Raw genomic sequence first — 455975 nt, forward strand, 5'->3', positions numbered from 1 at the left:
TGTGGCCCCAGGACTAATCCGTCCAGTACCCCACTAGTAACAGCCTGCCATCCTGAGAATGACCTGTTTATTCCTACTCTCTGCTTTCTGTCTCTGAACCAATTCTCAATCCATAGCAGTATATTACCCCAGTCCCATGTGCTATAATTCTGTTTACTAACCTCCTGTGTGCGACCTTATCAAAGCCTTCTGAAAATCCAAATGCACCACATCCACTGGTTCTCCTTTATCAGTGCTATAAGTAACATCCTCAAAAAACTCCACCAGGTTTATCAAACATGATTTCCCTTTCTTAATCCATGTTGACAATACCCCATTTTACTATTGTCTTCCAAGTGTCCAGTTATCACAACCTTTGCTTTGGCAGGCTTTCACTAGTGGGGTACCCCAACGATCAGTGCTTGGGTCCCAGCTGTTCACAATATTTATCAATGATTTGGATGTGGGGCATAAATGTAGTATTTCCAGCTTCACAGATGACACAAAACTAGGTGGGAATGTGTGTTGTGAGAAAGATGCAAAGCAGCTTCAAGGGGATTGAGACAGACTTAGTGAGTGGGCAAGATTGTGGCAGATGGAATATAATGTGGAAAAATGTGAGGTTATCCACTTTGGTAGGAGGAACAGATGTGCAGAGTATTTCGAAAAATGGTAAGAGATTAGAAACTGGTGATGTACAAAGAAACCTGGGAATCTTTGTCAATAAGTCACTGAAAGCTAACATGCAGTGCAGCAAGCAATTAGGAAGGCTAATGGTTTGTTACCCTTTATCGCAAAAGGATTTGAGTACAGGAGTACTGAAGTCTTGCTTCAATTGTATAGAGCCTTGGTTAGACCGTACCTGGAGTACTGTGTGCAATTTTGGTCCCCTTACCTTAGGAAGGGTATTATTGCCAGAGAGGGAGTGCAACGAAGGTTCACCAGACTTGTTCCAGGGATGGTGGGACTGTCCTATGTAGTGAGATTGGGGAAACCGGGCCTGTATTCTCTAGAGTTTCGAAGAATGAGAGGTGATCTCATTGAAACCTACAAAATACTTCAAGGGAAAGACAGGGGAGATGCAGCTAAGATGTTTCTCTTGGTTGGGGAGTCTAGAACCAGGGGACACAATTTCAAAATAAGGAGGAAGCCACTTAGGACAGAGATGAGGAGAAATGTCTTTCACCAGAGGGTTATGAATCTTTGGAATTCTCTACCCCAGAGGGCTGTGGAAGCTCAGTCATTTGCGTATGTTTAAAGCAGAGATTGATAGATTTCTAAATACCAATGACATAAGGGGATCTGAGGATCTTCTTCTTCTTCGGCCTCCTTGTCTCGAGAGACAATGGGTAAGCGCCTGGAGGTGGTCAGTGGTTTGTGGAGCAGCGCCTGGAGTGGCTATAAAGGCCAATACTAGAGTGACAGACTCTTCCACAGGTGCTGCAGATAAAATTGGTTGTCGGGGCTGTTACACAGTTGGCTCTCCCCTTGCGCTTCTGTCTTTTTTCCTGCCAACTGCTAAGTCTCTTCGACTCGCCACACTTTAGCTCCGCCTTTATGGCTGTCCGCCAGCTCTGGCGATCGCTGGCAACTGATTCCCACGACTTGTGATCAATGTTACAGGACTTCATGTCGCATTTGCAGACGTCTTTAAAGCGGAGACATGGACGGCCAGTCGGTCTGATACCAGTGGCAAGCTCGCTGTACAATGTGTCCTTGGGGATCCTGCCATCTTCCATGCGGCTCACATGGCCAAGCCATGTCAAGTGTTGCTGGCTCAGTAGGGTGCATATGCTGGGGATGTTGGCCGCCTCGAGGACTACTGTGTTGGAGATGCGGTCCTGCCGCCTGATGCCAAGTATTCTCCGGAGGCAGCGAAGATGGAATGAATTGAGACATCGCTCTTGGCTGACATACGTTGTCCAGGCCTCGCTGCCGTACAGCAAGGTACTGAGGACACAGGCTTGATACACTCGGACTTTTGTGTTCCGTGTCAGTGCGCCATTTTCCCACACTCTCTTGGCCAGTCTGGACATAGCAGAGGAAGCCTTTCCCATGCGCTTGTTGATTGCTACATCGAGAGACAGGATACTGGTGATAGTTGAGCCTCAGTAGGTGAACTCTTGAACCACTTCCAGAGTGTGGTCACCGATATTGATGGATGGAGCATTTCTAACGTCCTGCCCCATGATGTTCGTTTTCTTGAGGCTGATGGTTAGGCCAAATTCATTGCATGCAGCTGCAATCCTGTCGATGAGACTCTGCAGACACTCTTCAGTGTGAGATGTTAATGCAGCATCGTCAGCAAAGAGGAGTTCCCTGATGAGGACTTTCCGTACTTTGGTCTTCGCTCTTAGATGGGCAAGGTTGAACAAGATGCCCCCTGATCTTGGAGGAAAATTCCTTCTTCTGAAGACTTGAACGCATGTGAGAGCAGCAGGGAGAAGAAAATCCCAAACAGTGTAGGTGCGAGAACACAGCCCTGTTTCACGCCACTCAGGATTGGAAAGGGGTCTGATGAGGCGCTACTATGCTGAATAGTGCCTTTCGTATTGTCATGGAATGAGGTGATGATACTTGGTAGCGTTGTTGGACATCTGATCTTTTCTAGTAGTCTGAAGAGACCACATCTGCTGACGAGGTCAGAGGCTTTGGTGAGATCAATGAAAGCAACATAGAGGGGCATCTGTTGTTCGCGGCATTTCTCCTGTCGCTGACGAAGGGAGAACAGCATGTCAATGGTGGATCCCTCTGCTCGAAAGCCACACTGTGCCTCAGGGTAGACACGCTCGGCCAGCATCTGGAGCCTGTTTAAAGCGACTCGAGCGAAGACTTTCCCCACTATGCTGAGCAGGGAGATTCCACGGTAGTTGTTGCAGTCACCGCGGTCACCTTTGTTTTTATAGAGGGTGATGATATTGACATTGCGCATGTCCTGTGGTACTGCTCCCTCATCCCAGCACAGGCAAAGCAGGTCGTGCAGAGCTGAGAGTATGGCAGGCTTAGCACTCTTCATTATTTCAGGAGTATTGCCGTCCTTCCCAGGGGCATTTCCGCTGGCCAGAGAATCAATGGCATCACTGAGTTCCGATTTTGTTGACTGTACGTCCAGCTCATCCATGACTGGCAGAGACTGGGCTGCATTGAGGGCGGTCTCAGTGACAACATTCTCCCTGGAGTACAGTTCTAGGTAGTGCTTCACCCAGCGGTCCATTTGCTTGCGTTGGTCAGTGATTGTGTCCCCTGATTTAGATTTGAGGGGGGCGATCTTCTTGATGGTTGACCCAAAAGCTCTCTTAATGCCATCATACATTCCTCTGATGTTTCCGGTGTCTGAGGCCAGCTGAATATGACTGCATAGGTGTTGCCAGTAGTCATTTGCGCAGCGCCTGGTTGTTCTTTGTGCAACACTTCTGGCGGTTTTAAGTGCTACGGATGTTAACTCACTGGGGGCTTTTTTGTAGTTCAGCAGTGCAATGCGCTTAGCGGCTGTGACAGGTTCCAGCTCTTCAAAATGAGATTGAAACCAGTCTGCATTCCGCTTCACACGTTTGCCATAGGTGGTCATGGCTGACTCATAGATGGCGTCTCTGATGTGGGCCCACTTGGTCTCTGCGTCCCCTGTGGGAGTGTTTTGAAGGGCTTTTTCAAGTGAATTTAGAAGGGGATATGAGGATAGTGTTGGAAAAAGGCATTGAAGTAGATGATCAGCCATGATCGTAATTGAATAGTGGTGCAGGCGCGATGGGCAAAATAGCCTACTCCTGCTCTGATGTTTATAATAGATTGTAACATTTTCCCTACTGTTGATGTCAAACTAACAGGTCTGTCATTCTCCATTTGACCTCGCTAACCCTTAAGTAGCAGGGTTACATTTGCTACTTTCCAGTCTGCAGGAACCTTTCCAGAAATTATAGAATTTTGAAAGATAACCATCCAATATCTCTACACCAGCCAAATAGATTCTGTCCTTGACCCCTCGGAGACATCCTTTCTCTCCAGCACTGCAATACTCTCCTTCATCAATAGCACCATTCCTCCCACTTTTTTCCATTTCCTATCTTTCTTGAACACGTTGAATCCAGGAATATGTAATAGCCAATTGTGCCCTTCTTGGAGCCAGGTCTTGGTTACAGCCTACACAAAAAGCCCGTTCTCCCATTGTCTGGTCCAAACTGCACAGGCCGCACGGCATCGTGGGACTGTCGTCCTCCTTCTTCAGCATTTACAGCTCCAACAACTTGGATTGATATTGCGCCTTTAATGTGCCCAAACGCCCCTTCAGGCACGTCACAGCAGTGCTGCAAAATTAAACTTGACCCTCAGCCACTGAAAGGAAATCTTTCTGCAGCTGGCCAAAAACTTGGTCCAAGAGAAGAATGTAAGAGGGAGGGTGAAAGAGTTCCAGAGCTGGAGGAATGGCTGCCAAGGGTGCAGTGATTAAAATCTGGCATGTTCAAGAGGCCAGAATTGAAGGAGTGCAGTTATCTCAGATGATTGCAAAAATAGGGAAGGGACGGGGCTATGGCGGGATGCGAAGACAAGGATGAGAATTTTAAAATCGAGCTATCGCTTGACCGACACCCAATGTCGATCAGCTGGCACAGGGCTGATGGGACCTGATACCACAAAGGGCATGGGGAGCAGAGTTTTGGATGACCTTAAGTTTTTGTAGAATGTGGGAAGCCAGCCAGAACAAAAAACAGCAGAGTGAACTGGCAACAGTGTGTGTTGTGGACCATGTGGTAAGTGGGGAATTTGGAGCAATTGGGAATTCAGTGGCAAGGGGGAAGGAGGAGTGCTGCTTTTTTTGCTGTTATTTTACCTCCAGTCACTGGTGAGTGTTCCTCTTTTGTCACCAAGCTAGGAGACTGTAACTTGCTATTACTTTAGCTAACTAAATTCGTAACTAGTCAACTAATCAAATAAATAAACAGACATGGCAGAGCAGCTGGTGTTTGTAACTGTAACATGTGGGAATCTGTGGAATGCATTGCAGTCCCAGAAAACCATATCTGGAGTAAGTGGCTGCAGTTTGATCAACTTCGGCTCAGAGTTGCTGACCTAGAGTCTGAGTTGTAGACATTGTGGGGGCAGTAGGGAGGAGCAGTGTAACCTGGACACTGACTAAAAGGTATGGTGGTCAATATTCAGTGGAAAACATTGAAAGGAACAATTCAAAATGTTCAACAAAAATAAATACCATTAAAAAAACAAAAACTCAGCAAGAAAGATCTGAGGAGGTTAAGGATAGTATTTAACGAAGAGGCTTGCAATGTTGCAAAGAAATGTAGTAAGCCAGAGGATTGGGAGTGTTTTGGTAACCAGCAAAGATCCACCAAAATGTTGATAAAAAGGGAAAACATAGAATAGGAGAGTAAACTAGCCAGGAATATAAACAGTTGGAAAAGTATAGAAAAATGAGAGTAGCAAAAGGAAACCCTTAGGGACAGAGACAGGAAAAATCAGGGTAAAGGAGGAAATATCAGAGACACTGAACAAATATTTTGGGTTTGTCTTTACAGTAAAAAACACAAGTTACTGAGCAGAAATAGAGGGTAACCTCGGGGCTAATAAGAGTGAGAAAATTAAGGCAATTGATTTAAGCAGAGAAAAAGTACTGGAGAAACTTAAGAGGCTAAAATCTGACAAATCTTGATGGCTTCCATGCTAGGGTTCTAAAAGAGCGAGCTGCAAAGAGAGTGGATGTGCTGCTTATGATTTTTCAAACTTGGCTACATTCCAGAACGGTCCCATCAGATTGGAAGTTAGCAAATGTAACACTGCTATCCCAGAAAAGGAGAGAGAAAACAGGAATTACAGGCCAGCTCGCCTGTAATCTGGCAAGTGCTGGAGCTCCCCTCCACATCACACACCATCCTTATTTGGAAATAGAATTGCTATTCCTTCATTGTTATGGGGTCAAAATCCTAGAACTCGTTCCCAACCAGCATTGTGGGTATACCTGCCCCACATGAACTGCAGCGATTCAAGAACGTGTCCACCACCTTCAAGGGAAATTAGGGATGGGCAGTAAAAGCTGGCCTTGCCAGTGACTCCCATAGACTGTCAATGACTTAAAAAGGTATAAACGAGCACACAGCTCACACAACTTCACTGGCAGGTCTGATCCACTGCTGGAGGTTACTCCACTATAACTGAGGCTGTGTTGTGCCTTCAGATACTTTTAATCTTCCTGTCTGTGAGAGACTTTAACCTTTAAGAGATACTAATTTCAGATGAGGAACTTGTCTTTTCAGGATTTACTGAAGAAAATCTGCGTTCATCTGTCTTCAGTATGGAGAAGAATGATGTAGATGCAGAGATCAGGGAGGGGGATTGTGATACACTTGAACAAATTAGCATTGAAAGGGAGGAGGTAGTAGCCGTTTTAGCGGGCTTAAAAGTGGATAAATCCCCAGGCCCAGATTAGATGTATCCAAGGCTGTTATGTGAGGCAAGGGAGGAGTTAGCAGCGGCTCTGACACAAATTTTCAAATTCTCTCTGGCCACAGGAGAGGTACCAGAGGAATGGAGGACAGAGAATCTGGTACCATTATTCAAGAAGGGTAGCAGGGACAAACCAGGTAATCACAGGCCAGTGAGTCTAACATCAGTGGTAGGGAAACTATTGGAAAAAATTCTGAGGGACAGGATTAATCTCCACTTGGAGAGGCAGGGAATAATCATAGATCGTCAGCATGGCTTTGTCAGGGGAGATCATGTCTAACAAATTTGATTGAATTTTTTGAGGAGGTGATGAGGTGTGTAGAGGAGGGTAAAGCAGTTTATGTAGTTGACATGGACTTCAGTAGGCTTTTGATAAGGTCCCGCATGGGAGATTGGTCAAGAAGGTAAGAGCCCATGGGATCCAGGGCAATTTGGATCCAAAATTGGCTTAGGAGCAGGAGGGTTGTTTTTGTGATTGGAAGCCTGTGATCGGTGGTGCACCGCAGGGATCGGTGCTGGGCCCCTTGCTGATTGTAGTGTACATTAATGATTTAGACGTAAATATAGGAGGTATGATCAGCAAATTCACATGACACGAAAATTTGTGGTGTCATAAATAGTGAGGAGGAAAGCCTTCGATTACAGGACGATATAGATGGGCGGGTAAGGTGGGCGGAGCAGTGGCAAATGGAATTTAATCCTGAGAAGTGTGAGGTGATGCATTTTGGGAGGACTAACAGGGCAAGGGAATATACAATGGATGGTAGGACCCTAGGAAGTACAGAAAGTCAGAAGGACCTTGGTGTACTTGTCCATAGATCACTGAAGGCAGCAGCACAGGTAGATAAGGTGGTTCGGAAGGCATATGGGATACTTGCCTTTATTAGCCGAGGCATAGAATATAAGAGCAGGGAGGTTATGATGGAGTTGTATAAAACGCTAGTTAGGTCACAGCTGGAGTACTGTGTACAGTTCTGGGCACCGCACTATAGGAAGGATGTGATTGCACTGGAGAGGGTGCAGAGGAGAATCAGCAGGATGTTGCCTGGGCTGGAGACATTTCAGCTATGAAGAGAGATAGGGTATGCTAGGGTTGTTTTCATCAGAGCAGAGAAAGCTGAGGGGGGAATACAAAATTATGAGGGATGTGGAAAGGAAGAAACTTTTGACCTTAGCGGAGGTGTCAATAACCAGGGGGCACAGATTTAATGTAAGGGGCAGGAGGTTTAGAAGGGCTTTGAGGAAAGAATTTTTCATCCAGAGGGTGGTTGGAATCTGGAACACACTGCCTGAAGAGGTGGGAGAGGCAGGAACCCTCACAACATTTAAGTATTTAGATGAGTACTTGAAACGCCAAGGCATGCAAGGCGATGGGCCAAATGTTGGAAAATGGGATTAGAATAGATAGGCTTGATGGTCGATGTGGACATGGTGCACCGAAGGGCCTGTTCTGTGCTGTGTAACTCGATGACAAACAAATCAAAAAAATTGCAGGTTTGCTGCTGTCCTCTTGTAATGAAGAGAAGCACCTGTAGAGGGCAGCATACATTACTGACCCTTCAACTTTCAGTGGTTGAAACATCATCTTTAACATTATCTTTCCCTTCTGTTTCCAAACTATAATTAAAATAGTCTACAACTCGTGACTGTTAAATGGATTATAGACCATGAAAATGTGGTTAGGATTTTACAGTGAGTTTATGAAGAGAAGACTTCAATTGTACAGCACACTTACAATTGTAGATAGTCTCTATAATAGTCAAATCATGGTGTACTTCAGAATTAGAGATAAGTCCCGTTCAGTATTCTTTTGATGCGATAGCAAGACTGGGGATGTGCTACAATCTATTGCTGCAATGCACATGGGTGCTGTCAAATGGAAAATGCTGCAGAGTTCAGAGACTCTCTTCCTTCAGAAGAAAACAGTCTGGCTGTGGCTCCATGAGTCTACAATATCACAGGATCACCACTACCTGTTGGGGACCCATTTAAAATTTCTTCCCCTCACTCACGAATCAACCACTAGTATTTCCCAATCAAAAAGAGTGAGATAAGGTGGTATTTAGATCAATTTTTTCTCCTACTTTCCTTGGGACACAGTTCTCCAATAAGCAGCAACTGTCAGAGACGATTGGGAGCATTCAGTAATTTACTGGCCTTCATTGAGTTGCCCTGTAAGTTTGGTAGTGCCTTCTGGTACTAGAAATGGCATGGAATTCAGTGGAACTACGCCTGACTCCTACATTCACAAAGCCCATGGCTTTTAATGCACGCTGCACCCAAAAACATGATTTCTGAGAAAGCAGCTGAAAGGACAAAATGAGATACGGTCACGAACAAAAATATGCCATGTAAAGTCCTGCAGCATTTTCCATTTTGCATCCAAAATATCAAGTCGAACAGAGCTTTTTTTTAAAATTACAAAACAACCAGGCAACGACACTCCATTATTAATGGAAGTCTGTGCCAGCAAATCTTATTTCTGTACATACAGTCAGATGTATTTATAAACAATCTTCTTATCCACTGTCTGCACTTCCATCTTGACGGGACATTTATACAGGTAGGAGAGGAGAATCTCGGTATAGCCTATCAGGAAATAGAACTTTTGAGGTGGCAGTTTCTGAATGAAGATGGCACAGATGATAATGACGTTTGCTCTTCTCTTCACCACCACTTCATTGGCCAGACATCCATGGAATGTTCCAAAAATAAACTTGCGAATGAAAACGTCTTCGATTGTGCGGTCTGCAGCTCCTTCTTCACCATCCAGGTTGCCTGAATCAAGTTGAAGATATTTAGTTTCCTTTTAACTGCACTGGCAGCTGTCAAGCAACAGTAAGCTAACACCAGGTTACGTAAGTATTGATGGATTGCCCTCAACAGCACCATCTTCAGGCAGGTCTGCCCAGAACCACTCACATTTTTTTACTCAACCTCAATTGGAAAACATTTTGAAAATACAACAGCATATGCAGATTAAATAGAATTTAAATATAATTCTTTCAATCTTCTCTAATTTAACATTAATCTGCTTTGAATCTATAACAAGCTGTTCTGTTCCAGTGGTTTGCTGGGAAACTGGAAACAATTTTACTGCCTCACATACATTCACTGCATTTTTATGAACTTTACTGCTTCTTTCAGAGTTACGGGGTATTTTGTATTGAACGAGTCATACCCAGAAGGTAATACTATGTACAAAGAAAAAAAATAAAGTTGCAAGTCACTTACTGGTGTGTTGGGACAGCCACCCTTTCCTGTGAGCAATGAAGTGAGGTGGATGTGCCTCCTCGTAGGTAACTGGCTTATCACCCTTGCCAACACGAACTCTGGCAGCTCGGTTCTAGAAAAATGAGTCTGTTTTAGTATCTGTTCCTTGTTACATTGCAAAACCTCTAATCCATTTCTTTCACCCCTCCTTGTCAAAATGTGAGAATCAGAATCGGGTTCTGGCTAACAATTTCGAGACTACAAACCTGCAATGAAAGAATTTGAAATTTACTGCCTACAATTAGAATCATAGAATCTTCCAGCACAGCCTGTCCTGCCAATGCGGGCGCTTTGAAAGAACTCTTCTATTTGGTTTCACATACCAGGTGAGAACCCACAACCGTGCCAATTCGTCCCCTTCAAGTACACGGCCATTTGTCTTCTCAAAGTTACTGTGGAATATGCTATTACTCTATCAGGTGGAGCATTCCAAATCTTAACAACCTTCTCTGTGAAGACATTGCTCCTCATTTCCCCTATGGTTAACTATTTAAAATCTATAACCTCTGGTCAATTACCTCTCCATGTCTCCAAAATCTCCCCCCGACCGCATAATATTTAAACTATCACTTGTAACCCTTTTACCTTGAAGCATGGTGCTGTCATCTGAACACCCCTTCTCTGTGCAATTCCACATCGCCAAGATGCCAAAAGCTGAAATTCAAGTTTACAGTGTTAATCTCTTCAAACTGCATTTTTTTTAAAAAAAGGAAGCTTGATGTCCACTCGAATTGCAAAATTAATTAAACAGCAACATGAAATCAAGGGCTTCTCTCCTCAGCAAAATTTATTGAAGTCCATCTTTCTCTACCTATAATAGTGTAGACTGTTGTGATCCTACTGTTTTTTTTGGGGAGAAATCTGCAGTGTGTCTTTAAGCACTGTTTTCAGAACAAGGAAGCTTCAGGAGTTGGAGAAGGTGCATTCTAGTTGCCGTTGGATACAACCAGAGAGTGGGAACCAACCTCCTTAAAATGGGCATCCTGGTTGCCTTGGATACAGCCACTCAGAGACTAAGGTTAAATATACAATGTTGCAATTAAATTTTTGAAACTAGCTGAAAAACAGGCTTTTGACAGACAGACACACAAACTGTCTGCCAGCATATACTGAAGGAAATCAGAAAGCTCTCCATTTGTCTGTTTGAATCCTATTTCTTATACTCTCAGAATTCTGAAAAGTCATGCCAGATTAATTTCTGAAAAGAAAATAACTACTGACTTTAACTACTGAACTGCAATAGCGAAATTCATCACTGGAGAAGAACAGCATCACTTCAACTGTTGAACACTGACTGTCCGACTGTTGAAGAACCTTTTTTTTCCCTCGTCAGATGGCTGCGAGGATTTCAAGCAGCCTTGGACAGTTCCACATTGGAAGGTTCCACTTCGGCAGGAGCGTAAATACCAAGGATTAGATTAGATTAGAGATACAGCACTGAAACAGGCCCTTCGGCCCACCGAGTCTGTGCCGAACATCAACCACCCATTTATACCAATCCTACACTAATCCCATATTCCTACCAAACATCCCCACCTGTCCCTATATTTCCCTACCACCTACCTATACTAGTGACAATTTATAATGGCCAATTTACCTATCAACCTGCAAGTCTTTTGGCTTGTGGGAGGAAACCGGAGCACCCGGAGAAAACCCACGCAGACACAGGGAGAACTTGCAAACTCCACACAGGCAGTACCCGGAATCGAACCCGGGTCCCTGGAGCTGTGAGGCTGCGGTGCTAACCACTGCGCCACTGTGCCGCCCCTTTGTTACTTTTAACAAAAATGTTGTTCATATCTTAGTAGTGTTTAAGAATTTTGTTTTCTCTAATAAACAGTTCATTTGTTGATCTAAAGATACCTGGTGTGTTTCACCTCATTCGGGGGTGAATAGATATTCACTTTGGCTGTGGTTTTCTTCATTTGGAAAGTTTAAAGTAATATGTTAAGCTATCTGTGGATGGCTGGGACTGAATTGACAGTGCTTTTCTCCCACCACCATGAGAATCATCTATTTTGAGTGGGGGCTTTGTCTTGAGTGGTCGGTCGGAACAAGCCTAAAAACTTTCCACATCCATGCAGGCTGATCCATGTCAAGACTGACCAGCTAATTTATTAATGTAAATTAAAGAATGGCAATAATAAAAAGCACCATTCCACAGAACGTCAGCACAGGAGGAGGCCATTTGGCCAGGACCAAATCCAGCACTGCCTCCTTCCTTCGTGGGCTGGAAGTGTACTGAACAAAAAAGTTCTCCTGCACATGTTTCCGAAGTTTCTCCACACTTGTGCAACTTTTTCCCTCAAACCTCAATTTTTGTTGTGACAGTCAAACAATAAGTTTCGAAGAGTTGAAAATCCTCTTGTGGGAGTCCAGAACGAGGAGGCACTGTTTTGAAATTAGGGGTCACTCTTTTAGGACAGAAATGAGGAATTTTTTTTTCTTTCAGAGTTGTGCGACTTTGAACCTCTCTGTCTCAGACGACGTTTAGGAGGAGAGTCATTGAATATTTTTAAAGGCGAAAATAGATAGATTTTTGTTAGGCAAGGGAATCAAAGGTTATCAGGGGTCGATGTGAATTCAAAATGTCAATCTGCCATGCAGTGTTAGGCAAAAACACTGGTCAACACATTGAAGTTGTGGGAGTAAACTGTGCGCGAATTGACTGTTGCGTTTCCTGCGATACAACAAACATATTTTCTTGACTGGAAAGCGCTTTGAGATTGTGAAAGGGGCAAAATAAACAGAAGCTTCTCAACCGTCGGACATAAAGGTGGGGCGATGTTTAAAAAACGGGAAAGGCTGATGAACGGTCGACCCCCGAACTACCTTTCCACAATTTGGTGTTTTATTTGATCTCTGAAAACAATTTCAGTCAATTCTCCCAGTCGCTGTCAATGCCAATTGTGGAAAAAGACAAGCAAACCCCATGACGATCGGCTATTAATTCCAATTAAAACAGACAAGGACATTCTAAAATTACAACACATATAATGAACTCCATTCACTTACCAACACAGAACAGTAACTGCGCGCCACTCTGGGCGCCGCCATGTGGGATTCGCACAGAATTGTGGGACAAGGGACGAATAGATTGAGGTTTTCTTTAGCCGTCTATTTTATGTATATATGTTTATACCTGGTTAGTAAGGGCTATTGAGTTACAAAAATAAAACAATCATGAACAAAAGAGTTTGCACTAATTTGTGGCCATTTTCGCTAACGGTCGTTGCGCGCGGAATGATCAGTGCGCAGGCGCGGCTGCCACGCGCCGTGAGAGCGGGAAGGCGGCGGCGACGAGGATGACGATGCAGGACCTTGAGGTAAGGTGTTAAAACCAGGCTTTCAACTTCGGCCGAAAAGGCAGCGCCCTTTCAATGACAGTTTCCGAGAGTCGATAATATCCCCCCGTTTGCTGCTGGTCGTCGACGGAGCATGTTTCCCAACGAGGAATGGGGGGGGGAGGGGGAGAGAGAGAGGAATGGGGGGGGGGAGGGGAGAGAGAGAGGAATGGGGGGGGGAGGGGGAGAGAGAGAGGAATGGGGGGTGGGGGAGAGAGAGAGGAATGGGGGGGTGGGGAGAGAGAGAGGAATGAGGGTGTGGGGAGAGAGAGAGGAATGGGGGGGTGGGGAGAGAGAGAGGAATGGGTGGGGTGGGGGAGAGAGAGAGAGAGGAATGGGGGGTGGAGAGAGAGAGAGAGGAATGGGGGGGTGGGGGAGAGAGAGAGGAATGGGGGGTGGGGGAGAGAGAGAGGATGGGGGGGTGGGGAGAGAGAGAGGAATGGGGGGTGGGGAGAGAGAGAGGAATGGGGGGGTGGGGGAGAGAGAGAGGAATGGGGGGGTGGGGGAGAGAGAGAGGAATGAGGGGGTGGGGAGAGAGAGAGGAATGGGGGGGTGGGGAGAGAGAGAGGAATGGGGGGGTGGGGGAGAGAGAGAGGAATGGGGGGGTGGGGGAGAGAGAGAGGAATGGGGGGGTGGGGAGAGAGAGAGGAATGAGGGGGTGGGGGAGAGAGAGAGGAATGGGGGGGTGGGGGAGAGAGAGAGGAATGAGGGGGTGGGGGAGAGAGAGAGGAATGGGGGGGTGGGGGAGAGAGAGAGGAATGGGGGGGTGGGGGAGAGAGAGAGGAATGGGGGGGTGGGGAGAGAGAGAGGAATGGGGGGGTGGGGGAGAGAGAGGAATAGGGGGGTGGGGAGAGAGAGGAATAGGGGGGTGGGGGAGAGAGAGAGAGAGGAATGGGGGTGAGAGAGAGAGGAATGGGGGGGTGGGGGAGAGAGAGAGGAATGGGGGGGTGGGGGAGAGAGAGAGGAATGGGGGGGTGGGGGAGAGAGAGAGGAATGAGGGGGTGGGGGAGAGAGAGAGGAATGGGGGGTGGGGGAGAGAGAGAGGAATGGGGGGGTGGGGGAGAGAGAGAGGAATGGGGGGTGGGGGGAGAGAGAGGAATGAGGGGGTGGGGAGAGAGAGAGAATGGGGGGTGGGGAGAGAGAGAGGAATGGGGGGGTGGGGAGAGAGAGAGGAATGAGGGGGTGGGGGAGAGAGAGAGGAATGGGGGGGTGGGGGAGAGAGAGAGGAATGGGGGGGTGGGGGAGAGAGAGAGGAATGGGGGGGTGGGGGAGAGAGAGGGAATAGGGGGGTGGGGAGAGAGAGAGAGAGGAATGGGGGGTGAGAGAGAGAGGAATGGGGGGGGTGGGGAGAGAGAGAGGAATGGGGGGGTGGGGGGAGAGAGAGAGGAATGGGGGGGTGGGGGAGAGAGAGAGAGAGAATGGGGGGTGGGGGAGAGAGAGAGAGGAATGGGGGGGTTGGGGGAGAGAGAGAGAGGAATGGGGATGAGAGAGAGAGAGGAATGGGGGCTGAGAGAGAGAGAGGAATGGGGCTGAGAGAGAGAGAGGAATGGGGGCTGAGAGAAAGAGAGAGAGAGAGAGAGAGGAATGGGGCAGAGAGAGAGAGAGAGAGGAATGGGGCTGAGAGAGAGAGAGAGAGAGAGAGAGAGGAATGGGGGGTGGGGGAGAGAGAGAGAGAGAGAGAGAGAGGAATGGGGGCTGAGAGAGAGAGAGAGAGAGGAATGGGGGCTGAGAGCGAGAGAGAGAGGAATGGGGGCTGAGAGAGAGAGAGAGAGAGGAATGGGGGCTGAGAGAAGAGAGAGAGAGAGAGAGAGAGGAATGGGGGCTGAGAGAAAGAGAGAGAGAGAGAGAGGAATGGGGGCTGAGAGAGAGAGAGAGAGAGAGAGGAATGGGGGCTGAGAGAGAGAGAGAGAGAGAGAGGAATGGGGGCTGAGAGAAAGAGAGAGATGAGAGAGAGAGGAATGGGGGCAGAGAGTGAGAGAGAGGAATGGCGGAGCGAGAGAGAGAGAGAGAGAGAGAGGAATGGGGGGGTGGGGGAGAGAGAGAGAGAGAGGATGGGGGCTGAGAGAGATGAGAGAGAGAGAGAGAGGAATGGGGGCTGAGGATGAGAGAGAGAGAGAGAGAGAGGAATGGGGCTGAGAGAAAGAGAGAGAGAGAGAGAGAGAGAGGAATGGGGGCTGAGAGAAAGAGAGAGAGAGAGAGAGAGGAATGGGGGCTGAGAGGAGAGAGAGAGAGAGAGGAATGGGGGCTGAGAGAGAGAGAGAGGAATGGCGGAGAGAGAGAGAGAGAGAGGAATGGGGGGTGAGAGAGAGAGAGGAATGGGGGGTGAGAGAGAGAGAGGAATGGGGGGTGAGAGAGAGAGAGGAATGGGGGGGTGAGAGAGAGAGAGGAATGGCGGAGAGAGAGAGAGAGGAATGGGGGGTGAGAGAGAGAGAGAGGAATGGGGGCTGAGAGAGAGAGAGAGAGAGGAATGGGGGCTGAGAGAGAGAGAGAGAGAGAGAGACGAGAGAGGAATGGGGGCTGAGATGGAGAGAGAGAGAGAGAGAGAGGAATGGGGCTGAGAGAGAGAGAGAGAGGAATGGCGGAGAGAGAGAGAGAGAGGAATGGGGGGTGAGAGAGAGAGGAATGGGGGTGTGGGAGGAGGGAATGGGGGGTGAGAGAGAGAGAGAGAGGAATGGGAGAGAGAGAGAGGAATGGGGGGTGAGAGAGAGAGAGAGGAATGGGGGCTGAGATGAGAGAGAGAGAGAGAGAGAGAGGAATGGGGGCTGAGAGAGAGAGAGAGAGAGAGAGAATGGGGCTGAGAGAGAGAGAGAGAGAGAGAGGAATGGCGGACGAGAGAGAGAGAGAGAGAGGATGGGGGGTGAGAGAGAGAGAGAGAGGAATGGCGAGAGAGAGAGAGAGAGAGAGAGGAATGGGGGGGAGAGAGAGAGAGAGAGAGGAATGGGGGAGAGGAGAGAGAGAGAGAGAGGAATGGCGGAGAGAGAGAGAGAGAGAGAGAGGAATGGGGAGAGAGAGAGAGAGAGAGAGAGAGAGAGGATGGGGGATGAGATGGAGAGAGAGAGAAGGGGTGAGAGAGAGAGGAGGAATGGGGGAGAGAGAGAGAGAGAGGAATGGCGGAGAGAGAGAGAGAGAGAGAGAGGAATGGGAGAGAGAGAGAGAGAGGAGAGAGGAATGGGAGGCTGAGAGAGAGAGAGAGAGAGAGAATGGCGGAGAGAGAGAGAGAGAGAGGAATGGGGAGAGAGAGAGAGAGGAATGGCGGAGATGAGAGAGAGAGAGAGGAATGGCGGAGGAGAGAGAGAGAGAGGAATGGGGGAGAGAGAGGGAGAGAGGAATGGGGCGAGAGAGAGAGAGGAATGGCGGAGAGAGAGAGAGAGAGAGAGAGAGAGAGGAATGGGGGCTGAGAGAGAGAGAGAGAGGAATGGCGGAGAGAGAGAGAGAGAGAGGAATGGGGGTGAGAGAGATAGAGAGAGAGAGGAAATGGGGGGTGGAGAGCAGAGAGAGAGAGAGGAATGGGGGGAGAGAGAGAGAGAGAGAATGGGGGTGAGGAGAGAGAGAGAGGAATGGGGGGTGAGAGAGAGAGAGAGAGGAATGGGGGTTGAGAGAGAGAGAGAGGATGGGGGGTGAGGAGAGAGAGAGGAATGGGGGGTGAGAGAGAGAGAGAGAGGAATGGGGGGTGAGAGAGGAGAGAGGAATGGGGGGGTGAGAGAGAGAGAGATGGGGGTGAGAGAGAGAGAGAGGAAAGGGGGGTGAGAGAGAGAGAGGGAATGGGGGGGTGGTGAGAGAGAAGAGAGAGAGAGAGAGAGAGGAATGGGGGTGAGAGAGAGAGAGAGAGAGGAATGGGGGGGTGAGGTGAGTGAGAGAGAGGAGGGGGGTGAGAGAGTGATGAGATGGGGGGTGATGAGTGAGAGAGTGAGGAATGGGGGGTGAGAGAGAGAGAGAGAGGAATGGGGGGTGTGAGAGAGTGAGAGGAATGGGGGGTGAGAGAGAGGATTGGGGGTGAGAGTGAGAGAGAGAGGATGGGGGGTGAGAGAGAGAGAGAGAGGAATGGGGGTGAGAGGAGAGAGGAATGGGGGGTGAGAAGAGAGAGGAATGAGGGTGAGAGTGAGAGAGTGAGAATGGGGGTGGAGAGAGAGAGAATGGGGGGTGAGAGTGAGAGGGAATGGGGGGTGAGAGTGAGAGAGGAATGGGGGGTGAGTGAGAGAGAGAGAGAGGATATGGGGGGTGAGAGAGAGAGAGAGAGGATGGGGGTGTGAGAGAGTGTGTGAGGATGGGGTGAGAGAGGAGAGTGGATGGGGGTGTGAGAGAGAGGTGGAATGGTGGGTGAGAGAGAGGAATGGGGGTGTGTGGGAGAGAGAGAGAGAGGATGGGGGGTGAGAGAGAGAGAGAGAGAGTGTGGATGGGTGTGAGAGGACGGAAGAGAGAGAGAGGAATGGGGGGTGAGTGAGAGGAGTGAGGATGGGGGGTGAGAGAGAGAGAGAGAGAAGAGAGAGAGGAATGGGGGGGGTGAGCAAGAGAGAGAGAGAGGAATGGGGGGGTGAGCGAGAGAGAGAGAGAGAGGAATGGGGGTAGAGAGAGAGAAGAGAGGAATGGGGGGGTGAGAGAGAGAGAGAGAGAGAGAGAGAGAGGAATGGGGGTGAGAGAGAGAGAGAGAGAGAGAGAGGAATGGGGGGGGGTGAGCGAGAGAGAGAGAGAGAGGAATGGGGGGTAGAGAGAGAGAGAGGAATGGGGGGTAGAGAGAGAGAGAGGAATGGGGGGTAGAGAGAGAGAGAGAGATTGGGGGATGAGTGAGGAGAGAGAGAGAGAGAGAGGAATGGGGGTGAGAGAGAGAGAGAGGAATGGGGGGTAGAGAGAGAGAGAGAGAGAGAGGAATGGGGGGTGAGAAGAGAGAGAGAGAGAGAGGAATGGGGGGTGAGAGAGAGAGAGAGAGAGAGAGAGGAATGGGGGTGAGAGAGAGAGAGAGGAATGGGGGGTGAGAGAGAGAGAGAGAGGGAGAGAGAGGAATGGGGGGTGAGAGAGAGAGAGAGAATGGGGGGTGAGAGAGAGAGAGAGAGAGAGAGGAATGGGGGGTGAGAGAGAGAGAGAGAGAGAGAGGAATGGGGGGTGAGAGAGAGAGAGAGAGGATGGGGGGGGCGGTGAGAGAGAGAGAGGAATGGGGGGGTGAGAGAGAGAGAGAGAGGAATGGGGGGTGAGAGAGAGAGAGAGAGAGAGAGAGAGGAATGGGGGGTGAGAGAGAGAGAGAGAGAGAGAGAGAGAGAGGAATGGGGGGTGAGAGAGAGAGAGAGAGAGGAATGGGGGTGAGAGAGAGAGGAGAGAGAGAGAGAGAGAGAGGATGGGGGGGGGGTGAGAGAGAGAGAGAGAGAGAGAGAGAGAGAGAGAGGAATGGGGGGTGAGAGAGAGAGAGAGAGAGAGAGAGAGGAATGGGGGGTTTGAGAGAGAGAGAGAGAGGAATGGGGGGTGAGAGAGAGAGAGGAATGGGGGGTGAGAGAGAGAGAGAGAGAGGAATGGGGGGGGGGGTGAGAGAGAGAGAGAATGGGGGGTGGGAGAGAGAGAGAGAGGGAATGGGGGGGTGGGAGAGAGAGAGAGAGGAATGGGGGGTGAGAGAGAGAGAGAGAGGAATGGAGAGTGAGAGTGGGGAATGGGTTTTGAGAGATAGAGAGAGGAAGGAATGGGGGGGGGTGAGAGAGAGAGGAGGCAGGAGTGATGCAGAGGGAGAGGAGGCAGTGAATTGAGATGGGGGGAGGGGGGATTGGGGAGGAGGAATGGGGGATTGGGGAGGAGGAATGGGGAAAGAGCAGGGAATGAGGAGTGAGAGTAGGGAACAGGGAGAGAGGGGGGCAGTGGAGGTGAGGAAGGGAATGGGGAGAGAATGGTGAAAGCTTCTTGAGTGTTGCGGGCTCTGTAATCCTGTCAGAGGATGCTGAAAAGTCTTTGGGGGAGTGAGAGGCTGAGTTACTTATTGGAGAATGCCAAGCCTCCAGTGACCCCTGCAGGATGTTGATGGTGGGATTTGAAAATGGTATTGCCTTTTCATGTAAAGGGGAAGGTGGTTTTTTTAAATTTCCAAAATATACTTTATTCAAAAAATCTGTCAAAATTACATTCCCGAACAGTTTAAAACAGCATCAAGTCAAAAAATACAATCAGTTTCCTTCTGTACAATCATGAGTTGCCTCACAACCCTTCCATTTCATTGTCATGCCATATACATTTTTATATTTACAGCACACAAAATTTTCCCGATACAGTTCGAGGGGTTTCCCATGCATCCAGCCCCTCAGTTCAGCTTGGTGGGGGGACCTTACACTGTGGTCTTTCCCCATTGAGCCTTTGCTGCGGCTGCCCCAAGCTTTAGTGCGTCCCTCAGCACGTAGTCCTGGACCTTGGAATGTGCCAGTCTGCAACATTCGATGGTGGACAACACTTTGTGCTGGAAGACCAGCAAGTTTCGGGCAGACCAAAGGGCGTCTTTCACCGAATTGATAGTCCTCCAGCAGCAGTTGATGTTTGTCTCGGTGTGCGTCCCTGGGAACAGCCCGTAGAGCACAGACTCCTGTGTGACAGAGCTGCCTGGGATGAACCTCGACAAAAACCACTGCATCTCTTTCCACACCTGCTTTGCAAAGACACATTCCAGAGGGAGGTGGGCAACCATCTCTTCCCCACCACAGCCACCACAGGGGCATTGTGCGGAGGGGGCGAGACTTCGGGCGTGCATGAAGGATCTGACGGGGAGGGCCCTTCTCACCACCAGCCAAGCGACATCTTGGTGCTTGTTTGAAGGTTCTGGTGATGAGGCATTCCGCCAAATGACTTTGACGGTCTGCTCGGGGAACCATCCGACAGGTTCCACCATCTCCTTATCCCGTAGGGCCTTGAGGACATTCCGTGCCTGATGGACCGGTGGTCAAAGGTGTTTTCCCACAGAAACTGCTCCACGAAGGATAGGTGGTACAGCAAGGTCCAACTGCATGGAGCGTTCCGCAGCAATGTGACCAGGCCCATCCTTCGCAACACTGGGGACAGATAGAACCTCAGCACGTAGTGACACTTGGAGTTTGCGTACTGGAGGTCTACACACAGCTTGGTGCAGCCGCACACAAAGGCGGTCATCAGGATGAGGGCCACGTTGGGTACATTTTTCCCACCCTTATCCAGAGATTTGAACATCGTGTCCCTCCGGACCCGATCCATTTTAGATCCCCAGATGAAGCGGAAAATGGCTCGGGTGACTGCCACAGCACAGGAGTGGGGTATGGGCCAGACCTGCGCCACGTACAGCAACGTGAGTGCCTCGCACCTGATGACCAGGTTCTTACCCACAATGGAGAGAGATCGCTGCCCCCACATGCTCAACTTTTGTCGTACCTTAGCTACTCGCTCCTCCCAGGTTTTGGTGCACGCCCCGGCCCTTCCGAACCATATCCCTAGCACCTTCAGGTCGTCTGACCTGACGGTGAAGGGGACAAAGGATCGGTCAGCCCAGTTCCCAAAGAACATGGCCTCGCTCTTGCCGTGGTTAACTTTGGCTCCCGAGGCCAGTTCGAACTGGTCGCACATGTTCATCAGTCTGCGCACAGACAGCGGATCCGAACAGAAGACGGCGACGTCATCCATGTACAGGGAGGTTTTAACCTGAGTGCCTCCGCTGCCTGGGATTGTCACCCCTCTTCTGCTCGCATCCTTCCTAATAGACTCAGCAAAGGGTTCAATACAGCAAACAAACAAGACCGGGGAGAGAGGACAGCCCTGTCTGACTCCAGATTGGATCGGGAAACTTTCCGATTCCCACCCATTGATTGAGACTGCGCTACTGATGTTTGTGTCGAGCAGTTTGATCCAATTGCAGATTCCCTCCCCAAACCCCATTTTGGAAAGCACGTCTATCATGTAGGTGTGCGATATCCTGTCAAAAGCCTTCTCCTCGTCCAGGCTGATGAGGCAGGTATTCACCCTCCTGTCCCGCACGTAGGCGATCGTATCCCTGAGTAGCGCGAGACTGTCAGAGACCTTCCTGCCGGGTGCAGTACAGGTCTGATCAGGGAGAATCACCAACTCCAGAGCAGACTTGACTCGACTGGCTATGACTTTGGACAGAATCTTGTAGTCAACATTAAGCAGTGAGATGGGCCGCCAATTTCTGATTTCTGCCCTCTCCCCCTTCCGCTTGTAAATGAGGGTGATGATGCCTTTCCTCATGGATTCTGACATGCTGCCGGCCAGGAGCATACTCTCGTATACTTCCAGCAGGTCCTGGCCGACCCAGTCCCACAGGGCCGAGTACAACTCGATTGGTAAGCCGTCGCTTTACTCATCTCGAAGGACTCGACGGCCTTTGTCAGCTCATCCAGAGTTAGCGGCTTGTCCAGTCTCTCCCTCCTGCTGTCATCTAAGACCTCTGTGATAAATGACAGGAAGGACTGGGAGGCTCTGCTGTCTGTGGGCTTTGCGTCATACAGCCCAGCATAAAAGGATTTGCTGATCCTTAGTATGTCGGACTGTGAAGACGTTACCGAGCCATCTTCTTCCTTCAGGCTGCTGATAACAGAGCTCTCTCTGTGTACCTTTTGGAAGAATTAACGCGAGCACGCCTCATCCTGCTCGATGGAGCGGACTCTGGACCGGAAGATGATCTTGGAGGCCTCCTTGGCAAAAAGCGAGGCCTGCTGGCTCTTCACTTCTTGGAGGTCCTCTTGACCTCGACCCCCATCGACTGCAACCGGAGCAGATTTTGCATACTTTTCTGGAGTCGGGACATTTCCCTCTGTCTCTCTCTCGCTCTCTGAACACCTTTGTGGATGAAGAACCTCTTGATGTTCTGCTTAATCGCTTCCCACCAGTGAACTGGAGACTCAAAGAGGGGTTTCACGGTCCTCCAACCTTTGTAATCCCTTTTGAGTTCCTCAACGTTCTCTGGGGTCAGCAGTGTAGCATTGAGCTTCCACGTCCCTCTGCCAACCCGCTGGTCGTCCTGTAAGAGGCAGTGGTCGGAGAAGAACACCGGCTTGACGTCGGTGGATCCGACCGTGACGGCACGGGACACAAACAGGAAGTCAATCCTGGAATGGGCAGACACGTCCGATCTTGACCATGTGTATCTGCGCTGCGCTCTGTCTGCAGGTTTGCTGAAGACGTCGTGCAGTTTGGCATCTTTAACTGTTTCTATCAGGAATCTGGACGTAGCGTCCAGTTTGCTGTCATCACTGCCGGATCGTCCAGCCGCATCGATGATGCAGTTGAAGTCACCGCCGAGGATGACCAGCCTGGACGTCGCCAGCAGCAGTGGGAGCTGCTGGAAGATGGTCAGCCGCTCGCTGCGTTGTACCGGGGTGTACTAGTTGATCAACCGGAGCGGAGCGTTGTTGTACATTACGTCTGCTACAAGGAGGCGACCGCCCACCACCTCCTTAACGTCGGAGATGGTGAAGTTAAGCTCCCCGCAGCAGAATACCCAGGCTGGAAGAACGGCAATCATTAACCCCCGACCAGATCGATGGCCTGTGGGACCACCATCGCGACCACTGCCTGTAGGTGCTGAGGTGTGGTATTCCACACTCCTGCAGAAATAGTAGGTCGGTTTTGACCTTGGCGAGGTAATCCAAGGTTGAAACACATCGTGTAGTAGATTTAATGCTACGCACATTAATGGAAGCAATCCTTTCACCCATTTTTTAAAAGTTAGTTGTTGCTTCCCATACCATTTGTCCTTGCTTGTCCCAGTCCTTCGGGATGTTTTTGCATACCTATCGTGTACGCAAGCAGTTTCACGTTGGTTGGGCTCAGAAACCCCTCCTGGCTTTTCATGCAGGGTTTGCTTTGCTGGGGTGACGTCGGGGGAGTCTTGTAGTCAGCAAGGATTGGGTTGTCCTCTGCTGCTTCCCTCTGTTCCTCCTCGAAAACATCACTGCTCCCGACCTCCCGGAGCTGAGGTGCGCCAGACGCGTCTTTGCTTTCGGTGTCCCGGAGCTGGGATATGCTGGCCGTGTCATTTGGTGTGGCGTTCTGGGGTTGGGGCACACCGGGCCCATCACAGCTTCCAGTGCCCGGGGGCTGGGATGCTTTATCTTCCTTCTCCTTGCAGTTCTGCCGCCTCTTTTGAAGGGGCCGTCGTTCCAGCATTTCCCCGTCCAGTGAAGAGGAGCTGCTGTAGTCTGTTTCAGAAGGTAGCCTCCTCTTGCCACTGGTTTGGGTGGTGGCCTGTTCCGCTTTTGGATGTTTTTTCTTTGTGGTTTTCCGTTGTACTACTTGCCACTGACCTATTTGTCCATCTGCTGCCTCCTGCTCCATTGATTCTGTCTGTGGAGGAGGGGTTTCCGGGTGCAGGGTCGGTGCTGGGTCGCTGGTTTCAGCTGCCTCCCCTTCCTTATCCTTCTCGGGTTGAAGTTCCTCACTGCGGAGAAGGTTGCTTGTCTCCTTTCGAATACCGGATGCCTTCGCCGAACCTTCTCCTGGCTTTTCCTTGAACCTTGCCGCCTGAGCATAACTGAGGCAGCGTTTGGGGCAGGTTTTGTAGAGGTGGCCTGCCGCACCGCACAAATTGCGAGAAGAGCGGCTCCGCTGTGAGGATCAAGGTGGTGAAACATTTTTGTTGGAGATGGTCACTGAAGCCAGATTTGGTCAAATGCTGCTGGATGTCAGTGGGAGTCATACTCACCTCATCTCTCAGTGATTACAGTGCAGAAAAATGCCATTTGGCTCATCAAGTCCATGCTGGCTCTTTGTTGAGCAATCCAGTCAGTCCCATTCTCCCGCTTTATCCCCATAGTCCTGCAAGTTTATTTACTTCAAACGTTCATCCATTTTCCTTTTTAAATCATTAATCGTCTCTGATTTTACCCGCCTCGTAGGCAACGAGTTCTCGGTCATTAGCACTTGCTGCATAAAATAGTTTTTCCTCACATCCCTCCTGCACCTCTTGCCCCAAACCTTAAATCTGTGTCCCCTCGTCCTTGTACCATCAGCTAATGGGAAACAGCTATTCTTTGTCTACTTTATCTAAACCTATATTTATCTGGAATACCTCTATCAGATCTCCCCTCAATCTTGACTCCAAGGAGACCAACCCCAGCTTTTCCAACCTTACGTTGTAGTGAAAATCCCTCATCTCTAGAACCATTCTGGTAAATCCCCTCTGCACACTCACATACTTCTTCAAGTCTTCTTTGGCCTGCTTGTCTCGAGAGACAATGGGTAAGCGCGTGGAGGTGGTCAGTAGTTTGTGGAGCAGCGCCTGGAGTGGCGATTAAGGCCAATTCTAGAGTGACAGACTCTTCCACAGGTGCTGCAGACAAAATTGGTTGTTAGGGCCGTTACACACTTGCACTTCTGTCTTTTTTCCTGCTGGCTGCTAAGTCTCTTCGACTCGCCACTGTTTAGCCCCGTCTTTATGGCTGTCTGCCCTCAAGCGATCACTGGCAACTGACTCTCACGACTTGTGGTTCATGTCACAGGACTTCATGTTCCGTTTGCTGACGTCTTTAAAGCGGAGACATGGACGGCCGGTGGGTCTGATACCAGTGGCAAGCTCACTGTACAACGTGTCCTTGGGGATCCTGCCATCTTCCATGCGGCTCACATGGCCAATCCATGTCAAGCGCCGCTGGCTCAGTAGGGTGTTTATGCTGGGGATGTTGGACGCCTCGAGGACTTCTGCGTTGCAGATATGGTCCTGCCACCTGATGCCAAGGATTCTCCGGAGGCAGCGAAGATGGAATGAGTTGAGACGTCGCTCTTGGCTGACATACGTTGTCCGGGCCTCGCTGCCTTAGCGCAAGGTATTGAGGACACAGGCTTGAAACACTCGGACTTTTGTGTTCCGTGTCAGTGCGCCATTTTCCCACACCCTCTTGGCCAGTCTGGACATAGCAGCGGACGCCTTTCCCATGCGCTTGTTGATTTCTACATCGAGAGACAGGTTACTGGTGATAGTTGAGCCTAGGTAGGTGAACTCTTGAACCACTTCCAGAGCATGGTCTCCGATATTGCTGGATGGAGCATTTCTGACGTCCTGTCCCATGATGTTCGTTTTCTTGGGGCTGATGGTTAGGCCACATTCGTTGCAGGCAGCCACGATCCTGTCGATGAGTCTCTGCAGACACTCTTCAGTGTGAGATGTTAATGCAGTATCGTCAGCAAAGAGGAGTTCCCTGATGAGGACTTTCCGTACTTTGGTCTTCGCTCTTAGATGGGCAAGGTTGATCAACCTGCCATCTGATCTTGGAGGAAAATTCCTTCTTCTGAAGACTTGAACGCATGTGAGAGCAGCATTGAGACGAAGATCCCAAACAGTATAAGTGCGAGAACACAGCCCTGTTTCACACCACTCAGGATAGGAAAGGGGTCTGATGAGGCGCCGCTATGCTGAATTGTGCCTTTCGTATTGTCATGGAATGAGGTGATGATACTTGGTAGCGTTGTGGACATCCGTTCTTTTCTGGTAGTCTGAAGGGACCACGTCTGCTGACGAGGTCAAAGGCTTTGGTGAGATCAATGAATGCAACATAGAGGGGCATCTGTTGTTCACGGCAATTCTCCTGTAGCTGGCGAAGGGAGAACAGCATGTCAATGGTGGATCTCTCTGCTCGAAAGCCACACTGTGCCTCAGGGTAGACACGCTCAGCCAGCTTCTGGAGTCTGTTTAAAACAATGTGAGCGAAGACTTTCCCCGCTATGTTGAGCAGGGAGCTTCCACAGTAGTTGTTGCAGTCACCCCGGTCACCCTTGTTATTAAAGAGGGTGATGATATTGGCATTGCTCATGTCCTGTGGTACTGCTCCCTCATCCCAGCACAGGCAAAGCAGTTCATGGAGTGCTGAGAGTATAGCAGGCTGGGCACTCTTAATTATTTCAGGGGTAATGCTGTCTTTTCCACTGGCTCGATAATCAATGGCATCACTGAGTTCCGATTTTGTTGGCTGTTCGTCAAGCTCATCCATGACTGGCAGGGACTGGGCTGCATTGAGGGCGGTATCAGTGACAACCATTTCCCTGGAATACAGTCCTAGTTAGTGCTTTACTTAGCGGTCCATTTGCTTGCATTGGTCAGTGATCATTTCCCCTGATTTAGACTTGAGTGGTGGGGGGGCGATCTTCTTGATGGTTGGCCCAAAAGCGCTCTCAATGCCATCATACATTCCACTGATGTTTCCGGTGTCGGAGGCCAGCTGAATACGACTGCATAGGTGTTGCCAGTAGTCATTTGCACAGTGCCTGGCTGTTATTTGTGCAGCGCGTCTGGCTACTTTAAGTGCTACGGATGTTAATTCGCTGGGGGCTTTCTTATCGTTCAACAGTGCAGCGCACTTAGTGGCTCTGACAGGTTCCAGCTCTTCAAAGTGAAATTGAAACCAGTCTGCATTCTGCTTCTCACATTTGCCAAAGGTGGTCATTGCTGAGTCAAAGATGGCGTCCCTGATGTGGGCCCACTTCGTTTCTGCATCCCTTGCAGGAGTGATTTGGCGGGCTTTTTCAAGTGAATTTAGAAACTTATGTAACCGCTGTTGCTAAGAAATTCTGTTTGTGTTGATGCACGGGCGGCCCTTCTGCTTGGAGTGAAGTAGCTTCTTTGGTTTGAGTCGAACTTAGCTGCACACCAGGGAGTGGGCGGTGTCACAGTCGCACTGTGGACGCCGCATGTGATTTGGACACTGTTGATAGAGGCTCGCCTTGTTGCAATGCGGTCCAGCTGGTGCCAACGACGCGATCTTGGGTGTCTCCATGAGGTTTAGTATAACTTCCCGCTTTTGTCCTCAATACCTCTTTATGAAGCAAAAAATCCCATATGCTTTGCCAACCAACTCTTAATATGTCCTACCACCTTCGATCATCTGCGCACATAGACTACAAGGTCAAGGACACCACAATCCTAACATTCTCCAGTCTGAAAAACAAGGGTAGAAGGAAAGGGATGTTGGGTGGTAAGCAGTTTAATAACAAGGATATGATATGCAGCAGTCACTTGGCTCATATTTGAGTCTGGGATAAAAGTCATGTCATTCTGTTGGGCTGTAAGGATGCAGTGGATGCAGGTACAGTACATGCCCAATAGTTCACCATTGATTGCGCAATTTTTAAATTAACTTCATCATAGAAATAGAGGTCAATGATACTGAGCAAAGGAAACAGTTACTCATATGAGTGACAGCCTCAGCTTGGTGGTAGCACTATTACTGCTGCGGCGGAAGGTTGTGGGTTCAAATCCTAGTCCAGGAATTGACCAAATGCTATTGGTTATTTCAGTATGAAGGGAAGTCGGAGGTAAAGGTCTGCTCGGGTCTGCAATTGAAACCTGACCCGAGCCTGACAGAACCACATCCGACCCGAGCTGGCCCCCGGAACAAAGTTGATTATATTAAAGAGGTTGTGCTCGATCTTGGATGGAAAAGCTCACTGCAGACTAGTGCTTGCTCCGGACGCATGTTTCACGCCTTGACGTCCAGGCTGTCACTCTGACTGAACCCGGAAGAGCGACTCGACCCAAGCCCGGTTGGGTATGGGTCGGGTAGCTATGCTCTATATGGAGGTACGACATTTTGGTGACAATGTTAAACTGGCCATGTCTGCACTTCCAGTTGAGTGTAAAAGGTCCTATCGTATTCTTTGAAGGGGAGAAGCAGTATACTGGCCAACATTTATCCCCCAATCACTAACAAAAACCTGCCAGATGAACTGCTTTTACTGCTGCTCTGTGGGACCTTGGTCTGTGTAAATTGACTGTTGTGTTTGCTGAAGGACAGTGACTACACTTCAAATGTATTTCACTGACTAGGAAACATTTAAAACAGTCTGCTGATGCAAAAGGCACGATATAAATAGTTGAAGGAATACAGAGATAGAATAATTCTTCAATTGTTTCGGACTAATATTGACCTTGAACACAAACGTATTCACAGGGTTGTCAACACAAGGAAAATAAATTAGCATGCGTCTTAAGCTACCCATTAAGCATTGGATTGTAGGATTCGTTCAAGAAAACCAGAAAATCAATGACATCACCTGAAGGTTCCATTTGTGAACTGGTTTGGCTCACAAATCAGCAACACACTGGTATAATGAGGACCCGCCTGGGACAAGTGTCAAATTCAAAGTTGAATTCTCAGCATGGTGATCAAGTTCTATAATAGTCTTGCCAGATGTGTCAAGCCCAAAATCTCTCTTTTTTTTTTTCCCCCCCCTCCTTCCTCCAAGCAGCAAAGTCTCTAGTTGGCAGTATGCAGCAAGAGTGGATGGGCTTGTAATTTTATTTCAGCTGACCATTTAAAAAAAAATGAACTGCATTTAGATGTTGACTTGAAGTACACAGCTCACTTAGTTTGATACCATGCCTGCCAAATATCTGCTGAGCAATCTATGTTGTCAGTGCAGCTTGGAAATTACGATGTGGAATAGGCTATGTGCAGGTGGACAAACTCAACAAACTGACACTGACAATGAAACTAATTGAAAGGAGCATTCTTTGAAAATGCAACTAATTTGCAGCTCATGATGAAAAAGAAAATTAGCTTGCCAGATGTATTATTGCATAGCTCTATTTTAATGCCGACATCAAAATCCAAGTTGTTTGGCCTGCACCTAATGCATACAAGTATTGTGAATGATAGTCTGTGAGTGTCAGTGTTTTAATTCTAGCTTTGTTTGTGCAAGGCAAGAAATCATTGATTCAGATGATAAATTTTATCTGCACAGTCTGAAATCCCTCATCCTCACCAATTGTGAAATAGATGCCCTGGGCTTGTTCACCTGTGAGAAGTTTCTCATCAGTTTTGCAGATGGGCTGTAGCTGTCTGACAGGAAAAAGAACTATCTCAAAAAGAACAGTACAGCACACGAACAGGCCATTCGGCCCTCCAAGCCTGCGCCGATCTTGATGCCTGCCTAAACTAACACCTTCTGCACTTCCGGGGTCCGTATCCCCTCTATTCCCATCCTATTCATGTATTTAAACGTCTCTATGGTATCTGCTTCCACCACCTCCCTGGCACTCACCACCCTCGCACATCCCCTCTAAACTTTGCCCCTCTCACCTTAAACCTATGTCACCTAGTAACTGACTCTTCCACCCTGGGAAAAAGCTTCTGACTATCCACTCTGTCCATGCCGCTCATAACTTTGTAAACCTCTATCATGTCGCCCCTCCACCTCCATCGTTCCAGTGAAAACAATCCGACTTTATCCAACCTCTCCTCATAGCTAATGCCCTCCAGACCAGGCAACATCCTGGTAAACCTCTTCTGTACCCTCTCCAAAGCCTCCACGTCCTTCTGGTAGTGTGGCGACCAGAATTGCACGCAATATTCTAAGTGTGGCCTAACTAAAGTTCTGTGCAGCTGCAGTATGACTTGCTGGTTGTTGGTTGGTTTCTTTGCTAATGCAGATAAAAACTCTCCTAAACCTGTAAAATGTTACATTTTTCTAATCCCATAATGAAGGGTTCTGGCTCATTCTCAATTACTCCTTTGCTTGACTTGCATCCGGAATTAAGAATTTTTATGGTTAATATCAAGTATAGAACTGTCATTCCTCTGGTTTGCAAAAATGCTAAATTTCAACACAGAGACTGGGTCATCGCAGTATAAATCAAACAAAACAGGAAGTTCACACTGTAGTCATATAGTCAAGTTTTATTTCTAACATAAAGAATTTTAAATGGTGAGAGGAACACACACACCACATCCTGTAACATAACAATTTGTCCTCATATAAACCAGACCTGACAGAATTTCAGCTGCAGAGAACTTGAATAATTAAAAAAAAATCACATTTCATATCCAGGCAAGTTGCTGTGTCAAAAGCAAATAGAGTCCATCATTTTCAACAGTAAAAATATCTCCAGCAAAATCAGCGTTTCCACAGTTCAAGCCACACGAGGCATTAAATGAGGTAAAACTCATTTGTTTAATTCATGGGTTCCACAGCCCTTGTAAAAAAAAAAATTTAAAAATGATCCACACACAGCTTGTTACAGTTAAGACCCCGAAGCTGTCTAATTTAAAACATCCATAAAAACACCATAAGAGGAGTCCTCTCAATGCGTTTTCACAGCCCCTGCACAGAATTGTTAAGCAGTTGATAGAATGCATGCAAACCAGGTTTCCATTACACATCAGCAGACAAAAAAGGTTTTATGCTGTTACAAAGCTCAGAAAGGAGGGAAAGAGAAATGTATAGTTCTACAGGCAATCATTTTTGAAACCAACTGGGTTAATTATGTCATGCAAAAAAACTTGTTTTGTCTATTTCAATAAGCTATTTCCTACACAAGTTGAACAAAGAAACCACAAAGTGATCATGCCTTTCTGAGAGGCCTTTCAGCCAGATTGAAACTTGGGCATCTGATTGTAGTACGACACGCATCCAATACTGTGCAATTTGAAAACAATAAAGCTAGATACATCATCAGAACCCATGGCAAGTGAAACACAAAAATTATTGGCTATAAATATAACATGCATTTTAAAAATGCATATACTGTTATAACTGATGGCAACAGATTTTTCTTTAAATCCTAGAGTTGGTAGCACAGTATAACAAAATGGTAAAGAACACAATTAGTTCTTGCTACTTTAACTTGATATTGTCAACTCACTCCCTCAATGACTCGAGCTGGGGAGGAGTTCTCCCGAGCCTTTTCAGTTTTCACAGATCACGTGCATCTCAGCTGATGTACCTGTTAAATTTTTTTTTTACTTGAAACGTCGTTATATCAAATCAACACATTTCACATGAATCGAGAAAAAAATCCGTAAACAGCTATGTTTTCTTTTCTCCTAATACAGTACACACAAGGTATAAGAAATGAAAAGGCAGGTTGCTGTGTTTCTTCATATACTTGAGTTGCATGGATGCAACCACGTGTGACAATTTGGTGATGGCAGAAGAGTATTTCAGAAGTAATATTTTCCACATTTTAAAAAGTGGTTGTAAACCTGTTTGAATGAAATGTTGGCTACCTTCTGCCTTAAAACCATCCAAAAGTATCAGTGGATGTGAGAGGGCCTCCTTTACAGTTACACTGAGACAAGCATAACTATATCGGAACTTGAGTTTCCAGAAGAACAAGTGACATCTTTAGTGTACAAGAAAATAAAAAAATGGAACACTAACCCTCCAACATTAGGATGATCACCATTAAATTTTAACCTTCATGCTTTGGCAAATGTTTTGAAAGAATTGTACAAATCACTGCCATCAAATGTGAATTATATAAAGTACATATACAGTAGCCATTTTTGAATGTAAATTTTTTTTGTTTTTTTTGTTAATGTCTACATCTTGAGACAGTTGAAAGAAACACCATATAGTTCCACGAACGTGACAATTATGCAGCCACCAGGAGCATAATGTGCATGCGGACACGTGCATGTCACTGCTGGTCTTCAGAGGCCACCAGGTCGCGGCTCAGCTTGAATGTTTGCTCGGGACAGAACTCTGCCAATTTCTTCAGCTCTGTGGGGAAAGTTTCCAAGAAAAGTTAAGTAGATTCTTCCATCTTATGTGAAAAATAATCAATTTCACTTGTGACTTTTCCCACTAGCAAGAGCATGGTGAAAATATTTCAAACTGGGGTTGCCGTTTTATGTATACTAGCGTCCGTTAAAAATGGATGAAAGGAATGAGGAGGAATACATGTTTCATGCAGCGCTCAGAAGTTGCCGAGCTGGAGAACTTGGCAGATGCTTCAATAACAACGTGAGTGCAGCTTTTAAAATGAAGGCATGCCCGCCAAACTAGATGGCCTGCCTTGTACTTTTAGATGTACTGTGCTCAAGTGTTACCCCTGGTTGTGAGCTGGAAAAGAGCATATGTGTTTTGAAGGGCTAAAAGCTGAACCAGATCTTGTGGGTCTCCCCAAATTACATAGTTGATTTTTTTCAGGTGTTTATGGAGGATACTGTGCAAGACTGAGAATACACTGCAGTTTCTGGAAATCTGAAATAAAAACTGTGCTGGGAATGCTGAGCAGAGTTTATGATCTGAAATTGTTGAACTCAGCACACTAGGTGCTGTTACTTGAGACGGAGAATTAAAATGACAGATAAATTGATTTAAATTTTTCTGCTCCAAGCCCCACTCTGTCTTCTGCCTCCTCCACTGCGAGTAAAGCTCAGGATATCACAACCTCTGCTCTTACTGGTTCCACAGATTTGATGCTGCTGCTCCTTTCTACAGCTCTTCTACACCCATCTTTTATTTCTTTACTTGTTCCATTACCATCTCCTGTTGCCTTGGACCATCATTCCTTTTGCAATTTAATATCTCCTGCCTTCCACCTTTTCACTGACCTTTCCCATTGTTCTTTCCTTCTTTTGTGCCTCTTTACTTGCTTAAAAACTGTTCCATCTCTAACCAGATCCAATACTGACAAAAGGTCAGTGACCTGAAATGTTAACTGTTGCTCTTGCCACTGATGCTGCCTGACCTGCTGAAATTTCAAGCATTTTCTGTTTTTAACAGTGTATGAACAATGTTGAATATCAAGAGAGATGATAACCTGAGATGGCAGAGTCACCAATGGTTTGTACAGGGCATTCTGACAAACGTGGTTGAAACTGTGTGCTATATTTTTAGACAATATTCTATTTAACCACAAAAAAAATGTTGTCCAGATAACAGCTTTTCAGGGCAATATCACAAGAATGCAGAGAGACTCAAAGATGGTGTACTGCTGTCTTCCCCTCTTTCACTTTCAGCATATCAAATAGTCTTGTCTTTGCTGAGAAACTGTAGTAGTGATTTAACCCGGAGCTGCAATATTTGTATCATTGCACAATAAGCAATGGTGGCAATAAGTAGATGACTGGGAAAAGTCAGATGGTAGGCGACAGGGAGAGGAGAATTAGCAGAAGAAAATTGATCACTTTGGGAGATCAAGTCATCTGCTAGTTTCTGCCAGAAAAAAGTCTGAACTAGTGCCAATGAGAGATCTGTCTGCTAACGAAGTCTGGTTCACATGAGTGGTGGAGTTTGAGATAATGACTGTCTGCAGTACCCCCACATTAGGCTGGTATTCACAAGATTGCAAAACTTCATTCAGGCCCTTAGTAAGGCTCCCTGCTGAAATGGTGACCCCAAATGTAGTTGTCTCCAGTGCTTAAAAGATCAAGTACATGCATAGCCTGTTGGTAAATTTCATTCAAAACTACCTCCATTTCCTTTTCTTTGATTGTATTGCTATTCCATTCCCAACCTTGCAATCGTACCTTCACTGGAGCGGTGCTGCTGGAGAACCCGAGCAGTGGAAGTGAACATTCTGCCATTTGCTGTCTCGACGATGCCAGACCCGTGTCTCCTCTGACTGGGTTGTCCGTGGCCTACCCTGACTGTCTATGTACTGGGTGAGGCGGATATATGCTATGCAGGCAGCATCTTCTCCAATCAGATGCACGTGAGGATTCAAAATAGTTGTGTGGATAGGTTTGTTGTTTTTAGATAACACTGCACAAGAGAACAATCATCAGTTGTTAATTGTAGTCACTGCAGTCCAGCAGTTCATTTTGTTCCCAGGAGGAATTCTCCACATAGATAGGAAAAAGCTTTTATATTTCCAATTATCATCAGCAGCAATTATTCCTGCAGTTCTTAAGTGTTACCTTAGAAAGTTTAAGTGTGCCTTGTCGGTACTTCAGTATGTTTGTCCTCAAAGAGGACAGAGAGGTGAAACTCTGGTCTGGGTCACTGCACTGAATTCCTGATCTCTGACATGCTTCTGGGGTGATGAATGCTGTCCCAGGGAGGGAAAAAGGAGCAGGCGATTTACGCACACACCCAATAACTGCTTCAAGTGAAATTTATTGAAGCATGGGAGCAAGTTGCCTTTACACTTAAGGATGTACATAGCCTGAACAGAACAAAGAGGGAGGGAGGATGGGGAGGTAAATAATTCATGTTTAAATTGGGAGAGGCAGCAGTTTTGGTGTTGGAGGCTGCTTCTTAAACAAGTGCCAATCAAAGTCGTAATGTGTGATGGTAAATCACAGTGTGTGTAAGAAATTTTATAGACAGAGTACATTCAAAAAATTTGCCCTGAATTCTCCCTCTCGATGTTTTGATAGTTCTTGGCCAAACTACCAGATGGACCAAAAGGGAGAAAAGGTGATCAAGATTTCTGGGAGAGAAAGCAGGAATAATTGATGCACCCAATTGTTTACTGATTACAGGAAGCAGAGGGTGGAAATCAAGGTCCCAAAATATTCTGAGCGATGGGGAAACTATAATGGTTCGTGGCTGAAGCAAGAACATACTCTGGTGAAGGCAGGAGACGAGGACATTGTTAATTTGTCATTTCATAAAATATTTGCCAATTCGTCAGTAAATTACATCTTATTCATAGTTAAAAACTGCTTACAATTCTCAAAATAAAATCTGTGGAAGTCCATTCCTTCGACAAGATTACCCAAAGCTTCAGGTTCAAACGAGGTCAGTCCTGGATCGCATATTTTCCTGAAAACGAATAATAAAAAAATTAATCTCATGGAAGTTAAAATTCTAAACACTATTGGGGATCATGAGTGACAGAAATGCTGTTGCCACTGCCATCCCAATCACAAGATGTTACTCAATGGTTTAATTAGGTGCAAGGTATGGGGAATTTTTGCTTGTATTGGTTGCTCCTTCGTATCAGAAGGATACAGTTTGCTGCCACTTTCACATTAATGCAGAAATTATGGCTATCCGTTGGCTCTTGGGGCTTAACCCTCAAGAAGAGGTCTCACTATTGAGTTGGCATTGGCTACACGAACACCAATCCAATGTCAGAGCACATTTCAGAAGTGCACAGGCATTGGGTGTCATGGAAATTTGAAAAATTCTGCATACTTGGGGAAGCTGGATGATGTAACTGTGTTTTCATTTCTGGACTGCATCCATATTTCCTCCATATGCTAATTATGAGTGCTGCATTAAAAGAGTTTGGGCAGTCTCAATCCATTTGTTGGGGACTGGACATTACGCTGACAGCACGAAATTACTCCTGACTCGGTACTAACTGGCAATGTCACTCAAATAGTTACTGGTTGAAATTGAAAAACAGCCTTCCAACATCATAGGTGGTGCTCTTCTGAGGCTGGGATAGAGGCACATTGTTGGGGCAGAGTGCAGAGAACTTTACTCTGCATGTAGCTGTGCTGTACTCCACCCGAGAATACTTGATGCTAACGCTGATTCTCCCATCTTCAAATCCCTTCCTATCCCGAATATACATTTTCTAGCTGATGATTAAGATCTAATTGATAATCTAAGAGCAAGCAAAGAGTCAGCCAACATCTTTAAGGGTTACAGAAAGGATGAAAGCGCAGCAATCTGGAAAATAAAACCAAAGGCAGATTGTTCCAGGATTTTAAGGCTTTTTTAAAATACTAAACTCCACTGCGAGGATGAAGCAAAAAAACCTTTAGATTGAGGATGTGTGCAAGTTTAAGGGTTAATCAATTATTTTCATACAAGTGCTTAGAAGAGGGAGGGGAAGGAAACTCTGTTTAATGCTGTATGCATTCTTGGAAATGAAGTCACAGTGCTATATGGACTCCTGTAAAAAGATCAATCATGGATTATCACTTAATATTTCTGCAAATGAGCAGAAATTTTGGGAGGGTGACAGTAAGCAAGTGTTAATGAATGGGAAAGGTGATCTCTAAACTTACGCATATGCTTCAAAGTCCCCATTGTTAATGGCTTCGATAAGCTGTTCAGTTAATTTGATGATTTCTTGCTTGCGAGCTAGAAAGAAACCGAAAAGAAAATGGGACATTTGATATCATCCAAACATTATCACTACTGGGGACAAAATTTTTTTTCATCAGTTTGATCCCCTGCTTAATGGTATCAATTCCCATTTAGAATAATTCACTTTATTCCATAGCTAATTAAAATTGGTACCGACAATAGCTGGGAACATCAACTTTTACAATTAACTTGCAACGCATACTTTGGATTGTTACCGTAATTTCACGAAAAAAAACCTGGGCTGTAACCTAATTACCATTACTACATTATGTTTGAGACACCGAAAGAAAATCATGTGTTGCCCCGCACAATGAGTCCATCCCGCCTCAAAATGCCCCTATGCACTACCTGATAAAACTGCCCTCTCCAACTACATAAAAATTTAAACACATCCATAAACACGCTAAGACAGTGCCCTTGTTCACACAGACAGTTTAAAAATCTTAGCCATCTCCACTTTTGCAATGACTTACCTCTTACCTGTAGGAAGACTGAAGTTGGCCAGCCATCTGCAAAAAAAGTCGCATATATAACCCGCCCACGAATATAAGCCACATTGCCTCTGGAATACGTTTTAAAAGATATACCCTGCAGGTTGTTTTCGTGAAAGTACGGTAATTACTTAAGACTTGCGACCCTCCGAGATGTGATGTCCTGCTAGTTGTTTGTTTCCAAAAAAAAGACATAAAATACACAACAGACAGTAATTATTTAAGCAACATTCCCAGACCCCCATGCACAAGATGCATCATGGGCCGTGGCTCACTTTTAACCAACTAATTATTTGCTCTGCTTGCACTGCTGAGCTTAAAAAAAAACTTTTTTTGTTTAGAAAAGGGCTTTTGAAACCTATGCCATTTCAGATAGCAGCGAGGAGCAATGAAACACAAATTGGGTTTATTGCTATTTTTACTTCAAAAAGTCACAAATAAAAAGATGACTGAATTGCTGTATTCAGCAGTCATATATTGCATTTCAACGCAAAAAATGCATTAAATCCATATCCATCGAAGCACTTTAAAATCAAGTGATATGAAATAATTCGGAGACAGTATCCCAGATCTTATGAAGTTTTGTCACTTCACTCGGACAAAGTGTTTTGTTTTCCGATGATATTTCTTCACTGCCTTAGTCTTTTCCTGTCAACAATCAATCTACATTTATCATTTAACCCCCTTTTCCTTGAATTGGTATACCACTTTAGGCGGGGCTAAAGTGTGGCGAGTCGAAGAGACTTAGCAGTTGGCAGGAAAAAAGACAGAGGCGCAAGGAGAGAGCCAACTGTGTAACGGCCCCGACAAACAAATTTTTCTGCAGCACCTGTGGAAGAGCCTGTCACTCTAGAATTGGCCTTTATAGCCACTCCAGGCGCTGCTTCACAAAACACCGACCACCTCCAAGCGCTTACCCATTGTCTCTCGAGATAAGGAGGCCAAAGGCAGGTCTAACAGCGGCAGGCATACTTAAACATGCCTCATATGTAGATTTCTGACAGTATCTAAATTCATCCCGAAACAGAACTCTTAAAATTGTGAACATTGCTCACAAAACATATACTCCACACCGTGGCTTAATCGTCACAGGCAGAAAATGGTCATGTGTCATTTAAAACAACAGGAAAAAAATAACTTCCATGCTTGTGAAGCATGTATAAAAATGTTCCATGAGAAACAGACAGCCTAGAATTCATGGCCTGAAATTTTGAGCACAAGAGCAGCCTCATGGGGTGAAGCTAGGCACTCCCCCAAATGTTCAAACTGGAAATTTGGAGAACAGCAGATCTGTATCCCGTCACTGTGATGCTGCATATGGTGCATGTATATATGACACAAAAACATATTAATCCTCTTCAATTTTTGCCCGTTTCATTCTTCTTCAATTTTACACAAGGCAAAAAGTAATCAAATCCCTTGGGTCTCATATTGACTAAAACTATCTGGCTCAAGGTTCAAAGTTGTGTGTGTGTATATATATATATATAAAAAAATAGAAGTTTTTAACTCATCTCACTTTACATTTGTGTACTAACATTGGAATTCACTATTTGTGAGTGCTTGAGAGCTAGTACAGCAGCTTAGTTGTAATCTGAAATGGTGTAAAAAAGACACTTCAGTCAAAGCAATAGCAGCTTTCGAGACCATGTGGACATGATTGATTTTCTCTCTTCCTAAGGTATGCGGTGTGGTGATGGGTGCATATTAGCTGAAGATGATGAAGCTGCAATCAGTGGAGTATCTAGATAATAGTTTTTCCGCATGTTCATATGGTGTTCAAAGCTGAATAGTTTTCAAAGCAATGGATGCACGAAGCACAGTGAATCTACAGCTCTGTCAAGTATTTCATGTTGAGTGGGTCGTTCATGAATGAGGGCTGATGAAGTGCTGCCAAATCCCTAAGTGTAACCTTGCATAGCAGGCTGCAAGCTGAGTATAGTTCCTGCCAAGACTGGCAGTCTAAAGTGTCTACTAAAAACGAGACTTCTGGCAGTTTTACACTTAACTTGCAGCCCTCAGACACTCTGCATTCAGGAACCAGTGGTGCGCGTGTGGGTCTCACACATGTAAAAGCAGCTTCGCTTCCTGCCATCAACAAATACTATCAGCATATACTTGGAAGTAATTACAGTTTTGTTTGCAATTGTTCTTCAGTCCTCAAAGCAGAAATGCTCAACGCTTTAAAAAAAAAAATTATTTCATCGGATGTGAGCGTTACTGGCAAGGCCAGCACTTGTTGCCCATTTTCATGTTTCTATTAAGTATAGTGAGGTATGGCGCTGATTAAGCTGCAGATATATCCAACTTTCCATCAGTAACACAGTAGGAGATTGAGGCATAAATTACTGGCATTTCTCTGAATTTCTTGCAGTGAAATGGCAGGTTATTCCTGTTGTGTTGGTACTTGCTATTGCTCAGTCTAATAATTAACTAAGTTTATAAAGGTTTAAATCATCATCACAGAGGCACACCTCTCCTCAGGATTTTCCTCCTCTGCCCACATTTCACTCAGGCATTCTTCTTCCTTTCATTGACATTTGTCATCTCCCTTTCCAACCAGCTCCTGGTGGCACTCCTCTCCTCTCCCCTCCCTTCAATTCAAACTGAGCCTCCTCCCTCCACCAGCTCATTTGTAGGCACTCTAGAAATGATACTGTGGATTCACAGATGCATTCTAAGTATGTCTCAGAGTAACTGATGTCAGGCAAGCCCCCCACCTGCCAAGAATGAGGAAAATTAATTTTGCCACGTGACTATGGATTTTAAACAGCTGTTGAAGATAAAAACTTGCTTAAAAAAAAATTGGAGACTTCAGCTGGAGAGAGACATTAGCATATTCAAGACAGTATTTCAAAAGAACAAAGGGGCTATTCCCTGCTCCAATTTATTGCTTTGTGGACTTTTGATTACCAGACGTTGAAGGAAGAAAGGCTAGCATTCCAGGTTAACTACTAAGATGGCTGAATACACAAACAGACGTAGTCAGACCGGTTTAGTCACATGGCTGGCTGACTGTTGGAAGTTCAAATTAAAAAAACTCCAACAAAGAATTTGAAATCAGAAAGCTGTTTTTCTCCTGGACTGAGAACACCTCTCTCCTGTTTGCTCTCATCTCACTCTCACCAACTTCGGAATCCATTGAAGACACATGAACCCCAAGAAAGAAAAGTCTTGTACAGTGAACAAGGTTTAAGAAGAATACTGGGCCCCAACGAAAAGCAAGACTAATTACAAAAGGACTACAGTGAGCTCGAACCACAGTAAACAAGAAACTCTTCTGATATTGCTTCAAACCTTCCCATTTTATTTTTCTTCTCTTTTCTGTCCCTATTTGCATGTGTGTATTGCATATGCATGCTAGCATGGGCACGTTGTATATCCATAGTCGTTAACAGTATGAGAGTTTCAGGTTTAATAAATTAAAGTTTTCTTCTTTCAACCTAAAGAAAACCTAGTGTGCTCATTTCTTTGCCTTATAATTGGAAAGTTTTGAACAAGGATTCACAAAGGGGGAGCTCAAAACAGAGTGTTTAAAATTAAACCCTGTTACAATAAGACCAGGTAAAGATAGTAAAAGACCCCGAGTAGACACCTTTCTCACCTGGTCTTAACACTGAATTGAACATGTTCCTTCACAAATTATTTTAGTCATAATACTAAAATGGAGATACATAATGTTTGTATGTTCTCCCTCCTTCACCAACAAATATTATCCAGAAAATTGGGTGTTTCAGTAAATCCACATTGACACCCTAAGAGGGATGTATTGGTATGAGAATTTTACAGCCATTCCTTCCCAAGAACAAAAGAGTTTGATAGCAATTTCTTTTCTTCTCAGCTGTAAATCCAATTCCCCCCTCCCCTCCAGTTAATTGATTTTAAATCCATCAAATGTGCCAAATGTAGGAAAACATTTCGAAGCAACATCACAAATAATCCACAATTTAGCTTCTCAGCTAAGAATTTTTTTCTTCTGCATCTGTTGAAGTTAACATGGAAGAGGATATTCTTTCCACTGACATCAAAATGACAAATGAGAATTAATTAATTTGAGAATGGCTTTAGATATGATTCATCAGTTCCTTTTCTCAGTCTCACACATTCGGAATAACACTGAGGAAACAGCTATACTACAAAGGCTGCAGTGGTTCAAGGTGATCACCACCTTCTCAAGGGCAGTTAGGGATGGGCAAAAAATGCTGGCAGCAATGCCCACATCCATGAATAAATAGTAAAAAAAAAAAAATCGCAGGTTTGTCAGTTTGCAATGTTACCTGATCTTGGCTGTGGGAGTGCTACAGGCACGAAACTGGGCTCAGCGCCCAGAATGGGGGAGGAACATTGAGCCACAATTCCTATTTCTAAATGCTAACCAACGACCTCTGCTGCAAGTGAGCATCTGTACACATCACGTAAAAACAGGATTTGATTTGGAGGTAATAAATTGCACAATTTAATAACTTGCAAATATTCTCACTTAAGAAATGGCAGCTCGCTGAGATACTGGAGCTTGACTGGTGCCTGTGTACTTGTGTTCTAGCCAGAGTCAACAGTTTTATTTAAAAAGTTCTTTCACTTTAAGTAGGGTGGGATCCCATGATAAAATAAGAGCAATTTTTTGATGACGTAATGGTTAAATGTAGCAGGAAGGGTCACGGGTTTAATTCTTGAAAACTTGCAGTTGGACAACTGCAATTGGCCAAAGTAACCCGTGACTCTTGAAAAGGGAACAGGAAGTTACGAACAGAGCTATTCAGAGTTTCCATCAGCCTAGTGGGAATGTAGACAAATTGAAGAGGACGTTTCCCTGGAAGGAGTGAAAGAAAAATGTTAGAGAACCTTGTCTACTCTCCTCTGATAACTCAACTGTTAGGGAGATACAGAATTTGAAATGGATTACACAGGAAATATTATTTTAAGTTCTGACCCTTCATTATTATCTATCATCTCATTTGGAACAATAACTTGCCTTGCTTATTCTTATTTCAGACAGACCTGCTGTGCCTATCCAGCACTGCTTTTATTTAACTTTGATCTGGTAAGGCAGTGGAAGAAATATGTATGCTTGCATACCCTCCCTGTCGAGGACAAGATAGGAGGGGGTAGAGAACAAATTGAAAAAAAAGTTTGGAAAGTGAAGAAAATCTCCATTCAATGTGTTGCAAAGACATTTCACGTTGACTATTAGTTACAATTTACGCTTGAATCACCAGTAAAATTAGTTCTTGATGTCCATTAATAACCTTCAAAGACTTCTTTACATAGCATTCTATGTTGACAAAATTTCCTGTTCAATGCTGCAAGTATATAATTTACAACAAATAAAACCAGTCCTGAAAAATTCAGCAGTGAGAAAGTTAAAATCTACATCTTTTTTTTAAAATATCTTTTGGTTTGATTTTTTTCCCCACAACAAAAGCTCAAAAAACCCTTGTAGGCATAAAAGCTTTTATTAACTGCAATAATTAATGTACATTGTACAATTAGTGCTCGATAATAAATCCTGTACTCATCAGACCACCCTTATTTGAATTAAATTTTGAATGAAATTATCCTTTGCTCACTTCAGTTTACCTCTCGTGAAATGCACAGAACTACCCCAACAAATAAACAACCAGGATCTCAAATAGGCGAAGTATGTGGATGAAAGGCAACACTGGGCCCCTTCTCCAGCGTGGCCGTTAGATGTTAATCATATCATTACATATTTATGCCTACCCAGGCAAACGGCACTTCATGCCAATAGTTACAGACAATTGAAGGCAGACTAAGATGTGTGTTTCCTATCCATCTCAGCATCTTTCACAAATATAACGAGATTTTTTAACATAACATTAACATCGCAAATATCAAGAAACAGCCAAATCATTTATCATTACCAGGGAAAGTGTTCTGAGAGTTCCACATACCTGCCACTTTGTTTGTCATTTCTGTTCTGAGTGCTTGGCCATCTCTTTCTACTACTGACACAGCTGTTATTTAAACTGAGTGACCTACACATGCTATTCTTATCCAGCTGTCCTCAGATCAGATTTAGTTGACATGTTATGCTCTTCCAGATGCTCTGATATCCTAGCTGTCATCTCTGGTTCATTATAAATGGAAGTTCTTAACATAGCATAAGGAGGGGTTTATCAGCCACAAGGTATTAAAATAATTATTACCTGCTCATCAAAGGATAAATTGAGAATAGAAAGAGTACATCCTGTCTCTCGCAGCTGTGATGTTGGTGAAGATTACTGATTACACAGTTGCAATAGCACTGCTGCTCTTAAGGGAAGTGAGATTCAAAACTTATGAGATCTGAAAATGAGAATGAGGACTGACTCCTTGTATATAAATGTACAAGTGCAATATTATCTCCTGAGCAATTCCCCTCCATTGGATTTGAAATGTTTCAATTAAAAAAAACGATATTGGATGCCATATCGGAGAATGAAAATGAAGGCGTGTGGTATGACAGGGAACGTAGCCACATGGACAGAAACAGATAGGGGACATAAAGCAAGAGTGTTGTAAGATGTTGTTCAAATTGGTGAGTTGCAGGTGGTAGTTTTCCCAGTGATTGGTGCTGGGATCTCTCTTTCTCCATTCATATAAATATACTGGATGTGGGCAAAAAGGCCAGGTGACCAAGTTAGATAGAGTGGCAAAATGAGGATGAATGCTGGAGATTGTAAACAGGTTAGTAAATTGGGCAGACAAAATTCAACTGGGAAATGTGAAGTAATGCACTTTGGGGAAAAAATAAGCTACAATGCAAAGTTCATAACAGAGTGAAGGAACAAAGAGATGTAGAGTGAAGATACTTATATCAAGCTGGGATTTGTTTTGATGGTGCTGTGTACAGAACAAGGAAACAATGTTGAACTTGGACAAGACATGCGCTACAGATGGAATTTTGTGTACAGTTCTGAGTACGATGTTGGAGGAAGAACTTTAGTACCATCGAAAAAAATAAAACAAAAGATATCAGGAGATGAATTTGGGCCCTAGTTAAGAACCAGTACAGCTCTCAGTTGAAGCCAAGCAGAATCAGCACCTACCACACCAGTCAGCAATGAATACCAGAGGTTCGCTGCTCTGAGAAAAGAACCACCAAACACCTATTCTATTCCTTCTATTAGTTTATTTAAACTCATGTCTGTGGTCCTCCCAAATCTGTTAAAAAAATCTATCAATAGCTAAGCTATCCCAGACTTGAAATATTTTATAGACTTATCAGGTTGGCTTGAAGTCTGCAGTTCTCAAGTAAATAGACCACGGTCCTTAAGCCTCCCTGAATTAGCTGAGCTTCAAGAGTGGTACTGACAGATGACTGGAGCAGATCAAGTGGTATATGAATAATGATTGACATTGGAGCAAATGGAAAGGAGGACAAACAAAAAAAAAAGCTTGGAAATAGGAGAGCCATAAATGCAATGTGGTTGATGCAGTCTGTTAAGTGAAGATTGTTAGGTAATCTACAACACTGCATGAGAGACGGCGACAGTAATTTCCAGTGTACAACTATTTAGATGGATCATAACAACATAGTAGTTTCAGGCAGGAGAAGACCATCAGTCCATCTCGCCCATGGTACCTTACCAATAAAATATATTGCGACAGTAACTACCGCATCTGGCGCCAGTTTTTTCAATCCCTATTACCTTTATGAGTATGATTATAGGTTTCTGTGATCTTGCGAGGTACATTCTCTGGTCACGAAGTTTGAAAAATTTCTTACCCACTACCTCAGATTGAAAGATAATTTTTTTTAACCTGATATTTTTATGTCATCTATGTTGAGCCTCCCTCTTTGCCATTTTAAGAACTTGATTTGCTGTTGGTCTTCATGACAAATGCTTTGTCTCCTAAGTTACTGTGCATACACTGCAACACCCTGGCCCCACCTTAATGTAAAGTGAGGGAGGGCACTGTTGTTCTTTTCAACTGCTTTTCAGTCTTGTTTTCAACTGAACAAATTTCAATCCCTGCCAAGTTGCAATTGTTAATATGTCCACATTAACATCATTGTACAGTCTTGTTAAAGAGCAGAGGTTATGAGGCTTTGTGGAGCATACTTAGTTGAGATTGTGGCCGGTAGGGTTAAGTGATTGATGTGCTGGCTCAGGCTGAGACAGGACGGAGGAGAGGGAAAATGCAAGGTGTAGTGGGGGAAATGTTGGTTGTGAGAAAGGTGTATCTAGAGAGGAAGACAGTAGTTGGGTGAAGGAAAGCTATTGAAGAGAGGTGTTGGTACCTCATCTTCACACTTCGTATAAAGTGTTTGTTTTGGGTCAACAAAGCAAGTATGGACGAAAGACACAAGACAACATATCACCCATAATTTTCCTTATGAAATATAAACAGGTCCAGCTCTTGAAAATGGCACTGATAACTGGCAATGAGTCACAAACAATGCCCAAATTGATTTACCTTCCATTCTTTGCAAATTCAGATTAGAAGTAAATTATGAAATCGAAAGTGAACACAAGATGGCAAAGGGTTTGGCTCTTAAGTTTCTTGTGAAAAATTTAAATTGCTGCTTTATCATTCATGACAGTTTCACCGTGAAATTACTGCCAGAGTCGTGCTCACCAGTAAAAGTGGTTTCTGTGTAGACTCCTGGTTCAAATACCATCAAAGTCAATATAAACAGAATACAAATTTGTTGTTGAAGATATTTGCTGCCTGCTGGTGGACTGAACCACTTAACTTGCTTGCAAAGTGGTTTTCTACTCATCAGCATGTGGAGATGTTATCCAGCCATTGGGAAGATAAAGCCTCCAACGACATAGTCATGAGCTGGAACTTGAGAACAATTGCCTATATATGCTCTGAGCAGTTTACTTGAGGGCCTCTAAATGAGTACAAATGCGATGTATGACCTCATCAATCTGTCTTTCAAAACCATATAAGATTAATCAAATTCATTGTTGCTACAGTTATATCATTATTTTATTACACATGAACTAAGACACAGGCACATACTGCAAGTTAGACCCAAAAATGTGCCCAGTCTCCAAATCTCGAGATATGCTGGAATTCCTTGACAATCTAATAGAAATAAATGTGCCTAAATATAGAAATGGGTGTAAATCACTGCATAAAATCGGACACGCCACATTCACACCATATATCCCTTTCAGTAAAAATATGAAAATTGAACTTTCAAGCATCATTCATGCACATCATGTTTAAAACTGCAATTGGGTAAGTGTTTGAATTTTTAATCTGTCATACAGGAAAAAGAGAGTGTGCTGGGGTAAATGGAAATTAAAAGTTCAAAAAAATTACAATGTAACACTAGAAAAATGACTTTTCTGCTGCTCCTGAAAATATGATCATAATTTTGAGAGCTTTTGAGCAAGTTCAATTGCAGAAAACTCATGTAGAAGTGGCCACTTTTAAAAGTCGAGATGTGTTTGGGTGATGGGATCGATAGATAGTCATAAAAGATCGAGCAAATTTGGATGTATGATTAGTTCCAGTCTTTTAAGCCACGTCAATGCTGTGCGCCCAAGTTATATGCATCTCTAGCTCCAAATCAGGGAGGAAATTCAAGGGCACTGTTGATAGCAAGGGCAGAATCAATATTGAGCCACTAGCTAAGCATTGATCAGGTTTTTTTTTTCTTGATCTCGTCTTAGAACAGTGGAAGCATGTGACAGTTACCAATCACATGTCTCAGTTTTTCCGTGCCAGTCATCTTTAATACCAGCAGGAAACAAAGTGTTCTGGACAGAAGTCAGTTGGCACCACTGGAAAAGTGGCCTATTCCAAATGGTGTACCCCTGACAATGTTCTTTTCCCATTTGTGTTAAATTTGTAAACATCTTGCAAAAATACAGCAGTGTAAATTAGGCACTGCTTTTGAGGATCAAGCATTTATTTTTGTGACATCGAGATGAAAATGATCCAACGAGGAAAGCTATTCAACAAAGTGTTCAGTGCTTACACTCTCAAACTAGTGAGCATAAATGATTCTTTTCTGAGGCTTAAGGCATTAAAAAAATTCTGCTGGGAAAAGGCTAAAGTTGCACCTCAGTATTTTTCTGATGAGAATTGTGCAATGCCATATCTAATTTTAACCACACTTTGTGGAACCCTTTTTTTCTTCCTAACCCCATCCTGCTTACTTTGGATAGTGTATTGGCAACTCCACAAATGTGGTGGTTAGTGGAGTAATGCATACGGATGCTCCTCTGCTTTTCTCCTCCCCCTCCAACTGGCAAAATTCAACTTCAGTAGGGAAGCAAGTTCAAAATGTGAGCACAGGACTGTATTCAAACTCCACAGAAATCTCTTCGCAAAGGTCCATTTACATGAGTAAAAATCCTAATTGTGCAGAGGATGTAACTTCTTATGGTGCACCATTTACATTAAAGTACTTTTACAGCAGTATGATTTAAATGGCATGCCAAAACCATTCTTCAGACAGACTTGGGTATAAATATCTGCAACACTTACATTGAGTTGGAGGTGGTGAGCTGAGGGGTCTCTTGGAATCAGCGGACTGACTCTTAACACTTACACGGTCCAAACTTTTAGCAACTGAGTTTGTGGAAGAAATTATATAAAAAGTGAAAGAGACACAATATCTGAGATGAGAAGCAGAAATGGATAAACTCTGAGTGAATGTATTTCCAAAAAATAAATTAAAGCCATATTCTCGAGAGGAATAATTAATTAAAATTCCAAATGATCCAATAACTTGGTTTCCAAAATGTGGAACAACTCTTTGCATACTACACTCTTCTGATTGCAGTTACATAAGGAACAAAAGACTTGCCTTCATATAGTGCCTTTCATGAGCTCAGGACGTTCCAAAATGCTTGGCAGCCAGTGAAGAACTTTAAGTGTAGTGACTGTTGCAATGTAAGGAAACATGGCAGCCAATCTGCACACAACCAGCTCCCACAAACACTGATGGAATAATGACCAGAAAATTGGTTTATAATGTTGGTTGAGGGATAAATGTTGGCCAGAACTTCCCTGCTCTGCTTTGAAATAGTCCCTTAGAACTGCATTGTTGTGGATATTATATTCAGTCCCAAGCAAGAATAACTTTGCCTGTCCCATGATGATAAAGACTGTGAACTAGATTCAAACTGCATATTATTTTGGACTTGCAAATGCTGCAGGGTTAGGTTCAAATGGCTGTGATCCTAATCCCAGTGACTTCAGTTCCAGTCAACAAAATTGTATGTGTGTGAAGAGTGCATTCTAACAGAAGCACTTTGGAACTTCTGGACTTGGATATGCAATCAATTCTTAATTCCTCTTCTTCCCAACGATGGTGATAAGCACCATTCTGCAACCAACAAACAGGTGAGCTGCTGGCAGTCCTCTGTCAGTCTTTAGGCAGCTGTGTGTCAGCTTGTCAGAGGGGCCCAGATTGAGGAAAGGTTTCTTAGTATTTTTCCCTCCCTGTTTCTTGCTGTCTGCTGAGACTGGGGGCTGAATTTTACCAGCCCCTCTATCGTGGGTCATGGTGGGGTGCAGGGGGGGGCTGCTAAAATACTTGTGGGAGAGGCCCGCTGCGATCCACAATGCCGAGAAGGCCCCCCGCTGCAAAGTGGCGGGGCCTTCGTTTACATGTTAATTAAAACAAAATGCAAATAAACTTACCTGGTCCCAGTGGCTGCCCCACACCGATTTTATGGCTGCAAGCTGCAACGTGTGCACCTTCGGAACTCCATTTTGAGTTCCGAGGCAAGACGCTGGGGGGGGGGGGGGGGAGGGGGGCGCGTTGCTGGGAGAAACACTTATTATTGGGTGTGGGGGTGGTGGGAAGAGATTGGGGGAGAAATTTGGATTGGGACTAAAATAAATTTTCAGCATGTAGGACAATTACAAAACCATTGAGGGGGGTGGTTGGGAAAGGGCCTACAGCTTTTAAATTTTTTTTTTAAGAAAATGAAGAATAATATACTTTCAAAAATTCAAATTTTTGCTAAGGGCTTGAAGCCTGATAAAAATGGCGGCAGCAGTGGACGGCATTACCAGGGACGGAGCAGCCATCCCCCTCTACATCATTGCGGGCAGCCGTTCTACCTCCTATATTTAAATTAGCGTAATATCGGGGAGGCTCAGCAGCGGTCAATGCACGTGGGCATGCCGCCATCAGAGCGCACCACCACAATCTGCGGCGCACTCAAAATTCAGCCCTGGCAATTGCTGGGTGCAGAATTGTGGGCAGGAACCCATTGATGTAGCTTTAGTACTTGAGAGTGGTGTGCAGAATCAATGGCTTTGATGTCGTTTTAAGGAATGTTTATCGTATTATCTCTATAACCACCAGGGTAAAATGGAAGAGAACATGGCTTTAAGGATCAATCTGTAAATCTGCCACCAAACATTGCTGTGTTGATCTGATCTGCATGGATTACAGTCTAATTCAGTGAAATCATATCATGTCGTCCCATTTCATCATTCTGAATCAGTTAAAAGTACAGTTATGATTATATCGGAGTAGTTTTTTTTCAAGGGAATGTGAAATTGCTCATCCAGTAACAGAAACTGAAAGAAATCAAAGCAAAAGTCAGGCTGTGCCAACTGGATTGATGACACTGAATGAAAAATTTGCATGTCACTGGACCAATGGCTCATTGGCACTGTGCAAGTGTTTGATCCAGGTTTTACCTATACAGAAAACAATTAACATTTGTTGCAGTAATTAAAAGCGCTCAAACATGCTGCACAGCTGAGTTAGACAATTAGAAATAAGTGCAGAAATTGTGGGTTCTTCTGCATGCCATGTTACTAAGTATACTAAATTCTTACTTAACCAGAAACTTGCATTGTTTTACAGTTGTAATAGACCTGAAATATTTTTATATTGAAATAAATGTAAACCACCAAATCACAGATCACTGGATATTCCCTGTGAAGAAGTTCTCATTTCAAATGGAAATGAAATAATAACACTGCAATCGCAATCACTAAGTGTTGACTTTTCAGAAATAACAGCACAAGTTGGAATAAGTTAAGATTCAAAAGGTTGAATAGTCTGAATGTGAGACCACACACCCAGTCAAGTAGTGTCCTGACATCTTTAAAATGTATACAGCTGATACTAAGCCTTCTGCAGAATTAATACTTTTAAAATGTCTACACTGTTAACAATCTCAAAGGTCAAGAAAGGATCAGATTCATCACCGCTATAAAATGAATCCAACTGAACCAATTAGTGAGGGTGTAAAACAGATTAAAATATGTGGATTTAACTAGCTGGCTATTGAAGGATTCAGAAGTAATGTATTTTAGAGGGGGAAATTGAGCAGAAAAGGAACAGAATTTGCATTGCATTGTCCAAAAAATCTTATGGTATGAATCTATGAGTTTCAAAAGCTGTATGACATGGCAAAGAATTAATATTCAATGAAGCAAGTAAAGTAAAACATCTGAGGGTGCGCTCCAAAGTCTGGTTGAAAGTCATGCACACGAACTGGCAAGCTTGATATCATGTTGTTGGTTTTGTGTACTACTGTTTGCAATGCCATTCAGTTCTATAATCCTTATTGGGAAAGCTTATGAATCAAACAGTAAACTATGTGGGGGGGAAAAAATCAGACCTTCAGCAACAGGGAATAATCTTACTGACATATCCTTCCACCATCTTGGTTGCGATAAGTGGAGTCAGGCCCTTGATTATAACTGCATAAAGTGTCAACCTATTTGCTTTTTTTTTATTATTAACGCTGATTACTCGATCACAACTTTTGATAACGGTGTGGAGTGTAATGACATATTCTAGGTACTGATCAGAGCAGCACAATCTCAAACATGCAAGATAAATGAATAAGCAAGAATTACTGTGAATGAATTTATGGAGATAATAATGCATTTTTAGGAACATCACATAGCTAGAGTTTCAAGCCAAAGCAGGTCAGGGACAAAACTGGTTCGAGCAGCCTCTGAGCATGCGTATTGTTTATGTATGCGCAGAACCATTTTCAAATTATGTCTCCAGCCACAGTATTTTATGTTGAAATTTTCCAAAGTTATACTAAGATATGATAACTCAAAATGAAACCAGTTTTTCACAGTATGCTTAACTTTTACTTGGTTAATTTGGCAGAAGGAAAACTGCCTGAGTAACGGACAATTTGAAATACCAGCTTGCAAGATTTGTATTAGCCGTACTAATGTACGTAGTTGTAGATTGGACAGATGACATCTCTTTGCAAACAGGAGAGGTAATCTTGGGCTGTCTTATTGGGATCCATTATGCCACATTTCCTCTTGACTAGCTTAGAGGTAGAGGCCTGGCCGAAAATTACCAACCGCCTTTGCTCAGCTAGTGTATGACCAGGATAACTGAGCAAAACACATCATTCCTTCAAAAGTAAAAAGAATTCTGAAGCAAGCAGCCAGGTCAAATTTAGCTCAAAAAGTGACTGGAATAAAGGCAGATTTTCACTTGCACCCAGGTGCTTAGTTGATAGGAAGTGATGTTGCATATGGGAAAATCGACTTTGAAATTTTAACAGTAGACAGCCGCTCATTTATAAATGATGGAATACTCCCATGCTTAATTTTAAAACGAGCAACTTTCCCATCTATGTACATTTGCATATATCCAGACCATGTTAGGCACAGTCTCATGGTGGACTAATCAAATGCGTCAGTCGGGTCAGAGCATGCAGTTTGGGAGTGGGAACTTCAGCTGAGGTTACCATAATTGAGAATGGAAACATGAGGCAAATGCCTGTTGTGGGTCAAAGTCATTCTTGAGAAATTTTCTCAAGTCTGGTCAAGAGGTGAAAAGCCGACTGAAAACTTGGGTTGACTCCGGCACAAAGGACGAGGAATTTAGCTTTGGCGTTCAAAGATCAATTTATGCTAATTGGTGGAAAATGTAGAAATGGCAATTATTACCTTCAGATATTATTGACTTGATTATTGTGCAGGAATGGAAACACAGCAGGCATTCTTCAAGAAGCAGTGTTTAGTGCCTGGTCAGTTTAATGTATTCTATTACATTCTACTGTTGCTTATTGTGCCATCGAGCTAGTGTTTTGTTTAGAAGTTCAGATTGAACTGAATTACTAAATTGCTTGCATAGTCCTACATAAAGTTACTGGGCATCAGTGTCTATACTTAAAGTGCCACAGGAGATGCAAGCAATGCTTAGTTACATACTGATGTGTTGAGTTAACATACAACACAAGTTTTGCATCACTGCCCATTTCTCAGTATACTAAATTTGTATCAAAAACACACATGCCTTCCACATGCTGTAAGCACATAACATTCTCTGAGCCTGGAGAATGAAGAATCTCAGTCAGGAAGCACTGCTTGCTTACTTACAAGGGGTGGAGATGAAGGGAGTGAGAGGTGGTGTCTGAACAGAGTGGCTGCCCTCAGATTCAGGAAAGGGTGCGGACCCTCGCCATGCACTCTTAAAAACATCTGTGAGCTTTGCAACTGAGGATGGAAGGTGAAGAGGTGACACAATAACATAAGGGCTGTTAAACAACTGCTACAAGTGAAAGCATGGTAAGATAATGTTTGCTACACAAAGGTTATGGCATTGGTGAGCAAGCTGCATCTTGGACAAGGTAAAAATTTAGCAACAGCGATTTTCAGTGGTCTCAGAAGTGTTGATACTTTTCACCTTTCATACAGTTCAGCAAAACCTTTAGAATAGTGTTTGCGAGGAACTACTGAGGTGTACACTGAATAAACTGACTACCTAAGTAAAATTGCTTATTCGAGCAAACTCTTGCCTTTTTCTCAATCGACACCTTTGAACTAACTTTTGCTTCTGTTGTCCATCAAGTTGGTGTCTTGATTCTGATCACATCATTGCAGAATTTTCAAGCAGTAGTGGATGCAAACATTATCAAGACGGGGTGCTTGGTGGGCATGTTTGTGCTAAAAATAGTCTTTAACTATAGAGGTAAGGTTTTCAAAAGTTGCTGGGAATTTTGAACCCCGTCCCAATAAGCTAAAGACAATGTCAGCTACCCGAAATAAATCAACAATACAACAACAAACTGCATTTTATAGCACATTTAACGTAGTAAAGCTTCCAAGGCTCTTCACAGGTACGTTACCAGACAAAAAGTGACCACGAGCTTCATTCGGAGATGTTAGGGCAGAGGTGACCAAAAGCTTAGGCAAACAGATAGATAGTAAAGGAAGATGGAAAGGCAGGGAATTTCAGAGCTTAGGGCCAAGACAGCTGAAGGCATAACCACCAAGGGAGGCAGGGTGGCGGCGAGGAAATCAGGGATGCACTGAAAATCAAAAATTAAATTCTTGGAAGGCGGGGGGGTTACAGAGTTAGGGACAGGTAAGGCCATAGAGGGATTATTACACAAGGATGAACATTTTAAAATCAAGGCGTTGCTTGGCTGGGAACCAATCGAGCTCAGTAAGCACAGGGATGATAGGTGGACAGGAATGAGGGGGCAAGATGGGTAGCTGGCTAACGAGGTTGATTGAGAAAGTGTAATGCTCCGATATAAATAGGAAAGGCAGGGGTGCACTCTAATTTTCTTCAGTATGGAGGTTTTCAAATTTTTCTTAAAATTCACTTCACAGTGGCTTTATAGAATGCCATCCACCAAAATGAAGTAGTCAGTACTCAACAGTTTGCTTTGAATGAGACTAAAAATGCCAGTGACATTATGGCATCTCGATTTAAACTTTTACCAGTGAGGTAAACAGCTTTTTGCCTCAGTGGCCATGCAGTAACTTGGTTGTATTCATAATTGGAAAATCAAGATCTTTTGCGAAGTATCTGCACAAAAGCTCATCAAATGTGCATACAGGACTTGCATGCTATGAGTATGCTGCATGCTCAGTAGTCTCCAGTCACACACTTACTTACTAGGCATAGAGGAGGGAGTGACAGAAGGCATCTGAGGATGTGTGGCAGCAGTCTGGGGCCCCTCATGTTCACAAAAGGGTCCTGACCCTCTCCGCACACTGCTAAGAACATCTGTGAACTTTGCAGCTAATAATGGGAGATGAAGAAAAGCTGGGATGAAAAGCTGTAAAAACCACCATCCCTATGGAAAGTTGAACTAATTTGAAGTTCATTTCTTACATCCTTAAATTGTGAAATGATAGCTATTTCAAGAGCTGAGTGAAAACAAATGAATATAACACAGCTGTCAAATTTACATGTTTAGCATCCATTCCTATGTTTTAATCATATAGTCATGTATGAAAACTCTTATTTGCTATCACGCGATATTTACCAATATATTTCAATGTTTTGTTTTCCCATAAGTTGAACAAGGAAACAAGTAACACACAGAGAGTCACTGAAGAAAAAGAGAAACAGGAAAAGTTCACCACACCGCACTAAAGCATCAGACCTCGCATCAAATAGGGAACCTTTTTTGTATGTGGAGATTAAAAATGCACAAGTACCATTATTGGGTGGCACTGTAGAGTTTGGATTCACATATAAACCCAGATTTAGTACAGTTCACTTTCCCTCACACTATGCTGAAGACATTGTGTGGTCAAATGGAACTCTCACCGACAGTTTGATAGGCAGCACTGAAGAACTCACTGAGGACTGATCCCTGCACGTACTAAATATGAACAGCAAAACGTCCATAATCTGAGTCAAGCACTTGGGATTTAATATTAGAATTCCTGGTCAGCCAGGACATGTTTTCTTTTACAGGAAAAATTATTGGCATCAGATACATCACTGAACTTTGTTGTGTGGAGTCGAACCAGTAGGCAACAGTTTCCTTAAGATTTTTCTACTTTATTGTGCTACTCTGCAAAAGTTTTAGGGGTGGTTAATTTTTCCCCTTCGGAAAAATTCTGTAAATTTTCATTTTTCAGCATGTTTCCCTTTGGTATAAAAAAGGGTTTAGCAAGTTATAAAATTTAACTCTATAACGTTTATTCCAATAAAAATATCAAAGGATTGTATCTTTCATGTTGCACACGATTGGTCAAAAAAACATAAGCTTTCTGCTACAACAAAAACAAGAAATGCTGGAATCACTCAGCAGGTCTGGCAGCATCTGTGGAAAGAGAAGCAGAGTTAACGTTTCGGGTCAGTGACCCTTCTTCGGAACTGACAAATATTAGAAAAGTCACAGATTATAAACAAGTGAGGTGGGGGTGGGGCAAGATATAACAAAGGAGAAGGTGCAGATTGGACCAGGCCACATAGCTGACCAAAAGGTCACGGAGAAAAGGCAAACAATATGTTAATTGTGTGTTGAAAGACAAAGCATTAGTACAGATTAGGTGTGAATACAGTGAATATTGAACAGCAGCAAGTGCAAACCTGAAGAAAAACAAGCTGAAAAAAAGTGGGTAAGCAAACTGAACAAACTAAGATGAAATGAAATAAATGCAAAAAAAGATTGTAAAAAATTTAAAAAGGAATGTTAAAAAAAAGGAAGAAAAAATAACTAAAAATGAAAGTAAAATGGGGGGCTGTCATGCTCTGAAATTATTGAACTCAATGTTCAGTCCGGCAGGCTGTAGTGTGCCTAATCGGTAGATGAGATGCTGTTCCTCGAGCTTGCGTTGATGTTCACTGGAACACTGCAGCAATCCCAGGACAGAGATGTGAGCATGAGAGCAGGGGGGAGTGTTGAAATGGCAAGCAACCGGAAGCTCAGGGTCCTGCTTGCGGACTGAGCGGAGATGTTCCGCAAAGCGGTCACCCAGTCTGCGCTTGGTCTCCCCAATGTAGAGGAGACCACACTGTGAGCAGCGAATACAGTATACTACATTGAAAGAAGTACAAGTAAATCGCTGCTTCACCTGAAAGAAGTGTTTGGGGCCTGGGATAGTGAGGAGAGAGGAGGTAAATGGGCAGGTATTACACCTCCTGCGATTGCAGGGGAAGGTGCCCTGGAACGGGGACGAGGTGGTGGGGGTAATGGAGGAGTGGACCAGGGTGTCGCGGAGGGAACGATCCCTTCGGAATGCTGACAGGGGAAGGGAGGGGAAGATGCGACGTAGTGGCATCACGCTGGCATAAGTAGTGGCATAAGCTTTCTGCTCATTGACCTGCCCTAGCGTTGCTTTGTAACAGATGTTAGGTATGTGAAAATGGGCTCGCTCCATTCATCCACTGATTTTTTGAAAAAAAAAAGTGTGCGCAACATCTCAGTACATGTGTTGATACCTCTCTGTTTAGGGAAATAGCAGAAATAAACTGTGGCCTAATGAGATTCATTTCAATCAGGGAGGAAGGGTTACATTCCAAATTGCATGATCCATACTTAAAAATAATGTAACTGCAACAGAGAGCATGGGGCATACTGGCAGGATGATAGAAAGTTAGTCAGTTGAATGCAAAAGGATGGGTAGATACCGACGGTCAAATAGTACACTAAGAATTGTTTTGTTTTAGATTGCCTATAATAGGTTAGACGTGTATTTTTAATATTTAGGGTGCAAAAGATGTGTTATATTCAAATAAATGAGATCAAAGCTGTCTTTACTTATACACAGTTTATTTGAAATATAGACTGTAATTCAAGTTCTTTGAATGGAAAAAAATTTAGTGAAAGAGAGACTAGTGATCAAATTGCTGTCCCAAATTCTCCATCAGTAACTTGAATGCACCATTTGTGTCTCTGCACCCTATAAGTGAGGTGCAAATAAAATTACGATCTGAAGACTGTGGGAGTCATATGATGAACATTGAATTGTTTCAAGTATCCTTGGTCACTATTCAGCATTTATGCTAACGTTTGACTTTAGTGGGTATCCATTGCACTGAATATCAGGCATTTAGTCTTTTCCAACAAGACTGGAGCTGGTATTTTTCTCCTGTGTATATTTTGTGCATCCATGGCATTTAAAATACCATACATGCTTGAGAGCACTTCCATATTCTGAGATTCAGAGTACTGCACTTGGTAATTCAAAATAACTTCACTTGATGAAACACCTGAACACTTCTCCATATTATCGTGATGTGTCATTGACCAAATCTACCAAAATAGACAGGAACTAATTCCCAACCCATTTCAAATTCTTCATTTTAGCTTTGCACCTGTTTGGCTACTGGAATGATTGCTAACATTTGAGGTGTATTGTGTGAGGGAAGAGGGGAGGGGATTAACTCATTTGACTGTAGATATATGTAAGCTGTTAGTTTTTCCTCAACGATTGTTATGTCATTGAATCAAACTGTTTCAATCAGAAATATATTCCACAGTTTGTTTCTTGATTCTTAAAATCAGTGAAGCTCAGACTATTTGATTAGATATCCACCAAACGTTTCTTGCCCAAATGTAATTTCCAAAGCTTGAGTTTTAAGAAATATCACAAAACACCATCTAGAGCCAATTAATGACTACAATTTCAGATTAGACATGGAAAACTGACATTCATATCCTCTTAGTCGACAACGTAACAGTGAAAACCTTCATAGGAGTGAGATACTGTATCAGGAACAATGAAAGACATCCCTCTGACAGGAAAACAGAATGTTTTGCATAACTTGCCTTGTGACCAGTGCATTAAAAGTTCTGGGCAGATGACAACTATCCTGTAACAGAATCACACTGCATCGAGGAAGTTGGACACAACTTCATCTCAGCAGCAGGAATATAGAATCCCGAGATTTCAGTTTTTTGATTCCTAAGTTGGGGCCAATATATCTTAATTTAACAAATCCAATGAGCCTTTCCAACATTGTCATTATTTAACTAGGACAGCTGACTTGTACTGATGTGGTACTTTTTACGACACAGCCAGGGACCCACAGTAGTAGGTTGCCGGCCTTTTTCGCACTTGGTTGCCAAGGTAATGCTGTCCCAGTCAGCTATCCATTATATCTGAGCTAACAAAAAAGCTGTGTTTGTTTAAACAGACATTTTAAAACTTCCACAATAATTGAAAAAAACAAAGCAAACTCTAACAAATGACTATTTTTCCAGAATTCCATATAGTTTCCTATAACTCTTTCAGTATCAGATTCCCCCCACTCACACCCACCAAGGCCATTAAAGATGACAGACTCTGATCCTTTTAATGACACTTCATCAGAAATATAGGAAACTTTGGAGATGTTTGAGACAAATGAAAGGTGATTATTGTCATTGATGTTGCATATGAATGACTTTAAAACTGCATGAACCCATGCTTTGGTGCCTTTTTGCCATGTCCGTTAATGCTCCCAATTCCTCCCCAGCCTAGAGAAATGTTAGGTGTCCTGCAATGAGGTCTCCTCTATCTCCTAACTCTTCAGGCTGCTTAGAGTCGGGCACAGCAAGCCATACCTTCCCCATTCACCGAAGTTAAGTATACTACTGTCTCCCTTCTCCCCCAATCAAGATCTTAGTGGGAAATACTGGGGTTGAATCTATCTTGGCGCAGGCGAGCAATGGTGCATGGGAGAGCAACAAGTTACAACTGATAGAGAAATCACCCCCTATTCGTAAGGAGGCAACTTCACAGCTGGCTAAGAAAGGACCAATGGTGGGGGTGTGGGGGGTGCAGTACAATAGTGTTGCAGTGATTATGGCACAGGATTAGCAGTCCAGAGGCTATAAATGCAATCCCAGCAACACAAGATGGGAAACTGAATTCAATAAATCCGGTAATTTGTTCTGATACTAGAAAAAAACCCTTGAAAGGTGGCAAATTGTTATTAAAAACCTAAGTGGTTCACAAACTTTCTTCAGCAAAGACCTGCATCCCCTATCTGGACTCAGCTACATATGACTCTTTAAGCCCTCATAAGTGGCCTAGCAAGTGACTTAGTTGTAAACCAATCAAGAAGAATTGGGAAGGCCCATTATCACCTTCTGAGGGCCCCTATGGACAAGCAATAACTGCAGCCTCATTCGGATTGTTAATTTTGCTCTCTGAGCATGACCAAACAGGGACTGTGTGGCACATTAAAAGCAAGGACAGGTAGCAGAAAGGGAGAAAATGCAAAAAAGGATTTCCTTAAGAAATCAAGATTTTTGACTTGCATAAACTGCACAGAATTGAATCTAGAATGGTCACTCTGTATTCCAGGACGTTCATCTTTCAGGTCAGAGCAATCAAAGTAGGGAAATCTATATTTGAGAGAGAGAGGGAGGAGATGCCTCATAAACTTAGAGATGGATGGGGCGGGAAAACAAGACTGGTGAATTGATGATGTAATATCACTCTTTTTCATGTTTAAGGAGCCCATCCATACCCAAAGGAGACAGCTGTATGGACTGACGGATCCATTTTCTATTTTTTTTTTCCAAGTCCCTGCAAAAACCTGCTGTCCCAGCTGAGCCAGTGAATTCCCCATGTGCACTGAACTTAAAGCTCTCGGGCGTGGTGTTCACGGACAAGCACAATGTGCCACGACCCTTCTTTTCCTTCCAATCAACAACAGCAAAATCACAAGTCATGCAGCTTCAAATATGAGATGCTGTACTTTAGGGTGATTACAGTTAATCATGTCAAGGTCTCAAGCCAAAGGTGTTTAAGCTGAACAGCATGCAGTTTGTAAGCTTTGGCCATTCATAATAAATTTCACATCATCATTCAACAAACCGATTAATTTTAGACACCATCTTAAAAAATGGTGACAAGTAACAAGTTTGACTATTGCAGCTTTCAATATTTTGAATGTTCGCTTTCCACTGCAGTGTTATATAATCTACTAAAGACTTGGTAAAAATCCGTTGTACATTTTTAATGAGATTAGTTTTAACTTAAATAGAACGGCCGACGTCATTATTAAACCTGTGAAATTACAAGATATCTTTTATAAACTTGTTGCTGAATTACTTTACTCAAACCAACCTAGCTAAATTGCTTCATTTTCAGAATAATTTAGCTAAGAGGTAATTCGACAACTGAAGGAATTTTAGAATATATTTTGCCAGCACTTGTGATATTGTGCAAAGAGCACCTTTCTTAAATTGGAATGGAAACTGAGCAGCAAAAGTTTCTCTTTGTTTTCAAGCTCCCTCCCTACTTGGTATCTCAGGTTCTTGTCGAATGACCAATTCGAGATGCAAGGAATAATAAAAATTATGGTTTCTGTGTCTTTTTCCTTGTATGCCTTTGACGTTTCTGGCATATCATCTCAGTCAATTTTGACATTTTCTATGCATTATTGGTGATATGATTTATACATGAGGCTTGGAGTTTCTCAAATGTGGCTGTAATAGTGATTGTACTTACTGTCGCCTGTGCGTGATAAACAGGCACTGTTTTGCTATCATTTTCCTTTTAACGAAGTGGTATGTTGTGAGAAAGATTAATGCATCATTAAGGTTACTCAATGTCATTGTGTGAATTCAGTAGATAATAGCTTCTATCAAAGTACTATATCTTGCGCACGTACCTGGCTAACTACCATAAACAATCAGTCTGTATCATGCGAGATAGATTATCTTATATCTAGATAATTACATTTGTAGAAATTTCTTTTCCATTGTGGTTATCTTTTGTCTCAAATGGTTCAGATTGGCTTCTGTGTCTCTCTCATATCTAATGACAAAGTTTACCTCATGTTTTACATGGAAACTTTATTTTAGTAATTTATTGCTTAATTATTAGAATAATTCAGGTTTCACTAGAATGGTAGAAAATAAGGTAAAAGTTTACCAGCTGATGTGGGCGTCATCAATAAACAGATTTATTTTTGGGAACAATTAATGGGTTGGACATGTTTTTTATTATTAAAGGTGGATGGGGGAAAGAGTGAGGAGAAAAAAAACAAATTCCTTTCATCTCTAGCAGAAATGCAAAGCTCAATTGTCGATTAACTACATATAAAATATGTCTTAATGTTTTCGTTTTATGAATGGCCACTTTCTACGACTTGGAAATACACACAGGCAGTCACGTGAAATGCAGAACACAGCATGCCCATACAACTTACAGAGTATAGGAGGCGGAGGGTGAGCAGATTGGAGCACCTCGGCCTGAGGCCCAGCACCTGACTGGTTCCTTACAGCACTGCTCTCAGAGCCCTTGGCTGGAGGCAGCATGCAAAGGACGATGGAAACAAACACACAGAGCATGTTACACAGTAAACAGAATGAATGATGAAAACCACCACAAGACGAAGGGGGCAAAAATGATGGGACATAATCTTTTAACAAGGCTCAAAGCCTAGTTGCTTTTTCAAAGACTTTTTTTGTATAAATATTTGAATTGGGAGTGCACATACAAAAGGTAAGGCAGAAATATTGAAACTCCCAAATAAAAAGAATTTCTCAAATTACAAATTTCACTGAAAACAGCACAACACTGATGGCTACATTCTCCCTCACTCTCTGGAATAGTGTCTCACACTGAATTTTATGAGTGGCACATTCTTCCATTCTTTGCTTTTTTTCTGCTGACCCACTGGACAGAGCAGCTCAGATGAAAAGACAAAATTTTTTTGGTGTGGGCAGTGAGGGAGCTGTGAAGAAAAGTACTAAGGAAGCAGCAATTTTCCCAGTGTTGCACAAAGTGGGAATCTGCCACTGAACGAGCACAGTGTGTCAACAGAAGTCATCTCCAAACTGATCATATGCCCGCAGGTGGGTTAAGGGAAACAATTCAGACAAATGGCACAGGACAGATTCATTCAAGATTCATTACTGGCCTTTTGACATTCTCAATAGATTGTACTTTTGTAATAGAGACAAAATACAAACATGAGTACGGTGGATTTGTCCATTGAGATGAAATGGCAAAGAGATAAGGCACACACCATGACCAAAACTACACCAGTTATTTCATGGAAGTCAAAATTTGGACATTGCATAAAAAATACATGGTGTCTGTGGCAAGTATTTTATCAGGCCAATATGTAGTTTGTCAGTCACTTGTTGGGTTAAAACTACAGAGCGCAAGAGGAGCTTGAGGCTCTAACCTAGCAATACTGATAACTGCTTTATATTTGGCTCTGTGAGATCCATGATTCAGGAACTAGCCTCACAGCCTGCAACTTGCAGAGCCAGCCTCAAGACAAATGTTAAAAATGCTGGGTCTTGGCCATTTCGGGCAATTGACAAGATCCAATTCCAGCCACGGGTCTTGGGAAAAGACCTAGCAGTTTTACATCCAGCTCTGAAATGGCCACACCATGACATATCCCACTAAGTGTAAAAGTAGCCAAAGTTCTTGCAAACAATTTGTTTCTGCTTGGGGGAAGCTCAAACTTCACATTCACATGTCTCTGGGACTAGTGTTTTCATATATTCCAAAACTCGCGAACAATTATCGCATGTCACTTCAGAAAGATCAATTGCCCAACTACCAATTTAAGCCAACACTGGGAGCTGACACATTTCAGCAATAATTTCATACACAAGACAGACAACTGTAACTCATGTGCTCTGACTGGGTCTTTTCATAGCTCAGATGGAGGTGGAAATAATTCAGAACATACAGAAAACACTGGTGCTTATTCCTGGATGCTAATGCAGATTGTCAAAGGACTAAAAGGTAAACACTGATGGGAAATATGGTTTGTAGGCGTTTTCTTGTTCACATTAATCAGCCATGTACTCATCACTGAAGACACTAAGAGTCTACAATTTGCCATCAAACAATTAATACTCTGCTTGCTACCCACCAAGCAATTTTATCATCTTGCACCAGCCTTGCATGTCAGTTTTCACAATACACCTACATCTAATCACCTCCAAAATCACAGCAAGTGCCAACTTGTCACAACATACTGAAATTTGGCCTGAAGAATGAGAACATTGCTGGGATGACTCAGAACCTACACTTGTGTATAGCTATAAAAAGATAAAAACAAAATCACTGCTGAGGAACATTAATAGATTTAACATTCATTCTGAGAACAACATAATTTACTCAAATGTTGTGCAGTTTGGCCCTATTGGCCATATCACAGTAATAAGCTGAAAAGAGTAGTGCCTTGGTGCAAAGGTTGGTTTAGCCGACTCTGACCTCATTGCTGTGAAACTCTGGAGGAGAAGCGACAGAATTCATCTGACGGCTTGCTAGATGAGACATCTTTTTCCACAAGCCTCTGGCTCCTTTTATCCCAATAAAACGTAACATTCTAAAATGTCGCAATGTAGCAGTCTGACATCTCTGAAGCTGCCGTCTACTTTTAAATGCGTCTGAATGCTAGCGTGTTTTGCAGTCTAGAATGAAAGCTGATCGAGGGGGAATCTAAGTGCAATGATTAAGATATTAAAAAATAAATTTAAACTAAGTTGCAATCGGACCAAAGGAAACATTTACACAAATGAGAATTACATTTAAAAAAGACCTGGGATTTTATCATACTATTTAACATTTGAAATAACTCAACAGGAACTTGCACTTCACTGATTTCTTTGTCGACTATCGAAACTGAGTTTATGCAAGCTTTGAGTACACTCATGTAGGAACATAGGAAATAGGAGCAGGAGTCAGCCATTTGGCCTGTCAAGCCTGCTCTGCCATTCAAAGAAATCACAGCTGATCATCTACCTCTGTGCCATTTTCCCCCACTATCCCTTGATATTAGTATCCAGATATCTATCGATTTCTGTCTTGAACATGCTGAATGACTGAGCCTCCACAGCCCTCTGGGGTAGATAATTCCACAGATACCCCACCCTCTGAGTAAAGAAATCCCTGCTCATCTCAGTCTTAAATGGCCTACCCCTTATTCTGAGACCGTGTCCCCGGTTCTCGACTCACCAGTCAGGGGAAACATCTTATCCACATCTACCCTGTCAAGCCCGCTAAGAATTTTGTACATTTCAAAGAGATCACTTCTCATGCTTCAAAACTCTGGAGAACACAGGCCCATTTTCTGCAATCTCTCCCTCTCAGACAATCCTGCCATCGCAGGGATTAGTCAGGTGAACCTCTGTTGCACTCCCTCTATGGCAAGTATATCCTTCCTTACATAACGAGACCAAAACTGTCCACAATGCACCAGGTGCAGTCTCACCTAGTTTATATTTTTATTTATTTTTGCTGAAGCTTCGAGCTGCCCTCCAGTCAGCATTAAATGGGATCCAAAATTGGAAGGAGGTCCAAAAACCAAACCTTGTTCTTTGAATACAAATATTAAAAGTATGTGTTCTGATGAAAGGTCACAGACCTGAAACGTTAACTCTGCTTCTCTCTCCACAGATGCTGCCTGACCTGCTGAGTATTTCCAGCAGCTTCTACTTTTATTTCAGATTTCCAGCATCTGCAGTATTTGCTTTTATTATTTACTGATTCGAGTTACTGTGCCTTCGTCCAAACATTCTGGATTTACCCTTAGCTGGAACACAATCTCAAAAGTAAATCCTCCCCCCTTCTCCCCTTCATCTGCTTCGTTCTAGACTGCAGCTCTTGAACCTATCTAATTTTTACTCAAAGCTTACCCCACATCGTACTTCAGTTCAGCTTTATTATTATTCTCCACATTTCCCTTGGTGCATGGATATAGTTATTTGGTGTAGCACCCTGAAATGAACAGAGTCTCTCAGTATAATCTCTGAAGATGCACTTGACTGTCTGGCTACATATCCAATAGCTTGATTCGCTTCTTGAAATATGTCTCAACAGGGATTGTGCTAAGTCCACTCCCTGGTCCCTTTTTAAATCTCACTGTGACAACTGAATTTTATTTGTTGTATACCTGTAGGACATACTTTTCACAAGCAATATGCAATATTTTACATGCATCAACATGAAGTTTCATGTACTGCTATCTGCCAATTACACATCCAGTCTTTTTCTGTAATTTGTTTTGCTACGTTCTCTGTCTCGACTGCTTTCTCTATATTTTCATGTGCACCCAGCACATGTGGCTAACTTGCAATTTTGATTCCACTTCCCAGGTTATTAATGTAAATTAGAAATCAGAGTTCAAGCACTGACCCCTGGAATCTATTTGCTCCTGAAGAAGCAGCTTGAGTAGGACCCTTCATCAAGAGATTCAACTGAAACATTAACCCCTCACGCTGAGACCTGTGATGCATTTCTAGTATTTTCTGTTTTGTTTAGGGACTATATATTGTTTAGTGCACGGTGAGGTTTTACTGCTAAGCACCTGAACTGATGATGACAGGAAACCAAACTCTGACATGGTCCCACTTTTATTTATTTAGAGATACGGCACTGAAACAGGCCCTTCGGCCCACCGAGTCTGTGCCGACCAACAACCACCCATTTATACTAACCCTACAGTGATCCCATATTGCCTACCACCTACCTATACTAGGGGCAATTTACAATGGCCAATTTACCTATCACCTGCAAGTCTTTGGCTGTGGGAGGAAACCGGAGCACCCGGCAAAAACCCACGCGGTCACAAGGAGAACTTGCAAACTCCGCACAGGCAGTACCCAGAATCGAACCCGGGTCGCTGGAGCTGTGAGGCTGCAGTGCTAACCACTGTGCCTCCCACTTCACATAGTTCTGCCAGAAACAAACACACCAGATCAGTGTGTTTATAAAGTCCTTGTGCAACTTTAAAAACTTTGGATGTGCACATGATAGAAGCAAACAGCAAATGAGAAAGGATAATTCAGGATGTTTTTTTCACCTTAATGCTGTTAATGTTTTCCTGAATGATAGTGGTGACAGTAGGAAAAAAGAATGAACTCTATATATGGCTAGCAGAACTGAAGTCAATAGCAGCTGAGAAGAAAATTTACTGTTCATTATAGGAAAAATACAGTACATAACTAATGAACAGTTGGACAAAAAAGTTTCTATCATGTGTACATCCAAAGTTATGAAAACTGCACAAGAACTTTATAAATACCCTGTATGACAATTTACCATTTTCCAATTCTTCTGCTGAAGGGCTGGAGTCACACTGGGGTAGAGTTCCATCGGTGCCCTGTATAAGCTCTCCCAGATGCCAATAGCTGATGTGTGAACTAAGACTCTCATGAATTGCAGGTTATTTGACTGGAGTGAGCCTGATGTTACTCTCACCCAAAATCCACAACTACACTATTCCAGCAGGGGTCACTGGAACCCTGGCTGATTTTCCTCTCTGCAGTCAGAGCACAAGCACCTCAACTGCTGTCCTTGGCTGAGACCAGCTACCACAACACTGACTGAAATTCAACCATATGATCTGTGACTCAATCATACTTGCCTTCACTAGGTGAGTGAATAGGGATGCTGCCAGAAGTATTTCCAATGTCAAACTACTGCATCCAAACTGGTCAATTCTAAGTTAATAATAGGAAAATAGGAACAGGAGTAGGCCATTCAGCCCCTCGAGCCTGTGCCGCCATTCAATGAGATCATGGCTGATCCACAGTCAAGAAATATGACATTTACACGTGTTTCCATAAATCTATGGAGACTTATTCCTTTGAAACCTGATTTTTCTATACTTTTTAAAAAAAACTTAAATTGCCTTGGTTGAGAGAATGCGAAATTATATGCCCTCAGTTTTAAAGGATACAGAATTACAATGCTCATATTGACAGCACTGTAGCAGTGAATTAACTGCAATGTTTCACTTTGACAATATGGTTCCCGACATTTACTTGCTTTATTTCACCATCCATTAAAGTTCAAAAAATCGACAACTGGTAAAATAGCCTTAATTCCATGGCAGTGAAGGTTAACATTTTCCAAATCCTAATCAGTCTATCTCTCACCCATGATCAAGTCATCTTGATGGCTTTGAGACAAAGGATTCATATGTTCCCAAGCATCAGGAGAATAGTTAAAAGGGTTAGAATGTCACTGGGAAAACCATAAAGTTTTTGAGCTACATATTTACTTAAAGCTACTCAGCAAGTTCTCTGTTCGCAGCTGTGTCCTTTCTGGATGTATGTTGGTTTGTATTTCATGAAAATATGGTTTCACTTAAGCAGCATTTGAAATCACACAGTGATGTTGAATTTAAAATGACTAAGAGTTTCAAGGCAATCACTGAAGTCATTCCTTATAACATTGCAGTAAACTTTGCAACTATCTAATTGCTCAATGTGCACTGTCAGGCTAGGCCCCCACCTGCCAAGAATGAGGCACATTAATTTTGTCATGAACATTGATTTTTAAACTGTTGCTGGAGTTAAGAGAGGACTTCTTGAACAGATCAGCCGTGGCTGGAAAAGACATTTGCATATTAACTGGCAGTGTTTGGAAGGGCAAAGCAGCCATTCCCTGACATTCAACCCACAATGGACCTTTGATGACCAGACCTTGAAGGTGGGGGAGCTCGCATTCCAGGTTGACTGCTAAGATGGCTGAATAAACAAATGGACATGGGCAAACCAGCTAGTCACATGACTAACCTGCTGGGCAACCTGAGTTTTTTGAATTTGTACAAACAGTTTGGGCAGAAAGCGGTTTGCTCCTGGACTGAGAAGATCTCTCTCCTGTCTGCTCCCATCTCTTTTCTCACAAGCCTCTGAATCCACATGAACCCCGAGAGAGAAAAGTCTCCTACAGCGAACAAGGAAGAGGAGAATACTGGGCCCCAACAAAAAGCAAGATCTACCTTTCATCAAGGACTGTCCAGTGAGCTCGAAAAACCCTCACAACAACTCTTCAGATATTGCCTCAAACCTTTCCACTTTATTATTCTTCTGCTCTTTTCTGTCTCTATTAGCCTGTGCCTGCTAGCGTGGGCATGTCTTGTATCGGTAGGCGTTAACCGAATTAGAGTTTAATAAATTTCAGTCTTCTTTAAACCGAAGACCACCTGTTTGTGCTGGTTTCTTTGCCCTCTCAAAAGAAAGTGGTGAACATGGATTCACCAAGGGGGAGCTTAAAACACTTTAAAAAAAAACCCCTGTTACAGTAAGACCAGGTGAAGGCTGAAAGGGAATCTTTGACCTCTTTCTCACCCAGTCTTAACATGCACGATCTGTGATGTGATTGCATTTGTCATCAGCAGCAGCATAACATGAATCAATATAAAGCTGTACTTAGAGTTGCAAACATTTGATGAGTTAAAAGAAAAAACTCAATTCAACCTCAGACGGAGTTTTCCTCCACTTCAACTGATATCTGCAGGCATCCCATAGACAGCTGCACCAACATGACTACCTTAAACTGCATATGTGCTCATTTGTCCTTGTGGACAAAAACAGTAATTGAATTCTCTGGAGAGCTTTTTCCTCTTCACTCAGACATTTGAATGTACTAGCAGCAATGCCCTTGACACCAGGCAACTAGATGAATTAGTACGCACAAACTGCCACCAACGCTTGCGTCCAAGGCTGACTTCAGCTAATGAATAAAACAGAAACAGTGCCATCTGGGGTTGTAGCTAACCACAAAGGGAGGATATAGCTGGGGGATTAAAAACAGCTAGAGGCGAAATACAGAGCTGAAAAGGCAGCAACAGTCAAGCTCAACAGGCCTTGCACTAGTCTAGGGGAAGTGAGAGAATTTCTTTAAAGAATTAATTATTTAGCCTTGTACATCGCTGTTGGGTGTTTGCTATGCTGTGATCCTGGCCTGGTTCATCATGTGTAAATTATGTTGTAGTTACTCATTGAATTCTGGCAGCAAATTCACAGTATCTGTGCAAACATTAGAGTACTAGTAGGCTAAATCCAAATCAGTATTCCTGAATCTGCATTGGAGACTCCCTCATGCAGCTGGTCAGTTTCACAGACAGTCAAGGTCTGAAGGTTGCACAGGAACAGACGTCGACTGTGACAGCACAGTGGTATAACATGTAGTCAAACAAGTTCATCAGTTCTGATGAAAGGTCACTGACCTGAAACATTAACTCTGCTTCTTTCTCCACAGATGCTGCCGGACCTGCTGAGTATTTCCTGCATTTTTTGTTTTTATTGCACTGAAACTAGTCTACCTACTTGAGATGATGGATCCTGTTGGATAGTTCCTGGAGCAGACTGTCAAAGTCATTTGACATTCTGCCTCATAGCCAGAACTTTCAAACAAGCACCAAGCTTGGCTGGTGGTGAGAAGGGCCCTCCCGGTCAGATCCTTAATGTACAACCAGAGTCTCAACACCACCGTATGCTGCCCTTGAGGTGGCTGCACTGATTAAGAGACCATTGCCCACCTCCTGGAATATGCAAAGTAGGTCTGGAAAGAGATAGTGTTTTTTTGTCAAGTTTCATCCCAAGCAGCTCCTTAACACAGGACTCGACTGGCTGTGCCCAGGGACGCACATCCCTGGGGACAAACATCAACTGCTGCTACAGGACCATCAGCTTGGTGAAAGACACCATTTGGTCTGCCTGAAACCTGATTATTTTGCAGTGCAAAAAGCTGTCTATGACTGAGTGTTGCAGACCGGCATATTCCAAAGGTCCAGGACTACATGCTGAGGGATGATTGAAGCTTGGTGCAGTCGTTGCAATGGCTCAATGGGAAAAGGCCACAGCCTAAGGCCCTCCTGCCATAGTACTGGAAACAGTGTAAAACCCCTTGAGCTGTATGCACCAGAAAATGTTACACAACAAATGTAAATGTTTACTGTAAACATGTGTAATTGTCAGTGCAGTGAGGCACCTCATGAGTGCCATGTAATATATTAAGAGAGACTGAACTGTATTGTGCTTTCTGTAATGTCAAAATTGAACTGTTATGTAATCTACTTAAACAAAATTTATGAATGAAGTCTGTTTTTTGAAACAAAAATCCTACTTATTACCACAGATTCAGCCTCATCTTTCTTGGGTCTATCATTTACACTTGCTGCACTTGTCAGTAGGTGCATACCACAGGCATTAGAATTTCCTCAAACGTAGCGTGCCCTTGCATGCATGTGCTGAGGTTTCTACCAAACCAGTGCGATCAGGCTAATGAGGAGGTAGCATTTTTAATCGTTCACACCAGCACTTGTGGTAGATTTCCTGTCTGATATCAAAATTTATATCACGTCTCTTTTACTTAAAAAATAAAATGAATAGCGACAAGCATTACTTGTTTTCACCATTTCCAACTGGGACTTTAACTAGTGCAAATGCTGTGTGAGTGCATCCTGGTGTTACATCAGTCTCATGTCAGACTTGGTTGCTTCCTAAACCAATTCTGCCTCTCTGCAGTCACGACTGAAAGAAATTCCTCATAGTCCCTCGCTCAATAACAAAGACCACTGAAGTGCGCAATTTGAGATCAAATGCTGACTGACCCACATCAGCTTGATATTTAAAATCGGCAGTCAGTGATTCAGGCTCAGCCTGATCAGAATGTACCAGGACGTGTAACAGGAGCAGAGTGAAGGCAAGTAATAGTCTATCTCAACCTTGCTGCAAAAGCAGCTGAACCACTGGCCATCTGGTGCAAATGTTAACAGGCAGCGAAATAAAGTCTGTGGACAGCTGTATCAGCACAACAACCCAAAGCTACAAATTCGACAGAGAAAATTAAGTGGGGAGATATGAAACAATGGAGTTATGGGAAGGTCATTTGTTAATCTGGGTGCTGATGGGAACTGTAATGCACTAGATCTTTTCTCTGGTGGTTTTGGATGTGAGCTGAATTCCTTATTTAGATAATGGCACATACTCCTGCTTTTTTCAATCATATTTACTTCCAACCTTCAACAAACTGCCAAACCTTTGGGTACAAATAATCAACTCAACTAAGGGAAGCAGAATTCATGTTCACGCATTCCAGCTAGGCAGATTAATGGGATGAGTGACGACAGCGAAACCATGATATGGAAGCATATACACACATACTGACGAGAAGGAACACAGGAAAAGTAGGCCATTAAGCCCCAGGAGCCTGTGACCCTATCTTATTGGATCATTGTTGATCTGCACCTTGTAAACAAAAGGCAGGGGTGTGGGACTAAGCACAACTGGTCAAAGAGCCAGCACAGGCACGATGGATTGAATGGCCTCCTGCGCTACAAGTTTCTGTGATCACGTAACTCCAACTCCATTAACCTGGATTTTCTCCACATCCCTTTACACCCTTATCTACTGCCTGGATTACACTTGTTCCATCCCGCTTCTTGTAAGGACTCCATCCATTCCTTCAGTTCTTCTGTTCTATCGCAACTGCTCTGACGATGCCACCTACCACACCAGAGCTTCCAAAATATACTCTTTTCTTAACTATCATGGTAGACTGTTCCATTTCCTGAACATCTTCCTTTACCCTTCTCCCCTCCAGAACTATGATAATGTTCTCCTTACCCTCACCTTCAACCCCGTCAGCCTCCTCATTTGATAGGTCATGTTCAGCTATTTTTACTACCTCTAATGTGATCCCACTATCGAATGACATGGTTCCTCTCCACTCGCTGCTTTCCAAAGGGACCATTTCCCCTCAACTTCAGAGTTCACTCTTCCATTGACAACCATGCTTGGTGCCGTACAATGAAGGACAAGAGTTCTAACACCTGCCCAGTCATCTCCTCCCACACTACCGTCCAGGGTTCCAAAGACTCCTCCTGGGTGATGCAACAATTTATTTCCTTTAAGCTAACACACATTCACTCACTGCTGCTCTTGGTGTATTCTTTTCTGCAGCATGGAGAAAAATGCAGATTTGTTGAACACCTCTGTTCTCTCTGAAAATGTGACCCTGAGCTCTCTCCTGCCAACCACTTCAGTTCCCCATCCCACTCCATTCTAACTTCAGTCTTTGGCTTTTCACAATGTTCCAAAAAAAGGCTCAATGCAAGGCTGAAGAGGAGAACGGTATCTTAGTCCATGGTGCTTTGTAGCCCTCTGACCCCAATATTGACTTGAATCAACGCCACATCTCAACAGTAGTTCCCATTTTCTCTCTGGCAGGAAGCGCTGCAATGCAGGACAGATGTGCTGGCATTTCTGGTTATCTATATGGGGCGGGGGGGGGGGGGGGGGGGGGTGGAGGCGACTGTGGGAGCAGGTAACTGCCTCTCTGTATCAGACCACTGCGCTGGCGGGATGGTCTGCACCCTTAGTAACAACCTATCAAGCACCAGGACTGCTGGTACCTGCTCTACTTTGCCACTCTTTTCACACTCCGCTTTCTACATTCCCCCTCCCACCCATAAGCTACTCATCTGCTCTCTATTATCACGCCAATGTCAAGTCAACATAAGAAACAGGAGCTGGAGTAGGCCACATGGACCCTCGAGCCTGTTCCGCCACTGATTAAGATCATTGCTGATCTTGAACCTCAATTCCTGTTACTCATGTCGTCACTTTTCCTTTGTGTCTTGTTTTACCCTCCCCCTTCACAATGTTTTATTCCATTTTAAATGCTGTTAATCTTGAATATCTTCCTGAAGTGTCTGCACCAGACATGTTAACTCCCTTTCTCTCTCCACAGACAGTACCTGACCTGCTGAGTGATTCCAGTATTTTCTGTTTTGTTTCAGATTTCCTGCAGCTAAAGTATCTGAGTGTTTGTTCATCCTGTCAAAATACTACAGGCGTGCCCAACTCTTATTGGAGCTACCAAGAAGAGAAAGCTTTGTTTCCATCTCTTTACAGCCCCTGGATGATCAGGTGAAATGGAAAACCATATTTGAATGAGATCACTTCAGTTTAAGCCTTTTACGGTCATGCATTATTTTACCCAATTAAAGACTACAAGTACAGCATGCTTTAGTATCCCTCTGAGCCCCGCATTGGCACATTTTAAAAGCTGCTCTCAATGTGGTGCTTACCTTTAACATCTTCATCTTCAATAGTTGTGTTACTGCTGTCTGAAGACTCCTGCAAGTCAAAGGGAAACAGTCTTACTCACAATACTCCAAGCATTCACCACCTGAGCTCTGAATTAACAGTACAGTTGCCGAAAGTGCAGAAAACGAAAAGCATTTATGTGAAAGCTTAAGAAATGAGTGAAACAGGGTTGGAGAAAGCATGATGATGAAGCAGAGAAGAATAAAGGAACTAGTTTTTAAGAATTAAACCATGCAATTTTTGTTCACAAATGTGTTTATGGTCGATGAAGAGCCAGGTTTTTTTTTTTCAGAAGACAAAAAAACGTGAGATCATCAGTGAATTCAAAGCTTGCAAACAAGTCACTGCCTAGATGGGTGATGGAAACAGAGTCAACAGTAACTTTCTATTCTAAGTAATTTGACTTGCGAGCAAGAAGGATGACAGGTCCAAATGCATGTTCAGAATGCCAGTGTGCCATCCAGTCTCTCTCGATGATCATTTTTCAAGGGGTTCAAGCCCTATGTGTTCTGAAGATGCCAGTGTTCAAATGCTTGAAAAGCAGCAGTGTTAAAAAGACTGAGCTTTTGCAGTTGGGCACCATGGTGAATGCTGCACTGTTACTGCAAGTTCCTCTGATACACAAGCTTCCTGATGGGAGAGTTGTGCCTTTTACAGCCTGAAGAATATTACTGCATGTTCATTGCAGTAAAGATTGCAATGGGATGATACGGAGATGTCAATGGAAGCAAGTTACCTGATTTGAGTGATGAGCAATTGAACTATCCTTTTTTGTTTATTAGGGACTACTCTTCATTGGAGGCCAAATTAATTTCTAGCCATCTCTATTTCTTCTTGATGTGACAACTCCCATCTGCCGTAGTGTTAACTCTCTGGATGCTTTGGGGTTAGTGTGCCTCCAACTCAGTGTCTTAAGTCCCAATATATTCCCAATTATTTCAGATGTAAAATATCAGTGAAATAGAGGTGGTCATGTAAACCATTGACTTGAACAAAAAAAATGCTTGCTCGATGATTTTCAACGGTTAGACTCATCCAATCAGCAATAACAAAAGCTCCCGTTGGTCTGTCAGGCAATCTGGTCCTGAGAGGTGGACAGTGCTGACCTTGCTGTCAGATGGAAATGAAAGTGTGTGTTTCACAAGTTGGAGCTGCTGTCTGTTTTGATAAATGGACTTGAAGAAGAATTGGAAGAGAGTGGGTTTTGGGTGACTTCTCCTCGTAATGCAATGGAGATTACACATCATTTTATAACTCATATCTCAAATCCTAGCACTGTGCAGTCGAAGGAATTTCTTGTGCCACAAGTCCCATTCAACTAGACTAGTGCGAAGCAGACCTTTTGATTCTAGCACCGCTGTATTTAATGGTTTGCACAACAGTCTGCAGTCTCACACCAACCTTTGGAGTCCCTTTGAGGGAATTAAGTCAGTTCTTTGTGACTGTAATTACAAAATCAATACTCAGAAATGTGAAAAACTGAAAACAAAGTGAGGTCAAAAAAGTGTTGTCAGCTGACGATGGGTTGGATAATTATGTTCCTTGTTGGATATGAAGGAAATAGGGAGCTTCCTTCCATGATTTAGACCCAACAAGAAAGAAACTCAACTTATTTACAATTACAGTAGAAAGTAGGAAATTGAGCACCTCAAAGGGTTCATTGTATTTCAATCCAATTATGAAATGGCCTTCCTTCATCCTAGTTATAGACAGTTCTTGACTAAAATTTTAATGTGTTTGACTGAAAAACCAAAGCCTTCTCAATGGCTGTCTGTTGCACTTCCAACCACAGGTTGAACTGTGAGTGCAGACAAAAGATGCCACAACATCTGACAAATAATCAAGGGTCGTTGGCCAACTGCCTCCGAAAACGACAAGAAAATGAAAACTCTGAGTGTTGGGAAAGTCAAACCTGTAGTGTACCAGAGGACTGATGAAAGAACTCAACCCTGATCTTCTGTCTCTCTATTTATTTGTCTGCCCAGTTCCAGGTAGGAGTCCCTCAATCATCTGTTACTCAGAAACAGTAATCAGAACCAAGTAACTCTTGCTTAATAACAGGGATACTTTTTCTACGATAGAACGTAACAAGGGAAGATTTCAAAGATGGGAAAGACTACAGCACAGACAGATGGTACCTTTATCCCATCCACAGGGTTATGGATGACAGTAGTTTGTGGCTCCTAAAGAGAGTGAAAGCAGATATAGAAAAGGAAATTTTAGTGAGGAGAAAAGAGTGTTATAAACCAAACTAAAAGCAGAGAGACAGAAACAGTCAGGAAAAAAGGCAAAAAACAGAGAGAAGGGGGAAAACAAACTTGACACCTTTTCTCCTGCAGAATTATACCAAAATAAACAGTCTTGAGTGGCCAGAAATGGGTAAAAGATGAAAGGATTGCAAATGATGATCTGAATGGGGTGAAATTTTAACGCTGCTAAACTGGGCATGTTTGTAAAATTGCAGAATGAGAACACACTTCTCCCACAGTGGGGACCAAATGGCAGCTTGATTCAGACATTCTTGTGGCTTTGACTGACCCCGGAATTAAATCAGTTTTTATAAATAGTTACACCAGTTTCACTCAGGGGTGCAGTGGAACAATGACCCCCAACCTTGGTACTCAATTGGAAAAAAGAGTAACACAGGTTGAATAAAAAATAACCTACACCAGCTTCCTGTCATTTAATACTCAACAAGCTGGACTTCCAAATACTACATGTTCTTGCGAGTTAAGGTAGAATTTGGATCAGCAATTGTTTCAAACAGTCAACTTAACTGTTTCTTTAACTGCTAGTTGGCACAGGAGCAGACATGGCATGAGAAATTCAGTGACAGGAAGAGGGATCCAGCTCGACAATGCAACCCAAGGGATTGCCATGTCTGGTTTCAATTAGCTGCTCAAATCCTTGAGGAGGGCTCCCTCCCAAGCTTCCCAGCACCCAGTAGGCACGATGACTCAGGTTCATGATGGGAAAGCTCAGGAGGCTGGTTACCCATCACTGGAGAGCACCATGGTGCGTTCTGCTCTCTGTATTCCATCAGAGGTTGGTGATCGGGAAGGACAGGGCGAAAATATATCTGGGTAGGGGATCAACGGGAATAACAAGCCTCACGTTTAAGAATCCCACTAACGTGAAACACTCTAGGAAGACAAGCACGTATCTGTTTTAAGTGGTTCAAACTGGATGACATTGTGAATCCATCGAGGGTGATTCAAGTCCAACTGGTATGCAGGAGAATACTTTGGTGAAAACACATCATCCAGCTGAGCTATTAAACAATCATGGCATGAACCAGGTCAGTCACTCCCAATCACAGGAGGAGTTTGGAGGAGGGGCGGGGGTGGGCGGTGTGGTGGTGTTGAAATGTCTACATGGCCATAGCCTACACTATTACATTAAATCTGTGGGCAAACTGGCTCAAGCTGAGGATTTAGAAATTAGGTGATATGTAATATTTTAACTTAAAACTATTATATTAAAATGGCAAAAAGCTTGCTCTTTTCCATTTCTGCCATGAACATGAAATGAGAATGGAAACCCATAGTTTCGAATTAACTATTAAGGGTCTAGACATTAAATACCACATTGGCATGGATGCAGGGGTTGGGGGGGAACACAAACCCATAATTGGGAGCTGGGGGGGTGGCATTCAGAATGGCAGGTACGTTTCTCAGCAGTTGCGGGAGGAGGGAAAAGTTGATGTTTCGGTGAAAATTGGCAGTAGAATTGTGTCACTGACTGCAGGGAGAGGGGCTGGTGGCAATCTGGAGATATCACCATCTCCCCCTGCATCATGGCTGCGATAACTGCATTACCTGAAACAAACAGTCAAGGTTTGACAGGTGAGGGGAATTAAGAGAAAATTATATGAAAATTGTGGAGCTAAGCAGTTTACCTAACATTCTAAATACCTCCCGAGTCTCAGACATATGTACAAACACGGAGATCTAGTGGTTTGATACAACTGAGTGACTTGCTGGGCCACTTCAGAGAGCCACGTTGGTGTGGGAGTGGAGTCACATATAGGCCAGACCTGGTGAGGACACCGGGTTTCCCAAAAGGACGTGAATGAACCAGTTGGATTTTTACAACAATCCGATAGCTTCATGGTCACTTTTTATTTCCACATTTCCTTTTTGACTGAATTCAAATTCTCAAACTGCCATTTGAACTCCCATTGTCGGGGATTTTGGTACAGTAACATAATCACTACTGTACCCTCAACCTAAAATCACCATTTACATAGCCGCCAAGGTTCTTTCCTTGTTCTGTCAATGCTGATTACCCAAGTATATTTATTAATAAAACCAGATTTCTGATCAATGAGGGAGCGTGTTGCTATTAATGGCTCAAAAAACCCTCCCTGAGGTTCTAAACAGTGGGGCCAAGTCTCAATAATAGCTTCAAAATAAAGTTAGTGAACAGTTCAAAACCTGGTACTGTGTCAAAAGCTGGGAGAAAAAATCCCTTTCAAGGACCCAAAGCATCAATATGCACTAAATGGTAGCCAAGTAGACTTTGAACATCTGAAGGCAAGAGATTTCATCTGCATTCCAGCTTTTGGATTTACACTATATTTTTGTGGGGACATCTCAGTTTTCTTTCTCGCTGTTTTGTGGTGGCTGTGGCTCTGACTGCTTACCTCTCCATCCATCCACACACAAAAACTGAGGGCCCAGCAAACAATAATCTGGCTCTTTGCATTACAACCAACCACAAGAACATACACAAAATACACTCCTCTGACTTAGCTGGCAGTTTTATTAATCTTCCCTTCCCTCCAAAAAATTATTTTGGAGGTATAACCAGAACATTTTTTTAAATTTTGAAATTGACACTCCCATTACGACCTGCTGAATCATATCACAATCGTTAACAAAGAGAAAAGCCAGGACAAGATAATAACAAGCCAACCAAAACAGGAGGTACTCATGAAACATGGCTTTCACTCAGTCCCTGCAACGTGGGGGCACCCAATCCATATTAATATTGATCAACTAACCCAATTTAAATAAGCACCACTTGAAAAGTTCACTATTGAGATACTCAGGTTGTTATCTAAAGGGATCGGGGGGTGGGGGGGGGGGGAGCAGAAGTGGTGAGAAAGACCACCAAACTTACTTTTGCTGCACAGAACAGTCCAAGTTTCTTTCAGTCAAGCTGTTAATTAAATGGAAATTGCATCTTGGAGTCTTGCATTTTGCAATCTAGAGAAAGTTTTTTTTCCTCTGGCAATTCATACAAGGATATCGTTTAAAAAATATTAAGGCTGCTTGAAGAAGAGACAATGGAAAAAGCTCTTTGAATCAACTTGTATGAGGACATAATGCCCTCAAAACAATTTTCAAGTTTGATCTCAAAACCAAGTTAATTAAATATCCAGCCATGCTTCACCAGTGCCTCTGGAAGAAGATGATGGTATAAGAAGAAGAGAGCCAATACCAGTGCCGGGCAGGGAATGTTTCCTTTGGGGCTGGTTACTACGTTGTTTTTGGTGCTGTTTGTCTGAGGCTGTGCAGAAAACAACAGAGGGTTTAGGTTTATTTCATGTCCATTTTTCACCTCCTAGCCCCACCTGGGACAGTAGATCAAGCTGAGCTGGGTGATACTGAACTGTCTGAGGTGTGCAACCTTTTCAGATCCAGATGTTAAGCTGTCAACAGTGCTCTGACTAATGCCATCTTTATTTGTTTTGATTGGGCTCACTTCGTTACTTTGTGAACTGGCACCGAAGTGCGAGCCTCAAAGAGCAGGGATCACAATTTCGATCATGAGCGGAACCACTTTGAAAAGGCTAATATATTTCCCTAAATAGCCAGATTAAATCGTTTTATCTTTGCGCAGTTTTACACTGGTCCTCAAAGTATTTTTGGGTGTGGCTGTCAATGTCGGACTTGTTTTGCCACATGCTGTGGAGCAGTGTTTTTCCACTGCAAAGTACACAGAGCTCCATTAGCAGGTTCAATGGACGGCATGTCAGACAGTTCAATTTCTCTGGAAAAGGAGAAGCAAGAAGTATGAAAATCAAATTCAGTGACACGCATTTTCGAGTACCTTTTCTCAATCCCTAATTAGTCGAGTTGGACCAGTCACTACTGCCAACTCCTCCAGATTGTGTCTAAATGAACAGTTGCAATTTAACAAAGCCGAAAGCACAATCTCTTTGACAAGGTAACATGGATGATTAGAATGTTATCTTGTTTCTGTACCCACAGTAGTGCTTTATATATTTGTACATAAAAAAAACTTGATATATAGCATTTGGGACAAAGATCAAAAACAAGAAATGGAATGATTTGCTGGAACCAAACAAGATGAACAAAGAATTGTGAAAAAAAATCTTACTGCTTTGATCATATTTTCCTTAAAACGTAGACAAGAAGCCCATTCAAATGTCCTGGCACACAGATCCTAGCAGAAAGCTAGTGTCTTTTCAAACAAACTCAACACAGTCAAAACGCTTCATTAGTAAATCCCTCCAGATCAAACTGGAACTGTTCCGACCGCAGATCTTCCAACTGATTGAGTTGGGCTGAGGTCTTGACATTTATGATGGGCTGCACATTAACAACCCCCAGCAATCAACAACAAGGCAGTGACCTTTTCCTTCCAAAGTGAAAGTTGCATCAATTTGTAGGATCTTATCTAAACCAAGCTATTAATATTTGATTTACACAGCCTTGCCTCCACTGGTTCTTCATTACTCAGAGGGCTGGGCTTCAGTCAAGGCTACAGGCCTCTTGGCAACTGCCTCCACTGCCACATGCTAGGCTGAAAGGAGACTTTTGAGTTGGCTGTAGGACAGACACATCAGCAACGTACACCAGGATTTTCGAACTGAATCAAAAGTGGTCAGTCAGATGGATGCAGATGTTTCCAAATTTAATGCAGACCTGAAATGGCCTGTCAGTCTCAGTTTTTGGGTTTTTGTTTCAGTACAGCTCAGATCTTTGCAAAGCAATGAATTTATGACTTGAGAAATGAAAGTTCGAGCCTGCCTTGAGTTGTGTATGCCCTACACTAAACTATATTTTCAAAAATGGGCTTGTACACCAAATGCAGTCAACCAAAGCGAATCTAAATACATAGTGAGGTCCCTAGAATGAGGCCAGTTTTTGTCAGAGTTATGAACTAGATTACCCTGATCACAATACTAACTAAATATCTCTTCAAACTTCAGTTTTTAAATAGCTACCTGTCAACAGAATTACTACAAACTTGTCTGCCTCGAAGTAAAACTCTGCTCAAGCTTCAGCTCATTTTTTAATAATGTTACACAAATACACAAAGATTTCCAGCCTGTTAGAATCCATATTTTTTCATCAGAGCATGTGTATGGGTCTATCCACAAGAAACTTTTTTTCATTCTCTTCTAAAAGTAACTGAAAATATTGGAGAGCGACGACAAGCGAAGGAAGTTTCAGATGGGACTGGATCAAGGGTCCAACACAAACCTTTCCTCTTCTTTTGCTTGCTTTATTCGTTTGTGGGATGTGGGCATCTCTGGCTCGGCCATTTCAGAGAACATCAAGAGTCAACCATATTGCTGTGGGTCTGGAGTCACATGTAGGCCAGACCAGGTAAGGACAGCAGATTTCCTTCCCTAAAGGGCATTAATGAACCAGATGGGTCGACAATGGTTTCATGGTCACCATTAGACTAGCTTTTTAATTCCAGATTTTATTAATTGCATTCAAATTTCACCATCTGCCGTCATGAGATTCCAATCCATGTCTCCAGAGCATGAGCCTGGGCTCTGGATTACTAGTCCGGTGACATTGCCACTGCCTCCACTACGTTTTCCTTACAGGTGTTTAGCAAGCTTCTGTAGTTTCCTCTCTGGAATTAGAGGTTCCAGTTTCCAAAAAAAAAAACCCTAAGCCATTATGAAATGTTCTCACACAGACCGAATATTAAATTTAGAATCAGTGACGCCTTCTATCCAAATAATCACTAACCAAGTTCACAAAAAAGCATCACCAACTTCAAAAACTACTTTCACTGCAACAGCTACAAGGACAGAAGCTACCATTTTCTCTACAGTCTGCAATATCCAAGTTAACTTTACAGGCCCCTGAAGTTCAGTCCTCAGGTGACACAACACTGACACATTCTGTAGGACTTGGAGAGCGGAGGAAGCATTGTTCATTTGCTGCCCGTATCCTAACTCGCACCGAGTCCCATTCACCCATCAACCCTGTGCTCATTGATCTGCATGGGCTACCACGCCACCAACACTCGAAGTATAAAATACTCATCCGCATGTTCAAATCCCACCATTGCCTCACATCTCCCTATCTCTGTAATCTCCTTTGGTCCTACAACCCTCCGAGAAATCTGCATTCCTTGAACTCTGGCCTGTAGTGTATCCTCCATTTCCTTCACATTCAGCTATTTAAGCCCTAAACTCTGGAATTCTCTCCCTAAATCTCCACTTCTCTACCTCTCTCTCCTGTTTCAAGGCATTTCTTCAAGCATTCCTCTTTGCCCAAGCTTTTGGTCATCTTCCCTAGTATTGCCTTACGTGGCCTGGTGTAAAATTTTGTTTGTTGATGGATCCTGTGAAGCGCCTTGGGATGATTTACTATGTTAAAGGCACTATGTAAATGCAAGCAGTTCTTGTTGAGTTTCCCTTCCTCAAACTCCAGTGGCAGACACTAAGCAAAGCTGAACTGCTATCAACAGGGAGGAACAGAAATCGGGGCCGAGTGGCCCTAATCATTCTGGTACAGCTCGGAGCTCAGTTGTGCACAGCAGTAGTGCCAGAGGCCAAGGAGCTTTCCATAAACAAGGACCTTTCAATTACAACCAACATCTTCTAAAATACATGTTTTAATTGCTGTTCATTTGAACAAATCAGTATTTCAATTAAAAATATTCTCACCGTAGTACAATTTTGACCAATTGTGCTTGTTTCCAAATATCTAGAGGCTATTATAACCCTATCAATGCTGCATTGTATCTGTTTGGAGCAAACTGGATTGCTGCAAGATCTGTAAAATTTGTCCACTGGCAATGGAGGATGGGGGTGGAGGGGAGAGGGTCCAAGAATATCCATATGTCAATCTGCAAAAGTTAGTAGCAGGACAGGAGAAAGCCATTCAAATTCTGAGTCTCTTTTGCCCATCAGGACTGATTTGTATCGTAACTCCATCTACCTGCCTGGTCCTAAAAACATTAATGCCCTGATTAAAGGGATGGACAAATTTAACCTTTACTTTCAGAGCCCAAAAATGAACCAAATGTGTCAGCCTGAATTTACTGGACTTACATTTGTGCAGCTGTAACACTGGGGTGGGGAAGGGAGTAAAAGTTCAGTGAAGTACTAAACTCTAAAATAAGTACTGTTGAACAGTAGAGAATGGCTTTTAAGTCGATTGATATCGCTCTACCAAGTTTTAGTAGAAATATTTCACATTTTTATCAGAGACTGTACAAAATTCTCATCTGCCAACCTGAATGATTGCACATTATCTCACAGTACCATGGTTACTGATCAGATCTACTGGAGTTGAGGTACGGAAATCTAGTGGGCTTTGGTAACCAAAAGGATTTCATTGTAATGCTCAGTCATAAAGTGCTAAGTAACTATGCTTGCTCGTTCTATCTCTGGTCTCTTGGCAGAACAGTGCCAAAGAATATCTCTCTCTGAACAGCTGTGCTGTATCTCATCACATCTAACACTCTTAGCCACTAAAGCAGTAATGGGCAACAAGGTGTTCATTTTAGTTACTGATGTACTTACCATTAGATTTGCTTGCAGTTTGCAGAGTATGAATTCATACGAATGCACTGCTTTATGGCAAGATGAACCACATTAGTTGACAGTTGAGTCAGAGGTTGGAGCCAAGGCTGTATCTCCTTACAGGAATACCTGAATCTTTCAAATGATCACCAGTGATTCAAATTACTTCAGACTGCCTCAAGACCTTCAGCGCAGAAGACTACGGATTCAATCCTCACTCCATGTGTTGAGCCCATAATCGAGGAAACAGTGCTGCATTATTGGAGGAGAGATCAAGAACGCTGGTCTTGGCTGCCTTCTCAGGTGGCTATGAAAGACCCCATGGCACTTTTTCAAGGGTGGTTGGAGTTCTGCTGGTGTCCTGCCCGTCAACCATCACTGTCAAAACTAGATAAGTCATCTCCTGGCAGTTGGTGAGTCCCACTGCACACAAAATGGCTGACATATCCACTGACATGGGTGTGTACTTCGAAGTAATTCAGTGTGTGGAGTGCTTTGGGACATTGCTACAAGACCTGACAAGGTGCTCCATAAATATAACTTTTGCTTCCTATAGAATCTCAAAAAGAACATAGACCAACAACTAAGGAAATCCTTGAGAGCAGCAAGTCAACTGGGCTCTTCTGGCCCACTCCTTGCTACAGGTAATTACATCCAGTTATCTTTAACACTATTTGCCTGATTTCATAGGGTAAATATTCGGCTTGAATCTCCAGTTAGGCAAGGATTCAGCCTGTCTGCTGTAATGAGAGAGGTTTGTTGTCAAAGATTATCCGCAGAAAGCAATACAGCAAGGCTACTGGAAACATGAGTGCCAGATCAGAGACTGATGTAAATTGATCGATGGTCTCTGTGTCATGCCAAAGGCTAGGAGCTCCAATTGAGCTGGGGGGAGTGCTCATGATGTTAGGTTTTTGGATGAGATGTTAAACTGAGGCCCTGTCTGCCCATCAGGTGGACGTAGAAGATCCCACAACACTGTTGTGAAGAGCAGCAGTGAAGATCTCAACAGTGTTGGACACTATCCCTCAGCCAACATCACTGAAACAAATTATCTGGTCATTATCACATTGCTGTTTGTGGGAGCTTGCTGTGCGCAAAGTGATTCCTGCGTTTACTTCCAACAATGACTGCACTTCAAAAGTACTTCATTGGCTCTAAAGCGCTTTGGGATGTCCTGAGGTCATGCAAGGTACTATATAAACACAAGTCTTTCTTGTTGAACTAATGGGGAGGGTTATTTTTCTGGCAACTCAAAGTTTGGCAAATTTAGAACTGCATTTTGGTGATCTTCTAGGAGGATAGGTTATGGCTCTGCAATTAATGATTGGAGAATAATAATCTCGTGACAATCCTCATCACATGCTCCATTTGTCAATCATATTTTTGATAATTCTCTCCTGCTTTACAGTTATTGCCCATTCACTCACAGCAACAAAGATCTAAAAGTAAAATCAAATGTTAATACATAAACACAGTGTAAAAAGGAGGCAGAGAATCAAATCTAATCACTTGGCTGCTGCTATTGTTACTTGCAATTGGTTGAATGAGCTAACTGGCGAGGTTTTACTTCTGCTACCAAATGCTATGGTGATCCAGAAAGTACATTATCGAATCTTGCGAGGAGGAGCAAATGGAGGAGAAGGGAGCAAGAGAGACGGCGAGAGAGAGAGACAAGAGGCATCAGACCATAGTTCAACAAGATGCATCTCTAACCATTGTCAACATGCACAGACTTCAGTACTTTCTATTCTGATGGGGATTTAAGTAATGAAAAACTGTCAACACACAGATGACTGTCACGGCCTGGCAGAGAAAGTGGGAAAAAGAAGATTAATGTGAAGTGAATTGAAATTTCAAAAGGGTCCTCACCATTAATTGAACACTGGAACTTGACTTCCTTTTCTGAATAGAGACCAATACGAGAAAAAGAAGAAAAAGAACAAGAAATGGTGACTTGTTGCACATATGGCACATTTCCTAAAACCAGGTCCAGATCAGGTACACAATCCTAAAGACTAATTCTCAGGGTCAGTGTTTTAAAAGGACATTGTCGAGAAAACGAAATGTCTTGAAATCCTGAAAAAAGTGCAAATTAGATGATTTAAAGACACAAGTGTTGAGCTGCAGTATCCCTTTTTCAGAGGCTCAGGCTGCATTTCAAAGACACAAACAGGTAATTTCGATCCAGTGAATGCGATGGATCCTGGCCAAGTTGGGAGGTTTTTCCAATGTCTGCTTGCTCTGGGACAGTTTTTGTCCCCATGCAGGAATGGGATGGAGATCCAGCACCTTGTTTGTACATGCTGCATTTCCAATCTACTTAGTCGCTGGAGAAAGTATGTTGCATATTCAACCAAGGCAAACTACATTTGGTTTTTGATAGTGTCTCATCTTGGACTTAACCTCTCTGTGCTTGTTCAAGCTGATTATGAGTCTTGTATTAAGATGTGAAGTGTAGAAATCCACTAGTCAAGAAGTGGGAGACAGGGGATGAAGAAGTGAGTGGCTGGGAAGCAGAATTATTCCACTCTGCCAAGTGCCCTTGTCTTGCTGGCCACTGTTGCTTGTTCAGAAGTTCACAGTTCAAGCACCACCGCCATCCTTTCTGACAGGTGAGGGTGGCGACTGAATACTGAAGACACAGCCAGGGTTGAAGTGGGGCCCTGGCAGAGAAAGTAAGCAACAGGTATGAGAACAGGGAAAAGGAGAGAGCGTAAATATGACTAAAGTTGTGACAGGTGGGCTGAGATCAGTTTGTCAACCAAATTGCTTGACCATGTCTATTTGCTTGCTATTGTCTATCAATGACTCGCTCTGTTCAAGGGATAACAAATCTATTTCCTGACTGCATGTTTGATAATGGTTTTCTGGTAAGGTAGCATAAGGTACCCCCGATTCATGCAAATCCTGGTGATCTTTGAGGAACTCATGCCATTTATGCAATCATCCAGTCTGGTAAATCAGATTTTCGCCTGGGCATCTAACAGTGTGGAGAGGATTCATGTTGTGACAGGGACAGCAAATGGAGAGTCTAGAAGATCATTCCTTAAATGATTCAGGGTTAACAACAAAAGGGATGCTGCAGCTTTGTCGCATAGATTACAATTATTCAAAGAATGGAACTAAACAGTTTTTTCCACCCTTTCATCAGCCCAGTAGACTTAAAATCAATCTCTTATGAAAGATAACTTGTTGGAATGTTTAGTTTTAAACTAAAGTGCTCTTTTTTGATAACATTTCAAATTAATAAATCCCCTGCATAAATGCTTCACAGGCAGAATACCAAATCTCATGGTTCCATGGAAAAAGAAATCTTGCATTATGAATTTAAACTCTGAGGTGACTCCACTGAGGAGTTATTAACAGGATGTCTGTGCTGATGAAAGGGCTCATTCCATACTCAGGTAGAATGCTCAAAGGAAGAGTTGTGAACATGCATACACTTAGGTATAAACTATGACATTGGTTGAGCTAATTTCAATCATGCATTTTACGTGAGACATCACTGATGGTAATTTTTAAACCTCTCTTCCCCAACACCACATCTTTCCCCACACCATTCCCGACTTCCTGCCCTCCACCAAACTCAAAACATGTTACTAAATAGGGTTATTGCTCCTTAGTTTACTTAATGATTTTTTTTTTCTATGGTCATTTTCTTTTCTGCTCCATTTCCTGTTCACTGTTTACCACTGGCCCTTAATCCTACCCCACTCGCCCAGGAGGGAGGCTGGTGCCTCACAGACCCATCCAACAGTCACGGCTGATCCTTCTCCGGAAGGAGCAGAAGGCAACAGCGAGGCCAGCTCATTTGTCCTCTTGTCCGACCTTGGCCACCCTTCCTTCCCCCACCAGCTTGTGGAACGTTTGATGTGGTGCCCGTAGGGCAAGGTGTCAAAACTCTCCCAAGTGAGTTGGACAGTTTGAAGTATCGGACAGGGTCAGGTCTCAGGGCCCAGACTTCCTGGGTGACAGCCAGGCTGGGCCACACTATCTTTCTTCTTTCCTAAAGCGCAATTTAAAAAAAAGGATTACACAACACATTTTCTATCTTATTTCGGAATCTTTTCAAGTATGTTTTTTGATCAATTTGGCTTGCTTCTGCTTGCCAATAAGTGTGGCAGCATCAGAGAATAGAACCCATCATTTTCTCTTTTGCATCCAGTGACAGTACTTCAGATCTATGTTAATGTGGTCTTTGAACATTCTACCCATTTGCAGTTCAAATAAAAGGAGAAAGACAAAAGGTAGAGTTTAAAGCCTCAATGGACCTTGTACAACTTCTTTCAAATGGGCCGAATTTAAGTATTTCAAAGCTGTTAACACCTCGAGCCATCAAACTCCTTCAATGTTGCATTACACAAGGGCTGGGTTTACAGGATGCAATAATGTGCAGGAAAAACTATCTAAAACTAATGGATGGTTTTTAAGATTGACACCATTCTTAGCTTCACCCTAAACAAGGAGGCAAGGTCCAGAGACTCGGGCTCAGGTAGCTTTGGCTGTCCCATGCTTGACTGGCAGGAAGTGTTTTGTCAATGAGGCGCATGGGTGAGAGTTCTAGTCTCTTTCCCTCCCAACCACCCTGCAAGTTTTCCAGGTGGGACGCAGCCCATTGCAAAGCCACCAATTGATCCTTGCTCAGCACTAGAAGATCACAGTGGTGGCACCTACAACTAGCTCTTAACAGAAAAGAAGCACATTGTCCTGAGCTCTACGCAAAAGGACCCCATCCCCAATTTAAGAACAAGCCAGTTTCTTTCTAAATAATTCATACACCAAAAACTTTGCACAACAGGATTTAGTTCTTTTACAGCTGTGTTCAGAGTGAGTTACTGAACTCTGGACTGCAGCTTTAAAACATAATCTATGGAAATTAACACTTAGGTTCACCATATATGCTCAATTGAGTCTTAAGCCTGTAACTAGAAATGAATTTGGGCGAAAACCCATCCCCAAAGGATGATCTGAACAGGCATTGTTCCCTGTGAGTAAGCGAAGGGTACACTTGTTCTTCCAAGTCTGATTCTGAGATACGAACAGACAATGTCTCAGAGAAGGAGGACTTCAGTTGGCAGCTTCAATCTTTCACACCCATTTCCCAATCTCAGATGTTCCCCCACCCAACTGACGCTCGGGTGTAGATGGCGTGTAGTTAAACAATACTCAGACTAAGAGGACAAAAAACTTGGAAGAGTGAGTTTTCACCAAAAAAAAAACTATTTTTGAATTAAACTGGTCATGAAGTAACAATGCCAATAGCCCACAGTTCAGTTCCCAGTTTTGTGCTGTGCTTTCAGGGGGTCACATGGAGCAACGTCCTAATGTTCTATCCTGGCGTAGAAGGGAAACCAGAGGCCACATCACTCTTAGCAGCACTCATATGCCAAGGAACCCATTACAGAGTAAAATGACACACACTGTAAGGGCCTTTGGTGCAGGTCTTGCTCTCCCTGGTTCCTCAGAGGGTGCATGGTTTAGGTGAGACCTAAAAAGGGAAGGGCAAAACACATTTGAAGGTATTCGAAAAGCTTAGATTTGGCCAAGTAAAAGGAAATCTCCTTTTTCCTCGCCATGAAGACTGCTGCACATGCAACACTATCAGGTCACAACTAATGGCAAACCGATAAAATTAGCAACAGAAGTGGATTGTCATTGAAAAAGTGTTATTTTTTATTTAAATGTTTGCATATCTAATTCTTCATATAGTGAGTTTCTAACCTGAGCTGGGCATGTGAGAGTCAAGCGTTGTGCTATGTGAGACACTCAATTATATGGAGGGAGAAAAAAGCAACATAACTCATGCTACTCAAGTGCACCTTCAAGCTAATGGCTCACAGCAGCCTGTCTCTCCTTCTCAGTGCGCAAACTGTTCACAACTGATGGGGAGGGGAAAGAAAATATAAAGTCATGATACATGGGAAATGAAGTTTCGTGTAGGTTGAATATGGTTTTGCATCTTCTTAAGTCAAAACTGACATCCTACCTCACTGTGGAAGCGATGTGACTGCCTGCAACTTTTGACAGTTGACAACATCATTCTCATCCAACGCCTATATTCAAATGGTCCTGGGTGGAAATGCAGTTGACCTGTTGCACTCCTGTCCAGCTGTTGCCAGAGAACCTACATTTGCACTGTTACCTCGAGTTGCCCAAGGACTGTACTTGGCCCCTTAATTTTTTCATCTATATGCTGCCCCTTAATGACATCATCAAAGAACACAAAGTCAAATCCTCACCACCACCTCTCTGGACTCCTCCACTGCCTCTGATGTGTTATGATCCTTGTCCAAAATCTAGTACTGGATGGGCAGAATTTCAAGTTAAATATTGAGACCAAAACTTCTGTCTTTGGCCAGTGTCACAAACTCTGTTCCGAACCATGGCCTCCAACCATCTCCATGGGCACTGTCTGAGGCTGAAGCAGACGACTCGCAGCCTAGGTGTCATATATGACCCTGAGCTTATCTTCCAATCCCAGATATTCTGCATCACCAAGACCTCCTACTTCCACCTCTGTAATGTTGCCTGACTCTACTCCTACCTTAGCACATCTGCTGCTGAAACCCTCATCCATGCCTTTGTTACCTCGAGACTTGACTAATACAACACACTCCTGCTGCCTCACAAGTTCTGCTCTCTGTAAATGTGAAGTCACCCAAAACTCTGCTGGCCGTATCCTAACTCACACCAAGTCCTGTTCACCAGTGACCCCTGTGCTCACTAACCGACACTAGCTACAGGTTAAACAACACCTCAAATTTAAAATTCTCATACCTGGTTGCAAATTCCTCCATGACTCACCCCCTCCCTATCTCTGAAATCTCTCTTACAAGCCACCGATATCTCTGTGCTTCCTCCAATTTAGCCTTTTTTTCAATCCTGATTTTAATTGCTCCACTATTGGTGGCCATGCCTTCAGCCGCAAAAGCCCTAAAGTTCCGGAATTCCCGCCCTAAACCTCTCTGCCTCTCTCTACTCCTTTAAGACACTCCATAAAATCTCTGACTAAGCTTTTGGTCATTTGCCCCAGTATCTCCTTGTCTGGCTCAGTGTCAAATTTTGATTGAAATTGCTCGTCGGGTGCCTTGGAGCATTTTACTATGTTAAATATACTATAACTATATAAATACACATTGTTGCTTGCATCTTGTTGTAACGTACGTTGGATATGGAATGGCATTTTGTTATAAGATGGGTTGGATTGAGTTTTGCACCTTCCAGAGGCTGACAGCAGAGTAACAACTGATAAGACCATGGATGGCATGTGGAATGAGGAAGCTACTGAAAAACGGGTGAATGAAAAGGAAACTATTTGAAGAATTTAAAGTCATCATGGCAACAAGGATGGAGACAGAGTGTGCGCAGGTGGCATGGACCCCTTGAACTGGATGGTCCTGCTGCATATAGGAGAAATTAGAAGCTAAGAGGAGGGAACGGGATCAGGTAACCTCAACAGTTGATAGTCTCTGGGGGCCATACGTTTGGTTAAGGTCATCAATATATTGTCAGGACCTGCAGCTTTATTTGATTAATGCAAGTACTTAGAAGAACTAGTGTTTTCTTCTACAATTTTTTTCGTTGCAAAAATAGAGTTTTCCTTGTAATTGCATCTTGAATGCTGGTACTTGTTGTTCCTGTTTACAGCAGTTGTTACACACAGACCTCAGTCTCCTGACTTTTTAAATCAATACCAATCAATTGTCCATTTAATTATTCAGACAGGTTTCCAATTAATGCTGTGCCTTTTACATCTTGGTAGCACCGAAAAAAAGTTGTTTCAATTTAGCAAAGCATTGGCCCAAATAAGCCTCCAGTTTGAGCGAAACGGAATTGGAGCATAAGGATTTCAAAGGCTCAGCTTTGGCATGGAGTTGAATGGGTCTGCAAAAGATACTGAACCATGTTGCAGACCTCAGATTCGCTTTCACATCCTTACTTGCACTTCATGTCCACAAGTATAGGAGGCCTGAATGAATAACCCACCCAAAGTATATCGCTTCTCTTTAGTAATGACTGCTAACAGCTCTGAAATACCATCAAGGGCCCACGACAAAGGAATGCTTCTGTGAACAACCAATAACTGTGCTTGTATGCTATAAAACTAGTTCAATATATCCTTAAATATGACATTGCTTGAGGGGATGATGGGAAACCGTGGTCAACAGTCTGCCTTTTAACCAGCCTTACTGATTCTTGAAACTATTGTCTGCCCTCATACATCTCAAATTGAACTTGTTCACTCAATCATTCTTTTTCCATTTAAAGGTGCTATAACTTGGAACAATTCCGCTCAAGACTTTGTTTTTTAAATGGTGGATGGTAATTCATCTTGCTTGAATAAATACTGGGGTTTGAAAAACATCGTTGATGGTTTTCATGATGCATTGCCTCATGAGTAACGAACAATATAATTTTCCCAAAATCCAAACATCCTTTGATATTTTATTCAAGTTCTGTTCACGACTGATCAAATTGAAATTATGGAGATGTTGTGGCAATTACACGAGGTACAGCATCAGTGAACAGGACTGTTCGGCTCCATTAACTTAGAAAGTAAAAACTCACTCTCTCCGAATGTTCTAATTGGAGTTCTGATCTTGCACATAAACTTTATCAAATAAGATTACAATCTACTAATAGATTATTATATTCACTTCCAAAATGTAAGTTAAGGTTAATATACTTAATGCAAGTTCTTGTACCTTTATGTCCTGGCCTAGTGATTATAATTGTGCATATCAGATTTTTTGTGAATGAGGGCTATAACCAATTTAACCACATTTGGGAAAAATACTCCATCCACACCCTCCTTCCCTGCTCCCTCAAGTCTCTTTCCTCACTGTGTCATTTTCTAGCTGATTGGGTTAGTGAATGACCTTCTCCAAAGGCCATGCTCCTGCAAGGAGCCTGGGTTGGCTTGGTTCATCTGCTTGGATGAGCAAAGAAACTCACCACCATAAGAAACTTAAGTGGGAACATAGAGTAGACAGTGTTGTTCATTACGGCTCTGAATAATATTTAAATAGCTATATTATTGAACATGAAATGGGTCTGTCATCTTCATCTGTGGCAGTCATTGCAACTCAAAATATTTTCTAAACTGGAGACACACCAGTTCATGAGGTTAACAAATTGATTTGCCTGTATTTGAGCTACATTCTTCTCTTGAGATTTCAGAGCCTTCAGTGGCTGATTCAGAGTTCGTTAAACCATCTTAACCGTCTGAGCTGTTTTAACCGGCACAGTGGCGCAGTGGTTAGCACCGCAGCCTCACAGCTCCAGTGACCCGGGTTCAATTCTGGGTACTGCCTGTGTGGAGTTTGCAAGTTCTCCCTGTGTTTGCGTGGGTTTCCTCCGGGTGCTCCGGCTTCCTCCCACATGCCAAAGACTTGCAGGTTGATAGGTAAATTGGCCATTAGCAATTGCCCCTAGTGTAGGTAGGTGGTAGGGAAATATAGGGACAGGTGGGGATGTGGTAGGAATATGGGATTAGTGTAGCATTAGTATAAATGGGTGGTTGATGGTCAGCACAGACTCGGTGGGCCGAAGGCCCTGTTTCAGTGCTGTATCTCTAAAACTAAAAACTTATTTCTTCTTTACGATGCAACTGTATTTTAATTAATTGTGAAGAAGCCACTTTAGAAAAATCACCAACCAACATTGATGTTGTTGACTAAACTGAGTATGAAGCCATTTAGTGCTGTTCCCCTCTAAGGTTTATGTTGCACCTCTCAATGTATCAGCATTTTCCACTCATTGTGAAGTTTAAGTTCTATCCTAGGGTGTCAGTACAGTCTACCCTTGTACTTGCAAGTTGCTTCATTTTGTTCGAAGCACTAAATTGATCTCTCCTTGGGCCTCCTCCCCCTTTGTGGCATCACCTGAAGACGTGGGCTCAGTTTCGATAGTACACTGACGACACCCAGTTCCACCTCTCCAGCCTGTCCCTCAATCTCTCCACTGTCTCCCTTTTGTCACGCTGATTGCCCAATGTTCTGTGTTGGATAAGCTGCAGGTTCCTCCTAATTAAACAGTGGTAAGTCAAAGTCTTCGGCTTCAGCCCCCGCCACAAACTCCGTTCCTTCACCATGTTTCCATCCCCCTCTCCAGCCGCTGTCACAAGTTGAATCATAGTGCTTCCAAACTTGTTACCTTATTCAAAAACAAGCTCATCTCATCCTCCATCACAAGGACCACTTCCTTCTAACTAATATTACCCGCTGCAGCCCACCTTGAAACCCACATCCATGCCTTTCTCACCTCCAGACTCAACTATTCCAAGGCTCTCTTGGCTGGTTTCTCTCCATGTTCTGTCCACTTCACCTCATTCAAAGCTCTATTACTTTATCCTATCTTGCACCAAGTTCCACTGACCCATCACTGCTGCATTTACTGACTTAAATTGGATCTCAGTCCTCCCAATGCTTTCAAATTAAAATTCTCATGCGTGTGTTTAAATTTCATCATGGCCTTGCTCCTCCCTATTGATATGACCTCTTCCAGCTCTACAAGCAGCCCTCTGACTCTGGCCTCCTGTGCATCGTCCCTTCACCCTAACATTGGCAATTGTGCCTTTGGCCATCTGGGCCAATGCAATGCATTTTCCTCTCTTAACCTCTCCGCCTCAGTCCCCTCCTTTTATATGCTCCTGAAAACCCACATCTTTCACTCAGCTTTTGCTCCCCCCGCACCACTCCAGTAACTCTTGCTTTTTAAGAATGAGGCTGGAGGAGTGCACTGTTTATTCTATTTCAACTTCTCCACAGGTCACAACATATATTTAAATTTTCCCACTTACCGATACCGTCAGTCATGTACTCTATTTTTCCCAGAATAAAACACACTAAACATGTTTTTTTTTAAAAGAGATACAGCACTGAAATAGGCCCTTCAGCCCACCGAGTCTGTGCCGACCATCAACCACCCATTTATACTAATCCTACACTAATCCCATATTCCTACCACATCCCCACCTGTCCCGATATTTCCCTACCACCTACCTATACTAGGGGCAATTTATAATGACCAATTTACCTACCAACCTGCAAGTCTTTTGGCTGTGGGAGGAAACCGGAGCACCCGGAGAAAACCCACGCAGACACAGGGAGAACTTGCAAACTCCATACAGGCAGTACTTGATGAACAAGTTTTGATAAACTTGTTTATTATCAAACAAGTCTTAACCAGTAATGAAGTAAAGCATAAATACACAGATTGAAATGTTCGACTTCGCTTTTTACCTTAGACCCTCAAAAAAAAAACACACCCACACAAGAAAATAAAAGGGATTTTTGTTTAGAGCTCTGTTACAGACAAATAAAAACTTGGGCTGAATACTTGCTCATTCCTGAAGAAAACAATTGAAATTTGTTGTGTTCTAAAACTGGCATACAATCTAGATTCAAATCTAGGATCACTGGGATCTTTTACAACAGTCCTTGTCAGGCAGCGTTGAGAATTAATTTAGCAGGTTTTTCTTCAAAGACAGGAGACGAGATGAGTTGACACAGTTGACTTCTCAGGGTCCTTTAGAGGGGTGCTCGAAAGCTGAGCTAGGTTGTGGTCTTCTCTCCTTCCTTGGGAATTCTCTTCTGCTCTACAGGCTTTTTGGAGAGATGGAACAAGCTGGACTGAGCTGGGGTTCTGTCCTTCAGTTTTATTTTACAACTCAAACCCCTTTTAAACAGCTCATTCCCAGCTTCAAACAATTCAAAAGTGCAACCGGAAACAAAGTCCACCTTCTGACATGTCACTTCTCTGCACACACCTTCTCCCAGGGTTTCTGTTCTATTTTTAACTTGAGTCATGTGACAACCAGTAATTAATGTTGCCAAACAAGTTCCTTCAGTGTGCTCTTGATGACCCTCTTGAAAAAAAACTGGTCCAACATTTCTTCAGTTTGACTCCGGATTCCTCAAAAAACATTTTTTAACAAAAACAGAATCATGTTCATAACACCTCCATCCTTGGAGGAATAAAACAACATTTCTAAATGCATTTCATGACAAAGTGTGAAAAAAATAGATGAAAAATTTTCAAACACATTTTCACACTCATGCCCATGCGCTCTTTTCTTTTAGTTTGCAAAATTCTGCTCTGTACCCTCTTTGCACTTAGATAACTCAAAACAAAGTTAGCTTCCATATAAAGCATCTGCAATCACATTATTTTGTCCTGAAATGTGGATAATCTTGAAGTGATAGGGCTGTAATAGTAAACTTTATCAGAATAGTCTTGCATTCTGGTTTTTGAATATTTCCACAAAGTTTGTCACCTAATCAGCTGACTGTAACCTTCCAAACAGAGCTCCCCAGTGATCCAAGTGGTCCTTCCAAGTGTCACTATAAGACCAGCACATCAAGGTAAACCGCACAGTTAGGAACATTGGCTACGACTTGGTTCACCAGTCTCTGAAAAGTCACTTTGGCAAGACCGTTTGGTGTGACAAATTGAAACTCAGCGTGTAAAAGGAACTTCCCAGTATCCCTTTAACAAATCTATTTTTGTAAGAAACATGGCACTGCCCACTCTGTCAATACAGTATTCCAAGCAAGGGATTGGGTAGCAGTCTGCGTTTGTTAGTGCATTAATTTTTCTGCAGTCTATGCCAAGTCTGGCAGGTTTAGGCACTACTACCACTAGTGAACTCCAGCTGCTTTGACTGGGTTCAATTAGGTGATTTTCCAGCATGTATTGGATTTCTGCTTTTACCTGTGCCTGCTTCTCTGCACTTGAGTGATAACGATGGTGTTTGAAAAAGGAAGAATTTTCCAACAGTCACATAATGTGTGGCGAAGGTTGTACATCCTGGTTTATCCCTTAAGACTCTTTTAAATGTTGTGAGTAGTTTTGTTAGGTTTTCTCATTGTTTTGCATCTAAATATGAAATCAGTGTCCAATCTCGCTAACAATTCAGTATTTGCTATCTGGATAGTCGCAAGTTCAATTTGAGAATTGTCTATGCTTCCTTCTGCCTCATTGTCACTATCTCTTTCACCCCTCACTGTCTCGACTACCTGACATACCTGTGCTTGTTTATCCTCCTCCTGGTGATAATATTGTTTTAACACATTGATATGACACAGCTGATTATTTTTCCAGTGATCTGGGATGTCAATCAAATAATTTACTTCACTAATTCTCTTGAAGTAGGACCAGTAGGGTAACAGTAGATTATCTAGCATTATAATGCATTAACAATCTTAGAAGAAATAAGAAAACACTGTAGTTGTGGGGAACCATGGCATGATGAGATACTTGACCAATGTTCTAATGGCCTGGGAAATGTACAACTCAGTACCTGATTGCCTCCACATCCGTATAAAATTTGCTTCACTAATCAAAGATATAAGAGTGCTACTGCAGACAAGACAGGATGCCATAAACCATGGCAATGTTTGGGAGGAGATAGCAGGAGAATGTTTGTGGCAATACAATCCAGGTCATTGATCAAGCTACAGACATGGAATGTGTCGGGATAGTGTGAACAAATGAATAATGGCGATTGTATCCTAAAAATGTGTACAGCAAATTCTGTATAGCTGAGGAGTTCTAAGGGTGAGCAGGGAACTTCTCCCTTGCTTGAAATAAAGCCCTTATTTGCTTTAAATCTCGTGGACTCAACAGTGGATATATTTTCTCCACAATACTCTTGACCACTTTATATGGACCACTGAACCGTGCTTTCAACGGTTCACCCTGTAAAGGCAATAATAATAAAACCTCATCCCCTGGTTGAAATGTTCGGGTCTTAGCAGGCTTGTCTGCCCATCCCTTCATAGTTGTTTGGGAAGCTTGAATGTGTTCTTGAGCTAATGTTCAAGCTCTGGTGAATCGTTATCATGGATACATAATCTAGCACAGAAGATTCGCCCCTCTGTTCCGAAAACCTTTCTTCGATTAGTTTTAGAGGACCTCTTATCTCATGTCCATAAACTAATTCAAAAGGACCAAAACCTGTGGATTCAGTAGGTGAATCCCTAGTGGCAAACAAAATAAATTCTCACCCTTTATCCCAATCATGGGGGTATTCTTGACAGTCTGCTCTGAACATCGTTTTGGCGGTCTGATGGTACCTCTCTAAAGCTCCCTCTGTCTGTGGGTGGTATGTTATACTCAAATTGGCCATGACACGCTGAAAAATATTCGACATGAAATTGGAACCTTGATCTGACTGAATCTCAAGCAGTAATCCATATCTAGTGAAGAACTGGGTTAACTTCTCTCTCACGACCTTAGCAGAAATTGTTCTCAAGGGAATGGCCTCTGGGAACCAAGTAGCCATATCCATGACAGCAAGTACATATTGGTGTCCCCGCTTTTGTTTTCGGTAAAGGTCCTACACAGTCTACCAACATCCGACTAAATGGTTCCCCAATAATTGGTTTTCCCCACAGTCTGACACCTATTACAAAACTGCACCACATCCTTGGGAAGACCTGGCCAGTAAAAATGTCGACTTATACGTGATTTGGTCTTCCAGATCTCTCACATGCCCCACCATAGGAATTTCATGCGCTATCCTTTATAGTTCCCATTGACACTTAGGCAGTACCACTATCCGATGAACTATTTCTTCGTCCGCAGGTCTGTGAGGAGGTCTCCATGTCCTTATCAGAATCCCATTTTTAATATAATGGACGTCCGGAACTCCTTTTGCCTCAGCTTCTGTTGGAGATGATTGTGCCACCTTATTTAACTCTGAATCAGCTTGATGAGCAATGATCAGAGAAGACTTAATGAACATTTCCTTTGGATTATCCAAATCCCCAAAGAAATTATCAGATATTCAGTTATCTATCTGTGGTGCCAATTTTACCTCCAACAATGGAACTTGTTTCGCCATTGCTCGGATTGCTACACATGAAGTAAAAATTCATGGAACCTTTTCCTGCAACTGTTCTGTCCCTTTAACTCCATTTGTTTTTTCCGTGACCACTGGAGAAGCTCCTACTTTCCCTCTGGCCAAATCATTCCCCAGTAGGTCAACTCCATCTATTGGCAAGCGAAGGACAACCCTTACAGTTACTGGTTCCATACATGAGGCCATACTCTAGGTGCACCCAATACAAAGGTAAGGGTGTATTACTCCCCGCCAATACCATTCACTGAAACGTTATCATTCAGTGCGTTCTCTGGTGGAAAAGTTATGCTTTTCCCCAGCAAGACAGTTTGGGTTGATCCTGTATTCCCAAGTATAACTATAGGTTTGCCTGCCTCACTTGGGGGATAAGGAGTTACTTTTCCTTTCAACGAGAATTCCCTACAATTCTCAGGTACCTTATTCACAACCTCTTCACTCAGTGGTTTTTGTATTTAGCCTTACAGCTGCAGTTAGAGCCACATCCTGATCTGTCATACTCTCGTTCAGGGCCCCGTTCTCTGCATTGGCTTTGTGTACCCCAGTAAGTCACATGGGTTTATCTTGTAACTTCCAGCATTCTGCACAAAGACGTCCCACCTTGTGACAATGCTAACACTTTGACTTGCAGACCTCACTTCCACCCAGTTTCTTCCTTTCTGGCCTGAAAAGGAAATCCTGGGGTGTTCCCAGCTGTCCATTCCTGTCCCCATCTGTTGGCCTTCCTTTCACCCTCCTATCTTCTTTCCTTCTCAGGTTTGTGGGGGTGACTGACTAAGGGTTTGGGCTTCTCCACAAGCTGAAAATCATCAGTAATTTCTGCTGCCTGTCTGACCTTTGAAACCTTCTGGTTCTCTACATGCATTCTTACAAGCTGAGGGAGTGGAATTTTAAATTCTTCCAGGAGAATTAGTTCCCTAAGGTTTTTATATGTGGCTTCCATCTTTTGTACCCATATCTAACGATAAAAATTAATTTATTCTACCCTCTAAAATTCTATGCAAGTCTGCCCAGACAATCACAAGAAGTTACGAAATTTCTGCCTGTACACTTCAGGAATTAACTCATACTCTGCGAGAATAGCCTTTTTTGAAATCTCAATCTGCAGAAGCCTCCTCAGAAAGCATGGCATAACCTTCTTGAGCTCTGCCCACCAACCTGCTTTGCATAAGCAGTGTCCAGCTTTCCTTTGGTCACTTCATCTGTTTGGCTATCTTTTCAAAAGTAATTAAAAATGTCTTTACGGCCCTTTCCTCAAACTAAGGGAGGGCTTGTGCAAAATTAAACAGCTCTCCATTGGGTCGTGGGCTGGAGCCAGATCTTTCCTCACCAGAGCTTTCACTGGTGTCAAGACCAATCTTTTGTCTTAGTTCCATTTTTTCATTCAAATTCCCTTTCTTCTCTTTCCTTTTCCTCAAGTTCAAGTTTTTTCATAGTCAATTCTTTTTCAAGTTCAAGTTTTTGCTATTCTTTTTCCTGTTCAAGCCGCTTCATCTGTAACTAAATTTTAGCTAATTAAATTGCACTACCCTCTGGTTTACTTTTTTCTTCCAATTGTAAATGCTGTGCTGTTACTTCAATTACGTCTGCTTTCTCAGCTCCTGGTTTTCACTCTAACCCCAATTTTACTGCCAATACTATCAGCTGAACCTTGGTTTAGTTCCTCAAATCATTCAGGGATACATCCTCCTTCCCCCAAAAAGTTACAGCAATTGTTCAAGACATCCTGGTGGTGTAGACGTTAACCTATTACACAAGAAACTTGATTCACTTTATTTTTTCTTTTCCAATTATTACTACTCCACTTACAATTGTTTGTCGTCTGAGTTGGGTTTATCCCGACAAGAGCCCCCAATTATATGATACGAACGAGGTGGGAGGAATACGCTATTTACTCTAGTTCCACTTCTCCACAGGTCACAACATATACTTAAATTTTCCCACTTACTGATCCGGGCAACCACATACTCTCTTTTTCCCAGAATGAAACACACTAACCAGGTTTCTTCGATGAACAAAATTATCAGATTATAAAACAAGTCTTAACCAGGAATGAAGTAAAGCATAAACATACAGATTGAAATTTTAGAGTTCCCTTTTTGTTTACCTGAGCCCCTCACACTCACACCGGTTAACCAGAAAAATAAAGGGATTTTTGTTCAGAACTCTGTTACAGACAAAAGAAACACTTGGGCTCAATACTTGCTTATGCTTGAAGAAAACAGATGAGGTATGTTGTATTGCAAAACTGACATACAGTCTGGCCTCTGAGTACACGTAGACGGGTCACTGGGATCTTTTAGAACAATTCTTTTCAGGTGACTTTGAGAATTAATTTAGCAGGCTTTTCTTCAAAGACAGGAGATGAGATGAGTTGACACAGTGGACTTCTCAGGTTTTTTTTTAAAGAGAGGTGCTGGAAAGCTGAGCTGGGTTGTGGTCTTCTCTCCTTCCTTGGGAATTCTCTTCTCCTCTGCAGGCTTTTTGGAGAGATGGAACAAGCTGGGCTGAGCTGGGATTCTGTCCTTCAGTTTGATTTTTTCAAAAGCTCCAACCCCTTTTAAGCAGTTCCTTCCCAGCTTCAAACAATTCAAAAATGCAACTGGAAGCAGAAAGTCCACCTTCTAACATGTCACTTCTCTGTACACATCTTCCCCCAGTTACCAGGGTTTCTGTTATATTTTTAACTTGAGTCACGTGACAGCCAGTAAATATTGTTGCCAAACAAGTCCTTTCAGTGTCCTCTTGATGACCCTCTTGAAAAAAAACTGGCCCAACATTTATTCAGTTTGTTGAAGAATTCCTCAAAAAATATTTTTCACAAAAACAGAATCACTTGCATAACACTTGCTGTCACTTTTTGACGAATTAAGCAACTTTGAAGGAGTTATATAAATGCACGTTGATGCTGTGGTAAATCTTTCTGTCTCACTTGCTGCAATTTAAGTTACTGGATAATTCCTTTTTTCTGTCCCAAAGATGACTTGGAACGACCAACATTCGACTGGAGTCTGATGAGTGACTTGTCAATTTTCATCACAGGAGTCCACGTGACAATTCCCAGTGTGGACTTGGAATTGTTGGCTCAATGGGCATGACCTGTCAGGAGCATTCATTTTTAAAAAAAGAAGTGGATAAGACGTTTGAACAAGAACAATAATGGGGAAAGGGAACAGAATCCAGAAGAATGCAGTGATCTTTTGGAGATCTGACAGGGGTGTAACGGGCTATACAATTCTATGATTTCAATGTTCCCTGTACCAGGTGAATGACAAAAACAGAAAAAAATAGTGGCAATCAGGATTCTCTGCACTAGTAACCTTTCGATCCCATGGATCCAAAACTGAGGAAAAGCACTAAGATGACCGTTCCTAATCTGAAATTATATACTGAGCAGTGAGCTGTGTTGTGCTTTGGTAGCTTCCGATGTGCCAATATCGGCACTGATTTCCTGCAATAAGTAATGGAAATCGACTGCTGCAACAAATGGTGAGTGTGTTAAATATAAATGTTTGTTTAAATGTGACCAATACTACAAAGTGAGGCACAATGTCAAAACCATGGCATTTAGTGCTGCCACAAGTGAATAATAAATCAGAGCAGACATCATAAAATCTCTTACATCACAGCAAGCAGCCATTCGGACCATCATGTCTTCACTGGCTCTTTGAAAGATTAATCCTCTGCTCTCTGCCCACAGCCCTGCAATTTTTTCCATTTCAAGTAATATCTATTTCTCTTTTGAAAGTCACTGTTGAATCTGTTTCCTACGCCCTTTCAGGCAGTGTATTCCAGATCAAAAGCTGCTTTAAAAAAATACTTATTTTCTCTCTGGTTCTTTTGCCAATTATCCTAAGCCTGTGTCTTTGGTTCACTGACCCTACTGCCAGTGAAAACACTTACTCCTTATTTACTCTATAGAAACTCCTCATAATTTTGAGCACCTCTATTAAATCTTCCCTAAAACTTCTGCTCCAAGGAAAACAATTCTGGCTTCTCTTGTCTCTCCACAAACTTGAAGACCCTCATCTCTCATTCTGCTTTTTTGGCATCTGTCTGAAAAGTCGGACCTGGCAATGTAATAGAGGATTGAGGGGGCAACATAACTTTAAACGAGGTTTCTACACAAGTGTAAAAGAACTTAATCCACATTAGTTAACCCTAACGATGCCAGCAATAATTCTGCAGGGAAGCTGTCAAATAGGCCCTTGACTATTTAAAAAACCTTCTCTTCTATAAGTTTCCTCACTCATTTGGTCAAAGACACCTGGGGGAAACTAAGCACCCTCTTCCTAAAGGCTACAGCTTTTCTTGTTTTACTGCCCCATGTCTGACTTTCTCACCAATCTTGTGGAGAGGTAAAATTCACCAGTTCCACAACCTGGGAGTACGGCAGCCATTATCAGTGCAAGCTGATGATTTATAAAACCCAATTCCCGACTGAAGACACGTCATGCAAGATGCACTTCCTTGCAGGAGCTGAAGATGCTCCTTAGGCACCTTGGACCACTCAGTACATAATCAGACAGTTTCAGAATGAATGTTCACTTGGTTTTCCCATCATCCCTCCAGCTGACCAACTGATGGGATAGCAAAGCACAGCTTGGTAGACCAACGGCAAATTAAAATATAAAAGGAAGGGGACAGGACGGAGCAGAGTGCTGTCGAAAGGAAGCAAGAGAGAAACCAAGACTGTCGGTAGAATGTTAAAAAAAAAAACTACCACACAGGTGAACAATACCGCGCCCTAAATTGTTTTTTTTCCCTACCAGTGCTGTCAAGAAAACAAATAATCATCTTAACAAAATGGATGATCAAAGGACTTGTTCAATTAGGGGCTTCATGTAAAGGATAGTTCATGCAGAACGTAAGGATGGACCTGAATGTTGCAGTGTGTACCTTTATGACTCTTTCTGTGCTTCCATATGGGATTGTTGCTGTGTTTTGTGTTAACGTTACACTTCTCTGAAACCAGTCACCGGAGCATTAGTATCAATCATTAATTTAGCACACCTTTAAAACCAGGGATTAATCCACAGTTGTTAAAATGGGGCACTTGGAAGTGTTCCCCTTGGTCTCTTAGACTCGCCCTCCTCCCGTCAATTCTTTTTTAATCATCTTGAACGCCTTCCCTGCCAACTTGTGCAAGAGCAGAAGCAGAACAACTCCAATGCATGACAGCACCATGAACTGACTTGCCCTCCTCCTTTCTTTCCCTCTCTGTGGGAAAGCATCTCGCCTTCGCTCTGTAGCTTCCACCTTAGCAGAATCGGCAATCAAGAGTGCAAACCCGTGCCTGGGTCAAACTCGCAGCAAGCGCTTCACATCCGCTGCCCACCTTCACTGTCAGTTAACGATAACTGACACAGAAGCTAGTAATGAATTATTTAACTTTGCAATCCTCAAGACATTTGCCAAGTCATGGTCAAGGAAAACGAGCTGTTCTGGCACAGCTCATCCATAAATTCACAGTATTTAAATGAAGGCAGCAAAAAGTGAAGTCAAGTTGATAGAAGGAAAACCAAATCAAGTTCAACTAGCACTGGGATAAAAGCCCAAAGAAATACAAAATACTGAGTGGATTAATCCCTGAAAGCAGTTATCCTGGAAAATAATAAAACGTATACAAACGATTTGAACCATTCCTGTTTTTTGGGAAAGAAAAGGGCAATATCAATTAAAAAACTGTTTATAGATAAGACGACAAGAGTACAGTTCTCTTCACATCACTGTAATCATGCTCAGTTCACAAATAAGTTGGAGGGTGCAATGTTTCTATGGAACTCTCAACGCTGAGTGCGGCACACTATACATAAAGGTCAGGAAAGTGACCAAAAGCAATGCCAGTTCAACCTCCTTCATTGTTATCCAAGAGGGACATGGGTACAGTTCTACACTGATTAGGTTTAGAAAAAGCACAGGATTGAACTGCAAGATGGAAGGTCCAATAAATACATTACGAATGGTAAATTTTAGAAGGAATACAGTGCTTTGCTGTACCAAAAACTTGTGAATAAAATGGTACCGCTGGTCATAACAGTCTTAACTCCTTACATTATAAAGATTAAAATGCAAGAAAGTACTTTGCACAACTATTATGCATCCTAAAAGGTACTAAGTCATCCAGGCTTCTTTCAGCTTCTAAGTCAGAAAGTTGTGTTTGCCAATAATGTAGATGAGTTAAAATATTCTGGAAGATTCCAATCATTTACAGCAGAGTTTTAGAAGCGCAGCGCACTATAAAACCCCAATGGCTTGGACTGGTATATGACGGAGTCATTTAGATTAGGAAACTCCCAAGCACCATCTGTCAGCCTTGTTTAAGTTGGCTGATCACAACTGGAATCTTTAAATAGCCTTACTGAGACAGGATTCATACTCCTGATCACTGTCACTGCTGGGTAAAGACAGGATAGGGCTGAAGAAAAAATACATGCATGAAGGTGGTACTGGAGGGCACTGGTGCCTGTGGAACTATACCTTGAGTAAAATCTTTCAGGAGAGGGCAACTGAATGACTGTACTATCCAATCTCCTCCTTCTGCCTCCCCATAAATAATCTTTACCAGGACTTTGGGAAGAAAAATCACAGCAGATTTACATTTCTGCTTTACGACCATTCCCTTTGTTACAGTATCACCTGCAATCTGTGCTGTTACACCAACCTATCCTTCACGTGTGATGATGTATCTTCTCATTCACAGTTTTCCATTGCCACAATAACATTTATTGGGCCTGGATAACTATGTGGAGACTAATGGATGCATGCTACACCGGTAAGAAATGTGAGATCTTAGTGGCTTTCTTTTTCTACACTTTCGATCCAAACACTCATGGAAGCTTCAATCCCTGTTATAATTGTTCACTTCTTGCACCCAAATATCACTTCCTGTTTCTTAATTAGATGGTCTAGTTCATCAAACCAAATTTGTACTTAAAAATTAATAGAGTGTTGCAATGCTTTCACTCTCATCTTCGGCTTCACCTCATCAGCACCAGCCAAGAAGTAAAAACCAGGGGAAACCGAGGGGAGGCACTGGTGTAGTGGTATTGTCACTGGACCAGTAACCCAGAATATTTCTCCGGGGACATGGGTTCAAATCCCACCACAGCAGAAGGTGGAATGTGAATTTAATTAATAAATTTGGAATTAAAAGCGAGTCTAATGATGGCCATGAAACAATTATCGATTTTTGCAAAAACCCATCTGCTTCATTAATGTCCTTTAGGTAAGGAAATCTGCGATCCTTACCTGATCTGGCCTACTCCAGACCCAAAGCAATGTGGTTGACTCTTAAATGCCCTCTGAAATTGCCTAGCAAGCCACTCAGTTGTAGCTAACCGCTACAAAGTCAATAAAACAGAATGAAACTGGACGGACCACACGGTATCGACCTAGGCACAGCAAACGACAACAGAAAACCCAGCCCTGTTGATCCTGCAAAGTCCTCCTTACTAACATCTGGGGGCTTGTGCCAAAGTTGGGAGAGCTGTCACACAGACGAGTCAAGCAACAGCCTGACATAGGCATGCTCACGGAATCATACCTTACAATGTCCCAGATGACACCATCTCCAGGTATGTCCTGTCCCACCGGCAGGACAGACCCAGTAGAGGTGGCGGCACAGTGGTATACAGTAGGGAGGGAGCTGCCCTGGGAGTCCTCAACATCAACTCCAGACCTCATGACGTCTCACGGCATCAGGTCAAACAAGGAAACCTCCTGATTACTACCGACTGCCCTCCCTCAGCTGATGAATCAGTACTTCTCCATGTTGATCACTACTTGGAGGAATCAGAGGGAGGCAAGGGCGCAGATGTCCAACGTCCATCACCAACAGTGGCTCAGTACCACCACGACTGACTGAGCTGGCCGAGTTCTGAAGGACATCGCTGCTAGACTGGGTATGCGGCAGGTGGTGAGGGAACCAAGACGAGGGAAAAACATACTTAACCTCGTCCTCAACAATCTGCCTGCTGCAGATGCATCTGTCTATGACAATATTGGTACAAGTGACCACGGCGCAATCCTTGTGGAGTTGAATTCCTGCCTTTACATAGCTAGATCTGTTCGAAATCTATCCCATTTACCCTCCATCGTGTTATGTGGCACTACCACCATGCTAAATGGCATAGATTTCGAACAGATCTAGCAATGCAAAACTGGGCATCCATGAGGCGCTGTGGGCCATCAGTAGCAGCAGAATTGTACTCAACCACAATCTGTAACCTCATGGCCCGGCATATTCCCCACTCTTCTACTGTTACCAGCAAGCCAGGAGAACAACCCTGGTTCAATGAAGAGTGCAGGAGGGCATGCCAGGGGCAGCACCAGGCAGACCTCAAGATGAGGTGTCAAACTGGTGAAGCTACAACACAGGACTATTTGCATGCCAAACTGCGTAAGCAGCATATGATAGATAGAGCTAAGCGATTCCATAACCAATGGATCAGATCTAAGCTCTGCAATCCTGCCAAATCCAGCCATGAATGGTGGTGGACAATTTAACTAACTGGAGGAGGTAGATCCACATATATCTCCAGCTACAACACTGACATCTACACGACAATGTGGAAAATTGCCCAGGTATGTCCTGTACACAAAAAACAGGACAACCCGGCCAATTACCACCCCATCAGTCTAATCTCAACCATCAGTAAAGTGATGGAAGGTGTCAAGGACAGTGCTATCAAGCAGCACTTGCTTAGCAATAACCTGCTCAGTGACGTTCAGTTTGGGTTCTGCCAGGGCCATTCAGTTCCTGACCACATTACAGCCTTGGTTCAAACATGGACAAAAGAGCTGAACTCAAGAGGTGAGGTGACAGTGACTGCCCTTGACATCAAGGCAGCATTTGACCGAGTATTGCATCAAGGAAACTGAGCAAAACTGAAGTCAATGGGAATCAGGGGGTAAACTCTCCGCTGGTTGGAGTCATACCTAGTGCAAAGGAAGATGGCTGTGGTTGTTGGAGGTCAATCATTTCAGCTCCAGGGCATCACTGCAGGAGTTCCTCAGTGTAGTGTCCTAGGCCCAACCATCTTCAGCTGTTTCAACAATGACCTTCTTCAATCATAAGGTCAGAAGTGGGGATGTTCGCTGATGATTGCACCATGTTCAGCACCATTCGTGACTCCTCAGATACTGAAGCAGTCTGCGTAGAAATGCAGCAAGACCTGGACAATATCCAGGCTTGGGCCGATAAGTGGCAAGTAACATTCGCGCCACACAAGTGCCAGGCAATGACCATCTCCAACAAGAGAGAATCTAATCATCTCTCCATGACATTCAAAGGCATTACAATCGCTGAATCCCCCACTATCAACATCCTGGCAGTTAGAGGCCTGCTACCCGACCCGAAGGGACCCGACAACATGTGTTGGGTTTGGGTCAGGTCAGGCCCATCTTCTGGGGCCGGCTTTCCGGCTCAGGTTGGGTCGGGCCGAGCACATGTTAAGTGCTCGCCGTTAAGTATTGAAATAAAAAAAAAACACTTACCTCAGTTGGGAGTCCGGGACGAAACTGAGTCTGCGCAGTGCGCTGCAGCTCAGTGGAATTTCCCAATGGGAAGGTTAAGTGATAGTCGGGTCAGGTCGAGTAGTGGTGGGGTTGGGTTGGGCTTGGGGCAAAATTGGAGGGACTCGGGCCGGGTCGGGCTCATGTCCGCTGTGGTTCGGTCGGGTTCTTTTTCCCAACTTGAAGCAGGGCTCTACTAGGGGCTACCATTAACCAGAAACTGAACTGAAGTAGCCAAAAAAATACCGTGGTTACAAGAGCAAGTCAGAGGCTAGGAATCCTGCGGCAACTAATTAATCTCCTGATTGCTCAAAGCAATCCACCGTCTACAAGGCACAAGTCAGGAGTGTGATGGAATACTCTCCACTTGCCTGGATGGATGCAGCTCCAACAACACTCAAGAAGCTCGACACCATCCAGGACAAAGCAGCTCACTTGATTGGCACCCCATCTACAAACATTCACTCCCTCCACCACCGACGCACAGTGGCAGCAGTGTGTACCATCTACAAGATGCACTGCAGCAAAGCACCAAGGCTCCTTAGACAGCACCTTCCAAACCCGCGACCTCTACCAACTGGAAGGACAAGGGCAGCAAATGCTTGGGAACACCACCACCTGTGAGTTCCCCTCCAAGTCACACACCATCCTGACCTGGAACTATATCGCCATTCCTTCACTGTCATTGGGTCAAAATCCTGGAACTCCCTCCCTATCAGCACTGTGGGTGTACCTACCTCACATGGACTGCAGCAGTTCAAGAGGCAGCTCACCATCACCTTCTCAAGGGCAATTAGGGATGGGCAATAAATGCTGACATAGCCAGAAACACCCACATCTCACGAATGAATAAAAAAAGGAAACTTGCTGGAATGTCATGGGAAGCACAGCCAGAACACTTGATACTGCAATAGTGGCCCTCGCCTACTCTGTTGCGATACTGCTTTGCCTCGTGGTGCTGCACTGCGCACACAGAAATAGTGGACATGCGGCTAAACACCGTGAGGCCGGTATGGGGGACATTCAATTCCACTCCAATAAAGTGGCTCTGGGTGCTGTCACAAATCACCTGACCTGCAACACCACTGTGCTCTGAGATGGAAAAAATCATTTGGAACACTGGCCTTCCCATTCACAAAGACTTGGAAATCCGACCACGAAAGCATTTCACATTGCGTTGCCCATCCTGGGAAAAAGCAGTTCATATTGTTGCAACAATGATTAACCCATGATCCAGATGGACAGTATCGTGGAATGCAGGTAGCATAAATAACCAACACCTCATCACTGACCCAACAGTAGAGGTCCCTGGCTTCAACCAGCCTTGAAGACAGTGGACAGCGCTCAACTGAATACGCAGAGAGCGTACATGACATGGCCACGAGCTCCCTAAATGGACGATAAGGGATGACCCATGTGCAATTGTGTCCATGAATCCCAGACCACGGAACACATCATATCAACCTTCCCACTGAGATCTGTTGCAGAAGGTACCTCATTGCTCCACTTGGCTTCATAGGAGCCCCTCAAATGGTATCCAAACTAGACATCTGATTGTAAGCTTTTCCCCTCAAACAAAGGTAGTAGTTGTATAGAGTTTTGGGGGGGGGGCACGCTGTTGGGGGAGTGAAATATGGCAATTTGTCATACTTATGACCAGATTATATGACCAATATCCTATTGGGCATCAAAACCAAGGACTCTTTCAAGAACAAACAATACAAAGACATTTAATAATTACCATGGTATAATATTCACAGAAATATCTTGAATCTACTATCAATCCACAGGGACGTCGTTTAATATAGTCATCATCAGCCATGTCATGATTTTACGAGGGAGGCTTTTTTTTTTTAACTACAAGCTTGGTTACTTGGTTTGACAATGTGGGAGCTCATGTCTCTACAACAGAGTAAGGGTCATGTCTGTCATTTTGTCGGTACATAGCAAAAGCAATAGAGTCCAAAATCATTACTACAAATGTGGAGCCAACATGGAATTTTTTTCCATTCATTCATGGGATGTGGGCATCGCTGGCAAGGCCAATCGTTATTACCACCCCTAACTGCCCCTAAGAAGATGGTGGATAGTAGTGAGCCATCACCTTGAATGCAACTGAGTGGCTAACTAGGCCATTTCAGGGGCAGTAAAGAGTCAACCTCATTGCTTTGGGTCTGAAGTCACATGTGGGCAGAGCAAATTCGGACAGCAGGTTTCCTTCCCGACAATGTAAATTGGTGAACCAGGTGGGTTTTTAAATAACAATTAAGTAGCTACACAGTGACCATAAATGATGCTAGCCTTTTATTCCAAATGTATTCAATTGATATTAAATTCCTTAGCAGCTATGGCAGGATTTGAACTTGTGCCTCTGGATTATTAGTCCAGTAATATAACCACTGTGCTATCATATCCATATATTCCAGGATATTTGAAGACCTCTGGACCAGGGTGGTGCCCATTAATTTAACTAACTCTCATTAGCTGAAAAAGAATATCAGTTTTCTGGAGACTTGTGCTAACACACCTTTGGCCAGCCATCGTAATCTCAGGAGTAGGGGTTGGTGAAGAGCTGGTTACTTCGGAGTCAAAAGGCAAATTGCTCGACTGGTCACGTTCTTTGGGTCTTGATCATTGGTAAAATAAAAAGCAAAGCCCAGGGCAATCCAATTGCTTAGAATCTGATGGCCATTCGTCTTTGCTTCAGATCGGGCATTCGGCCGCCTTTAATGCTATTAAAATTATAAAAACCAATTTTTCCTTGTTGCTCAATACTCTCCTACTTTTTCTGTCTATCTTTCCTTCCAATAATTGTCTCAGTCTACCTTCTGCTGCAATGATGTGACCGAAATATTATATCTCTCTTTCATGTTATGCACTAATTGTCGAGTCATTTCAAGCATTTCCTCTTCAGTCTTTCTGTGTAGGATATGTGGAACATCCTTCTGTATGTCCACGTCTCCAAGAAAGTATAGCAGCTCAGCATTCTATTCTTCAGAAAGAGGTTCAGTTTCTTTGATGTTTACAAGTCCTTCATTCTGACAAAGCTGTTCTTTGGCTATCTCAATTCTCCTTCGGATTTCACAATCACATTTCCCATCGTGTGTGATAATCTGTCCAAAATAAGTGAACCTTTTCACTTGTTTCAGGACTTGTCCATTTACTTCAATTTTCACTTCCAGGGTTAGGTCTCTGCTCATCATCATTGTCTTGGTTTTATTCACATTCATTTGTAATCCATGTTCCACACTGCTTGTATTCACTTGGTTTTACTGGCTCTAACTCTGCAGTCAGTGCAGTGTCATCTGCGTACGTCAAGTTCTTTGACCTGGTAGATCTTCTCCGTCTCCAAAGACAGCTTCAGTGTACATGCTTAACAGTTTTGGGGGCATAACATATCTGGTGCACACCTCTTTTGATTGAGAAGTTGTCTGACAAGCTGTTATCAAGTCTCATCACCACTGATTGGTTCCAACATTGATTCTAAATTACCCTTATCATTTCTGTCAATTTCTCGTTCGTTTCAACATTCCAATATTTTCTGATGGCAGACTCCACCAAATGCCTACTCAGTCCAGAAAGCATAAATACACAGGTTTTTGTACTTCCAAGTATCTTTCGATGATTTGATTCAAGAATAAGATACCCTCTCTTATTCCTTTCTTTGGTCTGAATCCTGACTGTCATCTATCTCTGCTTCTCTAGATTGGTCAATTCTTTGCAAAATTATTAAAATCATTTTCATCACATGGTTCATGAGGCTTATTCTCCTGTGCTCTGAACATTCTAGGGCTTTTGGTTTCTTTGGGAGCTTAATGAACACTGATTGCTTAAGATCCACAGGTATGAATCCTGTTCTGTAAGGTTTGTTGCAGAGGTCTGTCGGGATCCCAACGTTATCTCGGACTTTCAGGCAATATGTTGCTATCTCATCGATTCCAGGTGCTTTCTTTGCTTTCATCTTTTTGATCGCTGCACTGACTTCTGCCTCTATTATATCTGGTCCTTCTCTATCCTCTGATGGTAGCAATTCACGCATGTCTTCATACTGCTCCCTGATGTATTCCATCCATTGTTTCTCTACCCTTCATTTTTCAAGGGGAAGTTCACCTTCCCTGCTCCTTATGTAGCCACTATTAGTCGTTCTTTTCTTATCGGTCATGTCTTTAACTTTCTGATGCAGTGCTCTCATTTTGTGCCTTTTCTGTCCTCCTATTTCCTTGCAACGGTCTTCATACTGCTTTTCCTTGGGCCACTCTTTTCTGATCTGCTTTTCTATTTCAACATATTTTTATTTGTTCTTATTCTGTCTCCTTTTCTCCAACATATCTGGTATTTCATCAGTCATCTATTCGAGTTTCCTTCTATCTTTCTTCGGGACCATCTAAGTTACTGCGTGTTTCATGCTCAGTTTCAACCTTTCCCAATGCCTTTCCGTTGTTTCCTCCTCACTAAGATTTTGATCTGTCACTTTCTGAAGTAAAGCTTCATATTTGTTACTGACTAACCACAGCATACTTCATCACATCTTGCTCTTTCAATCTGTCTAGTTTGGCTTGATTTTTCTAGGTATTTATTCTCAGGATTTTCAGCCTGACCTTCATAACAAGCAGGCCGTAACCTGAATTGATGTCTGCACCTCGGTAAGTGAAGGCACTTCTGATGCTGTTCTTGTACCTCTCATGATAGTAAGGAAATTTATTTGATTTCTGTGGACATCTCCTGGTCTCTTCCAGGTATACAGTCTTCTTGAGTGTTGTTTGAAGAGCGTAGTCAAGATGACCAAGTTGCTTTCCTCACAGAATTGCATCAGGCATTCACCTCTGCTGTTCTTCGTTCCCAATCCATAAGCTCCTACCACATTTCCACACCCCTCTCTGCCAATTTTTGCATTCAAATCATCCATGGGTATCAAGATGCCTCCACTCTAAACATGCTTCAATGCTTTTTGCATTTCCTCATAGAATACTTCCACTTCTTACTGACTGACGCTGCATAGCTCATACGGCTGTAAACACACAACTTTCATCGGTTTCCTTTGAAGTTTTGCCATAATCATTCACTCTGATATTTACCAGTATCCCTCCATCACTCTGGCTACCTTCTTTATCATCATTATTCCAACTCCATTCTTATGTTCTCCGCCACCTGAGAAGATCATAACCTGCTTTCCTTTGTTTCTTTTCCTTGATTCATCTAACTTCTGAAAATCCTAAAATGTCAATGTTCAGTCTTAACATCTCTTTCACACATTTATCCATTTTACCACTCCGGTCCAGTGTCCTCACATTTCAAATTCTGATTTTCAAGAGTCCGAGTCTGGGTTTGAGTTTTTTCCCCCAAGTTTGGACTGCCCTTCACCTCATTCAAAAGAAGTCTGGATATGCACCTCAAATGCTGTAATCTGCACGGCTACGGACCAAAGCTGGAAGGTGGGATTAGAATGGGTGCAACGTTTTTCGGCTGGCACAGACACGATGGGCCAAGTGGCCTCTTTCTGTGCTGTAAACTTTCTCTGATTCTATTCCTACTTCCAAGCAAGACCTCTTCTTCCCCATTTCTATTTGCAGTAGGCATCTCTGCAAGCGGCCCAGGTCTGCATATATCACGAACACTGTCTATACTAGTTTTCACGACTAACTATAGGTGAATACTTAGTGAGTACCCTGACTCTTCCAAGGTGACAGGCCACTTGTCCTTAAGTATCATGACCCTGCCCTAGATGTGCCACACATTTTGCTGTTACGTCTTCTGAGCCATCAACTCTGAATGGTGAATTCTTCTGCCTCAGCTGCTAGTCCAGGCTTCATGCACTTGAAAAGGGTGATAGTCCTTGTACAGTATCTTGTTAAGTTGCTGTTCCCCCTCACTTAGTCTCGCAAGCCAGCCAAGGCGAGGTCCCAGCGTGTGCAGTACCAGCTCCTTGGAGGCATAACTAAGAGTTGCATAGCAGTGGTAGATCAGTGATGCTCGTCAACACCCAATTCTATCATGGATGTGTGGCTGACGAGGGTACAAAGGGACTACTCCTCACATATTAGACCCTACAGTGAACGAAATGGGTTTTTAACAATAATCTCATAGTTTCATGCTCACCATTACTGTTAACAGTTTATTAATCCCAGATTTATTTACTAACAATTTAAATTTCCCAACTGCTATGGTAGGATTTGAACTCAGGTTCTCTGGATTATTACTTCAAACCTCAAGATTGCTAGTCCAGTTACATAACCACTGTGCTACCATGCCTCTATAAATTGGCTGCATATTAGTTCTTTTGTTGAATTTTGTAACCCCTTGAATGGCTTGCATCAGTGACGATGAGTATTTAAAGTTTTGGACCTAATGTTAGAAGCATTAATTCCGAAGGTTTAACATAAATGAAGATGTTTGGAAAAAGAGGCTCCTGAATGTTCTCTGCTCTTTCTTGGTTTGAGCTTGAGGTTCAGTTTAGTTTAGTTTAGAGATACAGCACTGAAACAGGCCCTTCGGCCCACCGAGTCTGTGCCGACCACCAACCACCCATTTATACTAATCCTACACTAATTCCATATTCGTAACACATCCCCACCTGTCCCTATATTTCCCTACCACCTACCTATATTAGGGGCAATTTATAATGGCCAATTTACCTATCAACCTGCAAGTCTTTGGCATGTGGGAGGAAACCGGAGCACCCGGAGGAAACACACGCAGACACAGGGAGAACTTGCAAACTCCACACAGGCAGTACCCAGAATTGAACCCGGGTCGCTGGAGCTGTGAGGCTGCGGTGCTAACCACTGCGCCACTGTGCCGCCCTAAATAAACACCTGCACAATACTTGGATTACAATGATCTGCATGTACAGTCTGACTTCTCTCTTTCAGTGGCTGAGTTGTCTTGTACACCATAAAGATTCCCCACAAATACACAATTCAGTCCCAGGCAACAGACACCTGGAATACAAAATGGCAAAATTCTTCCTGTTGAGAATTTTGTATTTGGGCCCAGATTATTTTTACTCCAAAGAGTTTGGAAGCAACAGTAACTTCATGTAGCAACAAAATAAGAAATGTTGCATGAGAGCAGTTCCCTTTGCCAATTCTTACCATTTCTGATGAATGGTTTTGGGCACATGTTGTGGGCATTGTAATGCCTGCCAGTTACATTACAAAAGCTACGGCGATCTCTCAATGAGCCAAACCCATCCTTTCACTGCTATCACAATCACGGCTTGTGTCTTTTCATTCGGTCATTTTAAAATTGAACGATGAAGATGATGGTGGCAGAGGGAGGAAAATGGTGTGGTGGTGAAGAGAAGGTGGCTGAACTTGTTAAACTAACTGCCCAATTATATGACCATCACAAATGCATTAAAACCTCCAAGTCCTGCACTACCTTTACCCACAATACACCCTTGTATCTTCATCCTGATGGCTGAAGTTCACTCAACAATCTGGTCTTAGGTCAGCAAAAATATTTCCAAACCAAGAGCAAATAAGTGCGCACAATACAAACTGTGAACAGAGTGAACCTGTCAGTCAAAGCAATGCAATGATTCAATCTGCTGGTCATGAACCCAGTCACCAGACTTGCTCTTCGAAATTATTACCTAGAAATTCCCTTCAAACCACATTTCTGATACTTATTCACAATTGACAGATTAGCGTCAAAAGAAAACCAGAAACTGAAGCGAAAACTGATGGAAATACATGACAGGCAGGCCTGTCAGCATTCACAGAAAAAAAGCTGTCAACAGGTGCTCTTGGTCAGACCCTAGTTCCGTTTTTAAAAAAAAACTGTCAAACTTCTCGTACAAATATTCACTGACCTGACAAGTATTCTTAGTCCATAAACTAAAATTGTTTTTATTCTGGTTAGTCTACTTTGCTGCTTCACACAAGTTCTGCAACATGGATTATGTTTCCTGTCCAACACTGGATTACATATATTCTTCTCACAAAACCCAGACAACTTGGAAACGCTACAAAACAAAGTTGCTTTGTCACGTGGAAAGGGAAAACCATGAATTTTGTACATGCAGGGACATTAACTTGGGAAATACACCTACTTCATACTTCATGGAAAGGATTAAATTCTAAATCAGAATAAATTGGAAATAGCTAAATCAAGAACTTGGGAAGACCATCTTTTTTCCACTCCAAGATACTCACTTACCCTTACTCTCTCCCCAACATTTTCCAACTCTCTTTAAACCTTAGTTGCGCTTGCTCACTTCTAATTTGTTTTCTAATTTCAAAATAAGGTCATGTAAAGTGTCATTAACGTGGTTAATGGATTTGGAGATTTTTGCCACAGTTTTCCTGTTTTGGGGCTGATTTTAGGTTCAGAGGATGGATGATAATTTGCTGTTATTCAAGTACTCAAGATCCTTGGTAAGCATTAACAGAAAGTAGTAATCAGATCATTTGTGTTGCTCTACCAGAATTGTCAAGCCAACCCTTTCAATCTTCTACCAATAATAAGTTCATATCACTTCACAGAAAGCCTTGCGCAAATTGGATCAACCTATATATTTTTTTAAAACTTGCATGAACTGGGTGACATTATTGATACATGAGGCTCGACTACTTTTATGGAGAAAACCCTTTTCTACTCTGCACCAACTTGTCAAGACTTCTTTGGCAGTACCTCGCCATCACCTAAAAGGACAAGCGCAGCAAGCACATGGGAATACTGTTGCCTCCAAGTCACGCACCTATCCCAACTTGGATATATCAGCTGTTCCTTCATCGTTTCTGGGTCAAAGTCCTGCAATTTCCTACCTCACAGTTCTGTGGCCACAGGGACTGCAGCAGTTCAAGAAGGCAGTGGTGGCTCACCACCACCTTCTCAAATGCAATTAAGGATAATCAATAAATGCCACCTTGCAAGTGATGAAGAAATCCTGAGAATGAGCAAAAACCAAATTGGAGGCTGTAAATATTACTCAACTATGGAACTGGAAAAGTTAACCTCGTCAACCTCAATGTAACTGCTGCAGTAAAACCACATCCGTTGCAAAGCAACAGCAACCACTGTGCCATCCAAGCACGTCCCGTCTCCCTACACGGAACTGAACAAGTTAATGGCCCCTACTGTGATTTGTCTGTTGGCTTGCAATGCAGTGATGAGATCAGAACTAAAGGCTTTTCAGCTGCTAATGAGTTCTAGGTAGATATTCATGACTGAATTTCTCTTAGCCCAGTAGCAGCAGTAGGAACAGGAGTAAATACAGTAAAATCAATTGGCAGCTGACTTTTAACTGACATCAAGGGGAAATGACCAGGTCCTTACACTCAAACATACTTTCTGCACTAATTCCGAAAAAAGCTTTGGACAATATGAGTCATAAATGCTTGAAGCCACAGAATGCACCCAACTGGCATGATGCACTAGATGAGAGGCAGTAACAACCTTGAATTGAGTGAAGTTAAGAGGTCCCATTCTATTCTAATAGCCACTTATATATCACACCACAAAAAGTTGAAACAATTCTCTGTTTGTGGAAGGTAATTTTTCTTTCAAACAGTATTGAAAACCTTCACAGCCATGATAACAGGAGATGGAATTATTAATTTCATTTAAATTGCCCAGTTGGCAATGATACAAACAGATCATACAACTGGTCTCCATCAACTGCACGATTTGATCACTTGGTGGCACCGTGTGTCATGTGCTTGTCTGAGCAGGTGCTTGTGTTGGCAGAGACAGAGCATTGGGCTTCACAGCAAGGACTCAGGTTCAAACCCAAGTGTTTACCTTCATGAGGACTCAGTTACCCTCTCGGATATTCTTCCCACATCATTTTGCAGTATTGTCTTAGCATTTCATTTGAAAAGGAGGGGGCAAATATCAGTAAGGCGTATCTCATCATTTAACCCCTCTTCTGCTGTAGATGCCCAGTAACTTCCACTGAGGGGTGCACCGAAACCCTGAGCTGCCTTCCCAGCTGAAGGATGACGACATGAAAGTAGTACAAGAGAAGTTAAAAAAACAAAATAGAGTGTAATTCATGGCCTCATAACAACGAGACTCTACCTGAAGACAAGGCTACTTTGGCCTTAGTTAAATAGTTTGCACAATTCTTCAGAGGAAAGCTATTGAAGACCCTACATTATTGGTGTCAACGGCCTGCTGTCGTGCAAAGAAAATCTTCAACTCTGACCTCAACTGACTCCCAACTGTTTTCAACTCCCACTACTAAACTTGCCAGAATATGTGAAACTGCTGGATACTGTAACTGTAGTCATGCATAACATTGCACCGTTGATGATTGCTGAGATATGCTGGGACATTAACAAACTGCATACATCATCTCAGTGCTGAATGCGTGACACTGTTTATGTGGCTGGGAGGCAGAGAGGGAAAGGGATGTTGGGGGAAGTGGGCTGGGAACGTGCAATAGAAGAAATTGCAATCTCTGCCGAATAAATGCAAGGGTTGTGTCAAGTTGAAGTCTTTGCTATGAAGTTTCCCCAGTTTCCCTTGGGTTAGAATCAGCAAGGTGACTTGCCCAAAGACATATTATACATATACATGTCAAATCACTACAGATGCCTGTTTTGTTGCTGTACTTTCTACCAATTTGCAGGTCATTTAGTACTTCCGAACATCAAGCACAATTCCTTGTTTTATGTTCCTATAATTCCCTGTTGTATTGTTCAACTGTGATAGCAGATTCTAACAGAAGCCAGCAAATGCAAACTGAAAAGATAAAAATAAAAGCAAATAAGGGCCGACCAATTATGAAGACAAGAAAAGATAAAAGCTGAGCTGCAAACATACCTTGACTCCATCAGCCTTCTTGTTTAGTAAACTTTTGGCTGCTGTATTTTGAAAAAGGACAAGAAAATACAATTACTTTCATATCTCAGCTTGTAGACTAAAGCCACGACTGCCCTGTCAGGGTGTAATATAACTGTTAGCATTTGCACTGTAACAACTACAAATACAATATAGTGTCCAACAACAAATGAACCAACTGGGGTACACCAGAAGCTCGATGACATGCGTAGGCAGACAGGGTCTTTGACTCACTTGTTTTTCCTGCGATGCGCACAGGTCCAATCATGGCTGCGCACGCATCACCTGAAACTCCCCGTGAGTACCTCCACAAATGGCCCAGTTGTCCAAATGCTTCTGAAGCTTTTACTTGTCGGGAGAATTCTTCAACACACTGCCAAAAGAACTGGCTCCGGGAAAATTCGCCAGTCACATGGCATGAGATATTAACCCATCAGCTCACCGTTAAAAGGGCAAGACGGCTAAATGGGTCCCAATGTTGGGTTCACCCATATGGTCAGACTCTGTCATTTTTCCCTCTATGTTAACATTAATCTACCATATTTAAACCAGAGGTTGTTCAAGGTAATCCCAACTGTTCAATAACAGTTTGATTTTTCAACTAGGTTACCAATGATACCTCTGAAGAGTAAGTAAAAGGTGGAACAAAAATTTGAATTAGGTGTAAACATCATACATGTTCAATCACAACATTGCAGGACTACTATAATCACTTCCAATACCATTCTAGTCCTACCAAAGAGATTCTAGCCCACCCCTTTGCAAATCCTTGCACACTTCCCTGTAAAACTATGCCTTTGGTGGCACAATGGAAAGTTCTGACAGGTGTGCAGTTAATTTAATGTGTATACAGATGGGGAACGGATCTGTCACGAAGTCCAAAGGGAATATGCCAACCTTCCACAGACACTGTACCCATTTAATCACCACACACCAAGCATGGCTTTTTCTGATGGATCTTGTAATTAAATGCTTGTGCTCTTGTTCTGCAAATGTGCAAGCAACTGTGACTGGGAGGAGTTCACTATTGTTGCATTTTTAAGTTTAAAAATTGATTGATGAATTTATCATCCACACTACAACCAGTAATGTTCCAAGGTCAATTTATTCTGCTCTTTTCCTGAAAATACAGCTGATTTCTTCTGTGGCAATCATAACCTTGTGTCAAAAATCTTACTCAAGATCAGTCAAAACACCGACAGTTTCGAGGCTCATTTGTTTGCTTCCTGTTTCAGAGAATAGTTTGTGGACTGTCCAGCCTGAAAAAGGGTCAATTGAGAACAATGTCCTGGGAGAGTGACATGCTTTGACTCAAAGCTCTGTGACACATTGGGAACCGGACCTGTCTGCTTTGTAGAGAACTGCTTGGGATCTTGTCAACTTTGTTGTTGAACTTTAAAAGAATGGCTGCATACAGTCATACTGAAGCTGGTGCGCAGCTCAACAGGACACCGTTGTGGGATCACGTCAAAATTCAAACTACTCTCAAAACAACAACTTCAAACCAAATTCTTGCTGCAAGAGATTTGAGATTAAAAAAAAACTAGCACATTGAGTTAAATGAAATGCTGTTTCCATGTCAACGTTACATTCCAAAATCTTGGCAGAAAAAGCTCGATAATGCTTCCTTTATGTCCAATAATCACCTTGCAGTGGAAATATAATGAGCATGGTTTGCTTTGCTCAGTTCAATTGGTTTTATTTGAAGTTGGGAGGAAGATATTCCCTTTTGACATCCTGTGAGTATGCATATGAGGAGCGCATTCAAAATCTTCCTCCAAATTGTGACCGAATATGTTGTTCCCTGGATGTATTCTCTATTACTCAATTTGGATATTCCCAAACCCACAAACTCTACCATCAAAAAGGACAATGGCAGCAGATGCATAGGAACACCATCACCTCCAGGCTCTCCTCCAAGTCACACACCATCTTTACTTGAAGGTATTTAGGGATGGACAATACATGCCGGCCTTGCCCACATCCAGAAAATTAACAAAAAGAAAATTGTTGACCGGCTTTTTTTTGCTTATTGTATTTTGTGGAGCCGTTCACTGCCTCATAAAGCAGAACACAAGAAAAAAAAACTGTATGCAAATTCCAACTGCGTTTTTTTTTGAGGGTTTGGGTTCCACAGTTGCTACTCCCTGGTGTGACATCAACTACAATCTCCAGGACCTTCCTTTAAACTGTCCCCAGACAGCTCTGTTACACAAGCACCGAAATAGACACCAACCACATCCTTTCCCAAAGATTTGAGGCACAGGATTCCACTTATGCCACTGCTACTGATAAATCTGAGGCTTCTGAGCCTGAAATCATTCAGACAGGTACAAAGTGTTTGTTCGGTTGTCTCCACCTTGTAAGCGGAAGTTTAACCATCCACTGGACTCGAGTCAATGCTAAACCTAACACAGAAGAGGCCTTTAAAGAGAATGCTACAACCATTGTAGGAGGAGATGCCAATATCATTTGGTTTGTTGGAATTGAAGCAGGGAAGAAGAGATTGGATTACTGAGAGATGGAAGAGAGATAGGGGAGAATATCCCAGAGTGATTTTTGAAGGATGGAGGAGGATATCCCAAATGGATTGTTGAGGAGTGAAACTGAATTCAGTTGGTTTGTTGGGAAGGGCTGCGGGATGTTGACCTCAGTTAGGAGTTTGTGATGATGGAGGGGATATGTTAATAGAAGACCAACAGAAAATGAGATGGTCAAACCTAAGCTTTGAGTAAATTCAGAACTCCAAAGTTTACAACTTCAGCTTCTCTTCAAAACCTGTTGCAAACTCTGGCACTATTTTACTGTGTGATTTGAGCTGCCACAATGCTGGGTTTGATTTCAAGATATCTTAAAAGAAACTAAGCTGTAAGCCCCAGTCTCAGTGTGAGCCCCCAGAACAATACTGTTCATTGATGTACACGAGCTCAGTTACTGTGGTTTTAGGGTTAAATGTTTTTAAGCGTCAAGCGCTAGATTTTCAAACCACTGCAAACCCAAATTTAAGGACAGTTTAAAAATTGACATTAGGTAGGCCTCCCTCCCCATGAAGAAAGCAGTGCACATTTTTAGAAATCTTTACTAACTTCCAACTAAACCCGAGAACAGATCCCAGATAATGTGTTGCTCCCAATGCACACATCCGTTAAGACATGAATATGTCTACACTGAGGTGATAATAGCAAAAGGAAGAAAAAAGAAACAAAGGAGAAAAGTTAGGGCAAAAACAAATCAATGCTAGCAGACTAAGTACGGAGCTTGTTGAAATGGCAAAGCAGCCCTGATCACAGCCCTCCTTACCTTGCAATAAGTAGAGGTGAAGTCAAGGAGACAGAAAAATTAAGAGAGAAAGACAAGAAATTAAATCAGATAGTGGCCACTTTTCAACAGTCTCTGGTCTCCATGTCCCCATGGTTATACCTACGTGCCTATATCATTACTTTCAATACAGTTGAAACATTACATTGCCCTATTTACAACTGCCCCCAGTCACCATGCTCAAAAACAAGTAAAACTTGGAACCCTTGGCAGTTCTCTGAGAGAATAATTCCTCTGAGCAGACATCTCCTCACTGGAGATGTCTCCAGGATACAAGCAGCATCTGACCAAATCAGGCAAACTATATTGCAACCATGCTCCACTGCCTAGAATATGTATGAGGACAAAGAAAAGCATTCCCTTTTGAAGAAAAGTCTAAAAGCCTTCCTTTTATTTGGGAGAAGAGTGAAGGTGGTTAATTCAGATCAATTTACTTGAGTCAAGTCATTTTTGTTAATGGCAGCTCCAAGCAGGGAAGAATTAAGAATTTAAACAGTCCCTATCTCCAACATTCAAACAGTATGCGGACTGGGGCAAGAGTGGGCAGGGGCCTCCATCATCCTGCTAACACAACTGCCAGACAGAGCTATGTGCTGTGCCGCAGAGTGCCTACGGGCTTGTAGCTGTGATTCTCTCCTATATTCAGGTGCTGATCTCATTGGATTGTTTGGGGAGGTGCGGGGGGAGATGGGGTGATGGAGATCTTGATCTGAGTTGAATCATTGTAGGAGGGGATGCCAACATCATTTGGTTTGTTGGAAGTTGGAGCAGGGGAGGAGATTGGATGACTAAGTGATGGAAGACAGATAGAGAATATCGCAGAAGGATTGTTGAAGGATGGAGGAGGGTATCCCAAATGGATTGCTGAGGAGAAACTGAACTCAGTTGGTTTGTTTGGGAGGGCTGAGAGATGCTGACCTCAGTTAGGACTTTGGGATAGTGGAAGGGATATGTTCATAGAAGACCAATAGTTTCTCCAACATGTTAAGTTTGGAAAACCCATTCATAGTCAATGCAGACTGCTCTTGTGGCCTCTTGATGGCCAGCCACCCATCTGTATTAACAGATTGATGACTGATGTCACCTGCTACCCCTTGACTGGAAGACAATCATGTGTGATTTCTAAGTGAATTTTGACTGTTTACATGGCAATGTGTGCAAGATAGCCAAAACACCAATTTTAATCTGAAGCAGCGAGTTGTCTCCATTTGAGCCACTCAAGAGCAGATTAGCCATTTCAGAGAGATCCCATGCTCAACCCTCTCCAGTACATGACCCTGTAAAGAGGGCTTTCATCTCATCTTACCATCACACATGCAACTCATCCCAATACAATGAAAATGCTGCAATGGAGAAATAACCTCGTAACACACAACAAAACAGAGCAAGCAGGCCCCGTTTCCTCATGCAGACTTGGCTCCTTCTTTCTGGCATGCAGCATTCACTTATCAAAAGTGCAAGTACAGCCACTGACAATCCAAAGCAAAAAGATCACAAAGTCGGTGAGGTGCAAATCAAATAAAGTTACTTCTCCTTCTCCCGAAAGTTCTTCCCCTTTCCCCACCACCCCCCCGATCTCACTCTGCAAGGAGAGAGAGATAGTTTCAGCTACATATTTTACCAGTACAGCTGCCACAAAAGCTTTATAACCAAGAGCTGTAACTCAGACTGGCCAATTGAAATTGTTATTTTAACTGGTTAAGGATAACCAAACTGGTTTGAATTTGACATGGTCCTTCCAAGATTTGGCAATAATTGGGAACTGTGATATCAGCTGAGATCACTGGGTCATCAGGTTCAGGGACCCAGGCTGGCCATTTACCTCTTTTGAACAGGTCAGTTCCAACAACTTCTTCGCTGCCCCAGCTGAGCTCAGATTACTCGGTGTGAACGAGGGTTTGAGGCAGGAACAGGGTGTGGTGGGAGGAGGTGGGCTTTCTGCTTTTTATGATAGTAGCACATCACATGGTGCACCCCATTGCATCAAGGGGGAGTGCAAGAGTTTCAGTGTCCTTTAGGCTGGATATCCAGCATGTGCTCAGTATATATCCAGAAATGAGGAGGACAGGCAGCATTCCAAACTCATGAAGTTTATCATCAGCTGCATTCTGGTATTGTCCAGCAAGTCCCTCCCTCCCACCAACAACATACCATTGCTCTTTGAGCAATTAAGTCAGTGGTTAGCTCCCCAGAGACCAAGTACAAGGACATGGCAATGCCAAACATTCCTGTTCAACCTTCAAGATTGTCTGGCTGAAAATGCACATTTAAATTGAAGAAACCAAACTCATTTTAGAATGACTAAAAACTCACACTTGACTTGTCTCAGGCTACAGCAACAGCACTAACAACAGCGTACATAAACGTTGCACAGATGTACAGGACAGGGGCATACACAATGGGCTGCACCAAACAAGACAGACACTTACAAAGAGCCAATGAGGTTCAAAAACACATAAACCAGACAGACTTCAGCAAATGGACGTTACAATCTAAGCCATACCACAGAGTAGGCAACCATTTCAACGGCTCTCTTTTGGAATTGTCTGTCAAAGTGTGAACTCACTGGAATTGGCAAGGACCATTTTTGAACCAACAAGAACTTCTGGCTTTCTGAGTTCTAACTCTACGGCAGTGCCTTTGGATGGAGTAGTTCTTACTTGATTAATTTGTGCCACTCGTAAGAATTGCACTGGTCGTACGTTAATGCTTAGACTGAAGTATGCTTTTGTCCCAAGCAGCTGAAAAGGCTGGTCCCAAGGACTAGCTCATTGACAAGTTATCTTAATTCAAGTGCCCATTCGGCTGAAGTGCCTTTAATGGAAGTTACTTTTTTGATTTCTGATGGTTGTACTAAAAATTCACCCAAAGCCTCTCCTTGCTGCCCAGCCAGTTAAAATGGGATTTAAATATCAAGACAACAGACAAACAAGGTAGGGAACATTCACAAGGTATTAAAGCAGAGCGTTAGTTTTGAGCATGCCCTCCACCTGCAGTGTCCGCCCGCACACGTCTACCTTGTTCAACGAGACCAACAGTCGCGCTGGCGGCAGCTGTCATTGTAGCTGGCGCAGTGGTCTGTCTGCCCACTGTTGGCGGGAATAAAAAGAAAGCAAGCAATGTCAGCAAAACACACAAACTAAATTCACTTGAGGCGGCAGAACTGTGCCGCATATCTGTATGAGCTCCTTTCGACTCCTAATGCACAATCTGCAGTCAGTTGAACTCTCCTTGCATAAAAATCAATTTGCTACCGTCTTTGACCACTGCATCTAGAATGATACACACGAGACTGATTCAGAGGCTGATTCAATTGCAGTGGTTCAAATGATTTCTCAAATGATAGCCATGGGGCTGGACTGGTTTTGCATCAACCACCTAAACCCCATAAGCAGGCAGCAGCCTTTAAGGAGCTGACCAGTGTCTGCTCCTTTGCAATGTCACAATATTTGACGGGGGTTCCATTCTCATTTTTTGGGGTCCAATTTTGATACGGGCTGTCAATATAACTCTCGAGCTGTGCTGATCACTGACCCAAGTCAAAAGCTGAACTGGGAACCACAACATTATGGACAGTTTATCAAGAAATAAGTTTCAGCAAATAACCTAGAATTGCACATTTCCTTCTAAAAGATCAGTCATTCTGGCAGATTTTCCATAGGGTAAATGTGATTTAGAACCTGATGAGTTGAAGGCAAACCATGAACTTGTAGACATCCTCTACCTGCAGCAAAAACCTCATTAACAACACATTTTGGTTTCAATCCAACATGTGCAATCCTACTCTGCTTGAAAGCTGTTGTATTTCCTGCTTAGATAGTGCATCATTGAAGTTTCGTCACTTCCCTTCTCCAAAACCATCTGCATAATCCCCATCAACCAGGAGTATGGGAAGGCCCATTCGCACTCACAACTTACACGCACCTTTGTTGATGAATGAACTGTTCATCAGTTCATCAGGAGAAGGAAATCCCTCTCTCCATTAACTGAGCAAATTGAGATTGCAAATAGCCTGTTCAGCAACTGCTGCCATAAAAGACTGGAAAGATTTTTCTTCCCTATTTTTCTGGGTGCTAGAGAGTATGTTATCCGGGTTAAGGGAATTGTCACAATGCTGGATATGTTACTGGACTCGTAATTTAGAGGCCTGGACTAATGATCCAGCGACATGAGGCCAAATCCCATTGTTAAGTCGGTTAATTTAATAAATCTGGAATAAAAAATTATCAGTATTGGTGACCACGTAACTGCCGGATTGTCGTAAAAACCCACCTTCGAGTTCAGTAATGACCTTTGTGGAAAGAAATTTGCCTTCTGTACCTGTTATGGCCTATATGCGACTCCAGACCAGCAATGTGGCTAACTCAACCTCTGAAAGGGCCTCGCAAGGTACCAAAACCACTACGACTACAGCGGGAATACCTTCACCAGTGCAGTGTTTCAAGCAGACAGAACGCCACCCTCTCAAGGGCAGATAGAGATGTGCAATAAATGCTGGCCTTGTCGGCGACACCCACATTCGGTCGCTGAGTGAGAATGCATGATCTGATCCAAGACTGCTGCTGATACAAGCCTCACAAACAACCGTGGGATGCTTGACAGCATACACCAGTTTTGCCCTAGAGTTTCTCCTCCACCCTGGGAAGGAGAGGAAATCTTGGCTGCACAGCCCTGCAGCTCAGCTGTATTGGACACGTTGGAGAGTCAAGAGTCAATAATGAAATGGTGCAACCGACAGTAAAGGATGACCAGCAGAAACGCAAAAAGATGGAACATGAATTCCGCAAAAGATGGTTTCTTATCGAAGGAAGAACTGGTGAGAATGGACATTGACCAGATGTGATTAATTGGGGATGTTAGGGATGGGCAATATATGCTGGCCTTGCCAATGATGACCACATCCCGTAAATGAATAAAAAAAATTATAGTCTTTTATAACTAGTCATCATGCACTAAAAATTTGGAGTACTTTGGAATCAAAGTGCTGTCCCTGAATAAGTCGTGAAGTAACTAATCATAAGGGAGGCAAAAGCAGGCAGGCTTACAAAGGTCCGTCTATAACACGTAACGTATGTTGCTTTTGCATTGAACAACCTGTGTGTAAATATAGGGAAGGAGGCAAGTGGCATGGAACTGTATTTTCTTTCCTTGTATTAAAACAATGTGCCTTTAAGACTCTATTATAAAAAAAAAAGTGCACCTTTGAGACAGAAGTTTTGGATTTCTGGGGCAAGAGTGCCACAGCTGCATTTTGTTACCCAGGCAACAGCAGGAAAGGTCAGTCACAACACATTTCGATCTGACTGTGTGTAAGACTGGCAAAAACCAGTCTGAACCAGTTTGTTTTCAGACTCTTTCTAGCGAGGCGTGCTACTGAAATGCTGTCTATTTTTTCTCAGCAAAAATTCGAGAGCGCTTCAGGCCGATTTGATTGCCTGTTGAAGAGGTAAAAAAGCCTTTCATTTTCGAGACCATTTGTATTGCTGAAGGTAGTAAAACTCCTTTTCTTTACTTCCAAGCCAGGAAATATTTGCTTCAAGATTGAATCTCTCTTGACTGATTGAGTTTGCTGAAATTCAAAGTAAAGTTTCAACTGAGATACTGTCAGTTTTAAAATTCAAGGTGACCTATTGCTGTGCTCATAGTCGAAGGAACTGTTGATGTCTGCTGCAGCCGAAAAGTTTGAATGCCTATGAAAAACAGACTGCTTCATCAAATCCGTGTAAAGACTGCGAGTAGCCTTTGATTACTTCCACATTACCATACCTTACCCATCGGGAACGTAACCCACAAAGACTTACTGATTTATTTATTCTTCAGAAACAGCTAATTTTAAGAATTCCACTTTTAAAACTGGTTACTTACTGTTATTTTTGAGTGGATGTGTTTGAATGGGGAAGTTAGGTTAAAATAAGAAGTTATAAGGCCTTTATACATAGGTTTGAGACTTAGTTTTCATAAATAGTTAATTTGTTGTTCTCTAAAGATACCTGGCTTGGTCTGTTTTATTCTGGGGGTTACTAGAGTGTTTAATTTGGCTGTTTTCCAGTTGGGTGGGAAAACTTTAAGAATATGCTGCGAACTGTGGAGTGACGGGAGTGAACTGACAGTGCGTTGTGCCTGCCGTGGTCATAACACAAGTCTAAGTCAGGAATGAGACAAATCAAATGCTATCCTGACACAATATGGATTCGATCACCTGTGCTACACAATAATGTTTGCTCTGTATATTGTTTTGTCTGACAATCTCACACTTACTTGAAGCACATTGCTGTGAGTTACAGAAGAAAGGAGGCGGGCAATCCGCACTCGGGAATATCACAGAAAACTTACACTAACTTGTTCCAGCTATGAAGGGCCCTACTGCATCTCCTTTTGCCAAACCATTTCTGGCAACACCTTCAGCTGCATGAAACCAACTCTCTGGAATTCTATCCCTAAACCTCTTCATCTCTCCTCAGCAACATTTACCAGAATGACATCTGCACTACAAAGGTTAAATTGCAAGGAGGGATTCCACGGACTAGGGTTGTACTTGCTGGAAGTGAGGAGGTTATGGAGTGATTTGATCTAAGTTTTTAAGATACTAAAGGGAACTGATTGCGTAGACAAAACCTATTTGGGGAGACTAATTCTGGGGGCATAGTCTAAAAGTTAGAGTCAGCCCATTCAGGACTGAAGTGAGAAAATACTTCTACACGCAAAGGGCAGTAGAACTTTGGAACTTCAATCCGCAAATGGCAAATAATTTTGCACCAATTGTTAATTTTACATCTGAGATTGATGGATTTCTGTCAACCACCGGTTATTAATGGATATTAGACAAAGGTGGGTATATGGAGTTAGGTCACAGATCAGCCATGATCTTACTGAATGGCAGAACCGGTTGGTGGGCCAAATGGCCTAGGAATACTACAATGTTCTTCCAAATCCATCTTTTGGTCACCGAGCCCTCAGCTCTCCTTCTCCTGATCAGCGTCCAGTTTCAAATGACTGAATTGTGAAGCACCTTGGGACCTTCCTTTGAAAACCTTGACCGCTACAAGCTTTAGTTTCCATTTTCACTGTTTGTGTATTGCACTAGTTTGAATACTGTGGGTTACAGAGCTATTCTGCAGCAGCTATTTTTGCCTCGTGTAAAAACCAACTGCTTGTTGGTTTATCTAGACTGCAACTGAACAAGTTCCTGTCACAAGTCTTTCCAATCCCTCTTTTGTGACAAAGCTTGACATCAAAAACTACTTCAGTTATAAATTTGAAGAAATGAATTACTGAGATGCCAAAAGCTTCAGCAGCCTGCAATAAATTTGTACATCAGAGATCCAATGGACATCCGATCATGGGATTTGTGAGGGAATTAACTGCTTTGAAAAGAAAGGGTTTTCAATGAACCTACCTGAGAAGTTCCGTGTTGCTAACATAGTGGTGAGGATGGCACCCTAGATGAGAAAGGATGAAAATGTCAACCAACGTAAGCAATTTAAATATTAGTTAACATCACATCATGATCACATTCAAGTACTTTTCACAAGCTCAGATTATCCATCTACAAGACGCACTGCAACAACGCACCAAGGATCCTTGGACAGCACCTTCCAAATCCACGACCTCTACCAACTCGAAGGGCAAGAGCAGCAAATGCATGGGAACATCACCACCTGCAATTTCTCCTCCAAGTCACACACTATCCTGACTTGGAACTATAATCACCATCCCTTCACTGTTGCTGGGTCAAAATCCTGGAACTCCCTTCCTAACAGCACTGTGGGTGTCCCTACCCCACATGGACTGCAGAGTTCAAGAAGGCAGCTCACCATCATCTTCTGAAGGGCAATTAAGGAAGGACAGTAAATGCTGGCCGAGCCAGCAACGCCCACATCCCGTGAACTAATGAAAAAAAGTGTTTCACAGCCAATTATGAACTTTTGAAATGCAGTCACTGTTTAACGTAGGAAATGCTGCAGCCTATTTGCACACAGCAAGCTCTTGCAAACAGTAGCATGATAAATGAACAGATCATTTGTTTTAGTGATGTTAGTTGATGGATAAATCTTGGTTGAGACACTGGGGATAACTCCCGCTCTTCTTCGAATGGTATCACGAGATCTTTCACGCCCAACTGAGAGGGCAAGCTTTTTTTGAAATTTAAACTAGGCAGCTTGGCAGTTAACTGTCAGTCACTGTAAACTAGTGCAATCTCCATGGCAACGCTTCGACCAACCTGAGTTCACTTGTCAACCAATCAGCACTCGATTCTCAAAGTATAAAGTTTTTGTTTTCCCTTACATTGGTATTCCTATGGAATGTCCTGATGAGTGCAAGATGAAAAGCTTCGACAACATGTCTCTATTTTCAGAGATACTCAAGTTCTGTACGACCAGAAGAATTTTGTTGCTCACAAGCACGGACGTCTGCCCACGTGTGATGTGTTCAAAGGCAATTTGACAATCTCTGTGGTAAATGACTCAGGAGCAACAGTCAATATAATGGATACCCCGACATTCCACAAGTTACAGAGAAAACAGAAACTGCAATTGAACAATTGATATATAAAATCTTCTCCTACGGATCAGATAGCCCTTTACCAGTCCTAAGGATCATTCAAGATACTCTCAAATCCTCCAATAGGTCCACATATCAGACTGAGTTCCATGTTGTTGACTCAAGCAAGGGAAATCTGTCATGTTTCAAAACTGTTGATCATGATCAACACCGTCAGAGTACAGAACTACCAGATTAAAAAAGAAATTCTGAAGAAATAGCCACAATTTTTCGAAAGCATCGCCAAAGTGAAAATCAAGAAAATCAAGCTCCATTTGGATGAGTCAGTCCAACCCAAACAACAGAAACACAGGAAGATTCCATTCTATACCAGAAAGAACAGATAGAAACAACTGGACAGACTGGAGAAGTTGGAAAGGGCCAACACCATGGATCAGCCCAACTGTTGCGGTCTCCAAGCCCACAGGGCAAGTACGAATTTGCATACAGAAGACGGGCCAACAAAGTGATAAAATGAGAAAGGCACCCAATGCAACATGAGATAATTGAAGAGATGAATGGGTCAATAATCTTAAGTACCCTGGACCTGACCACTGGCTATCACCAATTTTAGTTAGACGAATCTAGTCGATAATAACTACCTTCAGTACCCACGTTGGATTAAGAAAGTCCAAGCACTTAATGTTCAGAGTAAATACAGCCTCTGAAATTTTTCCATCAACAGCAGGAGAACTACCGGCAGGCCTGAATGGAGTCAAGAATGTCTCAGATGATATGATTGTATATGGGAGAAAACATGCAAAACATGATAAGCACTTGCAAGCAGTGTTGGACCGACTCCAAGTGCACAATTTGTGTTTAAATAAAGACAAGTGCATTTTTTCAGCTACGGAAGTGAAGTTCTACGGGCACATACTTAACAAAGAGATCTATCTCCAGATTCTTAGACTGTGAAGGCAATCTTGAATGCACATCCTCCCACGAATGCAAAACAAGTCTAATCTCTTCCTGATTAGCATCACACATCTCGAGATGGGGCGGCACAGTGGCGCAGTGGTTAGCACTGCAGCCTCACAGCTCCAGGGACCCGGGTTCGATTCTGGGTACTGCCTGTGCGGAGTTTGCAAGTTCTCCCTGTGTCTGCGTGGGTTTCCTCCGGGTGCTCCGGTTTCCTCCCACATACCAAAGACTTGCAGGTTGATAGGTTAATTGGCCATTATAAATTGACCCTAGTATAGGTAGGTGGGAGGGAAATATACAGGGACAGGTGGGGATGTGATAGGAATACGGGATTAGTGTAGGATTAGTATAAATGGGTGGTTGATGGTCGGCACAGACTCGGTGGGCCGAAGGGCCTGTTTCAGTGCTGTATCTCTAAACTAAACTAAACATTTATCCCCGAGTATGCCTGCATCACAGCCCCACCTGGACAGCTCACTTGACAAGATGTCAAATGGAAATGGGATGAGGCAGAAGAGCAGGAATTTCATAGCTTAAAGAAAGCTCTGACAAACACAAACAATCCCTTATTTTGTACATGCAACGCATCAAGGAATCGTAAAGACAAGAAGCCTTCTTGGGGGAAAGGTACAACATATAACAAAAGAATTGACAAAATGGTAGAAGCAGCACTAAGAGAATGCGTACCATGTGAGAGCCACGAAAGAAGGGACAGAGAAGTCTGAACCACTCAGGAAGACACCCTTGCCAGTGAGGACCTGGAAGGAAGTTCCTGCTGATTTTTTAGGACCGTTTTCCCTCTGGTGAATTCATTTTAGTCCTAGAAGAAGACTGTAGCAGGTATCAAGAGGTAGAAATAGTGATATTGACATTTGTAAGAGCAACTCTACCCAAATTTGATGCTGTCTTCGCAAGCCAAAGGATACCTGAAACAGCAAGAACAAACAACGGCCCGCCATTTAACTGTCATGAATTCACCGAATTTGCTACCCATTTAGAATTTACCCATCTAAAAATGACAGTCTTATGGCTGCAAGCGAATGGAGAGCTATAACGTTTTAATCGCATTACAAACAACTCACGCTGAAGCCAAGAGCTGGAAACAACAACTCCTCAGATTTCTAAGAGCCAACAAAGAAACCCTTTATTCGACCACAAATTATAGCACCAAGCTTCACTCTGAACGGAAGACAGAGAAAGGATGAACTGCCACAATTCACGCCGACTCAACTCTGCATGCTCTCAACAGAAAGCTTGAGAGACAAGAGTCAACAACAGAAGATAAAGACATATGCAGACTGTCGGATGCATGCAAAAGATAGTGAAATAAAAGGAGGAAACAAAGTCAGGTTCGGCAAGAGAAAAGATCGAAATTACCTCACCATTTGACCCAAGAGTGCGTACAGTATTTCGGAGAAAAGGCAACATGATCATAGTGAAGAGAGGAAATGACAAACTTCTTCAAAAATCAATATTAAAACAATTCCAGAAAAAAGTGACGAAGATGACTTGGATTACTCCGCATCTGCAAGAACTCAAGAAGTAGTTCAGCCAAATTAAGCACAGCTGAGATCGATACTGTAACATCCACAGAGAAGATCATAGAGACCTCACCAATTACTTGTGTAATTTAAAGACTACGTCATGAATTGATGATGAATGAAGACAGACGGGAACAAAGTCCAGTATTGATAGTGATGTGCCTCAAACCTCTCCCCTCCTAGTTGTTCAAACTTCAGTCCAACTGAGTTTTGTTCAATGTAATTTTGCAGTTGTTAACTTTAAAAGAATGGAAGAAAGTTGAAATTTAAAAGGGGGTAATGTAATGCATTGGTGACTTCAAGTGACTTTAAGAAACCATAGCTTTAAGAGATCAGGCTATTGATGCAACTGATGACATCATCCAGCATATATAAATGAAGGAAATACCATTTTGAGACAAAAACTCAGCACATGGTTTTACAGAGAACAGACATGTACCAGCAAGGAAGAAAGCTGTACCTGAAATCATGTGGTACAAATAATTAAGCTAAGAAATAGTTTTTGTGTTGAATCCAAATATAACAACTGCAGTTGTCATTTGAAGACTTAAGAACACAACACAATGCTACAGGAGGCACCATCTTTTCAATGAGACAGGCCTCTGAGGCAGACGTTAAAGGTCCCATGGTACTATATGAAGGTGAGAGTTAAGTCCTCCAGGTATCATGGCCAATATTTATCCTTCATGCAACATCACGAAAACAAGATTATCTCGTCACTTAACTAATTGCTGTGTACATAGTGGCTGCCACCTCTGCTGCACTGCAACAATTACTTCAAAAATATTTCATTGGCTGTGAAGGGCTTTCAAACAGCCAGAGGACATGATAGGCACTGTACAAATGCAAGTTTGCTTTTTAGTCCTGGTGCACAATTGTATCATGATTCAGTCTACTGTTGTGTTATACATTTAAGTGCAGTTTATGAAAGACCTCATCAAGTCCATTTGCTAACGGCCAACTAAACAAGTTTTTTTGACCACACCTGGTCAGGTGGTTTGGTACTGTCTTGGCATTGCCGTATCGTCAGTGAATTTCTCAGCTTAGTTTAACGTGGGTCACCTCACAGTGAAACCTATGGGTATGGCATATTGCTACTCTGGATTGTCAATGCCAGTACACAAAACAACCCAGAATTTTGAGGAACTTTCTTGCTTCCATCTCTGAGTCTTGGGACGTTTTACTGCAGAGGCACGAATATAAATGCAGGTTGCCGTTGTTGAATGCATGATTTTGCTTTCTCGGGTTGGACTATTTTTTGTCAACATTCAACCATGTGATCTCAGCAGAGGAAAGGGTGGTGAATGCTTACTGCCACTTTAATTGGCTGCGTTTGAGAATTTGCTGCGTTCTACTTCCAATCACAGGAGTCATCACATTCCAACAGTAATTTCAAAAGCAAAATGCTGCAGATGCTGGAAATTTGAAATAAAGAACAAAAATGCTGGGAATACTCAGCAAGTCATTCTGATGAAAAAAAGGTCATGCACCTGATACGACCTGCTCTGCTGAGTATTTCCAACATTTTGTTTTTTAGAAATCCAAGATTAAGTCATTGTACTCTAAGTGGGTTGAGGCGCTTCTGGAAGACTAGGTTCTCAAACTAAGGGGTCTGAATTCTGGACAGCACTCAGCTACTCTGGGCCTTTGCTCCGAGAAGTTTGAGTCTGATTCAACAGCAATATTTAAAATTGAAGATTTGAACAACACAGATACAGAGGTCTTGCTGCTGTCCAAGAACAGGTGACTTAGTTTCAGAGTAAGGAAGCAAAAAAAAAGAAATTCAGACATTTTTTAAAAAATGACAAGGTTGAGAAACATATAGACCAGACCAACAATGAGGCTGGACAATAGGGAATTATGACGGAGTTCAAAAAAAGGGACTGGACAAGTCCCTTGCAGAACTGAGGGTTATGAGACTTAGAGATTCAGCAAGGTAATCTAATAGGTGAGTGAATGGATCAATAACTTGGTCTGGAAACTGCGCTAGGGCAAGTCTTCTTTTCAAGTCCAGATCCGAAGGAGGAAAGAAAGATCTGAACATGCTGAATTCTCTGATCATCAGTCTCAATGCAATAATAATTCTACGAATCAAATGCAAGCTTCCCAAGCAGACTTGAAAAACTGACATGGCCCCCATTGCACTGATGATAACCAAGTCTTTCTTACCTTGAGTTTTCGCCTGGCATTGAATTTCTTCAAACACTCCACAGTTTCTTGGCGGTGCATCATAGATGCAACAGTGGATCGTTGCTGAAAGTAAACAAAACATTTAATTTCACAGAGATTTTTTCTGAAAATTTATCTCTTGCTTCCAATACTGTGAACATATTTCCCCATTCGTTCCACAGCCCATTAAAAACACATGGTCAAACTACTGTTTCTCCATTAACCGGCTATCCCACGCTTCCTTGCACTGTGAACTGGCCATCATCAGAATGTGCTAATTTACTTCTGCATACCTCTTTCAATCCAGGACACATTACTGCCCCAGACAGATAAATTGCACGGGGACAACCCACATTAAATAGCAAATGGAGAAAAGGTACACAGGCAAAAATCCACCATTCGCCTCAGTAACAAATGTGAGGTGGCTAAGTCCAATCAACTTTCGATTGTAAACACATGGTGGGGTGTGAAGTTTCTGCCTTTTAAGTTTTAGTAATAGCAAAAGTGATATAATTTTGAAACTAGATACATTATTTGTTTCCAGGCGATGATGAAGAATTTAAAGCCACTCGCATCTCCTGAGCAATGCGAGTCGGTGAACACTTACACAGACCCAAGGGTGTTTCAGGGCCTCAGTGGCAGTAATACGTTTGGCAGGATTAATCGTCAGCATCTGGTTGATAAGATTCTTGGCCTCTGGAGTAACTGTGTCCCACTCGGGGGAAGGAAACTAGGAGGGGGACAGAAAAACAGGTAAAGTAGGCACAGAAGTTCCAAGAAATGGTGTGTATTTTACATCTTACTTCTGTCCATATTTATTTCCTTCTTGTATTAAGTGTGGGTGGGAGCCATTCCTTCCTTGGTCAGCACTAAATGCTTACTGTATGCTTTCATCTCTAGTTTGAAATAAATCGGTTGCAAAAGTCTTTTTTAAGGACTGCACCAAATCCCATTCACCCATTACCCCTGTGCTCACTGACTCCTGTTTAAGCCATGCCTCAATTTCATAATTCTTATTCTTGTCATCAAGTCCCACCATGGACCTTTGTAATTTCCTCCAGCCCCACAACCCTCCAAGATATTCTCGCCTCTTGGGCATCTCCAATTTTAATCGCTCAACTATCGACGACCGTGCCATCAGCTGCGAAGGCCTAAGCGCTGGAATTCCCTCCCGAAACCTCTCCGCCTCTCTTTCTTCCTTTAAACCCCTCCTTAAAACCTACCTTTTTGACAAAGCTTTAGACCATCTGCCCCAATAACTCCAAATGTGGCTCCTGTGAAGCGTCTTTGGACAGGTTACGACGTTAAAGGTTTTATATAAATACAAGTTGTTGTTGCATTAATCAATGCCACAGGAAATTAATTTACCACAAGAGGAATCACAATGGTATAAAACATGATTACCACCTTCAGTCTGTGGTGATTTATATTTTTCCATTACACTGAATGGCCACTTGTTCAAACAGAAGAACTCAGCAACACAGAGAATAAAATAAAAAGTGCTTTCCTTTTATTACTATCTATATAATTCACTATTGGAAAGACGTGAATTACCAGTGGTACAATCTATTCCTTGTGACCAGTGATGTTACTGATGACACTCGAATCACTGACCAGTGACATTTAAGAGGACCGAATTTTATTTCTCTGTACTAAGTTGCAAAAACTGCAGCCTCACAAATATTCCTATTCTCAGATAAAGTAGAACCAAAGCTAACACTGCCAGTAACTCATAAATGAAGAGATATTGCATGGGCAAATTACAATTTTTTTTTCAACTTTTAAGTTCTGACTGCATCAAAACCCAGACCCACAATTTGTCATTTATCCAATGACCAACTGGGCAGAGCGGGGAGTTCTGCAGGATCCCCTTTTAAGCTGAGTTGGCTCCAATAGCAACCTGCCTGGTAGTGGGAACAAATAGCCCTTGATGACAGAACTGATCAAGCAAGGTGGTCCACAGCACTGCCAATGATTGAGCAGTTAACATAACACATTAATGGGAGCTGGAAAAGTAGAGCTGCCATTGGGGATTGGCATTCCTCCACACAATGTTTAAGCCCATGCCCTGGGTGGACCTATCTGACAAAGCAGTGGGGAACTCATCAGAGTTCTCTGGTGGCAAGATGTGCAAATTGAATGCAAGGAGTCCTCTTCTGCATGCTCAGCGGCAACCCAATCCGAAGATTCTCTGTGCCTAATTGCGGCTGTGTTAACTCTGGACTTATTTGAGTAGGAAACATACGTATGGAGAGAGAGTGCATTTTTAATAGGGAGGATTTCTCAGCGGCAAGACAGTATGTCTTGTCTTCGGCATTGGACTGCAGTAATATAGATACAGTTAGGTCTTCACAGCACAAATGACCAGTTCAATTTTGCAACCTGCTATTGTAGGATTTGGGTTGTTAGTCCAGTTGCAGAATCATTTAGCTACTGTATCCACAGAGACTCTCGAGCAAGGTGAAGTGAATCTGAGCTTGATCAAAGCATTTTTTTTTTTCAAATACCATTTCAGCTCTTAGATCTCCATGTAAGGCAAGGTATCAAAGAAAATCTTAAGATCAAGATTGCAGTTAAGCCATCAATTTATCCTTCTATTTTCTCTGAATCATCCTGGAGAAATGTTTCTGTTCCTATCCAGTAGTGCAGATATTCTCAAGGGAACCTGGCTTGAAGGATTTACTGGTCTGGAGGCTGTCGCGGCGGGGAGGAAACTGAATTACTCAGCACACACTTTAAGTGAATCTAGAGCTTCTCTGCTGGGTAGCCACCTCCTCTTGCAGTCAGCTTACCTTCAAATCCCTTGATACTGTCAACAGCACTCTTTGAAACACAAAAAAAAAACAAATCATTCTTTTGTGCACCTCCTTCTCCAAAGGGTACAATTCAGGATGATGTTTGAGGCAGGGGTGCCAGATTGCAGTCTGGTACCTCATTGTCCATTGCTCCCAAAGGGGCTGTGCACTGTCAGGACAAACTTTAGATGGAAATGAATTTGGAAGGTGTTCCATTTTGGTATCATGCTGGTCAAACCAAGTTGCTTTCATGTACGTACATCGTAAGCGCCGGCCTTGATCTGCTGATAGAGCTTATGCTGGTCTTCATCCCAGAAAGGTGGGTAGCCAACGAGCAAGATATAGAGAATAACTCCTACAATGAAAAACACAAGCACAAACAGACATATGTATTTCAATCAAAGAGCAGCTCTGGATTTTTCATACAAACTCTAAACCAGGGCTGTCCAACATACTGCCCGTGGGTCAGGATCCAGCCCCTGGCCGTTCCTCATCCACACCAGGCCTCCATGAACGGAGATGGGAAATTTCCCTTTGTCTTCCTGCAGAGTGGACTTTTTAAAAACATCACGCTATCAGTTTCACAGATGACAGCTGCTGAAGCAGGAACGCGCTTCCCAACATCATACAGATTCGGGGTTTTCCGACTTTTTTGTTTTAAAAAGCCCGCCGGAAAACCCCGAATCAGTCCAATGGTGGGAAGCACGTTCCTGCTACAGCAGCTGAGCCATGAAACTCAGTTTGATGTTTTTAAACAAACTAACCAAGCACAAGGCAGCTCCGATGAGTGCTCCCGCCCACTGCAACTGTCAGAGAGAGGGGGCAGCGGCAGGGGAAACAAAGAGGGGGGGAAAGGGGGGGGAGAGGGGGAAGAGAGAGGGAGGGAGAGGGGGAAGAGAGAGGGAGGGAAGAGAGAGAGCGAGGGGGAAGAGAGAGAGAGGGGGAAGAGAGAGAGAGAGGGGGTAGAGAGAGAGAGAGAGAAAGGGGGAATAGCGAGAGAGAGGGGGAATAGCGAGAAAGAGAGAGGGGGGGGGGAAAAGAGAGAGGAGTGGACGGGGAGGAACACAGAGAGCGAGGACCACACAGAGAGGGGGGGGGAAAACACAGAGGCGGAGGAACACAGGGAGAGAGATGGAGAAAAGAGAGAGAGACAGAACCCCTGAAAGGTGGACATTTATCCCGAATATTCTGCAGTGCTACTCAAGTGTGCGGACAGAGACGGACTACTTCTGCAAGCAAAAACAATGCCAGGTATGTCACTAAATCAATTTTCAATATAGTGACGAGAAAATAAGTCTATAAATTAGTCTCCTCATTGAAAGCTTCTTCACAAAAATGTGCATTTGTTATTGTTTTTATTAAGATAAATTTTTATGCCTTTATATTTCAAAATTTGCTCACCAGCCCCCTGGGCCGAGCAAAAATCATAATGCGACCCTCTGCCCGAAAAGGTTGGACAACCTGCTCCGAACCAAAAAGTGAATGTTCAACCCGAAGAATATGGATGGGCATTTGCACATTCAATAGATGCACATTTTCCTTTTTAAAACCCAAAACAATCATGATCCATTTAGTTGTTGTCCTCATCTTTCGTCACTATCACACTGCATAAATTTTCTCTCATTTTATTCATTTGGTTTCTGCTTTCATGGACAGAGCCTGGGTCTTGGGATCTGATGAGAGCTTGCGTGGAAGTGAGCACAAAGTTGATAGAAAAAACTGGTTGTGATCAGTATTCTCTAAGCCTGTGATATCATCATATCTTTATGTACTGGAGGAACTATATTGGACCTCGGTACTGAAGTGGAATCATTCATGGCCAAAACAGTGAGAGGAACTGGTTACTACTAAGTGCCTCCCACAGATTAAGTGTGCATTTATAACACTGTGGAAAGAGGTTAGAACCGATGCACACAGGTCTTTGTTGGAAGAGACAGATCTTGGGTCTAGCTTCTGTGACTCAGGACTGAGGTGCAAACTGGTCCTGTCATGGCTAGAAAATAGCATTTGTTAGAGAAGACAGAAAAGCACTGGATAAGGGTAAATCTGTATTTTCCCCTTCTCAGTACTCTGGTGGCTACTTTGGCCCCTATGGCTGTTGTGTCTCTGACAGACTGGCTCAGTTCAAGGGTTTGTCATGGCAGAAAAGTGACCACCGGAGGAGCTGCTTTCTTGAAGGATTTATGGTCAAGTGACTTCCATCGAACATGGAAACTGAAATCCATTCAGAGCATGAGCCGGCTTCTACCTCTGGCAGATATCCTCCCATTTATATCTGTGACACGTTTCCCACAAGCTACAAACAGCACTATGAAATGGTACTCAAAAACACCCGCCGATATTTCCCTGCTCGTCGAAGGGAAAGCGCTTTTTATCTGTTCCTAATGCCTCTCCCATTAGTAGACTGATTGATATCAGGCACTCACTTTCGGTGACCAGCCATCAATGTAAACCCTTCACCCAACTCCTATCAGTGCATGAGACTGTTGCCCGACACAATCAGGGGGTACAGCCTATCAATTATATTAACAAGAGGCCCAGGGAATAAAAACTGTCATGATCTTACATTGGCAACATCATGGGGGGACTTGCAGCTTTTCACATCCTCACCACCCCAAATTCTACTGATCCAAAGATACTCCATGCCACTGGCAGCTTGTGAAAAACTTGCAAAGACCCTTCACTCTTAACCATGTGGATAACCTCGCCAAACTTTCAGCACAGGCTAGTTTTTGTCAGTCAACATCATAGTCTCTGTCTGCTTACTTACCACATGCCCAGATATCCACTGGCTTCCCATAGGCTTCTTTTCGAAGTACTTCGGGAGAGAGGTAGCCAGGTGTGCCTGCGAAACCTGCAGATAAGAAACATGCTGTCAAACATTTTAATTTAGATTTCTCAAGTACAGAAATATAATTCACAAATATATGTTGTCGAAAGAACTGTAATGGACTATGTTGCATAAAGCGGAAGCCATGGACATCAGTCTCACTCTCTTTTAAACCTGGTGTCAATGATGGTTTGGCCCAACATCTTTCTCATTGGTTTGTCATGGCTGTTGAGAAATCATTTTTCTGATTGCAGGGGAAAAAAAATCAATTCAGCCGAGTAGCCTAATGCTGGAATATATGTAAGTGCAGGTTTGTTAAACAAAAACTTCATCCTCTTTCCTTCTATTCTCAGTGCTCAGGTAAAGCTGAAGTTTGCCGGGCACCAAGTGCAAGTGAAACTTTCCTGGCCTGATGCCAGAGATATGACTCTTCACCCGGGCCCATGTTGCATCAGATTTCCAATGGTCAAGTTGCATGAGGTTGGCGTCTGTTTATCTCTGTTAGTATTCTCTGTGAATCTACCTGGCCTTTGGAGGATGGGCTGGTGTTTGTATCTAATCTTTACGGTTTTGTGCAATACTGCTTTGCCTTGCATTGAGGTTGGCCTGTGCAGTGCCTTTGAGTTTGGGCTGTTTGACTTTTTAAGCTCCTCAAAGTCAATTTTCAAGTGAATCCTTCATCTTCTCCAACTGAAAAAGCCAAGGCTCGTAGTGACCATAGATGGGGTCGCAGTGAGCAAAAGCAGGAAGACTAGAGAAAAGCAAATAAATGAACAAGTAATGATCAGATGGTGCCAGGCTTGGGCTTTTAAAAGCCTTGAACTTGTCAGAATAAGTGAATGTTGAAGGAGGGCAACATTTCCCATTTTTGAGGTGCTGGAAAGGAATGGTTATGGTCGGAGTCAGTACAGTGAACCTCGATTTTGAACGATTGTAACTTCTCAGAGCTTCTCAATTTATCTATCAAACCATTAGACCAAACCAAAGTTGGTTTTCTGGATTGACTGATATATTGGGGGTAATTTTAATTAAACCCACCCAATGACACAATCAGATCATTGCCTACAAAGTATCAGTCGTGGATCAGCAGTAACGTTTTCACCTGTGCCAGAAGCTGTTAATTCAAATCCCACTCCAGGGAATGGAGCACAATCTTTCAGCAGACGCTGCAGCGTAGTGCCGTTAGAGGTATCATCTTTCAGATGAGATGTTAAATCGAGATTACTTGTGTAGTGCATTTAACATAATCTCATGCAGTTCAGAGAAATGAAAATAACCAGGTGATGCATTGGACACAGCGATTGAAAGCCAAATCAAAATGGTAGGTTGTGAGGAGGCCTTTGAAGGAAAGCAGAGAGCAAACAGAGCTGGAGGGGTTTAGGGAGAGTGCTCCTAAGAATGGGACAGATGGCTCTTCTACTGAAGGGAATTCTAATGGTGCAAGAGTGGAGGACACGCCCAAGAAGACAGTCCAAAGAAAGCAGCAATAGTGTCTGGAACCTGGTTATGCAGGGACTTGTAGGAGGACACGAATTTTGAAGTCTAGACATGGGGGAGTCATATTTGGGGAGTCATATTTGGGGAGTCATATTTGAGGAGTCATATTTGAGGAGTCATATTTGAGGAGTCATGAGTGGTGGCATAGAGCTAGAGCTCAATACAATTAGCAGACATTTAAGAGCTGAACCCTGACTCCACACACTGAAGTGCAATGACGCTGACGGGGAGCAGGTAGATGAGAAAAAGGAAGGGACACATTCGGGGATACCATAGATGGACAGAGGACAAGTCATCACAGGAAACGTGCTGGTTTCAGTGGGTAGGCAGACATGGAACTGACCAGGGACAGTGCAACAGTGGTGGACCATGAGAGATGAGATGGGTGGACAGGTACACTGTGTTGCACAACAGAGAGAACAGGAGGGCTGCTTTCTACACCCAGTGTAATCACACTCAGTCATCTTATGGAAGGGACCATCTTAAAAGACAAGGTTCATTATTTTGCTTCCATGCATTTGAGAAGCAGCAGAGGATCAACCTGATGATATACCGGCAGCATATTAACACTAGGGTTCTGTTGTATATTCAAGTCAAGGAGTAGGTTTAGCAGTGACATTAATCAGACATGCCTGACTGACCTGACTTCAATCCTGATAAAACTTGGAAAGCCAAATGCAGTTCACAACAAGTCATGAAAAACACCTCGTGAAATATCCAACATTGAAGATCCCTGGCTTTGAACTTTGCCAAACTCATGGGCAAGCCTAAACCGCATCACTGGAAACCAAGGCAGCTGCGAATGCTTGAAGCACAAATGGTTAGGAAGGCATATGGGATACTTGCCTTTATTAGCCGAGGCATAGAATATAAGAGCAGGGAGGTTATGACGGAGCTGTATAAAACGCTAGTTAGACCACAGCTGGAGTACTGTATACCGTTCTGGTCGCCACACTATAGGAAGGATGTGATTGCACTGGAGAGGGTGCAGAGGAGATTTACCAGGATGTTGCCTGGGCTGGAGCATTTTAGCTATTAAAAGAGACTGAAAAGGCGAGGATTGTTTTCCTTCGAGCAGAGAAGGCTGAGGGGGGACAGGATTGAAGTATACAAAATTACGAGGGGCATTGATAAATTAGATAGGAAGAAACTTTTTCCCTTCGCGGAGGTGTCAATAACCAGGGGGCATAGATTTAAGGTAAGGGGCAGAAGATTTAGAGGGGATTTGAGGAAAAAAATTTTCACCAAGAGGGTGGTTGGAATCTGGAACGCACTGCCTGAAGAGGTGGTAGAGGCAGGAACCCTCACAACATTTAAGAAGTATTTAGATGAGCACTTGAAATGTCATAGCATACAAGGCTAAGGGCCAAGTGCTGGAAAATGGGATCAGAAGAGTTAGGTGCTTGATGGCCGGCACGGACACGATGGGCCAAAAGGCCAGTTTCTGTGCTGTATGACTCTATGACTCTAATCTGTGGTCACCCAGAATAGACCATGGAACATATAGCAACTCAGTGCCCAATTCACAAACACAAAGGAGACAGCTCCTGATGCAATTATCTTAGCCACCTGAATGGAGAGTAACAGCTATAATTTTACATCAGCTGTAACAAAGAAGAATTGCTCTTGTGCCTCAGCTAAGTGTCACACAATATTTACTAACCAGGAAAGCAAGCATTTCATAAAAACTTTGATGAATGAGGAAATGGTTTCATTGACATCCTGTATTGAATTGGCCAAGTGCCCAAATTCTGACCACTTAAATTTGAGGAAAACCAGAGATAATTCGTCAAAAACATCTGAATGAAACTGGATGAATATGTTTGCTTTTTAAAACAATTCTGAAATGGCATTTTCCTTCCTTGCTTTATGCCATTTCCTGTTTCACAGCCACCTTGCTCCCAGTCCCCTGGTGTCGGGAGATGTACGGGAGCAGCATGGGCTGGTTGATTCACTTCCTTCCTCTAAGGGAAAAACCACCATCACATCCATCTTCTGCCCTCAAAACTAAGAGCTTGCTGTGTGGACAAATTACAGATTCGGGCTGTAATGTGGCCACTTGAACGTACTGCCCATTTGAAATGGAAGGCTGAAAACCAATTCAACAACTGCAGCAAATTTCTGCACACAAAAACCAGCAAAACAAATGGGACATAAACATCCAGACTTCTTGCCAGTTCGATTTTAATGGACTTGTCACATATCCTCATGCTTGGTGAAACTGTTACCAAATAATGTTTTGCATTTCTAACATGGGTTTCATTTAATCAATACACTAAAGTCTCACATCCCTGCACCATGTCAGGTCAGGTCAAGGACAGGAACTGGCTTGGCTTCACTGAAAACGATGCTCCACTGTCAGAATTCAATGGGGTTATTAACAATAAAATGTATGAACACAGTAGAACATATTGTTTCAGATGGAATTTGAAGCCTGAACACAAAAAGAGCAGCCTGTCCAGACAATCTCCATCCGAGAGCTCTTGGGAGATAGGACAGGTGTGCTGGAGTACTGGATTGTTCCCTTCGACTGGAAGGAAGCTAATCTAGTCTCAGTCTTGAAAAATAGAGGATAAGACAGATCAGGCTCATTATAAGTCCATCATTTTGATGTCAATAATCAGAAAGGGGCTTGAGGGAATCTTTAGGGATGCACTGAGTACTTACACAGAGAAGGGCATGTGAAAGACACCCAACATGGCTTCCAAAGGAGGTCCCACCGTGCCAATTTAATTGTATTTTCTCAACAAGTCAACAAGATAATTCATCAAGAAAACCTGGTAGATATTGTCTACCTGAACTTTAAAAAGCTTGTGATATGGTACAAGAAGGTTCTGTAAAAGGATAAAAGCCTTGGGTATTAGTGTCGACCTACTGCAATGGATTGAGAATGAGCTGAAAGCCTGTAGGCAGAAAGTGGTCAGCAGTGCGTGTGCATATGCTTGCAGTCTGGTCTTCAGTGCTGTCCTGCAGGGATTCTGTTAGGTCTGTTGCAGTTTTCTGTTATTCATCATCTGGATCTAGACTTTGGAGGAATTGTGATGCACGTGGCATTGTAATTGTAAAGGACAGTCAGACGAGATCGGTTCAATCAATGACCTACAGGAAATGACCTCTCACAACCAGCCTAACTTCCAGTAAAAAGAGCATGTATTCATACTGCACCTTTCAGTAGCTGAAGAGAGTAGCTGAAGTAAGTGTGGGGCCCTTAGAGGTTGAGACTGGGGAATTAATAACAGGGAACAGGGAAATGGCAGATAATTTAAACCAATATTTTGCATTGGAGGACACTATAAACATCCCAATAATAGATGAGCAAGGTGTATATGGGAGGGAGGAACTTGTAACAATCTCTATCACGAGGGAAAAGGTGCTGGACAAACTGATGGGATTGAAGACAAACAAGTCGCAGGACCTGATGGCCTACATTCAAGGGTTTTAAAAGAAGTGGCTGCAGAGATAGTACAGGCATTGGTCATAATATACCAAAACTCACTGGATTCCGGTAGGGTACCAGCGGATTGGGAAAGCTTTAATGTGATCCCCTATTCAAGAAAGAAGGGAGACAGAAAGCAGGAAACTATAGACCAGTGAGCTTAACATCTGTCATTGGGAAAATGCTAGAGTCCATTATGAAGGAAGAAATAGCAGGACATTTTGAAAAACATAATGTAATCAAACAGAGTCAACATGGTTTTATGCAAGGGAAATCATGTTTGACAAACTTGGTAGAGTTCTTTGAGGATATAACAAACAGAGTGGATAAAGGGGAACCGGTAGATGGAGTGTATTTGGATTTCCAGAAGGCATTCGATAAAGTGCCACAGAAAATGTTATTGCACACAATAGGAGCTCAGGGTATTGGGGATAATATATTGGAATGGATTGAGGATTGGCTAACACACAGAAGGTAGACAGTCAGGATCAATGGGTCTTTTTCAGGTTAGAAAGCCGTAACTGGTGGGGTGCCACAAGGATTGGTCCAAGGGCCTCAACTATTTATATCTATATCAATGACTTGGAGGAAGGGACACAATGGAGTGTATCCAAATTTGCTGATGATACAAAAATAGGTGGGAAAGCATGTTGTGATGAGGATACAAAGAATCTGCCAAGGGATATAGATAGGTTAGGTGAGTGGGCAAAAACTTGGCAGATGGTGCTCAATGTGGGAAAGTGTGAGGTAATCCACTTTGGTAGGAAGAATAAAAAGGCAGATTATTATTTAGACGGAGAAAGACTACAAAATACTACAGTAGAGGAATCTGGGTGTTCTTGTACATGAAACACAAAATGTTAACATGCAGGTGCAGCAGGTAATTAGAAAGGCAAATGGACTTTTGGCCTTTATTGCTTGGGGGTCAGAGCTTAAAAATAGGGAAGTCTTATTACAATTGTACAGGGTGTTGGTGAGGCCACACCTGGAGTACTGCGTACAGTTTTGGTCCCGGTATTTAAGGAAGGATATACTGGCATTGGAGGCAGTTCAGAAAAGCTTGACTAGGCTGTTTGCTGGGATGAAGAAATTGTCTTATGAAGACTGGCTGAACAGGTTAGACCTCTATTCATTGGCATTTATAAGAATGAGAGGTGATCTTGTCGAAGCAAATAAAATTCTGAGGGGACTTGACAGGGTAGATGTTGAGAATATGTTTCCACTGGTGGGGGAATCTCGAACTAGGGGACATAATTACAGAATAAGGGGGCACACATTTAAAACTGAGATGCAAAGGAATTTCTTCTCTCAGAGGGTGGTGAATCTCTGGAATTCTCTACCTCAGAGAGTTGTGGAGGCCAGGTCACTCATGGTATTTAAAGAGGAGGCAGATAGATTTTTGAAATCTCGGGGATTCGAGGGCTATGCGGAGCAGGCCCAAAAGAGGAGTTCAGGTCTGGGACAGATCAGCCATGATCTTAATGAATGGTGGGGCAGGCTCGAGGGGCTGAATGGCCTACTCCTGCTCCTCCTACTTGTGTTGTTTTCTTGGGGTTCACCAGCAACAGTGGAAGCCAGTAGTTGTAATCCGGGATCAGACAGGAGATATGGAGGTATCGTGGTTGTTGACTGAGCAGTCAGCCGAGTACACACTTGGGAGGTACAAGGTGGCGGAACTGGAGATTTACAGGCATTGGCAGAAGATTGTACGGCACTATTTGAGAGAGAACAGAGAGTTCTCTTTGTATAGGACTAGCAAGAAAATTGAGACTAAAAGGATTGACACATTACATGGATGGAATGAGAGCTGACTTCATTTAAGATGACAGAGGGCGGTGATAAATGGAAAAAATTTTGCCAATAATTGCAGGCGTTCCACAGGGATCTGTTAACATGTCGGCTGTTTACCAAAGACTCGATAACATTTTCAAACACTCGAAGAAAAGAGAACCAATTTGACCTGTTTTCTTGGAGGCAGCCCAACTTTGCCATCCATTTTCACATTTAGCAAGAATAGATAGCTTCCATTTTAACTCTTGTTCTTTACACAATCTCATGACCTAAAATAATGCTTTTGCCACCACGAGTTTTGTCTACATCTGGTAATGAATGCAGACGATATTTGGCAAGGTTACAGCAAGACATTGGGCTGAATACAATGCCAAACAGCTGGAAAAGGTCTAGTAAAAGGAACTGCTTCACTCACCAAACCATGCCTGCTGTTCCCCTTGAACTTCAATGGCCAAACCGAAGTCAGCGAGCTTCACTGCGGCTCCTTTGCATTTACTGGCTAGAAGTAAATTTTCAGGCTTGGGGTGTGGTTGTTGGTGGAAGGAAAATTGCCATTGTTATGCAACAGAATTCATAAAATAGGAGCAATCTCTTAATCAACAAGTCAATATGTGCTTTTGAGCCTTATTTTATTTGGAAAGAGTGCAGATAAACAGCACATAAATATGAGACCACACTCCAATGGTGTCCATTTCTTCGTTGTGGATAGGGACCCGAGTGGAATTAATTTAATTCAAATTGAGCGTAGGCTGCACCATTAAATCTCTAAGAAACTGCTAGTAACTAGTTTTACTAGTTGGGGAATGTAGGACATGGGGACATAGACTGAACACCAGGAAACATTTCTACGTGCAAAGGGTGGTACAAGTTTGGAACTCTCTTCAGCAAATGCAACTGATGCTAGGTCAATTGTTAATTTGAAATGTGAGATTGATAAGCGTTTTATCAAATTAATCAAACATATGAAGGGACATGGGGTGAAGGCAGGCAAATGGAGTTAAGTCACAGATCAACATTAATCTTATTGAATGGCGGAACAGGCTTGAGCGGCAAAATGGCCGATTACCTCTGTTTCTATATTCAATGTTCAGAATGACTTTTGGCTTAGAGGTGACCTGTCAGCCAGGAGATGGGGGTAGGACATTGGGTGGTGAGGGAGAAAATGCGGGGTAAATGTACAATTATCTTCATACACCATCCTGAAGGCTCAGGGAACTTTCCAGGGCTGATCATAACTTAGTGCTGATCTCAGCTGGAATGCATTGGATGCAATGTGTTGGCCTCAGAGCCATAGACTCCCAAAAAAAATCAGTCAGGATTCTCATCCCTTTTCGTTTATCTATGTAGGTAGCGAGTCAGCCAGGTGAGGAAAGGGCTGGGCTTGATTCTGGCACTCCCAGCGATTGTAAGGCTTGCTGGCACTGGATGTCAAGCCTTGCACCGCGACACACCAGTTACATGAGTGTGACCAGTGCTTGGGCAACTGGGTCCTGGCAAAGCATGAATTCCTTTAGGACAGAAGGGTAGAATGATGTAAGATATTTATACATTCACAAGCCAATTAAAAAATGATTTTGATTGTTATTAGATTATTAAATGTAGCTGAATAATCGATTGCACAAAATTGCTTCACTTCCCCAGGTGCCATGCCAGATAGTGAACTGTTCAAAATACTTGGAGTTTGCTCACACGCCTTCAGCGAAAGCCCGATGCTTAATCGCAGTACAAACATAACTTGGAGGGGAATCATCTTGTACTCCTTGAAGTGACTGGGGGAGTCCATACTGTCCATGTGTGTGTGGGTTGTGGGTAGAATGTTGGGGGAGGGGGAGGAGGAGGGAAGTCCAGGGGAACATTCACACTGTGCAACTTGGGGTAGACTGGAGTGAGTAACACCATGGCCCTTTTGTGGGGGGAGCGGATTATTAAGTCCTATACTTCAGGAGAGGGTCATGTCACCCTGTGTACCTAGGGGGTGGGCCACATCACCCTCAAGGGAAAGGGTGGTGGTGGGGTCACACAAAACTACTGGTTCACCAGCAGGAAAGGGCAGGCCTTTGGAGAAAGTCACTCCCTGTGCTCTTGAACTGGGAGTGTTGCCCTCAGCAAAGAGGGAATAAAATTAATTCATTGAGAGAATGTTACTGCCGCCCCCACCCCAACCTTCATCTGAGTTCAAGTGAAGATAATTAAATGATAATTTCGAAGAATTTTTTCAGATTGAGCAAAGGAACACATCTCATAAATGAAGTTGTGAGGTCACCAAATCCTGGGCTTGAATTCTTCAGGCTGTAAGCAGCTTGGGAGCTGTCACCTTTCGAGGGTTCCCCAGATTGACCGTCAGGTGTATTGTCATGTGCACCACAGTGAATTCATAAAGCTTAGAGATACCCCCAATATTTAAATACGCTACGAAACACCGCAATGTCAAATTTAACACACGCACAAAAAAAGCTTCCATCAACACCTTGAGTGTTTTACGCACAAATACTGTACATTCATTTACTTTTCAAAAAAGTTTTATTTATTGTCCTTTACTATGAAAATTATATATACATAAAATATTGTCAATATAAATGTGCAAAACCTAGCCATTAAATGATGAAATACAATGTACGTTAGAAGCACACATTCTGATCTAAAGCAGCCATGCTATTTCCAGCACATCCCATTGGCAGTATTTACCAGCCAAAAAACACATGCAAACGGGACAGAGCCATCGAAGCCTCAAGCTTTGTTAGATAGAGCTGGTAATTTTAACACAGGTTTCCTAATGCATCCCTCGCAAGCCCCCGCCCACCACCCCTTCAAGGGTGCCACCCCGTGCTGGCTCATGGCTGTTGACAGCACTTCACCAAGTGTCAGTATACAGGTGCGAGTGCCAGGTGATGTTTGACCATGAGATGCAGCACAGTGCAGCGGGTGCTGGTTCTCGGCCAACATTCACACGTGCTGTGCTCACAATCCGTCACTGCTGCTTCTAAATATTGCACCTCTCCATTCTCCAGAGTTAATGCTCATGTTTTGCATGAGTTCATGTGGTGGTTTGGATTTTTGAATGAGAGGACTGAAAACCAACATGTACAAGGCCCAGCTGCGTCAACCACAAGGCCAAAATTATATCCCGCTCCTGCCCTCACTGAAAACAAAATCCCTGTCAGATTAATCCTAACAACGCTGGTAAAATTTGTCATGATATCAGGGTAAAGAAAAGTTATCTGGGCTTTTAAAACAATGTGAAACCCCAAGAAAAATCCAAATTAATCTCTGACCATTTGACGAAGTTAAGAGGACTAAAATATCGGTTCGAATGGGAGCACTTTGGCTAAGAAGACAATGATTTAACTTTTCAATGAGTGGCATTTTAAAGCTAATTTTTTGAAGATGTTTTCTCACATCTTGGAGTGGAATATACAACATTCTAGTCACATCTTGGAAGAATCCTGCTTCAACTCTCAGGCCTATTCTGCGACTAATTGAATCTCTCGCCCCTCAGCTTGGTCTGGTTGAGTTCAAGAATTCCTCAAGACACGCTTGGCTGGTTAATAGAGAATGAATGTAAACTGGTGTAAAATGTAAATGTAAAATGAATGCAGCTGGTGTTGGGGAACTGCCAGACACAGTAGTTTTCCTCCGTTTGAATAAAACTTGGCCGCATGGCATTTTGCTGGGTTTCTCTCCATCGATGTGTTAAGTTTTGAAGCAATTTATTCATGCATGTCAATTCCAAATCCATCACAAACCCTTAAAAAGGTGAATTCCTCTATGAATTGTACAGCACTGCCAATGCAGTAACAAATTTTATATGCAGCTAAATTGCCAATGTTACCTTGACATTGATAAAGTTAGAAGGGGTTTTTTCATGGGTATCTCTGACAGAGTTTTAACCATAGCATCTATTCCCCCTCACCATGACATTCCCAAATTCCCATTAAGAGTAAACTGGCAGAGAAAGGGAAACATGGGCCCTGAGTTCCTGCTCCATGTTAAAATTACCAGCACTACAGAGCTGCCAAGAAATTTAGAACAGTTTACCAGAAAATGTAAAAGACACAACTTGCTCGGGTTACAATCTCGCCATCATTACTATGGTACAACTCACCTTAAGATCTCGATGGACAACACCCATTTGGTGGCAGTGCAGTACGGCCTCCAGGATCTGTTGAATGCAATGACTGCATGCAAACACCAGGGGGCGTGTTAGTTGCAGGTGAGTCTCACATGGCACAGACTGGCAGTCTCTCAAAAAACAAGTCTCAGCAAAATGCCAGGCCAGGGCAAAGCAGGAGTAACCCGAGCCTGGCTCAATCCAGCAGGCAAACTGCAACAGAACCACTTTTTCTTTTGACTTGTTACTTGATGGGGAGGTTGGGACTCGTCACTGGATTTCGAATTCTAAATTAAATCCTTCAGGGCAGGTTGCATGGGATTTGTTTTAAGTGGTGATTTTCACTGTTGTGAGGAAGAGACTCTTGGACAAAACAGAGTGATTTAAAATCACACATACTTATGCACTGATTGGGTCACAAGTGCTATTCCTGGACTGAAATTATGGCCTGACAGCCAGCCTGCCCCGCAGCCTCACTCTCCAGCTGATTATGCAGGAGGAGAAGGTGCAAAAGATCAAAAGAAAACCTGCTTGTACCCCTGCCCCCAACACTCCCATGATTCCCCCCTCCTCTACCTCCCCACCCCTTGGCCATAGTGAGAGGGACTCATCTACCTTCACTTCTCCATCAGCCCAGATCAAGCCAGGTATTGACCCCAATAGAATAGAGGCAGGGGTGAAAGGTCAAACATCGGCCCTTGACTCACTGCCCTGTGTTGGCTCGAAAGCAGCATTCAGATGTTACCTGCTCCACTCCATGCTTTCAGCAGGAGCACAAACACTGGATTACAATAAATATATATGATATATAGCAGAATCCGACTATAGAGGCACAGTTAAACACAGCCAAAAATCCTAATCACTGTATAAAGCTGGCGACTGGGACGTGCGGTACAGAAATTTAAGCATCTAATACTCAGCTCAGAAGCTGCTTCCCTTAAGCTCCTAACTCTGCTTAGCACCGCTCCCATTCCCCCATCGCACCACCTCCCCGCCCCCCCCACCACCCACCCCACTGCTCCAGACATCACTTTATACAAATTCAATCTGAAACTTGGGTTTGGAGCATGCGTTTTTCTTTTAAATTACTTCTCTGCTCCTGTTGTGGCTCCCTGGCTGTAGTAATGGTGATGTGACCCAAATGCCGTAAAGCAGTGTTGAACAGTATTAGATGGCTGCAGAATAGCAGCACTGTTCCTGCACCTTCCACCAAAAGGTTTCACAGTCAATTCAAGACCCAAAAGTTCAATTCAACATCTCAATGGCACCAAGTGTCATTAGAATTTAGTTTAAAAAAACAAAAAAGTTTGCATTAAAAAATGTGGGCATCATTTTACAATCACATTTTGCTGTCTCTGGGACTATGAAAAATTAATCATTTATTTAACCCGTTAAGCACCAAACGTCCTCTGCAGATGTGCAAACTGTCACATGACACCACTGAATATTCATGGTCCAAAAAGCTGCAACACTCAACACAGAAAGAATCAACAAACGTGCAGATCCAAAAGGGCTTTTAATACTCATCTTTATATTTTTCTAATTACAAAAATCCCATCTGTGGCTGGTGGACTAAGACCTGGCTCCTGGGTGGTTATTTGGGAATGCATCATTTTTAACCAAGGTCCCAAACCAGAGGTGATCCAGTGGAAGACTGTAAATGTTCTGAGCACTTGCCGAGGTCCCTGTGAGCCAGAACCAGCACAGCACTGGTAGACTTTAGGGACAGGCAATGAAGAACAGTCAGCCTCAGCAGGAGTTCACATGGAAACAAGGCCACTTCAGACACTTATCAATATGCAGAGAATCCTCAGATGATAAATGCCAATTGGTCATTACCCTGACCTCAGAAATTTTGTGGAGAAAACAAATCAAAATCTAATATCATGGTACTCAATAAAAGGGAAAATCAAAATACTGTTCTGAAGATGAACAACATTTATGCAGGGTCAGCACGGGAAAAAACTTGAATTTTTTGTTTTTTAAACTAAATTCTAAAATGTTCAAGGTGGATGGTGTGGAAGGTACAGTAAATGGCATGTTAATCAGTGAAAAAGTTAATTATGCAATAAGTTTGTTCGAGCTTTTCCTGCAGCAATCCTAGACATTCAACCCCCATCAGCTGAGTGGGGTTAGGCATCATTATTAGCAGGGAACTATGCATTCCATGTCAGAGAACAATCGCACTTCAACAGAAGAAAATGAGTGGCTTGCCAGACTCATCATCTTTTGGTAAAGGAAGCACCACCCCGCCTCTCTTCCTTCAGCGAAAGCAGAGACACTGCCAATTTCTTAATCCATGAACTGTCAAGTGTTGCTCAAGATGCAAAGAAAACCTATGCCCTGCAGTCTGACCCCGGTGTTGACCCCCAGTCTGACCCCAGTGCCCCACAATCTGATGCCAGTATTGTCCCCAGTGGCCTGCAGTCTGATGCTATCACTGACACTCAGCTGCTTGCAGTTCGACCTCAGTGCTGACCCTCTGTCCTGAAGGACGCCCCCAGAGCTGATTGCCAACCTAAATGTTGACCCTCAGTGTCCTGCAGTCGTCTCCAATGTTGTCCCCCAATGCCCTGCAATCTGACCGCAGTGTTGACCCTCAGTGGCTGGTAGGCCAATCCCACTGATGACCCTCAGTACCCTGCAAGCAGATCCCACGATTGACACCAAGTTCCCTTCTCTCTTGGGACCAGGAGCTTACAGGTTGCTGCAGCTGCCATGAGGGGCAAGTGGTTCTAAGCTCATGCTTGGCCCTGGCCACAAACCAGTCTGTGCTTCTCGTAAAGAACATTGTCAAGAGCAATAAAGCATGACAGACTCAAGAATTTAGGGAGAGATGGAAGTGCAATCGTGCCCTTGAAGTCTCAAAGGTCATGAAGGGGCAACACTTTTCAAAATCATTTTTTTACTTGAAGTAGGGCAGGGTTTGTGGGGGTGGGCATTCTGCTTCCAATATGTGCAGCAAGCTTTTACTGCGACACGGTCTCTTTTTTTTGACCTTGCGCACACAGAGTGAGGTAAACGTGAGGGAAGGTGGAAGGTTGGGGGACAGTGATTGGAGAAGGGAATATTGCTGATCATTACTTGGTTTTCCCCGATCGATTTCCTTTCGATTGCCTGTCACAGCCGAGAACCTAAGAGACTTTTGGGATGGTAGTGATAGCCATGCAAATTACGTCTTAAAAAAAGGTAAAATAACGACACAAAAGAGGACAAACGATAACGAGAGGCAGGATAAACTCTGCATCTGTAAACGTGACAAAATTTTAGACTCTCAAGCGTATCATTATTTTAATTTTTTTGGTTCTTTTTGTTCATTTCTGTAAATGTTAGAGAATACTGACCTTCAGGTCCCTGTGTACTATGTCATGTTGGTGAATATGATTAACACTGTCTAGAATCTGATGAATACAGTGACTGTAAAACAAAGCGGGACAAGGAGAGACAAGTGGGAGAGAGGGAGGGGGAGTGGTAAGGAAAGGGAGGAGAACCATAGGACTAGTGAATGTTGTGGAAGTGAAGAGGAGAACCGTCACAGAGGAGGAAGAAAAGGACAGCTTTTTTTTTGGCACAACAGACATCCATGTGGTGCGAGAACAGCACCACATTACAAACACTGGCGTATCACGCTTATTTCAGCTGGAAAACTTACAGGAAAGGAAAGACATCAATTTAGCAAGAACACAGAGCGGAACCGTTTCTAAGGTAATTTCTGACCAATGCGACTCACCAATTGTTAATACATGCATCAAGACAGCGATCTATTTCAAAAACCTGATTAGCATTTCATTCAACGAGATAAAACTCTCCAAAATATCTGGTTGGAAGAGGTCAGTGACTTACTCAAAGTCATGCTCCTACCTAATTGCAGTTTACTCCTAACTTAATAACTTTTGCTCTTTTTAATTCCTAGTCATGTAAAAAAAAAAACAAGAAGTCCCAAGTGGCTCACCTACTCGTCTTGTGTGTTCACTGGAACTGGAATATCCCTCCTCCAGCTGTGATTGAATTGGGGAGCCAGGCACAAAACTGGCCATTGCCACAAAAGTGGTGATAGGTGCAACACACTTGCTCCCTCTGCCACACCCGCCCCCTGCCTCCCCCAACACCCTTTTCCAGTGCCCTCTGCTTTTAACGTTTCAAATTGGGAAAAAGAAAACATCGGAGCATCAAAATTCTTGAATAAATGGGAACTAGCTGGCCACCCATGGAGTTGTTCATGGGCAATCCAGGGTGCCGCCAACAGCTGTATGTTGACCTGCGAAAAGGCCCTTTTCCCTTTAATCTGCTGCTCAAGAACTCCCCGTGGGAACCTCGGTCATCGCCGCTGCTCGCAAATGCCTCAGGTGAATTCGAATTTACCAAATTGTTTGTAACTTTTGGACTTTCAGTCTGAGGAACCTAGCATGACTTGCCTGGCTTCATTTCAGTTCCTTTTTTTTTATAAATAAAAGGATTGTTTTGTATCTCCATCAAAAACGGATGTCATGAATGTGGTAAATTTACACAAGATGCCAGCCATATACTTGAGATCTCCCCAGTGGAATTGCTCAGGGAGTTGAGGGAGAGGCTGTTTTATATCAATAGGGTTGTTTTTTCACAAAGTGTGACTGGAAAAATGTATACACAGGACTTCTAATTGAATACTCATCAATCTCCCATTGCAATGCACAGGAGAGTCAAGGCACATATCTTCAGGTGAAGCGGGTGGGGTGGGCTTAGGAGCCAGGGATAATAGGAGGAGGGCATGCAGTCATAAACCCAGTCTCTGTCATGTAATCTGTCCTTATTTTCATTTTTTCCATTATAAATTCCTCAGTAGTACCTTACATCTCCTCAGGATGTCCCAAAGTGCTTTACAGCCAATGAATTAATGTTAAAGTTTTATCACTGTTGCAATGTAGGCAAACATGGCAGCCAAACTGTACAAAGCATGATTTCTCAAACAGCAATGAGATTAATGACAGGATCATCTGCTGGTTGAGGGAGAATTCCTCTGGTCTTTGAATAGTGCCGTGTGGTCTTTCACGCCCACCTGAGAAACCACTCCCAACAGTGCAGCACTCCCTCAGTACTGCTCTGGGAATGCCAGCTGAGATTATGTGCTCTCGTCGCTGGAATAGGGCTTGAACTCATAAACCTTTGACTCAGAGGCAATGCTGCAGCACCTCCATTGGGGAAAGGATATAGTAACACCCTTTCCAAGTTTACACTGAGTTTCTAAATGTGGACAGATGAATTCGTTCTAGAACACAAAATGACAAGTGCTTGCGGATGTGGAATGTGTATTATCTCTAAGAGCTAAATTAGTTTTGGAGAGTGATGGATATCAGGACTGAAGGCAGCTGGCCAAATGGGATGCAATGGGTTTTTCTGTTACAATTTAAGGGGAAGGGACTGGCTTGGAAGGAGATATGAAGCTCAGCTGAACATGGCATGTGAAATAATATCAGTGATGCTGTCCTCCGTGAAAAATGACTTTAATACAGGGGTTTTGACTTGTTTTGAAAAATACTTCACAACTATTTCATCAACAAAAATTGCATCTTTGCTAAGAAATCCTCATTTTCATGCAATGTTTTTGGCCTGAAGAACGGTGAGGGTTAGAACAGAATAAAACAGCCCAAATATTTTCCCAGAGGACACATGGGCACCCCATCAATTCAAGTCTAGGCTGCCCTCCTGTATGTTCTGCTTAACTAATCCCATCTTCCTTTCATAAAAGATGGCCCCTCCCAATTACAAACATCCTTATTTGTAGACAATACTTTCGGCTTTGTTCCCTGCCCAGCTGTTCAAGCCACATAGATCACAGAGGCACACAATTCACCTCCAGCACCTCCATTCAGACAGCACTTTGGAGTAGCCTTGTAAAGTGGCTTTCTTGTGTCATGGCATCAGTGAACAACCTCACCTCTCAGCCAGAAAAATGTGGCTTCAAGTCCCATTACAGAGACTGGAGCACAAAACTCTCGGCCAAGGAAGCACTTCACTGTCGGAGGTGCTACCATTCGGATGAGCCGTTAAACTGAAGCTCCGTCTGCCCTCTTTGGTGGATATAAAAGATTCCATGGCACTATTCAAAGAGGAGCAAGGGAATACTCCCCAGAACCCTAGCCAATACTTAACCCTCAAACATCATCACTAAAACAGTTCTGCTTTTTCTGGGAGCTTGCTGTGCAATTGGCTGCTACGTTTCCTACATTACAACAGTGACTACACTTCAAAAGTACTTCGCTGGCTGTAAAGCACTTTGGGATGTTCCAAGGTTGTGCAAGGGCTATTTAAATGCAAGTCCTTTTTTTCCTCCACAGTGAAAAAAAAGTTACAATCAGCCAAGGAAGCAGTAGCACTTGCAGGCTTTACAATCAATCAGATGGCTGCGAACCGTAGCTGAGGAATCACCTTGAACCTCCCCTGCTCACTCACCAGGAAACAAGGAGGTTAATTGCAGCCCTGCCTCTCTGGCTACCATGAGTTGAGGAGTGGCTGAGGAGGCTGTCCCAAGACCCCGATGCACACAGGACCTCCTCACACATGAGAGCATCTCAGGCAGGAGGAGGAGAGACCTGAAATTGTGGGTGACTTTGAGGTTTCAAATATTTGTTCATAAAAATTAAATAAAGGTAGCATTTGTTAATGGTTTGTAAAAACTGTGATTTAAAACAATGATGATGGGGGAACACTGTGTATAACGAAATCCCTTTAGCCTTTCTACCACCTCCAATGGAAAACAAACGGCTATCTTGTTCTACTCTAATGATTATAATTAAATGTAATAATGGTGATAACTGCTGAATATCACTTCAGAGAGGCAGTGCTGAAAACACCAAATTATACATTATTATATTGGACCAGTGAGGCCAACGACCTACTTGTTTTTAAACAAGGCTGTATAACAAAGCTCTGCTAAGTAATACATAAACTGGTGCTGTAATCCTTGTACAAATTAAGTACAAGTTAATTATCATCACTGTTAAGCAGCTAACTTCCTTCACCTCTTACTCATTGTTAGCCAATGAGCCAATCAATCTGAACATTGGTCACGTGAGCAGCCTTTCCATGAACCCGTAAATAATCACTTGGAAAACATTAAATAGTGCAGTTACAGTCTGGAACCCATCGGTTCACTCCGGTCGTTAGTGTCCAGGTACATCAGAACACCACCACCAGAGGGTGAACTGTCTCTTATGGGGTGGTGGGGGGTTAGTGGAGGGGGTGCGGGGGCGGGACGGGGGGGGGAGGGGCGGAGTGGGGGGGGCGGGGGCAGCGGAGGGGGGCGGGGGCAGCGGAGGGGGGCGGGGGCAGCGGAGGGGGGCGGGGGCAGCGGAGGGGGACGGGGGCAGCGGAGGGGGACGGGGGCAGCGGAGGGGGACGGGGGCAGCGGAGGGGGACGGGGGCAGCGGAGGGGGACGGGGGCAGCGGAGGGGGACGGGGGCAGCGGAGGGGGACGGGGGGAGCGGAGGGGGACGGGGGCGGGGGGAGCGGAGGGGGACGGGGGCGGGGGGAGCGGAGGGGGACGGGGGCGGGGGGAGCGGAGGGGGACGGGGGGAGCAGAGGGGGACGGGGGCGGGGGGAGCGGAGGGGGACGGGAGCGGAGGGGGACGGGGGCGGGGGGAGCGGAGGGGGACGGGGGCGGGGGGAGCGGAGGGGGACGGGGGCGGGGGGAGCGGAGGGGGACGGGGGGAGCGGAGGGGGACGGGGGGAGCGGAGGGGGACGGGGGGAGCGGAGGGGGACGGGGGGAGGGGGGAGCTGGGGGGAGGAAACTGGGGGGGTGGGGCGGGGGGAGGAGCTGGGCGGGGGGAGGAGCTGAGCGGGGGAGGGGGCGGAAGTGGGGGGGTAGTGAGGGGCTGTGTCATTCAAATATAACCATGTAAAACTCCCCACCATCAATGAAAATTTAAGGGAGCATAGTGTAGGCACACTTTAACCACTCCCCTTGATTATTTTTGACTGGATTAATCCATTAAGAAAGAGACCCATTGTCTCTGAGCTATATCGTATCCCTTATTTGAAAAGGAATAAACATTCAGAGATTTGGGAAGGCAGTGAAAGACGCTGAGAGAACTCTGCAACAAATGCCCAGCAAATGAACTGCAGAAGTGCCAAGTGCAAGGGGTTAGAAAGTCACTTCAAGAACTATCCCTGGAAACGAAGAAAAAGGTGCAGATTGAGGTTAACTCTCAGGGAGGGAGAGTGCACCTCAGTGGATCTCCTCTGTTGGAACCGGCTTCTGTGCAGGCTCAGCCACAGTTGGACATGCATGGCATTGACACTGATGGCATTGCACCACAACCATCTTCGGACTGGCTCGATATTGCTAAGTGTTGTCATTGCACTGCAAGCTGAAAGTGACTCTCCTACTCCAGGGAATACAGAACAAGGGGTCCCAACCCAACTGTTAGCACATAATCAAATATGTAAAAGAATAAGGAGCAATCATTTTAGACGTCTGGCCACAGGTAAACATGGGAGAATTCAATTCCAGTGCCAGAAACTTGCATCACTCGCAGATGGAAATCTATTCAAGCACAGCTGTGAAGGACGTCTGAGATGGCCAGATGGGATCACAATGCCTGATAACTATCAAACCCAGTCATCAAGTCTTATTTTACCAGCTCCACAAACCCTGAAACCCAACTTGGGCAGCAGGTTTGTGAAAGCTTCACCCCTCTCAATGCTGTCTTTCTGTTTTAATTTGCTCATCGCTGGTCGAGACCATTTTGTGAAATACTTGGTTTAAATACAAAAACCCATTTACTTAAACACGATCACATACCCAAATCCTGAGTCTATCAGAGGGGATTTGGAAACCCACAAATTTGAGAGTCTAATAATCAGAAATTACCTTACTCTTCCTCCTAAGTACACTCAAATAAAAAAAAAAGAATTGTTCTTTTTAATAACATCAGAGACAAAGAGGGGAAACAGGCACAGAAAACAGTCAGAAGTGTGGTCATCACAGATGTGAAGATGTGCAAGCACAGTAAACACATAAAAAAAAAAACAGCTTGAGGTGCAGAAAAAATCATATTTAAATTATACAAGTCAAGAAATTGATAATGTTTGTTCTATTACTGGATTTTTGAATATCTAGACCAATTGATCGCGAGCGCGAGAGACAGCCCATCCCTACAATCTCACCAAACATGCTCTGAGGTTTATAACAAATTAAGGGACTGTCCACATTGTCAGTTTTCTTTTACAAAAGTGTTATACCGTGATCTCTTCACTGCCCTTCCCCCTCCCCAAAAGTAAATGGTAAAACATTGTGAAGAAGCATTTCCCGGTAACTCAAGTAGTTGGCGCTGGTGAGAATAGTGACGAGAGTGGACAGCCCCTTGGAGCAGTGATCCTGTTAACATAATTTATACTGGCTTTAATGTCATTTCCCTGGCTTAAATTAAACAGGCACGAGATCAGATTATGTCTTGCAGATTTATGGTACTCAAACTTAAACAAATAATGGAATTCATACTTGAACAGAATGTACATTAACGAGCAGTCCTTCAGTGGAATGCCATTAAAGCATCAATTCTGGAATAAAATCAGAGTCTGTGCAGGTTTCTTATACTTTCCTAAGTGATCAAAAAAGCACCCACGACAATTTCATGGCAACATACCCTTGGCTAAAATTCATGTTCTCCGTGACTCCCAAAGAGAACATTACAAGATAAGAGTGAGTGAATTTTTAATATTTGTAAATTGTAATGCCCTTAATTATTTTGAATGCTGACAGACAATTGTAGCCTCCCTCGAGCTTACAAAAGGTACACTCTGTATAACGGTTGTCTGACAAGTGACCCCCCTCTCACCTCGAACTCCTCTCCATCATAAAATTACCATTCTACCTTATCTGTACTGGGTGCATCTCTGAACTTTCCTCCCTTGTTCTAAACTGAAAACATGCCGTGCTCATGCTCATCCTCCTCTCTGTGCCTTCCCTTATGTCAAAATCGAGACCAGTCAACACAACATTTTTCATTTTTATTCTTCCGAAGGACTTCAAAATTGGGAAATGCCTTATACAACAGGATAATATTTCAGGGTTCAGAGTGGAGTTTGAGATAGCATTCTGTGGCTCTGTGCAAATCATGGTCAGAGAACATGTAATACTCTTGCATTGCCTACACAGTATTTATTCAAGGCTGTTCAATTAATTGGTTTTTGTTTGCGCGCACTGTCCTGGGAATCTTGAATCTGACATGCCCATGTCCTCTATCCTCTGCAGTAGAACAATGAGGTGGTCTCATTGAAACATATAAAACTCTAAGAGGACTAGACAGGGTAGATGCTGATAGGATGTTTCTCCTGGCTGGACAGTCTAGAACTAGGGGTTATAGTCACAGAATAAGGGATCAGCCACTTGGGACTGACATGAGCAGAAATCTTTTCACTCAGAGGGTTGTGAATCTTTGGAATTCTCTACCTCTTGGTGCTGTCAATGCTTAATTTTTCAGTATATTCAAAATGGTGTTCAATTGATTTTTGGGCACTAAGGGAATCAAGGGATTATGGGGATAGGGCAAGAAAGTGGAGTTGAGGTCGATGTTCAGCCATGATCTTACTGAATTGGAGAACATGCTCAAGGGTCTAATCTGGATCCTATTTCTTATGTTCCAATGTCCAGCAGCAGTCCCTTCCTCCTCTGACTTGCAGGCTTTCAGAACTTAAGTGTATCTACAGCTAACCACTACTTTGTTTGGCTTGCTTGGCCTTGTGCAGGTTGTGACCTTGGAGGTGTGCTCCAACACCTCAGTTTATCAATTGGAAAAGAAAGATCCAACATTTACTTGATGAATGTGGGCTACTGGGTTGAGGCAAATGCAAAGTTTACCACTGAGAAATGTAACCATCTTGAAAAAGTCATACCTTCTAAGAATGATGGCAATTCTTGTGGGCGGTAAACAATACTGCAATCCTCTTTCAGCGGGAGCTCTTTTCCTTCTACTTATCATAATTATGGGAACATAATGGCAACCTTATAAGTGTTTTTTTTTGGGAAATTAATTCCTTTTTTCTGCAGTGGACTAATGAAATTTCAGCTCTCCAAAAGTAGATCGACCAGATTAGTCTGGATAGCTTTCCTCTTCTCTGTTTTCTGAGATAAGAGCCTGAGCAGTTTGGGCCCAGGCTTCAGACCTGTTTCTGAAGTTGTTCTGTAGCTGGCCATGGGCAGAGAGGCCTTTATTTTATTATTTAACTGAGGCAAAAAGGAAAGATCGAGAATTCAGGAAGTCTCCACACTGGAAAATAATGGGAGAAAAGACAAAATAAGACTGGGATTTCATAGGTTGCAGACTGCAGAAGGAATGGAAGGCTGGGAGGGAGGCCAAGATGTTCTTTAGTCTTGAGGTTCTAGAAAAGAGTTGGAGCAAATCTCGAGTTCAACATAATGAAAATAATGTGACTGAAAGGCAGGTATATATTTGGAGCTCAGGAAGGGGCAATGAACAGGATACACCAATAAAGGGGAGAATGGTATAAATGGGAAGGAATGGAATGGAATGGAAGCTGAAGGTTCAGGAGCTAAATGACTTGCTCTTAAACTTTTCATTTTGGGAGGAAGCAAGATGCCATTCCCTGAAGGTTCACCTACTTTCAGGAAGGATTCTCCCATGTGGAGCAGTTTTGCATCCTTTTGTTCATTATCTGACCAATAAAAGTTTTAGACTCAACAATACGACAAGCAAATAACAATTCAAATTGCAGCACACACGACGTAGCCAAGTGCACCACAATTACAAAGGTCCTCTCTCTCTCTCCCCACCCCCCCGGGTCTGAATACTGTGTGTTATAACACATTTTGGGCAATCAGAATCCTTTCAATAAACAGCTATGGGTTTTATTTGTTTATCAGCAACAAAAAATAATGAATTTACTTAAACTTCCTTAACTGTTTGCTGTTTGGGGCCTACATCAAGCTGTTCTTCGAAAGCTGTGACTATTCCGCAAACCCCTAGTCTGTTGTGCCTTTATCCAACTCATGTTTTAAGAGGATCACTGCTACATGACAAAAGATCACAAGAAAGTCCAACTTGTTCCACAGACATCATGGCTTTTCACTATCTCCAGTTTTCAACTTGGTTTTCTCGGAATTATGTATGCCCGCATTGGGGGGAACTGGAGGGAATGACTTTCGATTTGACATTGTGTCATGACACAATATATCACCAATTTCTGGATTCAGCATGTAGGAGGAATCCAATCTCATAAGTCATCAATTCAGCAGTGTTCATTTTTGAAGTTGAATGGTAGGTTTTATGTTCATCCCATTCTCTCGTTATCCCAAATCAAACTCTTATACTTTTCACGATGCCACTGGCCAAAGCATGTTGAGACCTTGACATTACTGTGGCTCTCACTTTCATGAGAATACAAAGGTGTGGGAATTGAGAGACTTGTTAGAGATTTGTGGCTAAGAGCAGACAAATTCTTAACAATAGCAGATCTATTGTGATGATCGCTATGATTCAGACAGCGCAATGAACATAGTTGGAGCTGTGGAGCACCTTGTTTACATTATGCTGTCCAATGAGAATGTGAAAACCGTGGGTAAATTAGCTTAGTGATGGGATACTGTACCAAGTGAAGGGTATTTATTAATCTCATCTGGATTATCTCCAACTGAGATAATGCTGGGTGATTGAACAGAACTGACAATTATTGGTCAATCAGGCCATGTGGCCATACATTGGATAAGGGGTTTTGTGGGCTCCACTCAGGTCAGTAACCAACCCCCCAGCATCAACCAGAGAAGACATTTGGTTTACCCCATTTTCTTGGTGATAGTGGACAGCAGGAAGGTAGGAGACCAGGACTGAAGGGCAGGGTTGTAAGAGGCTGAACAAACAGAAGCTTAAACTGGGTGACCAATAGATTTGTTGTTGGATTGACTATTGGCAGAATTCAGGAGCTACTTGACTGATGATACAAAATAAGGTGAAAGAAGCACTCCGCTTAATGAAATCTCTCAAAATCCAGTCCAGTGGATTCTTTGGGTTCATTTTTGCATCTAGTGCTACAGATTGTGCATTAACTGCTCCAAACTGATGGCAGATTTGCAATGCAGACCCATAGCTTATGATGAAATTGGACGTCAACTCATCTCAGTGCCTCACCTCTTCTGGCTTCAGCCCTTAGACAGCAGAGGGACTCCAATACCAGTGATGGGGGAGTTGGAGGGGAGGGGAGGGGAGAGTTGATAAATTTAGGATTAATTAGAAACATAAATTGGGAGATTATTACATTTGTTTTTATTCAAAGGCTTATTATAAGGAATCATTCTCACAATTTGCTAATGGAATTAATTCAAGGACATTTAAGAGATTGAACAGTAGCAAGGAATAGGATAAGATAGATCAGATGCAGAGTTTGTATTTCTCGAGGTCTGATGGGCTGGATGATCTCCTTTTTGCCGAAATCTCTGAGTGAGCTTGGTTCACTATCGCTCCCTTGGCTTCTTCCCTTTGTACTCTCTGGACTGCGCTTTCCCTTTGCTGGCTTATAACCCAGTCACAGCACTTGTTGGTTGTCACTGGACAGACCATTAAGTGCCGAGGAGTTTCAGAGGTGGAAAGCGACAGGTTGAATCATGCAACTCATCTGGGACTCAAACCAGCAAAGCAAAAAAGCAATCCGAGCACAAGGAGAGGGAAGTTTCTCTGGCACGCGCACAGTGTTACAATGGTGTTATACAGGGGTGCATTTTCACTTTTACTGGATCGACCACCCATTTGACACCTTGCCTGACTTCCATCAGGCAAGGAATCAAAAGGAGCCGATCAGCTTCCACCCTGCAGTAAGAGTGAAAATTTCTGACGTAGTGTGCGTTATTGGTAGCGTTGAAGTGTTTTATATCGGACATCCATGGATAATCAGCCACAAGTTGTATTCCCAAAACAGCAGGAATGAGAAGGATGTTTGGCCAAGTGCTGAGTGACCTTTTTTGGAACAGCCAGACATAAGTAGCCATGATGTCTAATGTACAGGACATAAGTGACACATAGGTACACCCTGAAGAGGATCGATAGCTGGTGAAAAGGTGACTGATGAACAGCTTACCTTGCATCTGCTTCACTGTAATATTCTCTGGCTACAATATCTTCAAATAGCTCACCCCCAGTAACCCTGCAGATGAAGGAGACAATCATTAAGCATGTACAAAGACACTTATTTCTTATTTATATTTTTATATCAGCTGACATACTACATCCATCTAGCCACCAGACTTTAGGAAGGGTGTGAAAGCCTGGGAGACGACGCTGAGCAGAATTACCAAACTGAGACAAAAGCAAAATACTGTGGATGCTGGAAATCTGAAATAAAAATGTTTCTCTCTCCACAGATGCTGCCAAAGCTGCTGTGTATTTCCAGTATTATCCATTTTTACCAGAATTATAGGGAGAGATTTCAGTTACATGGAGACTCAAGAAGCTTAGATTGTTCTTAAGAGTTGACAAGGTAATGGGGAGATTGAATACAGGTGTTCAAAATCATGAAAGATTTTGACAGAGTAGATGAAAAGAAACTGTTTCCACTGGCAGGAGGTTTGGGAACCAGAGGACAAAGATTTAAAATCACTGGCAAAAAAAAACCCAGAGGAGGACTGGGGTGAATTTATTTTTTTGAAGACAGCGAGTTATGATGATCTCGAATGCACTGCCAAAATATATGATGGAAGGAGGTTTAATCAGAACTTTCAAAAGGGAATTGGATAAATATTTGAAAAGCAAAAGCAAACATCTGCAGGGCTGTGGGCTGTTGGGGGTGGTGGTAGTGGTGGAAAAGAGCAGGCAAGTGCAACCAATGGAACAGCTCCTCCAAAGAGCCGGCACAGGCATGACGGACCAAATGGCTTCGCTCTGCTCCAGGATTCGTTGATTTTAAAAGAGCTAAAAAAAAAATGAAAATAATTAAAGCAAGCGAAAGAAAGCAAACATCAGAAACACAAGGGCACGGCAGGCTTGATGGGCTGAATGGCCTACTCCTGCTCCTATGTTCCTATATACTAAAATCCTCTTGCGATAAAGGCCAACATACTATTAGCCTTACTAACTGCTTGCAGATCCTGCATGTTCGCTTTCAGTGACTCATTGTTGAGGACACTTGGGTCCCTTTGTACTTCTACGCTTCCTAATCTCTTACCATTTAAGAAATACTCTGCACAAATAAACTATCGTGGACAAAAATGTGATTGTTTTATCAGTTTACAAAGTCATTCAAACCCCCTATATATCGCTGTTTCCAATGCCTGCACGTTTCCGCAAGCATGGAGAACCTTTCAAAACTCAAGCCAAAAAAGAAACCAAGTCTGAGCGAAGAGAAATACTTGTTTTTTAATTCGTTCATGGGATGTGGGCATTGCTGGCTAAGCCAGCATTTATTGCCCATCCCTAATTGCCCTCGAAAAGGTGGTGGTGAGCTGCCTTCTTGAACGGCTGCAGTCCATGTGAAGTAGGTACACCCACAGTGCTGTTAGGAAGGGAGATCCAGGATTTTGACCCAGCAACACTTATATAGTTCTAAGTCACATTGTAAATATACCAGCATATGCTCACTTGTACTTGCATTGTAACAACAAAAATACATGCAAGAAATTTGGAATACTAAACATCAGTGACTCTCAACAAGTTATATTTATAGAACACCTTTAACATAGTAAAATGTCTCAAGGCGCTTTACAAGAGCATCATAAAACCAAGTATGACACCAAGCCACATCGAGATATTACATCACATGACTGAAAGCTTGGTCAAAGAGGTAGGTTTTAAGTAGTGTCTTAAAGCAGTAAAATGAAGGTAGAGAAGTGGAAGGAGGGGATTCCAGAACTTGAGGCCCAGGCAACGAAAGGCGCAGCCCACCAATGGTGCAATGATCAAAATCAGGGATTTTTTTTTACAAATCATTCATGGGATTTGGGTGTCGCTGGCCAGGCCAGCATTTTATTGCCCATCCCTCATTGCCCTTGAGAAGGTGCTGGTGAGCTGCCTTCTCGAACCGCTGCAGTCCATGTGGGGTAGGTACACCTACAGTGCTGTTACAAAAGGAGTTGCAAGATTTTGACCCAGCAAGTGAAGGAACGGCGTTACAGTTCTAAGTCAGGATAGTGTGCGACTTGGAGGGGAACTTGCAGGTGGTGGCGTTCCCATGCATTTGCTGCCCTTGTCCTTCTAGTTGGTAGAGGGTTTGGAAGGTGCTGTCTAAGGAGCCTTGGTGTATTGCTGCAGTGCATCTTGTAGATGGTACACACTGTTGCCACTGTGCATCGGTGGTGGAGGGAGTGAGTGTGTGTGGATGGGGTGCCAATCAAGTGGGCTGCTTTATCCTGGATGGTGTCGAGCTTCATGAGTGTTGTTGGCGCTGCACCCATCCAGGCAAGTGGGCAGTATTCCATCACACTCCTGACTTGTGCCTTGTCGATGGACAGGCTTTGGGGAGTCAGGAGGTGATTTACTCGCCACAGGATTCCTAGCCTCTGACCTGCTCTTGTAGCCACGGTATTTATATGGCTACTCCAGTTCAGTTTCTGGTCAGTGATAACCCCTCGGATGTTGACAGAGGGGGATTCAGCGATGGTAATGCCGTTGAATGTCAAAGGGAGGTGGTCAGATTCTCTTTTGTTGGAGACAGTCATTGCCTGGCACTTGTGTGGCGTGAATGTTACTTGCCACTTATCAGCCCAAGCCTGGATATTGTTCAAGTCTTGCTGCATTTCTAAACGGACTGCTTCAGTATCTGAGGAGTCACGAATGGTGCTGAACATTGTGCAATCATCAGCGAACATCCCCACTTCTGACCTTATGATTGAAGGAAGGTCATTAATGAAGCAGCCGAAGATTGTTGGGCCTAGGACACTACCCTGAGGAACTCCTGCAGTGATGTCCTGGAGCTGGGATGATTGACCTCCAACAACCACAGCCATCTTCCTTTGCACTAGGTGTGACTCCAACCAGCGGAGAGTTTTCCCCGATTCACATTGACTTTAGTTTTGCTAGGGCTCCTTGATGCTATACTCGGTCAAATGCTGCCTTGATGTCAAGGGCAGTCACTCTCATTTCATCTCGAGTTCAGCTCTTGTGTCCATGTTTGAACCAAGGCTGTAATGAGGTCAGGAGCTGAGTGGCCCTGGCAGAACCCAAACTGAGCGTCACTGAGCAGGTTATTGCTAAGCAAGTGCCGCTTGATGACACCTTCCATCATTTTACTGATGATTGAGAGTAGGCTGATGGGGCGTTAATTGGCCGGGTTGGACTTGTCCTGCTTTTTGTGTACAGGACATACCTGGGCAATTTTCCACATTGCAGGGTAGATGCCAGTGTTGTTGCTGTACTTAACAGTTCGGCTAGGGGGGCAGCAGGTTCTTGAGCGCAGGTCTTCAGTACTATTGCCAGAATATTGTCAGGGCCCATAGCTTTTGCAGTATCCAGTGCCTTCAGTCGTTACTGGATATCACGCGGAGTGAATCGAATTGGCTGAAGTCTGGCATCTGTGATGCTGGGAACTTCAGGAGGAGGCCGAGATGGACCATCAACTCAGCACTTCTGGCTGAAGATTGTTGCAAATGCTTCAGTCTTATCTTTTGCACTGATGTGCTGGGCTCCCCCATCATTGAGGATGGGGATATTTGTGGAGCCACCTCCTCCAGTTAATTGTTTAATTGTCCACCACCATTCACGGCTGGATGTGGCATTACTGTAGACCTTCAATCTGATCCGTTCGTTATGCGATTTCTTGGCTCTGTCTATCGCATGTTGCTCACGCAGTTTGGCACGCAGATAGTCCTAGGTTGCAGCTTCACCAGGTTGACACCTCATTTTGAGGTATGCCTGGTGCTGCTCCTGGCATGCCCTCCTGCACTCTTCATTGAACCAGGGTTGGTCTCCTGGCTTGATGGTAATCGTAGAGTGGGGGATATGCCGGGCCATGAGGTTACAGATTGTGGTTGAGTACAATTCTGCTGCTGCTGATGGCCCACAGCGCCTCATAGATGCCCAGTTTTGCATTGCTAGATCTGTTCGAAATCTATCCAATTTAGCACAGTGGTAGTGCCACACAACACGATGGATGGTATCTTCAATGTGAAGGTGGGACTTCGTCTCCACAAGGACTGTGTGGTGGTCACTCCTACCTTGACTCTCATGAACAGATGCATCTGCGGCAGGCAGACTGGTGAGGACGAGGTCAATTATGTTTATCCCTCTTGTTGGTTCCCTCACCACCTGCCGCATACCCAGTCTAGCAGATATGTCCTTTCGGACTCGGCCAGCTCGGTCATTAGTGGTGCTACCAAGCCACTCTTTGGTGATGGACATTGAAGTCCCCCATCCAGAGTACATTCTGTGCCCTTGCCGCCCTCAGTGCTTCCTCCAAGTGCTGTTCCACTTGGAGGAGTACTGACTCATCAGCTGAGGGAGGGCAGTAGGTGGTAATCAGCAGGAGGTTTCCTTGTCCATGTTTGACCAGATGCACAAAAGGCGAGAATTAGTGTCGGGCAGATATCTTGGAGTGTTTGTTGGGCTGGAGGAGGTAACAGAGATCAGGAGGGATGAGGCCATGGAGGAATTTGAAAATAAGGATGAGAAGTTTAAAATCAAGGCGGTGCTTGACCGGGAGCCAACATAGATCAGTGAGCACAGGGGTGACAAGGAAACAGGTGTGAATTAAGACACGGGCAGCACAGTTTTGGGTGACCTCAAGGTTACGGAGAGTAGAATGTGGAACATCAGCCAGGTGTGTTGGAATCGTCAAGTATAGAAGTAACGAAGGCAGGCATGAGGGTTTCAGCAGCATCTGAGCTGAGATGGTGGGGCGGGGGGGTGTGGGGAAGTGAGCTAAGTCGGACAATGTTACGGAGGTGGAAACAGGTGGTTTTAGTGATGGATATAAGGTCAGAAGCTCATCGCAGGATCAACTGTGACACCAAGGTTGCGAACAAACTGGCTTAATCTCAGACTATTGCCAGGGAGAGGAATGCAGTCGGCAGTTAGTGACCGGAGTTTGGAGCAGGGACCAAAAACAATGGCTTCATTCTTCCCAATATTTAACTGGAGGAAGGTTTTGCTCATCCAGCACTGGATGTCGTGTAAGCAGTCATATAATTTAGCAACAGTGGAGGAGTCAAGAAAAGTGGTTTTCCACAGTTTGTTTTGAACTATTACTTGAAATCTGAATTGCCATCTCTCATTTCTCCCCTTTGTTTGCCCCTCTCATTTTCTTAATCACCTCTTGGCTATTCCCTCAGTCTGCTTTGCCTGTGGCTTCCACCCTCTGTCCTTTCTCTCCACTCTCAAATCAACTCCTTCTGGCCTGTTCTCCTGTTGCTGTACCATTAGCAAGCTCAAGATCGGTGCTTGCTGTGCTTTGCGTTTACCTCTCTCACATGCTGAGTAAGGTTAAAGCTATAACAAGTGCAGCTGTCATTAAGGGCCTACCAGTATGCTAGCTGTCAATGCAATGCTGTCTATGTTTCATACGCAACTATACATCAATGACTGATGACAATTTTCTGCAGTATAATGCATGTATTGCTGTGACCAGAACCGAATGAAGATCCAAGCCTCTGAACAAATAGGAGGATTGGTAATCAGAGAACACAGATTTAAGAATCAGAGGCAGTTTGAGAAGAATTTTTCTTTTCACACAGCAAGTTGTTATCAGGGATGCACTGCCACAAAGGGCAATGGAAGCTGAGTTAACACTAACTTTGAAAAACAAATTGGATAAATACTTGACGGGAACATACCTGAAGTGCGGAGGGGAAAGAGCAGGCAAGTGGGACTAATTGCACAGCTCTTTCAAAGAGCAAACACAAGTACCATGGATCGAATGGCCTCCTTCTGTACTACATCATTCTGTGGTTCTTGCTTTCATCCTTGGCAAATTCAGCTGCACACACATATCAGTGATGTTAGCACAGCACACATAGTATGTTATGTCCATGATGATACACGTGATGTCTACTCATCTGAGCAACTGATTTTGTTGCTATGAATGGGACTGACAGCACAGCTCTGTGGAGAGTCAGCATGGACTCGATGGGCTGAATGGCCTCCTTTTGTGCCTAAAATGACTATGAAACTAGGGGCCATAAATATAAGGCAGTCAATCATAAATATCCAATACGGACTTCACAAGAAACGTCTTGAACCCAGAGAATGGTTCGAATTGGAACTCACTGCCACAAGGATTGGTTGAGTTGAATAGCATACATGCATTTGTAGGATAGCTGGATAAGCATGCAAGTAAGAAAGGAACAGAAGGATATGCTAATAGGCCTCATGAAATTGGATAGAAGGAGGCTTGTGTGAAGCATTGACACTGGCATAGATCTGTTGGGCTGAAAGGCCTGATTCTCTGCTGGGCGTTCTCTGTCATCTGTGTAAAAGCAATGGGAAATTTCAGCAGGTTCTCTGAAATTTTGCGAGGAAGTCAATCAGAACTAATCTTCACAATCCCTACCAGCAAAGCTCAGAACACCAAAAAGTGACTGAGTCTGAGAGACACTGAGGAACATCATTTAAACCGCTTACCTCATTGCACTATGGAGAGAAGCAGCGAGAATTTTGAATGGTTGCTAGTATTTTGTCTGGAAGTTCAAACCCAAGTCAATCCAAACACTAATCTGGGCTGCTCCACTGCACCACTTAATGCACAGTGAGTACTCTGGACAAGTTCCAGTTGGATCCATTCCTAAGGTCAAGTCATTCAGAAAGCAGACACATGGATGGCCTGTGCCTTTGTGCTATTGAAGCTGGAGGTAGTCGAGAGCAGTCCCACTCTGTAATGCCCTGCAACAGTTCAGCCTGCAGAGAAAATCCATTTGGAGGAGAACTGCTGTCACAACAAAGATGCCTGCCTTTGAACAGTACAATCAATTGGAACAGCAAGCTACTGTGTTCAGCTGCCAAATAAAAGTGCGTATGTGCGTCTATCTGCTTGTTGTCGGAGAAGGTAGACTTGTGGGCATGTACTTGAGAATCTGTGTGGGCATGTCTAAGTGAACATGCTGAAGGAGAATGCAGACTTGTGGGTCTGTGCTCGCGCGTGTGTGTGTGTGAACATGTACATGTGAGGCCGTGTATGTGTATGAGTGTAGATGTGTACATGTGTGAGCAGGTTCAGGAGGAACATAGACGTATGGGTGTGTGCGTCAGCATGTGCGCGTCAGCACATCACCATGTTGAGGAAGAATGTAGACTTGTAGGTGTGTGCTTGTGTGCGCAAACCTGTGGAAATGTGTGCGCACATACCTACCTGATTAGTTTGTATTGCAATGTAGAATGGATATTCTGCACAGAAATCAACTCCTCTTATCTGATTCTGTGCCGAAACAAAATTAGGCTGAATCCATCAGCAAAGTGAGAAACTCTTGTTGGATTTTCATTTATCTTACAGGGTCTAAAATGAGTCCAAAATCCTTAGCTGTAACGGCAGGGAAGTGCAAGGCTGAAAACTATATCCTGCGTCACCCTCCTGACATCCCTGATCTTAATTAGCATAAACTTGTGTCCCTGGCACAGGGGCTTTCAGGTTTGGCAATGTGGCTCATCCTTCAAACACGTGGTGTAGATCTTGCACGTTGGAAGTCTGAACATAATTAGCCAGAGAGAACTATCACGTAAACTCCAAGGGCTCTGCCATTATGAGAACTACACACGAGCACTCTGACAAAGGTCAAGTGTTACAAAAACCTCCATTCCTGGCAGCAGGTTGCACAGCCCAACCCAAGCTGTGCACTCTTGCAATCAGGTGGCACGAGGTGAACTTTGACACGACAACACTGTCCCGAAAAGCCTGTATTGTGGCAGGTAAAGACATCAAAAATGAAAGATGTTGACCAGCTGTCAGTTGTTCCCCAGGCTGGGTCCATCTTTACAAGCAGCGCAATTCAGTAGGAAAGGTGAAGACAAATCATTCAGTGTACTCTCAAAACAGTCACTAGGTTGAATGACTAAACTTTAAATGTAAATTCCCAAATACCTCACCCACGATGGCCAACAGTTCCATGCATGGAAGCTTCACATTTTGAAGATGCCTTTGCCCTCTCTTCCATTTATACTTCGATTTCAACCATAAACCTTATGGTTCTTCACAGACTCCTGCAGAATATCATTTACCACACCTTTTCAGTCCAAGAAGCCTCCCTTTTTTTTTTTTAACACTTGGCTTCCAGCCCTCCAACCTACTCTTTGCCCACATTCCCTTGAATTCCTGCGCCATTAATTTGGTCTTTTTCAGTATTTTTAATAGTCTACATTCATTGAGCTCAAAGCAGAAGAAACTGCATTGAGCTAGCACCTTGCTAATTCTCCCAAGACATCCCAAAGTGCTGAACATACAGCAGTTCAGCTGTTGCATTGTGGCTGAATTTTGTCCCAAAAATGACTTCATTGGCAGTGAAGCCATTTTTTGAAGGTCTCGAGTGAGGGGGGCTGGGGGTGGAGAAACATTGGTCAGGATACTGGAAGAAAACCCTACACGTCTCAGAGTAATGGGTTCTTGAGCACTCATCATGCATAAGAGGCATCAGTTTGATATTTCATCAGAACAGCATCTCCAACAATGCAGCACTGCCTCAGTTAGCCCAGTTTATAAGTTCAAATCTTGGGAGTAGGATTTGAACCCAACTCAAGAGCTCAGAGGCTGATGACTGTTGGATGACATGTTTTTAACAAGTGTCCTGAGCCACACAGGTAGCATGGACCCTCACATGAAGTTCAAATCAGTGTTTCCATCAATTTGCAATTATCTCAAGCTGTGGATACTCACAGTTCTTGGTGTTTTGATTTTGGATTTACTTATTATTTAGTATTTAGAAGGGTCCTTTCCAAACCCCCAAAACAGAACAAAGCAGTGTCAGAAATAAAACCACCAATGGAAAACTTAATTTCCAGGACTTCAAGGGCTCAACTGCCCATGTTCACGGGCCCCATTTGATGACCCTGAGATCTTGCAGGCCCAGTCGATGCACAAAAGCACTTGTGTCACTGCACCTATACCCGAATGAACCATAAACACGACAACAGACTTGGAATAACTTGGGTGAGTTACTGTCAAAATATGCCACAACTGACAACTCCCAGGTGTGGCTCTGTGGAAATGCTCTCCTTGGACAAATCTGAAGAACAGGGGTCTGGTTCATGGAAAAATCCCAACAAAGCAAGAACATCTAGATTGTTCGAATTATCTCTAAAAAGGTGACCACATACCTAAACAAGAGAGAGAAGCATCAAGCACTGCTCCTCAAAAATGCATTTCAGAACTATAGTCTGGGAAACAGGATAGCCTGGGACACAGGAAGTAACTGACACCCATCTGGGAAAATGTGAGGCTGCCCCAGATAGCACACATCACGAAGGACAAGAATCCAGGACTGTGTCTCATTGTTGGTAAAGTGTCAAAGGAATGCTAACTTTCATTAAACCTATGATGATCTGGAGACAATCTAACTCTGACAGTAGGGGAACCTTTCGAAAAGGAAGTTTTAATGAACATCATCCCCACTCTCCAACAGCTGAAATCCTCGGAAACAGGCAAACACCAATTACAACAATAGTGCAACCAAGTTGTGAGATCGGCACTCTCCTCTACCTGGGTATTAACTTCCAATTAAACTTTACAGCTTCTTTCTTTCTTGAATTTCAACAGTACAGACTCAAAACAAGGCAAATTAATTTCTATGCCATTTTACACACTGATACTATGATGGAGGTGTTGGGGGTGGGAAGGGGAGAATAGAGAGGGAGAGCTGGAATATCTTACACAGCTCACTTTCAGTGATAACTTACAAATGAATTTTGAAAAAGCTGCCTCAGAATTTTAAGTTACCAGGGACTGGCATGAATATAGCCATACTCGAGAACCACGTTAGGGAACTGGAGCTGGAGCTGGATGAACTTGGGATCATTCGGGAGGCGGAGGGGGTTATTGAGAGGAGTTATGGGGAAGTAGTCACACCTCAGGTAAAAGAAGTAGGTAGATGGGTTACCGTCAGGGGAAGGAGAGGGAACCAGCAGGCAGTGCAGGGATCCCCTGTGGCCATTTCCCTCAACAACAGGTATACTGGATACTGTTGCGGGGGACGACTTACCAGGGGTAAGCAATGGGGTACAGGTCTCTGGCACAGAGTCTGTCCCTGTTGCTCAGAAGGGAAGGGGGAAGAGGAGCAGAGCATTAGTCATTGGGGACTCCATAATTAGGGGAACAGATAGGAGGTTCTGTCGGAACGAGAGACACTCACGGTTGGTGTGTTGCCTCCCAGGTGCCAGGGTTCGTGATGTCTCGGATCGTGTTTTTGGGATCCTTAAGGGGGAGCAGCCCCAAGTCGTGGTCCACATAGGCACCAACGACATAGGTAGGAAGAGAGATGGGGATTTAAGGCAGAAATTCAAGGAGCTAGGGTGGAAGCTTAGAACGAGAACAAACAGAGTTGTTATCTCTGGGTTGTTGCCCGTGCCACGTGATAGCGAAGCGAGGAATAGTGAGAGAGAGCAGTTGAGCACGTGGCTGCAGGGATGGTGTAGGAGGGAGGGTTTTGGTTTCCTGGATAATTGGGGCTCTTTCTGGGGTAGGTGGGACCTCTACAAACAGGATGGTCTTCACCTGAACCAGAGGGGTACCAATATCCTGGGGGGGAGATTTGCTAGTGCTCTTCGGGGGGGTTTAAACTAATTCAGCAGGGGGATGGGAACCTAAATTGTAGTTCCAGTGTACAGGATGTTGAGAGTAGTGATGTCAGGGATAAGGTTACAAGGACGCAAGAGGGCACTGGCAAGCAAGAACTTGGTTTAAAGTGTGTCTACTTCAACGCCAGGAGCATTCGGAATAAGGTGGGTGAGCTTGCAGCATGGGTTGGTACCTGGGATCTCGATGTTGTGGCCATTTCGGAGACATGGGTAGAGCAGGGGCAGGAATGGATGTTGCAGGTTCCGGGATTTAGATGTTTCAGTAAGAACAGAGAAGATGGTAAAAGAGGGGGGGGTGTGGCATTGTTAATCAAGGAGAGTATTACAACGGCAGAAAGGATGTTTGAGGACTCGTCTACTGAGGTAGTATGGGCCGAGGTTAGAAACAGGAGAGGGAGTCTTCTATAGACCTCTGAATAGTTCCAGAGATGTAGAGGAAAGGATAGCGAAGATGATTCTCGACAGGAACGAGAGTAACGAGGTACCCAGTGTCTCAGGTTCTTACTCTCCCAGGAGCCCCTCTCAGCTTACCAGTCCCCAACTGCCCACTCTCAGGTTCCCAGTCTCCCGTTCCCTTTCTCAGGTTTTTGAAAGAAAAATAGTCAGGAACCCAAGTCCAATAGGTTATTACCGAGATGGTGCTATTACTCAAGAGTTTTCCAATATGGGATAGAAGCATTACTCGAGTAGATTAGTACTCACAAGTCAAACACGAGGTAGTGAAATCCTTCTTCTGATATGCTGTCATGGAGACGAACTGAAAAAGAAAGTAATTCTCCATAAGTTCTGCTCAGTGAACCATTCAATTTATAAACATTCCCAACACCGAGGCATTGTCACCTAGTAAAGGAAAAAGCTACTGATTCATGTTATACAAAATGGAGGAAATCCTTAGGAGAAGAAATGCATCATTGTAGAACATTTGTGATTATGGCCCTTAAGATTTGATGACCTCCTTTCCTGCTAATTTTCTGTGTTGGTTCTCCAGGATGGCTTTGAAACCTCAAAATTAGCATTCTCACATGCCATTCACATAGCCTGGTAATCTACCAAAAATCAAGACCTAACGATAAGTGAGATGATACTACCTTCTGCACTTGAGCTACTTTTTCTAAATTTTTCACTAAGGCAATAGGAACACAGAACTGGGAGTCGGCCATCCAGTCTCTCAAACTTGAAATCATGGTTTATCTGCACCTCAAATCCATTTAACTCCCATTCAGCCATATCAACAACATATTTTTATAGCACCTTTAGCATAATAAAACGTCACAAGGCACTTCACAGGAGCATTATTAAACAGAATGACACTGAGTCACATAAGGAGAGATTAAATCAGATGAACAAAAGCTGAGTCAAAGAGGTCAGTTTTAAGAGTGTCTTAAAGTAAGAAAGTGAGGTCGAGAGGCAGAGAGATGTTGGGATGGCATTCCAGAACTTGGGGTCCAGGCAACTGAAGGCGCAGCCACCAATGGTGAAGTGATTAAAATCCACGATGCTCAAGAGGCCAAAATTAGAGGGGCAGAGATATCTTGAACAGTTGTGGGGGCTGGAGGAGATTTCACAGATAGGGAAGGACAAGGCCATGGAGGAATTTGCAAATAAAGATGAGAATTTAAAAATCAAGACGTTGCTTGACTGGGAGCCAATGTAGGTCAGCAAGCACAGGGGTGATTGGTGAATGGGACTTGGTGCGAGTTAAGACATGGGCAGCAGAGCTTTGGATGACCTCAATTTATTGCGAGCAGAATGCAGGAGATCAGCCTGGAATGCACTGGAATAGTCAACTCTGGAGGCATTCCAGAAGAGGCATGAGTGAGCGTTTCAGCGGCAGATGAGCTGAAAAAGGGACAAAGTCAGAGATGTTACAGAGGTGAAAAACAGGCAGTTTTAGTGATGGCGCGAATATAGGGCCGGCAGCTCATCTTGGGGTCAAATGTGACACCAAAAATCCGAACAGACTGGCTTAAGCTCAGACTGTTGCCTGGGAGAGGGATGAAATCAGTAGCTGAGGAACGGAGTTTGGAGCAGGGACTGAAAACGATGGCTTCAGTTTTCCCAATATTAATTAGATGTTAGAGAAGCAGTCTGATAGTTTAGCAACAATGGAGAAGTTCAGAGAGGTGGTGTGAGGTAGAAGTGGGGAGGTAGAACTGGTGTCATAAGCATACAAGCAAAAACGAATGCTGTGATTTCGGATGATGTCACCGAGGGGCAGCATGTACATGAGAAATAGGGGAGGGGGGCCAAGGATAGGTCCTCGGGGGACACCAGAGGGCATTGAGAGAGAACAGGAAGAGAAGCCATTGCAACTGATTCTCTGGCTACGATTGGATAGTTAAGAATGGAAATAGCTGAGAGAAGTCCCATCCGGGATGACGGTGGAGTGGTGTTGGAGGTGGCGAGCGTGGTCAACTGTGTCAAAGGCTGCAGACAGGACAAGGAGGACAGGGAAGGAAAATTTAACCTTTGTCAGTCAAATAGGTTTTTAGTTGTGACTTTAAGAGCTGTTTTGGTACTGTAGTAGGGGAGGAAACCTGATTGATCCCGTGATGCATTTGCCCAGCAAAGATCTGTCAACCTCAGTCTTGAGAATTTCCACTGTTTCAGCATCCACACCCTTTTAGGAGATGGAATTACAGGTTCCACTGCTCTGTGTGAAATGTGCACCGTGATTTAGTTTCTAAATGGCTGAGCTCTAATTTTAAGATTATACCCTCGTAGTCTGGACTTCCTCACCAGAGAAAATTGCTTCTTCGCATCTACACTATTCAATCACTTGATTGTTTTCTAACGCTTTGATAAGAACACTCCTGAACTGTGTAAACTCAAGGGAATACAAGTCAAGTTTATGCAACCTATCCCTTTAAATTAACATTTTAAGCCCTGGTGCAGTTCTGGTAAATCTGCAAATGCACTGCTTCAAAAGGTCAATATATCCTTTGAGGTTTGGTGTCAAAAATTGACAGCAATGCAGTACTCCAGATGGGATCTCATCAGGACTCTACTCAACTGAATTATCTCTTCATTTTTGAATTCTAACCCTCTTGAGATAAAGGCCAACAATGGTTTTCAAAGAACACTATACTCCCAGTGACTCACATACAATTCCTGGGCTTTACTATCCTAACTTCTGAAAGACAGTGGGCAGGAGTAGCACACATTCACATCTTGGGATCTTCTACAAACGAAGGACACAGGGGGATACCACCACTTTTGATCAAATTTGCGACTGAAGCTGCACATATCTGTCGTGTTCATAGTTTTTTTTTCTCCCCACAAAGGTTTCTCAGGCCTGTGAGAATCCAGGGGCACAGCAGCCAAGCTTTGGATATATGTACAGTGGCGCAGTGGTTAGCACCGCAGCCTCACAGCTCCAGGGACCCGGGTTCGATTCCGGGTACTGCCTGTGTGGAGTTTGCAAGTTCTCCCTGTGTCTGCGTGGGTTTTTTCCGGGTGCTCCGGTTTCCTCCCACAAGCCAAAAGACTTGCAGGTTGATAGGTAAATTGGCCATTATAAATTGTCACTAGTATAGGTAGGTGGTAGGGAAATATAGGGACAGGTGGGGATGTTTGGTTGGAATATGGGATTAGTATAGGATTAGTATAAATGGGTGGTTGATGTTCGGCATAGACTCGGTGGGCCGAAGGGCCTGTTTCAGTGCTGTATCTCTAATCTAATCTAATCATGTAGCTCAAAGCCCCACGAAAACTGGTATCAAAACAGCTGAACTCGATGAAGCAACTACCCGAGAGAGCTGTAAATCTTAACTCCATGAGTATATATTTATATATTATGAGGAGATAATCTAACAGAGGAACACCAAGGTGCACAGAGAATTGGGAGAGACAGATTGCACTAGAGTAGGAAATAGTAAGTTATTAAGTGGGGTCAGAGCAAAAGAGAAAGTAATAAAGTCTACATTGGGGTTACTCTGCATGTCTGTCAATGTGCAGCGTGTGGTAACTAAGGTTAGTGAGTTGCAGGCACAGATAGCCATGTGGAAGTATGATGTTGCGGTGATAACACAAACCTGTCTCAAAGAAGGGCAGGACTGGGTATTAAATATTCCTTGATGCAAGGTGTTCAAGAAAGATAGGAAAGGGAGAAAGGGCGAGGGGAGCAATTTTGATGGAAAACATTGCAGTGCTGCAGAAAGTGGATGTCCCAGAAGGGTCAAGGACAGAACCTATTTGGTTGGAGCTGAGGAACAATAAAGGTACAATTACATTGCTCCGTGTAGTATCTAGGGCACCAACCAGCAGGAAAAATGTAGAGGAACAAATCTGCAAGTATTATAGACTATTTATAACGTGGGACTTTAATTACCTGAATTACAGACTGAAACAGTAGCAAAGAGGAGAGACAGGCAAGAGTTCCCCGAGTGTGTTCAGGAACATTTCCTGCAGCAGTATGTTTCCAGTCCAATGAGAAAGGAGTCACTGCTGGACCTGGTTCTTGGAAATGAGGTGGGCCATGTGGATCAAGTATCAGTCGGGCACAATTCGGGGGCAGTGATCATTGGTAAGGTTTAAGTTGGCTATGGAAAATGACATTCCAGACTAAGAATAACGAACTGGGGGAAAGCCGATTTCAATGGGGTAAGAATAGATCTGACTGAGATAAATTGGAATCAAATGTTGGCAGGCAAAATGGCAACTGAACAATGAGCTGTCTTTAAAGAGGAGATAGTTTGGGCACAGCCAAGGTATGTTTCCACGAAGGGGCAAGGTAGAACACACAAATCCAAAGCTCCCTGGAGGACGAAACAGATACAGGAGAATGAAGAGGAGGAAGAAAAGAAGAAATATGTCAGGTGGATAATACAACGAATAACCTGGCTGAATATAGAAGGTTCAGAGGGGAAGTGAAAAATCAAATAAGAGAAGCAAAGACGGAGTATGAAGAGAGACTGGCAACTGATCTAAAAGGGAATCCAAAAGTCTTGTCTAGGTATATTAATCGTAAAAGGGTCCAGAAAAGAGGAGTGTGGCTGATCAGGGCCCAAAAAGGGCATTTACGCATGGAGGCAGGGGGCATGGCTGAGTTATGAAATTAATCCTTGGCATCAGTCTTTAGCAAGGAAGATGCTGCACAGGTCATTGTGAAAGAAGCAATTCAGACACTTGAAGGGTTTAAAATTGTTAAGATATTAAACAGGCTTGCTTTACTTAAAGTGAGAAGGCACCAGGACGGAATGAGATGCATCCAAGGATACTTAGGGAAGTGAGAATGGAAATTGCAGAGGCACTGGCCATAATTTTCCATTCTAAAGGGGGTGCAGGAGCAGAGGGATCTGGATGTAGATGTGCATTAATCATTGAACGTGGCAGGACAGGTTGAGAGTAGTTAATAGAACATACAGGTTCATTAATAAAGGCATAGTGTACAAAAACAAAATTATCTTCAACTTGAAAAGAACACTGGTTCAGCCTCAACTGGAGTAGTGTGTCCAGTTCTGAGCACCATACTTCAGTTAGGATGTGAAGGCACTGGAGTGCAGAAAAAGTTCACGAGAATGGTTCCAGGGATGAAGGACTGGAGAAATTCGGACTGTTTTCCTTGGAGACGGGAAGGCTGCGAGGAGATTTGATTGAGGTATTCAAAAGCATCAGGGATTTGCACAGAGTAGATAGGAAAAAAACAGTTCCTTTGGTAGAGTGATCGAGAACAAGAGGGCACAGAATTAAGGTTTTTGGCAAAAAAGCAATTTCTAAATAAGGAAAAACTTTTTCACACAGTGAGTGGTTCAGATCTGAAATGCACTGCCTGAGTGTGCGGTGGAGGCAGGTTCAATTGAAGCATTCGAGAGATTGCTATCTGAAAAGTAAGAACGTGCAGTTCTGTGAGGAGCAGGCAGGGGAGTGGCACGAGGTAATTTGCTCTTTGGGAGTGCTGGCGCAGACACGACACAACACGCCAAATTGGCCTCCTTGTGTGCTGTAACAATTCTGTGATGCTCTGAAATTCAAGACAAAGATATATTTTGGGCACAAAGGGAATCAAGGGATATGGGGATACAGCAGGAAAGTGGACTTGATGTAAAAGTTCAGCCATGATCTTACTGAAGGGCAGAGCAAGCTCAGGGGGCCATATGGCTTATACTTGCTCCTATTTCTGATGTTAACTTACAGGTTGGCGCCGACTACAGAACCAACTTTGTACTGTTTAACCCTGGAGTTGCAGATGAAAAAATAAGATTTGAGGAAAAGATTTAGAGTGAGAAGGAGCTGTGCATTCAAGGAATTATGCCAATAGCCCAGTGCTGGTCAGTAAAGGTCTGCTTGGGTCTGGAAATAAAAACCCTACCTGAACCCAACAGAACCACTTTGGACCCAAGCCCGACCCAGACTGAGTCCTTCCATTTTTTCCCATGCCCGACCCGACTCGCACCTGACCCGAGCCCAACCCTACCACCGGAATGTTCACTTTCTCCAGTTGGCAGCATTCGTTTTCCATCCATAGTGCACTCGCTGTACTTACTATTTTTGGTTGGATGGAATGGAAGTAAGCTGCAGCATGAGCACGATGACATCAGAGACGTTCACTCGCTCACTGCGCAGACCCAGAGTCTGTGGAGTCCGGATGCACATTTCCCTCCTTGACGTCCCTGACTCACAGTTCAGGGAGGCTTTTCAAATTTTGACGCTTACTTACCCAACTTCCCTTTTCCTCCCAGCAGAGAAAAAGGTAGGAAGTAGTGTGTGTCCGACCCGGACCCGGCCCGATCCGACCCAAGCACCAAAGCTGGACCCAGAAGAGCGACCCGACCCTGACACATGTCGTCGGGACCCGTCAGGTTCGGGTCGGGTCGCAGGCCTTTACTAGTCGGTGGACAGCAAATTACAATATTTGAACTCTTGTGAGGCATACCAGGAGATGTCTGCTCTGGTTGCCTCTCAAAGTATGAGATAAAGGTGTGCTGACTGATCATCAGGCGATGTGCTGGACATAGATGCGCTGAGTAGTGGATTAGCACTGGTCAAACTCATTTCACCCATGATGCTTCTTGACCAGCAGCTGACAGACACGCACCTAAGTCATGGAGGTATGCTAAACCCAGCTGAATATCTTAATATTCAGTTGTCATGCTTGGTTTTTCAAAAAAAAAGAAATGCATTCAGTCCTTAGAATTGAAGTACTCACTGTTGCAATATAGGAAATGTGGCAACCAGTTAGTGCAAAGCAAAATCCCACAAACAACAATGGCCAGATAATCTGTCTTTTTAGTGATTTTGGTTCAGGATGAATATTGGTCAGGACACAAGAGAAAAACTCCTCAGCTCTTCTTTGAACAATGTCACGGGATCCTTTTTGTGCACCTGATGGGACAGACATAGCCTCAATGCATTACCTCATCCGAAAGACAGCACTTCCAACAGCGCAGCACTCCTTCAGTACTACACCTCGGATTTTATGTTCAAGTACCTGAAGTGGGACTTGAAGCCATAACCTTGGAACTCAGAGGTAAGAGTACTACTCACTGAGCCACAGTTAACACTTGGAATCAGACTTGTGGACTTGTGTGTATTCTTCTCCAGTATGTGCATGCCATCTTGAAACTGAGTAATAAAAATCCTGTTCAGATTCTCCTGTCCTTTCTAGTTTCCATGGGCACCATTTAATTCCCGAAATGATAATGGATGATGCACGTGTTACTGTCAAAACCACTTCCGATTTGCCCTTCAGCTACTTGCCTCTACCAGACGGGAGAAGCTGGTGCACCATCTACCCTCTTAATGACCCATTAACATTCTGTGAAACATCTGACACAAACAGCTCAACAAAAGCACAGGATTTTCATATATTGGTCCACAAAGAATATGCGAGTTTGTATCGGTCTGTTGCCAGCATGGTTTTAAATTATTTAACAGCACAGCACGGCTGCACATGAGGGAGGAGGATGGGAATTAGTATTCCAGAGCCAGACTTTACTGTTCTGAAATGGAAGAGAAACTACAACAGCCCCCTCAATGTAAACAGACTAGGCAATGCAAGAGGAATACAGATTTAGCGCACTGATGTAAATGCCAATTTAATATCACTGGAGCCAAATGTAATCACGGCTATTTATAAATAACTGCTTGGCAGTTGTCTTCTGGGTGATGAGTTCTTCAACCTCACATTCCCTATTCAGCACCAAATTATCATTCATAACTATGCGAAAGAGACAGGTTTCTTTGTTGTTGGGGAAATGGAACACTTTATGCTGTGAGTGATGATAAATCATCAAATGTTTCCACACAGTGACTAGCTGCAGTCCATCAAGGTAGGAGAGGGGTGAACGTGAGAAGCACAATGAAGTCACTGGTTTTCATGGAAACACAAATCAGAAAGAACACCCCCGAAACAGTGTTTAAAAATTACACAAACACCCCATTTTTTTTTTATTAAGAAAAGGGCTGAGTCAAATGTTGAAAAACTTACAAGTCTTTTGACCTGAAGGTTAGGCCACAGCCCCTCCAGCACATTGTCAAGGTGAAAGTTGGGGACTCACTTTCCCCTCCCCATTAACTACAAATATCGGGCAAAATCTCCAGACTAAGGAGGACTGATCTTTTACATCGTCCAAGGCTGGTTGAACACAGCAGGGTCTTGGCAGCAATGCCACAGAAAACTTTGCCAGATTTACCAAGGCTAACAAGATGCTTCAAAAAAAATCTTCCCAGATGTCAGCCATAGCGAGTCATTGCATCTTAAAGCACGGAGGCGGACATTTGGTTCATCATGCCAGTGCTGGTTCTTCTTAAGAGCTATCCAATTAGTCCCACCACCCTGCTCTTCCCCCACAGCACTGCAAATTTTTCCTTCTCAAGTATGTATCCAACTGTCTTTTGAAAATTAATACTGAATCTGCTTTCACCACCCTTTCAGGCAGGGCATCTTAAGAACTAATAGTATAAAAAAAAATTGATTTCACCTCTGGTTCTTGAGTCCATTACTTGAAATCTGTGTCCTCTGGTTTATGGTCTTTTAACCAGTGGAAATACTTTCTCCCTGTTAAAATCTTGCATAGTTCTCAACACTTGTATTGTATCTCCCCTCAACCTTCTCTGCTCTAAGAACAATCCCAACTTCTCTGGTCACTCCACATTACTGAAGTCTCTCTTCCTTGGTATCAATCAAGTATATCTATCTCCCCTCTCTCAAAGGCCTTGATGCCCTCCCTTAAGTGCAGTGCACAGAATTGGCACAATACTCCAGCTGAGGCAAAATCAGTGATTTGTATAAATAGTGCACAGCTTTCTTGCTTTGTACTCTACTTATGAAGCCAAGGATCCTGTATGTTTTTTTTTAAACCAGCCGAATCAACTTGCCCTGCCAGCTTCAAAGATTTCTTTACATGAATCCCCAAGTCTCTGTCGCTTTAAAATTGTATTCTAGTTTGTAACACCTCTCAATCTTCCTCCAAATATGCATCACTTCACACTTCTCTGCATTAAATTTTATCTTCCATGTGACTGTCCATCTCACCAACGTGTTATATATATCCTCCTGAAGTCAGCTTTACTACATTTCCAAGCTTTGCATTATCTGCAACTGTTGAAATTATGCCCGCATGCCCCAGCCCAGGTCATCGATAGATGTCAAAAAAAAGTTCCAATACCAACTCCTGGGGGACATCACTGTAGACTTTCCTCCAGTCTGATAAACAACCTTCCACATCCACTCTCTGCTTTCTATCTCTTAGGCAATTTTGTGTCCACATTTTCACTAGCCCTTTAATCCCATGGGCTGCAATTTTCTAATAAGTCTGTGATGTGGTGGTCTAACGAACACCTTTTCAAAGTCCATACACAACTGCACTTGAGTCATCAATTCACTCCGCTACTTGATCAAAAAACTATCAAGTTCGTCAAACATGATTTGCCTTTACCTTCGCCAGTATCCACACATGCACGCACTTCAAACACAGTCTACTGAATGCAATGAAAAGTCGCTTGATTATTGGACAATGGTCATTTTTTTGCCGGAATAGAAATACGGGAGCAAGACTACTCAATTGTGATGCATGTATAGCTCAGACACACAGCACTGCTGTCTTTTGAAAACCTTACAAACATGTCTGTACCATCTGTGAAATCACATTCTGCCTATGTAAATTGCAAGGAAATGACAAACTCAATTGAAACCACTTATATCTGGCAGGAAGCAGATTGTCAGAAGCTGACGATGTAATAGCGGCGTGATAAAATACCTTACTCTGGGAGTGAAAAGACTGATCACATCATGTCTGGGACCATGGCATTCTACTTAGAACGTTATTGGCAGGAGAAGAGAGGAGAAAAAAGCTCAATCTACAGATAAGGAGGAAAATCTGAGGACAGTCCAGGTTCCTTCAATTCCTGGGTTTGTGCTGACCTCCTTGGAAGATGGTGATCCCTGTAATAGTAGTCAGCAGGAGAGAGGGCTGGTTAGCGGACAATTCCTGGCGAAGAATGACAGCCCCACTCCCTCCATTCCCACCCAAGAATCCACAAACATTGACACTCCTGGAAGCACTTTCACTCATCAGATACTCAAAGAAAGCAGTACCACAGCAACAGAAAATGCTTACAGGGTTGCAGAAAAGTGATGACCTGGAAACCACTGCCCTGTGACCAGACCCCACCCAACACCCCAGTTTGAAAAGGTGATCTGTAAATTAGAATCTCTTGCCCCAATATTTGAAATCAAAATACTAGCCTGGTTTTCAAGCCAAAAAATAGCTATTAGTATGCATCACATTTCAGGTTGATGGCAGGTGGCACACTGCTGAATTAAATGCCACATTAAACCAGTCAGGGGCTCAAAAGAAGCAGTTCCTATCTGACGCTAACCAGGCTTACTGACAAGCAGTTAAGGGAATTTAATTTGTTGGCTCTTGTAGAATTGTTACATTTCTGTCCTCATTAACCCAATGGCACACTTTATGTGGTAGTAACTGCACAATAAACTAACACTTAAAACTTGCAATACCAACAGGAGTCAAGCTGGTGGTACAAGTTCCCAATGAAATAAGCCGTCTCCAAGCAGGATCCTGAACTGATTAAACCCACTGAAATTTCCCAAAATTACATCTGTCATCTTTTACCTCTGGTCAGTACAAGCTTAAGGACATCTTCAACAGGGAGACAGGGTTTCCTGTTCTGCTATTTCCATCACAAGATGTAATCGCATTCTGATAAAACACGTTTATGATGTCATTAAAGTAGCCCCCTCATTTCCTTCCAGAATCAGGGACACCTGTCCAAGAGTTCAATCAAGGAGACGTGCTCAAGAGTCCATGATGATTCAATCTAACCAGGGATCTGAGTTCTTTATCAGCAGTCCTGTGAATGCCACTGAGCCACCCAAGGAGATATTAGAACAGATGACCAAAAGCCTGATCAAACAGGTAGGTTTGAACGAGTAACTTAAAGGAGCAGAGGTAGAGAGAGATTTAGGGATGGAATTTGAGCTCAGGACATAGGCAGCTGAAGGCATAGCCGCCAATGGGCTCAGAGATGAAAATTCGGTTTGTGCACCAGGCTAGCAGTGGAGAAGTTCAGGTATCGTGGAGAGTTGTAAGGCTGCAGGCCTTTACAGAGAGTGAGAGCGAGAGAAAGAAAGCAAGGCCAGGAGAGATCAGAAAACAGGGATGAGAATTTTCATTCACTTGGGGTAATTCAGGGTGCTGATGATGAAGCACCTTCTTGAATTAAAAACCAAACCAACATCATTTAAAGCATAAACCTATTCACTTTGTTTCAGCAGGGGTAATGATTACCTCAGAGACTAAACTTAACACTTCAGGATGCCATGACAGGACAGTCAACACTCAGGGGTAGGGTGTGTTTCACTACAATCACACTGTGATCTGAAGCTAATTCAAGCATACCATCCTGCAAGGCTCCAACTGTGAACAATTCCACCCAACAACCTCCTACAAGTTATCCTTCACCGACAACACTAGCAATGACCGGCCGCACAAAATGAAATATATGGCGTGTGGCAAAGCTGAATTTAGTGACACACTTTGCAACTGAACCAAGTGTCGGGAAGAAAACCAAACGTTTCAAAAAAAACAAAATTACAACATGTTGCATGGCAATCTCCCAGGTTTCTTTTACCTGTGGAATTCATGCTAAAAAATAAGCTCCTCAAACAGGACCTGAAGGCTAACAGTATGACAACAGATTAGTGTTAGCACATGCACAACATAACCGAAAACAGCTGTTCTCCACCACTACCAAAAAACACACCAACACTTGCAATAGTTCGACAATAATACGAACGTACAATTGTACGAATGAGGAGTAGGTGGTCACTCGGCCCCTCGAGCCTACTCCACCATTCAATAAGTTCATGCCTGAACTGATTTCTCCACATTTCCACCTACCTCTGATAAACTTCCACCCCTTTGCTTATCAAGAATCTATCTACCTCTGCCTTAAACAAATTCAAAGACTCTGCTTCCACTGCCTTTTGAGGAAGAGAGTTTCAAAGACTCACGACCCTCAGATAAAATCTTTCTCCTTATCTCTGTCTTCAATGGGCGACCCCTAGTTGTAGATTCTCACACAAGGGGAAACATCCTTTCCACATCCACTCTGTCAAGACCCCTCAGGATCTTATATGTTTTAATCAAGTCACCTCTTACTTTTCTAATTTCCAGCGGATACAAGCCTAGCCTGTCCAATCTTTCCTCAGAAGATAGCCCGCGCATTTCAGGCATCAGTCCAGTAAACCTTCTTTGAACTGCTTCCAAAGCATTTACATCCTTCCTTAAATAAGGAGACCAATATTTTCACAGTACTCCAGATGTGGTCTCACCAATGCCCTGGACAGCTGAAGCATAGCCTCCCTAATTCTGTATTCAATTCTCCTTCTGATAAACGATAACATTCTATTAGCTTTCCTAATTATGTGCTGTGTCTGCATACTTAGCTTTTGCAATTCATGCACTAGGACACCCAGATCCCTCTGCATCTCAGAGCTCCGCAATCTCTCACCATTTAGAGAATAAGGATCTTTGTTATTCTTCCTGCCAAAATGGACAACTTTGCATTTTCCCGCATTATACTCCATCTGCCAGATTTTAGCTCGCTCACTTAACCTATCTATCAGCCTTTGTAGGCTCTTTTTGTCCTCTTCACAACCTACTCACCTACCTATCTTTGGGGCAACCATACTTTCGGTCCCTTCATCCAAGTAATTTATATAAATTGTAAAAGGTTGAGGCCCCAGTACTGATCCCTGTGGCACACCACTCGTTACATACTGCCAACCAGAAAATGACCCATTTATGCCTACTCTCTGTTTCCTGTTAGCTAGCCAATCTTCTATCCATGCCAATATGTTAGCCCCTACACCATGAGCTTTTATTTTTTGCACTAACCTTTGATGTGGCAACTTACCAAATGCCTTCTGGAAATCTAAGTACAATACATCCACAGGTTCCCCTTCATCCGCAGCACACGGAACTCCCTCAAAGAACTCCAATAAATTGGAGCAACATGATTTCCCTTTAACAGAACTAGGTTGACTCTGCATTAATAGCTTCAATTTTTCCAAGTGCCCTGCTATAACGTCTTTAATAACAGCTTCTATCATTTTTCCTCAGATAGATGTTAAGCTAACTGGCCTGTAGTTTCCTGCTTTCTGTCTCCCTCCCTTTTTGAATAAACGAGTTACAGTTGCTATTTTCCAGTCTAGTGGAACCTTCCCTGAATCTAGGGAATTTTGAAAAATTAAAACTAACGCATCAACTATCTCAGTAGCCACTTCTTTCAAGATCCTAGGATTAAGTCCATCAGGACCCAGGGACGTGTCAGCCCGCAGCTCCAACAATTTGTTCAGTCCCACTTCCCTGGTGATTGTAATTTTCTTGAGTACCTCCCTCCCTCCAGTTCATGACTTACAGATTATGCTGGGATGTTACTTGTATCCTCTATAGTGAAGACCGATGCAAAATACCTGTTCAATTCATCTGCCATCTTATTATTCATGATTAATTCCCCAGACTCACTTTCTATAGGACCAACATTCACTTTGTTAACTCTTTTCGTCTTTAAATATCGATAGAAATTCTTACTATCTGGCTTTATATTTCTAGCTAGCTTTCTCTCGTACTCTAATTTTACCTTCCTTATCAATCTTTTAGTCAATCTTTGCTATTTTTTATATTCTGTCCAATCTTCGGACATGCCAGCCATCTTGGTGCAATCATATGTTTTTTCTTTAAGTTTGATACTATCTTTAACTGTTTTAGTTAACCATGGGTGGCGGGTCCCACCCTTGGAATTTTTCTCTCTCATTGGAATGTATCTATTCTCTGTATTCTGAAGTATCACCTTAAATGTCTGCCACTGCATCTCTATGGACCTATCCCTTAACCTGATTGCCAATTTACTTTAGCTAGCTCTGCTTTCATGCCCTCACAATTGTCCTTATTTAAGTTTAAAATACTAGTCTTGGACCCACTCTTCTCTCCCTCAAACTGAATGTAAAATTCAAACATATTGTGATCACTGTTACCTGGGGGTGCCTTAAATATCAGGTCATTAATTATTCCTATCTCGTTGCACAATACCAGGTCTAGTACAGCCTCCTCTCTGGTTGGCTCCATAACGTACTGTTCCAAGAAATTATCCTGAAAACATTCTATGTCCTCCTCATCTTGGCTACCTGTGCCCATCTGATTTTTCCAGTCTAGACGTAGGTTAAAATCCCCTATGATTATCGCATTTCATTTCTGACAGGCTGCCATTATTTCTTTCTTCATACCCCGTCCTGCAGTGTGATTCAAGTTATTTGGCCTGAACACCATTCCCACAAGTGACTTCTTGCCTTTATGATTTCTCATCTCTACCCAAACTGCTTCTACATCCTGGTCTCCTGAACTTAGGTCATCCCTCACTATTGCGCTAATACCATCATTAATTTAAAGAGCCACCCCTCCACCTTTTCCTAGATTCCTGTCCTTTCTAAATGCCATGTTCAATATTCAGGTCCTAATCCATGTCGTCCTGCAGCCATGTCTGTGTAATGGCCATCAGATCAGACTTATTTCTGTTTGCGCTCTATTCATCTCTTTTGTTTCGAATGCTACATGCATTCAGATACAGAGCCTCTAGCTTTGTCCTTTTATAATTTTTGTAACCTCTCGCCTTATCTGTTGATTTACTCTTAGATTTGTACGCTCTGTCCCTTACTATCATAGTCTGTTTATCATTTCCCATACCAAGAACTTCCTCTCTTACCTTGTCTCTACACCTTGGTATACCATATCTTCACAAATTTGATCCTTGGCCCCCACTATTCAGTTTAAAACCCTCTCCAATTCCCTATTTACGCAGCTCGGTAGAACACCAGCCCCGATTCAGGTGCAGACCGCCCCAACGGTGCAGCCACCACTTTCCCCAGTATTGATGCCAGTGCACCACGAACCGGAGCTCACTTCGACCACACCAATCTTTGAGCAATGCATTAATTTTTCTAATCTTATTTGCACATGGCTCAGCTAATAATCCAGAGATTATTACCTTTGAGGTTCTGTTTCTTAATTTAGTGCCTAATTCCTCATACTGACTATGCAGAACCTCTTTCCATGTCCTGCCTATGTCACTGGTACCTACATGGACCACGACGACTGGATCATTCCCCTCCCATAGTCAGTTCCTCTCCAGCCCTGAGCAGCTATTCCGAACCCTGGCACCGGGCAGGCAGCACAGGTGTCCGGATTCTCACTCTTGGTTGCAGAGAATAGTGTCAATCCCTTAACTATACTGTCCCTGCCACCACAACATTCCTTGTTTCTCCCTCCACTCGAATGGCTTCCTGTACCATGGTACCATTATCAGGTTACTCATCCACCTTGCAGCCACCACTCTCATGAAACAAGCTGAAAGAACCTAAAACCTGTTGGACAATTGCAAAGGCTGATGCTCCTGCACTTCTGCCCTCTGGGTCCCCTTACCTGCCTCAGCTGCAGCCAGACTCTCCTGTCCTTGACCACTGACCAAATCAGAAGACCCTATCCTGAGGGGTGTGACCGCCTCCTGGTACAAAGTGTCCAAGTAACTTTTCCCTCCCTGATGTGTCGCAGTGTCTTCAGGTCGGCCTCCAGTTCAATGACTCTGAGCCGAAGCTCTTAGAGCCGCAAACAGGCTTGTTTGCCCGAGATCACACTGGCATCCAGGAGCTCCCACATGCTCCTGACACATCACATGTCCTGCCATCCTTAATTCATTTCAATTTACTATTTAATTATTTTATTCAATTATTTATTTTATTTTCCTTTTTAAAAAAATATTTTATTCAGCTTACCACTCGTTCCTTTACTATTTTAAACGTTAGGATCAAAATGGGCTTTGACCACTTACCAGATACTCAACAAACAGCTAGCTTCTTCTCCAACCAATCACCTACCTGCTTGCCTGCAATGTCACACTTTATTTTCTTTGAAGGGCTCGTTCCAATGAACTGGATAGGATAGAAGATGAGGGCTGGGGGCACAGGGATGGGGGCCGCAGGCTAGAAGTGGGGCCTCTCCTCGCTCTCTTTTTAAAGTGGGGCCTCTCCTCGCTCTCCGTGTTGTTAATATTGTCAGCTTATGCAGCAAGCTGTGGAACAATTCAAAGTACTTCACAGAAGGACAAATCAGAAACCAAGATGCAATGTTAAAGGAGATGACTGATACCCGAGACAGATTCTGAGGGGGCTTTTAAAGGGAGAACGATAGCATTAGGAAGAGAATTCGACAGTGCAAGTCGAAGGAGAACTTCATAACGGTTAAAATGTGGAGTTCTAACTTCAGCACTGATTAAATTCCAGGCTGAAAGGTTCCATCTGCCAATGCATACGAGAGGGAGGGGGAGATAGACAGGGATAAAGTGAGAGAAGGAAAAAGAGACAACAAAGCAAGCGCGAGAGTGACAAAGCAAGAAAGAGACAGAGAAGAGTGAGTTTCACTGAGAGGTGAGAGACAAAGTGTAAGGAGTGAGTTAGAGTTTGAAGCTAGAGAGGGGGAGAGTGAGAGAATACGAGACAGTGATACTACTCGAGATAGTGAGAGAGTGAGAGTGAGTGAGGGGCAAACACCTATAACTTTATCATAGTCTGAAAGTTGACAGCAGAAATGATCACTGCAAACAATAAACATGCTGTCAAAGCTTTTTGTCTTGCACTCAACAGGACAGATGCAAGAATGCCAAATTTCCAAGGGAGCAACTAGTTATACTACATGAGGAAAGATTATCATTGGTTGGGCCATTGTCACGTAGAATGCATTAGGGAAATATTGTCGCACATTTTTGTTTAATTCAAAAAAGGTGCAATGCCTGGACATGTTCCTTTTGCCTGCAGAGGACAGGTGCCTGCTTATGAATAGATGTAGCTTCTAGCAAGTGGAAGTGAGCCACATTGCGAGCCCATGCGATAATCTTAAATTGGTTGTTAATGTAATTCTTAACACACTTGGGATTGTTGATTCAGTGCTGTCCAATCATGGAATCACATCTAACATTAGACATTGCGTTCTTAGTTTTGCAAGTACGGTCTGTTTGAGTATGGTCAGTACTCTGTCTCCTGCAAACAGCCAAAGGGACGTGGTGTTTGAAAATATCATCCAGTCGGCAACTCAGAATACAATGTCCAATGTTAGATGAGATTCCGCATTTGGAAAGCACTTAATGAACAATCCTGAGTATGCTAAGAATTACACAAACAACCAACTTAAGCATAACAATCGGGCTTGCACGTGGTTTATTGATGCTTGTGCGAAGCTACATATATTCAGACACAGAGACCTGTCCTCTGCAGACAAAAATACTGTGTCCAGGCATTGCACCTTTTTTTGCATTAAATAGTGCCAAGGACAATAGTTCCCTGGTGCATTCTCCATGGCTACTTCTTGACCTATCAGTTGATTTGCCAACCAATCAGCACCTTTTTCTCATGCACTATAAACTGTTGCTCCCTTTGAAATTTGGCATTCTTATGTCAGCCCTAATGAATGAATGAAAGATGAAAAGCTTCAACAGCATGTCTCTTTTTTCAGCAATACCCAAGTTCTGCACTACCAAGTGACTATCAGAAATGATAATGCCAACAATTAGAGCAATCTGGCAGATCTGACTAAGAGATAAAGAGCCCCAGAAAGTGCAAAACAAGATGTTTGCATACTCACCCAAACTAGAGATGAAAAAGTATGTTGGAGTTAAGCTAATAGTCAAGCAGCGATTAAGTCCAACAGGCTAAGATTATGATCAGGCAGAAGATCAGCCATGATTGAGCTGAATGGCAGAGCAAGCTTGAGGGGCCATATGGCCTGTTCCTGCTCCTATTTCTTTATGATTAAGATAAATATAGGGAGACAACATTTGGTACCAATATGTGAAGTGAAACATGTTACTTGTCACGGAATAGATGTTACTGAAAGGTTATTAAAGTGGTGAAGTGTAATGAGCATTTGGGTTCAAAGGATTCAATCAAACGGACCACTGAGCTCAGAACACGTCAAAGTCCCCAACCGATATTGCTCACTGCATGCTTTTAAGAACTACTTTAAGTTTATGTTTAACTGCTTGCACTATTTATTTAGTTGATCTATGAACATTTGACCTCAACATTTCAAGAAGCTTGAAGAGAGAAACAGAGTTAACACTTCAAGTGTGTGACCTTGCATCAGGGTTCTAATGAAAGGTCACAGACCTGAAATGTTAATGCTGTTCTCTCTCCACAGATGCTGCTGGACCTGCTGGGCATTTCCAGCGCTTTCTATTTTAATTTCAGATTTCCAGCATCCGCAGTGTTTTGCTTTTAATTCAAGAACCTTGTTAGTTTTTGAGGAATAGACCATTAATGAAAACTTCATCTAGCGCAGGGGCTATGATGGCTGAAAGCTCTGCCCTAAATACAGAAGGGAGAAGCGGAGGGGGTGGGGAAAGGGGGCATAAGGCACAGTTGTCTAAATTTCTCGGCTGAGCTGGGATACACAGAGCCAAAGAAGCTAATTAGTACAGAAACAACAGAAGGTGTGCAACTGCACATAATAGGATGCAGGCAGTGGAGGTGTGGGAAAACCAGAGTCTCGAGCAGGTACTCCCCAAGAAGATGAGCTTTACAGATCATCATAGTCCTGATTGGTGGCATCAGCTGGCAACAGGTAGGAGAGGAGGTGTGGGTGGCATATTAGCCTTCAGCCTGCCCCAGTGAGGTGGGGGGTAAAAGTAAATCTCCGTTCCCGCCACTACAGACCAGGATTTGGAAGGTCATCTATGTTCCCCACGGAGGAAGGTTGAGCAGTCCAGAATATATTCAGGTGCACTTTCACTTGCCTGAGAATTTAGGATAATATATGACTGGGGAAGGGACACGAAGAAGATCTGGAAATTAAACCAGTGATATACTAGGGATAAGAAAGTTAACTTCATCTTTTTTAATCAACATCTGACATTGACTTCCTGAAGTCTACATTCAGTACCTCCGAAAACAAAACATATTTTCATTACAAGAAACAGGCAGTGTGCTGTCACAAGTAAATGTCACATCACTACAGTTGGACCAATTATATTTAATTGATTTGATTTGTGTCTCGCAAAATGCCTCTGTGCCTCCACTGTAAAGTTCAAGCAGGGACTGTACAGAATGCATAAAAGGAAGTCCGCTATTTTCATACAAAGATGTGTCTCCTTGATCTACCACCTGCACAAACAGCTCAACATTCAGCCCACGGGCATTTACAAAGTTAGCACTTCAGCAGCACAAGGAGGGGGAACGCCTTTAGGTAATCTGTTGTATTGTCACAGTACTGGAAACAATATGGCTACCAGGACATCCTTCTTCTTGCTTACAGGTCCAAGAGCTTCGAAGGGCCTGCTGAAGCCTTAAAAAGCGAAGTAAACCATTGAAGTTTACTGCACAGAAGATGTCCAATTGACTCACAGTAATGCTGTTTGCTCTATTGATCTGCAAGTCACTTACAACGTGGGGAGAAATATAAATTTGGCAATGTATCATGCATTCAACAGCTTTCAGCATGATCACCATTAATTAAGAACTGTCTTTGGTAATTTATGCTGGATATTTGAAATTTGCTGAAAGTTTGTGTCAAGTTTGTAAGTGGGAAATGATTTCTTATGAACAGAAACAATGAAAATTCCAAGGGCTACACAAGAGATAGAATGACATCAGGTTTCAGCTTGGATCAGTTTGCAACAGTCTGATCTTGAGTCAGGATGTTGTGGGTTCAAAACGCACTCCAGGTCTTGGACCCATCTCATCATGGAGGCTGATCTTTCAGTGTGATACTCGAGGCCTGTTGCATCATTGATCAAATGTAATGCTGAACAGAGGCCCAATTTGCCTCTGAAACTCGCTGAGGTGGGTAATGAAAGAAAACAGCACGCACCAAAAAAAAAGTTCTCCTTAGCCAGCATTCTTCCCTTGTAGTTAGTAAACAGGAACAGTGCCTGTGACAAATTTTCCAGTTGATGATACAAGGGATATGCAATCATTGAATATTAATTGGAGTCCCAAAATATGGCAAGATTACTGAGAAAGAAATAAGGTTCTATTTACCAAAAATTCAAATCAACTGATGACAGAGAATGCAAATCAAAGACAAAAAAAGACATGACAAGCAGTGACTTGCTCAATTTCTTCAGCCAACAGCAATATGATGGGTCAAAAGGCTGCTTTCTGTGATACAAACTTCTGTTGTTGACTTTCCTTTTGAAGGCTTCAACCAGGGTCTTGAAGCACAAATGATACAGGCCAGAAGGAGGCCATTCAGCCCCGTCTGCCTGTGCTAAAACTTTGAAAAGGCCATCGAAATTAACCTGAGAAATAAAAGCACAAGTAGGTCATTCAGTCCCTCGAGCCTGCTCCACCTTGCATTAAGATCATGACAATCATCGACCTCAACTCCACTTTCCAGCCCGATCCCCAGATCCCCTTTGAGTCCCAAAATCTATCGAGCGCCGTCTTGAATAGACTCAATGACTGAGCATCCCAGACCTCTGGGGTAGAGAATTCCAAAGATTCACAACCCTTTAAGTGAAGAAATTTCTCATCTCAGTCAGAAATAGCCGAATTAGCGCTTCTCAATTGTCAGGCTCAACCCAGGTTGCTGTGCTACTAAGGTAACGCACAGCACTTACTTTTAAAACACAGCAGCTTTCAACTGGTTGCCATGGAAGTGACATCTTTCACTTTGTCCAATGAAGCACAATTCATTCAGGCACTTAAATTGATTCCCGTCAACCCACGACTGCACAATAAAACCTGCCATGTCCAACACACTCTCATTTGCTGCTGCTTCATTCATGGTCTAATTAATCAGCACACTTCGTTTTACTGGCCTTTTTGTTGAATTCCAAAATGAAAGGAACCATCAGGTAAGACTGAGCAGTCTGTCTTGCTTTTCTCTGCAAGAGATAAGGCTGAGAGCTGACACAACAGAGGTCTTTAAAATTAAGAATCCGACAATGGCGAAAAGAAATCTTAACACTTTGGAGATGCTTTAAAGTCCAGTTAAACCATGGCTTTTGACTTTCTGCTGTTAACACAGCATCATGGATAGTACTTAACAAAAGATGATAAACTCTATATTGTCAGGGGTGGAGTGGCTCCCTCAAAATGGCAAGGGGTTCTCATTGAAATAGGGTTGCGAATAGTACACGGCTGCGGAAGTCTTTGCAGGGGCACTGGGTTAGTCTCTCCATTTCCCACATGGCCAGTCCACTCCCCACCCCACCTCCCCCGCTCACTCTGAATACTGCAGGCAGGAAATTCAGCTCAACGCATGCTCAAATTCAAAATTCAGCACAAATGTAAATTTGCAGGAGTCTTCGGGGAGTGTTGTAATAAAGGAATACTTCATATGGACATTTCTCAAGTTATTAAGGACCTGTAAAACACTGAGGTTATGATAAATGATGCTGAATGAGGCGCCAGCTAGGAAGTGTGCTCAAGTCGGCCCAAGACTGACTTGTTCCATCTGATTTTACAATTACTGTTACTGTAATGTTGCTCACTTGTTAAATGAGGAGCTTAAATGCCTGATAAAGATCTTGAAACCATATGACACGCATGGATTTAGGCAACACAAGAAGCAAGATGGCTTTTCCACAGTCTCAAATCTTGGCAACTTTACTTGAGAATACTTTTTTACCTCAGCATAATTCACACCACTGAAAAACCACCAAGTCCTCAAGCACATCGAAGACTGTGGGTGTAGAGGATGCTCAAGGTCTCGAGCCATTGCAGAGTCAGCCATGCCACTTTGTGGATACATACGAATTAGAAGCAGGAGTAGGCCACTTGGCCCCTCGAGCCTGCTCCACCATTGAATAAGATCATGATTGTAACCTCGACTCCACATTCCCACCTACCCCGATAACCTTTCACCCCCTTGCTCATCAAGAATCTAACTACCTCTGCCTTAAATAAATTTCAAGACTCTGCTTCCATTGCCTTTTGATGAAGAGAATTCCAAAGACTCATGACCCTCTGAGAAAAAATGACTCCTCATCTCTGTCTTAAATGGGCAACACCTGATTTTTAAAAATTGACGCCTAGTTCTAAATTCTCCCACAAATGGAAACCTCCTTTCCACATCCATCCTGTCAAAACCCTTCAGCATCTTATGTGTTTCAGTCGTCACCTCTTACTCTTCTAACTTCCAGCAAATACAAGCCCAGCCTGTCCAATCTTTCCGTGCAAGACAGCTCGCCTATTCCAAGTATTAGTCGAGTCAATATTCTCTGTGCTGCCTCCAACGTATTTACATCCTTCCTTAAACAAGGAGACCAGTACTGTACACAGTACTCTTGATGTGGTCTCGCCAATGCCCTGTATAACTGAAGCATAACCTCCCTACTTTTGTATTCAATTGCCCTCACAATAAATGATAACATTCGATTAGATTTCCTCATTACTTGCAATTGCAGTATTTGCAATTCATGCACTATGACACCCAGATCCCTCTGCAACTCAGAGCTCTGCAATCTCTCATCATTTAGATAATATGCTTCTTTTTTATTCTCCCTGCCAAAGTGGACAATTTCACATTTTCCTACATTATATTCTGTTTGCCAGATCTTGGCCCACTCACTTAACCTATCTATATCCCTTTTAAGCCTCATGTCCTTTTCACAAGTTACTTTCCTACCTATCTTTGTGTCATCAGCAAATTTAGCAACCATACCTTCAGTCCCTTCATCTTAGTCATTTATATAAATTGTAAAAAGTTGAGGCCTCAGCACTGATCCCTGTGGCACACCACTCATTACATCTTGCCAATCAGACAATGACCCATTTGTGTCTACTCTGTTTCCTGTTAGCTAGCCAATCTTCTACCCGTGCCAATATGTTACCCACTACACCATGAGCTTTTATTTTCCACCTTTGGAGAGCTCTTCCTGGTGTCCCAGCCAATATATATCACTCAACTAACATCACTGAAAAAAATACATGATGAAGTACTTCTGAAGTGTAGTCACAGTTGTAATGTAGGAAATGCAGCAGCCACATTGCGCCCCACAATGCAGCAACACTTCACAATACAGCAATGCCTCACAAACCGCAATGCAATAATTGACCAGATAATCTGTTATCACTCCAAATGCTTGCCTTTGCCCCAAATCCCTTGACATGCTGACGCAACAAAAATCCATCCATCTCAGCTTACAAAATTGTGACCCCTTTTGCCCTGCACCATTGTCCCTTTTGTCATTAAATTGCTCCTGCCTCCACACAATCATGAACTTTTCCCTTTTATTCTGCCCTTGACCCCCAGTTCTCTGGCTCTGCGCTTGCCTAAATTCTGCTCATACCTTAAGACCATCCAGTTCTGAGGAAAAGGTCATCAATCAAACGTAAACACTTTTGCTCTCTCCACTGATAGTGCCAGACCTGCTAAGTGTTTCCAGCATCTTCTGTTTTCTTATCAGTATTGATTGTCCAGCCTGCCGATAACGATAACAGCATGGCAATGGCGACAGCACAGCATCTGCGCAGTGTCCAATGTTTACCGTCACGCTTTTGAGCTATTCTAATCGTTGGGCTGTACGGATTTTCTTCCATGGCTGGAAAAGGTCTGGCAACAGGAAACTGAAATTTCATATCATGACTTTAAAACAACTGCTCGCTACATTTAGGAGAAAAATGAAACTATTGCAGCACTGCTTCTGATTCAACCGGACATTTGAGATAATTTACCGCTAAACTAAGTCTAACAGGCACTGCAATTTTGGCACTCAAATGTACATACTCCCCCTTCCCCTGGTTGTTATTGCACATCAATTAAAAACCTTGCACGCAAATTGAACTGTTGACTTTGACAACTGCCACTTGCACGATCAATTTATTCAACAGGGTGCTAATATTTTACTTTTCCTATTCTATTTTGCTTTCTCAACACTTACTTTTGTTTTAATGAGGGGAGGATTAGAAGTTTTGGAATTGCCAATTTCTAGTCAGGTGCATACACCAGACTTCAGAAGCAAAGGCAAAATTATTATTTTTAAAAACCACCTTCATTTCGCGATTTCCCACTGAAATGTTCCTCTGCCACTTCTCATTCAGCTCTTTGGGCCTAAACACAACAATCCCCTCTGAGCCTCTTGCTCCTCAAAACCGACCTCTGTGACCAGTCATCTGCCCTAATATCTTATGTGGTTCAGTCGAATTTTCTTGCATAACATTCGTGTGAGTCACCCCTGATGTAACATCCTATCCCGGGTTATCCTGATAACTGGAGACCTTTCCCACACCATTCCAAATCATATTAGTGGGTATGGGGGGGAAAGAGGGGGAGAATACTGGCAACAAGCCATGGTAATGTGTGTGGGCTTGATTCTGTAGCCATTGCAACTGAGGATTATGTGTTGATGTGAATCGTTAGCTTGGAGTTAGAAAGAATTGCTGCACAACTATTTCTTTGCAGGAATTCTACAAGATTTTTTGTTTAAATTTGAAGTTAAATTTCTATCTGCTAGTTCAAATAAAGTGCACTCATACTGAGCAAGTAAATTTAAGTTTTAACTCTTGGCATTAATAAGGAATCAATGTTTCCAGTGGTAGAATTGGTTATCAGAGGACACAGGTTGAAAGTGATTGGCATAAGAACCTGAGGCAACATGCAGAAACATTTTATTTTAAATGTATTGAGTTTTGATGGTTTGGAATACAGCCTCTAAAAGGGAGTGGAAGTAGATTCAACAGTAACTTGCAAAAATAAATACTTGACGGGAAACGATTTGCAGGGCTGTGAAGAATCTTTCAAAGTGCTCGTACAGGCATGATGTGCTGAATGGCCTCCTTTTGAGCTGTATCTTTCTGTTTTACCATATCATGAACTGTGCTGGGCTCTGAGCATTGGAATATTGGCAGTTGATACTGAAAATGGCAGTCAAGCAACATGCCCTCACTTCTTGTTTCTCCTTATCGATGCTAACAGAATTGAACCTTCTTCATCACCTGAATCAACCACAGTCAATCCAGGCAACATCCAAAATGAAAAATGCTCTTTTGATTCTGCCTACCATGCCGAAAAAGCAAGGCGACAAGCCTCTTGAACCAGTGTAAATTTTCTCCTCTCCCACACCAGTTGTCTGTGTCCTCTCCAACTGACAGGGGCAGAATTACTGTTGCTGTCGTCACTGTGGGCCCACCGGACACTTGCAAACTGGGGTGAAGCTACTCACCTCACTTTGCTCAGGATCCTTCTCCCCGACAATCACAAGAGACTTCCACACATAGCAGTCTGGGTTAGATACTAAATTTGGGTCCTACAAGTGAAAGGTCACAATTGTGACACATCCTGTTCATTGTTGGTTAACTTGTTCCTCATGAGTCATGATCGCATTGAAGTGTACACAATTCTGACAGAGCTTGACAGGGTAGATGCTGAGAGGTTATTTGCCCTGGCTGGTATGTTTAGAACTTGGAAGGATATAGTCTCAGGCTAAGGGACAGCCATATAGGACTAAGAAAAGGAGAAACTTTTCACTCAGAGGGGTGTAATTGCTTGGAATTCTCTGCTGCGTAGGGCTGTGGATGTTCAGTTGATATGTAAAGTTGACAGATTTTTGGGGTCTGCGGGAATTAAATGTGGATAGGATAGAGAAGTGCTGATGTAGAAGTTAGCCACTATCACAGAGAATGGTGGAGCAGGTGCAATGGGCTGCATAGCCTACTCCTGCTCCTATTTCTTATGTTATTTTCCTTACCCCTTGGACAAACTTAAACAGCTAAATATAGTAATAAGTCTGATAATTCACGACATCTATTATTGACAAAAAATTAACATGAAAAACCTACAGTACACACCAGCCTTATATCTGCATTTACATGCATAGGATTTTATTAGGAACTGTGAAAATTGATTTTTTCCAAGCCTGTTCTGCCATTGAGTTTTGAAGGTAGCAAAAGATCCTCCTAACTGAGTAATTTTTTTTTATTTATTCATTCATGGGATGTGGGCGACGCTGGCCAGGCCAGCATTTATTGCCCATCCCTCATTGCCCTCGAGAAGGTGGTGCTGAGCTGCCTTCTTGAACCGCTGCAGTCCATATGAGGTAGGTACACCCACAGTGCTGTTAGGAAGGGAGTTCCAGGATTTTGACCCAGCGACAGTGAAGGAACGGTGATATAGTTCCAAATCAGGATGGTGTGAGACTTGGAGGGGAACTTGCAGGTGGTGGTGTTCCCATGTATTTGCTGCCCTTGTCCTTCTAGTTGGTAGAGGTCGTGGGTTTGGAAGGTGCTGTCAAAGGAGCCTTGGTGCATTGCTGCAGTGCATCTTGTAGATGGTACACACTGCTGCCACTGTGCGTCGGTGGTGGAGGGAGTGAATGTTTGTAGATGGGGTGCCAATCAAGCGGGCTGCTTTATCCTGGATGGTGTCTGGCTTCTTGAGTGTTGTTGGAGCTGCACCCATCCAGGCAAGTGGAGGGTATTCCATCACACTCCTGACTTGTGCCTTGTAGATGGTGGACAGGCTTTGAGGAGTCAGGAGGTGAGTTACTCACCTCAGGATTCCTAGCCTCTGACCTGCTCTTGTAGCCACAGTATTTATATGGCTACTCCAGTTCAGTTTCTGGTCAATGGTAGCCCCTAGGATGTTGATAGTGCGGGATTCAGCGATGGTAATGCTGTTGAATGTCAAGGGGAGATGGTTAGATTCTCTCTTGTTGGAGATGGTCATTGCCTAACACTAGTGTGGTGCGAATGTTACTTGCCACTTATCAGCCCAAGCCTGGATATTGTCCAGGTCATGCTGCATTTCTACACTGACTGCTTCAGTATCTGAGGAGTCACGAATAATAATATAGCATTGCTACTTATACCATTTTCTTGATGATTTACTTTCTTCTGGATGCTACACTATCCTTCTTCTTAGGCAGTCTCTCGGGAACAAGGATGAGTTTCTTCCACTCCAGGGTTGTGGGTCCTTAAGTGACTGAATAGTCCAATTCTGGATCCGTACACTCTGCCACAGGTGGGGCAGGTGGTGTTTTGTGAGGCGAGTGAATGGGATGCTTGAATTTCCTAATGCTCCTTCCGCTGTTTGCACTTGGTCGCTGCCTGGGCATGTCGACGTTGTTCGAACAGGCTAGTACCTTCATGGATGGTTCTTCTCTATTTTGGGCTGTCTCAGTCAAGAGATTCCCATGAATCAGTGGAAATGTCACATATTTTCAGGGAGGCTTTAAGGACATCCTTGTAGCATTTCAACTGCGCTCCTGGTAGTCTCTTACTGCGACGGAGGTCGGAGTAGAAAGTTTGTTTTGGGAGTCTTGCGTCAGGCATACGGACAATGAGGCCCGTCCAAAGTAACTGACTAACCTTGACCAGTGTCTCAATACTGGGGATGTTGGCTTAAGAGAAGACACTGATATTGCAGCGTCTATCCTGCCACTCAATTTGCAGAATCTTGCAGAGACATCACTGGTGATATTTTTCCAGGGCTTTGAAATGTCTGCTGTACTGTGTTCATGTTTCCGACGCGTACAGGACGGCATGTACACTGCAGCCCCGTAGACCATGAGCTTGGTGCCAGGTTTGAGGCCTTTGTCACCAAACACTCTTTTCTCAGACGACGGAAGGCTGCGCTGGCACACTGGAGGCGATGCTGAATTTTATAGTTGATATCTGCCTTTGCTGAGGGGAGACTCCCAAGGTATGAGAAGTGATCCACATGGTCCAATGGCTCGCCATGGATCTTGATAGTCAGGGGGCAATGTTGCTCTGCAGGAGCAGGCTGGAAGAGGACTTTTGCCTTCCGGATATTTAGCTTAAGGCCCATTCTTTCATATGCCTCCGTGAATACAGCGACGAGAGTTTAAAGCTCGACCTCTCAGCATGCACATACGCAAGTGTTGTCAACGTACTGCAGCTCGATGACAGAGGTTGGGGTGACCTTGGTTCTGGACTGGAGGTGGCGTCGGTTAAATAGTTTCCCGCTCATCCTGTAGAGTAGATCTACTCCGGCAGGGAGCTTCATGGAGATGAGCTGGAGTGTTGCGGCACTATCGAATGTTTTATGACCACTCAGTTCTTTGAACCAATGACAAAACTGGGTTGAAGGCCTTATGTCTTCTCATACAATACTGTTACTTATCATTGCTTTTCCCCCACAACTTTATTGGCCAAAAACCTTCTGTAGGTTCTACAGCAACATATTGCCTTCTATATTGCAGCAGTCTTTCTCATACACTGCTGTCCTTCACACCCGCTGTGATACAAGGCTTATCTTATCTTATTCCGAAGAAGGGTCACTGACCCGAAACGTTAACTCTGCTTCTCTTTCCACAGATGCTGCCAGACCTGTGTGGTTCCAGCATTTCTTGTTTTTATTTCCGATTTCCAGCATCCGCAGTATTCTGCTTTTATCTTAAAAGCCTGTTTGTTTCAACATTAACAACCTTTAAGTTCAATATTATCCACGTTGCTTATTTATTTGAGGATCTATACATGCCTATCTTTACAGTACAATGCCTTTGGCCCCGAAACTCATCCTTTTCTGATGTTATCAGCGTCATTGAGGGGTAAAGCCAGGGTGTTTAGAACATGTTTTAAACTAAATCTGTCTACAATATGGTTGTCTCTTTGTTCTAATTTAGAATAATGCTAAAACCTATCTATATTCTTTCACCACTCAATGCTCCTTCCTCAGTGATTCTGTTAGCTCTTACTCCTCGTTACTTTCTGGGTATCGATGTTTTTTTTAAATGAGAAATTACTTCCCTGTCCCCTCAAAGTCCCCTCCCACCACCACCTCCTTGCTGAAATGCAAGCTGATTTTAAAGGCCCTCCTGCCTTGGGCGCTATGGCGTTGGAAGGATGAATGAGAACGGGCAGAGACTGCTTGAGTTGTGTACCTATCATAACCTCTGCATCACCAACTCGTTCTTTCACACTAAACCCTGTCACCAGGTTTCATGGAGGCACCCAAGATCACGTCGTTGGCACCAGCTAGACCTCATTGTCACAAGGCGAGCCGCCTTAAACAGTGTTCAAATCACACGCAGCTTCCACAGTGCGGACTGCGACACCGACCACTCCCTGGTGTGCAGCAAGGTTAGACTCAGACCAAAGAAGTTGCATCATTCCAAGCAGAAGGGCCACCCGCGCATCAACACGAGCAGAATTTCTCACCCACAGCTGTTACAAAAATTTCTAAATTCACTTGTAACAGCCCTTCAAAACACTCCCACAGGGGATGCTGAGACCAAGTGGGCCCACATCAGAGACGCCATCTATGAGTCAGCTTTGACCACCTACGGCAAAGGTGCGAAGAGAAATGCAGACTGGTTTCAATCTCATAATGAAGAGCTGGAACCTGTCATAGCCGCTAAGCGCATTGCACTTTTGAACTACAAGAAAGCCCCCAGCGATTTAACATCCGCAGCACTTAAAGCAGCCAGAAGTACTGCACAAAGAACAGCTAGGCGTTGCGCAAACGACTACTGGCAACACCTATGCAGCCATATTCAGCTGGCCTCAGACACCGGAAACATCAGAGGAATGTATGATGGCATGAAGAGAGCTCTTGGGCCAACCATCAAGAAGATCACCCCCCTCAAATCTAAATCGGGGGACATAATCACTGACCAACGCAAACAGATGGACCGCTGGGTTGAGCACTACCTAGAACTGTACTCCAGGGAGAATGCTGTCACTGAGACTGCCCTCAATGCAGCCCAGCCTCTACCAGTCATGGATGAGCTGGACATACAGCCAACCAAATCGGAACTCAGTGATGCCATTGATTCCCTAGCCAGCGGAAAAGCCCCTGGGAAGGACAGCATTACCCCTGAAATAATCAAGAGTGCCAAGCCTGCTATACTCTCAGCACTACATGAACTGCTATGCCTGTGCTGGGACGAGGGAGCAGTACCCCAGGACATGCGCGATGCCAACATCATCACCCTCTATAAAAACAAAGGTGACCGCGGTGACTGCAACAACTACCGTGGAATCTCCCTGCTCAGCATAGTGGGGAAAGTCTTTGCTCGAGTCGCTCTGAACAGGCTCCAGAAGCTGGCCGAGCGCGTCTACCCTGAGGCACAGTGTGGCTTTCGTGCAGAGAGATCGACTATTGACATGCTGTTCTCCCTTCGTCAGATACAGGAGAAATGCCGTGAACAACAGATGCCCCTCTACATTGCTTTCATTGATCTCACCAAAGCCTTTGACCTCGTCAGCAGACGTGGTCTCTTCAGACTACTAGAAAAGATCGGATGTCCACCAAAGCTACTAAGTATCATCACCTCATTCCATGACAATATGAAAGGCACAATTCAACATGGTGGCTCCTCATCAGAGCCCTTTCCTATCCTGAGTGGTGTGAAACAGGGCTGTGTTCTCGCACCCACACTTTTTGGGATTTTCTTCTCCCTGCTGCTTTCACATGCGTTCAAATCCTCTGAAGAAGGAATTTTCCTCCACACAAGATCAGGGGGCAGGTTGTTCAACCTTGCCCGTCTAAGAGCGAAGTCCAAAGTACGGAAAGTCCTCATCAGAGAACTCCTCTTTGCTGACGATGCTGCTTTAACATCTCACACTGAAGAATGCCTGCAGAGTCTCATCGACAGGTTTGCGTCTGCCTGCAATGAATTTGGCCTAACCATCAGCCTCAAGAAAACGAACATCATGGGGCAGGATGTCAGAAATGCTCCATCCATCAATATTGGCGACCACGCTCTGGAAGTGGTTCAAGAGTTCACCTACCTAGGCTCAACTATCACCAGTAACCTGTCTCTAGATGCAGAAATCAACAAGCGCATGGGTAAGGCTTCCACTGCTATGTTCAGACTGGCCAAGAGAGTGTGGGAAAATGGCGCACTGACACGGAACACAAAAGTCCGAGTGTATCAGGCCTGTGTCCTCAGTACCTTGCTCTACGGCAGCGAGGCCTGGACAACGTATGCCAGCCAAGAGCGACGTCTCAATTAATTCCATCTTCGCTGCCTTCGGAGAATACTTGGCATCAGGTGGCAGGACTATATCTCCAACACAGAAGTCCTTGAAGCGGCCAACATCCCCAGCTTATACACACTACTGAGTCAGCGGCGCTTGAGATGGCTTGGCCATGTGAGCCGCATGGAAGATGGCAGGATCCCCAAAGACACATTGTACAGCGAGCTCGCCACTGGTATCAGACCCACCGGCCGTCCATGTCTCCGTTATAAAGACGTCTGCAAACGCGACATGAAATCGTGTGACATTGATCACAAGTCGTGGGAGTCAGTTGCCAGCATTCGCCAGAGCTGGCGGGCAGCCATAAAGACAGGGCTAAATTGTGGCGAGTCGAAGAGACTTAGTAGTTGGCAGGAAAAAAGACAGAGGCGCAAGGGGAGAGCCAACTGTGCAACAGCCCCAACAAACAAATTTCTCTGCAGCACCTGTGGAAGAGCCTGTCACTCCAGAATTGGCCTTTATAGCCACTCCAGGCGCTGCTTCACAAACCACTGACCACCTCCAGGCGCGTATCCATTGTCTCTCGAGATAAGGAGGCCCAAAAGAAAGAAAAGAAAAAAAAGAAAGAATACATGCCTATCTTTACAGTACAATGCCTTTGGCCCCGAAACTCATCCTTTTCTGATGTTATCAGCGTCATTGAGGGGTAAAGCCAGGGTGTTTAGAACATGTTTTAAACTAAATCTGTCTACAATATGGTTGTCTCTTTGTTCTAATTTAGAATAATGCTAAAACCTATCTATATTCTTTCACCACTCAATGCTCCTTCCTCAGTGATTCTGTTAGCTCTTACTCCTCGTTACTTTCTGGGTATCGATGTTTTTTTTAAATGAGAAATTACTTCCCTGTCCCCTCAAAGTCCCCTCCCACCACCACCTCCTTGCTGAAATGCAAGCTGATTTTACTGATTAACAAAGCAGGGGAGGAAGAAAGCCAGACACCATTTACGTACAAAGTACAACAGAAACAAGTCAAAGATTGCCAATGACCCATTTTACCAGATGGAATGTCCTTTGAAAAGAAAAGGGAGTTCAGAGAATATCTCAACTTAATTTCTCTTGCAAGAAGCAACAGGGTTATGTCAGCTTTAACAAATCTATCATTTCTGGGGGCATGGTTGAAACATTAAGCATGTTTATCCTTGGTTCTACAAGGTAAATGGCTTTCATCAAGTAAGGTTCTTCCACTAATTAAACACTTTTTCAGTTCTGTTTGCACATGAGCAGACAGAATAATGATCCTTTACTCAAGAAATTTCTATATTTGTCGCTTCTTTCCCCTGCTGAAATCTTGATGAAGAATCACATGGTTGAGGCAGGTGCAAATCTTGTGATGAGAATCTACAAGCCACATGGTGAATGTCATTGCTTTCTATCGGTAATCATTTTGAATTTTCGACCGCTAGTAATTACTTAATTTTTGCTGCAATGCTTCTTGAGAAAAAAGCAAGTTTGCTGACCCATTCCTGTTGTTCAAAGTGCCAACCTTAGTGAACGCACAAACGATAAGACTTAATCATAATGCACTCGAGTAAATGGGGGTGAAATCTAATTTGTGCAATAATCTCAGGGAAGAATGAGTTCAAAGTAGGGGAGAGGGTAATGGGTCTCAGCAATGAATGGGTTGGAGTAGGAGATAGTGTTCCTGCCAGTGATGTTTAGTTACATAAACAACTGAGTGGCAGTGCAGTTTTACTGACTGTCAGCATGAGGAAACCACGAGTCCAGTGGTTTACAAGACCATAGAATGGGTTTGGCTGAAGGAGGTCCTTCAGCCCATCTGATCGCCAATCTGACCTCAACATCTGGTCAAGCTGAAATCTCAGTTAATGGAAATTCCAATTACAGAGTTCCTTCCAATATCTCAGTTCAGTTTGTCACTCACCAATTTTTTTTAAAAATAAGGACACAGCATTATTTTGACAACCTTTCCTTAACACTTGCAAATATTATTGGCTTTTTTTACCCCACAGTAATAGCGCAATAAAAGGAAATTGAAATGTGAAAAATGAACTTCCTCATGCTATTCATTTCAGAGTGTATAAGCCAATTTGGATTAAGATGAGAAACCTTTAAAGTGTCAAATTCTGTTGAAAGATCTGGCGTGTTATTAATCACCTCAAGTATGAAATTAGAGCCGAATCCTATAAGGACAGCTATGGTGGGTTTTGTGTTTTGTTCCTTCCAGAAGCGTGTGGGCGAGCTGCTGTCAGCAGCACAGAGAGCAGCTATAGACGCTTCTTCGAGCGTGGGCTATTTAAATACCTCTGCTCCAATATTATTAACTGTTTCAAACAAAAGGAACCTTACACACCGATAATGAGCAATCTCAAAAGCATAACCATTAGATTTTCCTCTATCACAGTAGATACAGTTTTGATTACAAAAATCATGATTAAAAAATGAATTTATTTAATGGTATTCCTCAGACTCAATTTGACCACCGCATTGCTTTTTCAGTCATGCATCTGTTTCGAGTTCTGGCACTTACTATTCTATAGATGAGCAGAATGGAAGCTGCCCAGGTTGCAAACCACTGACTTGCAATCTGTTTTAGTGACCATGGCCTAGGGATGGAAACCAGAAAAATGGGCTTGAGGCCCTTATCTAAATTACTATCCATTGATGCACAGTGGAAAATGTATGGCTGGTGAGTAAAGGGTCAAGGCTGGCTGCAGTGCTCTCCACATTCGAAGAGCCTGGCAGTGCCCCTCATGTTTGCTAACACAAGAAGAATGGCCACTCAGTAATATAAAAGCAAAATACTGCGGATGCTGGAAATCTGAAATAAAAACAAGAAATGCTAGAACCACTCAGCAGGTCTGGCAGCATCTGTGGAAAGAGAAGCAGAGTTAACGTTTCGGGTCAGTGACCCTTCTTCGGAACTGACAAATATGAGAAATGTCAAAGGTTATAAGCAAGTGAGGCGGGGGTGGGGCAAGAGATAACAAAGGAGAAGGTGTAGATTGGACAAGGCCACATAGCTGACCAAAAGGTCATGGAGCAAAGGCAAACAAGATGTTAATGGTGTGTTGAAAGACAAAGCATTAGTACAGGGTGTTAATGGACTGAAGATTGAACAGCAGCAAGTACAAACATGAAGAAAAAAGTCGGTAAGCAAACTGAACAAACTACAATGAAATGAAATAAACAAAAGAAAAAAAATTGTAAAAATTGTAAAAAAGAATAACTAAAAATAAAAGTAAAATGGGGGGCCCGTCATGCTCTGAAATTATTGAACTCAATGTTCAGTCCGGCAGGCTGTAGAGTGCCTAATCGGAAAATGAGATGCTGTTCCTCGAGCTTGCGTTGATGTTCAGTGGAACACTGCAGCAAGCCCAGGACACAGATGTGAGCATGAAAGCAGGGGGGAGTGTTGAAATGGCAAGCAACCAGAAGCTCAGGGTCCTGCTTGCGGACTGAATGGAGGTGTTCCGCAAAGCGGTCACCCAGTCTGCGCTTGGTCTCCCCAATGTAGAGGAGACCACACTGTGAGCAGCGAATACAGTATACTGCATTGAAAGAAGTACAAGTAAATCGCAGCTTCACCTGAAAGGAGTGTTTGGGGCCTGGGATAGTGAGGAGAGAGGAAGTAAATGGGCAGGAATTACACCTCCTGCGATTGCAGGGGAAGGTGATAGGGAAGGATTATAGGCCACTCAGTAAGGTGGCCTCTAACCCCCCAGCAAATGTTGGCACCTTTAGGAGACCAAAGAAGAAAACTGATGAGAAATAACCTAACATAAACCAAACCTAGAGGCTCTGAGGCCATTTGTAGGACTGCTGTTCCAAACCAATTTATGGTCAGTAACATGGCTTCGTTTAGGGATCTCACCTGGGAAGCTCTGATCTCCATGACAATAGTCAGCTACACTGACCCATGAAGGTACCAAGGGACCTCACTTTGTTCTTAAAGATATGCAAGCTAATCGTAACTTTTATGAATACATTAAGGGAAAGAGGGAACAAGGGTCCATTAAATACAGGTGCATGCGACATTCCAAGAGACAAAATGAGTATTTTATATCCATTTTCACTGCAGCGGAAGAGGACAAAATACTTGAGATAAAAGAGAAGCTAAAAATAAGTCAAGAGTAGGAACTTAATGTATTTAAACTAAAGAAGAAAATGGGAATGGATAATGTAATTGGACTTAACATGGACAAATATCCAAGATCTGCTATCTTCTGCCCAGGGTAAAAAAATTTCCAAAGCTCTCTTGATTTGGGAACTGTGTTTTTGGATTTGAAAATTGCCAATGTCACTTCATTATTTAAGAAAGGAATGAGGGAGAAACCAGGAGCTACAGACAGAATACTTCAACATCAGTTATGGGAAAGTTATTGGAATTCACCGTCAGTAACAGAGAGACTGAACATTTGAACAGTTATGAGCTATCAAGGAGTCACCATGGATTTGTGATAGATGAGTTGTTTCTGACTAATCTCGTTGAATTTTTTCCATGAGGTCACAAACATGGTAGACAAGGAAATATCTCTGCACACTGTCTATAAAATTGCGCACAAAACATTAGCAGCTAAAATAGAAGTGCATGTGATTGGAGCTAAGCTTGTTACATGGGCCTGTGATTGACTGAGAGTTAGGAGACAGAAAGGAGGGATAATAAGAATGTCCTCTGATTAACAGGATGTGGCAAGTGGTATTCCCCAGCTGTACTTGAGCCTCATTTTTTCATCAAATAGATCAATAACTTGAATGAAGGAACCAAGAATTTTACATCCATATTTGAAGATGACAAGAAGTCAAGAGGCACAATGGGTAGCGCTGATGGGAGCAGCAAGATACAAAAGGACAAATACAGATCAAGTGAGTGAAAAAACTGTGGAGATTGATTTCCATGTGGGAAGCCATGTCATCATCATCATCACCTACTTTAGAGCCAGGACAGACAAATCAGACTATTTTGTTAATGGCGAGAGATTAGGATCTGCAGAAAGCAAACTAAATTAGAGATCCATGCATACAGATATTGGGAATTTATTCACAAGGAGACTGAAATAAATAATGCTGGTTAGACAGAGCCATGGTCAGCTTCCATCTCAAGTACTATGTTCAATCTTGGACACTGAACTTTAGAAGGAAATATTGGCCTTGGAAGGGGTACAGCGTGGATTTACCTGAATGATAACAAGTCTTAAAGGGTTAAATTTTAAAGGATCAACTGTGTTAACTTATTTTGTATTCCTTTGAGTTTCGAAGTTTGAGGGATGTCCTAATGGAGGTATTTAAATGATAATGATTTGATGGGGCAGACATAGAAACTATTTTCTGTGGTGGGGGATCCAGAACAAGGGGGCATAATCTTAAAATGAGAGCAGAGAAATCAGTAAACATGTCTTCATATGTAAAACTGAAGTTCAAGTTCTTGGGATAACCACTGTAGCCATGAATTCATGGTGGAGAATAAAAAAAATGGACCTGTCTACTATTTTGTGGCGGAATTTAATGAATTTATTTCAAATAGTTTCAAGAGCACAAGTTAATTAGCTGAGAGAAGAGCATCACAGAAACACGTTCAGGTGCCAATTGCCAAAATCACTAAAAGCAATTTCTCACCTCTTCCCTCTGCAGATAGTAATTTAGCTCCAGTTTACTGTCGCATTCAGAACTCCTCCCAACCCATCAGTGTCTCCCAACATCATGCTCCGTTTAAAAGTAAACAGAAATAGGGTGTACAAAAATCAGTTCCAGATGGGCACATGAAGACTGGCATTGGGGGCTGAACACCGTACAACCCTTGCCCGAGCAAAAGTTAAGAGAAATTGAATTTATGACGAGGAAGAATTTGGTTAATGGTTAGAATCAGAGACATGAGGTGAGCTGCAGTACCCTGAAGTAAAGTGCAACTCACAGGAACGATTTTGACTTTTAACATTAACCGAGGGGGGGGATTTAAACTTGAGCAAATGCGCATGGAAGTGCACAATCAGTACACACTGGGTGGCTGCTTTTAAAGAGTGAGCTTCCTAGGCTGTGCAAATGCTAGTTGCAACAAGCAGTGCCGCTCACAGCCAGTTACACTGTCAGGAGTCAAGGTCTGCCTCACACCTGGCTTTGCCAATTTCAAAATAGAAGCCATTTCCTTAAGCCCTGGTTCGTTGTGCTCAAAAAGATGATGCACTGCCCTCCCTGTGTGTGGAAGTTAATTCCCTAACTGCTGAGAGGGAATGCAGCAGGCTCTGAACGAGCCACATTTCCTTGACAACAAAACTCTGTTTCTTTTTAATCTCTCTTCCTGCCTCTAAGGTGGGGATGTTATGTACTTCTGTTTGGTTTTTCAATAGCTGCATATCTGTGGCAGAAGTAACATTTTTCATCTTCTATTTTTCCCACACTTTGAAATGAAACGCATTTAAAAATGGTGTTTTATTCCTCCAAGAGTGGAGTTGTTATGAAAGTGATTCTGTTAGGTTAAAAATTATTTTTGAGTGATTCATAGTCAAACTGAAGAAATGTTGGACCAATGTTTTTTTTCAAGAGGGTCATCAAGAGGACACTGAAGAAACCTGTTTGACAACATTAATTACTGGTTGTCACATGACTCAAGTTCAAAAGAGAACAGAAACCCTGGTAACTGAGGGAAGATGTGTGCAGAGAAGTGGCAGGTCAGAAGGTGGACTTTCTGTTTCTGGTTGCACTTTTGAATTGTTTGGAGTTAGGAATGAACTGTTTAAAAGGGGTAGGGGTTTAAAAAAATAAAAAACTGAAGGAGAGAACCCCAGCCTGTTCCATCTCTTTAAAAAGTCTGAAGAGGAGAACTCCCAAGGAGAGAAGAGAATTCCCAAGGAGGAAAAGACCACAACCCAGCTCAACATTCCAGCACCCCTTTAAAAGACCCTGAGAAGTCCACTGTCTCAACTCAATTCGCCTCCTGTCTTTGAAGAAAAGCTTGCTAAATTAATTCTTAACGTGGCCTGAAAAGAACTTTTCTAAAAGATCCAGTGAACTGTCTAAATGCCCTTGGAGGCCAGACTGTATGCCAGTTTTGGAACACAACATATCTCATCTGCTGTTTTCTTCAAGAATGAGCAAGTATTCAGCTCAAATGTTTTTTTTTCTAAAACAGAGCTCTAAACAAAAATCCCTTCTATTTTTCTGGTTTACTGGTGTATATGTATGTGTGCGTGTGAGAGGCTAAGGTAAAAAAAAAAAGGAACTTCAAAATTTCAGTCTGTGTGGTTATGCTTTACTTCATTACTTGTTAAGACTTGTGTTCGAATAAACTGATAATTTTGTTGTTCATTAAAGGAACCTGGTTAGTATATTTTATTCTGGCAAAAAGAGTATACCATTGCCCATATTAGTGAGTGGGAAAATTTAAATATATATTGAGAAGTGGAACGAGAATAAACAGTATACTCCTCCCACCTCAGTCGCAACAAGAAACATCTGCAGCAAGCTCAGTTGTCACTGAACTTTGGAGCCCAACCCTCCCCGTCAATATGGATTGGAGGATTGATCTCCCGGGCACTGCTGCGAGCAACCCAGGAGAACAATGTGCTGGATCAGCCAAAGCTGGCCTGGTGACTGCAGCTGGTGTATCCTGAAGATTACTGCAGTTAAACAAAATCAGAATCAGCAGCCCCAGGGATGTTACATAGGACAAGAGAAAAAAAAACAAGGTCCATCTTGTGTACCATCTATATCCCTGGTAGTCACATGATACAATGCGAAAGGCTAAGTGTGAGAAAATGGGATTAGATTGGATGGGTGCTTGACGGTCGGCGCAGACGCGTTGGGCCGAAGGGCCTGTTTCAGTGCTGTATAACTCTATGACTCTAATGCTAACACAACTAATTTATCACAGCAATCAATCTCCACTAATCAAACACAGACTCAGACATTATGTGAGAAAAAAAGCCCAGTATTGGTTAGTTTTGGGAATCTCAGGTTCAAAGTCACCTGTTCCTCCTAAGCATTGTACCCGGATGGGCATGTGCAGCATTCAGCCCCAAGGTTGGGTTCCTCTGCTGCTGTGAATTCGTGTTCTAGAATTGGTGCTGGTTACAGATGAGCTATCAGGGCATCACACCTTACTAATGCTGCTTTCATATACATCGTTGAGTTATTATGTTACTGCTGGTTATGAGCAGAAACAGTGTTACCAGTATTACTATTAGTTATCAGTTCAATTGTACTGAGTTATGGAGTTTCGGCCAGTTGAGGGTTTCCAACTCTCGAAACATTCTGTGACGCCTGCAAATGCTACTGCATTTGTCATACAAAGGTTACTAGCAGAATCAAAGTTCCTCCCCTCTCTGGTTTCTTCTTCAACTGCTTTCAGGTGGCCTCCTGGTTCCCGGAATTTCTCACACAACACCTGCTGGCCCAAAACCACAAGCAAAGATACCCAACATTAGGGGATTCAACCTTTATAAAGATAAATGTAGCAGCATTTGCAGGCGTCACACAGGCAGACCTCTAAAAATGTTTCGAGAGTTGGAAACACTCAACTGGCCAACACTCCATTTTTGCTCTTCCCTCCCATTACGATACAGAGAGGCACATTTTGCAGAGGGCAGTAACACAGCACAGTCATATTATGTTTCAGATCTATACCCTTCTGTTAAAGCAGCTGATCTCTTCCTCTGTTTAAACAACAGGGTGAAAAAACAAAGGTTTCTTGACGAGAAGCTAACCAAAATGACTGGACAGAGCCATCTGCTTCAGTGCCAATTACAGACTTTTCATGTACTCATGAAACAATTCAGTGTGATCAGATTACATGCGCCTACCTCACTACTTACCAATATTGGAGTGCTTCAGCAGCCGACAGATTCGAGCTTCTCTCTCCAGCTTCTGGTGATCTGTAAAAGAACGAAGACAAATAAATCAACAAGGAAGGGCAGTGCATGAGGTTCCTTGCATTTCTGAACCCTTCGGCAACAGTTCAATAAATTGACCATAAACTGGTTTGATTTCTAAGGTGCAAAAACATCTAATTATTTAATACGCTCAAAGCGATACCAAGGTGAAGTAGCAGAGCTAAAATAGAAAAACTGTAGTCATAAATACAGAGTCATACAGCACAGAAGGCAGCTATTCAGCCCACTGTCCATGCTGGCAATCTGTAGAGCAAACATGAAAAAAGATAAAATACACACACCAGGTTAGTCACTGTCCAAAAAAAGCAGTGTTAACTCTTTGGATTGCAATCTTATGCTGGAACCAGTTTCGAGTTCTGATGAAGCGTTCCTTTTCCCAACAGTAACCAAGCATTCTGCTCTTCCCATTACTTTCAGCCTGCTGTTTACTTCCAGCATTTTCTCTTTACCAAAGTCCTCACACCTGAAGTGGGGAGGGGACCCTTTCCTGAAGTTTCCACAACTGTACTGAGAGCGATTTTGGGTCACCTCTCCCCACAGCTCACCTTCCTCCCGAGATCAGGAGAAGCCCTGACTGGGATTGCAGAACTATTTTCGTGTTCCAGTGTGCTCGTGTGTTCGAGTCTGTTCGTTAGTTCATGTGTTTGTTTAAGTTTTGGAGTGCATTTGTTTAGTCATGTGTGCTTGAGTGTGTTCATTTGTTTACGTGTGTGTTTGAAGACTGCCATGTTTAACCAACAGTGGTGCAAACAGCCTCCCAAGGCAGAGTTGCTGATGCTGAATTAAACAGGGTGATGCCCTCCTTGGGCTCCGAAGTTCAACTGAAGAGGTGACTGGCCTGAATAGCAATAGAAACAAGTGATTTTTTTTTTCCTGAGCAATGCAGTCTTACCATGCAGGGTGGCATGTCAGCTTTGGAGCTCGCTGGCTTGTCCACTTCCCAAGTAGTGAGGTAATAGCCAGGAGTAACAGCAGAAACCACATGCTTAAGTTCTGTGCAACACAGATTGGATAGTAAGGCAGAAATGCTCTTGAAACTGCTAGAATCAAATCAGCCATGATCTTATTGAATGGCGGAGCAGGCTCGAGGGGCCGAGTGGCCTACTCCTGCTCCTAATTCGTATGGATTTATGTTTAGTTTAGTTCAGAGATACAGCACTGAAACAGGCCCTTCGGCCCACCGAGTCTGTGCCGACCATCAACCTACACTAATCCCGTATTCCTACCACATCCCCACCTGTCCCTATATTTCCCTACCACCTACCTATACTAGGGGCAATTTATAATGGCCAATTAACCTTTCAACCTGCAAGTCTTTGGCATGTGGGAGGAAACCAGAGCACCCGGAGGAAACCCACGCAGACACAGGGAGAACTTGCAAACTCCACATAGGCAGTACCCAGAATTGAACCCAGGTTGCTGGAGCTGTGAGGCTGCGGTGCTAACCACTGCGCCACTGTAAATTCATTCAAGCGAGAACTGGACCCACTTCTGGCGGGGATGTAGATCGCCTTATAGAAGATGAATAAACAGGGGCGGAGTTGTCTCCTGGACTAGCTTTGATTCCCTAAAGGGGGTCAGAGACGAATTTTCCACATTTTCCCCCCCTATTTGGCATGGATTTTTTATCGGGTATTTCACCTCTTCCAGGTGATCACATTGTTTTCATGCGGGGTAGGAGTGTGTATACTGTTATGCACAAGGCACTGCAGTTATGAGGGAAGACTGGATGATCCAAAGGCTCCTTCCTTCCTGACATTGTTTGGATATGTTCCATTACATGAACATCTGCACTTAGTTAAAAAAAATGCCCAACAAATGCAAACCTCTTCTGTTCATAGCTTTCCTCCTTTGGCTAATTTTTGGGCACAACATGAAAAATTCCTGACATTTCCAGCAAAGACAAACATCTCATTGTGCCAACAAATTCAAAGACTAGCTTTGCAACATAAACATTTTGAAATAAATTACATCACTGACAAAAAGCAATGCTGCATAATTCAATCTCCCTTTTCTTCACAATTCAGGATAATGATATTAAAAGAGAGTCCTCAACATGAATGAAAATAAAATCTCCTCTCAATTATAGAGGCCCCTGATTGAAAAGGAAGAGGATTATTTGAGTTTTTAGGATCAAGAGGACTTGTGCCATCAAGTGAATGTGAGAAATGGAGACTTTCAGACCAATTCTCAGGGCTGGGGGAATTGAAAGATGACTTGTGAATCCCTCGGTGTGTGCTACCCCAACAGGTCAGGACCAAACCTAACACCAGGGACAGTGGAGCCATGTAGCAGACAGTTGGCGAGATTGGGGCCTTTGCATTCGCAACATCATGGAGCACAAAGGTAATCCCGCAACATGAAAATAACAAATTTGCATTCATATGGCACTTTGTTCGGCATCAGGATATCCCAAAGCACTTGCCCAGCCAATGAATTACTGCTGTTGCGGAGTCAAAATCAATTTTCACACAGCAAGCTCCCACAGACATGAGATGAATGACCTGTTGGTCTGTTTTTGGTGGTTTTAGTTGAGGAATAAATATTTGGTGAAGTCACCTGGAGAACTCTTTGCTTTTCTTCAAGTTGTGGCATTTGGAACAGTTAAAACCATTTGAGCAGGCAGCTAGGCCAGATCTTGGTTTAAGGTCTCAATTGAAACATGGCAGTGTAGTGGTCCCTCAGCACTGCACTGAACAGTCAACCTTAGATCATGTGCTGAAATCCCACAGTGGGCCTTGAACACACCATCTTATTGACTCAGGAGTCAGAGTGCCACCACAGTCAAATGGACATAGCAGATTAGGTTTCAGATAAAATCCAAAATGTGCCAGATATGAGCAGTACCCAGCAGAGATAAAGTGCTCTCCGAGAAGAAGAAACCATCAGAATGGTTATATTACAGGGTGTAGGGAGAGAGCAAGAGAGTTGGATAGGATGAAAGGTGATAGAGATTGAGGTGAGTGGGAATCTACGATCTAAGTTAAACTCATCAGTACAGTACTGAGGGACAGTTGCATTGCCATGTTTCAATTGAGATGTTCAGTCAAGGCCCTGCTTGCCTGCTCAGGTGAGCAGAATTAGATTAGGTGAGATATTAAAGGATCTGGGTCAAGAGTAAGAAAGTGAAATTAGACCAGGTATCTTCCTGAAGGACATTGGGTGTGCGCAGACTGTGGTGAGACCAGGTAACTTGTAGACAACACCACCAGCATTGACTGGAAGTGCTGAATGGCCCAATTGTGCGCTGCAACATTCTACAAGGAGTCACCTCAAAATGATTCAGTTTCTCATTTAAGTGGCAGCTTGACAGCAGGAGGATCAGATTTATTTGAACAAATGTGGTTCAAATGCCATTCAGTAATTTCAGGACCTGCTATGGTCACACCACTGGAGCTTATCTTATCTCTTTCAGCTGCCCCTGGACTTGCTCTGAACCTCCAAGACTCCCTCCCTGTTACACTCTGTCTGACATGTGCCACTGGCAGGTCATGCACCTGATGTCACCATTACGCAATCCTACCACTAGCGGTGAGGTCGTGCTGCACCCTGCCTTGGTCCCCTGAAATGGCTGTGCCACAAAACCATCTGACACCCGAGATTCGTCACACGTTAAGTTCTTGATCTCAGCTATGATCAGGCTGTCCATCAAAGGCTGCCAACTTCCACCTCCATAGCATCACCCATCTCCGCTCCTACCCCAGGCCACCTTGCCATGCAAACCCTTCTCGGTGCCATTATAACTTCTAGCCATGAATATTTCAATGCTCTCCTGGCCATTGTCCCATTCTCTGCCCTCTGCAAACTGCAGCTAATTCTAAACTCTGCTTCCTGTATCCTATCCTGCACCAATTGCTGTTCACCCATCAGCCTGTCCTTTCTGGCTGACAGTGGCTCCTGGTTCGCCAATACGACAAATGTAAAATTCTTATCCTTTTCTGTTTAAATCTCTTTATGGCCTCACCCCTCTCTCTCATTCCCCTTCATCCTTATTACAATGCCCATCCTTTCTCCAAAGCTCTCCTTCTGACTCTAGCATTGTGTTTGGCCCTTTACTTCATCCCACCATTGGCACCTGTTCTTTCAGCTGCCGAGATCCCATTTGCTGCAATTACCAAACTCCTCTGCCTTGCGACCTCCCAATCCTATTATCATGCACTGTTAAACCCACCTGTTTGACCAAGCTTAAATGCAAGTCTAGATGTTGGCATTTGGGCACAAAAATACCCAATAACACAGGAACTGCATGAAATGCAGCAGTGTTGAAAAATGTACAATACTTGACAACCAGAAGCTTTGGGTAGCACCATTTTCTCAGCTGGCTGATCACTCAAGTCGCTGTGTAAAACAAAAAGCTGACTTCCTTATCAATGGATTTCCTGCTCTAAGTGCTGTGCTTCAGCATATTAACCTTTGCAGCAAATTCTGCACAGCAGATGCAATGTTGTTCCTACATTACACCAGTGACTAGTCTTCAAAAGTACTTCAATGGCTGCAAAATGCTTTGATATGTTCAGTAGTCGCAAAAGGCGCGATATAAATGCAAGTCTTTTCTTTCTTTAAACACTGATTTCTCAAACTACTGCACTCAAACTATGAGCCCACAATAAAAGGAAAAGGGTATTAGGAGAAAAATGGGCTAGTTCAAGTTCTGTTTTGGATTTACAATCAGTGCACAGTTCCAAATCCCCTTTAGAAGTCTTGGTTCTGATTCAAAGTCAGAGACCAGAAATGTCAACTCTATATTTCTCTCTCCACAAATGCTGCCAGACCTGCTGAGTTTTTGCAGCGTTTACTTTTTTATTAAAAAATTCCAGCATCTGCAGTATTTCACTTTTGTCCAAACCACCTATTTTCAGTTGTGGGTTCAAACCTCACTTCAGGACGTGTGTGCACAATCTGGGCCAACATGAGTGCAGTACTGAAGGAGTGCTGCAATGTCGGAAGGGCCTTCTTTTGGATCAGATGTTTAACAGGGACCCGGTCAGAGAAATGGCAGATTGGGGAGAGGTTATGGGGCTGGAGGTGGTTATAGATAGAGGGAGCCTTGAATACTGAATTGAGGCTGACATTTCAATGCTCAACTGAGGGAGTGCGGCACTGTTAGCGGTGCCATCTTTCGGATGAGATGTTAACCAAAGGCCCTGTCTGCCCAGTCAGGTCAATGTAAAACATGTAGAATTATATAAATCATTCGTTAGGCCACAACTTAAGTACTGTGTGCACTTCTGGTCACCTTATTACAGAAAGGATGTAATTGCACTAGACAGTGTACAGAAGACCTTTCCAAGAACGTTGCCAGGACTGGAAAAATGTAGCTATGAGGAAACATTGGATAGGCTGAGGGTGTTCTCCTTGGAACAGAGAAGACTGAAGCTAGATTTGATTGAGATGTACAAAATTGTGAGGGGCCTGGATACAGCAGATGGGAAGGGTTTATTTATTTTTGCAGAGTGGTGAGTGACAAGGGGCATAGATTTTAAGTGATTGGTAGAAAGATTAGAGGGGAGTTGAAGAAACACTTTAACCCAGAGGGTGGTGGAGCTCTAGAACTCTACCTGAAAGGGTGTTAGAGGCAGAAAAGCTCATCTCATTTAAAAAGGTACCTGGATGTGCACCTGGAGTGCCCTAACTTGCAGGGCTACGGACCAAATACTGTTAAGTGGGATTATGCTGGGTAGCTTTTTTTTTTCCGGCCAGCGCAGACACGATAGGCCAAGTGGCCTCTTTCTGTGCCATAAACATTCTATGATACTGAAAGGTCCAAGTACAAGCAGTTCTCTTAAGCATCTTGACAAACTGTCTTCAGCCAACATCACGACAATAAATGACCAGATATCTCACAACTGTTCCTGGAATCTTATCACGCACAAATTGGCTCCTGTGTTAACCTACGCAACATTTCAACAGTGTTTCACTGCCTGTGAAATGTTTTGGGACATGGCAAGTTCTCCCTCTAATCAGCTCACCGCTTTCTTTCCATTCAAATTCATGTTCTCTGATCAGAGCTCAGACCTCACAAGAGGGTGCTGTGAGAAACCTTTTCACTCGTTTGCAAGTGTGTGGTGAGAGTTCTTATTGTAAACACAGGATTTCACAATGTTAAACAACCCTGCGTCATAACACAATCAATTCTGCAGCAAACGTTTCTTTTTTAAAAAATGCTAATACTTTCCACATTAAATTACCAATCTTTTTCTCTTGCCTCCAAGGGTTTGCATCACTGCAGCTCATGATGATCGGAAGTTAAACCTTCAAAAATCACCTCGCTGTATTCTCTCCAAAAAAGCCCCAAAGGATTTCAAAAATATGCACTAAAATGGCTTCAGTTGCCCATCTTTTTAGTGAATTGCGTGTTCTGAGAGTGAGAGTTCAGCCGCTGATGAATGGGATTGTGTTGGGTCTCTTGCACTCAGAGCCACTATAGACTCATGTGCCTGTACTAAAGATTTCTCAGGGACTTGCTTAATCTGGCCTGTACCCTTAATCCTTTTGCAAAAACCAAAGTATCCAGACAGTGCCAATGGATGTTGATTCCAGGTTAACCAAGTTGCATTTTCGGAGCTGACCTTGGCGCAAAATTAACTCAAAGTTCAAGAGCCACGAGGTTGCACTTCTAAATCCCAGTGCGTGAGGAAAACAAAGCCATTGTGTCAGGGGAAGCTAGACAAACACGAGGAATAAAGAGATGGGTGAGGCTGACTGGGTTAAAAGAGGGATGGGAGGAGGCTCATGTGGAGCTTAAACATCACAGACCCTGTACATTCTATGTAATTCTTTGGAGTCTGATCTGTCTGTCCTGGCAGGGTTTATATGAACCGAGGCCCTGTTCACCCTCTTCGCCAGAGGTGAAAATCCCATGGCACTATTACTTACAAGAGCAGGGGACCTTTCTCCAATGTCTTGGTCTATTTATCCCTAAAACTGTCACTAAAAACAAATTATCTGGTCTTTCATATCATTGCTGTTCAAGGGAGCTTGTGCACAAACTGGCTATGTTTCTCCACATTACAACAGTGGCTACACTTCAGAAAGACTTCATTGACTATGGAGTGCACAAGGTTGCGAAAGGTATTACACAAATGCCAGTTTTCACTTACTACTCCTCTGATCTGTCTGACTAATATTGCTAACAGCAACAGGTTCTGAATGGTCACACTTGATCTCAGATTCTTGGCATTGGATTTGGTAGGCGATTCAACCATAGTATGCAAGTGCAATGGTAATACCAACCCTGTTCTCAACCTGGAGTTCATTAATACATGCTTCACAGTAGAAGTCACTGCACAGAAAACAGCAGCAGGAACCTTGGCAGGTTTATCCCATTCTTTGTTAAGTTCTTGGGATTAGTTGGCAGGGCCTTCAATCACGTCCGACCAATTTCCCACAATTCTGCCCTCACCCCATTTCCTTCCTCCCAGAACCGCGACAGGGTTCCCCTCGTCCTCACTTTACACGCCACCAGATTACACATCCAAAGGATCATCCTCCGCCATTCCTGCCACCTCCAGCATGACGCCACCACCGAACACATCTTCCCTTCCCCTCCTCTATCAGCATTCCGAAGAGATTGTTCCCTCTGTGACATCCTGGTCCATTGCTCCATTACCACAGAAACCTCGTCCCCTTCCCATGAAATCGCAGGAGGTGTAATACCTTCCTTTTTACCTCCTCTCTCCTCACCATCCAAAGCCCCAAACACTCCTTCCAGGTGATGCAGCGATTTACTCGTACTTCCTTCAATTCAGGATACTACATTCGCTGCTCACAATGTGGTCGCCTCTACAATGGGGAGATTGGGTGACTGCTTTGAAGAACACATCCATTCAGTCCAAAAGCATGACCCCGGGTTTCTGGTTGCTTGCAGTTTTGACACCACCCCCCCACCCTCATGCTCATATTTCTGCCCTTGGCCTGCTGCAGTGCTCCAGTGAACATCAACGCAAGCTCCAAGAGTAGCACCTGATCTTTCCATTAGCACTCTGCAGCTTTGCGGACTCAACCTCGAGTCCCAAAATTTCAGAACATGACTGCCCTATTAAATTATTTTTGATTATTTTCTTTTTTAAACATGTGCCTGATTTTCATGTAGATAGAGCTGCTCATTATTCTGCCATTAACACTCTCTGGACTAATGCTTTGCCTTTCATCACAAGCATTAACACAGTCTTCGCCTTTGTCACATGACAGCTTTGTTATTCGATCTCTCCTGCCCTCTGCCCTTTCACACACCTCCTTTTAGTTCTCTTCCCCACCAAACAACCGCTCCCCCCCACCCCCCTCAACTTCACTTAGTGAAAACCTAATTCTTTTCCAACCTTTGCCAGTTCTGATGTAAGGTCACAGACCGGAAATGTTAACTCTGCTTCTCTCTCCACAGATTCTGCCTGATCTGCTGAGTATTTCCAGCATCTGCAGTATTTTGCTTTTATTATTCCCTTCTTACGTCAGAGGAATGTAGATCAGCTGAGCAGGTTCAATGGCAAAGAACGCATGAGGTACTCAATAAAGGAACCGTGCAAGGCTAACTAGACATCAAGAAAAGCATCCATATTGGCATGTATGAGATCAACTGCACATTCAACTCCAAGTTGTTCTGTGCTGTGGACACCATCAACACTCAATCAACAAGTGATTTAGATGCTCCAGCCATCAATCTGCGTTCAACACAAACGCAGTTCGGAAAAGGTGAAAGGAACAAATAAAAATCAGAATATTTGACCCAATTCTCAACCGCCACCATCCAACCAAAAATAATGCTGTCGATTTTTTAATTTTAATTTTGCTGAATTTTAACGCACTTGTCTATCTTACAGGACTAGAATAGAACAGAATGAAATTTCTGTTATCAGAAGTAAACACGGATATTGTCATGCTCATTTGATCTTAATCCCTTTACTTACAATTACTCTTTTCGAACAAAAGCATAATGAAATTTTAATTCCCGTGTTCTGGTTGCTGCGAGGCTGCTGTTTTAAAGTTCGAGTATTTTTGCGACGAACCAAATAAGACAAACAAAAAAAAAAAATCCATTCGTGAATATACCAGATTCCTCTTCATAACATGCCCTGGAACAACTGACTCCCAACTCTCTCGCAGCAACAAAACAAAGGGATAGAAGATAAAGATTTGCAAACATTTTGTGTAATTCAAGTTGACCTGTCACTCAATAGCTGAATATTCAAATGGAATGGTTTCCGTCCAACTTTTGACACAATGGTCTCAGGAAGTCATCCAGGCAGCAGCCTGTCTTCAGATGTGGGTCCACAGGGCACACTCTGAGGTCGGTGGGCCCTGTCACTCTACTCCAATTAATCTCCAACTGTCCAATTAAACATCCAAGATCAAGACTCTCCATTTCCTCCTGGTTTCCTCGTGTCCTTTCGGGAAGGAAATCTGCCGTCCTTACCTGTCTGGCCTACATGTGACTACAGATCGACAACAATGTGGTTGACTCTGAACTGCTCTCTGAAATGACCCAGCAAGCCACTCAGTTGTCAAGGGCAATTTGGGATGGCAACAAATGCTGGCTTTGCCAGCGATGCCCGTGGAAGAAATAAAAATTCTGGGATACATTATAGTGGGATGTCTAATAAAACCTGAATTCATAAGTATACAGAAAAATGCCCAAATAAAAACACACTTTAACATCCACTGTGCAAAATCCTACTTCAGATGAACCAAAATGGTTAACTCATTTTGTGACTGCTACTCAAAAACACTAGGCACCCTCCAAGAGGGTAAGCAGTACCTCACCTAGCAGCCACATGCCAAGGTGCTCAATGATAAAGAATAAAAGTAGATTTCCTCCCCAATGGCCCTGCCCACCCCACCCTAAAAGGTACAGAGGTCAACGGAACTAGGCCCCGTTACCACCCCAGCTGAAAGTACAGAAACAAACCACACATTTTGTTTCGTATGCCTCAGTACCATGCCAATCAGCGCACTTGCCCAACAAGTCACTGCAAGCCGCGTGTTCCTCTGTGATTCACCTCTTGCTTAAACTAACATTAATGGTTGACAATTGGAAAAGGAAATCTAAATTGATCTTGAATCATTGGCCAAAAATCTCCAAAGTTGCCCTGCAGCCACAGACAAAATCTAATGCAATTCAGTTAAGAGGATCAGTGTGAAATTGCATACATTGAACGCTGCCTCAAGTTAACCCATCTCACAATCACAGTTTAACCGGATGCTTTAACACAGATTTCTGGATGAATCTGGATGGCTGATGTAATTAATTGTTTGTGTGGAGCACTGATGAGTTCAGACTGTTCAATCGTCCATAGTTCTGTTTGTCTTTGGCTCTAACCCTTTTCTCAGTTTTTCGCTCGGCAAATTTGCTCTGAGCACTGAGAACAGGTATCCTTTCCGTTTCAGGCAACCCTGATCTTCTGGCATCAGGCAAAAACATCTTGCATTTAAAGAGCATCTTTAATGTAGTAAACCTACACTCCCATTGGAGCTTTAAACAAAACTCAACATTCAGCCATGTAAGGAAATATCAGGAGAGTAAGGCTTGAAGGAGAGCATCTTAAAGGGAGAGCTAACCCTCTAACGCTTTGCCATTCCCTATTTCTGTAACCTCGTCTAGCCCCAACCCTCAGAGAATTCTGTGCTCCTCCTATTCTGGCCTCATTGGCAGCTGTGTCTTCAGCGGCCTTGGCTTAAGTTCTGAAATTCCCTCACTAAATCTCTCCACTTCTTCCTCCTCCTTTAGGAGGCTTCTTAAAATGTACCTCATTATCTCCTTATGTGGCTCAGTGCAAAACTTTGTTTGATAATGCTCCTGTAAAGCACCTTGGGACTTTGGATGTTGAAACGGTATATAAATACAAGTCATTGTTCATGCTATAACGTGCTATATAAAAAGTCTGGCAACACGTGAACCTGGCTGCAAATGCGACTTGTTTGAACTCCAAACGTGCCATTAACTTCAGCAATAGTGCTCCCTTTAAAAGTGCTGTTCATGAACAGATACGGGTGAGCACTGCGGAATAAGCTTTCTGGGTCTTTGCTTGGACATCTGATTTACTGCCCCACTGCCAGTTCAGCTCAGAATCTGCAGTGAAATAACTCAAAGCACCATCACTCGGTGCTAATGAGACAAGAGCAAACAATAATGACAGGGAGAGAGGCAGCACTGACGTTGGTAACACAGCTGGTGGAGTCATTCACAATGTCTACAGGTCAAAAGGCCTGAAAAAGTGACTCAAATATGAAGGGATTTAGCTTCTGATCGTTGAAACAGTCATTTTGATGACTGGTTTCTCCAGAAAGTGGTCGTCAGAACTAATTTTATACTTCCTGTGAGTCACTGAGACAGAAACATCAGGGGAAGTGGGGGGACAGGAGGCAACGGTCAAAAATCATGTCAACAGCTATCAACAAAAAGACACATGTCCAGCGAAAGTGGGCGCGGCCATTCAGGAGCACGTTGCAGAGAAAGAGGTTTCAATGGCTACAATCACAGCACCTGAACGGCGAAGCCCTGAGAAGCCTCACTTCTTTAGGGCCAGCAAGCTGCAGAGAGCTCCCAGGAAACAATATGGAAGATCGTGCCTTCAACTAAGCAAGGAAGGGTGGGTGATTGGGCTGGGAGAGAGCTTGGAGCGAAGGGGAGGGCGGGGGGGGGGGTGCGCAGGGAGCGGGAACGGAAGGGAAGGTGCAGTCTGCATTCTTTTACTGTGGGGTTCTATGAACATTCCTGTCCAGTTAGTCGAAGAGGATCCAGTGATGGAAGGGTGGGACCTGCTACACACGAAGCAAATGAGTGAAGGATAATCCCACCCCTGCAGGCACCAACTGGCCCTTTGTGGCCAGTTACTGATTTGCAATGTCAGCTGAGGGCAGGTGCCAAGAGAGCAAGGTAATAAGCTTTGATTGGGAAAATAAAATGAGCTTTTCAGTTGAAACGGTGCCCAATCAGTGGCAAAGCTCACTGCTTGATCAGACTCCAAGTTGACAATTCATCGGGGTTTGATCACAACTTAAAAATAACAGCAGGAATTTCATTAACCTTTACAGACTGATTATGCGTATGCCAATGGCACTGTATAAAATCAATTCCAACATCAAAGAAGCCCACAGATTTTTGGGTAAGTCTGAATTCATCCCAAACAGCACCAGTTCCGTCAAATCACTGGACCTCCTTTAAATGAAGTTAAATTATTATGCATTTCTTAATCATCTGCATAGAGGTCGAAAACAAAGCTTTTGATGGTTGAAGCAGTGCCTCTGGCTCACAATTAATGATTCATCCAGAACGTCCGTGCATTGTTGGGAGAAATTGCCTGTTCAAGCGCATTGCTCAGATTTGCATCTCGCTCGGCTTACAAATCTTTTACAACAAACCTCTTTGTACCTTTGGATGAAGTACAAATTGAAAAGTCCATCCAACTAATTGCTTATTTCATTCTATTGACAATTAAGCTCGTTTTTGTTTCCCAGAATGTACTTTACCCCTCCCTGCCTCTCCCATCCTTTAGTACATGTAAAATGCATTGTCGGATTTTCCTTAAAATGAATATAAAAGTTATACTTCCATTTATGCAGACTTTCAAAAAACCTGCAGCAGAAACACAGCTGTCAGCCTTTAACTTCAAGGTGGATACTCCAAGATATCTGCATTCCTCTAATTCTGGACTTCTTAGCATCCCCAATATTAATCACTCCATCATTGGTGGCTGTGCCTTCAGCTGTCTCGGCCCTAAGCAATGGAATTCCCTCACTATGCCTCTGCCTCTCTCTCAAAGACGATCAATTAAACCTACCTCTTCAACTAAGCTTTTGGAAATCTGCCCTCATATCACCTTATGTAGCACGGTGTCAAATTTTTCTTTCTAACTCTCCGATGAAGCACCTGAGAACATTTTATTACATTAAATGTGCTTTATAAATACAGATTGTTGTTGTTCAAAACACATAACTCCTCATTTGGCTGTGGAGGGAATGGGGAAGTGATCAATCTCATCACTGCTCGTATGAAGGGAGATGTTCCATTACAATACTTCATCGTATATGAATTAACATATCCAGTCAGGATGGAAAGCTCTCAACCTCAGAAAATCTCTGCAGTAAGATAGAGTCATAGAAATCCACTGTAACATCCACACAACCTCTGGCTCCTTTTGAATGCAACCCTCATATAGAGGGTTGGACGTGTACAACAATGCTTCGGACCAGATTTCGAAGGAACCTGTCCAAATGTGAGAGCGCTTCTACTTAAAACTTCTTCTCAGAATGCAGTCGGTGCTGGCAAGGCCATATTTATTGCCCGTCCCTGGCTGCCTCTCGGTACTAGCAGTGGTGGAGCTTTCTGGACCGCTGTAGACCTGGTGCTAAAGGTGCCTCTTTCCACTGGTAGGTTAATAGGCTAAGTGCATTAAAGCCACATGCTGCCTTGGAGATTGAAAAGTAATTCATTTGCTCCACATGTCAACTTCTCCACGTCAACAATGCCACAGTTGGGATACACAAAGTGGGAGAGAAAATACCATTGGCCAACAGAAGTAAGCCGATAAATCAGAGAGACAGTCACTCACGATGCTCCTGACAAGAACAAGGTACAGGCATGATGGGCCTTGCTGTATCATTCTGATTCTAAGGTCTGCAAAAGGAGATCACTGAAAAGGAGAAAAGTAGCCAAGAAAAATAACAGCACGTTTCACCCTCAACATTTTTCCTTCCAACTTGCTGAACAAAAACCCATTCTCGCCCTCTCTGAAACTCTGAACTGACTCTTGATGATGCGTCAGGAATGGCGCGCCCACATGAGCTCCCAGTCACCTTGATTTTAAATTTCTCATCCTCAGGTTCAAGTCGCTCCACACCTTTAAAACCTACGCCAATCCTACAACCGAGAACTCTGCATTCCTCCAAGCATGGTTTCTTATCTATCCTCCACTTCCTTAGCTCTACCAATGGAGGTGGCACCTTTTGGGCCCGAAGTTCTGGAACTCCTCCCGAAACCTCTCCTCCTTTAAGACACTCTAAAAGCTATCGCTTTGACAAAGCATTTGGTCACCTGTCCCAGTATCTCCTTCTTTGGCTTTGTGACAAATGTTTGCTTAATAATGTAATTGAGTAGTATCTTGCGACATTTTACTCCATAAAAAACGCAATTTTATGTTCTGCCAAGTCAAATTACATTTTTGTTTGGCAAGTCCGCCAGTGAGGGGGAGATGCTGTATTCCTTTCGGTGTGAGCAGACTGAGCGTTCAATCGAAGCCAGTCGTACTGGTTCTTGCTCACTGGGTGTGGAGCTCATCTTCACCCTTCAAGGCACTAACGTCCGAGTGCCTTGTTGCTCTGGTGCTGTGGAATTTGTGGCATCACAAGAGCCATAGCTCCATTGCTCGATTCCCTGTTCAGAACTGTTTAAGTGGCTGCCAGGAGCTCACCTCCTCTCCACTCCTGCAGTAGAGACTGAAAAACACAACACTTTAGGCTTGCGCATGTTTTCATTTCTGAAATTCAAGACTCTCTGCACCAAGAAACCAAATTATCAGGCAAGTAGTTGAAGGCAGAACAGAGAATAAAAAGTTTATCCGGCAGCTGATGAACAATGTTCTATTGCAGAATTATGGATCAATACAACAAACCAGTAGCAGTCCTTCTCCAGAATTTTAACCATGCATTTCACAAGATTTTAAAAGCCAGACAGTGACCTTAGTTACATTGATCACCTGGTTAAACATACAAGATAATTAACATCCTGAATTAAGATCTGCCAATAAAAGAAAAGATTCCTCTGAAATCTGTTTTTGAAGGGAACACGTGAAACACAGCGTAAAAAACGATTGTGCAATCCCTTGTCAATTCAGGTTGCTGTGTTCTTTGGGAGGTTGACAAAGGGAAGACAACTGACAGAGACAAGCACCCTTTGTTCAACAGAGGTAAGCATTTTATTAAAACGGTTGGAATTGTTCCTTCCAGCTGTTGTTGAATCATTTTTGTACTTGTAAAGAGCTTACAAGGCCCAGCATGGAGGTTAACAATGCGATGGTTCAAAGGTCGACTCTGTTCTGGATCTGGGGCACTGCCCCCTGAACAGAGTGGATTCGAACATAAAAGATCTCAATGCAAATGGCAGAAGATGGATGGCAGCACCACTCCTGCTTTTGGTACCAGCTGGGCTTCCCTTCGGCTCCCCAAGAGCAGTTGCAGAAAGGTAGCACGTTCAGAAAATGGTCAGCTCACTTGCCAAATCCAGACAAGTCGAGACAGAAACATCTGAGACTTAAAAGCGAAGGGGGGGGGGGGGGGGGGGGGTGTCCCCCAGGTTCCATCTCTGGCCTGGGCTTAATTAGGAGCTGCCAGCCAGGCTGGTACTGAGGACAGAAATCCAGGGATGGGCACTGGAGAAAATGCCAGTGTTTCCCATTGTGATTGCTATCTCGTTCTTCGAATGAAGGAAAAACAGGCAAGAGATGACTCATTGCCCATTCTCTACAGGCATCAAGTACCTAATGTGGGAATGGAGTCACATGGATAGGCAATTTCACTTCCCTGAACGGCAGTGAACCGGTTGCGGTTTTACAACAAATCCAACAGCTTCTGAGATTCTTTTTTCTGATGCCAGTCCTCAAATTACCATTACTACAACGATCCATAGTGGTATTTGAACTCTTGACCTCAGGCTTGCTTGTCCAGTGCCATAACCAGTAGGCTATCTTATCAAGCAACTATATTGAAAGCGCACTTGTGTGGACATTGGGTGAGAAGGAAACTGGACCTGAACATGAAATCTCAGTAGAACAGCCCTCTCGCTCACACAGTCATTACAATACGCCACTGTAGGCGAGGCTGCCAACAGGTTGTCAAATTCATCACGGGCAGATGGTGTAATGGGTCCTTTTAGGCTCTTGCACAAGGATGAGATTGGATACACTGAAATTCTTTTTATCATCACGGTCTTCTATTATTTTTTGAGATGCCCATATCCGGGGATTCTAAAAACTAGTTCTCCGATACTTGTTTGTACGAAATATTATCTGCACCATCAGAAATGCAAATGTTACCAGTCACAAACCATCACCGTTACAAGTCAAAACAAACAAGGTCACACAAGAGAGAACATTCTGTATCTGTGCCAATTCTTCACTAAAGCAGTACACAACAACCCCTACTGCCCTACTCTTGGTCCACATCCCTGCTTTTCCCTCTGCTTCAAATTTGTATTCACTTTTCCATTCAAAGATCCAATGGCCTGAACCACTTCCCATGCCAAAGCAATCCAATCACTACCACAAGGAGCAGCTGAGGCGAATAGCATTGTCGCATTTACGGGCAAGCTACAGATAAACACATGGTGGAGAAATGAATGGGAGAATATAAACAATTGCAGGGCTATGGTCAAGGATCAGGGAGTGGGACTAAGTGAATAGCCAGTCCAAAGAGGCAGCACCATGACCATGAGCCGAAAAACATCCAGATATGCTGATAGGTCAAGATGAAGACAGAGGCAAGGAAGCTCACGTGGAAGATAAATGCCAGCAGGGGAGGCGGTGGCGTAGTGGTAATGTCACTGGACTAGTAATCCAGAGGCCCAGGCTAGTGCTCTGGGGACATGAGTTAAATCCCACCAGGGCAGAATTGAAAATTGGAAATCTGGAATTGAAAAGCTAGTCTAATGATGACCACAAAACCACTGTCGATTGTTGTAAAAACCCATCTGGTTCACTGATGTCCTTTCGGGAAGGAAATCTGCCAGCCTTCCCTGGTCTGGCCTGCGTGCAACTCTCAACCACTTAAATGCCCTCTGAAATGGCCTAGCAAGCCACTCAGTTCACAGGGAATTAGGGATGGGCAATAAAAGCTGGCCCAGCCAGCGACACTCTCATCACATGAATAAAAAAGGGACCCGCTGGGCCAAATATCCTGTTTCTGTGCAATAAACACTATATAACTCAATGTACTCTCCCAGCAACCTTCTTCATACAGAAAATATTCTCTGTTATTGCTGAGAGTGCGTAATCACCCCACGTCATTAACGAAAGGAAATAATTTGAATAACTAGATTAATAATAATGGCCTCGCAAGCCACTCGGTTGCTTTTGCGAAGGTGGCTTACTATCTTCTCAAGGACATTAGGGATGGGCAATAAATGCCGGCCTTGCCACTGGTGTCCACACCAAATGACTGAAAAAAAAACTGACAGACCAACTGCTCCCCAGCCACTATTTCCCACCCCCCGTCCCACAATTTATTCCCTGTTGCCTCTCCTCAAGCGTTGGATTGGAACCCTCAGTTCATGTGGAACAGCAGGTACCCCAAGTTGGCAGAGGGAGCAGAAAATGGAGGTCGTGAGGTAGTAAGGGTTAACAGATGGAACTGTACTTTTCGAAAAGAAAATGGGGTCTCAAAGCTGGTGCGTTGTGTGAGGACACTGTCGGAAAGGAAGGTGATGGTCAAGAGAAGAGTAAGCGGCCGAGCAAAATTTAGCTTTGGGTTTTCATGCAGACAGTGGGTGGCTAAAGAATGTTCCACAACGTCCCACAGCATCTCACTGCTTCATGCCTTCCCTATTTCCAACGTGTTTGTTTTTACAGGCTGCACTGCAAAAATCCCACTGACTTGAGCAGCTACAGCTACCTGGGGTGGGTCCCTGCAGCAGTGCTAAGAACCAGCATTCACCACCAAATCCAATTATCATCAGATGCCAGTACTGTGTGCAGCAATCAAATGCTGCCAAACTTGTCAAAACAGTATTCTCCCAGTGATAACCACATTAAAAATAAACACTTGGGAGCCACCTGATTATATTCTGATGGCTAAAAATATCCCTGCAGTATCCAAGCTGCAGACACTTGTACTGTGCACGGTGACAGTGCCATTGGAACATTACTGGCACCTTCCTCTCACTCCAAAGGCAAGACTCTGAAATAGAAGCACTGCGACACACATCCACAGCTGTGCATGTGTTGGTGTTTGAGGATGCTGTACTGGGATACTGCTCATAGCAACAACATGCCCACGCAATGGGTACAAACGAGACAGCTGGAGCCCAGTGAGCAGCTGACAAGAGGAAGGAGGAACAAAATAAGGAATAAAACTCCGATTGAAATCAGCTCCAGCACACTCCAGACCAAACGAACGTTATTCTGCAGATTTCAGCCTTGGCTCCTCTGAGCCAGAAGGTCCTGGCTTCAAGAGACCTGAGCAGGCCAATGCAGAAGTGAGCAAGTGCTGCAAAGTCAGGAGTATCACCTTTCTGATGAAAAATTAAACTGAGGTCCTGTCTGCCCCCTCAGAGTGTGTGGAGAAGTGAACAGTCTGCAATCTTGCTCCTCAATTCTGTCCTGTAATACTGCTGAGAAAATCCATACCTGGGGGTATCAGGTCAGGACATATCGGATTATTATTTCCCCCCAATCTGAATAGTTCACTGATAGTCACTGCCCAGACTCACGTATGAAGTGCCAACTTCCAGTGCCCATGTACTCTGACAAGATGGAACAGCTCCGGCATTAAACAAAAAGGCAGATTGAGTTGAATTTAAGTAGCTTTTTAAAAAATATTTATTCCTGGGATGTGGGCGTCACTGGCAAAGCCAGCATTTATTGCCCATCCCAATTTGCCCTCGAGAAGGTGGTGGTGAGCTTCTTTAACCGCTGCAGTCCATGTGGGGTAGGTACACCCACAGTGCTGTTTGGAATGGAGTTCCAGGATTTTGACCCAGCGACACTGAAGGAATGGCGATACTGTTCCAAGTCAGGATGGTGTGTGGCTTGGAGGGGAACTTGCAAGTGGTGGTGTTCCCGTGCATTTGCTGCCCTTGTCCTTCTAATTGGTAGAGGTCGCGGGTTTGGAAGGTGCTGTCTAAGGAGCCTTGGTGCATTGCTGCAGTGCATCTTGTAGATGGTACACACTGCTGCCACTGTGCATCGGTGGTGGAGGGAGTGAATGTTTGTAGATGGGGTGCCAATCAAGCGGGCTGCTTTGTCCTGGATGGTGTCGAGCTTCTTGAGTGTTGTTGGAGCTGCACCCATCCAGGCAAATAGAGATTATCCTATCACACTCCTGACTTGTGCCTTTCAGATGGTGTACAGGCTTTGGGGAGTCAGGTGGTGAGTTACTCATCGCAGGATTCCAAGCCTTTGACCTGCTGTTGTAGCCACGGTATTTATATGGCTACCCCAGTTCTGTTTCTGGTCATTGGTAACCCCCAGGATATTGATAGTGGGGATTAAGTATCAAATTGCCATTGGATGTCAAAGGGAGATGGTTAGATTCTCTCTTGTTGGAGATGGTCATTGCCTGGCACTTGTGTGGCACGAATGTTACTTGCCACTGATCAGCCCAAGCCTGGATATTGTCCAGGTCTTGCTGCATTTCTACACGGACCGCTTCAGTATCTGAGGAATCGTGAATGCTGAACATCATGCAATCAGCGGACATTCCCACTTCTGAACTTATGACTGAACGAAGGTCATTGATGAAGCAGTTGAAGATGGTTGAGCCGAGGACACTACACTGAGGAACTCCTGCAGGGTAGTGTCCAAGGCCCAAACATCTTACTGCACCATATTCAATCTGGCAAACACATGTCATGAAGACGATACTGATAAATGACAATCTCTGTTCATGTAGTTTGTGACATCAACTCAAGCTCTTATAAATTACTGCCCATGGTGTTTTAAAAAATGCACACACGCATACATGCTTAGAATGTCCCCTTTCCAATTTCTTCCATCCTCATCCCCAGAAAGGGGGTCGGGTCAGGTGCTCGTGTCTGACAGTCTGATTCTATCCCTCCATTAAATGCCCAATACCAAATTTTTTGGCCACCCCTACATGCTGCCTGCGGAAAGGTGCAGCTACAACCCACCAGCCAGCAATGGACCCGATGGTAAGGCCAGTTCATTGCTGCATCAGGGGTTTGCTCCCGTGACTGTTCTTAACAGTGACAGCCTGGCAAAGCAAGTGCCGACAGCTGCACCTGCTAGAACGCATGCATTAGGAGACTTGGTGCTGACTTAAATCCCTTCCCCGACACCAAGTTTGCTGTCCAGGTATTTAATTTTTAACAAGAAACGATAGCTAGGAATTGTCGCTCAACATCTTCCATGGGGCAGCTGGGCTGAAGGTAAAACAGTATGATACGAGGGTTGAAGAGCGGGTACCAGTGATATCTGAAACAATGAGCCAAAGTGAAACTTAAGTATCCAAGTCTAATTTGATCAACTACCCAAGAACTGCTCGAGACCTTTTCAATCTCAATCTAACCGCACAGCGGCAACAGTTGGATTGATATTCTGTGCTTTCATGCATACCCTCACCTTCCAATAACGAGGCACATATATTTCGCCACACAATCTACCTTCAAGCAAGGACTACATTGAGCTCGAAGCACAGTAACAAAAAGAACCCTCTTCAGAGATTACCTCAAACCTCTCTATTTTTCTACTGCACGTTTCTGTCTCTTTGCATGTGCATATCGTGTATGCATGCAAGCGTGGGGCACGGCATATATCCATAGGCATTAACCGAATTAGAGTTTAAGTGATAATAAATTTCACTTTTCTTCTTTAAACCTCAGAAAGCCTGTTTTTTTTCACTTCTTTGCCTTATAATTGGAATGCGGTGAACAAGAATTCACCAAGGGGGAACTCAAAACACAGTGATTAAAAATTAAATGTTGTTACAGTCAGACCAGGGAAGGCTGAAAGAGACCCCTGAACACCTTTCTCAACTGGTCTCAACAGTGCAGAAAACACCCCACGTGCCAACACTTTCCAGTTTCCTCCCCCACTTTCTTCCATCTTAGAACGATGTTACCGGCCACATGGTAGGAGGGTTTTTAACATTGAATGAGCACTTCATGATGCCAAGAAACCTTGCACAAGGTCACAGAAACCATCAATAACATTGCACACAATACGTTTGACCAAAGCTTTAACGTCAAGTCCAACACTGCTGCACCAACGCTTCTTTAACTTGAACAGGAAATGAGACCACAAAAAGCATTAACATTTCAAGAGCAAAGTCTCCTGCTGCTTTTATCTTGTCCCTATTGTGTCTCTTTCCAAACTCGCGCCACTCAGTGGGCTTAACACTCCCCAGAGTCAATCAACAGCTCTCAAAATAATCAGATGTTAGGCCCCAACGTAGAGATGGAAGGTTTCACGAACCAGATAATTCTGGGTTTTTTTCAAAAATACAATCTTTTGCTAGGTTTGGCATTTCTCAACATTGAGTGTCACATATATCTTGTGCTGTATTGAACAACACAGATCTTGTCTCCTCTTCTGAAGGTGCTGATGCCTTGCCAGGGAAAGATTCGATCAGCCTTCTCTGGTTCCTGGCCCAAGTGGCCATTTTGCATTTGACCTTAGATGTGGAGTTAACGAACTGTCCAGCCTCCGGAGTTTCATTCAGATTGTCAAGGGAAATAAAGGCACAGTCAACAGAGGTCAGGAGGAACGTAAACTAGAACATAACTGGTTTCTTGGTATGACCCTCCTGGGCGGGAGGTTTACTAGAGCTCTTCGGGAGGGTTTAAAATAGTTTGGTAGGGGGATGGCAACCGGAGCTATGGATCAGTGGATGGGGTAGCTGTTGAACAAGCAGATACCAAGTGCAGAGAGTCTGTGAGGAAGGTTAGACAGTTGACAGGGCAAAGTTGCAGCCAGTATGATGGGTTGAAGTGTGTCTATTTTAACGCAAGAAGCGTCAGGAGTAAGGGTGATGAACTTAGAGCATGGATCAGTATTTGGAGCTACGATGTTGTGGCCATTACGGAGACTTAGATATCACTGGAGCAGGAATGGATGTTGGATGTTCCGGGGTTTAGATGTTTCAAAAGGAATAGGGAGGGAGGGAAAAGAGGTGGGGAGTGGCATTGCTAATCAGGGATAGTATCACAGCTGCAGAAAGGGAGGTCGTCGAGGAGGGTTTGTCTACTGAGTCAGTATGGGTGGAAGTTAGAAACAGGAAAGGAGCAGTCACTTTATTGGGAGTTTTCTATAGACCCCCAATAGCAACAGAGACACGGAGGAACAGATTGGGAGGCAGATTTTGGAAAGGTGCAGAAGTAACAGGGTTGTTGTCATGGGTGACTTCAACTTCCCTAATATTGATTGGAACCTCCTTAGTGCAAACAGTTTGGATGGAGCAGATTTTGTCAGCTGTGTCCAGGAAGGTTTCCTGACTCAATATGTAGATAGGCCAACTAGAGGGGAGGCTATGTTGGATTTGGTGCTTGGCAACGAACCAGGCCAGGTGGCAGATCTCTCGGTAGGAGAGCATTTCGGTGATAGTGATCACAACTCCCTGACCTTTACCATAGTCATGGAGAGGGACAGGAGCAGACGGGATGGGAAAATATTTAATTGCGGGAGGGGGAATTCCAATGCTATTAGGCAGGAACTGGGGAGCTTAAATTGGGAACAGATGTTCTCAGGGAAATGCAAGACAGAAATGTGGAGGTTGGTTAGGGAGCACTTGCTGCGACTGCTGGATAGGTTTGTCCCGATGAGGCAAGGAAGGGATGGTAGGGTGAAGGAACCTTGGATGACAAGAGATGTGGAACAGCTCGTCAAGAGGAAGAAGGAAGCTTACTGAAGGTTGAGGAAGCAAGGATCAGACAGGGCTCCAGAGGGTTACAAGGTAGCCAGGAAGGAACTGAAGAATGGACTTAGGAGAGCTAGAAGGGGACATGAAAAGGTCTTGGCGGGTAGGATGAAGGAAAATCCCAAGGCGTTCTACACTATGTGAGGAACAAGAGGATGGCCAGAGTGAGGGTCGGACCGATCAGGGATAGTGGGGGGAACTTGTGCCTGGAGTCGGAGGAGGTAGGGGAGGTCCTTAATGAATACTTTGCTTCAGTATTCACTAGTGAGAGGGACCTTGTCGTTTGTGAGGACAGCGTGAAACAGGCTGATATGCTCGAACAGGTTGATGTGAAGGAGGAGGATGTGCTGGAAATTTTGAAAGACATGAGGACAGATAAGTCCCCGGGGCTAGACGGGATATACCCAAGGTTATTACGGGAAGCGAGGGAAGAGATTGCCGCACCTTTGGCGATGATCTTTGCTTCCTCACTGTCCACTGGAGTAGTACCAGATGATTGGAGGGTGGCAAATGTTATTCCCTTGTTCAAGAAAGGGAATAGGGATAACCCTGGGAATTACAGACCAGTCAGTCTTACGTCGGTGGTGGGCAAATTATTGGAGAGGATTCTGAGAGACAGGATTTATGATTATTTGGAAAAGCATAGTTTGATTAGAGACAGTCAGCATGGCTTTGTGAGGGGCAGGTCATGCCTCACAAGCCTTATTGAATTCTTTGAGGATGTGACAAAACACATTGATGAAGGAAGAGCAGTGGATGTGGTGTATATGGATTTTAGCAAGGTGTCTGATAAGGTTCCCCATGGCAGGCTCATTCAGAAAGTAAGGAGGCATGGGATACAGGGAAATTTGGCTTTCTGGATACAGAATTAGTTGGCCCATGGAAGACAGAGGATGGTAGTAGATGGAAAGTATTCAGCTTGGAGCTCGGTGACCAGTGGTGTTCCGCAGGGATCTGTTCTGGGACCTCTGCTCTTTGTGATTTTTATAAATGACTTGGATGAGGAAGTGGAAGGCTGGGTTAGCAAGTTTGCCGATGACACGAAGGTTGCTGGAGTTGTGGATAGTGTGGAGGGCTGTTGTCAGTTGCAACGGGACATTGACAGGATGCAGAGCTTGGCTGAGAAGTGGCAGATGGAGTTCAACCTGGAAAAGTGTGAAGTGATTCATTTTGGAAGGTCGAATTTGAATGCTGAATACAGGCTTAAAGACAGGATTCTTGGCAGTGTGGAGGAACAGAGGGATCTTGGGGTCCACGTCCATCGATCCCTCAAAGTTGCCACCCAGGTTGATAGGGTTGTTAAGAAGGCGTATGGGGTGTTGGCTTTCATTAACAGGGGGATTGAGTTTAAGAGCCTTGAGGTTATGCTGCAGCTCTATAAGGCCCTGGTTCGACCACACTTGGAATATTGTGTTCAGTTCTGGTCACCTCATTATAGGAAGGATGTGGAAGCTTTAGAGAGGGTGCAGAAGAGATTTACCAGGATACTGCCTGGACTGGAGGGCATGTCTTATGAAGAAAGGTTGAGGGAGCTAGGGCTTTTCTCATTGGAGCGAAGAAGGATGAGAGGTGACTTGATAGAGGGGTACAAGATGATGAGAGGCATAGATAGAGTGGATAGCCAGAGATTTTTTCCCAGGGCGGAAAGGGCCATCACCAGGGGGCATAATTTTAAGGTGATTGGAGGAAGGTTTAGGGGAGATGTCAGAGGTAGGTTCTTTACACAGAGAGTGGTGGGTGCGTGGAATGCACTGCCAGCGGTGGTAGTTGAAGCAGATACATTAGGGACATTTAAGCGACTCTTGGATAGGTACATGGATGATAGTAGAACGAAGGGTATGTAGGTAGTTTGATCTTAGAGTAGGTTAAAGGGTCGGCACAACATAGTGAGCCCGAAGGGTCTGTACTGTGCTGTACTGTTCTATCTTTGACCCCTAACCCCCACTAAGCTCTGCTCAATGCAGGTGGATGTGTTACAGGCTGCAACCATCAAGAATAAAAACCCAGTGAGGTTAAACTGATTTTGAAGTCTCTAACTGAAAGGGAAGAGAGTGAATACATATTAGCGTGGTTGGAGGATTGGTTAGCCAACAGGAAACAGAGTAGGCAGAAATGGTTCATTTTCGGGTTGGCAATCTATAACTACGGGAGTGCCACAGGTATCAGTGCTCAGGCCTCAACTATTTACAATCTATATCTGGGACTTGGATAAAGGACAGAATGTATGGTTGCTAAATTTGCTGATGACACAGAAATCGGTGTGAGACTAAGTTGTGAAGAGGACATAAGGAATCTGCAAAGGGATTTTGAGAAGTTAAGTGAGTGGGCAAAGATTTGGCAGCTGGAGTATAATGTGAGTTAGTGTGAACTTGTCCACTTTGGACAGAACAACAGAAAAGCAATACATTATTGAAATGGAGAGAGATTGCAGAACTCTGATGCAGAGGGATCTGGGTGTCGTAGTACATGTAACACAAAAAGTTAGTATGCAGGTACAGCAAGTGATTAAGGCGTCAAATGCAATGTTGTCGTTTATTGCCAGGGGAATGGAATATAAACGTAAAGATATTTTGCCACAGTTCTACAGGACATTGTTGAGACCACATCTTGAGTATTGTGCAAAGCTTTGGTCTCTTTACGTAACAAAGAATATAACTGCATTGGAAGCAGTTCAGAGAAGGTTCACTGGACTGATTCCTGGGATGAGCTTCAAGCCGTGGTTTGCTCCTCTTGCTGCATGTGGGAATCCAGGAACATGTCCAGTCCCCGGGACCAGCATGTGGGCAGGAAGTGTGTCCAGCTGCAGCTCCTGGAAGCTCGGGTTTTAGAACTGGAATAGCGGCTGGAAACACTGTGGAGCATCCGCGAGTCTGACAGCATCGTTGATAGCACGTTTAGAGAGGCGGTCGCACTGCAGCTGAAGATACTTGAGGAAGGAAGGGAAAGGTGACCACCAAACAGTCCAATAGAAACAGGCAGGTAGTTTAGGAGTCTCCGGGGGTCCCGCTTGCAAATCGGTCTTCCATTTTGGAGGCTGATGAGGCTGGTTCCTCCAGGGAGTGCGGACAGAGCCAAGCTTCTGGCACCACAAGCAGCCCGAGGGGGAAAGAGAGCAAGAGCAATAGTAAGAGGGGATCCTATAGTCAGGGGAACAGATAGGTGCTACTGTGGCTGTCAACGTGACTCCAGGATGGTGTGTTGCCTCCCTGGTGCCAGGGTCCGGGATGTCACTTAACAGCTGCAGGGTATCCTGAAGGAGGAGGGTGATAAGGCAGAGGTCATGGTACATGTTGGTACCAATGACATCGGTAGAAAGAGGGATGAGGTCTTGCATCAAGAATTCAGGGAGTTAGGCAGTCGACTAAAAAGCAAGACCTCTGGGGTTGTAATCTCTAGATTCCTCCCAGTGCCACGTGCTAGCGAGTATAGAAATAGGAGAATAGCACAGATGAACGCGTGGCTTAAGAGTTGGTGCAGGAGAGAGGGTTTTAGATTCCGGGACCACTGGGACCATTTCTGGGGAAGGTGAGACCTGCACAAGCAGGACGGTCTACATCTGAACCCGAGGGGGACTAACATCCTTGCTGGCGGGTTTGCTCGTGCTGTTGGGAGGAGTTTAAAGCAATTTGACAGGAAGAGAGGACGCAGACTCCGAGCAGAATAAGGACACAGCTAAACACAGGAAAGCAAACAAGTCAGAGGAATACAGCGGAAGTAAGTTTCAAGGGAGTAAGATCAGAATGGATGGCCTCTACTTTAATGCCAGGAGTATTACAGATAAAATGGATGAGTTAAGGGCAAGGATTGACACGTGGAATTGTGATATAGTAGCCATCACGGAGACATGGTTGAGGGAGGGGCAGGATTGGCAGCTCAATATCCCGGGATATAGAATCTTCAGGCGAGACAGAGGAGGGGGTAAAAGAGGAGGGGGCATTCCAATATTACTTAAGGAGTCAGTTACTGCAGTCAGGAGAGATATATTGGAGGGGGCATCAAATGAAGCTTTATGGGTCGAGTTTAGGAATAAAAAAAGGGACAGCCACATTGCTAGGTGTTTATTATATACCCCCAGATAGTCAGCGGGAAATTGAGGTGCAAATACGCGCGCAATTCGCAGAGGTGTTTAAAATTAATAAGAGGGTAATTATATTAGGTGATTTCAACTCTCCCAACATTAATTGGGATAGTCATCGTGTTAAGGGCTTCGATGGAGTGGAGTTCTTAAAATGTATACAGGAGAACTTTTTAGCTCAATATGTAGAGGATCCAACAAGGGAGGGTGCAATGCTGGACCTAATTCTGGGGAATGAAGCCAGACAGGTGGTTGATGTGCTGGTGGGGGTGCATTTTGGTGATAGCGACCACAACATGGTACAATTTAAGCTTGTTATGGAGAAAGAAACAGACAAGTTGCAAAAAAAGGTTTTGGATTGGGGGAGAGCGAATTTTAGTAAAATAAGGCAGGATCTGGCCAAGGTAGACTGGAAAGAGTTACTTGTCGGGAAATCTACAGAAGAGCAGTGGGGGGCATTCAAAAAGGAAATGGGGAGGGTACAGTCCCAACATGTTCCCTCGAGGGTAATAGGTAGGAGCAACAAGGCCAGAGAACCATGGTTGACCAGAAATATTCAGGGTACGATGAGAAGGAAAAGAGAGGCTTTTAGCAAATACAAGGAGAGCAAATCAATGGAAGCATTAGTGGAATACAGAAAGTGTCGGATGGAGCTTAAGAAAGCAATTTGGAGAGCAAAGAGGGGATATGAGAAAGCTCTAGCTGGTTAAAGTAGGGAGAATCCCAAGATATTCTATATCAATGGGAAGAGGATAACCAGGGAAAGAGTAGGACCAATTAGGGACCAAGGGGGAAATCTGTGGGTGGAGCCAGAGGACATTGGTAGGGTATTGAACAAATACTTCACATTTGTCTTCACCCAAGAGAATGAGGATGTAGATATGGAACTCAGAGAGACTGTGAGGTTCTTGAGCAAATTGTCATAGGGAGTGACAAGGTATTGGAGGTTTTGGCAGGCTTAAAAGTGGACAAATCTCCAGGTTCGAACGATTTGTGTCCCAGGATGCTGTGGGAGGAGAGGGTGGAGATTGCAGGGGCTCTGACCCAAATTTTTAATTCCTCTCTGGCCACGGGGGAGATGCCAGAGGACTGGAGAACAGTTAATGTGGTCCCACTATTTAAGAAAGGTTGTAGAGATAAGCCAGGGAACTACAGACCAGTGAGTCTCACGTCAGTGGTAGGGAATCTATTGGAGAAAATTCTGAAGGAGATAATCTATCTCCACTTGGAGAGGCAAAATTTGATTAAGCTTTGTCACAGGGAGGTCATGCCGAACACATTTGATTGAATTTTTTCAGCATGTGACCAGGTGTGTAGATGAGGGGAGTGCAGTTCATTTAGTTTTCATGGATTTCAGCAAAGCCTTTGACAAGGTCCCACATGGGAGACTTATCAAGAAAGGCGCAGTGGTTAGCACCGTAGCCTCACAGCTCCAGCACCCCGGATTCAATTCTGGGTACTGCCTGTGTGGAGTTTGCAAGTTCTCCGTGTCTGCGTGGGTTTCCTCCGGGTGCTCCGGTTTCCTCCCACATGCCAAAGACTTGCAGGTTGATAGGTAAATTGGCCATTAGCAATTGCCCCTAGTATAGGTAGGTGATAGGGAAATATAGGGACAGGTGGGGATCTGGTAGGAATATGAAATTAGTGTAGGATTAGTATAAATGGGTGGTTGATGGTCGGCACAGACTCGGTGGGCCGAAGGGCCTGTTTCAGTGCTGTATCTCGAAACTAAAAAACTAAACTAAACTAAAAAAAACTAAAAGCAAATGCACATGGAATACAGGGTAACTCGATAAGGTGGATTCAAAATTGGCTTAGCTGTTGGAGACAGAGAGTGATGACAGACGGCTGTTTTAGTGACTGGAAGCCAGTGTCCAGTGGCGTACCGCAGGGATCTGTGCTGGGTCCCCTATTGTTTGTCATCAATATCAACGACATAGATGACTATGTGGAGGGTAGGATCAGTAAGTTCGCGGATGACACAAAGATTGGCCGAGTGGTTAACAGTGAGGTTGAGTGTCTTGGCTTACAGGAAGATATAGACGGGATGATCAAATGGGCAGAAAAGTGGCAGATGGAATTTAACCCTGAAAAGTGTGAGGTGATACACTTTGAAAGGAGTAATGTGACACAGAAATATTCAATGAATGGCCTGACACTGGGAAGTTCCGAGGGCCGAAGGGCCTCTTCTGCACTGTACTATTGTGTGATTCTGTGCGATTCTGTGATGAGTGGGTGATCTTACGAGAACAGGTTGGGTGTTTATTCACTGGACATTAGAAGGATGAGAGGTGATTTGAATGAAACATCTAAGATCATGATAGGAAACTTAGAAGATCCTGAGGGGACTTTAAAGGGCAGATGTGGAAAGGATGTTTCCCCTCATCATCGAGACTAAAACTAGGGGGCAAAGTTTAAAAATAAGGGGACTCCCATTTAGTCCACAGAGATGAGGAGAAATATTTTATCTCGGAGGGTCATTAGTCCGTGGAACTCTCTTTCCCGGACAGCGGTGGAGGCAGCGTCATTGAATGTTTTTACGGCAGATTCTTGACAAACAAGGGAGTCAAAGAGTATAGCGGGTAGGTAGGTAAGTGGAGTTGAGTCCACAAACAGATCAGGCATAATCTTATGGAATGGCAGAGCAGGCTCGAGGGGCCAAATGGCCTACTCCGGCTCCTAGTTTGTATGTTCGTATGATTGGGTGTGATGGGACATGAGGACAGATCGCCAGTATAGAGCTCCAAATTCTCCATTCTCTTCACATGTGCTGCAGGGGAGGGGTTCTGGGGGGAAGACACTGGGGTGCAGGCCTGTCTCGTGGCTGGTCATCTAGCTGCTCTCCCTCTTGATTACTGGGTGGCAAAGGGAATTCAAGAGGTTGAAGCGCCATAAAAGAGAAAATAAAATCCTTCCCACAAGACATGAGCTGGAATCGAAGGATCTTTGTTCATGGAAACACAGTCTGGCTTCTGCTGGTCAGACTCCAATTTGCAATTCCCCAGTTATGTTATCTGGTGTTCAGTCACAACATGATTAAACAATGCCAACAAGACCAGCAAACATTTGTTAAACAGATATGGTGTGGAGGTTTGTGCAACCACTCTCTCCAGCAACGACTCGGGGGGGCTGAAATTATAAGGAAAGAAAGTTGGGGGGGGGGGAAGGATGTGACAAAGAGTGCTGCCGCACAATGAGCTGAGAGGAGGGGGGCGGGGAGGGGGGGAACACTCTGCTTCTACCAACTTATTCACAGTTTTTAATTCACTGAGGCCCGCCGTGAGCAATCTGACCATAGGCTGCAAGCTTCCAAGCTGAGCTCTGCAGCACATAACACACTCACCCCCCCCCCCCTCCGAATGCCTGACTGACAGTGAATGGATCAATCTGTGCTGCAATATGCCGCATTCGCATAACCTATACTGCAAGCTCACTGCGGCTGTACTGTCAAGTGACTGTGGCATAATTCTCCTCCCAATGCCCTCCTCCCCTATACTCGTGATTACAGACAGCAGAATTTGAACATTGCAGCTGCTGCAAAGGTACTTATTCCTGGGCTCTCCCCATCCCTTCCAGGGAAAAGATTACAGCTGATGCCTTTTTTTTAATTGTATAAATTTTTTCCAATTTGTAATGCCAGGATTTACACAGCCCAATCCACACAGAAAGCAAACAAAGCAGGGGTGGAATAATCTATCTTGGACAAAAAAAGTCAATTTGAAATGTTCAAAAAAAATTCTGGCTGAAATCCCAATTCTTGACCATCTCGCCCCATTTGTTCCTGGGTTGGAGTGGAACACAGGCTGCAGAGTTTCAAACTGCATTGCCCAAAATGAAATGACAACTTTTAATTAACAACAGAATAGGACATAGTTCAATGGAAGGAGCAAGGACACGTGAAATAATAACATCTCAAATAACAGGGCAACACGCAGTCAGTGCAGCTGACAGCTTTTTATAAACACAAGTGGAACACTGAAGAGGATTAACCCTTGCCATTTCATGCAGTCATGTGACTTGACATCGTGTGTGTGCTGGTCCACTGACCTCAGGCAGATTTAAAAATTATGTTGCCACAATCTGCCAGCGAACTGTGGATTATGATGGCATCACAATGCAGTAAAGCAGGGAACCAGAGAAGGCTATTTGGCCCATTGAGTTTCCTCATTTTCTGCACCTCAAGCAATCATGGGCTCTATCATGCTTCCTGAACTGTCAGTCAGCAACAGCTACAACAGTTAACAGTCAAAATCTTCATTTCTGAGTTCAAAAGACAGAGCACGATGTTTGATCACCAATTTAGAGCAGTACAACTCCAACAAGCAAGAAGCTTGACACCATCCAGGGAAAAGCAGTCCACTTGATAGATACTCTGTCCATCACAATGAACATTCACTCCCTCTACCACGAGCACAATGTGGCTGCGGTGTGTACTACCAACAAGATGCACTGCAGCAACTTTCCAAGACTTCTTTGACAGCACTTCCCAAACGCATGACCTCTATGACCCAAGAAGGACAAGAACAGCAGGCGAATGGAACACCATCATCTCCAAGTCACACGTTAACGTTATTTGGAAATATATAATCATTCCTTCATTGTCATTGGGTCAAATCCTGAAACACCCTCCCTAAAAGCATTGTCGCAGTAATTACACGACAAGGATGGGAGCAGTTCAAAAAGGCAGCTCACTGCCATGTTCTCATGGGGAATTAGGCGAGGACAATAAATGCTGGTCTTGTCGTACGGCCAGAAGCCATGAATGAATAAACTAAAAAGTCCATGCATGTCAGCTGACCTCAGCTGTCATAGGAGGGGGGTGGGCGCAGTTTCACAATCTTTGACTGTGGAGTTGAGAACTCAAGAGGAGGGAAAGAAAATTGGGCAGGGTTCTCACTCCAGTCCATTGACCTCCTCTGGAAGCGCTCTCTGTAGACCTTGGGTGAATATTGGATCTGGTTCAACAACATATTTATATAGCACCTTGAACATAATGCAACGTCCCAAGGTGCTTCACGGGATAATTACAAAACAGAACATGACACTGAGCCACATAAGGAGATATTGGGTCAGATGACCAAAATCTTGGTCAAAGAGGTAGGTTTTAAGGAGGGTCTTAAAAGGAGGACAGCAGAGAGGCATTGGGAGGGTATTACAAAGCTTAGGGCCTCGGCACTGAAGACACTGCGATCAACTGTGGAGCAATTAAAATCAAAAATTCTCAAAAGGCCAGAATTACAGGAGTGTAGACGTGTTAGAGGGGCCAGCGGGGATTAGAGATAGCGAGGGGCAAGGCCACGGAGCGATTTGAAAACTAGAATCACAATTTTAAAAGTCAAGATGTTGTTTGACTGGGAGCCAATCTAGGTCAAGGAGCACAGGGGTGATGGGGAACAGAATTTGGTGTAAGTTTAGACAGGGCAGCAGAATTTTGGATGACCTCAAGTTGACGGAGTCGCATGTGGGAGACCAGCCAGGAGTGCGTTGGAATAGTCAAATCTAAAGATAACAAAGGCACAAATGAGGGTTTCAGCAACAGATGAGCTGAGATAGGAACAAAGTCAGTCCATCTTATGGAGCTGGAAATAGGCGGTCTTAGTGGTAGCACGAATCGGAGGTCAGAAGTTCATAGAGTCATCGAGTTATACAGCACAGAAACAGGCCCTTTGGCCCATCGTGTCTGTGCCAGCCATCAAGCACCTAACTATTCTAATCCCATTTTCCAGCACTTGGCCCATAGCCTTGTATGCTATGGCATTTCAAGTGCTCATCTAAATACTTCTTAAATGTTGTGATGGTTCTTGCCTCTACCACCACTTCAGGCAGTGTGTTCCAAATTCCAACCACCCTTTGGGTCAAAATTTTTTTCCTCAAATACCCTCTCAACTTCCTGCCCCTTACCTTAAATCCATGTCCCTGGTTATTGATCCCTCTGCTTAGGGAAAATGTTTCTTGCAACTACGCTATCCATGCCCTTCATCATTTTGTATACCTCAATCATGTCCCCCCTTCAGCCTTCTCTGCTCTAAGGAAAACAATCTTAGCCTATCCAGTCTCTCTTCATAGCTGAAATGCTCCAGCCCAGGCAATATCCTAGTGAATCTCCTCTGCACCCTCTCCAGTGCAATCACATCCTTCCTATAGTGTGGTGACCAGAACTGTACACAGTACTCCAGCTGTGGCCGAACTAGCATTTTATACAGCTCCATCATAACCTCCCTGCTCTTATATCCTATGCCTCAGCTAATAAAGGCAAGTATCCCAAATGCCTTCCTAACCACCTTATCTACCTGTGCTGCTGCCTTCAGTGATCTATGGACAAGTACACCAAGGTCCCCCTAATCCTCTGTACTTCCAAGGGTCCTACCATCCACTGTTTTTCCCTTGCCTTGTTAGTCCTCCCAAAATGCATCACCTCAATCTTCATCTGGGGTCAAATGTGATACCAAGATTGCAAACAGGCAGGCTTAATCTCAGACTTTACCACGGAGAGGGATGGGAGTAAGTAGCTGGTTAAGAGTTTGGATCAGGGACCAAAAGCCAGAGGCATTTGATCAGGTGCCACACAAAAGGTTAATACAGAAGTTAAGATCACATGATGTTAGGGGCAGACAGTCGGGATAAATGGGTCCTTTTCTCGTTGGCAAGATGTAACTAGTGGGTTGCCACAGGGTTCGGTCCTCGGGCCCCAACTATTTACAATCTATATTCATGACTTCAATGCAGGGATAGAAAGTACTGTAGCCAAATTTGCAGATGACACCAAAATAGGTGGGACATGAAGTTGCAATAAAGAAATAAGTAATTTACAAATGGATATGGATAGGTTAGGTGAATGGGCCACAATTTGGCAGATGGAGTTTAACGTGGATAAGTGTGAGGTTATCTATTTTGGTTGGAAGAATAGAAAGGCAAATAATCTAAATGGAGAGAAACTTCAGAGTGCTTTGGTGCAGAGGGATCTGGGTGTCCTTGTGCATGAATCGCAGAAAACTCGTGTGCAGATATAGCAGGTAATAAGGAAGGCAAATTGAATTTTGGCATTTATTGCTCAAGGAATAGAGTACAAAAGTAGGGAAGTGTTGCTGCAACTGCAGAAGGCATCAGTGAGACCGCACCTGGAGTACTGCGTACAGTATTGGTGCCCTTACTTGAGGAGGGATGTAGTTGCATTGGAGGCAGTTCAGGGGAGGTTCACTAGATTGATTCCAGAGCTGAGGGGTTTGTCTTATGAAGAGAGATTGAGCAGTTTCGGCCTTTACTCTCTGGAGTTTAGAAGAATGAGAGGAGCTCTAATTGAGGTCCATATGATGATTAAGGGGATTGACAAAGTAGATATAGAAAGGATGTTTCCTCTTGTGGGGCAATCTAGAACGAGAGGTCATAGTTTTAGGATAAGGGGTAGCAGATTTAAAACAGAGATGAGGAGAAATCACTTCTCTCAAAAGGATCATTAGTCTGTGGAATTCACTACCCAAGAGTGTGGTGGATGCCAGGACATTGAGCAAATTTGAGGAGTTAGACCGATTTTTAATTAGTAATGGGTTGAAGGGTTATGGAGAACGGGCAAGATAGCGGAGTTGAGGCAGAGATGAGATCAGCCATGATCGTATTGAATGGCGGAGCAGGCTCGAGGGGCTGAATTGCCTACTCCTGCTGCTATTTCTTATGCTGCATGATGGCTTCAGTCTTGCCAATATTTAATTGGAAGGAATTCTGTTCAACCAGTACTGCATGTCAGATGAGCAGACTGATAACTTAGGAACAGTAGAGAGTTGGCTATGATACCTTCCCTTGGGGGAATAATAATACTTTAAGAGCAAATTGACAGTTGTAATCTTGGCTGAAGGAATTGGTTCACTCTGCATTTTTCCAGTTTTTACAAATCCAGATTTTTTAATAAATCAATAGCTTAAGGTAGCACTGTTCCAAATGCAGGGTGGGTAATTTTGTTTTGACCACTGCTGTTTTTGCAATTTAAGGGAGAGGTCTGGTCAATAAATTAGTTTTGGAACTGTCAGTTTGAAAAGAGAACTGTTTCAACAGATTGCTTTGACAGGATCGGATGGACAAAACTTTTAAATTTTAATTACGACAAGTGGCTTCTTTACGGGGAGTCAACTTTACCCCCTCCACTTACAAGGATCCCAGCCACATTAGAGCCTGAAAAACTGATGGCATTTGAATTTAGTTACCACCTCTCATTTGCTCCAGCAGCATAATTTTCTCTTTTGGCTGGGACACAAGGAAGGAGCCTCTGTCACAGCTGTGGAGCCAAGGAGCAGATCCCATGTAATCTGGTGAGCACTTTTCGCATGTCAACAGTACTTTTGGAAAAGATGATGTTCCTGTCTTTAAAAACCTTCCACTCCATCACACGACCCTGCATCTATGACATGACACGCTTGTCAATGCTCTTCCTAAGTGTTTGCCTTCACTCAGTTGGCAGTACTCTCAACTCTGAGTCAGAAGTTTCAAGCTCCACTCCAGAGACTTGTTTATATAATCTAGGCTGACACTTGAGTGCCAGTCTGTCGAATGAGCTGTAAAACTAAGGCCATCTGCCCTCTCAGATAGACATAGAAGAACCCGTGGCACTATTGGAGCTTCACCTCAACCAACACCAAAAGACAAATGATCTGGTGATGTCATTCACTGCTGTTTATGGGACCTTGCTGTGCACAAAATGACCGCCATGTTTTCTACATTACAACACTTCAAAACTACTTAATTGGCTTCAAAGCACTTGAGGTTGTCCTGAAGTCATAAAAGGTGCTTTTTAATTGCAAGTATTTAGTTCTTCAAGTTTTCCTCCCAACTAGCTTTCTCTTTTCTCACTCCTTACTTCTGCCATATTCTTCCAAGATTTCCCTGGTGACACACCAATAATGGCCAAGGTGTCCTACTTTGACCCTTGTTGCTCAGAGTTAGGTGCAAGTGGGTATGGTTCATGCCAACTCATGAATCATCCCCCAAGAAGTGAAGGAAGAGCTTTTGAGGATGGGGAAGGGATTGGAGGAGAGTGAGTAAGTCCATGTCAGGTTGTTGCACAGCCATTTGCGGCCTGACAGCAGGACAGGTACCCCTCTCTGCCGTATTAAAAACTTTGTCTGGAACAACTGGTACAAGGACAAAGGGGGGACCCCCGGGGGGGGGGGGGGGAAGGGGGGAACAAATCAGCCTCCATAATTCTTTTGAAAGGGAATGAGACATTTACTTGACAAAGAGGACTATTAAAGGGTGAACGAACACAGTGAATGAAGCTCTGTTTGTATATTTAAATATGCAGAGTTCTTTTGATTAATCTAAGAGACTCCAAGTTTCTAATATTTCTTGCAGAGAGCCAATCGGACAAGCAGGTTTTTCATACACTTCAAACTTCGAGGCTATCTGACACTTGACAATTAAAAACTTCAAAAGCTGGCTTCACACCATCATACCTTTAAAACATCCTGGGCTTTGAAGTGCAATGTTGATAAAGTAGCAACTTGTAGAACTCTTCTAACTCTTTCAGTAACCTTTTAAATCTTCGACGTACTGACGATTCAGAGCTAACACTTAGCAATTATGTTGCCTGTGAGGGAAAATCTAATGGTTGCATTCACCAAAAGCAGCAAACACCCTCCAAAACATGACAATGATACACCATCACCCACCCTATCGAGACCACATTCAGCTCTCCTTATTTATGCAGTTTTATAACATCTATTAGCAATATAAGATCAGCCTTGGCTCAGTGATCGTATTCTTGCCTCTGAGACAGGTGGCCATGGGTTCAAATCACACCCAGAGACTTGAGCACCTAATTTAGACTGCTAAGAGTACTGAGGTAGTGCCACATTGTTGAAAGCAGCGTCTTTTGTGGGAGACATTGAAACATTAAACCAAAGCCCCCCCCCCCGCCAAGTGGGCATAACAGATTCCAGGACACAAGACGAACAAGAGATCGCCCCGGTGTCTTGGTCAATAGCTAACCTTCAACCAACACGTCCAACAGACAGCCTGGTAATTTATTCCACACTAATTCTGAGACCTTACTGTGTGCAAAATGGTTGCCACATCTGCTGGCATAGGTTACTGTACTTCATTGGCTGTAAAACACTTTCAAACATCCTAAGGACGGGAAAGGCACCTTATGAAATCTGGACAAAATACTTCAAGAGGTCATAGAACAGTAATATTTTTCCAAGGATCTCACAGGATCGAAAACCCTTACCTCCAGGTGCTCACCCAACACTTATTGGTGCTACATTGAACTTCAGAAACGTATTTAACCAATCATAAAACATGAAAAATAAATAAAACAGGATTCATATCAATTATCCATGAGTATACTTCTGTACATAAGATACAATTGCAGGTAATGAGCCTCTCAATATAGTGGCTGAGGAGTTTGCCGAACAAAAGTGGCTTACACAATGTTCAAATCTACATTGAAAATACGATTGTCTGCTATCAGTAAAAAGTGACCACAAAGCTGATGGATTGTCGTAAAAACCCTAACGATTCGTGAACATCCTTCAGGGTAAGAAGGTTCGTGCCCTTACCCGGTCTGGCCTGTATGTGACTTCAACGTGGGTTGACTCTTCAGTGCCCTCTTCAGAGGCTTAGCAAGCGCCAAGTTATATCAAACCGCAAAAGCAATTCAAGAATGCCCATCACCACTTTCTCAAGTCAACTAATGACTGCCAATAAAGGTCAGCCATCATGTAAACCAATATATATTTTTAAATCCCTTCAGCTTTGGATGGGATATGCCTCTTTTAAGGGGCTTGCTGGAAATTTCTACAATGACTGTCAGAAACTAAACAGCTGGCTTGTGACCACTTTCTCCTGCCCCTTCTAATATTGGCACATAAATTACTAGGTTTTTGATAAATTTTCATCATCAGCAAAGCAAAGCTAAGACCGGCCATGATTCTAGCTCCCCAACCCCACCCTGAAGCTCACAGCAAACTAGCTCCACATGATGGCAGAAAATAGGCAATGGCAATCATATGGGATCACAATTGCTCCTGGGAGGGATGAGCAGAAAGCAAGTGCAATTCTTGGCATAAAGAATGATAGATAACAGCGCATCAGAGTGTCAGAGAGAACCAAGGGTGGGGATTGGTCCCCTATCCTTCCCTCAGCCTGAGAAGAGTGAAGAAAGGAACTGAAATACATCAAGAGGAAATGTCACTGATACATTGATATGAAAAGTAACTTTTTATTTTACTGCATGTTGATAAAAAACTTCTGCAGTAAGATGCGAAGCAAAAAGCTTCAAAATTGAAACATTGCTCAATCAGGTAAACTCACTACCTTGCAGAGTTTTTGCACAGATGCATGAATGCAGTAGAACAGCCATTAGTCAAATGACAGACAAAGGTCTGAAGATTGCATTTTCAGATGCTGCATTCCACATTCGTCAAAACTGCAAACCCAATTGGGAATCAATGATCAGACTCTGGTGCTGGCAACATTCAGTGGGAAAGGCAAATGTTTCACTGAATGCCATCGTGTGTGAATTAACCAGAAGTTCCTGCCTCCAAATCAAACCTAAATTGTCAAATGACAATCTCACTTTTCGGAGGCCAGAGGGACAGATCGTTTGTGAGGGCAAAAAAAAAGGGGTGGGAGGACGCAGTGGGATATATGAGGAAGAAAAGAAAAGATAGAAGATGGTGAAAGACTAAGAGAAGAGGGATAGAAAGATGAGATGATGAGAAAGAAGGAATGGCAAGGGGAGGCAAGGAGAGAAAGAATGGGAGCGAGAATGAGAGGAGAAGAGAGTGAACAAGAAGTGAGGTTGAGACAAGAGTGCGGAGGGTGGGATATAGGCTGGGAGAGAGGTGGATTAGGCAGGACAGAAAAGGAGGAGGGATGGATGGGGAGAAAAACTGAGAGAAGCACAAAAAGATGAGATGACAGAGAAAAAGAGAGGAGAAAGGGAGAAGAGATGGAAGAGGAAGGTGGGGGGAAAAGAGTGGAGTGCTTGGTGAGGCAGCGAGAGGGCAAGAGAGACGAAGAGATACACAGGAAGAAAGAGCCAGGGATCCACATTGATATTACATGTAAAGAATTTTAAGCAAATAAATCCATTTTAAAAACCTAGGTTGACTCGGAACAAACTGTTGTTGGGGACTATGACAAGCTGGTGACTGCTAAAATTTAACCCTTTAAGGGCTTGTATTAGCAGGAGATACTATTTCTGTTGCTAATTTGTAACTTTGCAGAATTAACTCGGATATATCTGTGCCAATGAGATAGTGCTTTGTTGGAGTGACACACATGCAGGCTGGTTTGCTTTGCACACAGCTTGCTTTCACCAGCCTGGCTGGAAGCAATGGTAACTATCAGAGAGGCATTGCTGAAAACAGTGCTTAAACCCAGGAGATAGGGAAAACACTGCTAAAACTGGCACCACACAATTAACTTGACAGTGCAATTCCGCTCCAATGTTGTAATTGGTTAAGTTGCATTGCTTCGTGTCATCCTACATTCCTGTTCTGACTCCCAGCTGCATCATGAGCAGAGGGATGGGGAGAGGAGATTTTCTCTTTTACCCCTCTGCATCAGTGGGGAGGTACTTTATGGTATTTTCTACCCATCACTCCAGCCCACACTGCTGCCTCTAGGATGAAACAACCCAATCTTACACCCTTGACACTGACTAAGGTCAGTCAAATGCCATACATCTCATTGTCCAAAAACACAAGTGCTATTTTATTTCCAACCAGCTGTTGTACATTTCCTCAAGCGAGCTTTCCCAGGGCCAGAAACAATGCTACAACAGCTCAGCCGGGGCCAGCTAACTATACCTATTGTTATCAAAGGGTGATAACGCGTGTGGGTGGATCCCACTGTTCACTTCCAAACTGAGCGCAACCGTGTTTTGTTAAAAATGGTGAGTTAGTCCCCGAGTGTTTTTTAGGGTTAAATAAATAGCCAAATGGCAATTATCTTCTTTTAACCTATGAGAAAACCGATTTTATATATAATTTCCGAAATGGTCGCAACCTCACTCACATACACAAGAGATAGATAGAGAGGATAAGGCTAAGTGGTTTGAAGTGATATAGGTGTTAGTAGTTCACAGTAAACCTACTGAATCTTGGAAGGTGAACAATCTCTTTTCAAGCTGCGTACCTAAGTGTTACTAGTCTTGAACTTGTCGAGGTGCAATAGATTTCTGGTGTTTCAGACTTCAGACTGGAGGTGGTGGTCACTTTGAGTTCATTGCTTCAGCAATTTGCAGCAGGGTTTTTTCCTTGTTTTGGCTGGATCTCTTTCCACAGCCAGTTGTTGCTGCACTGCTCTCTGTGATGTTGTTGTGATCTCTCCTCAGGGCTACCTTTTGAAGTCAAATCCATCAATTAGAGTTTCTGTCAGTTGACATGGCCTTCTCTCCTGGTGTGACCACACAATGGACCATGATGTGGAATCCATGGCTATCTATTTACATCTGGATGGGTACCCATCTGTTATGAGGTGGCTACTTCACAGTATCTTTGCCTCAAGAAACATTCAATTCAGGAATGTCTCCTCATTGTGTAGGTTGTCATCTCTCAGTCTAGAATATATCCTTTTGCCTTTTTGAGACAGTGAGGCATTTTTAAGACACAGACCAGGTCATGTGTTCTTCAGCAGCCACCTGTGCAGCACATTGTCCACTTTAGTTTTGAAAATTATAAGTTAATTTCAAAGAGTTCACCTTGAATAAAATTAATATCTTAAAAGTTAAGAACATGAAAAGTCTTTACAGGGCATACCATGATCCAACTGGTGGGTATCTTTGTACTGCATAGCTTAGCTGCACATTGCCTTTTTCCCATCTATGGCAAGATGAGAACTGAGGAATTGACTTTTCTTGTCCCACGTTAAAACATTACATGCTCAAGGCTTCAAAATTATAACTTTAATGTAATGAAGTGAATTGAGTTTCAATAATTCCACACCACCACCCCAATTTAACACATGAAATGAAAGTGCTTGAGGATGATGGTTGGGGGTAAATCTCCTACTCAATAAGCAGGAAGACCTGTCCTATCCATGACGTTTTGAGGAGACTCTGAACAGTGGAGGTGGGAGTGAAAGGTTGACGAGCAGTGATACATCAGTACACCAAATGTACTTTTATAAATGATACCTCCTGTCCCAACCATGCTGCCAATGGCGTCTTTTGTTTCACATGTAGTTAAAAATTCAGAAGTGCAGCTTGCAGATGAAGAACAGGGTCATCTGTTTGTCCCCTGAGGTCAGCAGTTCTCACACATACCCACATTGCCAGTTTAAAAAATAAACAGGGTTATTATGCTTCCTTCTCCAACACAGGACAACAGTCCTGTGTTATGCATTGCAAGTTTGGAACATCTGCAACTTATAGGTGGAGCTGGTTGGAGAGTGATTTGGGGAGGTGAAGGGGACAAAAAGGAAATGCAGAGTTTGGGGGAAGCAAAGGAAGGAGACAATTAAGAAGACACCAGTTGCTCTGCTAAGAAATGGTGATTTGCCAATACATCTTATCTCAGCTTACATTTTATATTGAAAAATAAAATATCTCAAACATTCATGATCAAATGATGCAGTACACAGACAGGAGCTTGCCATTTAGGTTTCAAATCAGTCCAGATAGTCCTGTCAGCACTGCATAAATGTTAGCAGTAGGTTTTTCTTTCAAAAAAAAAACTGTGACCTTCGCCATTTTGGAATGTCACACCCTCTATGTGCATTACAGGGAAGCTCCACCTCAAAGCTGTAGCGATTATGACAGAAGGAAAAAAATAAAATAGATATAAACAAAAAGATGGGCATTTATGTCGCACCTTTCATGACTTCAGGCCATCACAAAACACTTCACTGCCAATTCAGTACTTTTGAAGTGTAGGCACTGCAGTCATTTATCAAACACAGCAGGCACTCGACACACAGCAAGAGCCCACAAACTGCAACGTGACAGTGATCAGATCATCTGTTTTTAGTGATGCCGGTTGAGGTACAAATATTGGCCAGGACACTGGGAATAATTGCCCTCCTCCTCTTTGAAATACTTCTATGGAATCTTTTATATGCACCCAAGGAAGCAGATGGGGCCTTGGTTTAACACCTTTCAAAAAAGTAAATGGCATTTAGTATTTTCAAGTCATACACTTGTTAAAAATTGCAATCTTGTTCAGCCGAACACTGCTTAAAAGCAGACACTCTGGCGACAATAAAATACCACTTTATGTTAGCGATATAATAAATCAGTCAAAAAAAGAACTTAATACAACCCCAAGACATGAGCTGTATGATCATTTTCTAACCAATCAAGATAACTCATACAGGCCAATATAAATCAGCTGCAGTTCTATTTTTAAAATAGTATTGATCACTCAAGACGCAACGTGGTTTGCTTGTGCAAGGAAATAAGACAATAACTGAAAATTCAAATAATTTGGGGGCAATATTCCACATTGTGCGCACATTGGGGTACGAGCATGCAGTACTGGGATCCTGGTCATAACAGCAACTTGCCCACCACAGACAGCTGCAGACTAGATGGTGAGTGGGCAAGAATGGAAGAGCAAAGGAAAAAATACAATTCCCAACATAATTGACTGCAAAAAGCTCTGAAAAACTCCTGCATGGCCAGTCTGGACAAGCTTTGTTTCAAGGTGTTATCCATGACTCAGTGGTTGAACTCTTGCCTTGGAGTCAGAAGGTTGCAGGTTCAAGACCCACTTCAGAGATACTCCAGACTGAAACTCCCACTGCCGCACTGAGGGAGTGCTGTACTGTACTGGCCTCTCAAGTGGATGGTAAAAATCCCAACTCACTAATTTGACGAGCCATGGTGGGGGTGGGGCGGCTGTTCTTGCTGGTATAATGCCAATTCAACCAGCATCGCTTAAAAAAAAAGTTATTCAGTTTTTATTGCAGCTGTATAGAAATGGGCTGCTATATGTACAACAACGACTACAATTCACTTCAAAATATACAAAATGGTTCATAAGTTACTTCAGGACATCATGACATCACCATAAAATGCAAGTCCTTCTTTCTTTTTGACTTGCACAATGAGGCGCTCTCTGACTCGGACAACAAAAACGCACAATATGTGCAGATGGGAACAAGGTGTCAGACAGGGAGGGAGAATAGACTACCTGACACCAAATGAAGTAAAAACACCAGGAAAGCATTTTGAACCAGGGGTGTTGTGCTGGTGGATGATTTTGGTGCCCCATTTCTGATTGGTGGAAGGACTTTGCTGCTCTGCAGCCAATCACTGCATAGTTAGGCCCATTTTTAAAACCTTGAAACGGAACCCAAGACTACTGGTAAGTGAGGAATTCTTAAAAAGGCAACCTGCAAGGCTCAACTGAAGACACCAAGAAACCAAATAAGCCTGAAATGCCTCTGTTTGCTCTCAATACCAAGACACTGTCACCATTGTTCTTCCTCTATGAATGAACATTGGTCAACCACAATTGAGGATATGAGATCAAAATCATCAAGTATAATTTTCTCAAGCATACGAACTTGTGCTTCTGACATTTTGCCAAATGAAACGTTTCTGATTGGTAAGGGATCTTAACTCTGAATTTCCTCTGTAGTTTACTGCAGTTAAGAAATGTCATGTGCTTTACACCAACAGTGTAGCTCACGACAGATATGAATCTCCCTCCATTGGCTGCACTCTGTAGTGCAAACTAGCTCAAGTGACAGAAATAATCAGCATCTTAAAATATGGCCCTACACTTCTGAGAGATGGGCTTCGGAATATATCGACTGGGTGATTTTGCACAAATTCTCTGTGGGCTTGCATATAAAAAGCTCACCCAGAGACCAGATTGCCCATCAGTCATCAGCTTGCCAACCCAAGTATAGAATTGGGCATGGATGAGATTTGCATGAAACTGATGCAAGAATGCGAGCATTTGTCTCCAAATCGTGATTCTTAAATAACAAGGCCATCATAACTCTCCTTTAACATCACTGAACAGCAAGGAGTTCTCATGCACTGAAGATTCTGCACCGTTAAAAAAACAATATGACACCAAACAATTCTGCTATTTAAAAAAGGACTTTGGTGCAGTTTTACTCATGACCTGGTCTGCCTGACATTCTTCGATATAGAGGGCAAAGCAATACTTTGTTCAGAACAGTAAGTAACTTGTGAAGAGAACATAAGCGGGCTACAGAGGAATATAGATAGGTTCAGTGAATGGGCAAACAGTATAATGTGAAAAAGTGCAAAATTGTCCACTTTGGCAGGAAGAATAAAAAAGCATGTAATCTAAATGGTGAGAGATTGCAAAGCTGAGATGCAAAAGGGATATGGGTGTCCGAGTACATGAATCGCAAAAGATTGGTATGCAGATACAGCACGTAATTAGGAAAACTAATAGAATGTTATAGTTTATCGCGAGGGGAATTGAATACAAAAGTAGGGAGGTTAGGCTTCAGCTATACAGGGTATTGGTGAGACCACATTTGGAGTACAGGGTCCAGTACTGGTCTCCTTATTTAAGGAAGGATGTAAATGCGATGGAGGTCGTACAGAGAAGGTTTACTAGACTAATAGCTGGAATGGGCGGGCTGGCTTACGAGGAAAGATTGGACAGGCTAGGCTTATATCGTTGGAATTTGGAAGATTAAGAGGCGACTTGATTGAAACATATAAGATTCTGAGGAGTCTTGATGGATGGGGTGGATGTGGAAAATATGTTTCCCCTTGTGGGAGAATCTAGAACTATGAGTCACTGTTTAAAAATAAGGGGTCGCCCATTTTAGACAGATAAGGAGAAATTTTTTCTCTGAGGGTCGTGAATCTTTGGAATTGTCTTCCACAAAAGGCAGTGGAAGCAGAGTCTTTGAATATTTTTAAGGCAGAAGTAGATAGTTCTTGACAAGCAAAAGGGTGAAAGGTTATCAGGGGTAGGTGGAAACGTGGAGTAATCAGTTCAGCCATGATCTTACTGAATGGCGGAGCATGCTCAAGGGGCCAAGTGGCCTACTCCTGTTCCGAATTCTTATGTTCATAACAAGAGTATCTCTTTGCTGACACTGTGCTCACAGGGCTGAGTGTAAATGGGTGAACAATTCAATTAGAAAGGAAAAGCAAGATATTTTAACATTTTACAATTCAACAGCTGTATAGAAAGCATCCCAGCTCCAAGTACAACATGTACAACACTATCCAAGCAAGGCACTCACTTTACATGTCTGATAAGTTAATAGCATTGTGATGTCTGCTGTGTGTGAAGTTAAAATATATTTCTCACTGTATAATAGAGGAATTTCATCTCTTGGTGTTCCTGATCATCTTGATTTCCACCAAACACAAGCAGTCAGGGATCTGGATGATAAAGATCCTACCAAAGATGCAATCTAAACAGTTGCATGAACAGCAGAGAGACGGGGAAAATATCCAATCATTCTGTGTAGACACATGACACAGCACAGATCTAACAACACTCGTACAGATTCTACCACTCAAAAGTACAATGTGCTGATGGATCAGCGCACTAGCTCATAAAGCAGAGGCACAGCAGTTTGCAATATGGGGTGGTGAGGGAATCTTAAAGCAGTGGTCAGGAAAGTCTTTGAAAGAAAGAAAAACACAAAGCCAAAGACATTCACCCTGTTTTTGTCTCTGGGTCAGAAGACTGGGTTTGAGCCTCATCTCGGAGCTCGTCATCCAAGCCGTGCAGTACTGAGGAACTGCTGCCTTGTCCAAGCAGTCGTTTGATGAGATGTGCAATTCAGGTCCTGCTTTCCTGTTCTTCGAGTAGGGAGTTCTTCCACTGTCCCAGCCCAATAACGGAAGGTGGTAGTGCAGTGGTAATGCCACTAGACGAGTAGGCTTCGGCTCTCGGGACATGGGTTTGAAACCCACGAAAGCAGATGGTGGAATTTGAAATGAATTAATCAAAACATCTGGAATTAAAATCTAGTCTAGTGGTAATCATGAAACCATTGTCTATTTTTGTAAAAACTCATCTGGTTCACTTAAGTCCTTTAGGGAAGGAAACCAGCTGTCCTTACCTGGTCTGGCCCACAGGTGACTCCAGATCCACATCGATGTGGTTGACTATTAAATGCCCTCTGAAAAATCCGAGCAAGCCAGTCAGTTGGATCAAACTGCTATAAAGTCCAAGAAAAGCAATGAAACAGACGGACCACCCAGCATCGACCTAGACACTGCAAACAATAGCAAAGCCAGCCCTGTAGACACTGCAAAGTCCTCCTGACTAACATCTGGGGGCATGTGCCAAAATTGGAAGAGCTGTCCCACAGACTAGTCAAGCAACTGACATAGTCATACCCACAGAATCATACCTTACAATGTCCCTGACACCATCAGCGTCCCTGGGTATGTCCTATCCCACCAGCAGGACAGACCCACCAGAGGTAGCAGCACAGTGAAATATAGTTGGCGGGGGAGGGGGGGTGGGGTGGGGGGACTTGTCCTGCGAGCCCTCAACATTGACTCAGGACCCCATGAAGTCTCATGGCATCAAGACAACCATGGACAAGGAAACCTCTTGCCGTTAACCACCTACCCCACCCCCTGCCCCTCGGCTGATGATTCAGTGCTTCTTCCAATTCGTGTAATTAACTGGATAGCAAAGGCAGAAAAAGTACGCTGGGTTGGGGACTTAAATGTCCATCACAAAGAATGGCTCGCCAGCACCACTGCCGGCCAAGTCCTAAATGACTTTGCTGCTGGACTGGGTCTGCGACAGTTGGTGAGGGAACCAAGAGGGAAAAACCTACTTGACCGTGCCCTCACCAATCTACCTGTCACAGATGCGTCTGTCCAAGACAGTATTGAGAGGAGTGACCACCACATAGTCCTTGTGGAGACGAAGACCCTTTTTCACACTGAGGGTACCCACCATTGTGTTGTGTGGCACTACAATGTGCTGAATGGGATAGATTTCAAACAGAGCTTGCAACTCAAAACTGGGCATCCATGAGGTGCTGTGGCCCATCAGCAGCAGCAGAACTGTTTTCAAACACAATCTGTAACCTCATGGCCCAGCATATCCCCCACTCTACCATTACCATCAAGCCGGGGGGACCAACCCTGGTTCAAATAAGAGTGCAGGAGGCCATGCCAGGAGCAGCACCAGGCATTCCTAAAAATGAGGTGTCAGCCTGGTGAAGCTACAACCCAGGACTACTTGCATGCCAAACATTAGAAGCAGCATGCGATAGACAGGGCTAAGCGGTCCCACAAGCACCGGATCAGAGCTAAGCTCTGCAGTCCTACCACATTCAGACATGAATGGTGGTGGACAATTAAACAACTGACAGGAGGAGGACACTCCACAAATATCCCCATCCTCAATGATGGAGGAGGCCAGCACATCAGTGCAAAAGACGAGGCTGAAGCATTTGCATCCATCTGTAGCCAGAAGTGTGAGTGTGTGATCCATCTTAGCCTCCTCCTGAGGTACCCAGCATCACGGATGCCAGTCTTCAGCCAATTCGATTCACTCCATGTGATATCAAGAAACGGCTGAAGGCACTGGATACTGCAAAGGCTATGGGCCCTGACAACATTCCAGCAATAGTACCGAAGACTTGTGCTACAGAACTTGCCGCGCCCCAAGCCAAGCTGTTCCAGTACAGCTACAACACTAGCATCTACCTGGTAATGTGGAAAATTTCCCAGTTATGTCCTGTGCACAAAAAGCAAGACTAATCCAACCCAGCCAATTACTGCCCTAACAGGCTATTCCCGATCAGCCAAGTGACGGAAGAGGTCATCGAAGTGCTATCAAGCGGCACTAGCTCAGCAATAACTGACTCACTGATGCTCAGTTTGGGTTTCGTCAGGTCTACTCAGTTCCTGATCTCATTACAGCCTTGCTCCAAACATGGACAAAAGAGCTGAACTCCAGAGGTGAGCTGAGAGTGAGTGCCCTTGATATCAAGGCATAATTTGACCGGGTATGGCATCAAGGAACCCTAGCAAAACTGGAGTCAAAGGGAATCAGGGGGAAAACTCTCCACTGGTTGGAGTCATACCGAGCACAAAGGAAGATGGCTGTGGTTGTTGGACGTCACTCATCTCAGTCCCAGAACATTACTGGAGGAGTCCCTCAGGGTAGTGCCTCGGCCCAACCATCTGCAACTGCTTCATCAATGACCTCCCCTCTATCATAACGTCAGATGTGGAGATGTTGGCTGATGATTGCATCATGTTCAGCACCATTCGCGACTCCTCAGATACTGAAGCAGTTCGTGCAGAAATGCAGCAAGACCTGGACAATATCCAGGCTTGGGCTGATAAGTGGCAAGTAACATTCGCGCCACACAAGTGCCAGGCAATGACCATCTCCAACAAGAGAGAATCTGACCATCTCCCCTTGAGGTTCAAAGGCATTACCATAGCTGAATACCCCACTATCAACATCCTGGGGGTCACCATTGACCAGAAACTGAACTGGACCAGCCACATAAATACTGCAGCTACAAGAGCAGGTCAGAGGCTAGGAATCCTGAGACGAGTAACTCACCTCCTGACTCCCCAAAGCCTGTGCACGAACTATAAGGAACAAGTCAGCAGTGCGATGGAATACTCTCCACTTGCCTGGATGAGTGCAGCTCCAACAACACTCAAGAAACTCACCACCATGCAGGACAAAGCAGCCTGCTTGATTTGCACATGCTTCAACAGTCACTCTTCCACCGACGCACAGTGGCAACAGTGTGTATTATTTACAAGACGCACTGCAGCAATGCACCAAGGCTCCTTCGAAAGAACCTTTCATAGCCACGACCTCGACTACCAAAAGGACAAGGGCAGCAGATGCATGGGAATGCCACCACCTGCAAGTTCCCCTCCAAGCCACACACCATCCTGACTTGGAAATATATCACCATTCCTTTGCTGTCATTGGGTCAAAATTCTGGAACTCCCTTCCGAACAGCACTGTGGGTGTACCTACCCCACATGGACTGCAGCAGTTCAGGAAGGCAGCTCACCCACCAGCTTCTCTCGGGCAATTAAGGATGGGCAATAAATGCTGGCCGAGCCAGTGACGCCCACATCCCCCGAAAGAATAAAACAAACAAAAAAATTCTTTCCTGAACCAACAATCTTGGCTGTTCGCAGGACACTGCTGTTGCAAAATAAACTGAGGTGATGAGGACTGTGAAAGAATGCAGCGGGACACCATAATTTTAGAATGAGCAAGGAGGAAACAGATGCAGTTCAACGTCATAAAATGGGAGGAATGCATTTTAGAAGTAAGAATAAGTAAAGGAAATACACCTCAATAGTTACGTTTTTAAATCGGTGTTGAGGAGCAGAGAGATCTTCTAATGCAGACACACAGGTCCTTAAAAGGTGGCAAGGCATGTAGATAAGGACGTTAATAAGGATGGACTAGTGTTTTTGTAATTTGTCCGAAATAGAAAAATACTGAAGCTCAAGTGTTGATCTCATACCAGGCCTCGAGTTCGGCTGTTATTGGAGCATGGTGTGTAGTTTTGGCACCCAATTATAGGATGTACATGAAAGCAATGGAAAAGATTCAGTATCAATTTCATTCATATGTTACAAGGGTTGAATGGAAACAGTAGAGAGAGAGACTGGAAAGGTTAAGATGCTTTGCACGTAGAATTCTTCACTGCAACTCTTGGCTCAGGCACCAAACACCATCTGAAAGGAATTAAATAGTTACTTGAAAAAGACTATTGAAAGGTTATGGAAATGAGTAGCAGACTAGGCGGCTCACATGGAGAAAAATACTGATACAGGCTTTCGGGGTCAAATGGCTCGCTACTGTGCTGCAATATTGTTTATTCCTTCAATTCTAACCTAGCTGCCACATTTATCTGTGCATCAAATTACTTTTTCAAATGCAAGAATTGTTAAATGAAGAGTATACTATTATGCCATTCTTGCATAATTTCCAATTAAGAGCTAACTAATGGTATGAGTGGAGGACTTCTGTGACTAAGAAAAGGCTATTCAGCCTGAAATACTGTGGATTTTCATCAAAATCCTGGAGAGACCGAGAGGAAAGGCAAGTGATTCTGTGTAAAGGGAGCCTAAGCATGGAGTGTGAAAAAAAATTACATTATGACTCACATAAAACTGGAAATAATGTGGCACACAGGTCTCACCTTAAAGAAGCTGAAAGATACACTTTTAACCAGTATGACAGTCTGCAGAGAAGTCCATTCTGAATCCTGTTCTACAAGGCTCCTGAAAGCCGATATCAAAAATGACCTTTACAAGTATAAAATGATCATGCAGAAATACGTGACCAACACAGCAAACAACTGTTGAAGGAAGAGCTGCAGCAAAGCAGAATAATTTATGAGGGTCAGATCTACTTCGTCCAATTAAAAACTGAAGACAGACCCTTTCAACAAGTTTTATTCATGATAAAAATAAACTGCTAAATCAATTTTTTGTTGCAGGGAGGCGAGCACGAAGAAGCTAGATTTTTATCCACTTTCACTCTCCAGTCTGGCTTGGAAATGCTTCCAAAATGTAGCCCAGCCTCTCGTCCCTCAAATTACAGGATGTGAAATAAAACTCATTCTTGCTCATCTTTTTCTTTGGCCTCCTTGTCTCAAGAGACAATGGGTAAGTGCCTAGAGGTGCTCAGTGGTTTGTGCAGCAGCGCCTGGAGTGGCTATAAAAGCCAATTATAGAGTGACAGACTCTTCCACAGGCGCTGCAGATAAAATTGGTTGTCGGGGCTGTTACACAGTTGGCTCTCTCCTTCTGCTTCTGTCTTTTTTCCTGCCAACAGCTAAGTCTCTTCGACTCGCCACTCTTTAGCCCCGCCTTTATGGCTGTCCACCAGCTCTGGTGATCACTGGCAACTGACTCCCATGACTTGTGGTCAATGTCACAGGACTTCACGTCACATTTGCAGACGTCTTTAAAGCACAGTGGCGCAGTGGTTAGCACCGCAGCCTCACAGCTCCAGGGACCCGGGTTCGATTCTGAGTACTGCCTGTACGGAGTTTGCAAGTTCTCCCTGTGTCTGCGTGGGATTTCGCCAGGTGCTCCAGTTTCCTCCCACATCCAAAGACTTGCAGGTGATAGGTAAATTGGCCGTTGTAAATTGCCCCTAGTGTAGGGAGGTGATAGGAAATATGGGATTACTGCAGGGTTAGTATAAATGGGTGGTTGTTGGTCGGCACAGACTCGGTGGGCCGAAGGGCCGGTTTCAGTGCTATACCTCTAAATAAATAAATAAAGCCCTCCAGCAGGAACAAATGTTCGGTATTGGGAATGCTACTTATGACATTATGGAGTTCCTGGTAGAACTGGTCTTTAAATTCAGGTGGGGAGCAGAGTATTGGAGCATAGATGCGGAGTAGGTGTACTGGACCAGAGGCGGTGAGCAGTCGGGTGGACAGTATGCATTCCGAGCCATTTGAAGGTGGCTCTATCATGCTGAGCCAAAAGGTTTTGATGGCGAAGCCCACTCCATGCTGTCTTGGTTCTTCAGGATCCCTACCCTGCCAGAAGGAGGTGTAGTCTTGCTCTCTTAGAGATCAGCTCGCAGAGAGGCGTGTTCCCTGAAGTGCTGCAATGTCCACATTGAGTCTACTGAACTCGTTGTTAATAATGGCGGTCTTCCGAGAATTGTTGATTTGTTTAAGGTCTTCAGACAGGCCAGGACACATAGTTCTGACGTTCCAGCTTGCAAAACGAAGGGCTGGTACCTTCTTTCCTTTTTTTGTCGTGCTGTTTGGTGCGGTGTTACAGTCCACTTGTCGGGCAACGACCCTGATCTCCAAGCACCCATTGAAGCAGGTGGACTGCCCGGTTTGAGGCAGGCAGTCACTGTCCAGTGAGATGCGATGACCTCTCCTACCAACAAAGGCACCCCGTGACGTTCAATCGCTACGCCAATTCAGCTGGACTTATCACTCGGAACTGCTGCCTTCCGTGTTGTTTTGGTCGCTGTGAGGCGACTATGGAGTGACCTCTCCATGGCGCATGCCTGGGCGGATGTAAGGTGGTTTTGAGTTTCCCAAGCGTCAAAAGCCCCCTCACGGCCTTCCTAGTGGGGTCCAAAGGAGTGCAGAGCACGACGTTTGGCACCGGTATAGCTGCAGGAACTGCCGGAAACATGCCAAAGGTGACATATGACCACCTTCGGGGTTCCGCTCCAGGTTTTCTGCATAAAAATACTCCCACTTTTTTCTGAGGATGGCAAACTAGTTTCTTTGGAGAGGGCATCTAAAAAATCTCACAGATCTCAAAGAGGCCTGGGTACATACACTGTGAAGACATTTAGTTTCAAAGGGCAGTGGGACTAGAGCTCGTCAGGCAGACGCTGCAGATAAACCCTACAGGAAAAACTCAGCAATCTTCCAATTCTGCCTTCAAATTGATCTGATTTGGTTCATACTTGGGGTGCTTGCTGTTAAGCCCTGTGAGGAACAAACTGGAGAAGACGGCAGGGTTTCAGAACAAGTGGCTAGCATTTATGAACCATTTCAAACATCAGCCTGCAGCTAGCAGTCACCAATATTTCCAAGGGGAATTAAGAAATGTCAAGTTACACCAAGAAGGACATACAACTGACAACTTCCAATCTGAGTGAAATGTTAATAAGCTGACACACAGGTTAAAAAATAATCACCATCTTTAATAGCTGACCGCTAGCACTTCTTTTCTTTATTCATTCATGGGATTCATTCATGGCAAGGCCAGCACTTATTATCCATCACGAACTGACGTTGAGAAAGTAATGGTGAGCTGCGTTCTTGAATCTCTGCAGTCCTTGGGTGCAGGTACACTCGGTGCCGATAGGAACCGTGTTCCAGGATTTTGACCCAGCGACAATTAAGGAACGGCGATATAGTTCCAAGTCAGGATGGTGTGCGACTTGGAGGACAACTTGCAGGTGGTTGCGTGGTCATTCATCTACTGCCCTTGTCCTTCTAGGTAGCAGGTGTCGCAGATTTGGAAGGTGCTGTCAAAGGAGCCTTGGCGAGTTACTGACATGCATCTTGTAAATGGTATATACTGCTGCCACTGAGTGCTGGTGGTGGAGGGAGTGAATGTTTAAGGTGGTGGATGGGGTGTCAATCAAACAGGTTGCTTTGTCCTGGATGGTATGGAGCTTCCTGAACACTGTTGGAGCTGCAATCATCCAAGCAAATGGACAGTGTTCCATCACATTCCTGACCTGTGCCTTGTAGTTGGTGGACAAACTTTGTGCAATCAGGTGGTGAGTTACTCATTGCAGAATTCCCAGCCTCTGACCTCCCTTCTTAGCCACAGTATTTATATGGCTGGTCCAGTTAACTTTTGGTCAATGGTAACCCCGCAGGATGTTGATGGTGGGTTTCTATTTGCTCCTTCAGCTTCTATCAGGGCCCTAGAACAACTGCAGCTCAGACAGCAGGCGAGCGCGCTGCTCCACGGCTCCTTCCACCAGTGATACCTTAAACTGGCTGCTGCATAAACAGCTCAGGAATGATCCTCCCCAAGATTCTTCTCCCCAGTCCATTCCTTTCCATGAATGGCTATCTGGCTTCTGCCTCTCCATGGCGAACCAACAAACCTTGGCAGTTCAGCGGCGTCACAAAGTTCGACCTGCACCTGGAACTATGCTGAATTATATATCACACTGCGCAGGTATCTGAATCTTCATTTCAAACATGTTGATTTGATGCTAAAACGATGCAAAAATGGGGCATCAGAAGAGACAGCAGTGTCCCTACAACTTTATGATATACTAGAAAAGATGGGCAGCTGATCTGAACAGTAACATCGGATTTAATTACCCTGGAGAACAACGCACCCTGTTTATATCATGTCATATGTTTATCAAGCTGTAACTAAGTAACCTTGAAATAAAGATGACCACAGTATACAGTGTAAAGAGTCAGTCAGCAATGACTGTGAGGGTTGGTCCAAAACGTGCTACACAATGACAGCCCCATGCACCACACATCCACAGTTGTCCACCTGATAACTTGCTGCTCAGCTTTTCCACGCTGACATTTTACTTCTGCTGCTCAAATTCTAACAACATTAAAAGCTGCCAAGTGTAAATCAACAGACCTTTCGGAATGAACCAGATTTCACTCAGCAATCCAATGGATTGATTTCAAGAACGAACAACTTGCCTTTCAGAACAAACCAAAGTGCTTCACATCGTATTAAGTAGTTTTGAAGTATAGGCAATGTTGTAGGAAATGTGGCAGCCAATTTGTACACAGAAAGGTCCCACAAACAGCAACACAATAAATGACCAGATCATCTGTTTTAGTGATGCTGGTTGAGAGATAAATAATGGCCAGGACATTCAGCAAAACTCCCCTGCTCTTGCTCAAAATATTGCCATAGGATCTTTCATGCCCACCTGTACAGATGGACAGGGCTTCAAGTTTATTGTCTCATCTGAATGACAGCATTTCTGATACAGCAATGCTCCCTCAGTACTGCATTGAAATGTCAGCCTGAATTACGTACTTAAGTGTCTGGAGTGGGATTGTACTTTCTGACTCAAGGGGTGAGTGCTACCACTGAGCCAAGCTGAAAAATGGACACAAATCAGAGAATTTAATCCTCAAATAACCAAAAAAAATTGCAGAATATCACGTGAAATTTTATTTATTCAGTCACTGCAAACCAATCACCCTGATGATACCACTTTGAGAGTTTCATTAGCCCAAAAAAGCACATTACCTCACAGAGCCAACAATGTCACGGGAGCTCCACCAATATTTGCATGAAAATTTATGACAGATCTTAATCTTCTGCATGATATACTGGTCAATCTCCCAATAGCACTGTGCATAGTAAGTTGAGGATGCGCTGTTACAAACAAAAGCAACATGCTACTATGTGATACACAATCTTCTGTTTAAATATACCTTAAATGACCCTTTAAGGCATCAAAGTCTAACTTATATTAAGAAAACACTGTGCAAGTTCTTTTAAAGGGTTAGCTGCTATTCAGGTTGTAAATTGGAACCCTGGTTTTCTTGGTCTGCAGCAACTGTGCATACCATTAGTGGCAGTCTTGTTCTGCTCAAGCGACCAGCTTTGTTGCTTTACATTTTTTAATAAATGTTACCCTGGGTATCATGTTATAACTGAAATGGGATGTTAAGTGCAGACATGCAAAACCTCTTAAGGTAATATACTTATATCACTCTGCAATGTAAAAATTTACAGCTGGTGAATCTGATCATAGTCAAGACGTCATGTCCTACTTGCTACTTTAAAGAGCTCTGTTTATAACACTACCTGTGGGACTGCTCCTCACCTTACTGGATGGTGTTGTACAACAATGTGGTCAAACTGGTCCATCCCTGCTAAACTAGTACCTCCAGCGGAAAAAATTACCAATGCAGCTACTTTAGATTGAAAAACAACAGTAAATGAAGGACTGATTTAATTCTCCTGAATTAATTAATGGCCCATGATGCGAACATTTGTTGTGACCTTTTGAGTACAGCAGCCAGACAATTACTAGTAATCAGTTACTGAGGATAATTCGATTTTGTTGAATTTGTAAAGAATCTTTTCCCCCGTCCCTCCCCCCACCCAAAAGATAATTAATGTTGTCTTTAAAACACTAGAAAGGTCAACCAGATTGATCAGTCAGGAAATAACATAAAATTGAATTAAAAATACACTTAACTGCTCTGATTGCTGAATGTGCAGAATAGCACAAAGCCAGAGAAACCAGAAGGTCCAAAGCTCTGTTCCTGGTCATTGCTGAATTAACCCAGCTCAGCCTGAGAAGTGGTTAGGGGAGCATTACAAATGGCCTTCATTCTCCTGGGTGAGGGAGGGGTTTAAAATTCAAACATAATGCAGGCAGTGTCCCATTCTCCGTCAATGTGCAACACTCCTTGCGAGAAAGCACAAAACTACTGCTAATCTGTCACTAAATGGGAAATCACACTTAGACAATCCACAAGATTGTGAAAAACAGAAAAAGAAAAAAATGTCAAGCTGGTGCAATAACGGGAACTCTGTTCAAGGCGAGACTTGAGTCACAGTGTTGAGGAAGCTTAAATGGAAAATGACTCTACATCTCACAACCCCATACATGATGCAGAGAGCTTGACGTTGACACAGGGTGGCTAAAATAAGCAAGTGTCCCTTTCCCCCACCCCACCCTCATAATATTCTTCAGCTTGTTGAACTGAAAATTTACAAAACATGAATGCTCAGGGAAAAGGCAAAGAGGATTTTTTTCCTAACGCGAGCCATTATTTTATAGATAAACATTCATACTTGTCCATATTAGTACTGTGGTAAATCCAAACTTAGTTTCTTTTAACCTAATACTTCTTGCTGTTACTGAAGTGAAGGTGTGTCCCTCTTTCAAGTTTACATTCTTGAAATGAATGGTGGGACGAGCTACAGATCAAAACCTTGCCTTGGTTTGTGGGCAGGTCTATTAGGAAGCTGCAGATATTTTGGCTCTGGAATTAAGTGCGACATACAAAACAGAATGAGACAGTTTCATCTTTAGGGAGAGAACAAGCAAGAAAGAGAGCTGATGTGTGCATGTATATGGTATATACTTGAATAATAGATCGATATCTTCACTTAACATGGTTTATACTCGATTGATGGATAGATATCCCCATGAATACAATGTATAATTCATTGATAGATAGGCATCCCAACTGATGTTCCATTCACATACATGAATTAACGCAGATGGATTGACAATAACCTTTTGCCACATTTTTGTCCTCATTCTTCATCCAGATCAAGACCTTTCTCCAGCAAACTCATGAGCAAATCGGCCTCGACCAACTTGGGTTGGAAACATTCTGCAAGATTTTTTCACATGACCTCCATCACTCCTTGCCACACACTCCCACCCTTGGTCACTAGACATGCCCATCCTTATGGCGCACTGCCTTACCATGTCAACAGGAAAGCGAACAAACACTTAATAACCAGTTTAGATGACTCTTAACTGCCAAACATTCCCCATCTCCAATATCTGCATAACTAAAACAAAAGTGTTGAAAGACAAATAAACAATTAGTTTTTTTTTAAATGCCTCCATAATGTTTCTCCTGGAGATTAACCTTAATTCCTGGAGACCCCAGTACATTCCAGGACAGTTGGAAACACTATGTACAACAATGGCAGCAGGTAGCTGCTCCTATTTTCGAACAGCTTACATCTGCTTGAAAGTAGAAAAATTTTAACACACAAGATTTACAATTATAATAAACAGACAAAAAACTCTGAGCCCAGCTGACGACCAAGATTCAAACACCTAATGTACAACTGACCAGATTTAAAACAAGTAAAAAATATCTTCAAAGCCACGACAGTTGGGCTTCCCCAGCTTGTGACACAGACCATTAAAGCTTGATTTCTGCAGCTGCCGTCAAGTCCAAAACTTCAATCTTACGCAGAACCGAGTTTGCCTGTAGCAGACATTTACTTGAGTTCTCACCCACTCAAAGAAATGTCACCAATCAGCTCAACACTTGGGAAAATTTGAAGCTTCATTTCTAAGGTATACTGATGTGAAATACTGAACACAACAGAGGGTCGCAGAAGTAGTTTCTGCCAAGTGCAAATTTTGATGTTTGGAAATATCCCAATGAGTATTGTTTGTAATCTGAGCAGCGCTTGCATCAACGTGCATGGATTAAGTATCTTGTTTGTACATTCATATTGGTATGGAAACCACTATTTATAAAAAGAGCTGAGCAGCACTTTTACATAGGGAAAGGGCACATTCTCCACAAGTTATTGCAGACTCCAAGAGTTTACTGTTGGTCTGCTTCCTATTTCTGAAAATTCATGTTCATGCCAACACCTGAACAATCAAATGCCAGTCACAAGACAGGTTCACCCATATCAACACACTTCCCTTCTGACTCAGGGATTGATGCACTCACTGCCTCATCTGACAGAGTGACATAGACAAGACAGCCGGTGTAAATGGATCTCCCCAGTGACTCTTGCGGGCGTATGGTTCCACACTTACCCTCCAATACCCTTACCCAAACGGACTTTTTCATGTGTGAACTCAAACAAGGGTTCAAACTAGTCACCCCAAGCTGGTACCAGCTCTTATCTTAATTCTGTCACTAGTCAATAACCTTCCAGCAGAGATCACAGGATAGCAATTCAGGAAGAGAGTTATACAGTATTTACATGAAAGAAACAGACCATTTGACCCAACAGGTCCAAGCTTGTGTGTATGCTCCACACAAGCCTTCTCCCATCTGTCTTTATGGAAATCCCTAATGTTGTTTTCTAACTTCCCCTATCCAGGCTACCCGTGTTAACTATTACATACGGTTGCGTGTACCATATTCTAACCATTCTCTGGGTAAAGGCATTTCTCCTGAACTCCCTATTGGACTTACTTGTGACTGCCTTGTATTTTTAGACTCTACTTCCTCTCTCTCCCATCAGTGGAAACATCTTCTCTGTGTCCACCCTATGAAACCCTTTCATAGTTTTAAAGGCCCTTATCAGGTTAAAGCATGGCTACCTGACCTGACACGTGTTGAGTTCAGGCCAGTTCGGGTCTGCCATTCGAGCTCGGGTCAGGTTGGATGTGGACACAGTGCTGCCTTGCGCAGGGAGGGAAGTAATCTTCAAGATTTGAACATTCAGCTGGGGCATCAAGGCAGGAAATGTGCTGCCGGAACAGAAGATCACAACGTTTGGACAAGGTAGAGCACAATAATCTGTTTTATATAATTAACTTTATTACAGCAGTAAGGTCAGGTCAGGTGCAGGACAAAAATCTAAGGATTCAAGCCCGGGTCGGGTTGCATGTGGTTGGGTTTCAATTTCATACCCGAACAGGCCTTGATATCAGGTCACCCCTCAGTCTTCTCTTCTCGGGAAAACAGCCCCAAACTGTTGCATATCATCTGATAGGTACAACTTCTCAGTTCTGCTATCATTCTCCTATAATTCGGGCTGATAATTCTGACTAAGGAACATTGAAGCTAATTCTTGTACTCCTGACACCCTGGTGCAATCAGCAATAGGATGAGGCTGTGCAGGAGGCAGCAATTCTCGATGGTGTGTTGCGGACCACACGATGCCATGTGTTTACCTACTGAGCCCTTTGGGGGCATGATGATGAACAAAGCTCACAAAGCTGTGTCTATATCATGACAATGTGTCTGGTATTAATTGGACTACACGATGTAATGGGGAGGAAGAAATCTGAAGACAAGATGAGATGATCAAGTGAATGGATTCCAGTGTGCTGCACCTCCAGGGCCTAAAATAAGAGCAAAAGAAATGGAAGAACAGGGTTCTCTTGGTTGAGGACTGGTGAAGGGGTTCATGGGAGTCTGAAGTGAGAAGGCAAAAGAATCATTATACAGGATACAGAAGTAAACAGAAATTACTGTGCAAATTCGCAATGAAACCGAAGGAGTACCATACAGTCCCCATGCAACTGAAAAGGAGAAACAAACTGCCTATCTCCCTCTATGATGCTGCTTTATGGGTGAAGGCAATTATAACATTCTAATTATCTCACCCATCAACAAAACACACAATGAGATAATTAGAAGCTTTCTGTTTGCTTCAAAATTTTGTATTTTGAAAAAAAGAACTGTAACTGCAGTAAGAAAAGACATTTGTTCCTGCAGCTCATGCTCTCTGTGAAGTTTCTACATCAGTAAACAAAAGCAACAACAGGTGTGCAATCAGAATAGTAAACTATCTCTCACAAAACAAGCAAAGTCTCTCGATTGGAAACAAAACAAAAATTTTACCTGAAAAAAGATTTTTCGAATTTATCCTACGACTTTTCAAGTAATTTTGAAAAACAACCCAATGGATTTTGCTCGAACCTCAGAGAAAAAAATTCTCATCACTTGCCTCAAGACAGTGCACTGTGTGCATCCTGGGAAACTAAGCACCCTGCACATGCTCAGACTGCAGGACCTGCCTTCAAAATATCCAGAATGGCTAGATGGCCAACAACTCAGTGTGAGGGGAGGGGGGGCAGAACCAAGAGTGGGAGAGGTGGAACCTGTGAGCAAGGAGAACTGCTTTATCAATTCAGAGACAGTTAACATTATTTTTGGAACTAAAGAAGTCCTCAAAGATTCAGCATCACAAGTACAAACACCTACATAACTTTAACTCAAGCACTTCTAGGCCCTCTGCACCAATGTGCTTGCCACCATTAATTTTATGGCCTCCATTCACTTCCTCCCACTTTTAAACCTCTCACCCAATCTTCAATTTTTTCCACACAGAAAAACTAGAGACAGAAGAGATGGGGTTCAGAGTCCATCACATTTTAACATATCAAAGTATTGACAGAAAAAAAGCAATCATTTCATACTGGTTTCTTTTGACTGGGAGCACAAAATTTACCAACAGCTCATGCCCATTCCTTGGACAGGAATTAAGCACTACCTGACCTGAGGAGAGGTTAAACACAACTGAACCTGAACAGCAGAATACTATATTGCATATTACATAGTCATACTTTATAATAGCATATCATCCAACATAGCACGAACAATTCAATAGAAAATTAACTAGTATACTGAAAAGCAAGTATAACTGAATACAGCATTGAGGGTAATATTTATTACAAAAATGACAAGAACATTATGACTCTCAGTCACAACTCACTCTCCTACACAAGTGACATTGGCAGAATCTTCCACAGGCTCGTGTAATTTTGAATATCAGAGTTTTTATTTCATATGAACCAGGAAAAAGAACTCTCAAAGTCGGGGGTCATCCTTTCCTCTTGGAGTGCAACAATTAACAGATTAGCATAAAATTCCAGCTGCTAATTTGTTTGAAATAAATAGGTCAATGACTTCATCAAAGAGGTACACAAAGGAGTTTGACACAATCACGTTAACCAGTGAACTACAAGAGAAAAGAAAACACTCTACAATGAACTGCTGCACAGTGGGAAATGGAATGTAAAGGAAATGCACCAGATGGCACTTTTTTCCTTCAAATTTGTTCCTGAGATATGGTCATGCTGGCAAGGCCCAAACCCAACCCCAAGAAAATGGTGCTCGGCCTTTTTCATAACAGGCGATTGAAGTTACAACCACGTGGCTTGCTAAGAAACTTCACAGGGCACTAAGAATCAACCCAGGACTAAAGAATTGGAACCCAGAACAAGCAGTAGAGGGGAAGGGAGGAAGAAGCAATTTCCCTTCCCTAAAGGACTCCAGTGGAAGCTTGTTTTTTCAAATGACAATTTGGTACTAACATAGACATTGTTTCCAACCCATGTTGAGTTCACTTTAAGTCAGTGGGCTGAAGGCTCGCATTGTTACCACTTGGCTGAGAAGACAGCAGTGAATCTGGGTGCATATTTACTAAGATCATTGGGTTGGTTTGGCTTACCTCACAAAGGCTCCTTGTCACCCACTCCCCACTCTGGTGGGGGGGGGGGGTGTTTCCACAATGGATCTTTTTGATTCAGGTGGTCATAAAAATGGTTTGCAGATTTTTTTTTGGAATCACAGTGAATGGTTTGTCTACTCATGATGCCAAAGAAACTTTGGAGACAGTAAATGCAAATGCGTTGCTCTAGCCACAGCTCAGATCCACAGAAAGAGCAAAAACCAGGATGAAGCTTGCAGGAAACAAAGTCCATACCTATGTCTGAGAGACATTATTGCATTGATCAGTTGGTGCATGCTCTTGACAAAGCACTAGCCGTTTCCAATCCTCTAACACATAGTGGGCAGTTCTTAAAGAGCACCTACTGCTTCTTTTTAAATAGGAACCCTGGGATTTGTTAGTCTTCGCAACACACCCCAGAGAGTGTTAGCTTGCATTTCAGACGATGAAGGGCTAGTTCCAGCATCTCTCCCCCTCCCCCAGCTCATAACAACTAACTGAGATCAGGAATCAAACCTGGGATCGTTCTGATCTGTGTGTCACACTGGGCAAGCTCGGCGATGTGCCAAGGAGCGGCAGAGCACGGAGCTTCTTTCAGGAAATGCTAACCAGCTGCATGCATGTGTTTAATATTAACCCATAAGGTTTTTTTTCCAAAATATACTTTATTCATAAAAATCTGTAAAAAAATACATTACCAGTTTCAAACAGCACCAAGTCAAAAAATACAAACAGTGCAATGGAGGTCCATTTGCTTCATTACAATCATGAGTTGCCTCACAACCATTCCATTTCACATTTGTCATGCCACTTACATTTTTACATTTTACAGCAAATGAAAATTTTCCCGATATAGTTCGAGGGGTTTCCCATGGATCCAACCCCTCAGTTCAGCTTGGTGGGGGGACCTGACACTGTGGTCTTTCCCCATTGAGCCTTTGCTGCGGCTGCCCCAAGCTTTAGTGCGTCCCTCAGCACGTAGTCCTGGACCTTGGAATGTGCCAGTCTGCAACATTCGGTCATGGACAACTCTTTGCGCTGGATGACCAGCAGGTTTCGGGGAGACCAAAGGGCGTCTTTCACCGAATTGATAGTCCTCCAGCAGCAGTTGATGTTTGTCTCAGTGTGCGCCCCTGGGAACGGCCCGTAGAGCACAGACTCCTGTGTTACAGAGCTGCCTGGGATGAACCTCGACAAAAACCACTGCATCTCTTTCCACACCTGCTTTGCAAAGACACATTCCAGGAGGAGGTGGGCAACCGTCTCTTCCCCACCACAGCTACCACGGGGGCATTGTGCGGAGGGGGCGAGACTTCGGGCATGCAGGAAGGATCTAACGGGGAGGGCTCTTCTCACCACCAGCCAAGCTACATCTTGGTGCTTGTTTGAAAGTTCTGGTGATGAGGCATTCCACCAAATGACTTTGGCGGTCTGCTCGGGGAACCATCCGACAGGATCCACCGTCTCCTTTTCCCGTAGGGCCTTGAGGACATTCCATGCAGACCAGCATGGGCCAGACCTGCGCCACGTACAGCAACGTGAGCGCCTCGCACCTGATGACCAGGTTCTTACCCACAATGGAGAGAGATCGCTGCCCCCACATGCTCAACTTTTGTTGTACCTTGGCTACTCACTCCTCCCAGGTTTTGGTGCACGCCCTGGCCCTTCCGAACCATATCCCCAGCACCTTCAGGTAGTCTGACCTGACGGTGAAGGGGACAAAGGATCGGTCAGCCCAGTTCCCAAAGAACATGGCCTCGCTCTTGCCGTGGTTAACTTTGGCTCCCGAGGCCAGTTCGAACTGGTCACAGATGCTCATCAGTCTGCACACGGACAGCGGATCAGAGCAGAAGACGGCGACGTCATCCATGTGCAGGGAGGTTTTGACCTGAGTGCCTCCGCTGCCTGGAACAGTCACCCCTCTTATGCTCGCATCCTTCCTAATAGACTCAGCAAAGGGTTCAATACAGCAAACAAACAAGAACCCATAAGGGGCCAGGCCAATGCCTCCACAACATAATCGAAAGTGACTGATTGTTGAAGATGAGCGCTGGGAAGTGCTAAAGAATCTCCAACACTTCAGTAAATATAGCCCAGTTAGCCCAATGTTAGACACATTTTTCAGAGAAAAATAAAACCACTGGCAGTTCCAAACAGATGAGGTTATCCAAGGAACATTGCGATTGCGAGATGAAAATGACTAAGGCCCATCTAGTTTGCCTTTTACCATCCAGGTAGTCACAGGGTGCAACGCTAATGGAGTTGTTGACTCATATTAGCTCCAGCAAGAAAATACAGCGCCTTCTTTATCCCACGTACCTTAACACATTCTGAAGCTATGACATGACAGGATTCAAGAGGACAAGCTTTGCAAGCACCATTTATAAAACAATCTTAACCCTAATGATATGCATCTGTCTCTTGAACTCCAGACTGTGCATTATAAAACATTCACTCCCCCTTTTTTAAAATCAGATTTATCTCCAACTTCCTTTAATTCTCCTCTCCTCTCTCCCAATCCCTTCCCCGCTGAGACAGGGCAGAACAGAACCCAACTGTGAGGTTTCCTCCCAAGAGTTTTGCAATGCTCACCATCAGTAAATGTGCAAGGTGAGCTATTCAACATCACCCCACAACTTGGCCCCAACACCACCACCACTACCCCTGCTCAGCAAGCCAGATTCCCTTCTCTCCAGGGTAGCACCAAATGTTATGGGAAACTCAACAGGAAACCTCGAGTATAATTTGATCCAACATGCTATGCCAGAACCAAGCTGATCATACAAGTATAGGTGTACGAGTAGATTTCCATGGATATTCTAGCTAAACTACAAATCCACAATTTAGACCTAGATACAAATGGCAATACAGGGTCAGGCCTGGGTCAGTGAAGACTTTTAGAACATTACAGCGCAGTACAGGCCATTCGGCCCTCGATGTTGCGCCGACCTGTGAAACCATCTGACCTACACTATTCCATTTTCATCCATATGTCTATCCAATGACCACTTAAATGCCCTTAAAGTTGGCGAGTCTACTACTGTTGCAGGCAGGGCGTTCCACGCCCCGACTACTCTCTGAGTAAAGAAACTACCTCTGACATCTGTCCTATATCTATCACCCCTCAACTTAAAGCTATGTCTCCTCGTGTTTGCCATCACCATCCGAGGAAAAAGACTCTCACTATCCACCCTATCTAACCCTCTGATTATCTTATATGTCTCTCTTAAGTCACCTCTCCTCCTCCTTCTCTCTAACGAAAACAACCTCAAGTCTCTCAGCCTTTCCTCGTAAGACCTTCCCTCCATACCAGGCAACATCCTAGTAAATCTCCTCTGCACCTTTTCCAAAGCTTCCACATCCTTCCTATAATGCGGTGACCAGAACTGCACGCAATACTCCAGGTGTGACCTCACCAGAGTTTTGTACAGCTGCAGCATGACCTCGTGGCTCTGAAACTCGATCCCCCTACTAATAAAAGCTAACACACCATATGCCTTCTTAACAGCCCTATTAACCTGGGTAGCAACCTTCAGGGATTTATGTACCTGGACACCAAGATCTCTCTGTTCATCTACACTACCAAGAATCTTCCCATTAGCCCAGTACTCTACATTCCTGTTACTCCTTCCAAAGTGAATCACCTCACACTTTTCCGCATTAAACTCCATTTGCCATCTCTCAGCCCAGCTCTGCAGCCTATCTATGTCCCTCTGTACCCTACAACATCCTTCGGCACTATCCACAACTCCACCGACCTTAGTGTCATCCGCAAATTTACTAACCCACCCTTCTACACCCTCTTCCAGGTCATTTATAAAAATGACAAACAGCAGTGGCCCCAAAACAGATCCTTGCGGTACACCACTAGTAACTAAACTCATTAATCATCCATGGAGATGAGATTATATAGTAGGTATTTAGTAATTCAGTCCAGTGACTGTAGGAAGGTGACCTGGTATCAACAGGCTTGTGTTATGAATATACAGGGAACAGGATGGCCACAACTAACATCCATGGTTTCTCATTTCTGAGTACAGATGTTACTGTGCAGGGTTGTTGAAGGGAGATTAACCAGACATCGTTAGAACACATTGATATAATGCTGTTATGTTAAGTGTGCAGAATTAAACATTTAAAAAGACAGACACTGAAAAAGTTCTGCAGGAGCACCAATCTAGTTCTGCTGAGGTTGCAGCGTATGGGCAGGAAAGGGGGACCCCTGAGGAGGAGGCTTCTGCATAACCTGGGGAAGGGAGGTTTTGTCAGTCCCTGCATGACATCAGGAGTTTGGGGGGCGGGGAGGGGGGGTGGGGTTAGGAGGAAGGGAGAGGTCACTTTGCTTCCCCTCAATATAACTGTTGACTTACTGGGTTAGTCAACATAAAAACAAACGGTCTTTTAAAGCAAAAAAGCTGCCACAAACTACTTAATCAGAAAAACTAAAAGATTAGAACAAAAAGATGCTTTATTAAAAATCCTTTAAACCTTGACTGGTTTTCCTTGCAGTCCCTCTGGTCATCTCAAAAGCAGCAGCAGCAGCATCACAAAATCCTATTAGTTAAGACTATGAACCAGTAACAAAGCCAGTTCTTCAGCTGGCCCGTGGTGGCTCTCTGATGCATAACGCAGTGACTAAGTGTTCTGGCAAGAACTTGGATCTAGCTTCATACACATGCTCACTAATATCTGCAATGCAGTGGCTGTGAACTCAGTTCATCCTGCATGTGGCAAAATGAATACACAAGTACAGACTGCAGATCCTAGTCAACCAGTCTTGTGTGTACACAGACGTACGTGTACAAATTCTCTTGAAGAAAAAGATTTTTTTTTAATTTCCAAAATATACTTTATTCATAAAAATCTGTAAAAATTACATTGCCAAACAGTTTCCAAACAGCACCAAAAAATACAAACATTGCAAGGGAGATCAGTTTCCTTCAATACTGTCATGAGTTTCTTCACAACCCTTCCGTTTCACAATTGTCATGTCAATTACAGTTTTACATTTACAGCAATTCAGAATATTAACGATACAGTTCGAGGGGTTTCCCATGGATCCAGCCCCTCAGTCCAGCTTGGTGGGGGAACCTTACACTGTGGTCTTTCCCCATTGAGCCTTTGCTGCGGCTGCCCCAAGCTTTAGTGCGTCCCTCAGCACGTAGTCCTGGACCTTGGAATGTGCCAGTCTGCAACATTCGGTGGTGGACAACTCTTTGCGCTGGAAGACCAGCAAGTTTCGGGCAGACCAAAGGGCGTCTTTCACCGAATTGATAGTCCTCCAGCAGCAGTTGATGTTTGTCTCGGTGTGCGTCCCTGGGAACAGCCCGTAGAGCACAGACTCCTGTGTTACAGAGCTGCTTGGGATGAACCTTGACAAAAACCACTGCATCTCTTTCCACACCTGCTTTGCAAAGGCACATTCCAGGAGGAGGTGGGCGACCGTCTCTTCCCCACCACAGCCAACGCGGGGGCATTGTGCGGAGGGGGCGAGACTTCGGGTGTGCATGAAGGATCTGACGGGGAGGGCCCTTCTCACCACCAGCCAAGCTACGTCTTGGTGCTTGTTTGAAAGTTCTGGTGATGAGGCATTCCGCCAAATGACTTTGACGGTCTGCTCGGGGAACCATCCGACAGGATCCACCGTTTCCTTTACTCGTAGGGCCTTGAGGACATTCCGTGCAGACCACTGCCTGATGGACCGGTGGTCAAAGGTGTTTTTCCGCAGAAACTGCTCCACGAAGGATAGGTGGTACGGCGCCGCCCAACTGCATGGAGCGTTCCGCGGCAATGTGACCAGGCCCATCCTTCGCAACACCGGGGACAGATAGAACCTCAGCACGTAGTGACACTGAGAGTTTGCGTACTGGGGATCTACACATAGCTTGATGCAGCCGCACACGAAGGTGGTCATCAGGATGATAAAGATTAACAGTCTCAAAGAAAAAGGCACACAAATTAGCAGCTCATCTCCCAAAAACGCCACACAGATAGCTCTGTTTGTTAACCACATCATACCCATTATTCCTTGACATCATCCAAACCTGTCTGAGCAGACAGACCAGGCAAGTACAGCTCGCAGTGCATACCAAACAAACAGGATGGGGGAAATGCAAATTCAAGAGGCATTTTTATATAAATGTGAAAGCTTGTGAGCACACAGTCTAATGCACACATTGACATCAAGCATACCAGTATAAGGACTTGAGGAAAGCAAAAAGGGTACTAATTCTGGCTGGTTCATTCAACGAAGCAAAACACTGAAGGACTAACAATAGCCATACAATGCAAGTACTGGAAGGATAGTTGGACTGCTGCCCAATCAGGTAGCTGGAAGGAATTTTGGGAAATTAAGCACTTGCACCAAACATTTTATCACAAGATAACCTGAAAGCGTTTGTATCTGAACCCCTCCATTAGATTCTAGATTTAACAGTCTCTTTACTCTTTTATTTATATATTTATTTATATATATAAAAAAAGAAGTATGTGTAGCGTTCAATACTTGTCTGTGAGAAATGATACCCAGCATCCCCTGCCGTGGCATCTGAATACTAAGACATCAAGCTTGTGGAAAACTTGCAATTTAAAAAGCATACACAGTTTGGGAACAGCTGGCTGAACTTTTATTCACATCCTTGATTTTATTTGCAGGCTAACTCTAACTACACATTCTGGGTGAGGCAGTTGTGAATAAGCAAAAACAGAACCAGCTGAAGTTTATCCTGAGATGATTTTTAAAAAAAACAGAGATACGAAATTGGAACAGTAGCAAACAGATGCACAGCTCAGCCTAAAGAAAAAAAAATCAGTTGCAACGACATCATAAAACCTGCCCATACGAAGAATGTACAATTACTATGCACATTCTGCTTTGCAAAACAGGTTGAGATCAATAACAGTCGGACAGTGCAACTCAGTGCGAAACAGATCTGGTGCTCTTGCTCTGCCCTATGAGGGGTCACATTGCAGCTCATTTTAAACTGTTGCTCTGTAAGTATCGCAGATTGGGCTGGGCATTGTGAGTGGTGGAGCCAACACTTGCCCATCTTCTTGTTCCCAATCTGATTCAGACAGCGAGCCAAGCCTAATCCAATCTGTTTCTCAGCATCATTTTCACGATCGCGGATGCAATTGTGCTTTTAGTGCCAGAAATGGTTTTGAAAAGGATTCGTGTTGAACTTACTTCACAGTTTTCTAAAAAAATATATATAGGTAATGAACTGAAGGCATTATTTGAAGAAATTATTTGCATAATTTTGCTCATTTTCTTCACAATGGACCAAGCAGCCATAGTCACTTCGCCTTGTCCATCAAGATCACAGAAAGAAACAGCAATAATATGCCGACTGCACAAAAAATAAGATACACAGGTACTCCAAAACATGGAGACATGGTGACATGTTCACAATGGGCTGGCTGAATTGAAAACAGTCGAATGAAAAATGAACACAATTTGAGACATGGAAGTGGATCATGCTCGGGAATTTTGACCTACAGTTCCCAAAGTGCACCGCCACTGGAGTTTTCCTTGTGTCATTTCTGATAGAGAGAAATTGATTGCCATGATTAGTCGACAACTTCATTATCATTGCAGTAGACAACTACCAGAATGGTAGATGGCAAACGAGATGGACTTTTCTCGTCAAACAATTGCTATGTTTTAATGGAAGTTCCAAACTTGCTTCAGCAAATGTACTGTCAATACCTGAAAGAAGCCTCTAAACAAATGTTTCGGCAAATATGACTGATTTCACGAAAGGCATGTATGAACATCCAATCCAGATTAAACCAAATGGGAATATTGTATTTATTCCTTCTACCTCATCCCAGTGACAACTGACTCATTTCCCAAGTTTCTCAACAGGTGCTCCCATTTACTGCAGTAACATTGCCATAATTTGCCTGAGATTTAGCATTACTGGTTATACTCGCAGCACAATGAGATACAAGGTTAGACCAAGAAAGCAAGATTGAAGATTTTCAAAAGACCTAATTTGCTCTGTTTAACCAAGTTCTTTGATGAACTAACAGAGAGGGTACAGCTGGATGAGGGAAGCGCTGTTAATGCGTGTATGGACTTTCAAAAGTCATTTGATAAAATACCACAGAATAGACTTGTCAGCAAAATTGAAGTCCCATGGGGTTCAAGGGGAAGTGGCAGTGTGGCTAACAGACAGAAATCAGAGAAATTTGCTGTGCTCTGGCAAAAGTACAGAGCAGTGGTAACTTGGATAGCTCTTTCTAAGAACCAGGACAGGCACAATGGGCCAAATGGCCTCCTTCTGCATTGTATCTTTCTATGAGGCTAAGTTATGTTCAGAATTACACTGTGGCTGAAAACGGAATTCCACATTTTAAAATGTTTTTTTTCATGGTCTTCATGAAAAAGTGATGGGATAGGAAACCAATGTTGACTAATAACAGAGACATCCGAGTTGAGTAGATTTGTATGCTGTGCCAAATAGCCATTTTAGTCTACCTGCCGTGCTAAATGAATGGCTGAAAAATCTTGCGCTGTGTTACATGGTGTTGATTCAAATCAAGTGCGAAATGATCAGCAATGTTGTCTGAATAATAAATATGAAACTCAATGAACCTCCATCTCAAACAGTGCTGAATGACAGTCCCTTTAAGCGCCCAAGTTACAGTGCTGACTGAATTGTGTAAATTGCATACTATGTGGGGTGATGGCAGCTTCCTTCCTGTGAAACCAGTGTGGTTAACTTTCAACTATCTATATACTTGTTAAAAATCTTGTAAGGGTATGCACTTCCTGTGCACAAAGCTTACTTCCTGTCATCACTTTTCTCTGTCAACATTTCCAATTAATTTTTCTATGCTAGCCGTCACGATGTAGTCGCAACTTCTCGCCAATAGGTGGTGGATGAGTATGTTTCTGGGATCTCAACTCGAAAGCTGCCCACAATATTATGGAGCCTGACAAAAGTTCAGATTACCCATCCTCTCACACCTGCACAACACAAGCTCACTGAAGTCCCCATACAAGCACTGAGGAGGAGCACAGAGCGGATTCAAGTGCTTACCGACAGGAAATGAGGAAACAATTCTTCTGCACTTTTCCAGAATGCTTTGGTTCCTCAAAGCATTGACCTGTGCTGGGGTACAGTGCTGCTTTGTCAACAGCCCTCTGGTACCCAGGCGAAGTGGCAAGCTTAGCCCCTAAGACTACAGGAGTCTTTTTTAATTCATTCATGGGATACGCATGCCACTGGCAAGGCCAGCATATATTGCCCATCCCCAATTGCCATCGAGAAGATGGTGGTGAACCATCTTCTTGAACCAGAATCACAGAATAATACAGTGCAGAAGAGGCCCTTCGGCCCATCGAGTCTGCACCGATGCATTAAAACACCTGACCTGTCTACCTAATCCCATTTGCCAGCACTTGGCCCATAGCCTTGAATGTTATGACGTGCCAAGTGCTCATCCAGGTACTTTTTAAAGGATGTGAGACAACCTGCCTCTACCACCCTCCCAGGCAGTGCATTCCAGACTGTCACCACCCTTTGGGTAAAAAAGTTCTTCCTCAAATCCCCCTTAAACCTCCCGCCCCTCACCTTAAACTTGTGACCCCTCGTAACTGACCCTTCAACTAAGGGAACAGTTCCTCCCTATCCATGCCCCTCATAATCTTGTACACCTCGATCAGGTCACCCCTCAGTCTTCTCTGCTCCAGTGAAAACAACCCAAGCCGATCCAACCTCTCTTCATAGCTTAAATGTTCCATCCCAGGCACCAATCCTGGTGAATCGCCTCTGCACCCCCTCCAATGCAATCACATCCTTCCTATAATGTGGCGACCAGAATTGCACATAGTACTCCAGTTGTGGCTTTACCAAAGTTCTGTACAACTCCAAAATGACCTCCCTGCTTTTGTAATCTCTGCCTCGATTGATAAAGGCAAGTGTCCCATATGCCTTTTTCACCACCCTATTAACCTGCCCTTCTGCCTTCAGAGATCTATGGACAAACACGCCAAGGTCCCTTTGTTCCTCGGAACTTCCCAGTGTCAAGCCATTCATTGAATACTTCCGTGTCACATTACTCCTTCCAAAGTGTATCACCTCACACTTCTCAGCGTTAAATTCCATCTGCCACTTCTCTGCCCATTTGACCATCCTGTCTATATCTTCCTGTAACCTAAGACACTCCACCTCACTGTTAACCACGCGGCAAATCTTTGTGTCATCCGCGAATTTACTGATCCTACCCCCCCACATAGTCATCTATGTCGTTTATATAAATGACAAACAATAGGGGACCCAGCACAGATCCAAAACAGAGCTAGTTCAGTCCTCATTCTGCAGCAACATCCACTGTGCTGTTATGTTGTGAGGAACTCCCTCCCTCTGTACTTTGACTGTTTAAAGCCATCAGGGCAGCATACCATCACGCCACCCCATCTCTGTACCCAGGGAATACTTAGGACACATGAACAATGACAATCAGGTCCATCCAGCCTGTCCCACATAAACAATTGTGATAGATTGTCGAGCACAATATACAAACTCTCCATCCCTTCCAAAACTTTCTCCGAGGAGAAGCGAAAAACCAAATAAAAAAAACTTCCAGAAGTATCAGTCACCTTTGCGCCCCCACCTGAGGTTGAAAACACACAGGGGATTTTAACTTTTACAGCAACTGTTTTCAACACACAGTCAAAGAAGTAGTCAATACAAGGTTGCTTCACCTTTCATTGTTATCCCATATTTGACATGCAGATCTCTATGACAAGCCAACAGATTCATGGTCACCTTTATGGATACCAATATTTCAGATTTGTATTCAAAAACTTAATTTAAATTCTCCAACAGCCATTGTGGGATGTGAACTCATGTTCTATTTGATTATTATTTCAGTAATATAACCATTGCATTTTTATCACATCTTCTTTCCATCTTGTCAACTTTCCATTAACAACTTTTCTAGTCTATTTCCCACAAAAAAACTTGGCTGACCAGTACTTAAGTGGCAACTTATCGTTGCGTTGTGCGACAGAATGAGCAAAAAGAGTTTTTTTTTAAATCCTCGCATCTTATTACTGCCAACACCACAACACTGTCATGTAGAGTGTCATCTGAGCAAACCAAGTTAGTGCACCACACACAATGGGTCTTTCATAAAGTTAAGAACTCATGTCCTTGAAAAGAACTTTAAGACAACACAAACCTAACGTTCTGGGCAGTGTGTGGATATAGAATTGTGGGCAGGACTACTGATACCACTTCAGGTCCCACATCACCTCACAGTCAGAGGCCTTCCCTGCTCCCACAACCTGTATCTAGCTCTTTGCCTCAGCACTGGTTATGCGAAGCAAACATTTTGATACAGAACATCAGGAACCAAACAAAACTGCTTTTCTGGTCAGATTTTCATAAAAGGGCACATCTGGAGCAGTACAGTGCCTTTGGAGCAGCACCACATGACATCATTCTCTCACGAGTTCTTCTCTTTGGCCTTTTTAAAAATGTATTCATGCTTGGAATGTGGGCAGCACGCACAAGACAAGTATTTGTTTCCCATCTGTAGCGGCCCTGAGAAGGTTATGGTGACTGCTTTCTTGAACTACCAGTCGCAATTCATTCCAACTGAGGTACTTGCTCAGCCACTTCAGAGGGCAGTTAAGAGTCAATCAAAACTGATGTGGGACTGGAGTCATATATAGGCCAGGCTGGGTAATGACAGCAGGTTTCCTTTCTCAAAAGGATATGAGTTGGGTTTGTACAACAATCTGACAGCATTGTGGTCACTTCTACTGACACCAACCGCTCAACTACAGATTATCTTTTTAAAACTGATTTAAATTTGTGGATTACTAGTCCAGGAACATAACCACTATACTGCTGTATCCTGAGTGGAAGTAGATGAACTGCCAAATTGGGAGGGATGAATAAAATTTCATAACTTGGTTTTTAAAAGCTTCTCTCTTTCGCCAATTTCCACAGCATTCCACTGAGCTGAGCAACGTGCTACAGGAGCTGTGTGGTGATACACTGCCCAAGCACATGATGCAAGACGCAAGACAAATCAATCCCCTATCTCCTGTATTCGATTTACCGGATTTTACTTGGACTTTAATGTTTCAATTAACCCAATAAGGCACAACGACACCCACAGGACCAGACCTCTACAGGCTAAATTAATCTAAGGATTCATTTACTTATTAATTACAAACAACACAACAAAGCATCAGGATGAGGGAACTGTTACGGATATAATACATCAGAGAAGTCAATGGCGAAGTTCTCAAGGGATTCATTTATGCTCTTCACAGAAACGGCTCCCAAAGACATGAGGCAAAAAGAACATGTTGCTTCTAACTGTGAATTCTTCCTAAACTCCAAGTATCAGAAACTCCTTCACTGTTCTTCAGCAAGTTGCTTCATGAGCTTTTCTTCCCCCAAACAACTTTCCCAGGTGCACTCACAAATAAGCAACCAAGTGCAGCCGCAGGCTGGATATTAATATGTGCTTTTCTTTGATGCCAAGTTTTCAAGGACAAGCTGACAAAGGCGTTTTACAATGTACCAAAAAAGGAAAATACTGGTTCCATAACATTTTAAAATTTACATCGCACCTTTAACATAATAATTCTGTCCCAAGGTGCTTTACAAGCATTATCAAACAAAATTTGACACCGAGCAACAAAAGTTGATATTAGGTCAGATGACCAAAAGCTTGGTTTTACAGAGCAACTTAAAAGAATAAAGAGTGCTAAAGAATGGAAAGGTTTAGGAACAGAATTGCAGAGCTCAGGGCCTTAGCAGCTGAAGGCGTGGCCGCCAACATGAGGTGATTAAATTAGAGCATGCTGAAAATGTCGGAATCGATGGAGCATGGAGATCTTGGGAGCCTGGAAGGTTGCAGGAGATTGGACTTGGGGGAAGGGCGTGGCCATTGATGGATTTGAAAACAAAGATCAGAATTATAAAACTGAAGCTTGCTTAACCAGAAGCCAATATAGATCAGTAAGCACAGGGGTGGTGGGTGAACAGCTCATGATGTGAGTTAGGATACAGGCAGCAGAGTTCTGAATGACATCAAGTTTGCAGAGGGTATAACTTGGGAGGCTGACTAGCAGTGTGTTCAAATAGTCGTCTAGAGGTAACAAAGGCATGGATGACGGTTTCAGCAGCTGAAAAGCTGAGGCATGGGCAGAGTTGAGTGATGTTAAAGGTGGAAATAGGCAGTCTTAGTGATGGTGTGGTTATGTGCTCGGAAGCTCATCTCTGGGGCAAGGCTGTGAAGAAAAAAAAAACCACTGATGGAAAAAATGGAACACAGGAATCAAAGAGTATATAATAGGTTGAAGAGGTAGCAGACACCCAAGTCTGGGAAACCAAGGGATTCTTTTTGGCCTGAGTTGAACTCATGTCAGTTGTTTCAAGTGGGTGCCACTTTATGCATAGCTGTGGAGGCAGAATTTCAATGTGGTTAACTGAGGGCTGAGATGTGAGAACATTTGGGGCCAGCTGGGCCCAGGAAAGCAGAACACATACCCAGTTTGGTCAAACTCAATAAAGGCCACGTCAGTGGAGATCACTCAGAATATAATTGGCTCTTTAGCATTTTAGATCTTCCTGAAGCTTTTCAAAATGACTTCAGACTGAACTTAGCGTGCAGCTCCTGTTGTATGTTGAGAAGAGTATACCTCCTACGCTTCAGATGGTTCAGTACAATGCCCTCAGAATACTGGACCCTGAAGTAGCAGTACGGTAGCACAGCAGCTATGTTACCCGACTGGTAATCGAGAGGTCTGAATTAATAATCCAGAGATGCAAGTTCAAATCACACCGGAGCAATTGAGGAACTCAAATGCAGTTTATTAAATAAAGCTTGAAAAAAAGCCGGTATCGTTTACAGTGACCATGAAACTACCGCAGTCATAAAAATCCAACTGGCTCACTGAAGCCTTTCAGAGAAGGAAATCTGCCTTTCTTAACCAGGTTCACAGTGATGTGATTGACTCTTAAATGGCGTAGCAAACCTTTATCAAACAACTCAAACAAATAGTTATAATACACAAGGACTGCATTGTTTCAAGAAATCAGAATAAGCAGATTAAGTGTTGCAACTTGTGCGGTGCGGCAGGCCACCTCTACAAAACCAGCCCCAAAATGCTGCCTCAGTTCTGCTCAGGCAGCAAGGTCCAAAACAAGACCAGGAGAAGGAACGATGAAGGCGTCTGGTGCTGGAAAGGAGACAAGCAACACTCTCTGCAGTGGGGAAATAAAGGAGAGGCAGCTGAAACCAGCGACCCAGTACCAACCCTGCGCCCGGAAACCCTCCTCCACAGACAGAATCAATGGAGGAGGAGGCAGCAGATGGACAAACAGGTCAGTGGCAAGTGGTACAAAGGAAAACCACAAAGAAAAAACCTCCAAAAGTGGAACAGAACACCACCCAAACCAGTGGCAAGAGGAGGCTACCGTCTGAGACAGACTGCAGCAGCTCCTCTTCACTGGACAGGGAAGTGCCGGAATGACAGCACCTTCAAAAGAGGCGGCAGAACTCAAAGGATCTGGAAGATAAAGCCCCCCAGCCCCCGGAAGCTGTGATGGGCCCGGCGCGCCCAAAACCCAAAGCGCCAAACCTAGTGACATGCCCAGCACACCCCAGCTCCTGGAAGCGGGGAGCAGTGCTGTTTTCGAGGAGGAACAGAGGGCAACAGCAGAGGACAGCCCAATCCTTGCTGCCTACAAGACCCCACCAATGTCACCCCAGTGGAACAAACCCTGCATGAAAAACCAGGAGGGGTTTCTGAGCCCAACGATCGTGAAACAGCTTGCGTACACTATGGGTATGCAGGAACATCTCCAAGGACTGGGACTAGCAAGGACAAATGGTATGGGAAGCAACAACAAACTTAAAAAATGGGTATAAGGATTGCTTCAATTAATGTGCGTAGCATTAAATCCACTACGCGATGTGTTTCAACCTTGAATTACCTCGCCAAGGCCAAAGCCGACCTACTGTTTCTGCAGGAGTGTGGAATGCCACACCTCAGCACCTGCAGGCAATGGTTGCGATGGTGGTCCCACGGGCCATCGATCTGGTCAGGGGGTAATGATTCCCGTTCCTCCGGCCTGGGTATGCTGCTGCGGTGAGATAACTTCACTATCTCCGAAGTTAAAGAGGTGGTGGGCGGTCGCCTCCTCGTAGCAGATGTAATGTACAACAATGTACTCCGCTCCGGTTGATCAACGTGTACGCCCCAGTTCATTGCAGCGAGCGGCTGACCGTCTTCCAGCAGCTCCCACTGCTGCTGGCGACGTCCAGGCCGGTCATCCTAGGCGGTGACTTCAACTGCATCATTGATGCAGCTGGACGATCCGGCAGTGACAACAGCTAACTGGACACTACGTCCAGATTCCTAATAGAAACAGTAAAATATGCCAAACTGCACGACATCTTCAGCAAACCTGCAGACGGAGCACAGCGTAGATACACCTGGTCAAGAACAGACGGGTCTGCCCGTTCCAGGATTGACTTCCTGTTTGTGTCCTATGCTGTCACGGTCAGATCCACCGACGTCAAGCCGGTGTTATTCTCCGACCTTTGCCTCTTACTGGTTGACTGTCACTTACAGGACGACCAGCGGGTTGGGAGGGAGATATGGAAACTCAATGCTACACTGCTAACCCCAGAGAACGTTGAGGAACTCAAAAGGGATTACAAAGGTTGGAGAACCATGAAACTCCCCTTTGAGTCTCCAGTTCACTGGTGGGAGGCGATCAAGGAGAACATCAAGAGGTTCTTTATCTTCTAAGGTGTTCAGAGGGCGAGAGAGACACAGAGAAATGTCCCGACTCCAAAAAGTATGCAAAATCTGCTCCGGCTGCAGTCGATGGGGGTCGAGGTCAAGGAGGAACTCCATGAGGTGAAGAGCCAGCAGGCCTCGCTCTTTGCCACGGAGGCCTCCAAGATCATATTCCAGTCCAGAGTCTGCTCCATTGAGCAGGATGAGACGTGCTCACGTTACTTCTTCCAAAAGGTACACCAAGAGAGCTCAGAGAGTGATCAGAAGCCTGAAGGAAGAGGATGGCTCGGTGACGTCTTCGCAGTCTGACATACTAAGGATCAGCAAATCCTTTTATGCTGGGCTGTAAACGCGAAGCCCACGGACAGCAGAGCCTCCCAGTCCTTCCTGTCATCTATCACTGATGTCTTAGATGACAGCATGAGGGAGAGACTGGACAAGCTGCTAACTCTGGACGAGCTGACAGAGGCAGTCAAGTCCTTCAAGACGAGTAAAACTCCCGGAAGCGATGGCTTACCGGTTGAGTTGTATTCGGCCCTGCGGGCTGGGTCGGCCCGGACCTGCTGGAAGTATACAAGATAACGCTCCTGGCCAGCAGCATGTCAGAATCCATGAGGAAAGGCATCATCATCCTCATCCACAAGCGGAAGGGGGAGAGGGCAGAAATCAGAAATTGGCGGCCCATCTCACTGCTTAATGCTGACTACAAGATTCTGTCAGAAGTCACAGCCCGTCGAGTCAAGTCTGCTCTGGGGTTGGTGATTCACCCTGATCAGACCTGTACTATACCCAGCAGGAGGATCTCTGACAGTCTCGCGCTACTCAGGAATACGATCGCCTATGTACGGGACAGGATGGTGGACACCTGCCTCATCAGCCTGGACCAGGAAAAGGCTTTTGACAGGATATCGCACACCGACATGATGGACGTGCTTTCCAAAATGGGGTTTGGGGAGGGAATCTGCAATTGGATCAAACTGCTCTACACTATCAGTCTCGCAGTCTCAATCAATGGGTGGGAATCAGAAAGTTTCCCGTTCCAATCTGGAGTCAGACAGGGATGTCCTCTCTCCCCTGTCTTGCTTGTTTGCTGTATTGAACCTTTTGCTGAGTCTATTAGGAAGGATGCGAGCATAAGAGGGGTGACAATCTCAGGCAGTGGAGGCACTCAGGTGAAAACCTCCCTGCACATGGATGACATCGCCGTTTTCTGCTCAGACCCGCTGTCTGCGCGCAGACTGATGAGCATCTGTGACGAGTTAAAACCGGCCTCGGGAGTCAAAGTTAACCACGGCAAGAGCGAGGCCATGTTCTTCGGGAACTGGGCTGACCGATCCTTTGTTCCCTTCACCGTCAGGTCAGACTACCTGGAGGTGCTGGGGATATGGTTCGGAAGGGCCAGGGCATGCACCAAAACCTGGAAGGATAGAGAGTAGCCAGGGTACAACATCAGCTGAGCATGTGGGAGCAGCGATCTCTCTCCATTATGGGTAAGAACCTGGTCATCAGGTGCGAGGCACTCACGTTGTTGGTGTACGTGGCACAGGTCTGGCCCATACCCCACTCCTGCGCTGTGGCGGTCACCCGAGCCATGGATCGGGTCCGGAGGGACAGGATGTTCAAACCTCAGGATAAGGGTGGGAAAAATGTACCCAACGTGGCCCTCACCCTGATGACTGCCTTCGTGTGCGGCTGCATCAAGCTGTGTGTAGACCTCCAATACGCAAACTCCAAGTGTTAAGACGTGCTGAGGTTCTATCTGTCCCCGGTGTTGCGAAGGATGGGCCTGATCACATTGCCGTGAAACATTCTATCCAGTTGGACTGTGCCGTACCACCTATCCTTCGTGGAAAAGTTTCCGCGGAAAAATACGTTTGACCACCAATCCATCATGCAGTGGTCTGCACGGAATGTCCTCAAGGCCCGACGGTAAAAGGAGACGGTGGATCCTGTCGGATGGTTCCCCGAGCAGACTGCCAAAGTCATTTGGCGGAATGCCTCATCGCCAGAACCTTCTAACAAGCACCAAGATGTAGCTTGGCTGGTGGTGAGAAGGGCCCTCCCCTCCGCACAATGCCCTCGAGGTGGCTGTGGTGGGGAAGAGACGGTTGCCCACCTCCTTCTGGAATGTGTCTTTGCAAAGCAGGTGTGGAAAGAGATGCAGTGGTTTTTGTCGAGGTTCATCCCAAGCAGCTCTGTAACACAGGAGTCTGTGCTGTATGGGCTGTTCCCAGGGACACACTCAGAGATAAACATCAACTGCTGCTGGAGGACTATCAATTCGGTGAAAGATGTCCTTTGGTCTGCCCGAAACTTGCTGGTCTTCCAGCGCAAAGAGTTGTCCACGACCGAAAGTTGCAGACTGGCACATTCCAAGGTCCAGGACTACGTGCTGAGGGACGCACTAAAGCTTGGGGCAGCCGCAGCAAAGGCTCAATGGGGAAAGACCACAGTGTAAGGTCCCCCCACCAAGCTGAATTGAGGGGCTGGATCCATGGAAAACCCTCGAACTGTATCGGAAAATTTTTGTCTGCTGTAAAATGTAATTGGCATGAAAAATGAAATGGAAGGGTTGTGAGGCAACTCACTCCTGTATTGAAGGAAACTGACCTCCATTGCACTGTTTGTATTTTCCGACTTGGTGCTGTTTGGAACTGGTCTGTAATGTATTTTTTTTTAAAACAGATTTTTATGAATAAAGTATATTGTGGAAATTTAAAAAAAGTTGATATCTACGACCACCACCTTCTCAATAGTAATTAAAAATGGTTAATACTGACCTTGACAGCGATAACTACAGCCAATGAATGAATAAAAAAAGCAAAACGTGTTCCTCTCATTACAAACTCTCTCCAAAGCAACCTAATGGATCATTCCTACTGCACACCCAGACTAATAATTACCTGTATGACTGGTTTCTAAACCAACTGCCAAAAACAAGTGCCTTCACCACCAGAGACTTAACAATGGCACAAAATTCGTCACGACGACTCAACATACAAGCAACAGAGTGGTATTTCTGCAATGCAATTTACAATCGGTCGGCAGGCTGCATATTTCACTAACAAAACTAAGTTGGGCTAAGATTTTTACAAAGAAACACTGACGAGTAAACTGGTAATCAATAACCATCAAAAGGTAAAAATACTGAATTTCATCTCCAATTGAAATTTCAAGTGTCAGGCTCAGCTGGTTGATGTTCCACTCCAGAAAGTTCATCTTTCTTGTGGAATCTAGGCTGTCACATCTGCGCAGTACTGAAGGAAGGCACTGTGCAGGTGCCATTATTCAAATGAGGCTTTCAGTCAATGCTGTTTGCCCCCTCAGGTCGAAGTAAAAGGTTCCACAGCACTATGCAAATCGTAGCGGAATTATCCGTCAACCAACATTAGAGAAGATTTTCTGGTCACAATTACATTGCTGTGCATGGGATCTTGCTGCGCATGAATTGGCTGCCACGTTACCTACAACAGTATCTCCACTTCAAAAGTACTTAATCGCTGTAAAATGCTTTGGGACATCCGGAGGTCATAAAAGGCGCCAAATAAATGCAAATCTCCTTTTCCAAGGATGTGTACAGAATACGTGTGGTGAGTTAAGTCCATGGTATTTTCTTTCAACTCAGCCATGATTAGTCTGACAGCGCGCTTTCTAGAGTAATCGAGGGGTAGAATCAATTACTTCAAACAAAGACCGAGTTGGCAGTTACAGGGATGAAAAAACAATAAATGGAAAATAATGGCGCACTGGCAGTGATTCCAGATTGCAATCCAACTGAGAGGTCCATGTCACAATATCAAGACTCAAATGGTGGACAACCACCTCAAACATGTAGTGAGGTATTCCAGACTTCTCATTTGGGGAGCACTTCATTTTCCAACTAGCTGTAATCCACATTCAGTACGAATACTGACTTTCAGCAAGTTCAGGGCCACTTGCGAGATGATAAACAGGATTAAAAGCTACTCGAACTCTCTAATTTCATGTTTATGGATATTATCTCTAACTCATTTACAATTACTTTTGTGGATATTATTTAGCATGCATTTAGTGAAAATTCAAAAGGTTGTAGGAAATATTTACTTCATTTCACAAGAATGACAATTCACATCGGCAAATTACTGCCAAAGAGCTGCTCTAGATGTTACAACTCTTGCAGGTTTCGATAGTCAACCTCAGGGGACCAAAAATGAAAAAGGAATTACCAAAGTACTGAATGGTTAAGCTGTAAAGATCTGGTCAGCCACATCTGCCAAGGATAAGGCCTGGACTGGGTTTAAACTGCAGCATAATTTGGTGAGTCTTGTGCAGAGAGGATGACATTTACACATTTAATGCTGGTTCCTTCTGATCTGGAGCCAGAAATTTGCAAGTGATTGCCAATCTGGAACTTAGTCTCCCAAGCAAGGATTTAGTCGCCAACTGACATAAGGATGCATCAATTTACAACTGATTTTGTAGCTGTAGAGATGAGCTAATTTGAACACACCTGCATCTGAGCAAAAGAATAACGCATAATTATAAATTACTAACACACCCGGTCATTTTGAAGCATCAAAGCTCAGACCTGCAGCTATGTCCACTCATTTTTGAGAGTTCTTTTGCAAGAGTCTTTCTTGGGCCTCCGACACAGATCCTGGCTAAAAAGGTGCCAAACCATCTACTTCCAGGCTTCCACCTGCATTGCTCCTCCCCTGAAGGGGCAAACGAGTGCTGAAATATGGGTCCATATCCAACATCTGGCTTGTTTGCTGTTTTTTCATGCTTGGGTCTACACAGTTTAATAGCCTGCCAATATTCTATGTAGGCCATGGCAGTTGGGTCCAATCCCATGTTCATCCAAAATCCACTCACAGATGCTTCTCAGCAAAGGAGGCGGGGTCACTAGTTCATGACCAAAAGTAAGAACCTTGTTGGATTATTCCTCTTCCTAGCTAAGTAGACTCAAGTCCAATTTCAGTACTGCAACTGTGTGCCCAATCAGGTCACCTGGCAAATATCCACCAGAGAACTCCGAACCTTTGCATGGCATAACTGGATTGTCAGAGAAGCCTAGGCTTAAACCAGCTGCAAAGTGCATTAGAGCAGTCTGGCTCAATTCTGTGCCTTCTTGTGAGAAGGGACACCTTCCAAGAACCTTCTGACAAAGGGAGAAGTGAGGGAAACAAAGCAGGTGTATTTCGCTCGGCGAGGATCACAAACTCAATGGGTGGAACTGGTGGGCAGCTGACAAATCCCAATAAGCCACTTTTTGAAACTCGACAGATGAACACCCAGCACCCTGTCACACAACAACAGGCCCCAGTGCTGGTTAACAGTTCAGAACAACACTTGACTATTGAGCCATGGCCTCCACAAATACTTCAACTGGGACCCACATCTTTTTAAAAATACATCACTCTGTCACGAATCAACAGATGTTAATGTAACTTCAACTAACAGGCACAGGATGTCAGCTAAAGCAGAGAGATGGTGCTGATATCACTGCTTCAATTCCCCTCTCTCCCCCTCACCTCTTCCTGCTTCAGATTTACCCATGTCTCAGTATGGCTTTCAGACAACAGTGCCAGTCAGTGATAGAAATTAAAACAAAGGGAATGATTCAATTGAAGGCTGTAAATGGGAATTTATACTTGAATGGTGAATTTAGAGTTTACTGCTGTGTTGGCAAAGACATCACATCAGGTGGGTTTCAGCCAAAATCCAATCTTACTTCTTGTCGGAGATACCTTCAGGATCAATAAAAGCTGGGACATCAGCAAACAATTTTCATCCATCATAGAAGGAAAAAACAACACTAACACCGAGAAATGGATGGGTAACAAGTGCCATCCACATTCCAAAAACAAAATAAAATCAAGAATACAGTCAGATTAAACACTGTTGCAATATGTTTGCTCCATATGTTGTGCGAAAATTTACACAAAAGTATTCAGAGACTCTTGCGCTCTCCCTACTCCAATCAGCTGCTGGGAGGCGTGTCAAACAGATCGAGTCAAACTCACTCTCCATCCTCCAACCTCAATGTCTGATTTCAGCGGCTGAGCATGCAAATCGGACAACTATATTGCACAGTACGCCAGCACAATGTATCTTAAATTTTCAAGTTGGGCCTGTTTGCGACCAACAGCACAGTGGTAAAGAGCGGCATCAATTGCCTGGCACCACTTAACTGTACTGAGTCATTTGTTTCCAAGAAAGCAATTATGTAACTAAGTCTCCCTCTGTGAATTTGCTACGGTTGTTGTGTCTGACATGAAAACCAGGACACTGGCATCATTCCCGTTTCATCTATTACGCCAAATTGTAAAATTCTCTTGTCTGTAGTCCTCCAACATTGAATTTTATTTCTTCTATTCATACTCAACAAGGGGAAGCATAAGCTGGAGTTACGTGGCAATTTGCCACTTTTGTTCTTGAAGGAATAAAACCTCTTGTGAAATGGCATCTGGAGTATTTAATACGCATTACTTTTCAAGTAAAACTGTAAAGAATATTCATTCCCAAAAATTGCCAGATTATGCAAGAATGGTGAACTAGTGTCTGCACACACGCTGCTTCCAGTGCAGCGTTTACACAAAATCCCGACTCCTCCCAAAGGCAGAGGACCAATCGCTGCTCAAATAGTCAGCAGTCTTGACAATCGAACCAAATATTCCCAATCAAGCATTCTTCACAGAATTGTGACAAGGCAGGAAGCCATTCAGCCCATCGTGTCCGCACTGGCTCTCAAAGGGCAACTCCTTCAGTTCCATTCCCCCGCCTTCTCCACATAACCCTGCACATTCTTCCTTTTCATACCACTGTCTAATTCCCTTTTGAATGCTTCAATTGAACCTGCCTCGACCACACTCTCAGGCAACATATTCCAGACCTTAACCACTTGCTGCGTGAAAAGGTTTTTCCTTATGTCACTTTTGCTTCTCTCACCAAATACTTAAAATCTATGCCCTCTCCTTCTCGATCCTTTCACGAGTGGGAACAGGTTCTCTCTATCTCCTCTGTCCAGACCCATGATTTTGAATACCTCTATCAAATCACCTCTCAGCCTCCTCTTCTCTAATCTATCTTCATAACTGAAATTCTTCATCCCTGAAACCATTCTCGTGAATCTCTTCTTGTACTGTCTCCAATGCCATCATGTCTTTCTTCAAGTGCGGCACCCAGAACTGGACACAATACTCTAGTTGAGGCCGAACGAGTGTCTTATACAAGTTCAAAATAACTTGCTTGCTCTTGTACTCTTATGCCCCGAATAATAAAGCCCAGGATGCTCTATGCTTTATTAACTGCTCTCTCAACCTGTCCTGCCACCTTTCATGACTTATATACATATACACCTAGGTCCCTCTGCTCCCGCACCCCCCTTAGAATTGAACCTTTTATTCTCTATTGTCTCTCTACATTCTTCCTACCAAAATGAATCACTTCACATTTCTCTGCATTGAATGTCATCTGCCACCTTCTTCTGAAACAATCAACTGTCTTTGGTTGCGACAGTGCTGACTGTCAAACGTGCTGGCTTATGCTGGAGGAAGGTTCCACAGACACCACCAGAAACTAGCAGGGTGGATGGAATCGCAGCCAGAGTTCCCAGTAACACTCGACCATAAATTTTTTTCCCATGCATACTTCATACTTACTGGAATGTAAATATGCAAAGCAACTATCCTCCACCCTTCCCGCTACCAATTCACTCAATTTCAGTGACTTGGTATAGAGCTGTCATTATGAGAACTGACTCAAAACACCTGAGAGATGGGGAGAAGGGAGGAAGCAAATGAACAACAAAAGGGAGGCAGGGGCATTGAAAGATGGGGCATTGAAACAGGATAGAAGGAAGAGAGTTGCCGGAAGGCATCAGTGAGGGGTTAACTGAGATAATGAATAGATGGGGGGGTGGAGAGGAACACAACCACATCACGTGACCACATATCTACAGGGGAGAAACCATTTGAGAAGTGTCGATGATTTCGAGAGCACAATCCATGGAGATGGAGAACAGAGGAGTCAGCTGGGAGGGAGGAGAATGGCAGAGGACGAAGCAAGCCATCACACAGAAAGACGTTGGCGAGTTTCACTCAATCGCAGCAACATGAGTGAGAAAGCAAACAAGAGGTTTTGAAGTCTGTTGTGCACATTAAGGCAGGGCAAAAAATAAATTACAGGCAGCATCTACAAAATCCCCAGAATCTTTTCACAGGCAAGAAGGAACAAATACTGCTCAGTTCGGCAGCATGAAGATCCAACACTACAAAGTGACAATCGAAATCTAGAACAAGACTTCATTTCATCCATAAAAAGGAACTCATGATTGAAAAATGGCCCCATCTGAGGGAGCATTTCATCTTTTGGAAGATAAAACAAAAGCTTCATCCCAGCACCTCGGCTCAGACAGGCTTGGGTCAAGTGAACTGTCTTAACAGCTCGATTCAGCTGTACCTACTAGGAGAAGCATTCACGATAAAAGCAAAAGTTAGAGACTGAACACACAGCAATGAGCTTAACCCAGAGTAAGAAGGAAGCAAACTGCTACATGAGACCCCTCAGGCTCCACTCAAGAAAAAGAGGCAGAACAGTAAATGCCTTCTCTCTTGAGTTGGGCTACGATTGGGCAGGGGAAGCTATTTTTCTAAGGGAAGAAAACAGAGATGAAGTAAATTGAAATCCCAATTGTCTCGAAGCTTCGCCTGGCAAGCAGACATCTCCAGTGTTGCAGTAGACATTCACCAGGGTTGCTAACACGGAAACTGGGACTCGCAGTGCATGATTTTCACAACATCAAGAGAAACATGTTGCAAGCCAGTGATGTCCCATCCAGCAATGTCGCAGCACAGGAGCAGGCCTTAAATCTCAAGAGATTACTGTAAATTCAACAGAGCTGGATTGACATGAAGGTCACAGTCCAGATCTGAAATAGGACTCTTCAATCCAACCTAGGAAGAAGCTCACCAGCACAAATAAGTCATTATGTACGCAACAAAAGGGCCCTTTTGCATTGCAGGCCGGATCTTGAGAGGTCAGTCTTGTACTTAGCAGTGGTGCTGCTGATTTCCACATAAGATGGCGGCTAAGCAGCAACATGTTGGCCATAGTATCTTGGCCACAGCATAGGTGCACAGTGCTGGCATTACACCCTTGCATCGTGATACCAACATACCGAGACTGTAACTGTACGAGGAACACACAAAGGCTGATGGTGGTCAGGGGTACCCGCGAGCAACATGCCTTCCTCGCAGCCAATATGAGAAACTCGAACATGGATGCCAGCCAGGGCAAAGCCACATGACTGAAGATGGTAAAAGAATAATATAAAGCGAACTAACATGGTTCCTCTGACTACTCAGATTTCATTGTCATCACAGCTAGTATAGATCTGGAGGGGCTGGTGTGTGTTTCCAATCAACACTGGGCAAAGATGCAACCAATGCAATGTTTCTTTTCCACTTCTCCACCCACTAATTCTCTCTCTGTTCCTGAAGGTGCTGACTACAGTCATTGGGCTACAGTTTCAAAGAAACCTCTGATACCTTCGCCCAGTTAAAATTTGCAACCGTGACCCAGTCACCATACGTCAGCTATTTGTTCATGACAAGGTTAAATGAGAAACAGCCCAGCCCACTGCAAATGCCGCATACCATTGCAAACAATCCAACCATCCCCGCCGCCACCCCTTCCACCCTCCACAACCGGCAAACAATCTTTCCAGCAGTGATAGCAATCTGGATCAGGAATCCTGGTCGATTCTCTTCTCCCGCCCCTCATTCCTACTCACATTTGCAAGTTCTGATGAAAGGTCACAGACCTGAAATGTTAACTCTGCTTCTCTCTCCACAGATGCTGACTGAGCTGCTGAGTACTTCCAGCACTTTCTGTTTTTATTTCAGATTTCCAGCATCTGCAGTATTTTGCTTTTAACACCATTTGGGACAACAAGATTGAATACAAGCCATGAATCGAGACAAGGAAATGGGTAAGTCGTACCAGCCTGTCCGAGGATATTTCCTTCCCAATCCCAAATCAGTTAGCTGATCCCACTGAAACTCAGAAAGACACTCCAACTTCAAAAAAGGCAAGGGAAAGACTTGGGGCAGGGACTATTGATCGGACCTGAAGCAGAAGTCTCTCAGCCGTTGCACAATTTCCAGATGCTACAAGGACTGAACTACATAGGCTGTAACATGTACTTCAGTAAAGGTCGTGGTGGTGAGGGAAGGTAGAGATGGAAAGTTAGTGGAAAAGACCAGCAGGAATTCCAATTAGACCACTGAAACAAGTCCAAGCCAAGTCATTTTGATTGACAGCTGGTCGAGAAGCAGCAAGGACAACATGAGGTGGTTATTTTTACACAGCAGCAGTCAGGAGAGTAAATAAATCTAAACCAGCCTTTGCGCAGTGCCCCGCAATTCAGAATAGTAACTGAAGCCAATCCTTGCCGTCTGAGTTTACAAATTACAAAGCAGTAATTTAATTAAATGGGAAAGGTGACATCATTTGCATGAAAGGAAAACTCAAGGTACTTCACCAACACCTCGGCACAACCCCTCCCCCTTCCCTTCTATCCTCACCCATTGGGAGATACAATTACTGCCCTGAACCCTCTGCCAACTGTCAGCTCTAACTAAAATTAATAAGATAGGTGATGATAGTTTGAGATGTCGGACAGATTTTCTCTTAGAGTTTGGCCATTGCCTGGATGCAGAACAGGCAGGGAAATAAAAACGAGCAGGGAGAAAACCACAGACCTGTCATGTCATGTCTGTTAATTTAAATAGATAGTAAATCCAATCAACAGGTGCTATCTTCCCAGGCCATTTCCTGCATGCGCTGCACCCTTTCAAATGCAAGCATAGTTAAGAGGACACCTGCCCTACAAGCTATAGATAGAGAGCCACTTGAAACAGGAAAAGACCCTTCAGCTCAACAAGCCAACTGTTTCTCATGGAACAAACCGACAACTCCATATCCTTCTTCAACCCTTCTCTCTCCAAAAACACTATCAATTGTCGCTTGAAGCTGCTTAGACTGTGGATTTCATGGCCTTTCTGTTTAATCAATTCCACTCTAGTTGGTGCAAAAGTTGCTCCCAGCTACCCTTGAACAGATTTTTAATCTGCATCCCCGAGCACTTGTATAATTAACCATAGTTCAGCTATTGTTGCCAGTCTGAAACAGTGACATCCAAATAGGAAAAGACCCATTGTTCATCCATCCTGTCGCATACAACTACAACGTCTTGTGCAGAGTCATAGAGTTTTACAGCACAGAAACAGGCCCTTCGGACCAACGAGCCGATGCCGACCATCAAGCACCTGTCCTAACTAATCCCATTTCCCCCACACTTGGCCCACAGCCTTATATGTTTTGGCATTTCAAGTGCTCATCTAAACATTTTTTGAATGTTTTCAGTGTTCCTGCCTCCACCACTCCTGCAGGCAGTGTGTTCCAGATTCCAAACACCCTCTGGGTGAAAAAAATCCTCAACTCCCCTCTAAACCTCCTGCCCCTTACCTTAAATCTATGCCCCCTAGTTACTGACCTCTCCGCTAAGGGAAAAAGTTGCTTCCTATCTAACCTAACAATGCCCCTCATAATTTTGTACACCTCGATCAGGTCCCCCCTCAGCCTTCTCCGCTCCAAGGAAAAGAACCCCAGTCTTTCTAGTCTCTCTTCATAGCTGAAATGCTGCAGCCCAGACAACATCCTGGTGAATCTCCTCTGCACCCTCTCCACTGCAATCACATTCTTCCTGTAGTGTGGCGACCAGAAATGTACACAGTATTCCAACTGTGGCCTAACCAGCATTTTATGCAGCTCCATCATAACCCCCCCTACTCATATTCTATGCCTCGGCTAATAAAGGCAAGTATCCCATATGCCTTCCTAACCACCTTATCCACCTGTGCTGTTGCTTTCAGTGATCTATGGACAAGCATCCCAAGATCCCTCTGTACTCCCGAGGGTCCGACCATCCATTGTCTACTGCATTGCTTTGTTAGACCTCCCAAAGTGCATCACCTCACATTTCTCAGAATTAAACTCCATTTGCCACTGCTCCGCCCACCTTACTATATCGTCCTGTAGTCTTAGGCTATCCTCCTCACTATTTACGAGACCACCAATTTTCGTGTCATCTGCGAACTGTGGGAGTACTTTTACCACAGATTGCACCAGTTCAAGATGATGGCTCACCACCATCTTCTCAAGGACAACTAGCGATGGACAATAAATGCTGACCTTGCCAGCGACACCCACATCCCAAGAATGAATACTATTAAAAAAAAGTTTCAGTAAAAATACAACTGCTCATGGGCAGCAAACAACAGCTCATGGGATTCATATTAAAATGCCTGACCTGACCAAGCTCCTTGACCATTTCAAGACAGTGACACCCCAAGTGAACTCAGATTCCACCTTGACTTGCAAAAATCATCTGACAAGATCCTACATGGAAAGGCTACAGCTTCAGCCTAATTCAATGGCAGTTCAAGCTAAAATCTGAGAACAAATAATAAATTGGCCAAAGGAATGAGCAACAGGGGCTTTGTAGAGCATTTCAATAGGAGATGGGAATGTGTGCACTTTTGAGATATACATTGAGAGCTGCAATTTTGATTCCTGATGTAAACAGGTCGCATGCACAGATAACGTCAAGCTAGGAGGGGCCACTTAATTGAAGAACGGAGTTCGAAACGACAAAATTAGCAGACGTAATATTTAAGTGGGCAGAGGAAACTGGAATAGTGACGAAGAAAGTCTACAACTAAGGATTTTTGTCTGACAATGAACTGCTGGAGGTTCATGAACATGTCCAATTGTCCTGGGTCAAGACCACACTGAGCCAATATTGGCAATTCAGTACTAAGAGGAGAGTGCTTCGCAGTGTCATGTAACCACAAATTAGAATTTACAGTGAGGTTAGTACCACTTGTAACAATCATTCAGCATCCCTAGAACAGAAAGAAAGGTTTGTAGCAAACAGCTGCAATATCGGAAGCTGAGGCTAGATCAAAACCAAGAATTATTTGAGACGGAAAGGATTACTCCACCTGAGCTAGCTGAACCCTACATAAAATACTAGCTCGGCCCCAACTGGAGTAGTGTGTCCAATTCTGGACACATTTGAGGAAGCATGTGAAGGCTTTGGGAAAGGGTACAGATAAGATTTACTAGAATGGTTCCAAGAATGAGGATTACAGTTAAGTGGATAGATTGGAGAAGCTGGGATTGTTCTCCTTAGAGCAGAGAAGGAGAAGAGGAGATTTAATGAAGGTGTTTAATATCTTTGTCAACTGTATCAAGATAAACGATTTCCAGTGACTGAAGGGTCAGGAACCAGAGGACGCAGATTTAAAGTGACTGGCAAAAGAAGCAGAGGCGATATGAAGAAAAACATTTTTTACAGTGATTCGGATTTGGAATGTACTGCTTAACAGGGTGCTTTCCAAAGGGAATTGGATAAATTCTAGTCAGAGAAAGTTGCCTTGATACGGTCAAGATAGTAAGGGAGTGGGACCAACTGGATTCTCTGCAGAAGAGCTGACACACACTCAGTGGGCTGAATGGCCTTCTTTTATGCTGTACTATTCCATGATCTTATGTTACTGACCCAAGAATGGGATTCAAGTACACAAAAATAAAAAAAATTCACAACAGAAAAATTATAAATGCGAACAATAAAGAGAGCTTGTGTGTTTACTGCCCTGATAGTTTAGTATTTATGGATGTGCAGACTGGTGAACAGATGCTTCCCAGTCTGTCCCTCAGTAAAGTAACACAGCTTAAATGAAGGAAGTCAGCTTCCGATGAATCATCTCTCAGAAGCACTTCAAAAACTGGCAGCGGTGAAAGGTCATGCTCGGAGGACTATGCTTTTCCCAGGTAGCTCAAGGTGCTTCATGCACAGGGCACCAGAAAAATCCATTCCATGTCCATTTGAAAAATTCTCTTCCCCTCAGGGCCGTGACTCAAGCTGGCGTTCAACTTTGTTCAGTTCAATTTCACTCGCAGCCCTCGGGGACCTAAAGCAAGCTGCCTTTTCTCACAACTGAGCCCTGACATTAAAGGTTACATTTTGGGAATAGGGGTGAAGGCTGCAATCTGAGCTTGCTTTCTCCTCTACCATCTCGCAGCCACCCTGACCAAGAGAAATTGAGTTAAAATATAGCTTTCCACTACTATCATAGTATTATAGATTGGTACAGCACAGAAGGATGCCATTTGGCCGATCGAGTCTCTGCCAGCTCTTTGGAAAAGCAATCCAGTTGGAGCCTCTCCCCCGATCGTTACCAAATCTCTGCAATTTTAATCTTGTGAGAATTACTAAACATGCACAGGACCAAGGTCAAAAGTGGGACCCTTCTTGCCATTTGCAGAAATATGCCCAAATTGGTTTTGTTTTTTTTATTAGCAACGTGGAAAAAACAGCTACTTCTCATTGTCTCCGACCACCTCGCTCTACTTCACAAATTAGAAAATACTGATTTTTTCTCAGAGACCTCCAGTGTGTTGAATTCAAACCGAAACATGTCAGAGGTTGCTAACAGTGAAGCTGACACTCTAAGTGTTTCACCTGAAGGTTGGCGAGGCAGGGGCAGGTGGAGAGATTTAAAGGATTAAAACAATCCCATGGACAGTTTCACAATCCTCTGCACCACCACCACCAGCCCACCCATCCACCCACCGAGTGGTTAGTAATCTCACTGCTGGCTTCCTTTTCGTGTCCCCCTACCCATACATCACAACAGTCATCATATTTTGAATTGAGTCATTCTATGGACAGTATTTTGATATGTGTATGTGAGGTATGGATAAGATGCGTAGTCAATCTGTAGTCTCTCGCATTTCGATGTTAAACTCTGTCTGGGACCTGAAGAATGATCCGATTACAAGGTTTAGATTAGTAATGGAGAAAAGCAAGATACGTTGGGTGAATTCTTCAAGCGAGAACCAGGCCAAATAGAATAAGTTGACAGCGGATTTGAAGAGGAAAAAATGACTGGCAGAGAGAGGATATGAGAATAGAAAGCTAGTTAACATAAAAAGGCACCCAAAAATCTTCTATCAGCATGTAAATAGCAAGCGGGTATTACGAGGCGGGGTGGGGCCCATGAGGGACAAAAAGAGTGATATATGCTCAGAGGCACAGGGCAAAGTTAGAATACTTAATGAGTACTTAGTATTGCAATTACTAAGGAAAAGGTTGCTGACAAAATATCGGAGGAAGTAGAAATGGTAGAGGTAACGGATGAAGTGAAAATTGAATGTGGGATACGTTGCGAAGTTTAGCTGCACTTAAGAGGGAATAAGTTGCCTGGTCCAGATAGCCTGCATCCCAGTTTCCTAAGGAAAGTGAGAGTGGAGATCGTGGAGGAGCTTGCCATAATCTTCCAATTTTCCACAGATACAGGGGATGTTCCAGAATATTGCCAAGTGGCAAATGTGATAGCCTTGTTCAAAAAAGAGTCTCAGGACATTCCCGGTAACTACAGGCCAATCAGTTTAAGATCAGTGGTGGGTGAGGTTTTAGAAACAATAATCAAGGCAGAAAAAAATCAACTAGCGCTGGGAGTTGATTAAGGAGAGCAGGACAGATTTGTTAAAGGCGGATCATGTTTTATTAATCCAACTGAACTTTTTGATGAACTAAGAGAGACGGTTGAAGAAGGGAATTCAGTGCATGTTGCCTAGATAGATTATAACAGATGGATTATATCGCACCTTTAACAAAATAAAATGTCCCGAAGCGCTTTACAGGAGCATTATAAAACGAAGTTATGACATCGAGCCACAAAATGAGGCATGAGCTCAGTTAAAGAGTTAACTTTTAAGGAGTGTCTTAAAGAAGCAAAGTATGGCACAGGGAGGGTATTCCAGAGTTTGAGGCCAAGGCAATTGAAGGCATGGCCCCCAATGGCGGAGTGATTAAAATCAGGGATAACAAAGTACTACAAAATTGAGGCTCATGGAATCGGACAGTTAGTAGCAGCTTGGATACAAAATTGACTTAAGGACTCCTTCTACAGAAACGAGGAGAAATTTTTCTCCGAGTGTCGTGAGTCTTTGGAACGCTTCTTCAAATGGCGATGGAAGCAGACTTGGAATATTTTTAAGGCAGACGAATATAACTTCTTGATAAGCAAGGGGGTGAAAGATTATTGGAGGTAGGTGGGGTATGTAGAGTTGAGGTTACAATCAGATCAGCCATGATCTTATTGAATGGCGGAGCATGCTCGAGGGGCCGAGTAATCTACTCCTGCTCCTAATTCATATATTCGTATGACAGCTTCCAAACCCGTGACCTCTACCACCTAACAGGACAAGGACAGCAAAGCATGGGAACGCCACCTGCAAGTTCCCCTCCAAGCCGCACGCCATCCTGATTTGGAACTATATCATTGTTCCTTCTTAACAGCACTGTTGGTGTTCCAACATGCCAAGGACTGCAGTAGTTCAAGAAGACAGCTCACCACCACCTTCTCAAGGGCAATTAGCAAATGCTGCCTAGCCAGCGATGCCCACATCCCATGAACAAATTTTTTTAAAAGAGTCATGGTAAATGGCTGTTTTTCAGACCAGAGGATGGTAGACAGTGCTGTTTCCCCAAGGGTCAGTGCGAGGACAATTGCTTTTTGTGGATATATACAAATGACAGATACTGGAATAGATTGAAAAATTTCAATATTTGCCAAAGCTATCGAACTTGGAGGTGTGGTAAACAGTGAGGATGATACCAATCGACTGAAAGAGGACATAGAGAGGCGAGCAGAATGGACAAACAAGTGCAGATCGAATTTATTTGACAAGTGTGAAGTGATGCATTTTGGCAGAAGGGATAGGAAGAGGCAAGACAGACTTAAATCTGCAGTTCTATAGAGAGTGAAGGGACAGAAGGACCTGGGGGCCCACAGAACTTGAAAGATGGCAGGACATAATAAGTAGTCAGCAAAACATATGGGAATTTGGGCTTCATAAACAGGAGGTATTAAGTTCAAAGCAGGGAGGTTATGCTGAACTTTGATAATTATAAAGCTCTGGTTAAGCTACATCCAGTTGACATCCTTCTTCAAATGTAGTGATGAGGAGGTCCTTGACAGGGTGCAGAGGAGATTTAGAAGAATGGTTCTAGAGATGAGGGATTTTAACTCCAGGGTAAGGTTGGAAAAGTTGGTGTTGCTCTCCTTGGAGAAAAGGCAGTTGAGCAGAGATTTGATAGAGGTGTAAAAGATTATTCCAGGTTTGTATATGGTGGACAATGAAAAGCTGTTCCCAGTAGCTGATAGTACAAGGACTAGGTGGACACAGAGTTAAGGTTTTGGGCAAGAGATACACTGAGGGGCAATATTAGGAAGAATTTTTTTTTTTTTTTAAGTATTAAGTGGCAATGATCTAGAACGCACAGCCTACAAGGGATATGGAAACAGAGATAATTAATGATTTCAAAAGGAAACTGTATAGGCACGAGAGGGAAATAAATCTGCAGTGCTCCGGAGAAAGAGCGGGGGAACGGGACTGACTGGATTGCTCCAGAGAGCCGGTCTTGACTCAATGGGCCGAATGGCTTCCTTCTGTGCCATAATGACTAATCCTTTCTCCAGTTACTAAATCTAGCAGTCCTGTCGATTCGCTCAATTATGGTGTGGGGGGATGCCTTTTTAAATCAGATCACTGTGAAACACCTTGGGGCATTTTGTTAAGCTAAAGATCATAAATGCAAGGTGTTGGCATTTATGAACAGCTGCACAACAGTATTTTACGTCCTTCATTCTTCAACAATGCAGGATGGCTGGTCTGACATGGAGTGACAGCAAAAAATTTATAAAGCTTTAAAAAACAATTTTGGACGCACATCAAATTTCTAAAAAATCTTGCTTAACAGGATCAGAAATAATGCAGGTCACAAATATCTGGAGCCAAAAAAAAGACTTAAAATGCACAGAACTGTGGCTTAATGCAGGATAATGTAATGGGGAAAGAGAAAGGCAAGAGTAGGACAGTGGCAGTAATTGTATACAACATTCAAAGATCTAAAGTATTTCCAGCATTTCTTGTTTTTAATTCAAAGAGCCGGCACAGGCACAGTGGGCCAAATGTTCTCCTTCTGTGCTGTCTGATTCAATGATCTGAGAACTGCAAACCATCAATTTAACCATTTCAGGATCACTGCCTTTGGCCACTGTCTTTTTTTGCGTTGCAGCTTAAACTGAAAATACATGAACTCCTTGGAGGACATGCCCTTTCTCCAGGCTCGAGGCATACCTCCCACTCCATTCCCAAGGCTGAGCTCGAACAAGGTAAACAATCCCTGCCCTCTTTCATATCCATTCATTAGGCAATACATGAGCCACAGCCTGGGCAACTCATTATTTGTTTTGAGCCCCTGAAAGACTATAGAGAATTATTTTCCAAATATAAAAATATTGTTATTCTGACCTTGCAAGCTTACTCAAATATAAATCACTGTCCATTTTTTCAATCACCAATTATTTAACACTCACTAATTAAAGGAAAAAATGCACTGGCCATAATGACAGGAGTAGGCGATTCATCCTCGCGAGCAAGTTCCACCATTCAATGATATCATGGCTAATCTGCATCCTAACTTCATCCACTTGCCTTGGCTCCATATTCCTGAATAATCTTGCTTTGCACAAATCGACCAAACTCAGATTTAAAATTAACTGAGCTAACATCTGATACTATTTGTGGGGCACAGTTCTACTCTACCACCCTTTCCATGAACTGTTTCTTTACTTCTCTTCTGAAGGGCCTGGCTTTGATTTTAAGGGCAGGACCCCCTGTCCGAGACTCCTTAACATGTGGAAAAAGTTTGTATCAACCCTATTCCTTTCAAAATACTGAAGATCTCAACCAAATACCCCTTGACCTTCTACGCGCTGAGGAAGACTAACCTAGTTTGCGAGATCTCTCCTCATAATTTTACCCTTTGAGCCGTAATTAAATAGCAACATAGGCCATTCAGCCCTTTCGAGCCTGCTCCGCCATTCGCTAAGATAATGGCTGATGTTACGACCAAGGAGGGAGGAGTGCAGTCTTTCTCCAGTTCCACTACTCCATAGATTACAACCTATATTTAAATGTTTACCCAATTACTGATATGGCCAATTATATATTCTTTAAGAATATAATAAAATCCACCAACCAGGTTTCTTAAATAAAGAACAAAATTATTATAAAACAAAACGTACTCAGTAAAAATGCAAATCACTAACAGACTGAAATATATAAGTTCCCTTCTAACTTAGTCCAACACACACACACACACACCTGTTAAAGAAAAAAATAGAAGTTTTCTCTGCAAAGATGTTTTACAAACAAGGCAAAAAAAAAAACCTTTGGCCAAATACTTGTTAATTCTTGAGGAAAAGGATAAAATATGGAATGATAGCAGTTGTCCCTTTTCTGGTGTCCCAAATACACGTAGACAGCTGTCACTGGGTTCTTTTTGGAGCAGTTCTTTTCAGGCGATACTGAGGATTACATTGGCAGGCTTTCCAGGAGAAATGCGGCATCAGGGGTTTCAGATATCACACACGATATGCTCAGGATTTCTCAGCAAGGTGAAGAAAGGATGAACTGATCTCTTTTAGCAGGCTGACCCACAACTGACTCAAAACAAACCAAAACACCACCAACCTGTGACCACCATAAATCTTGACACGTCACTTCTCTGTAAACAACTCCCATTGTCAGAAGGTACGTGCTGTTTACTTATCTGAAGACATATGACTTCCAGAAAGGGTTTTTAAACAAAGTCCCAAAGTCCTCCCAGAGACCTTTTTTTTTTAAAAAAACGAAGACCAGCATCTGTGGAATCACTTGTGTCCTCCAAAGGAATCTATTTCCACAATTTTAAAACAGGAGTCCTCACAAAAATCAAAAAATGGAAGTAGTTTCATAACACTGATCTGGTTGCGGTCTCAACTCCACTTTCCTGTCTGTCCCCCAGAACCTGCCTCCCTCATGTCAAAAATTGCTCTCTTGGAACTCCTAGCCTATTCAAGGCCAAGGACATAGTAGAGCCCCAGAGCTTGCATAGGACGTTATCAACAACCCTGAGAGATGCTATTACTGGCAATACATGCTTCTGCTTCTATTCGCTCCTTCTCCCCCATCACCTGTTTGCTCTCATTCATTCTCATGCCCTCTCTCACTTGCTCATCTCTACCTATCCTCAGACATACATTATCTTCTACAGTGCAGTCGCTTTCTCATCTCACTCTGCTGTTACTGATTCTGTCCAACTTCATAATGGGGAGAGAGATGGAAAGAGAAAGTAGCAACATCCTGGTGAAACTGCACAGCACTCCCTCCACCTTATTTGTAGCACAAGTTACATGAATATATCTTTTTGGGCATGCCAGTCATGGATGAGCTGGACAAACAGCCAACAAAATCGAAACTCAGTGATGCCAAAGATTCTCTAGCCAGTGGAAAAGCCCCTGGGAAGGACGGCATTACCCCTGAAATAATCAAGAGTGCCAAGCCTGCTATACTCTCAGCACTCCATGAACTGCTTTGCCTGTGCTGGGATGAGGCAGCAGTACCACAGGACAAGCTCGATGCCAATATCATCACCCTCTATAAAAAGAAGGGTGACCGCGGTGACTGCAACAACTACCGTGGAATCTCCCTGCTCAGCATAGTGGGGAAAGTCTTCGCTCGAGTCGTTTTAAACAGGCTCCAGAAGCTGTCTACCGAGGCACAGTGCAGCTTTCGAGCAGAGAGATCCACCATCGACATGCTGTTCTCCCTTCGCCAGTTACAGGAGAAATGCCGCCAACAACAGATGCCCCTCTACATTGCTTTCATAGATCTCACCAAAGCCTTTGATCTCGTCAGCAGACGTGGTCGCTTCACACTACTAGCAAAGTTCGGATGGACAAAGTTACTAAGTATCACCTCATTCCATGACAATATGAAAGGCACAATTCAGCATAGCGGCACGTCATCAGACCCCTTTCCTATCCTGAGTGGCGTGAAACAGGGCTGTGTTCTCGCACCTATACTATTCGAGATCTTCTTCTCCCTGCTGCTCTCACATGCATTCAAGTCTTCAGAAGAAGGAATTTTTCTCCACACAAGATCAGATGGCAGGTTGTTCAACCTTGCCCGTCTAAGAGCGAAGACCAAAGTACGGAAGGTCCTCGTCAGGGAACTCCTTTTTGCTGACGATGCTGCATTAACATCTCACACTGAAGAGTGTCTGCAGAGACTCATCAACAGGATTGCGGCCACCTGCAACGAATGTGGCCTAACCATCAGCCTCAAGAAAACGATCATCATGGGACAGGACGTCAGAAATGCTCCATCCATCAATATCGGCGACCACGCTCTGGAAGTGGTTCAAGAGTTCACCAACCTAGGCTTAACTATCACCAGTAACCTGTCTCTCGATGCAGAAATCAACAAGCACATGGGAAAGGCGTCCGCTGCTATGTCCAGACTGGCCAAGAGGGTGTGGGAAAATGGCGCACTGACACGGAACACAAAAGTCTGAGTGTATCAAGCCTGTGTCCTCAGTACCTTGCTCTACGTCAGCGAGGCCTGGACAACGTATGTCAGCCAAGAGCGAAGTCTCAATTCATTCCATCTTCGCTGCCTCCGGAGAATCCTTGGCATCAGGCGGCAGGACCGCATCTCCAACACAGTAGTCCTCGAGGCGGCCAACATCCCCAGCATATGCACCCTACTGAGCCAGCGGCGCTTGAGATGGCTTGGCCATGTGAGCCGCATGGAAGATGACAGCATCCCCAAGGACACATTGTACAGCGAGCTTGTCACTGGTATCAGACCCACCGGCCGTCCGTGTCTCCGTTTTAAAGACGTCTGCAATGCAGACCACACATTGACCACAACTCGTGGGAGTCAATTGCCAGTGATCTCCAGAGCTGGCGGACAGCCATAAAGGCGGGGCTGAAGTGTGGCAAGTCGGAGAGACTTAGCAGTTGGCAGGAAATAAAACAGAAGCGCAAGGGGAGAGCCAACTGTGTAACAGCCCTGACAACCAATTTTACTGCAGCGCCTGTGGAAGAGTCTGTCACTCTAGAATTGGCCTTAATAGCCACTCCAGGCGCAGCTTCACGAAACACTGACCACCTCCAGGCGCTTACCCATTGTCGCTGGAGACAAGGAGGCCAAAGAACAAGACGACGACATGCAAAGCAGCACCAACTTCAGAGACCAACCACATCTGGATGGTGGAGGAAGGGCAGTTGGGGGGGAGAAAGAGAGAAAAAACATATGATAAAACAAATGCAGACATGAGCTAAGCTATCCACAATTAGAATTAAAAAATGAATTGAATACACAAATTTTTCAGCAGAATCTAGTGTCTAATGTGGCCTATTCCAGGGTTGCTAACACTTGGTGGTTTTTCTCCAATCTATTATTCTCTCACTTCCAATTTGGCACATGAAAAACAGGCAGTCAAAACTTCAAAGATATTTTCGTGCATTGAAATTGTTTTTCATCTGAAACTATACAAAGATGGCTAAATTACCTAAAATATGGAGTACATAAAAGGTTAATATCGCATTACTCTCTAACAACATGCTCCTGAGTCATCACAACTTGCATTTATGTAGCATCTTCAACAGAAAATGTTCACAGGGCGGCACAGTGGCTCAGTGGTTAGCACCGCAGCCTCACAGCTCCAGCGACCCGGGTTCAATTCTGGGTACTGCCTGTGTGGAGCTTGCAAGTTTTCCCTGTGTCCGCGTGGGTTTCCTCCGGGTGCTCCGGTTTCCTCCCACATGCCAAAGACTTGCAGGTTGATAGGTAAATTGGCCATTATAAATTGCCCCTAGTATAGGTAGGTGGTAGGGAAATATAGCGACAGGTGGGGATGTGGTAGGAATATGGAATTAGTGTTGGATTAGTATAAGTGGGTGGCTGATGGTCGGCACAGACTCGGTGGGCCGAAGGCCCTGTTTCAGTGCTGTATCTCTAAATAAAAAATAACCAAGGAAACTTTGGTACCAAGTGAGATATTAGGACAGGTGACTGGAAGCTGGGTCAAAATGGCAGGTTTAAAAGAGCATCTTAAGGGCAATCTGCATACTTAATAAGAGAGAATCACATTTGTGCAGTGTTTATCACATCTCTCTGAGTTGTATTAAAGTATTTCCAATGCAAAGTTGAGACTGTTACGTAAGCATGGGTTACATTCACACATCCGTCAATACAGCAATGAGATCATGGGCAGTGAATTTTTTTTTTAAATATAGTGCTGGCCAGGTTACAGTGAAAACTGTTTGTTCTTCCTTGATTGGTACCACAGAATAATTAACACCCATCAAAGTACAAGGACAGACAGGCAGCAGCTCAGCCCCATTGGCAACTGCAACCCTTCCTCAGGACTGGAATGCACGGTCAGCTCAGATTATACACTGTCAGCTGTCCTGCTGTGTAGTGCTCCCTCCTCTGAATCAGATGGTTGTGGGTTCAAGTCACACAACAGGCCTAATATTTGAGTATATTTTTGAAGGAGTACTGTCTTTTTGTATAAAACATTAAACTGAATACACCTGCCCATCCTGTCAGATTGATGTCAAAGGCCCCCTGACATTATTTCATGCAAGAACAGGAGAGTTCTCTCCTGGCCAGTACTTATCCCTCAGCCAACTACTCAAGGCTGTTATGGGAGCTTGCTGTGCACAAATTGGCTGCGTTGCTGCATTACAAGAACAGTGACACTTCAAAAATTACCACTTTGACTGGAAAGCACTTTGGGAACTCCTAAAGTCATTTGATACAGGCAAGCCTGTCTTTCTTTGCTTGAGTGGGCCATGCACTGAAAAATCAGTGCATGCTTTGAAGATTTTTGGAGCTCCAAGTATTTAGGGAATGGTGGAATCTATACAGCATGCACTGGGATCTATTCAACTGGAAAATTTGCACCAGGGGAAGCTACACTCTGAACTTCATACTCTGCCAATTCCCACTTTACAGTATACCACACATCACCAATATCGTGTCCTACAGAGGAAATATATTGAATAGTCATTCCCTCAGCAGTTAGCTTGTGGAGAAATAGTCTTCATCTTCCTCATTGTTTTAAATTAAGTGGTACAGGGTTGATTTCACACAAGGAAGTCTTCTAATTGTAGCCTTTCAATCAACCTTCAAACTCTCAGCCTCCAGAGATTTTTTCAAGATTCTCACAAGTTAATGATTTCCCTGATTCAGACAGAATTATTATTCAAGCAGCTGCCTTGTTCCACATTCTATTTCTAGCATTTGAGCTCCCAATCTCTCAAGGTTTGCAGCTCAAACAACGTGGAGCTGCATTTTGGCGCATTGGCGCATAACATTAGGAACTTAACTTTTCAGTCTTCAACATGCAGAACCTGTAGTGGGGTGGCTGTTGAACATTGCTTCCTTTTTGGATGACAATGAGGAGTGTCATGTGGAGGATAAACACCAACACAATCTGCTTGGGCTGAACAGCCTGTTTCCACAAAGTAATTCTGTGTGTCACTTTGACACCAAACCTAACCAAGCTCAAGGATATACCACAGATTCAGAGCATAGTTGAACTCCCTGAATCCTCCAAGTGCTTTGATTCTTGGTTGAGTTTCGTGCCCTCAATTTAGGCACGTTCAATGCTCAGACTCTGCTCAGAAATGTTTCAATCGTGTTTATTAGTGCTTAGCTAACCTTGCTGGTTAACACTTCTAAGAAGAACCTTGAGGTTAGAGATGCCATTTGAATGCAAATTGGTAATAAACAGAACAGAAATCTGAACATCAAGCAACTGGAGGGTAAGGTTTCTGTTGGAGATGTGTCATCGCCAACAAAATGGCTAGACCAATGAACCTTGCAGAAATTTAAATGTGATACCGTTCCCCTCTCCATTAATCATACATCCATCTGTAAATTTCTTTAGGGGAGAAAGTGATGAATATCCCCCAAATGCAACTACGTTGTGCTGTGGCCTGATCCTTCTATGGAGGGAGGAATTTTTCTTTAAAGAATATATTAAAGACAGGCAAAAACTGGAAGTATCACATTTATATAATGCCCTTTCCTGTCATCAAGTCATCTCACATAAGGAAGGTTTCCTCATTCAAGTGTTGTGACCATTCTGTAGATAATCTTTTAAAAAGAGCAATCAGGTCATTTATACTTTTTTTTGGTGTTCACTAAATGAGGACAGGTCACTGGAAGATTCAAGTTGCAGGAAAGATGGGCACAGATTTGGGAAATAACACGCTCGAGAGGAAAGGAAGAAAGGAGATAGGGCAGTAGTTTACATGGATAAGTGAGTTTTTTGAAAAGGGGGTGATTATGACAGTTTATGCTCACTCAACAATTAACAGGAAAACACCATCGGCCTAAGATATTTGAGGCAATTAAAGTTCAGCAACATGTTGCTTGTAGTATTCTCAATGGCTTCCACAGTACTTCCAGAGATGTAACTCGAGAGTTAAGACCTAGAAATCATGGTGGATCTGAGAATACTCTATCAAGTGCCATTTCTCCACTGCCGAGCCTCTGTTGAGTCAACTCATGAAATTGTCAATAAGTAACATTTCTATAGCACCTTCCAACTATAAAAATGTCCCAAGGCGCTTCACAAAACCTGAGACAAAAACTGACACAAAGCAACAGAAAGAAAAACTAGGACAGGTAACCAAAAACTTGGTCCAAGTACTTTTTAAGGAATGTCTTCTAAGGAGAAGAGGCTGAAAGGTTTAGGGAAGGAGTTCCAAAGCTCAGGGTTTAGACAGCTGAAGGCAAGGCCGCCAATGGTGAGGCGAAGGAAATGATGGTTATGCACGAGGGCAGAACTGCAGCAACGCTGAGAGCTGCAGGAGGGATTTGAACAAGAGGATGAGAAGTTAAGCGTTGGTGGACCAGGAGTAACTTGAGATCAGCAAGCAGAGTTAATGGGTGAATGAGACTTGGTGAGAGTTAGGATAGAGGCAACAGAGATTTGAATGAGCTCAAGTTTAGAGAGGGCAGAAGGTGAACACCTAAGGCACTCAAGTACCGGAGCAGGGACGGGAAAGCAAAGGTAAATCTTTTGTTCAAGGAGCACATCTTCCAGAACAGTACAAACATATGTCTCTCAGATGGTTGTCGAAAGACAGGTGCGACATTTAAAAAGAGCACATCGCATTGTGAACCACAAAAGAAACAAAACAATTGAGTCAATTTTCGGCCCTTTCCAAGATTTGTGGCTCAGAAATGTACAGTTCTACACAGCTTTGGTGAGGCCACATCTTGAGTGCTGTGCACAGTTTTGTTCTCCATGTTTAAAGGAGGATATACTTGCCTTAGGAGGCAGTCCAGCGAAGGTGCACAAGATTGGTTCATGGGATGAGAGGGTTGCCCTCTGATGAGAGGCTAAATTGGGCCTATACCCTTGGAGTTTAAAAGAATGAGAGGTGATCTCATTGAAACTTACAACACTCTGAAGGGATTATCAGGGTGGAAAGTGAGATTGTTGCCCCTGCCTGGAGAACCTACAACATGGGGGCAGAGCCTCAGGATAAACAGTCGCTCATTTTGGACTGAGACGAGTAAAAATTTCTTCAGAGAGGGTTGTGAATCTTTGGAACTGTCTACCCAGATGGTTTTGGATGCTCCATCCTTGAGTATATTTAAGACTGAGATTGACAAATTTTTGATCTCTCCGGGAATCATGGGATATGGGGAGCAGGCAAGAAAATGGAGTTGAGATAGAAGATCAGCCAATGATGGCATTGAATAGCGGAGCAGGCTTGAGGTGCTGAATGGTGTACTCCTGCTCCTAGTTCTTATATTAATAGTCTCAGCACTGCTTTGCATCGAAGTACCTAAATGACACAGAGCTTTAAGAAGGATGTGAAGGTCCTCGAGAGGATGCAGAGGAGATTTACCAGAATGTCTGCATGGATGAAAGATTTTAGCTGCAAGATTAGCTTGCAGAAGATGGGACTGCTCTCCTTGGAGCAAAGGAGATAGAGGGGAAATTTGATAGAGATGTACAAGATTATGACAGGTTTAGATAAGGTCGGCAAAGTAAAGCTGTTCCCATTCGCTGATCGGACAAGGAATAGGGGATGCAGATTTCAGGTTTTGGACAAGAAATGCAGGGAGGACGTGAGAAAGAGTGGTAATAACCTGGAACTCGCTGCCTACAAGAGTGGGGAAGTAGAGATGATTAATGATTTCAAAAGGAAATTAGATAGGCAATTGAGGAAAATAAACTTGCAAGGCTACAGGGATAGAGCGGGGGAATTAGACAATCTAAATTTTTCTACACAGCCAGCATGGACTCTGGGCTAACAGCCTGCTTCTGTGCTGTAATGACTATGATGAATTGTCTGTTAGTTGTATTTAATTGTATGCAGGTGCTGGGCATGAACTGGTCATACATCTGAATCCCTATCAACAGGCAGACTAAAACTGTGGTTGTTGGGTTAGGTGCCTGCTCTTAATGTGTAACTCCATAAAGAAATATACAAGCTTGTAAAGATTAGTTTCATTTCTATCCTTCAACTGGCTCTCTGGAAAATAATATACAAACCCAACTCCCCAAGTGCTCAGCAGGTAAGTAGCATATTGTACACTCATGTCGAGAAGGCAAATCTTAAGAATTTTCCTCTGTGCTGAATTACATTATCACACCAGTGCAAACGCAGGACTTCTGCACAGGCTGTAGTACTGAAGACTTATGTTTCAGAACTGGCCGCGCTCCTAGCCAAGCTGTTACAATACAGCTACGACACTAGCATCTACCCAACAATGTGGAAAATTGCCCAGATATGTCCTATCCACAAAAATCAGGACAAATCCAATCCAGCCAATTGCCACCCATCAGTTTACTCTCAATCATCAACAAAGCGATGGAAAGTGTCATCGACAGTATCATAAAGCGACAGTTAAACAGCAATAATCTGCTCACCAATGCTCAGTTTGGGTTCCAGCATAGCCACTTGGCTCCTGACCTTATTACAGCCTTGTTCCAAACACGGTCAAAAGAGTTGACTTCAAGAGGTGAGTTAGGAGTGATTGCTCTGGATATCAAGGCAGCAAGTGACCCAGTGTGATATCAAGAAGTCAAGGGGAATCAAGAGGAAACCTTTCCACTGGTCGGAGTCATAGCGAGCACAAAGGAAGATGGTTGTGGTTGTTGGAGGTCAATCATCTCAGCCCCAGGACATCACCGCAAGAGGTCCTCAAGGTACTGTCCAAGGCCCAATCATTTTCAGCTGCTTCATCAATGACCTTCCCTCTATCATTACATCAGAAGTGGGGATGTTCACTGACGATTGCACAATATTCAGCACCATTCGCAACTCCTCAGATACTGAAGCAGTCCAAACCCATATGCAGTGAGACCTGGACAACATTCAGGCTCGGGCTAATAAATGGCAAGTAACATTTGCCAGGCAATCACGATCTCCAATAAGAGAGAATCTGACCATTTCCCTCGGACATTCAATGACATTACCATTGCTGAAGCTCTCAATAACAACATCCTGGGATTAACAATGACCACAAACTGAACGAGAGCAACCACATAAATAAATACTGTGGCTACAACAGCAGGTCAGAAGCTGGCAATTCTGCAGCGAGTAATGCACCCCGACTCCCCAAATGCCTGTCCACCATCTACAAGGCACAAGTCAGGAGTGTGATGGCATACCCTCCACTTGCCTGGATAAGTGCGGCTCCAACAACAATAAAGCTCAACACCATCCAGGACAAAGCAACCCGCTTATTGGCACCCCATCCACCACTCCAAACATTCACTCCCTTCAGCACCAATGCACAGTGGCAGCAGTGTGTCCCACGTACAAGATGCACTGCTGCAACTCATTACACCCCCTTCGACAGCGCTTTCCAAACCCATGGCCTCTTCCACCTACAAGGAAAAGGACAGCAGATGCATGGGAACACCGCCACTTTCAAGTTCCCCTCCAAGTCACACACGATCATGACTTGCAAATATATCACCATTTCTCCAATGTCACTGGATCAAAATCCTGGAACTCCCTTAACAGGCCTGCAGCTGTACCCGCACCAGATGGACTGCAGCAGTTCAACAATGTAGCTCACCACCACCTTCTCAAGGGCAATTAGGGATGGGCAACAAATACTGGCCTTGCTAGCGATACCCACATCCCATAAAAGAACAAAATACTGGGCCCAGCGTCAATGGACTGCAGGAGGATGGAAGGGGGAATGAGTAAGGTTTTGGCTATTCATTGTTTACTCGTGACCAGTACTGCGGAGGCAAAGAGCTCCTGGGAGCAAAGAATATTAGAATATCAGACAGTCAAGCACATTCTCATGAAGAAGCCAGCTTGATTTTCCATCCTTTTAAAGGAATGCATGGGAAAACAATAACTATATCAGGCAGGCTCTGTCAGGGGTGTGAGCTCCTCGACTCTATATGTGCCATGTCCAGATGATCCAACAGCCCCAGTCAAAGCAGAAAAATCTATTATTTATGTCACTACAGGGAAATAAGTGGACTCAGGAATGCCAGTACTCACTGTGCAGGTTTGCACGTGAAGCAATGATATCGGGCCGAATTACAGGGAAACTAACTGACGCAAGTTCAAGCTTATGGAAAAGAGACTAGACTGAAGAAAAAAGGCTTCCAACTGCTTCTGTTTTGCATCTGTTCTCATCACTTGGCTCTAAAAACACAACAGATTTTTACGAAGAATTTTCAACACCAGTGAGTTACTTGAATTGTGTTACGACGTTCCAAAAGCTTCAATTTATTCAAATCATTAGTGTGGTTAACAGAATAATTCACATTTTCCAATGGGCAATTTTACCCTAACACAACTACTGCGAATATATCCGACATCCACTTGCATTTTCAGTCACTGTCCCCTCTTTTCACGACCCCGTCCCTTCCCCACTGATGGGAAAGGCACCAAACTCAACCAGCTGACAGCGGACCAGAGTCGACTCAATTATTTTTCGTACCCTCCCCTATTCTGGGATATTCTAAAAGTCACCATGCGAGGTTCCCCAGTGCTGTTCGGATACTCAGATATACCAGTCTCGTGTACCTCCTCCGCAACCCCTCGTACCAGACGGACTGCAGCAGTTCAACAATGCAGCTCACCACCATCTTCTCAAGGGCAATTAGGGATGGGCAACTAAAACTGGCCTTGCTAGCGATACCCAAATCCCATAAAAGAACAAAATACTGGGCCCAGCGTCAGTGGACTGGAGTAGGATGGAAGGGGGACAGTGAAGTGGCCAAAATTGGACATTGCTCCAGTTGAGGCCGTATGGTTTAGCAAGAAATATTCCTCAACACTGTCCCCTCCAAGTCGGTGTCCACTGAGAGTCCTGAATTGAAGTCCCATGGTTCCAGCTGCACTCCAGCACCAAACCCAAGTGCTCATTTCTCACATTGGAGCTTAGACAGTGAATATGAGCAAGTTATTGACCAACAGGGAGGTCATATCAGCCAGACCCTGTCCTCACCTCTCCCTTCCACCCCAACAGCAAACAGCAATCAAGTACACACCTTTCTCTCTCTACCTTGGGGATAGTGAAGCCAGTACAGAGCTTCAACTCTGAAGTTCAACTAATTTGAAAAGAGACTAGGTCTTTGGATCTGTTAACATTTTGGCTCAGTGGATAAGAAAGTAAACTTATGCGGATGCTTATACAGTTGCAGATACGTTTGAGATTAACTGTACCAAACTATATTAAATTGCAGTGACCCACAGAAGCTTGGCTCTGCCGATGCAATAGCAGCAACAGCACCATGATCCCCCAGCCACTGTGGTTGTAACAGGTCTGACATGCAAGCTGGGCAGAGCAATGACACGCCCTCATACTTTAAGATAAATTGTAAACTGCAAAAAAGCGTCTCACTTGTGCAGAAAGGTGGTATTGGGAGAAAGCAGTGTGCGCCTAACATGCATGCCTCGAGCTATGGGAGAGGGAGTCCTCCCCCTTTTTATATACCAACCCCGAGAGGAGGGGGCCCTCCCCCTCCTCATGTAGCCATCCAAGGGTAAAGAGAGAACCTCACCCTCTTGAGCAGCCCATCTAGGACATCTGAAGCCACACCTGTCAACCTAAATCTGCTGGCCTGCCTCTCCATGACTTCCCCTCGCTTACATCCTGATCTACAACACCCCACCCTCATCAATCACTTTGAAATCCCTCTTGCCTTTAAAAAAAGGCCTTGAAGCATAGGAACGAAAGCACACCTGTGATTTCACTCACCCCACACCCCCCCACCCCCCGAACACCCATCTTCTCCCATCGTTTTCCCCAAAGAAACTGCTCTCACCATTCCCACACAGAAATAACAAGCAAATGTTACAATTCAACCCACACCAGGAAAAAGCAACAAACAGGTCAGTCAGCATCTTTGCAGAAATCAAGCAGCTGAAAAGCGAGACTCGGAACGTCTTGAAGAACACTGAATTTTCTGTACTTTCCACTGAGCCAGAGGAACCTGCGTGATTCCTGCTCTTTCTGCCTAATTTTTTCAAGAAATTGTTTGACCTAGTGGGACCAGTCAGTGTATATCATAAAATCACGCTGAACGTCCAGTTCTGCACTGCATTAGCATTGCTGCTTGCAGTCTGTACCTCTTCCCATGTCCAGCATAGGCAGCCGAAACAAAAAAAGCACTTGAACAAATGCTGCTTTTACACAACTCTCAGCAACCCAGCTTAGCCCTGACAGCAAGTCATATCTTGACTACAGAGCAGGGTATGGTGAACTGCCAACATATGTGAAGTGAGGGAGGTAAAGCAAATAAAGAGTATGATTTCGAGAAAGTTCAAACAAGAATGAGGATTTTTTTAAGCTAAATTTACATACAAACAAGCCTTCTTCAAAAACCAATGATAACATTGACAGCTTGAAATTCATTGCAAGGAAGACAAGAAACCAATCTCAAAGATGGTATTTTGTCGTCACTTATTTTATTACATTGAAGTGAATCTCAGCAGATACCTCACAGGGCTAGTTCCAGAAGACTGCACAATCACGCAGACACGGTTAAAACAAGAAATCCATGAAATTGGCGGCACAATTCTATCTACTGGGTGAGGAGCGGGAAAGGTGTCGGTGAATGAGCAGGATCATGGTAATTTCAAAAGAGATTTCCGTCCATCAGACACAATTCAGGAGATTTGAGGCTGGATTTTGTAATGCTTGTTGAAGGAGCCCAATCTTACAGCACCGCCGCAGCAGCACCACAGCTCCTCATGCACCAAGAACCAACGTACTTTATATTTTAAAAAGACGTCTGAGCCCACTACATTTTTTGTGAAAGATTTCCTGCTGCTGAAACGGTTCGCCCGTGTTTTTGTTTGAAACATACTAGTATCAATATTCAATTCGCCAGAGAAAGAGAAAAGCAAATACTGCAAACAGCCTGCAGTCAAAACAGCTCCAGCCGGAGCTCCGTGTGTCCAACTAACACTGTAACAACTTGCACAAAAGAGATTGACACTGTCTTTTCCACCCGCACGTTCTCCAAAGCCTTGCGTGCGGGCAATACTGCTCCGAATTTAAGTTGCAAAATCAAACACAAAAGGAGAACGATCACCAAATGTTCCACTCAAAAGATAACGGAATGGTGAACGGACAAGGAAAACATAACGATAGGGAAATGGGGTAGGGGGCATTTGTGACGAGCATTTTATGAACAAAATCAAATCCCGACAGTTCAAAAGATGAAGGTTGAATTTCGGTGTCACTGTCACCTGCTTTGAAACTGCTGAGATGGGTGGGAGCAGCTTGACAGCTGCTTCTCATTCTTGCCCACAAGCCCCCTCAAAAAACACATATGTACGTGAGAAATCAAAATAATGTGCAGTAAAAGCATCCAACTACCAACCTCTAGCAGAGAGCTTTTTGGTGTTAATGATTTTCGCTGCATATTCTTGCCCTGTTGACAGTTTTACACATCTGCGGACGATTGAGAACGCGCCTCTGGATAAGAGACAGAATAGACAAAAATAAGACACAATTGAGCACAGTAAGGATTTTTTTTAAATATAAAAATCATTATGTTACATTTTTTCCTTTGTACGATGGGAGTGGAGCGGGGGGGGGTTTAGCGGAGGTTTCCATCAGGCTGCTGGAAAGTGGGGGGGGGGGGCGATAGGGGAGAAAGGCGGACGGGCTTGCAACAGAGGAGGAAGGAGATCTGTGTCACTTACTTGCCGAGCTCCTCGTAAAGCTGGTATTCATCGCTGAATCGGGTACAAGTTCCAGTCGAGGCCATGTTGGAAAAATTGCAACTCAAGATTGCGAGGGAGGGAGCCAGAACGCGCGAGCCACCGGGCGCCGGGTGATTGACAGCTCCGCCCGCCGCCTCTCGCGAGATGCCAGGCAAGCAGGAGGAGGAGGAGGAGAAGAGAAGCTGGGCGGGTTCCTCTACTGATCGACATTCGCTTGGCTCAAGAGTGTCATTGAGATTGGAGCACTGCATTTCTCTTCATGTGTTTGAAGGTTTTGGAAGATTTATTATCTCGATTGCAATACTGTCACGAATTGAAATTGGTTGCAGTCTCGGACAGAAGATAGAACCCCAAAAATCGCTGCCATCCTGGAAGAAGAAACAGTAAAAGGCTGCAAAAATACACACACAGCTGGGCAGGTCACTCAGCATTGCTGGCTGCCGGCAACCCAAGCCTACTGTTCTCTTCGCAGGACGCTCTGATAATGTCAAGCAGTTTGCTTCAACATCCATATTTTGAAAAATAATTTTGAAGGGAAAGAAGCTCTCAGCTTTCTAAAGTCTGTCAAAATCAAAAAAAAAGGGACAACAGTTGTCTTTTTTTCTCATTTCTCCTCACATTTACACACAGCCTCATTTTGAAAAAAATCAATCAACTTTACCTGGATTAAGCTTTTGAAATTTTGCCTATCTTTTCTTCAAGTAATTGTTTAAAAAACAAGTGAGCAGAAACTGACAGAAGCTTAAGAAAAATATGCTCAGTTTGATAACTCAACGGTTATTGGTTAGAATGCTCAGTCTGCACCAACTCAACTCAGTTAACGTCACTCTTCAAGGCCAAGTCATTCAGACCAACCCAAGCTTTTGCAAGGGGCAATTCAGAGACAATTCAACAGATAAATTTAAAGCCTTACCTACCACCTTTCCCATCTTCCAGATGTTCCTGGAGTTTCACAACTGATGAAATACTTGCGAATCATAGTCACTGTTGTAAAGTGACTGTGGCAATCAGTCTGCACACAGGCAGATCCTGCAAACAGCAAGGAGATAAATGGCCAATATAATAAAAGCAAAATACTGCAGATGCTGGAAATCTGAAATAAATACAAAAAATGCTGGAAATACTCAGCAGGTCTGGCAGCATCTGTGCAGAGAGAAGCAGAGTTGACATTTCAGGTCAGAACTGGGCAGATAAATGGCCAATCTATTTTAGTGATTTGCTTAATGGATAAATGGTGACCAAGATGTTAGTAAAACTCCCCTGGTTGTTCTCTGAGATAGTGCCATGGGATCTGTTACATCCACCTGATAGCGTATACAGAGCCTCAGTTCAACAGTTCATCTGAAAAACAGCACATCCGACAGTGCAGCTTTCCCAGTGTTCAGCACTGGAGTGTTGGCCGAGGTTAGAAGCTCTGGAGCAGTGTTTCCACTGAACCATGGCTCATAGAATTATGTGAAAATCCTATTCTTGACTCAGGTCTCACAACCTCTCTTTCCCCATTCTGCAAAGGTCTCCATTCCTGTGTTCAAAAGGATCAAATGCTCTCTTCTCTCACTGTTCTTCACGCTGAAGCACAACTGGAAGAACACCTTTCACATTTATATAGCACCTTGAACATAATAAAACATCCCAAGGTTCTTCACAAGAGCGTGATAAAACAAAATTTGACACTGAGCCACATAACTATACGAACCTATTCTTACAATAGATGATGAAAAACTTGGTCAAAGAAGCACGTGTTAAGGAGCATCAGAAATAAGTAAATAAAGCTGCATATTTGTTCATCAGCACATTTAGCAGGGATGGTGTTACTGATTTGAACAAAGAAAAGTGTTCCTTCCTGTCGGTACTGCAACCTCAGCTGCATGGTGACTTCATTTCCACTGAAGACAGTCTCCTGTCTCCACACATTCAGTTTGTGTACAGGGTGCAGGGAGGCTGTTACAATAGGCCTAACATTCTGCCAAGTCAAATAACCAAGTAAGAATCAAAAAAGAATGAAAGGATATACAGAATGTTCAAACACCCATCTTGGTGCAATATACTGTATCCAGCAACCAACTTTAAGCATGAGTGAGATATTTCTGGCAAATTTTTCATGCATTTGTGACACAGTCAATTTTATTTCTTGTGGCCATATACTGGGTTGGGTGAGGAGCTGTCATGGCACCTTGATCTTAGAATTTTCTTTTGTTGGAACGTAATGGAATTGTTTGTAGGAAGCGAGTGAGCAGAATTTGTTTGTGGCCTGTAAAGGGGGCAGTTAAAATGGGCAAAATGGTTTTGCAATAAACAGTTGGGTGAAAAACAAAACTGGATGATAATCAGTTAGAAAGAAGAAAATCAGTTGAGAATCATAGGGAATTAAATGAAGAAGAGAATTGACAAACAGGCATGAAGCACACGACAGTCACTATACGAAATGTGGAGCTTATTCAAGGAGCAGCTACTGCGTGTCCTTGATAAGTATGTACCTGTCAGACAGGGAGGAAGTTGTCGAGCGAGGGAGCCGTGGTTTACTAAAGAAGTTGAAGAGCTTGTCAAGAGGAAGGCGGCGGCTTATGTTAGGATGAGATGTGAAGGCTCAGTTAGGGCACTTGAGAGTTACAAGCTAGCCAGGAAGGATCTAAAGGGAGAGATAAGAAGAGCGAGGAGAGGACACGAGAAGTCATTGGCGGATAGGATCAAAGAAAACCCAAAGGCTTTCTATAGGTATATCAGGAATAAAAGAATGACTAGAGATAGGTTAGGGCCAATCAAGGATAGTAGTGGGAAGTTGTGTGTGGAATCGGAGGAGATAGGGGAAGTGTTAAATGAATATTTTTCGTCAGTATTTACAGTGGAGAAAAAAAATGTTGTCAAGAATACTGAGATACAGACTACTAGGCTAGATGGGATTGAGGTTCACAAGGAGGAGGTGTTAGCAATTTTGGAAAGTGTGAAAATAGATAAGTCCCCTGGGCTAGATGGGATTTCCCCTAGGATTCTCTGGGAAGCTAGGGAGGAGATTGCAGAGCCTTTGTCCTTGATTTTTATGTCGTCATTGTCGACAGGAATAGTGCCGGAAGACTGGAGGATAGCAAATGTTGTCCCCTTGTTCAAGAAGGGGAGTAGAGACAGCCCTGGTAATTATAGACCTGTGAGCCTTACTTCGGTTGTGGGTAAAATGTTGGAAAAGGTTATAAGAGATAGGATTTATAATCATCTTGAAAAGAATAAGTTCATTAGAGATAGTCAGCACGGTTTTGTGAAGGGTAGGTCGTGCCTCACAAACCTTATTGAGTTTTTTGACAAGGTGACCAAACAGGTGGATGAGGGTAAAGCAGTGGATGTGGTCTATATGGATTTCAGTAAGGCGTTTGATAAAGTTCCCCACGGTAGGCTATTGCAGAAAATACAGAAGTATGGGATTGAAGGTGAATTAGTGCTTTGGATCAGAAATTGGCTAGCTGAAAGAAGACAGAGGGTGGTGGGTGATGGTAAATGTTCATCCTGGAGTTTAGTTACTAGTGGTGTACCGCAAGGATCTGTTTTGGGGCCACTGCTGTTTGTCATTTTTATAAATGACCTGGATGAGGGTGTAGAAGGGTGGGTTAGTAAATTTGCGGATGACACGAAGGTCGGTGGAGTTGTGGATAGTGCCGAAGGATGTTGTAGGTTACAGAGGGACATAGATAGGCTGCAGAGCTGGGCTGAGAGATGGCAAATGGAGTTTAATGCGGAAAAGTGTGAGGTGATTCACTTCGGAAGGAGTAACAGGATTGCAGAATACTGGGCTAATGGGAAGATTCTTGGTAGTGTAGATGAAGAGAGAGATCTTGGTGTCCAGGTACATAAATCCCTGAAAGTTGCCACCCAGGTTAATAGAGCTGTTAAGAAGGCATATGGTGTGTTAGCTTTTATTAGTAGGGGGATCGAGTTTCGGAGCCACGAGGTCATGCTGCAGCTGTACAGAACTCTGGTGAGACCGCACCTGGAGTATTGCGTGCAGTTCTGGTCACCGCATTATAGGAAGGATGTGGAAGCTTTGGAAAAGGTGCAGAGGAGATTTACTAGGATGTTGCCTGGTATGGAGGGAAGGTCTTACGAGGAAAGGCTGAGGGACTTGAGGTTGTTTTCGTTGGAGAGAAGGAGGAGGAGAGGTGACTTAATAGAGACATATAAGATAATCAGAGGGTTAGATAGGGTGGATAGTGAGAGTCTTTTTCCTCGGATGGTGATGGCAAACACGAGGAGACATAGCTTTAAGTTGAGGGGTGATAGATATAGGACAGATGTTAGAGGTAGTTTCTTTACTCAGAGAGTAGTAGGGGCGTGGAACGCCCTGCCTGCAACAGTAGTAGACTCGCCAACTTTAAGGGCATTTAAGTGGTCATTGGATAGACATATGGATGAAAATGGAATAGTGTATGTCAGATGGTTTCACAGGTCGGCGCAACATCGAGGGCTGAAGGGCCTGGACTGCGCTATAATGTTCTATGTTCTACATATGACTATAAATTTATGTCTCATGAACAATTTTCTCCCCTTTTCACACAAAGGCAACTCCTACAAGCACAACACATTCTCTGTGTGTCATCTAAGTGTCCACTACGGGGTTATTCCAACAGACCTGATCCTGTGATCCTGGAACATCAGCTGCGTGTTACTCTTGGTTCAGTTGGTAGCACTCTTGGTTTTTTCCCCCCAAAAAAAGATTTATTCATACAAATCTGTAAAAAATATATTCCAGAACAGTTCAAAACAGCACCAAGTTGACAGTCCAACAAGTGCAAAGGAAATCAGTTTTCTTCGATACAGGAGAGTTGCCTCACAACCCCCTTCCATTCAATTTTACATGCCACGGACATTTTACAGCAAACCCATATTTGGTATATACAGGCCAATGGGTTTCCCACGGATCCAGCCCCTCAGTTCATTTTGGCAGGAGGACCTTCACAGTGGTCTTTCCCCATTGAGCCTTTGTGGCAGCTGCCCCGAGCTTCAGTGCGTCCCTCAGCACATCGTCCTGGACCTTGGAATATGCCAGTCTGCAACATTCGGTCGTGGACAACTCTTTGTGCTGGAAAACCAGCGGGTTTCAGGCAGACCAAAGAGCTTCTTTCACCGAATTGATAGTCTTCCAGCAGCAGTTGATGTTTGTCTCGGTTTGCGTCCCTGGGAACAGCCGGAAGAGCACAGACTCCTGTGTTACAGAGCTGCTTGGGATGAACCTCGACAAAAACCACTGCATCTCTTTTCACATCTGCTTTGCAAAAGCACATTCTAGAAGGAGGTGGGGAACAGTCTCTTCCCCACCATGGCCACCATGAGGGCTGGGTGCGGAGGGGGTGAGATTCCAGGCATGCTGGAAGGACCTGACGGGGAGGACCCTTCTCACAACCAGCCAAGCTACGTCTTGGTGCTTGTTTGAAAGTTCTGGTGATGGGGCATTCTGCCAAATGACTTTGGCAGTCTGCTTGGGGAACCATCCGACAGGATCCACCATCTCCTTATCCCGCAGCGCCTTGAGGACATTCCATGCAGACCACCACCTGATGGATTGGTAGTCAAAGGTGTTTTTCCGCACAAACTTTTCCACGAAGGATAGGTGGTACGGCACAGTCCAGCTGGATGGAGCGTTCCGCAGCAACGTGACCAGACCCATCCTTCGCAACACCGGGGACAGATAGAAGCTCAACACCTAGTGACACTTGGTGTTTGCCTACTGGGGTTCTACGCACAGCTTGATGCAGCCGCACATGGAGGTGGTCATCTGGATGAGGGTGACGTTGGGTAGGTTTTTTCCGCCCTTATCCTGAGTTTGAACAACGTGTCCCTCTGGACACGGTCCATTTTGCATCTCTAGATAAAGTAGAAAATGGCTCAGGTGACCACCAAGGCGCAGGAGTGGGTATGGGCCAGACCTGCGCCACATACAACAACAACGTGGGCGCCTTGCACCTGATGACCAGGTTCTTACCCACAATGCAGAGAGATCGCTGCTCCTGCATGCTCACTTTATGGTGTACCCTGGCTACTTGCTCCTTCCAGGTTTTGGCGCACGCTGCGGCCCTTCCAAACAATATCCTCAGCACCTTCAGGTAGTCTGACCTGATGGTGAAGGGGACAAAGGATTGGTCGGCCCAGTTCCTAAAGAACATGGCCTCGCTCTTGCCACGGTTTACTTTGACTCCCGAGGCCAGTTCAAACTGGTCGCAGAAGCTCATCAGTCTACAGACTACGGATCAGAGTAGAAGACAGCAACGTCGTCCATGTACAGGGAGGCTTTGACCTGAGTGCCTCCGCTGTCTGGGATAGTCACTCCTCTAATGCCCGCATCCTTCCGAATGGACTCAACAAAAGGTTCTATACAGCAAACAAACAAGACAGGGAAGAGAGGACAGCCCTGCAGACTCCAGATTGGATCGGAAACTATCTGATTCCCACCTATTGATTGAGATTGCACTACTGATGTTTGTGAAGAGCAGTTTGATCCACTTGTGGATTCCCTCCCCAAAACCCCATTTTGGAGAGCACGTCCATCGATTATGTGTGCGATATCCTGTCAAAAGCCTTCTCCTGGTCCAAGCTGATAAGGCAGGTGTCCGCCCTCCTGTCTTGTACATAGGCGATTGTATCCCTGAGTAGCGTGAGACTATCAGAGATCTTCCTGCCGGGTACAGTTCAGGTCTGATCAGGGAGGATCACCAACTCCAGAGCAGACTTGACAGGACTGGCGATGACTTTGGAGAGGATATATATTGATATATATATTGATGACTTGGATGTGAATGTAGGGGGCATGATAAGTAAGTTTGCAGATGACACCAAAATTGGTGGTATAGTGGACAGTGAAGAAGGTTGTCTCAGGTTCCAACAGGATATAGATCAACTGGGAAAGTGGGCAAGGGATTGGCAAATGGAATTTAACGCAGACAAGTGCGAAGTGATGCATTTTGGGAAGTTAAACCAGGGCAGGACATATACAGTGAATGGCAGGGCCCTGGGAAGTGTTGTTGAGCAGAGAGACCTTGTGGTGCAAGTACATAGTTCCCTGAAAGTGGCAACACAGGTAGACAGGGTGGTGAAGGCATATGGCATGCTTGCCTTCATCGGCCGAGGCACTGAGTACAAGAGTTGGGACGTCATGTTATAGTTGTCCATAACGTTGGTTAGGCCGCATTTGGAGTACTGTATGCAGTTCTGGTCGCTGCACTACAGGAAAGATGTGATGAAGCTGGAGAGGGTGCAGAAAACATTCACAAGGATATTGCCTGTTTTGGAGAGCTTCAGTTACAAAGAGAGATTGGATAGGCTGGGTCAGTTTTTCCTGGAGCGAAGGAGGCTGAGAGGGGACATGATAGAGGTATATAAAATTATGAGAGGCATAGATAGGGTAGATAGCCAGAGTCTGTTTCCCATGGGAGGGGTTACTAAACTACAGGGCATAGATTTAAGGTGAGAGGGAGGAAGTTTAAAGGGAATCAAAGGGGTAAATTTTTCACACAAAGAATAGTGGGTATCTGGAATGAGCTGCCAGAGGAGGTGGTGGAGGCAGGAACAGTAGCGACATTTAAGAGGCATCTGGACAGGTACTTCAATGAGCAAGGCATAGAGGGATATGGAATTAATGCAGGCAGGTGGATTAGTATAGATAGGCATTATGGTCGACATGGACGCAGTGGGCCGAAGGGCCTGTTTCTATGCTGTACGATTCTGTGAGTCTAGGATCTTGTAGTCAACATTAAGCAGTGAGTTGAGCCGCCAATTTCTGATTTCCGCCCTCTCCCTCTTCCGCTTGTCGATGAGGGTGATAATGCCTTTCCTCATGGATTCTGACATGCTGCCGGCCAGAAGCATACTCTCGAATACTTCCAGCAGGTCTGGGCCGATCCAGTCCCACAGAACCGAACACAATACAACCGGTGGGCCATCGCTTCTGGGAGTTTTACTCGTCTCGAAGGACCTGATGCGCTTTGTCAGCTCGTCCAGAGTTAACCGTTTGTCCAGACTCTCCCGCATGCTGTCATCTAAGACCTCCGTGATAAATGACAGGAAGGACTGGGAGGCCGTCCAGTCCCTAGGCTTCACGTTGTACAGCCCAGCATAAAAGGATTTCCTCATACTTAGTATGTCAGACTGCGAAGACGTTACCGAGCCATCCTCTTCCTTCAGGCTGCTGATCACAGAGCTCTCTCTGCATACCTTTTGGAAGAAAAACGCGAGCACATCTCATCCTGCTCAACGGAGCGAACTCTGGACCGGAAGATGATCTGGGAGGCCTCCGTGGCAAAGAGCGAGACCTGCCGGCTCTTCACCTCTTGAAGATCCTCCTTGACCTCGATCCCCATCGACTGCAGCCAGAGCAGATTTTGCATTCTTTTCTACAGTCGGGACATTTCCCTCCGTCGTTTTACAGCAAACCCATATTTGGTGTATACAGCCCAAGGGGTCTGCCATGGGTCCAGCCCCTCAGTTCACTTTGGTGGGAGGACCTTACACAGTGGTCTTTCCCCACTGAGCCTTTGCAGCAGCTGCCCCGAGCTTTAATGCGTCCCTCAGCACGTAGTCCTGGACCTTGGAATGTGCCAGTCTACAACACTCAGTCATGGACAACTCTTTGCGCTGGAAGACCAGCAAGTTTCAGGCAGACCACAGAGCTTCTTTCACCAAATTGATGGTCCTCCAGCAAGCAGTTGATGTTTATCTCGGTGTGGTACTCTTGCCTTCGGGTCAAGAGATGTGGGTTCAAGTACCACTCCCAAGACTTCTGCACAAAAATCTAGGCTGGCACTGTTGGAGGTGCCACTTTTTGGTCATTAAACCGCAGCCCCAACTGCACTCTCATGTGGATCTAAAAGATCCCTTGCCATTACTTTGAAGAGCAGCAGTGGAGGTATCTCCAGTGTCCTATTTACTTATCCCTCAATCAACATAACAAAAATAGATTTTTGTGATCATGTTTGTGGGAGCGTGCTGTGTGCAAATTGGCTGTCGTGTTTTCTGTATGATAACAGTGAGTGACGACACTTCAGAAATACTTCAGTGGATGTCAAGCACTTTGGGACGTCCTGAGGTCGTGAAAGGTAATGTATAAATGCAAATCTTTCTTTTTCAAACATTTACACACATATACTTTGAATTATACGAATCTGCACAAACTTTGTGAACCAGATGAACAAGTCAGAGGATCTCCCGTTTGGTCACCTTTTGGGCTTGACTAGATCAGCCATTCACAAGTCCAGGATGTGTAGTATTGGCAGACAGGCATCTCCAATAGCTGGGCCATGTTGAAAGCATTGGATGATGCACTTTGCCCAATCATTGATCCACATAAAACAGTGCACTCATTCCAATAATGAATCAAACAGTCTCAGTCTTTGTTTCTCATCAGTGATACTCAATATTTTATTTTGATCGTTTTCATCTGTTTTTCAGCTTTCCTTTATTACCCTTTTTCTACCTTACTTTAATTTCAATTCTTTTCTTGAAAACCTATTTTTCTCGTTTGTTTTTCCCAGGTAACACATCACCACCTATCACTTGCCCTGAACTGACCACTAGAACGAGCACATGAGCAGGCAGACAATGCTCTCACTGAAACAAAAACAAGAAATGCTGGATTCACTCAGCAGGTCTGGCAGCATCTGTGGAAAGAGAAGCAGAGTTAACGAAGAAGGGTCACTGACCCGAAACGTTAACTCTGCTTCTCTTTCCACAGATGCTGCCAGACCTGCTGAGTGAATCCAGCATTTCTTGTTTTTGTTTCAGATTTCCAGCATCCGCAGTATTTTGCTTTTATTTTAATGCTCTCACTGATGTGCCTCCCTGTTTGCAATTGACTGGCCTCCATCTGACTGCTCCCTACAGTTCACAAATAACATCATATACCCAGCAGACATAGTGTCATATCGTCATTTCAGCCTCCATTAACAGCTGTGATTCCTCCAGTCAATCCTTGCAGACAAATCTCATTCACACTGACCTTTCCATTTTACAAAAACTTAAGCTTCCCTCCCAGATTAGATCTTTTACTCCCAAAGTTTTGTCTTGAAGACTTTTGAGTCAATGGCCACAGAAGATTATTCCAAGTGTTAGGGCGAGTTTGACATGACTCCGTTCAAAAGATCAAATTAACACCAAGAATTATTCACATTAAGATCTTGTTCTGTTTAGCTTTTGTCCAGCAAAGAGTGTAGAAGCACCAGCCAGTTTCCCTTGAGAGAAGATAAATGATAGAGATCATCTGTGGACTGCTCTGGACTACTCCCTCGTGCTTAGTTACTGTTATCATATCTTCACATTCTTCCCTTGGAGAATAGTGTGATAGAGTAGAGGGTTTCTCAAGCTGCTTAACAGTCTGACAGGTCTTGACGGGAATGCTTACAGGTTACAACCATCTTTATACCAGCCACTAGCGTGGTTAGTCCAATATGGGGGAGGGTCATATGGGCTCCCATAGTTCATGCAGTGAGCAGGGGACCACCCACACCCACCAGACACTAATATGCCCACTGGATGTCAACCCAAAATTGAGACATGGAACTCTGGTCTCCACTCACTGAGACTGGAGCAGGATTTGATTCCTGCACCTTCAGACTCAGAAGTAAGACTACCACGAAAGGTAGAGGCTGCCCTAGTGCTTGGTGAGAGAAAAGCAATGGCACAGGCCAGCAAGCACAATTGAGCGATTTTGATTGGGGGATTATTTGTGGCATCAAGACGGAAAAAGAGAAAAAAATGCATTTAAAAATTAGCGATTGAAAAGATCAGTGCCGGGCCAGCAGGTTCACACAATAAGTAGTCAACAAAACAGAAGCAGAAAGTCCCTGGTGCAATCCCCAGTGGGTGAAGATTTCGCCAGTCTCAGCTATGGTGGGATGAGGGGCACTGACCAGCTTTTCATTTTCCCTGCATCCACAGCATGTTCAAATTAAGAGAGTCATGGCAAAAGCTTTCCCTCTTTTATTGCTGAAAAATGAAACACTGCAATTAAAGCTAACATGGCTGCACTGATTGATAAAATACCTCTCAAAATGTAACATAGTTTATGTTTCATCCCCATCTCAACCTTCTTGAGGTGTCTTCTCACCAGCGCCCTGTCAAGGGAGCAGCCAAGCAACCTGCTTCCAGTCCTCTGCAAGTGAAATTCCGTCATTGGCTGCTTCGGCACAAACGACAGTGCCTGGTGTGTTCCTCCCTGCAGCTTAATTCCTTCCTGAAAAAATATTTTCATATTGAGAAGCTCAGGCGAAGGAAGGGGGCCAACCAAGTTTGCAGGCAAGAGATCTCTGTGATGAAAACAGACAGTGCTGGAAATTCTCAGCAGCTCGAGCAGCATCTGTGGAGAGAAAAAGTTCTGTTTCTCTCTCCATAAATGCTGCCAGACCTGTGAGTATTTGCAGCATTTCTGTTTTATTTCAGATTGCCAGTATCCACAGTATTTTACTTGATTTTTTCAAAAAAAGAGATATCTGTGTTCTACTAATAGTTCCCAGAAAGGCCCAACTGAGATTGGGAAGTCACTTGCGGAGGACTGTCGACCTTGGAGATTGGAGCTTTCATTGGTTCCATCATCAAATAGCCCTGCTCACTTGAATAGGTCTTAATACAAACAGACAACTGTCTCATGTCTATCAAACAGGTAAGCCACTGATAACACCTTCACAAGTTAAAATGTGGTTACATATTCAATGTACTTTCTCAATCCTGTTGCTTTTCAAATGACTCATTAAAGTCAGGGAGTTGTACTTGAATCAAGGACACAATTGCCAATGTGATACTGAGCAAATCTGCTGTTGTTCGATGAACAGAAGCACAATGACAACAAATGGAGCCTACTTCCTTATTGATTTCTAGAATCAACACAGATGATATTACTTGAACACTAATCTCACATTGACCTACCAACAAAACAATTATATGCTTCCCTTATTAAATGCAGTTTTTAAAACGACAACTGAAAGCATTCACATTTTGCTCGGTGCACTTGTGAATCCTGCAGATCAAGACACCCTCCAGTTCAGTTGCCGACATGTTCTCAGATGATGTCACCAAGGGCCACATGTCAATGAGGAAGAAGACTGGCACAAGAACAGATTTTTGGGGGACTCCAGAGCATTAAGAGAAGCCATTCCTGTAGATGCTCCGATGACGATCAGACAGGCAAGAGTGGAACCAAGCAAGGGCAGTCCCAGTGAACCAGACCATGCATGAGAAGCATTGTGGATGGCATGGTCAGGTATGTCAAAGGCTGGAACAAAGTCAAGGTGGGACAACACACCATGGCCGTGACTGTTTCAGTGCATTAACAGGGGTAGAAAGTACAGCATGAGCACACCTTTCTAAATTTAGCATATGTAACGACTGGGGACATCAAAGAAGATTGAATTCTCCACCCAGGTGTTAATTTGCTGATTAGCTATGATATCAATCTAAAATTGATATTACTTGCAAGAGAAACAATAAATAAATGTGTTGACTCACATCCTGTCAAGGCGTGCAAAAGTTCATTGAATCACAGAAAGAACATGTGATGCTCCAGTATCTCCGTGATGGTTGGTCAGGTGTGAGAACATTTAGAGAATTATTTTAGAATCCTGTGTGTTAGAGAAAGGTAAAAAAAAAGTTTTAAGTTCCTTTGTTGCTTCAGTTTCAGACCTTTCTTTCTCCAGGAAAGATCGTCATGGAACAAGTTCAAAGAGGCCCTTCCAACCCAATAATCTCATCCACCAAAAATACTTATCCCTAGTGTCTTTCCATTGCAGCACCTGGCTGTTTTCTAAAAGTGTAAAAAAAAATCTATCCCTGTGCCCGCTTATCCAGTAGCTTCATTGCACCTGTAAGTCTGGTTCTGGGTTTCCGTTCTTCATACTGTTAAATACCTTCACGCCTCCATATGCCCTCTCTAAGATGTGTCTTTTCCAGCCCGAATAGCCCTAGGTCTATCATTCTTAATAGCTCATCCTTTTCACAGTGAAGATTGTTGGCAACTATTGGCAATATTTGTTTTTTTTAAGCTTATCGTCAGTGATATTTTCCAGTCACAGCGCAGATGGGCAGGTCTTTGACGACCATTAACAAATACTGTAAAATACGTATTGTAAAGGAATTGTACATCACTACAGCATACAGAGGAGAGTTAATGATTTACCTCATTACTTCAGTTACAAAGCTAGACTGGAGAAGCTGGGGGGCTGTTCTCCTTAGAGAAGGTTGAGAGGAGATTTGATAGAGATATTCAAAATCATGAGGTGTCTGACAGAATAGATGGGGAGAATCTGTATCCACTGGCGGAATGCTTGAGAACCAAAGGACACCAATTTGAGGTGAATGGCAAACAAATGTCATGAGAAAAAACTTCCCTATGCAGTGAGTGATTAGGATCTGGAAATGCACTGCCTGAGAGCATGGTGGAGGGAGATTTAATCGTGGCTTTCAAAAGGGTATTGGATAATTATCGGAAGAGGAAAAATTTGCAGGGATACAAGGAAAAGGGTGGGGGTGGGGGCGGGGACGGTGGGGGGGGTGTAAGTGGGATGAGTTGAGCTGCTGTTGAAGAGTGCCGGCATGGATACAACAGGCCAAATGTCTTCCTTCTGGGCTGTAATAGGTGGAGAGAATGTCTTCAACTGTGCAAAGGCCTCAGTGCAAATCTCGTGCTCTCACTTCTAAGAAATCTAAATCTTGTCACTAATGGTTTTGTGCATTTGAAACGTTTGACAACTGTACTGTTTCAAGTACCACTTCCCTTGGAAATAATCTGTTCTAAACTTCTAAGTGAAGGATTGAGTGCAAGTACTTGATTCAAAATGATATCTTGGCTGAAATACCTTGCTTGAAAACATGGACCTGGTCAAGCTTGTCCTAGTCAATGAAACAGATCGACTCTTTTCCCCCTCCCCAGAGGATGTCGACTCTTGCTGGCCTACAAATCCCAAGGTACCGGCTGCTTCCTTGTATTTACACCCAAGCGCCGATTCTTCACGTGTCAGCCCAAGGGAGTGAATGTTAGCTGGCCACTCCACTTTGACATTCACACTCACACATCAACCAGGAGTTACTGGACAATGATTAGAAACAGGATCCATGACCAAGTTTTCCAGGTCAGAGGAGGCCAACTGTCATCACCTCAAGCCAAGTAATTGATTTTTTGGGGGAAAAAAATCTCCAAGATTCTAGTTGCATAAACTTGAAGATAATGCCTGAAAGAAAAAAGTAAAAAAAAAACTTGCATTTATATAGCACTTTTCACAACCACTGGATATCTCAAAGAGCCCAAAAAGTACATTTGAAGTGGGCACTGTTGGAATGTCGGACAGGCAGCAGCCAATTTGCATACAGCAAGCTCATAAATCAGCAAGGCGATAATGACCAGATAATCTTTTTATTGTGATGTTGATTGAGGAATTAATATTGACCAGGACTCCAGGGTGGACTCCCCTTCTTCTTACATTCACCCAAGCAGGCAGATGGAGCCTCAGTTTAACGCCTCACCCGAAATTTGGCTGTACTAATATTTTCACCACCTGCTTGAGGGAGGAAGTCCCGCCTCAGTGAGCTACCAGCCAATCAGCAGGCAGGGGGCCAGGAGGAAACGTAAGTTGGGCATGCCGCACCACTGAGATCGGTTGTGCCCTGGTGAGGCTAGAGTGGTTGTTTGGGGGGACAGGGGGCATCTTGGGTCCCGGGGGTGGGTTGTGAGGAGGGGGCGGCCCTCAATCGGGCAGTCTGTGCCCAACTACCGTGCCACCACCCCCCGGTGCACAGAAAGGCTGGCAGCTTTCGCTGGGCAGCCTTCTACGTCCCCAGCACGCCCACTTGCCATGGGTAAACTACCTGTGGAGGTGGGCGAAGGCCCTTAGGTGGCCGCTTAAGGGCCTTCATTGGCCTCGAGCGGGCAGGCCGCTCCCCCCGACCGCAGGAAAGTTGACCGGAGGCGGGAGCAGGGTAGGTAGGCCTCCTGCTCAATTTTAGGCCGCTCCCCCCATCGGACCCACCAGGGCAGCATAAATTTCAGGTGTGTGTGTGTGGGTTGGGTTATTTGGAGGAGAATATATTTATACTTTCATATTTCAACCTGTGTGTGAATAAGTTTTGCATCTTTATTGAAGGAGTCTTGCTTTATAATTAATAAACAACAACTTTTTAGTTTAAGAAACGTGGCTGGTGGACTTTTAGTTTGAAACAATAATAGTTAATATATAATTGACCATAACTGGGTAAAACATTTAAATATATTTTGTGAGCCATGGAGAAGTGGAATGAGAGAAAGACAGTGCACTCTTCCATCCACAATCATAACACAAGGATTACAGCAGCAGTATATGTGAGAATGCAATTTTAAGTAGAAAAATATAGTTAGCCTAACAGTACCAGTGAACAGAAAAGACAGGTTAAAGTCTCAACTGCAGGCCCTTCAACCGAAGGGTAAAATGGAAGACGAGTGCGGTTTATAATCAGATTTAACAAACAGGCGGGATAGGGATAGAGAATTAGGAGTCACTGCTATGGAACAATAAGGCCTGTGACAGAGAGGAGGTAATGGATTAAAAGCCCAGCTAAAAATGTTTTAAAAAGATATAGATAAAATTGGGTGAATTAAATCTAAATATTATTTGTGAAGCAATGAAAAGATCAGGTGTTCTTTTTTCCCCTGGTGTGTATTCCTGGTGACTGGCCTTGACAGGTCCAGAGGGTTCACTCTGGCGTCGCAACCGAGTGCACAGGCCACTTTCACAGAGCGATCACTGTTTGACCCCTCCAACACTAGTGAGGTTGGAGCTTTGGCCGCTGGTCCATATCGTAAAGTCAGAGTGTACCTGCGGCCTAATGACCAGGAGGTCCGAGGTTCAACAGTTGTGGTTGCTGATCTGAAGCAGGTACTCTTGCGGGTGTTATGATTACCCTTGGGTGAAATGGGAGAAAATTCATCAAGGGTTTTCATCTTGGATCATTTGCCACTGGCTTCTGTTGGAAAGTGAGTGTGTGGCTGTCTTGGGAGAACAGTATCTAGCATGCTGGCAATGCCCCCTGTAGGTGAACAGTCTACCAATATTCATTGCCCAAAACTCATGATCATTTGGATAAGGCGGACCAGCACCTTGAAACTAAATGGAGTATGAGTGAGCACCTACAGAAGAGGAGAAAATTAGGGACAATAAAAAAAAATGAAGCTTATTAAATGCATAGCTTCAGGATTTAGGTGGAATATTAATGGAGGGAAGTGACTCCAGATATTTTAGTTAACTCTTGGTGTCAAAATGCACAAAACGGAGCAATAACCTGCTCATAATTTTTTTGAGATCACGCTCTAAACTTGGGAGAACTTTCACTTCCAAATTCCAGGTAAGTATAAAAGTTTTATCAAAAATTAGCAAAAAAATGGAGTGGAGAAGAACATAAGGAATTTGAAGTCCTAACTCATTTTATGCTGCTGCATCGTCTCAAAGGATCAAATTAATGGGTTCCTGGGACAGTGCTCTGGAGTGTCTAAGAAATACTTTATTAGTTTCCATATTAAACTGTGTAATGGTGATTAATTACGCACTATGTAGACATGATCGGCAGAGCCGAAGTAAACAGCTTTTTCAAAAAATAAGTTGGAAACACTTTTTCTCGCAAGTTTCTCTGATTGCACAGATTGTAACATATTGACAGTTTGAGCCAAGACCTGTCCTGAAAAAAAATCTTCTCCCTGGCTGCACCTTTCTCCCCGTCCTGTTCTGAAGCCGCTGACTCCTTGCTGGGGTACAACTCCATAAGTATTACATGTCCATGTCTTACTACCCAAGTGACCAACCTTCAGCTGTTCGTCTTAAAACTAAGTGCTGGCAGGGTATGTGAGCTTGGGGACATTACAGTCCACCACAGCCAATCCAGCTGTGGCCGACAATATCCACACACACGCCCGCTCACTTTCCAAGAGGAGGCCACTGGATAATAATCAGAAGCAGGAAACCAGAATGTTTCCCGTGGTGTTAAGGTTAATTGTGGCACCCCCAACCCCCCAGCTGAGATCCAGGTCTGCCTCGCAGCTGTGGCTTCGTTCCACATGGGCAGTATTCAAAACAATTGAGCCACCATTATTTTTACTGCAGTTCTCATCATGTTATGCACCTGCACACTGAATGTCTCCAAGCATCCTTACCTTTTCACCTTTGTCAATTTTCCCTACCACACGCTGCCTCTGGGTGACATCATCGAGGAACAGAACAACAGTACTAAAGACTTGTGCTTCAGAACTAGCCACGTCCTCACCAAGCTGCTCCAGTACAGCTACAACACTGGCATCTGGTATTGGGGGTAATGTGTTGGCATGGACTGAGGATTGGCTAACACACAGAAGACAGACAGTCAGGATCAATGGGTCTTTTTCAGGTTAGAAAGCCGTAACTGGTGGGGTGCCACAAGGATCGGTCCTAGGGCCTCAACTATTTATATTCATGACTTGGAGGAAGGGACACAATGTAGTGTATCCAAATTTGCAGACGATACAAAAATAGGTGGGAAAGCATGTTGTGATGAGGACACAAAGAATCTACAAAGAGATACAGATAGGTTAAGTGAGTGGGCAAAAACTTGGCAGATGAAGTTCAATGTGGGAAAGTGTGAGGTCATCCACTTTGGTAGGAAGAATAAGGCGGCAGATTATTATTTAGATGGAGAGACTACAAAATACTGCAGTGCAGAGGGATGAGTGTTCTTGTACATGAAACACAAAGTTAGCATGCCGGTGCAGCAAGTAATTAGGAAGGCAAATGGAATTTTGGCCCTTATTAATAGCATTAGAGGTTAAAAATAGGGAAGTCTTGTTACAACTGTACAGGGTGTTGGTGAGGCCACACCTGGAGTACTGCGTACAGTTTTGGTCCCTGCATTTAAGGATAGACTAGCATTGGAGGCAGTTCAGGAAAGGTTCACTACGCTGATTCCTGGGATGAAGGGGTTGTCTTATCAAGAATAGCTCAACAGGTTAGGCTTTTATTCATTGGAGTTTAGAAGAATGAGAGGTGATCTTACAGAAACATATCAGATTTTAAGGGAGCTTGACAGGGTAGAAGTTGAGAATATGTTTCCACTGGTGGGGAATCTTGAACTAGGGGACACAGTTACAGAACAAGGGGGCACACATTTAAACTGAGATGCGAAGGAATTTCTTCTCTCAGAGGGCGGTGAATCTCTGGAATTCTATATCTCAGAGCTGTGGAGGCTAGGTCACTAAATGTATTTAAGGAAGAGGTAAATAGATTTTTGAAATTTCGGAGAGTCGAGGGTTATGCGGAGCAGGCCCGAAAGAGGAGTTGAGGCCTGGGACAGATCAGCCATGATCTATTGAATGGCGGGGCAGACTCTAGGGGCTGAATGGCCTACTCCTGTTCCTATTTCTTCTGTTCTTACGTACCTGGCAATGTGGAAAACTGTCCAAGTCGATCCTGTACAAAAAAGGACAAATCCAACCTGGCTAATTACTGCCCGATTAGTCTACTCTCCATCATCAGCAAAGTGTTGGAAGGGATCGTCGATAATGCCATCAAGCGACACTTGCTCAGCAATAATCTGCTCACTGACACTCAGTTTGGGTTCCGCCCCTTCCACTCGGCTCCTGACCTCATTATAACCTTTGTCCAAACATGGACAAAAGAGCTGAACTCCAGGAAGTGAGATGAGAGTGACTGCCCTGACATCAAGGCAGCATTTGACCGTGTTTGGCATGAAGGAGCCCTCGCAAAACTGGAGTCAATGGAAATCAGGGAAGAAACTCTCTGCTGGTTGGTGTCATACAAAGCACAAAGGAAGATGCTTGTGGTTGTTGGAGGTCAATCATCACAATCCCAGGACATAGCTGCAGGAGTTGCTCAGGGTAGTGTCCTGGGCCCAACCATTTTCAGCGACTTCATCAGTGACCTTCCCTCCAGCTTGTCAGAAGTGGGAATGTTCGATGATGATTGCACAATGTACAGTCCATTCGCAACCCCTCAGATACTGAAGCAGCCCGTGTCCAGATGCAGCAAGATCTAGACAACATCCAGGAGTGGGCTGATAAGCGGCAACTAACAGTCGAGCCACACAAGTGCCGGGCAATGACCATCTCAAACAAGAGATAACCGAACCATCTCCCCTTGATGTTCAATGGCATAACCATCGCTGAATGCCCCACTAACATCCTGGGGGTTACCAGAAACTGAAATGGACCAGCCACATCAGCACTGTGGCGACAAGAGCAAGTCAGAGGCTGAGAATTGTGCGGCGAGGAACTCACCTCCCGACTCTCCAATGCCTGTCCACCATCTGCAAAGCACAAGTCAGGATGGAACTGTTCTGATGAAAGGTCACAGACCTGAAACGTTAACTCTGCTTCTCTCTACACAGATGCTGCCTGACCTGTTGAGTATTTCCCGCACTTGCTGTTTTCATTTTTGACAAGCAGAATCAGGTGTGGCACAGTGAGATCAGGACAACAACTTTTACTTATATTGCATCTTTAATGTAGTAAAATGTCACAAGATACTTCACAGGAGTGTTATGAAACAAAGGATGGGGGGGAAACTGAAGGGGGAAAATTATCATGGCAATCAAAAATGATAACGTATATCTTGCTAAAAAAACATGCATCTATTATTTTCTTTCTCTACTTTTGACTGAATCAAACAATTATATATATATATAAAAAATTACCTGGATTTGGGTATACAGGACATAATTTCCAAGTTTATAGAAGGCATAAATTGGAAATGGTGACAGACCTTAGGAGGATGTAGACAGGCTGGTGAAATGGTCAGACACATGGCACGTGCAATTTAATGCAGAGGAGTGTGAAATGATTCACTTTGAAAGGAAGAATGAAGGAAGGCAATGCAAACCAAATGGTTCAATATTCAAGGGGGTACAAGAACAGAGAGACCTGGGTGGACATACATGAATCTTTGCAAGTAGCAGGACAAGTTGAGAAGACTGTTTTAAAAGCTTATGGCATCCATGGCTTCATGAAAAATAGGCATAAAATATAAAAGCAAGCAAGTTCTGCTCAACCTTTATCAAACACTGGTTAGGCCCAAGCTGGAGTACTGTGTCTATTTCTGGGCATCATACTTTAGGAAGAATGTCAAGGCCTTGGAGAGAGTGCACAAGTGATTTATTAGAATGGTACCATGAATGAGGGACTTCAGTTACACGGAGACACTCGAGAAGTTGGTGCTGTTCTCCTCAGAGCAGATGTTAAGGGAAGATTTAATCAAGGTGTTCAAAACCATGGAACGTTCTGATGGAGTCGATAAGGAGATACTGTTTACAGCTGCATAAGGGTCAGAAACCAGAGGACACAAATTTAATTTTGTGATCTGGAATGCACTGCCTGAAAGGGAAGTGGAAGGAAATGCAGTAACTTTCAAAGAGGAACTGGATGCTTGAAGGGGGAAAAATTTGCAGGGCAATGGCGTCTGACTAATTGGATAGCTCTACTCAGAACTAGCACGATGGGCCAAATTGGCTCCTTCTGCATTGCATCATTCTTTGTTTCTATGATTTGCTCAGTCGTATGAAAATGGGAATCAAATGATTTGATGCAACTGGAAAAAAGGGCGAAAAAAGAGTTTAAAAAGTGCTGTAATTTAACTCTGGCATTCAATAAACATCGAAAACATGGTATTGGGGTTTGTTTGAGCCACCCATCTTTGCTGAGTGCATTTTGAGCAAATGCTTCAGTTTGTTCCCTTGTTTTCAATGCAAGCATCAATGTTACTTTATCATATCTTGATGCTATTGTACAAACCACTGAACCCCTTTGGAGATATTAACTCTGTTTTAGAAAACTGATACCATAATATAGAGGGGACGTTAGCACAACACTTATCCCAATGCATCAGTGATCCATTTCCATTTGAAAATTTTTGTGCTTTTGGAAGTATTTAATTATTCATTGTCTCACTTGTGGCTCAGGGCATTCTATTACTGCCTGACAGCTTAAATACCTTCAAATCTCAGCCACCTCTCTGTTTTTCTGTCATCTTTCTCTATTCACATCTAGTCCATTATGGAGACATATTACTAATTTTTTTAAAAAATTTTTCCTAGGCTTTTTCTTCCCTTCTTTCATGAACCATTTCCCTTTTCGCCCAAGACTGATAACTTGTCAGTGAAGCAAACAATACTTTAGTCAAGAGGGCATTTTTGGCGCATTTTGAGCCCGGAGGTCAACGAGCATTTTGACTGTGTGAAGCCTGGTCTCATCCATACTGGGGTCTGCACGTCTGCATTTCCAGCAAGGGGCTACAGGAAAGCAATCAGGATCAGGAACCCCGCTGATTTTCCTCCTCCCAACCTCAGAGGGCACTGAGGCCAATTAGAACACCCCTTCAGTTAAGATCAGGTAATTCAGCATAGATGGATAACTGAACCAGTCATCTCACTAGTTTTTTATGGCTCAGTCAGTCACTGGTTAGCATCATTAAAACCACTGTTGAATCCACCCAGTGGTTTCCATATTCTAGTAGCATTTAAAAACAAACTCATATAAACAGGAGTAGTTTCGAATGACCTAGCTCAATTGAAAGATGAAGTCCCCTTGATCTTGATATCCCCCACGGGAGAAAATAGTTTCTCCATACCTACCCAAACAATTCCTTGCAACATTTTGAACATCTCAATCAAGCTTCAAAACTCAAGGGAATTTGCAAGCCAAATGCAAAGCAATCTCATTAAACAACCCTCTAAACTCCAGTATCATTCCCGTTTAAATCTCCATCAATCATTCAACTTATTAACTGACTCTCCAATTGTAATTAGCAGTTCTGTGCTACTGCACTTCGCCTATTGCTCTCCTCCTCTCCCACTCTGTGTTGCACGCTGCTATGCAACTGTTATCACCCATGCCCTTAACAGTTCTGATGAGGGTCTCCATTTAAAACATGATTCTATCTTTTATTTGTAGATGCTGATGGATCTGCTGTGAGCTTTGTTTTTTTTTTAAATTTCAGATTTCCTGTTTCCTGGCTCAATCCCTCCATCACCACTCAAGACCCCCTGATCATCTCTGTGCTGTCAGATTGCCCATTCGATGCTAAGTTATGGATGAGTCACAACTTCTTCCAATTGAAACCCCCATCATAAATTCCACTCCTTCACCTCAACTCCGACTCCATACCCTGATGCAGGCTGCACCAGTGAAATTCTGGCATCTACCTGCAGCTCAGACGCTCACCAAATCTTTGTCACCTCCAGACTCAACTATTCCAAGGCACTCCTGAACACCCTTGCACTCACCACAAACTTCAACTCATCTGTAATTCTGCTGTTTGTATCCTAACTCACACCAAGCCCTGCTCAGTCATCAGCCCTGTCCTCATTGGCCGACATGGGCTCTGGTTCCAGCAACACTTGAAATTTAGAATTCTCATGCTAGTATTTAAATCCCCTTGCCCGATCTCTGTAATCTCAAGCCCTCCTGAGCTCTCTGTTATTCCAACTTTGATATCTTATGCGTCTCCCCTCCTCTTCACATCACAACTGGTAGCCATGCCTTCAACAACTTAAAATTCACCCTCTCGTGTTCTCTCCATGAATCCCTCATCTCTCCACCTCCCCCTCCTCCTTTAAGACCATCCTTGAAACTCAATTCTTTGATCAAGCATTTTGTCGCCCCCTCCTAATAACATCTTTGGCTTGGAGTCAATTCTTGTTTGATAAACCTCACTGAAGCGCTTTGGGACATTTTTCTGAGTTGCACTTAACTTCTTCAGATAGTGAAGAACATTTCAGTCGCTCCATTCACATCACCAGAGATCAAGTCAGTTACTGTGTCAATTCTTGATCACCTTAGAATTTCCATTCCTGTTTGAATATAGTCACCTGTTGCTAAGAGAGATGCATAGTGTAGCGATGCTATGCCAGTGTTATTTTTAAATTTATTCTTGGGATGTGGGCATCACTCACAAGGCCAAACTTTATTCATATCTCTAGTTGTCCTGAGAAAGCTGTAGTTTACTTCTTCTCAATACCACTGAGCAGCTTGTTAAGTCACTTCAGAGGGCAATTAAGAGTCAACAACATAACCACTAAACAGCCGAGATCAAGGTTTCGGTTCTGGTGAAACTAGTTCTGTTATGCAAACCACTCATTTAATAGTTGAATTATTGCATTGTTTCCTGAGAGCCTTGAAAGGGCAACACTACCTTTCTACATTAGTAGGACTGAGTATGTTCCAGACAGACTCTCATAGAAATTACCACAGAGAAACAGGCCATTCTACGCATCCCTCTACTTAACTAACAGTTCCAACTCTCTTCCAACATTCTTTTACGCTCTTTCCTTCACCCATCTAGCAAACCTATAATTAAATCTTGGCATGGTTTCTGCTTCAGTCACTAACTTCAGCATGTAATCAAACTGCCTTACAACACTCAGTGTAAAAAAAGTTTCTCTTGATCTCAATCTGAAAGCTATCTTTAAACAGAAAAAAGCTCCTGATCTTGGTTTAATCCCTGAAGGAAAGTATGACCACGGAGGGCATAACTGAAACTCATTCCTCACCTGACGCCTGAACTTGCGCTTTGGAGCATGAGTCACTGGATATTGAGTTGCAGCAGGAAACTTGGTTGTGTGTCACTGTGTCTCAGTGGTAGTATTCCTGCCTCTGAAACAGAAGGTGACTCGAGACTTGCGCACAGAAACCTAGGATGACACTTCAGTGCAGTATGGAGGGAGTGCTGCATGGTCAGAGGTGCTGTCTTTCGAATGAGATAGCTGCCTTCTCAGATGGATATACAAGATGGTATGGCACTATTTCAAAGAGAGCAGAGGAGCTGTCTTGGATAACATTTGTCCCTCAATAAACTTCACTGAAACAGTTTCTTTGATCACTGATATCACTGACTCTGTCCCATCCCTTCATAGTTTTAAGAAGCTCAAAAAAAACCACCCTTTAATCTGCTCTTTTCAAATATAAACAGCTCCAATTTTTCTAGTCCTTGCATTTGTATTTCCTGGTACCACACAGCATCCAGTGGGTCTGTGCTGTCCCCTCCCATGACCTTCTATTTCTTTTTCTCTTGAGCTGATCTAGCTTCCCCTCAAATAAATCTACGCTATTTGCCTCAACTAGTCTCTGTGGTAACCAGTTCCACATTCTTATCACTTTCTAGGTAAAGGAGTTTTTTCTGAATTCCCTATTTGATTTCTTGGTGATTATCTTACACTGATGGCCTCTAGTTTTGATCTTCCCCACAAGTGGAAACACTCTCTCAGTATCTTCTCCATAGAAACCTTTCACAATATTAAAGACCTATTTTAGATCATCACTCAGCCTTCTGTTTACACAAATTTATTCATCAACTGCCTCAATGTTGTCTGACTTTTTTTTGAGATTCAGTGGCGCAGTGGTTAGCACCGCAGCCTCACAGCTCTAGCGACATGGGTTTGGTTCTGGATACTGCCCATGCGGAGTTTGCAAGTTCTCCCTGTGCCCGCGTGGGTTTCCTCCCACAGCCAATGACTTGCAGGTTGATAGGTAAATTGGCCATTGTAAATTGCTCCTAGTGTAGGTAGGTGGCAGGAGAATTGAGGGAAGGTGAGGATGTGGAAAGGAATATGGGATTAATGTAGGATGAGTATAAATGGGTGGTTGATGGTCGGCACAGACTCGGTGGGCTGAAGGGCCTGTTTCAGTGCTGTATCTCTCTAGGACTCATATTATTGCTGCTTTCCTTGCCCCTTTTAGCATTTTTCCTTATTTTTTACTATTAATCATAACTGTAGATCATATATTTCCCTATCCTCAATTTTGGCTTCTTTAGAACCTCTTTTCAACCAGCGTTCTTAAATTTGAGGCAGCATCGAATAAAAAATATACATTATGTATTTATTCTGCAATTGCACAATTTCCTTCCAAAAAAAAATCCCACTGTTGAATAACAGTTCTTTGTGTCATATTCTGTTCCTACCTCCCCTCTTCTCGCTCACTCCTCTTTCTCCAATCTGTCCTATTCCAAACTGCTGCCTTTATTTTCACTTTTGTTTCTTCTACAATTTCTATTTGGACCTATGTTTTTCTCCCTAATACATTTTCTGAAAACATTGCAAACTGAATACTCCTGTGTACCACTTAACTGCCAGCTTCCATTAAAGTCGGTATGTAGATGCACTAAACTGTTGACTAGCACTAAAATCAAGTGTGTCTGTGATGCCAGGTGGCTGACCACACTAGCATTAAGAGACTACACACACAAGTACTTAAGTCTCTCCCCAAAGTCAAAGTATCTTTGCAAAGATATTAACTCATGCACTGAGTTAAGCTGTTTTGACATCCAAATCTTTCAATGCTGATGTTCCACAGGGCGTTAACTTGTGATTTCATGTCCTGAATTATCACAGTGCAGCTTCCCGATTTTGGTCACACCATTATAGGACAGTACAAAATTAGTTGCTTCTACTGCGGAGGGAAATGAGTCTGCCAGTTCACCTGCAAGATTTTAATGTAGCTCCCACCACAATTTTATTGCTGCTTCCTCTGTCTCTGTGGCTTTCACTATTGTAGTCACAGAAGCAAATTTGGCAATCGTATATTTTGATGTCTAACATTAATCGGGCATACATTAGATTTAACAAATCCCACAAACTGACAACTTCAGGACCTTCTCCCACTCTGATACACAACATAGGAAATGGACCTGAGCTGACCTCGGAAATGACCAGTTGGCGCAAATAGCCTATCCCATAGAGTTATGATGCCCTTAAGCATCACATCGAGACACTCCTGAGCCACAAGGTGCCATATAATGTCTTTGGGAGAAGTAAAAAGGTCAAAAAGTCACATCCAATTAGGGGAAAAAATATACATAATACCTCTCCAAACCCTTGAAACGACCTATTTGTTACCTACCTCTTTCAAGACACGATTTCTCCCCAGCCAGGAACCTGTTTAGTTCTCTCTTCAACGTATACGGTGAATGAACAGTTCCGCCAGAACTTGTTCAATCGGTCTCTTAATCTCCGTGAAAAGAAGAACAGCCTAACATTTAGCCTATTTCTTCCCTTGTGTAATTTATAGGCATGAAACCTGGTTCTCCCCCAAACTATCCAATTGAAATAATTTGTCAGAGATTGCACAATCTAATTATTTTATATACCTCAGTCAGAAAGCCCAAGTCGATGCTTCACTTAAACATAGAGACCTAGGTCTTTAAGCCGATCTTAGCTAAGGTGTATGAAATTGGGAATCAGTCTTGTGGCTCTCCTCTGAGCCTTTCCCAAAGCCTCAACATCACCCACCACGTATGGGAACCAAAATGAATACCTTTTTCTAAATAAGGCCAAACCAAGGTCTTGGATATGAACAAAATGGTATGTTTCATTTTTTCCATTTTGTGACTAATAGTCACATGAATGCCCCCCCCCCCCCCCCGTTCAGTGCCTCATTTGCTTTCGCTATAACTTGTGGCATTGGCACAAACCTTTAGAACCATGAAACCAAGATCTTTTGCTTTCACCACAGACTCCAGTGCTTATGCGAACAACTCTGGTTCCAATCTCACATTCCACACTGTGGTGGTAACAAAATCTAGGGGCCATTCATACAAGATCATCACTGATAAAGCCAAAAGGGAATTCAGAACCAAGTTCTTCACCCAGAGTGGCCAGAATGTGGAACTCACTGCTATCAGGAATAGTTGAGTAAAATAGCATAAATGCTGAAAAGGGAAAGGTAGAGAAAACACATGAGGGATAAAGGCATAGAAAGTAATGCTGAGAGAATTTAGTGAAGAGGGATGGGAGGATACTCATCTGGAGCATAAGCACCGTAATGGAAATGTTGGGCTGAATGGCCTGTTTCTGTGCCATACAATCTATGGACGTCTATGCAACTGTGTTGCTATGGATTTTGGTTTAATTATGAGTGTGTTGTGTCACACAATAAACTACAATTGGGCTCAGCCTTGGGTTTAGGGAGAGTGAAACCAGCTTGGGTTCCTGCCCCTTCTCACGACCTTGTGACCCCTGCTGAAAAAGCAACTGAACATCAAGCTAGCACAATGCTGACTTCTCAATACAGTGAGTTGGAGCCATAGAGTTATACAGCACAGAAACAGGCCCTTCGGCCCATCGCGTCTGTGCCAGCCATCAAGCACCTATCTGTTCTAATCCCATTTTCCAGCACTTGGCCCATAGCCTTTTATGCTATGGCATTTCAAGTACTCATCTAAGTTGCTGGCTTACAGGTTCCTGAAATTTGGGACTTCTCCAGACTTGAACAAAAATGTTTAAATAACAGCAGCTGACCTACAAATAAAGGTTCAAGGTGGTCCTTTACTAACTGTGGAATACAGCAACTTCCAAATCAACTGCACCCCTCACAAGAATGCTGTTTCATGCATACAAATGTGATGATGAAAAACAGACGAAAGAGTTATAAAAATTGACATTACCTTTTTAAAAAAATGGACAATGCTGCTAAAAATGGCCACCGAAGGTAAATGAGCTGACCTTCGTATATTCAAACTGTCCGAAAAAGGAATACCTTTTGAACTGGGAGGGGTCAATTACACCCATCCTGAAAGATTCCCGAATTGAACGGATTCGTCTGAAACCAAGAACGTGTGAAATAGCCACATCCTAGGCCATCGTGGTCGCCATGGGGAGGGAGATCCACATCTCCCAACAAAAGCAAAGGTGTGAAACCATTTTTGACCTTAAAGGTCGCTCCCCAAAGAAAGCGCGGGAGACAACCAGAAAGAAGCATCACCAAGAAGCTTGTTTCCAGCTAAGAGATTTGGAGAAATCCAGCAAGCCAGAAGGGAAGCGCCCTGCTGTAAAATTCTACTTCTTTACTTACACAGCAGTGAATTAGAAGTGATCCAACATCCTCAACTGAACTTCCAACTGAGAGAGAATGCTACAAACACCTCAGGCCTACAACCGAAGAGAATTTACCATGACCCGAGAAACCGACCCCACTTAAAACAGCTTATCCACGTTCCTTTCTATCTATCTCGTGTGTGGGCGCGCGCGAGTGAATACGCCAGTGGATGCAGCTGCGAAAATTTTGGGATAAGGCATAATGCTCAATAAATAATTAATCTGTTTTAAACCTACAAGAAAACCTGTCACTGTCTATTTGACAAATAAAACACCAAGAGGTTAAACCCATATTTAAAAAACTTGCTGCAGTCAGGTGGGAGTTGAACAGGGGGAAACACCCACACCTCTCACCATGTGACCGTAACATGTCTCTGTGATACAAAAGAAAAATTGTTTATAACGCCATCACTCTCAAGAAAAACCATAAAACAGCGTCTCACCACACTTCTCATTTTCTTACAGCTCCCGCTGACAGTGTTACAGGGTGCGTCACAGAGAGGCTTTATTGCATGACCAATGTTATGATGTGCGTTCAACATCCAATTGTAATCATAAAAATATCCTGACTGCAGCATATATCATCAGCATCTATCATCATCATAATGCTCTAGGGGATTCAGGAAGCTGCTCTCTCATTACTTCTTGTTCCAGCCACATGCAGCTCTTGTTTGTTCAGCAGGCTAAGTATCAAATGAAGACTTTAATTGTTCCAGTGGAGTTCAGTGGGTTTTTCATCTTCATAGCTTTTTCCAAGAGAGGAATTAATGCAAATAACCACATGGGTTCCATTTATTTCATTAAATGAGCTATCTTAATACTTACAGCAGGGTTCCCCTTCCATTGAAGGATCCTTGATACTGTTCTGCTTGGTTTACAGTTAACTACTTCGTTTCATTTTATGCAGATACATGTGTGTACCTTGAAATGTTAGAGAGCATTCTTCCTTCTTTTCAACCTCTAGCTGATTCATGTAATGTAGCCTCCAAATGGAGGGAGGGTGGAAGAGAACAGCCCACAGCTTACTGGATTTCACCAGTGCTGTCCTTCAATCGAGTCTCCCTCCACTTACCACTCAAAGACTCAGGCATTTTGGTCCAACCATTAAAACAAATCTTCACCTGTCCATTCTCCACTTCCCAACGCATATTCATAAAGTATCAGAGCATGACCACTGCGTAACAAGATAGCTGACATCAAGCAAACAAGAATTTTGAGAAGCATCAGATTTCACCTCCCCATTTTAGGGCCTCTTATGCCATGTCTGCTCGAGAAGGCAGACAAGCAAACTATGGCCAACTCTCTGCCAATGCCACTGTTAAAACAGCAGCAAGGCAGTGAACACCACTTTCTAGGAAACTCACCCTCGCTGCACCTTCCACAATGAGATTGGGAGCTTGCTGTGGAAGGAGAAACCTATGTCTGGCCACTCAGTGACATATCACGTTGCTGCCCTATTGCACCTTGCTTAGTTTGCATTTTCACTACAAACTTTTTGATGACGAACTGCGCTTTTTCTCCAATCTTTTCCCCCTCACCACTGCTCTTCCTCTCCTTAAGATATTCATTTTCTCACTTGGGTACACTTTTATGGGCACGAGCCCCTGTCTTGGTTCACTCATTGGACTCGATATTGAGTGGCAGCAATCTACCCAACCAATGAGGACACCATAACCCACTTCTATGCACTTCCAGTAGGTTATCCCTTTACAGTGATTAGGCCCATTTTCCAGCTGTGAACCCAAGGATACTACAGCCAACTTCTGCAACTGAACGCCATCCCACGTGAGTTCAGCAAATTCACACCAGACTTGGGATCAAAACTGAATCCTTCCTGGTCAAAGAGAATTTATTTCTGAGCCATCAAGGCATCGAAATAAATTTCATACTGCTTTCAACTTCAAACAGAAACCCTCAAAAAACTCATAGAAGTTATTTTCTGCTACTTTCAACAAGAGATCTCCAACAACTTGCATTTATATATTGCCTTTAATGTGGAAAATCTCCGATTTATGAACAGATCAAAATGACAATGTTTCAGGCTTCACGCCTGCCCTTACCTCGCAGCACTCCGTACAATCTCAAAAGTGCATCAGATTTCTGGAAACACACCCAGCCACCTCGAACACAAAAGAAAACATCCCAGGAGGTCTTTTGGATCACACGTGGCTACTACATTCAAGAACAATGCTGCATTCCACAGTGATACAAGGTTTAAAATGCTGAATAATTCATTACAATCAATATATTAGAAATAAAAACTGCAAAATTGCTGGCAGCCTGTTCATTAGCTGCTTTGGGAATCTGCCCGATGCTTATGTTGACAATGAGAGTTAAAGGCGCATAATCATTGTACAAACAATTCCAGTTATGTCCTTGGGGACAGGTTCTATAAAACTAATAACACTAATGGAAAAACAACACAGTGACAACTGACACTATAGCTGGTGACAATCTGTTTCAGCCATTTGGGTCAATTTTTTAATGGCTAAATTTGTAAATATCTTATCACAAAAATTTATACACTTTCAGTGCTCTATGTGCTGAAGCTGCCTGCAATTTTTTCATTTCAAATATTCATCTTCAATTTGAGCGACCATAAAATTTACAGCAAGGCTTACTTGAATGAGAAATTGGCTGGTGTGGGTAGGCTAAGCACTGTCCTTTTTTGGGTCTAAATCTGGCTCACAATGACACAAGTCTCCTATCTTAGAAACTGAAGTGAAATAAAGGAGTTATGCTGGCCTTAACTACAGTCTTGTGATTTCTCTGTGTCTCTAGTACTTTTCAATATCACAATATTTCCATTTTGCTCACCTGCACTACATAGAATATACAGGACAGAAACAGGCCATTCAGTCCAACTGATTGCTCAAGTCTTATATACTCCCAAGTCTCCACCATCTGGAACTAGAAGAATATTCAACATGCACTGAAAAAGAACTGGGCACCGAGGAGCCTAAAACTGGTTTGCTACTGTTCCTTGAACCTCAATATCCATCTGCACAGCTTCCAAATTTGCTGGTAGGCCCACAGCATCAGTGCTGATGGGAAATCTCTCCAGCATCCATTTTAAGGTTCAGTCTCCTATGAAGATGACCAATGTGAAGGGAGTCAGCTCAGTTGCTCATAAACAGGTTTTTTTTTCTTCTCCCCTTCCACAGCTTCCCTAACCCACAAGTTGACTGCCACTGTTAGATTACCAGCACCGAGTTGGTGAATAAAATTGTTTTGAAACATTAACAAAAAGCAGCTTGGCAATTACTCCTACCAACCGTCCCTCCATCTCTCTGGAAAAGCTCATGGACTCCACTTGGTAAAGCTCATTGAGTTGGAAACCCCCTGAGGTGATGGATTCAGGGAATCATGCATGCAAAGCCACGTCTTATGGCTCCATGGAATCAGTGGTCCTACAAGATGCAGCATAACCACAGCATCGATGAGTCACCTCCTCACAGCTGATATCAGTAGCTCACTGGCAAACCCCCAAGAGCCAGATCTCCACAACTGCTTAGTGACAATTCATAGCCTGCAGAATTCCTGAAACAGGGCAAGAAAAAGAGAAAGAATTCTGATGAAAGTGAACACTAAGTGCATTACACCTTGAGACAGTTTAATTGGCTTTTCACCACATAATTACCAGTCACAATATTGCATGCTTTAATGATTCCATATCAGAGCAGAATCTTCAGTTGAATAATCAGCTGAACTCGCACTAAAGTTACTGAATGGTTGATCCATAACATTGCATGACACACACATAAAAGTCTGCATTCGAGGAACGCTGGCAATTCGAAGTACACAGCTACTGAGCATATTGTTCAAAGTTGCTCTTGGTAATTGCATATCTCAGTACCATATCTCAAACATGAAAGACATTTTTAAAGTCATAATTACATTTACATAACCTGACAATTGTGTTACTCTGTGTTCTAATCATTCAACAGCTGAATAAAGAACTTTGTGCAAGTTCATTCGGGATCAAGGCAACCTTTGCTCATACAATGCAGCTACATTCTCGTCATATACGCTATACCTTGCTTTATCAGCGGAAAACCAAAACTGCAACTAGCAGATGCAGGCCAGATAGACTCTGAAACAACTTAATTCAGAAGGTCTGAAGTTTTAACTCCCAGTTCATGCTGTCCTAAATCATCTTGCCCTGGAAGGAAGACGGGGTGCTACACCCAGCCTCAAAAATATCTGGTCCAGGGAGGAAGAGATAAAAAAAAAGATTCCTAACAATCACCCACTGATCCCTGGTAGAAACTTCCATTTGGAAACATAAAGAAAGAATAGGATCAGGTTTAGTCGTGATGCTTTCCCATGTCAATTAACCTGCAGTCACTGTGTGAAGTCACACACATAGAATGCCAGCTAACTGAGGTGCCAAAGGGGTGTCATCACCTGTGCAACCAGAAGAGGCAGTGCCTTCAGATCCAAGGTGTAAAATACACTTATAAATTGAATGAGTTTTGATTAGTTTATTTATAGCTTCTATAACAGCAATAATCAGACAAACTTGTTTGGGATTGTGTCAGGTCAGTCACAGAGGGGCAACATAACAGTTACTTTCAGTGTCAATTCAAGAGAAGCAGGGGTTCTACAAAGGGGCCTCATCACAAAGCATTTGTTGTGCATCGACAACAAGGGTCAAAGGTTTGTCTCTCGCACACATAGCTTCACCACATGTGAAAGTATGATGAAGATAATAGCTACTGGGCAATGGGTCTGCCTAGCCAGTTCAACTGGGCCTTGTTAAGTCTCTCCTAATTATTTGGTTCAGCTGTCTCTGGCAGCATCTCAGTCTCAATTTGAGAAAGAAAATTCATTATATTCCTTAAGTATGTAATGAGATTGGTCTTAGTACTTGGCTTTTCAGACAATTTTGGTCCTTGGGTTACTGCAGGCTCTTCTGCACAAATCCATAGCACCCTTCTTTATCATCTTGACATATATCACCTCAATGTTATCTACTGTGTTCTGTCCTTTTTACCTCTTAGTTCGAATAATTCAACTCCTATTATTTCAAATTACTCTTTGAACTAAGTCTTACTTACCTTACTACAGCGTTGAGAGTGTTTTCACTGGTCCTGAAATTACATGAACTTTCCAATAACAAGCTTCGGATATTAAGTAGGAAAACATTCTGTAAATTGCATTAGCTGCTGGATCAATCTTGTGCCTCCACTCGGACTTCCTTCTGTTTTTGAAAAGCAGCAAAGCATTGCAACTTCAGACCTCCTTTACAATTAGACTCAAGAGAATTTAAGGAATAGTGAACAAACGTATAACAATAACACATACATATGTTCAGGAAATACGATGCTGAAGAACCCCGTAAGAGATGTATGTAACATGTACACTAAATTACGTTAACATCGTCATATTGTTTAATATTTCCCAACTGCAGAGGTAAATAACTTACGAATTTAAGAATTAGGAGCAAGACTAGACCTTATGACCTCTTGAGCTTGCTCTAACATTTAATACGATCATTTCATCATATTTGATCAATACTTGATCGATTCTGAACTGACCCCTTCATATGAATAATTCTTCAAGAACTCACATCTCGCTCCTTGGGTTTGCTGAATTTAAATCATTGTTCAGTTAATTCAAAAGGAGTTGCTAGTCATCCGTGTAAACTAAATCACACACCATGTTTATATGTAAATAATGTGAGCGGCTTCCTCCTTCAAGCAAACTGGCTCAAAGACAACAGACAACGGCTGGGGGCATGGTTTTGATTATAGCTGGATTGAAAGTCCTTATGTAATGTGACTGGGTTAAATAGACCTCCACTAAGCCAAAACTGAAGAAAATTCTCCATTTCTGTCACAAACCCATTGCAAAAAATATTTCCAAGTCCAAATTAAGATAGATTAGATAGGTGTAATGCTCACCCACAAATGATTTTATTGTTTAATTTCAAAACCATGAGTAGAATATCAATTCTTTCAGGCAAAGAATAAGGACAGTATCAAACACTTTACTTTTACTATTCACAGGAAAGCACTCTAAACCACAAACTTGGAGAAATTGCTCAATTTAACTTGAGACATCAAATAAAGTCTCAGAAAAATCTAAAACATGCAAAGATTAATAGAAATGTAGAAATAAATACATTTGTCTGCTACAGAGACTTGGCAACCAATGCTTCGCAATGACTTCACTTCAAGCTCAAAGAAAGTCTCTTGTTATTCGAAAGCAGAGTGCAATCCATGATTTATGCTGATCTTCGACGGCATTAGGGGTCAGGTGCTTGCCTTCTGCATACTGGTGGCGCTGGAAGGAGAAATTAGAACTGCACTGCTCCAGGAGAAATGTTAAACAGAGATGGGTCAAACGTCTGCCCTTTAAATGGTGAACCTTCAGCGTCCCAGCCCTTCTTCAACATCTCGTGCACTTTCTAGAAACCGTCAACAAATGATAAACAGTTTGAGAAAAAAGTGAGGAAAATCTGCCAAACATCCCAGTTTCGAACAACATCAGCCAAATACACAAGTTCCTGCATGGATGCATGTTCAAGCATGCAACTTAAGTACTGCTAACTGAAACAACCGTCTGTACATTTACATTTAAGTAACAAAATGAAGAGCCATAAATAAAAGGAACAATTGGGAGAAGTGGATCGGAAAATGATCTTTTCACTATCAGAGTCCAATGACAGCTTCAGGTCAAATTAATCTCAGGCTCCACTTTCAATCAGAGTCCACTGAGTATGAGACAGTATCATACCAGTTCCTTGTGGGTGCAAGTTCACAATAAGAAACCACCCAAATTTCCAACATCATTTGTTGCTAATTTGGCACTCTCATTCGGAGACACCTCAAGTTCAGGTAATGTGGTCAATAGAAATTTTCAGGACAGAGGTCTGATAAAAATCATACTGTTGCAGCAAGTAAAGAACTTGTACTTGATTCATTTTGTGCTGTGTCTTGGAGTGCCAAACATTCAAGTTTTTCATCGAAAATTCCACACCCCTCAAAATCTATGCTCAACAATACATATACAATCGATGTAGCAACATACTGTCCTGGTCATTTACAGTCATGCACAGAACCTGCTTAATCAGATCAATAGCCCTCCACACCCAAGAGAATTAGTGCTTTGTCCACTCCTTTTATTACCAGGTTGGCGTTACCACTGTAAAAGATTCTTCTGTGAACTGGACATGGGGTAGGTGAGAAAATGAGACCACAAAAAAACCTCTGGATCTTCAGTATACTTTTTAGAAACAGAAGAAAACTTGTTTGATTTGCCTGGCGCCTACAGCAAAAAAAAAGTCACATAAGCATTCCTTAAAATAGTCTCAAATGATCTGGCTGTCATTTCATTCTGCCATCAGCACAAATCTATATTTAGATGTAATTAAGACTTGTCTCCTGAAGAACATTTATCTACAGTAAAGTGCTTTGCCAATTGCATCATATTTGTATGGGAGCAACACATTTCAGTTCAGGATTCTGGCCACTTATTGTCTAGAAAAACGCATGCCAATGATGAACACCAATTACATCATTATAAAAAATTGAAGTAACAAATAGAATTTGCAGACAAAGTGACTTTAGGACATATGGAATCTACAAGACAGAAACAGGCCATTTGTTCCAATTGACGTATGCTGGCATTTATGCTTGCCACAAGCCTCCTCACACAAGACGAACCAATATTTTTAATCATTTAATTATTTAAGAAAAATTTGGAATCACTGGTTGATAGAGAAAAGTCTTGTCATATCTCTTGAACATTTCAATTACTTCACACAGAATTTTTTTTTTTAAGTGCAGTAATTGCTGTTAGGTAGTCATGCATAACAATAATTTTTCCCAAAGTAAAAATAAAAAAATCAGTTTTAGCTGCTCTTGGTACATTGGTGGTGTTGATCAGAACACGAGGGAAACACCCTTAAAATAGCACCATGGAATATCTAACATATACCTGAAGCACAAGAAAAAGCAAATGAGCCTTGCTCAATGTTACTGACCTTGCAGCATTCCTTCAGCACTGCACTGGAATGTCAGCCTGAAGTTTTTATTCAAATCTTTCAGTGAGGCTTGAACTCACAAAGATGTTAACTAAGAAATAACTAGATGACCAAATGAGGCAATCCAACCTAACAATCAATAACTTGCACCTTTAACGTAGTAAAATGTCCGAAGACATTTCACAAGAGAGAGTTATCAGACAAAAACTGACAGCAAGTCCACGAAGGGGACATGAGGATAATGACCAAAAACACAGTCAAAGAGATCGGTTTTAAGGAGAGTCTTCTGAAGATCAGTTTATGGGAGGGACACAAAGCAATCCCCAACCCAGTTTTCACTGAAGAGATTTAAATTTCTGATTAACATAAGCTGGTTCTCTGGCTGAATGGAACGCAAGATCTGACAAGATTGGACAAGAGAATAGTCATGATGGAGCAATCTAACTTTTCTTAATTAACTGTGGGAGCTCGTGAGAGGAAAATGCACCAGCGCTCGAACACACCTCCAAGCAGTTAAAAGTCATTCAAATAGGGGCATTAGATCACAAACAAACTGGACAAGTTATGCTATTTGTATTCTGGTATATTCGTTGTATTGAAAAATCACCAACAAAATCTAAAAAACGCATTCGTATTGCATAAAAATCTATAATTTGCGAGCAGACTTTTTTTTTGTATTTCTCACTCTGCCCTGGAATGTACTTTTCTCACTCTCTGACGAAATCTCTCGCATTTTTTCCCCTCTTCTCCTGCCCAGTTATTTGCTCTTTCTGCATTTGATCACTCACCTTTACGGCAATCCCACAGAGTTTTGTACAATGGTTTCACTACTCCAAGATGCGCATTAAACACATCACAGTTGCCAACCAGTCACCAGGTAATTGGTCTGTGACAGACTACCAACAGTGCAAGAATGGCCATCAGAAGGAAAGATTTTAATTATATTCTCTGTGTGAATGCCATTTTAGTCCCCAGAGAACTGAACCTCAATGATTAGCAGAGTCCACAGGATTCTCCTGCCTAAAATGTTATGAAACACAGGATTCCCCACATACACTGAAATATAGACTAAAAGCTGACGCACTCACAGCCCAAAACACAAGTTATTTCTCCAGACAGATAATGGTGCAGGAAATGGGAATGCCCTGAAGAGGAGGAAGTCACAAAGTTGGGGGGGCTGGGGGGGAGACAGAGGTGGACAATTAGCTATTTAATTAAAATTAACTTCAAACAGCACTCTCAAAGTAAATCAAATTGCAGAGCTTGACTTACAAATTCAAAGATGCTTTACAATTATCTAACAGTGAAACTGGATACCGTGATGCCTGCATTTCCCATTTACTGATATCACAGAATTGCAATGCTCATAAACCACACAACAATCCAGGGAAATATAACAGGAAATAAAAGAATTCGAAAAGCTCCTTTTTCTGCATTGGCACTGAAGCAGTGAAGCCATTTATTCAGTTTCATTTAACAGGCTGGATTACACGGTAATATATGATATTTTGTTTAGGTGCATTGTATACTTGCCAAAGGATTTCCCCTGTCATCAATTGCAAATAATGGTTCAATTTAACTGCCGTCATAATAGTTGACCCTTCACTGTTAGCTTTAAAATGCTTCCTTACTGGTGCTTTAATATGCTGTTCTGCGCCCCCAGCCATAACCCCCCACAGCACACATACCGACCAATTTTGTTAACTTTCTCTGTCCCAAATAACATTTTCAGGGGAATGTACAGGTTGGACCCTGTTTGAGTCACCATAAGCGATGTTCTCTGCAAGTGTGCTGCAAACATGAAACCTGAAACTTTAAAATCGGTCCCCAAAAGTGCCTATTTGTGTCCGTCTTTCTCTGTGTCACATATCAACAGTTAGAATGGTTTACAGTTTAAAAACTCACTAAACAGTGACAATTGGAGGCTTTTTGTTTGGTTTCTGTCTGGTTTATTTTTTTTTAAATTAGGACGCAGAAAGTCACTGTGTATCTCACAGCAAAAAAAGCTTTCTGAACATTTCAGCATCTTTATTAAGCACTAACTAAAACTAAAACAAGTATTTTTTTCCTCATATTTTCTTGTCCGTTTGACTGAAACACACACGTTTTAGAAGAGGCAATACAATTAACCAGAATAAAGCTTTCGGCATTTCTTCTCCAAGTTTTCTTCAAAAAACTTTTTATTTTGGTCAGAGACCAAGATAATATATTAGATAGTAACCATCTCCCCAAACACTTAGGAACATAGGAGCAAGAGTGGGCCATTCAGCCCATCGAGCTTGCTCATTCCATTACATCATGGCTGATCATTTACCTCAACCCGATTTTTCCGCACCATCGCCATAATCCCCTGATGTCATTATTATCCAGATATCATTCAATTTCTGTCTTGATTGAGCTTCCACAGCCCTCTGAGGTAGAGAATTCCAAAGATTCACCACCCTCTGAGTGAAGAAATTCCTCCTCATCTCAGTCTAAAATGGACTACCCCTTATTCTGAGACTATGTCCCTTGGTTCTAGAGTCACCAGCCAGGGGAAACATCCAATCTATATCCACCCTGTCACACGCTATAAGAATTTTCTAAGTTTCTATGAGATCACCTCTTATTCTTCGAAACTCAAGAGAATATAGGCCTAGGTTCCTCAATCTCTCCTCATAAAACGATCCCGCCATCCAGGGATTCGTCTGGTGAACCTCTGCTGCACTCCCTCTATGGCAAGTATATCCTTCCTTGGATGAAGAGACGAAAACTGTACACAATACTCCAGGTGCGGTCTCACCAAGGCTCCATACAATTACATCAAATCTTATCTACTGCTGTACTCAAATCGCCTTGTGATGAAGGCCAACATACCATTTCCCTTCCTAACTGCTTGCTGCACCTACATTCTAGCTGTTAGCAACTCATGAATAGGACAATCAGGTACCTTTGGACATGAACACTTCCCAACCTCTCATCATTTAAGAAATATTCTTGTCTTTGTTTTTTTGCACCAAACTTCACACCTGTTCACATCTTCCATCTGCCATGTTCTTGACCATTCACTTAGCTTGTCCAAGTCCCCTTAAAGCCTCCTTGCATCCTCCTCCAACTTACATTCCCACCTCGTTTTGTCTCATAAGCAAATAAGGAAATATTACAACTGATCCCCAAATCCAAATCATTAATGTAGATTGTGAACAGTTGTGGCCCCAGCACTGATCCTTGCAGTAATCTACTCGCAACAGCCTGCCATCCTGAGAATGACCCATTCACTCCTTCTGAATGATTTCTGTCTGGGACCTTATCAGAAGCCTTATGAAAAGACAAATACATATCCACTGGTTCTCCTTTATCTATGTGACAAGTAACATCCTCAAAAAACTCCAACAGTTTGCATAAATCCATGTTGATTCTGCCCAATCATGACATTATTTTTGAAGTGTTTGGTTATTGCATTGTTACAAACAGGTGAGAAAAGTGTCTAGGGGACCCTTTCAGCCTTCACCTGCTCTTACTGTAACATAGTTTAATTTTAAACGCACCATGTCTTTAGCTCCTCCTTGGTGAATCCTTGTTCACAGCTTTCCAATTATAAGGCCAAGAAACCAGTACAAACAGGCACTCTCAGGTTTAAAGAAGTTAAATTTTATTAAACTTAAAGTCTAATTTGGTTAACTCTTATGGATACACGCTGCGCCCACGCTACTATGCATACACGATAGACACATGCAAATAGAGACAGAAAAGAGAAGAAAAATCAAGTGGAAAGGTTTGAGGCAATATCTGAAGAGTTGTTGTTACAGTTCTTCAAGCTCACTGCAGAGTCCTTGACTGCAGGTAGATCTTGCTTATCGTTGGGGCCCAGTATTCTTCTTCAACCTTGTTTGCCGTAGGAGACTTCTCTCTCTTGGGGTTCATGTGTATTCAATGGATTCAGAGGCTTGTGTGAAAGAGATGGGAGCAGACAGGAGAGAAATCTTCAGTCCAGGAGCAAACAGCTTTCTGCCCAAACTGTCTGTACAATTCAGAAAAACCCAGGTTGTCAAGCAGGTTAGTCATGTGACTAACTGGTTTGACCACATCTTGGATTGTATCACCCCAGCAGTCTCTGGAATGCTCCTCTTACACACAATACCTAGTGATCAAGGTCCATTGTGGGTTGAACGTGCCACGGAATTGTCCCTTGACCTTCCAATCACCCTCTGTTAATAAGCAAATATCTTTTCCAGCCACTGCTAATCTGTTTAACAAGTCCTTTCTTCACTCCAGTAACAGTTTAAAATCAATAAAAGCAAAATACTGCGGATGCTGGAAATCTGAAACAAAAACAAGAAATGCTGGATTCACTCAGCAGGTCTGGCAGCATCTGTGGAAAGAGAAGCAGAGTTAACGTTTCGGGAATCAATGTTCATTTGTCATGTTCATGACAAAATTAATGTGCTTCATTCTTGGCAGGTGGAGGCCGAGCACGACAACTCCACACCCAGCAAAATGAACTGCAATTGGAGAAAAGCGCATTTCATTAAAAGGGTCGAGAGAAAAATTTAAGATACAGAAAAAAGTATGCATTTCTCTCATTCGTTCCCATTCATTAATAAATCCTCAAACTTATTACAACCTGTCTTCTCTTGATGTCAGTGCTCTTTAATTGCCCCCTTTTTGCCATCCCTCCATGGTTCTTCTCTTTTGAGAAGCTTCGCTTCTGTTTTCTCATTTCCATGACTGTCTAGGATCTTTGTTACTGCTGAGGTAATTCTTTTTTATGGATAAAGTCAGTAGTGCACGGGTCTATCCTGAACTCTCGTTCAGTGCTTTTCTGAGGCATGCAAAGGCTTTGACTTCAGGGGATGGGTGTTTCACTTTTTTCCTGACTGTGGGGTAGGATTCTTTGCTAATCTCCCCTTTATCCCAGAGGACACTCCTGCCTGCAGGTATTTGTGCAGACTCGACTGCACTCCCCTGTTGCACTGTGACTCGGTGTGGTATCACCCTCACGGTTTCTCTGCCCCCTTTGTTTGTCTCTGCAAGTTCCTGTAAATGCTGTTAGCAACTCTGGTGGGGTGCTTCTAGTGTCTGCATTTACGTCGGAGAATGTGGGTCTAACTTTTCACATTTATCGGGGTTTGCTGACCAGACAGTCAGCGTCTTCATCCAGGATTCCTCCCGGACTTCCTTTAACCTGCCCTCTTGGTCACTTTTTCCCCTTCTCTGTGAAACCTTTCGCCAGCCTTCTGTATGCCTGTCCCTTTTTGTTCTTGGCAGGGGTCCCTTATAGTTCACCAGGCCTCTGCTGGAGGGTCCTTCTAACACCGGTACAGGACTTAGGGGTGCAGGTTTCACTGTCGCTTGGGGTTTCCTCTCAACTTGGCACATGTGGCAACTCCTGCAGTACTCCACCACATCTTTGTGGAGTTTTGGCTGGTCAAACTGCTGTCTTCAGCAGGCTTTGGTCTTCCGTATACCGGCATGTACAGCAACCTGTAGTCTCGCGAGCCCTTCTTAATATTTTTCCCCAGTACCTCTGTGGTACCACGAACTGGTGAACTACTGTCCACTCCTTGCTCTCACGTCTGTGAGGAGAATTCCATTTCCTTATCAGTACCTCATTCTTTCAATAGTAGCAATCAGGGACTCCCTCTGCTTCACTTTCAGACTGGGTAGCCTCTGATAACTCGCGCAATACTGGGTCGGCTTGCTGAGCCTCAGCTAGGGAAAATCCATTTAATTCGTTCCCTGGGTCTCCTAACTTGGTGCACCCGGTGTACAGGTACAGGCATACGCTGCCCTCCAATACCATTCACCACCGTGTTGGTGTTCACTGCACTCTCTGGGGGAAAAGTCAGGCTTTTTGCCAGTAAAAGGGATCTAGTGGCCCATGTCCCTGAGAATCACTAGGGGCTTGCTTGCCCCACTCGAGGGGTATGGGGTGATTCTCCCTTCAAATGCAAAACCCTGATAACCCTCAGGAACCCTAATAAATTTTCCCGCACTTGCAGCGGGAGACTTGCTGGGTCTCTTCTTACTGCAGTTCAAGCCACAGCTTGTTCTGCTGTGCTTTTCATCAGGTTCTCTTCTTCACTGAGCGGGTATGCCCTGATGAACCCTACTGGTTTTCCCTTTAGTTTCCAGCAGTCAGCTCTTAAATGCCCTGTTTTATTACAATGGAAGCACACAGGTCCCCGGGTCTCACTCTTGATCACAGCACTTTCCTTTTTGGCTGGAGGAGGACTCCTGCTTTCCTTTCGGACCCAGGACTGCTTGGGCTCCTATCACCTTCTCACCCTTTGTCCCTTTTGGATTTGTGGAGGTGACTAGGAAAGGTTCTCCCCATGGAAATCGACAAAAATTAAAGCAAACTCATCGGCCAAAACGGCCGCTTGCCTGGCTCTCTAAACCCACTGCTCCTCGACATGAATGGGAAAGAGTGTTTAAATTCCTCTAACAGAATTACTTCTCTGAGATTCTCATAGCTGAGCAGTACATGAAGAGCCCTCAGCCCCTGGTCAAAAGCCAGCTGCTTACTTCTTTCAAACTCCAGATAAGTTTGATGAGCTTGCTTCTTGAAGGTTCTACACTTCTGGCGATAGGCTTCGGGTACTAATTCATACGCCCCAAGGATAGCATTTTTGGTCAGTTCATTATTTGATTAACTCTCATCTGGCAACAGGGAATAAAACTCATGGGCTTTTCCAGTTTACTTGCTTTTTCGTAAAAGAGACCACGTCTCGGCTGGCCATTTTAGCTGCATTGCCAGTTTCTAAAAAGGACACAATAAATTCTTCGACATGCTCCTCATTGAATTACGGAATTATTTGAACTAGTTTTAACAATTTTGCACCCAGCCCTGAATTATGCTCCTCCATATTGGCCATGCTTTCACTGGGGTTACTCTGTCACCCCCAAGTTAACTCAAGTCGCTTCAACTCTCTCTCTTTGCATTCCTTCCAGAATATTCTTTCTCTCTCCCTCTCCTCAAATTCAAGTTTCGTCTGTTCCAACTGTATCTTTGCGAACAATAGCCTGTCAGAGTCTGCTTCTAACCCTGTTTCTGCTTCTTCAGATTCAAGGGAAAAATGGTTCGCCACTAAATTGAGGAGTTCAGACCTCCTAGCCTTGCCACGTACAGTGATCCCACACTACTCAGCCATTTTCCTCAACTCCTCCAAAGAGAGTACTTTAACTTATCCCAAGTTACTTAATCCTGGTTTGGAGAGCTGCTAGCTTCAGTTGCAGACATGTTCGTATTCAATCACACACAACCAGAAGAAAAGCTTATTGAAATCTTGCTCGTTTGCTTGGGTACAATTTGACTTCCCACTTCCAATTTTTCTTGTGTGTGGGTAAAATCCCGGATGGTAGTACCCAAATTTCTGTTACGACCAGGTAAGAAAAGTGACTCAGGGTCCCTCTCAGCCTTCACCTAGTCTTAGCGTAACAGGAATTAATTTTAAACACATCCTGTTTTTAGCTCCCCCTTGGTGTATCCTTGTTCACCGCTTTCCAATTATAAGGCAAAGAAACCAGCACAAACAGGCTTTCTTAGGTTTAAAGAAGAAAAGTTGAAATTTACTTAACAAACTCTAATTTGGTTAATGCCTATGGACATGACACGCCCACGTTAGCATGCACACTTGATACACACATGCAGATAGGGACATAAAAAGAACAGAAGAAATAAAGTGGAAAGGTTTGAGGTAATATCTGAAGAGTTGTTGTTAGGGTTCTTCAAGCTCACTGTAGCTTGACTGTAGGTCGATCTTGCTTTGCCTTGGGGCCCAGTATTTTTCTTCAACCTTTTTCACTGTAGGAGACTTTTCTCTTTTGGGGTTTGTGCGTCTTCAGTGGATTCAGAGGCTTGTGAGAAAAAGAGATGGGAGCAGACAGGAGAGAGATCTTCTCAGTCCAGGAGCAAACAGACTTTCTGCCAAAACTGTTTGTACAAATGCAAAAAAACTCAGGTGGCCCAGCAGGTTAGTCATGTGGCTACCTGATTTGACCATGTCCGTTTGAGTATTCGGCCATCTTAGTAGTCAACCTGGAATGCGAGCTCCCCCACCGTCAAAGTCTGGTGATCAAAAGTCCATTGTGGATTGAATGAGTCAGGGAATGGCTGCTTTGTCCTTCCAAACACTGTCTGTTAATATGCTACTATCTTTTCCAGCCAAGGCTGATTTGTTTAACAAGTCCTTTTTTCACTCCAGTACTAGTTTAAAATCAATGTTCATGACAAAATTAATGTGCCTCGTTCTTGGCAGGTAGGGGCCCAGCATGACAGCATCCTAAATAATAGATTCTAACATTTTCCCTACTGCTGACCTCAAACGAACAGGTCTGTACTTCACTGTTTTCTCTCTCCCCCCATTATTAGATAGCAGGGTAACATTTTCGACTTTCCAGTCTGCAGGAACCTTTCCAGAATCCAGAGAATTCTGAAAGATAACAACCAACGTATTCACTATCTCCATAGTCACATCCTTCAATACTCTGTAGCTCATCTGGTCCAGGGTATTTATCAACCTCCAATACAGTTAATTTTTTAAGAGTACCACCTCTTAATTTATACTAATTTCTTTCATTTCCTCATTTTCACAAGTCGTTTAGTTCCCTCATATTTCTGGGAGATTCTCTGCATTTTGCTCCATGAAAACAGACACAAACTAATTCTTTAGCTTCTCCACCATTTCCCTAATTCTCCATTATAAAATCTCCAGTCTCCGCCTGTAATGGACCCACATGTGTCGTTGTTAACCTTTCCCTTTTCACATACCTGAAGAAGCTTTTACAGTCCGCCTTTATTTCTCACAAGCTTGAATTCATGTTTTGTCTTCCCTCTCTTTATCAATTTCCAGGTCATCCTTTGCTGGATTCTAAATTGCTCCCAATCGTCAGGCTTATCACTTTTTTGGGCAACCTTATAAACCACTTCCTTTGATCTAATGCAATGTTTAACTTGTTTTGTTAGCCACAGTTGATCCATCTTTGCTGTTGGGTTCTTGTGTCTTAGAGGAATGTATATTTGGTGTAGACGATGTAATACTTATTTAAATACTAGGACACTGTCAGTTTACTGTCAAATTTTTTAGTGTATTTTCCCAATCCACCATAGCCAACTTGCCCCTGATATCGTTATAGTTTGCTTTGTTGAGATTTAAGACCCCAGTTTCAGAATGAACTACATCACTTTCAATCCATCACTTTCTTACCCTTTCATGGCTCTGTGGTTTGCCCTGCATTTTCTGATGATAATCAAAGGTTAGTCTGTCCAGCACCGCATGCTCCTCCTCATCCACTGTTGCCATTGACCGTTCTTTGTTTATCTTGTCTATGTCTATAGTCTCTTCACCTTCTAGAATTGCATTCCACCAGTATTCTCCATTTTTATTCAGGTTAATCTGTTAACAAAACAAATGTTGAAAAATTTATTATTGCTTTTGTAAAACTGAACAATTAAAGGCACCTGTGGGGTAGAGAGTACATATGTCTGACATGGTTAGAATGATACACCTGAGTGGGCAGAGACAAACAACCAGAACAGCATTCAATGGAATTTCACATTGGACAGCTTCTTACACACTTGGAATGTATTTATTGCTCATGAAACAAACCTTGTATTTCCGGACAATTCGATGTCCATATGAAACCAGAGGCTTTATTTGAGCTGTATCTTTCTCTTCGTTCCAACAATGATAGTCCTTCATTTTAAACATGTACACTTTCTCTGTGAGAAACAAACAGCAGCTCGGAATGTATAGATTTAAATCACTTGCATGCTGAGAAATCTACAACTTGGGCATTGTTGGCTTCAGGTCAACCTTTCTTCATCCTCATCGCAAGGATGATAGGACTGGCAAACTTGAAAAGTTCTCAGACAATATCAATACACTCAGGCCGATTTCTGAGCTGCATAAGGATTTTCTCTGACCAATCTTTCCAAAATGTTTATAATAATGGGGAAAAATTAATTTTGCTGGTCGTTGAGTAATAGACTCCCCTTATTTGCAGCAAGTTTTTTTTAAGTCTATGGAAGAATTTAATGACATTTAGTGCAACAAAATTAATGACATACATAAGGTGTCAAAATTAAGAACAACCAACATTTCAGAGTGAAGTGACTCTGAAGGGTTAAATGCGAGGGGATTTGACTCCACCTTCTGTACCCTTTGAACGCTGCCAAATAAGCCCTGTTTGAGTTCATTCGCAGCCACATTCAAGAGAAAAAAGGAACAGAAGGCCATTCAGCCCCGAAAGCCTGAAATAGTCCTAGAAGTAATTTTATTCACAGCTTTTCTATCCATTCCTTCTTAAGATACTTTAAGCCAGCCCAGGAGTTTGTGCAGAATTGGGGTACATTCCTTGTTGAGAGGTAATGCACTTGTGTGCAAAAATGTTTAATTGGGTCTTCTGTCTTACAGCTTCTTTGTGACCAAAATTCATCCATTTCATCTTGAGAGGCAGGGATCATTAGAGTGAGTAAAAAACCCAAAACATAAAATGAAACATTGATGTTCTCAGGAAAATCCCAAATAAATCACAAGTGCACAGAAAAATAAAATTGATCAACCAACCAAAGAGCTGGGTGCAAGTTATCCAGTCCTCTCTTAAGAGGTTATGCAACTTGTATGAGCTTAAAATCAAGTGGAAAGGCTGGAGCAAATGATGGAAGTCTTCAGCTTCACCTCATGAAGTTGGGTTTGAAAGGAACTGTTCCAAACTCTGAAAAGTCTGAAGGCTGCTTAAAGGTAGGTGAGATCATTTTGTTCCCTGCTAGCCATCCTTGACAATATTTGCCATAAGAGCAAACATTGATTCCAGAGCCTACTCTGGTGCATTTGCACTGGACCGCCATTGTATCTATCCCCTATTAATAAGCAAGGAACTTCACCCATTACCCAAGCACAATCCAGGTGGTTTTTCTCGTCCACTGAAATCATGGATGGGAAATCGCAAGCATTGCCCTTGGATTTTGCAAGATGCAGTTGCAATGCTTAGAATCCTCAGTGGTGGCCCGTAATTGGAAAATTACTCCTCTGTGAAAATGCAAGCTTATCTTTGGTTTTGCACAACACACATTTATCATTTGTGTGAACTGATAGGTACCTAAAATCTCTCTCACAAATCTTGACTGGTGGTTTACAGAGTGATCTTGGAGCAGCTCCTGTGCACCCACCACCCTGAAACCCTGCAATGTAACATCCCGAACTGAATACATCAAGGTGACATCGGAAGGGAAACTTCTCTTTCCATTTTGAAAACCTGATTTACAGAATTTTTAAAAAGCTCTGAAATAACAAACTTTTTTGATCATTTTCCTGCTGCACACAATGGGACATCACTGCCGAGGTAGCAGGAGTGATCTAATTTCACATTAGTGGAGACATGAACCTGGGTGCAGTTTCAATTGGGCACGTTAGTTCAGCCGCTCATCTCAATTGGACTCAGTGTCATTCAATGAGGTTGCCATCAGAACTCAAGATCTCAGTAACAGTGAAGAAAATTTAAAACAAAAAGAGAAAACAGTGTTATAATTAAAGGTAATTCTCTGTAACTGATTTAAAGGAACTGACTTTATGGTTTCCTCAGACAAATACAACTGACGTTTGCAACAGCCAGACACATTTTGATATCACTAAATATCAATGAGTGGGAAATCTATGATGTTTGGGGTTTTGTGGCTTTCTTCAGCCGACATATTTTCCACACAGGTGGCTTTTAGAACAGACTACTTTGTGTAATAATAATGCCTCACAGTAACTATGAAACCTCAATTCATTACCAAGCACAGTACAGGAGGGAAAACTGACCTTCAGGCAAAAACAATGCTGCTAAATAATACAACAAAACAATGCTGGCATTAGACAAAAAAATACAGTCAAGAAGTGAGCAGAAAAGGGGAACCCAGTAACATTACCATATCAAAATTCAGATGCCTCTATGTCAGAGCTACAAATCTCCAGCTACCAAGCAGCTGGCAAGTGAATCATTACCAGAAACAAAAACATGAAGTGCTGTAAATACACAGCAGGTCAGGCAGCATCTGTGTAGAGAGAACAAATGGGGTGGATTTTACTCGCGCACTGCAACTCACGGCGGCGCTCTTTGAAGTCGGTGGTCTACCGCGAGCAGAGGTCGCCACTGAGCACCCCCGCGATATTTTGCACGGGGGCTTATTTAAATGGAAGCAGCCATGCTGCTGACGTAGAGGGGACAACCACTCCACACCCAGCAATGACAGCCGGCGCCACCACGCAGACGCCTTTTTTAATGGGCTTCAAGCCCTTTGAAAAGCTTTGAATTTGTAAAGTTATAATCCTGTGCATTTTATTTTAACAAATTAAAAGCTGGAGGCCCTTTCACAACCACCCCCCCCACCCCATCACAGTGTTTCAATTTGGGCCTACATGACGAGAATAAACTTTATTCCCAACCCGAACTTACCCCCCAACCTCTTAACATTTGCCGTTGAACCCCTTCCCACCATCCCCATAGTCAACAAAATGTTTTTTTCCCGCTCCCCGCCCCCTCCCGCACTGATAATCTCGCTTGCTCCTCTCCCCTCCCCACCCAGTGTCACACCTCTGACCTCCGAACAGAGTTCCGAAAGCGCGGGAGTTGTGGCTGACAGCCTTCGTATCCGTGTGGGACGGCCACTGGGGCTCAGTGAGTTGACGTGCATCTTTTTAGCTTAATTTTATTTTTGAAATAAAGGCCCACCACCAAGTGGCAGAGGGGCAACACTGAGGCTTCGCCGCCGCTGCCAGTAAAATACAGCGGAGCCTTCTCGACGTCGGGGGTCGTGACAGGCCTCTCCCAGAAGAATTTTCCAGGCCCCCTCACCCTGGCACAACCCCCGACACCTCATAAAATTCAGCCCAATGTTTCAGGTCTGTGACATTTTATCAGAATCATGATGAAAGGTCACACACCTGAAATATTAACTCTATTCCTTCATCCACAGATGCTGCCAGATCTCGTGTATTTGTAGCACTTGCTTTATTTCAGATTTCCACCATCTGCAGTATTTTGCTTGTATTTTCATGGACCATTACCAGCTCTGCTGGGAGCAAGCAATATTGCAAGCTGCATTTGTGCAGCCAGTCCTGGTTGGCTCCTTCTCCATTCACTTTCTTAAAGTGCTTCCTGCATTTAGAATATATTTTGTTTGAAACTCACTTAATAATTTCTGGCAACTGAAACATCAATTTGGCAAACTTCAAAAATATGAACCCCATTCTCGAAAGTCAAAGTCGTGCAGCCAGCATGAGAAGTGCCCATCATGCTTACTTGGCAATAATAGCCATTGTGTCATTGAGATGTGAAGTGTAAACCAGCAGGTTTAATTTTTTCTATGTGCTATTTTTAGCCTACCTCTGCTTGCGCTATTTTCACACAGCCATTAAACCAATTTAAAATAAATGCATGTCACTCAAAAATTCGAGCCAAATGGCCGGCAAAAGCAATATTAGTATAAGGCTTGCAAGCAAGTTATTGCTCACCTGAGAAGATTGTATGGTGCATTAAGATTAAAAGAAAGGGAAAGAGCAAGGGTAATATTTTTAAGATAGCTCTCTCACACATATTTCTTCCCCCATCTTACAAATATAGCACAGAAGCAGGCCATTCTGCCTAACTAGCCTTGCTGCCATTTATGCCCCAATCGAGTCACCTCCCATCCTTCCTCATCTTAGAATTAGCCAAACCCACTATCCCCTTCTCCTTCATAAACTTATCGAGACTCCCCTAAATGCAAACACCTATGCTGAGGTAGACTTCCTCAGGTACCAGCACCAAACATCCATGCTATACCTATGCCAAATTCTTCCTCTATGTGACTACCCCGTCCCTCTGCCTCTCCACATCTTTTTATGATTTGAAACACCACATGGCAACTAGGCCTATGCCAATAGTCACGGTTGCTTGGAGAGGGCTCAGGATCCTAAGAATTTGGGAAGGGTTGGGGTGGGGAGAGGGGGGGGGGGGCGGGTGCCAAGCGGGGAGACAGGGTGGTTGGTTGGGATTTCCCTTCCAACTCTGCCTCTTTATGGGGAAGCACCCACTTACTATGAATAAGTGGTTTCAGTGATATTTTTGGAGTCTTACTCTGTATATATTTTCCAGGTTACCAATGCAATTCAAAGGGTTTACTTTGGAGTGATCGTAATTGCACATAAGGTAGGTCAGTCATTTCAGGAAACTTTTCAGATTTTTTTTTCGCAGGAAGCAACTAAAATCAATTGCAGAAAAAGTTGTGGCAAGCAATGGAAAATGAAATTTCAAAGCATCTCCCTCTCTCTTATGGCTGCAACTCTTGTCCTGGAGAATACACTAATAACAGTTCTCATCTTCATGTGCACCAGGGTTTCACGTGTACGAGCACTGCACTGAGAAAGTCTTTTTTTGACTGCATATCTTCAGGAGTCATCATCATCGAGTAGTTTTGAAGCTACTGAAGGTTCGGTATCAGAATGAAAACTGATTAACGTTAATGTCTGGTAACTAAAACTTTTATCCAGTGGGTTCCACTGCACATAAAAAAGGGAGACCAGAAGAGGCAAGAACATGAATTATGACACAATTCTCCACACTCTTTAAAACCAAAAGTTTGGGCATCTGACCTCATACCTCCTTAGATGACTGTCATTTTGTTTTTAAAATATTTCTGTGAAGTGCCTTGGAACTTTTTATGACATTACAAGTGCTATATAAATATAAGTTATTTGTTTGGTTTCCAGGCTCCCAGCCCCAGCTGCACATCCATGTTGAGTTGCAAAGCACAGACAAGGAGCATTTCTGAAAGGAGCGAGGAATATCATAGGCAGAGGTGTTGCAGATCTAGAAATGAGTAGTGCGTGACAATTATGGTACACAATTCTCCAAAAGGGAATCCATCAATCAGAGATACACATTCCCTTCTGAACACTGTTACAAACTATTAAATTCTGTTTTCCTTTTGAAAGTGACATAAATCCCTGCGGGTCTCTATCCCTCTCTGCCTTCCCTGCGCCAGAGCTTATGGCCGAGGCACTGACAGCACAGTCACAAATGGTGGAGCGATTAAAATCGGGAATGCTCAACAGGCCAGAATTAAATGAGCAGAAATATCTCGGAGGGTTGTGGGGCTGGAGAAGATTGGAGATAGAGAGGAGCAAGGCCATGAAATGATTTGATAAGACTGAGAATTTTAAATTCAAGACATTGTTTGACCAGAAATCAAAGGAGGTCAGCAAGCACAGGGATTATAGGTGAACGGGACCTAGTGTGAGCTAAGACTTGGAGAGCAGAATTTTGGATGACCTCAAGTTTATGGATGTCAGAACATAGGAGAACAGCAAAGCGTGCGTTGAATTAGTGAGGTCTAGAAGTAAAAAAAGGAATGCATGAGGGTTTCAGCAGCAAATGAGCTGAGACAAGGGCGAAATTGCAGTCTTAGTGACGGCATGTATAAGCTGTCTCAGCTCAGGGTCAAACCAAGGTTGCAACGAGGCTGGTTTAGTCACCAACTGTTGCCAGGGAGGGGGATGTAGTTACTAACTAGGGAATGGATTTTGTATCGGACCCAAAAACAAAGGATTCAGTCTTCCCAATATTTAACTGCAGGAAATTTCTATCCATCCAGTGCTGGATGTCAGATAAGCAGTCTGATAATGTAAATAAACAATCAGCTGTTGCTGTAGCATCACACAACAATGACCTAAAGCACAGTAAAAATAGCATAAATCTATTTTAGAAACAATTCAGAGCATTCCTCTATAATTAGAGTTTTGTGAAGTCAACAAATGCTCATACATATCAGAACACAAAAATATTGAGGTTCCTATTTGGGCCCAGGTCTCAACTAACCAGAGAAATAAATTGTGTTATCATCTGAGTTTTCTTTAAATATTTCTGCTGACACAGCAGCACATTTCTACTTATTTGCCCAACAGTAAGTGAATCTAACATGTCAACAAACACAATGCAATAGGGTAAAGTAATGCTGCCATAAAGACGTGCATGCATGGACACAGACTTGAAATGTAATCTGAGGAGTGTGATCAGCTGAATCCTTTACAACCCCTTCAAAACAAAGATGCTGCGTCAATGGATCAATATCAGAATGCCAAGGTGCATTTTTTGCAAGTTCTACAAGTGAGTTTTAGTCAGTGATGAGAAGAACCAGCAAGGCTCAAATCATAAAAGACCAGCTGGAAGTAAATTCCAGAGACAGAAAGAAATTAGAAATCTGAAGAAAAAAGACACATACAAAAATGCTAGAAAATAAAAAGGCTTGTTCACGACAAGGCAAAGAGAGGTCAACATTATGGATCCAGACATAAATTTGGAAATTCAGCAGAGGGTAAAGTGCAGCTCAATCAGATACTTGTGCTGTTCCTTGGCTTGTGTTCCAGATGTACAGCGTCGTACTACACATTGCTCAAATGGCCATTACTCATGTGCAAGGCTCGATCGTGAGTACTGGCAGGCCACTCAACTACTCGAGGCGGTGTCCTCATTTGATATCTACACACATGCACTCTCCAGCAGGGGTCACACTGTCGTTGGAGAAATATCAGAGGCCCATTACAATGTCCCAACCATAAGGCTGGTTGAGATCAGCTAACTCAGCACAGACCAGGAATCACACCTGGGACTCACCTGGTCTAATTACTGAATATACTGATAGAAACACCAGGAGAGGATATCAAACATATTGATTAGATTAAGGAACCATAACTTGAAAGCCATAATGAATCCCAGAGTAATAAACTCTTCCCCCACCCGCATCCCCGCCCCCTTCCATTCCAAATTTCCATTTGAACTATTCCAGTGCAGGATATCATGTTCTGAAAAGAAAACCCACTGCAAAGCAAGGATTTAATTCATCTCATCGCCACTGTGAAAAATGGGACTACCATGTTCACAGATACAAACAAAGCCATATTTGTACAGTTTCAAAACACTGAAAGGTGTTATTTAAATAAGATATTTAGTCCAAGCTATGACAAAATAAAAGCTGCCTAAAAGTTCCAACAAGTACGTACAGCAGACAATAGTGGTTATCCATAAAGATAGAAAGTCATTGGCTTGATTGTCAGTTTAAGTTAATTGCAACAGAGGTGCTACAACTCATTTCAGCCCATCCAAGTTAGCAATGGCAACATCATTAGGCTGGTTTGACACATTCAATCACTAGCTAGTGTTCCTGATGAAACTGTATGTCCATGAATATCAGATAAGGACGCAATTAGTTCAGTTGTGCTACCCCGCCACGGTCTAATGCTCGGTTGACGTTGCTGAGGTTTGAACATGAAAAGTAGCCACTTGAGCAAGGTAACGGAGGGTGGGAGCTGTACAACTCTACCACTGATAGTCAGAGACATCAGGAGAAAAAGTGCGCTACAAAATACTCAAGTTAATCACTGACCAACGCAAACAGATGGACCGCTGGGTTGAGCACTACCTAGAACTGTACTCCAGGGAGAATGCTGTCACTGAGACTGCCCTCAATGCAGCACAGCCTCTACCAGTCATGGATGAGCTGGACATACAGCCAACCAAATCGGAACTCAGTGATGCCATTGATTCCCTAGCCAGCGGAAAAGCCCCTGGGAAGGACAGCATTACCCCTGAAATAATCAAGAGTGCCAAGCCTGCTATACTCTCAGCACTACATGAACTGCTATGCCTGTGCTGGGACGAGGGAGCAGTACCCCAGGACATGCGCGATGCCAACATCATCACCCTCTATAAAAACAAAGGTGACCGCGGTGACTGCAACAACTACCGTGGAATCTCCCTGCTCAGCATAGTGGGGAAAGTCTTTGCTCGAGTCGCTCTGAACAGGCTCCAGAAGCTGGCCGAGCGCGTCTACCCTGAGGCACAGTGTGGCTTTCGTGCAGAGAGATCGACTATTGACATGCTGTTCTCCCTTCGTCAGATACAGGAGAAATGCCGTGAACAACAGATGCCCCTCTACATTGCTTTCATTGATCTCACCAAAGCCTTTGACCTCGTCAGCAGACGTGGTCTCTTCAGACTACTAGAAAAGATCGGATGTCCACCAAAGCTACTAAGTATCATCACCTCATTCCATGACAATATGAAAGGCACAATTCAACATGGTGGCTCCTCATCAGAGCCCTTTCCTATCCTGAGTGGTGTGAAACAGGGCTGTGTTCTCGCACCCACACTTTTTGGGATTTTCTTCTCCCTGCTGCTTTCACATGCGTTCAAATCCTCTGAAGAAGGAATTTTCCTCCACACAAGATCAGGGGGCAGGTTGTTCAACCTTGCCCGTCTAAGAGCGAAGTCCAAAGTACGGAAAGTCCTCATCAGAGAACTCCTCTTTGCTGACGATGCTGCTTTAACATCTCACACTGAAGAATGCCTGCAGAGTCTCATCGACAGGTTTGCGTCTGCCTGCAATGAATTTGGCCTAACCATCAGCCTCAAGAAAACGAACATCATGGGGCAGGATGTCAGAAATGCTCCATCCATCAATATTGGCGACCACGCTCTGGAAGTGGTTCAAGAGTTCACCTACCTAGGCTCAACTATCACCAGTAACCTGTCTCTAGATGCAGAAATCAACAAGCGCATGGGTAAGGCTTCCACTGCTATGTCCAGACTGGCCAAGAGAGTGTGGGAAAATGGCGCACTGACACGGAACACAAAAGTCCGAGTGTATCAGGCCTGTGTCCTCAGTACCTTGCTCTACGGCAGCGAGGCCTGGACAACGTATGCCAGCCAAGAGCGACGTCTCAATTCATTCCATCTTCGCTGCCTTCGGAGAATACTTGGCATCAGGTGGCAGGTCTATATCTCCAACACAGAAGTCCTCGAAGCGGCCAACACCCCCAGCTTATACACACTACTGAGTCAGCGGCGCTTGAGATGGCTTGGCCATGTGAGCCGCATGGAAGATGGCAGGATCCCCAAAGACACATTGTACAGCGAGCTCGCCACTGGTATCAGACCCACCGGCCGTCCATGTCTCCGTTATAAAGACGTCTGCAAACGCGACATGAAATCGTGTGACATTGATCACAAGTCGTGGGAGTCAGTTGCCAGCATTCGCCAGAGCTGGCGGGCAGCCATAAAGACAGGGCTAAATTGTGGCGAGTCGAAGAGACTTAGTAGTTGGCAGGAAAAAAGACAGAGGCGCAAGGGGAGAGCCAACTGTGCAACAGCCCCAACAAACAAATTTCTCTGCAGCACCTGTGGAAGAACCTGTCACTCCAGAATTGGCCTTTATAGCCACTCCAGGCGCTGCTTCACAAACCACTGACCACCTCCAGGCGCGTATCCATTGTCTCTCGAGATAAGGAGGCCCAAAAGAAAGAAAGAAACCAAACACTGCTGTTAGCTATTTATGCTGGAGATTTGCCATACACTCACGTTGATTTCTTACCATTCCTGAATCCATAATTGCATTTAAGGGGAAGCTATAGATAAATACATGAGGCAGAAAGGAATAGGATATATTGATGTTTGGGAGGTGGTTTGCGTGGAGCATAAACATCTGCACGTATCTCTTGGGCTGAATGGCATGTTTCTGTGCTGTACAGACTATGTAATGTGCTAGCAGTCTTACCAAGATGCAGCACCCTGGCTCTAAGCTCCACATGGAGTTTTCAGTGTTAATCTTGTGCATCAGCTTTCCATCTACAATGGCTCGCTCGCTCCCTCCTTCAAAAACAGCCACACGCAGCCAGTTGCTCTGTATGTCTACAGACACCTGTGTGCAAACACAAAGAACAAAATAAAATGAAACTGCAGCCTTACTCATTTTCTCTCCAGCATCATTTTTACATATCAGTTCCACTTCCCAATAGCAATTCACATGAGTCAAAAAAGATTTAAATTGTCTTGACATGCAGTATTACATTTTACATTTATCTTCAGTTTTCAAAGCTCTGATAATTCCCAGCCTATGCCATGTTTACAATCTATGGCTAGCATTCTGTTCGGGTTCGGAGGGGATGAAAATAAGGCAGAAAGCTGACGTGAAGCACTTCCTCCTTCAAATGGAATGAAACAAAGTCCAATTTTGAAAAAATAAGCAGTCTCTAGCAGCTTGTGACAAAAGAATGTCATACAAGGCTATGCAATAAGTAGTTAGGATTTGGAATGCACTGCCTGATTGAGAGATGGAAATAGGTTGAATAACAGCTATCAAAAGAGAACTGGATAAATACTTGAAAGAGCAAAAACTGCAGGGATATGAAGAAACAGCAAAGATAGTGGGACTATCTGGATTTCTCTTTCAAAGACCTGGCACAGAGTCAATGCGTCAAATACCTCCTTCGGTGCTATATTAGTATATGAAAGTTACTATACGCCTGAACACCAGCTTTTTGCCCATCCTGTAACGGGAACTGATGTACAACACAGAAATTGAGACAGGGAAAACTACACCATTTTGATAATAGCAGTCAGAGCAACCATTTGGCCAGAACAGAGAGACTCTCTGTCTTCTTCAAAGCATGCTAAGAGATCTTCAACGCCCACCTGAAGCAAAAAAAATGAGTTAGCCAAAACCAGGACCTTTAACAGTGCAGCATCAACCTAGATTATGAGCTCCAACTCAAACTGTGTCATGAGACTCAAGCATACGACCGAGAGGCAAGAATGCCACCAACTGAGCCAAGATGACACACCAGAGCTGGCATTTCATAAAGTTCTGACACGTCAGGCTTTCTAATGAATATTTAATGAATGAACAGGACCAAAAACTTCCCATCGCCTTTATTTGCCATTATGCTGGAATACATCTTGTTCAGTATACAAATGGATACCATTTACTCAAACCAACATAACAGTAGCAAGAAATTTATAGAAGAGAAAGGCACTTTACGAAAGGATTAACCTAGGTCACCGCTTACCTACCTGCTTCATTCAGCTTCCTGCACTGCAAAGTTATGGGCTGTTTGCTTGTGGTCCAATTCCACGTGATCAAGATAACACTCAAGGCTGAACCATGAAACAAGCAGTGTCCATTTGAAAGAAATCTACGAAGGTCACAAGTACAATCTAATCCTGACAAGCTGGTTTGCCACAAACCATCAGGTGTTCAGATGACATAGGCTGGATCATAGTTTCGGCCACTCACCAGATGAAAATGTACACTATAGGTGACAAAACATCTGCAGCTGACAAAACATTTAGTGAAGTGAACAGTGACTGACAGTCCCTGCACGCAAGCTCTGGCCATGTGACCAGCAACACCTTGAGCCATCTTAACTTGCTTTGCCTCAACACAATCCATTTTTACTCTGAGGTAGTTTGGGAATGGGTTCAGACAGTTCTGATCAAGTTTTAGATTTCGGCACCTGACTTGCTCCAGCCTCACACACCTGCCCGCTCCTCCTGAAGGCATCAACTTCTCCTGGGTATAGTTTTTTTTTTTCAGGTACTTGTCGACAATGTGTACCCCACCAAGGAAACTGTTCTTGTGTCAGCCCAGATGCTGAGTAACAGCAAGCTATTCTACCTGAATCGGATTGCAACCAACATCCACACACATGCTTTCCAATACCACTTTGCTCAATAGTGTTCAGCAGCAGAGGCCATTTGCTACACCCTAACTGCTTCCACATAGCCAAGATTGGTGCAGATCAGGAATCAAACCAGGAACCTTCAGTGCATGGCCTAGTGCTACATTGGACAAAGCTTTGAACTAGTTAGCCATCAGAAAGTTTTGCAAGCTTGATTTTTCATTCTCAGTACTGAATTCTAAACCAGTCATCTCTGTAACACAAATAGGTTTACTCATTCAATGAAGTCGGAATCTGGTGCGGACTTAATGCAATTGGCTGTTACCTGTCTTCCTTTCACAATCGCCTTGGACACTGGCACCTTAACTTCCAGGTCAGTGTAATCCTGGGACCAAGTGTATTTGTCCCTCACAGCCCCATTGTAGCTGTCAGAATTTTCCTCACATTTCCTGCAAATAAATGAACAAATACGTAATCACATGCAACACATAATTCCAGAAGTGTGAAACTGTGATAATGCTGCAGACTGTGATTTTCCCACTTTCAAATGCCCAATGCCAACAAGCATTCTTGACCAAACACAGCGAGTTGAAGAACAAGGCCATGTGTATCCAACCACTGAAGAAGAATCCTACAGCAAGAGCGTGACATTTCTTTTACCTCAAAGCACGATTCCCAAGTTAGAGCTAATTAAAGCTAATGGATCTACACCAAACCTCTGACAGATCGCCCATACATCCAGCAAAGGAGTGCATCAACTCATCAACCTGGGCAGGGTTCAAACTCAGGACCAAGACATTACAGCACAGTTTGTTAACTCACTGCAATTCCCCAGCAATGTATTTTTTAAAAATCATGTTCGCCACCCTTGTCCCAATTGTGGCGGTTGAACATCTAACCAAAGGGGTCAAATGTACCATGTGCACCCATCACATGCCCAGTTTAGAGGAGCAAGGTTGAAGGAAGCCAATCACAATTTCAATCGCTGTACAATCAAGCTTAATTGTGTGATGATGTGCACTTACTTACAGGAATGGAACTGGATCTGTGTTTTTGTTTATTAATGAAACAACAGAAGAAATTTCCTCAGGAAGCTTAGTTATTTACTTTTATTTTCCTGGCCAGAAAGTTCACAGACAGTCCAAAATTACCTTAAAATTCATGAATATTGCCAGTTACTGTGGGCATTTAGCACAGTGTGGTACAAAATAAAACATCTTAATTCTTCTGCCTGCTCCAAAATCTTATTTTTAAAAAAATTTCATTTGTTGTATTTTATAGCTTTACCAGCCAATAGTTCAACCTCTGACATATGACAAATTGACTAAGTATACAATTATTTAAACTGGGCAGCAATGTTCTATTATGTTGGAGTTTCATTCCGGAAATGTAAAGGACTTAGAAATATTTTTGTTTATCATTTCAACACTAATAATTTTTCAATTTCTGCTATCTCCTTTCATGGCCATTTTTCCAACTGCTCCCCATCATTCCCGATTGACAGATATGGAGCTGATCTGCTCCCAGCTCCCTATCGCAACTCAGCAGCCCTGCTGCTCCACATTCTTTTGTCAGAACCTTACAACCACTTCCATCAGGTCTCATGAGATGACATAGGAGAATACCAACAAGGAGCAAAGAGATTGACAAACCAGGTGCAGACTGACTAGTATCTTCCAGCACAGGAGGCCATTCAGCCCATCACACCTGTTCAAGCTCTTTGAAAGAAGTAACCAATTAAATTCAGTCTTTCCCCATAACACTACAATATTCTTCTTTTCAAGTACATGCCCAATTCATTCCACTTTGAATCTATGACAGAAGCTCCGTCGAAATGGATGATGGAAACTAGAGGATTATCAAGCACATTTTTGGTCTTAACCTGATGGAAGAGTAACGAGCTTGGTACAAGAAAGCAGACAACTGCATTACAAATAACAAATTGTACTTGTTTTGGCTGGTAGGTTGCTGCAAGAATTTCTTCCACAGAAAATGTGCCAGAGATCCAAGTACAGATAATGGAATTCCAAGTATGACCATGGTTCTCTTGGAAGGAAAAAGGCTTGCCATTGCATTGCCCATTTTCCTGTTTGGACAACATACCATTTCCCATCCAAGAAGATGGTTGAGTGGCTAGCTGATCAGAGGCACTAGTGGAGCCACTTCCTGGAGCAGCGGACAGCTGGTATTACTTCCCAACATAGCATACAAGGAGGCTATTCCGCCCATCATGTATCTGCCAACTCTTTTAAAGAGCTATCCAATTATTCCCACCTCCCTGCCACTTCCTCTTAGACCTACAATTTTTTTGTTTTTCAAGTATTTAGCGAATTCCCTTTTGAAGGAAACTACTGAACCTGCTTCCACCACACTTTCAGACAGTGCATTCCAGATCAAAACAATTCGATGGGTAAACAAAAAAAATTCTCATCTCCATTCTGGTTCTTGTATTAATTACCTTAAATCTGTGTCCAATGGTTACTGACCCTTCTAGTAATAGAAACAGTTTCTCCTTATTTACTCTCAGAACCTTTCATAATTTCATACACTTCCATTAAATTTCCCTTTAACCTCTCTGCTTGAAAGAAAACAATACCAGCTTCTCAAGTCTCTCATCCATGGTACCATTTCAGTAAATAGACTCTGCATCCTCTCCAGCCTTGATGTGCTTCCTAAAGTGTGGTGCCCAGAATTCATCACAATAGTCCAGCTGAGGCCAAACCATTGATTTACAAAGGTACTGCATAACTTAATTGCTTTTGTACTCTTATTACTCCAGTAGTGAAGCTCAGGATCCCGTATATTTTTTTTTTTTAAACGGCCTTCTCAACTTGTCTGGCCATTTTCAAAGATTTGTGTCTGTGAATCTCCAGGTCTCTCTGTTGATGCACACCCTTTAAAATTGTACCACTTAGTTTATCTTGCCTCTCTCTTCATTCTTCCTTCCAAAATGGATCCAGCTATTTTAAATCTCTATTCTCCTCTTCCTTTCAGAGTCACCCAAGCAGCAACACCAGTGAAACAGATTCAGTCAACTAAACATTAAAAAGGGAACAGTCAGACAGTGAGTCAAACCTCGTGACAAGTAATATCTGCAATGCAGCAGCAAATCTGCTGCATATCTTTAGCATAGCAAGGTGGAACCAGAGTGCAGACAGAGAGAAGCAGTGATCCCAAACCATGTCAAGTCACCAAAAAACAGCTACTGCTGTTACCCGTATCCTCTGAGCTATCACACAGCTAGATATTGATTCTTACTCTTCATTATGCTCTCCATTTTATGTAAAAACAAAGGTGCACACATACTTGGAAGGCTCAGATTGCTCCCGTTTCACAATTGGTGCAGCAGCAGTGCCCTCTAGCGGCTCATCAACAGCGGCGGACTGCTGCAAATCTGCTGGCATCTCTCGGTCACGTCTCTCTATGCTTGTAGTGTTCTGTTCAGCCGTTGCTGCTGCCTCTGTTTCAGGTTGCTCCTCTGCTGTTGACTCAACCTCCACCTCCTGACCAGGAGGAGGGACACATAGCTTATTTTCTTCCATTTTCCTGTTCTTGAGTTTCTCCTCCAGCTCTTTCACCCGTCTCTCATTGTCTTGAATGGAATAACGTTCAAACTTCTTGAAAGCCTGAAAAACAAAATGAAGCAGTGAGTGAGAACAACATTGGCAGCACTTGACCTATTTGCTTTCAAGACTGCAGTTGATTATACTGTGTGCTACTTAAAAGTATTGAGGAATATGGAACTAAGATGTGAAAATGGAGCTGAGGCCATCACCTCTCTGAATGGCGAAACAGGCTGGAGGATCTCAATGACCTACCCTACTCTTACATTCCTCAATCAGCATGCGTCCAGTTAACAGGAGTTAAATCACTTAACTCTTGGTTGTAGTGGAGCTGCCTTTCCTTTGTGAAAGTCACTGCCAACACTGAAGCGGTGAAAGCCTCCAGCAGTAGTTCGAGCCCAATATGTAATCAGTTTGGGGAGCCTAAATCCATACCCCTATGCCATTATACAGTACCAAACTGTTCAAAAATCAACATGACCTTACACACAAACATATAAATTAGGAGCAGCAGGAGGCCACTTAGCCCTTCAAGTCTGTTCCGAAATTCAATAAGATCATGACTTATCTGATTGTAACCTCGAATGCACATTCCCACCTACACCGATAAGCTTTCACCCCCTTGCTCAACAAAAATCTGTCTACCTCTGTCTTAAAATATTCAAAGAATCTGCTTCCACTGCCTTTTGAGGAAGAGAGTTCCAAAGACACACGACCCTCAGAGAAAAAATATCTCATGGCTGTCTTAAATGGGCAACACCTTATTTTTAAATAATGGCCCCGCGTTCTAGATTCTCCCACATCCTTTCCATATCCACCCTGTCAAGACCCCTCAGGATCTTCAATGTGTCAAGCAAGTCACCTCTTACTCTTCTAAACTCCAGCAGACACAAGCCTAGCTTGACCAATCTTTCCTCAAAAGACAACCCACCCCTTCCAGGTATTAGTTGAGTAAACCTTCTCTGAACTGCTTCCAACGCATTTATATCCTTCCTTAAATAAGGAAACCAATTTTTTTTTATTACTTCATGGGATCTGGGTGTCTCTGGCCAGGCCAGCATTTATTGCTCATCCCTAATTGCCTTCAGAAGGTGATGGTGAGCTGCCTTCTTGAACTGCTGCAGTCCTTGTGGTGTAGGCTGTTAACAAAGGAGTTCCAGGATTTTGACTCAGCGACAGTGAAGAAACGGCGATATAGTTGGAAGTCAGGATGGCATGCGGCTCAGAGGAGAACTGGCAGGTTGTGGTGATCTCATTCATCTGCTGCCCTGGTCCTTCTAGGTGATAGACATCACTGGTTTGGAAGGTGCTGTTGAAGGAGACTAGCCGAGTTGCTGCAGTGCATCTTCCAGATGGTACACATTGCTGTCACTGTGCGTCGGTGGTGAAGGGAGTGAATTTTGAAGCTGGTGGATGGGGTGCCAATCAAGCAGGCAGCTTTGCCCTGGATGGTGTCCAGCTTCTGGAATGTTATTGGAGATGCACCCACCCAGACGAGTGGACAATATTCCAACACACTTCTGACTTGGGTCTTGTAGATGATGGACAGGCATCGGGGAGTTAGGAGGCGAGTTACTCAGTGCAGAATTCCCAGCCTCTGACCTGCTCTTGTAGTCACAGCTTTTCTTTGGCTGGTCCAGTCAGTTTCTGATCAATGGTAAACCTCAGCATGTCGATAGTGGGGGATTCAATGATAGTAACATCATTGAACATTAAAGGGGAGATTGTGTGAATCTCTCTTGTTGATGGTCATTGCTTGGCACTTGTGTGGCACAAATGCTACTTGCTAATTAACAGACCAAGCCTGGATCTTGCCCAGGACTTGATGCACATGGACAGCTTCAGTATCTGAGGAGCTGCGAATGGTGCTGAACATTGTTCACTGATGATTGCACATCCCCACCTCTGACCTGATGATGGAGGGAAGGTCATTGATGAAGCAGCTGAAGATGGCTGGGCTGAGGACAGTACCCTGAGAAACTCATGCAGTGGTGTCCTGAGACTGAGATAATTGACCTACAACAACCACAACCATCTTCCTTTGTGCGAGGTATGATTCCAACCAGCGGAGAGTTTTTCCCCTAATTCCCATTGACTCCAGTGTACTCGGGCTCCTTGATGCTATACTCAGTCAAATGCTGCCTTGATGTCAAGGCCAGTCACTCTCACCCCATCTCTGGAGTTCAGCTCTTTTGTCCATGTTTGTAATGAGGTCAGGAGCTGAGTGGCCCTGGCGGAATCCAAATTGAGCATCAGTGAGCAGATTACTGATGAGCAAGTGCTGCTTGATTGCTGTCAATGACCCCTTTCATCACTTTGCTGCTGATGGAGTGTAGATGAGAGGGCAGTAATTGACTGGGTTGGATTTGTCCTGCTTTTTGTGTACAGAACATACTTGGGCACTTTTCCACATTGCCGGGTAGATGCCAGTGTTGTAGCTGTACTGGAACTGCTTGGCTCGGGATGCGGCTAGTTCTGCAGCACACGTCTTCAGTACTATTGCCAGAATGTTGTCCGGGCCCATAGCCTTTTCAGTATCAAGTGCCTTCAGCCGTTTCTTGATATCACGCGGAGTAAATCGGATTGGGTGAAGACCGGCATCTATGATGCTGGAGACCTCAGGATTAGGCCGAGATGGGTCATCCACTCGGCACTTCTGACCGAAGATGGATGCGTTGTCTTTTGCACTGATGTGCTGGGCTCCCCCATCATTGAGGATGGGGATATCTGTGGAGTCTCCTCATCGTTTTAGTTGTTTAATTGTCCACCACTATTCACGACTATATGTGATAGGACTGCAGAGCTCAGATCTGATCTGTTGGTTGTGGGATCGCTTCGCCCTATCGCATACTGCTTCTGCTGTTTGGCATGCAAGTCATACTGTTTTGTAGCTCCACCAGGTGGACACCTCATTATTAATGTTATGACCAAGGCGGGAGTCATGCACCGTTAATTCAGTCCCACTACTCCACAGGTCACAGCACATTAGTAAAGTTGCCCACTCACTGGAAAATAGCCAAATGAAACACACTATTTGTTCCCCAGAATAAAGCACACCAAACTAGGTTTCTTTGAACAACAAAATTAACTAATTATGAATAAACTTTGTCAAACAATAATGGGAATTCTATATGTGAAAGGATTCTTATTAAACTTCTTATTCTTCCTAATCCTCATGCACACACACATACATTTTAAAAAAAAAGCTAACCAGGTGAAAAGGATGTTTTCATTTACAACTGTTTCTTAAGAATAAGAAGTTCAGTAGCCACATTTTGGTAGGATATTTCCAGGTTGGTGAGGTGTCCCAGAGTCGAATAGTAGGATGCCATTTGAAGTCTGTCCAGGCGAGGTTGATTAACAGTTCACAGCACTTCGTCTGCAGCAGACGTTATGCAGATCTTTCAGTAAAGGGTGTAGCCACACGTCTACTTGGGTTGTGAAATAGCAGTCTAGCAATAGAAGCTTTTTTGAGCTTTCAGGATCTCCCAAAACATGAGGCAGAAATTTTTCAGAGATGGAGGTAATAGGAAACTGCTATCTTTTAAAAGGCAGGGCTTCTCTCACCAAAGGAGCCTTCCTCCACAGAGAAGAGCAACTCTTCTTTTCCTGGGTCTTCTCCTCTCCAGGGGTCTTTTTCCTCTCTCCAGGCAGACTACAGCCACCACCTCAAATGTAGAATTTCTTTCAGCAAGACAGGCAAGCCTTCTCTTTTCAGGGAGAGGTCTTCTATCTGGTCTGCAAAAATCAGGCCCCCACCAGTTTGTTCTGTCTCCTGCCTGTCCAGCATTGGTCTTCACAATGCAAAAGAGAAACTGAAACACTAACAGTCAAGTCATATGACCTGTCATTTCCCTTGCTGCTGTTTGGAACAGGTGCCTTACAGTCTGTCCCAGTCAGTTCAAACACCAAGTTTCAGCATTCAATGTTCACAGAGAAAACTCTGTTTTCTCAGTTTTCAAAGCACACAGAACTCCAAGCTTTCAAATGAAAAAAACAAAACTCTTGTGACATTAGGTACGCCCGGTGTTGCTCCTGGCATGCCCTCCTGCACTCCTCACTGAACCAGGGTTGATCCCCGGCTTGATGGGAATGGGAGAGCGGGGGATATGCTAGGCCATGAAGTTACAGATTGCGATTGAGTACAATTCTGCTGCTGCTGATGGCCCACAGCACCTCACAGATGCCCAGTTTTGAGTTGCTAGATCGGTTTGAAATCTATCCCAGTTAGCATGGCGGTGGTACACACAGCACAATGATGGGGATTCTCAATGTGAAGACAGGACTTCGTCTCCACAAGGATTGTGCGGTGGTCACTCCTACCAATACTGTCACGGACAAATGCATCTGCGATAGGTAGATTGGTGAGGACAGGGTCTCATAGGTTTTTCCCTCACCACCTGCTGCAGACTGAGTCTAGCAGCTAAGTCCTTGTGAACTGGGCCAGCTCAGTCAGGAGTGGTGCTACTGAGCCACTCTTGGTGATGGACACTTAAAGATAGAGATAGCGTCATACAGTACTGAAACAGGCCCTTCAGCCCACCGAGTCTGTGCCGACCAACAACCACCCATTTATACTAATCCTACATTAATCCCATATTCATACCACATCCTCACCATTCTCCTACCACCTACCTACACTAGGGGCAATTTACAATGGTCAATTTACCTATCGACCTGCAAGTCTTTGGTGGGAAGTCCCCCATCCAGAGTACATTCTATGCGCTTGCTACCCTGAGTGCTTTTTCCAATTGGTGTTCAACATGCAGAAGCACTGATTCATCAGCCGAGGGGGCGGGGGACAGCTAGTAACCAGTAGGCCTTGTTTGATCTGCTTTCATGAGACTTCATGGGGCCCAGAGTCGATGTTGAGGACTCCCAGGGCAACTCTATACCACTGTGCCACAACCTCTAGTGGGTCTGTCCTGCCTATATTTGATACAACCGAGTGGCTTACTATGCCATTTCAGAGAGCATTTAAGGGTCACCCACTACTGTGGGTGTGTTGTCACATGTAGACCAGACCAGATAAGGGCAGCAGATTTCCTTCTCTAAAGAAGATGAGTGAATCAAATAGGTTTTTACAACAAACAATTAAATTTCACCATCTGCCGTGGTGGGATTCAAAACCATGTCCCCAAAGCATTAGCCTAGGCATCTGGCTGACGAGTCCACTATGCCACCGCCTTCCCCTTTACACAGTACTCAAGATGTGATCTCACCAATGTCTTGTATTACTGAGACATAACCTTCCTACTTTTGTATTCAATTCCCCTCACGATAAACGATAACATTCAATTAGCTTTCCGAATTACTTGCTGAACCCGCATACTAACCTTTTGTGATTCATGCACTGGGACACCCAAATCCCTCTGTATTTCAGAGCTCTGCAATCTCTCACCATTTAGGTATTATCCTTCCTGCTAAAATTTCACATTTTCCCACATTATACTCCATTCGCCAGAATTTTGCCAACTCACTTAACCTACCTATATCCCTTTGTAGCCTCCTTATGTCCTCTTCACAAGTTACTTTCCTACCTATCTTTGTGTCATCAGCAAATTTAGCAACCATACCTTTGGTCCCTTCACCCAACTCATTTATATAAATTATAAAAAGTTGCATTTATGTCATGCCTTTAACGTCGTAAAACATACCCAGGTGCTTCACAAAAGTATAATCAAACAAAATATGTTAGAGTTGCATAAGGAAATATCAAAAATGCAAAATACTGTAGATGCTGGAAAACTGAAATAAAAACAGAAAATGCCAGGTCTGGCAGCATTTGTGGAGAAAGAAAAGAGTTAATGTTTCACGTGGACGACCTTTTATCAGAATTGATCTGACAGATGACCAAAAGTTTGGTCAAAAAAGATAGGTTTTAAAGAAGATCTTAAAGGAGAGAGGCAGAGGGCTTTAGGGAAGGAATTCTAAAGGTTAGGGCCTAAGCAGATGAAAACAGTGCCACCAATGCTGAAGCAATTAAAATCAGGGATGCGCAAGAGACCAGAATTGGAGGAGCACAGAGATCTCAGAGGTTTGTAGGGCTGGAAGAAGTTACAGAGATAGGAGAGATTTGAAAACAAGAATGGGAATTTTAAAATTGAGGTGTTCCCTATGAGCCTATGAACATCACCCACAAAAATGATTTGAAACCCCACAGCAATCACCATACTGGTGCAACAGGAGAGTGTTTTTTTCCTGGGTTTTTGGCTTCAGATTACATCCAGAAGGTGCTTGAGGAACCCAGGACTGGCCCTCTGATTTTCCCCACCACTTACTACCTGCCTCAAGTACATAGTGAATCAGCAATACACTTATTTCAGTAAAGCATGGTGAAGTATTCATTTAAACTGTGGCAGCTTCTCTCTCAACACAATTACCACATACTTAGAAGCTATTTGTGTGTTTCTGAAGTCAGATTAGCGAGGCTGTGCTCTTCTTTGAAGCTGCATGTGGGAACATCTGCAACCTAAGTGTTTGGTGTGCTTCACCTAAATCGCATTCAGCATAATGGCTTTCAAATGGGTAAACTAGTTACGAAAATCCAAACTGAAATTTACAAAGAACTGAGGATTGTGCAGGGGACTGGAGGAGTAAAAGTACAATTATCAGCGAGTGGAGTTTTGCAAAGGGTTTGAATGAAATCAAAGTGCTGCAGCAAAACACAAAGTCATAGGATCTAAAATAAAGTGATGGCATGGAATAATGAATGGAAAGTACTTTGAAACATCCAGTGGTTGTGTAAGGTTACCATATAAAGGCAAGTCTTGCTTTTGAATGGTTGTTGACAGTCGCAGCAAAATTAAGCACACTGGTCACTGCTTGTTTCCAAGCACTCTAAGGTGATAGAAGCAACCTGTGATTTGCAGAAACTAGTTTTTAAAAGTCAAGTTTTTAAGTGACCTGTTCCTCAGGCTGATGGCAATTTTGAGATCAATTATGGCAGATTAAATCTATTATTCTAGCTTTCCGAGTCTAGAGAAAGAAACATCTGAGACCAAAGAATGGATTATTTAATTGGCTGCTTGATAGTATACCCTGGGCAAGTATACCCCGGAGAGCATATCCTGGACAAGGCTGTCAAAACAACCTTCCTGATTCAAAGGTGTTGAAAGGCAGCTCAGAGAAGGGAAATACTGGTGAGCTAGCAGAGACCTGCAAAACATCTGTGGTCAAATTATTACCTTTATTGCAAAAGTACTTCTTCAAATACAGGATTTCTAGTTATTCTTTCAGCAGAAACTTTAACAGAATCAAAACTTATGAGTTCGGAAAAAGCTACATAAAGCTGTCCACTGTAAAAACAAGCATAGGAATATAAATACTAATTCTGTCCAAGAATCATCGAATATAAATGTTTTATTGGGAACTGTTTTCTCTAGAGTTCAAAAGGGAGGTTTCCATCTGATGAGCTCAGTATTATTCAAGGAATTAAACGCTCTTTCCTTCAAATCTGCCTGTTATAATTTCAGCATCCATGATCGAAGAAAACTGCTTCCCAACTCCCATTTTTCCACACTTCACCAATTCCAACAACTCATCTAGCCCTCCATCTCAACTCTGCCATCACCATCACTCCAATCAATCTCATCCCATCTTTCACGGAAACAATCTTTCCAACCAGGATTACTTGGTTGTTGGGCTCCCATTGCCTTCTGCTGTTTTATTATTCTCCACCAAACCTAACCCACCCCTCTGCCACCAACCGTTAGCAGCCGCACATGCGTCATGTACTCCAATTCTCCACTCGTCGCACTTACCTCCACATGTGCCAGGCACGCCTCAGCAACAGACAGGCGCCTTAAACTGACGAATCAAAACATTCCAGAGAGACAAAACTGAGTATTATGATGATAAATATTGTATCCGTCACAGTTCAGTTTGAATAACTCCGCTGGACAATCAAACGTAAAAGGTCACACAAAATAGACCCCACAGACCTGCACCTTTGATCCTTCTGCTCCACAGTGTTAACTCTGGCCATAAACTACTTCGATAGTTTGCATTTCAAGGTGAGTATTTTTCGCACTGTCCGAACACAGTTATTTTTTTCTGGCCTCTCTTTACAACAGAGTATTCAACAGCAATGTAAGTGAACACAACTGCTTTTCAACATGCTGTCAAGAATCTAGTCCAATGAAAGGCTGTGCGCATTTCTGTGCTCTTCACCCAAGAAGCCTGTGTAATATGACTGCTTCGGTTCTCCATGTATTTATGCTGAAATGATTCAGCAAATAGCTGAACCACACATCCCAGTAAATTTACTTTTGACAGTCTCACAGGATGCAATTTATGACTTCAATATAGGAGATTTTGGTGCTGTAGTAGGGGAGGGGTGTGTGGCTGGTAATGAACCTGACTGGAGAAATTCAAACATGGCGAAGATAAGTGGGTGCGGGGGATCTGATTTGAAGAGGATAAGTACATTGACTGGGCGGTGGTTGGGAGACAAATCATGAGTGTCACAAAAGCAGAAAGTGCTGAACTTACTCAGCAGATCTGGCAGTATCTGTGGAGAGAGAAGTAGAGTTAACGTTTCAGGTCTGTGAACTTTCATCTGCTAAGTATTTGGTATCTTGCGTTTATATTACTATCGTGTGTCCTGTTATGTTATGGAATGGTATGTCATGTTACAGTGTAATATATTAAAATTGTGTGTCATGTTGTCTCATGGTGTGGGTCTCACCATGGGCCCCGCACTCACCCTCACAGCCAGTTTCTCGGCCACCCCGGGCGGGAAGCCCAGCTTGTCCTCCCTCAGTACCATCAGACGGAAGAAGTCGGTCTTCCTGTACAGGAACCCGAAGAAAACTTCCATAAAGTTCTCTATCTTGCCGACGTGCTGCAGGATGCCCAGCAGCGCCTGATCGTACATCTCGGTCATCTCCAGAGGCCCGTCCATTGCCGCCAGAGATAGTAAACCTGCCGCCCACCAGACCCGTCCCACCCTCCGCGGCGCCTGTCAGCTTCGGATCCTGCCCCGAGTCGAGATTTGTTAATCCTCTGAATTCCTCTTTGTTTCAACTTTCTCCTCTTTTCGGCTTTTCTCCAGCAACACTTCCGCCAGAAGTCGTCCACCTCGACACTTTCCCCCAGTCACTTCGCCCCGAAATAAAAGTTCCTATACAATCGGAACAGAACCACGCCTGGTGATGGGAAGATGTTGGTGGAAAGCTTGCAACATTGCAGGATAACACATTTCAAATTTGCATATTTTTCATTACAAACAATTGTTATAGTTTTTCATTGGAATCTTTTTTTTTACTATGTATAAAAAGTCAGGGAGTTGGGATTGTAAATAATAATCACAGCATCCTATATTTTAAAATGAAAAGTCCATGATTTTTAGAAATCCAGTCCGCAAGGTCAAGTGTGTTCCACTTGTTCGCTCCTTCGTTGCAAAAATTGTTAATTTCAGTGCTGCTTAAAGCAAGTGACAATTAGAAATAACTTTTGCACTTTGCTTCTGAAGCACAGCCTCTGCTGTTTTGCAGGCAAACGCAGCAACTAATTTGTGCACAGCAAGGCTCCACAAACAACAACCAGATTAATGACCAAATAATCTGTTGGTGATGTTAGCCTGCTCTTCTGCAGATCATGCTATGGTTTTTTTTGTTATATCTTCCAACAAGGAGAGGAAATCATGAGCTCTGATATTACTGGGGAAGGTGCAAGGAAACACGCAAGGGGATGGAAGATGTGGTAAAGCAGGAGATCGAGTGGCCTTGCTTAACTCAATTGATCCATTTGTCTGATCAGAGAAGTCAAAGAAAATCATAGCCAGTCTATCGTACACAGCCTGAAGCAAGCAAGGAAATCACTTTAGAACGGGCAATAAAGGAATTTACTGCCACAGCCTTCTCCTCCCACCACCCCCCGGACTCTTTTTTTTTCAGTGTCCAGAACTGTGTTCAGTTTTCCTCCAATTGCAGACCAAGTGAAGCAAAAGCACTTCAAACTAACTCTACCCTTGCACTCTCAAAATATGGACACTGAATCGATAAACACAGAAGGAAATGGGAATGCTTAATCCTGAATACCATAAATTAAAATAAATCTGCAGGATACGATAACAAAGGTGAATGCAAATCAAAGGAGACAGCTTAAAGGTGGAGAGCTTCTGTTGGTATATGTAGAAGAATGAGCTATGTCTCAAATGAATTTCCTCATCTGTATTTATTTCTACATTTGCAAAGATGTTGTTTCTAATTTCAATGTAATGTAATTTGCCTTCAACAAAGACTCCATTCATGTGAACTGGGCATCAGCTGCCACTGTTGTCTGTACTCTAGGCTGCCCTCACGTGAGCAATGATGGTACAGCAACTTGATTCAAAGAAAGCAGAGTTCTGCCGAACAATATGCAGTTTGGCAGAGTGTGAAGCTGCAAGTTTGGTCAATAAGGGAGTTCGGTGAAGGGATGGGGGGGGGGGGGGGGGTGAAAGGAGGTGCTCCTTACTTTTTCACCCTCCACTATTTGGTTATTAATTGGGTACATGGGAAGAAGCTGATTGGTAGTTATTTATTAAGTATTTTACTTATCTTAAATTGTTTGTGAGGTTCAAGTATGGCAGGGCAGCTTGGTCGAATGGAATGTGCAACCTGTAACATGGGAAGTCATGGACGCACCATGTGTCCTAGACAGACACATGTGCAGGAAGTGTCACCAGCTGCAGAAACTTGAGCTCCTGGTATTGGAAATTGAGCAGTGGCTGGAGACACTGTTGTGTATCCGTAAGACAGAAAACTACATGGAGGAGGAAGAAGAGTGGAAGAGCAATAGTGGTAGGGAATTCGTTAGTTAAGGGAACAGACAGCCGTTTCCACGGTGGTAAACGTGACTCCAAGAAGTTATGTTGCCTCCCTGGTGCCAGGGCCAAGGATGTCCTAGAGCAGCTGCAGGACAGTCTTCTGGTGTGGAGGGGCTGGAGTGAATAGCCAGAGGTCATGATCCACATTGGTACTAACAACATAGGTAGGAAGAAGGATAAGGTCCTGAAAGCAGATTTTAGCGAGCTAGGAAAGAGATTAAAAGCAGGACCTCAAAAGGAGTAATCTCAGGGTTACTCCCAGTGGACATGTTTGGGAGCAAAGGAATAGTAGGATTGAATAATTGAACATGTGGCTGGAGTTATGGTGTAGAAGAGAAAGCATCAGATTTCTGAGGCACTGGGAGTGATTCTGGATCAGGTGTACAAGATAGACGGTTTACATCTCAACAGGACTGGGACCAACATCCACACAGAATGATTTGCCAGTGCTGTCAGGGAGAGTTTAAATTAGATTGACGGGGTATGGGAACCTGAGAGGGAATTCAGATAGGAGGGAAGCAAAAGCGCGAAAAGGAAGTAGAAAAATAGGAGGCAAAATTAGAAGACGGATGAATCAAAGGCAAGCATCAAATATCAGAATGCGGAATAATGTTAAAAAGACCAAGTTAACGGCACTCTATCTGAACGCATGAAGCATTCGCAACAAGGTAGATGACTTGAAGGCACAAATAGAGGTAAATTGGTATCATTTAATTGCCATTAGAGTTGTGATTACAGGGTGACGAAGACTTAGAATTGATAATTCAAGGATATTCGCCATTCAGGAAGGATAGGCAAAAAGGAAAAGGAGGTGGGGTAGCACTCCGAATAAGGTACAAGATCAGTACATTAGTCAGAGAGGATCTAAGAATCAAGACGTATAATCAGTTTGGGTGGAGCAAAGAAACAGCAAGGGGCAGCAAACATTGGTGGAAGTTGTTTATAAGCCACCAAACAGACGCAGTAATGTTATGCACCCTATAAATCAGGAAATTAGAAGTGCACGTAACATGGGTAATAGAGTAATAATGGGCAAATTCCATTTACATATAGACTGGGTAAACCTAATCAGCACTAATGCTGTGGAGGATGAATTCCTGGAGTGCGTACGAGATGGGTTTCTGGAGCAGTACACTGCAGAACCAACTAGGGATCAGGCGATTTTAGATTTAATATTATGCAATGACAAAGTGCTAATTAATAACCTTGCTGTAAAGGAACCTATGGGATAAGTGATCATAATACGAAAGAATTTTACACTAATTCTGAACAAAGGAAACTACGAAGGTATGAGGGGCAAGTTGGATGTGGTGGATTGGGAAAATACACTAAAAGATTTCATAGTAGACAGGTATTTAAATAATTATCACATGGTCTACAAATATATATTCCTCCAAGACACAAAAACCCAACAGGAAAGATGAATCAACCGTGGCTCACAAAATAAGTTAAAGATTTCATTAGATCAAAGGAAGTGGCTTATAAAGTTGCCAGAAAAAGTAATAAGCCCAAGGATTGGGAGGAATTTAGCAAAGGAAACTGATAGAGAGGGTAAAGAGAATATGAATGTAAGCTTGCGAGAAACAAAGGTGGACTGTAAAATCATCTTTCGGCACTTGAAAAGGAAAAGATTAGCAAGGACAAACGTGGGTCCATTGCAGGCGGAGACAGGAGTATATTTAATGCAGAATAGGAAACAGCAGAGAAACTTAACAATTACTTTGTGTCTGTCTTCATGGAGGAAGATACAGAAAATCTCCCAGAAATACTGAAGAACCAAGTGAAGATGAGAAACTGAAAGAAATTCATATCAATGAAGAGGTAGCACTTGAAATATTAACTGGATTGAGAGTTAATAAATCCCCTTTACTAGACAAGCTACATCCCAGAGTGTTGAAGGAGGTGGCGATAGAGGTAGTCGATGCACTGGTGGTTATCTTTCAAAATTGTATAGATTCTGCAACAGTTCCTGCAGACTGGAAAGTAGCAAATGTAACCCCACTGTTTAAGAAAGGAGGGAGAGAGAAAACAGGGAACTACAGACCTGTTTGAAGTCAGTAGTCAGAATCTATTATAAAAGATGTGATAACTGGACACTTAGAAAATAATGAAATGATTGGGCAGAGTCAACATGGATTTATGGAAAGGAAATTATGTTTGACAAACCTGATGGAGTTTTTTTTTTGAGGCTGTTACTTGTAACATAGATAAAGGAGAACCAATGGATGTGGTGTATTTGGATTCTCAGAAGGCTTTTGATAAGGTCCCATATAGGAGGTTAGTAAATAAAATTACACATGGGATTGGGGTCAATTGGAACTCATAGGACTCAAGAAAATTACAATCACCAGGGAAGTGGTACTGAACAAATTGTTGGAGATGCAGGCTGACAAGTCCCTGGGTCCTGATCGACTTCATCCTAGGGTCTTAAAAGAAGTGGCTAGTGCGATAGTTGATGCATGAGTTTTAATTTTCCAAAATTCCATAGGTTCAGGGAAGGTTCCATTAGATTGGAAAATAGCAAATGTAACTCCTTCATTCAAAAAGGGAGATAGAAAGCAGGAAACTACAAGCCAGTTCGCTTAACATCTGTCTTAGGGAAAATGTTAGAAGCTATTATGAAAGACATTACAGCAGGACATTTAGAAAAATTCAAGGTAATCAGGCAGAGTCAACATGGTTTTGTGAAGGGGAATCATGTTTGACCAATTTACTGGAGTTCTTTGAGGGAGTTACATGTGCTCTGGATAAAGGGGGACCAGTGGATGTATTGTACTTAACTTATCAAATGCCTTCTGGAAAGCTATCACATCAAAGGTTACTGCAGAAAATAAAAGCTCATGGTGTAGGGGGTAACATATTGGCATGGATAAAAGATTGGCTAGGTAACAGGAAGCAGAGAGTAGGCATAAATGGGTCATTTTCTGGTTGGCAGTATGGAACAAGTGGTGTGCCACAGGGATCTATGCTGGGCCTCAACATTTTACAATTTATATAAATGACTTGGATGAAGGGACCGAAGGTATGGTTGCTAAATTTTCTTATGACACAAAGATAGGTAGGAAAGTAAGTTGTGAAGAGGACATAAGAAGGCTACAAAAGTATATAGAAAGGTTAAGTGAGCGGGCCAGACCTGGCAATTGGAGTATCGTGGGAAAGTGTGAAATTGTCCACTTTGGCAGGAAGAATAAAAAAGCAGCATATCATGTAAATGGTGAGAGATTGCAGAGCTCAGATACAGAGGAAACCGGGTGTCCTTGCGCATGAATCGCAAAAGGTTAGTATGCAGGTACAGCATTTAATTCGGAAAGCTGATGGAATGTTATTGTTTATCGTGAGGGGAACTGAATACATAAGTAGAGAGGTTATACTTCAGCTATACAGGGCATTGGTGAGACCACATCTGGAGTACTTTTGTTTTATTCATTCATGGGATGTGGGCGTTGCAGGCCAGGCCAGCATTTATTGCCCATCCCTAATTGCCCTTGAACTGAGTGGCTTGCTAGGCCATTTCGAGGGCATGTAAGAGTCAACCACATTGCTGCGGATCTGGGGTCACATGTAGGCCAGACCAGGTAAGGACAGCAGATTTCCTTCCCTAAAGGACATTAGTGAACCAGATGGGTTTTTACAACAATCGACAATGGTTTCACGGCCATAATTAGACTAGCTTTAAATTCCAGATTTATTAATTGAATTCAAATTCCATCTTCTGCTGTGGTGGGATTCAAACCCATGTCCCCAGAGCAATACCTGGGTCTCTGGGTAACTACTCCAGTGACAATACCAGTACGCCACCGCCTCCCCTGTAACTGTGTACAATACTGGTCTCCTTATGTAAGGAAGGATGTAAATAGGTTGGAGGCAGTACAGAGAAGGTTTACCAGACTAATACCTGGAATGGGTGGGCTGTTTTTGGAGGAAAGGTTCAACAGGCTCGGCTTGTATCCACTGGAGTTCAGAAGAGTAAGAGGCGACCTAACTGAAACATAAGATACTCGGGCCTTAACAAGGTGGATGTGGAAAGATGTTTCCCCTTGTGGGAGAATCTAGAACTAGGGGTCACTGTTTAAAAATAAGGGGTCGCCCATTTAAGACCGAGACGAGGAGAAATTTTTTTTCTCTCAGAGGGTTGTGAGTCTGTGGAATTCTCTTCCTCAAAAGGCGGTGGAAGCAGAGACTTGGAATATATTTAAGGCAGAGGTAGATAGATTCTTGATAAGCAAGGGGGTGGAAGGTTATTGGGGGTAGGTGAAAATGTGGAGACCTTTCAGCCATGAACTTACTGAATGGTGGAGCAGGCTCGAAGGGCCAAGTGGCCTATTCCTGCTCCTAATTCATATGTTCATATGTAATATACTGGTATGAATTGGTTAACAGACAGCAAATAGAGAGTAGGAATAAATGGGTCACTCAGGATGGCAGGTTGTTAGTAGTGGGGGACTGCAAGGATCAGTACTGGGGCCACAGCTGTTAATCTAAAGAAATGATTTTGATGCAAGGACCAAATGTAATATTTCCAAGTTGGCTGATAAAACAAAACTATGTGGGAATCTTAGTTGTGAGGAGGATGCAAGGAGGCTTCAAGGGGACTTGGACAGGCTAAGTGAGTGGGCAAGAACATGGCAGATGCAATGTAATGTGATGAAGTGTGAAGTTATCCACTTTGGTAGAAAAAAAAGACTGAGTATTTCTTAATTGATGAGAGGTTGGGAAGTGTTAATGTCCAAAGGAACCTGGACATCCTTGTTAATGAGTCACAAAGCTAGCATGCAGGTGCAGCAAGCAAATAGGAAGGCAAATGCTATGTTGGCCTTCATCACAAGGCGATTTGAATACAGCAGTAAATAAGATTTGATGCAATTGTATACAGCCTTAGCAAGACAGCACCTGGTGTATTGTGTGCAATTTTGGTCTCCTCATCTAAGGAAGAATATACTTGCCATTGACGGAGTGCAACGGAGGTTCACCAGACTAATCCATGGGATGGTGGGATTGTCTTATGAGGAACGATTGAGGAACGTAGGCCTGTATTCTCTAGAGTTTCGAAGAATGAGAAGTGATCTCATTGAAACTTAGAAAATTCTTACAGGGCGTGACAGGGTGGAAATAGATAGGATGTTGCCCCTGAACCAAGGGACATAGTCTCACAATAAGGGGCAGGCGATTTAAGACTGAGATGAAGAGGAATTCCTTCACTCAGAGGGTGGTGAATCTTTGGAATTCTCTACACCAGAGGGCTTTAGAGGGTCAGTCATTGAATATGTTTAAGACAGAAATCGATGGATATTTGGATACCAATGACATCAAACGGGACGGAGATAGCGCAGAAAAGTGGCGTTGAGGTAGATGATCAGCCATGATCTAATTGAATGGTGGAGCAGCCACGATGGGCTGAATGGCCTACTCCTGTTCTTGAAACCCCGACAAGGTTTCCAGAAACCTCTGAAGAGTGTTAAAAAGCAAATACTGTAAGTGCTGGAAGTCTAAAAAAGCAGGCAGCAAATGTGAGCACATCCATCACCATCTGTGAGAAAAACAGACAAGTTAGTTTTTTGGTTCCAGACCAATCCAAATCTGTTCGTATTTAATACAATCTGAACAAGGGGAGGACATACTGTATATAGGAGACAAAGCCAGAGAGAAAATTTGAGTGAAATGTTCTGAACGATCATAGAGTAATAGATAGAATCATTAATCACATCACAACGAACATTATAAAATTGCATCATGAACTCCACTGAGAGGAATGGATTGTCAGTTTACAGTTACAAACGTTTGCCGAGCCGAAGTCAGTATTTTCAGCACTGTACTATGGATTTACCAATGTCCACATTGTTAATCCACAGTTGTGTACTCTTTCCAGGTGCCTGGTATTTCATTTGGTCATAGTTGGCCTGTCAGCATAAGAGCAACCAAGAATGGGGAAGCCTATTCCTAATTGCTAGGTTGTGCTTGTGACTTGAGTACTGAGTGATTCAGGATTGGGTTCAACTGAGCTGCCCTCCCCCAGTTCAATGTCCCACTAATACTTGATTAAACTTCAATCAAGGTTCAATTCAAAGGCCCAAAATAGCCAAAGACAAAGAACTGAAAAATTGGGAATGAAGAAGTGAGACACCGGTCGCCACTTCTAAAAACTTGAAGACTTTCAGAAGAAAGGAAGACAGAGCTCAATACTGCTGAGGTCCTGGGGAAAAACACCCGAGGATCTCGATCATAGTTTATTTTAGTTATTGCAGGAATACTTCATGTTTATGGGATAAGTGGGATATTTATGCTTGACCTTCAAAAAGCACTGGTCAGCTGGAGTACTGTGTCCAATTCTGGGCATCACACTTTACAAAGGACATCAAAGGCTAAGAGTGTAGAGATTTATGAAACTGATACCAAGGATAATGTTGCAATACGAGAGAAGCTGGGCTTGTTGTTACAACAGAGAAGGTTAAGGTGAGATTTCATAGAGATGTTCAAAAATATGAAGTGTTGTGATAAATAAGGAGAAACTGTTTCCACTGGCAGGAGGGTCAGTAAGGACAGGACACCGATTTTAGTTCAATGGCAACTGCGGGCATATAGTGGATATGCAGTGTTCACTCAAACACTTAAATTCAGTCACATACCATTTGAAACTTACCATCTTAAATTAAAATCATTGCACCTGAACATTGCTGAGACAACTTGGAACTTGTTCATCCTTTTCCTTTGTTTTCTCGTCCGTGCTGAATTCAGCCAGAGTAGCTGAAATTAGCAGCAGCTCCAATTAGGGAGAAGAGCTAAAAAAAAAGTCAGCTGGAGTTCTCAGTCCTTACTATCCAGCAACTTCCACTCAAAATGTATATGTCTAGATATATCAAGGGCAGGGTCAGACCTGCCCACAAAAGAAAGGCTGCAGTTTGAGATATTAGAACGTAAATTATTAAGTAGGACTGATAATGTAAATTACTACTTTAACCTATGCTGACAAATTGTGGTTAGAGAACATAAATGGTAATTAGAAAATCACATTGAAAGAATATTATGCAGAACTTCTCAAAAGTTCTCAACATTTGAAATGATCTGCCAGCGCAGGTCAGAATAACAAAATTATTAGGGACTCTCTTGGGCAGTAGGTTGGTAAAAGCTGGACTTTGAGGGCTGAATGGTCTTTTCTCATCCCAACTGTTAATCTTAATAAGCAACATTTCAATGACACCCAAGAACAAACAGGAACCATACTGCAGTTCCTCATGGTACATCCTGCATGTAACCATCAGTGCTAGCCTCCTTCTGCATAGAATGTAATTAGCACATTTTAAAAAGCTGCATTCCACCATAATGTGGTTTGCATTTTGTATTTTAAATTATTTTGCAACTCTAAGATTGAAATATCTGCAGACAGTGAATTCATAAAAGGGGGTTGCCAAGAATGGCTATCAATCAGATATAATAGTGTACAGTGAAGACAGCTTTACCCTGATACTGAATAGAACATTTTGTTAACAGGAGTGGTGTAATAGTATGAACAGGAAGTAACATCTACTGCACCAGACAGGCAGACCCTATCATGACAAATTGGGTCAGGATGTGCACTAACATTCAGCCCCATCATTTCACATGTAGTAATGTTGACTTTTGCATGAATACACTTCCGTCAAAGTAGCGTTAAAATTACAAGTAGAAAATTGTATTTTCTCCAAACAATAAAATATTCAAATTCACACAAGATCAGAATATTTACCAACAGTAGTGGTGTAGAATTTATGGCACTTATAAGGAAAGCCTTCATATCTCGCGAGTGTCATTTTGTTCTTCACTCGATAATTTCCGACCTTCTCTCCTGAAGGCAGAATCTTGCTGGGGTACAATTCCAGAGGCATCAGTAAACTACTGTTCATTCTTCATGCCAGAGCAATAGTGAGCAATCTCTTTGGCGATGAAGGGCATCAGAGCCAAGTATGATCCTGTCCATGCACAATACATTGTTAAGATCAGGGCCCCCAGACCAATTTCAAGAATTATATGACAAGATTTCATGTTTTAAGACGATAATAACTAAGTATAAGAACTCCCTAATTAGCTGACACCTCAAATTAAAAAAAAAAAAGATGTTTCCTTCATTTATTCAAGTTCTTGAAAACCTCACACCACACTTGGACATTACACAGTCCTTTATGATGGCAAAATCCTTTGCGGATAAAAGTTCCAAATTCGGCCAAGTTGCAATGGGTTGGATCTCCCAAACCTTTTCAAAAATCCATGTCCTCTTGGCTCACTCCTGCTAGTCTTCTCCTTCTCTGCAAGCTTCAAGTTTCAAAACAGGTTCAAGTCTTCACAGCCTTTTACTGCATCTGGCATTCGAGATCAGGGTTGCTTCTCTCTCTCGAGCTGCCACAGCTGGTTGTCTTTCTTTCTTACAAGCTGCTATGAGGCTGAGTTCCCTTCTTAGAGTCTGCCATGGGGCTGCAACCACTGGTTTCTTCTCTTACAGCCTATCTGCTTTCAGGAAGTCTGTTACATATATCTGGACTCTAAAATCAATAGCTTTATTGTACTGTTCCAATATGCAGAGTCCAGAAGTCTGGTTTCACAGAGACACTTGGGCCTAATATTGTTCCTGTAATATTCTGTTAACTATCAAGGCTGTGTACAGAATATCTAAGAGTCTGTCGGTTAAAATAACAGGAGTTTATTCGACACACCATGCATCTAAGGTTTTGTCTACAATTTCCGATGAGGTTCTATACAATGTCACCGCAACTTGCTTTGTTGAATTAATTTTCTTTATCCATTGACTGGAGATTTGAATTAATATTTTTTGAAGAAATTTAGAAAAGAACAGGTAAAGAAAGATGATTTTGCTTGACGCTTAGGATGGCCACCAAATTTGCAACACTGTATCCTACTTTGCAAAGCCTGTGAGGAGGGAGACAAAATGACTGATCAGTCCCCAGCAAAAACAAAGACCCAGGAAGTTTAAGGGAACTACCTGTTCTTTTTAGCAAGAGGAGAAACACTGCTACCATGTTTGAATCTTTGGGTTACTGTCATGTAACAAGCCCCTCCCCATCTGTGGTTTTAAGCTGGTGTTTTCTCTGCAGCAGGGGAGAAGCTTCTAGATTCTGACACATGCAAACCCAAGTAGGGTTACAAGCTTACAAGCTTCAAACACTGCCTGTTGACTGACCACCTTTGCATACTCTGGCTCCAATCAGAAACCCCGTTGGAGGAAATCATCTGCACCGCTGTCTGAGACCCAGCGAACCAGTCATCTACCTCTTCAAACTAAAAGCCTCAGGATCACTGAGTTCAACGAGAAGCCAGCCAAATCACCAAACACCACAGACTTTGCCCCTCTTTTTCTGTGGTCTCCAGCTCAACCAATCTACCTTTCCCCACTCTGTGTAACCTATTTGTATGTGTGTAAACTTGGAATATGTGTGTAGGAATGAAAGTTGCCCTGCAGTTACTTATTTTCAATAGTTCAGTTTAGGTACAATAAAGTTAACCTCTTCCTTTGTTAAACTCAAGAATACCTGGCCGATTGGTTCTTGTTCTGATCAAAGCAAGTATGTAATCAAACATGCACTGAATTGGCCAGTACATCCACTTTAAGAAAGTATTAAACCTGTTGTTGTCAAACAGGGAGAGGGAAAAATGGAAGTCCTTCGACTCCTCCTCACCTAACTGTCACAGCAGATTTCATTACATCACGTCCTGTGCAGATATATAAACAATTTTTTAAAAATTCTTAACATGAGATGTGGGTGTCGCTGTCAAATCCAGCATTTATTATCCATGCCTAAATGCCTTTGACAAGCGAGTGGCTTGCTAGGCCATTTCAGAGGGCAGTTAAGTGTCAACCACATTGCTCTGGGTCTGGAGTCACGTGGAGGCCAGACCAGGCAAGGACAGCAGATTTCCTTCCTTGAATGACATGAGTGAGCCAGATGGGTTTTTACAACAATCGACAATAGTTTCATGGCACCATTACTGAGACTAGCTTTCAATTCCAGATTATTAATAATTTGATTTTAAACGGCTTCAGCTGCCATGGTGGCATTTGAACCCATGGCCCCAGGGCATTAGCCTGGGCCTCTAGATTACTAGCCCAGTGACATTACCGCCATGCCACCATCTGCCCAATAACAACCCAATGCCCATTACATTACATCATACTACATCTTCCCCCCCCCCCCCCCCAAGTTTTTTACTTCTCTTTTCATATTGACAATCGCTGTGGCGTTTTCACAAGTTTTCCGTAACAAGTTCTTCTTTCTTTTGAAGGGGTGGAACATTCGAGTCTTCTAGTTTCTCCTTCTGACTCTGCAGTGCTTGAATAAAACTACTAGATAACTCAAGTTCCTCATTCAGGTTGTCCTCTGGGTTGATGGATGCAGCATCACTGGATCATCAAACCTTCGATATCATTGGTATCACCACCAATGACTTTCTGTTTCTTCTCATCATCCCTTGCTCAGTTTGGACAATCCATGATCGTGGATGTGGCGATTGTTCAATGACTTTTCCACACCGATTTTAGTCTTGAACCCAAACCGATTACCCTGGTTGGATGTCTGAAAGGTTTCTTGTTCTATGACGTCTGTCAGAACTTTCTGAACAACTTGACTGATCACTATTCTCTCTCTCCCTCACTTTTCCCATTTTCCACTTGTACTTGTGTCTTTAGTGTACTTGAGTGAAGAATAGCGAGTATTCATCCTTCTTCCCATTAACAATTCGCATGGGGCGAAACCATTATGAAGTGGTGTCGATCGATAACTTAGAAGTGCCAGTTGAAGATCTTTAATCATTTTCAACAATGCCTTTGCAGCATGTACTCTTCTCTCTGCTTCACCATTATCTAGAGGGTACCTTGGCTAACTGGTGATATGGACAAATCCGTATACTTTTGCAAACTCTCAAACAATCATTTGCAAATTGTGACCCAATGTCAGATATTACAAAATCTGGAATTGCATGCGTTGCAATAATTTCTCTCAAATGATGTAATAACAGCTTCTGACCTTGTAGTTGTTTAACTTCAATCCACATTGAATAATAATCGACTATTACAAACATTTTATTTCTATGTTCAAAAATATCCATTCCTAGACGTTCCCATTGTATAGTTGGAAAAGGTGACAAGTTTTTTTTTGTCTTCTGACCATTGATAGCACACGTGATGCATCTCGATATCATCTCTTCAATATATTTCAATATAGCAGGCCATCACACTGAATGTCTTGCTCTGGCTCAACAATTTCGAACATCCAGAAACTATACTCAGATGACCCCTCTATTTGTAATACTGTCTTGAAACAGGGTTACGTGGCACGTACCCTGGCCATCCATCCAAGCAGTATTCCCTGATTTCTGCACATACTTTGTCTGTTTTCTGCACATTTCTGATATCACTCAGTTCCTGAGCTGTTGCAGGTAGATTTGTCATAGTGAAAGCTTTTGCTTTCACTTCTCCGAGAAGCAAAACATCTTTTTCTGGTCTTGCTGCTGAAGCACATGATAGAGGGTCTGCTACATCTGTTGCTTTCCTAGAACGTACTGTTAAGATCGCAGTGGGAGCAACGTACTGTCAACTCAGTCCCATCACTCCACAGGTGTCAGCATATTATGAAACTTTGACAACCAATCGGAAAACAGCCAAAGTAAACACTCCAGTAACCGCAGAATGAAACAGACCAAACCAGGTATCTTTGGACAACAAATTAACTATTTATTTTTTTAAAAACTAAATCTTAAACACTAAGATAAACCGATGTCTAAAGACCTTATTAATATTTTAATTTAACTCCTGCATTCACAAACATACATTCAAAAAAACTAACAGTTAACCGGTTTTAAAAGTAGTGTTTTTAAAAATTAGCTATCTCAAGAATAAATAAGTAAGTTTTTGTAGGTTACGTTCCTGATGGATAAGGTCTTCTAATGTGGAAAATAATCAAAGGTCACTTGAAGTTTTCATGTGGATTTGATGAAAAATATTCCTTTAGTTGAGAGACATTCAATTCTTCGGCAGCAGCAAGCATTAAACAGTTCTTTGAACGATAAGCACAGCAATACAAATGGTTTCTTGGGAAAGGCTTTTCTTGTTTACTTCAGGAATTAACTTGGCTTGCAGTTCCTTGTGGAATTTACTGCTAAGAGAGAATAAGCAGCTTCTTTCTCTTCAGTTCTCTTCGCTTGAAAGCCTCTCAGAACTAACTGGTTTCTGCTAGTTCCACACACAGTCAAGTGCAAACATTACTATGTGACCTCTCTCTCTCGTGCTGTTGCGCAGCTTAACAAAAATGCAGCTGCTGCACACTGTCTCAGGAATTCCAGATCCTTCTCTCCATCAAAGGTGCACTGTTTTTAATAGATTCTTAAAGGCACATACACAGTTTTTAAATCTGAGGAGAAAAATAATTACAGGTCCGTGACCGTACTCAGTGTTCATCTCTCATCTCATCATTCTTAACCTAAACCTCTGTACTTGGAGGCATTTTCGCTAGATCCTTCAAGTTTACTGGAGTAACCAGTGATTTATGGTCTGTTTTTCTATTTTGAAATGAAGTCCTCGGACGTAAACTGAGAATTTTTCACAAGCCCACGTAGCTGCTAAAGCTGCTTTTTCTATTCCTGCATATTGTTGTTCCATCTGAGTTAGTGAATGAGAAGCGCAATATACTGGTCTACGTCTTCCACCTGTCTGCATTTGAAATAGGACTGCTCCAAATCCTGTAGATGAAACATCTGCAGTGATGGTGAATAGCTCCAGGTCATAATGAGCTAATGCATTTGGTGATGTGACATTTCCTTAACTTTCTCGAATGATTCCTGTTGGGCTTCTTTCCAACACCAAACATTTATCATGGCTGACTTGGGTAGAAATTTCCCGACTTGATTCACCATTTCCATAAATCTCTGAAGCTCCGTCACATTTTCAGGTGCCGGGAATTCCTTGATTGCCTTTCTCTTTCGTGGATCTGCTCGAAAACTAGACCCATACATTATATCTCCAAAGAAATTTACCATTGGCTGCAAAAACAAAAACAAATTTTTCCTTCATTGAGAGACCTGCTTCTTTCAATGTTCATACTATTGCTCTCACTGTAGCATCGTGTTACTTTTGCTTTGCTCCATGGATTAGGACATCATCCAGATGGTAAATAATTCCTTCCAATTCTGCCAGAATTCTTGACATCATCCTTTCCAAAATTTCAAGTGATTTTATTCCAACTGGTAATCTGTTAAAACACAATCTTCCAAATGGTGTTGTAAATGTTGTTAGAAACTGAGATTCCTTTAAGGGTAACTGCCAAACCCACTATTTGCATCCAGGTAAAGATTGAGCTCCTCCCTAGTTTTGCTGAACTCTCATCTACTGATGACATTGGATGTATTTCTCTTTCCACTGCATTATTCAGTTGTGTGAGTCACGAGAAATTCGAATTGAACTGTTAGATATGGTTCAAGTGGAGAAAACTGACACCATCCTGTAAGTTTTGTCACAAGTGAAATGACTCCTCGTTTTGTCATTAACCCATCTCTTTTTTTTTATATACTTTTTCTAGAAGTGGATGTGGGACGTCCCGAGGTGTATACAAACATACTGGCTCTGCTTCCTTCCTTCGATTAACATGGTATGCCATTTTTAACTTCCCCAGTCCACTAAATAATTTTGGAAATTTGGCTCTAAAATTTCTGGGCTGGTCTTGCTTACATTCGAGCTCTTGCACTCTATATATAACTTGTTATTCTATGCAAGCCTTCCTACTGAAGAGGGAACAACTTGGATTTTTAATTACTTATAAGGTCTCAAAAATTTCCTTTCCCCGGTCACTCAAAGTTGTCTTTAACTCTTCCATTACCTTCAACCTCCAGGCCCGTATAATATTTTTACCTGTTGGTTTGTGTTTGCTTCTTCAGCCACGATTCTGTCTCTGATCGTACCAAAACTGTTGCTCCCATGTCCAGTTTAAAATTAGTTTTCTTTGCTTCCACAAGTTGTTCTGCCGTCCAGCAATGCTCAATTGTGTCCTGGATTTCACCTTTAAAAAGTTATTTTCATCCGTTGGATATCCTGTACTTAACTGACTTTTTTGCTGTCTCAGGATTTCCCTTTAATGGTATTCAGCACTGTTTGTTTTACTGTAACAGACTGACTAAAAGCATCTCATCTTTATGCATGAAAAAAAGCCAGCTTCTTTGGCCAGGCAGTTTTCCCACTTGTGCCTTTCACGGCCACACCAACTGCAATTGGTTGCAGCTACCACTCGATGCTCTTACTGTCTTTGTACAACCTTTTTTCCTTTTGTTTTCTTCACAAATTCAATTGAGACTGCTCATCTTGAGATCAGACTCTCCCTGTCCCCTCGGACAACGGATCGGTTAAAACTTCCCACCTCTGCTTTTTGCTCAATTGAATCACTTTCACTAATGAGGAGGATTGTGAATATTACTCATCGGTAGATGACCCAAAAGGGCGTTGTCAAATACCCCGAACACAATCCTGTCTCTATTCAGCTCTTCCCTCAAGCTGCAATATTCACAATCTTTGAGTTTGTAGAAGTCGTTGATAAATGAGTCAATGCACTTCCCTTTCTGCAGGGTACGCTTATTAAATTTGGCGCACTCCACAATGACATTTTTGCTTACAATAAACTGGAGTGCCTGACCACTTCTGCACATTTAACTTTTTCTTCATCTACGCACAGTCCCCCATTACACACAATAGTGTTCTGACCTGCTCATTGTATGGCTTCTGTGTACCCAATGCAGTACGATACCTTGCAAAACTCCAGAACCATCGTGGCCGCAATCAGGCCTGCAACTTTTTCGAAGTTCTATGGTAGAGGCAAATATTTCTCCATCTTCTCCTTCGTTTATTGCTGCCACTACATAATATTCTGATAACTATCAAGGCTTAATACAGAATATATAAGAGTATGACAGTTAAAATATCGGCAGTACACGTCTTACATCTAAGGTTTCATCCACAACTCTCCAAGAGGTTCTGCACAGATTACATTACATCACTTCCCGTGATGATGCACACAATCTATTTACATCATATGCCCAGTAACAATCCATGTCCACTATATCATCCAACAGTTCCCACATGTTAACAGCTATCTGGTACATTTGCATCTTCCGACTTACTGACCTCCTTGTTTACAACCTGAAAGTTTGGGAGGGTGAAACACAGTGTTCTTCAAGTGTTCGCCCTTCTGTCTCTGTTTTTCAAAATAAAATCTTTGATCTGTGTTCTCTGCTGTCCTGATAACCAAGCCTTGTATCTTCTCCTTTAGCAGAGTGGGTGTGAGGTCACCTGACCTACCAGACTCCATCTTGAACTTATAAAAATCACAATTTTTAAAAAGTAATCATAATTTAAGATCCAATATTCTTTACATCTATGGACTTGCACGAGAGCAAGGCATTCCGGACATTCATCACGAGAGGAAAGTCTTCATGATTTTTCTCTTCTTACATCAGCAACAACAGAGACTAACTGTACTGCTCCTGCTGAGATTTATTAACTCAGATTATGCACATTGAACCTGTGGTGAGAGTTACTCTATACAAATTTTACAGTTTAAAATAAAGCCAGCAAAACATTGATAATCAGCATGCATTAATCCATGAACCACTTCAAACCATGGTAAGTTATTCTTGTACATACCAGTGTTTTTGTATATTCTCTAACTTTTGCTCTCATCATCTTAACACACTGATGAAAAGTAAACCACCAAAGTTTACAGCATCACAAAACTAAATCAACAGCTGACAATGTATATAAAATATCTTTTTGTTCCGCTAATTCCAAAATCGAACCATCTTGGATCTTTTTTCCCCCAAAAAGTCTGCACTGATGGAATCATTTCTATGTTCAAATTAAACCAGAGATTGCCAGCAACTTATGTTCACACTATGGTGTTAGTTTAAATTTTATACGTTAATTATTTAACAAAGTCAAATCACTGAATCGAGGAATATGTAGCTTAAATTCAGCCAGTCACTTCCTGGGCTCAGTGTTGCAGAGACTGGTCTACAGGAAAAACAGGCAGCCTTTATATTTTTTGATACGGTCAGGCAAGCCCTGACCTGCCAAGACCGAAGCACACATTATTTCACCACATGAACATTAAAACTTAAAATTACAAGCCCCTGACTGGAAAGCCTCGTGCTCGCAGTTGGAAGAGAACCTCCTCTCCAGTCCTGCCTGCGTCCATCTCTTTCCCACAGAACTGAATCTTGTGAAAACACGTGAACCTCAAAGAAAGAAAAGTCTCCTACGTGAACAAGGTTTAAGAAGAACACCGAACCCCGACGAACAGCAAGACTACCTACAATTAAGTGAGCACGAAGCACACTAAACAAGAAACTCTACTGATATTGCTTCAAACTCCTCTCTACTATATTTTCCTCTTCTCTTTTCTGTCCCTACTTGCATGTGTGCATGCCAGCGTGGGCGCATTGTATATCCGTAGGCATTAACCATTTTAGAGTTTAAGTTTAAATCATTTCTACCGTAAACCTCAGAAAACCTGTGTGAGTTGGTTTCTTTGTCTTATAATTGGAAGCTGTACACAAGGATTCACAAAGGGGGAGCTCAAACCAGTGTGTTTAAAATTAAACCCTGTTCGAATAAAACAAGGTCAAGACAGCAAAAGACCCCTAGACATTTTTCTCACCTGGTCGTAACAATACATATAATCACTGATCCATCAAAATTACAAATGACTGCAGCACACATGAATACAAGCTTAAAATATCAGCATGACAGAACCCAAATATCCATGCAGCAGCACATTTTATTCCTATGCTTCCGTAACCAATATCATTACTGTTTTAGGGCAGAGCAGATTTTGAATATGACTTATAAACCTTGCGCACTCAATTAAATCTTTTACCAAAGCAGTATTTTAAAATGGTATGTCTGTTATTAAGACCGTTCTCAGGGTCCCAGTGGCTTACTGAGCTTTTCAGACACTGAGTAGCTTAGCCACAATGAAGAAGAATCTAAGTTTGATTCTCTGTGTGGATTTATCTGATCTCAGTTGGGGTCAGCGCTGTTGGCATAATGGGGAACGAGAGGAGAAAAATTTCGTCAAGGTTACTATTCTTCATCACTATCATGCAAACTCTGCCAGAAATGCATGTCTGTCGCGTGTGGATAATTATCATACTCCAAAGTAATGCCGCTGTGAATTGATAGCCTGTCAACACTCACCTTCAAGGTTCCCAGAAGAATGATGTAACAGGAGACATCTGGAGGGAAGGAGAAAAATGGCAAAAAAAAAAGTGTAGAAAAAATTATGAACATTTCAGGAAAATTAAAGAACCTATAAACCACTATGCTGTATATAAATAATGTCAACCACACATCCATAAAAAATGCTACAGCCCAGAACACCATTCAGCCCCCTGTGCTTGTTCTTAGACAGATCTATCCAATTAGTCCCAATGTCTGCTCTTGCGCCGTAGCCCTATACATTTTTCAACTTTAAGTGTTGATGAAATTTATTTTCGAATGTTGTTATTGACTCTATTTCCAGCACCATTTCAGCCATGTGGATGCTGACAAGAGAATGGTAAATCTCAGTTATGATGCCAACACTGCAATTAAAACTGCTTCCAAATTTCACAGCAAAACAAAGGCAAACGGACAGAAATTTCCTTTGAGCGAGCATGCATGTTACATGTTGATACTAGACTGCTTACAGCAAGACAGTCCGTGTCAAAAATCACTTGCATTTATATAGTGCCATTCATGATCTAACAACATTGTAAAGTGCTTTTCAGCCAAAGAAGTACTTAAAGCAGAGTCACCATTGTGATGTAGGAAATGTGACACATTGTAAGATTCCACAAACAGCAATGAGATAATATCTTGTTTATTTAGTGATATTTGGTAAATATTGACCAGGACACCAAGGGGAACCTTCCTGCTGTTTTTCGAACAGCACCTTGAGATCTTTTACATCCATCCGGAGGGCAGATGGAGCCTTGGCTTAAAGTCTCATCTCAAAAGATGGCACCTCCGACAATGCAGCACTCCCTCTGTTTCAGCCGAGATTTTGGGCTCAAATCTCTACAGTAGAATGTGAGCCCACAAGCTTCTGACTCAGAAGCAAGAGTGCAACAACTGTGCCATTGACATACATGTCCACATGCATGTATCATATAGAAACTTCAAAGGATGCTAAACAAATGAATACTTATTCCATCAACATATAACTTATCGATTCCACAACACACTGTCCAGGAAATCTCTAAGCCACACAGAACCAAACATAAATAAATCACTTTTGAGAGGTGTGTTATAATTATGCACCACAGAAAATCATTATTGGACTGTTTCCTATTTTTTCAATCATGAGTGAATAGCCAGCTTTTACCGAGGTGTCGTATATCAGTGAATAATGGCCAACAGACATTTTGCAAGAGGGTGTTTATCCCCCAAGGTGTCCTAACAATTTATTCTCTGTACTTCGGCGACTTAAATTGTGTTTAAGCATTCCTTTCCTGAGGTGCTATGTAATCCAATTCCAGATGTGCAAAGATCTCTTCTTCAGTCGCAGCTGGCAAATATTTATTCTGAAATGAGGAAGAAAAGAAAGACTTGCATTAATATAATTCCTTGCACAACCTCAGGACATCTCAAAGCACTTTACAGCCAATGAAGTACTTCTCAAGTGTAGTCACTATTGTAATGTAGGCAACGTGGCAGCCACTTTGCACACAGCAAGCTCCCACAAACATGCTAATGACTAGATAATCTGTAGTTTAGTGATGTTGACTGAAGGATAAACATTGGCCAGGGCCTGCTCTTGTTCAAAATAGTATTCGGAATCTTTTAGGCCTACCAGACAGTGCAAATAGGTCTTTGGTTTAACATCTCATCAGTAAGACAGCACCTCCAACAGTGTCGCATTCCCTCACTACTGCACTAGAATGTCAGCCTAGATTTTGTGCTCATGTGTCTAGATCCACAACAATAAGAGGCGAGAGAGTGATACCAACTGTCATAGCTGACAGAAAAGAAGAAAATGTTCACTAACTTGTCTCACTAACTTGATTGAGTTTTTTGAGGAAGTGACAAAGATGATTGATAAAGGAAGGGCAGTGGATGTTGTCTACATGGACTTCAGTAAAGCCTTTGACAAGGTCCCTCATGGCAGACTGGTACAAAAGGTGAAGTCACACGGGATCAGAGGTGAGCTGGCAAGATGGATACAGAACTGGCTCGGTCACAGAAGACAGAGGGTAGCAGTGGAAGGGTGCTTTTCTGAATGGAGGTCTGTGACTAGTGGTGTTCCGCAGGGATCAGTGCTGGGACCTTTGCTGTTTGTAGTATATTTAAATGATTTGGAGGAAAATGTAGCCGGTCTGATTAGTAAGTTTGCGAACAACACAAAGGTTGGTGGAGTTGCGGATAGTGATGAGGATTGTCAGAGGATACAGGAGGATATAGATCGGTTGGAGACTTGGGCGGAGAAATGACAGATGGAGTTTAATCCGAACAAATGTGAGGTAATGCATTTTGGAAGATCTAATGCAGGTGGGATGTATACAGTAAATGGCAGAACCCTTCGGAGTATTGACAGGCAGAGAGATCTGGGCGTACAGGTCCACAGGTCACTGAAAGTGGCAATGCAGGTAGATAAGGCAGTCAAGAAGGCATACGGCATGCTTGCCTTCATCGGTCGGGGCATTGAATATAAAAATTGGCAAGTCATGCTGCAGCTGTGCAGAACTTTAGTTAGGCCACACTTAGAATATTGCGTGCAATTCTGGTCGCCACACTACCAGAAGGACGTGGAGGCTTTGGAGAGGGTACAGAAGAGGTTTACCAGGATGTTGCCTGGTCTGGAGGGCATTAGCTATGAGGAGAGGTTGGATAAACTCGGATTGTTTTCACTGGAACGACGGAGGTGGAGGGGCGACATGATAGAGGTTTACAAAGTTATGAGCGGCATGGATAGAGTAGATAGTCGGAAGCTTTTTCCCAGGGTGGAAGAGTCAGTTACTAGGGGACATAGGTTTAAGGTGCGAGGGGCAAAGTTTGGAGGAGATGTGCAAGGCAAGTTCTTTACACAGAGGGTGGAGAGTGCCTGGAACTTGCTGCCGGGGGAGGTGGTGGAAGCAGGTACGATAGCGACGTTAAAGAAGCATCTTGACAAATACATGAATAGGATGAGAATAGAGGGATACGGTACCCGGAAGTGCAGAAGGTTTTAGTTTAGGCAGGCATCAAGATCGGCGCAGGCTTGGAGGGCCGAATGGCCTGTTCCTGTGCTGTACTGTTCTTTGTTCTTTATATAGGATATGAAGGTGTTGGAGAAGGTGCAGAAAAGATCCATGAGACTGATTCTAGGGATTAGGAATTTGAGTTATGGAGATAAATAGTTGGGACTGTTTTCCTTGAAGAGAAGGCTGAGAGGAGATTTGATAAAGGTATTCAAAATTATAAGGGGTCTGGGCAGAGTAGATAGGGAGAAACTGTTCCCACTTGTGAAAGGATCAAGAACGAGAGGGCACAGATTTAAAGTAATTGTTACAAGAAGCAAAACCTACATGAGGAAAATCTTTTTCTCACAGCTAGTGGTTAAGATCTGGAATGCACTGCCTGAGTGTGTGGTGGAGGCAGGTTCAATTTAAGCATTCAAATTGGAATTAGACTATTATACGAAAAGAATGAATGTGCAGGGTTGCGAGGGGAAGGTGGGGGGAATGGCACGAGGTGAATTGCTCATTCGGAAAGCCAGTGCAGGCATCTTGGGCCAAATGGCCTCCTTTTCGCTGTAACAATTCTGTGATAAATAGAAAACTTAAGTTATTAAACAATCATACCATCAGCACAACTAAAGTAACTTCAGTTTTACAGTGTTATACTCTGAACATAACTTCAAAAAGGGAAATCCACTCAGAATCCAGAGAATTAGTGCAGTGTGTTGGCATATTACCGCCATATCCAGTTGATTTTTCGTATTCATTCATGGAACTTGAGTGTCGCTGGAAAGGCCAGCATTTATTGCCCATTCCCAATTGCCCTTGAGAAGGTGATGGTGAGCCACGTTCTTGAACTGGTGCAGTGCTGTTAGGCAGGGAGATCCAGGATTCTGACTCAGTGAAAGTGAAGGAATGAACGAAAGATTACAGTTTCCTACATTTTGAGTTCTTTATTACTTGGATTATATGGTAGGTTATTTCTTCAGGTAGGGATGAAATGTATTTTTTTCTAAATTGGAGAATGAGTCATCATCTCCAAGAGCAACATGGAAAATGCATGGGAGCAGACTGCCAACCTTTAAATTGTTGTGGCTCACATCACACAGTATTGCTGAAAAATTAAGGACACCACAAGGAATTGCATGATACACTATTACTTGGAATCAAAACGCACAGCAGGAGGCCAGTCAGCCCAGCATGCCTGTACTGATCTAACAGTCACAGCATTTTACGGATATCTGAATGGATTTCACATCATGATTGTTTGGTAGACTGAGAGCCAAGGAATTCAATTTATTTCTACCTGTTTATTATCAAACAAAGAATGGCTGTTCAAACTCATATGCTTCAAGTGCTTAGCGTATCTGCGTAGGTCTCGTTCAAAGAGCTAAAGAACATCAGAATAAACAAGAAACCAAGTCACTGAAACCAAGTCAAACAGAAGAGTTTTGCTCTAAGTGAATGGATTTCGATCTCTATTTTTCTGCATTTCTACTGGATGTATTTTACACTCTTCAACCTCCCCCCCACCCCCACCCACCCCCACGCCAACCAAATTTTCCACTTCCTCATTTAAAGCCTTGGACTCTTGCTGGTATAAGGTTCCAAGGTTGTCAGGTGCCTTCCCATACATCACTCAAATGACCAGTCAATTGTGAGCATCGACTAAGTCGGTCAGCAGGCTACTCAACTGCAAGGACAAATCAGCAAAGCCCACATATTCATCTCGGCACACTTCTTACAGGAGTTGTGCATATAATGAGGAGTGGAAACCCCTGGCTGTTTTGCTGATCCCTACTCCAGGGGTGCTGACACCAATTGTAATGTCCTGTTACCTCAGCTATCAAGTAAATCAGGACAAGCCAGGACTTTCCTGGCTCAGCTATTCAGTCAACCAGTTAAGTCATTGGGGGTGTGTGGGAGAGTTATAATATGGAATTTTAAATGTGTGCAGAAATTTTTATGTATAAAATGCTATGGAACTTGCTACCACAAGGAGTAGTTGAGGTGGAAGTAGGCAGGCTTTGCGCTGAGAGGATGTGGGATTGAAAGCTCAATTCAGACTTCAATAGGATGTAGAGATTGCGAAATCTGTTTGCGCCTCCAACAGGTGTTTGGGAGGGAATGGAATTTATGTCAAGGGTATCCAGTTTGTGGCGAAGACTGAAGATAATAGCTTCCATCTTCTCTCTGTTGAACTGGAAGAAATCCTTAGCTGCCAGGAGTATTCTGCTTAGCTTTTCATTCTGTAACAAGCATTTTTTTTGTATTAAAAATTAGGATTCCGTGTTTGTAAAAACTGTACCAAGGATTTCAGTTGACATTTAACTTTATGGATGTTTTGAAAGGAAGTTCAATAAAGCTGAACCGGTAAACAAAGACTGGAATACAGTTAATTCAAGGAAACCAGCAGGGGGTTGACCTCAGAGCTACCCTCTGTGATGACAAGAAAGAATAATGACTGTGCATGTGACTTGTTTATGGACGGTTTTAGTTTCAGTTTTGAACTTTAAGAAGCCAGTGAGTTTGGACAAACAGCAGGCATTTGAAATATTATTTTGACCTGCCTGGAGATCAGAAGAAAACCCAGAAAAAGTATTATCTCTCTGTAAAGGAATCCTGCATCTCAAGAAAAAAACCCTGTATTTCAAATGTGGCAGATTCCTATTGCCTCCTGTCTCTGAAGAACCTCTGCATCAAGCTGTACTGGAGCCTCCTGGGTTTAAGAAATCCTGAATATTGGAAGAAACCTTCTACTGCTATACTGCTATTCTCAGACCTAAGAGGATCCTTGTTGCTGCACCCCTGATGGAAGGCCTTAAGTTATTTGAACTTCTTTGTTCCATAGGGGGGGAAAAATCGGCAGCTAACTTGCAGACAGCAAGGTCCCATAACCAGCAAATGAATGAATCACCAGATAATTTGCTTGCTGATATTTGTGAGGGAAATGTTGGCCAGTATACTTGGACAACCTACTCTTCAAACAGTGTCAGAAGATTGTTGTGGTTCAATGAACAGGCAAATGGGACCCTGGTTTCATGTCTTACAAGAAAAGTGACTCATCTGAATGTAGTTATCAAATAGAGTGTTAACCTAGATTATCCACCTCAATCCATAGTGACTCTTGAACCCAAAATCTTGTGGGTCAGAAGCAAGAGCACTCCCATCTTAAATAAAAAGAAGAAACGCTGGAAATACTCAGCAAGTCTGGCAGCATCTGTGGAGAGAGAAGCAGAGTTAACGTTTCAGTTCAGTGACCCTTCTTCAGAACTGGCAGATAGAAGAAATGTAAAAGCTTTTAAGCAAGTAAAGCGGGGGTGGGGCAAGAGATAACAAAAGAGGTGTTGATAGGACAAGGTCACCGAATAGCTGACCAAAAGGTCATGGAGCAAAGGCAAACCATTTGTTAATGGTGTGCTGAAAGACAAAGCATGAGTACGGATAGGGTGTTAATGGACTGAAAACTGAACAGCCACAAGCACAAACATGAAAAAAAACAGTGGGTAGGCACAGTAGAAACAAACTGAACAAACTAAAATAATGTCCTGTTACCTCAGCTATCAAATAAATCAGGACAAAAAAGAATAACGAAAAATCAAAGTAAAATGGAGGGCCCATCATGCTCTGAAATTACTGAACTCAATGTTCAGTCCGGCAGGCTGTAGTGTGCCAAATCGGTAAATGAGATGCTGTTCCTCAAGCTTGCGTTCATGTTCACTGGAACACTGCAGCAATCCCAGGACAGAGGTGTGAGCATGAGAGCAGGGGGGGGGTGTGTTGAAATGGCCAGTAAACGGAACTCGGGGTCATGCTTTCGGACTGAGCGCAGGTGTTCCGCAAAGCGGTCACCCAGTCATAGTTTGGTCTCCCCAATGTACGCATTGTGAGCAGTGAATACAGTATACTACATTGAAAGAAGTACAAGTTAATTGCTGTTTCACCTGAAAGGAGTGTTTGGGGCCTTAGATAGTGAGGACAGAGGAAGTAAATGGGCAGGTATTATACCTCCTGCGATTGTTGGGGAAGGTGCCATGGGAAGGGGACGAGGTGGTGGGGGTAATGGAGGAGTGGACCAGATTGTCACAGAGGGAACGATCCCTTCGGAATGCTGACAGGGGAAGGGAGGGAAAGATGCCTTTGGTAGTGGCATCACGCTGGAGGTGGCGGAAATGGCAGAGGATGATCCTTTGGATATGGAGGTTGATGGGGTGGAAAGTGAGGACAAGGGGAACCCTGTCAGGGTTCTGGGAGGGAGGGAAAAGGGTGAGGGTAGATGTGTGGAAAATGGGCCGGACACAGTTGAGGGCCCGGTCAACCACAGTAGGGGGAAATCCTCAGTTGAGGAAAAAGGAAGACATGTCAGAGGTGATATTGTGGAAGGTTGCATCATCAGAGCAGATGCGTCGGTGATAGAGAAACGAGGAGAATGGAATGGAGTCCTTACAGGAGGCAGGATGTGAAGAAGTGTAGTCGAGGTAGCTGTGGGAGTCGATGAGCTTATAATGAATATTAGTAGACAGCCTATCCCCAAAGACGGAGAGAGAGAAGTTGAGGAAGGGGAGGGAAGTGTCAGAGATGGACCATGTAAAGGTGAGAGAAGGGTGGAAATTAGACGCAAAGTTGATAAAGGTTTCCAGTTCGGAGCGGGAGCAGGAAACGGAACCAATATAGTCATCAATGTACCGGAAAAAGAGTTTGGGGGGGGGGGCCTAAGTAGGACTGGAACAAGGAATGTTCGACATATCCCACAAAAAGACAGGCATAACTGGGACCCATGCAGGTACCCAAAGCAACACCTTTTACTTGAAGGAAGTGAGTGGGGTTGAAGGAGAAGTTGTTCGATGTGAGAACAGGTTCAGCCAGGCTGAGGAGGGTGGCGGTGGGTGGGGACTGGCTGGGCCTCTGCTCAAGGAAGAAGCGGAGAGCCCTCAAACCGTCCTGGTGCAGGGTGGAGGTGTAGAGAGATTGGACATCCATAGTGAAGAGGCGGCAGTTGGGGCAAGGAAACTGGAAATTGTCAAAATGAGTAGGGCGTCAGAAGAGTCATGGATGTAGGTGGGAAGAGACTGAACCAGGGGAGAAAAGTTAGAGCCAAGATCGGAAGAAATAAGTTTAGTGGGGCAGGAACAGGATGAAACAATGGGTCTGCCGGGACAGTCCTGTTTGTGGATTTTGGGAAGGAGGTAGAAGCAGGCTGTCCGGGTTGCGGGACTATGTGGTTGGAAGCTGTAGAGGGAAGATCTCCAGAGGAGATGAGGTCAGTGACAGTCCTGTGGACAGTCGCTTGATGTTCGGTAGTGGGGTCATGGTCCGAGGGAAGTAGGAAGAAGTGTTTGAGAGTTGGCGCTGAGCCTCTACAAGGTAGATGTCGGTATTTTTTGTGTTTATTTTATTTTGTTCAGTTTGTTTCTACTGTGCCTACCCACTGTGTTTTTTTCATGTTTGTGCTTGTGGCTGTTCAGTTTTCAGTCCATTAACACCCTGTCGGAATGCTTTGTCATAGAGAGATACAGCACTCAAACAGGCCCTTCAGCCCACCGAGTCTGTGCCGACCATCAACCACCCATTTATACTAATCCGACATTAATCCCATATTCCCTACCACATCCCCACCTTCCCTCAATTCTCCTACCACCTACCTACACTAGGGGCAATTTACAATGGCCAGTTTACGTATCAACCTGCAAGTCTTTGGCTGTGGGAGGAAACGGGAGCACCCGGCGGAAACCCACACGGTCACAGGGAGAACTTGCAAACTCCGCACAGGCAGTACCCAGAACTGAACCCGGGTCGCTGGAGCTGCGAGGCTGCGGTGCTAACCACTGCACCACTGGTGTGTCTTTCAGCACACCATTAACATATTGTTTGCCTTTGCTCCATGACCTTCTGGTCAGCTATTCTGTGACCTTGTCCTATCAACACCTTCTCTTTTGTTATCTCTTGCCCCACCCCCGCTTTACTTGCTTAAAATCTTTTACATTTCTTATATCTGCCAGTTCTGAAGAAGGGTCACTGACCTGAAACTTTAACACTGCTTCTCTCTCCGCAGATGCTGCCAGACCTGCTGAGTATTTCCAGCGTTTCTTGTTTTTATTTCAGATTTCCAGCATCTGCAGTATTTTGCTTTTATTTTAGTACTCCCATCTGATCGAAGCTGATAATATTTAAATAGGTTTAATGTTAAGAATATCCTTCACTACCTGTGCAAACACGATCATACATATAACACCACAGTTTTCACAGGCAGTAAAATTGAAAATGCTGGAAATAAAGAGCATGTCTATCAGTATCTAAAAAAAGACCGACTGTTTTGAATCAAAAGCCTTTGTCAACTCGAATAAAGCGGATTGATCCAAAATGTTCACTGGTCTTATTCAGTTGCTAATTGACCAGTTGTGTCATTCAAATTTTTAGAGCTTTGGTATTTAATTTGTGCATTGTACAATAGTTGCATCTTGCTGTACTTAAGTCTACTTACCCGTGAACCTGTCCATCCCAATAAGGCATAAGCATACTGGCTGAAGGGGGCAATGACCAGATCCACTCTCACAGCCTTCCAATGCTTATCCTTTACTGCAGCAGCAGTTACACGCTGAGTCGTCGCTGCATGACCAGCAAGTCCAATTCCCCTGGTCTCAATCGCAGTCAAAGAGTCACGATTGCTTGTTTTGTTAGGTTCTAGATTATTTACCATTCCCTTCTTCAGTTTGAAGATAGAAAAACATTTTGTGAAGTGATCAAATATCTCAGGCTCCTTGTTCTTCCATTTATGGTAACTGCTGTCTGTGATGTCATCATACAATATCAGACCCTAAAATAATTGGAAAGCAAACTTGTAACTTAACGTTTACTTTTCCACAGAGTTTCTCTCTCCTCTTATAAAGGCTGTCTGCATGAAAAGTGTCTTGCAAGTTGATAAACATTCATTGTGCAAGGATCTTGCTGGTAAAAAGAGAACTAGGTGAAGCAGCAATTAAAGTTAACAAATGTTAAAAGACGAGGAACATAGGAAATAGGAGCAGGCCATGTGGCCCTTTGAGCCATTCAACTAGATCATGACTGATCTTCTCCCTCAACTCCATTTTAAAGCGCTATCCCCACATCCCTCAATATCTTTCACATCTAGAAATCTATTGATCTCTGTCTTGAATACATTCAACGGCTGAGCTTCCACAGCCCTCTGGGCAGAGAATTCCAAAGATACGCTACCCTCTGAGTGAAGAAATGCCTCATCTCATTCCTAATTGATTTAACTCTTATTCCAAGACTGTCCCCCCTGGTTCTCGACCGCACCCCCCAACCAGATGAAACATCTTTACTGCATAGCCCCAGTTGAGCCCAAGAAGAATTTTGTACGCCTCAATGAGATCACGTCTCATTCTGGACTCGACAGAATACAGGCCCAGTCTCCTCAATCTCTCCTCATTAAGACAATCCCACCATCCCAGGGATTAGTCTCCTGAACCTTCGTTGCACTCCCTCTATGGCAAGTATATCCTTCCTTCGATAAGGAAACCAAAACTGTACACAATATTCCAGGCACAGTCTCACCAAGGTTCTATACAATTGCAGCATGACTGCTTTGCTGCTCAAATACTCTTGCAATAAAGGCCAACATACCATTTGCCTTCCACATTGCTTGCTGTACCTGCAAGTTTAGTTTAGTTTAGAGATACAGCACTGAAACAGGTCCTTCGGCCCACCGAGTCTGTGCCGACCATCAACCACCCATTTATACTTAATCCTACACTAATCCCATATTCCTACCACATCCCCACCTGTCCCTATATTTCCCTACCACCTACCTATACTAGGGGCAATTTATGATTGCCAATTAACTTCCCAACCTGCAAGTCTTTTGGCTGTGGGAGGAAACCGGAGCACCCAGAGAAAACCCACGCAGACACAGGGAGAACTTGCAAACTCCACACAGGCAGTACCCAGAATTGAACCCGGGTCGCTGGAGCTGTGAGGCTGCGGTGCTAACCACTGCGCCGCCCCTGTAGTTTTCCCATCTACTTTTTTGTTGTTCTAACAGATCCATTAAAATTGCAAAGATTTTGAAAATCATTGAATTTTTAATATCAAGAGTCATGGACAAAACAATGAAAATGGCCCTGATTTTGCTGCAGGAATACTGGTGAGTCCTTGTGTACAGGTTCAGGGGCAGAATAGCACTGATTACAGCATTGCTCAAGCATGCACAATGGATCCAGGATGTTCCTGGGACACCCATCCAACCACAGTTAAAGTTGAAAAGCTGAACAATAAGGCTTGCAGCTTTCTTGTCAAATTGAAGTGCCACCTGCCTCCTTGGAAGGAATTGGATGCCCAACCACCTTCCTGTCTTAGTTAAAGCCATAAGCAGGTAGGTTGGAGTTGGTATCAGATCTCTAAAACTTGAAACATCAACCTGACGCAGACCAGCCCTTTTTGTTTGGTTAAAACTCTTCCCTATGCGGCTTAGTGAGGATTCTTCAGTATGATGGAAAAAGAGGCTCGCTCTCTCAGCTTGCCCAGGTGCCCTGTTGAGGGTGCCGCGCTGGATCAAACACTGGATGAGAGCAAATCCCCGCTTTAAAGCCAGTGAAAACTCTGTGGACAGCTATCAGTGAGATGAACAGCAAACACCATTTCTTTACTGCTGACAACAAAGTCTAGGCTATTAAACTAATTAGGAAACTGACTAAGCAATGTGTTCTGTGGGTTCCTCTGTATGACTCCATCAAAATCGCTACTAAGACAAAGGCCTATTGCGAGTGTGGTTCTAAGATACACAGTCCAGATCTCATCATTGGTGGTAGAATGAGATTAGCCACCAATGATAATACAAAGAAAGGTGAGGGTACACACATGGCAGGAGTCAGAAGACCAAAAATGAAAGAGACAATGTAAAGCTGGAGGATGCTGAGAGATAAGGTATGATGAGGCTGTGGAGGTTATATGAAGCTAAGATTTAATCTTCATGTTTTGGGGTAAGAGGGAGAAATTGTAGGTCAGCAAGGAGAGTAGTGTGTGAAAGAGCCCATATTGCGACAGCTAACTTTTGAACAGGTTGGCATTTATGGATGGTGCTAGGCCAATAAGTGACGCTGGTGATATATAGGATGACACATTTGAAGCTCAGCTCAAGGTCGAACAGGATGCCAAGGTTTCATATACGATGATTCAGCTTCAGCAGGGGGTTCTGGAAGAGGGAATAAAGACAGTGGGACATCAGAGTTTACGGAAGACACCAAAAATGATGGCCCCTGGCGAGTACTCTAGCAGTCAGTTCTTTTACTCAGGTTTGTTGAAGAACTCAGTGGAAGAGAGAAAGAGACAAAACACATCTAACAATCAAGATCTAACTAAACTTCCACCCCTCTAGAATTGAGTCTCGATAATGTAAGCACAGCATATGATATGCAGCACAGCTTAGTAGCATGGGCAGGAAAGGGAGAAAAATAGGGATAGTAGCACATGGCAAAGCTTAAAACACTCTTGATTCATCCAATTTCCCACAAATTGGCTTCCCAAGGTAAAACATGCTACCGTATGGAAGATGACAAATTAACATCACTTACTTCCTGAAAAGTCAGAGGGACAGTAACCTAAGACAGAACTGTACAATTTCCTGCTAATTTCACCTTGAACCGTATCAGTCTCCAGCTTTTCTCCTATTTCCTCTCATGGCCTCTTGGAGCCACCTTGTCCAAGAGACCCACTTCCTGTTCTGGTGATCCCCATTCCCATTATGCTGCTGACCATCCAACTTGCCTTTCTGGCCAGCGTTCCAGGTGATACAGTAAATGGCTCCGCAGGTTTCTGCCCCTGCTACAGTACAGAAAAGGTTCTAATGAAAGAAACAAATGACATCCTCTGTGACTGTGACCATGGCATACTCAGTACACTCCTCATCCTTCTTGACCACTGCAGCTTGCGATACGGTTGACCACACCATCATCTTCCAACACCACTGCTTCATTATCCCTTTGAATGTGGCTGCCCTTGCTTGCGCTCACTCATAAAATCAAAAAAAGGTACTAGAGATATTAAATGCTTCAGAACTATTAGCAGCAAGTTTTGTACCTTACTCCCCATAAACATGTCTAACATATATCACATCAGTTTTGAGCTACTTCCAAGTTGAAGAGAATTAAGAGTCGAAAGAATGTCTTGGACAGTGCCAGATTTAATGAAATGTACTATGCATACCTGGGCGACCATCCAACTAATCACTTGGTGAATAAGACCCTCTTCCTTGCCTTCCTCTGGGTGACTTATGAGAAAGTCAACATCGTGGCCAGACTCCTTCTCTCTGAAGGACAGAATGTTCTATGAGTGAACACAAACCACTTGAAAACAAATACTACAAATGAAATGGGAAAACCTCTTCCAAGGAGGTACTGGAGGAATACAGTATCACAGTGAAAAAATTAAGTGAAATGTGGTGGTGTTTTCAAATGCATTTCTTTAGGATTGGGTTAATGCAGCAGAGTGCTTGGTTCCCACCTCAAAGTCTGTCGTTGACGAGCTGGTGACGAAAAGCACTTCTCATGATGATGCCAAATGATCTAATTTTCCAATTCTCATTTTCTGCAATGCTCAACTTTACTTGAGTTACAATTCTGTCAACCCAAATGAATCAGATATCTCTGAAACAATGCAAGGAAGTATGTTGTATATTTTATGACTTTCCCCAGTTCTCAACTCGTCTGTCAATCCTTCTTCACACCATAGTCCTCATAGTACCAGATGATCATGGTGCAGCAGCATCCTGTCTGCATTTCTGGAACTGCAGTAGGAGATACTGCTGAACCAATGTGCTGGGAAAATGTTGCACTGCTGCAGTATTTAATCCACAGAAAACTACAATTAATTGAAACAAGACATCTCCTGTATGGCTTACTAAGTATGTACTGCCCAATGTGGTTTTAAGCCATAACAATCTGAAAGAAAATTCTAAAGAAATTCTGATAAATGGGCACAGACCTCAAACGGTAACTCTATTTCTCTATCCATAGATGCTGCCAGAGTTGCTTAGCATTTCCAGCATTTTCTGTTTTATTTCAGATTTCCAGCATATGCAGAACTATGCTTTTCAGAAAATGCTCTTTGGTAGCACAAAGCTCTGCTCGACAGATTGCCTAACTCAGGAATTTGGCAAATGTCGGAATTCAGCAGAGTGAGGGAGGAGGTGCTGTTCGGAGACAGTGAGACCTGAGAACTGAAGCCCAGAGGCATTAATTAGGTGAGCAGGTAGGTGATTGGTTGGCGAGTTTTAAGTTTTTTTTTCTTTCTAAGCTGGGGCAGTAGTTTAAACTGGTACTGGGGAATATACACGTTTTGTATTAAAATTGTAGGTTAACTAGTTAAACTACTTAATATAGCTACAAATTATCAGTGATATTTCTAAACTTGAAAACTAATTTGTGAAATAAAACACTAGAAATGGCAGGATTGATTGTAGCATGTGGGAGCTGGCGGATACCAGTGTGATCCACTGCAATCACATCTGCATTAGGTGACTGCAGCTTGAGGAACTTCAGCTCAGAGCTGAAGAGCTACAGTCCAAGATTTGTACACTGCGATGCATCAGGAAGGGGTAAGTTACCTGGACGCTTTGCTCCAGGAGACAGTCACACCCCTTAGACTTGGTACTTGAGATTTGGTCTGTGGTCAGGGACAGGAGGGTGTGACTATGACTGAGACAGGTATGGGGATACAGAAGGTAGCAATGGAGAAGCCTCAGCCCTTGAATTTGTCCAACAGGTTCGAGGTTCTTCCAGCTTGTGTGGATGAGAATAGGGACGGTAGAGTGGTGGAGCAAACTGACCACAGCACCATGATGCAGAGGGCCATTCAAGTGGGGAGAATAAAAAGGAATGTAGTACTCGTGGGGGACAGTATAGTTAGGGGGATAGATACTGTTCTTTGTAGCCAAGAATATGAGTCCCGAAGGCTGCATTGCCTGCCCGGTGCCAGGGTTAAATGCCTTGCATTTTTCACTTGTGCCTTAACAGGTCTATATTTGCTCTGCCTTCCAGACCGACTCAGCTTCTCTTCCATATTTGGCTGTGCCTCACCCCCTACTGTACTTAAACTCTGTATCCCATCCCCCTGCCAAATTAGTTTCAACCCCACCCCCCACACCACCCAACAGCACAAGCAAACCTCCCAGCAAGGATGTTGGTCCCATTTCAGTTTGGGTGTAACCCGTCCAACTTGTACAGGTCCCACCTTTGCCATAAACAAACCCAGTGATCCAGGAACCTAAAGCCCTCCCTCCTGCACCATCTCTTCAACCACAGATTCATCTGCTCTCTCCTCCTATTCCTACTCGCTAACATGTGGCACAGGGAGTAATCCAGAGATTACGACCTTTGAAGTCCTGCTTTTTAATCTGCTACCTAGCTCCCTAAATTCTTGTTGCAGGACCTCATCCCTCTTTCTACTTCTGTCGTTGGTACCAATGTGTATCACAACCTCTGACTGCTCACCCTCCCCCTTCAGAATGTCCTGCAGCTGCTCCGTAACATCCTTGACCCTAGCACCAGGGAGGCAACATACCATTCTAGAGTCACGTTTGCGGCCACAGAAACGCCTATATGCACCCTTTACAATAGAATCCTCTATCGCTACAGCTCTTCCACCCCTTTTCCTTCCCTGCTGTGCAGCAGAGCCCTCCGTGGTGCCATGAACTTGGCTGTTGCTGCTTTGAGGTCATCTCCCCCAACAGTATCCAAAGCGGTATATCTGTTTGAGAGGGGGATGGCCACAGGGGACTCCTGCACTACCTGCCTGCGTCTAGTACTCCGTCTGGTGGTCACCCATCCCTTTTCTGCCTGTGCAGCCATTACCTGCGGTGTGACCACCTCGCTAAACGTGCTAACCACGATGTTCTCAGCATCACCTTGTCCCATGACCACTGTTTTCTCTGCACTTAGAATCAAGGAGAACAAGTTGCAGGCATGGGAGAGACAGTCCATGAGTCTTTGTAGCTGAGGTTTCCGTGTGAGCGACTGGCGCAGCATCGTTAGCATAGAGGAGTTTTCTGATCAGGAGGCGGTGTGTCTTTGGCTTCGCTTTCAGCCTTAATACATTGTCGAGCTTGCAATCTGACCTAGTGTGCAAGTAGACTCCTTCCATATCTGCAAGGAGGGTGAAGGTCAGGAGCATGGAGAAGAAAATGCCAAACAGAGTAGGGGCTAGGACACAACCCTGTTTTACTCCATTCTTCACTGTGAAACTGAAAAGCGATCATAACAGGATAGAATTTCAATTTCAGTTTGAGACTGAGAAATTTCGATCTGAAGCTCCCTCTTAAACTTAAATAAAAGCAGTTCCAAAGGCATGAAGACAGAGTGGCTAAAGTGGACTGGGAAAAAAAGTTAAAAAGCTAAGACAGAAGAGAACCACTGGCAGACATTTGGAGGAGATATCTCAAAACTCTCAACCAAGATATATTCTACTGAGAAAGAAATGCTCTATGAGAAGGATACACCATCCGTGGCCAACTAAGGAAGCTAAGGATATAATCAGACTGAAAGAAAAGGCGCACAATGCACAAAGATTAGTGGTAGGCCAGAAGATTAGGAAAATTTTAGAAACCAGCAGAGAATGACTAAAAAAGAATTAAGATGGAGAAATTAGAGTATGAGAGTAAACTGACAAAAAATTGACAGTAAATGCTTCCACAAATATTTAAAAAGTAAGAGAGTAGCTGAACTAAGTGTTAGTCTCTTTGAGTAGGAAACTGGGGAATTAATAATGGGAAACAGGAAATGGCAAAGACTTTGAACAAGTAACTTGCATCTGTCTTCACAGTAGAATGCACAAAAAGCATCCAAAGAATAACAGAATATAAAGAGGCAAAACAGTCCTGTCTTTTTTCCTCCTCAGGAGAATTGTTTGCGTTTTTAAGATCAGAGCACCTTCAAGAACTCTCCAGAGGCTCAGTGAGCCAAAATGCATTCTGGTTGCCAAGCAACAGCCAGAGAGAGAGAGAGGACAGAGATTCAATGTTGCAGTTTTGACTTTTAAAAATTAGCTGAGCAGCAATCAGTTGAGAGACTGTTCCAGCAACTGAACGAAGGAGGGCTCTCTCAGACAATTTAAACTGAAGGACAAAGAGCTGTGTTATTTCTCTCTCAAGAAATTTCTACAAAGCTTCAAGATGAAGTAATTCCCTAAGAAAATGAGAAAAGCTTTTCTTTCGGAACAAACTATCAGCATTACTGTGTTTAACACTGAAGGGACAGTTTATGCTACAACTGCCGAACTGAACTGCTGAATTCCTATCTTCAGAAGGACCTTCTGCTTCATCGGGCCTTGGAAGACTGCAAGTGAACTTTGACTGTGTTGTACTGGAAGATTCCATCCGTCAGCAACGTAACTTGCAAAGAATTTACTTTTTCGGGCAGCTATTTAAAAACCAAACTACTGTTAGTTTGTGTACATGTATGCAAATGTGGAAGTTAGTTTTTTTAATTAAGAAGTTATAAAGTCATTAGATATTGGTTTATCTTAGTGTTTAAGATTTTAGTTTTTTTTTGAACAGTTATTTTGTTGATATCTAAAGGTACCTGGTTTGGCTCGCTTCATTCATTTGGCTGCTTTTTTCTTCGATTTGGAAAGCTTAAATAAATATTATGCGACCTGTGGAGCGACAGGACTGAATTGACAGCTATTTGCTCCGACCGCGATCAGAATCATATATTTTGATTGGGGGCTTTGGAAATAAAACAAGCACTATCACTAAAACTACGAGGAATACAAATGGGACTAAAGGCTGACAAGTCCCCTGGACTTGATGGCCTGCATCCTAGGGTTTAAAAAGAAGTGGGTACAGAGATAGTGAATGCATTGGTTGTAATCTTCCATAATTGCCTAGATTCTGGAAAGGTCCCAGCGGATTGGGAAACCCCAAATTTAACACTTGTATTCAAAAAAGGAGGGAGACAGAAAGCAGGAAGCTATAGGTCAATTAGCCTCACGTGTCATTGGGAAAATGCTAGAATCCAATATTAAGTAAGTAGTAGCAGGACATTTACAATATCATAATGAAATCAGGCAGAGTCAACTTAGTTTTAGGAAAGGGAAATCGTGTTTGACAAATTTATTAGACTTCTCTGAGGATGCAACAAGCAGGATGGATAAAGGGAAAACCAGTAGACGTAGTGTATTTGGATTTCCAAAAGGCATTTGATAAGGTGCCACAAAAAAGGTTACTACACAAGCTCAGAGCTCATGGTGTTGGGGGTAATATATTAGGATGTACAGAGGATTGGCTAACTAACTGGAAACAGAGAGTCAGGATTAATGTAGCTAGGGATCAGTGCTGGGGCCCTAACTTTTTGACTTGGATGAAGGGACAGAGTTCATTGTAGCCAAATTTGCTACTGATATAAAGCTAACTAGGAAAGCAAGTTGTGAGGAGGACTAAGTGTCTGCAAAGAGATTTCGATAGGTTCAGTGAGTGGGCACAAAAAAATGGCAGATGGAGTACAATGTGGGAAAATGTGAGAATATCCACTCTGGCAGGAATAGAAAAGCAGATTATTGTTTACATGGAGACACACTACGGGACTCTGGGTTTAGAGGGATCTGGGTGTTCTCGTGCATCAATCACAAAAAATTCGCATGAGGGTACAGCAAGTAATTAGGAAGGCAAACGGAAGGTTGTCATTTATTGCCTGGTGGATGAAATATAAAACTAGCGAAATCTTGCTAAAACTGTACAGGACATTTGAGAGTTCACAGCTGGAGCACTGCAGACAGTTTTGGTCTCCTTACTTAAGGAGGGATATACTTGCACTGGAAGCAGTTCGGAGAAACTTCAAGAGGTTGATTCCTGGGACGAAGGGGTTGTCTTATGAAGAAAGATTGAGCAGGTTGGATACTCATTCGAGTTTAGAAGAATGAGACATGATTTTATTGGAACATAGAAGATTCTGAGGGGGCTTGACAGTGTATATGCTGAGTGATGTTTCCCCTCGTGGGGGAATCCAGAACTAGGGGGCAAAGTTTCCAAATAAGGGGTCTCCCATTTAAGACAGAAGACTAAGGAAGCTGCCACATTTCAATCCAAAGAAGGGTCACTGACCCGAAACGTTAACTCTGCTTCTCTTTCCACAGATGCTGCCAGACCTGCTGAGTGATTCCAACATTTCTTGTTTTTGTTTCAGATTTCCAGCATCCGCAGTATTTTGCTTTTATTATATCGCCACATTACAATGTCTGACTCTCAATCAAAACACTAAGGTCAAACCCAGTCTCAGCTGAGACATTTGGACAGGAGAGGAATCCTTCCAGCATTGCTCATTCACTTGAGAACATGCACAGTTTCAACCTTTTCCTTCTGATGGAGAAAATAGACAATTCTCACAATGTTTTTCATGCCAAATCCATCGAGACCACTACTCACAATTTAATATAAAATCCAATTACAGTTCTTGATTTAGCTGTCCTTTCTCTTCTTTAAAATCTTACTTGAAGGGCCTTGGCCTCTTGCTTACGTTTCATAACAATAAAAAGGTTCCCTTTTCTTTTCCCAGGTAGTTTCAGGCTTTTACAAATATTAGAATTTAACAGAACGACATTTTGTCAGAGGAAGCTATCGTGCTCTAACCTTCGAAAGCCACCAGTTAATGTTATAACTGCAGCAGGTAGAAATCTGTGTACAGCTCCTTCAACAATTTGCCCAATTGAATCTGCCTCTGCCCTTGTAACTGGTACAAGAAGGTCTTCATAATACAGCAGACCTGTAAAACAAGAGATTATCAGTTCTAAAACGGGGACATACTTGGCAGCTGTTCAAAGTATTTTGAAATGTCATTCAGTTCAACTTTCTTTTTTAAACAATGCCTGAAGGACTTATTGCTGCATGTCCTTTTTCTAGCTTCTGTTGACTACATTGGTGCTTGGCAGCACCAAAGATTATAGTCCACTGAATGGCATCTTCATTTTTGCAGCAGATCAACATTCTGGGTTCATACCGCGTAATTTTTCTTCTGCTTTTTATCCACCTATACTTGAATACTCCACTCCCCTAACGTCTCAAATTTAAAATAATCATCCTTGTGTTATATCTCTCATGGCCTTGTCCTTCTCTAGCTCTACAAGAACATAAGAAATAGGAGCAAAGAATCATAGAAAGTTGACGGCACAGAAAGAGTCCACTTGGCCCATCGCGTCAGTGCCGGCCAAAAAACGATCCACCAGTTAATTCGCACCTTCCAGCATCTGGCCCATAGTCCTGCAGATTACAGCACATGAGCTGCATATCCAGATACCTTTTAAATGAGTTGAGGGTTTCTGCCTCGATTACCCTTTCATGCAGTGAGTTCCAGACCTCCACCACCCTCTGGGTGAAAAATATTTTCCTCATCTCCCCTCTAATCGTTCTACCTATCACTTAAAGTCCACAAAGTGACTCCTAACAACACAGCGGCCCGCCAACCTCATCAGAGTACTCCAAGCTACGCACATGCGCCAACGGTCTCCTGCTCTCAGTGAGATGCTGCACACGCGCAGCCTACGTCTTGCCAGGACGAATTGGCGCATGCACGGGAAAACGTCATCGCGCAACGCCAACATCATCGCGTAACTCCAACATAATTGTGGAACCGCGCCTCCCGCCCCACTGGCCGCTCACTCCAGGCCTCGACACTTTCTCCTCCTCCTCCTTTCTCCCCACTGGCCGCTTCCCCCACTCAGCCGCTCGCTCCAGACCTTGCCACTATTTGCCCCCACTCCCCTCGGCCAATTGTTTGCCGCTCCTCGCTTCCCCCACCACCCCACTCTCCGGCTGCTCACTCCCCCCAGCCACTAGCTCCTCGCTTCCCCCCGACCTCCAGCCGCTAGCTCCCTGCTTCCCCTCTCCCTCCAGCCACATAGCTTCCCGATTCTGCTCCCCCCGCCCTCCAGACACTAGCTCTAGGCTGCGCCGCTTCCCTCCTTTTGGCACCCTCCCACGCCAACACGTCACCCCTCGCGGCCCACCTTGCTTCTTCGGGCAGCATCCGGAGGACAATCGAAAGTGGGTGCAAGTGGCCGAGAGAAGGTAAGTGGCGTGGCCTAGAGCACGTGTCTGGGGTGGGGGGGGGGGTGGGGGGAAAAGAGAGCAGGGAGCGAGCAGCCAGAGAGTAGGGTGGCAGCAGGGAGCAGGATGCGAATCGGCCGAGGGGAGGGGAAGGGGGGGAGGGGCAGTGGTGATGTCTGGAGCGAGCGGCTGTGCCAGTGGTGGAATGGGAAGGAAAACAGCGAGGCTGGAGCAAGTGCTTAAGGGGAGGCTGCAGGGAGCCAGCGGTGAGAAGACGGGCATATGAGGAGACGATAGAAATAAGCGCAATGGCAGGAGCAAGCGGGGAACTGTTGGGGGGAGGGGGGGGGGGGGAGCGGTGGGATGGAAGTGGCAATGGCTCCCATTGAGCAGATTTTTGGTTTGAATTTGTTTTTCTGTGATAAATTGAGCAGCGCCATCTTTAATCCTGGCAGCTGCCTGAACATCCCAGACAGTGACGTTTCAGTGTAAGAGCCTGCATTTGCGCATGCACCAGTACTGCACTGCCTAATGGTTGCATTGTCAGCAAACGCAGCCTTAAATCTATGCCCCCTTGTCACTGATCCCTCTGCTAAGGTAAACAGGCCCTTCACCTCCCCTCTGTCTATGCCACCACAATTTTGTATATTTCACTTATATTTTCCCTCAGCCGTCTCTGTTTCAAGGAGAACAACCCCAACCTACGCAATATTTCCTCAGAGCTCCATTTTTCCAGTCCTGGCAACACCCTCGTAAATCTCCGCTGTACCCTCTCTAGTGCAATTACATCCTTTCTGTAATGAGGTGACCAGAACTGCACACACTACTCAAGTTGTAGCTTAACCCATGGTTTATAATTACAGTGCATAGCTTGTCGCACATTTCAATGGAAATTACATCCGAGATAGAGAGAAAGAGACATAGACACAGAGAGAGAGCACGCAAGAGAAAACGAGAAAGAGGAGCAGGAATAGACCATATGGCCCGTCAAGCCTGCTCCACCATTCAAAATCATGATGACTGATCTTAGGATTTAACTCCACTTTCTCACGCACTCAGCATATCCCTCGATTCCCTGAGACACCAAAAATCTGTCTATCCCAGCCTTATATCTCTAACCTCATCCAGCCCTACAATCTTCTTCGAACGCTGTGTTTCTTCAATTCTGGCCTCTTGTGCATTCCCCACTCCCTTTGCCACCTCATTGGCAGCTGTGGTTTCAGTCATCTGGGCCCATTGGTTTGGAATTCCCTCCTTAAACCTCTTTGCCTCTCCATCTCCTTGTCAACTTTTAAGACCCTGCATAAAACCCACTTCCTTGACGCAGCTTTATTTACCCCTATTAAAGTCTCCCTCTTTAGCTCTGGGTCAATTTCTGCCAAATTAGGAGTCTATGAAGACCCATGAAAAATTCTGGAAAAACTTGACAACTCATAAAAACTCTCTCTTCCAGGATGTCAAATGATCCACGTTGATCAGATCCTGATCTGGATTCCTTGCTTGTGACGTTTTCTATGTTAAAGGCTTGACAGAAATGTAGTTGTTGTTGCTGCTTCAACTAACTAGCCTCTGAATGCAGAATAAGTGGTACATTCAGACGTCTTCATGTGACTCTGGGCAATTTAGTTCAGCTCCTTGCGGTCCAGAGAATAACGGGTTCATCTGGTGCAGCACAGCACCCATATAGACCAGAATATTCCAGATTTCAATTTCCAAATGTGCTCAGCTAGCCAATCTCAATTGTGACAACTGTTGGGGCACTGCAATAAGTCACTACAATCACCCCTGTCCTTTATGACCTTCGATAGCTCCCCATTTCCGAAAGTTTTCATTTTAAAATGCTTGTCTTTGACGACAGATCCCTCAGCTCAATTCCTACTTTGGCAACTTCAACGCCCTGCAACATATATTTCACCCTCCAATCCTTCCAATCTGGACGACTGTGTGTTGCTTCTCACTCCTCCATGCCACCTTACATGCTCAGAGTTTTCAACCATCTCTGGAATTCATTGCCTGGCAACATCTCTCCTCACCTTGAAAAACTGTCTCCAAATCTACATCTTAGACCTCCTGTTCAGCAATCTCCATTAAATGTTCTCCCAATTCTTTATCAGTTTCTAATTTTCCCCCTCAAAAAGCACCTTGTGTATTGCAATAGATTCAAGGTACGATATAAGTGGAAGTCTAGCATCAAGTGAGTCCTGTTCAAATGTGTGCATGAGTGAACAACAAGCAAGGACAGGGCTGAGTTTGGCTGTAATATTCTCCAAAACAATAGCAAACTAACACTCACACTTGAGTTTAAGAATAACCACAGGCTCACAAACTGCTGCTGGTATACACTGAACTATAGCCAAGCAAAATTCACTAATTCTGAAAAAGTAGAGATAAAATATACAAGTTTAACTACAAGACAACAAAGTGCGACATCACCTCAAGTCTTAGATGTTTTAAAATTGAAAAATTCACAACTGAACAACTTGCCTTCAACAAATCTTTTTGTAATTCTTTTATGGGATGTGGGTGTCACTGGCTGGGCCAGCATTTATTGCCATCTTGAACTGCCCTTGAGAATGTGTTAGGGAGCCACATTCTTGAACCACTACAGTCCATGCAGTGTAGATACTCCCACAGTGCTGCGAGAAAAGGAGTTCCAGGATTTTGTCCCAACAACACTGAACAAACAGCAATATAGTTCCAAGTCAGGATGGTGTGTGGCTTGGAAGGGAACTTGCAGATAGTGGTGTTGCCTTGCATCCGCTGCCCTTGTCCTTCTAGGTGGTAGAGGTCACAGGTTTGGAAAGTGCTGTTGAAGCTTTGGTGAGTTACTGCAGTGCATCTTGTGATGGTACACACTGCTGCGGCTGTGCAAAGTGGTGAAGGGAGGACATGAAAGTGGCGGATGGGGCACCAATCAATTGGGCTGCTTTGTGCTGGATGGTGTCGAGCTTCTTGAGTGTTGCTGGAGCTGCAGGGAAGTGATGTATGCCATCTCACTCCGAACGTGTCTTGTAAATGGTGAGCAGGCTTTGGGGAGACGAAAGGTGAGTTACTTGCCACAGAATTCCCAGCCTCTGACCTGCTCTTGTAGCCACATGACTGGCGCTGTTCAGTTTCCAGTCAATGGTAACCCCCAGGATGTTGATAGTGGGGGATTCAGCGACGGTAATGCTTTTGAAATGTCAATCGGAGATGGTTAGATTCTCTCTTGCTGGAGATGGTCATTGCCTGACACTTGTGTGGAGCAAATGTAACTTATCACTTATCAGCCCAAACCTGAATGTTGTCCAGGTCTTGCTGCATATGGAAACGGACTGCTTCAGTATCTGAGTCATCGCGAATAGTGAACATTGTGCAATCATCAGCGAACATCCCCACTTCTGACCTTGTGATGGAGGGAAGGTCATTGATGAAGCAGCTGAAGATGTTTGAGCCTAGGACACTACCCTGAGCAACTCCAGCAGTTATGTCCTGGGACTGAGATGACTGACCTCCAACAATCTTCCTTTATGCTAGGTATGGCTCCAACCAGCGGACAGTTTTCCCCCCGATTCCCATTGATGCCAGTTTTGCTAGGGCTCCTTGATGCCACATTGGGTCAAATGCTGCCTTGATGTCAACGGCAGTCACTCTCACCTCCCCTCTGGAGTTCAGCTCTTTTGTCCAGGTTTGGGCCAAGGCTATAATAGGTCAGGGGCTGAGTGGCCCTGGCAGAACCCAAACTGAAGGTCAGTGAGCAGGTTATTGCTGAGCAAGTGCCGCTTGATAGCACTGTCAATGATACCTTCCATCACTTGGCTGATGATCTGAACTGAATGGGCGAGAATTGGCCGAGTTGGATTTGCCCCGCTTTTTCTGCACAGGACATACCTGGGCAATTTTCCACATTGTCGTGTAGATGCCAGTGTTCTCCTACTGGAGTAGAATGGACTATGAAATATATCAAATTGGATTAAATCCACTTTTTCTCCCCTTTTGTGCTCAAACTGATTCTTTTTGGGGGTACAGTTGCAACGTACAGAAATATTGAACAATGATAAATGACCTTGAAAATAGTAAGCCACTTAAAAGGCAGCCTGTTAAAATAGGCTTATATTTTGTCCATAACTTTATTACCTGCTTCCTGTTCTTTTGTAAGTTTTATTTTTGATGCTCTCAAGTCATCCAGTGTTCGGAGCCCCTCTCTGTACCACTTATCAGCTGTCTTCCACCAACGCCAAAAATACTGGTGAATAGCTACAGAACCAGAAAAAAGGGTAACAAACCATGATAACTGGTTACTGACCTGCTGTTAACACAGACATGAGAATGCCAGCTCTAGTGCAATGTATTGTTATTTTCCAATAAAAAGAAAAATTAATTCTATTTATACTGCACCTTTCATGACCTCAGAACATTCCCAAGTGCTTTGCAGCCAATGAAGTACATCCTAAGTGTAGTCACTTCTGCAATGTAGGAAATAGAGCAGCCAATTTGCGTATGGCAAGCTCCCACAAACAGCAATGAGTCAACGGTCAGATAATTTTTATGTTGAGGAGTAAATATTGGTCAGGACGCCAGGGAGAATTCTGCTGCTCTTCTTTGAAATAGAGCCATGTAATCTTTGACATCCGTTAGACAGCGTATAGGGCATTGGTTTATCATCTCATCCCAAGGTGGCACCTCAGAGATTGCAGCATCCCTCAGTACTGCATCACAGTGTCAACCTAGATTTTTCTGCTCAAGTCTAAATAAAAGAATTACCAACTTTTGGAAAGGCTGCAGTGACTTTGGCTTTTTGCACCTGTTGCTGGCACCTGTATAACTAATATAGTAAAACCATGCTTGTATTCCAGAACTTATTTGTTTCAAAATAGCTTTTGAAATGTTTTTTGAAGTAACAACAGACTGAAACTAATGTATACTTTTGACCATTCACCAAAACAATTTACAACCAGTTTTTTGAAAAAAAAAAGAGACTGCTCTAAATGCACAGAAGGCTGATCAACATCTGAACAAGAAACTTAGATTACTGTTTTGGCTGGAACACCTGGTCAGAACTCAAGTAAATTCTGGGAAGGGTCCCACCTGAAATGTTAATTTCTCTCGTGCTTTCTGTTTCCATTTCAAATTTCCATTTTCTCTTTTCATATATACACACATATTTACACAACAAAATTGGTATCGTTGTTAAGATTATATCCAACAGGTTGATGTAGCCTGGAAATGGTTGAACATCATTTTACCATTCACCAGGTTTAGCAAATTTCCTCAGCATCCATTTTCTGACAATGTTTGAAACCGAACACGTGAACTTTTCAGCTCATTTTACACATGCAGTAGAACATAGCTAAGACTAAGATCTTAAGACTAAGACTTACCTTTAGAGTTTGATATCTCTGATCCTGGATTACATTCTCAACTTCTCTGCAGATTCCATCTTCAAGGATTTCCTGCAGCAAAGAGAAGGGAGACATATGCTTTTCATTTAAAGTGTTGTATCAGCATCAATAATGTTACTACAACAGTGCGAATTTAGCAGCTGCTCTCCTGGTAAGCTAATGAAAGCCTCAGACTACAGAAATAATATGCCATACCATTACCTTAATCACTTTTCTGGAATGGTCCCCGATACTAGGAATCCCTTGGAGGTCAGCCATTCTGGTCACATTATATGGCAATGACTTTAGAATAGAAGATGCTCTTGTAAATGCCAGATCCCGTCCCTCATTCTCACATAACGCTGCATTTTCAGCCAGTATCTTCAATGCATCCTAGGCAAAGTCAAGACATCTAAATGCATTCAAATCAGTCCATTTTAGTGTATGCATTTCAACATAACCAGTTTCCATTAACTGCCAAGACTCCAAATTCATACCAAGGTTTGAAAGATAATAATTATTCCTATCTTACATGACATACATTTTGAGCCTGGAATTCTCTTCTCGTTTCACCCTTTCCCAAGTAGCCACTCATCACCCATGTGGCCAGACAGTGCGTGTCAACAGAGAATAGAATGGTGCAAGTCCTCCCAGTCAATCACTGAACCTGTTCTGAACTGACTTCTCCCTACATGCGTTTTCAGGTAGCCAACATATGCAGCAACCTCAGCTGATATTGCCTCTCCCTCGGCATAGAAGTCATCAGTCTGGGTGTGACAAAGGGTCTCGGGTAACCCCACATCTTTCATAATAATCACTGCAAAGTATTCTCAATGTTTGGGGTCAGGGGAGGAGGGTTATCTATAGATTATTACCGTAAATAATCTGTTTTTATTGTTCAGCGTGGTCCTTCTTTGACAGGCGTATGGTGAAATAGGAGCCCCAATGTCAGTGGAAGCAGCAACTCCCTTTACCTAAAATCAAACACAAGTAATATGTTTTGACTATTTTCAGCCACAAGAACATCCTACCCCTCCAACATAATCAGACCAACCATTAACTAATGACGCGAGAGCAATTAAGTGGGGTCTCTCTGTGATGGAGATAGCTTTAAGATGATACGCCTGTGATGACAGATTGGAACACTTTGTTGCAAGACACGTCCACAATACTTCAAGACATTGTTGATGACTGAACAAACAACCTTCCTCAAAATAGAACCAGTAAAGGCAGACTGAGGGACACTCTGGGATTCGTCCCACTTGACTCCAGCTAACTGCAAGCCAATGGATGGGGTGGTTTTGGTGGACAAGGATTGAGAAGCTTACCAGTTGTATAAATTGGCAAACAGTCAATTTATTTGCTTCAACTCCAGCAGTACCAACGCTCAGACTCAGCATCCCCAAGACTTGGTTCTGCCAACCTGCACCTAAACTTGGATAGATAAGTGGAGTATGTCCCTTATAATGGAGAATGTGCACTCATGCATGGCAAATAGAAACTACCTATTGGCATTCCTCAGTCACTTGAAATGGTTTCCTCATACCAAGACATGTGTCTGCCCAAAACTTTAAGGAGTGAAACTGGAATTTCAGAAAACTCCATGGAATGTACCATCATTGATGGAAATTCACTTCACCTGCAAATATTTCCTGGGACTCTTGAGAATGTGTCTTCAGCATTTCAAACGCTTCAAGTTACTGAATTATTCAAAGCTCTGGCTTTCCTTATTCTGAATAATTGGATATATGCTACTCTTGAATACATTTGACTCTCCCTTCAGCCACAAAATTTTTTCTCCACTTTCTCCCTTCGTTTCCAAAAGCTGCTGGCTATGGATCCAAAGGGAATGTCAGCAGATTATTTTACCATGGAAGGGGAAAATCAAAGCCAAGCATAATCCTGCCATTCATACACAGGTACTTTCCAGCAGGACACACCCATTTTTCCCAGGGACAGAAAGCAACTGCAGCACCCAACTACTGTCCAGTTAATATTCGTCAACGTGGACCAGGAATCAAATCTACTGCCTTCTCGTCTAGTACCACACCCCATATGGTGCACAAATCAATGAAACATCAAAGAAATTCTTAGCGAGTTCTTCACAGGAGCAAAACTGCACTTTCAAACAAGATTTGCAATAAAATACCTGAAGCCGATGGCGATTTTCCAGTTCCAAGGGTCTACCTGCTTCCATGCTCTCAGTGAACCACGTGATCTCCACCAAAGCCGCTGTGAATTGAGTTCTGAGAATTCCACTCTGTTTTTCCAGCAACTCCAACACCTCATCACCCGCATTATTCTCTGACACAACGTGAGTAACAGATTCACTGAAAAGGGAAATAGTAAACTTCACAAATTTATAATTAACTAATGATGGCAATTTTGCAATTAAAACGGAAAGCACTGCAAATACTCAGCAGGTCTGGCAGCATCTGTGGAGAGAGAAGCAGAGTTAACGTTTCGGGTCTGTGACCTTTCATCAGAACAATTTTGTATTGTGTTCAATGTCTAATTCAGAACATGGATCAAGAACTGAATTCAAACAGGTGTCTATATCTGAAAGATTAACAAGTTTTTCTCTACAAATACGGGCAAACACGGTGTACTTATAGTTTTTTCTACATTGCTTTTAAGGAAAAATGAACTGCTGAAACTCATCACTCAAGACACTTGGTCAACAGGACAAATTAGCTTACTGGTCTAAGCAGCAACCAAATGCAGCTTCCCGAGGTGAAGTTAAGAGTTTTCTAAAATCATCGTGATACGCAGTTACAGTAGATTTATACATTCAGAGATCAAAAATGTTTACATTTATGAATGAAAGGCCGACAGTTAGACAGTAAAACATGAAACAATTATCATCACTGAATAAATAGACCAAAGTCAAAGATGGGAAACAAGATCAGGCGTTAGCATCAGAGGTAAACTAATTAATCTGCATACAGTTAAAATTTGCATGTAAATCCTACCTTTAACATCTTTAAGGACCTTCCGAGAGCAGCAGAGAGGACTGGACCTGCGGGAAGAACACAGAGCGAGGAGCAGATAAATAGAGCCTGAGGATAGCGACCTAGAGCACTTACCTTCCGGGAGTGCAGCGGAGAGGAGTCCAGGTGCGCCAGAGTTTGAAATCAAAGTGAACAGTGATGTCATGGGAAAGCTGCAAGGTGATTGGTTGGTAAGTAACTGCAGTTAGGGAATAACTCTAAATAGCTGGATTCTTACACCACTGTTAGGGTGTGTGTGTAAATAGCTTAAGAATAAGGAACAGTGAGTAGCTTGTATATTATTTGACTAAGGCTTATTTTAACTCGCGCACTGTATTTATTTTTAGTAGGATTCATCAGTACTAGTAAGGTTTTATTAATAATTCTAAGCTGTTGTAGTATTTAAAAGTTTTTTTTAGCAGTAGCAAAGGGTCAACTAATCAATAACAGAATGGCAGGGTTGCTTCAACCTCGAGAGTGCACCTTCTGTGCTATGTGGGAGCTCCAGGATGCTTCCTGTATCCTGGAGAACCATTTGTGCAGGAACTGTCGTCAATTGAAGCAGCTTGAGCTCCAGATTTTGGAACTTAAGCAGCAGCTGAAGACACTGCGGTGCAGTCATGAGGACGAGAGCTACGTGGATAGCACGTTTATAGATGTGGTCACCCCACAGCTTAAGAGTATGCAGGGAGAGATGGAATGGGTGACCACCAGACAGTCAAAGAAAGAATCAAGCTGGTTGTGCAGGAGACCCCTGAGTGCATCTTACTCTCCAACCGGTGTTCAGTTCTGAATACTGAGGAAAGTGATGCTTCACCTGGGGAGTGCAGCCAGAACCAAGTCCATGGCACCACAGGTGGGTGCAGGAAAGACTGGAAGAGCCATAGTGATAGGTGATTCAATAGTCAGGGGAACAGACAGGCATTCATGTGGCCACAGACATGAATCCAGGATGGCGTGTTGCCTCCCTGGTGCAAGGGTCAAGAATGTCACTGAGCGGCTGCACAGCATCCTGAAAGGTGAACAGCCAGCAGTTGTGGTCCACATTGGAACTAACGAAAGATAGAAAGAAAGAGGGAGGTCTTGCAGTCAGAATTTCGGGAGCTAGGAAAGAAATTCGCAAGCAGGACCTCAAAAGTAGTAATCTCCGAATTACTCCCAGTGCCACATGCAAGTGAGAATAGAAACAGAAGGTTAAGACAGATGAATGTGTGGCTGGAAAGGTGGTGCAGGAGGAAGGGCTTCAGATTCTTGGGACATTGGAACCAGCTCTGGGGGAGATAGGACCTGTACAGGCCGGACGGGTTGCACCTGAACAGAGCCGGGGCTGAGTTCCTTGAAGGACGTTTTGCTGCTGCTGTTGGGGGGGGTTTAAATGAGTTTGGCAGGGGGATGGGGACCTGAGGGTAGACTGAGCTGGGACAAAAATCAGACATTAAAATGGAAGGCGGAAAATTAATACACGAGTCTGCAAGACAGAGGAAACGAGGCTTAGAAAATAAAAATAATTTGGCAGTGCTCAAGGGTGTCTATTTCAATGCAAGGAGGAAAGCAAATAAAGCAGATGAGCTGAGGGCACAAATAGACAAGTGGCAGTATGATATCACAGCCATTACAGAAACATGACTTAAGAAGGGACAGGAACAGCAGCTCAGTATTGCTGGTTACAGGGTTTTCAGACTCGATAGGGAGGGGAATAAGAAAGGAGGAGGAGTGGCAATTTTGGTCAAGGAAACTATACAGCTGTGAGGAGGGATGATCTGTTGGAAGATTCATCAAATTAGGCCATATGGACTGAGCTAAGAAACAAAAAAGGGGCAATCACACTGCTGGGAGTGGACTATTGACCCCCTAACAGTCAGAGGGAGATAGAGCAGCAGATATGTAGGCAAATCTCTGACAAGTGCAAGAACAATAGGGCAGTAATAGTAGGGGATTTTAATTACCCCAATATTAACTGGGATAGTTTTAGTGTAAAAGGAATTGAGGGAGCAGAATTCTTGAAGTGCATTCAGGAGAACATTTTTGCCCAGTATGTAGCAAGTCCAACAAGAGAGGGTTCAGTTTTAGACTTAGTTTTAGGAAATGACGATGGGCAGGTCAGAATTCAGTCAGTTTTAACAGAATTATGGAAAAGGATAGAGTTAGAACAGGAGTTAGAATTCTCAATTGGGGCAAGGCCAATTTTACGAAACTGAGGAGTGATATAGCAAAAGTGGACTGGAAACAGCTACTTGAAGGTAAATCAGTGTCATAACAGTGGGAGGCATTCAAAGGGGAGATTCAAGGGATTCATAGTCAACATGTTCCCAGAAAGAAAAAGGGTCAGGCGGCCAGATCTAGAGCCCCATGGATGTCAAGGTGCCTACAATTTAAGATCAGGCAGAAAAGGAAAGCTGAAGTCCGACACCGAGAACTCAATACTACAGAAAGCCGAGAGGAGTATAGAAAGTGGAGGGGTGAAATCCAAAAGGAAATTAGTAAAACAAAGAGAGGGCATGAAAAAATATTGGCAAGCAAAATCAAGGTGAACCCAAAGATGTTTTATCAATACATTAAGAGCAAGAGGATAACTAAGGAGAGAGTCGGGCCCATAAAAGACCAAAAAGGTAACCCAAGTGTAGGAGCGGAAGATGTTGGTCTGTCTTCACAAAAGAGGGGGACGATGCAGATATTGTGGTTAAGGAGGAACAGCGTGAAGTATTGAATGTGATAAACATAGGGAGAGAGGAAGTATTAATGGGATTAGCATCCTTGAAAGTTGATTAATCACCAGGGCCAGATGAAATGTATCCTCGGCTGTTAAAAGGAGGAAACAGCAGAGGGTCTGACCATCATTTTCTAGTCCTCACTGGATACAGGTGTGGTGCCTGAAGATTGCAGAATTGCTAAATTGTACCTCTGTTTAAAAAGGGAGCGAAGGATAGACTGAATAAATACAGGCCAGTCACTCTAACCTCGGTAGTGAGCAAATTATTGGAATTATTCTGACAGGCAGGATAAACCGTCACTTCGAAACGCACAGATTCATCAAGGACAGTCAGCATGGATTTGTTAAGGGACGATCTTCTCTGACCAACTTGATTGAATTTTTTGAAGAAATAACAAGGAAGACAGATGAGGGTAGTGCAGTTGATGTGGTCTACATGGATTTTAGCAAGGCTTTTGACAAGATCCCGAATGGCAGACTGGTTACAAAAATAAAATCCCATAGGATCCAGGGAATTGCAACAAGGTGGATACAAAATTGGCTCAGTGGCAGGAAACAAAGGGTAATTGTTGACGGCTGTTTTAGCAACTGGAATGCTGGAAGGTGGGATCATCATAGGTGGATCGTTTTTTGGCCGGCACAGACACGCTGGGCCAAGTGGCCTCTATCTGTGCCTTAAACTTCCTATGATTTTGATGATTCTGACATAGAAAATTGGCCCAAAGTACACACAGAGAGGCAAAGTAAAATAGATGCCCAGACAAAGGAGGAGGAGATATTAGGACTGATGCAAAAAATTTGGTCCAAGATCTAGGTTTAAAGGAGGTGGAGGGGCAGAGATGTTTCGGGAGGAAATTCCTGAGCCTGGTCCCTCGGAAGGCACAGCTATTAATAGTGGGGCAAAAGGAGCACAGAATTCTAAGATAGGAAAATTGGAGGGAGGGCTGCAAAAGGTTATAGAGGCAGGGAAAGATTACACCATGAAGGATTGAGAGGATGAGATTTTCCATTTTGAGGCGTATGGGGACTGTGTGTCAATACAGGTCCTTGCGGACAGAGCTGCTAGACTATTGGGGGCTAGAACCCTGGCTGAGTTTTACCTTCCGAAGCTAAGTGTGCCAAGGCCAACTGTAATTTCCTACTCAGTGTGTTGGAGACAACAGTTATGATGTTCAAATTTTGCACAGCCTCCATTAGCAGCTCGAGTGCCAGAAAAATTAAATCCTGTCCTCAGGTTTGCCTCCTTTCATTTGATAATGCCAGGTGCAATAGCACATTACCCTGAGTAAAATACCAAGAATATTGTGGAACACAGTAGATTATGCAGCTATAATTCATGACCATCAGTTCTTCCTTTCACGCTGTTTCAAATTTCCATTTCCAAAAGCTGTGAATTAAAGGATTTAATTGCACTAGTGATGAATCTTGATGCCAATGGTTATTAACTAAACTTCAACAGCACAAACACATGAAAATTAGTTTGGCTAATTTGTGAATGAAGAGCTCAGGATGACAAAAGCAGTTTTAAGATTGCCTAAATGTTTAGCTTTTTTCATTCCCCTTTCTGCAGCAGTTACTATGAAGCTGGGAACAGCATGTAAACCAGGTTTAGTGGAATTCTGCTACATTACAGAAGACAGTGCACACAGAAAACAGTAGTACTTAAAATATCCAGAAAAAAATAAAAATTAGATTATTCATTTAATTTCTTTATTTTGCTCCCCTCCTAAAGGCAATGTCACGCAGCTGTGATGCCTCTGGTAGCTTACCCAAGTGTCTCTGAGTGATGATCGGCAAACTATTCAACTACCATGCATTCCACCCCAATCCTATTCTCATCCAATATATATATACCCATATGCATTTCTAGCAAGGTTGCTGGATGTCAATCAGAACCTGTAATCTACCAAGTTTTTCCCTATCTCACTCAGGAATACTAAGTGCATGTTTGTAAAATTCCTACTGTTATGAAGATCAACCAACTCAACACGAACCAATTGTTCACCAAAGGCATTCCTGTTCTGTCGGCTCAGCTGCTAACTAGTTCAACTTGCTCAGTTATTAAGGGAGCTAATGTATTTCAATAATTTTCTATGAAAAGAAATACTATATCTAGTAGGTGCTGTAGTTTTATTCAGCACTTGTCTAACAGCGAAATACCTCCTTCTCAATCAAGTTATGCCACCAATATTATGTCGCTTACCAGCAATACAGGAGACTCAATCCTTTAATTACAATAAAGCTGTGGTCCAATCAACTTATACTTCATGTAACGCATGCAGAACCCACTCAGTATACAGCATCTCTACTCCATCTACCTTTGAGACTCTACAGCAAAAGAGACACTTTTCAACTTTACTTGCACTGAACAAGTCAAAGAATGCACGTTGCATCACATGTTGTGACATGTTGTTGAGTAACTTACTGCAGTAAATATACTGCTTCTGATTTCTTAACAGTTCAAGTTTTTTTTGTTGCACTCAACACCTTTCCTAATTATTGAGAAAGTTCAGTGAATAATGTGAATCGCTTTACAATGCCTGAAAAGGATGCCTTTTCCTCCGGTGTCGTGAAAGGCCCTCGACTGCAAACAAAATGATTTTAATAAGAGAATGTGTATATGCAAAACCAGTTTTGTACCATGAAAACTCAAATAGTCTTTTGACCTTCGGTATGCCTGAAATCTATCTGCACAAACTCAAACTCCACTTTCCCATGTCCTTGCCAGTCTCTAAAATCACTCCATTCCCTCAGTGCACTGATATCAAAATTCCTCCTTGGCTTTCTTCCATCTTACCTCTGAAATTTTCTTCAGTCCTGCAGCCCTGCTCATATTCCCAAGGTCTACTGGATTGCCCGCACTTCACCCACCTCCCAACCCAAATCAGTATCAGTATTCTGCAATAAAAGCAAAATACTGCGGATGCTGGAAATCTGAAGTAAAAACACTAAGTGCTGGAAATACTCAGCAGGTTCATCAAGGTTCTGATGAAAGGTCACAGACATGACATCTTAACTCTGCTTCTCTCTTCATAGATGCTGCCAGATCTGCTCTGTAATTCCAGCACTTTCTGTTTACATTTCATTGTTCTGCAATGCTTCCCAAATCCTTGTGTTGTTTCTTCTCTCCCCCACTTCAAAATCCTTAAAACATATGTTTTGACTTTGCATAACAAGAATTTCCCCCATTCTTGCTTATTGTGCATTCCGCATCTCATTAAAACACTTGATGACAATTCACTTTATTTGTCCAAGTTGAGTTAAACTTTCCATTAGCATAATTTAAAAGGAGATGGAGTTGTCATACTCTGGTGCAACAAACATATTCAGCTGACTCACCTCATCTGTTCTTCGACTCGAAATCCCTTTTTCCGAGCGAGCTCTGTGAGGAAGCTTCTCCTGCTTGACCCCATCCTCCTCTCCACCAAAAATATGCCAACTTGACTGAACTTTACCACAGTACCAACTGGGCCGTCTCTACCCAAAGGCTCTCGGAGCATAGTAGAGTGAGCAGGATCTTTCCGCCTCTTCTTACAAGGCAACAAGGCCATGGTGGGCTAAGAGACAGAGGATCTGTCAACCTGATGGAGGGAAGGAAAAGATGTCAAACTCTCGAGTAGCAAGGCTGTCAAGCAGACAGTTAATGTCAGGAGTGAAATTCAACACAGACCCCCAAACAGGCACAGAGCTATGAATTACTGCTTCATAGGACTGATGCTGAAGGATGACATTTCATTGACGAGGGGAACTTTGTAAAAGGCAGTTGCACAGGGCCTTCTTCACGATAAGAAAGGTCACTCATATTAAATCGGCCCGATGCAGCTGGAGAACGAAAACTCAGCTCCGGCACGCGCACGCGTACTCCCTCCTCAGGCTGACGGGAAAGCAGAGCACGCGCAATACGCATGAATCACGAGACCAGGAAAGGCGGCGGCGCCTGTCAATCACCCTGCGAGTGGCTGGCAGGGTCATCTTCACAAAAAACCGACTCAGACACTAAACTGCATTAACGAGCTCTACTCCAATTAACAACTTCTACCATCATGAAGTTCAATATCATAATCATGACAAAAGTAGATTGATCCTTGCAAGTCAACAAAATCTAAGTCAGCACAAGCACAACAAAAAATTTAATAGTAAGCGTAACAATCTCTCAGTCTCAAGCTGAGTTTTGCTTGATTTACAATGTGACAGTTTCACAAAGAAACATTCAATGTCCAAGATTACAGGATGGACTTAACTTGGATACTTCTGAGCACAAACCAGAGATTGATTCTGAGACCTGATTAACCATTGGGAAACCTTAAAATGTTTTTTTTTCATGTCCAAATTACTGAAAAGATGAATTATTCAGGTTCAGGCAGGATGTTGCGATAAAATGTTTATTTTAACGTCAGGTATTCTGAAGGTTAGCTCTGACCTGGTTCTTGCTGTTATTTTATTCTATGACTGACCTCACTAATATTGGACACTCAGAATACTTTTCACATCGACAGGACATTCCCCTTTTTACCTGATCTTCCCAGGCCTTGCGAGCACCATGCAGAGGCCTGGGTAAGCAACTCTCTGAGCTTGACAAGTGTCATAATAAGCTGACTGCTTGGGATGCATTAAGAAGGCCAAGACTGACTGTTCCCTATAATTTCCATCTGCTCTGTGGGGAAGTAAACCAGACCTCCCCACGGAAATGAAACTGAGATTGGCGACTCAATAGTGTAGGCAGTGACAGATGTGATATATGAAGTAAGGAACCTTTGCACTGGACTACCGCCAAAAGCTGAAATCCAACTCATGGGTTGGCATGTGAGAAATCTGAAAAGAGTACACAATATAATATTGGTCAAAACAATACATTGAAGCAAGGAAAGACACAAGTAGAACTTCGGATTTGCGGCAGAGGGAGGTAGGTTAGACAATTCTGAATTAAATATAATTCTGTTTTATATTTTGCCTCGTTCAATTTTCCTCTTCGAAAAGAAAAAATACTTGAATTTACATAGCACTTTTCATGACCACCGGATGTCTCAAAGCACTTTACAGCCAATGAGGTATGTTTAAAGTGTAGTCACTGTTGTAATGTCAGAAAGGTGGCAGCCTAATTGCACACAGCAAACACCCAGAAACCACAATATGCTCATAACCAGATAGTGTCCTTTTGGGATGTTGATTGAGGGATAAATATTGGCCAGGACACCGGAGATAAGTCCCCTGCTCTTCTTTGAAATAATGCCATGGGATCTATAACATCTACACGAGCAGATAGATGGGCCCTCAGTTTAATGTATCATCCGAAAGATGCCATCTGATTCTTTTTGGGTTACAGGTCCATGATATAGATCATTGACCATTATTTCTGCTTTTCCCAAGTACCCATTCAAAGGCCAGACCAAGTGCATTGGCAGCCTACTTGTCATCAGCAGCAGGAAAGTCAAGCTGCATCTTATGCTCCCCAACAACTACATATTTTCCAGCAGGCGTCACTGGGTAGTGAAGCTTTACTTCCTCCAGAATTCAGGTCATTGAGGTCAATTGCAACCTTCCGAGATCAGCTCATGCAGCAACACATAGATATCAAACATAAAAGCATCTGATCTGTGACTCGGCAATACAGAGGTCAGTGGAATTACAGGTTGAGCCAGAATAAAACTAATGCCAAACATAATTAGTTTCCGTGCACATTCTCACTAAGGCCACAAAAACCATATTTCTTCAAGAGTTTATATTCCACAGACAAAAGAGTGGCAGAGGAAATAGTTAGGGTCAGGTGAGTCAAAGGCACAGATAAAGAGAGAGGGATTGAGGCAACTTTTGAAAGCAGGAAGCGAAGTGGTGAAAAGAATGGAACTCGACAGACACTTTCAGAGGTTAAGGGCATATTGGCTGATGATAGAGTCATAGAGATTTACGGCATGGAAGGAGGCCAGAGAGCCCATCGTGTCTATGCCAGCCGAAAATGAGCTATCCAGCTTAATCCCACTATCCAGTTCTTGGTCCGTAGCTTTTTAGGTTCTGCCACTTCAAGTGCATATACAGTACTTTTTAAATGTCCTGAGGGTGTCTGCCTCTACTGCCCTTTCAGACCCCCACAAATGCCTGCATGAAAAAAGTTCTCCTCAAATCCCCTCTCATCCTTCTACCAATTACCAACCCCCCCCCCCCCACCCCCACCCCACCGCAGCCCAAGCTCCATTATTTCTAGCTTTTCACCATAAAGAAACCTGTTATATCCTTTTTAGATCCAAAGTGATGACCTCACATTTGCCTACACTGAAATCCATTTGGATTACATAGGATATATGGCACAGAAACAGGCCATTCGGCCCAACCAGTTCATGACATACTTTGCCACAGATTTTCCCATTCACTTAATCTTTCAATATCTCTTCGTAATTTTAAGCTTCCATCTGCTTGCTTACAATGCTGCCTATATTTGTGTCATCGGCAAATTTGGATATGTAGCTTCTATCCCATCAACCAAGTCAATAATAAATATGGTGAATAGTTGAGGCCCAACACAGATCTTTGCAGGACATAGTCATCACATCCTACCAATTAGAGTGCCTGCTGCCATTATCCCTACTGCCACTTAGCCAATCTCCTGTCCAGGTGAATAATTGGCCTTCAATTCCATGTATTTCAACATTACCTAACAGTCTTTTTTATTTAGAGATACAGCACTAAAACAGGCCCTTCGGCCCACCGAGTCTGTGCTGACCATCAACCACCCATTTATACTAATCCCATATTCCTACCACATCCCCACAATTCCCCTACCACCTACCTATCTATACTAGGGGCAATTTATAATGGCCAATTTACCTATTAACCTGCAAGTCTTTGGCAGTGGGAAGAAACCAGAGCACCCGGTGAAAACCCACGCAGTCACAGGGAGAACTTGCAAACTCCACACAGGCAGTACCCAGAATCGAACCCGGGTCACTGGAACTGCAAAGCTGCTGTGCTAACCACTGCGCCACTGTGCCTTCAAATGCCTTCTGGAATTCCCTATAAATAACATCCATAGACATTCCCGGTCCACTTTCAGTCATCTCTTCAAAAAATTGCATCAGGTTCATCAGGTGTGACTGACCTGTCAGGCATGATCCACTCCTTACAAATCCATACTGGCTCTCTCTGATCAGCTGAAAGTTCCATTTGCTACTTTTCTTCCCATCTGACCAATCTATTGAAGCTTCTTGCAGTCTGCAGCTTTCTTTTTTTTAATTCATTCATGGGATGTGGGCGTCGCTGGTCAGGCCAGCATTTATTGCCCATCCCTAATTGCCCTTGAGAAGGTGGTGGTGAGCTGCCTTCTTGAACCGCTGCAGTCCATTTGGAGTAGGTACACCACAGTGCTGTTAGGAAGGGAGTTCCAGGATTTTGACCCAGCAACAGTGAAGGAACAGCGATATAGTTCCAAGTCAGGATGGTGTGTGACTTGGAGGGGAACTTGCAGGTGGTGGTGTTCCCGTGCATTTGCTGCCCTTGTCCTTCTAGTTGGTCGAGGTCGCGGGTTTGGAAGGTGCTGTCTAAGGAGCCTTGGTGTGTTGCTGCAGTGCATCTTGTAGATGGTACACACTGCTGCCACTGTGCGTCGGTGGTGGAGGGAGTGAAGGTTTGGAGACGGGGTGTCAATCAAGCGGGCTGCTTTGTCCTGGATGGTGTCGAGCTTCTTGAGTGTTGTTGGAGCTGCACCCATCCAGGCAGGTGGAGAGTATTCCATCACACTCCTGACTTGTGCCTTGTAGATGGTGGACAGACTTTGGGGAGTCAGGAGGTGAGTTACTCGCCTCAGGATTCCTAGCCTCTGACCTGCTCTTGTCGCCACGGTATTTATATGGCTACTCCAGTTCTGTTTCTGGTCAATGGCAGCCCCTAGGATGTTGATAGTGGGGGATTCAGCGATGGTAATGCCGTTGAATGTCAAAGGGAGATGGTTAGATTCTCTCTTGTTGGAGATGGTCATTGCCTGGCACTTGTGTGGCGTGAATGTTACTTGCCACTTATCAGCCCAAGCCTGGATATTGTCCAGGTCTTGCTGCATTTCTACACGCGTTGCTTCAGTATCTGAGGAGTCACGAATGGTGCTGAACATTGTGCAATCATCAGCGAACATCCCCACTTCTGACCTTATGGTTGAAGGAAGGTCATTGATGAAGCAGCTGAAGATTGTTGGGCCCAGGACACTACACTGAGGAACTCATGCAGTGATGCCCTGGAGCTCAGATGATTGACCTCCAACAACCACAGCCATCTTCCTTTGCGCTTGATATGACTCCAGCCAGCGGAGGGTTTTCCCCCTGATTCCCATTGACCTCAGTTTTGCTAGGGCTCCTTGATGCCATACTCGCTCAAATGCTGCCTTGATGTCAAGGGCAGTCATTCTCACCTCACCTCTTGAGTTCAGCTCTTTTGTCCATGTTTGAACCAAGGCTGTAATGAGGTCAGGAGCTGAGTGGTCCTGGCGGAACCCAAACTGAGCGTCACTGAGCAGGTTATTGCTAAGCAAGTGCCGCTTGATGGCATTGTTGATGACACCTTCCATCACTTTACTGATGATTGAGAGTAGGCTGATGGGGCGGTAATTGGCCGGGTTGGACTTGTCCTGCTTTTTGTGTACAGGACATACCTGGGCAATTTTCCACATTGCAGAGTAGATGCCAGTGTTGTAGCTGTACTGGACCAGCTTGGCTAGGGGCGCGGCAAGTTCAGGAGCACAGGTCTTCAGGACTATTGCCGGAATATTGTCAGGGCCCATAGCTTTTGCAGTATCCAGTGGTCGGCAGGTGTTTTTGTGACTGAGAGGCTGTTTCCAGTTTCTTCCTCACGATCAACCGCAGGGCCAATTTTTGTATCATTGCAAGCGTTTTAATCATGCTCCCTAAATTTAAGTCTGAATCGATGAGATATGCTATGAAAAGCAAAGGATAGGTTAATGAGTCCTGCAGAGCCCCACTGGAAATAGCCTCTCAGTCACAAAAACACCTGCTGACCAATACTATGCTTCCTGCCACCGAGTTAATTTTGGATCCAACTTGCCACTTTCCTTTGGATCCCATGGGCTTTTATTTTTCTGACCAGTCTGCCTTGTGGAACCTTGTCAAAAGCTTTGCTAAAATCCATGTAGACTACATCAAACAGGCTACTCTCATTGACCCTCCTCAGAAACTGCTATCAAGTTAGTCAAATCTTCCGTTAACAAATCCATCCTGACTGTCCATGTCTAGTCCATGCCTTTCTAAATGATGAATTTTTTTCAATAATTTGTCCACCGCCAAGATTAGGCTGACTGACCTTGTAATTACTCGGTCTATCTCTTTCTTCCTTTTTAAGCAACGGGACAACATTAGCAGTCCTCCAGCACCGTGCCTGGAGTAAGACAGGACTGGAAATTGGTTAGAGCCTCCTCTATTTCCTTCTTGCATCTCTGAACATTCTGGGATACATTTCATCCCCAATGGTGCAGTTGGGGGACAAACAGTTGCCCACTGTTAGAGAAGGGGAGGGTGACAAGACATTAACCTGAATCAGATTATTAAGGTGGGAGTGGGGAGTTAGGCTATGCGGAAATTGAAAGCAAGGATAAGAAATTTTATTAATTAACTGAGCCACAGTGTGTTTGGGGGCCATGACTACACACGATTTTGTATAGGTAAGGATGACGACTCTGGTATTTTGAGTCAAAATCTGGAGGAGTAACATGGGCAGGCTCACTTGGAGAGTATTCGGAGATCATGACTACATGCACTAAGATTTTGCAGCAGTGTGGTAGCATTGGGTAGGGGTGAAAGAAGGCAGTCAGCAACAGATTGGATGTGGAGAGAGAAGCTGAACTTCAGGTTCCAAATCTGAGCTTGAGTTGCATCCAGGGAGGTTTATGGAATCAGAACCTGTAGGAGACAGAAAGGAATTGCATTAAAATAGAATTCAATCATACACTGTCATTGGGCATGTGATCTCGATACTTATTTGGAGGTCATGTTCATGTATGCTTCAACCTTTTGTGCACCTTTTGCTAAAACAGAAAGAGTGTATGTATATTTCTTGATTGTTGTGAATGCTTTACATTAACAACTCACATTAATAAAGCATCCAAAGGCATTTCAGAGCAGAATCAAACAAAAATTGACAAAGCTAAAGGAGACATCAAAACAAATGATCAAATGTTTGGTGAAAGAAGTGGTTTTTGATGAGAATATTAAAGGAGATGAGAGAAGTAGAGTTGCGGAGAGATTGAGGGAGGGAATTTCAAACCTTGGGGCTGGACAGCTGAAGGCACGACTGCCAATGGTGGGGTGGAGAAATTCAGGGATGCACAAGAGGCCAGATTTGGAGGCACATAGATTTTGGAAGGTTTCGGGCTGAAGGAGATTACACACATTAGGAGGGGAAAGACCATGCAGTGATTTGAATGAACTTATGGGAGATATTTAAGTAAATACACTCATTACATGGATTTACTTGTATTGTGTGCAAAGCATTC

General features: G+C 43.5%; 4 protein-coding genes across 14 annotated transcripts; all 4 read right to left on the reverse strand.

Annotated features, from left to right (window-relative positions):
- Window positions 1-8108: 8108 nt before the first annotated feature.
- Window positions 8109-12825, reverse strand: mrps24 (mitochondrial ribosomal protein S24). The gene is made up of 4 exons (XM_068023362.1): window positions 12718-12825; window positions 10288-10356; window positions 9664-9775; window positions 8109-9207 (listed from the first exon to the last, which is right to left on the reverse strand). The coding sequence occupies exons 1-4, from the start codon at window positions 12757-12759 to the stop codon at window positions 8924-8926; spliced, it is 507 nt and encodes a 168-aa protein (XP_067879463.1). The 5' UTR covers window positions 12760-12825; the 3' UTR covers window positions 8109-8923.
- A 16819-nt stretch (window positions 12826-29644) lies between these two features.
- LOC137357181 (calcium/calmodulin-dependent protein kinase type II subunit beta) lies at window positions 29645-324679 on the reverse strand. Of its 11 annotated transcripts, XM_068023309.1 has the most exons (21): window positions 324515-324679; window positions 324190-324284; window positions 214506-214565; window positions 174988-175042; window positions 163664-163729; window positions 152943-153015; window positions 145906-146008; window positions 138707-138790; window positions 136197-136291; window positions 133749-133871; window positions 133142-133225; window positions 127366-127408; window positions 122987-123058; window positions 116634-116674; window positions 83354-83386; window positions 77179-77247; window positions 71715-71763; window positions 35678-35753; window positions 34384-34478; window positions 33239-33473; window positions 29645-31484 (listed from the first exon to the last, which is right to left on the reverse strand). In XM_068023309.1, exons 1-20 carry the CDS (start codon window positions 324577-324579, stop codon window positions 33241-33243), a joined length of 1614 nt encoding a protein of 537 aa, XP_067879410.1. In that variant the 5' UTR covers window positions 324580-324679; the 3' UTR covers window positions 29645-31484; window positions 33239-33240. The 11 variants fall into 11 exon arrangements, with proteins under 11 accessions (XP_067879410.1, XP_067879399.1, XP_067879403.1 ...); XM_068023298.1 differs by lacking the exons at window positions 83354-83386; window positions 152943-153015 and adding an exon at window positions 149593-149665; XM_068023302.1 differs by lacking the exons at window positions 77179-77247; window positions 152943-153015 and adding an exon at window positions 149593-149665.
- Window positions 324680-358247: 33568 nt separating this feature from the next.
- Window positions 358248-394478, reverse strand: nudcd3 (NudC domain containing 3). Its single transcript, XM_068022980.1, has 6 exons — window positions 394085-394478; window positions 385121-385440; window positions 382140-382263; window positions 379912-380055; window positions 369545-369733; window positions 358248-358778 (listed from the first exon to the last, which is right to left on the reverse strand). Exons 1-6 carry the CDS (start codon window positions 394280-394282, stop codon window positions 358668-358670), a joined length of 1086 nt encoding a protein of 361 aa, XP_067879081.1. The 5' UTR covers window positions 394283-394478; the 3' UTR covers window positions 358248-358667.
- A 19575-nt stretch (window positions 394479-414053) lies between these two features.
- polm (polymerase (DNA directed), mu) lies at window positions 414054-449432 on the reverse strand. Its single transcript, XM_068022978.1, is given in 13 exon segments — window positions 414054-414772; window positions 417711-417794; window positions 422886-423218; window positions 426605-426707; window positions 433020-433152; window positions 438549-438641; window positions 438644-438668; window positions 439793-439864; window positions 440015-440185; window positions 440668-440766; window positions 441942-442122; window positions 448832-449073; window positions 449163-449432. Coding segments are annotated over 12 exon segments (1593 nt in total). The 5' UTR covers window positions 449044-449073; window positions 449163-449432; the 3' UTR covers window positions 414054-414685.
- Between the last annotated feature and the right edge of the window lie 6543 nt (window positions 449433-455975).

Source organism: Heterodontus francisci, chromosome 47 (assembly GCF_036365525.1).
Source record: "Heterodontus francisci isolate sHetFra1 chromosome 47, sHetFra1.hap1, whole genome shotgun sequence".
NCBI lineage: Eukaryota > Metazoa > Chordata > Chondrichthyes > Heterodontiformes > Heterodontidae > Heterodontus > Heterodontus francisci.

Coding starts and splice junctions, on each gene's coding strand:
- LOC137357181 (XM_068023309.1), bottom strand. CDS start 324,579: ATGGCCTCGACTGGAACTTGTACCCGATTCAGCGATGAATACCAGCTT. Junction 133,872..136,196: donor TCAAGGCCGGCGCTTACGAT/GTACGTACATGA, acceptor TCCCCCTCCTAG/TTTCCTTCCCCCGAGTGGGA. Junction 133,226..133,748: donor TGAAACACCCTTGGGTCTGT/GTAAGTGTTCAC, acceptor GTTTACTTTCAG/CAACGATCCACTGTTGCATC.
- mrps24 (XM_068023362.1), bottom strand. CDS start 12,759: ATGGCGGCGCCCAGAGTGGCGCGCAGTTACTGTTCTGTGTTG. Junction 10,357..12,717: donor GCAGTTACTGTTCTGTGTTG/GTAAGTGAATGG, acceptor CTTGAATTTCAG/CTTTTGGCATCTTGGCGATG. Junction 9,208..9,663: donor GTGGCTGTCCCAACACACCA/GTAAGTGACTTG, acceptor AACTTGATTCAG/GCAACCTGGATGGTGAAGAA.
- nudcd3 (XM_068022980.1), bottom strand. CDS start 394,282: ATGGACGGGCCTCTGGAGATGACCGAGATGTACGATCAGGCGCTGCTG. Junction 385,441..394,084: donor CCGAGAAACTGGCTGTGAGG/GTGAGTGCGGGG, acceptor TTTGTTTTTCAG/GCTTTCAAGAAGTTTGAACG. Junction 382,264..385,120: donor GAGCAATCTGAGCCTTCCAA/GTATGTGTGCAC, acceptor ATTTATTTGCAG/GAAATGTGAGGAAAATTCTG.